The following is a 463472-nucleotide window of genomic DNA, read 5'->3' as shown; positions in this document are numbered from 1 at the left end:
AAAGAATAGATACTAGGTTATTTGGTAGTCTCTTCCAAAACACTCAGGCAAATTAATAACATCCAAAAATTGAAAATCTTGAGCAACGGAGATGATATAAACTAATAATCAGGGGGAAATAAGGAGTTTTATAAATAAGGTGAAACTTCAGCTCAGCATTAGGATTTTAATTCAGTTTATCAGAACTTCTGTTGCCAGGCTATTTGTAAATTAGAGAAAATGTAAGAGACAATGTTAACAAAATTAAATAAAAAATACCTTCACAAAAAATCTGAATAATTTTTGACCAAATAGCTGAATACTATGGCCTAGCCAAGTTGACAGATACAATTAATCATCACAGCCTCCAGTGAATCCTGCCACCTTAAATTCATGCTTTTTGTAGCATGAATCTGGACTGGTCTTGTGATAATTGGTTTTTAAAATTGTTTATGGATACATAATGGTTGTATCATGGAGTATGTATGATATTTTGACACAAGCATATAATGTGCAATGATCAAATCTAGGTAGTTGAAATATCCATTATCTCAAACATTTATCATGTGTTGGAAACATTCTAAAACGATTCTTCCAGTTATTTTAAAATACACCATAATTTATTGCTACCTATAGTTGCCCTATTGCGCTACTGAGCATTCGATTTTATTCATTCTATCTAACCATATTTTTGTACTCATTAACCAACTCCTCTTTATCTCCCCCTCCCCACTACCCTTCCCACCCTCTGGTAACCACCATTCTACTCTGTATGTCTGTGAGATCATTTGTTTTTAGTTCGCACATGAGTGAGAACATGTGACATTTGTCTTTCTGTGCCTGACTTATTTTACTTAACATAATGTCTGCCTGTCTCATCCATGTTGCTGCAAATGACAGGATTTTATTTATTTTTTTATCTTAATGATGCTGAATGGCTTAAATAAGAGTCACTGTTATTTTCTTTTATTAATTTATTGATATCAATTGTGATATAGATCATTCATTTTCTATTCGTTTTTTTATTATGGTCATATGGCTTTATAAAGCAATGCTATTCAACTAATGTTCTACAACATAAAGGGGAATTGGTTTATTGTGGCTTTTGATGTTTCTAGAAATATTAATTTTGGTAAAATGATTCTTTCACTTCTTTTTTTACTAATTTTTCCATAGGTTATTGGGGGTACAGGTGGTATTTGGTTACATGAGTAGGTTCTTTAGTGGTGGTTTGTGAGATTTTGGTGCACCCATCACCCGAGCAGTGGACACTGCACCCTATTTGTAGTCTTTTATCCCTCACCCCCGCTTCCACCCTTCCAAGTCCCCAAAGTCCATTGTATCATTCTTATGCCTTTGTGTCCTCACAGCTTAGCTCCCACATACCAGTGAGAACATATGATGTTTGGTTTTTCATTCCTGAATTATTTCACTTAGAATAATAGTCTCCAATCTCATCCAGATTGCTGCAAATGCTGTTAATTTATTCATTTTTATGGCTGAGTAGTAGTCCATCATATATATCTACATCACAGTTTCTTTATCCACTAGTTGATTGATGGGCATTTGATTTGGTTCCATGATGTTGCAATTGCAAATTGTGCTGCTATAAACATGCATGTGCTGTAAATTGTGCTGCCATAGACCTCTGTGTGCGAGTATCTTTTTCATACAATGACTTCTTTTCTTCTGGGTAGATACCTAGTAGTGGGATTGCTGGATCAAATGGTAGTTCTTTTAGTTCTTTAAGGAATCTCCATACTGTTTTCCATAGTGATTGTACTTACATTCCCACCAGCAGTGTAGAAGTGTTCCAGTTTCATTCTCCTACATGTGGCTAGCCAATTATCACAGCACCATTTGTTAAAAAGGGTGTCCTTTTCCCAGTTAATGTTTTTGTTTGCTTTGTCAAAGATCAATTGGCTGTAAGTATTTGGGTTTATTTCTGGGCTCTCTATTCTGTTTCATTGGTCCATGTGCCTGTTTTGATACCAGTACCATACTGTTTTGGTGACTATGGCCTTATAGTACAGTTTGAAATCAGGTAGTGTGATGCCTCCAGATTTGTTCTATTTGTTTAGTCTTGCTGTGGCTATACGGGCTCTTTTTTGGTTCCGTATGAATTTTAGAATTGCTTTTTCTAATTCTGTGAAACATGATGGTGGTATTTTGATGGGGATTGTGTTGAATTTGTAGATTGCTTTTGGCGGTATGGTCATTTTTACAATATTGATTCTACCCATCCATAAGCATGGGATGTGTTTCCATTTGTTTGTATCATCTATGATTTCTTTCAGCAGTGTTTTGTAGTTTTCTTTGCAGATGTCTTTTGCCTCCTTGGTTAGGTATATTCCTAAGTATTTCATTTTTTTTTTTGCAGCTATCGTAAAAGGGGTTGAGTTTTTGATTTGATTCTCTGCTCGGTTGCTGCACATGTATAGAAGAGCTACTGATTTGTGTATGTTAATCTTGTATTTGGAAACATTGCTGAATCATTCTATCAAGTCGAGAAGCTTTCTGGAGGAGTCTTTAGGGTTTTCAAGGTAAATGATCATATCGTCAGCAAACAGGGACAGTTTGACTTCCTCTTTACTAATTTGGATGCCCTTTCTTTCTTTCTCTTGTCTGATTGCTCTGGCTAGGACTTCCAGTACTATGCTGAAGAGGAGTGGTGGGAGTGGGCATCCTTGTGTCGTTCCAGTTTCCAGAGGGAATGCTTTCAACTTTTTCCCATTCAGTATTATGTTGGCTGTGGGTTTGTCATAGATGGCTTTTATTATATTGAGGTATGTTTTCTGTATGCCGATTTTGCTGAGAGTTTTAATCATAAAGGAATGCCAGATTTTGTCAAATACTTTTTCTGCATCTATCGAGATGATCATGTGATTGTTGTTTTTAATTCTGTTTATGTAGTGTATCACATTTATTGACTTGTGTATATCAAACAACCCCTGCATCCCTGGTATGAAATCCAGCTGATCATGGTGGATTATCTTTTTAATATGCTGTTGGATTTGGTTAGCTAGTATTTTGTTAAGGATTTTAGCATCTATGTTAATCAGGGATATTGGTCTGTAGTTTTATTTTTTCGTTATGTCCTCTTCTGGTTTTGGTACTAGGGTGATACTGGCTTAATAGAATGAATTAGGGAAGATTCCCTCTTTCTCTATTTTGTAGAATAGTGTCAAAAGTATTGGTACCAGTTCTTCTTTGAATGTCTGGTAGAATTCTGCTGTGAATCCGTCTGGTCCAGGACTTTTTTTGTTGGTGATTTAAAAATTACCATTTCAATCTCACCACTTGTTATTGGTCTTTCAGGGTATCTAATTCTTCTAAATTCAAGCTAGGAGGGTTGTATTTTTCCAGGAATTTATCCATCTCTTTTAGGTTTTCTAGTTTATGTGTGTAAAGGTATTCTTGAATGATCTTTTGTATTTCAGTGGTGTCAGTTGTAATATCTTCCATTTCATTTCTTAATGAGGTTATTTGGATTTTCTCTCTGCCTTTCTTGGTTAATGTTGCTAATGGCCTATCAATTTTATTTATCTTTTCAAAGAACCAGTTTTTTCTTTCATTTATCTTTTGCGTGTGTTTTTTTTTAAATTTAAATTTCATTTAGTTCTGCTCTGGTCTTGGTTATTTCCTTTCTTCTACTAGGTTTGGGTTTTGTTTGTTCTTGTTTCTCTTCTTCCTAGAGGTGTAACCTTAGAATGTCAGTTTGTGCTCTTTCAGTCTTTTTGATGTGGATGTTTAGGGCTATGAACTTTCCTCTTAGCACCGTCTTTGCTATATCCCAGAGGTTTTGATAGGTTGTGTCATTATTGTCACTCAGTTGGAATAATTTTTAATTTTCGTCTTGATTTTATTTTTGTCCCAGTGATCATCAGGAGCAGTTTATTTAATTTCCATGTATTTGTGCAGGGTTTTGAAGGTTCCTTTTGGAGTTGATTTCCAGTTTTATTGCACTAGGATCTTACAGAGTACTTGATATAATTTCAATTATCTAAATTTATTGAGACTCATTTTATGGCCTATCATATGGTCTATCACATGGAGAAAGTTCCATGCACTGTTGAATAGAATGTGTATTCTGCAGCTGTTGGATTAAACATTCTGTGTATATCTGTGAAGTCCATTTGTTCCAAGGTATAGTTTAAATCCATTGTTTCTTTGTTGACTTTTTGTCTTGATGAACTGTCTAGTGCTGTCAGTGGAGTATTGAAGTCCCTCACTATTATTGTGTTGCTGTCTATCTCATTTCTTAGGTCTATTAGTAGTTGTTTTATGAATTTGGGAGCTCCAGTGTTAGGCGAAAATATGTTTAGGATTGTGAGATTTTCGTTTTGGGCATGGCCTTTCACCATTATATAATGTCCCTCTTTGTCTCTTTTAACTGCTGTGCTTTAAAGTTTGTTTTACCTGATATAAGAATAGCTACCCCTGCTCACTTTTGGTGTCCATTTGCATGAAATGCCCTTTTCCACCCCTTTACTTTAAGTTTATGTGATTCCTTATGTGTTAGGTGAGTTTTCTGAAGGCAGCAGATAGTTGGTTGGTGAGTTCTTATCCATTCTGCAGCTCTGTATCTTTTTGGAGCATTTAGGCCATTTGCGTTCAGTGTTAATATTGAGATGTGAGGTGCCATTGCATTAATCATGCCATTATTGCCTGTGTAACTTGGCTTTTTGTTTTTGCTTTTTAAATTGTGTTTTTGTTTTATAGGTCCTGTGTGATTTATGCTTTAAAGAGGTTCTGTTTTGATGTGCTTCCAGGATTTGTTTCAAGATTTAGAGCTGCTTTTAGTAGTTCTTGTAGTGGTGGTTTGGTAGTGGCAAATTCTCTCAGCATTTGTGTTTCTGAAAAAGGCTGTTTTTTCTTCATATATGATAGTTTTGCCGGACACAAAATTCTTGGCTGATAATTGTTTTGTTTGAGGAGGGTGAAGATAGGGCCCCAGTCCCTTCTAGATTGTAGGGTTTCTGCTGAGAAATCTGCTGTTAATCTGATAGGTTTTCCTTTATAGGTTACCTGGTGTTTCTGTCTCATGGCTCTTAAGATTCTTTCCTTCGTCTTTAGATAACCTGATGACAATGTGCCTAGAAGATGATCTTTCTGTAATGAATTTCCCATGTGTTCTTTGTACTTCTTGTATTTGGATGTCTAGGTCTCCAGCAAGGCCAGGGAAGTTTTCTTTAATTATTCCCCCAAATATAGTATCCAAACTTTTAGATTTCTCTTCTTCCTCAGGAACACGGATTTTTCTTAGGTTTGGTTATTCAACATAATCCCAGACTTCTTGGAGGCTTTTTTCGTATTTTCTTATTCTTTTTTCTTTGTCTTTGTTAGACTGGGTAATTTGAAGAACTGAATTTCTTTCTTCTACTTGTTCAGTTGCATTGCTGAGACTTTCCAGAGCATTTTGCATTTCTATAAGTGTGACCAATGTTTCCTGAGGTTTGTCTTTATGCTCTCCATTTCCTTGAATATTTCTCCCTTCACTTCTTGTACCTTGTTTTTGGATTTCCTTGCATTGGGCTTTTCCTTTCTCTGGTGCCTCCCTAATTAGCTTAATAACTAACCTCCTGAATTCTTTTTCAGGTAAATCAGGGATTTCTTCTTGGTTTGGACCCACTGCTGGTGAGCTAGTGTGATTTTTGGGAGGTGTTTAAGAGCCTTGTTTTGTCATATTATCAGGGTTGTTTCTGGTTCCTTCTCATTTGCGTAGGCTCTGTCAGAGGGAAGGTCTAGGGCTGAAGGCTGTTGTTCAGATTCTTTTGTCCCATGGGGTATTCCCTTGATGTAGTACTTTCCCCCTTTTCCTATGGACGTGGCTTCCTGTGAGCAGAGCTGCAGTGATTCTTATTTCTCCTCTGAGTCTGGCCACCCAGCAAGTCTACCCAGCTGCAAGCTGGTACTGGGGGTTGTCTGCACAGAGTCCTGTGATGTGAAAACATCTATAAGTCTCTCAGCCATGGATACCAGCCCCTGTTCTGATGGAAGTGGCAGGGGAATGATATGGACTCTGTGAGGGTTCTTGGCTTTGGTGGTTTAATGCTCTATTTTGTGGCGGTTGGCCTCCTGCTGGGACGTGGTGCTTTCCAGAGTGCATCAGCTATGGTAGTATGGACAGGAACTGGTGGTGGGCAGGGCCTTAGAACTCCCCAGAGTATACGCCCTTTGTCTTCAGCTACCAGGGTGTGTAGGGAAGGCCCATCAGGTTGGGGCAGGGCCAGGCATGTCTGAGCTCAGACTGTCCTTGGGCAGATCTTGCTTCAGCTGCTGTGGGGAATGAGAGTGAGGTTCCCAGGTCACTGGGGTTGCGTACCTACGAGGATTATCACTACCTCTGTTGAGTCATGCAGGTTGTCAGGGAAGTGGGGAAAGCTGGCAGTCACAGGCCTCACCCAGCTCCCACGCAATCTGAAGGACCGGTCTCTCTTCCACCATGCCCGCCTGCAAACAGCCTCGAGTCTGTGTCCAGGCAGTGGGCAAGCAGGGCTTGAGAAGTTGCCCCAGGCTACCAGCCTCCCAGCTTGGAAAGAAAAGGACTTTTGTTCCTCCCCTGCCTGTGGAGTCTGCATGCAGGATTCGTGTCCTCCCCCGAGTTCTGGCCAGGAGGCTTCTTGCCTGGTTCAAATACAAAGTTTAGCTAGAGATTTCGTTGTGTTTGTGGCGTTTCCCCCCCACACCTCTGGCCGCCCTCTTGAAGGATCCCTGTGGTGCCAGGCAGGAATGGCCTACTAGGGGACCCAGGAAGCTCCCAGGGCCTTTCCCGCTGCTTCTTCTACCCCTGTATTTTGCTCGGCTCTCTAAATGGACTCAGCTTCAGGTAGGGTCAGAAACTTCTCCTGCAAACTAGACCTTTAGTTTCCCCAGTGGGGGGTGTGTTTGGGAGTGGAGAATCTTCTTTTCCCACTTCTGCAGTTGGGGCACTCACAGTATTTGGGGTGTCTTCTTGGTCCTGCAGGAGCAGTCTGCTTCCTTTAGAGGGTCTGTGGGTCCTCTCGGGATTCCTGGTTTGTTCTTGCAGTCATTCTCGAGCTAAAATTCACAATGCAAGCCTCTGCACACTGCTCTGTCTGTGCAAGTCAGAGCTGTAAGCTAGTCCTCTCTCCTGTTCGCCATGATGATCAGAAACTCCCACCCTTTTACTTCCATACTATGGCCTGTAAGATGCAGTGGAGGCGAGGTCTGCAGTTGCTTCTTAGCTACTGGATTATGTTCCTTTCTTGGGGAAGTGCATGGGGAGCCTGACTTCCTCAGCTGCCCCAGCTACAGCTGTTGATTGGTTTCATTCTTTTTTATGGCCCAATAGTATTCCATTGTGTATATCCACCACATTTTCTTCATCCATTCATCTGTTGATGGACACTTAGGTTGATTCCATATCTTGGCTATCGTGAATAGTGCTGCAATAATCATGGGTGATTTCTCTGACCAATAGAATATGGTAGAAGTAACACTGAACAAGTTCTGGTTGTAGACTGAGGTCTTATTTTCCACTGTTGCTGTCTTAGAACTCAACTGCTACGTGAAGAAGCAAGGTTATTCTGTTGAGGAGGCTTCAGGAAGAAAGAGGCCCTAGAGGAGAAAAGACTATGAGATAAAAATAGGTCCAGCCAACTTAGACTTTCTAAGCAACTAGCTAAGACCCTGAGAAAGGCCAGCTTGGATTCTCCTGCCCCAGCTGAGCTTCCAGAAGACTCAGCTAAACAAACATGAGGAACAAAGCCATCTCTGCAGAGTCCTGTCCAAATTGCATGGTCATGAGCAAATGAATGGTGGTTGTATCGTAAATCCTTAAGTTTTGAGGTGACCTGTTGTGTAGCAATAAATAACTTACACTGATAATTTCATTCAATAATTATACTTTCCTAAGTGGAAAGAATTAGGATCCAGAATATTATCTTGTCAACATAGAAAGGATAGTGTTATTTCACATAGGACATTGCAAATTTCAACCCATATTGCCTCAGATCAGCTTATGACTTCCTACTACTATTTTTAGAAGGACTAGTGTTTATACGGGACTATTTCTCAACTGATTCTCTTGCTTAGTTACTACAAATTTGAGGTTTGCCTTTCACTTGAATTGGGCTTTCTAGGAAGAAAATCAAACTATTTCCTACACTGTGCCTCTCAACCTAACCATGGCTGTTTCTCTGCTCTTTTAATCTTTACTCTACACCTCTGCCAACCAGCTCAGACTTTGGAGATGGAAAATGGAAGAAACAAAAGATGAGAAAGGGGAAAAGAAAGGTAAAGGAAACAAATCCGCAGAGATAAACAGAGGGACTGAGGTTCTCTAGAGCAAAATGAAGAAGTAAATTTAAAACTGAAAAAGACTTTCGGGAGTTCCTTTTCTTTCACCTTCTGGAGCACAGAGAGCTTCACTCAGGGTTACATGAATCAGAGTCCAGCATCTCCCATGGGCACATATTTTAGTTTCATGGACAATAACTTCCACTGGTGTTAAATGAATTACTTTGCACAAAATGATGCCTCCATGAAGCCATCAGCCCTGAAGATCCTATCTGGAACACCTGGCTCTGGGGAGCGTAGGAAGTTCCTAAGAACAAAGGGCTATAGAAAAAAGTGAGAAGATGCAAAGAGAGGTACCTGACCAGGTGACTTCCTTTTGGACTGGAAAAGCTTTTTGGATCCCTTTCTGCCTGCCCTCCCTTAACTACTAGGTGGAAACGGAGGGTGCTGTGTTGTATAGATGTACTACTAAAGGATGGAGTTTAAGGTTTCTCTGTTTTCAGTAGCTCAGAGCTTTCACCAGTGAAGGGGCAGCAAAGGGCACTGGTGGTTTCCCAAGTGGAGACACTCAGAGGCTCTGTTCTCAGATGGGGAAGTTGAGATTAGCCTTCATCAGTGCTGCAGGAGGTATGATAAGCAGGTTTCTATGTTCTTAACTTTCCAGTGGGGTCACAGTGCAGGGACATAAAGGGGATTTCCGAGCCTTTTAACACTTCCAGGTACAAGCTCATTAAAAACCTGCTAAAAAGAATAAGTGAATAAAATGAAACAAAAAAGAGTGGTTGTACAGACAACAGAAATACAGGCTCTTGATGAATTTTAGCAGGGTTTTCTGAAAATCTGGCTATCTTTAAGGCCGTGGTATTCTCATAAACTAACAAACAAATGACCTATTAAAGAAAACGCCATTTAATCTCTTGCCATTTGCTACTGTGCTATAAATTTGATTTACTTCTTTTGGGAGAATTACCCCAGAGTAGTGGTTACCAAACTTCAGCAGACATCAACTCACTTGGAGGACTTGTTAAAACGCAGATTGCTGGGTGCCACGCCGGGATTTCAGATTCATTAGTTTTCTTATTTTGTCTAATGGATTATAATCTATTATACGTGTTATTTATTATTTTTAGGAATTATGTATAATGTAATAAAATATTTTTTTATTATAAACACCTATTATTTATAATAATGTTTATTTATAAGCATTATTTATTTTGATGCTGAAATTGTCCACCATTTGATAATGGGGAGTCTTTTCAAGCTGGATTCTGTGTCCATTTGCTGTACACTCACTGTATCTCCTGGCTCACCTAAGACTTTCTCTGCTGCAGTCCTGGAATTAGCCATTTTTCAAGGAGCCATGCTCCTCTTAGTGGAAAATTGTATTTATAAATCAAGTTCTGGGCTTTGGGTGTGCTCATTGTTAACGGGGTGTCACTGCTTCCAGACCTATGAGTGGCCAGAGCTAGAGAACATGTGTATGTAAATATGTGATATGTATAAAAAACATGTACAATTAACATGTATGTGTATATAAACACACTTTTGTGTCTATATTTATTTATATGTTGTTTATATATAAGTATATATTATTAGATATATTTAAAATATATACAATATTCTCTTTCTCTTTGTGTGTGTGTGTATATATATATATATACACACTATGATTCATGTGATACATTCAGTTCCAACGCAACACTATAGGTTTTTATGCTAAAGGCACAATAAAATTTATTTACTTCAAGTATTGGAAATAAGAAATAATATCACATCCCTTCCTTTGAAATGCTTTGTTGTATTCGTCGTAACAGTTTTCCTCCTTTGCATAAGAAGTTCCTGACTTCATTCATGCATTTGTCTGACAGCCATCTTTCCTGGAGGTATTACTTCCTTCAGAATTAACAGCATGTAACTTTTCTTTATTTCTGATGACCTGTTTTGAAATTCTCATGGAACTTACATTTTCTTCCCTTCCATGTTTGTAACGTCCTTCCCCTTCTCATCTATACAGGTGGGCAACGCAGCATGAGAAGTCAGAGCCAGAGCTCTGAAGCAGAAACTTGGCTCCCGGCATCCTCCTGTACTTGCCTGTTTGATCCGTCATCCTCTTTGTAGCCAATCTCTGAGCTCCACCACCACTGCCCATCCATGCAGGGGCCCCCTTTGCTCTGTGTTTGGGCTCTGACTCCCTGTTCCAGGCGGTCACTCCATGTGGACACCCTCCTCATTGAGCTTGGGTTCGGGCTTCCTACATTGCATTGCTGGCCTGTCTAGATGCCCTCCTGACTGCTCTTGGTCCCTGAAGGCCACCCTCCCTTCCCTGCTCTGGTTTTGATTTTCCACCCTGGATATCTCTCATTGGGGCGCTCTCCTGCCCTGCTTGGTTGGGCTCTGTCTTTCCATGACAGGTCACCCGCCCCTCCCCCCCACCCCCATCCTATTGATGCCTTCTTTATCCTGCCTGGGCTCTGGCATCTCATGCTAGGTCTCCCTCTTATCAATTCTTTCCTTTCCTTTCTTTTCTCTTCTCTTCGCTTCGCTTTGCTTTCTTGACGGAGTCTTGCTCTGTTGCCAGGCTGGAGTGTAATGGTATGATCTCGGCTCACTGCAACCTCCGCTTCCCGGGTTTAAGTGATTCTCCTGCCTCAGCCTCCTGAGTAGCTGGATTACAGGCATGCACCACCACGCCCAGCTAATTTTTGTATTTTTAGTAGAGATGGGGTTTCACCATGTTGGTCAGGGTGGTCTTGAACTCCTGACCTCAGGTGATCCACCCACCTTGGCCTCCCAAAGTGCCGGGATTACAGGTGTGAGCGCCTGCACCTGGCCTATCAATGCTTTCTTTACCGCACTGGGGCTCCAACACCTACTCTGGGCCATTGCCCCTCTCTACCCCCTACCACAGATACCTGCCTTGCTCTTCCTCAGCTAATGACTTTAGAACTGAAATGTTCAGGAAGGGAAGGCCTCAACTGGATCGTTTAAAATATAAGGAAATGGAAGCCCCATGGTTTGCCCAGAGTCACACAGCAAATTAGTGGCAGCATCGGTACAAATCCAGTTCTCCCTGAGTGTAAGTTGGGTAAAGACAGGGGAGCTTGTCTTTTGTTCACTACTTTATCCCCAGTGCCTAGCACAATGTCTGCATTGAGTAGAATGAAAGAATAAATGTATTATTTCCTGTTTAACTCTTTTCCTTTTCTTTGTCATCTTGATATGTGTGTGTTGTATGTATGTGTGAATACTGGTGACTCTTTACACATTTGTCTATTATCAGTAGTAATTAATGCCCTTACATAAATGTCAACATCTTAATTTCTGTGCCTAGGAATTTCATCAATTCCATGAATTTCTGGAGTTTCTAGCTGGATAGATGGCAAACCTTATAAACTTTGTCATGTGGTTAAGGACATGGAAGCCCTAAAAAGCAGCAGTCATTACAGCATCCCAGGACTCCAGGACTTCCACCAACTGTGGAAGAGAGGTTGTGTGATCACTATCAAAGTTAGTTTTCTAGTCACTAGACTATAATCCCTTCAAAAGATTTGGAACCCTACAAGAGAAAAATACCATCACCAGATGGCAAACTTGAGACCCAGGATCCATTCCTTCAGTCACACTGTTCAACTAAGACCGTTCTGCAGATGATCCCACAGCGCAGTGTTTCTAAAACACATGCTGAAGAATCCTGCCTCTGAGAGATCCTTCTTGAGAGGAGGATTCTGAGTTCCAAAAACATTGAGAACATACTCGCATACATGTCTTCTCTAGCAGTTCACAATGGACATGAGCATTGTGAAGGCGCTAAGAAATGCTGGAGTGGAGAAAACTGTTTAACTTTGTGTAACCTGGCATCATCCAAATTTACTTAACCATAAAGCTCCGGTGTAGAATAATACCAGTTTCAGTCTCATTTCCTCATTCATGCAAAGGGCAAACACATTATGTTACCTGGGGCTTTTGCACAGAGTGAGTGAGATAAACATATGTAAAGTATACAGCGCCATCCTTGGTATGTGCTACACATATGATAGGTGTTAATTTCTTTTCTCAGATTTTTTATTTACTGGAAACCGCTGTTTTATTATTGAAAAAGTTACATATATTTATTTATAATAATAGAAAGAATACACAAGGCTAAAACTTCAAACCATAAAAGGGATATAAAATTTAAAAACTATGTCCTACCTCAGATTCCCAAGAGGAATATTTTCATGTACCTTTCCAGACGTTTTCTGTGCATGTATATGCAGACATATCAGAAACAGATTTTCAAAAATCTGTTCCCAGTAAATGAGGTAATGGGTTTGCATTCATTTGTTTTGTACTCCTGCAGCAGGACTTGTAGGTTCTTCCATTTTGTGCTACCTCAATTTGTTTTTCTAAAATTCTTGGGAGGGGTGAAGTTAGGGCCTTATGTTTATAGCGAAACATTTACAAAGTGAATGTCACAGAGAACTGGAAACCCCCAGAGTGTTTGGGGGTTAACTAAAGGTCTAGTTTAAGTGTAAAGCCTTTTTTGGTAAAGACTTGCTTAATACTTCCTGAAGGAATTGGTGGGCTGGTATGTAGGTATTAAGGGGCTAGTATGTAGGTTTCCAATTTATGATGGTTTGTTTGACTTCTGATTTTTCAACTTCACCATGGTGCAAAAGCAATATGCATTCAGTAGAAACCGTATTTGGGGTACCCGTGCAACCATTCTGTTTTTCACTTTCACTGCAGTATTCAATATATCACAGGGGACATTCGACACTTTATTATAAAACAGACTTTGTGATAGATGATTTTGCCCAATTTTATGCTATTGTAAGTGTTTTGGGCACCTTTAAGGTAGGCTAGTCTAAGCTAGGATGTTCAGCAGGTTAGGTGTATATTTAATGCATTTTGACTCATGATATTTTTAACTTAAGGTGGATTTATTGGGATGTAATCTTATTCTAAGTCAAGGAGCACCCACGCTCCATAATAATTAAATTTGATATCTTTTATTTTAACAGTTATGACTTGCCTTATAGGTGGCTATATCTAGGTATCTCACCCCTGAGAAAATACGAGTTCTTTGAGGACCCTGTTCATTTCTTGTACCAATTCGAACACATTAAAGGGATTTAATATGGATTTGATGAAGCGAGGGAGTGTCCAGAGAAGACCAGAGCACCTGTTCTCTCTACCAGAACAAAACTGTGATTAAGGAGGTGAATGTTCGTTTATCTGTTCTTTCAGGTAAGGGTGGAGGATAGGGAAGGAGAACATGGGAGCCTGGGCAGGGGAGGGTCAGAGCTGCATCTATAGAGAGACACCAGTTTGTAATTACTCTGATGATATATTAGCTTCCCAGGGCTGCTCTAATAAAGTACCACAAACTGGATGGCTTAAACAACAGAAATTTATTGTCTTACAGTTTTGGTGGCTAGAAGTCTAAAGTCAAGGTGTCAGCAGAGCCAGTTCTTGCTGAGGACTCACTCTTTGGCTTGTAGATGGCCGTCTTCTCTCTCTGTCCTTCTGATCATCTTTCTCTATTCATGTCTGTGTTCAGATTTCCTCTTCTTATAAGAACACCAGCCATATTGATTAGTGACCACCCTAACAAACTCATTTTAACTTGATAGGCTCTGTAATAACCATATCTCCATATAAGGCCCCATTCTGAGGTACTGAAGGGTAGGACTCCAACATATGAATTTTGGAGGGGACACAATTCAGCCTGTAGCAGATGGGTTATCATGCTGGGCTTTAGTGCTTTTCAAGACCCACCCTGTGCCAGTATGCCCACTCACCAACTGCATCTGTCAAAATGTAGGCTCCTTAAAGAAATGAAAGCATTAAAATCACATGTGGTGATTGCCATTTATCCTCTTGTTGACAAACTAGTTCATTTCCCTGAGAGAGTGTTTTGTGTGGTCTGAAGCACCTGCCAGTCTATCCGTGCTGTACCCTCCCAAGACAAAAACACAGGAAGCCGAGCCGTAGGTGACCACTGGCATCCACTGCCTTCATGATTTCCTCTTTGGTTTCTTCGGTTTTGTTCCCTTGCTTCACTCTGTGACTTGTCTGGACATTCACTCTTTGACCCTTGTGGCTAGTCCCTCCCCTTCTTCTTTATTGCCTGGAGTTATCTCCCTATTCCCATAACTCTAATCACTTCTTTCACGTTCTCCTTCAGTGAAGGATGAGGAAATTGAAAGCAGAGTATGCACGTTTTATTAGGAGATTCAAACGGCATCCTACTGCATTAGCCTCAAAAGTCCTAAAATATAAAGACATCCATCTGACAGATCACTGAGGGGAGGACTTATTTTTCTGTTTTAGAAGTTTCTGATTAAACTCAAGAAGAAGAGAAGCTAGTTGTTTCTCACCCAGGAGTGGATTTGTGGTTTGGCTTCACCATGGCTTCTTGCCGTGCCTGGAACATTAGGGTGCTGGTGGCTGTCGTGTGTGGGCTACTGACTGGCATCATTTTGGGACTGGGCATCTGGAGAATTGTGATCAGGATCCAAAGAGGTAATGTTGTCCTGCTATGTTTAACTCAGAGTAAGAGAAGGCATGGGACCTCTGTCCCTGCCACCTGAGGCACAAGTACTGGGAGGTGCCTTGTCCAGTCTGAGGCATCCCAGCAAGATGCCATTTATGGGATATAAAAGACCAAGTCAGTTAAGCCTAGCAGATGGTTGAACAGAAATGAATAGGTGTGGGTGTGAATGGGGAGGGGGAAGAGTGACATAATTGAATTGGCGTCTTTATGCTCTTTTAACTCCAGACTGAATTGGTAGAAGAGTAATAATTAAAACAATTAGTAACACATGTTTAGGTCTGTTGCGTTAAATTAAGGAAAGGGTAAATCGTTATGAACAAGGACACACACATGCAGCAAACACGTACACACACGTGCATAACACACACACAATCAAACATGCACAGAATAGAATTTCACTTTAAGAGAGAAGTTAAAGAAACTCATCGCCAAGGTTTAAGTGAAATGATCTCATGGTTTGCACACAAATTTCCCACTTTCCAGATGTAGGAAATTAATCAACAATTTAAAAATCATTTTTAAATGACTTTCCTGATTATTCAACAAATATTTATTAGTTCCCCACTGTGTGCCAGAGCTGGCCTGGAAAAGGAGGACGTGGGAGGGGAAGTATTGAGTAAAACAATGATGTTAAAGCAAAGCCTGCTGTAACTCAGAACAGAAAATTTCAATGATCCTAATGCTGGATCCCTTGGGCTGTAGAGCTTCTCCATAAAGGAATTCAATATTGGATGGGCTGCATACTCCCTTTTGTAAAAATCAGAGAAAGCTTCTAATGAAACAATAAATAAGGGTAAGTGTCATGCACGTCCATGTGAAGAGACCACCAAACAGGCTTTGTGTGAGCAACATGGTTGTTTATTTCACCTGGGTGCAGGCAGGCTGAGTCCGAAAAGAGAGTCAGTCTTCAGCTGCTAAGCCGAGAAGATCTGGGAAGGAGTCAGTCAGAGAGTCTTGGCCCAGAGCTCCAGGGGCTCTGGGAGTGGCTGCCAGGTGAGTTGAACGGTCCGATTTCCAGTGGGGTCCCGCACAGATGGGACACGGCTTAGGAGGAATCCTGGGCTGCGGGCATTCCTTGGCCCAGTGGCCAGATTTCCGGCACTTGTAGCAAGCTCCTGGGGGAGGAGGTTCTGGAGGAACCCCTGGCAGCTGCGGTTCAGGTGTTTGGAGTTGTGTGCTGGAGATGTGGCTGGGGTTTGTCTCACAGTGGAGGCAAGGAATTGCAACTCAGAAATAAGTTGCTACTTGGCTGCCTCTACTCTATTATTGTACACCTTGAAGGCGAGGTTCATTAAGTCCTGTTGTGGGGTTTGAGGGCTGGAATTTAATTTTTGGGGTTTTATTTAATGTCAGGAGCAGATTGGGTAATAAAATAAAATGCATATTGAAAATAAGATGGCCTTCTGACCTTTCAGGGTCTAAGGCTGAAAAGTGTCTCAGGGTTGCTGCTAAACGGGCCATGAACTGGGCCTCTAAGTTTTTCATATTTGATGAAAAAGAGCCTAAATGCTAACTGATTTGGGAGAGGTCGGATAAAGAAAAAGGAACATTAACCTTGACTATGCCTTTAGCTCTAGCCACTTTTAAGAGGAAATTGCTGGGCAGGTAGGGGAGGGCTAGTCGCGGAACGAAACTGTAAGCCAGACCCGTGTGAGGAGGGGAGGTGATAAAAGGACTATAGGGTGCGGGAGCAGAGACTGAGGAAAAATTGGGACCTAGCTAGGCCTGGCGAGGAGGGGAGAGGTCAGATGGGTCTGTAGAAAGGGATGATTTTTAGAAAGACTCACCGATGCTTGGGGTTGGGGCTGAGGGGACAGGTGGGAGGAAAAGAAGGAAGATTTGGGGCGAGTTGCAATGGGAACAGAGACTAGGGAGGGACCGATGTGTAAAAGAATGCCTGGACGTCAGGCACCTCAGACCGTTTGCCCATTTTACAACAATTATTTAGATCTTGCAGGATGGAAAAATCGAAAGTGCTGTTTTCTGGCTATTTGGAACTACTGTCGAGTTTGTATTGGGGTTAAGCAGCATTGTAGAAGAAAATAAGGCGTTTAGGTTTTAGATCAGGTGTGAGTTGAAGAGGTTTAAGTTCTTGAGAACATAGGTTATGGAGAACGAAGAATGGAGGGTGGAAGGTTGCCTGCGGTGAAGGAGGCAAGCCCAGAGAAAAGAGAGAGTGGAGACACGGAGAGAAGGAGTTCGGGGGTTCTTGCCCTCCAGAAAAGCAGGAAAGGGGTCGGGGAGCAGAAATAAGGTATTGGGGTGCCAAAATAAGAGATCAGGGTGCAAAAATAAGAGGGGGCACAAAAATAAGACGTCAGGGCGCAAAAATAAGAGGGGGCAAAATAAGAGATCGGGGTTCTTGCCCCTCCCCTAGAAAAGCAGAGAAGGGGTAGAGACAGGGAGAGAAGGGGTCGGGGTACTTGTTCCTCCCCCAGAAAAGCAGAGAAGGGGCAGAGACAGGGAGGGTAGGAGTTGGGGTGCTTGCCTCTCCCGCAGAAAAGCAGGACTTGCCGCTTAGGGTGAAGGACCAAGGCAGACGTCCCTGCAGCGTGGTCAGACACCCCTGAAACGTGGGTGAGTAATCAGAGAGGCGTCCCTGCAATGATTAAACACCAAGGGAAGGCTGCCTTCCCCAGTCCCTGACCGGTGCCGGTGTTTTGGGTCCACGGATAAAACGTGTCTCCTTTGTCTCTACCAGAAAATGAAAGGAATTGAAATTAAGAGAAGGGAGAGATTGAAGGGTGGTGCCAAGACTGAAAGGAGAAAGAGGTCGAGGGATAGTGAGAGAGGCTGGAGAAGAGAATAAAAAGAGGCCGCTTACCTGATTTAAAATTGGTGAGATGTTCCTTGGGCTGGGTGGTCTGAGGACTAGAGGTCATAGGTGGATCTTTCTCAGGGAGCAAAGAGCAGGAGGACAGGGGATTGATCTCCCAAGGGAGGTCCCCTGATCCGAGTCACGACACCAAAATGTCATGTGCGTCTGTGTGAAGAGACCACCAAACAGGCTTTGTGTGAGCAACATGGCTGTTTATTTCACCTGGGTGCAGGCAGGCTGAGTCTGAAAACAGAGTCAGCTAAGGGAGATAAGGGTGGGGCCGTTTTATAGGATTTGGGTAGGTAAAGGAAAATTACAGTCAAAGGGGGGTTGTTCTCTGGTGGGCAGGAGTAGGGGTCACAAGGTGCTCAGTGGGGGAGATTTTTGAGCCAGGATGAACCAGGGAAAGGACTTTCATAAGATAATATCATCGCTTAAGGCAAGGACCGGCCATTTTCACTTCTTTTGTGGTGGAATGTCATCGGTTAAGGTGAGGCAGGGCATTTGCACTTCTTTTGTGATTCTTCAGTTACTTCAGGCCATCTGGGCATATATGTGCAAGTCTCAGGGGATGCGATGGCTTGGCTTAGGCTCAGAGGCCTGACAGTAAGTAATGCCAATCGGGAAAGGCAGCAGGAGAGGTAGTATGCCCTCCGAGCAGGTAACTGGGGAGGACAGAAGGTTGGGGAGCTAGCAGGAGCATGGAGCATGGCTGCAAAGATCCACTGTTGAAGACCAACAGAGGGGTCTGACATACTGGCTGCTGATGGAGTGGTAGCTGGGGATGGATCTGTCCTCCCCCTATCCCACTGTCCTAACCAGTATTTAGAGAATGCTGTATAAATAGTATTTAGAGAACTAGAATGAGAAAATTTACCAGAACAAAAATAGTAAAATTTAAACTTGGAGCAAATGTGTTTTTGCTTGTTTGTTTAAGGTTGTATAATAGTTTCATTCAGGTTAAAAAATTATGAACTATGGATTTTACCCCATTAAGACTGCCAAATTTATAAGACCTCAATTAAAGGGCATACTTCACGAAGTTTTTTTTTTTTCCTTCCTTCCCTTCCCCTCCCCTCCCCTCCCTTCCCCTCCCCTCCCCTTCCCTTCCTTTCCCTTCTCTTCCCTTCCCTTCCTTCCCTCCCTTCCTTTTTTCCTTTATGTAAGTGACATCTACTCTTAAAGGGGAATATATGGTGACTTATAAAGGACACAGTTATAGCAAAAGCCTTCAAAACAAGGACCAAAGTACAAAAACAACATAAGAAAGAGTGCAGGGTGGGGGACAGAAAACATGAAAGTTCAAGGCTTAGCGGGAGTTTCTTAAAATAAATACAAAATATATTCCTGAACTCTCTGAGTGCTAAGATCCAAAAGGAGGCATAATAAGTGATAAAGATCCCATGTCTAACAGCAGAGGCATACCAGCTCCTTAAAAAGACAAGCTTTTCTCTGGTTCTGAGCACCATTTTTCAATTGGCTGTTTATATAAGGGATATCTCTTAGCTTTGGGGTAAACCCAACCGAAAAGGAGAGGGTTCTCACTATCATTTAAAGAACAAGAGTGAAAGACTGGCACTGTTTGCTGTTACTATTTTGCCTTGTACATTTTATTGAGAGTGCATTTGAGGTGGTAAATTCTGTTTCTTTTCACTTCACTCCACTCCACTCTACTCCATTTCTTTTTATCCTATCCCATCCCATCCTATGTAATTGTTGAATATTCTTGCTTGGGTTCCTTTATTCAGGTATAGACATAAATTAGTTTTACTTTTTTTTTTAAGGGGGGAGAGAGGTCACACATATCTCTGAGAAACTGATGAAAGCTATAAATGTCTTAGTAGGGAAAATATACATAAAAACACAAAATTTTGCATAAATTAATTTTATTGCATTCAAAGTTTATTTTGAATAATTACTCCAGGCTGGAGTAACATATATATAAATTAAGATAACATATAAATTAAGTCTCTCTCACTTTTATTTTTCTTGAAAAAGTAATGACCTCATTGTGAAAAATAAAAAAAAAACTTCAAATTCTGCTCTGAGTAAATTTCAATAAGAAGTTACTCTGATTTGGCAGTAAACATTGATGTACAACAATATTTATGCTATTTATACATGTAATTATTATAATACCTATAGTTTTAAAAATTCTTACTATGTTCTAGGTCCTATGCTAAAAACTTAGAACAAATCTCAGTTTTGCCAGAACTCCAGCCTTTTCACATTGGGCATTCTTCTTAGAAAAACACAAGAAGCAGTATAGCTTTTGGGCACCTTCACTCTTGATGATGAAAGTAAAATGAAAACATAATTAAGCTTTATTACATTTCTTCTCATTGACATTTTCCAACTTGTAATAAGTCTGATATAATCATAGACAGATGTCCACAGTCATAATGGTAGAAAATATTTTCTTTAACTCCTCTCAAAGGGAGAGTCTCTTAACCTCAAAACTCATGAGTAGTGCGTTACTTGACCATATTCTACACCTCTCCTGGTTCATAGAATCTCCTGCTCTTTGCCACCAGGACTGTTTTTTTGTTTATTCACTTATCTCCAGATACTCTAACCTTCATTCTCTACCACAGGATACACCTGTTCCTCAGTCCTGCGAGAGATTTCAGGACATTGAAATAGTCCCAACCCCCAAGGTCTGACTTCATAGCATTGATCATTTTTGTTGTTGTTGTTTTGTTTTTGTTTTGAGATGGAGTCTCGTTCTGGAGTGTGGTGGCACGATCTCGGCTCACTCCAACCTCCACCTCCCGGGTTCAAGCAATTCTCCTGCCTCAGCCTTACGAGTAGCTGGGACTACAGGCGCGTGCCACCACACCTGGCTAATTTTTGTATTTTTAGTAGAGACGGGGTTTCACCATCTGACCACACTGGTCTCGAACTCCGGACCTCAAGTGATCTGCCCGCCTTGGCCTCCCAAAATGCTGGGATTACAGGCGTGAGCCACCGCACCTGGCTTGATAATTCTTACACTGTAGAAAATACAGGTTGTTGTGAAAAGTCAGTGAGAGCTTTTTGTTTGTCAGAAAATAATCTGACCACAGATACTTGGCTTTAATTTCACTCAATTACAGTACTTCTTTCAGAGGCAAACTCAGTAAGTCTAACTCATGTGACTGTTCCTGGAGGATATTTTCATTTGTGGGTTAAAAAACAAAAGAGTCCAGAGAAGTGTTTTCTGGAGGCAGAAAGTTGGTTCTAGGCAGCCATAGTGTTCTTTTGTCTTAATCCTGGTGTTGTGAATCTTTCCTCTGCTCCTTAAGCAGTCTCCCTTCTTGCTTCCTCACATAACCACCCCCCAAAATAAAAAAAAAGTCCATGAAAGGGAAGGAATTTTTAAAATAAATTTATTCCAGTTTGGCTATGTAATTGGCTGAGGGGCATGGATTATGTTAACATCAGAATCAGTGATGCTTAAAGTGTTGATTCCATTTGAAAAGTTACTTTCTTAAACAAAGGGGCTAGAATCTTGGTTTAGTGGATTATTCCTGGATTTCCAGGTATTAGATTCTTTTACTTGAAATTCTGGATATGTCCACCACTTGTTGTTCTTTGATGACACAAATGTTGATGATCTAACCTGGAATATAGTGGTTAAAATGGATACTTGAGAGTATAGGGGGAAAATGTACAAGAGTAGGGGAAAGAAAACTCTGCCAAACCGCCTGAGTTTAGATCCCAATGATGCCCCTCACTAACTTTGAGCAAATTATTAACTTTGAGCAAATTATTCAACATTTTTGAGTCTCAGTTTTCCCACCTATTATGTGCATACTAGTAAACCCTATCTTATAGGGCTGTTATGAGGCTTGAATGAGTTAATACATTAAAAAGTTTAAGATGATGTCTAGTACATCGTAAGTACTGAATAAATTGGCTGCTCTCCTCTAGGAATTTTTAGGTAATTCAGTGTAGAGCATAGTTTTCTCCACTCCCTGGCTTATGCCTTGGATAGATACCATTGACCTAGACTGGACCTTTGGATTGAGACTCCAATTACTAATCCAAAAGTTTGCAATAGGTTTAATCATTAAGCTCAATTGACTAGCTCAAAACAGAAACAGAAACAGTTCTAAGAACTGGCACATCTTCTTGCATTTGCCTTTCAATACTTATGCTGCACTGCACCGTCAGGAAAAATGTTTATTAAAAGATTTAGCCGTGCATACCAACGTATAATAAGAATTTAAAAAGGAAAAAAACATTTAACCAATTTATTGAAATACTGAACCAGGTTGTTAATACCAGACAAACTTTACCTTAAATAAAGACTATACTTTATGTATTTTATTTGTATAAATCTTTCGGGTTTTTTTTTTTTCTTTACAACCAGAATAAACTTTCCTAAACATTGTCTTCTCATTTAAGAGTAAACTTTATTGTCACCAAACTATTTCAAATTAGGACAAATGAGAGATGCCTGGATTTTAAAACCCAAAAAACTAAGCCAGGCACCAGAAAGGATCTGCAGATGAAATTTCTTAGACTAAGGAAATATATTTTTATTTCCCTACTTAATTAAAATCAAACTTTTCAAAACAGACTCTAATTTTGTCTAGGAGAAGAAATTAATATTTTTTATTTGGAATCTTTAATATCATTTTATGCTGCTTTCTCAACCAGCGTGTGTGTGTTGTATATATTCTGTATTTAAACTTCCAAGATGTGTAGTAAAAGCATTGAAAATGTGTAGTAAAAGCATTGAAAATAGGGCTAATAATTCTAGATATACTACTTTGTACAATTTAAAAGAATATAGGAAAATTATCATTATAATACTGGTGTTATAAAAGAAAAATATTGCTATTAAATATGTTCCAAAATATGGAGCCTCAAATAAAAGGAAGTTGATGCTGCCTGCTGCAACCAACGATAAAGACAGGTACTGTGAGGAGGCAGCAGAAGCACTTGATCAGTTACAAGGAGATCTGAGGCTAGCACCTGCTCTGCTACCAATTAATTACTGATCTGGAACTAATCACTCAGCCTTTATGTAGAATGAGGGGGTTGGGTTGATGAATAACTAATGTCACTTTTTTTCAAGATCATAATTCTAAAACTAGTTATATGATATGAACAAGCCACTTAATCTTTCTGAGTCTGACTTTCTTTATGTAAAAATACAGTCTTAAAGATACCAGTACTACTTTTGCTGTCTTTTGTGGGTAATTTAGGTATTTCGGAGGCAGAGTCTTGAGTTGCATAGCACAAGGTGTTAAACAGGTGATTGTGACAGATGAATTGTTAGTTTGGCTTAGACTAGATATCCTCAACCAAGATGCAAATGGCAAAGAAGCCAGTCAGCAAACGTTTGTTGGGTACCTTCTATTCAACAGCATTGTTAAGACTTGAAGATATGGACCAAAACCCTTGTTCTAAAAATGGGCAAATTATTTCTTAACTTTAAGAAATGACTCTTGACTTACAGCAAAAAGATAGAAGGAGTAGACATGGATGGATCTCCTTCTTGTTTACAAACGTAGAAGTTATAAATAAAATATGACAATAATTTTCTCCTTATCTTTCAGTTACAGCAGTTTGACCGACTATGATGTGTTTATGAGTGGTTTTTCTTGTATTTGTTTTTCTTGTGATTTTTCTGAGCCTCTTGGATCTATAAGCTGAAGTTCTCAATAAAATTTGGGAAATTTTGGCCAGGCGCGGTGGCTCAAACCTGTAATCCCAGCACGTTGGGAGGCCGAGATGGGCGGATCATGAGGTCAGGAGATCGAGACCATCCTGGCTAACCCGGTGAAACCCCGTCTCTACTAAAAAATACAAAAAACTAGCCGGGCGTGGTGGCCGGCGCCTGTAGTCCCAGCTACTCGGGAGGCTGAGGCAGGAGAATGGCGTGAACCCGGGAGGCGGGGCTTGCAGTGAGCTGAGATCCGGCTACTGCACTCCAGCCTGTGTGACAGAGCAAGACTCCGTCTCAAAAAAAAAAAAAAAAAAAAAAAAAAAAAATTTTGGGAAATTTTGACCATGATTTCTTCTGATATTTTATCTTCCCTATTCCTTCTCTTTTCCCCTTCTAGGATTCCAATTGCATATATGTTAGACAACGTGTTGATATTGTCCCATAGATTCTTGAAGCTCAGTTTATTTTTTAAAATCTGTTTTCTCCCCAGATTTGAGAGTAATTTCTACCCAGACTTTGAGCTTCTTTTCTATATGATTCCTTCTATTCTGGGATAGCTACCTTCAATTTCCAGTTGTTCTTGTAGCCCCAAAGAGTTTCCTGTCATACCTTAACTCATTAAGACTGTGACTTTCTGATCAAATTTCAGCCACTTCTGCCATAGCGACTGGGTAGTGCCCTTAGTGGAAATACCAAAGAAACTGGGAATACCTTTCAGTTTCTGCCTGTTTTTCATTGCTGTCCAATGCCTTTGAGTAGTTTTTTTTAAACGTTTGTACATATATTAAAATTGTTATCTATGAGGGGGTTAATATGGTGCAATCTATTCCATCATTACTGAAACCAGAACTCTACCTCCTGTATTTATTTTTATTTTTTATTTTTTTTTGAGATAGACTCTCACTGTGTCACCCAGGCTGGAGTGCAGTGGTGTGAACTCAACTCACTGCAACCTCCGCCTCCCAGGTTCAAGTGATTCTTGTGCCTCAGCCTCCCTAGTAACTGGGATTACAGGCAGGCAGCACCACACCAGGCTAATTTTTGTGTTTTTAGTAGAGATGGGGTTTCACCATATTGCTCAGGCTGATCTCGAACTCCTGACGTCGAGTGATCTGCCCACCTTGGCCTCCCAAAGTGTTGGGATTAGAGGTGTGAGCCACTGCACACAACCCTGTATTCTTAAAGTTAATTTGTTCACTTTTCACTCTGTTTTACAATTTGGAAACCCTGCTATCCCCAACTCAAAATAACTAGTCATTAGAACTTAACAATTCTTTATCAGGTATGCATTCTGAATCTAGTGACACCCTAACTTGCTTAGAGTCACTGCTTGAGTTCTAGTTCTCATTTAACTGGTTTTCCTTGCCCCTTAGCCTCAGTCATTTCCCATACTCCTTCACTTATCCTCCTAAAAAAATTCCTTATTATGTTACTCCTTTGTTTTATGACCCCTGTAAGGTTCCTTCAAGATTAAATCTTCTTGGTTTGGTTTATAAAGTCCCTTCCAATCGAATCTACGTCCTGATGTTGTTCCACATAGAACCAATGCTAGATGTTAAACTCTTTTCTGTTCCTTAGACACATCAGAACTTTCCATGTTTTTGTGATTTTTGCACTTTGTGTCCTGCCTACTTGGGTCACCCATTTTCATCTGGTTTTTCAAGATGTAATTTTAAAATCCAGTCCACATACTATCTCTTCCCGGATCTTCTTGGCTAGGTTACCTCTGTCCTCAACCTCTCTCCTATGTGTTTTTACTGTACTTATAAGTCTCCAAGTTGACTCTATCTATCTATCTATCTATCTATCTATCTATCTATCTATCTATCTACTTACCATCAATATACTTTCTGATTTCTCAGGGGATTCTAATCTCCTTGGTCACAGCATTATGTGTTTCAACTATGTCTTTTTGGTATCCATAGCATCTAGTAAGCATTTTACATCTGGTGCAGATTCTCAGTTTTTATTTTATTAATGATGATATTACAAAGAATATTTCTCAGCAATGATACTCAAAGCAGTGGTTTTACGTATAGAAATTAAGTGGCCACAGGCATGAAAGGAGAAATGATTCAGCCAGGTCATGACTGCTCTGTTATTTATTGTTTTTTTTAGGAATATCTGCTACCTCATCAAGCACCCCTACAGAGTTCTGCAGGAATGGTGGAACCTGGGAAAATGGCAGATGTGTTTGTACAGAAGAGTGGAAAGGACTGAGATGTACAATTGGTAAATTACTTGGGATAATGCTAAGGTGTAAGGTTTAGGTCACTCTTGTGTTAATAAGAATAGCAACAAAGCTTCTAGAAGCTTCAGTTAATGGTTACAGAAATAATGGGTGTAATGATGATGGCTTTAGGGTGTGTTTATCAGCTCAATAGTAAAAGATGAGTTTTCTTCTTGGGCAATTTATCAGTATATTCAATGCACCTTATCTGTTTCCTGACTACTAAGTTTTTCCGCAATCTCACAGCTGTGTTTCCTTCTGGCTGCAGTGACTAATCCAGGGCAATGAATGACATGATTCTCTCAGGTTCTTTCAATTGGTAATATGCCATAATACCCCATTTCAAATATCACCACTCTAATATATTTAACTTTTCTGAAATCAAGATGCGTCTTCCTAAGAATATACTTATATTAAATTTTTATCTTTTCTTCCTTTACCTTGAAGAGTTATTATTAAGTTAGTGGTGTGATTTCAATCAATTGTGTCTCAGAATCAAAGTTCAAGGCCATGTTTAAATTTGAGGTGTGCTTCTCGACACTGTATACTTCATGCTGTCTGCTTAGGGTTCAGAGCCCTAGATATCCACTGCTGTCATTTCCTATACTCCTACCGGTCAATATATCCCACAGACCCCATGAATTTGCCTTTTTGCTTTGCCCACATCCTCATGATACCGTTGGCCACTATAGGCTCTATATTTTTAGTTCTCAAGATTCCAACTAATCTGTTACAGTAGCCTAGCTCACATTCCCTCTCTACCCAGGTTTATATTGTGCACATTTTAACTGGAACCTGTATTCTAACATACTACTTATTCTAATGGCAATAACTTAACCAGATAGGAAAGTATAGAAGTTCCTCACAGGCCGGTGGGTTCTATAAGCCTTCTATTGCCTTTCAAATTTCACTGCATAGGTTCTGACCTTTGACTTTTATCTGGTTTCAATTTTTTAAAAGTATGATTTATAATAAAGAATTTTTTCTCTTTTTTTACAGCTAATTTTTGTGAAAAGAGTACCTATATGGGTTTTACTTTTGCCAGAATCCCAGTGGGCAGATATGGAGCATCCTTGCAAACATGTGGCAAGGGTACTCCAAATGGTATGTGTTTTCCCAAACATTTACTCTATTTACGCAGAAGAATTACTATGCTGCGTCATGCCTCTCATACCTCCAACTCGTGTTAGGTCCCTGAAGGGCATCAGGAAAGGTTTTGTGGAAGGACTTGACTCCCTTTCATGATGCTAATGTTCAAAACTTAAGGTAGTATCTCACAAAATCTTAAATTTCCCAAAAGTTTAATATGAATCCGTTGTTTGTGAATTCCTCTGAATCTTTCCTCAGTTGGTTTATTTTTCCAGCTTTTGCTTTCTCCTGGAGTTTAATTAAATTGACATTTGCTCCTTTAGTTATATAATTTAAAAAAATTTCTAATCAGTCAAAATTATGGACTAATATCATATCTATTTTCAGATTTCATTTTTCCAGGTAGAGATGCATGGTTAAGTCTGTTCATAGTTGGTAGTCCTTCACCTTCTTGGTCATTTTAGTTGTCCATGTTGGAACATTCTCTAACTTCATTCTACTTTTCTTGACATGACTACATTACTTGTATACAGGCATTCAGAGAGTGAAAGAGTAAATAGTATTTTCTGTTTCTAATATGGTCCCTGATAATATCCAAGATTTTAATGATTCATTTCAGTGCCACATTGGGTAATATCTTCTGAGTGTAGGCTTTAGAAATTCCTAGATTCTATCCTGATAACAAGAGCCTATTATGCCGTTTAATTTTCCCTAATGTTTTACCTGTCCCTTGTTTGCCTTGACTTGCATCTGAGCAATCCTACTTCTCACATCATCCTGCAGTTAATTCGGTACTTCCTATGGGACTAGATATCTCAGGAATACAGCCAATTGTAAATCAATGACAAAAATGTTTGATAAAACTACTGCTGGCAATGGCCCTGAAGGGAATGTGACATTTTACTTAGATATTTATTTTTGTATGGGTCAGGGGAACTCTGAAACACTAAATAAATTAAATGAATTGCTCTTTTTAAATTGCTTTTTATCTTATTATTATGAGAAATTATGCAGATCTGTATTTGATTTGTGGAATTCAAATTGCTTCCGCCCATATACATCATTGTATTAGTCCATTCTTGCATTGCTATAAAGAAATACCTGAAATGCCATATCAGTCATGCTTACTCAAGTATTCATGATCCTGCTCTCTCCATAAGTCCTCCTGAATTTTTTACTCGGAGCGTAAAAGGGGCTTCTGCCATGTTGACACTTACTATACATTACTATATATACCATACTTTACTATATGGTATGCTATTGATACCTATTGTCTTGATTTTACATGTTTTGTGTGTCCTAAATATTTCATAATGGCTTATAAAACAGATACAACTTACAAAACATAACTGTGCTACTGAATTAGGAAGAGCAAAGGTGTCAGTCACATACCCTAAGAGTCATCACACTTGTTTAATATACATTAATTCTTTGGGACAAGAGACTCAACATTTTTTATTTGGTTATTAATTTTTCTTTTCTGAGCACCTATTAGGAAAACATGTTTATAATATTTACTGTCAAATTTCAGATTGAACCTATAATTTTACAGATTTAGGTTCTGTTGGCAATTTTGTTTTTAGTTTTATATTAATAATTACTTCTAATTACTCAATATTATATACCAAATGATCAAAATACTTTTCAATGATTTTTGAGTGGGGATATTTACACTTTTAGGTAACATTGAGGAAGAGATGCATCTGACATGTGTCCACTTAAAAGTTATTTATAGCCCATAAATACGTTAGAAATTTTCATTATGTCATGGTGTAGAGGTGAAGCCATCATATAAATTAAGAGTGACTCCAACTTTGTGCTTTACATGTTATTGAAGCAATCTCTAATTTCAGTGTTTCTAGTTGTTGTCCCAAGAAGGAGCTGCCCAAAGCTGGTTCTGAGGAAAAGTTTACCTTTTGGTCAGCTGTCCCTCTAATTATTTTCTATAGCAACTACTTAAGTATTAACTACAGAAAGGCAGTGAGGTAGGGAGGCTTACGTGATAATCCTAGGAAACAAACCAATGACCCAGTAAACATTTATTGAGAGGCAACCAAACATCTAATAAATACAATAGAATATAGCAGAACTCTTTGCCTTTCAGCTGTTATCCAGATTTGCATAAAGCAGTCAAGATCAACATATAATTCAATATCTATTAGGAATTTTTCCTATTGTTTCTAGTCTCTCAGCCTAGTATTCTGTCATCATATCCACTTGAAAGCCATTATGTGCCTTATTGTTGAAAGGTAAATCTTCCTTGAAGACATCAAAGGAAGGAAATAGTCAACTGGTCTTTTGAAGTCCAGATTCAAAAATCCAGACAATAAGTGGTATCTGCCTAAAAATAATATGCAATAATTTTTAATAAATAACTTGTAATAAAAATTAGTTATTGCCTAAAAATAATACGCAATAATTTTAATAAATAATTATTTTTAATAAAAAATTTCTTTTTATTAAAGCAGGCAATCCAATGGCAGTCCGGCTGTGCAATCTCTCTCCATATGGAGAGATAGAATTACAAAATGTGACAATAGGAAATTGCAATGAAAATCTGGAAACCCTGGAGGAGCAGGTATGCCATATGACTCACTGACGGGCAACTGGAAGAAGTTCTGATTCCGTGCAGTTTCTATTCTTCAGATACCTGATGGTCAAATCAATGCTTTTAAAACTCTCAAATTAGAAATAACAAAAACTAGTGACTAAAGCCACTCTTATTTATTTATTTATTTATTTTGAGACCTAGTTTTGCTTGTGTCACCCAGGCTGGAGTTCAATGGCACCGTCTCAGCTCACTGCAACCTCCGCCTCCCAGGTTGAATGAAGCAATCCTTCTGCGTCAGCCTCCGGAGCAAGCTGGGATTACACATGCCACCATGCCCGACTAATTTTTGTATTTTTAGTCGAGACAGGATTTCACTGTGTTGGCTAGGCTGGTCTCGAACTCCTGACTACAGGTGATCCGCTTGCCTCGGCCTCCCAAAGTGCTAGGATTACAGGCATAGTAAGCCACCGCACCCGGCTGCCGCTCTTATTTTTAAAAGTTGACATCTGTTTGTGAAAAAGGACAGTTGGTTCATCAAATTTCAGCAAACGATAATCAATAGCACATTGAAAACGGCTTCATCTTTGTAGATCAGTGAAGTTTTGACTGGATATAGATCCCTGACATTTGAGACCAAAGGAAAGCCTCTTGATGGTGTAATTGAACCAGAATGAAGAGAAAGAAACTATAATCAAAGACCCTTTGAAACAGGAAACTCCAAACCTGATGCGGGTCTCAGGGCAGTATCTATGAGCAGGTGAAACAGAAAGTACATCTAACTAGATGTTTTTTTCATGCAGATTAAATTATTTTGACTGAAGTTGTACCCAAATGCACATGCATGGAAGAGCTAACACTAGGGGACAAGCAAGGGGAGGAAGAGGAAACCAACCTTTATGTACAGCCTTTCATGTGCCTGGCATGTTGCATATGTTATCACATTTAATCCTTATAAAACTTCTGTGAGTTGAATGTTATTCCCATATTATAAATAATTATAGCCAATAACACTTACTAATTGTTGAGCACCTACTGCATGCCAAATATTGTGCCAAATATTTAATGTATTTATTAATCATATTTAATTTTTATAATACCATAGATAGGTATTAATGTATGCATTTTACAGATGAGGAAAATGTGGTTCTGAGAGGTGAAGCATTTTGTCTAGTGACCACAGACAGAAAGCGATAGAGCTGTTCTTTATTTAAAAGTTCACATTGTACTACCCTGGCTCCCTAATCACAGATGGGCAGGGTAGCATTTGGGTGGGGACAGGAGATGGAGAGTAGAGGTAGCTGCCGATCCCACAAGTTGTGCCAACCCACAGACTGAGGAAAGATGCTAAATTTGGAATCTGACAAACCAGAGTTTGGTTCTTAGCTCTGCCACGTCTAAGCTGTGAGAAACTTGGTTGAGCTCCCTAACTTCTCTTGAAGGTGCACAACTCACAAAGTTGTTTTGCTTATTACATGTGATAACACCTGTAAACATCTAACAGAGTGCCTAGCACATAGCAGGATCTAGCAATTGAATTGGAGTTATTTGTTTCTGTCTACTGATTGGATATTGTTTCTGACACCCAAGTGTGAATAACTTGTAATATTGGTATAATTTGTGAAATGATGCTGCCATCTAGTGAAAACCAAGAGACACAAACGCACACACACACACGCGTGTGTGTGCACGGACAACCAGCTTCACCGATGACAATATGGATTGGCATGTTTTAGCCCCACAACACAGAGTCCTGGGGCTAACTGGCACCTAGAGAGGTTATCTTGGCCAGTGACTCCCAAACTACTGGTGCTGAAAAGCCAGTTTAAAAAATTTTGAACCCATCGCACAACAATAATTTTGTGAAATACAATAAAAATAAATTACTGGAAAAATGAAACGAAAAATACGCATAAAACGTACACCAAAATTTTAGAACTATTAGATTCAACAGCAAAAAATTGCTACATACATTTCTGACCAATTACTTTCAGTTTCTGTGCTTATCTCTCTATGACCTTCGTAACACACAGTGAACCAGTACTGGCCCATGGATACACTCTAGTAGCTCCAATCTAGCTAAGGCAGCCCCTTATAGTTAATCAATCCTGTCAAACAGGAAAGGCTGGGAAAACCACTGGCCTGCATGTACTTTGTCCTTTACACAAGGAAAGATGCAAACGTGGAAAACTGAGTGAACATGATGTTCAGGAGATTGAGGCTCAGCTAAATTCCAACTTATTTACCTGTAGTTGCTTACAAAGTATTTGGACATAATTGCGTAAAGCTAGGGGTTTTTTTCTGTTTTTTTTAAACAGGTAAAGGATGTCACAGCACCACTTAATAACATTTCTTCTGAAGTCCAGATTTTAACATCTGATGCCAATAAATTAACTGCTGAGAACATCAGTAGTGCTACGCGAGTGGTTGGACAGATCTTCAACACTTCCAGAAATGCTTCACCTGAGGTAAAACTCACAAAGCTTTTTTTTTTTTTTTTTTTTTTTAGAGGGGGTGTTGGGAAAGAAAGAGAGATGTCCTGAACTCCACTCCTTATTCCACAATATGGATTTGAGCATGGTTTAGGTTGCTTAAAGGTATTTTGCATAGCACTCCTGAGAGGTGCTCAAAGATACATATAAAAAAAGGGCCTCTTGTCCAAATATTTTCTTTTAGGATATTCATAATGATCATTATCGTGTTGTCTTTTTTTTTGAGACAGAGTCTCATTCTGTCACCCAGACTGGAGTGCAGTGGCACAATCTCAGGTCACTGCAACCTCTGCTTCCCAGGTTCAAGGGTTCAAGTGATTCTCAGGTCTCAGCCTCTCAAGCAGCTGGGGCTACAGGCACACACCACCACACCTGGCTATCATGTTAAGTCTTTTAGGAAGTCCTGGAATGCATAAGTCTACTTCACCTTATGAATATGTTTACCAACTACATTTGACCTTACCATCCCTAGTGCGTTCCAAGTAAATAATGTTTCAAGAACTTACTTTGGAACATGTGATTTTAAACTGAGATGCATTTCTATTAAGAATATTTACATTTTAGTCTTGGCTTTCTGAAAACTTTAAGCCTAGTTTACATTCCTGATATTTTAACCTGCTAAACCCTGGTACTTGGAAACAAGTATACTCAACATTTACTAATTGGTATAGCTGGATAGTGGTCAAACAGGGCTACAAACCACCAGTATGGACTCAACCTGTGAACAACTTGAATATCCACATGCCCTGAAAATAGCTACTCCTTTCTTCCATTCCCTTGAAATGTTTTATTTCAGAAAAAAATATTTTTGAAATATTTTTCCTGCTGAAAAGTAAGTGGGATTCGAGTTAATAAAAATGGAATTGAGTGGCCGGGCGTGGTGGCTCAAGCCTGTAATCCCAGCACTTTGGGAGGCCGAGACGGGCGGATCACGAGGTCAGGAGACCGAGACCATCCTGGCTAACCCGGTAAAACCCCGTCTCTACTAAAAAAAAAAAAATACAAAAAACTAGCCGGGCGTGGTGGCGGGCGCCTGTAGTCCCAGCTACTGGGGAGGCTGAGGCAGGAGAATGACGGGAACCCGGGAGGCGGAGCTTGCAGTGAGCAGAGATCGCACCACTGCACTCCAGCCTGGGCGACAGAGCGAGACTCCGTCTCAAAAAAAAAAAAAAAGGAATTGAAAGAGAAAATAATGACCTCCAAATGTAGAATTAATGGAAGGATTAACCAGCAGGCAGGAGGGCTTCAACACTACCAAAGAGGGAAGTTAAATAGTAATCAAACACCAAAAGATCATCTCTCTGACACACTCCTGAGTTCTTGATTGAAAGAAGACTACAAATTATTTTACTAAGTCTAATAGTTACTAAGTCTAATAGTTACACTAAGTCTAATAGGCATACTAAGTATAACTTAGTTATGCTAAGTATTATGAGCTGTAATTTTTAACAACCAGAATACTGTAGTCTTCTTATTTTGTTTCTGCTTTTGTATCCAAGTATTTGATTTTGTGTTCTTGGAGTTTGGTGGGGATTCCATGAAAGATTTTGCTATGAGGTCGAATTCAGAGACTTAAACCTCCTAATTCACGACCTTAATTTATATTTTCACTTTGCCCTATCTTGATTCTCTCGGTCATCTTATGTGGATAAAATAATAAACCTTTAATTTTGTAAAATGCTTGCCACTACATTATCATATCAGTGATGCCACTTGCTACTGTAATGATTCACAATGATAATGATGGTGATGATAACGTATGATATATGCTTCTCTGATGATCAGTATCTTCTCCTTGGCAGGCAAAGAAAATTGCCATAGTAACAGTGAGTCAACTCCTAGATGCCAGTGGAGATGCTTTTCAAGAAGCTGCTGCTACTGCTAATAATGATGCCCTTACAACGTAAGCACAAATTCAATTTGGAAAGAAAACTTGACTAAGTGCTGTTTACTTTCCTAGGCCAAAGTATTTCTCTCATGGATGCAGTAACTGATTCCTCTGGAATGTAGATAAGAGCTGTGACTTTCCACTTGACCTTCAGTTACTAGATGGAGTGGTATATGTTACCTCCTGCATCCAGGGGTGCTGGCCATGGCCTGGGAGATAGGGAGTAACTGGGCTGATTTAGATTACAACTTGTTTTCCTCACCTTAGTTTGGCATGACCAAGGGGCAACTTCCATGCACGGCAAGACCTCTTCCAACTTCTTTTGCAACATGTAGAGCTACAGAGAACAGCTCACTTTGCAGGACATACTGCCATCCCCCAAGCTGCACCTCACTTCTCTCTTTCCAAGGCCCTGGTGTGTTTTGATTATTTTCCTTAGCTTTCCCGATGATGTTTTCTTGACCCCTTTGTGGGACTTGTGAGAGGGGTGCCCCGTTGACTCAGCCCACTCCACTCAACCCCTTGTGGGAGGGAATGTGTAGATGAGCAAGTGTAGGAATCAGCCAGTCACTTCTCCACTGGCAGGAGCAAACTCTCTGCAGGCCCCATGGCAGCATCCAGGTGGGGTGCCTGCAACCCTAAGGCCCCAGAGGGCATGTTACAATGCTCTGTTAACTCCACCGTCCATGGACAGCATTGCATTATCAGCCCAGTGGGCCCTTTGCCTTGTCACATGGGGTGGCTGCTCTCTGCCAGTGAGGGCAAAGGGCCAGTGTAACAGACTTTTTGGGTACCTCCACTTGGGGGTCCCAAATTCTTGTCCAGTGCCCAAGAAGAATTAGGTCACATGGACAAATTGAAGGATGGTGAATGCAGAGAATTTTATTAAGTGATGAGGGCAGCTCTCAGTGGAGAGGGGAGCTGGAAAGCATGTGAGAAGGACAGGATGCTCTCCCCTGAAGTCAAGTCACCTCTCAGCCTCTCTCTTCTGAAGTCAGGTTGCCTCTCACTGTCTCTGAAGTCAAGTCACCTCTTCCTGACGTCCAGCCACTTCTCTTCTCTACCAGCTGAGTCTGGGGTCTTTATAGGCACAGGATGGGGGAGTAGGGCAGGCTGTAGTTTTGGAAAAGGCAATATTTGATTGGTAAAAATACATTATTCAGAAAGAACCAACCAGTGGGAGAGAGTGGGTAAACAGGGATTGAAGTTCTCACTTTGGGTTTCAGACCAGTTTTGGCTTGAAGTTTTCCCCCTGGGATCCACCCCTTTCTGCTTAGAGTTTCTCTGCCTCCTCCTTTTCTGACCAACACTACATTGAAAAAAAAAAAGAATTCCACCCGCTTTCTCTCCTTTCTCCTCCTCTTTTCTGGATTACTGTTGATTGAACATTTGTATTAAAACTCATATACTTTATTCATAGAGACCCCTTATTGGTATTCACTCTATTTTTACCTTATGTACAGTTGTCAAAACCCTTTTAAAACTTACATCAGCATGCATGCTTTTGTAGAAAAATAAGAAAATATGTAGCTTAGCAAAATTCAAAAAATGATCTTACCTTTATTACCCTGTTGGCATATATTCCAGGTTTTTTCCCTCTGTTTCTCTGTGTGTGTGTGTTTGTGTGTGTGTATGTATGTATATGTATATTACATACTACATTGGTTCATAACTTGCTTTTGTCACTTAATACCTTACAAACTTTTTTCTATAAACATCTTTTATATAAATATCTATATATCTACATCATAATTTTAGATTACTGCATTATATGAGCAAACTTTCATCGAACCAGTTATCTGCTCAGCAGCTAGACATTTACATTGCTGGGAGTCTTTTAATGTTCTAAGTAATTAGCATTCTGGTACATAATCTTTATTTACACGACCCATTATTTCCTCAGGAGAAATTCCTAGAAGTAGTTCTTAGTTTTCTGATGATTACGACCAGTACCTACTTAGTGTTGAATTTTCAAAGTAGAAAAAGCGTAAAGGCACAAAATAGAGCATTCAAAGACTATAATTCTGAGAGGTGGTGGTAGAGGTTGAGTGAAAAGTTTTACTAGCATACTTTGTGACTTCAGATTTCAATAGGAGTCTGGGCCCTTCTCATGGAGAATGTGGATGTCTCTCATTTTTCTTGACATATGAGAAGGAAGTGGCCATGGGGTCCAGAGTCTATGTTCAGTGAACAGAGAGGCCAAGAGCCAGAATGGGCTCCCTTCAGAGCTGAAAGCTTTGTGTTTGCAGAGTCTTGCTAGAGGGGAGGAATGAATGTTTTTGGTGAGAAAGCTGAGAAAAGAGAAGTTGTGGGATTTGAACATCACAGGTCACAAAGCAGATAGGAACATTTTCCTAAAAATAAACAATTTTACTGGCTTAATATGTAAAGGAAAATACAATTTTGTGTGATTTATATGCAATTTCCAAATAGTTTTAAAGGAGGTGGTTAGAGTATAAATAGAATTTTAAAGTATAGGATATATTGAACTATAAAATGGTGTAAGCATGCTCAATTCCTCCTTTTATCACTCTGAATTTCTAGTCCAATTATTTTCTAATAATATTCTATCAGTTTATCCTCTACCAGCGTGATCTTTTGCATAAGCTCTTGTGGACTCAGATCCTTCCTTCATTCACTTAGATAAGGCTTCCTCCTCTGCCTCTAGCCCCAAGGTCAGGTCACCAACCCTTTAGCTCTCTTTAGGAGAACACTCTTGATGAGCTGCCAACAGAGGTCATCTCTCCCCGAGAAGAAAATTAAGTGTTGTTCAGGACAACACTTGATTTCCAAACTCTATCTTCTGAACCTAGGCCAGATGCTGGGTTCCCTGACAGACATCAGGCCTTAGTCATCCATTTCACTTTGACTTCTTCCTTCTTTCATTCCAGTTTTCTCTTGGTGTCTCTCAGTAGCTCCCTTTCTATAGCATAGGGAGAAGTGGAGAGGATGAGACTAAAAGGGAGGAGAGTGACAGGGCAGAAAGACTCTACCCCAGCCTCAGCCATCTCAAGTTGTCAAAGAGAAGGTCTCTAGTGCCCATTCTCTTTTTCTAAATTGAGTAGAGGCAGAATGTCAATGTGGGCAGAGCTCTGGGGGTGTAGGGTTTCTGCTAGTGAGGGCATCATAGTACAATCAAGTTTAGGACTTCATCTCACAATTTTTTTCCTTTTTTTGAGATGGAGTCTTGCTCTGTCACCCAGGCTGGAGTACAGTGGCACGATCTCAGCTCACCGCAACCTCTGCCTCCCAGGTTCAAGCGATTCTCCTGTCTCAGCCTCCCTAGTAGCTGGGATTACAGGCATGCGCCACCAAGCCCAGTTAATTTTGTAGTTTTAGTAGTTTAGTACAGACAGGGTTTCACCATGTTGATCAGGCTAATCTCGAACTCCTAGCTTCAAATGATCCACCCACCTTGGCCTCCCAGGCTGTTGGGGTTATAGGCATAAGCCACCGCGACTGGCTGACCTCACCATTGTAGACACTGGTTGCAAAGTCTGATCTGTAACCTTAGACCTTTGATCTCATATTGAAAGTCATAATTACCCTGGTTTATCTGACTTTGGGAATGCAAAATGCCTCCCTAGCACTGACCACCTGTACATTTACATTTCACTTTTCTTTTTGTATTTCTCTTCCGGCTAGCCTGGCACCCACTCAGATTATCTTGACCAAATAGAGATTTATTATAAATGGGAATATGGGGTCTCATGGAGGTCCAAGAACTGAATCATAATATAGTAGGCCTTGTCAACCCAAAACAATCAAAAAGGTCAGAATCTAGTTTAAAGAGAGTTCATTCAATTGCAAAGTTTAAGGACAACTACCTGGGAAGCACAAATTCCAGAAAATGAAAGTCAATGTTTTGAAGTATATAAGTTTGGGATCATTTATATAAACAAAGTTTAGGGAAGCTTAGCAGAGTTTTAATGTCTTTCTGTATAAGGCTTGATGCATGGTTATAGCGATCTGATTAACTGAGGTGGTCTTTTTCTTTTGGGAAAGGTGTATTTAACATTCCACACTGAAGATGTAACAATTACACTGAAGACCTAACAATCATGAGCCAACTGGTCTGAGTTAGGTACAGGACAAAAAAGGAGGCAATTGATCTGTAGCATAGATCAGTCATTAGAAAGGGGAAAGGTCTGGCCTCTCCGAGTCACTGACAGAACAAGAACAGTGAGGAAGAGAGTTAATCTATAATCTAATAAGCAGAAGTTGCAAACATGCTACACGTGATTCAGTCTCCAGGGCTTAACTTCCTTTTTGACGTAATAAATTGAGAGGGTCTTGAAATTTTATTTTCTTTTATTGCCGTATGGACCCTGGAGCAGGAAGATGACTGAGGATCCAAGGCAGCTTTGGAGGACTTAGTAGAGAAGTTTACAGGTCTTTTTGTTATTTTGAACAGGAAGAATTAGCCTCTTATTTTTAATTTGTGTTTTTTTTCTTACGATACAACGACCACTCTGGCTCCCTCTAAATTATGACTTTCCTGATATAACTACAGCACTAATCAAAAACATCTTGTGTCCGAGAATTTGATGACTTATTTTTGTCAGTTGTGCCAGGTGGATGACCACTTTCTGGATTGGCTTCTCCGGGGCAGGTGCCCATTTGTAATCTTATCAGTTATGATAAGAGGAGGAAAGAATTACAAGAAACAAAAAAAATGACCTTAGAAGTAGCCGTGGTTAGAGCAACCCTGTAAAAGTGGGAACATGAAAAACACCTCCTGTATATCTACCACGTCTTCCTTTTAGCTTGCAAATGCCTGAGGGAGCAGCTGCTGGAACTCCCAATGTTCCACAGAGTGCTGACCTCTAAGTAGATACTCAACAGATACTGTTGGGGAGAATGATATTCTTAGCAGGTTGGAATTTTGTTAGGTATTCCTCCCATTGAAAGCAGCTCTGGGGTATGTGTGAATTGCTGAAAATGGTTTTATAAAAGGAAAACATTTCAATCAGAGGATCTAACCTGAATGTTTCCATACGAATGATGATTACATTCTCTTTATCAAGCAATCCTCAATTATTGTAAACTTTCTCTTTATCTCATTTGGAGGTAGAGAAAAGATATTTTAGTGTCAGAAATAAAGATTTGGCATATAGAACAACTACATTTTGATGAAATCGTTTCATTTCTGGAAAAACTAGACTGATTATTTTACATACAGAGGTTTTGTTTGGTCAAGTACAGAAATAGTTCAAATATATGGGAAACAAGAAAAAGGAAAGGTCTTATGACTTTTCTTTGGAGAACGCCAAATCGACAGGTTACTGCTACTCCCTCCCACCTTCCATCTAATCTATCTTTGAACTTAGCCAAAGTAGAAAAGAACATTGTAAAAACCTTCAGGGTCTAGTTCAGAGCTGAGGCAACGAGCTCAGAGCTCTGCTCTCTGTTGGTTCCATCTAAACTGTCACCTCAGGAACGAACAACTTACAAAACATGCTTTGGATCCTAAGGGATTTGGGTGAGAGGAAGAAGATGAATAAATGGAAATGGATTCTCACCACTGGAGAAAAAATTAGAAGTGCATTCCTTGCCAGTGGTGGGTGGCAACACCATCCTTCTATGTGAGGAGCATCATAATAAAGACTATTTCTTTAGGGAATTCTATAATTCTTGAGTTCTACCTTTTTGCCATCTATACTCACAGGGTAGCCTTCAGTGAGGACGGTCCACCCGAACTGTCTTATTTAAGTACATGTAATGCAACACAACTCTAGAAAAGAAAACCAATTATTCTGAGGCAATTGTTAATGCTGTCATGACCACACGATTCTATGCTCATGTTTTTCTGTTGTAGTATAAGACAGAACACACACCTTTCATTTTATGACAAAATCTTGAGTATTAAGTTGTGTTTTATTATATGCAGGCTTATTGAGCAAATGGAGACTTATTCCTTGTCTTTGGGTAATGAATCAGTGGTGGAACCTAACATAGCAATACAGTCAGCAAATTTCTCTTCAAAAGATGCTGTGGGGCCTTTAAATGTTCGCTTCTCTGTACAGAAAGGTGAGCTGTTAATCTTATTTGCTTGTAACGGTAAAGAGCATCCTGCTACCGATGATGAATAATAATGCTCTACTCACGATAATGTAGACTTTTACAATTCTACTCTTTCCCTTCTCATATAGGAGCTAGCAGTTCTCTACTTTCTGGTTCAACATTTATACATACAAATGTGGATGGCCTTAACCCAGATGGACAGACTGAACTTCAGGTCTTGCTTAATATGACGAAAAGTAGGTCTCAAACTTTGTGACATTTTAAAAATTGGACTCGAATTCATGGAACTAATAACTTCTAATTTACTGAAGGAGAAATAATGTCTACTTAGTTTCATACTGAGTAATTTGCATTTGAGTATGTTTGAGCTCTGACATGTTATGGTAATCTCAACTCTACTATTCTAAGTCAAAAAGATAATTTCTTTGTTTTTTCTTTTTTCAAAAGCCTTTTGGAAGGTAGCAGAATTGAAATGTTCAGGCCATGTACACAAATATGTTTTCCTACAGAAATCTTGGCTAAGGTGGTTCTGTTTTACACTTACACATTTAAAACATGTTCAATCACAAGCTCTGACCATGTTTACTAGTGGCATGACACTGTCAGGCTCAGATGCACCCTGCACACCTGACCCTGGAGAAGTCCATGTAATTGGCACAGTCATTATGTAGTAGTATCAATTTTAGGTTATCTCCTCTCTATGGTGCCCACCGTGTGCTCACTATTATCCTGCATATAACCTTTCAGAAATTCTTACAAGTAACTTGAAGTGGTTGTATTTTTCAAAGTCGAAAAAAAAGATAAGTAAATCAAACACACACATTTACTTTTCATTTCTCCCCAAACAAAAAAACCCGATGCCAGAAAGTATATGTGTTAGATAGAATAAATGTATAATAGCAGTGAAAAAGAAGAGAGTATTATTCGTGAATCTGGCACTCTGGAATTTGCTCTCATTTGTTTTGGCCACATGCTTTGTGATGGTAAAGACTAAATCTAAGTCTTCTATGTTCTTGTGCCTTTTTTCTTTTAATTTAAAAATACTTCATGCATACAGAAAAGTACAGAAAGCAATGTGAGGAGTACCTATGTAACTACCAGCCAGGTAAATGAATGTCAATTTTTCCTATATTTGCTTCAGATCTCTTTAAAAAAGAGAGAGACGATATTACAGTTGCACCTGAAGCCCTCTACCTCATAAATCACTGCAGCCTCAACTTCCCAGGAGGAAGCAATCCTCCAGCCTCAGCCTCCCAAGTAGGTGGGACTATATAGGTACGCGCTGCTAATTAAAAAAAAAAAAATTAAATTTTTTTGTAGAGGCAGAATCTCGCTATGTTGCTCAGGCTGGTCTCAAACTCTTGGCTCAGGTGATCCTCCTGCCTCAACCTCTTAAAGTGTTGGGATTATAGCCATAAGCCACTGTGCCTAGTCTCATTCTTTTATTTTTAAATAAAGAAAACAAAAAAACCTTGCTCTACTTTTAGTAGAGCCAGCAACCCATCCCTTTGTCTCCAGGTGGAGGCTCCAACAACTCCCACAGAGGAGGACAATTTGGGGGCGGTCGGGGCCTTGCCTGTCTCCCTCTCAAATCAGATGACTGAATACTCTGGTCTCACACCACAACGTTTTCCTTTTATCACTTGTGAAAGACAACAGAGTTTAGGAAATTAATTCAGTTAAAATACATACTGTTGATGCTTCTGCTGTTTTAAATATGCCAACAGTTGTCTAAAGTGTCAGGAGGCAGTCCTGGTTCTTTGACTGCTGCCGCCAACAGGCTGGGTGCAAAACCCTCCACAGCAGCGATGGTCTTTCAGGATCTTTGATGAGCAGCTGATTCCTTTTTCCAATGTCCAGAAGATGTTTCACAGTAGCCTGCTAGCCTTGGGAGAAGCCCATGATTGTCATGACACAGCAGGGGACAATAGTTGAAGAGATGGTGAAGAGTGCCTGCCTCAAAAACTCCACAGAAAAAGTGACTTGAGCTCCTTGCTCCGTGACTTAACACCACTCGTCCCCTTTGAACAGGAGACCGACCTCATCTGGGCTCAGCCATCCTGGTGTCCCAGCTTTGCTATTTCCTGTCTCATATTTTGTCATTGTAGGAGGCAACATGGGCTGGGGCTGCCCACAGGTCATGTTCACTCTCTCCATCTCTCATGTATAAAGCAAGACGTTTACTTTATACATGAGATCCTTGCAATACCTTTTTGAGGTGGATTAGACAGAAATTCTCATTCCTATGTAGAAAGTAAGGAAACTGAAGCTCAGAAAGAAAAATTAATATGGTGGAATGGCCCACCATGGGTTATATGTATTACTTACATATTGCAATTAAGTAAAGTTTCAACCAGTAAACCATTTTTGCTGTACTTTGCTAAAATATTAAGCAGCCATGCACTTCTACAACAATGTGAGATATTGTTTTTTGTTTACCCTACAGTTCACTTATTGATCTTAATGTCTTTTTCTCCCTATAGGTAACAGCAAGGCATGTGGCTTTGTAGTTTATCAAAATGACAAGCTTTTCCAATCAAAAACGTTTACAGCTAAATCAAATTTTAGTCAAAAAATTATCTCAAGCAAAACTGATGAAAATGAGCAAGATCAGAGTGCTTCTGTTGACATGGTCTTTAGTCCAAGGGTGAGCTTTTCATTGCAGATACAAGAAAAAAAGTGTCCTCATGCTTTCTGTCTTTCTGATGGTGGCAGCTGAGACTGAGTAGAGTAATACAGGGGAAGAAGAGAATAGGAGCAAAGGGCGGGAGTTTCCATGAACAGAAATAATAAAAATTCAGACCAATCTTGAATACCAAAAGCAGGGATATTTTGAATAAAAGAAATCTACAGCAAAACTCTTCAAAAGATTCTTTGATGTATCCATTTAAATATTCCTCCCAATCATATCTTTTGTCAAACTAACTAAATGCAAAGTTAGCTAATTTAAATTTTATCTCCTTTTTTCCCTCTCCTTAATCATAATGAATGTGCTAATGCTTAGTATATATTTAATTCATTTCTCAGATGACTGTCTTACACTACTTGATTTTTTTAGCCCAATTAAGCATTTAGAAATAGTAATTGTAATTGTCTTGTCAATTCACAGTACAACCAAAGAGAATTTCAACTCTATTCCTATGCCTGCGTCTATTGGAATTTGTCAACAAGGGACTGGGACACGTATGGCTGTCAAAAACACAAGGGCACTGATGGATTCCTGCGCTGCCACTGCAACCATACTACTAATTTTGCTGTATTAATGGTAAGGATGTACATAGCAATCTCTTTCCGGATGACAATTTTCCTTACACACAATTCTAGTATGTGCTCCTTGGAGATAACTTTGGGATTTAATTTACATAGATTCTCAACTCAGATTAAATAGAAAAACAGGAAATAAAATGATAGGACTAAAGGCAGGGTGCGGTGGCTCACTCCTGTAACCCCATCACTTTGGGAGGCCGAAGCAGGCAGATCACGAGGTCAGGAGTTCGAGACCAGCCTGACCAACATGGTGAAACTCCATCTCTAGTAAAAATACAAAAATCAGCCAGCCGGGCGTGGTGGTGCACGCCTGTAATCCCAGCTACTGGGGAGGCTGAGGCAGGAGAATTGCTTGAACCTGGGAGACAGAGGTTGCAGGAGAATTGCTTGAACCTGGGATACAGAGGTTGCAGTGAGCCGAGATCGTACCATTGCACTCCAGCCTGGGCGACAGAGTGAGACTCCATCTCGAAAACAAAACAAAACAAACAAAAAAATAGGACTAAGGTAAAGGCAAGTAGAATAGAACTTTTTGCTATGTGGTTGTAGGATAGACAGGTCAGCACTATGTATTTGATCATGGGAAGGGAGCCCATGTGCGGAAGAAAAGCTGGTGGACTCCATTCAACTAAGTCACATGTTCTGAAGCGTAAACTTGTTACAGCCAGAGGTAAAGCTGTATAGCCGTGTGTCAGAGACAGGTTCAATATTTCCTTAGCTATATGTGGACAGTTTAAATCATTACCCAAAGCTTTTCCCATTGAAATTGCTCAAGTTACTAAGGTTTTGCTAGAAGATATAAAAGAAAAAACTCTTTAATTCCTTCAATTTGTACCCTAGTTTCTCCAGGTATTCTTTAATTCTTTTACTCTAAAGCTATACTGTGCAAGCAACTGATAATACTTAGCTCTGGTGTGCAGCTGTGCTTGCATCTCTCAAGGTTCTTGTGCTGAACTTTGTAAGAAGAGGGGCTTCTGTATGTTCTATTTCCAGAAATCTGTTATTCTGGTGAAACAAAAAAAATGTTAGTTTATATACTTGATGGAATGTTTTTTATACACAATGGAATGGGGAATTATAGAGAGTGTTCTTCTCCTTAGTAAGGGACTATTAATGTTATGAATCTCCCAAGGAGAAGCAGATGTTTTCATTTCCCAGTAGCTATAATATAGCCTGTGGAAGCCAGTGGAGACTGGTGGAACATACTTCTATAGCTTACATTATCAAAGCATAGAACCTTGCTTTTTGAGATAACTGTAGTTTTCTCATTTTAATTATAAAAACTCTCTTATTTTAATTCATTTGGATTATTTCTATTCTAACTTGTATTACAGAGAGGTCTGCTTTCTCAATCAGGAGATACAGGAGAAAAATTTAACTTTTTGATATCTTAAAGTCATAGGATCGTTGATTAGCTATGTAAAGCTCAGGTTGCTATACATGTTAAATGATACAGTTTACTACAGTTATCTATTCCCTTTCTTGAGGTTAGGCTTTCAGCTATGTCTTCTCACTAGTATCTGACTACCTCAATGCCTATGTACCTACATTTGCAATTAGTTTTGGTTTGCAATATTTTTTTTTAAATGGCTGATTCAAATTGCCTGTGAAGTAAGAGCAAATAGGCTCTGAGTGAAAAGATTATTTTTAAAATCTGAAGACCTATGAATCTTATGATTCTTTTTGCATCTACTTAGTATACTACACACAAGAAATAACATAAAATTTTTGTTTTATTATTTTTAAATGTGTATTTTGTTTTTATTTTATTTCTATAAAAGCAATACACAGGCATTGCATAAAGTATGAAAGTATATACTAAACAAAAGTATACTCATATGGAAAAATGTTTATGAAAAAGTAAAATGGCAATTCGAGCATAATGCTATTATGTTAACAAACCCATGTGTGTTTGTGTAATAGACATAGATAGTATTTTTAAGCATGTAAGAAAAAAAGATAGGCTCTCAAGAGGTAAGTATGGTGTGGGGTAGCTGGCAGTATAAAGGAACATATGCTTTTTTTATTAGGCCTCTATATTCCTTTCATATTTTACAGTGTTTTTCTAATTTTAACAACTTAAAAAATCAGAAAGTACAGATAAGCAAAATGAACTATACATATCCAACCCACCCTGTGACCATCACCACTACCTCAACAGATTTCTAAGATTACATACTCATATGGTATATATTTTCATACATATACACACACACACACACAAACATGTTGAGAGATATATAAATATATCACACAAAAATAAGACTTCCTTTAAAAAATTAACAGGGTATGAGCATCTTTCCATATTTATGAAGATATTTCTGCAACTTTATTTTTAGTGCATCAACTTAGATATACTTAGAGTCCAGTTACACATAAAAATAATGTCATGAATAAGTGAGGCAACTTTTGACAATTTAGATCTAATTCAAACAATTTTGATTTTAGACATCAAGGAAGAGTATAAATAGTTGACTTGTGAACAACATGAGACTGTATGGGTCCACTTAATATGTGGATTTTTTTCAATAACAAAGTCTGCCCTCCACATTGGCCCTCCACATTCTGCATCCACAAGGAAACATAGATGGAAAATAACATGGTATTGTCAGAGTGTAAAACTGGTATATGGAGGCCAGCTTTTCATATCAGCAGGTTCCACAGGACCAACTGCAGGACTTGAATATGCACGGCTTTTGGCATCTACAAGTTGTTCTGAGACACTCCCCCCGCAAATACCAAGGCATGACTGTATATTTTTCCCTAACTGAAAGAGTTAGATAATTATTCTCAAGCCTGTACTTCAGGTAAACTGCTTAGCAATAAGGGGTTGATGTATTTCACTGTTAAATATATCAAGAGCTTTACAAAAGGAAGATATGTCTGGCAACTGTCTGGTTATTTTGACCCATGTAACTCTGTGATGTTGACTTTCATTAACATTTCAGGGATGATTATTTAAAAATATGAGTCTTAACTTGTTTTTCAGACTTTCAAAAAGGATTATCAGTATCCCGAATCACTTGACGTATTCTCCAATGTTGGATGTGCACTGTCTATTACTGGTCTGGCTCTCACAATTGTATTTCAGATTGTCACCAGGTAAGAGTAGAAGCAGGCTCTTTTCAGAAAAGAAATTGCTATCTTGATATAATTTACTTTGAAAATTCTCATAAGAATGTAGTGTCTTTGAACTAGACGAGAACTCAGAGATGTACTTATTTTATAGAGGAGGACATTCAGGCCTGGAAAGGCTAAGAAATACACACAAATAAATATATAATTACAAATTGTGGCAAGTGCCTTGAAAGAAAATTATATGCCACTTATTTACAAGTTTGTCATGTAAAATTAATGTGGTCCTGCAGCTCATGAATGCTATAATTCCTTAGTGTTGAATAGAACCATGCCTATCAATTTGTATTTGTAAAGGAAAGAGACATTGCAAATAGCATTTTTTAAAAAAAGTAATTTAAAAAATATACCGAGCTTTCAAATGGTGAAATGTTTTCCAAAAATATATGGTTTTCAAATGATGAAAGTTTTGGAATCCCATACCTTAAAGTCTAATTTTAAATAATGACCTATAAACAAATACTTCTCTCCACCTTGACCCCTTCATTTGAGGTCCAATTTTGTATCCCATTCATTAGGTTTTGTCACATGCTACATTTTTTAACTGCCTGTGGTCTTTTAGAAGCTCGTTCATTTATTAATTTACTCTGTTTACTGTGTGTTTCCTCTGTCAACTCCACATTTCATGTTTGTTTGGTCTTTCATGACACTGAAATTTTTCAAGCATCCAGGCCATTTACTTTGAAAAATGTTCCACAGTGAAGATTTGTCTGAAATTTTCTTCATGAAGAGATGCAGGTTAATTATTTTTGGTGGGAATACTGCAATCATGGATTTTTTTTTAGTGTGACACGACAAGAAATGCATATCAGTGTGTCTCATTGTTGTAGGCTGTAAGTTTGATTCCTCGTTTAAAGTGATGTCTGACAGATTTCCACATTTTTTCCCTGTGTAAATAATAGGTGACTCATGGGGTGCCACTTTGAGGCTGCATGATATCCTGTTTCCCAAAAATCTTTTACTTAATGATCTTGTTACTCATACTTACTGGAACAAATTATTACATTAGTAGTTGAAAAATGGTGATCTTCTAGTCTATCATTCTTTCTATATTTGTTTGCTATACTCTTTTGCAAAAAGCATACTTCCCAGTGTAGCCAGAGGGAGCCACTTCATGTTGTTTTGTCATGTCTCAGTCTTTAGTCACTTCCTTATTTCAATCACAGCAAAATGATCATCTTTCACTTTCTGTGCCTCATACCTGAACCAGCCATTTCTCCGAAGAGCCAGAATTGTTTTCGATTCCTTTTTTTCCCCCTTTTCACATTAAATGAGTCTTTTGCCATTCATTTAAAAGTTTTACAGTGAGTGCTTATGTTGTAAGGAGCTGAATACAAACCTATGAACAGACAGATAATCTCCTATCTCTCATGAAATATACACTTTTTGGGGGGAGAGGTAAGACATTATAAAAATATATACACAACTGAATATACAGTTACAAATGGTGGTAAGTGCCTTGAAGGAAAATTACATACCATGTAATTACATGTTTGTCATGTAAAATTAAATGCCTATTAAATTTGTCTCATTATTTGTATTTCTACCATCACCAGAGTTGTATTGACGATTATTTGGCCCCATAAGTATGAGTCATAGTTGCTGCATAACCAGTTTCTTTGCCCAAACCTCACTCTTTTCATTTGTCATCAGATTTCTTTACTCCTTCATCAATACATTTTCTAGCACAATTATGCAACCATAGATGGCACTAAAATTCATCAGGAAACAAAAATAAAAATAAACGCCAGGCATGGAGGTTCACACCTGTAATTCTAGCACTTTGGGAGGCCAAGGCAGGAGGGATTGCTTGAGCCCAGGAGTTTGAGACCAGCCTGGGCAATACAGCAAGATCACATCTCAAACAAGGCAATACAGCAAGATCACATCTCAAACAAATTTTTTCAAAAAAGAGAAAAAACAAAACAAAAATAAAGACAAAATTTTATTGACTTTAAAATCCTGAATTATAAAATTTTCTTTGTTCTTGGACAGGTTCCCATATAATAATAATGCACAGAATACAGATAGTCCCCTACTGACCATGGTTCAACTTACGATTTTTCAGCTTTAAGATGGTGCAAAAGTGATAGCATTCAGGTCGTTTCTTGATTTATGATAGGGTTATGTCCCAATAAACCCATTGTAAACTGAAAATATGGTAAGTTGAAACGATGTTTTTAGTTTTCAATGGATTTATTGGGATGCAATCTCATTGTAAGTTGAGGAGCATCTATATAGTAATAATGTATAAGAAAGGCCAGGCTATTTGAAAATCACCTCTTCTTCCTGTGGATTATAATTGATAAAATTAGATAAAAACTAGAATCTAATCTTACTTTTATATAAAAAGATTCTTTTGAGTACTTTTTGCAGTTCTGGTCATTAAACCTCTCAATAGATTTAGTGAAATTTTGAATTGTCCCGAAATCTCAACTAAAATGTCAAGCAGACGGACTGAGTGCTGTTTGAATGAAAGCTTTTTTATTCAGTGTGGGAATCCAAAGATCAAGAGGGGTCATGATGAAACATCATAAAAACATAAAGAATATATAATGGGCAAATAGACTTCATCAAATTATGAGTTATTAAGAATAAAGAGGTACTTGAAGGTTAGAACTTAGGCATAATAATAAACCTGGGAAATGGTATTCCAAGAGGTCTTGCAGTCTGAAAAATCCAGAAGGCTTTAAATGGTAGTGAGTAGAGATTTTATAACTTTTATTGGTGTAGAACTATCTGCCATAGTATGCATGAAACTGTAACATGCCTTTAAGGGGATATAAGGGGATTGCTTTTAAGCAATAAGGAAAATAACACATGTACAAAAAAGAGTATCATGTCTTACTTTTTAGATCAACTTTACTAAGAGAAATCTTGCATTCTCTGCCAATCTGAAAATACACATGTGGGCTAGCACAGAACATATACATGAACTACACACGGCACACCATACATACATGCACACCACACCATACACACACATACACACACACACACATACACACTCAAACACTCATACTGCCTTCTGAAGATTACTGGTAAACAAGGCTGGCCTGCAGACAAAATCAGAGAAACAGCTGCTCTTTTAGAGCAAAGACATTAGGTAAGCATGAGAAGGGAAAAAAGGCAATTTTAAACAGCACTTGGTTGTCCACCCAGAAATTATATCTTCCAATAAAGGAACAGTTCTTGGGAATGATTTACATTCAAAATGCGGTTCAGGACATCTTGACCATCTGACAATCAGCAAGCATTTCCCAAAATATGGTCCCTGAAACATTAGTCCTGGGGAGATTCTTGATGAAAATAAGGTTCTGAAAATTCTTGCAGAAAAGATATGTGAAATTTTGTTGTGTATAAGCCATTTAAAAAGACAGTAATCATTAGTCTACTTAAATTATAAAGAATAGCATCAGTAACAATAGGCCGTGAAACAAATTAAAAATATTTTTACCTAATTTAAATCTTCATGGAAGCCTCACTCTTTAAACATAAAGTAAGCTGAATATTACCTAATTTTGTTTTAAAGCTATTACACTGTTATGGGAAATTATTTAAAAATTGTCTTTGGCCTTATTTTAAAAGTGAGTTTTAAAGACAAATTACATTTTAAAACTCAAGACTTTTTTCCTCCACATTTAAACATGAGTTCATCTACTAATGTGCAATTTTCTGTTATAAAAAATTTTAAAACTCCATATAGGGCCTCGTCTACAGATGCTTGTAAATTTAGAGTAGAACTTATTATCTAGTGTTATATTAAAAAAAACTGCCCCAAAACTCAGTGGATAGGAACAGATATTATTTCTAATGATTCTGTGGCTTGTCTGGTTCGGCTGGGTAATTTTTCTACTGGTCTTGCTGGAGTCTTGCAGTCAGATGGCGGCTAGGCCAGAGTCATCTGGAGGCTCACCTAGAATGCTAGGACAGCTGGATCTTTCTCCCTCTCCATACAGTCTCAGAGGACTTCCACGCAGTTTTTTTTCAGAAAGGTGGCTGGGCTTTTTACACAGTGGCTCAGAACTCCCAGGAGCACAAAAGAGAAAGCTGTCAGTGTTGTAGGACTTTCTCCTTTGTTCAGCTGAAAGCTGGGTGGTTGTCACACGACCATGAAAGATTAGGCTCACACTTTGAAGGGTAAAAAAAACAGGGTTAATTGGGTGAAAAGGGAAAAAAAGGGCAACAGGGACTCTCAGCAAAGTGAGAGTCCTGCTAGTACGCCTGCGCAGATTGAATCCCGCTACCTCCCGGGAAGAGGAGAGGCCAGGCTCCTCCCCTCTGCAAAGGGCGGGAACTTCCCACAGCTCCACCCTGTTCTCCGAGCACGCTGCTCAGTTGGAGGTTCTCCTGCTACAGCTTTGTGCTAGGTTGCCTCACCTGGAGGGCCATGTTATGACTTTTATATTCCCCAGGCACTTGTGCCTTTGTGAAGCCTTTCATTCATTAACGAAAGATTAAAAATTATATTTTATGATTGCATTGGTACAAAGATGAATATATTACTATTCTTTGAGCTAAGAGTTCTCTGTTTTCTTCTAAGTCTAAAAGAAGTTAAAACATTACTATGGGATACAAACACTAAGCACTATTGTGTCTAATGGATAAGTCGGCCTTGGCTGCCAGGACTTCTGTTGCATCCCATCAGTTACATCAAGGTACAGGCCAGACTACTGTGAAGGGACTATACAGGGCTACCTACCAGGAAGTAGGGTTCACTGGGGGCCCTCTTTGGAGATTAGCTATCACTTTTGATCAGAACACAGTTTCAAGAAAAGAGACGTCAACCTGTTTCCTTTAACTCATGACTTTGTGGAAATGATAAGAGGAGAGTATAGTTTTCTGATGTAATTGAGAAGGTAGATTTACCAGCTGTCCCCACTGGGCTATGAACTGAATTTACATTGGGCGATAATATGCTTTGTTCCCAGAAATTTCACTGCAGTTTGTTTTGTGCAGTTGTTTTGTTTCATTTAATTTTTTATATGAATTTACTTATTTTCAGGAAAGTCAGAAAAACCTCAGTAACCTGGGTTTTGGTCAATCTGTGCATATCAATGTTGATTTTCAACCTCCTCTTTGTGTTTGGAATTGAAAACTCCAATAAGAATAAGACAAGTGATGGTGACATCCATGATATTGACTTTAAGAATAATGACGTACCCCAGACCGACACCATTAACATCCCGAATCCCACGTGCACTGCGATTGCTGCCTTACTGCACTATTTTCTGTTAGTGACGTTTACCTGGAGTGCACTCAGCGCTGCACAGCTCTATTTCCTTCTAATAAGGACCATGAAGCCTCTTCCTCGGCATTTCATTCTTTTCATCTCATTAATTGGATGGGGTAAGTGTTTGCATCTCCCCTTTCTCAGGAATTTAATTTTGTGGAAATCATTTAAACGAACACTTATTGAAGGCCAAACAGTCCAAGGCCTTGATGTAATTAACAGGACATAGAAAGTACAGTGATTGCTGAGAATACTTTCTCTCTAGAAGCTTATACTCCAGTGAAGGAGGCAGATATGATCAAGGCAAGAATACGAGATACATCACAAACTAACTTAACTAACTTAAAAATGTTAATTTCCTTTAACATCTCTTTTTATTAATTTGATTTGAGATTTAGGCCACAAATAATTAACTTCCAGCTACTTTAAAAGAAATGTTTCAAGAAAGACAATCAGAGTGACTCTTTAAGCAAAAATATTTGAAAAATTTATTGGGTTCCAGCAAAAGAAGACTTGTTTCAGGGATATCTAAATTTAAATTTATTCAAGTGACAGAGGAACTATGCCACTGAAACATGACAATTCTGGTAAGAGTTACAAAGAAACTGGAAATAAGATTGATACGTAGAGCCACCACTAAAAAGGAAGGGAAAACACTTGGAGAAAAATTATGTCCACTGTCGACCTACATCTGTAGGATCACTTTATATATTGTCCATAGTTAAAACAACATACATCCTGAAGAGGGTCAGATGTATAATTCATGTATGGTCTTTTATAATTAATCCAAGTCTGGATGAATCATTAATTCTGTGCCTCTCTTTATCACATAGGAGTCCCAGCTATCGTAGTGGCTATTACAGTAGGAGTTATTTATTCTCAGAATGGAAAGAATCCACAATGGGAGTTAGACTACCGGCAAGAGACAATGTGAGTTTATATTTTTTTAAATGTCCAATTGTTTGACCTAAGAGTATAACTGTTTAGTGATATTGACTCCAAGTGTTGCTGTAATTTGCATTTCACTTTATAATTGTCATGTTTAGTGGTAGACATTTCAAATTCCCAAACAACATTATATTTTAAATGTGATGACATGGAAATTTCCCATAAGTCCTTTTGTAAACAACTAATCAACTTCTAAATTTATAAATGTGAACTTTATTATGTTAAATTTGTCTTCTTTCATTAAATCTGAAAATCATGATACAATAGGTATTATCCTTAGTAATCCTGTATCTTAGTTTTCTCATCCAGAAAATGGGAATAACAATAATAGTAATTCCTGTTCTGGGGTCACTGCAAGGGACCAATCAAGTGTGAAAACATTTAATAACTTGAACACTCTCTATATGTCTCACTCATGTAAACCAATTCTATGTTGATATGATTTTAATGAATATTTCATGATGATTTATCATACATAACAAATTCTTCCTGTGATTCCAGTGTGAATAATTAACTGTTGTAACAGAAGCATCTGACTGTATGGCATTTACTTTTTTTGTGTGGGGGAGAAAAGAAAGTGGAGCTGAACTGAGACTCAACTCTTTATATGCATTTCTGCTACCAAATGGCAACTGCTCTTCAATTTATCTTCCCTTCTCATTTTATAAATCTAAGTATTCTTTTCTCCAAATTCCACCTGAAGTCCCAAACCAACACAAATGAAAGCAAAACTTTTGGAAATGGGCAAGTACACCAAGGGAAGGCTGTGGTGTCTGGGAACTCATGTCTTTCCCAGGGCTGGTCACACCCAACTGTAGGCTGGGGAGCTGACTGCCTGGCCTTATTTCATGCTCCCAGACACTATGTTTGATTACGGTTAAATATCGTTTAAGGTTTTAAAATTTTAACGCCACAAGTAGAAATATCTAATTAGAGATACCCAAGTTGCAAATATCTCATAGGTGAGGTAATTCACTTCAAATTGCATTATTAATTGGTGTTAACTCATGCACAGGGCTAGACTCACTCCTTTAAAAGTCTTCAGAAGAAAGAAGCCAACTGACTTAAATTTGTTCACACTGAGCTATAAATAATTAAGGGCAGCTTCTTTCCTGATTACGGTGTTAGTTGTTGGGGAAGATACGAGGTAACTGATAATAAGAGAAGCTGGGGAGAGAGGAAAGGATGTGTGACACCAGCATCCACCTCCTCCTGGACTTTCTCCCCCACCTTCCACCCTACACACATGCCATCAACGACCACATTTCTTCAGGATATATTGAGACCCAGGAGGGATTATTTTTGGTTTTCCTGAGTTATTCTCCTAGCAGTTGCTCCTCAACAGCCTGTGCGCTCCCCTGTTGCTCCCAGTTCTGCCAGTCATCCTGAAATCCCTGACCCAGTTACCTGAAGTACTGCTGTCTCTGCATAGACCCAATTGCAGGGTAAATGTAGGGCAGGCCACATTCCTTTTTAATGCTCTACCCTCAGTTCTCTGTACCACTACCACATAGGCCATTTCAGACATTCGCGAAGGGTTGAGGTTAACATGGGAAATAATAATTGGGGGAAATTTTTCAAGAATTGCTTTTATGCTATAGCTGTCTTTCCCTATGTTCCATGGCAAACTTATCAAGGAGTTAAACACTTAATCTGCATCCAATTATAATGCTCTTCAGACCTCAAGTTCATAGCTATTTGTCAGATCAACCTCCACCATCCTGAAGATAAACTTGGCACTATTTTATTTATGGATGGACTTACTATTGTATCTGTTAGAGGGAAGCATGCCTTTGCATTTTTAGATTCATTATAGAGAATGGAACATCATCTCAGTTTCCTCCTAGGTCATTCAGATTAGAAATATGATTTTCAATACTTTAAAACTATTCCAATGCAAAAAAAATTTAGAAATCCTTTGGAATGTATAATAATGGTGTTTTACAAAACTCCAGGGGAAAGAAGATAAAATTAATTGAATGCCAAATATGTGCCATAGCTTCTCACATCATTGTAACACCTAATGGCCTACCTGACACCTCCACTTGACTGTTTAATAGACATCTCCTCATCTTCCCTCCCAAACCTGCTCATCTCATCGTCTTCCCCAGTTAATAGTAATTCTATCCTTCTAGGTGCTCAGATTTTGGAGTCATTCTTAATTCCCCTAAATACCACATCCAACCCACCAATAAATTATTTTGCTTTACTTTAAAATATATCAGGAATCAGACTCTTTCTTAACATCTCCTCTCCTGGTCCAAACTACCATATTATTGCAATAGACTCCTAGCTATTAGGTTGGTCCGAAAGTAATGGCAGTTTCTACCATTACTTTCGGACCAACCTAATATTTCCTACTTTTGCTCATGCTGTTCTCTCATCACTGCACCTGGAGTAATGCTTTTAAAATTCAAGGCAGATCATGTCATGTCTCTCCATGTTGTCTAGGGTACAAGCAATCACCCACAAAGCTCCTACATAATGTGTATCTTTGCAGTAACGTTATCCACTTTCTGTGGTTCAGCCACACTAGCCTTTTTCTCCTTCTTACGCTGTCACCTCAGGGCCTTTGCACTTGATGTGATTTCTGCCTGGAACACACTTCTCCATCATCTACTTCAGGTCTTTGCTCAAATACAGCTTTTTTCCATGAGGTTTTCCCTGATCACTCTATTTAAAATGAAACACCCCTCCCCTCCACACACATATACACAGTCATTTCTACTCTCATTACCTGATTTACTTTTTCTCCATGGCATTTGTCACCATCTGACATATTGTGTATTTTATTTACTTTGTTTTATCTATATCTCTGCACTAGAATGTAACCTTATTAAAGAAGGGATTTTTGTTTTGTTCACTGCTAATACCTTGGTGTCTAAAACAGTATCTCTAGCACATAGTATGTACTCTGTAAATACTTATTAAATGAATTAATTAATTCTTTCAACAATGCCAGTAGGTGGTTACTCTCTCTCAGATGAGAAAAAAGCACCACTACAACCACCACCACCACAAAAAAAAAACCCCAAAACAAAACCAAAACAGGTACAATGAGGTTAAATAACTTTTTCAAACTCTTTTTAAGCATTTAATATTTAAAAAATGCCCATCAATAGGAGACAGTTTAAAGTTACAGTATATTATTTCACTTTTCTAGTAGGTGGAATTCTTGAAAGTCATCTCAAATGCATAAAATGCAGAGGGATGTTAACTTTTAGCAGATCTTTCAGTTGAGTGAATGTCAATAATGTTAATAGTACAAGGAACCAGTATGTGTACCTTTCTTAGTCTGCTGAAGTAATTTTTTTTTTCTCCACAGCTGCTGGCTGGCAATTCCAGAACCCGATGGTGTTATAAAAAGTCCACTGTTGTGGTCATTCATCGTACCTGTAACCATTATCCTCATCAGCAATGTTGTTATATTTATTACAATCTCGATCAAAGTGCTGTGGAAGAATAACCAGAACCTGACAAGGTAAGATTCCCAACGAATGGGACGCTGCCAGGCAAGGCTCATCCAGCACTTAACACAGCACCATAACACATCCACGGTTCCAGGAGCTTTCAAACTCAGACAATGGCAGGGCTATGTGGTTTGCAGGAGAGATTTTCTCTTACACTTTGACTCAGAAAGTGGATCTTCTAGTCTTCTCACATCAGTATAGTCTGCTCTCAATATCCTGGGTTTCCACATCTGTGGATTCAACAAAACAAGGATCAACTAAAAACTAAACCTAGACTTCAAGAAAAAAAATTTTCTGCCCTTGTCCTAAATATTCAAGAAATCATATTTGAATAATTAAAGAAATGAGAGGGTTGTGAGGAAATGCTGGTCCCTGGATTTTCATTTTATTAATACAATCCAGTACCTGTTGGCTGTATTTTACATGTATTGCTTGAATTACACAATAGCACTAAAATTTCTTTTTTTTTTTTTTTTTTTTTTTTTTGAGACGGAGTCTTGCTCAGTCACCCAGGCTGGAGTGCGGTGGCGCGATCTCGGCTCACTGCAAGCTCCGCCTCCCGGGTTCTCGCCATTCTCCTGCCTCAGCCTCCCAAGTAGCTGGGACTACAGGCGCCCGCCACTACGCCTGGCTAGTTTTTTGTATTTTTAGTAGAGACGGGGTTTCACCGTGTTAGACAGGATGGTCTCGATCTCCCGACCTCGTGATCCGCCCGTCTCGGCCTCCCAAAGTGCTGGGATTACAGGCTTGAGCCACCGTGCCCGGCCTAAAATTTCTTTTTTATTTTATTTTATTATTAGTTTTTGAGACAGGGTCTTGCTCTGCCATCCAGGCTGGAGTGCAGTGGCACAATCACAGCTCACTGCAGCCTTGACTTCCTGAACTCATGTGATCCTCTCCCCTCAGCCTCCAGAGTAGCTGGGACTATAGGCACACACTACCATGCCCAGCTAATCTTTTTCTATTTTTTATAACGATGTAGTCTCTGTCAAAAAGAGGATGGTCTGGAACTCCTGGGCTCAAGTGATCCTCCTCAATTGGTTTCCCAAAGTGCTGAGATTACAGGCATAAGCCCAGTCTTAAATGTTTTAAATTAGTGGTAACCATACAAAAATTTGGAGAGCTCACTTAAAAATTAAATTTTCGGCAGGGTGCAATGGCTCATGCCTGTAATCCCAGAACTTTGGGAAGCCGAGGTGGGTGGATCACCTGAGCTTGGTAGTTTGAGACCAGCCTGACCAACATGGAGAAACCCTGTCTCTACTAAAAATACAAACTTAGCCAGGTGTGGTGGCACATGCCTGTAATCCCAACTACTTGGGAGGCTGAGGCAGGAGAATCGCTTTAACCCAGGAGGCGAAGGTTGTGGTGAGTCGAGGTTGCGCCATTGCACTCCAGCCTGGGCAACAAGAGCGAACTTCATCTCAAAAAAAAAAGAATTGAATTTTCTCTTGAAAAAATTGGAATATCTGGCCACTCTAAGCTGACATTCCCTGCAGGGGTCATGTGCTTTCTGATTTACCAGTTCACATCCATGCTGCTCTCTCCTTTCTATAACCTTTCTGGCTCCGAAAAGCATTTTCATTGTCATCCCTGCTATACAACAAGAGCACTCAGTTGGAGAGACAAAAAGCAGAAACTATTAAACACTTATACTCTACCCCTCCTGACCCCATCTCCATAGCATAAACTGACGGGAATACAGTGCTAATGAGACTATGAGTTCGGATTTAATTCTATAAGATTTTGCTCATATTTAAGTAGACTTAACAAATGCAAGCACATCTGTGAGCTTATAGCAAGCTTACAAATAGATCCACTTAGTGTGACCAGATGAGTAAAAGCCACCATCTTTAGTGGGACTATGTCTTTTGTTTCTTTTAATGCTAACATTTTATTTAAACCAGTACAAGCACCATGCTTAACAAAACACTGTCCAAAATAAACATGCAATATGAATTAGCAGAGATTGAAACCACAGCTTAAGAAGTTGTGCCAGTTGTTGGTTTTTTGAAATGATGACAGAGAACTGTTAAAATTCACAAGACTAAACCATTAATGTTTCCAGCCTCCTGCATGAGGTTATATTGGACCATCGAAATCAGCAGGAACTGCCCTGGCATGTTAATGATCTCAAACAATATTCAAGTAATTATATTTATATGAATTATACTCCAAAAAGCAAGAAAATACAATTTCTATCACAAGTTGACTGTATATGAGCACTGATTTGAAATGTCAAATGGCATAATAAAAACAAATTTCTCAAGAATATTCAGCTTGGGACCATTGATTTTAAGTGGCCTAGAAGATTATTACATTCTTTCAGAAACACAAAATAAGATTTGTCCAGAAATGTTTGAAACACATCCTCACAAAAGTTGTTAACGGCTCAAACTCTACAGATTCCAGTATTATCAGTTTATTGAACAAATAGGGAAAGCAACCATAGTAATAATACTTGAATTTATAGAATACAAATTACCCTCTGCTTCCACCAAATAACAGCATTTAAATTCTTATGAAAATATCTATTCATCACTTGTCCGCATGTGGATTAATGACATTGCTCAGGTTTTAGAAGTAGTTCAAACATTTTTTAAGTACACCTTCCTTAATATCTGTATGGGTTGGGGGGAAACAGCCAAATTTAATTTGGCAATAAACTCCCCTAACTGGAAGTTTTTAGCTAAAGTGTCAGACAAGGATATAGTTTATGGCTACATATGACCCCGAAAATAGGAGGTCAAAGGGAGGGAAAAGTACTGACACACATTTTGGCACACAGATTATTTAGTAATGACAGTAAAAAAATTTAGCTACACGCTCTTAAACAACAGTATGTTTAACTGCACTAGGCATTTAGTAAACTTTTAGAACTAGACAATTTGAATGTTTATTTTAGAAGTCAGTTAAACTAAAGCAGTCAACCAACTTTTTTCCTAATATAATTGCATCAATACCAGAACAAAGTGATCACTATTCAAAACTCAGACATTTTGGAATTTCAGCATACTAACCTGAGAAGTTTTTTTCATATGTATTTTTTGTTGTCATGGAAGCCACACTAAATAATATTGTGATTACCAGTTGATTTTATTTTGACATTAGATGCTATGCAGAACTTATGCAGGGCCAACAATTTCAAAACTAACGCTGACTTAGAAGACCATGAAGGAGGGTCCCAGGAAAAAAGTTGCTGCCAAAAAGGAAAGAAAGATTAAAACTGAATGGGAATGGTTGCACCAGAAAGATACGGAATGTAAAAACTGGAATTATGAAACCTGGAGTTATTATTTGGGGAATGGTAGAAAAAAGACACTAAATAGGAAATATACTTGAAAAGAACAATGCAAACTTTAGTAAGATGAAAGGGAAATATATACAAATGTTTGAGAACACTTTAGACCATGGGATTTGTCAATCTCCCCATAGAACAGATGAAATAAAAATGTCCTACTGATCCTCTGACCTCAATCTGTTGTGTTGCAAAAAAGATGTTATTGACTAGGAGTCAGGCAAGCTCAAAAAAGCATGGTTTATCACAGCTCTTTGCTCCTGTTCAAGAGAGTAGGGGAACTAAAAGTTCTAATGTACGGCAGGTCAATATTATCTGACATTATGGAGGACCTCCAAATTTAAAAATAAACAAAACTAAAACATGCAAGACAAAATAAGGAACTTCATTTAAAAATACATTCTTGCGGCACTAGTTTCTCTTATTGCTGCAAACTGGGTGAAACAAAACCCCATTTCCTTCATTCAGAAATATTAAGAACACTCTCCACTCACTTGGATTACATTTGCATTTCTACAGAATTATATGCATGTTTTTCTCCAATATCAAAATACCTGTTTAAAGAATTGTTAAACTTCCTGGGTGAGTTTTCTCTCTCTCTGGAAATTGGAATAAAGAATCTTTTCCCACCGAGAACCAAAGCAAACACCTACTCTAGAACTTCCTCATCTCCAACTAACTTTCTGTTGCTTCCTGACTTCTAAATTAGTGGAGCCAAAGTTGGGAACAGAAGATGTTCTATTCAACATCATGAAAATTCCAACTATCTTTACTTCTCACAGAAACCTCAAAAATAAAATGCAAAGAGCACATGAATGGAAAACATGCCAAAATTTAAATTTTGCTAGTTTTGAGATGAGATGACTAAGATGTTCTTAATATAAGAATTAACTCACCAAATTTAGTTAGTCTTTAGATTCTCTAGACCTATTATCAAATTAATGTTCAGTGGTTACTTATATATTTGTTTCTACAAGTATGCCAAATAACAGAATCCTTGCTTTATGCCAAGAATACCATCATCTAACAAGACTGGTTTAGTTAACTCTTCAGGCAGCCAGTTCAGAATATCTTCTGACATTTAGGATATAAGACGTGATATTATTGTTTTAACGTTATTAACTATGGACTAAGTTTAAAGATAATTTTTTCCTATGGCACAAAACTAATCACAATATACCCAAAATTATAACTCTCGACTGCCATATACTCACCAATGCAAGCAGATAGTTGGAATTTTTAAAATATGAAGTTGATTTTATTATAAATTTCAGATATACACATTAGAAAATTATTTTATTTGGAATCTTTAAAAAAGTATTAATTTCACCAAATCTGGAATACTGGCAGTGTAAAAGTCTTAAACTAACTTTAAAGCTAACAAATCAAAGGCACATTATTAATACATTTAAAATAATTAGTGTTCATTAGTGACATTAAGTGGTGCTTTATAAATGAAGTGTTATTAACCTAGATGCAAAACTGTTTAGAAATGACATAAAAGGAATGAAGCCCTTGATTATTACAACCCACCAATTTCTAAGACTAAGATGCTATTTTCCATAAGGAGATAAGCTAACAGTCATAATTCTATCATAAAATCTAACTCCCCAACCTTAAAAATTAGTGATTGATGAACATAGTTTCTAGATTTGATTAAAAAGATACAGGAAACCAAACAAGATACAGAACTGATCAGTGTACTTGTGATGCAGGTTACACTACAGTCAATTATTCATGGCTCAATACTGGGCCACTCAAGTCTTTGACCCCAAATTAATTTCAATGATTTGACAAGTGATAATACGCTATTTTCATAAATAAACTGCTAATATCCAGTATTTGTCAAAAGGAGGCAACTGTTGTCTCTTACAATCTAATATATCCACATTCCAATAGTGTCTGTAAATAATAAATTCTGAATCATAAGTTATAGAAATTAGTCACAAGAGTGCAAAAAGTCCCTGGAGAAAAGTAATCCACCTAACAATTACCAATACAAGGAAACACCATACAAAGGTTCATTACTATGAAGATGATTTCCTCTTGGTTCAAACTTTGCACAAATGAAGAATTTTTCTTTACTGCAGAAAACAGACTGTAAGTAATGCATTTTTAGACACAAATAAATATTGATGTATGGTTCCAGTATGGCCAGGTTAATACATAAATACTTTGGAAACACAGAAGTTCACATTAGTGGAAAAATCCAAGTTTATCACTTAACCATTCTTCAGTTAGGTCTTCCATATTTCTTATTTCAAATACCTTGGTTAGTTCAGCTCTCTGGACTAGCTTATTCTTACTCCCAGCATACATCATCTGTTGTTCAGGCTTACGTCCAACAGAACTGGAGAAAATAAAGCACAAAGGATATGGAACTCTCCCATCCATTATGTTGATATTTATTTTTTTTTTTATTTTTTACTTATTTTTTTTTTTTTGAGACGGAGTCTCGCTCTGTCGCCCAAGCTGGAGTGCAGTGGCCCGATCTCAGCTCACTGCAAGCTCCGCCGCCCGGGTTCACGCCATTCTCCTGCCTCAGCCTCCTGAGTAGCTGGGACTACAGGCGCCCGCCACCTCGCCCGGCTAGTTTTTTGTATTTTTTAGTAGAGACGGGGTTTCACCGTGTTAGCCAGGATGGTTTTGATCTCCTGACCTCGTGATCCGCCCGTCTCGGCCTCCCAAAGTGCTGGGATTACAGGCTTGAGCCACCGCGCCCGGCCTTGTGTTGATATTTATAACTATGCACAATGAAGTGAGGTTGTCGTTCAGGCAGTTCATCTTTAAGTTCATCTGGTGAAATACCCTCCAGCTCCTTATCCAGTACTACCCGGCATTTATCCTTGTCAGTTTTCATTATAATAGCAGCATTGTTCATTTCTTTGTGAAAATGAAACTTTCTCAGCTTTTCCACTAAATCTTCAGCAACATTACAAACCACCAAAGACTCATTTCCTTTCAGGCTGTCAGCGGCCTGTTGCCTTCACTTGGGCACCTTTTTCTAGTGGGACTATATCTGAAATATGTACTTTACAGATCTAGGGTAAGTATCATTCTTCCTGTGTGAATGGTAGTTCACATTCAGGAGAAATATGGTAAAAACTATTATCACTGATAAACATTAAAAGTATGTTTACTGAACATAAGTGGTGAGAGTGGAAAGAAAAAATAGTATGTTTAATAGCAATGCAGAAAAACCTTGGTAAAGGCTTCTTTACCTAATTGCGCATTAGGATATATTTCCTTCATACAAAAATTATCATGTTTGGCCAGATACCAATTAAATTTGCATTGCTAAATTTTGACTGATAGACTGTGGTTCATAAATTGGCCTAGTTATAATGACAAGCAGACTGTGATTTAATTATTTAACAAATAACTTTCATGTGTTCAGTAGCTACATAACAAATTGCCCCAAAACTTAATGGTGAAGAATGACAAATGTTTATTATTTGCCATGAGTTCAGTGTTGGCTGGGTAGTTCTGTCTTGACTGGCTTGGATGCTTATTAATGATCTAGGATGACTCACCTTTTTTTTTTTTTTTTTTTTTTTGAGATGGAGTCTCACTCTGTCACCCAGGCTGGAGTACAGTGGTGCGATCTTGGCTACTGTAACCTCCGCCTCCTGGGTTCAAGCAATTCTCTGCCACAGCCCCCAGAGTAGCTAGGATTACAGGCGTCTACCACCACACCTGGCTAATTTTTTTTTATTATTATATTTTAAGTTCTGGGTTACATGTGCAGAATGTGCGGTTTTGTTACATAGGTAGACACGTGCCCTGGTGGTTTGCTGCATCCGTTAACCCATCACCTACAGTAGGTATTTCTCCTAATGTTATCCCTCCCCTACCCCCTCACCACCTGACAGGCTCCAGTGTGTGATGTTCCCCTCCCTCTGTCCATGTGTTCTCACTGTTCACCTCCCACTTATGAGTGAGAACATGCAGTGTTTGGTTTTCTGTTCTTGTGACAGTTTGCTGAGAATGATGGTTTCCAGCTTCATCCATGTCCACGCAAAGGACATGAACTTACCATTTTTTATGGCTGTGTAGTATTCCATGGTGTATACATGCCACATTTTCTTAATCCAGTCTACCATTGATGGACATTTGGGTTGGTTCCAAGTCTTTGCTGTTGTGAACAGTGCCGCAATAAACATACGTGTGCATGTGTCTTCATGTGTCTTTATTGTAGAATGATTTATAATCCTTTGGGCATATGCCCAGTAATGGGATGGCTGGGCCAAATGGTATTTCTAGTTCTAGATCCTTGAGGAAGCGCCACACTATCTTCCACAATGGTTGAATTAATTTACACCCCCACCAACAGTGTAAAAGTGTTTCAGGCGCCACTGTGGTATGGGGGAAAAAAAAAAAAGAGCTCTGTAGCTAGTTCGGTGACTGCCCAATTGGCCGCCCAGTTTTGTGCTTAACACCCAGGGCCTTGGTTGGGCAGGAACTGGAGGGAATCTCCTGGTTTGCGGGTTTGGAAGCCTGTGGGACAAGCGCAGTATCAGTGCGGGAGTTCCTCAGGCTCAGACCCTCAAGGCTTCCCTTCCCCTTGCGCTTCCCAGGAGAGGCAACACCCCACCTTGCTCCAGCTGGCCCTCTGTGGGCTGCATCCATTGTCCAATCAGTCCCAGTGAGATGAACCAGGTACCTCTGTTGAAAATGCAGAAATCAGCCGCCTTCTGCGTCAGTCTCGCTGGGAGCTGCAGAACGGTGCTGTTCCTATTCGGCCGTCTTGAATCCTTCATGACTCACTTTTATGTCTGGTGGTTGGTGTTTGGTTGGTTTGAGTAGCAACTGCTCAGTTGGGAAAGCTCATCTCTGCTCCATATAGTCTCTCATCTGCCATTAAACCAGTCCAGGCTTCTTAACATAGTGGTCTCAGGGTTCTAAAGAGGTGTGAGGGAAGGCAAATTAATAAACAGATGCTTTCAAGTCTCTACTTGATAAATTTGCTGATGTTCCACTGGTCAAAGTAAGTCACATGGCCAAGCCCACGATCCAGGGGCATAGACTTTCCATAAGAGGAAGAAGATCACTCTGCATCTAACTAACCTTACTCTCCCACATCAACCTAAGGCTCAGGAAGGTCCAAGGTGCCAAAAAAGGGGATTCTTCCATTGGCTGATCTGTAGTAATACTCACAACATTGAAATTCCATTTCAATGAAGAAGTTGGTTCTTGAAATTTGCCTGCTGTGGTATTAAGGAGCTGTGTTTGCCTGAAGTTTTAAACAAGTATCAATGTAGTCAAAATAAAGCTTGCTAAATCAGATTTTCTCCAGAGTGATGTAAGACTTAGCATCATTTTTCCACCTGGGGCTTAATATTGTTAAGTGAACAATGTGTATGGGCAGCTGAATATGCATTCTAAATAGGAGAGTAATAATGATGTTGATGAGTAAAACCCTAATGAACTACATTATTTTTCTTGTTTTCTTTCACCTAGCACAAAAAAAGTTTCATCCATGAGGAAGATTGTTAGCACATTATCTGTTGCAGTTGTTTTTGGAATTACCTGGATTCTGGCGTACCTGATGCTAGTTAATGATGATAGCATCAGGATCATCTTCAGCTACATTTTCTGCCTTTTCAACACTACACAGGTATGGTGTGGATTAGAGTGAAAGTAGCAGAACATGCGGTGGTGGAGATATCACCTTGACCCATTCCTTAGTTACCTTTAAGAGACTATTTTTAAAAAACTAGTGGGTACATAGTAGGTGTATATATTTATGGAGTACAAGAGATATTTTGATACTGGCATAAAATGTATAATAATTACTTCAGGATAAAAGGGGTACCCATATCCTCAAGCATTTACTCTTTCTTTGTGTTACAAACAATCAAATCACACTCTTAGTTATTTAAAAATATACAATTAAATTATTATTGACTGGCTGGGCGTGGTGGCTTATGGCCTATAATCCCAGCACTTTGAGAGGGCAAGATGGGTGGATTGCCTGAGGTCAGGAGTTCAAGACCAGTCTAGCCAACATGGTGAAACCCCATCTCTACTAAAAATACAAAAAAATTAGCTGGGTATGGTGGCATGCGCCTGTAATCCCAGCTACTTGGGAGGCTGAGGCAGGGGAATTGCTTGAACCAGGGAGGTGTAGGTTGCAGTGAGCTAAGATCACCCACTGCACTTCAGCCTGGGCGACAGAGGGAAATTCTATCTCAAAAAAAATTATTGACTATAATCACCCTGTTGTGCTGTCAAATACTAGATCTTATTCATTCTAACTATATTTTTGTACCCATACCCATTAACCATTCCCACTTTCCCTTCCCCTCACTGTAATTCCCAGCCTCTGGTAACACTCATTCTACTGTCTATCTCCAGGATTTCAATTTTTTAAACTCTTTAGGTCCCAAATAAGTGAGAATGTGCAAAGTTTGACTTTCTGTGCCTGGTTTATTTCACTTAACGTAATGACCTCCAGTTTCATCCATGTTGTTACAAATGACAGGATCTCATTCTTTTTAATGGCTGAATAGTACTCCATTGTGTATATGTACTGCATTATCTTTATCCATTTGTCTGTTGATGGATACTCAGTTTGCTTCCAAGTCTTGGCTATTATGAATAGTGCTGTGAAAAACATGGGAGTGCAGATTTCTTTTCTTTTGAATATATATCTAGCAGTGGCATTGCTGGATCATATGGTATTTCTATTTTTAGTTTTTTTTTTATTATTATACTTTAAGTTCTGGGGTACATGTGCAGAACATGCCAGTTTGTTACATAGGTATACATGTGCCATGGTGGTTTGTTGCACCCATCAACCCATCATCTACATTAGGTATTTCTCCTAATGCTATCCCTCCCCTAGCCCCCAACTCCCCAGTAGGCCCCAGTATGTGATGTTCCCCTCCCTGTGTCCACATGTTCTCATTGTTCAGCTACCACTTATGAGTGAGAACATGCAGTGTTTGGTTTTCTGTTCTTGTGTTAGTCTGCTGAGAATGATGGTTTCCAGTTTAATCCATGTCCATGCAAAGACATGAACTCATCCCTTTTCATGGCTGCATAGTATTCCATGGTGTATATGTGCCACATTTTCTTTATCCAGTCTGTCATTGATGGGCATTTGGGTTGGTTCCAAGACTTTGCTACTGTGAATAGTGCCGCAATAAACATACATGTGCGTGTGTCTTTATAGTAGAATAATTTATAATTCTTTGGGTATATACCCAGTAATGGGATTGTTGGGTCAAATGGTATTTCTGATTCTAGATCCTGAGGAATCGCCACACTGTCTTCAACAATGGTTGAACTAATTTACACTCCCACCAACAGTGTAGAAGTGTTCCTATTTCTTCACATCTTCTCCAGCATCTGTTGTTTCCTGACTTTCTGATGATTGCCATTCTAACTGGTGTGAGATGGTATCTCATTGTGGTTTTGATTTGCATTTCTCTAATGACCAGTGCTGATGAACTTTTTTTTTTCGTATATTTGTTGCCTTCATAAATGTCTTTCTTTGAGAAGTGTCTGTTCATATCCTTTGCCCACTTTTTGATGGGGCTGTTTGTTTTATTCTTGTAAATTTGTTTAAGTTCTTTGTAGATTCTGGGTATTAGCCATTTGTCAGATGGATAGATTATAAAAATTTTCTCCCATTCTGTAGGTTGCTGCCTGTTCACTCTGATGATAGTTTCTTTTGCTGTGCAGAAGCTCTTTAGTTTAATTAGATCCCATTTGTCTATTTTGGCTTTTGTTGCCATTGCTTTTGGTGTTTTAGTCATGAAGTCTTTGCCCACGCCTATGTCCTGAATGGTATTGCCTAGGTTTTCTTCTAGGATTTTTATGGTTTTAGGTCTTACATTTAAGTCTTTAATCATCTTGAGTTAATATTTTGTATAAGGTATAAAGAAGAGGTCCAGTTTCAGTTTTCTGCATATGGCTAGTCAGTTTTCCCAACACCATTTTTTGTTTTATTTTATTTTTATTTATTTATTTATTTATTTATTTATTTATTTATTTATTTATTTTATTATTATACTTTAAGTTCTAGGGTACATGTGCATAACGTGCAGATTTGTTACATATGTATACTTGTGCCATGTTGGTGTGCTGCACCCATCAACTTGTCAGCACCCATCAACTCATCATTTACATCAGGTATAACTCCCAATGCAATCCCTCCCTCCTCCCCCCTCCCCATAATAGGCTCTGGTGTGTGATGTTCCCCTTCCCGAGTCCAAGTGATCTCATTGTTCAATTCCCACCTATGAATGAGAACATGCGGTGTTTGGTTTTCTGTTCTTGCGATAATTTGCTGAGAATGGTGGTTTCCAGCTGCATCCATGTCCCTACAAAGGACACAAACTCATCCTTTTTTATGGCTGCATAGTATTCCATGGTGTATATGTGCCACATTTTCTTAATCCAGTCTGTCACTGATGGACATTTGGGTTGATTCCAAGTCTTTGCTATTGTGAATAGTGCTGCAGTGAACATACGTGTGCATGTGTCTTTATAGCAGCATGATTTATAATGCTTTGGGTATATACCCAATAATGGGATGGCTGGGTCATATGGTACTTCTAGTTCTAGATCCTTGAGGAATCGCCATACTGTTTTCCATAATGGTTGAACTAGTTTACAATCCCACCAACAGTGTAAAAGTGTTCCTATTTCTCCACATCCTCTCCAGCACCTGTTGTTTCCTGACTTTTTAATGATTGCCATTCTAACTGGTGTGAGATGGTATCTCATTGTGGTTTTGATTTGCATTTCTCTGATGGCCAGTGATGATGAGCATTTTTTCATGTGTCTGTAGGCTGTATGCATATCTTCTTTTGAGAAATGTCTGTTCATATCCTTTGCCCACTTTTTGATGGGGTTGTTTGTTTTTTTCTTGTAAATTTGTTTGAGTTCTTTGTAGGTTCTACATATTAGCCCTTTGTCAGATGAGTAGATTGCAAAAATCTTCTCCCATTCTGTAGGTTGCCTTTTCACTCTGATGGTAGTTTCTTTTGCTGTGCAGAAGCTCTTTAGTTTAATTATATCCTATTTGTCAATTTTGGCTTTTGTTGCCGTTGCTTTTGGTGTTTTAGACATGAAGTCCTTGCCCATGCCTATGTCCTGAATGGTATTACCTAGGTTTTCTTTTAGGGTTTTTATGGTGTTAGGTCTAACATTTAAGTCTCTAATCCATCTTGAATTAATTTTCGTATAAGGAGTAAAGGAAAGGATCCAGTTTCAGCTTTCTACTTACGGCTAGCCAATTTTCCCAGCACCTTTTATTAAATAGAGAATCCTTTCCCCATTTCTTGTTTTTCTCAGGTTTGTCAAAGATCAGATAGCTGTAGATGTGTGGTGTTATTTCTGAGGGCTCTCTTCTGTTCCATTGGTCTATATATCTGCTTTGGTACCAGTACCATGCTGTTTTGGTTACTGTAGCCTTGTAGTATAGTTTGAAGTCAGGTAGTATGATGCCTCCAGCTTTGTTCTTTTGACTTAGGATTGTCTTGGCAATGCGGGCTCTTTTTTGGTTCCATATGAACTTTAAAGCAGTTTTTTTCCAATTATGTGAAGAAACTCATTGGTAGCTTGATGGGGATGGCATTGAATCTATAAATTACCTTGGGCAGTGTGGCCATTTTCATGATATTGATTCTTCCTATCCATGAGCATGGTTTGTTCTTCCATTTGTTTGTGTCCTCTTTTATTTCACTGAGCAGTGGTTTCTAGTTCTCCTTGAAGAGGTCCTTTACATCCCTTGTAAGTTGGATTCCTAGTTGTTTTATTCTCTTTGAAGTAATTGTGAATGGAAGTTCATTCCTGATTTGGCTCTCTGTTTGTCTGTTACTGGTGTATAAGAATGCTTGTGATTTTTGCACATTAATTTTGTGTCCTGAGACTTTGCTGAAGTTGCTTATCAGCTTAAGGAGATTTTGGGCTGAGATGATGGAGTTTTCTAAATATACAATCGTGTCATCTGCAAACAGGGACAATTTGACTTCTTCTTTTCCTAACTGAATACCCTTGATTTCTTTCTCTTGCCTAATTGCCCTAGCCAGAACTTCCAACACTATGTTGAATAGGAGTGGTGAGAGAGGGCATCCCTGTCTTGTGCCCATTTTCAAAGGGAATGCTTCCAGTTTTTGCCCATTCAGTATGATATTGGCTGTGGGTTTGTCATAAATAGCTCTTATTATTTTGAGGTACCTTCCATCAATACCGAATTTATCGAGAGTTTTTAGCATGAAGGCCTGTTGAATTTTGTCAAAGGCCTTTTCTGCATCTATTGAGATAATCATGTGGTTTTTGTCATTGGTTCTGTTTATAACTGGATTACGTTTATTGATTTGCATATGTTGAACCAGCCTTGCATCCCAGGGATGAAGCCCACTTGATCATGGTGGATAAGCTTTTAGATGCACTGCTGGATTCGGTTTGCCAGTATTTTATTGAGGATTTTTGCATTGATGTTCATCAGCGATATTGGTCTAAAATTCTCTTTTTTTGTTTTGTCTCTGCTACGTTTTAGTATCAGGATGATGTTGGCCTCCTAAAATGAGTTAGGGAGAATTCTCTCTCTTTCAATTGTTTGAAATAGTTTTAGAAGGAATGGTACCAGCTCCTCTTTGTACCTCTGATAGAATTCAGCTGTGAATCCCTCTGGTCCTGGACTTTTACTTTTTTTTGATTGGTAGGCTATTAATTAATGCCTCAGTTTCAGAACTTGTTATTGGTCTATTCAGGGATTTGATTTCTTCCTGGTTTAGACTTGGGAGGGTGTATGTATCCAGGAAATTATCCATTTCTTCTAGATTTTCTAGTTTATTTGCGTAGAGGTGTTTATAGTATTCTCTGATGGTAGTTTGTATTTCTGTGGGGTTGGTGGTGATATCCCCTTTATCATTTTTTATTGCATCTGTTTGATTCTTCTCTCTTTTCTTCTTTATTAGTCTTGCTAGTGGTCTATCAATTTTGTTGATCTTTTCAAAAATCCAACTCGTGGATTCATTGATTTTTTGGAGGGTTTTTTGTCTCTATCTCCTTCAGTTCTGCTCTGATCTTAGTTATTTCTTGCCTTCTGGTAGCTTTCGAATGTGTTTGCTCTTGCTTCTCTAGTTCTTTTAATTGTAGTGTTAGAGTGTCAATTTTAGATCTTTCCTGCTTTCTCTTGTGGGCATTTAGTGCTATAAATTTCCCTCTACACACTGCTTTAAATGTGTCCCAGAGATTCTGGTATGTTGTATCTTTGTTCTCATTGGTTTCAAAGAACATCTTTATTTCTGCCTTCATTTCGTTATGTACCCAGTAGTCATTCAGGAGCAGGTTGTTCAGTTTCCATGTAGTTGAGCGGTTTTGATTGAGTTTCTTAGTCCTGAATTCTAGTTTGGTTGCACTGTGGTCTGAGAGACAGTTTGTTATAATTTCTGTTCTTGTACATTTGCTGAGGAGTGCTTTACTTCCAATTATGTGGTCAATTTTGGAATAAGTGCAATGTGGTGCTGAGAAGAATGTATATTCTGTTGATTTGGGGTGGAGAGTTCTGTAGATGTCTATTAGGTCTGCTTGCTGCAGAGATGAGTTCAATTCCTGGATATCCTTGTTAACTTTCTGTCTCGTTGATCTATCTAATGTTGGCAGTGGGGTGTTGAAGTCTCCCATTATTATTGTATGGGAGTCTAAGTCTCTTTGTAAGTCTCTAAGGACTTTATGAATCTGGGTGCTCCTGTATTGGGTGCATATATATTTAGGATAGTTAGCTCTTCTTGTTGAATTGATCCCTTTACCATTATGTAATGGCCTTCTTTGTCTCTTTTGATCTTTGATGGTTTAAAGTCTGTTTTATCAGAGACTAGGATTGCAACGCCTGCTTTTTTTTTTGTTCTCCATTTGCTTGGTAGCTCTTCCTCCATCCCTTTATTTTGAGCCTATGTGTGTCTCTGCATGTGAGATGGGTCTCCTGAATACAGCAAACTGATGGGTCTTGACTTTTTATCCAGTTTGCCAGTCTGTGTCTTTTAATTGGACCATTTAGTCCATTTACATTTAAGGTTAATATTGTTATGTGTGAACTTCATCCTGTCATTATGATATTAAATGGTTATTTTGCTCGTTAGTTGATGCAGTTTCTTCCTAGGCTCGATGGTCTTTACATTTTGGCATGTTTTTGCAATGGCTGGTACCTGTTGTTCCTTTCCATGTTTAGTGCTTCCTTCAGGGTCTCTTGCAAGGCAGGCCTGGTGGTGACAAAATCTCTAAGCATTTGCTTATCTGTAAAGGATTTTATTTCTCCTTCACTTATGAAACTTAGTTTGGCTGGATATGAAATTCTGGGTTTAAAATTCTTTTCTTTAAGAATGTTGAATATTGGCCCCCACTCTCTTCTGGCTTGTAGAGTTTCTGCCGAGAGATCTGCTGTTAGTCTGATGGGCTTCCCTTTGTGGGTAACCTGACCTTTCTCTCTGGCTGCCCTTAACAGTTTTTCCTTCATTTCAACTTTGGTGAATCTGACAGTTATGTGTCTTGGAGTTGCTCTTCTGGAGGAGTATCTTTGTGGTGTTCTCTGTATTTCCTGAATTTGAATGTTGGCCTGCCTTACTAGGTTGGGGAAGTTCTCCTGTATGATATTCTGCAGAGTGTTTTCCAACTTGGTTCCATTTTCCCCCTCACTTTCAGGCACCCCAATCAGACGTAGATTTGGTCTTTTCACAGAATCCCATACTTCTTGAAGGCTTTGTTCATTTCTTTTTCCTCTTTTTTCTTTAGACTTCTCTTCTCGCTTCATTTCATTCATTTGATCCTCAATCGCTGATACTCTTTCTTCCAGTTGATCGAGTTGGTTACTGAAGCTTGTGCATTTGTCACGTATTTCACATACCTTGTAAGTTGTATTCCTATATATTTTATTCTCTTTGTAGCAATTGTGAATGGGAGTTCACTCATGATTTGGCTCTCTGTTTATCTGTTCTTGGTATATAGGAATGCTTGTTATTTTTACACAGTGATTTTGTATCCTGAGACATTGCTCAAGTTGCCTATCAGCTTAAGGAGATTTTTGGGCTGAGATGATGGGGTTTTCTAAATATACAATCATGTCATCTGCAAACAGAGACAATTTGACTTCCTCTTTTCCTATTTGAATAGCCTTTATTTCTTTCTCTTGCCTGATTGCCCTAGCCAGAACTTCCAACACTATGTTGAATAGGAGTGGTGAGAGAGGGCATCCCTGTCTTGTGCCCATTTTCAAAGGGAATGCTTCCAGTTTTTGCCCATTCAGTATGATATTGACTGTGGGTTTGTCATAAATAGCTCTTATTATTTTGAGATGTGTTTCATCAATACCTAGTTTATTGAGAGTTTTTAGCATGATGGGGTGTTGAATTTTGTCGAAGGTCTTTTCTGCATCTATTGAGATAATCATGTGGTTTTTGTCATTGGTTCTGTTTATGTGATGGATTACATTTATTGATTTGCACATGTTGAACCAGCCTTGCATACCAGGGATGAAGCTGACCTGATCATGGTGGATAAGCTTTTTGATGTGCTGCTGGATTCTGTTTGCCAGTATTTTATTGAGGATTTTCACATCGATGTTCCTTAGGGGTATTGGCCTGAAATTTTCTTTTTTTGTTGTGTCTCTGCTACGTTTTAGTATCAGGATGATGTTGGCCTCCTAAAATGAGTTAGGGAGAATTCTCTCTCTTTCAATTGTTTGAAATAGTTTTAGAAGGAATGGTACCAGCTCCTCTTTGTACCTCTGATAGAATTCGGCTGTGAATCCGTCTGGTCCTGGACTTTTACTTTTTTTTGATTGGTAGGCTATTAATTAATGCCTCAGTTTCAGAACTTGTTATTGGTCTATTCAGGGATTTGATTTCTTCCTGGTTTAGACTTGGGAGGGTGTATGTGTCCAGGAACTCATTCATTTCTTCTAGTTTATTTGCATAGAGGTTTTTATAGTGTACTCTGATGGTAGTTTGTATTTTTGTGGGATCAGTGATGATATCCCCTTTACCATTTTTTACCATGTCTGTTTGATTCTTCTCTCTTTTCTTCTTCTTCTTCTTTTTTTTTTTTTTTTTAGACAGAGTCTCGGTCTGTCATCCAGGCTGGAGTACAATTGTGCAACCACAGCTCACTGCAACCTCTGCCTCCTGGGTTCAAGATATTCTCCTGCCTCAACCTCCCAAGTATCTGGGATTATAGGCATGCACAGTCACGCCTGGCTAATTTTTGTAGTTTTAGTAGAGATGGGGTTTCACCATGGTGGTCAGGCTAGTCCCAAACTCCTGACCTCATGATCCACCCGCCTTGGTCTCCCAAAGTGTTGGGATTATAGGCGTGAGCCACTGCGCCTGTCCTCTTTTCTTCTTTATTAGTCTGGCTAGTGATCTATCTTTTCAAAAAACCAACTCCTGTATTCATTGAGTTTTAAAAGGGTTTTTCGTGTCTATCTCCTTTGGTTCTGCTCTGATCTTAGTTATTTCTTGTCTTCTGCTACCTTTTGAATTTGTTTGCTCTTGCTTCTCTAGTTCTTTTAATTTTGATGTTACAGTGTCAATCTTAGATCTTTCCTGCTTTCTTTTGTGGGCATTTAGTGCTATAAATTTCCCCTAAACACTGCTTTAAATGTGTCCCAAAGATTTGGGTACATAGTGTCTTTGTTCTCATTGGTTTCAAAGAACATCTGTATTTCTGCCTGTTTTTATGTCTGCCTGTTTTGTTTCTGTTTTTATCCCAGTGCCATGTAGTTTTCATTAGTACAGCTCTGTATAATTGGAAGTCAAGTAATGTGATTCCTCCAGTTCTGTTCTTTTTGCTCATGATACCTTTGACTCTTCTAGGTCTTTTGTGGTTCCATATAAATTTTTTTTTTAAATTTATTTATTATTATTATACTTTAAGTTGTAGGGTACATGTGCATAACGTGCAGGTTTGTTACATATGTATACTTGTGCCATGTTGCTGTGCTGCACCCATCAACTCGTCATTTACATCAGGTATAACTCCCAATGCAATCCCTCCCCCCTCCCCCCTCCCCATGATAGGCCCCGGTGTGTGATGTTCCCCTTCCTGAGTCCGAGTGATCTCATTGTTCAGTTCCCACCAATGAGTGAGAACATGCGGTGTTTGGTTTTCTGTTCTTGTGATAATTTGCTAAGAATGATGGATTCCAGCTGCATCCAAGTCCCTACAAAGGACTCAAACTCATCCTTTTTTATGGCTGCATAGTATTCCATGGTGTATATGTGCCACATTTTCTTAATCCAGTCTGTCACTGATGGACATTTGGGTTGATTCCAAGTCTTTGCTATTGTGAATAGTGCCGCAATAAACATACGTGTGCATGTGTCTTTATAGCAGCATAATTTATAATCCTTTGGGTATATACCCAGTAATGGGATGGCTGGGTCATATGGTACATCTAGTTCTAGATCCTTGAGGAATCGCCATACTGTTTTCCATAATGGTTGAACTAGTTTACAATCCCACCAACAGTGTAAAAGTGTTCCTATTTCTCCACATCCTCTCCAGCACCTGTTGTTTCCTGACTTTTTAATGATTGCCATTCTAACTGGTGTGAGATGGTATCTCATTGTGGTTTTGATTTGCATTTCTCTGATGGCCAGTGATGATGAGCATTTTTTCATGTGTCTGTTGGCTGTATGAATGTCTTCTTTTGAGAAATGTCTGTTCATATACTTTGCCCACTTTTTGATGGGGTTGTTTGTTTTTTTCTTGTAAATTTGTTTGAGTTCTTTGTAGGTTCTGGATATTAGCCCTTTGTCAGATGAGTAGATTGCAAAAATTTTCTCCCATTCTGTAGGTTGCCTGTTCACTCTGATGGTAGTGTCTTTTGCTGTGCAGAAGCTCTTTAGTTTAATGAGATCCCATTTGTCAATTTTGGCTTTTGCTGCCGTTGCTTTTGGTGTTTTAGACATGAAATCTTTGCCCATGCCTATGTCCTGAATGGTACTACCTAGGTTTTCCTCTAGGATTTTTATGGTATTAGGTCTAACATTTAAGTCTCTAATCCATCTTGAATTAATTTTCGTATAAGGAGTAAAGGAAAGGATCCAGTTTCAGCTTTCTACTTATGGCTAGCCAATTTTCCCAGCACCATTTATTAAATAGGGAATCCTTTCCCCATTTCTTGTTTCTCTCAGGTTTGTCAAAGATCAAATGGCTGTAGATGTGTGGTATTATTTCTGAGGACTCTGTTCTGTTCCATTGGTCTATATCTCTGTTTTGGTACCAGTACCATGCTGTTTTGGTTACTGTAGCCTTGTAGTATAGTTTGAAGTCAGGTAGCGTGATGCCTCCAGCTTTGTTCTTTTGACTTAGGATTGTCTTGGAGATGTGGGCTCTTTTTTGGTTCCATATGAACTTTAAAGCAGTTTTTTCCAATTCTATGAAGAAACTCATTGGTAGCTTGATGGGGATGGCATTGAATCTATAAATTACCTTGGGCAGTATGGCCATTTTCATGATATTGATTCTTCCTATCCATGAGCATGGTATGTTCTTCCATTTGTTTGTGTCCTCTTTTATTTCACTGAGCAGTGGTTTCTAGTTCTCCTTGAAGAGGTCCTTTACATCCCTTGTAAGTTGGATTCCTAGGTATTTTATTCTCTTTGAAGCAATTGTGAATGGAAGTTCATTCCTGATTTGGCTCTCTGTTTGTCTGTTACTGGTGTATAAGAATGCTTGTGATTTTTGCACATTAATTTTGTATCCTGAGACTTTGCTGAAGTTGCTTATCAGCTTAAGGAGATTTTGGGCTGAGACAATGGGGTTTTCTAAATATACAATCATGTCATCTGCAAACAGGGACAATTTGACTTCTTCTTTTCCTAACTGAATACCCTTGATTTCTTTCTCTTGCCTGATTGCCCTAGCCAGAACTTCCAACACTATGTTGAATAGGAGTGGTGACAGAGGGCATCCCTGTCTTGTGCCAGTTTTCAAAGGGAATTTTTCGTTTTTGCCCATTCAGTATGATATTGGCTGTGGGTTTGTCATAAATAGCTCTTATGATTTTGAGGTACGTTCCATCAATACCGAATTTATTGAGAGTTTTTAGCATGAAGGGCTGTTGAATTTTGTCAAAAGCCTTTTCTGCATCAATTGAGATAATCATGTGGTTCTTGTCTTTGGTTCTGTTTATATGCTGGATTATGTTTATTGATTTGCGAATGTTGAACCAGCCTTGCATCCCAGGGATGAAGCCCACTTGATCATGGTGGATAAGCTTTTTGATGTGTTGCTGAATCCGGTTTGCCAGTATTTTATTGAGGATTTTTGCATCGATGTTCATCAGGGATATTGGTCTAAAATTCTCTTTTTTTGTTGTGTCTCTGCCAGGCTTTGGTATCAGGATGATGTTGGCCTCATAAAATGAGTTAGGGAGGATTCCCTCTTTTTCTATTGATTGGAATAGTTTCAGAAGGAATGGTACCAACTCCTCCTTGTACCTCTGGTAGAATTCAGCTGTGAATCCATCTGGTCCTGGACTTTTTTTGGTTGGTAGGCTATTAATTATTGCCTCAATTTCAGAGCCTGCTATTGGTCTATTCAGGGATTCAACTTCTTCCTGGTTTAGTCTTGGAAGAGTGTAAGTGTCCAGGAAATTATCCATTTCTTCTAGATTTTCCAGTTTATTTGCGTAGAGGTGTTTATAGTATTCTCTGATGGTAGTTTGTATTTCTGTGGGGTCGGTGGTGATATCCCCTTTATCATTTTTAATTGCGTCGATTTGATTCTTCTCTCTTTTCTTCTTTATTAGTCTGGCTAGTGGTCTGTCAATTTTGTTGATCTTTTCAAAAAACCAACTCCTGGATTCATTGATTTTTTGGAGAGTTTTTTGTGTCTGTATCTCCTTCAGTTCTGCTCTGATCTTAGTTATTTCTTGCCTTCTGGTAGCTTTCGAATGTGTTTGCTCTTGCTTCTCTAGTTCTTTTAATTGTAGTGTTAAAGTGTCAATTTTAGATCTTTCCTGCTTTCTCTTGTGGGCATTTAGTGCTATAAATTCCCCTCTACACACTGCTTTAAATGTGTCCCAGAGATTCTGGTATGTTGTATCTTTGTTCTCATTGGTTTCAAAGAACATCTTTATTTCTCCCTTCATTTCGTTATGTACCCAGTAGTCATTCAGGAGCAGGTTGTTCAGTTTCCATGTAGTTGAGCGGTTTTGATTGAGTTTCTTAGTCCTGAGTTCTAGTTTGATTGCACTGTGGTCTGAGAGACAGTTTGTTATAATTTCTGTTCTTGTACATTTGCTGAGGAGTGCTTTACTTCCAATTACGTGGTCAATTTTGGAGTAAGTATGATGTGGTGCTGAGAAGAATGTATATTCTGTTGATTTGGGGTGGAGAGTTCTATAGATGTCTATTAGGTCTGCTTGCTGCAGAGATGAGTTCAATTCCTGGATATCCTTGTTAACTTTCTGTCTCGTTGATCTGTCTAATGTTGACAGTGGAGTGTTGAAGTCTCCCATTATTATTGTATGGGAGTCTAAGTCTCTTTGTAAGTCTCTAAGGACTTGCTTTATGAATCTGGGTGCTCCTGTATTGGGTGCATATATATTTAGGATAGTTAGCTCTTCCTGTTGAATTGATCCCTTTACCATTATGTAATGGCCTTCTTTGTCTCTTTTGATCTTTGATGGTTTAAAGTCTGTTTTATCAGAGACTAGTATTGCAACCCCTGCTTTTTTTTGTTCTCCATTTGCTTGGTAAATCTTCCTCCATCCCTTTATTTTGAGCCTATGTATGTCTCTGCGTGTGAGATGGGTCTCCTGAATACAGCAGACTGATGGGTCTTGACTCTTTATCCAGTTTGCCAGTCTGTGTCTTTTAATTGGAGCATTTAGTCCATTTACATTTAAGGTTAATATTGTTATGTGTGAACTTGATCCTGCCATTGTGATATTAACTGGTTATTTTGCTCGTTAGTTGATGCAGTTTCTTCCTAGCCTCAATGGTCTTTACATTTTGGCATGTTTTTGCAATGGCTGGTACCGGTTGTTCCTTTCCATGTTTAGTGCTTCCTTCAGGGTCTCTTGTAAGGCAGGCCTAGTGGTGACAAAATCTCTAAGCATTTGCTTATCTGTAAAGGATTTTATTTCTCCTTCACTTATGAAACTTAGTTTGGCTGGAAATGAAATTCTGGGTTTAAAATTCTTTTCTTTTTTTTTTTTTTTTTTTTGAGACGGAGTCTCGCTCTGTCACCCAGGCTGGAGTGCAGTGGCCGGATCTCAGCTAACTGCAAGCTCCGCCTCCCGGGTTCACGCCATTCTCCTGCCTCAGCCTCCCGAGTAGCTGGGACTATAGGCGCCCGCCACCTCGCCCGGCTAGTTTTTTGTATTTTTTAGTAGAGACGGGGTTTCACCGTGTTAGCCAGGATGGTCTCGATCTCCTGACCTCGTGATCCGCCCGTCTCGGCCTCCCAAAGTGCTGGGATTACAGGCGTGAGCCACTGTGCCCGGCCTAAAATTCTTTTCTTTAAGAATGTTGAATATTGGCCCCCACTCTCTTCTGGCTTGTAGAGTTTCTGCTGAGAGATCTGCTGTTAGTCTGATGGGCTTCCCTTTGTGGGTAACCTGACCTTTCTCTCTGGCTGCCCTTAAGATTTTTTTCCTTCATTTCAACTTTGGTGAATCTGGCAATTATGTGTCTTGGAGTTGCTCTTCTCGAGGAGTATCTTTGTGGCGTTCTCTGTATTTCCTTGATTTGAATGTTGGCCTGCCCTACTAGGTTGGGGAAGTTCTCCTGGATGATATCCTGAAGAGTGTTTTCCAACTTGGTTCCATTTTCGCCCTCACTTTCAGGCACCCCAATCAGACGTAGATTTGGTCTTTTTACATAATCCCATACTTCTTGCAGGCTTTGTTCATTTCTTTTTCTTCTTTTTTCTTTTGGTTTCTCTTCTCGCTTCATTTCATTCATTTGATCCTCAATCGCTGATACTCTTTCTTCCAGTTGATCGAGTCGGTTACTGAAGCTTGTGCATTTGTCACGTATTTCTGGTGTCATGGTTTTCATCTCTTTCATTTCGTTTATGACCTTCTCTGCATTAATTACTCTAGCCATCAATTCTTCCACTTTCTTTTCAAGATTTTTAGTTTCTTTGCGCAGGGTACGTAATTCCTCCTTTAGCTCTGAGAAATTTGATGGACTGAAGCCTTCTTCTCTCATCTCGTCAAAGTCATTCTCCGTCCAGCTTTGATCCGTTGCTGGCGATGAGCTGCGCTCCTTTGCCGGGGGAGATGCGCTCTTATTTTTTGAATTTCCAGCTTTTCTGCCCTGCTTTTTCCCCATCTTTGTGGTTTTATCTGCCTCTGGTCTTTGATGATGGTGATGTACTGATGGGGTTTTGGTGTAGGTGTCCTTCCTGTTTGATAGTTTTCCTTCTAACAGTCAGGACCCTCAGCTGTAGGTCTGTTGGAGATTGCTTGAGGTCCACTCCAGACCCTGTTTGCCTGGGTATCAGCAGCAGAGGCTGCAGAAGATAGAATATTTCTGAACAGCGAGTGTACCTGTCTGATTCTTGCTTTGGAAGCTTCCTCTCAGGGGTGTACTCCTCCCTATGAGGTGTGGGGTGTCAGACCCTCCCTAGTGGGGGATGTCTCCCAGTTAGGCTACTCAGGGGTCAGGGACCCACTTGAGCAGGCAGTCTGTCCCTTCTCAGATCTCACCCTCCGTGTTGGGAGATCCACTGCTCTCTTCAAAGCTGTCAGACAGAGTCGTTTGCGTCTGCAGAGGAGTCTGCTGCGTTTGTTTAGTTTACTGTGCCCTGTCCCCAGAGGTGGAGTCTACAGAGACAGGCAGGTTTCCTTGAGCTGCTGTGAGCTCCACCCAGTTGGAGCTTCCCAGCAGCTTTGTTTACCTACTTAAGCCTCAGCAATGGCGGGCGCCCCTCCCCCAGCCTCGCTGCTGCCTTGCCGGTAGATCACAGACTGCTGCGCTAGCAATGAGGGAGGCTCCGTGGGTGTAGGACCCTCCCGGCCAGGTGTGGGATATGATCTCCTGGTGTGCCTGTTTGCTTAAAGCGCAGTATTGGGGTGGGAGTTACCCGATTTTCCAGGTGTTGTGTGTCTCAGTTCCCCTGGCTAGGAAAAGGGACTCCCTTCCCCCTTGCGCTTCCCAGGTGAGGCAATGCCTTGCCCTGCTTCAGCTCTCGCTGGTCGGGCTGCAGCAGCTGACCAGCATCGATCGTCCGAAACTCCCCAGTGAGATGAACCCAGTACCTCAGTTGAAAATGCAGAAATCACCGGTCTTCTGTGTTGCTCGCGCTGGGAGTTGGAGACTGGAGCTGCTCCTATTCGGCCATCTTGCTCCGCCCCTACCGGTTCCATATAAATTTTAGGATCATTTTTTCTTTTTCTGTGAAGAATACCATTGGTGTTTTGATAGAGATTGCATAGAATCTGTAGATTGCTTTGAGTAGTGTGGACAGTTTTGAAATATTGATTTTCCAATCTATGAACATGGAATCTCTTTCCATTTTTTGTGTCCTCTTCAATTTGTTGCATGCAGGTTTCAGAGTTTTCGTTGTAGAGATCTTTCACTTTTTTGATTAAGCTAATTCTAAGGTATTACATTGTATTTATTTGTAGCTTTTGTAAATAGGATTGCTTTCTTAATTCTTTTTTGTTTTGTTTTTTTTTTTTTGAGACAGAGTCTTACTCTGTCACCCAGGCTGGAGTGCAGTGGCACAACCTCAGCTTACTGCAACTTCTACCTCCCAGGTTCAAGCAATTCTCCTGCCTCAGTCTCCTGAGTAGCTGGGACTACAGGCATGTGCCACCATGCCTAGCTAATTTTTTGTGTTTTTAGTAGAGACAGGGTTTCACCATGTTAGCCAGGATGGTCTCGACCTCCTGATCCCAGTGATCCACCCACCTCGGCCTCCCAAAGTGCTGGGATTACAGGCGTGAGCCACCATGCCCAGCCCTTAATTCCTTTTTCAAGTTGTTTCATGTTGGCATATAGAAATGCTACTGACTTATGTATGTTAATTTTGTATCCTGCAACTTTACTGAATTTATCAGTTCTGATCTTTTTTTTTTTTCTTGTGGAGTCTTCAGTTTTTTCCAAATATAAGATCATATCATCTGCAAACAAGGATAATTTGATTTATTCCTTTCCAATTTAGTTTTTTTTATTGCTTTCTCTTATCTAATTGCTCTGGCTAGGACTTCCAGTACTGTTGAATAACAGTGGTGAAAGTGGGTATCCTTGTTGTGTTCCAGATCTTAGAGGAAAGGCTTTCAGTTTTTCCCCATTCAGCATGATACTAGCTATGAGTCTGTCATATACAGCTTTTATTGAGTTGAAGTATGTTCTTTCTATCCCCAGTTTTTAAGAGTTTTTACCATGAACAGATGTTGAATTTTATAAAAAATATTTTTTAGCATCAATTGAAATGATTGTGTGGGTGTTGTCCTTCATTTTGTTAATATGGTGTATCACATTGATTGATTTGCATATGTAGGCCATCCTTGCATTTCTGGGATAAATCTCACTTTGTCATGATGAGTGACCTTTTTAGTGTGCTGCTGAATTCGGTTTTTTAGAATTTTGTTGAGGATTTTTGCATCAATGTTCATCAGATATATTGGCCTATAGTTTCTTTCTTTCTTTTTTCTGATGTGCCTTTTTCTGGTTTTGGCACCAGGGTAATACTGGCCTCATGGAATGAGTTTAAAAGTATTCCTTCTGCCTCTATTTTTTGGAGTAGTTTGAGTTGGATTGGTGTTAGTTCTTCTTTAAATGTTTGGTAAAATTCAGCAGTGAAGCCACAGTTCCTGGGCTTTTCTTTGCTAGGAAACTTTTTATTACAGCTTCAATCTCATTACTTGTTACTGGTCTGTTCAGATTTTGTATTTCTTCATGATTCAATCTTGGTAGGTTGTTTGTGTGTAGAAATTTGTCCATTTCTTTTAGGTTTTCTAATTTATTGGCATAAGTTGCTCGTAGTAGGCACTAATGATCCTTTAAATTTCTGTGGTAGCAGTTGTTATGTCTCCTTTTTCATCTCTGATCTTATTTGTTTGGGTCTTCTCCCCTCTTTTCTTAGTTAGTCTGACTAAATGTCAATTTTTTTTATCTTTTAAAATAACTTTTTGTTTCATCAATCTTTCATTTTCTTCATTTCAATTTCACTTATTTCTACTGTGCTCTTTAGTATTCATTTTCTTCTACTAATTTTGGTTTTGATTTGCTCTTGCTGTTCTAGCTCCTTAAGATGCATCATTAGGTTGTTTATTTGATGCTTTTCTGTTTTTTTAAAATGTGGGCACTTATTACAATAAACTTTCCTCTTAGTACTGCTTTCACTGTGTCCCATAAGTCTTGGTATGTTGTGCTTCCATTTTTATTTGTTTCAAGACATTTTTCAACTTTCCTTTTAATTTCTTTCTTGACTCATTGATAATTGAGGAGCATATCATTGAGTTTCTATGTGTTTGTATAGTTTCCAAAATACCTCTCGTTATTGATTTCTAGTTTTACTGTGTTGTGGTCAGAGAAGATACTTGATATAATTTCATTTTTTTGAATTTTTAAATATTTGTTTTATGTTTTAACATATGATCTATCTTTGAGAATGATCCACATGCTGAGGAGAAGGCTGTGTATTCTGTAGCCATTGGATGAAATGTTCTATAATTACTATTAGGCCCATTTAGTCTATAGTGCAGAGTAATTCTGATATTTCTTTGTTGATTTTCTGTCTGGAAGATCATCCAATGCTGAAAATAGGGTGTTGAAATCTCTAGCTATTGTTGTATTAGGGCATATATCTCTCATTAGCTCTAATAATATTTTATTTATATATATGTATCGGACATATATATGTATGTATTTATATATGTATTTATATATGTGCATATATACATATATGTATATATTTATATGTGTGTATATACACATATATGTATATACACATATATATTTATGTATTTATATATATATTTGGCATATATATATTTACAATTGTTATATCCTCTTGCTGAATTGACCTTTTTAATCATTGTATACTGAACGTTTTTCTTTCTTTTTACAGTTTTTGTCTTGAAATCTATTTTTTCTAAGTATAGCTATTTCTGCTCTTTTTTGGTTTCTGTGGAGTATCTTTCTTCACCCGTTTATTTTCAGTCTATGTGTGTCTTTATAGGTGGTTTGTTTCTTGTAGGCAACATATCATTGGGTCTTGTTTTTTCCTTCATTCAGCCACTCTTTTGATTGCGGAATTTAGTTCAGTTGTGTTATTGTGTTATTATTGATACGTAATGACTTACTCTGCCATTTTGTTTCTTGTTTTCTGGTCTCCTCTTCCTTCTTTTGTGTCTTCCTTTTAGTGAAGATGATTTTCTTTGGTGACATGTTTTAACTCTTTGCTTTTTATTTTTTGTGTATCTATTGTATGTTTTTTGATTTGAGGTTGCCACAAGTCTTGCAAATAATATTTTATAACCCATTATTTTGAGCTGATGACAACACTGATTGCATAAACTAACAAACAAGCAAAGAAAAAAACAATAAAACCTCTATAACTTTTTGTTTTTTCTATTTATATCTTATTATACTGTCTTGAGAAGTTGCTATAGTTATTATTTTGATATGTTCATCTTTTAGTCTTTCTGCTCAAGATATAAGTAGTTTGTACACCACATCATAGTGTTACAATATTCTATTTTTTCTGTGTACTTACTAATACCAGTGAGTTTTGTACTTTAAGATAATTTCTTATTGCTCATTTTCTTTCAGATTGAAGAGCTCCTTTTAACATTTCTTGTAGGACAGGTCTGGTGTTGATGAAATCCCTCAGGTTTTGTTTGTCTGGGAAAATCTCTATTTCTCCTTCATGCTTAAAGGATATTTTCACCAGATGTGCTATTTTAAGCCAGAAGTTTTTTTCCTTCATCACTTTAAATATGTCATGTCACTCTCTCTTAGGGTATAAGGTTTCCACTGGGAAGGCTGCTGCCAAACAAATTGAAGCTCCTTTGTATATTATTTGTTTATTTTCTCTTGCTGCTTTTAGGATCCTTTCTTTATCGTTGATCTTTGGGAATTTTGTTATTATATCTTCAAGTTGTATCATTGGGGTCTAATCTGAATGGTGTTCTGTAATCTTCTTGTACTTGAGTATTGATAGCTTTCTCTAGGTTTGGGAAGTTCTCTGTTATTATTTCTTTGAATAAACTTTCTACACTAACCTCTTTCTGTACCTCCCTTTTGGGCTAATAGCTCTTAGACTTTTCCTTTAGGGGCTATTTTCTAGATCTCATGGGCATGCATCATTAATTTTTATTCCTTTTTCTTCTGTCTCCTCTGACTGTGTATTTTCAAATAGCCTGTCTTCAAGCTCACTCATTCTTTCTTTTGCTTGATTAATTCTGCGGTTAAGAGACTCTGATGCTTTCTTCAGTATATGTCAGTTGCATTTTTCAGCTCCAGAATTTCTGCTTAATTCTTTTTAGTTATTTCAATCTCTTTGTTAAATTTATTTGATAGGATTCTGAATTTTGTCTCTATGTTATCTTGAATTTTTGTTGTGCTTCCTCAAAATAGCTATTTTGAATTCCCTGTCTGAAAGGTCACATATCTCTGTCCCTCTGGGATTGGTCACTGGTGCCTTCTTTTTTATCTATTTACTTATTTTTTGGTGAGGCCATGTTTTCCTGGATGCTCTAGATGCTTAGGTATATAGTAACAATAGGGTTGGACCACTTTAGTCCCTCTTCTTAGAGTAGGAGAGTTTTTTTGTCAAGTAGCTGGATTGGGACACATATTCTTTTCTTTTCTCCTATGCAAGGTGTTCATGGCAGCTCCTCACCATGATTGATGTAGACAGTGTTACAGTTGTTGCTGAAGGTTAGACTTCTGTGGGATTGGCTGAAGGTTTTCTTTCAATTCTTTTAAATTTATTTAGTCTGGTTTTATGGCCCAACATTTGGTCTACTCTGGTGAATAAAACATTTACTCTGGAAGAAAATGTGTATTCTGAAGTTGTTAGATAAAGTATTCTAAAAAAGGTTGTGTCAAAGTGATTGTTAATGGTGCACAAATGTTCTATCCTTACCAATATTTTTGTCTGATTCTCTCAATTGCCAAAAAAGGGGTATTAAAATCTCCATCTATGATTGTAAATTTGTGTATTTCCTTAATTCTGTCCATTTTTGCATCACATATTTTGAGGTTCTACTATTAGATGCATACACATTTATTATTGTTATATCTTCTGGATGAGTTGATAATTTTATAATTTAGATAAAAAGGTTTCTTTACCTCCAATAATACTTTTTGTCATAAAATCTACTTTATCTGATATCCAACTTTATGCACATTGGTTGCATGATATATATGTTTTCATCCATTTACTCTCAATCTATTTGTGCCTTTATATTTTAAGTGTGTATCATGTAGACAGCAAATACAAGTCTCACCTTTTTATCCATCCTGGCAATCTCTTTTAATTGAGTGTTTAGCCCATTTAGATCTAATGTATTTTTTGATATAGGTTAATTTGTGTCTATCATTTTCCTATTTGTTTTCTGTGGTCATTCTATTTTTTATTCCTGTTTCTCCTTTTTTGCCTACTTTTGGATATATTTAATGTTATTAGGATTCTAATTTTAACTTATATTTCAGTTATTAAGCAATACTTCTTTGCATTTTTGTGGTCAATTTAGGGATACATTATACATCCTTAACTTTTCATTGTCAACTTAGAGCTAATATTTTACTACTTTCCAGTAATAGCTAAGAATCTTATAACAATATAAGTCCCCTTGCCATCTCCCTTCTCTCATATTATACCTTTATGTATTACATCTGCATACATTACAAACCCTACTATGCAATGTTCTTATTTTTGCTTTAGACATGTATTTTAAGGAAATTAAGAGAAAAGAATTTTTATATTCAGTCATATATCTATGATTTCTAGTATTCGTCATTCCTTTCTGAAAATCTGAATTTCATGAAGTGTTTTGTGGCATAATTTTACATTGGACTGAAGATACTTTTATTCCTTGAGTCTTATCTCAAGGACATACTTAACCAGAAACCTTCAAAAAATTAAATTCACACTTTGTTTTAAAATTCTGAAAAAAGTTATATATTTTTCCTTTGGAAATAATTCTGCAAAGGTAAACATCTGGATTTTGGCCACCTCCTGATTTTATCATCATGAAAATAGTGATGAAGATAAACCAAAATAGTGAATAAAAATAAATTTGTTTGACTTTGGAGAGTTTTTTTTTTTTAAACTTTATAGTTATGTATTATGTGTGAAGAAATGTCAAGACTTTTAAATAAAACAAAGATGCATTATTGAATGTCATCTTTTATTTATTTATTTATTTATTTATTTATTTTTGAGACACGGTCTCACTCTGTCACCCAGACTGGAGTGAAGTGGCATGATCTCAGCTCACTGCAACCTCTGCCTCCTGGGTTCAAGCAATTCTCATACCTCAGTCTCCTGAGTACCTGGGATTACAGGCGTGTGCCAGCACACCTGGCTAATTTTTGTATTTTCAATACAGACAGGGTTTCACCATGTTGGCCAGGCTGGTCTCGAACTCCTGACCTCAAGTGATCCACCTGCCTCAGTCCCTGAAAGTGTTGGGATTACAGGCGTGAGTCACGGCACTGGATGTTGAAAGACATCTTGAAATCAGAATTTCTCTTTACACTTGTTAGCCTATGCCTCCTCCCACAGTGAACATTGCTCTTTACTGTGATGGAAGAGCAATGAAATTACTAAATGGCCTTTACTCTCTGTAGTACGGAAACGTGTCTTCTCTAAGCTGGCAGAATTCATTAAACTTCAGTGGAATGACACTTCTCCCTTAAAGTACTCACACCCTACCAGGATCATCTGTATGAACAAACATCACCACTGAACTGCCTGCACAGGGCAAGGAAAGGAGCCCCTTCTGAAAGCTCACTCCTGAAACTCCAGACCATGAACCCTAAAGGCAAGGGAATAATTCAAGGAATCCACATGATTGTTAGAACTTTTTGAGAATTTTCAGTTTTGATATTTATTGAGATTACTTCCTAGTGATGCCAGTGGCAGACTATCTGAAGTGGCCGCTGCCATGACTCCGGCTGCAGTAGAGTACAGGCGCAGGCTATGGGTCCTCAAGTGCAGATGCTGAGGCAGGCAGTCCCCAGAGCCTGCCCCAGGGAGCGCCCCCAGAGTCCACCGCCCTGGGAACCCGCCCCTGGGAGCTGCCGTGATGGGGCCGGGCCCAGCCGCCCACCAGTGGAGCAGTGCAGTCGGGCAGGCAAGGAAGAGCAAGCAGAGAGGGGCCCCGGGTGGAACTGGGCCTGGGGCGGTGCCACACTTGCACATGGAACGTGGGGGCCAGGCCCGAGATGTAGAGCTGGGGTCACGCTTCAGCGGACTGGGGTGGGAAGCGGGAGCAGTGCCCACTTCGAGGACCCAGCGAGCAACGTGGCCACCGCGCCCAACCCGCCGACGGTGCCAAGTTCCTGCGCCTCGGGAACAGTCCGTGTTCCTGGTCACCCGAGGCTGCGTCCTCAAGATGTGCTCCACATCAAGGTGACCGATGAGCCTGACGTTTCCAATGGCCAGGTCCAGGGCCCAAGATCTGCTCCCGGAGGTGCCCTCCAGGCAGGGCCATGAGCCAGGCAAGGGGGAGCCCCAGGCAGTCCCTGACTGCTGGGGCCGCAAGAAGAACTTGCAGTGACGTCACCCCTGCCCCGGTCGCTGGCCCGGGCCCAGCAAGGACCTGAAGCTCCCACTCCAGGCTGTGAGGAGGGGCTGCCAGGGCTACACACTCCACCGAGCCAGCGGGAATCGGGGACAAGCGGGAGCCCCACGTCTTCTCAGTTGGCAGGGTGGGAGCTCCCTGGGTGCAGCTGCAGCTGCCTTGTCGCAGCTGCTGACCGAGGCATCTTTGCATTCTCAGGGGTCCGGGAAGACCCCCCTGCCTGACTTCCATGAATAGAGGCAGGAGGCAGACCGGCTCTTGGGCGGAAGGGGGCGGGTCCGTGGTGAAGCCCCACCTTAAAGCCGGGGAGGGCCTGATGACCAGCTGTAGTGAAGAGCGACCCTCTCTGCTAAGAGCTGAGCACTCATCGGAACACCCTGGCTAAGGAGAGGAGCTACCCACTGCGGTTGCGGGTGTCCTCTGAGCTGTTCCATCACTCAATAAAGCTCCCTTTCGTCCTGCTCACCCTCCACTTGTCTGCATACCTCATTCCGGATGCAGGACAAGAACTAGAAACCCACCAGAACGGCAGGGCTAAAAGAGCTGTAACACAAACAGGGCAGGGCTGAAACATGCCCTTTGCTCTCCACATTGTGGGCAACAAGGAGGGGAGGGAGGAGAGAAGAGCTGTGGCCCTTCGAGGAGCCCAGACCTAGGAGCTCCCTGAGCCAGGTTTGTGACACCCTCTTTAGGGCTCTGAGGTTCCTGGTGTCTCCAAGCTTCTGAGTGTCACCGGCTTCCCTGGTGTTAGCCATGCAAGCTGCTTATGGTAAGCCTGGTCCAGCTGCAGCCTCTCAGGTAGCTGGCGCTTGTGCCAGTGCCTGGAGCTGCCTGCCCCACCGCGGCTGGCCTGCCTGGCTGTGCACAGTGGCCGGACCCCATGCTCGCTCACACACCCCTTGCCGCTCCACACATGGCTCGTCCCTGGCAGGTGTGGGATCCAGGCCGGTAGCTAAGCCAAGCACAGCCTGCCAGGCCGAGTGGGAGGAATGAGCCCAGTGGACCAGAGCTAAACTTTGGCAAAGGTGCCACTGGCCACATATATTTCTGTCTGGTGAAACAACACCCCAAGGATCCCGTAACACTAACAATACTTTTTAAAGGTGCTTGTTATCTTCAGTTCTCAAATTATTTTGTAATAAAACCTCATTTACCTTTAACTTGTTCATCAGAGACTGAAAGAGGTGTGTAAAACTTCCTTTTATTCTATTTGTCTATTAATTTTTCTTCTGACTGTTTTAGCAATTTGTCTTTATACAATTCAATGCTGTATTATCACGTTCCTGTTAATTCATGGATATGGTATTTTATATATCTATGGAGCATTATACGTTTCAGCAGTATAAAAAGTCTCTCAGTCCCAGTTTATCTTGAAATCTGATTTTCCATATAGCAATGTAGCAAATTCTAGTTTGTTTTTATTTCATTTTATCTAATTTATTTATGCTAGTTCCCTTATTTTTAAGTTTTCTCATCACTTTGTTTTTAACTTATCTCTTTTTAGATCCTGCATATTTAGATTTGTTTGTTTTTGATAATTTTCTCATAGTTTTCCCATTTTATCTATTTATTTATGTATCGAGACAGGGTCTTGCTCTGTCACCCAGGCTGGAATGCAGTGACACAATCCCAGCTTACTGCAGCCTCAATCTCCTGGACTCAAGTGATCCTCCCACCTCAACCTCCCAAGTAACTGTGACTACAGGCACGTGGCTCCATGCCTGCCTGATTTTTTTTTTTTTCAATTTTTTTACAGAGATAGGGTTTCACTATGTTGTCCAGGCTGTTCTTGAACTTCTGGGCTCAAGTGGTCATCCTGCCTCAGCTTCCCAAAGTGTTGGGATTATAGGCCTGAGCCCCTGTGCCTGACCAGGTTTGCCATTTTATTAAAAATGTTAAACGTTTGGCTATTTAGTTAAATACTAGCTATTAAAACTAATGTTTGTTTTTATTGTGTTATCTTAGTATTTTTTCCCTGTACATGTATCACTGCCTCCTTAGTTTTATATATTGTGTTATATAAATTATGTTTTTTAGTATAACTTCCTCTATTTGGAGTATTTTCATTCTATTTTAAATTCTACTAATTATAATCTTTGTTTATTAAATATTACTACAACTTATAAGATACAAATTTCAATTTCCAGAGTAAAACAATAGATACTGATTTCTCTCTTTTTCAGGTAATAATATTAACACAGTTTAACTGCTCTTGCAGTTTTGTTGGTACAATTTAAAATTTATCATGTTGTAGTTAAGTTATACTGTCTACATTATTGTCTTTTAAGAAATATTTATAATACTTAGATTATGTTTGATAATTATATTAACTGTATTTTCTTATACTTAACTCTATGTTTAAATGTTTTTAATGTTTTGCCAGTCCTTTTATATTGGAATGTCCTGTTATTTTGACTTTCTTACTTTAAGGAGTCTCTCATTAATGGTAGTGATTTTTGAGTAACTATTTAGTGGTTAGTTGGTAAACATTAATGAGGACTTTTCCAGTTGATAATTTTTCTTTAGATACCATGACACATAAACTATGAATTAGCTTGGCATTTAATTTTTGGCAATCACCTTTATTCATTGACACTCTATAGACGCGTGGAAATTTTATGTTGTGAAAATAAAGCCTGAGAAGGAAACAAAATTCTTATATTTTCCCCCATTTTTATGTCATCTCTTTTTAAAAATAAATTATTTTGAAATAATTTTAGACCCATAAGAAGTTGCAAATAGTATGGAGAATTCCCCTGTACCCTTTACTCAACTTTTCCAATGATCACATCTTACGTAACTTTAATACATTATCAAAGTGACATTGATACAATCTACACAGATTATTTATTGATGGGCTTTATTTCTTTGTGGTGCTCATTCTAGCTTTATTAACTATCAACTAAATGAAGAAATATGACTCATTATCAAATAAAAATATTGTTTTATAAATGTTTTTGTCCCCTCTGCTTTTTACCGTATAAAATTAACTTTTTATGTATACTCTTCTCATCTCCACAACTAGAATATCAGTTCTCTGAGTGCAAGGAACTTGCTTGTGCATATCTTTCACAGTAGATAACATCTTTATTGAATATCAGGATGAGCTATTCTGTATTTCTTGAAGAAACTGCAGTTTTGATGACTATCCCATTAAGTTGCTAAGAACGGTAACTACGGTGTGAACCTGGTGTCATGTTGGCTGTTTCTGGCTATGGTAAAATGTCATTGAGGAGGACAGTCTTTGATATAAAATGGAAATTGTTAGAAAGGCATTTGATCAGACTATATAATGCAGTTGGGGAGCTGCCTGACTTTTTGAATTGCTACCACCATATTTAATGCCTCTAAGAACCTCATCCTTTATCCCAGGTAGCCCTCTCCAGCGCCTTTTAGGATTAATTCTCTTAGATAATGGAGGGGTGCCTGCTACTAAATATACATGGATATAACTCAGTTCTTTACGATTGTCAATATCTAATGGAAACTCCTAGAAGGTCGATAAATAGGGTAAGCCTAGTCTGACATTGCCAATTGATTCATGGGCTTGTTGCCCAGAGTGAGCAGGAATTTAGGGAGGAATCTGAATGAAGGCATAGTCAAGGATATTCTCTTCTCCATGCATAGGAAGGGGACATTATAAAAGAGAGGTCCGTAACAAAATGTTAATGGTAAAATGGTAAAAATTGTTAATGGTAAAATGATAAAAATTATACATGGTAAAATAGAGTGTGACAATGTGGCAAGGACATGGAGCTAAAAGTCAGGAAACTTAGGCTGTTATCCAGCTTTACCATTGATTCCTATGATTACAGGAAAATCACATAACCTCTGTAGGTGAGCTATGCAAAATACAAAATACGGTAGGGGGGCAATATGTGTGTTAAAATCAACACAGTGTTTTGTGAAATGGATTTGAATATTACTTACATCAGAACTTACATAGTATGTTAAAATGCTGATTCCTGGGCCTCACCACTTATCTACTCAATCAGAATCTACAGGCATAGGAGCTGGGACTCTTCATTTTAAACAAGGACCTCAGGTGATTTCTATGTACATTGAAGTGTAGGAATAACTAGATTTGTTCACACATAAAACTTCTAGATTTAGAATGCTATAATTCTAATAAATAAACATTTACTATTTGCTACAGATATTACTTAGAAGGCACAATTTGATCTTTGTGTTAGTGGTAATCAGTCTGGCCTACACATTTTTTCTTTTCAAATAGTATTTTTGGGATTTTAGGAAGCACGGAAATATTGGGAGTCCACCCAAACAGGTCCAACAGGATGGTGTTTTTATGAATTATCCATGGTCTAAGATCTTTTCCTAATTATTGTACCAACAGAAATTTGATTGAATCTTAGTTTTACCTTAGAATTTAAATTCTGGAAAAATCAGATGAAATAGTGTATGCCACAAAAAAAGATGGTTTTCTAGAGACTGGATTTCTCATGTGCCCCAAATAAATTTCTCTCCCTTGAACAATCAGGATGGCCAATGACTACTCCTGCCCTTCTGAAACCTGTGTATCCAAGCACACACTCTCATAAGGGCCTTTCTTCTGATGTATTAGATACCACCTGTTGAGTAATAAGGAAGCTATTTTTTCTACTTTTGGCCAGAGACTCTTGCCAACACTTACTGATATTTTAGTCAAGCTATCAGGGTCTTTCCATAGTACCAGAAGTCTCCAATAACAGTACTGACAGAATACGATTCCAAAAATAAACTCTTAAAAGGGTTGGGGCCCTATAGATGCCAATGTGGGAGACATCCATGGATATTTATTTTTAAAAATAACTTTTCATTTTGAAATGATTTAATAAAAAATTTTGGACAAATAGTACAGCTCCCACATATTCTTTGTCCAGCTTTCCCAAATGATAGTATCTTATATGGCCATGGTATACTGTCAAAATCAAGAAACTGACATTGACACAATATTATCAACTTAACTACAGATGCTATTTAATCTGTCATTTCCACAAAGGATATTAATAAAGAATTAACAGAGGCATCTTAAAAACTGTGATACACTTTGCAGTCACTTTCTATTACAGTTACAGGCAACAGTGTAGGTAGCACTGTATATTGGATAGAGGAGGGGTTTTGGAGCCAAACATGTAAGAATTCAATTCCAGACTTCACTGAGTACTGGTTGGGTGATCTTGGACAAACTACTTAGTTTATCTGAACTTTAGTTTCCTTATCTGAAACATGTGGATGATAAGGCTTGTTGTATTGGGTTGATGTGAGGATTACATGAGAATGATCAAATGGGGAGGATTAAGTGAAAAGCAAGGGTCTGATACTAATATGACTTCAATAAATGGTAGTTTTTACTGGAAACATGTAGAAAATATTCAGTGTTTTGTGGCTCAATTTCTCATGTATATCTGGTCTTCATATGTAAAGTACAGAAAAGCAGTGACTAGAAGGGCTTTACATTTTTTTGTCCTTAAGTGCACAAATTTCTAGTTATGTTACTAAAACTCAAAGAAATATGGAATCACAGAATGTTAGAACTGGAAGAAGAATTAGGTATTTCATAGTTAATCTTCTTCCTTCAGAAAGTTGAAGATTATCAGGATTAGGAAATAAGCACATTTACACAGCCAGCTAGTGGCAACCCAGGACCTGAACACAGATCTCCTACGTCTGCTGTTGTACTATTCCATGTAGATCTTTGTATATGGGAAAAACTTTGCCTCAAGCCTGTTAGATTAAAAAGTGCATGGCAGCTGCAGACTGGCAAATTCAAGTTGGGGAAGTGCCATGCAGATGAGAAGAATGGGTAGCAGAGTGAAATAAAATGTCTTCCTTGACACTGTGTCTCAGCACTTACCGTTGGGTTGTTGAACTGTTGTTCTATCTGCAGGGATTGCAAATTTTTTTCCTGCACACTGTTAGAACAAAAATCTTCCAGACTGAAGCTTCCAAAGTGTTGACGTTGCTATCGTCTATTGGGGGAAAGAAGTCATTGTCTTCAGTGACTCGGCTGAGGCTGCGTATAAGGATGTATAACTTCCTCAGGTCATTGCCAACCCTACATGAACACTTTAGGCTACTGGAAACCTCTCCGAGTACTGAGGACATCACACTCTCTGAAAGTGACAAAGCAAAGCAAAGCATCTAGACGGTAAAACTTACCTGTTGTGGTCTTTTTAATCAACTCGTTTGAGTTTTATCTGTTTCTCTCCTTTATTTCCCAGTCATCTCAGAAAGTCTTCCTCAATGTATTTTGCTTAGGATTAAGAATTAGATAAAACCTGTTGTTTATTATTATTCAGGATAATGGACTTGGTAGTTTTTCTATTTTTCAATAGATTTGTACTTGAATGAGGTGAAGAATTTCACAAAACATACAAGAGTACCATTGTTCCTTATATCGTTAAATCTTTGTGACACACTTTGACAAAAATGTAGAACCTATAACAAATTCTTTTACAAGTTACTAAAAAGGACACAAAGAGAAAAATTCACCTTCCAGAACAAAATTATTCCTGATGAACAGTGTTTGGGGATTTGCTTGTATGTATTAAACTTTTGACCTCTAAATATTTTACAGTTGTATGTGCTTGTACTTTTATTTCCAATGAAGAATTTGGCACCAATTCAACCTTTGGAAAGGGATATATTTTTCTGTTAAAAAAAAAATTATGTTTTGTGACCAGGGTAATTGGCTCTGTAAGAAATGGGCAGCGAGACAGGTTAGTTTGTTAGTAAATGGATATTTCCTTCCAGTTCTTTTTTTTTTTTTTTTTTTTTTTTTTTGAGACGGAGTCTCCCTCTGTCGCCCAGGCTGCAGTGCAGTGGTCAGATCTCAGCTCACTGTAAGCTCCGCCTCCCGGGTTCACGCCATTCTCCTTCCTTCCAGTTCTTAATATATCTGCCCTTTCATGGAAGTGACACTGAGACCCCCAAAATGAGAACTTAGTCATAATCATTGTTTATGGCTTTTAAAAGATTTAACTTCTCATGGAAAGTCAAACACTTGAATTACGAATGGCTTCCTCATAAAAAAATGGCCTCCATTTGGGTGGGGAGCATTCCCACTGGACTTAGGATATATAGCCTTTAAATTGCTGTTTTCTGTTTTGCCATAAGTGAGACAACTGCTGTCAGTGCACGGAATTCAGAGATTAACAAATGTCATGTGGGCTTGGCACTCCCCAAAGAATGTGTGTTTTTTAGAGAAATAGTTGTAAAAGACTGTTGGGTTCCTGGGCAAGCCAACAAGAGCCTATATTTACAGGAGAACAGAAAAAAGTAAAGGGAAGAGAATAAAGAATAAAAGCAGACCTCAAAAGCCAGTGTTCTTAGAGGCATCATAGGGCTGCACCTAAATAGTAGCAGGGCACAGGGAAAATGATAAGATGTGGTTGACTCAAAATTTGTATTCAGATGAAAATAAACCTCAAGTAAGGGCCACTTTAAATGTTAAAAAAAAAAAAATCACCAAAAAGCCATATTTAGCCTGAGGGTAAGTGTACGTGTTTCCCTTTGTAATTACAGTTGTTTTTTTTGCACTTTTTTTAAGCGCTTTTGGGGCATAGTAACTAAAATTCCATAAAATGTTGCTGAAATACTGGGCTATAAATGTGCAAGCTCCACATGCAATTGTTGTGACTAATTCAGGTGGACATGGATATTCCTCTGTCTACCCTGAAATGAATGCTACCACTAGGAAATAATTCCTTTGATTTAAATCATTGTCTCGTGCACTGGTCAGCAATTTTCAGTTTAATGATAGAAACCCAACTCAAATTAGGTTAAAGGTGAAAGGTAATTTAATGGATCGGTTAATGTAGAGTCCAAGGACCGAGTTGGTAGGATTACTGTATGTTTTAGTTTGCCTGGGCAAGTCCCAATTTGTGCCTGTTTTTCTGAGTTAAGCATGACTAGCAGCCCCTTTTACCTTCAAGTGTCATGGTTTGAGTTACAAAATATATGATAATGCTAACTTTAGGTCTGTTTAGAACAAGTGATGTGGGAGGGGGCAGGGAAGTGCTGGGTAGAGAAGGGCAGGGTCCCTGGTGAGGGCTCCACCCTTGGGCCTGTTCCCATGGACCTAAGTGAGAACAGGCACTCCTGTTTTCATGCCCAAATGTTGCATTTTCCAAGGTCACTCTGGCCCACATGACCCCCATCCTGTGCCCATATAAACCTGAGACCTTAGCGACACACACATAAGCAGCTGAACATTGAGAGGAGCAGAGGAACAGAGCGGTGGAGAATGGTGGGGTGGTGTGGCAGAGAAGGAGGGAAGAGGCTTCTGAACGTTGGCCAAGGACAGCCAGACTCCAGGGGAAGATCACCTTCCCACTCCATTCCCCTCTTCCAGCTCCCCATCCACCTCACTGAGAGCCACCTCCACCACTCAGTGAAACCTCGCACTCATCCTTCAAGCCCATGTGTGATTCGATTTTGCCGGTCCACTAGGCAAGAACTCAGGATACAGAAAGCTATCACACTGGCCCTCTGCCCTGGCGATAAGGCAGAGGGGCTTATTGAACTGATTAACACCAGCTGTCTGCAGATGGCAAGGCTGAAAGAGCACACTGTAACACACAACCACTTGGGCTCTGGGAGTGGCAGACACCCACCCATGGATGGTGCCGTGGGATTGAGTCCCAAATGCTTTCCCCACGACCTCTTCACCTGCCTGTCTACATGTTCCGCCTGGGAGGCACGGAGCCCAGGGAGCCACACCCCTGTCACATGCCCTGTGACGTGGATAAGGGAACTCTATCCTTTCACAGGGAGTGCTAAGAATGTGTCAGATATTCTTTTTCTCTCTGTTTCCTGGCTCCGTGTGCTTCTGTGTTTGATGTGATTCTAAAATTGGGTTTAGGTAGCTGGAAATTGGCTATTGGCATCCCTAATCTTACAGCCTAATGATCTAACAGGAAGAGACATTTATTCTCTTAGTATCCACAAGTAAAATCTCATGGAATGACTCTAATTCTAGTAATCATTCCAGCAGGAAAAAAGAAAGCACATTAAGTATTTAAAATAAAATTTTAAAGCAGACAGTTGGTTTCGCGGTGTTTAACAAGCTCAGAGACAAATTGGAGAATGAGGCAGGAAATGTAGAGATTAGCAAAATGAGAAAGTAGAAACCTCTCTTAAGCCAGAGAGATAAACTAAGAAGAATTTCCATAGCCAGGGCCTGCGGCTGAAATCGGGAGGGGGGCCAATGGTGGGAGCTGGAGCCAAAAAGAGACTGCCTGCTCTACCCGGAAAAAATAACCGGAGAAGAATCCTGGCTTCCCCTTTCCTCCTGTCCTGCAGCCTCCCATCAGCATCGTCCATTGGCTGCAGCCTGCTGAGCCAGGGCCAAGTCCCCCTGTATTACCCAATACAACAGGTGCAGGGAGAGGAGAGAACTGAGGGCAAACAGGCCCAGGACTGGCATATCTTGCTTGGGTCGTGTACCCACAGGCATTGTGTTCTGGGAATATTGCTCCAGCTTGGGTCACATACCCACTGTGAAGTGGAGGGATGGAAGATGACTTGGTTGACAGGATATCATGGACCGGAGAAAGGAAACTTACATCAGAGAAGGGATGTTGGCATCAAAACATAAAAGAACTTCTACTACACTCCCTGACAAAGTACAAATACCCCCTGGGAAAGAACTACTTTAAAACTTGTCAGTCATCTCGCTTGTCTGAGCAGGGTTTTAATAGGGTCGGTAGGGAGATCAAGAAATTAGGGAGACCAAGAAATTATTTGGTGCCTTGGAAGTTGAGGAGCAAAAAGAGGAATTAGAAGAGCAGAAAGGTGACTTACTTTAAAAAAAGGATATTGCAGGAAAGAGAGACTCAAGGCACTGCAGAACTGGTTTCTGTGATATTGTATATGGGCAGCTGTGCCTTTCAGTGTTTTCTGGTTTATTTTGTGTGATAGTTGTGACCAATAGCCTTTGTTTTTGGTTGTGGTGGCTTGTGCAGTTTCTTTGGGGAACAAACCATCCCGACCTTTGCGTTTCCTTTTCTGGGTCTTAAGTGACAATTCAGAGTTCACTGTTAAACTGTCAGAGTTTTGATTGCTTTTTCTCTTACCTTTCCTATTTTAAAGTTAAAGTTGCCTCTTTTTTTTTTTTTTTTCTTCCCTGTCACCAACAAAGGGAGATCATTCTCAAGTTCATTGCTATCAGCTTGTCATTGTCTCATTCAGAAGAGCTTGGCATTTTTTGTAAGTGTTTGGGAAACCTGAGACAGAAATGTCAACTGGATTTTACTGGTCTGTCGAACACTGGAGCCCTCTGGCTCTGTGGAAACCCCTTAATGTAACCTTTTAGTTCCTATGGCTCCTCAGAGGAGGTCCAAGACAATTCCATACTGGAGGTTGCGGGGAGGGGGTTACTGAGAGAGGAAACTGCTGTAACAATTTCAGCTTTAAAAAATATTCACATATAACTCAATAGCAAAAAAACCCCAAAAACAACAACAACAAAAAAAACACCAAAAACCAAAAACCAAAACCAAAATAAAAAAAAAAACCTGATTAAAAAATGAGCAAAGAACCTGAGTAGACATTTTTCCCAAAGAACACCTATAAGTTGCCAACAAGTATAAGAAATGATGTTGAACATCACTAACCATCAGGGAAATGCAAATGAAAGCCACAATAAGATATCCCTTCATACCTGTTAGAATGGCTATGATCAATAATGTTAAAAGACAACAGGTGTTAGCTAGGATGTGGAGAAAAGGGAATCCCTTTACACTGTTGGTGGGATTGAAATTGGTACACCCACTATAGAAAACAGTATGAATGCTCCTCAAAAAATTACAAAGAGAACTACCATATGACCCACAATCCCTTTGCTGGGTGTATATCCAAAGGAAATGAAATCAGTACTTCAGAGAGAGATTTCTGCTCCCACGTTTATTGTGGTATTATTCATGATAGCTAAGATATACAAACAACGTAAGTGTCCATTGAAGGATGAATGGATAAAAAAATTATGATACAGACACACACACACACACACACACACACACACACACACACACACAATGGAGTACTATTCAGCCTCTAAAAAGAAGGAGGTACTGCTATTTGTAATAACATGATTAACCTGAAGGATATTATGATATGTGAAATAACTCAGACACAGAAAGAAATATACTGCATGGTCTCACTTATATGTAGAATCTAAAAAGAAGTCAAACTCATAGTAACAGAGAGTAGAATGGACTGGGACTGGGAAGTTGGGGGAAAGGGGAGATGTTGGTCAAATTGTACAACATTCAGTTATACGATAAATAAGTTCTGGAGATATAATGTACAGCATGGTGACTATAGTTGATAACAGTGTATTATACACTTGAAATTTGCTGGGATTAGAAAATGCAATATTCACAAAGCGTATCTTTTACAAAAGCAAAATCCATAATTCCCTAACTTTGACTATTTTCTATTTTTCCATAATTCCTATGCTCTTTGTCTGAACACATAAGAATTTTACATAACTAATGACAATACATGATTTGATTTTCACTTATTACCTAGTTATGCAGTCTTCTTAATGATTGCATAATATAATTTACTAAGTTGTTTCCCTATTATTGTATGTTTATATCATTTTAATATTTAACATTGTAGTGACACTGTGATGAATAAACTAGTGCATATATTTTTTCCTTTCTTTTTCATTATTTCCTTAAGATAAATTATCTTGACTCAGATAAATGTGCCAAATTCTCTTGACCAGATAAATTTAAGACCCTAGTGTATATTGGCATATTGTTTAGAAAACATTGCAAGAATGTATAATGTCATCAACATTTGGAGGACCATAAAGTTTTTTAATATAGTTGTTTATTTCGGTATTTTCTTATTTATATTTTTTACCCATTTTCAATTGAGCTATTGTAATTTTTTCTCAGAAATTTGTGTTTCTTATCTATTATAGATGTTAGTCTTTTAGCTATTAATTTGGTGGAAATATTTCTTCCAGTTTATTGTTTTCTTCTGTTTTTAGAATAATGAAATGATTACTCTGGATTTGATTGGAAATGTCCAAAAGATTAATAGAACATTTAGGATTTTCTGAGTTTATATGCCTTTACCCAGGCAGAATGATTTTTCATGTTAGATTAAGAAATATGTTAAGAACTATGCAGAAACTTCTAAAATGTAGAACAGTGGCATAAATATGCCACGTGACATCAGATGACTTATGTATGACATATGACATCTCTAACCCTTCTTTACATCAGATAGCAGTTGAGTGGGGTTCCAGGACAAAGTTATTTTTTCCTTTCGAATGTTCTCTGTCTCTTTGTGTCCACCTGCCTTTTCTTAAAAAGAAAACACTAAATCTTGGAGAAGTTTTACTAGCAATTATTAATTAGAAACAATTTTAAAACCACGGGGAGGTTCAAAGTAATGTTACAAATGTGACATCTACATTACTTCATTTACTTATGTACCTATTATAATGTGTAATTGAAAAAAGATATAAAAGTTGCTGAAAAACTGATTAAGAAGTCAGGAGTAAGGGAAAATAAGAATAGAAACAAAAAGTATGAGGCCAGGGATGAGAATAATACCCAAGAATCATAATCTTGTAATTTTGTTAGGAATCAGCCACAAATTAGACTGTAAGCTTTTTAACACTCAACATAAATATAGAAATATATAAAAATATAGAAATATTACAACATAAATATAGAAATATAACATAAATATAGAAATATTACATAAATATGGACATATAGAAATATTACAAGTCTATCTCTTAACAATTAAACCACAATTTCTTGGCGAAAATACAATTATTTTAACAGTACATGAAATTGGCATTAAGTTTCTTTGAAAACGTCCATTTGAATATATTACCAAATCAGAGGGCAAACTATGTTGAATGAACAGAGACCAAGATGAGACTGTTATATCTCATTTGTAAATTTAGTATATTCGCATACATGCCTGCAAGTCTGCTAAGTGCATACACTGAAAAGTTATGTATAATCAGTGTTACTCTGAAGTTACACAATACTATGTACACATAAAGGCACACTTAATGCACCAAAGGAAACGTTAGTATCAAAAGTGGATCAGTGAGGAGTTTGTTGTTGTTGTTTGTTTGAGATGGAGTTTTGCTCTGTGGCCCAGCCTGGAGTGCAGCGGCACGATCTTCGCTCACTGCAACCTCCGCCTCCCGGGTTCAAGTGATTCTTCTGGCTCAGCCTCCCCAGTAGCTGGGACTACAGGCATGCACCACCACGCCTGGATAATTTTTGCATTTTTAGTAGAGACGGGATTTGACCATGTTGGCCAGAACGGTCTCGAACTCCTGACCTCATGATCCGCCCGCCTTGGCCTCCCAAAGTGCTGGGATTACAGGCTTGAGCCACTGGGCCAGGCCTTTTTTTTGTTTGTTTTTGTCTTTTGTCTTATATTTGTGTTCCTTAATTTTGACTGGTGAAATTAGTTTTCATTTTGCTTGTTTGCTTTGGTGGAGGGTTTGCTCTCTTTCATTTTTAAATTAATTTTATTGATGTATCATTTACATACAATAAATATACTCATTTTAAGTGCACAATTAGATGAGTTCTAACAAATTCATACACCTGTAAAACCACTGTGCCAGACAAGATTAAACATGTTTCCATGACTGCATAACATTCCTTGATGACTTTTCCCCTATTCTCAGCCCCAGGCAAGCACTGATCTGCTTTCCATCATCAGATACACACAGTTCTGTCTCTTCCAGAATATCACACGAATCATACAGTATGTCCTCTTCTGAGTCTGGGTTATCTCACTCGGGATATTTTTGAGATTCATCTATATTGTTGTGTGTATCAGTGGTTAGTTTCTTTTTGTTGCTAAGTAGTATTTGTTTGGATATACCACAATTTGTTTATGCATTCACCAGTTCATGGGCATTTTGTTGTTTCTAAGTTTTGACTATTGTGAATTAAAGCGCTATTAACATTGTTATACAAGTCTTTGTGTGGATATATTTATTCTCTCTCTCTCTTGAAATACCTGGCCATGTGCGGTGGTTCACACCTGTAATTCCAGCAATTTAGGAGGGCAGGATTGCTTGAGCTCAGGAGTTTGAGACTAGCCCGGGCAAGAAGGTGAAACCCCATCTCTGAATCTAAAAAAAAATTAAAAAATAAGAAATATGTAGTGAAATTGCTGAGTCATAGAGTAAGTGTATACTTACCTTTATAAGTAACCACCAAACAGTTTTCTAAAATGTTTGCACCATTTTATGCTCCCAACAGCAATATATGAAAGTTTTGAAGTCCAATTTGTGAATTATTTCAGAAACTGAAAGTAGTTTATTTCTTTTGTAGGCCACTGATCATATTTCTAAAAAAATTCCGTATATGTTAACCCTTTAACAAAAAGAAGAAAAAGCAATGCAGAGTGTTATGCCCTAAAGCTGCTATCTTTTACAAAGTATTTCTCATAGAACTATAGTTCAATTCTTATCTGTATTTTTCCTGCAACCTTGCAAGTTGGTGCTTCTGTACACGTGGAAGTGCGACCTTTATAATCTGCTGAACTTTAACATAAGCTGCTATGAAGCCATGATATAACAACTGAGACTTTATGGACCTTTGTGATAAAAAAAAAAAAAAGAAAATGATATTTCTAGCCCAGTACTCAATAGGCAACAGCAGGGTAAAGAAGAATTCTGGACTGGGAGTTGTGGTCTCAGCTATAAGTTATGTGACTTGTGGCAAGACATTTACCCCATTTACCCAGGCATCAGAACCTGAGGCTCTGTCTCTATAAAGGAACTGGCAAGACTAGGTGAACTCTAAATTTCCTGCTATCTCTAAAATTTTGTGAATCTAACTGCAGGCTGAAGTTGTTCTTAAATTAACTTAAAATATTTTCTCATCTAAGTAACAAATGAATATATTTTCCTTAAGAAAAAAAAAAATACAAAGAACAACAAATTAGAGTGTTCCAGATAGCGCTAAAGTCCCCTTTGACCATTACCACCAAATCCAAGCCCCTCTTGTCTTTTTCCTCTTCTCCCCAGAATTAACCACTGTAATGAGCTTTGTGTGTAAGCTTTCAGATTTTAAGAAATATGTACATATATTACACACTCATAGCAACTCACAGTCTTATGTACTTTCTTTTACATCAATGGTATAAGGAACTGTGTCAGTGGTCCCTAAGACCACTCCCAGGTTTGATGAATCACTAGAAGCACTCATTAGATTCAGCAAAGACTCACATTCATAGCTATTATTTATTATGAAGGGATATAAAGCAAAACCAGCAAAGGAAAACGTTGCATGGGGAGAAGTGCAGAGGAAACTAGAGCAAGCTTCCAGGAGTTCTCTTCCAGTGGAGTCATACAGGATGCACTTAATTTCTCTGGCAACAAACTGTGACAATGTGTGAAATATTGTCTACCAGGAAATCTCATGAAAGATTCATTAATCAGGGTTTTTATTGGGGCCTGGTCACATAGGCAACCGCTGCCTGGCATGTACCAAAATTCTAGACTTCAAGAAAGCAGGTATTCTGCATAAATCACATTGTACAAACAGTTTAGACACAGTTCATCATTCTTACCAAATAATGGGATGAGAAGACTCCTAAAATCCAATTGTCAGACACCAGCCAAGGGCCAATCTTGCAAGTGGGCCTTTCTGAGAAGAGCAGTCTCAGGCTACTATGTTAACTATTTTCTGCACACTAACGTAACTTTCTAAAACTTGCTTTTTGCACTTATCAAAATGTTTTTGATATCTAACTGTATGCATGTGTACATTTCTTTTAATTGCTCTATAGTCTTTCACTTGAAAACAAAACATTAATAACTGTGCTCTTATGTGCAAGCGTTTCTCTGGTACACTGCAAATGAAACTGTTGTGTCATAAGGCATTTTAGATATTGATATGAACTATTTAATGTCCCCACAACAAAGCATGAATGCCACATACTTTTTTTTTTTACAAAGTGTTACGTAACTATTTTATTTTTCTCAGATGAATATATGAAAAACAGTATCTCATTGTAGTTTTACTTCGCATCTTTTATTGTAAGTCTCTATTGAAATGCCTTTTTGAGAATGCTGTTTAATTATGCATTTATATGGAGGGACTAAAAGCAGGATCCTTGGCATAAATGTTAGATTAGAGACATGAATGTCTCCAAGTACCCAGAGTTTGATTTTGTCTCTGATATGCATGATTCCTAGACTCTGGCAACTAGGTTTCTTTTACTTTTTTTTTCTTCTTCTTCTTCTTTGTTTTGAGACAGAGTCCCACTCTGTCACCCAGGCTGGAGTGCAATGGCGTGAGATCATGACTCACTGAAGCCTTGACCTCCTTGGCTCAACGGGTCCTCCTGCCTCAGCCTCCCAAGTAGCTGAGACTACAGGTACATGCCACTATGCCTGGCTAATTTTTTTTATTTTTATTTTTAGTAGAGACAGGGTCTCACTGGATTGCCCAGGCTGGTCTCAAACTCTGGGGTCAAGTGATCATCCTGCCTTGGCCTCCCAAAGTGCTGGGATTATAGGCATGAGGAGCCACCATGCTGGGCCTAGGTTTCTTTCTTTTCTTTTCTTTTTTTGGAGATGGAGTCTCACTCTGTCACCCAGGCTGGAGTGCAGTGGCACGAACTTGGCTCACTGCAACCTCCACCTCCCAGGTTCAAGCAATTCTCCTGCCTCAGCCTACCCAGTAGCTGGAATTACAGGCACATGCCCCCATGCCTAGCTAATTGGGCCTAGGTGTCTTAAATGAGCCTAACAAAGCTACTCTTGATCAAATGAAAAGTTATATCTTCTTGCACATCTTGTGGCATTTGTATGAGTCTACTAGGGCTACCATAACAGAACACCACAGACTGGGTGGCTTAAACATCAGAAATTTATTTTCTCATAATTCTGGAGGCTGGAAATAAAAATGTTGGTAAGTTTGATTTCTTCTGAGGGCTCTCTCCTTGGCTTGCAGAAGGCTGCCTTCTTGCTGTCTCTTCACATGGTCTCGCCTCTGTGCATACCCATCTCTGGTTTCTATGTGTCCTAATCTCCTCTTCTTATAAGGACATCAGTCATACTGGATTAGGGTCTCACTCCAATGACCTCATTTTAACTTAATCACCTCTTTAAAGAATCCATCTCCAAACACAGTCCCCTTTGAGGTGGTTCAATATATGAATTCTGGGGGGAGGATGCAATTCAGCTCACAATTCCATTTCTCTTTCAACTTGAAATCTGACAGGTAATTTAGCACAGAGGTAATTTAGCAGAGAGGTAACTTAGCACTGTCTGCAGTGGATGCAAATGAAGAAAAGTGAATGATTTCAAATTACTAAGAGACAAATCCTACATGGCTAGGGAGTTAGGGACTTACCCATTGACAGCTGATCCTTTTGTTTTTTCTGGGAGCTTGATCTGTAAAGTGGCAGGGAACTTAGTTTTCATTATTTTACTCAATAACTATGTATTGAATGTCTAGATCAGCCTCTAGGGATACAAAATCTAGAAAGAACTGCCTTTGAGAGTAGTTTCTCTAAAGAGAGGTTGGACATAGAGCCCCATGGTAAGGCAAAAACATTTTAGGGTCTTCATGGATGTGAAGCTGGTAGGACAGGTTGAAGTATTTTGCTTAGCTAGTGCTAAGAATCACTCACTCAAAGACACCAAGTAAGAAAATCATTCCTTTTACCTTTCTCCTTCATTATTTCTGCATAGGGTGGTAGCTTCCTGTGTTCACACAAGCGAATCTTTACATTTAGCCAGTGGAGGTGAGGCTGAGCTGACCAGCTGGCTCCTGTTTGGTCCTCATGATTCCCCTTCTGTTTGGAGTTCTCTTACTTAGCTAGCTGCTGCCACAACAGAGCTGATTCTTGGCAAGGGACATAACTTCTTGCTGGAAATTCTCATCCAAGGAGGAATGTACACCCTTTCCTTGGTTCTTCTGAGGGTATATAAGATGACTTGAAGTTTCAAAATGATGTATACTAAATACTAAAGAAGGACATGATGAAACACAGATTTTACCTAAGTTGCTAATGGGGCTCATAGCCTTTGTCTCATTTCTTGTCCAGTCTGAGAATCCTGTTTTCATTCTTAGGATTTTCCCCCCTTTTCCACGTGAGGAGTTTTAGCTACACAGACTTTCAGGGAGAAAGAGCAGGTGGTAGGTAAGTTGGTTGGTTGACTCCTTCTCTTAAAACCACAGCGTAAGTCTTAACCCTTCTTCAGATGAAACATGGAAAATAACCTGTGTACTGCAGAATCTCATATCTCTCCTTGCTACAGTCTGGGTCAAAGGTATTTCCTTGCACTGCTTCTCCTTCCTTCACATATCCTCAACTTTAATATACTACCATTAAGCAGTATTTTCTTTTTTTTTCTTAGCAGTTCCTTGGAAGAAATGAGTAGTATTTTCTAGTTCAAGACTATGCTCAGTGTTCATTTAAAACCAAATTCATCTAGATGTAGAAAACGCGGCCAGTATGTATCTACAGACATAGTACAAGAGACCCATGTTCTTGGTAAGTGAGGTAACTGGTTCAATTCAGGTTATGGCTCATGTCTAGTTATCACCTGTATGTATTTAGCCTAAGTACATAGATGTGCATCAGCTTCGACTTGAGAAATCACCAGAACCCCACCTCTCAAGTTCCACAGAAATAGTTGGGAACAGGTTTTACCATTAAACAAGACTTTACTGATGGCTTGGGGATGAAGCATGAGGGAAATTACAACATAAAGAGCCTCAAGTTGCTTTCAGAGTCCATGAGCTCCAGACTTTCCACAAGGCCAGCTTATGGGTGCCTCTCTTCCTAGCATACGGATGACCACAGTGTAACAGGGACCAGTTTATTTCTCCTCAGTAGCAGGACTCTTGAGTGCCCCCTCACTGGGGATCCTCAGCAGATATTCTTTTCACCTTATAATAGGCCAAGGTTCATCTCCTTATCTCCTGCCTCAGGATCTGACCTCTTTTTAGTTTAAATATACTACTATAACAGTAGTATAATTTACTTCCTTCAGGGAATATTTTACCTTTGCCACATGGTTGTGGTTTTACCCCATCCCAAACCATTTTAATGACATCATAATACTATTATCTGACAGCAGTGCATCTCCTTAAATCTGTATTATTCCATTTTAAAAAATAAGCAATGAATAACTTCTTTGGAGAGCAATCAGGAACTGTTTTTCATTTCTTCTGCAGTACTCCACAACCTTATCCCTGCAAACAATTGTTCAAAGGGCAATACAACTGTTGGCAAATACAAATCAGAAGTGAACAGTCTAAACTTACATTATTTCACTCTCAAACAGAAGTTTCAGAGACTTATAACTGAAAAACATCACACTACTCATAGTAGTAAAAGAACATAGCTTCTCACCCTGAAACACTTGAATTTACCCCAGGTCCTTTACGAGTATCGGGTGTTAAAGCAAACTAAGTATGGCCTGAGAAGGACTCCATACTTTTATATTTGAATCCTTGTGGATGAACTGTAACCTAGCTTAATAGACAAGAATGAAAACCTAACTTAGGAGTATGCATCTGTAACAATAACCTAGTCTTGGCCAATTCCAGCCACCACCCTTCAACCACTCATAGACTGCTAAGTGTTCAAATAAGGCAAACGCCAACCTGTAACCAATCCAGCTGTTTCTGTACTTGACTCCCGATTTCTGTACCTCATTTCCCTTTTTCTGTCTAAAATCTTCCACCACATGGCTGTGCTGGAGTCTCTGTGAATCTGCTGTGATTCTGGGGGCTGCCCAGTTTGTGAAATCATTCGTTGCTCAATTAAACTCCTTTAAATTTAATTCAGCTTAAGTTTTTCTCTTATAACTGGTAAACAACTGGAGACCAGGTAGGGTATAAATGCTTTATTTATCGGCTTAGTCTCCACCTTCGAAGTGACAAAGATTCTCTGCTTGGCCAAACTTCAGGCTCCTGAGCCTTCTCCTAGGCCCATCTGTGCATCTTCTTGTAAAACTCAGTTTCAGCAAAGAACCTTGTTAAGTCAGTATAGTAAGAATCCCTCACCCTTGATCAGGTTCCTCATCCTCTACCACCCCCAGGTGATGTCTGTTATCCTGGCCTGTCTTCATCTAGAATCCTGTTGTGTTGGTTTAGCCAGAATCTCCCTTGTCCCTGACATTTCCTCTTAGTAATTTTCCATCCACTGACCGACTCCCACCCCTTGGCTATAAATTCCCACTTATACTGTATTTCTATTTGAACAGGTAAAGGAGAAGGGAAGAGTACGTAGTGCACACTCAAATGCCTTATCCTCCAAAAATCACTCAGGAATCATTAGCCTTAATTTCCCAGCTTTTGTCCTTTACACAGTCACAGATTTGTCTTGGCTTATAAACGCTGTCGGTCTTCCCTGCTGAATTGGAAACTCCTTGCTCACAAAATGATTCACCCCCATTCCTAGAACGGGGCTTGGCAAAGCGTAGGCTCCCAGTAATGAATGAATGGATTTGTGGAAGAAAAGGTTTTTTTTTCATCTGTTACTACAATGGTCAACAACAACGACAAAAACCACTTAAAGTTGGACAGACCTGCAACCGGCTCTCAAAAAGTCTAGAACAGCGCACTACGCCCCGCCCATTGGCGAGAAACGGAAATACATGCTTTCCAGAAAACCGGAAGTCCTGGTCACGCCCCGCGCATGCGTGAATCGGCGCAGCTCACGCTTCCTACAGCCCATCATCCAGCGAGAAAGCAGGGAGTCTTCGGTAGAGGCAGCCGGGACCGAGGCAGCCGGGACCCAGCCAGCCCTGAGCCTGGCGCATGCGTCCTGGTGTGTCCACGCGCAGTAAGGAGGGGCGAAAGGGCTTTTTTTTTTTCTTGCTCCCGCCTCTCTTCTTCCCCCACCTGCCACGTACAGAGCCCGAGTTCTCGCTAGGCTTGTTGGGTCAACGCGATTGGCCGAGGCCCGCGCGAGCCTGCGAGCGAGGTGCGGCGGTCGCGGAGGGCAACGGAGCGGGCAGTGACCACCGCCTCCCCGCGACGCCCCAGTCCAGTGGCCTCGCGTCGGCCCATTCAGCTGAGACCTGCGGCGAGGCGGCGGCGCGGCCTCCGCAAGCCGGTATGGCCACTGGAGACGGGGGTTGCGGCCGCTCTCTCCGAGGAGGCCGGGAGACGAGGAGGCGCTGTGAAGGCCTCGCTCGAACCGCCCGGCGACTGGGGTCGGAGGCGCTGGGGAAGGGGCTGGAGGGAGGAGGGGGCGGGGGGAGGACGGAGCCGGAGGCAGGAAGGGCGGGGCTTTGCATAGGGGGAAGGGAAAGGAGGTCGCGGAGGGGGAGGGCAGAGAGGCAACCCCTGGCCGCGCTGGCCAGGAGGCGCGCCTCGGGGGCTCCGGGAGGCGAGTGGGCCAGTTAATTCCTTGGTGCAGCCTGCCTCAAAGGTTTTGGATTGAGAGAGGGCCTTTGGGAGGTCTGGGTTGGCCGGCGCCCAGTACCCGAAGGCGCTCGGAAGGGTGCGGAGTGGCGCCTACGGGAATAAGTTGATTGGGGTCACTGAATTGGAGCCTGGTTCCTTGGCTAAGTCAACGCTTAAGCGCCAGCTGGAGGCCCAACCTGGTTTTATAGTGATGATTCTAGCTAATTTTAAGAGTTTGCTTTGCTGGACACTAAAGTAAGTATTTGAGATGCAGTGTCTCATTTAATCATCACAAGGATGCCTCCAAATTCAGATATTATTTTCATTTCGAATGTGTTGAAAGTGAGCCTTCGAGGACTTAAGATCACATCGCTGGTAGTGGGAATCTTGACCGTCTTGCTACACTGCCTCTGAGGCAGGGTTTGAGGCCTGTTGCCTTGTTTAGAATAATTACAGGTTGACTTGACTTAGTATTTCTTGAAGGAAACTGCTCCCCTCAGGAGGTGCCTAAGCCACAGCCTCTGAAATTGAGCAGGGTCTTACCCTTACAGATAGCAGAACCAGAAGTATGGCCACTGAACCTAGATCCTGGTTCAGGAGGAAGGCTTTTTATATGACCTTGAGCATGTCAGATTATTCCCAGTGCTGAGAAAAGCGTTCCTGTTGGAGGGTTATATTATACAAGTTAGAGGCCGAGACATTTCTGGACTTCAGAGGGGCCGGGGCAGGGACAAGATGGGAGAAGAGCTTGTTGTAGGGCTCCTACTGGCAGTTCTAGGAGCTAGTTGTTAATACCAGTCTCTACTTTGGAAGAGAAAACGAGTACCAGAATTCTGTATATGAAGTAATGTTGGGATGGGATTTCCCCTTGAGAGAAAACTTTTGTTGCACACTTACTTTTGAGATACTTTTGTGTTTACTCTGGGGAGATGACTGCACGAGCTAACAACAGCTTTAGGAAAGAAGCACGGGTTCCTGGCCACAAGATATTTACAGTCAGTGGGAAACACAAAAAGTGAATTTGCATGCAAACACATGGAAGATAGAAAGTATACCTGACTCAATTTTTTTTTTTTTTTTTGAGACGGAGTCTCAGGTTGGTGTGCAGTGGCGTGATTCCCCCGGCTCACTGCAACCTCCGCCTCCCGGTTTCGAGCGATTCTCCTTCCTCAGCCTCCTGAGTATCTGGAATTACAGGCGCGTACCACCACGCCTGGCTAATTTTTGTATTTTTAGTAGAGACGGAGTTTCACCGTGTTGATCGTCTGGTCTTGAACTCCTGACCTTGTGATCCGCCCGCCTCGGCCTCCCAAAGTGCTGGGATTACAGGTGTGAGCCACCGCGCCCGGCCTTCAAATTTTAAATCCATTGAAACTGGGCAACTAACCCGTACCCCAGTCAGAAGGACATACCATCAATTATATTCAAAGCTGGAATTTTTTCTTAATTAGGCATGTGTCAGACGGAAGTCACTTCTAGCTCCATAAAGAAGGTATAGTGTGAGGATCGGATGTAAAAACTGATCTATATGACAGCTTTCTTCTCCCATACTTCAAAAAATTTAAAGTCTTTAAATACTATATGTCAGGCACTTTTCTGGGTGCTGCTGGGAATAGATAATACCAGCTTACTGAAGCTAAGCACTGGGTCCTTTTACATTATTCCTGGTTTACACTTCTTGTAGAAAGGAGAAGGTAACAAATACATTGATTTTTTGAAAGATCTTTATTACTCTTAGGCTGCAAAGCAAACAAGATGGAATATTTACCATCTTGGTGAAATAGTTATACTTTAGAGCTTGGCACATAGTAGGTATTTAGAAGTAATTCCTGAATGCAGAAGGCATTGCAGAAGGCGAAGAGTTGGTTGTATGGAGATTTCTGTTAATCACTGTCTTCATGAGAAGTCCATTGTAAGAACTGGCAGATAAAAAACTAACTGTATTCTTACTTTGCGTTAAGATAAGCATGGCATCTCTAGAGTGGAATGCAGTTCACTCTATTCTGCATTGACCTTAAAGTGTTATATTTAGTTTTAATGACCCATTTCATTGAAGTTTTATTAATAAAATATCTGTTCAGAGCATGGTGAGGGGTCTAGAGATACTAATTTAAGGACTAGTTAGGTGAAAGAACGAAGGGTATTTATATGAAGAATAGTAGAGCATTAATATATAATATTCATATAATAGGATTCATGGAAACTTTTTTCAAGTACTTGAAGGGTTGATATGCTGGGGGAGTAGGTGAGTGCTTTCACATACCCCGAAAGAATAAACAATAATTGCAGAGAAGTGTGGTGTTAATGAAATAACAGATTTAAGAAGAGGAAGCAGAAAGCTGCTAGTAGTAAGGCGGGAAGTTGAAACTAGAATGTGGCCAGTAGGAGTTTTTGGACACCTTTAAATGTCTCAGATCATTTTCTTGGGGCAGGAGGAGGAAGGAGTTGATGCTTAGGAAGTGTTCAGCGTTTATAGATAACATTCAGGAACATCTTGGCCTTGAGAAGAAGAGATATTGACCCATTATTTGATAAGTATATCCTCCCTTATTATTTAGCAACTATTTAACTTGCTAGAGACCTTCAACATTATTATTTTTTTTTTTTTGAGACGGAGTCTCGCTCTGTCGCCCAGGCTGGAGTGCAGTGGCGCAATCTCGGCTCACTGCAAGCTCCGCCTCCCGGGTTCACGCCATTCTCCTGCCTCAGCCTCCCGAGTAGCTGGGACCACAGGCGCCCGCCACCGCGCCCGGCTAATTTTTTGTATTTTTAGTAGAGACGGGGTTTCACCGTGGTCTCGATCTCCTGACCTTGTGATCCGCCCGCCTCGGCCTCCCAAAGTGCTGGGATTACAGGCGTGAGCCACCGCGCCCGGCCAACATTATTTTGAATTTAAAATTACACAGTCATGGCTGGACTTGGTGGCTAACGCCTGTAATCCCAGCACTTTGGGAGGCCAAGGTGTGTGGATCTCTTGAGGTCAAGAGTTCGAGAGCAGCCTGACCAACATGGTGCAACCCCATCTTTACTGAAAAAAACAAAAATTAGCTGGGCGTGGTGGCACATGCCTGTAGTCCCAGCCACTCAGGAGGCTGAGACACGAGAATCCCTTCAGCCCAGGAGGCAGAAGCTGCAGTGAGCTAATAGTGTGCCACTGCACTCCAATCTGGTGACAGAGTGAGACTCCATCTCAAAAAAAAGAAATAAATAAATAAAAATACAGTCATTACAGGATAGTCTTACTGAATAAAATCAAAGATTAAAATAAAACCTAAGGGAAAATTCTGTAACGAATTAGTGTTTAGTGGCTAGTTGTTTGACACTGTCTTATTTAATAAAGTATACAGTCCATTCATACACACCCACCCAGGTGGGAGAGTTAGGGAGTATGCAGCACAGTAGTGGACAGTCTTTAAACAGTTCAGATGGGTGTTACTAATTTGTCCTTTCTCCTTCAGTTCCCCCACGTAGAGAGGAAATTAAAGACATACTCATGAGATCTTTCTTAGAAAAACTTGAGGCTCTATTTGAGTATTCACACATAACTCTGTCTTCAGAGTTAGCATTTGCAGTTTATAGGATAATAGAGTTTTAAAGCCAGTAGTTATTTTTCCCTTTATTTAACAGCTATAGGATGACTATTGTCTGCCAGGCACTGTTGTAGGCTCTGGGAATACAGAAAACATAATAGTTTACTTCCTGCCATCAAGTGGAAAAGACAATAAAAAGTTACAAATTTTTGATGTCTGGTAGTGTTAAGTGCTTTGAAGAAAAAGCAGGATAAGAAGATAATGACAGGGGAGCCATTTTAAATTAGATGGTTAGGAAAGACCTCTCTCAGTTCACAATTGATAAGGAATCTGAATCATATGAGGGGTATCAGAAAGTTTTAAGACAAAGGGAAAACGTGAAGTATGGGTATAGCAGGGGTGAGTGAAGAACAGAGGTAGGAAATGAAGTTAAATACTTGGCCAGGGACCAGAGGCCAGATGATTTTATAGGTCTTGCTTTTTGAGATGAGAATGCATTGGAAGGTTTTGAACAGAATGATGCTAGGTTTTACTTAACAGCGTTAACTGTGATGGTGAGACTAGATTAAAAGTGGGCAAAGGTAAAAAGCAGGCAGACTGGTTAGGAGTCTTTTCTAGTCGTTTAGGCAAGCGATGATGGTGGCTTGAGTCAAGTTGATAGCAGTGAAGGTGCTGAAGTGGTTGGACCCCAAAGTTATTTTAAAGGTAGTGGCAACCATATTTTGTTGGCAGTTTGGATGTAAGGTTTGAGTGAAAGAGATCAGCCAAGGTTTTTTTGTCTTATACAACTCAAAGAAGTAGGATAAAGAGGCCTATAGGAGAGGCAGTTTTAGATGGGAGATCAGGAATTTATTTTTAGATATAGTAAGAAAAATCTAAATGGTAATGTCAGATGAACAGTTAAATATGAGAAAAAATTATAGTAGACATAAAAGCTTATTTTATTATCCCTAAAGTAAAATAATGTTGCCTCCAGACCATTTTAACATAAATATTGTAACATGGGGATAATGAATCTTTTGGAGGCCGGAGTTTCTTAGCATCTAATAGTAGCATTGCTCTCAACTTTTAAGATATGTTTTGTTGTTTAGTTATCAAAACCATTTTTATCAGTCTTTCTCTAGAGTTGTATATATAGAACATCCTGGAGTCCACCATGAACGGACAGTTGGATCTGAGCGGGAAGCTAATCATCAAAGCTCAACTTGGGGAGGATATTCGGCGAATTCCTATTCATAATGAAGATATTACTTATGATGAATTAGTGCTAATGATGCAACGAGTTTTCAGAGGAAAACTTCTGAGTAATGATGAAGTAACAATAAAGTATAAAGATGAAGGTAAGAGTGTTTTTAAAGCTATTTTTTAAAGTCCTTTTTTTTTTTTTTTTTTTTTTTTTTTAAAGAGACAGAGCCTCTGTTGCCCAGGCTGGAGTGTCACCTCAAACTCCTGGGCTCAAGCAATCCTGCCTCGGCCTCCCCAAAGTGCTGGGATTATAGGCATGAACTGCCATGCCTGACCTTAAAGTCTTAAGTATTGTTTATGTTATTTTGCCCATTTTTATTGGACTCTTTCCCGTCCTCTCCTTCATGGTGGTTGAGCCCTTTCTTGTATTGAATGCGATGTTCATATAGTTACTATAATTCTCTTATCAGTTAAAAATAGCTAAGTGGGGCCGAGCACAGTGGCTCATGCTGTAATCCCAGCACTTTGGGAAACTGAGGTAGGTGGATCATTTGAGGTCAGGAGTTCGAGATCAGCATGGCCAACATGGTGAAACCCTGTCTCTACTAAAAATGCCAAAAATTAGCCGGGCGTGGTGGCATGCACCTGTAATCCCAACTACTTGGGTGGCTGAGGCAGAGAATTACTTGAACCCGGGAGGCGGAGCTTGCATTGAGCTGAGATCGCTCAACTGCACTCCAGCCTGGGTGATGGAGCAAGACTCTGTCTCAAAAAAAAAAAAAAATTGCTAAGTGGTTTATTAGAAGGGAATTTTAAGTGTTAGAACATTTTCACATACATTTTTACAAGCATTGTTTTCTCCTTTTGTCCATATAATTCTGGTTTCTTTTAGCCTGAAAAAAATTTTTTTTTTCTATTCTTATTTCCCAAAATGAAAGGTTTTAGTATGCATGGAATGAAAAAGGCTTTCATGGTCAACTAAGTATGGGAAAGCTGGTTTAAGCAAAGACAAAAGTGTTTCTTTAGAAGTTTTCAGATTATAATACGTTTATATACGTTTTTAGAAGTTGGTAGTATGCAGTGTTCCCAGACACATTTGTTGACAAAATTCTCTTTATGGAAATAGGTTTTTCCATAAAACTATAAAAAGCTATAAATACATCTATAAATAGTTGTATTTATAGTTTTTTGAGGAACCTTCATACTGTTCTCCATAGTGGCTGTACTGTTTACATTCCTACCAATAATATATGAGTTCCCTTTTCTCTTCGTTCTTGCCAGCATTTGTTATTTGTCTTTTTGATAATAACCATCCTAACTGGGGTGAACCTCATTGTGGTCTTCATTTTCCTGATATGTGTGCATTTCCCTAATGATTTGTGATGTTGAGCATTTTTTCATATATTTATTGACCATTTCTATGTCTTTTTTTGAGAAATACCTGTTCAGATCATTTGCCAATTTTAAAATTGGATTGTTTGTTTTTTAGCTGTTGAGATGTTTGAGTTCCTTGTATATTCTGAATATTCATCCTCTGTCAGATGTGTAGTTGTATTTCCTCCTATTCTGTAAGTTCTCTTTTCACTCTCGTTTCCTTTGCTGTGCAGAAAAGCTTTCCAGTTTGAGATAATCGTATTTATTTTTGCTTTTATTGACTGCACTTTTGAGGTCTTATTCTTGAAATCTTTTCCCGACCTATTAAAGAGGTTATCCTTTTCCTAATGAGTGGTCTTGGTGGTTTTGTCGGAAGTCAGTTGACCATAGATAACATGGATTAATTTCCAGGTTCTCTATTCTGTTTCGTTGTTCTATGTGTTCCGTTGATCTATGTGTTCTCTTGGTCAATGGGTCTGTTTTTATGTCAGTTCTGTTGTTCTGTGGGTCCATTTTTATGCCAGTCCGTGCTTACTACAGCTTTGTAGTGTATTTTGAGGTCAGTAAGTGTGACACCTTCAGCTTTGTTCTTTGCTTAGTATTGCTTTGACTGTCTGGGGTTTTATGTAGTTCTGTACAAGTTTTATGATTTGTTTTTAAATTTTTGTGAATAATTTTATTGGTGGTTTGATAGGGATTGAATTGAATCTGTAAATTGCTTTGAGTAGTTTTGTCATTTTAATGATATTCTTCTAATCTATAAGCATGGGATGTCATTACATATGTCAGCTCTTCAGTTTCTTTCATCAGTGTTTTTTTTTGTAGAGGTTTTTCATCTTCGTAAACTTCTTCCTCGATATTTAAAAATTTTTGTAGCTATGGTTAATGGGATTGCATTTTTTATTTTTATTTTTTGTATTTGTATAGAAACACTACTTATTTTTGTGTATTTATTTTGTTTCCGACAACTTTATTGAATTCATTTATTGGTTCTAAGGGTTTTGGTAGAGTTTTTAGGTTTTTGTGTATATAAGATTATGTCATCTACAAACAGGGAAAGTTTGACTTCTTCCTTTCCAATTTGGATACCCTTTATTTTTTTCTCTTGCATAATTGCTCTGGCTAGTACTTCCTTAACTCTTTTTAAAATTTTTTATTTTTATTTATTTTTTATTTTTTTGGCCTTGAGACAGTGTCTTGCTCTGTCTCCTAAGCTGAAGTGCAATGGTGTGATCATGGCTCGTTGAAGCCTTGAACTGCTGGGCTCAAGCAGTCCTTGCAGCTCAGCCTCCCATGTAGGTGGGACTGCAGGCGTGTGCCACTGCACGCCGCTTCTTCATGTTTATCAAAATGGAGCTCTCACTGTGTTGCCCAGGCTGGTCCTGAACTCCTGGGCTCAAGCGATCCTCCTGCCTTGCCTGCCAGAGTGCTGAGATGACAGGCATGAGTCAGTGTGCCTGGCCTTTAACTGCCTTTTTTCACTTGAAGATCCTTTGCATTTATCTCAAACTGACCTCATTGATTGGCTTTCTCTTAACTACCTTGTTTTTGTTTAGGTCTAAGGTCAGCAAACTTTAATAGATCAGAGATAATAACTATTGTAGCTTTGTGGGTCACATAAGGCCTCTGTCTTATCTTTTTTTGCAATGTAAAAACCATTTTTCATTCACAGACCTGTAATAACACAGGGATTTTGCCCCTTGGTCACAGTTAGTGGACCCTTAGCTTGAGTTGTAATTTGTCTTCCACATTTAGTTACAACTTTGTATTTCATGATTTTTTTTTTTTTTTTTTTGAGACAAAGTCTTGCTCTGTCGCTCAGGCTGGAGTACAGTGGTGTGATCTTGGCTCACTGCAACCTCCACCTCCCAGGTTCAAGTGATTCTCCTGCCTTGGCCTCCCAAGTAGCTGGAATTACAGGCACACGCCACCACACTGGGCTGATTTTTGTAATTTTAGTAGAGATGGGGTTTCTCCATGTTGGCCAGGCTGGTCTCGAACTCCTGACCGCAGGTGATCTGCCCACCTCAGCCTCCCAAACTGCTGGGATTACAGGTGTGAGCCACCACACTCGGCCAAAAAGTTTTTGATTGTTTTGATTTGTCTTCCTTAGATTCTGTTAGTAGAGTGGAGGGATGGCTTAGGTGAAGTTCCTGCCATCAGAGATAACTCTGTTTCTGTTGTAGGATTCAGAAAAGGAAAAAAAGTAACAGGAAGTTTTCTTTTTTTACATACATACTTTATTTTCTTTTAAAAATGTGTTTATGAAAGTTGAACATTAAACAGGTATGTTACGGGAAGTGGGTCTGGCTATAAGGAGCTAAAAACAGTTATAAAATTCTCAGTTTTGTCATCTTTGTCCAAAATAAATCCACCTAATTCGTGTTAAAAATAGGTGCAGCAGAGCATCCCAGAAGTAGTCTTGTGGCCTCCCCAGGACAGAACTCCTCCCCACCCAACTGTTTGTGAAGACACCCTGCAGAGGTCCCTGATGAACTCCTTGTCTCTGGCTGCTTTTTTATTCTTGCTTTCTTTAGAGAACATATTTTTCCCTTAGCCCTTTGAAAGCTTTTGACACATACAGTTGGTATGCTAATTATAGCATTCTTTATCCCTGAGATCTGGGGGACTTCATGGTCATAAATATGCATTGTTTTGAATATATAAATATTTTTCTAGGAAGAGTTGATTGTTTTCATCTTAGAATCAAAATGGTCAGTGGCCTGAAAGAATTTACTATCCATTCATTAAAGCAGTTTTGCAACAGTAGTGTTTTACTGTACCTATGATTAAGATTTGAACTTTGGGAAACTTTTTTATTTCTTGGTAAAATACGTAAATTTTTTGGAATGAAAAGATTTCAGTCTAAACCAACAATTTATGATATTGCTGTCTATGAATCTCCTCCTAGTGACTAGTAGATATTAAGGCACTTAATGCGTTAACTTTAGCTATATTTTTTCATGTGGATATGTGTAAATACCTTGCCGTAAGAGTAATAAGCAAAACTGATTTAGTGTGTTTTTGAACAAATGCGTTTTTGCTAGACAAACCTTTAAAGTTTAAGGGTTTTATGGGAGAGTTCAACTATGTTCTACAATCTACATTTTGGATTTTTAATTTTTACTAGTTTACTGCTTATACAAATCTGAAACTTTTTTTTAAATTCCAGATGGAGATCTTATAACAATTTTTGATAGTTCTGACCTTTCCTTTGCAATTCAGTGTAGTAGGATACTGAAACTGACATTATTTGGTGAGTAGTAAACTTTCTAATAAATTTACTATTTTATTCATTGTATTTTAAAGATGTTTGGCTTTTTTCTTTTTAAAGACTCAGGTAAGCAATAACTGATTCAAATATTATTACATTTATTTGTGTCCAGGTAGTTATTTTAGGTTACTTGAAGCTTATGGCTATGTATGTTTTAAGCAAATGATGGAAGTTTAATTCAGTAAAAACAGAGTGTTAAGTATGTTATTTTTGTGAAATCAGGTATAACTTAGTTATCCCTGGTACAGTATTATAGTTTTAATTTAGCTGTATTAGAGTTTTTGAATTGTAATTATCTTCTCTCACATTACAGTATGTTGTTACTTATTCTCAGGGCTTAACATGTAAGTCTGATACTTGAAACCGGTAGTCTCCAACCTTTTTGCACTGGAAACTGGTTTTGTGTAAGACATTTCTATGGACGGGGTGGGGGGAGGTCAGCGGGAGAAGGTTTCGGGATGAAACTCTTCCGCTTCGCATGTGCAGTTTGCAATAGGGTTCACACTCGTATGTGAATCTAATGCCACTGCTGAACTGACAGGAGGCAGAGCCCACCACTTACCTCCTACTGTGCAGCCCGGCCCGGTTTGGTTCCTAACAGGCCACAGAGCAGCACTGGGTTGGGGACCCTTGCTTTAGACAGTATTTCCCAAGGAGTACTTAAAGATTAAAAATAGTTCTGATAAAAACCAGTGCAAGACTAATTTTAATCTTTTAGATTTTTTCTTTTGGATCTTGATAGATATGCAAGGTAGAACTTTAAGGGACAAGATAGAAAAGATTACAGAGTTAAACGTTAGTGTGATTATGTGAAAAATAAAATGTGTACACTTTTTCCGGTTGTTTTGTTTAGCATTTCATTTTTTAAAATTTTGTTGCATGAATCTTAAAGTTCAGTATGAAATACAATCATGGTCTACTGATTTAATTTGTATCTATTTCATCTCCATCTAGGAAGGATGAATATGAATAATCAGAATTTAAATGTTAAATAACAGAAACTGTTTAAAATTATTTAAAATAAAGGTATCTTTTTACAGTATTGAATATAAAATACTTAACTATTGACTAGGCATAAAGCAGATTAGATAATCTGAAGACCCTTACTTTAAACAGGATCTGCTAGACAAACTTACAAATGTATTTTTTGAATTCTGTAATTCAGCTTGCCCAGAAAAGTAAGGGAAATATCCAGGGAACAAAAAATAGATGGAACTAAAGCCTGATGTACCAAAAGCTGAAACTTGGGGTGTTCTTGGTGGTGATAGTAGAGATTTTAGCCTCCATAATTTAAGGAATTGCCATCTGGCGTCTACATGGTGTAGGCCCTTGGTCCTAGTCCCTCAGTAGGCCATGCTTTCAAAAACAATATTTTAGAAAAGTCTGCCTTGATACAGGAAAAGTCAAGGAAGCTTGACTCTTATACTTTGGCCCATCAGGGGCTTGGGAAGTGTCCCTTGAGGATTCGTAATTGTGGTCCTCAAGTGAGTTGGGTTTAAATTTAAACTATCCGTGTAGTTTGGTAACTCCGAAACCCAGATGTTACCATTTTAGAAAAATCTCAGAAGAAAGGCCAAAATCTCTCTTGAGGGGTGTGTTCTCAATCCAGGTCACATAGGTTTCTCACAGACAAAACTGTAAGACACACGAAACTGTCATGTAAGCAAGAACCACTGGACACAACTAATAGTAGGATTAGATTTTCAAGAACTTTTGTTAAAATATGTGATAGTCTACAAAATTAAAAGTTATTTAAGACATAAAAGAAGGAATAAGAATATAAAAGTGGCCAGGCATGGTGACTCATGTCTGTAATCCCAGCACTTTGGGAGGCCAGGGCAGACGGATTGCCTGAGCGCAGGAGTTCGCGACTGGCCTGGGCAACACGGTGAAACCCCATCTCTACCGAAATACAAAAAATTAGCCAGCTGTGGTGGTGGGCGCCTGTAGTCCCAGCTACTTGAGAGGCTGAGGCAGGAGAATTGCTTGAACCTAGGAGGCGGAGATTGCAGTGAGCCGAGATCGCGCCACTGCACTCCAGCCTGGGTGACAGAGTGAGACACCATCTCAGGAAATAAAAAACAAAAAAACGAGAATGTAAGAACAAGGTGCTATTGTGCTATGGAAAAAGAATAAACAGATTTTAAAAAGAACTTAAAGTAACTTGGAAATGAGAAATATAATCATTGAAATTAAACACTTAAGTGGATAGGTTAAACACATTAGTCATAGCTAAAAAGAGAATTAGTGAACTGCAAAGGAAATCCAAATAAATTACAGAGTAAAGCACAAAAACACAGGCAAAGAGAAGGTGAAAATGAGAACATCCAGAATATTTCCATTCAGAGTTTCAAGAAGGAGAGAATGGGAGAGTGGAAATATGTTGAGGTAATGACTAAAGAAATTTTCAGAATTATATAAAAGATACAAACCCTCAGATTCAGAAGGCACAGGGATCCTTGAGCAGGGATAAGAAAGGGCACATCCCCACTGGACATATTGTCATGAAACTGGAAAATGTCTAAGACAGAGAGATTACCTTAAAAGCCAGAGAGAATAAGACTGATCACATATGAAACAATTAGACTGTTGGTAGACTTCTTCATAGTAGTAATAGAAGCTAAAATACAGTAGTATCACAGTTGCAAACAGTTAAGAAAAATAACTAGAAAAGTAGCATCCTGTACTCCACTAAATTTCATGGATGAGGAGAAGTAAAAATACTTTGACAGACTGAGACTTTACCACTCACAGACCCTTGTTAAAGTAATTTTTAACAGTGGTCTTCATCAAGAAGGAAATTTAGTTCAGAAGGTGGTGAAAGATGCAAGAAGCAATGTGAGCAGATAAACTGTTGCTTGATCCTAGGCCCTCAGTAGGGTAAGCTTTCAAAAGCAGTATTTTAGAAAAGCTTTTCCCTTGATACAGGAAAAGTCAAGGAAGCTTAACTCTTAAATCTTGGGCTGTCAGGGGATTGGGAAGCACCAATGAAATTAATGTGTATGTTTTAATGAGCATTGATTGTTACAAAAAATTGATAGTTTTAGGGAATAAAAACAATTTGGGACAAGAATACTGGGCAATAATATGTAAGAAAGGAAGGGATGATAGGAATACAAATATTTTAAGGACTTATTTGGGAGGAAGATTGTAATTAACTTTAGATTTTTTAAATTGCATACTACAAATGTGCAAGTATGCATGATATACATGTAAGAGTTATTATTGAAAAATTAGACATTGTCAGGAAAGGAGAAAAAAAGAAAACAAAAGGGTACCTGTTCAGTTCAGTAGAAAGTGGTGGCAGAATAAAAGAAATAGAAAGCTTAATAGAAAGAGCAAAATACTAATCACAGTACACAGGAATTGACTACATATATCAGTTAAAATAATCTCTTAATGGAGTTTAAAAAAAAATCCAGTTCCATGCTACTTCCAAGAGACATAAAATATTATTATGCAAAGCTTGAAAGTAAAGGGCTAGAAAAAGAGACTAGACAAATGCAAAGAAAGCTGGTTATTAACAGAATAGACTTGTATAAAAACTTGAGTAGTAATAGTCACTCTATGATGATAAAAAGAATAATTCACTGTGACTGTATAACAATCTGAACACTTATGCATGTTAGCTTTAGATGTTTTCCCCTAAGAAAAATTGACAGAACAAAGATAAATCAATAAATGTACAATTATGGAAGAGCTGATAAATCAAGCAGGCTCAAACAGCCTTGGTCTTCTACATCTAGCAGTTAGGGAGAAATACATTTTTTTGTTTGTTTTTGAGTACTCATAGTGCATTATAGAAGTTGACTGTAAATCAAGTCTTCCAGAAAATTCCAAGATATAACAGAGAATAGATATTTTAAAGGTCCTATTCTCTGGCCTTTTTAGAGAACATTGGACAGAATATGTAACCCAAATTTCCCTACTTTTGGAGACAAATACAGTTTTAAATAAGTCAAAGAAGAAATAATAATGGGAATTAGAAATAAGTAGGTAATGACTTCTGTGTAACCAAGTTTTTAGAGAATGCTAAAGCTGTACTTAGAGTAGTACTTACAGCCTTAGATACTTATATTAGTAAACTGGATTGGAAAGTTTTGAGCAAGGTATTCAAACAGTTACAGAAGGACAAAGCTCAAATAACTTGGAAGGAAATAATAAAGAAGCGATGTGAACTAGAAATCGGAATTGTTAGGATCAACAATTTTGAAAAGATGCCGTTGGCAAACCTTTATGAGGATTAGTTAAGGAGAAACAAGGTACGGATAAGCAATGTAAGAAATGAAAGGTTTATAGTAGAAACTTTAAAAATTTATATTATATATACCATGAATTCCTTTATTTAAATTTGAAAACTCAGGTGACATGGACAATTTCTTAGGGAAATTTAATGTACTATTTCAAGAAAAGAAAATTTGATTGCCCCAATTAACATTAAAGAAATTGGACCAACTATTATACCAAATACTTAAGGAACAGATGATTCTAAATTATACAAACTATTCAAGAGCATAGGCAAAGAGGGAATATGCACTAATTCATTTTGTGGGATTAATATAACATTAACATGAAAACAAGCCAGGGAAAATGAAGACCAGTGTCACTTATGATCATAGATAGAAAATATTAAGTAATATTTACAAATCAAACTCATCAGTGAATATTAAAACACACCATTGTCAAAATTGCTCACCTAAGGGGTCTAAGATTGCTTTAAATTAGAAAATCACATACTACTTTCTATATAACAGATTAAAGGAGAAAAACTGAATCATCTCTAGATAAAGAAAAGCCATTTATATCTCAATCATGTTGAAAAGTCATAGCAAACTATGAATAAAAGGGAATTCTTTTTTTTGAGACGGAGCCTCTCACTGTCGCCCAGGCTGGAGTGCAGTGGCTCGATCTCAGCTCACTGCAAGCTCCGCCTCCCGAGTTCACGCCATTCTGCCTCAGCCTCCAGAGTCGCTGGGACTACAGGCGCCCGCCACCACGCCTGGCTAATTTTTTTTTTGTATTATTAGTAGAGACGGGGTTTCACCATGTTAGCCAGGATGGTCTTGATCTCCTGACCTCGTGATCCACCCACCTCGGCCTCCCAAAGTGCAGGAATTACAGGCGTGAGCCACCACGCCTGGTCAAAAGGGAATTATTTTACCTCATATGGGGGCATTTATTATATAGAACAACTGCTGTGTGCCTAATATAAAAGGATTATAAATGTAACTAACATACCAATTATATACAACGAAACATAGTTGGAATAAACCTAACAGTCTAGATTGTTTTGGACGAAACATAAAATTATTTAAAATCGAGTAGGGGAGTGGGTTTTAAGGAAAGGTACTCTGGGAGATTTAATTATGTCTATGCTGTTTCATTTCTTAGTGGTTAGGAGCAAAGATGAAAAAAATATTAAGGTTTGGCCAGGCGTGGTGTCTCACGCCTATAATCCCATCACTTTGGGAGGCCGGACCAGCCTGGCCAACATGGCGAAACACTGTCTCTACCAAAAAAAAAAAAAAAAAAAAAAAATTAGCTGGGCGTAGTGGTGCACGCCTATAGTCCCAGCTACTTGGGAGGCTGAGGCAGAATTGCTGAACCCAGAAGGCAGAGGTTGCAGTGAGCTGGGATCAGGCCACTGCACTACAGCCTGGGTGACAGAGCAAGACTCTTTCTTGAAAAAAATATAAATATATATAAAGCTTTAACAAAGATGGGTGTTTAGTAAGTATTTTGTTGTGTGCTTGAAATGGTTCATTAAAGTCTTCCAATTATATTCACACTAATGAAGATACATTATTATGTGTACTAGGGTTCTCCAGAGGGATGGAACCAATAAGATACATGGGAGTTTTTTTAGGGAGAATTGCAAGGTGATTACAAGGTGAAGTCCCATGATAGGCCATCTGCAAGCTGGGGAAAGAGAGAAGCTGATGCTGATAGTGGCTCAGTGACTCAGTCCAAGTCCAAAAGCTTGAAAACCAGGGAAGCTGATAGTGCAGCCTTTGTCTGTTGCCAAAGGCCTGAGAGTCCCCTGAGAAGCTGCTAATACAAGCCCTAGAGTCCAGAGGCCAAAACTGGAGCCTCTTGTCCTGGAGTCTGATGTCCAAGGGCAGGAGGAGTGGAAGCAAGCATCTGGCATAGGAAGGAGAGCAAGCTAAAGACCCAACAAGCAAACTTCTTCTGCCTGTTTTGTCATAACTGCGCTGGCAGCTGATCGGGTGGTGCCCACCAACACTAAAGATGGGTCTTCCTCTCCTGGTTCACTGATTCAAATGTCAATCTCCTCTGGTAACAAACACCCTCACAGACACACCTGGAAACAGTACTTTACCAATCATTTGGCGTTCCTCAATCTAATCAAGCTGACAACTAATATTAACTTAATTAATTTAAACTTAGTTAATTTAAACTTTTAATTGAATATAATTTGGAGCTTAGTGCTCTTAAACCCACTAAGTAGATAATAACAGATTATAGGCCATACTAGGCATGTAAGTTCAAGGTTCTTGAGGCTAAAGCTGTAGTTGGTAAAGCAGTAGCAGTCACTCATATTAGCCAGGATAAAAGGTGGTTTGGTCATTTTTCTGGTGTGGTCAGCGTTCTTGTTTTTGTCTGAATTTTGACATGGTTATGGACTGTTGATCTATCACAGATGATAGTCTTCTGTGATGTTGGTGTTCTTTGAAATATTTATGTTCGACAGGAGAACACCACAGCCTACCTGTGAGTGCCAGGCCAGCCTCTAGCAACACTAAGGCCTATCTTACTATACCAGACCAGTTTCTGGCTGCTAGGAGCTATTTTTCTCCTCTAATATGGGAGAAAAAACAGTAATACCAAGTGAAAACCAATAATTAATTGATGTAGGTAGGAGATTGTATTGAACTTCATAGCTATGCAGGGAGTATGTGAATTACTGGTGAGTTTTCTTCTAAAAGCTTATAATTGGTGGTTTGATTTCGAAACATATTTAACAAAGAATTGCCCTGAACTTTTATTTTCACATAGATGGCCTTTTCTAATTAGGTGCTTCAGGAGTTTGTGTGTATGTATACTGGCAATGCATAAAGCATTTTAGTTTAATTTTCGAACTCCTGTCTTGGGGTTTGCAATCAGAGCCTTGTGTCACTTTTTTTTCTTTTCTTTTTAAAAATAACCTGAGTGTTGACAGTGTTTGTTGCTGAATGAAGGAATTCATTTTTTTCAGTCAACTGAAAATCATTTGGTCTGGCATCAAATCATTTGACTTTTTTCCCAAAATAAGTTATTAGCCATAGAGAATTCCTTTTTTTAAAAAAAGTTACTCCATGACATCGATATCTTGTTTTTGTTTTTTTAAAGGAATTGTATTTATTTTTCCTTGTTGCATATTATTAGTATACTTATTCATGAACTTCTAATTTTAAGCAAATAAATGTTTTTATTTCAGTTAATGGCCAACCAAGACCCCTTGAATCAAGTCAGGTGAAATATCTCCGTCGAGAACTGATAGAACTTCGAAATAAAGTGAATCGTTTATTGGATAGCTTGGAACCACCTGGAGAACCTGGACCTTCCACCAATATTCCTGAAAATGGTAAACCCTGAATCCATTGTATTCTGATTTATTGTTCTTACGTCTTTTTGGAGGTTTGTAAAAACTCTTTTTAAGTAGGAGAAGGATGGCACCCCCAGTGTCACTCTTGTTCCTCTGCCTCTCTACTAGTATTTATGTCTGTGTTCCTAAACCTTGCTGTTCATCAAGATTACTAGGAGGTTTCATTATACCAATTCCTGGATCTCATCATAGACCTACTGGAGTTTAGGAACTGGAAATCCCATTTTTAAAGTGTTTTCTGGGTGATTCATTCACAACTAGTCTTAGACTTTTGGATTTATTACACAGGTCAGTTTTCAAATCCTCTTGACACATGAACCCTTTTTAGTATAATAGGTAAGTAATGAACCTTGGGAATTGAAAATCATTTCATGAATATTACGTAGTGTTGGAAGTAGTTTCAACTAAAAATCACTTAGATTAGTAATATTCATTAAAAATGGTACATTGTAAAGTTGAAACACAATTTTTAATAATATTTAAAGAAAAACTTTTTTCCCCCATTTTATAGATGACATGTACTATTTGTGTTAAGATAAAGCAAGAAGTGTCGACATTTGGAACTGACATAATTTTGGGACCAAATGTATTTTAAAATGTGGACTGAAATTTAAGTGTGTGTTATGACTTGAAAGTAGAGTTAAAAAACTGCTTTCTTCTTTTAAGATTCTTAGATGTTGCATTTAAAGAAAACTCATTATTTTTTACAACTTGTTTGCTTATAATTTTCATATGTTTAGAACTGTCCATATTGTGAAATAGTAATTAAAAAAAGTCTGGTCTGGATGACTGCATGTAAAGGGCTTAACACAAGATAATTTTTGTGGATAAATGGCATGTATTCTGTTTTTGGCCATTAAATAATTTGGGAGTTTTTGTTTTCTGTGTTTATTTTAGTTACAGTTTAAATAAAGACGTATTTTCCATCATTACTCTCTTCCTGTCTTCTAATAATCATGTGGAATTATGTTAATGATAGATAGTTAATAAATATTTGGTGATTGATTGGTGATTTCTAGTTCCACTTCTATTTCAGAACATAATGGGACAATTTTTCTAGAAGAATTCATAGATGCTGACACAACATTTGCATATAATTTCAGGGGATTTAACCATCTGCAAAATATTAAGAAATGTAGATGAGAATTTAACCAGTATAGCCAGTACTGTTCAGAAATTAGCTACAGTGGCCCACATTCTACTCTCAGGAATGGATTTATGAATTTGTTGGTTTAGGTGAAACTTTTTCCTCACCTATTTCTAGCTACTGTTTATACTTCATTCTTTGTTTCTGTATTTTTATACATATTATTGTTAGCTTTTTACCTATGTTAACGTAAAAGATGTTAAAATTGGTTTCTTCTCTGCATCTTGGAAGTCATGCCATGTGTTGTTTTCTTGTATGGCCATCTTCTAGTTATTGTGTCCTGTCTGACGTATCTGATGATAAGATGATATAAGAATAATACAGTCTGCATTTTATTTTTAGAGATAGTTCTAATTTTAAAAAACAAAAACAAAAAAAAGCGCCCTACATCAGAAACTGAAATCTAGTCCACAAAATAAAATTGCCAATCAGCTATCAGTGCTATTCAGAACCTGTGGATTACCCTCACCAAGAAACATGGCTGCCTGTGGTCTTCAGCTCTCTATTACAGTGGTTCTTGGATGCTTGTTTTCCTCCAAGAGGCAGATGGTGTGTAAACTACCTTAGATAGAAGATTGACCTGTTGGCAGTATCTCCAGCAGCTAATGGAGCAAGTAGTAGGACATATAGTGTGTTTCCTGATCGTTATAGTTTGTGATAAGTGAAAAGAGGCATAGGTAGTGAGATGTGAGGGGAAACAATTGGTAAGAGTGACGTGGTATGCTCTTGGGATTAGAGGAAGGAACTTGGTAGGGAAGGTAGATAACTGGTAGACGTGTTTTAAAGGAATAGTTCTAGGGGTTTTCCTTTTCCAAAAACTTAGAAAATATTAGGGTAGCCTGGAATGGTATGTTAGGAATGAATGAGCTGCCAGCCAGTGTGTGCTGTGGGTATTTATATTCCTTTAGCACTTAGTTTTTTTCAGAAGATACATTTTGTATTGATTACCGGGGTGATCTAAGAACAGATATTCATTTACTTACTTGGTAACAAAAGTGATAATCATTGTTCCTTAATTGAGTAAATGATTAACAACAGTCCTTTTGTTTACTTGTTCGTGTGTTTTGTTTGTTTGTTTTGATGTCTTTTGTATCTTGGACTTGGATTCCTATTTGTAAAATGTAGGTTATTCTTGAACTCTTTCTTTCGAAAGACAGTAGTATAAATGCCTGTGGAATATCTTAGTATCCTTAGAAGAAAAGCATGATTTTAAATTTAACCTGCTTATAATATTTAACATTTTGTTTTTTGTTGTTGTTGTTTTAAACATTTTATTATAGAAAAGTTTAAGTATATACGAAAGTAGACATTATAATGAATCCCATAAACCCACATACAATTTCAACAGTTACCAACTTATGGTATCATATAATTACGGTACATACACTTTCACCACTCCTGTTACCCAGACTGGAGTGCAGTGGTACGATCTCAGCTCACTACAAACTTCTCCTCCTGGGTTCAAGTGATTCTTGTGACTCAGCCTCCTGAGTAGCTGGGATTACAGGCATGCATCACTGTGCCTGGCTAATTTTTGTATTTTTGGTAGAGATGGGGTTTTGCTAGGCTGGTCTCGAGCTCCTGGCCTCAAGTGATCTACCCACCTTGGCCTCCCGCCGAGATTACAGACATGAGCTATCGCACCCGGCTCCCCTCCTGTATTATTTTGATGCAGATCCCATATACATCATTTTATCTGTAAGCATTTGAATAAGTATTTTAATAAGTAATATGTATTAAAATAGAAGGTAGTAAATTCAAAAATGTTTTTAATGTGCTATTTATGGAAGATTATGAATTAATTATGGTTGGCTTGATTTCCATGTAATTTAGTAGTGGACCACTAGACAGTAAAAATGAAATGTTAAATTTGAGATTATAACTTTAGTTAAGTTTCTTTTTATAAAATAAAGCCTTAGTTCCTATAATTGTTATTTCCAGAGTGCCCAGTGGGTATCTGATACTAGGATATAGGTCATTGGGCTCCAAAAAAAAACCAAAACAGTAAAATGTTTCTCTTTATCCAGGAGCTTGTATTTTTTTCATCTAATATTTCTTATGAAAGGAGGTAAATAACTTTTTTGGAAAAGCTGTTGTTAATCTTCTGTTTCTTTTTGCCCTCTCCTCCCTGGTACTAGAAGTAAAAATACAAAAAAGTATAAAGAAAGTAAAATGATTTATAATCTTATATTCAGACATACTTAATATTCCAGACTATCGTTGTACACATACGTTATTTCCCTATCTTGTACGTTTAGGCCTTACCGAGTATAGATAAAAAGGAAACACGTTTTTGTTTATTCCTCTCTTCTTGCAGATACTGTGGATGGTAGGGAAGAAAAGCCTGCTTCTGATTCTTCTGGAAAACAGTCTACTCAGGTTATGGCAGCAAGTATGTCTGCTTTTGATCCTTTAAAAAACCAAGATGAAATCAATAAAAATGTTATGTCAGCGTTTGGCTTAACAGATGATCAGGTTTCAGGTAAGTTAGTTTCCAACTCCTTTATACCCTTCCTTTCCTTCATCTTTCCTTTCTTTCCTTTCGTTCTTTCTTTAATTGAAGAATAACTTGGATATGGTGAAGTGCACAAGTCTTAAGTGTTCTGTTTAACAAATTTTTACATATTTGTACACTTATGTAAAAGACTAACTAGATTAAGATGTAGATTATTTCCAATACTCAGAAAACTTTCTTATGTCCTCTCCCCAACAGTAGCACCCTCCCCCTTAAAGAATAACCACTGTTGGGTTCAAGTAAATTTTTGAAAGTAAAATTTAGAAAGTTTGCAAAAATCTGAACTATTTTATAATTTGATTAGTTGCAGTATTCGAATTATATTTGATTTGTCTTTTAGAGAAATTGAAAATTATATGTAGATTTTCTGGTTAAATTGCTTGAGTATAGAGTGGATTTGTATATAAACAAATTTTTAACCTTAAAGCAGTACCTATATTGTTTTATTCTTTTTAACTTTTGGTTATAATTTCTTCATTATTTTTTCCCGCTTCTTTTTCTCTTTTCGGATTCTAATAACACATTAGAGAGCTTGATACTGTCTCATGGGTCGTTAAGGTTCATTTTTCTTCAGTCTTCTCTCTGTTCTTCAGGTTGGGTGATTTCTGTTGAACTCTTCAGGGTCACTGTGATTTCTAATATGCTGTTGAACCTTTCTAGTGAATTATTTAATTGTGCTTTCAGTTCTAGAATTTCCATTGAGTTTTTATAGTTTCTGTTTTTCTGTTGAGATTATTTGACATTCATTAAGACTACATTTTCCTTTAATTGTTTGAATGTATTTATGTTTGATTCTTTAAAAATATTTAGAATGGCTGCTTTAAAATGTTTATCTGCAACATCTAACACTTGGACCCATTTGGAGTCAGTTTCTGTTGACCGGGTTCCTCTCCCCCACACACACTCCCCAACTCCCGTAGGGTCACATTTTTCTGTTTCTTTGCCTGTCTAATAGTGTTTGGTCGAAAACTAGACATTCTGGTTAATATGTTGTAGTGACTTGGGATTCTTTATATTCTTTTGAGGATCTGGCAGGGAGTTCATTTGTGTGGACTTTATCAATATAAATAACAAACAGAAAAGGGCTCTCTAAAAGAAAAAGGTATTTGGGAATAGAGCATTACATTGAAAATATGCATGCCATAGTAAACTGTGTGCATATTCAGTGAGGTAAAGTCAGACAAAATTTTTAAAGGAAAAATGAGAATACGTAATTGTTTTGAAATAATTATTGTTGGCTACGAAGATCATTAGCAAGAGTGATGCCAGTCTGAGGTTGGACAGGCAGTTTCTGGGCAGATGTCCTCACAGTCACAGAAGTATTGATTTATTTATTTTTGCAAAGTTGTGATGGCCTTTGTGTAGGCTTGTGGTTTTTGAACTCTTTTGTGATAGTTTTTCTAAGAATCCTCTCTTCATGGCCATATCAGAGTTTTTTATATTTTTTAACATTAATGACTTCATTTTGGTTTTGATAACTTTCACATACTCAAAACTACTCCTTCTTTCTCCCTATGGTGTATAGCAGCTGATATGTATGCTCAGTCCTTTCAGCTTGCTCCAGGTGCTGCTTTTTCTCTGAGCCTTCTTGAGATCTCCTCCTCTGCTCTCCCAGCCCTACAGTCAGCTGTGGATTTGGGCGGAGTATATATACCTAGATTTTGGGTCTTACCCTTTCAGTGGCACCCTCACTTCAGGGATTGTCCTCCTAAATCTTCAGCTGCTTGTCCAGCCATGAGGTGGTTAACACTGTGGTTTTCTGCCATTGGAGCTGCAGAGGTCAGCGCTTTTAATTCTTATCCATTCTAGTTTTATTGGGGTAAACTCTGGTTTCTGATTGACTTTCAGTTATTTCAAATAGTTTCTTTCGTTCATGTTTTTAGTTGTTACCTGGGGGAGAGTTTATCTGATGGATTTACTTTGCCTTTATCAGTAGTTGGAAATGTATACGGTGTATTCATTTTGTATTTCTTAGAGACTTTCATGGAATTACTCACTAAATAAAATTGTGTGAAAATCTGATGAGGTCAGACTTTTAAATTTTGATTTAAATGTACTGTATTCCAGGTAGAATAATATTAATATGATTCACATTATTTGAAGACCATTTTTCTCACAGCTTTGTGTGTTGAATTATAGTCGGAAAAACTGTACACATGGCCAGGATACTTTTGTAGTTCTTCAGGTGTGATGTGGTAAAAATATGGCTTATTACAATAATGAATGTGGCAATGGGAACGAGGGATAAAATATTACAAAGATGGAATGAACATTAACTGTCATAAATTACATATAAGGGAGGAAAGAGGAGCCAAAGTAACAAATACATATATATTTAGGCTAATAGGAAGAATGTGTAAATGTATTTATCTACATAGATATAAATTTAAGTAAAATGGTGGTAGATAGAAACCATCATCGATTTTATTCTGGCAATCATCAGTCTCTTGCATTACCACTATTATATCCTAGTTTAGGTTCTTGTTAATACTTGGACTGTCAGCTGTCAACTGTGCCTAATACTGTGGTAAGTTCTGGGGATACATCAGAGCAGAAGATAGAGGTTTGCCCTTAGAGAAATTAGTCTGCTGATAATAGCAAGTACTTATATGGAACTTTCTGAGTAGTAGTCACTTTTGTAAGCTTTTGCTGTATAATTCCTTTTATAAGCCCATGCCATAAGCTCTTGTTAACTGATAATCCTCACAATAATCTTATGAAATAGGAATTAGTATATCCTTTGTACAGATGAGGAAACTGAGGCACAGAAAGAGATTAACATCTCCAGAGTTACACAGCTAGTGAGTGACAGCACTAGGATTTGAACCTAGGTAGTCTAGCTCCAAAGCCTATGCTTTTAACCACTCTTCTGCATTGCTAAAGCAGAAAGAATTTAAAGGAATAAGACATATTTACATTGTCCTCAGAATCTCTTTTTTGACTGTCACAGCATTGGAACTGTAGTATATTCTCTCCATTCATTTCTGTGTTCATTATTTTGGAAGAATGACAGTGTCTCCATATGTAAGTTAGAGTGCTAGGCCTTGTGAGGCAGACAAAAACAATCAATGGTCAGGATCCCGGCCAAAAGACCGCAGAGGCTTTAAGAGTGAAAGGGGGAGCTGTTCAGAAATGCAAAGTAGAAGTCAGTATGGGTTAGTAAAAGTAAACTAGATAGAAGTTCACTAGTGGAAAAGGTATTCATGAGTCAAGAAGGCTTGCTAGAAGTGTGGAATTATAATTGGATTTTAAATAATGTCATATTTAAATATGTGAATGTTATATTTAAATATATGGGGTATAGTGGAGAGAACAGTGATAAATGAAATAGAGGTCAAAAAATATTAGATATGTTATGGGAGTTGGTAGAAGTTAGTTTAGCTGAAAGAGAGACGTGTGAGAAGAGAAATTGTGAGAAATAATGTTTGGACCCTTAATGCCAAACTAGGGGGTTGAACTTAATTTATGGGCAGTGAAGACCCCTGGAAGAATGAAGTGATAATTTTGGTTGATGTGCAGAATACATTGCTTGGAGTAGGAGGATATTGGCATTGCAGACATGAGTTTTGTTTTTTTGCAGGAAGAGGTTAAGACTCGGGAATATAGTACTTTACACTTTATAAGGAAGGACTTCCAGTTGTAGCTTTGGATTAAGAGACTGGAACAAAGGAAAAAATAAAGTACATACATTTAATGTAAAAAGCCATATTTGTGGTTATATACTTATTCTATAGTATTTTTAGTATCTTTTAACCAAATGTATTCCTTGAGCTTACTGGGGGAAGGCCAGGTATTGGATACTAAACTGACTTTTTTTTTGACTATTCAGGGCCACCCAGTGCTCCTGCAGAAGATCGTTCAGGAACACCCGACAGCATTGCTTCCTCCTCCTCAGCAGCTCACCCACCAGGAGTTCAGCCGCAGCAACCACCATACACAGGAGCTCAGACACAAGCAGGTCAGATTGAAGGTAAAATAGAGTTTAGAACACATGTTTGGGAAAGTACATGTGTAGAAGTGTTTATTGCAGCATTGTTGTAAACACTTCATGTATTTAGTCGTGCCTTAAACGCAGGAAAAATTTTGATGTGCTGACAGATTTGATGTTTAAAAAACCAAATAGAACAATATGTCAGGTTTGTTTCCAATTAATGGAATGAAAAAAATACCTTAAAAAAGTGTTTCTATGAATATAGATAGAGTGAAAGACAGTCATTAGTCAGTGGTGACCCTCGGGGAGGGTAGTGAAGTTCAGACTGGTGATTTCACACTTTATTTTGTGTTATACTTACATGCTGTTTTATCTACCTCCTTTCTTCAGCATCCGTGCATGATTTTTCTAATTTAAAAATATTTCTAAATAGAGGTAAAGGATAACTTTAGTTGTAGTGGATTTTTTGGGTAAGATTAGTAAGTAGCCTTTTATAATTTTGTAAATTTAGCAATATGTCTTTAATGGAATAAAAGCAGTGTATTTTAAGTCAGACTTTTTCTTCTGAAATAATCCATCCTTGGATATGCAATTTAGTCTCTCTGGGTTTTGATATTCTTTCACTGTAAAATGTGAAAATTGGACTAAACACAGTGGTTTCAAAAGAATGTCTTTAGTTCTGAATGAAATATAATTTGAAAGCTCTGTATTTAAAATAGGGGATTGAAGGGTAACAGACCTCAGACAGCAGGCACTAAGGTGCCTCGTTGAAAACCTTGGAGTTCTGCAGAGCGGGACTAAGTATTTACTAATCTCTAGGGTGCCTTCCAGATTAAATGTGGTTTTTGTGTTGCCTGGGCATGTTGGGACGTTTAAAACCACATTCCACTTCAGAACAAACACCAGGTGGCGCTCTAACTATTTGTTTAACGGGTCAGATAGTGGTATAATGTATTTCCAGCACCCAAAGCAAGTGATTAAAGTTATCAATCACATGAAAACAAAAACAAAACATAGGCTAAAATGAACTGACCACTTTTGGAATAGAATCCTATCCTGTGGTGATACTTTCGGAGTTACCTGGCTAGGTGTGGTGGCTCACGCCTATAATCCCAGCGCTTTGGGAGACTGAGCCAGGAGGATCACTTGAGCCCAGGAGTTTGTGACTAAGCTGGGTGACATAGTGAGACCCTGTCCCTACAAGTAAAAGAACGATTTTAAAAAGTTAGCCATGTGCTATGGCATGTGCCTGTAGTTCCAGCTACTTGGGAAGCTGAAGTGGAAGAATTGGTTGCATTGTTGAGTTGAAGCAGTCTGGGCTGCAGTGAGCTGTGATCACTCCACTGCACTCCAGCCTGGGCAACAGAATGAGACCCTGTCTCAAAAACAAAGCCAAAAAAAAAAAAAAAACAAAAACAAAACAAAACTCCACAGCGTTGTCTCCTTGGATGAACACCAGTCATTATGGACTAGCAGGTGACATTTTGCTGATGAATCAGTGGTTTGTGAAGAATTTCTTATTAAGCCTTTTCTTAACCTACTTTAGTTAACTCCTCCTCTGCACCAAAATGCTACTGCCAAAACTAGAACAAACTAGAACTAAAGCAGATGTGGGCTGAAATAGACAAAAGCAGAGTATAGGTATGATGAGAGTTTAATGCCTACCTCAAGTGAACTAAAGATTTGTTTTTAAATATATCCCATTTTAAGCAGTGTATACTGTGTACTGTGTAAGCAGTGTATAATGTGTACTGTGATACAGTGACAGTTGGAAGGATCATTGTACCAAATAATGTTTGCTGTTTATGTATAAATAAATGGGAATTAAGGCTCTACTAGCAATATCTAAACATACTATGAAGTGTTTGTTTTAATTGAGCATTTTCAAATAAGTAAAATTTTAAAAATGTGAAAGGACATAAACAGTGAAAATTTTCTCTCCCACCTCTGTCCACAGCAACCAAATTCCTTTTTCCAGAGATAGCAGATTAACACCGTTTATATGCATTTAATTCTTTTAAGTAATATTGTATACCTTGCTACAATTAACTGTTAGCTTACATTAAAACATACAATATGAAAATTGTGCAATTAATACATGACATCGTTTAAACTATTAGTAACTGATCTAATTCTAGATCAGTGCTGTCCAAAAGAATTATGGTAGAAGCCACATGTAATTTTTCTATTTAGCTGCATTAGAAAAATATTTAAGAAAAGGTAACATTTTATTTAGTCTAATGTATCCAACGTGTAATCACTATTAAAAAGTTAATTTTTTGGTACTGTGTATTGGAAGTCTGGGATTTGACACCGATTCGGAACACTTCAAACAACAAACAACATATCACAATTCAGACAAGCCACATTTCAGGTGCTCAGTAGCCACATGTGGCTAGTGACTATTTTAAGAGCACAGCTTTAGATAAATATATTCATTATTTATAGATTCCCAGCATTAATTATAGGTTACTTTAATAAATACTTTTTGATGTATAATGAGTCTTTGACATTGCCAGTTATTTAGATCAACTACTGGTTATAATTTGGCAGAATTACCAACATAAAATGTATCACTTATAATTTATTAACATAGCAATCTCTTACAATGTGTAATAGTCCAAACTAAAATTAAGAATTCTGAGTTGTTACTTAACTCCCATAAAAGGGACCTTGGAACTGTGAATTTTATTCCAAATAAATATAGTCTTAATATGTTGTTCAGTTAAAAGGATCAACAAGATACTGAGCATCATTAAAAAAACCAAAAGGGATAATGTTACCCTTCTTCATATAAAGCCAGTGCCTGTTACTGGAAGACTGTGTGATGTTGCCAGAAATGTAACTGGTAAGGAGAAGAACGCTAAAAATCATCAGAGACCATATTGCTGTTTGACAAACTGAAAAAATGAAAAAGCATATAATTAAAATCCGTAAAATCATATGCCAATATAATGAAAAGCTGAGTAGACTTTATTATGTAAATATTGAAACATACATAGAATAATCAACTCTTCATGTAGTCACGTGGCTTCAACATTGACCAATATTTGGCATTCTTTTTTCATCATTTTTCCCCACTGCACCCCTTTTAATTTGCTGGAGTAGTTTAAATCAAATTATGAACAGCTTATTATACTCAGCTATTTCAGTATGTATGTCTAACTGACAATCTTCTTTTTAATATAACCACCATGCTGTTATTTAACAGTGATTCTTTTTTATTTTTAATTGAGACAGGGTGTCACTCTGTTGCCCAGGTTGGAGTGCACAGGTTTGATGACAGCTCGCTGCAGCTTCAGCAGTGATTCTTAATGTCGACACGTACTCGTCTATATTTGAAGTTCCCTAATTGTTTCAAGAAAATTGACTTGTTCAAATTAGGGGCCTAACAAGGTTCACACTTTGCATTTGTTAATGTGTCTTGAGTCATTTTTTCTAACAGCTATCCCTTACGTTTCCAAAGTCAAAACTATGTGTATTACGTATTACTGTGTAACTATTATCCCAAAACGTAGATGCTTAGACAACAAAAGTTTATTATCTCATACAGTTTTAGACAGATATCCGGGAATGGTTTAGCTGGGTGATTTTGGCTCAGCATCTCTCATGAGGTTGCAATTAAAAATGGCTGCTGGAGTTATAGTCATCTGAAGCTTAACCAGAGCTGGAGGATTCAGTTCTTTACCATTTGGACTTCTCCATAGGGCTGCTTGGGTGACCTCATGACATGACAGCTTCACCAGAATGAGCAATCAGAAGAGAATGAGGTAGAAGATACCTGTCTTTTATAGCCTGTCCTCAGAAATGTCACTATCATTTCTGCAATATTCTCTTGGTATACAGGTCAGCCCTATTCAGTATGTGAGGGACTACACAAGGGAGCAGATACTCATGTGCTTGTTGCTTATTCTTTGGTCATTTTTGTATTGTGGAGTCAAGTCTTTCTAATTTCTAAGAATGTAAATGATACTAACCCATTGTCATGAATGCTATTCATGTGCAGAAGCCCGTGAGGGGCATCATAGAGGTTGGTTATTCTGTGTAATAAATAATTCCCAGAAGTCTTACTGTTACTCTTTGCTTCATCCTGTTCTCTTTTACCCCTTAATTTTTGTTATTACTTTTTACTTAGGCATTGATTCTTTTTGAAAATACGCATAAAACATAGCTTATATATAGTCGTGCACTGTATAACAACATTTCAGTCAACAGTGGACTGCATATATGATAGTGGTTTCGTAAGATGGTAATGGAGCTGAAAAATTTGTTGCCTAGTGATGTGTAGCCATCACAGTGTAGCACACAGTATTACTTAGGTGTTTGTGGTGATTCTCGTGTACACAGACTTACTGCCAGTCGTATAAAAGTGTAGCTCACATAATTATGGGTAGTACCTAATACTTGATAATGATAATAGGTGACTGACTTACTCGTTTGTGTATTTACTATACTATATTTTTAAATCATTAGAGTGTACTCCTACTTAATTAAAAAAACAAAGCTGTAGAACCAGGCCCAGATAGGTCCTTCAGAAGGTATTCTGGAAGAGGGCATTGTTATCATAGGAGGTGACAGCTCCATGGATGTTCTTGACCCTGAAGACCTTCCAGTGGGACAGGATATGGAGGTGGAAAATAGTGATATCAATGATCCTGATGCTGTATAGGCCTAGGCTAATGTGTATGTTTGTGTCATAATGTTTTTCTAAATGTTTAAAAAAGTAAAAGAAAATTTAAAATTAAAAGAATAGAAAAAAGCTTTTAGAATAAGGATATAAAGGATAAATATTTTTGTATAGCAGCACAATGTATTTTAAGCTAAAGTGTTAAAAAAAAGAGTTAAATTAAGTTTAAAAAAGTAAAAAGATTACCGTAAGCTAAGGTTAATTTATTGAAGAAATGGAATTTAAAAAAATAAATGTAGTATAGCCTAAGTGTGTAGTGTTTGTAAATCTTCAGTAGTGCACAGTAATGTTCTGGGCCTTCACGTTCACTCAACACAAGTACCTCACTCGGAGCAACTTTTAATCCTACAAGCTCCAGTCGTGGTAAGTGCCCTAGACGGTTATACCATTTTTTATCTTTTTTGCCATATTTTCACTGTACTTTTTAATGTTTTGATATGTTTAGATACACAAATAATTACCATGTGTTAGAATTGCCTCAGTATTCAGTACAGGAACATGCTGTACAGGTTTGTAGTCTGGTGTGTACCATATAGCCTAGCTATGTAGTAGGCTGTATATATCTAGGTTTGTGTAAGTATGCTATATGATGTTTGTACAGTGACACAATTTTCAGAACCTACTCTTGTCATTAAGCAATGCATGACCGTATTTTTTATTACTCAAAACATTGCTTACTATAAACAATGTCTGCATTTTGCTTTCTTCATATATCCTGTAGATCTCTCAAGTATGTGAAGAAGTTCATCCTTTTTCTTTTTTTAAACAATTAAACACACTTCTTAAATTAATTTTCAGAATACTGTGACAGTCCCATTTGGACTTGAATGAGGTGGGTTTAAAGTAAGTACCGTAAATCCTCACTTAACATTGTTGATAGGTTCTTGGAAACTGTAACTTTAAGTGAGACGAAGTATGAGGAAGTCAGTTCTAGTAAAGGTTAATTGATATGAGTAAGTTGAGTTCCTACAGCATATTTTTGATCACAAAAATACCCCCAGACTTCTAGGTAAAGACTAAAAACAAATGTGGGTTATAGATACATTGAAGAAAGATTAATAAAAACAAATAAGATAATGATTTATGCGGTTACTCCAGTTCAGGGTTGTGGGTGGCTGAGATCTGTCCCAGCAGCTCAGTAGCAAAATGGGGACCAACCCTGACAGGATGCTGTTCTATCGCAGGATACACTTGCAACCACACACATACCCAGAGTCACTCAGACTGAGATCATTTAGACATGCTAAGTATCCCAACATACACATATTTGGGATGTGGGAGGAAAATGAAGTGCCCAGAGAAAACCCACGCAGACTTGGGGAGAATGTGCAAACTCCACACAGAACAAGTAACCTGGGAATCATTTTTTTTTCCTTTTCAGTGTTTTAACGAAACAATGTCGAACAAAAGATGTTATTTGAGGATCTGCTATAAAAGGAATATTGTGTAGAGATATAATAAACCTCTGAAATTTTTAGGGATTTTTTCAAAATCAATTTATAGCAGTTTATGAAAACATGCAAAAAAAAAAAAAAAAAAGCTTTATGAAGCGTTGTACCCTATACATTTTTAGTGAGGGGAATAACTACGTTTTTGACCAGGAGTTCCTTACTCATTGATGACCACAGTCTACTACTATATGGAGCCTTAATCTCAGCCTTTTTTGTTGATGCCCAAGTTAATATTTATATTATTTTGTTCTTGGGATAATATATGCAAAATGACTTTATAAACTAAAGTTTTGGAGTTACGCCTGAGTTCCACCAGTGATGGTTCTTAGCTCTTGATGTTTCTGTTCTTAGCTATTGACCGCAGGTAAGTTGCTTAATTTTTCTGTATCTGAGATAGGGAATACTAATTTGGTTGAATTTTTAAAAATATATTTACTGACTATTGCTTATTTTTTTTATTGTGGAGTTAAGCCTTCTAATTTTGAAGAATTAGAGTTCATTGTTGTGTGCTATACATATTTATTCCCCTTCTGTACCTGCTTGCCTTTTTATTTTAGATTCTGATCACTTCTATTCCAGAAGTTAGTTATGAAGTACAATCTAGGATTAAGGTGGTATCTAAATTTGATTAATTTCTGTGCTACGTTTTATGCTGTTAGTCTAAATCAATAGGAAAGCATTTAAGAAACTTTTATGAGGATTTCTTTTTTTTTTTTTTCTTGTCATATTTGGGAATAGGTTAAATAGCTTAAAATAGTTGAGCTGATTTTAATTTTTGTTCTGTTTTTATTATAAAGAAACATTTACTAGTAAATAAGCTGGATATAAACATAATTGTATCTCCTTTAGTGCTACCCAGTGGGCAGCACTTAGACACGTTTAGGGCTGAGCAGCTAGTATAATAGAGTGGACTCCATCTCATTTTCTAAGCCTGTGAGTCCTAGCTGCCTACTGCAGCTCAATTTGAGTGGCAGTTGATATAATGCCTTTTTTTTTTTTCTTCCACTTCTGCAGTAAGTATCTGGTTTGCTCATAGTCTTTTGATTAATAGGTAGTTTGAATGTTTTTCAAAGGAATCAGCCAACATACATGTGATTATTTTAAAGATTTAAATACTAGATAGATACTAAATGCAAGGTTATTGGTACTAGATATTACATCTAGTTAAATTAACCAATGTGAAATAATTGAGAGGTAGAGATAATAAAGACATAAACCAATAAATCTTTGCTTGAAAATCACAGGTATAGGTACAGATTGTGAGGACAGAAAAATAAAAAATAGAAAATCATGGGTAATAAGTGTCTAAAAGGTTTCTTCATAGGAGCAGTGATTGTTGACCTTAAATAGGACAAATAGGACTCCATGTTCAAGAACACATCACCCGTGTTAAAAAGGTCTGCTATTATTCAATAGTGCAATGAAGAACCATTTAGGCTTTATTAGAGTCCACATTATTGGCTAAAGATGTTGGAAATTCATAGAAAATCAAACTTGACAGATTTCAGAAGTGTCTTGCAGCTCTGGAACAAAAGATGTCATGTAGTTCCTTGCTACCGAAGAGTTTGTTCATATGGTAATAGAGGTCCAAACCTTACAGGGCAAGTACAGTGCTTTAGGAAGGACTCAGATGATAGTAATGGTATTTGTCCCTTTTCTCATTTTATTTACTGATTTTCAACTCACTTGGCTTTTAATGAACATTAGCGTTACTTATCTGTTGGCAGCTGAGTTGGAAAACATTTGTTTTTCTAGACTTTATGAAATGGTAGCCACTGGTGTTGCACTTAATGTTTGTTGCCAGTTAGTTCTCTGCAGTTAGTCCACAGCAGAGAAATCACACTTCTAAAATGGTTCCTTCTCTTCATAGACATTTAAAGGTGAACAGATACTTTCTTGTATATTATTACTCTGTTTGGATGGAGAGAGAATGTATATGTATCTTAAAAATATTTCTCTTTGCCACATTAAACATGTCTTGTTTTCTTGTGTGTGTGTGTGTGTGTGTGTGTGTTTTTCTTTTTCAGGTCAGATGTACCAACAGTACCAGCAACAGGCCGGCTATGGTGCGCAGCAGCCGCAGGCTCCACCTCAGCAGCCTCAACAGTATGGTATTCAGTATTCAGGTGAGCAGGTGTTGAAAGGGAGTTGGCTCATGGCTTTTTGTTTCTGTACTCATTAAACTTTAAGCTCTTCTTAATTCCTTGATTTGTAGTACATTGACATAATAGGTATTAAGTTTTTATTTAGGGGAAACAACATTTGTTTTATTTATTTAAAAATATTTTATGTTAATATCTATTGTAAATCAACATTTCAATTTTCTGGTGGGCAAATAAAACTTACAGTAGATGATTCTGCAGTAACTTGTAGTATAAAAAATTTTTAATACAAAGCTGTCTCTTAATGATCAGTTTATCTCTTAGGCAACTTAGTGCAAGTTTTCCCCCTCCCCTCCACCCCTCCATTTATATGTAACACGTAATTCCAGTGTACTCTTAGTACCTGTAGAAATATGAACAGTTTATTCATACATGGAAAGGTGATCTTATTTAAGAGCTAAATTAAGCTACTTAGATTTTAAAATCTCTTGCAAGTATGTAGGAATACCAGAAAGAGGCCATACAAATAAAATCGTATAAAATGTAATTCAGGCAACTAAGAACATTGTTTAGTTGTTTTAAATAAGCATCCTATTTTGTTTGTGTTTTACCATCTGTCCGCCGAAGATTATATGTATCTAAGTATAAATATTAATGTAACTTTGGCTATAATTCCAGTATTTGTTACATTCATGTCAGAGAGAGTTTGTGTCCAATGCTTGTGTTACAGCCAAAGATTGAAGTATCAGAATTTCAACTGTAATTAAAAATAATTTATGCAAGTTGAATCTTGTCTAAATTTTATGGAGTTTTGTGGTATCAGCTAGAGCAGGAGTCAGTAAAGTATAGCCCACAGGCCAAATCGGGACTGTTGCCTGTTTTTTTTGAATAAAGTTTTATTGGAACACACTTCTGCTTTTATTTTTATATTCTCTACTGCTGCTTGGTCACTAGAATGGCAGAGTTGAGTAGTTGCAACAGAAGACCATGTGACCCACAAAGCCTAAAATATTTACTGTCTGGCTCTTTACAGAAAAGTTTGCTGACTCCTGACCTAGACCGTAACATTCTGTCATTAATTAAAGTTTGAAATATTTTAGCACAAATAATTTTATTTAGATCTTATTTGCTGTGGAGTGACTTAACCTGTAGCTACTTGTTTTTAATTGTATGAAATGTATAGAACTTAAGTTTGGAATATATCAGGAGGAAGGTTATTTTTAGGATGCAGTTCTTTTAAAAAAAAATCAGTGTTACAAATTATGTGATTTATAGAAAGAATAGCAGAACTGAAGAGATTTAGTTGTCATTTAATCTCAGGGGATTTCGGCCCTCACTGTGCTTTAGAATCACCTGGGGGAGGCTTTGTGTAGGGGCTGCATTCCCAGAGATTTTTGAATTTCATTTGATTGGGTGTGGGACTCAGGCTTTTGCATTTTATAAATGAGGCAACTAGTTTTCAAAGAGATTGTGACTTGTCAAAGCACATATAGCCATTCAGTGGAGGGAGCTGGACCAGTTCAGTATTTCCCTGTATCAGTCTGCATTCTACAACCTAGACTGGAGTTGGCAGACTTCTTCCATAAAAGGCTAGATGTCCTGTGTATTCAAAAAAAACCCCACATAATTTCCATATTTCCATTTTTTTTTGCTATTTCTGATGTCTGTCACCTAAAGTTATTATTTTGGAGATGGAAGGGAGAACACACACACACACACACACACACAAGGGAGAACACACACACACACACACACACACACACACACACACACACACACACACACACACACACAGTGATAGAAGCATTGCCACATTATGTTCAAGAGACTGGTGGGCTGCTAATGAAATCTTCAGCCTATAGGGTTATTCCCTCCCCTAAGCAATAATTAAGGATCAGATTACTTCCAGGCCCAGTTAAAAAAACAATTTAGATTTCGGGTGCCAGGATGAAAAGGCACTTTTCTTTTTTCTCGCAGTCTTAAAATGAATAGGCATTTTCAGTATAAAGCTGAATCCATCTGTTTCTCCAAAACCTTATAGTGAAAATGTAAGTTTTATGTAGAGGATAGGAGAAATTGTATGACATTCAGAATTTTTTATGAATTGGTTTTAGGTCAGTGTTCAGATGCTACCGTGAGTTAAATGGGTTAAAGATACTTGATTTTCTTATTAAGAACTAAGGTTGCTCTTAATAAATTTAGTCAGGGTCTTCACTCTGAGTAAAATTTAGGTTTTTCAAATTATGATCTTTGTATTTCTGATCCTACTAGTCTATTAACTTGAATTTGATTGAGAGATATGGAAATAGTCAACTAAATACTCTGCTTGGAGACTAAGAGGTGGTGGTGGTAACATTGGACCATCTTTGACACTGTTGGTTTGCCAGTTTCCCTCTGACCTTTTCCAGTTTTGTTCATGGACTATGTCATAAAGGTTTCTTTCATGAGTAAATTTTGAACCCAGGTTCAAGGTGAGTTCAGAATATACTCAAATTCATTCAATCCTTTTTTTTTTTTAATGCAGGGTTGTACATATTTTAATAATTTTCTTATGTATCTGGTATTTAATGCTGACAGGATTCCAGTCAATGGAGAGGTTTCATTGCAAGTAGCTGCAGGTGTGTTTCATGGTAGAGATAAAAGTTTTCAGTGAAGCCGACTTTTATTGTAAAAAAAATTCCATCCTAGTAAATAATGAATATAGATGTTGCTTTTTATGGGGCAATATGGTGTGCTTTTTATGTGTTATGCTGTACTGCTAAGTCAAAATTTTGAGTCGTAAAGGCAAAAAGCATCAGATACCAAATCTAAAAGAAATGAAAGATTGTAAAGATTGTGAAAATGGTACTTTGTATTTATTCTTAATGGCTTAGTTTTTATAGAGTGAGCAAAATTTAAAGCACCTAATTAGTACAATAAGATGTATTTATAGTATTATTTCATATAAAAATGTTCATTCTCCACAATGTGTTTTTATTTGATACTGTTAAGTAGGTCTCCCCTGAAAACCTGGTTAATGACTATTTAGCTTTCCCATTTTTGATCTTCCTAGAAAGTATAATAATTCTTTTATCATTTGAGCATCTGTTCTAGGAATTATGCTATGGCAGGAATTTCCTCTCAGGGATTATGTCTCAGAGGGTTTAAAAAATTGTGTAGAGAATGCCTCTTTGATAACTACTTGGTCTTGAAATATTATGTGATGGAATCTACCACTCTGCTTGTTACATACATATTTATTAAATTTCTCACCATTTTTGGTCCACCTAACAGTAAGACTAATTCTTTGGAAAAGTTTTACTAAAAGATAAGATACATGTTGTTTATTTTGCCTTTTCAGCAAGCTATAGTCAGCAGACTGGACCCCAACAACCTCAGCAGTTCCAGGGATATGGCCAGCAACCAACTTCCCAGGCACCAGCTCCTGCCTTTTCTGGTCAGCCTCAACAACTGCCTGCTCAGCCGCCACAGCAGTACCAGGCGAGCAATTATCCTGCACAAACTTACACTGCCCAAACTTCTCAGCCTACTAATTATACTGTGGCTCCTGCCTCTCAACCTGGAATGGCTCCAAGCCAACCTGGAGCCTATCAACCAAGACCAGGTTTTACTTCACTTCCTGGAAGTACCATGACCCCTCCTCCAAGTGGGCCTAATCCTTATGCACGTAACCGTCCTCCCTTTGGTCAGGGCTATACCCAACCTGGACCTGGTTATCGATAAGGAGGCTCACCTACACCAGTTAATGTAGCTGCTAGCTGTTGGCCTCCCAAAAGACTCCAGTACTATTTTAATTTGTATTGAAGTTCAGAAATTTAAAAAGCAGAGCATTTTTTATGATATCATTGTTGCTGTTAATTGAAAGTATAATTTGCTGGAACAGAAAGACCAAAATGAAAGTTTTTTCCTCCCTGCTTAAAAATGTAGCAGCTTCTTAGTTACTTTGGAACACTACTCTTACGTGTATAAAGTGATTGACTTTCTAGCTTCCTTTGTCCAGAGGATATTAAAATGCTAGGGTGAGGTTTAGCCATCTTACTTGCCTTTTTACTATTAACATGATGTACTAAAGTAGAGCCCTTGGAGAATACAACAAGATATTATGTATAAAATGTAACACTGATAGGTTAATAAAGGTGATTGAATCCATTAGTGGTCTTCAAATTTAATTTAGTCATCAACATTATGTGAAAAAACAATTTTTCAGAAGTCCTTATTGGTGTTTGGTCTTAAAATGAAGTATAAACATTTTGACATTTTAACTTACAGATTTCCATTCAGAGAAAACAGTGCCATTTGGTTTTTGTCCTTCCTTTGAAAAAAAAATGCATTGGTAATCGTTGGTTTAAAATGAACTTTATTACTTCATAGGATGAAAGGTTAATTTAGGACAAAAACAATAGATATGATGGGGGTTTGGTAGAGCCTGGATAACTTTGTGATTTTCCTTAGGGTATAGTTAACATACCGATGAACCATTCAGAAATAAAAAAAACTCAATCTTAAAAAAAATTACATCTCTTTATTGCAGAATTTATACTTACTTGAAAAATACAAAATGTAGCATTGATAAGATTGAAGCATGTTGAAAGGTAAGTACAGGGAAAGGTCCTTTCAGAATGACTGCAACAGTGCAGCAAGGATTCCCATTCCCCACCTAAAGGAAAATACCTTTTTAATAGAAATGAGTCAGATTTTTATTACAGATTGAATTAAACAGTTACAAAGACATTCTCTGATACATTCATTCATAGAGGTCTTAACATATAAATACATAGTAAATGTCCTATAAAATGGTAGGCGATCTCATCGTGCATTATTTTTGTGCTCAGACTTCACATTCAGTCTGTACATACAGCTTGATTAGAATCATAAAAACAATATGAAGACAATTGCATAAAGGGATAGTTTGACAAAGCATATTCAGATATTGTAACATTTATGGTATGTAAAAATGTATCTTTTGAAACAATATATTAGACTTCATTTTTAGCTGAAATGAAATTTACTGATTCAGTCTTTTTAAGAATTTGTGGATGTTTAAAGGAAATGTATATTAGCATGAATGTGTAACTCTTAAAATCCTCCACAAAGCTATTCAGCTGTTGCTAAAAAATGGAAGTTTAAATATAAATGTGAAAATTCGGACCTTTTTTCCCCAGATATATATGCTGAAGATAATTTGATCCAATAAGTTAAACTAAGTAGAGATTTATGGAATTAACTCGTCAATAGGAAGAGTACACATCAATAAAAGTAAATATTTTTTAAAAGTATATACCTTTTTTGATGTTAATTTTGTTATAAAAGTATCTCAAAACATCATTACAACAGTGTGATAAATAATATACAAACGATCTCTTAAAATACCATGAATAGGGAGCCAGCTTCCCCAAAAATGTTATTCTGTTAACATCAATATTTTGCTTTCTTAAAATGACTTTGTAAAACCTGATAAATACTCTCAGCAATCTTTTCTAATAATAAACATCTAGTATTGCTATTAGATTGTAGACTTTTATACATAGTAAACAAAATAGCTTTGAATGAATGTGACATAGTATTTTCAATGATTTTGTTTGCCATGATGAAACAGAAGGTAACTTTGCAGCATCTACCATTTTCCAGGAATTGTAGTCCCACATTCATACCACTGAACATAATTGATTTGGGTGTGACCACCTATTTCTCCAAATTGGACAGGTTCCTGGCGAACTGCTCTGAAATAACCTGAGAGAGAAAGTAGTTTCATTTTAATAGCTGCTGTATTATATTTTTGCCCTCATAGCTTATAGATTGAAGGATGTCATTGAATAGCTGAAGGCTAATCTTAGTGAAGCGAGGTAATTTAGAAAACAGAGAGCAAGAAGCTCTGGTGTTTTTTCCTGAGGTGTAGTCATGGTTGGCAAAATGGGCACCTGAGAAATTGTTGACATTTGCCATGTCAGGTTAGGAGGGATGGTTGGTAGGGACAGTTTCACTGCCCATTAATGTGTTCACAGAATTTAGTAGGTCATCTTTTAGTATTGTTGGTATTTTTAAGTGCCCGTGAACAAAATGTGTTACTGAAAAATCGAATCAAATAGTTTATTTAGAGAACCTCCAGGTGATTCCGGACTAATAGGAACAATTAATTTACCCTCTTCTGCACTGCTTAGACAAGGATTAATTTTAAGTCTTATTCAGTCCTCATTACACAGCTTGGTGCCAACGGGTCTTTAGCAGTTTACAGAGGTTATTCATTTCCCACAGAATTATTCTATTTTAATTATATTTATACAGTTACTTGCAAGGTAAGTACTATTTTTTCCATTTACGGTAGCAGTAAATTTTTTTTTTTTTCTTAAGGAAATAATAATGCAAGTGCACTCAGTATGACAAAACTCGTAACATTAATACATGAATGATTTAAGTTTGGGAAACTGCTTTTTTGTGGCTGTTTTAGATTTTCTTGAAGTAGAATGCATTTATATTATGTCTGTCTAATTTCCCTTGGCTCCAAGTTTCTAAGCTGAGAAACTTACATTGAAGTCTTCATTTTTTCCTAGATATGTGATATGTGGAGCAGTAGTACTATAGAATTCTTCTTAAATTGATTGCTTTCCTCAGCTTGATTTCTTTCTGGGTTAATCTGTAAAACTCTGTTGCTTATGAGGAGGATCAGAAAACATACCTTCTTTGATTGGTAACTGGTCAGAAGTGAGTTGCTGCCCGGTGCGTCCATCTAAAAATGAATCCACAAACTGGCAGTGATCTTCTCCATGACCCCTCTGATCGCCTATGTTATAAAATTTTCCTGAAGAACCAGAAATTAAAAGGATAAAGTATTACTTACTTTCTTTGAAATGTGACAATTCTGAAATCATTACTGTTTTTGTACTTTCTCCCCTCATTCTCTATTACCCTAGTTCAAACCAACAACGTCTCTTGCCTACCTGTATTCTTCCTCCCCTCCCCTTATCAGAGATCAGTGATCTTTTAAAAATGCATGTCAGATAATGTTTGTTTTCTCCATAAATTTCTCCAGCAGTCTCCCATTATACTCAGAATAAAATCCAAAGTTCTTACCTGATTTCAAAGCTCCACATGATTTCACACCTGCCTGCCCCTCCACTTACTAAGTCTGGGCCATACTGGTGGAACTGGCCAGGTGTATTCTGCCTTAGGCCTTTGACCTCTTTCCTCTAGACCCTTGTGTGGTTAGTTCCTTCCCAGTTTTCTCCTTAGCTTAGTGCTAACTTGTTAGGCCTTCACCTTTTTGAAAATGTTCTTTACCTCTATGAAATGTTTACTTATTTACGTATTATTTATCTCTTCTTACCAAGGAAAGAAAGGAGAGGTAAGCTATAGGAAAGTAGGAAGTACCTTTTATGCTGCTTTGTGTTCAGCACCTAGAAGAGTTGAATGACTGAAAAAATACCTACTTTTTTATGTTAGGGCCAGCCTTATTCATTAAAAATTTTTACTCTATGAATATAGAAAATTATAACCTATTGGGCATGGAGCAGGGGGTTGTAGCTCTTCTAGCATCTTGAAGATGTTATATTCGTTCCATGGTTATCGTTAGATTTAGTCACTTTATTGTCAATAGGCTTTTTATCCCTGGATGGTTGTAACAAAATGGAGTTTGACCATGGTTAGTGAATGTACATTCCAGTTTGCCATGATGGCACTGTTTTATAATTGCATTTTTATTATTTACCTTCTAATAGCATGTCTTAAATCCTTGTTTTCTAGGAATGATAACCATTTCCATAACATTTTGCTCAGAGGAAAACTTGTGTTTACAGCACCCGTTAGTGCCTGAAACTCTTTAAGAAAAGACCAAGTTGTACAATGCTGCAAAACATTCCCATAAGTTAAGGGCTGAAAACAGCTGGTAGCCCTGCTTACCTGTGAGGGAGTCGCTCAAGTAAATCTTGTATCTGAGAGAGTTGCACAGCTGCACTCCTACAAATTTTTTATACCATGTCCTTTTGACATACTGTTTGCCCTTACACTCTGAGTAAGAGTCTGAATCAAAGGGTCTTTCAGTCCAGATGGCATCTCTTCCTGCTACGTAAGGAAAAGAGTTTGAGTTTAGTATCTGACTCTTGGGTCAGATACTTTAAGAATAATCAGTTTGCAGAATTTGTCAACTTGCTGATACCTTTTTTTCCCCCCATGCTAAATATTGGAGCCAAAAATAGTAGAAGGATTTAAACAAGTAAACCCCAGAATAAGTTTCTGTCAATAGATCAATCTGAGAGCAGTATGTTAAGGTGTTTAGGTGTTGAATAGCCTCTGCAGAGCTAGATGTAGGCAGTGTCATTTAGGAGGAAATTTAGGTTTCTTTTTTGTAGCATGTTATAAAATTTAGACAACTGCTTTAATATGACTTGTTACTAAAAGTGGAAATGAGGGTGTTATAATTTCTTTTCTTTTTTTTTGAGACAGGATCTCACTCTGTTGCCCAGGCGGGATCATGGCTCACTGTAGCATTAACCCCCTGGGCTCAAGCGAACATCCCACCTCAGCCTCCCAAGTAGCTAGGACCACAGGCGTGCATCATCATGCCTAGCTAATTTTTTATTGGTAAATGTTTTGTAGAGAGGGAGTCTCATCATATTGCCAGGCTGGTCTCCTACGCCTGGGCTCAAGCAATTCTCCCACCTCAGCTTCTGAGTGCTGGGATTACACTGGCTATTTTATTAAATAATAATAAGCCTGGCGCATGAGTGAAAGCAAATTTCAAAATGTCCAACTTGTTCCCAGAACATCATGGGTCCTCAGTGTTGTACAACGTGTAGGTAAACATTCACACCTGTTTGGTATTATAAGAAGACTAAGTGGAAAAACGCGAAATCATGATTCAGATTCTGCCATGCCTGGTCAGTTGAATAAGTTTAGAAAAGCATGTAGTTGTGTCTCATTGAGACAGGTACTTACCAGAAACTGGCTCGCTCACTCTTGGGTCCGCTGAGGAGAAATAAATACAAAAGTCAGACCTTACTAGATAAAACCCCAACATTCCAGTGGCATGGTGAAGATGATGGGTGCTTACAGTTACAAAGTCTTATTTGCAAAGTGGTACTCTTTTGCTAAAGTTTGCTTTGTTTTGGAAATTGTTCTTGATTGAATAATCTCCTGCCTGGTAGGTATTCAGCTGTATCTGTTATATGTAATTTGAGTAGTTGGGAACAGTTGTCGCTATTCCAGCCTCCACTTGAATTTCAAAAGCTGCTGCTTTTAGTTTGATACAAAAACTTTATGGTAAAAATCACCAAGATGCCATGAACTACAGTTGGTATAAAAATTATGCAAATATTAATGCTGTATGTGCAGATGTATCTCATTAAGGAATTGGAACTTGTAAGGTCTAATTGGAAAATTTCACAGCTGTTATTAAACTATCATGTGTTCCCTTTGTGGATGCACTCACGGGTATTTTGATTCTAGGCATACAGAGGAGGATTCATTCACTAGCTTTTTGGAAGGGTATAGATTATGCTTTTTAAATTAAACTGATGTGTCTTTAAGTGAGGAAAAATATAAATGGTGTTTCTCTAAGCCTTCATCAGTTTGCTTTTTCCCACAAATGGGTTTTTAAGAAATTCAAGAAACAGTATTATGTAGTGTTTAGCTGGGTTTCAAACAAGCTTCCTATGCAAAACGTTGCTCCACTGTGGCCCTTTGACACTGTTTTTGGGAATTACTGTTGATGTAATTACCTGATTCAGTACTGAATGCCACTGTGTTGCTGACCGGGCCTTCACCAAGCGGGTTTTTGGGTTTCACCTGGAATTCATAACTGTTTAGGGGAAAATAAAAAAACACTTGTAATACATTCTTGAGGGCTAGGAGGCAACATTCCCCTATTACACTGACATCCCTCCTGATTCTATTTTGAAATTATGACAGTGAATGGTAACGTATGTTCCAGAAGTAGGTTGAGGAAAGAAAAATGATTGCTTAGTTTTACTATCTGAACAGCTTGTCTAAGGTTTGAGTAAGCATTAATAAAAAAGATGGTTGTCTTTAAAAATCTCCAAATTCATACAAATGACTTGGCAGGTTAATAGACATATAAAAAAGGGGTATATGGTAGACAAAGGCTAATTCCAGTAACAAGGAACCTGTTTCTTTAAGATGTCTCAGCTACTTCCTGGGGCTAAGAAGTGGCAAGATTCCATTTTGTTTTCTGTTATACCAACCCTGAGTATAATCCTGGACTTAGGCCATCTTCCTCACTGTGGGGTTTGAACTACTTATGTCAGAATCACATCATAGGGTGGCAGTGGTGAAAGTGTGTTAAACTGCAGATTTCTTGTCCTACTGTAGGTATTGAAGCAATTTTTGAGGAGATTCAGGTAAAATTATAACTTCTCTAGGTGAGTCATGTGCCCAGTGATGTTTGAGAACTACTAGACTAAGCTGTAGTTAGTGTATTTAACTGTAGACTAAACTATGGGAATAGATAGACATAAGTGTTTCTTTGCAAGGACTCCTAGTTGTATTGCCTGGAACTTGGGTCTTCTGTGGATCACAGGATGCTATGATGTCTCCAGAAAAGAGGCATGGCAATGTTGCCTTATAAAGAGCAGAAACACAAACGCAGACATTTCTCTCCCTCCATACTCCAAATTCATATCGGTGAGTCCCTTAACCTTCTGTTAAACAAAACCCCAAACAACCCTAGGCCCCTTGGACTTGTAAGTTGCTTTGATTGTATCCTTAAGAATTATTCATCAAATTATTGTGCAGTATTTAGCAATTTTTATTCATAAAATATGTAAGCAAAGCAAATCCTTTAAAGAAATGTAAACAATAAAGCAATTTGCCATTTGCCTGAAATTAAGATTTCCTTTCAGCAGCAAGTGGACTTATCTGTGAAAGAACATTGAATTCAAAAGTCAGCCTGAGTCAGCTGATAATATTTTGAGAGTCTCAGATTTGCTCAAGGCTTTTGGGAGATAGATAATTTCCTTCTTTAGGAAGTTTATAATTAAATAAGAATGCAGAACGCACAAAAGATAGATATTTTATAAACAAGTGAAAAACAGAAGGATGACAGCTGTCAGTTTGGTATGGATGGTACTAAGCAGGAAAAAAAATTTGAGTCAGTTTCTTGATCACTGAGGTATTGCATTAACACTGCTAGTATCTAGTCTAAGACAACAGAGTCTAGTGCTACAACAATGGCAGCCATTTTCTGAATGCTTACTATGTATGAGATGCATTAGTCATTCTACATATATACAGCAATACAACACATGCAAACCCTAATGAGATAAATCTTATCCTAATTTTCAGCTGAGAGCAATGAGGCTCAAAATACTAGTACTGTTACTGTTTTTGCTTTTCAAAACTTTAAAACTGGCACCAGGTGCGGTGGCTCATGCCTGTAATCCCAGCACTTTGGGAGGCCGAGGCAGGCTGATCACATGAGGTCCCGAGTTTGAGAACAGCCTGACCAACATGGAGAAACTCCGTCGCTACGAAAAATACAAAAATTAGCTGGGCATGGTGGCACATGCCTTTGTCATTGTCATTTGCAATGAGAGATTGTTGATACAAAAACACCTTTGTCATCTACAGAAATCACACTCATATGGGGTATTTTCACATGAAATATTTTCCAGAGATTAAATTTTTGCTAAGAGGCCTAAAAACAAAAAACAAAAAAAGCCCGTAGAACTATAGTGAACTGAAAATGGAAAAAAAGAAATCATAGCCATCTGGACTTTGATTCAAATGGGCAATGCATTCCACATTCGTTCCAGGCCATTGCCAAAAGCCCTGTGCTTTGGCCAAGTCTGATTGCTGGGATTGTCTCCATGTCTTTTTATTTCACAGTTATGTACACTGAAGCTCCATTTTTAGCATGCCACAAATACAAGCTACTTTTTTGGGGTTTTCTTTTGGCCAATATTTTGTGATATTCGACAAGATTCAAAGAAATTATTTTGCACTAAATTAACGTGGGAACTGAAAGGCACCTTTTTGTTTTGGTCTCATTAAACCCTATATAACAAAAGTGACTTGTAAAATTTCTTCTGAAGAAGCACATTTTGTCACAGATGAATGACATCATAGGTCTAAGGGAAATGTCTCATATTGATTGTACATAGAAAATAAAGTTTAAAGTTTCAGGAAACAGTTATTTGAAGTAAGAAACTTCAAATAGAAGTTTTGGAAGATAAAGTTGAGGACATTTTACAAATACTGGAACAAAAAGTCAAACATGAGAAAATGAGAGAAAAGAAAGTTGGAGAATTATTCCAGAGAATATAGTACCCAACTAGTAGGAATTCTAGAAGAGAGAACAGGAAAGGAGATAGAAAATTACCCTGGAAGTTGTGTAATAAATGTCCCAGTACTGAAAGATAAGAGTTTCCAGATTGAAAAGACCTACTCTGCCCAGCAAAATGAAAAAAGAAAGACAAAGGACTAAAACATATGAGTTACAAAATTTCAGAGTACTGGGGTAATAAAGACAAGTCCTAAAAACTAAGAAGAAAATAATAGGTCCCGTTCAAGGGATCCGGAATCAGAAAGCCATTGGACTTTTTAACAGTAACACTGGAAGTGAGAAAACAATAGAACAATTCCTTCAAAAGTTCATTATATCCTAATATTCCAGCTAAAGAATAGTATCAAAGTAAAACACAAATTTTAAAACATGTAAGGACTCAAAAATACTGGCCTTTATAGCTTTTCCTCAAGACATTTCTTAAGTGCTACAAAGTAATGGAGTAAACAAGGAAGAAGACTTGTGATGCGGGAATTAGGGGATTCAAAACAGGCAAAAGATGGTAGGAATTCCAAAAGAGATGGTGCCATTAAAAACACACAACAAATAGAACAAAGGCATGACTGGAGTATTTGACCGTCCTGTGAAAAGCTCAGTCTAGACATAGGGATTTAATTAACAGAAGAAATAGACAAAATGGTAAAAAATACTTGCATCTGGGGAACCAAATTTAGGAATAGGGAGGAAATGCTTTTGTGGTAATTTTAAAACAGTGTACATATATTTCTGATAAAAATGAAAATTAACTGTAAGACCTACCACATCAAAATGAATAAATGGAATGCAGTCCAGATGACAAATGCAGTCAAGCCTTTTGGCCCCATCTAGGACAAGCTAGGTAAATGAAGCCTCACAGAATGCCATGCCTGGTTCTACCTGGGTAGGTGTAAATCCCAAAAAATCATCTTCCCCGCACATCCCCATCAGGAGGCAGCACGATCCAGGGGGCATTAAAAACATGGGTTCTAGAACCAGAAAGATTCACAGCTCACTAATGTGTGACTTTAAGGTAACTTAGCCTCTGTGAGCTTCAGTTTACTCATACATAAAAATGAGGATAATGCTATTTGTGAGGATACTATTCATTGTAGTAATTATAACTTCACAGGGGTATAAAAGCATCTGTGAGGATTAAATGAGAATGCATGTAAAAGCAAGGTGCCTGACATGTAGTAGTTATAAGTATTCACTAGTATCATATTTGTATCTCGAGAATTTTTTTAAAGAGTTTCTATTACTGGGGAATTTGACAAACACTGCCATAGAACTCTGAAGGCAGAACTCTTCTATGGCCACATACTTGCTTTTTGCTTGTGAAGATTATAATAAGGGCATAGCCCATGGGTTATTGGAAAGATTGAAAATTTAACAGGTAAACCTTTCTGCCTGCCATCAACATAGATCCATAGGCTAAGAAAAAAAATGTTATATTAAGATTTCATTGAGTCTGGAAAGCACTACAAAGCATTATCTCAGAAGAGTGGCATAATAGAGGATATTGTTTGACACCAGCAGTTTGAGAGCAACTGTAAAAATCAGCATGAGAAGAAAAAACATACATCAGTTCATTGAAAAGTGAAAAACGGGTTTCAAAAAGTGTGACCTGTGGTTCATGAGCAAAACTGTTGAGAGACAAGAACCTCCAACCTTCAGGATTGTAGCCTGAGACTGATTTCTTCTGTAGTGGAAGAGGTGGTAATATCCTCAAGTGTAACCTTCAGATCTGGGTGGAGCAGACGCTTGCCATTCCCTACTCCTTTTGATCCTTTCTATAACCTTTTCCTTCTATTTTTTGCCTACAATTTTGAACTGAAGTTTTCATTATTTGATAAACTTTTTATATACTCCTTACTGATTTAAAAAGTTGGTTTTCATTATAACAAAAGTCTTACAAACCTCAAGCAAACTGCTTTTTATATAGAAAGTCTACTCTATAGCTGTTGGTTTGAGTTGTGTAGCCGATTTTTACCCCAGTGTCATCGTGAAATATTTCATCCCCATTCAGATGAGGGTTCAGTCAGAGGGAGATAAATGGACAAGTAGAATAAGAAAAATAGAGGAAGGGCTGCTCAACATGGGAAAGGAGAATCTAATCAGTTGGGGTAAGCTTGACTCCAAGGACACTGAAGGATTATGGGAAGCATTTCTGGATACCTGCCACATGTAAAGTTATTACGCTGATCTGGGAAAACCGATAAGGAGCAAGAGGGGAGACCGAAGGGGGCACTCAGAAAACAAAATCAGGCTAAATCAGGGTATCAGCAGTCATGGGGTCATAAACTAGCTGGCTGTTACGCCATAAGGGGCATTTTTTGTGTTCCCCCACTTCTGTGGGGACACAGACTCCGCAGTTGGGCTGCACTCTAATTCTGCAGCTGTTAATCACTTTCTTGCACTCCCTTCCTAAATGCCAAGCAATAGCAAAGAAAAATAAAAACGATATGGTTATGTGAGAGGGAATAATTGTTCTCTTTATAGACTAGTGGAGTTATGTACTTTTAAGTAGCTGTCCTTTTGCCCGATGAAAAGTCGTCAAACGGAGCAATCAAGTCAATTTCTTCTTCAACAAAGAAGGAATTGGTCTGCAGCTGCCCACACCTACCACAAACTAAATAAAATGCCTGACACTTTGGCAGCTTATTTTACTCCTTTCTACAAAGCCCATAAGAAGAGATGTTGAAAAGTTAATACAGAATATGCAGAGACCAGAATTTCACAGAAACACTATGAAAAGGGTATAATGGCTATTCCACATGCGTGCATCATTCAGCCAGATTGACAGTGTATAAGAAGTTGCTGCATCTGTTCCAGGTAACCAGTGCCAACATTTTATTAAATCAACATAAACAACAGTCCCAAATTATCATTGCTGCCAGCTGTAGGATACTTTGGTAGGTTTCAGTCTTAGAGGAAGATTTGTTCTTCAAAATCCTCCCAAGCCAGAGAGGTCAATAAAAGTACTCGAACAGATTAAGTGAATTTGATTTATCTTAATTACTAGACAGTACATTTTCCATAGGAAATTGTTAGACCACATGTAAGTCTGGCACACACAATGAATTCTTTAATTTTTCAGTAAAGTAAGGAGAGAGGTGAGTTCATTGGAAGAGAAGAGTAGGATTAAAGGGCTTTTTCAGTGTGCAGTGATTGTGTGTGTCCATCCATTTGCCCAGCCAGTTCATTAGGAAGAACTCTGTCCATCAATGGATTATCAAAATGTGTGCTAAAAACAATCTGAAAACAAATTGCAGACTGCGGACAGAAATTTAAAGACAAAAAAATGTTTACTGGGACAAATCTACTTGTTATGGAATTGACCTAGGTTTTAGTTTTCAGTTCCAGTTCTCTGACCAACTCCATGCATGGCTTTGAATATCAGAGAATTATATCATTTTACAGTTGAAGGAGACTTAAGAGAACGATAATCCACACTTGCTGTCCCAATAAGCAGTGGTGTAAGACTTATTAAGACACACTTTTATCAACTACTCTATTCACAGAACTAAAACTAATCATAGTGGTCTTTGCAAAGTGGTTTGCTGTAGTTAGGAGACGCTCTTAATATTTTTCTTTTAGTTTAACAAGATGCAAACATTGCCTAAGGAGATAGATAAAGGATTGGTGTTCTTGGGTAATTGTATGGCAGGAGAGGGTGTTTTTTTTTTTTTTTTTTTTTTAACTTTTAGGTTCAGGGGTACATATGCATATTTGTTATATAGGTAAACTTGTGTCACAGGGGTTCGTTGTACAGATTATTTTGTCACCCAGATACAAAGCCTAGCACTCGTTGATTTTTCTGCTCTTCTCCCTTCTCCCACCCTCCAGTGGGCCCCAGTGTCTGCTGTTCCCCTCTTTATGTCCATGTGTTCTCATCATTTGGCTCCCACTTATAAGAGAACATACAGTACTTGGTTTTCTGTTAGAAGAGGACTTCTAGGTTAGAAATAAATGGAAAGTAAGTACTGGGGAGGGTAGATGAGTACCGATTCAGCTGGATACCAATATCTACATTTTATTTTAGGAGTAAGGGGTAAGAGAGGGATCCCTTAAAGAGATGAAATTTGCTTGTGTTAACAGATCTCTTTTGCATCATTTGACTAAAACAATCACATCTCCCCGCAAATGACACCCCCTTCCCTGTGCACATATGCAACCACAGCGCACTGCAGCTGGTAGCCAGGCTGGGGAGGCCCCCTGTGCCACCTTTGGAGCTGCACCTAGCACCCTAGAACAGCCATGCGGCTCTCTATTGACAAGAACATCTAATGCCAGGTGTGGAGCTGAACTCTACCATTAGCAAAACAGCTGCTAGATGGTCCTTTGGACAATTTTTTGAGCTTCTGCAGGCTAGATAAAAACCTGCTTATGTCATAAAAACAGGCAGGAGAAGGTTGATATACACTGTGAAAGGAAAGGTAAGGGAATACTCAACTGTCACTCTGTTTCAGGATTAGGGTGTGATCATTCAGAATTTGTAACAAAAGCACTCTATAGATCTCTAATCCCTGCCTTGTTTCTCCTGGATTAAGTGTTGTAACATGAAGCTCTACTCTACCCATGTCGGTGTGTAAAGTTTAGCCAGTAATTATCATATGAATTCAGATCTCATGTTTTTTAGTCAGAACAAGTGATGGAAAATGCTACTAAAATAAATGATTTACATGTATCTCCTAGTGTTGGAACACAGCTGTAATAATTCTTTCAGAAGCTTTGATCCATCCTACAGTTATTCAAATAGGAAATTCCAGAACCTCATGAGGGTATTTGAACAGCTAAAATTCCAAGTTTATCTATTTCAGAAATTCAATTTTACCATACACTTTGATTCAAAATTTCCCCCAAGCATTGAAATATGATCAGAGTTGTGTTTTTGTTTGTTTTTTTTACAGCTAATAAAAGCCACCTGGTGGCTGCATCCTGTACATACCTCCTCTTTATTTTACGGTGTCTTTTATTAGTGTTAATCTTGGATCATGGTTGGGTAGAAGAAACACAATGGAAAGAAACCTTGCCTTAACAACTTAAGGTAGTATGAAAAAACCTTTTCATGCTATTTGGACACTAGTGATTTTATCATTCTGGCTGAAGCCTTGCTATCAATAGTAAGTTTGAGAACTACTTGTATGTCACCTAAATAATGTGTATGGATTTGATTAGAAAGAAAAATACTGTTGTTGTTTTTCCTTTCCTTGTTGGCTTACCCATTCCATTCTATTCTTTATCACATTCTAGTCCCAAGTATTCTATGAAGGCTTCTCTCCTAAATCACAGAACTTCGGTATCAATCCTACACTTACTTTGTATGCTTTTTTAATGCTCTCCAATTGTTTAACAGGTGTTACTTTTGTTTCTCCAGATACTTTTAGGCTTCAGAAATCTCAAATTAATTGAAATAATTTACCTCATTTTATTTTTCCATAATTCATTATTTTTTCTAATGGAGATTTCAGTATGTTTTAATATTTCAGCCCAAACATTTTTGCTCACTGAATAGATAAATGAATCTCTGACATACCTGGTAAGAGAGATGTGAAATTCATTCACAGGCTCATCAGGGGGCTAGGATCTACTGAACTCCTTGACCACCATAAAGTTTTTCACATACTGAAGACTAAACAGTGTTCATGAAAGCACCTTTACATCCATATGTATTATATTTTTCCCAAAATGGAAAAATGTTCTTTACTTCAGACTACTGATTTACAACTCCTAAGTCATGATCCGTTAGTTAGAGACTACCAATATAATCCTGGCCAAATCATTTATATGAAAATTAATGATTTTGATATCCTGATGGATTTCATTGAACCATACCAAATTCTTAAAGTAATATTAAGTAAGCCACATATAACAGACACACTGAATGGCCTCAGATTAGTGCCAGTAGTAAAATTTGGCATGGGATCCTGATTTAGGAGGCCCTAAATTTGATTTAACATTGCTTTTTCCCAAAGCTAAATCTAGACAGGGGCCGGGCATGGTGGCTCGCCCCTGTAATCCCAGCACTTTGGGAGGCTAAAGCAGGTTAGTCACCTGAGGTCAGGAGTTCGAGACCTGCCTGGCCAACGGGGTGAAACCCCATCCCTACTAAAAATACAAACAAATTAGCCGGGTGTGGTGGCGGGTGCCCATAATCCCAGCTACTTGGGAGGCTCAGGCAGGAGAATCGCTTGAACCTGGAAGGCAGAGGTTGCAGTGAGCTGAGATTGCGCCGTTGCACTCCAGCCTGGGCAACAAGAGCAAGACTTTGTCTCCAAAAAAAAAAAAAAAAAAAAAAAAAAAAGTCTAGACAGGCACTCCTCTGGGTTTTGCTAGTCTTGAGGTAAGGATAGTTTTAGGGGTCCTCCTCAGAAGGCCCACTGACGAAAGACAGGAGTAATAAACAGGATATATGATGAGAGTAGGATAAAGAGGGCCATGCTCTCTTTCAGTGTGAAGCAATTTCCAGAAACAGCTAGAATGAGTCCTAAAACAATTACAACCAGAAGCTACATGTGAACCCCATGACCTGTGATTACAGAATAAAATGCATCTTAGCCCTGGGGCACTTTACCTACCTCACCAGGCAGGTCAGATGCCCAAATGGCACTCTTGCCAAGACATTAACAAAAAGTTATTCTTTGTTAGATTTATTCCAGCAATTGTTACTCAATATAAACAGGCTCAAATATTAAAAGTGATTATTCCAACTAAAAGCCAGAATGAAAACACAAATGAAAAGTGGGAGCAAGTCATCCTCCCAATTACCACGCCTCAGGGTCTCCCCATCTCCTGATCTGGCTTATAAGATCCTCTCCCACCCTGGCTTCCCATTCTGTTTCCTCTGCCTCCATCCACTTACCACTACTCATGTGGACGGAGGTAAAAATAGCCTATTTTTCACTGCACACAACCAGGCCATTTTGGCCTTCCGTGTACTGACATACTATTCTAATACTCTCTTTCCCTATAATCACCTGGCTAGCTCCTTCCCACTCATCCTTCAAGCCTCAGACCAGGTGTCACCTTCTTCAGGAAGATTTTCCTAATTTCCGCTACGTTGTGTAGCGCCTCCTGCCCTGGGATCCCCTAGCACCTTGGGCATGCTCCATTCAGAGTTCTCGCTACTTTGTATAGAATACTTGGTCATTAACTGCCTCCCCTCTAGCCTTGAGTTCAAGGGCAGCCACCATGTTTATTCGTGTGTGTAGCCATACTTAAGAAATGTTTGCTGAATGGAAATGCAAATGCAAACCTTTTACAAATTGGGTTTAAAATGATACTGGAATAACTGTATTCAACATTCAGGTCATGAGCTAATAGGTGCACTGAGAGAAGATCTGAGGACAGTCCAATTCAGAAAAAAACCGCAATGAGCATTGAGAAACTGGATGCCTTTCAATGACTGTACTGTACTTTACAAGTCACTTTTTATTATGTGGAATAAAGAGCAGAAAATGGAGAAGCCAAGTTTCATACGCACAAATTCACCTATTAAAAAGTTCAAATTAAGTGACCTTTTCTTTCACTCATTTCTTCAAATATATTAAGCCTGTAAAAACAGGCTTCCTCCTCCTCTCAATCTAAGGAAATGCTAAGGAAACAGAACCAAGATCAAATGGGCTTTTACTGACATATGCTTATTTTGGCTAAAAATCTTTTAAGAAAATCGGCAGTTGTAAAATATATCTTAAAATAGAGAACTTTAAAGAAAAACCCCATGCTTGTGAAAGAAGTATCCCTTTTGCAGTATCGGACTAGTTTGTACACAGTGAACTGCCTGCAGTGAATTAGATGGTGCTTCCTTTTCTACAGAAAGATTACAAGAGTCTCCCTACGGTCAGAGCCAAATTAGGCTCTTTTGAGTGTCACTATCAATAACCAATTCAATTCAATCGATTGATGACACTGTGAACATTATGGAAAAAAGAAAACTTGGAACTTCCTTACTACATTTCTAGAAATGTCTAAGACCCTTTTCTTTCAATAATAAAATGAACTAATAAAATGTTGGATATTTTAGATTGAAAAAAGAATCACAAAACTATACAGCAATATGAACAACCTGGTATCAATGTGTAATAAACAGGGATACTTAGAAAAGTTATCAGATAACACTGTTAAAGATATGTAACTCTTGTAAAACTCGATTTCATTTTATCCATGACAAAAGGTCCCAAAGCAAAGAATTGCTGTGCCTGAGACTAGTCTGTAGTTATTTTAAGTATTAACTCTTAAAAACTTTCACCTACATTGTGTCACAAGACTTTCCTTTCATTGCCCTCTCCTTTCCAGCATTTTAATTTTTTGGTGCTTCCAATCTAGTTTACATCATGCACAGTCATTACTGATCCACAGACTTAGTATTTAATATCAACATTTGGCATCGAATTTTTTTTAAAGATGTCATACTATTATTAACAAAACCATCTTGCCAGCAATTTTAAACCCACCAGTAATTCAAATATTTGCAAAACATGACTTTAGAGGTATCTAGTGCTATATATAGAAAACCCAAGAGTGAAATGGAAGCTGGAGCCACCCTCAAGACAGAGAAGATAATATAATTTCTTTCCTTTGTCGTGGTTATAACTTTTGCACTCTCAGAATTTGCCTGGAATAGCACTGGTGGCTTACCTTGTGTTTGGTTTCAGATTTTCTACTGTGGAAAAGGTCTGATTGGTAATTTGAATGGACTTGTTCTTCCCACTGAATGACCCATTTTCTCTGGATATAACTTCATATTCTGTAAAGCGAAAAAAGCCAACAGATACTTGTCTTTATTTCTTGGTTGATTTAATTGCTCCTGAAGCTATTAGCATAAAAAAGCCACTCACATAAAGTGAGCAATTGAGATTGAAGTTCTAGAGACATATTGATCTTACACATTGGCAATTTTCATATGGGGATGGTCAGCAGATGAAGGTTCCAGAAGCATTTTAGGATTTGCTCATTGACCATTTCTGCATTTCCTTTACCAGAGGCAAAGGAAGGGCCTGGTAACTGGTGAAGACCCATGCCATGCCTGTGGTTGCTTTGGAGACATAGCCTTTGGTTTTGTTAGGTGAGTCAGATAGTCTGCCGCTGCTACAAAGCCCCATTTGGGGAAAGCACTGTATGAAGAGTGGTGCCTGAGTAGACATGTTCTCTGCTCTACAGGCTTTAGAATATAGTTGGGGGAAAGGCTACTGGATACATGGTACTGCTGCAGAAAACTTCTTTGAGTTGAGCATCACAGCAGCAAATAGCAGCTAATCAAATAATAAACTCTACTTTTCATTATTTTGAACTATAGGAGTATTTTGAACAATAGTTCATTATTTTGAACTATAGGAGTAGTGGGTTTTTGTACCCACTGCCTACATAAGTTATGCTTCCTTGATTATTTTCCTTGCATTGAAAAACAAAATACTATCCTTAAAGTCTGCATAGAGGTCTGCCTAAATTTCACTTAAAGGCACATTTCTATGAACTTGCAGGGCTCATCAAAAGGGAAAGAAATTTAGAATAAGAGAATGCCATTCACACATTTGTTCATTGGACTTCCCTGCTCTCATTTGGGACTCAGCTTAATGCATGTGATGAGATGATACAGAGAACTAAAAAAGATCCAAAAACCCAAACAATAAACCCCACTCAAAATCAGCTCCATTAATATGAAGAAATACACAAGTACTGGGCATCAGATAAGGTGAAAAGGCTGCCAAAGTCTGGCAAGTTATATTAGGGATTTCTGCTATTGGCATTGGTGTGAGATGAATATTGGAAATAAAATAAAAAACTAGAATAACCCAGATAGACCCCAAAATCACCAATTCATATTTGGGGAGGATTTCTTTTTTTTTCTTTTTTCTTTTGAAACAGGGTCTCTGCTCACTGCAACCTCCACCTCCTGGGGTCATGCTATCCTCCCACCTCAGCCTCCTGAGTAGCGCACCACCACACCCAGCTGATTTTTTGTAGAGACAGGATTTTGCCGTGTTGCCCAGGCTGGTCTTGAACTCCTGAGCTCAAGCGATCCACCCATCTCAGTTTCGCAAACTGTTGGGATTACAAGCATGAGCCACTACGCCCAGCCTCAGGAAGATTCTTAATCGCATATTTAAAAAACCCCAAGAGGAGGAGGATTTTTTCTGAACAATTTTGTATGACCATTCTTCTGAAAATTAAAAATTAAACTGGAAGACAGTGGCCATGGATTCTGGATAGTATTGGTGCAGCTATTAAAGTCCTGATGACTGTTACCTAGTACTGTCACTGACACTTCTTTTTGATCCCAAACTCTCTCTCAGCTGGCTCTCCTAACAGACTGGAAAGGAAGAGGGGAAGGGAGAGAATTCTGAATTAAAATCTGTCCATTTTATACTTTTTCCTCAGCTGTGAAGGGATATTTGTTAGAAAAAGATGGAAGGACTTAAAATGCAAGTAAAATTGATTAAAAAAAAAAAAAAAAAAAAGAAACCAAACAGCTTAATGGAAAGAGACAAATTAAGCCACTTGTCTTGAACTTGATCTCAGTCTTCCCATCCATACAATGTGAATATCTCTTCATAACACTGCTTCTGGGGATTAAATTAGGTACAGGTGGAAAGTGCCTGATAGTATTTTTCATGGATTTTGTTCAACAGGTGGTACCTATTATTATGCTGCTTTTATTATTATTTATCATCCTTGAGTTGTGGTTTGAAAATGACTAGAAAAGGGTTAAGATTCCAGTAGGAAAGGTTCACGTGCTGCTAAATCACCAAAAGAACAATTTATATGACACTCCAGTTGCTTATGCACCAAAGCAACCACCTTCAAAAAGCATCTTTGGCTTGGGACATTCCTCATCACTGTATGACATTCTTAATATTAACCCTGCCTTTTAGTAGTTGAAACATCTATTGCATGTCTTCTCTGATTTCCATTTGGCTCAAGTTTTAACAGCTGATTTAATATTTTTTTTTAATGGAAGATCAGAATTCTCAAAATGGATCTAGAAGCTTCCTTCCTAATTAAAAAGAAATTTAGAATTTCAGAATTCTAGCTTTTGAATATACATTTGTCTTGTGCTTTGTAAATATATATTTCCCATTTTTAATCCTTTCAAGTGCTAATGCCTCTTCATAAATCCACCAACATTACAAACATTGCTCCTACCGATAAACATTAACAATTTCTAGTTTATGCTGCATATTCAAATATCTTATTTAATTTTCTCCTCAGGATAAATAAATTGATAACAATGAGGATTATTATTATTACACATAAGGAAACTAAGGCTCAAACAGTCTAATTTTATACACAAGTTGCATATCTAAAATAAAGCTGGTCAGGGATTTAAATCTATGTCAGCATGCTCTTGGACTATCAGATTATGAGGCTTATAACTAACAACTTAAAGTTGCCCGAGGATCCAGACTATGGCCAATTTTTTTGGTGTACCTTTTTCTACTTCGGTATAGAAGGGACATGTAGAAGCAACTGAACCTGGATGTCTTCACTGGAGGTGAATGTGTGTCCCCATCAACTCAAAGAAAGAAGCCAACTCAGGCAGAAGAATATAGTTCACTCTATTATATCTCAGTACCTTTTTGTAAAGTCAGTTCAAGTGATATAATAATTAATCTCTATATTATCTGAGCTGCTGGTTTGTAAACAATCGCATTTGAAATCAAGTGGTATTTAAGGGAACACTAAAACAAAATGGAATGAAAAACCAACAGGATTTTAGGGCAAATGCTCCAATGTTTAAATATGGACTAGGTGAACTATGATTAAATACAAACTTAATTCTATTTAGGAAATTCTGCAGTTAAAGAGATGTGGTCCTTGTCCACGAAAATTGTTACAAATGCTCTGTATCATGTGACAGATCTCAAGCAACTCATTAACATTTAGTAACAGCATTACAAAAGCAGTTTGGTTAGATGGATAAAGTATACTGTATCCATGATTTTTGAGATTAAACATTTATACAATAAAAAAGGACAATTCTTCAGCTTTAAAAAGTTAAATTGTATATTATGAATATATCCAAGTTGATGTGTATTCGATAATTAAATGTATTAGATTAACCAGTTCTACCTCAATGTTCCTTATCTTTAAGGCAAATGAAATTTTATAGATCATTTAGTTTCATGAGAACTAAGCCTCAGATGATCACAGGAACTCCTTACTAGCACAGCATATGAAGAGTTTTAGACATTTTAATGGATGCAGATAATCAATACTGACAGATTAATTGATTTTTAGATATCGTAGTACCTATTAGCACAGTCCCAAGGAAAGAAGCAGGACTAGGCAAATCTCTAGGAACCATGGGTAGTAGTGGGTTCTTTCTCAAAACAAAGGGTAGCTTTGCATGAGAAAGGGAAACTCACAAAACATGGTAAAGAAAGCTAGTTAAGCAAAGATAAGCTGCTTACACTGGAAGTTGCCCAGATCCAGTGGTTCTGTCTGAGGAGACATAGCTGCTGTTTTCCATGTACAGTAGGAAATGTTTTTGGCAGAACCTGAGTCCCTGCATACTCTACCTGGTCCTGTGCACTGCTCCTCTCTCTTCCTGATGGCCTTTTAGTTGACCCCCCTATTCCCTGCCTGCCTGCACCAGGTACATGGCAGGAACTTGGGTGGCAGGAATTCACCTACCATGCTATTTGCTATATCCTCTAGCTGATTTAGCTTGCTAGTCTTTTTTCCTCCTCCTCGTTGGACTATCCTCTTTATTATGGAGAATCAAACTGTTGTATAATGAATTCAGAGTGTTTCGGGATTTCTTAGTTTTCATAATCATTTCTAGAGGAACTGGTGGGTGGTAGCAGAATCAAAATTTCTTAAGATGAGCAGAAAATTGATCAGGAATAGAGTTTTTGTTTTTATTTATGCTAAGACAGTTGAAGTAACCTTTAGTCTGCTAGAAAGTTCTAGGTCAATTAGAAATTGGGTTGGTGAAAGGAAAATCAGTTTTAAATTAATCAGCAATATAATTTTCTTGGTAATGAAAGACTGGCTTCTTCATCCTGGTGTGAAAAAGAGTTCTGAGAGGAGATGGAAAGAATTCGGCCTGAAGAGATCTAAATTAACAGGGAGCCCATAACAAGCACAAAGATGATCTTTTCTCATCCTATGACACTGTTGACAATAATGTGCCTTAAAGGCAGCAAAACTGCTAGCTTTGGCTCCTCCCCAGATACGCTTCACATGCCAACGTTGACCCACGGTACCCCACTCCCAGGGTGTCTTATTACCAAAGCTTCCCACCATAACAGTCCTCATGCCATGATCTTACCGGTGACAGTGTCATTTAGTGGCTTTTCCCAGTCCAAGATGACAAATGAGGGGCACCCTTCCACGGTGACCACAGTGAGGTTGGTGGGTGGGTTCTGTGGTGGGCTGGTGGCATTCCCCTCTGTGGCATCCTCTTTGGGGAACCGTTTGACGGAGTCAGTAATGGAGCAGGGACTGTCGTCAGGCTTTTGGAGGTATCGCACATGAGGACCTGTGAGAGAGAGGACCTTTGACATTTAACATTTTTTGCAACTCGTGAAGAAGATGGAAGTGAGCTCATAAATACAATTTGAGGACATTTGGTCTCATATTATAAGCAGATGGTTGAAAGCCATGATGTGGATGGTTCAAACTAGGAAAATTCAAAATCTTGCCTCTGAGACACATGATATAGGGTGGTGTTGATCTACTTACTGAATAGGTTTAGCTTATGCTAATATCAAAAAGTAATTTGATCCCCTAAGCATAGTTTAGAGTTCATAATTTATGGGGCACTGGGTCTTACCTCAGTAGTGGGAAATAATTAGCTCCATACTAAACACAGTTCTGGTCCCACCCAATAAATTTTAAAAACCAGACTCAAAAGAATCAAGTAGCTTCAAGTATTTTACTGTATCCCAGAACAAAACTCAAGAATATTCTAGGAATAATAATAAAAAAAAAAATCCAGCACCTAACAGGTAAAATTCATAGGAAAATATTACCTATAATGAGAGAAAAATCAATCAATTGAAACCAATGCAGATCTCACATAGATGTTAGAATAATCAGATAAGAATTATAGTTATTACTATAATCCACATGTTCAAAAAGTTAGTAAAGACATGTATGATATTAAAAAGGACCCAAATCAAATTTCTAGAGATGAAAGCTACAAGATAAAAGATGCATTGGATAGAATTAATACCTATAAGATAATGCAGAATAAATGATTAGTGAACTCAAAGACATAGCAATAAAAACTATCCAAAAAGAGGGAGAGAAGATAAAAATTAAAAATAACGAACATTACTGAGCTGTGGGGACCATTTCTGGTGGTCTCGTATACATGTAATTGGAGTAGTAAAGGTAAAGAAGTGGGTGGGCAGAAAAAAATATTTTAAGAAATAATGGTCCCAAATCTTCCAAATGTGATAAAACTTCTAAACCCATAGAGCCAAAAAGCTCAAAGATACCTAGGAACAACAAAAATGTAGAAAACTATATGCTGGTCATCATCAAGTTTCTCAAAACAAGTGATAAAGAGAAAATCCTTAAAGGAGGCAGACAAAAAAAGACACGTTATATACAGAACAACAAAGATAAGGGTTTTGGCAGATTTCCTACTAGGAAGAATGCAAGTGAGAGGCATTGGAGCAGCATCTTCAATTATTGAAATAAAATACATCCTTTAGAATCTAATAAGTAGTGAAAATGCCTTAAAAGCAGAACACTTTTTCTAGACATACAAAATCTGTAAGATTTACCAGAAGACCCACACTAAGAGAAATATTAAAGGAAGTCTTTCAGATAGGAAGGAAATAATGCCAACAGGAATGTGGAGCCACACAAAGGGATGAAAAGCGCAGTGACAGTAAACACATAGGTAACATACACAATGTTTTTCTTATTATTCTTTCTAAAAAAGTTCGCTGTCTAAACACAAATAAAAACTCCTTACTGTAATGTATATAACATGTAAAAGTAAAATGTATGACAATAATAGTCCAGAGGCCAAGAGGGGAGCAAAGCTATGCTAGTGTGAGGTTCTTATATGTGAGGTTGTACATTATCACTGGGTAGCAGATTGTGATAAGTTAAAGATACATGCTATAAACCCCAAAGCAACCATTAAAATAATAAAACAAAGTTACAGCTAATAAGACAACAAAAAAGATTAAATGAAATCGTAACATACTCAACCTAAAAGAAGATTGACAAAGAGGAAAAAAGGGAACAAAGAAGAGATGGGAAAAATAGAAAGCAAATAGCAAGATGAAGATTTAAATGTACCAACATCAATAGCCATATTAAATGTAAGGCTACACACACCCAAAATAAAATGCAGGCTGGGCGTGGTGGCTCATGCCTATAATCCCAGCACTTTGGGAGGCCGAGGCGGGTGGATCACTGGCAGTCAGGAGTTTGAGATCAGCGTGGCCAACATGGTGAAACCCCGTCTCTACTACAAATACAAAAATTACGGGCATGGTGGTGGGCATCTGTAGTCTCAGCTGCTTGGGGAGGCTGAGGCAGGAGAATCACTTGAACCCAGGAAGTGGAGGTTGCAGTGAGTCAAGATCACACCACTGCACTTCAGCCTGGGCGACAGAGCGAGATTCCGTCTCAAAAAACAAACAAACAAACAAACAAAACTATTCTGAATAGCTCTACACCTATTAAAGAAAGTGAATTCTATTAAAAATTGATACACTGAGTTTCATTAAAATTAGAAGACACACACTGGGAAAAAATACTTTCAAAGTATGTATCTAAAAAAGGTCTTGTATCCAGAAAATATAGATTCTCAAAATTCTACATTAAACAAGCAACTCCATTTTTTAAATTCGGCAAAAAAATTGGAAGTAGCAAAAAGATATATAGATGGCAAATAAGCACATAAGATGTTCAGTGTTATTAATTATTAGGTGGTTGCAAATTAAAACCATAATCAGATACCATTACACACCTACTAAAATGGCTAAAATAAAAAAAGACTGACCATACCAAATGTTGGTGAGGATTTGGAGGAACTAGAACTCTCATCTCTGCTGACAGAAAGGTAAAACAGTACAACTACTTTGGAAAACAGTCTCTTAAAACATTATACACACACTTATATGCCATGTAGCCACCCCCTCCTAGGTATTTGTCCGAAGGAATGAAAGCATATGTCTATACAAAGACATGTACATGAATGGACATAATAGCTTTATCAGTAAAAATTGCAATGCCACGAACACATTTACTAAAGAAACAAATTACTGAATATCCAAATAATAGAATGCTAGTATACATGCAGCAACATAGATGACTCTCCAAATATTTATGCTGATAAAAGAAGCTTGACAACAAAAAGAGTTCATATTGTATGTTTTCATTTATATAAAATTTCATAAAGTACATACTATAGTATGGCAGGCCTGTTGTCACGTAGGCACTGGGGGGTTGAGTGGGAGAAAGAAGAGAAAGGGACTGCAAAGATACATGATGAAACTTTTGGATGTCATATATGTGTTATCTTGATTGTGATGATGGTCTCATGGGTATATGCATATGTTAAAATTCATCAAATGTTACATTTCAGAAAAAAATTATAAATGCAAATACTGGGCTCTATATCGTATCTCTCCTACTGTGGTAGACTGTTGTTCAAAACTATTCTTTATGTCCATAGGAGAAGTATTCTTCCCCAATCCTTGATTTGAACTTGGCTGTGTGACATTTTTTGGCCAATGGATATTGGTAGGTATGACACAAAAAGGAGCTTTAAATGTGGTTTTGCATTTGGACACTCCCCATCTTGATTTTGCCTTGTTATGAAGGTGGCTTCCCCTGGGTCACTGTTGGTTGTTCATCCTGGGAATCAGAGTAAACACATGTGGGGTGAACCTGAGTCCAACCCACAAGAGGCCCAGTTGTACCTGCTGCTAGAAGCAGAACCACTAAGCTAAACACATCCTAGATCAGCTGACACTCAGTTGACTTGCAGACACATGAAAAATAAATCCTTATTATTATAGTAAGCTACTAAGATTTGGGGTTTGTTACACAGCAATAACTGGCTGATACACCTACCAAAAATAGCCTTTTCAAATGTGAGATTCACAGCCAACCATACATACCTTTGAATCTTGGCTTCCCAAGAGGATCAGTTTCTCTTGTTGGGCTTGAGCTAAAGTCAGTTATATTTTCTGAGAATGGAAAATAATGAACAATTTTGGCAAAAGATAAAAAAGCTTCACAATACAATGTAAACGTTGTAGACTAAAGATACTCAATATTTCTCCTTGTAAACTGCTTGCAATTTTGACTTTTTAAAGTTACACATATTCATCTACAATATAAGGCCTTTAGTTGTGTCCTGCTGCAAGGTATTCTATAGTGTGAGTAATGAATTACAAGTTATAACCAAGTGGTTAACATGCACTAATAAGGTATGTGTAGTTAGTAATAATGTGATTTAGTGGTAGCATTAGGTAGTCTAGATCTTTTTATGAACCAAAGTTAGGCAGTTTCTTCTAGGTCTGCTAAGGGAAGGACAATACTCTATAAGGAAGTGTTGAAAATAAGTATAATTTTAAAATTAAAAACAACCATATTAATAAAATGGAGTAAAATAGAAGACCTCAAACTGAGACTCCCCCATCTGCACCACCATTTAAAATCTTTTGCACCTCATAGCTAAGTATCCAGTGAGAACGGATTGCCATACGAACCCAGTTCTTCTCCAGAGGCAGGAACTGTTGGTTGCTTTATATCTGTCGCTATTCTCTCCAAGGGAGTTCCAGTAGGTCTGAGTGTTGACCTCAGGGGTGGTATGGTTATTGGGCTTGATGAAATGATTCCTGTAATGTAGAGCCAAAGTAGTCAGGCTTTACAGGAACACTGCCAAATTTCTATAAACATTTATTCAGTAAATGTTTTTAAGCACTTACTATGTGGCTTGGCACTATAGACCAGCCTTGGAGAGAAAACAAGACCTGATTCTTAGTGGAGATAGATGTGTGAGCCAAGTATATCAAAGCATAATTATAGACGTTATGAAAAAGTACTAGATAACATCACAGAGGGGCGTGTAAGAAGAGGGAGTGGTTATGTCTGTGAGGAAAATGGAGGGTTGTCGGGTTGCATCGGGCAGAGAAATGCCTTCACAGAGGATGTGCCAATAGAGAGAACTAATTAGTAGGTAGAGACAAGAGCTGTATTATAGACAGAGATTATAACAAGAACCACGTCAGGGAAGCATGCAATAGCCTGGTGTGTTTAACTTGAAGGGGTACAATAAGAGCTGAGAGTGGAGGGACAAGGAAGGGCAGATCATGAAAGAAGCTGAATACCATGGATTTGGATGTTATTTTTAGGGACTGAGTCAGTTGTGTAGGCAAGAGAAAGGAAAGTGAACTACAGCAAAGGCAGTGGAACTGGATGGAAGGGGTGGACATGAGAGCTGTCAGGGAGACTCAGTGGCAGGCCTGGAAGATGGCTAGAGAAGAAGGAAAAAGATTCCTAGGGTTAATGTCCATGATTCTGGCCTGGTGGCCAGTGTAGTGCTACCCTGATTGCTATATTCAACAGTGACTCCTCCACTCTTAAAACACTTATAAGTCCCTAAAACTGGATCCATCCCAAGGTCCAGGCAAGTCTGGGTGTTTAGAGTCGAAAGGAGACTAGATTGAATTTTACGTTCCACCTGGAAGAAGGAGTCACTCTTGGGCAATAGAGAGTCAAAGGATACAAGCCTGTCCCAAGGACTATGGCCTGGCATGGAATCAGGGCTGAGTAGTCAGATGGGCCTCTGGCCTGGCCTCCAGGGATGCATGTTCCTGACGCTAGTGGGTATGAGCCACAATAAGAGGTCAAGCAAAACCCAAGAGAAGTTGCACTGCAGTCCACAGGGCTTTTCAGAGTTGGCAGAGTCAACCGGAAATGCTGTCATAGCAAAGCATTTTCATCCTGGTGAGAAGAGTGGGACTCAGAAGCCTGGGTAGATCTGGAGATTGAGGGCAAGTGGTGCACGTCACATGGCAGCCCCAGACCGTGCTCACAGACACATGTGAGAGCCTCAGAGGACTCCAGGAAATGGGGCTGGAATTCAAGATACACTTTCTGTGATGCTAATCAGGCCACATCTGTCCCAGTGCCCTCAATTATTGTTTGGCTCCTCAGTGCGGCTGTTTGCCTGGAGTTAAAGGTGAATGGCAGAGGGTGAGGGTGGAGAGTGGGGACTAGGGTTCATCTCAGAAGTGGAATGTGTTTACAGTTTTTCTTCAGGCTGGGTGGGCTGTACCAAAGCTACATTTACTGACAGGAGAGAACCAGGGTTTGTATGGCAGGCACCAAGGCCATCAAACTGCTCCTTAAGGCACACAGCCTCACAGCATTGCTCTGGAGCGGGCCCCCAAGTGGCACACTCAGGCATCACCCTGTGGCTCATCCAGTCCGATCAGCAAGCCGCTGGAGCTCAAGTCACAGCTGCCCCAGGTTACAATAAATGGTGAAGCCCAGTCTCCTAGCAAGGCCATGCCACTGGGCCTTGACTCAGATAGGCACCAGAGGCATGGACAGGAGGCTGCTTCCTCCTTCAGCTGGGGGAAAATGACCTAGAGTTCACTGTGCGCCTGGGACATCCTACAAGCTCCAACACAATAGCCTCCTTTCATCCTGTGAGAACAGTGACACTCACTCCCTTTCACGGCGATCCACATCAGTTCCATCTTTCACAGCTGTTTTAACATTTTTATCCCGATTCCACCTACAAAATATTTAGGAAGTAGTGTTCTGGAGAGAGGGAGCAAAGATGGGGAACATGCTGCAATTTGCTGGCAGGTCCTAGGTGAAGAGCCCTGAGTATGAGGTAAAGCTTCCATCTGAACTGGGTCAATTTTACTCAATTTCATTCCTTTTTTCACTTCGTTATTACTTATCAAATATCCTCTATGTGCTAAGCATGGGATTTGGTTCTGGGAATTCGGAGAGAAAAAAACAAGGACTTTGTCATCACAGAGCTCACAGTCTAGCACGGGAAGAGAAGTATGCAAACAAACAGGTCTGAAACAATTTTCTGTTTGCTCTAACAGAGGTGTATGTCAAGGACAAGAACAGAGAAGCAGTGCCAAGACGACCTGGAGGAGTTAGGGAACGTTTTTAAAGAAAAGGATGAGGTCTGAGTATCCCAAGCCTGGAAAGGATCATTCTAGAGGGAGGAGCAATGTGTGTGCCCAGGCATGGAGGAAGAGGCAGCTTGCCTCCAAAACATATTCCTGTCTTGTTGCACAGGCTAGGCCTTTCAGCCACCCTGAATATTTTAGTCCCAAATCTTCCCCTGAGCACCACAATACCAGGCCTGGCATGAAGGCTGTTGGATAGGAGAGCTTTCAGTGGGACATACAGGATTTTGTTTCAGGAGACAGGATAAGTCAATGACAAGTCATCACATCTGTTGTTCCCAGGGCCTTGGCAATGTACAGCATCTTGTCCAAAATAATCCATTTGTTGAAGGGCCTGAGTCAGCTTCAATCTAGGCTCCAAGCACTCAGACATCTAGGAAGCAAATTTGCCTATATGCAGAGGGATGGTTTCCTTCTTTCAGTCCAAGAGTCAGGTTATAAGTCCTGAAAGCCATCATTTACAGTGTCTGGTCTTCAGGGCCAACACAAACGTGTCACACACATCAGTAGTGTGCCTGTTGCTAGCTCACCAAGAAGAGTTTACGTTGGCTACTAAAACTGAAATCATGGCGGGAGAAGGAAGTTACATGACTAACGTACCTGCACTTCCTGGCTTTCCAGTGACATTATTTGGTGGTAAAGGTTTTCTTCGTGGGGGTGTAGGTCTGGGTGGCAAGGGTGGGCGGCGAGTCCCTGGGATTGTGGATAAGAGATTGTATTTTAGATAAAGTCATTATAAAGATTCACTATTGAAAAAAACAGTGTTTTTAAAAATAAAAAATAATGTTTGATAATTAGTAGTTAGATGACAGAGAATAGATTCTACAGAAAAGTGCACACAAATAATATATTCTGATATTCCTATAAATTAATGTTGGTAATGTACCCAGGGACAACAAAGCACTTTAGTATATAGAAAACACGTTTTCATTATAGACGAATATACAGTCGAGCCCTTCATATCTGTGGGTTCCCCATCAGTTAATTCAAACAACTGTGGATGGAAAACTTTTAAAAAAATCACAATAAAAATAATACAACAGCAGCAAAACACAAAATACAATATAACAACTATTTATATTGCATTAGGTATTATAATAATCTAGGGATGATTTAAAGTATATGGGAAGATGTGCATGGGTTATATGCAAACACTATATCATTTTATACAAGGGATTCGAGCAGCCTCAGATTTTAGTATCTGAGGAAAATCCTGGGACCAATCCCCCATAGATACCAAGAAATGACTGTACATAGGTATACCTACTTTTGGAAAGGCTATATACACGTATAGAATTGAACATCTTTCATTTTCCATGTAGACTTAATAGGAGCACTTCTGAACTTTATTATCCTCAGCTGCCTTTTATTTTGAGCCTACAATTTCTTATGCCATTTTAGTTTTAAATTGTTCAAGCATAGATTTTCTCCTTTTGTGGGTGTTTTACTCCCTTCTCAGCTCTATTATGTAACTGTAATTAACACCCTTTAGAACTTCTCAGAGACTACATTGAGGTAACCCTGATGGCTGGAACAAGTCTGTATCTGTGGGGAGCACACTCACTGTGAACCGTTGTGGGAGTTGTGTACCGCACAAACACACTGGCCCAGGACGTGTAAGTGCGGGACAAAGCTTAGCACCTGCTCTGTTCATCCACTCATGAGCTCTCATGCAAGGCTGCCAGCCCAGAGGAAGGGCATTGCTTTTCTCATTGTCTGCCTAAAGGGTGGGGTAAACAGGCACCTTTTCATAATTTGCAGAAAGATTGGCGAGGTCAAAGGTGCTTGGAGAAGTCCACTTTAACCCACATTTTAAGTCCTGTGCCATAGTTAAACAATTTGTATCTTTTTTTGGTATATGTTGGTTTTAAAATCTCCAAGAAAAATTGTCAATCCAGGAAAATGCCTGGTATACTAGTAAGAGAAAGACTCTGTGTGTGCGTGTGTGTGTTCAGGAGTATACTGGTGGTTGACGTTAATAAAAGTCCTTATTCAATCCAAAGGCATTCTGAGTCACCAGATTCATACTTTTGGCCTATTACATAGAGCATACTCTTAAATCAGGAACATAAGTAATCACAGGCAAAAAAAATTGTAATAAATTACACAAGAGCAAAACTTAAACACGATCAAAACTGGAAACCACAGTCAGTGATTCTGCAGCACGTGCCCATTATGGCCCCTCAGAACATTATAGAAAGTAATGATTAAGTTAGTATCACATCAGAAGTTCCTATTAATATTTAATTTGTGCATGGAGCACTTTTAATTCCTCCAAAGATAATATTCCAAATGTTTTCCTAGCAATACCCATGCACTGTATGCATGGTTCTGATATTTTGGGGGCTGTGTGGATGTTGCTGTTTTTGCCACAATAAATGATACTGCAGTTACCATCCAAGTTTCAGAGCTGAGCTGTCATAAAAGTCAGCATATCATTCCTTACCTGGCTTCTTAGTGGGGTGGGGAGAGTCCACTGATACATTTCTATCAGCACCTGATGGCTTGGGTGCTTGCTTGACTCCTATGAGCAGAGATAATGAAAGGGAATAAACATATATTAAACAAAACATGTTCCATGGGAACTTTGTAGAGTTGTCAGTAACAACGTACATTCTTTGCAGAGCAGGCACATTGCTGTTTTTATGCCAAGACATTTTAACGGGCTTCTACTATCTGGCTATAGAAAAAGTTGTGATGTTTTCTCTGTAGAATTAGCATTTCATGGTAAATTGCGGTTTTGTCCAAATCTTTCATGAAACTCATCCTGCACTGCCTTACTGGGTGGTATTGTCTCACCAGGTGGGATTTCATTTATGGTAACTGGCCACCTTTTGCCAATATTCATCAGTACAGTTTGTAATTCAAAAAAAATTTTTTTCTTCCAATCCCTCTATGCCCATTAAAAAAAACCCACACCTTAGAATTCCAGTGTGTTTGGGTTTATACTTAATAAATTGACTTTAAAATTATTCCTGGAGTGGCATTAGCTATAAGGCTATTGAGGCCACAAATGATGTTTTGGGATTTGTAAATTAGCCCTGGGCAGGCCTATAACTCTACATTACTGTTTGAAAGAAACTGATTTGAAAATCACGTTGTGTGTTATTTTGTCTCCTAAGCCCCTCAATAATCTCGTGGTTATTACTAGCCATTTGTCTAAATACCCAGGCTTGGACTTTGGGTAGCAATTCCAAAGGGAACTAATTAGGTTTTTGTCATATTTTAAAAATTATTCTTTTATATTATAAAATAATCTTCCTTGGTTTCGGTGACAGTATTCATTACAAAAGAATAGAAACAGATATTTTTAGAAGTTCAACAATAAAAATCACTTCAGAAATAATGACCTGTCCTAAAAAAGAATTCATACTACTTTGAGGACCTGACTGTAATTTACATATTAAAAAATAGGAATGAAATGTTTACATTAATATACTAGTTAGTACATTAACAATGACAGCAACCCTGTTTTGAGGGCTCACTGTGTTCCAGAAACTGTTTGGGGACATTATATACTCGATTCCATTTAATGTGTGGGCAGATATATTAAATAGACAACAGAAGCTTTGCCTCCCCAAAGTAAGATGACATTTTCACATTAATTTATGACATCCAGGGGATGAACCTAATATTGCAATCCCACATCCTCTGCTGCTTGAGTAAGAGATAAAATATATACAATCATGGAGAAATTACATACGGAATCATGAATTAAAGCTTATTTGTGGTTGGAAAAAAAATGTTTCTAGGGGCAATGACTTTTGTGACTAATCCCATAGGCAGGCCACAAGCAAATGGTTCATTAGCCTTCCTCCTGTGTCTCACTGTCAGGGGTAGTGGGGAAGGGAAATGGCTCATTTGAGTGGTTACTCTGTGAACAGCACAGGGAATTGAAGAATACCTGCATGTGGGTCACTGGGTAACTTGGCTTGCCAAGGTTTGATTTACCACGATTTCTCCAGGGTAACAAAAAGTTTTATATACTCTAGAAGGCCAGTAGGCTGTTGTCTTGAGTAGACCCTTCTTTACAGCCCTTTTCCAAATCTTCCTGCCCTTGAAAACCAAAGTATTTTGATCCAATACTGTGCCAGTGCCTTACATATTCATGATTTGACTTAATCCTTACAACCCTGTGTGTGTGTGGAATACAATCTACGTCCCACAGATGAGAAAACCCAAGGCAAGGGGAGATGAAGCAATTTGCCCGAGGTCTCACAGCTAAGAAGCAGTGGGATTCAGGCCTACATATGCCAGGATCCAAAGTCTATCTCTTCAGCACTAAGAGGCAAAGCACAGAGTACTTACTGTCCTCTGATCATTTTCTCCCTGCTATTCATCACAGTAACTCTGAGTGAATATATTCCTAAAGCCCTCTACTCTGTCTCTTGGATGACTTGAGCTGCCACCACGGTGTGAGGGCTAAATGGCCATAGCTGGCAAGCACATGTTATCCAGTCATGCCACGGGTGTTTGGGACTCAGAAAACAGTCCAAGGCTGACAGTAGTCACTGACCAGGCATATCCAGATCCACCAAGTCACATGGGCTGGTAGGTTAGAAATCTAGGAGCTCTAACTTAGAGCTAGGTTCCCACACGTGCTTGTAATTTCCTACCTCTAAGCTTTTGCACATGTTAGTTGCTCCATTTAAAATGCCCATTTTCATTCTTACCACTTTTAAGATTTTGCAGAGTTACATTATACATAAGACCAAAGATACACATTGCCTAGCCCTCTTTTTTTAATCCAGGGAGGAACTGGAAGAAACGAGCCATTTTCTGTGTAGGTGGAGACAGAGGCATCATATTCTTATGATCCTTAGATATAGGTTCCCAAATCAAACAGAGAATCAGCTGCAAAACCGGACTTTCTCCAGCCTTTAGAAGTGGACAGAAGCCAGTGGTGCCTGAAAGCATTGGGAAGGGCCATGCAAAAGGCAGCTGTGTGGCTCACTGGAAAGATCTGGGGACAGGAGACTGAGCTCTTGTTCTGGACTTGCTCTCTTGCACCTAGCTGCGGTTTAGGCATTTCACCCGGGCCAGAACCGGAGAGACTAGAGAACATCTCTTGCCCTGAGTCAGAGGACAGCAAATGAAAGGCCAAAGGTAGCAGAGAGGCAATGGGAAGAGAAAGGAGAAAATCAGTAAGAGATACTGAAGAGAACGAATTCTCAGGAATTGGCACCCAATCAGACAGTCTGGCCCAAGCTGTGACCTGACTTCTTTTTCCCTCAGGCAGGATTAACCGACACATCTTCTAAAGGGCAGAGTCAGCTCTGTAAGCACCAAGACTTGAGCCTCAGAATGAGCCCCCAACTGCCATATGGGAGTCCTCCAAAAATCTCTGGATTTACACAGTTCACCCCTCAGCAATTTATCGTCCAGAACGAAGTAACAAATTGGGTACTTTTAACCATGGTAACAAAAACTTTGCAAACAAACAGAGTAAACTGGAAATCAGTTCTTAAATGTACCAGTGACTTCATTCCCTGTGATCAAAAAGGGGTGATATTTATGGATGATTGGTTTCTGCACTCTTGTCCCAAATCTTAGCACCTGGCTAAAAAGCCAGCGGCAGGGAGCCAGCAGGCTGGAAGATTTAGTTACAGCCCAGAAAAACACATTCCTCAGCCTGAGGGGACTGGATTCTCGTGCAGCACACTCATGGCGGGGCAGTAAATCGAGGTTCCCTTATTAGGGTGTAGAGAAAGGAGTCTAGGATTCAGGTTTTTAACAATATCTGCCAAATCACATGTGCCAAGGTGGTTTCAGAATTATGCTTTGCCTGGTATATGATGGGCTTTCAATAAATGTTGGCTGAATGAAAAAAATAGCTGCACAACTTCCCTCAGGGAGAAAGTCAGAGAGATTGTCTAGCACTGGGATGGGCAAACTTTTTCTGTGCTTGCTTTCATAGCACAACGGCAGAATTAAATATCTGTGAAAGAGACTGTTTTGCCCACAGAGTTGAAAACATGTATCCTTTACAGAAACAGTCTGCCAACCCCATGCTAGACAAGAAATATTTTCACCTTTCTGGGCCATACTGTCTCTGTCACAACTATTCAACTCTGCCATTGTACTGTAGAAGTACCTTTGTACACAACACACATTGTACACAGTACAATGTGAAAGCTAGATGTGTTTCAATAAAACTTTATTTACAGAAACAGGCAATGAGCCAGATTTGGCCTGTGGGGCTGTAGTTTGCACAATCGCTTGGCCCAGTGTGTGCATGGCTTGTTGCATCTCTGTAGGCAGGCCTCAAGGAGATTTTAATAGGTAGGACACATCAGCTAAGCTGAGACATGTCTCTGGAAACCACGGAAAAGCAGAATGCTAGAAAAATGACCCACTTTAGATCTCAACCTCTGGCAGGCTACTTTCTAACCTTGGGGTAGAGCAATATCTACCTACACATACGTGTATAAAATACACATACATCAGGTAAAACATAATGATGTTGTGAAATAAGATACACTGGACTCAAGATATTCCTGGGGCTTATGGAACCACGAGATTTTTATAGAGACCTCAACAGTCAAAGGTCTGTAGTCTTTAGGCCTCAGAATCTGTTTTTCTTTTTTTAAGCCTTCCAAGGGCACAATATTAGGTGGTCTAAAACCATAAATAACATATCCTACAGGAACTACAAGTTAAAACCACATTGAGATACCACCTTACTCCTGCAAGAATGGCCACTATCAAAAGTCAAAAAACCATAGATGATGGCGTGGATGTGGGGAAAAGGACCACTTATACATCGCTGGTGGGAATGTAAATTAGCACAACCTCTGTGGATAATAGTTTGGAGATTCCTTAAAGAACGAATAGTAGAACTATACCATTTGACCTAGCAATCCTACTACTGGGTATCTACTTAAAGGAAAATAAGTCATTATATGAAAAAGACACATGCATATGTATGTTTATTGCAGCACAATTCACAATTGCAAAGATACGGAACCAACTTAAGTGCCCATTGACTAATGAGTGGATAAAGAAAATGTTTGGTATATGTACACCATGGAATACTACTCAGTGATAAAAAAGGAACACGACAATGTCTTTTGCAGCAATTTGGATGGATCTAGAGACCAGTGGAAAACCAAAAACCGGATGTTCTCACTTAAAAGTGGGAAGTAAGCTGTAAGTACACAAAGGCATACAGAGTGATATAATGAACGTTAGAGACTCAGAAGGGGGAGGGTGAGAGGAGGCTAGGGATAAAAACCTGCAATATATTAGGTACAATGTACACTACTCAGGTGATGAGTGCACTAAAATCTTAAATTCACTGCTGTATAATTCATCCATGTATATCCATGTAACAACAAAACCCAAAAGCCACTGAAATAAATTTTTAAAAATAAAATTAAAGAGTATGTCCTATAGATCACAAACACTTCCTTTATCAACTAATTTTTTTAAATGTGAAATATCTGAGTTGAAAACTTCAGCAAGAAAAACTATAGGAAAATGTATGTGAGATGGATAATAAAGATAAACATTCTAAGATGTCAAAGTTGAACATGAAATCAGTTAACACAAAAATGATGCATTAAAATAGTCAACAGAGGCTGAAAGTGTGGATGTGACAGTAGAATTGTGTCAGAGAAGAAAATAAACTTTTGCATACAGCTGCATTTCTATAAAGAAGTCTGATCAAAACTATGCAGAATCAAAGGAAGGTGGACTCAGGTAAGTCTATAACCTGGAGAGGAGAGATTTTTAAATACTTCTTCCTCACCAGTTTCTTAAAGTAGTATTCTCTAGGCAAATATCTGAGAGTTGCTGTTTTTCTTAATCATATGCTACATAGATAATCATGTTATCTATAATTTCTGAATTTTATGCCATTTACTTCTTTTCTTGCCTACTGCATTGGCTAAACATTCACTACTGTATTCAATAGAAGTGGCAAAAATAGAAATCCCTGCTGTATTCTCCATCTTAGGAGAAAAGTGTTTAGTCTTTCACCATTAAGTACAGTGTTAGTTGCAGCTTTTTCTAGTCCATTGCCTTAACCACTTGGCCACAACTGCTGCTGGTGTGAATTTTGGCAGTTGTAGCTTTTTCACAGATGTCCTTTATCAGATTGAGGAAACTTCCTTTTATTCTTAATTTCCTGAGAGCTTTCATTAGGGATGAACTGAAAATTTTGTCTAGGTTGTTTTGTGCATCTACTTGGATAATCATGATTTTTCTTCTTTATTCTGTTAATATGGCAAATTACACTAATTTGTTTGAGTGTTGAGCCAACCTTGCATTCCCAGGATGAATTCCATTTGGTTGGTATGAATTATTGTGGCTGACATGGAGATGTACTGCCCAGATCTCCATTCAGTGCTCTCTGGCTGAAGCTTACTCTGAGGGAGATGATAGCTGGATGCTGTCTGCTGACCTCACTCCCTGCAGGTAGGCAGCAAGTCCTTCCTTGACAGGGGATCCCAATTGACAAATAAAAGAATACAGATGAGGCACAAAAAATTTTGGTTGGGCATGGAGGTGAAGTAAAGAAAGAAGAAACAGTGAGCTCAGCTTTGTCTACCTGTGCCCACCAGCCCAATTTCTCCCAACAACTGACAAATTAAATTGAAAAAGACCTGCTGTATTATTCTTCCAAAGCTAAGTTGGATAAATTATTATAAAGTTGACTTTATGTATACAAGAAGGTAACAGATATTCATTTGTAATAAAAGTGGGCTTTGGAAAAATATTTATATTGTTGATAAGCTAAAATATAATGGTTTGTTTCCCTGAGAGATAATTGCATGTTTCTAGTAAGAATCAATATTATAGTGAAGGTTAGTAGCTTTCTTTTTTTTTTGAGATGGAGGCTTGCTCTGTTGCCCAGGCTGGAGAGCAGTGGCACGATCTCAGCTCACTGCAAGCTCTGCCTCCTGAGTTCATGCCATTCTCCCGCCTCAGCCTCCCGAGCAGCTGGGATTACAGGCGCCCACCACACGCCCGGCTAATTTTTTGTATTTTTAGTAGAGATGGGGTTTCACCATGTTTGCCAGGATGGTCTCGATCTCCTGACCTCGTGATCCGCCAGACTTGGCCTCCCAAAGTGCTGGGATTACAGGCGTGAGCCACCGCGCCCGGCCAAGGTTGGTAGCTTTCAAGTGTGATCACAGCTACTTTACTTGTTCTTTCATTTGCTTGGTTGTCATTTAAGTGCTTTCTTTTATTTTTACTTACGCCACTTCCAAGGAATTATTTGAATATTAAACAATTTGTACCCGCCTTCCTCCCAAAATGATCTGAGAGAAGGTGGCTCTGTTTATAGCCAGATTGTTGATGTCAATCTGAAAAATTGAGCACGATCTAATCCCACAGTTGGGAAAAATTAAAAGAGTAGATGAGCACAAATAGATACTGGGATGCTTTCTTGCTTTTCATGAGTCACGAACTTATAGTGTTGGCCTCATCATTTGGTTTAAAGAGAAGTGAATTCCTAGAAATTCAGAGACTATAATAATCAAGTACAAAAGTACATTCTTAAACAAAGCTAAAGAATTTTTAGACTAAATATCTCTAGGTATTATTCACATCTCTTTTTCATTAGAGAACTGTCATGGGTTAATCAGATATATATGCATTAAATAAATTCTAATTTTTTTATCTAAGCAAACACAAGAGTTATACTACTAAAAATATTTAAAGGGAATAATACAATTCTATGTTAAGGCATCTAAATAACTACCATTTATCCATGAAGTTGGGTGTTTGAATATTTATCAGATCAGTATCCTAGTTTTTCTAGCATAGTACTTACTCCCATAGATCTGACTAGATTAGAGCTATGTTATTTAAGCTGAATGATTTGAAAACATTAATGACTATAACCAGGGTAACCAAATGCGAATTGCTCTGATTAAATATTTCTTGTTTAAATTTCATATTCCAGATTGCTAACAGATGCAGTTATTCAAAACCTTTTTAATGGTACTTGTTAAATTATAAACTTAAAAATCAACTAATTACGGTTCAAAGACCAGTCTGTGTATAAAAAGTATTTTGAAATTAGGGGAAATAGCTGTTTTTAGTGTTTTCACTCAAGTTATACTTAATCAGGATCTTTTTAAGAAGCAAGATTATATATAGTAACTAGTAGACTAGGTTTAGAAAAGTGAAAAAGTCTTCACTATTTTTAGAAACATCTGAAGTTTTGATTTTGGAATGAGTAATAATTTTCAGTTACAGAGTTACTAAGAACTTTAAAAACTGGTAAAAAGGAAATTAAAATGTGAATTCAACAAAATCATGAAAATTAAATAATGCTTATAGTTTTGACAGGATAAAAAGGAAATACATTTGTGATTATTACCTGTTCCCACTCCATTCCCACTGGGCATCCCACTGGGTTTGGGCCTAGTAGGTCTTGTAGTTGTCCTATGCAGAACTAAAATAAAGTGGGATATAAATAGTTCATTTTCTTATTGAAAGTTTGCAGCCAAGAAAAACAAAATTTCTCAGAGAATTGAAAGTCATTTAACCAGGCAATAAAAAGGATGACTTACCAAAAATATTATTCAGAATATAGAAACCACATTCTTGTATAAAAATAATAGACTTGAATTTGAAAATAGAGACCTGAGTTTGTATTCTGAGGTGATCACTGGGTTTCAGTACTTGACTTGAAAAAGTAACTGGCAAGGGAATTTGTAGTCCGAAGTGGGAAATATCTTGTTTCATTTATAGGTATCAGATGCATTCCAAAATGGAACTGAAGAAAGATCAGGACTACATATGTCTAATGAAAAAACAAAATCTGAAGTGTATTTGTCAAGGTCTCCATTCAGAAGTTGGAGTCTTTCCACATCCTTTCGTGGGAATCCCTAGGTACAGAGGTTTTATTATTTGAGTCCTTTCACAAAGTCCATTGTCAAGCACAGAACTTGAGGAAACCATTTTGCTTTCTTTCCTGCTCTGGAGAAAGTCATAGCCTTACCAAAGTCTCAAGAGGTGACCTATTTTACAATCCATCTAGAAGACTCTAAGGAAGAGCACTAAGTGTATTGTGCTTATGTGGGAAGCTCTGAAGCCATACTGCTCATCTTTGATCCACTTTCTAGTTCCTCTCTGTGCCTCAGCTTCCTCAACTGTACCTCACAGGGCACATGGCCAGTGCTCGGTCATTATTAGCCATGATTGTTACTGTTTATTTTTTAGAAATGTTTAATATCACCAGTCTCACATTAAGCTCTCAACACCTATCATGACACACAAAGTCACAGGAGATATACATGGTTATAAAAGATTTCTGTGCCCAATTATCTTTAGAAGTAGGAAAATTGTAAACAAGTATATGGACTCTACATAAACCAAAGAATATAAAATTATTGTTCTAAAGATGTATTCACCTAGAATATTCATTCTAAGCAGGTTTCATCATTTGGAACTTTAAGACTTCTTAGAATCACAAAGAAAAAGAAAATAAAACACCAGTGTTTGGTCCAACTTGTGCCTCAGCATAAGAGTGATTTACACGAACTAGATCAGCCCCTCCAAGTTAACTTTTTTTCTGAACAAGCTCCTGTGAGGGCAATCCTAGGACCTTTGGAGAATTTAGTAAATTTAACATATTCCCAATATATAATTATAACTTTATTTTTGCTGTTTAGAACTTGTGATATTTTTATTCTCTGAAGGAATCAAGTAAAAATGTTCTCCTAGAACAAGAGCTTTTCTATGCTGAAAAAAGACCATCTTTTCTTAAGAGAAAAAGAATATCTGAAAGTAAGTATTAAATAATATCATGTCATAGCTAACTCTGTGCTACCTCTATAACTGTCAGGAAAATCGTCCAACACTATTTTAAAAATACTTTTAAATCAATAAAATTTCATAGTGATCTCTGCATCTGATTACCCTTAAAATCCTTAGTCAAGTCTTGTCACATTTATGGATTCATCAGTATCTTTTCACTTATCCACACAGATCAGAGTCCCTGTATATCTTTTATTGCAATGTAAGGATCCCCTTTGGTGTATTTGGCTGTTTCAATCCATTTCCTATCTTTCCCTGCCTGCTGATTATTTAAGTCATCAGAGAAACAACTTACCAGGTCTGATGTGTGGCTTGTCAGATGTTCTGGGCCTCACAGTAGTATAAAACCTGTGTGGCGCTGAAACAGAGGAACACTTTATATTTAATAAGCAACAGACCAAAGCCTCCTGAGTGGAGATTTAGCATCCTAGGGACCAACAACTCATACATGTTGCCTGGACGTATAAAGAAGGTTCAGAAAATTCCCATTATGCATTATAGACTTCATGCTAAAGGAAAATAAAAGAAAGAAAATATACAAGACTGAAAATTAAAGATGCACATAGAATGAGGTAGTTCATTTGTAAGGTGTGTTAAGGATTAGTCATCATTTTGTCCCTATTTTTCAAGAGCATTTGTTTTACCAGATGTTTGCTTAGCATGATAAACCCATAAGCCATCCATCTGTCTGTTCATCTGTCCATCCATCTAATCTCTCAGTGAAGAGTCATTGTGAAATATTACTTTGCTAAAGAAGTCAAACAATCTTAAAGGTAAAAAGAGAAATGACTGTTTAGGTAGGTAAAGAAGAAAGAGTAGGAGTATGTGGTCTCTATCAAATGGTCTTTGCTCATGAACCTGAAGTGAGTAAGTATTCACTCAGTGTCATCCAAAATGCTGTAGAAATGACAGAAAATGACATCTGGTGCCCTGCCTATCAAAAGAGGACAAGCAAGGAGCAAGAACTCAGATAATCCCTGGGCCAATTATCCAGGACCTGCACAGAAAGGCATCCTAACGAAGACTTGCTGAATGAATGAGTAAGTGGGTGACCACCGTATGCAGGCCAACTTGTGAGAACCTGCTGAAACATTAATGCATCCTAAGGTTTCAAGGTAAGCATTCATCCTGGAATTCATCTATTCCATGCTGCTCTCCTCTGTCCCCACTTCCCCATCACATACTGCTTCCTGCCACCAGCTTTCTTGGTAACGTTTTTGGAAAAATTTTTTCCTGAAAACTATGTAAGTAGATTACATCGTTTTAAAGATTTTATTCACATATCGAGTGGATATTTATATAGCCATAAATCAGCAATGCCTTGCCTACTAAGTTAAAAAAGTGTGCCTGTGAAATAGGTTATAATGTAGCTCATTTATAAACGTCCAATGTAAAGACTGTGATGAGCAGAATTTTGCCATACTTCAAGCCAACAACAGCGGACACATACTGAAATTCTCTATAGGTTTAGTTTGGGCCTTCCCAAGTGTCATAACCATAAAAATTAATTTTCACAGACCCTAAAGTGCCTGATGATTATCTGCAATTTTTTTCTCCCAATTTTGAGATGGTGGGATTCCCTCTTAACCTATTTCGTCTTTCCATGTAAATCCCTTTGAATGTTAGGTTGCTTCTGCTTACAAGTAAGAATCATAGTTCTTGTCTCATTCTAGAATACATATAAATTTTAAAGCTTTGGACAGGAAAGAGATTGAGAGTAGACCACAGAAATAATCAGCACTACATGATTTCAAAGCCATGGCATCTGAATTTTTGTTTTAGTTTTCTCCATAGTCTTCATTTAAATCTAGAAAGAATTTTTTTTAATAAAAGAGCTGAAATATAATTTCAATTTAGGTTGTAAGTTACTCATATAGCTCATCACTAAACAATATATGGCCTTGAGAAAACTGCCGCAGAGTTTCAATTTTAAACATAGAAAAAGAGCTAAGGATATAAGAAAAAAGTCAACATATATAAATATGTTAAGACAATTTATATAATGATATGAGATCATTGATATACTCCTAATAACCGGTGAAATTTATATTTAACACAGTATTTTGAAGGAATTTGATTAAAATTCCATATATACTAGTAATGGTGACACAATATTGATATTCTCTTTAAAGTAGGAAAAGGCAAAACAAGGAAAGAACAGGCCTGTGATCTTTTATCCTCATTCTGAAATCCTTATATCTCTAAAAAGCTGAAATCTTTCTCATTTGGCAACACAACCTGCGTGGAATGAGAGTCTTTATTTATCCTGCTTGTTGTAAATATTTATGTATTTTGTGGTTAAAACAGATTGATTATGAGAATCCAGCTATCTTCCGTTAAGCCAGAAATTAAAGAGATTTGCAAAAACATGAAATAATAAACATACAGAAATCAGGGTAGAATAGGGATGTATCACAACAGAACATCTGTTCATTGTTGAGGCTGGTGATAGAGATGTGAGAGGGCTGTCATATTATACTTCAGTCTTCTGTGTATAATTATAAATAAACAGCAAATAAAAATTAAATGAAGTAATTGAATAAAAGTTTAAAACATAAAAGTTAAACCATACAAACAAGTAAAAAAGATTTAGAAAATTTAAAGGAACTGCTCTTTACCATAGTCTTAGTCATGTTTACTTGGAGTAAATGTTGCCCCAGTGACACATGTACTTTAAAATTAGATTTCTTTCATTATCGTTTCCTCTTATTATTAAACTTCTCTCACCAACTTTCCCCCTCAAATTAGAACTCATAATGGGCAACATAAACTTATTTGTCTTCTAACTCCCTAAATATTTGCTCTTTTTGGTCTTATTTTTGGCTTTCTACCATCCGATAGAGGCAGAGATGGGCAAAAGTGGTCATTAAAAAACACCACCACCACCACCACAGTATTAGAAGTCCACAAGTGTTATAACCTAAGTAGGATAATAGGGTAGAAAAGTATAAACAGGAAAATACTTCTGAGTGCATGAAGATGAGATAGAGCTTTGTGTAGGTGAGTTCACTTCCCCGAAAGCAGAAAATCACAGAGAAGAAATAAAAAGTAGGAAATCACTTCTCTGGATGTTTAAATATTGTCATAATTTTGAAAAGTGATTTTTCTTGTTAATAGCTTTTTTTCTTATTAATGTGTTTCATCAAATGGGGGAAGATTGGAGAAAGTGAGAAAAAGAGAGAAGACAAGGAGGAAGACCAGGAGGAAGTTAGAGAGGGAGCAGGAAGAGGAAGAGAACAGTTATTATATATCAGACATGGAAAACGAAGCAAATGAAAGTCAAATGTGGGGAAAAAATGGAATCTTCCACTCTTAGTTAGAAGCATCAAGTGGTCAACAATACATTAAAAAAAGTAAGTGCCAGTGAAAGAACTTGTCTTGCCTACGTTCAACTGATATTCATATAAGTATTCAGATTTGGCTGATTTCTTTCACCTATAAAATGACAAAAAAAAATCAAGTAATCCACTGTGATGAGAAATAACATTCTGAAAAGAAAATGTCTTTCCTGATTAAAAGCAAATAAGGAAAAGTTATTCTCCAGAGGTGGGGGAGAGGATTACCCTGAGTTGTCTTTGCCAGTTCAGTTGTTCGTGGAATCTTAGTTGTGAAACGTTCTTGGGTGGATTGGTCTGTTTCTTCTGGAGAAAACACAATAAGATTGGCTTGTTTTAAATAATTACCCTTATGAATATGACCAAAAAACACATACTCTTTTCTGCCCCATACAATAATAAAAGGATAAGTTGCATTTAGAAATACACTCAGTAATCGCAATAATGCAGTTAGTGGTACATTTTAATAACTCTCATTTGTGACATCTGCTGTCTTACACTATTATTTTAATGATTGTTACAAGGATTTCCAAAAGCTTTTAGCTCAGGATCATTGTTTCATTAATCTAGTTGTGGCTATTCTTGGATATGGCTCATGTATGAAAGTCTCCTAGTTGCCTCGATGTATTTATCTCCTTCATGTTTCTTCCCTGCCCATAAATCCCACATGTTACTTTGATGAGGTGGAAAGGAAATATATCATATGAAAAGATGTATATTTATATCACATAAAACAAATATTCTATTTTTCTCATGTGAAAATCAGAGTGTGTGTTTGACATACAAACACAATCCTTTTGAAAAAATAAAAAAAAATACATACAGCAACACTTCCATTCCCATGTTACCTTGAAATCACACATCATACAGACACAGCAAATTATACTGTTCACTTTGCCTGTACTAGATCCAAGGAAACACTTGGTATAAATGATACACTGCTATCTTTTTGTTTTCTGTCCTGCTTTTGTATTCTCTTGATTCTGCTCAAGAAATATACTTGTGATAATTGACAGGTAATGGTTCTGACATGAATAAACCAAGACACATTAGAAAAACAGGGAGTAGAAGTTAAATAATTAGCATATTCAGTAGTGGTTTTTGAAAACTACTTTTAACTTTGCCATCATGGGCGGCATTGATTTTGTAGAAATAAGCTAGACTAGATGAATATTTGATTAGAATATATTTGCTCACTCAATTTTAATTTTTTCTTCCAAAAGGATTTTATTTTAAAATGTGATCAGTAACTTTATTTCAGTAGACACCCACAAAGGATGGATTATTAGAAAAGGAATGAAGGCAGGTAAATAAGGCCACTAATTTAAGTAAAGCCATGTGGGATGCAGTGTAGACAGGAGAGAGGCACCAACAAACACAAGCCAGGAACTCTAGCTTTTTGGTTCATTTTCAACGAAGGCAAACTAGAGTTTCCACACAGTGAACACATTTGTGTTAAACTCCTTGAAAGCATGTTCAGCTCATCCCAATGGAGCTTTCCAACCTACCCATCCTTGTTTCTCCAGGCAACTACCTGCTCATCAGTTTAGTCTAACTGTCACTCCTTGCTCTGTGCCTCTTTCCCATCTGTCTGTAACTTTAAAGAACCATTTGCATCTTTGACTGGTCAACTCTCATTCCAACTTAAAGACCCAGTGTAAAGGACCCCAATCTGAGAGGCCTTTCCTTATTTCTCCAGGTTGTTTGTTCAACATGTTGCTCTTTTCTCTATCACACTCACTGTAATTAGTGTAACACTGAGGTTAATCCTAGGCACTCTGGTGGCTGAGTGTGTAGATTCTAATCCTGGCTCTGACACCAGCTGTTTCACCTTGGCCAAATTTTTATTTTTTATTTATTTTTTATTTATTTATTTTTATTTTTATTTATTTTTATTTTTTTTGAGACGGAGTCTGGCTCTGTAGCCCAGGCTGGAGTGCGGTGGCCAGATCTCAGCTCACTGCAAGCTCCGCCTCCTGGGTTTACGCCATTCTCCTGCCTCAGCCTCCCGAGTAGCTGGGACCACAGGCGCCCGCCACTTCGCCCGGCTAGTTTTTTGTATTTTTTAGTAGAGACGGAGTTTCACCGTGTTAGCCAGGATGGTCTCGATCTCCTGACCTCGTGATCAGCCCGTCTCGGCCTCCCAACACCTTGGCCAAATTTTTAAACTCTCTATGCCTCAATTTTCTAATCTGTAAAATGGAGCAAGTAATAGAACTTACCTCACATGGTTTAAATTTTAGAAAGGCACGTAATGTATTGAGTGGCACAGAGGCTGCAGTATTGGAACTAAGTCCTGTCTTCATATTAGAGCGTGAGCTCTCTAGGGTAAGGACACCTCTTTAAAAGTTTCTTCTTAGAACTGCATCACTTAACTGTGCACCAAGTAAAGGCTTAATAAATACTAGATAACTAATTTTTCTTCCCAAATGCAGTTTAAAATACAGAAAAAGCAACAAAAAAGAACAGCATTGATTTAGAAACATTTTTCTTTTTAGAATACTTAAAATTTTTAAGTATTCTAAATCACAATCACCAGAGCCAATTTAACACATCTTAGATGTATTAAAACATTTTATATTGAAAATCAGCATACATATTAGGCCAAATACAGTGTCAATGTAAAAGCGTTGAGTGAAATGAATTTTTAAATAACCTATTATTTAGAAACAAGCTATGAACATAATGTATTATGGCTACTCGAAGGGAAATTTCTAAAAGGCAAGCCCTCCTTGAACAAATATTAAAACGAAATTTACCCAGAATGGTCTGTAGTTCCTCTTGACTAGGACTTGGGGAAATCATGGGTATAAAAGGGATGCCTCGTGTCTCTAGAGGAGCTGCAAAAAGAAAAGGACCAAGGTTATAAATTTTTAGATTCAAAGCCAGCACCAGACCAGATTGGTATTACATGAAATTCCTCCATTTGAAATAGAAAAAGGAAAGAAGAGAGTTAAATGTGCACAAAACTTTCGGAAAAATGACTGTGGAATATTAGAATAATGGTTCTCAACTGTTTTTCCACCAGAACACATACTACATGACATTCTATTCTTGAACCAATCCATCAGAATGGCTGGTTGAGATGCGGTGTGGGTTAGACACAGTCCTGGACTATTGGCTGTAGCTTCGTCCTTGTCTCCTCCATTCAAGAGAGCATACAGGATTACAAAATGTGTGATAATATCATTGTTGGTATCATCTCCTTGAGTCTGCTTGAGCTCAGTTTAACAAATCACTGGCAATTTTTAGTATTTTGACCAATATTGATAATTACTTGCAGTATCTTTCAAACTTACCACATGCTAGTATGTTACATTACAGCTGAGAACCACTAAACCAATGGAAATTGTTAAATGGGCACCATTAGTAAACACAGTGGACTCGTATTGAAACATGGAGATAAATGAAGTAAATGAAGATGGATTCAGTAATGTCTTGAGGTGGTCTTCAAAGCAAACCCATTACGACAGTGAAATCATGGCTTTTCTATTTTGGAAAGAGTAGTAATAATGAGAATGAAGTGATGAAATGAATTGAGAAGAAATGATGTTTCAACAGGATCATTTGAGAAAGGCCTGCAATCTTGATGGTAGCAAAGAAAACAGAGTTGGTTGATATGGGAAAACCATTACCTATTGTTGTCTTTGGTGGCTCAAATCTAAAGGTAACAGGTTGCAGAACTATGCCAAAAGCAAGTCAAAGGAACATATTTATGAGAATTACTACCTGGCAAAGTCAAAATAGTTTCTATATTTTTCAGATGCATTGATTTAATAATTTAAATGTTCTCTAAGAATTATAATAAATAAGAGAAAATTCTGCACATTAGATGCTAATCAGAGAACTTAGTTTAACTAAAACTTTGAAGTTCTCACTTCGGGGAAAATTTTGAGTAGGCATCCACTTTTTTTTACTTAAAAGTATACCCATAGTTGTAATGTAGCTACATTTACGTTTTGAAAGGATGTGAGAGTTGGCTTAGTTAACAATGGTATTGATAATTTTAGCATGATCTACTCAATGAGCCTATGTACTATTCCCTCATTTAACCAAGGAAAAATAATTCAACCCAGATGATTCAATCTACCCAAAAGGAATATGCATTTTATACCCATATTTTTCTCTGAATTTCTTCCATATCACAACCATTAAAAATATATTTACTTCAAGAATTTTGTTTTTGAAAAATACACTTCTTAGCCAGAAGGATGAAATAATTAATTTACCAGGTTCGCTCTGAGAGACCTCAGGGTCTGGTTTATGAGGAAGGAGCACATCTTTTGGAGCTGAAAGAAAAAGATTACAAACACTGTGTATTCTAAATGTCCCAACTGGAGTGAGCTTAACCCACAGATAGAAAAATCCCAGAAAGCATGAATGAAGCAAAAGTATTTTTACAATGGTTAATGACCAAAGTTGAGAAGATGCCTGTTTTCTTCAAAATGGAAAAATGTTACTATGCAGGGAAGGTTCTGGTGGCAGTGAAACAGAAATGAAGTCAGTCACAGTTCATTTTGAAGTCTTCCTTGAGGAAGAGGAGGAGATAGCTAACATAATTCAACAATGAGGTAGAGCTCCCTCAAATGGCTTTCAAAATAGAAAGTCAGGTTTTGCACAAAGTGGTTAGCTGCTGTTTGATATTCATGCGTAAAGTCCACTAACAGCAACAAAAAATATATATCTTAAAGTACAAAAATGGCTACAAATCGAGGGAAACAATAAGAAATGGAAAAGTCTTGAATATGTAAGAAGATAACACAGTCTTATTCTAAATGGCGCTTACAGTTACTGGGGGCAGAAAATGAAGCAAAAGGAATCAACTAGTCATTAGAAGACACCACATGTAAAGTTAATGATAGTACTTATTACTTAGTAAATGATAGCTGTTGCCATTTTTGTCTTCTTTAGTGATGTGGCTTCTAGTATATTAGGTGTCAAGCATGCTCGACACAAGCATATGAAAACAAAAGACAAAAATGTCAGCTGAACAATAGGCCCTACTGGTATATGCAGTCCCTGAAATCCAGTATATTTTTTAATGTTTTAGCAAAATTAAACAGTAGATTGGAAACTTGGTACCCTATTTCTCAGTGGGGAAAATATTAGGGGGATTTGCCTATTTGTTTGTACCGGATTTCTATAACAAAATCTCATTCCACAAATAGGGTAAAGTACTTCAACTCTGTTTCCCCACAAAGAGGCCCTACCCAGACCTAATCTCTCAATGAAAGGTTTTCCTACCACGCTAAGCCTTTCATACACACCAGTACTTTTTTGTCAGGCAGTGTAATTTCCTTGCATCTTATATAATGCTGGAAAAAAATTATGATTCAGGCTAGAACTCTGCCTTAGAAGAAAGATGAAGAAACCTTCTTTTTAAAATTTTATTATTATGAGGTAGCCAAGCACCACTTTACCATTAGTGGAGAAATAAGTTATATAAAATGAACAATCTCTTTTTATTGTTTTTGGGAATCATGTTTAACTTGCATGCCACATCTGTTCTTAGACTACGCTGCTAGGTATTAGTGAAATTACAGTTGTGAAAACTGGTGCACTGAACAGAAACTTGACTCAGAACTTCTATGAGCTAAAAGGTAACATCCAAGGGAATTTGAAAATATGGATTGCTTTCTTAAAGAGAAAAGGCAACTTTAAAAAGATTAGTGGTTGATAAGGTAGAGAAAGCCCACCACAATACTGAACATTTTGCCTTTGCGTGTAGATTTTTGGAGGATTTAAATAGTAAAATATAAGAAATTTACAGCTATAAATGAAACAAAATGTTTATCTTGAGGCTGAAGAAGGCACTTTGATTTAGCTCTGTAAAGGTCATGAACATTCAAAGCAGCCTTCAGTTTATAAATACCCGAGTTAGTTACAGTACTCCACCAAACAAAAAGGAGCTGGGATTAAGGAAAGGAGAAGCTGAGAAGAGATGTGGTACTAATAAATCCACCATACTGTAAATACATTATTCATTGCTGCTCTAGTTTACTGAGGAATTTAGGCTGGGGTAATGTGGATTCCAGCTGCTAAAATTGGCACTTTTCTTTTTAACCATGAAGTGATGATTTAATAAACTGCCATAGCAGACTTCCTAAGCAGGTGAAATCAGTGGAAAGGAAAGAAATAGAAATATTTACAGGAAAGTAATATGAATCATTCTCCTACTTGGTGAACTACAGCTCCAAGAAATTCAAGTTGTTTTTTCTGTTTTTCCTATGTGGCATTCCTCTGTATATTAAACTGAACAAAAGCACGATCCCTAAAACCTACATCTTTCATGCTGGGAGAAACTCATCAATGAAAATAATGATGACAATTTTCTGAGAAAGCAGTTTTGATTTCTTTATAAGAATATTTACTATTATTATAATTTTAGATTTAATTATATTAACCAACTCCATTTATACTACTAACCAAACTGTCTTTGTTCAATAAAGCGTGCCACTCCAAAGAAAAGTCCAACTAACAAGACAAGTAGGAATGCATAATGTCTATCATAGACAAATGTAATGCATGAATATTTTGATAGAGTTAGAAAATAATTAATGTGTTTCCTCTTGACAAAGTTAGAATACGAAGTCTGCAATAAGGTTTACCCTGGCAATAGGCTACCAAGAGACTGATTCTCTTAGAAAAGTAACACGTATAGACTCCGTACCCTATTCTATTCCTTTAATCTATACTCTCTATTCCTTTATTCTAACCTTGTACCATTAGGTCCAGTCTGAGAGGAAGCCCCGTAGGAGGCCACCTGCTGGCTTTCCCTGTGCTCTTGGACCACCCTCCCTTCCATCTCATTTGAGGCCTTTTACTTTCCATTATTTCTGTTATATTTCTATTTGTCCATGTTTTCATTTCTCCATGAGTTACTTGCATCTACCTACGAAACAGCTCGAATGCTCTAATATCCTAAAAAAGAATCATTCCCTTGACATGGCTTCTCCTTCAAACAATCCCTCTCTCTTGCTCTCATTCCTTTAATAAAAAAACTATCTATCTGCCTCTGCTTCCTCACCTTTTAGGTGTATCTTCTTCATCCACTGTGGTCCAGCCTCCACTCATTTCCTGCAACAATGCCTTAATCATATTCTTAAGTCCAGAAACTCTGGAAGTTGAGTTTTCTCTTAATTTATTCAATGGCAAAACATAACTTATACTGATCTAAGGGCTGTTTATAGGTTTTAGTTCTTCTGCTTGGTAAGACGATTCATACTGCTCACAGAATACACATTAATGTTTCTAATCAATGGTATATGTACTCATGTAAGTTTCTAAAATCTGGAAACTGCTAATTCTGGAGCATACAGCCTAAAGGTTTCAGAAAGTGGGATTCTGCACATGCGCGGTCGAGCTGGCAGCCTCTTCTGATCCCTCTCCTTCTCATTGCCACTGCAATGCCATTGCCAAACTTCCCTTCTTAGGCCTTTTCCTGCCTCATCTCCCAGCGCATTTCCTGGTTTTCTCTTATCTTTTTTGACAACTGGAGGCTCTTTTTCCCCTGCCTGCTCCTTAAATATAACTATGCTGCCTAAATATTTGATTTCTGGCTTATTTTCTCTATCTACATTTTCTCCTCTATTATGTTTTCCAAGATTTAAGAACTATCTAGATGTAAACAAGTGGCTCCTAAATCTGTGCCCCAAATCCTGACTTCTGTTAAGAAGTCCAGACAACATTTTCAACCATCAGTTAGGGTCTTCCCACTCAAAGTCCTACTGGCCCTGCAAGCCTAGCATGTACACACCCATCTTTATTACTCTCTCTGTTCCCTGTCTCAGTTAATGGCATTATTATCTACCACTTGCCCAGTCTAGGAACAGCATTGCCACCCTTCTCTCCATAACAGCATTCAGTCATTCTCTAGGTCTTCGTAGTTCCATACACAAAGGCATTTCAGCATTATTCCCTTAGTTTCCTTTCTACCACAATTAGTTCAATTTCTCAGACTTATCTTTCTGGATTGTTGCAAACCTACTAAGTGATTCCTGGCCTTTTTTTTTTTTTTTTTTTTTTTTGCCAGTTAATATTCCATTTGAAAAAATCACAGCCATCTTTCTAAAATACAGATGTAATTATATCACTCCCAAGATTACAAAAAGAAACACGCACAATTTTAGTATCTCCTAATTGTCTAAAGAAAAATTTTTTGAAGTGCTTAGCATAACCTAAAAGCCCTCAAACATATGAATCCAATTTACATTGTTTTCATCTCTCAATAATCTCATATGCCTAGCAATGTAGTCATTCCGAATCATGCTGTTTCTCAGCTATATGGAGCGTGGAGTCTTGCTCTGTCGCCTGGCCTGGAGTGCAGTGGTGTGAACTCGGTTCACTGCAAGCTCCGCCTCTCTGCTTCACGCCATTCTCCTGCCTCAGCCTCCCGAGTAGCTGGGACTACTACAGGCGTCTACCACCACGCCCGGCTAATTTTTTTAGTAGAGACAGGGTTTCACCATGTTAGCCAAGATGGTCTTGATCTCCTGACCTCGTGATCCGCCCGCCTCGGCCTCTGAAAGTGTTGGGATTACAGACATGAGCCACCGCGCCCAGCCTGGAGCACTTTTTATACCTCTGAATCTTTGCTGTCTTAAAAATCATCAATAGCTACCTATCTATTAAAATCTATCTTAAAGTTCATTTTCTTGATAATACCTTCTCTAATTCTTACATTAAAATGTATTACTTTTCTGTTATTTCATTTTTTGTTTATATCACTAACCCATTAATTACTGAGATTTGGCTTGTTTTATAGTTATTGATATTTTTCCTATTTTCTCCACTGTACTGTGTTGGGTGGTAGAGATCATATCTAATTCTTTTAATCCTGATTTTATCCCTAAGCATGGAACCAGGCAGATAAGTGGCAATCAATATATGTTGAATTGAACATGCATTAGTGCATTTTTTTTAAAGAACAAATCTGGAAAAGATGGGCAATTCCCATGAACCAGCATTGTACTTTGCTAAGCAACATTTTAAAGACTCAAATTGACCTCTCCAAAAAGTCTCTAATTCTTTTCCAGGGAATTGTAAAACAGTATTAAAAAATCTAGGCCAGGTGTGGTGGCTTACACCTGTGGTCCCAGCTACTTGGGAGGCTGAGGCAGGAGGATCACTTGAGCACAGGAGATCGAGGCTGCAGTGAGCTATGATTGCATCACTGCACTCCAGCCTGGGCAACAGAGTGATACCCTGTCAAAAAAAACAAAAAACAAAAAACAAAAAACAAAAAACAAAACAAAACAAAAAACAGAAAAGAAAGATCTAAAGAAATAATTTATTAATCACATCAATGGCATATACAAGCTTACAGAGATTTTGAGGCAAAGAGAAAGGCACTGAGTCACTAAAATTTGAGGGGAAGCATATTGATGTTTAATATATCATCAGGCAAATAAGCAAATTGCTGATTAACTCCTGATTTGAATTCTCATATTTGAGAAGAAAGATATCTTGCCTCTAGGAAAATTGATTTGAAAAAAAAAAAAAAAACTATTTTAACAAAGAATAAATTTACACAGTACATCCCTTAAGGGGAAAAAGAAGAAGCTTTAGGAAAAAATGGCAAAATGTCTAGAGGATGATAATGAAACACTGTAGAACAGTAATGGTAACAGTATGATCTTAAGGAGGCAGTTCTCTACCCTGCTTATCCCAGCTCCCATTTTGACAAAAAGTATAAATGGAAATAATTGTTAACTATTGTTATCTTGGCTTGCTCAATTCTAAATGTATTGTCTTCTAAGACTATATCAGAAAACATACATTTATTAGGTGAATGTCCAATCAGGTTTCTCCCTAATATAAATCTGGCAATATTTTAAAGTACGTAATCCAAGCAAATGATTGCTTTATGAACTCTATCATTTTAACCAATAAGGCTCAATTTTTAAGAAATATTCAGAATTACTTATTCTTAATTAGTTCACAAAAAACTCCTCTTAAAACCAGTTTAACTGAAAACATAAAACTACAGAAATCCTGAAGAGTGTGACTACAAATAATTTTCCAAAGGGAAGAGACACATGGAACATTCATGAGGATTTGGATAGCTTGCTGAAATCTAGATTTTCTTCCTGGTTTCCTCCTGATGACTGAAATCTATCCCAATGCCTGGGGGCCGGAAGGTTGACCACAAAGCCAAGACAGGTCTTGGTGTAGAAAGGAACTCATAAGGAAGACAGAGCTCTGTTGAGCCAGGAACCTCCTGTTTAGACTCCAAGTTAAATGGCACCTATTTTCTAGTGAGGGAGTTATTTGCTCTGAATTCTAAATCATTCTTCCAAGGTAGATGTGGAGAAAAGTCACTTTCATTTTGGTGTGGGCAGGGAGTGTGGGCTCAATTTGTCAAGATTCCTCATTAAATGTTATAGATAATTCAACTGAGTGGCTGGAAGGGTTTTTCTAAAGGCCTCACTGGATGAAGCTGGTGTTATGCCTAGGAATCTACAGAATGGAAGTGCTGTACAATGAATCTGAGACTGACTTCCTCTTTCATAAGGTCAAGAAATCCAAGTTTGTTACTTCTGATCTCTCTCAGAATAAATCTTGAGATAAATGTCACAACGAAACATAACGCTGTCCTGAATTCAGCACTACATTTTAAATTTTTAGACTTTTACAGAAGAGTTTATTTCTCCAGGATGCTAATACGTATTCAAATACACATGTCATTTACCCTGTTTTTTTGAAGTATAACCCACAGGACCTGGTAAACAAAGTATTGGGTTCATTAGGGTATGAATTTGAGCCTAGATAAAATCTAAAAACTGTCTGAACACATCAGAATCCAATGTGTTTGGTTTTCTCACTTCTGAGAAAACTGAAATGTAGTACGAGTTGCCTTATGATTATTCCTGGCGGTGCCACACCCCTGGGGCAAGGGAGAAGAAGCCTGATCATATGGCAGGGCCAACACCAGGTTTAGGGACAGAACCTTAACTCTGAACATGTGGAGCTGGAGAGGTGACAGAAGACCACTAAGACAGGCCGTAGTTCTCCAGGAGGCAGTTCTCTACTCTGCTCATTCAAACTCCGGATAAAACGTATAAATAGGGATAGTTGTTAACTATTTGTGTTGTTACAGGGATCAAGATCACAGGTTAGGGTTTCTATGAAAAACAAGGTGTTGGTAGAATTAAGGCAAGTTTTTTTTTTTTTTCTTTCCTGCTAAAAGTGGTTTGCTCTTTATAACTTAGCTGTGGGAGAACATTTGAAGAATGTGGTTGAAGAGAAGGACTAGTTAACAGAAAAGATTTTAAAATAAATACCTTAAAAATAATTTTATGATAGTAAATTCCAAAGGTATATGAAAGTAGAAAAATAGTAGAACGAATTCTTAGGTACTCACCACCTGGCTTCAATAATGGCCAACTCATGCCCAGTAGGGCAAATATTAAATATTAAAAGAGGAAAAAAACTTAACTATTCAATATATTGGTGTAATGAGATTATACCAATAATATTATTTTTTATACTGAAAAGGGAAAGTAAATAAAGTCACTCAAATCTACTGTTATGGATAACAAATTAATTTCCATTACATTCATTTCCACAATTGAAAATAAGCTGATCTTTTGCAAGTGAGATGAGGTTTTTTTCTTACTTCCTGTTTATAATATTGGCTATTGTGTTTGGTGGTACAAATTTACATTATAGACTTCAGGGCAAAGGAGATTCTCTCTAGCCTGCTACCACCACCACCAAATTGTCTATACCACAGCAGCAATAATAGCCTTTGCTTATACAATCTGGAAAACATTATAGCAAGTGAATTCAGGCTTGCTTCCAAAATGCTATCATTTTATACTATAGCTTAGAAATTATTTGGCTCTGGGAATGTTCTATATGTTTTAGGAGCATTTAGGAATTTATAATAATTGTACCTTTAAAAAGAAAGAGGAAAAACTCACAGTATTTCTCAGATTCTCTAGTTAAAAATGAGCTTGGCTTTTTAGAGAAAGTTGTTCAGTTACCAGTGGCTTCCTGAGGCCACTTGAAGACTTCATGTGAACAGTGGTGGTAATATCCATGAAATGTCTGGGCCCTTGGAATCCCTACCCTGGATACTCCACAAACATGAGATTACCTTCCCCATATGTGAACAAAAGGCCTTCTCAGATGATTGGCAAAAAACAGATTTGTAACTAAAGAAACCATTGTGTGTGCGCGAAAGAAATTTCTTAACCCAAGCTATGTCTCCACAGAATAGAATGTGACAGGGAAAAAACTCAATGTGGACATAGTACAATTTACGTATCCAAGTAAATGACGAAACATCATTGCCTCTATTTGTAAAAACACTAATTTATCATTTGTAGGGAAGAGCAAAAGTCTTTATCTTTGTGTTTAGTGAAATATTTGAGCATAGCAGAGCTAGAATTGGCAGCATTTTTTTTTTTGTAAGTCAGGGAATAAGAGAACTTTAGTTCTAGAAAGACATTCTAACCTTGGCATAATTCTCTGCCTTTTGACTGCGATCACAGCTTTACTAGATGAACAAGTGGACACTCTTATGAAACTTCTGAAATTATACCACATATGATACAACATGGGATTTAAAAATAAGTGAAATATTGACCTCACTTCCATCAAGTCTCATGTTTCACTGAAGCAGAGTGGGGCAGTCGAACACGTTTGGCTTAAACATGAAATAAAGCATTTACCAGGTGTGGTGTATGACACTTCTGGACTCGGTGACGTTTTTGGTTTTGCAGTAATACGCTGGGGCCCCTTAGGAACTGAAAGAGAGAACTCATATTGTAAGTCATTTGGTTTCAGCACCTTCCAGTCATGCTTAACACATAAGGCATGCCAAGGTGTAGCCTGAACACTGACAAAACAAAGTATTACCCATATGGGAGTCAGACAGAAGACCAATCCTTAAGCTCTACAAATAGCTTAGTTAGAATTCCAGATAATTATAGAAGAGTGAAATCTGAGAAACTGCAAAATTTCAAATTACAAAGCATCAGAGTAAGAGGACGGCTTTTTAGAAATCTATTTCAGAGGAGACGGCAACTGAATGCCTGTAAGAGAGCTTTTCTTTACTGGACATGTTTGCTTGACTTCTCCTTAAACCCATTTTTATGTCTTTCCTTAAAGACAAAGTAGGTAAAGATGGTGAGGTCAGGGTGGAATCCTATGGAGCATGGATATGCTTGAAGTCCTCTCGGGCAACAGCAGAGTAGTAAGCAGACAATGCAATGGAATGGGCTGGTTCACATCTTACCCGCCCTGCATTTCTCTGGCCCCAGAGAAACCTTCAAATGAATTTGTTGACAACTAAAATTAGATTTCCACAACTGTTCCTTGGGAACAATGAAGTACTAATATAATAGACACCAAGAAAATAAGTCTAACAATTATAGTGTATTCTATGATTTCAAAAGTGCTTTTATAAGGTTTACACCCTTTGAGTCTCACCATAATGTTGGGAGGAAGGAATTATTAGCTACACTTTAAAGCTGAGGAAACAGAGCTTCGGGTGTGTGACAGCATCTGCTCGAGGCTATGGTTAAGTACCAGAGTCAGGACTTGAACCAAATGCTGAGGATCAAACATTATCAATAGGTCTAAACATTTGGGCTCTCTATATCCCAGTTCTGCAGGGCAGATTTTCACTTGCTTCTCATTTTTTAAGGTGAAATAATAAACCCGCCCTAACTCAAGATATGGTTGTAAGAATCCAATGTGAAATGTCAAAATGATGTGAAAATTACACTATTATAATTTTTTTCCACTTCTCAAGGAGCTTTACAAATTTGGTTTTGAAGAATCTGAGTATATTCTGATTTTCACATTGTTTGCCCATGCAAAATCTAGGAGCACCCATAATTTTGATGGTTATAAGAAATTCTAGGCATCCAATTAACAATAATGTTGCTATTACCTGTAAACACTGGGATCTAAGAAATCAAACTTTATTGACTTATCAAATATTCCTTATGCTTTTTTTCAGATTTTAGATCTCTTTTTGCCTTTGAATGCCAAATATAGATTTAAACATTGCCAATTTATAAACACACTTTCAGTAACACTAACAATAAAGGTGACATGCCCAAATTACAGAATCTTATTATGTGAAAGGTGGTAAACAAAATCTGTTGCACTTTAAGTTGTAAATACTATTGATAGATGATATTATAGCCCAACAACAATAGTTTGTATTGATCATGCATACAAACAGGACACTCTCCTGTCCAAATGACTTTTTGAAATTTGCAGGAACTAGCCAAGGGTAAGGGAAGAAGTATTAGAATTTGACTATTTGTCTTTAAAATATTTTGTGATATATACGTGTACATATACACACTTCCTTGAAAAACTATCAAAATCCAGGATACTGCTGGAACCTATTACACGAGTCACATTCTTGTGGGATAAGGAGGTCTCAATTCTACCCACTTTGAAAAAGAATAAGTAGAATGCATTTTGTTTTTCATGACCAGTTTTCCAAATTGTTCCCTTACATTAAGTAGCACTGACAAAGCCAGAAGTGTCTGGTTTGCAGCTACTTTCCACAAGAGATGCTGATGGACTGGAAGTTGCTTCAATCGGGACATCAGAAGGCTCTCTCACTACATTCTGGCAGCCACTCCATGGTTTCAGAGTTAGAGAGTGGAACTCACTGAGCACGTGAATCTCTGAAGAGCCTGTCTTGTCAAGAAAGGTTGGCTAAAAGTCTAAGTCAAAATGAAATAAATTTGAAACTTAGAATATAATAATGGAAAATTAGAGCAAGCTCCTGATTTACTAAACTGCATTTTAATAAAGTACAAAGTACATCTTAAAAAGATAAAATTGCAAATAATTTTGTCCTATTACTTCATATCTTTTACTTTAAAAATTTTGTACTGACCATGATTCATGCCTGAGTGTTTTAATTTTTAGTATTTATTTTTCATCTTTTATAGTTCAACATTCAGGTTTTCATGCTTTCTTCTTCCCATTTGTTTTCTACTTTTGTTCTATGCTTTATATTCAAATCCAAAGCTGAGAGCTTCTTCTCAATTTTGTCTCTTATTTTTAAAGTTAGATTTTAGTTTCCTATTATAACAAATTTAATATACTTTATTTAATAATTTGGCATATTCTTAAAACTTTGATGTTTTTATTCATATTCATTATTATTCACTAATCATTATTTTCTCAGACTTTTAGTATGTTAATGTTTCAAATGTATTATTTAAAATTTCATATTATTTTGGGGGAATGCTGCCTTGGTACCTTCATATATTTATTATCAGAATTATTTTCATAACTAAGTTTTAGTAATTCAAACATATTTAAAATTATGCTAAATAAGGCAGAATTAAAATCATAGAAAAAATTTAATGATAGGTAAAATTTCCCTCAATTGATATTAGAGACCACACCTAAAACTACAGGGGATTTCTTTTCCCCTGTAGAAAAACAAGAATGACAGTACCTAATGGCAGAGATTCTGAGGTATGAGTAAAATATTTGTGGTGGGAATCCAGAATCACCACCTGGATCAAGCATAATGTGACGGTGCTAAACATTTTCCTTTCCCCAGACCAGATCAGTGGTAGCAAAGGTTCCTTTCCCGGTATCCTGGGTGGGTACACCTCACACATTTGTTGTAGTCAGGCCATGTATTGAGGAAAATGTCAAATTAGATGATTGACAGAAGGAAGCACATTCAGGAATAGTGGAAGGGATAGGAGTGTAGTCTCAGGCCGGGGAAGGAAAAGGAAGTAGGCAGGCTACTCTTTCTAAGCAATGCCATTCATGTCCACCTCATCTCCAATAACACAACATTAAGGGAAGCTTTGTGGAATAAGCTCTTCCAATGATGTACTTTTTTAGTAAGTCCCAAAAGAAATTTAAATATTTATTAGGTTACAGAGGAAGACTTGCTTTGCAAATGTTAAAGACTCAATCTGCTATCGTAACTATTAATGAACAATTTGCTAGAATAAGCCCACTAACCTCAAACTTTTCAAGCTAAAATGTAAAATATATCTTTACCTGGTTGTGTTTGTGGAATTCTTGGGCGTGGCGATGTTTTTGGCTTAGGAAGAGCACGCGGTGTCTGCTTGGGAGCTAAAAGAAAGGATATAGGTTCGGAAATTTTGAGCCCTTCAAGAATGACAGTACCTAAGCCTCTAGAAGCTCGGAGATGTTTACTGAATGGCTGAAGACCTAAATACCCAACGATTAAGGCTCCTAAAGATCTGTAAAGTATAGGAAGGCAACTTTTTTATGTAACAGAAAACAAAACAAAAAGTCACATTAAATGATATCTAAGATGTTCAGCTGGCAAAATGAAACTTGGGATTTCAGAAATACTGACATCAAATACCTTTTAAATAGTTTGAAAATAAATTCATAATAACAAGAATTCATCCTTATTGTAAGTTCATATAATTTTATCAGAATATTTAGTTGTACTATTTTAAATGCAAATACATGTTTTCTAAATAAAAAACAAAGTTAACATGTTATAGTCCAAATATACAATGTATTTTAATAGTAAGTGCTAATGGAAAATTAATGTTACTAAACAAAATGCAGTTTTATTGGTTATATAGGGGAAAAGAGGGAAGATAAATTGAACACCAAGGATATTTTCTATGGAGAGTTATTCCTTTGCTGAGCAAATCCTAAAGAAATTCTAGGACAATCAGTGTAAAAACCAATTTTTTCTTCACCAAAAAAATGAAAAATCTATCCTGCTGAAGGAAAGGAATTATCAGATGCAAGGTTGCAGCTTGTGGAAACACCTCATCTGGTTGAATTAAAATGTGTTTGGGATAAAGAAAGGTAAGAAGAAACATGGTGAATGTCATGTAGCTTCAGACACCTTAAGAAAAACTTGCTGAAAGTTAAGAGTTATTTGACACCAGAAGTTTCTGAAGGAGTCTGCAGAATCTTCTTCCTGATACTAAATGAAAAAACACAAGGTATACAATGGTTTCAGTGGAATCTTCTTGCCTGTAGAGAGATGAATACTGATAAATGTTGGAGATGATCTGGTTTAGAAGCCTGGAACCTGGGGGATTAGAGCTCCCTTTGCTAATCACTGGATCTACGGTCTCAGGTTTTTCACCAAAATTACACAATTTTTAAGAACCCTTCCAATCTTAAAATTCTGTCATTCTAGAGTTTCTCACAGTTTGTGATTTTCTGATTCTCAACTACCCTACTTGCTAAGGTTCTAACTGATTTGCCACTTACTTTCCCCAGAGGATAAGAAAGACCATCTGAAGGTTAGGCATGTCATGAAGCAATTCCATGAAAAACGATACAGAATGAGATAAGAATCACTAATAGCAGTATTTACAATGAGACATGCCAATAATATTATTATAGTTATTAAGAACAAAATTTGGAAAAGTTAGGTATAACTGTCAGATTTTGTTATTTTAGTCAATGTAGGTTTTCTTTTTTGTTAAAATACTGTAGGGTTTATAGGCAACATCTAGTAGGATATTCAGCAGACAGTGAGTAAACGTAAAATCTGCATCTCCCTTTGAAACAGAGTAATATAAAAATAATTTACTGACAATCAAAACAGAAGTTTGGGCTTATTTATAACCTTCTATTACATCGAAACCTATAGCTATTGAGAGGATTTTTTAAAATAAGAGGCATATTTAGTTATTCATGTTGATTATTTTTCATTCATTTCAAACTCCACTTTGGCTTATCACAAAGGTTTTGTGATAAGCCACAGTAATTGTTTTGATTTTGTTTTTTCTTATTTGTGTGCAGTGAAATGGCCAAAGCACTGCAGAAAGGAGTGGAAAGAAGTAAGGTACCTGAATAGCTACAAGGTGACTGGCCAGTACACTCCCTTTCATGTGGATTGCAGTCAAACCTGTTTCTGGAGGTTTCTTTGAAAGTCAAACTCAAATCAGAAAGCTTAAAATACTTTTTACATGATCACAGAACTTGTAAAACTAGTTGAGATGAATTGGAATTAAAATCAGAATATACATATTTTAAAATGGAACAGAATATAAATGTTCTTCCCAGAAGCATTCCGATTCCCTGAATTAAACACTTGCAGAGTAACTGAGAGGTCTTTTTCAACCATATCCTAAAGAACAACACTGCCGTTTGAGTAATTATCAACGACAGCGGGACATCAGACAGATAGGATTACCCATCAAAGTCTGTGGGCAGAATGATAAAGTCAGGGCCTCTGATGTCTTGAGGTGACCATGCTGACATTCTGTGAACACTCACCTCATATATGACATACAAAATAACGTATTTACCGGGTTCAGTCTGAGGCTCATCTGGGCTGGGTAGGGTTATAGATTGAGAAGGCAGAGGCGACGTTTCTATGGTAATTGAAGGAAAGTACGCAGGTTACTATAGCACTCGACAGACCTTGAGTACAGATAACAGGCAGGATGGTAACAAATGTATTTTTCAAAATAAAGAAAATTGCAAGGCTGCAGCAAAACAGCATTCCTACTCCTTCATAATGCATTTAGTTAAAAAAAAAATGGTTGCAGATGCAGCTTACAAAGTACTTCTAAAATTCTCATTTCACATTAGAACTCTACCTCCTCAACAATGCCAGAAAGATATATTCAATAGGAATCATGAAGGGAAAAAGAATTTTAAAAATATTATAGTATGAGTCATTTAAGCAGCACTGACTTTCACTTAAAGAATGGAGAAGAAAACCACGTATGTAAATAAATGTGATGGGATGAGTGTTAATGGAAAGTATGTTGCTAGGTCAAAAAGTATAAATGGATCATCACACCGAAAAAGCATTATCTGAAACATTTGACACAATGCCAAGCTGGCAGGATGTACAGTGTTAGGAAAAAAAATTTTTAGATTCAACAGTTCTGCTGACTTATGAAGAGAAAAAAAGCAAAGTCTTGTTACACAACTGAATGGGAGGAAAGACATTTTTGGACAATGGTTATGGATAGGAGCACCTTGAAAGAAAAGCAACTGCCATGGTGAAGAGTGACGGTGTAACGTGAATTCACAATGAGATAGACCCGGAGGTTCTCAGGCGATGGTGGCAATGAGGACAGAAAGCACACAGCATTGGGCTACCGAGGTTATTACCTAGTGTGGTCTCAGGTGGTTCAGACACATATGTAACAGATTCCACAACTGTACCAAAACAAAGGAGAAAAAGTTTAGAAACTAAGATATTAAGCTATAGTGAAGTATTTTTGAGAACATCAAATTTTATTAAGAATTTGCATCATAATTTTACAGACAGGACAATGGATTTAGACAGGAAAAAAGAATTAGGAGAAAAATCCTATTCTATAATACTAATTCACCAATTAATATTTATGTTTTAATTGTCATTAACTGGGTTTCCAATGTTATTATACCTCAACCTTTAGACTTCAGCAGAGAAACAGGAATTTATTTCTGTATTCAGAGACAGTCAATTATCACCTTAAGAATTCAAGAACGTTGGAAGCTATAGCTCTTCAAATCTGTTTGTGAATCAATGTCATATTCCATGGATGTAACTGAGGTTAATTTAAAATGTGTAGAAAAAATGAATCTAAGCATTAAAACCTTTGCTACCTTCAGTCTTTGGCTCCTCTGGCCAGAGTGGTGCTTTGGCAGTGGGATATACATAGTCTGTTTTGGCTGGTGCTAGGGAAGAAACGGGAATGGCTGGTTAGTGGTGGGCAGCCCAAAGCATGCTGTAATAGAACCCTGCATTTAATTTGAAAAAGAATTGAGCTATCTTAAGCAGATGCACTCTTGAGAATAATTAACATTTAGGTAGATTATGAAGATGACCACAATTTAGGAGGGCAGAATGAAAGCAGGAAATGAAGGCAGTGCGCTATGTGGGAAACGCACACCCCATACACAATGTATGGGAGACTCGACAGCAATTCTACCTGGAACAAAGCAGATAATTCCACTTTCACTTTTTTTTGTATAAGAATTCCAGTTAGAAACACACATAGAATGAGTACTTGGAGAGCAAAAGCATGGGATGAATCCTAAAAGTGATGTGAAAATGAAAAATAGGTTGGGCATATATGTACATATTCATATTGAAAGAGCAATCAGAAAAGGTTAAATTTTTCACTTTGAGTGAGAATAAGGAAATTATGAAACTTGCATAGCAATACAGCAGATGTGAACACAATGTGCTGTATACAATGACATTCAAGACCCATTGGATGAGCACAGCCAAGCTGGGAGGAGCACGTGGCTATGAAATGTCACAAAGCATGAGGACGTCCAGAGATGACTTTGCAATGAGATGGAAAAGCACATATGCTTGACTTCCCATTGGGGAACATTTTTACCTATAGTCTCCTTTGGTGACTCAGTACTAAATGTAACCGATTCCAGAACATCAGAAACTAGTAAAAAACAGAAAATGGTACAATTGATAAAGGATAGGTTGTAAGTACTTACAAAAGTGCTTTGCATCCTGTACGTGTTCAATGTTAGGATAACAACATTATTAACACTAAGGGAAGCTCTCATAACTGAACTGAATTCACAACATTATAACTACTGTAGGTTACCATTAGCAACCCACTTTGTACATTCAACATGAGTACCAAAATGTCATTTATCTAATTAAAAGATACTCAGAAGAGATGGAAAGAAATTACAGTCCTATACTAGAAAAATATACGGATCTAGTGTTTTAAAATAAATGTCAGGAAGCAGCAACAACATTGCTAATACTGATTTTTTAAATTTGCATCCATTTTTTTACCCAGACCGGGTCTGGCTTTATCAACCAGATGGGTAGGATGGCATGAACATGGCTCACTGCAGTCTTGACCTCCTGGGCTCAATGGTCTTCCCACCTCAGCCTCCTAAGTAGCTGGGACTACAGGCGTGCACCACCATGCCCAGCTAATGTTTGTATTTTTTGTAGAGTTGGGGTTTTGCCAAGGCTGGTCATAAAATTCTGAGCTCAAGCAACCCACCAGCCTTGACCTACCGAAGTGTTGGGATTGCAGGTGAGTCACTATGCCTGGCCTATTTACAGGCTTGAAGGGCAGTATGTTTTAAAGGGTACACATTGTTTATGAGGAAATTTTATTATTTTTACTGAAGTGAGAAATTTCTCCTTCCTTGATGGTCACATTTGAACTAGTGTTCTTTTAGCACAAATTTAATTTACTATTAAAGAGAGCCACAAACTTGTAACTGTTGAAAAAATAAGGATAAATAATAAAATTAGTTCTTCTAAGTGGTTTGTCAACCACTTAATCAGATATGTGATTATTTTTAGAATGATACAAATGCAAAGTATTTTTATACATTCAAGTAGTAATATTAATGTATTACTAATTTAACATATGCAATCACAAAAAAGAACATTGTGCAATATTTACAATTAATGTGTATTCCTTTTTCATTTTTTATCTTTGGAAATATAACTTAGAGAATTACAGTGTGCCTCTTAAAGCACACAGTATACCCAGACAGATAAAACAATCTATTTACCAGGTTGACTTTCTGTCATTTCTAGACTTGGTGATGTCACTGGTTTCAAAATAAGAGTTTGCAGGTCAGTGGGAGCTGAAAGAAGAGGGTCTCAATTGTAAAAGTAATTTTATTTATTTCATAGGTTTTAGACAGAGGTAGCAGTGAACTAAAATACACAGATCCTGAAAATCATGAGGTTACGGAGAGTCATACAGAATGTGCCCTGTTTAAAGCAGATGTCAGCAAACTATAGCCCTTCCAAGTCTAGCCCTCTGCCTGGCTTGTGGGCCAATAATGGTTCTCACATTTTTTTTAAGTGATGGGAAAAAACAAAAAGTGATATTTCATGACACGTGAAAATGGTATGAAGTTCAAATAAAGTTTTATTGGAAGACAGCTATATAATGAACTAAAATTGTTCAGGGCATATTCATGTATCAGCTTTGGTTGCCTTCCAGCTAAAACAGCAGAATTGAGTAGCTCTAACAGAAACCGAATGGCCCACAAATTCTAAAATAGTTATTGTTTAACTTTTCACAGAAAAAAAATTGCTGACTCCTGATTCAAAATATCCCTCTGAAAAAGCAGGAGCCTATTTGGAAAATTAAGTTCTCATGGACTATTGTATCTGAATCTCAGTTCCCACAAGAGCTAAGAGCTGCCTGTAACTGATTTCATGATAGTAACATTAACAAAATGTTAAATATCATCTAGGAGCGCTTTGTTCTATATTTTAGTTTCACCATCCCCTTAGCCACCCTTTACAAGTATTGACACTTATTTTATTTGTGCTGTTCCCACCCTTCCACCCTATAATCCAAATCCTATAATTATTTCAAAGCCCAACTACTCTCTGTCATCAGCCCACATCGTTCCTTGACTCCTGTAAAGATTGTCTGTTTTTACTACTCAAACAAGCAGTTCTCGTAGGAGGAAATTGCTCTATATCTAGAAAACTGTATCTAAGAAAACCTTAGGGTTTCTTCACAATTACTTTGTACTGTAAGACGTAAAATCTGTCCTTTCTTTCGGTTTCTACCTCTGCTCCTTATTCCACCCCATTCAATTGTTAATATGGTGCTGGGTACACAAAGAATGAGGAAGTGATTATTTTCTTAAGCAAAAGTAGCAGCACCATTGAGAAAGAGATGAATGAAATGGAACAAGAAATGTGTAAGATCCATCCTTTGTTAGATACAGTCCTTATATGCAGGGCACACGATAAATTCAGCCACTGGATAGATCTCCCTCAGCTATCAATCTAATAATGAGTCCTGTAATTGTCAAGCTGTTGACCACTATAAGTGCCTTTTCTCTTTGAAGGCACAGAAATGGGAAGATATTCAAGCTTATTTTGATACCTGTGATTCAAGTGCAATGGGCTAGAGGGACTCCTTAAACCTTCTAAAACCTAAACCATAGATTTTTGTTATTTCAACTGAGAGGCTTTAGGGAGTTTAAGGTCTGAGGGATGGAATAACCCCTATTCATCCTCCTTTCTGTTTTTGAAACTAAAAGATGATGATCTTGGGTTGCTATAGTGTTTGTAGGTCTAGAAAGCATTGAAAGCATTGTATGTAGACCTGTGTTTTCTAAAACAGGTTAGATTTTCTTGAGTTTATTTCCTAAATTAAAAAAAATTACTACTTTGTTTCTGCTCACTAAGGGTTCCCTTAGAGACCCTTAGTATGAAGTTCAAATACCACATATGAAGTGATTAAAGGAATAAATATTGAACATGCGTAGATATTCAGAGGGATTCCTACTTAGCAAAGATTAAGAGCCATTGCTAAACTGTGGTGAAGAAGAGTGGTCAAGCTCATCAGTGACTGAGGAGCCTGGAACTTTCAGGGAAAAGCTATTTTAATGTAATAGGGACACCTTGTACCTTAAAATAGGAAGAAAATAATGAGACTAAGACACAGGTTTTATAGAAACTAAGTTACTCAAAGGGAGTTCATGGTACTTAATTGTTGCTTTATAGATCTAAATACCAAATGGAAGGGTATTTAGGTCTATAAATACTAAATACCAATTTGGATCTCAGATTTAACACTGAATCATATGGTGCAATTTTAAAGAGAGTTTCACAATGGACAGCTGTCCTTCACTGGGTCCAGGGACATCTGCGAAAAACAGGTAACACCAAGACTGCTGACTATTTTAAAATGAAGTGTAGAATGGAATAACAGCGTCTTAGGAAGCAGAAGCAACTCTGGCCATGATGGTGCTCAAGTAGGTTTTTAAACAGCAATAAAAAGCATTTAATACAAGTCACAAAAATCATTACCAAATGTTGTTCCTGGAGCATCAGTTCTATGAACAACAGGTTCAAAGCCTGTAAAAGAAACTAACCAAAAGCAACATTAAAAAAAAACCCTCAATTTTTATTTTCAAACATGAGTTTCAAATTAGACACAATTTTTTTTTTAAACTTTGGAATTGATAGGAAGCATATAGTTGCTTTTGGAAGATTTGGCCACACTAGCTAGAACAATTCATCACAGAAGGTAGTTACAATCTTTGAACTCTGCTACATATATTGATATTATCCACATGAGGTTTTCCTAGGTATTTGGTTTTCTAAGTAGTATGGATGTTTGCTTTGGAAATTTGTTTAGGCAACAGATATGAAAATATATAGAGAAATATATATGAAAGTAACTTGTTGCTTTTCTTGGAAGTTGAAAAAAATGCCTGTTTATGTAACCATGTCTATAACAAATGGATCACATGTTTCAATGCAGATATAGCAATAAATACCCATGAGTACGCTAATCTCGCTGTAAACACATCTTTAAAGAGGGACCAAAAACGTCATCCAAACCAAGTCATTTAGGAGATCAGGCACCCAAGTGTCCCCAAGCCATGTTCTCCTGGACGGCTCTGTATGAGAAGGAGCTGCTACCATGTCAAATAATTTGATTCTTAGAAAACATGATGACTGTTACTTCCTGTCATAGGCATTTTGTTAGGACTTCATTGGGACAGCCCACCAGGGTTCAGGTTCCTTGGCTCCTTAAACCAAGGATTCATACATTTACCCGATTTGTTCTGAGGTACTTCAGGACTTGATGTAGTTTTGGGTCTGGGACGGGGACGACGTGTCCGTTGTGTTTTAGGAGCTGAAGGAAGAAACTTTGGATTACTCTAGTGCAGGTGGCTTTGGAGACAAACTTTAGGTTTTTAAAGGTATGTCATATTTCCTTGAGATTTAAGTCATATGTCTTTTAAGATTAAAATATTTTCTATTTTGTTAATTTTTTTAATCACTGAAAGATTCTTGAGACAGGAAACTTATGTATAAAATCAAGTTGAAAAGTGAAGAGACTCATACATCTTTAACTTCAAAAACACTAGAGCCAAACTCTGGATGATAGAATCTTAGGCTCACACTAAATCTTTTGAGTATGCCAAAGAATCCACGATACCATAAGAACTGTTAGAGTTTAGTCAGTTTAGATAAGATATAGCCACCAGCAACTGTGTTTGAAATTTAGCTTTAGACATGAATGCTGTTTAGACAAAAGCAGATGACACAAATTCAAATAAGATTACATGGTAGACTCTGAACTAGGTCCATGCATAGCTTTTGAAAATAATAGGTAACTTCTAAGGATCACTAATACTCTAATATAAAGTTGAAGGACAATATAAAGTTGAAGGACAGCAGAGGATGACAAGATAGTCCTACAAAGCTGATGACAATGTGATTATGATAATGATGGAACGGATTTGAAAATAAGCAGGGAAAAATTATTCAGGAATACAGAATATCATTACCTAATGTTGTTTCTGGAACCTTGGTTCTAAAAGTGTCAGGTTCAAGGACTGTAGTAACAACTAGACAAAAATAATAAAATAAAGCAAAGAGATTTAACTTGAATATTAATTTCACACGTCAATTTTTAAGCTTCAGAACTGAGAGAAAAGTAAGACTTGTTTTTTGCAGATTTAGCCAAACCATGGTCAGGCACTCATTAGTCTCGTAAGATAGACTTGCAAGATAGCATTGCACTCAGTTTAATATCACTATGTGGTCAACAAGACATTCTCCTAGATGTTTGATTATCTGATTCTTGCTACATATTAGTGGAAGATTGTTGGACAAGCTTTTTACGCATTTGCATAATATATGCTTTTCTAACTTTACTGAAAAAGGCATTTATCAGTCTATTTGCACTTCTATAGAAGTTGGGATAAATGTCTTGTTATCTACTGTTTAAATAACTATGGGTACAATAAAGAGTTCATATGTATGAAAGCATAAAGAACACCATGTAATTAATAAACTGTGCTCATCAAAATCTCAAAGTATTCCTTGATTCAGTAAAAGTTAAGAAACTGTTAAACCTTAATAGAGATGAATAAAGAGTCAGTCTATCCTATTATGGAAGCCTATCATTAAAACTTTCAAGACTTAGGTACATTTTACAATTTGAGAATTTACTATAAACATCATTCCTTGAAACAAAAAAATAAATGTTACACAGATCCTAATATAATAAAAAACAATATGAGCAAAGAAACACTGTGCTTCCCTATAATTGATGAGGAATAAGCAGCATAAATAAGGGATAGCTGGAGATTCGTGTTTGAAATGCAGCTTAAAATGGTCAATGCTGTCGAAACAAATGCACATGATCGCATGACATAACGTTGAACAGTTAAAAGCAGTTTGATGTCCTGATATTAGTTCATGCACAGTTCTCTCAAATTCAACTGATAATTTGACATGGAGTCTAGCATAATTTCAAGATAAAGACTATAATGGAATGATGACAAAGAATGACAGAATGGTCTTACGATGTAGAAGAAACTGACTACAGTGGATGACAATAAGCAGGAAGAGCACTATTTGAAGGACACACATTCTCATTACCCATGGTTTTTGGAGCTTCAGTTCTGAGAATACCAGGTTCAAGATCTGTAACAGGAACTAATTAAAAGCAATGAAATAAACACTTGTGAAAAGCCAGTAAATTATATCTTTCCAGTATAATACTGCTTCAATCAGTATATAGCAATTTTAAGAAATTTTCTGAAATTTGATACTTGTTATTTGAAGACTTGGCCATCTTATAGCCAGATAAACAATTTTTTAAGAGGCACTTAGTCACAGCCTACACAATTTGGCACACATCTCAGTAAAGCCCACATAATATTCTCCTAGGTGTCTGAGTACTTAATTCCAACTAGAAGACTTCCTTAGAAGCTTATTCAGGCATTTTGCCAAATATATACTTATCTAACTGTCCTAGTAACTGTTGGCATGTTTGTGGAAGCTTTAATAATGTGTCTAAATGAGCAAGAATATAGTCAACAGCCTGTTTGAGAGAAGACACAGCAAAGAATAAAGCAAAGTGAATCTTAGGGAGATTTCTTTTGCAGTAAAGGCACTCAACAAATCAGGATAAGGGACAAACACGCAGAGTAGCTCTCTACTCCCATCATAAAAATGCGGGACCCTAGATGGATGATGCTACTTGGGTCAGATGCAGACTTTCGAGTCATATCTTCAAGGACTTTCTTCAGCTGCTCTTATAAACCCTTCCAAATGCAGCTGTCATCACTACTTAGAAGCAGAATCCTGTGTGTTTCTGGAAGCCTGTGCCCTCTGACTTGCCTCTACCCCTCCTGTCTTTCTGACTCTCTTCATCTCTAAGATTTTAAGACCCAACTTCTTTCCAATTATTTATTCTTCATAACATTTTCTTTTTCTAAGCTTATTGATGTGAACAGCACCCCTCAAAACAAGTTCAATTTGCCCAGGTACACTCTCTTGCTTCAATCTTTGGGACAGGTTTTGACCTTGACTATACTACAGAGTAAGATGTGAAAAACAAGCTTCCTCCTCCTGTGATAGCCTCACAGTTGTTGATGTGGCTGTGGGAAGACAGAAGGCACTTAAATATTTTTCTAGAAATAAAAATGCAAGTTCTATTTAAGGCATTTTGTCTTTATGAGGACAATTGAATGAAATAAAAAGTAGTAAATAAGAGGCCGGGTGTGGTGGCTTACGCCTGTAATCCCAGCACTTTGGGAGGCTGAGGCAAGCAGAACATGTGGTCAGGAGTTTGAGGACGGTCTGACCAACATGGTGAAACCTGTCTCTACTAAAAATACAAAAATTAGCCGGGCGTGGTGGTGCACGCCTGTAATCCCAGCTACTCAGGAGGCTGAGGCAGGAGAATCACTTGAACTGGGAGGCAGAGATTGCAGTGAGCTGAGATTGTGTCATTGCACTCCAGCCTGGGCAACAGAGTAAGACTCTGTCTCCAAAAAAAAAAAAAAAAAAAAATAGTAAATAAGATACATAGTAAGAGACAAACCTGTATGCAGAAAGTGCAAGGAATTCACCTGCCACACAGATCTATCCCAATTGTGTTCTCCTTTGCTAACTCAACAGGGGGAGCAGCAGCAGATGATTTTGTGCCTTCACCCACATGGTGCTCACACGGGCCATCACTCCCATCGTTGGCATCCATTATAAATTCCCGAGAACTGCTAGGATGAGCTACTTTAACCAGAAACCCGAATTTACCCGGTTTGGTCTGAGGAACCTCAGGACTTGGTGTGGTTTTAGTTTTGGGACGTGGACGACGAGTTCGTTGTGATGTTTTAGGAGCTGAAGAAAGAAAACCTTCAGTTACTACAGAGTCCGTAGTTCAGAAGCTATGAGTAGCATGACACACGGTTTGAGATCTCTTAAAACTTACTAGATTTTCTCATATTTCAGGAAATATGTCTTTTAAACTTTTTAATTAGAAACATTTACTATTATCATAATAGTATGTCTCCTTTTACAATTGAAGAAAGTTTTTTGGGAGAAAGTGTCACATTCTAAAATGAAATTGCTAATTTAAGAAGTGAACAATAGTCAATAGGACTCATCAAATAAAAAGGTTAAGAGTCACTGCTAAAATATCACAGTGCTGGTAGTCAGTTGTAAGTTCTTTCACAATTACTAAAATAAGACCACATAATTAACAAACACGTCAATCAGAGAATATCACATAGATAGCAAAAATAAGTGAGTAAGTAGAACTTTAGATTCATAAAGAAACTCTTTGGTACCACAATAATGTTAGAATCAAGAAAACTGCATTTTAAAGTCACCTTGAACAAAAAAGTTGGTTAAAAAAACACACTGGATGACAAAATAATTTCAGATGGTTACATACCCAAAAGATAGCCTGAGTTAGGTTCATGCATGGCTCTTTTAAAAACAAAGGGTGATTTAAGAGTCAGTATTTTCAATACCTTTAGGATGAAGAATATGATGGAATGACAACAGAGAATGATGATGTAGTCTTAAAAAGCATAAGAATCTGCGGCTATGATGATGGAATGGGTTTGACGATGAGAAGGAAGGACACTTAATGAGGACTGCAACGTGCTATTACCTTGTGTTGTCACCCAAGTCTCAGTTCTGAGTGTAACAGGTTTGAGCTCTGCAGTAGGAACTGACCAAAAGCATTAAAATTAACCAAATGATTATTTTAAATGAATGTAAACTCAAAACTTTTCTTCAAAAATGAGTCTTACTAGTATAATACAGCCTATAGAATTATATGGCAACCTTTAAAACTAAAAAAGTAGGCAGTTGATTTCCAGAAATTCGATACCTAAGACAGGTACCTAAGTCAGGTACCTATTTCCTTATTCCTCATTCTGGTTATCTAATTAATAATCCAAAATGGACTATGTAGGTATTGCTAGGAATTCATCTTTGGAAAGAGACAGAGGTCTTAGCATGATGAATTGAGTAGGATATACCTCCATTCTGAGCAAAGAGAGAACATGCCCTCATGTGGAAAGAACAGCTTGCTGATGTCTACCAGATCAAATCCCAACTGCTCCATCAGGGACCTAGGCATCTCTGCCATGGGTATCCATGGTCCTAGTGAGATTCAGAAGGGATTTGCCTGTCATCTTGAAGACTTTTTTTTTTTTTTTTTTTTGAGATGGAGTTTTGCTGTTACCCAGGCTGGAGTGCAGTGACGTGATCTCAGCTCATTGCAACCTCCACCTCCTGGGGTTCAAGCAATTCTCTGCCTCAGCCTCCTGAGTAGCTAGGATTACAGGCACCCACCACCATGCCCAGCTAACTGTTGTATTTTTAGTAGAGACAGGGTTTCACCATCTTGGCCAGGCTGGTCTTGAACTCCTGACCTCATGATCCACCCACCTCGGCCTCCCAAAGTGCTAGGATTACAGGTGTTAGCCACTGTGCCCAGCAAAGTAAGAAATTTTTTTTATCAATTGTCCAGTTAGACTGTCTCCTCTGGTTGGTCTCTACTTGTGTCTCTTCCTTCTGATTTTATTCTTCCCACCCTTCTACTCATCCCTGTGTCTTGGTGATTTCAAGGCTCCATTTCTTCTTAATCTATATTTCCCTTCTCCAAATATTTACACACTAAGCATATCTTGTTGACAGCACTCCAAAACCAGTCTCATATTTGCACAGATACTGCCCCATACCATCTTTTACTTTATTTACAAAGGAAAGGCTTCTGTTCTCAACTGTCTCACAAGTTTGAGGATCAAAATGCATCTCTGACATCTGATGTATACCCCAAATGTGCTAATATGATTGGGAGGATATCTAAGGCACTTAATGTTTGTTGACTTGAGCTGAATATGTCTAATTTTTCTAAAGAAGTTTTATTTTTAAGAGATAAATGGACGTTAATAAAATGCACAGTGCCAGAGAGGACTGCACAGAGGAAGCATGAGGCATTCAGTTGCTTCACAGATCTCCTAACGGTGTTTCTCTTACAGTTTCACAGTGGGATCTGCCGCTGACCATGAGTTGTAGTTTCCCTCTCACAGGGGCCTATTGGTTACTCCCAACCACTGGGATTACTCTTAAGACCATGCTGGCTTAGGCTGCAGGGACTCTTTAAACCAGGAACACATGGTTTACCTGGTTTGGATTCAGGTACTTCAGGACGTGGTGTGGTTTTTGTTCTGAGACGTGGACGACGTGTCCGTTGTGATGTTTTGGAAGCTGAAGGAAGAAGTTCTTGGGTTACTACATAACTACACTATCTATGATTCTAGAAGCTGTGCAGGGTAAAAAACATTACTTTCTACTGCTTGATAGGTGTTTGCCTTTTAGTTTGAGATTTTTTGTCACATACATTCCTCCTTATAGATCTTTTATCATAGAAAGTTCCTTAAGACAAAAAACACTTTTTAATTTGAGAAATAAAGATTAGAAATTTTAATGAAAATCTCATAGGGTAGCTTTACTGGGTACCAAAAAGGTTAAGTACTATTGCCAAATTTTAACAGATAATGAAGGACAGTTCCACTAAATCTGAGATTTACAACTTAGTCTTTTAATTTTTGGCACATATTCTATAGAGCTATTAAAATCTGAATATATTGTGATCTTACTAGAGACAAAACAATAAATTTCTATGCAAATAGAAAAAAGGGTAGAAATTTAGGTGCAAAATGGGTCCTCTTTGCTTTATAAGAGTTAATAGCTTTATCTGTCCAGGTAGGAGTTAGAAACCCACTAACATGTTTGAAACACAGCTTTATCACAAACACTGTTTAAACAAAACACAGAATAACATGACAATTCAAGCAGGCCATATGGCAAATAAATGTCTTCCTGTAGATTCATGCATAACTGCTTCTCTTAAAAGCAACAGTTAAGAGTCTTCATAATTTTAAGAAGAGTTGAATGGCCATCAAGAATGACACTGTTGTCACATGAAACAAATTGAAACTCTAGGTTTGACAATAAGCAAAAGCAGCTTGTCAAAAACACTGTGTATCAACATTACCTAATGTTGTTGAGGCCTCAGGTCTAAGAGTGACAGGTTCTAGGACTGTAGCAGGAACTGACCAAAACAACATGTAAATCAAAGAGATTTTTAAACATATGAGAAGTCAGAATACTCACATGCAAACAAATTTTACTAGTATGTCAATTCTTCCATAGAAACAAAGAAAAAAATTAACTTCTTAACTGAGGGGAAGAATGCGTGTTTGTTCATTGATGATTTGGCCAAACTATAGGCACGGGGAGTCCCAGGCTTAGCTTTTGAACTATGTTGAGAAGCTTAAAGAAGTCAACATGAAATTCTATTAGGTTTTTAACTAATGAATTAATATGAAAACTGCACTGGAAAATATTTTAATGCATTTATCTCACATATACTTAGAAATTATCTTAAAAGATACAATTACTCTGTACTTCTGAACATGAGCACTTATTATGTATAAGTAAACATGGATAAAAGAGACAGTTCATATGTTTGAAACCAATATAAAAAATTAATCATTGAAGTGGACTATGTTCATCTTGCCAGGAACTCATCTATAGACAGAGTTTGAGATCTCTGTCCAAGCCATGACACTTACTAAGAGTACAGGGTGGTCACTCAACCTGCAATAACTGGTAGAGCATCTGTCTGCTGTCAGCCCAGAATAAAGGGAAATCAAAAGCTTTTGATGTCTCTGTATCAAATCTAAAGCTTCTGAATCAGGCCCTCAAAATCCTTCTTCATCTGGCTTGATGACCCTTCCAAATGCACCATCATCAACAGTCATACATGACCATCTAGAAGGAATCCATCTAGACTGGACTGCCTTTCTAGCTGACCCAACACATGTGGTCCTTCTGCTCTAGTTCATTCTTCCCTCCATGCATCCAAATCCTCAGTGGGCCCAAGGTCCAAGTCCAATCCACCTCGATCTTTTCTTTTGAGCTAAAACATAAAGATCATTACTTTATGTTTGTGTCAGGCAAGCTTAGCTTCAACTCCACTCCTTCTGCAGTAAAATAACTCTCCTACAGCTGACATATCACCCATGGTTGCCAATGTGGGAATGGGAATATGCAAGGCACTTACAATTACATTTACTTGAACTGAATATGTTGGCTCTGCTAAAGAAGTTCTACTTTTAAGATGTGAATGGAATTTGACAGTAAGAAATATACTAACCATGTAGTTTCAAAGAAAAGTCTCACATAGAAATAATAAGATATGCTGGCACCAGTTGGGTCTCAGCCACACATTCTCCTTGAAAGCTGAGCAGAGGCGATGGTACTGATGATGCCTCATGCCCTTGTGCTTAGGGAGAATAAGACCTGTTGCTGCTCAGCATTGGCACTGCTTCAGTCCCCACTGCCACAGGCTGCCAGGGATCACCCTTAAACCAAGGAATCACAGATTTACCGGGTTTGGTCTCAGGTGCCTGAGGGCTTGGTGTAGTTTTAGGTCTGGGACGTGGAGGGCGGGTTCTTTTTGATGTTTTGGTAGCTGAAGGAAGAAAAAGCCTTGTGTTACTCTAGGTCTTAAGATTCTGGATACTGAGGAAAGGTTTTTCCAAAACTTGTCAGATCTCCTAAAGTTCCAGGAACTTCAGTTGTTTTCAGTTTTACTTTTTCATTCCTTTTATAACGATGTATCATTTTATCATTGATGGTACTTTTCAGGCAAATTCATGTATACAGTCAAGTTGCTCACCCAAGGAGCGAAGATTAGCACTTGTATTGAGAAACTTACAGAACTTCCTCACTGGGAAAAAAAAATGATTGGGGCAAAGTATTCAATGAGAAAGGATAGGAAGTTAGGGTCACATTAAGGAATAGGTTTATAATTTAAGATTTCAGACTTCAGTAATTCCCTAATTGTCAAACTAGTAATAAAACATATCATTACTTAAAGCACCAATAAAGAAAGAAACATACTGGGCATTTTTTTTTTAAATCTAGAAACTCAGATGTGCAAAGGAGAGTAAGAGTAGGCATTATTGCCAATCAGCTTAGATAAGAAATAGATCCCAATTTGTTTTAAACTCAATGTTAATATAGAACTCTGTTAAATGAAGCATGAGATGATATGATAATTTCAAATATGCTACATGGCAGGTAAATATTTTGAGTTAAGCTCATGCCTGGCTCTCATAAAAACAACATGAAACTTGTTTTTAGGAGGCTTCAGTATTCTTCAGATGATAGAAATAGTTGAATGGTCACAGGCAGTGATGTTTGCTGTTTCATCGAGGAAGACATGCTATGTTATAGGGATGAAGACTGAATGGACTGTACAACAAGCAGCAAAAGCACTTGGCAAACAGCCAGGTAATGGCAGGGTTGTTACCTAAGGTTGTTGCAGGAGTCTCAGTTCTAAAAGTAACAGGTTCGAGGTCTGTAACAGGAACTGAAGTAATAAAATAAACAAAAGAGATTGTAAAAAATGTGTGGGAGCTATAGTATTCACATCAAAATGTATCTTGCTTGTGTAACACTGCCTCTGGGATAATTAAACATTTCTGGGAAGGGCATTAGGACTGAATTATATTTCCACCCCCCAACCCCAACACACCAAATTCATAATGTTGAAGCCCTAATCCTCATAGTGAGGCCTTCAAAGGGATGATTCAGGTTAAATGAGGTCATAAGGGCGGGACTCTACTTCAACACAACTGATGGACGCATACGAAAAAGAGACATGAGCTGCACACACAGAGAAAAGGCTGTGTGAGGATACAGTGAGAAGGCGGCCATCTGCAAGACAAGGAGAGAGGCCTCAAGAGAAACCACGCTTATAGCTACATTGATCTTGGACTTACAACCTCCAGAGTTGTGAGAAATAGACTTCTGTTATTTAAGCCCCCTAATCTCTACTGCTTTGTAATGGTAGCCCTTTTTCAAATGGAAATTGTTTTTTTTTTTTTTTTTTTTTTGGTCTATACTTGGCCAAACTATACCAAGTACACCATCTCATGAGATGGTCATCATCTTTGGTCTCTCTTTAGCACTACATGAGGCAAAGAATTCCTCTAGTTATGGTGTTTATCTGCATATAATATGGAAGACTTTAGGAGGTTTTAAGGCATTTATTTAAATAAGTTTCTAATAATTCTCAAGAAGCTCGTGAAAAACTAATTTGCACTTTAGTGGATGCTGAAGAGAACATGTACTATATGTTTATCAAATTATGGTTACAGAAAAACTGATGAAATATCCAAATGGTCATCACACAAATAACTCAAAATGACTGATGATCTTGCTGGGAACTCCACTTTGGAAAGAACTTTTCACTTCTGTCCAAACAATAGCACTGCAGTGGCTGGGTAAGGGGTGGCCACTCAGTCTGTGGCATCCAGTAAATCACTGTCCACACTTAGCAGAGGGAAAACATGATCTAGTGTGGAAGAAAGATTTTTGATGCTCATGAGAACAATGTCAGGCTCAATGAGTGAGACATTCAAGCCCTCCTTCCACTTTCCACGGCGTCATCCAAATGCAGAATTACCAACAAAAATGTTTTGGCTGACCCTAGAAGCAGGATCTCTGCCTCTTCTGGTTGCCTCTATTTATATCCAATTTTTTCATCTTTGTTCATTCTCACCTTCCTATTTGTGCAAATTGTGATGTGACTTCAAGGCCCAAATTCTTTCCTGCCTCTGTTGACACCCAAATTCATTTTTTACTTTAAGACCTTATCATAAGGCTAACACTTAACATTTATATTCCCAAAAAAAATCTTTAATTTGCAAAAACACCCTGGCTTATTCTCATTCTCTAAGCTTTTCATGTGGGAAGTTTTTGTGTTTAATTAGCCTGCAGACTGCGAAGTAAAACATGTCTCCTACTACAAAAACAGAAGATCCTGCCGGTCTCTTCTAAACTGGCTCCTTGTCAACCATCAGGGGGTAACAACCCTCTGGACTCCCTCACTAAGGGGTATGTGAATCTATTATTTCTATCAGTGACAGGCTCCTAAGCTCCATAAACCAAAGACCCTATATTTATCTGGTATAGTCTCAAGAGTAGCCATACACAGAGTGGTATTAAGTTTGTGCTGTGAGTGATACGTTCAATGGGAGGTTTTTGGAGATAGAAAAAGATAAACTTTAGTTATTTTAAATCTTACGCTTCTGCACATTGTAGGCTTAAAAAAATCTTTAGCTTTTCCAAAGCTTGGTAGATTTTCCTGAGCTTCAGAAGATATATTTTTCTAATGCAAAAATTTTGCTCCTACTATACTTTATCTTCTGTTATTTAAGATACTTCAACAACAAATTTGACAGATTAAATAAAGCTATTAATTCAGACACTTAGGATTAATATGCTTATCACATTCTAGAGTGCCCTGCCTGGATTAAAAAGGTTATAAATCATCCAGATTATGATGGAGACTAGGGGGGAATTCAATTTATACTAAGGATGGGGTTTATTATTTAAATCTACTAGCCTTGATCACATTATCTGTTAGATAATTCACTAAAAATAGTACTCATACATTAACAAAATAACAAAAATAACAGGCAGATTAAAAAGGTAGATGTTTGGGAATGGTTGTAAATGGGATAAAAAAGCAAAAATATAAACCCCAAAAAAGGAAAAAAAAATAAAGAGGGAGGTGTATAAGGGATGTATAAAGAAACTTCTGTGTTACAGCCTGGTTAGCATAGATCAGGTCAGAACCTCACGAGAATATATGAAATCTCCCTTAATAGAGAACTCTGGTTAAGCCAAAACCAAAATGATACGATCAACATTTCAAGTTATAGAGCAGGAAAGGTCCCAAACTAGATTCAGACATAGCTCTCTTATGAGCAAGAGGCAACTTGTTTCATGCATGTTCAACCATTACAAAATCAAAAATGTAATTGAATGGCAATATAAAGTGGAATAAGCTGGACAGTGAGCAGAACAAGCACTTGCTGAAGATCAGAAAGCAGCATTACCGAATGTTGTCCCTGGAGCCTCTTTTATAGGAGAAACTGGTTCAAAGATTGTAGCAGGAACTGGCCAATAAAAAAAAGCAAAAAACAATAAAAACTCAGAACATTCAAAAAAATTTTTACCAGGTCATGATGTATCTGTCCAGAGCACAAAGCAAACACAATCAGCCTCCTGAGCCCAGAGAAAGTGGCACCTGTGTCCTTGAGTACCAATTCATCTCTTAGGAGGAACGGTCATTTACTTTGTAGTCAGATAATTCAGATAATGGTCCATGTGAAGTGTCCCAGGAGTTTTTCTCATTCTTTAGTGATCTGAACCTAATAGAGCACAGTAGACCATACACATTTTGCTGAAAACTCATCTTTGGAACAAGACCACGAGCTTTGTCCAACGTGAGTACTTAAGAGGACAAGAAGAGGGCCAGCCCCTCAGTCTGTGGTATACAGCTGGGCAACACCCAGAGAAAGCCCGACTGCACAGGGATGCAGATGATTCCTACATAAAATCCAAACTCTTCAGGCCAGCGTTCAAGACCTCTTCTCACTTAGCTGCAGACACCTCAATGAAATGTTCTCATCAACACCTAGAAGCCTGACAGCCTCTGGCAGTCAGAGAAACTGCCTCCTCAGGCTTGTTTCCATACATTCCCTGCCTTTCTGAATTTCTCCATTACTCTTCCCCCAGAATGATTTTCCCCTGAGAATGATTTTTCTGTTTTTAAGTGGTTGTAAAAAAGAGGAAGAAAATACTACAGGGACTATACGGCCCAGAAAGCCTAGGAAATTTACTATCTGGCTCTGTCTAGAAAATGTTTGCCAACTCCTGCCTTAGATCCTTATTTGTGACTTACATGACTCCTATAGTTACCAAGAAATAATCTCCCACCTGCATGAACATATGCTCCTTCTCTAGCTGTTTCACTTTATCATACATTCAACGTTGAAGGGATGAAGAGAATTGAATGAGAAGTGAATTAAATAGACGTTGAGAGAGAAGCATAAGGAATTTGGCTACCACATCATCTCCCCAGCCCTGTTCCTCCTTGCCTGGTCTGATGTGGAACTAGCTGCTGACCCTGCCTGGCTACTTCATTCTCTTTGCGTCCCACTGGGGTGGGCTGCTAGGATTCCTCAAGCATGACCTACAAATTTACCCAGTTCAGTCTGAAGCTCTTCGGGACTCGGTGTGGTTTTAGGTTTGGGATGTGGACGACGAGTTCGTTGAGGCACTTTGGGAGCTAAAGGAAGAAAACTTCAGGTTAATACAATGTGTTTGGTTCCAGAAGCTGTGGATAAGATTATATTTGTTATAATTTCTTGACTTCCAAGAAATGTTTCTTCTGGGTTTGAAATATTTGCCCCTATTTCAATAAGCTGTCTCTTTTTATCATGTAGCTTTTTTGAAGAACAAAAACCACATAGAAATATAAGTTTACTGATGATATTTCAAGGAGCTTCTCACAGGGATTCCTGAATGAAAAACACGTTCTAAAACCTTGCTGAGTTATGGCAATGATGAAGGCAGATATAGGGTGATTTTATATTTGTGATGGTGCTTATAATTTAAATTTACCAGCCTTGGGCATATTTACCAGCCTTGGGCATATTCTTTACTTGGGAAAATTTTACTCTTTACTGAAACAAGAACACATCCTTACCCCGAATGCCAAAAAAAAAAAAAAAAAAATCATTATCATGCAGACAGTAAAAATGTAGAAATTTAGATCTGCAAGAGAACTGTGTCACACCGTAATAGCTATGCCGATTTACTTAGCCTAGATCAGGGACAGACACCTTCACCCCCAGCCTCCAGTGATTATATTTGAAACTCAGTAACAAAGAATGTGGTTAAAATATTATGTGGGAGCAAGATGTGGGGAATTCAAAGTCATCACATTGCAGATATATAAACCGACTATAAGTTCATGCTTGGCTATCTTACCAACAAGAAATTGTTTTAATACTCTTACATATATTAAGAAGTAATTGAATGATAGAGGATGACACAGAAGCCTTGTGAAGTGAGAGAAGCTGTGGTTATGATGGTGATGAATAGGTTGGAAATGAGCAGGAGAGGCAGATGTTGATGGACATAACGTGCCATTACCTACTGTTGTCCCTGGAGCCTCAGTTCTAAGAACTGGTTCGAGGATTGTGGCAGGAACTGATCAAAAGTAATAAAAGAAACCAAAGAGATTTTGTGAATGCATGAAATGTCAGAACACTCATCTTACCACTAAACATCAGATTTCTAAGGCTGCAAAATTAATTCTTAATATCGTAACTCAAAAGAAAGTGGATGCATTTTTTTTTCCTTTGAATATTTCTCCAAACTATAATCAGGTACTCATTTGACTCAGAAGATAGTCAGCAATAGCCTTTGGATTTTGCTGAGCATCTCACTGAGGTCAACAGTAAGATCTTGTTGTTGGTTAACCATCTGATTCTAATGAACACTAGAAAATCTGGTTAGCCATTTTCTTAGAAAACGATATGGTAAAGACTAGCACTTTCGTGGAAGCCAAAAAACCAAAGAGCACTCATTATAAGCAGTAATCAATAATGACAGATAGAACATTTACATTTGAAAGCAAACACAGTGTAGCAGAGAGTCCCTATGGTGATCCCCAGTGGTTTCTATCTCTGGTGTTAACATCTTTGTCATCTCTTCCCCTTGAGTATGTGCTGGATCCCTGACAACTTTTTAACCAATAAACTAAGGCAAAGGTGATGGGTGTCACTCTGTTGAATAGGTGCATGTGCTGGGAGTGTGTCTGCCATGCTAGCACAAGGGAGAGACAGGGAGGGAGAGACAGACAGGGAGGGAGAAAGGGAGAGGATGGATTGTATAAAGGTGTTAACCCCAGGAGCAGGGAATCATTGGGAGGTTGCCCTAGAGTTTGTGCACCACACATACTAACAGCCAAAAGGAAGCTGAGACTATACTCATTAAGAGACTAAGTCTGTAGTAAACACAGCTGTACTTAAGTAGCTGAAGAACCAACTCTCAGTTTTTGGTATCATTGGGCTGGGTATCTTCAGTTCTAAGAACAGAAAAAGCATGATCCTGTGCAGAAGTAGGAATCATTGAAGCCCCCTAGATCAAATTTAAGCTCTTGAGTAGACATCCCAGCCCCCTTTAATTCATCACTGAACAGGAGGGTATCAACGAGTTATCCCCTGTCTGGTGAGCCAGCTTCAACACATTCCCTGCTTAACAGCCTCTGTTCCCTCATCCCTCTACTCATCCAGTTTCTATGCTGGTTTCTAATTATCCTGGACATTTTCCTCCTCTAAATATTTGCCATGCTTCTAGGAGGTGGCATTTATACCATACAAGAAATTATATTTGCATAAACATGCTGCCTCATATTCGTTTCTAACTGGTTATGCATGAAGAACTTTTGTTTACAACTACAGTGTAAACTGGGAAAGAAAACATTCTTCCCACTTCTGATGTATGGACTAATATGGCTTTGGGGAATTAGAAGGGACTTAATAAAAGTAGTTGAGTTAAATGATTGTGCACTGGCTCAATACTGAGCAGCTTTATCTTGAAGACAGGAATGAAATAAAAGAGCAAGAGTAAATAATCATCAACAGAGAAGATCCCTACAAAGGAAGCAAGAAGTGCTAAGCTATTCATGTTCTCCTCACTAACCAGTAGCTTTTACTCTGAAGAGATATATAGGGCATGACACAATAGATTATGTGTACATAGAACTTACAGTCCCAATCGTGGTAGACTGCTTGGATTCTATAAAACAGAAACTACATATTTACCCAGTTTAGTCTGAGGTACTTCTGGATGGGGCGTGGTTTTAGGTTTGGGATGTGGACGACGGGTTCTTTTTGTTGTTGTTGGAGCTGAAGGAAGAAAATTTAGGATTAATATGGTGCTGATGGCTCCATTCACTGTGAATAGGATGACATAACTCTAAGTTTTAAAATACTTGTTAGAGTTTGAGTTGAGAGAACTTTGTCACTTTGGTTTGAAATTTTCTCCCTCAGATCGTTAATAGGTTTTCTTTGATAATTGAAAGTTCTTCAGAGATAAGAATTATACATATAATTATGTTTAAGAAAGAAACATTAGAAACTATCATTATTTTCTCGAAAGTGTCCCTAATCCAAATCACTGCTTAACTCTGAATGGTGTGAGAAAGGTTCTAACCAACCCTACACTATTCACTTATAATTTAAGATAACTGGGGCAAATTTTCCACTTGGTAATTTACTAGACTAAGTATATAAAATTCACAGGAACATCAATAAAGCAAAAAAATTATATAGAACTTGAAAAACAGAAAGGTGCATAAAGAAACTGCATAATATCATCATTTGATACTGTGTTGCTGCTCTAAATAAGGAATATATGGGGAATTGTAGTTGGATCTTGGCTCTAAGAGTATAGTTCAGAGACTCAGATGTGACACAATTTCAAACTGGGCTATGGAGCAGATAGCTGTCTTGAATTAAGTCCTTGCATATTTCTGTTAAAAAGAAAGCTTTCCATATTTTAAGATGAATACTGTAATGAGATGACAACAAAAGATGGTACCATTGCCTATACAGCACCATAGCAAAATCTGACAATGAGTAAGAAAAAGCACTTGCTGAAGGACATAGAGAGTCATTACCTGAAGATGTCCCAGGAGTAATAGGTCCAAAGTCTGTAGCAAGAAATGATCAAAAGCAGTTTTAAACAGAAATAAATGTTAAACACACGAGAAAAGCCACCATTCTCTTGAAAAGTGAACTTTATCATTATAGCATTGGTTCTATAGCCACAAAGCAAACATTTTGAAGTTCTCAAGTGAGGGTACGTATTTATTTGCTTTTATGAAACAGATATAACCTCAGCATCTGTAACATGGTTAGCTACCAGTTTTTCTTATTTTTATATTATCTGATAATACAGTAGAAAACCCTGCTTAGAAAAATCTTACAATATCTAATAATGTTATGTTTAAAAATTAGGAAAAACTAATGTGAAAGTATAGTTACACTATAAACTGGAAAACAAAGCCCTAGTTCGTGATGATGTAATTACTGATATGTTTAAGCAGATACAGTGATGAGTGATTAAAATAGATAATGCTCTTCTTTGTTGAGCGTGCACCTTAGAAAAAGACCAAGACTTCTATTCAAACAAAGGCATACAAAGAGCCAGATATAGAGGGTCATTCAGTCCATCAAACTTAGTGCATCTCTCTGTTATCAGCACAGAAAAGGCCTGACCCCTAGGTTAGGAGAGCATGCTGGAGCCAATTGGCTCAAACCCAATCATCGAAGTCAGGCATTCGAAGTACTCTTTGTAGACCCGTCAAAAGCAGCATTACTGTCCAACTAAAAGAACTTTGCCTTTCTTACAATCAGGTTGCACTTACAGTTCCTATCCTTCCAATGTCACCCTCATACGACACCTTCCTGCCTCTGTTTATATGATTCCTACCCATCCACCAATAAATCTATAGGGTCTACAAATTTCAAGGTCCACAAGATGAGCTCTTGCTCTGCTGCCTGGGCTAGAGTGCAAGGGTGCAATTATAGCAACTGCAGTCTCCACTTCCTGGGCTCAAGAGATCCTCCCACCTCAGTCACCCAAGTAGTTAGGACTACAGGTGCATGTACCTGGCTAATTTTTCTTGAATTTTTTGTAGAAATGGAGTTCTCCCTAAAGGTTCACATTACACTTATCAGCCCACAGATGTTTTGCTTCTCTAAGAATTAACGATGTGCTTAACAGTTGGTAAAATTTAATAAATATTTGCTTTTCCTTACACTCCTGTATATCTATTATGAAGAGTCTCACACAAGAGCAGCTTCTTTTAACTCAGGTAAGTCATTTGTTTTTTTCGAAAATATTCCTCACAGATGCAAATGTTCAAAATGTGTGACAGGTTGAACTAAATATGCTAACTAGACACCTAATCAGGTCAGTTTTTGCTGAGCTGAGGAATCAAAGAGAAAAATGTAATGGAATGTCAGAGAAGCAAATAAAATACGCAGGCCATCGTTCTCTTGAAAAGTGAACTTTACCATGATAGCATTGGTTGCAAATAAAATATGCAGGCACCAAGGAGGTCCTCACACAATCAGTGAGAAGTCACAGGTATCGCCAGAGCACTGTGGTAGCAGCTGCTTTCCATCACTTGGGCCTTCACCCCAAGGGTCAAGTGGGTTATAAGGTGGCATGTGAAACTGCCACCCCCATGCCACGTCCAATGGGATGCCACAGGGACAAGGAACCACATATTATTTACCTAGTTTGGTCTGCGGTGTCTCTGGGCGTGGCGTGGTTTTATGTTTGGGACGTGGACGACGTGTTCTTGTTCGTTGCGATGTTTTTGGAGCTAAAGAAAGGAAACTGGTTATTGTAGCCTTATGACTCCAGAAACCAAAGAAAGGATTACACATGGTTCTAGGTTTTCTAAAGTTTTCCTAAGTCTTGAGAAATTTGTCTCTTTGGTTTAGCATCTTCTTCTGATCATCTACATGCAAAAATATGTATTTTTGGTCTACTGACAGGTCTTTTGAGACAGATGGAATATATGTAATTAAAAAAAATAAACTGCAACTTTATTATTAGTTGCTGGTATAGGATTTTAGAAGAGGGCCCAGAGCCAAGGGAAGTCAGACATAGGCACGTAGACATCACATCAGAGAGGGACCCAGGCCCACCTGCTTTTGGGAGAGTGTACTGAGAAATTACCTGGCTCAGACCCACATTCCATTAAAAGTTATTAGTATAAGCACATTTCGTTTTCTAAAATAGTTGGTAGATAATAAAAATTTTCTGTATATCTTAAAACAACAGAAAGTAAGATGCCCACAGAATTATAATTGATATTTATCAGGCAGCCATTCCTAATTGTATTTGAAATTCAGCTTTAACATAGAACAGTACTGGAGCAGAATCACAGGCTCTGTCAAGCATTAAAGCTGGATAATATGGGAAAAATGGGACACAGACGCTGTTCACTAGTGGCGTATGGGCTTATAACCAAGTAACTTGTTTTAAGCACTTTCAATACATTCAAAATGAAGAATATAGTTCAATGACAAGAGGATGATGAGAAAATCTTATGAAAGAAAAACCCTTAGCCCAAATAGTGATGGAATAGACTAGACAATGAGCAGAAAAAACTCATACTTAAAGACAGAAGAGGTCATTACCTAATGTTGTCACTGGAGCCTCAGTTCTCACAGTTACAGGCTCAATGTCTGTGGTGGGAACTAACCAAAAGCAATACAATAAACAATGGAGATTAAGAAATATAGAAAAAGAAAATTAGTTTGAAAATGAATCTTCTTAACCCTTTAATGTTTTAAATGCATTTCTGAACTCTGGGAAAATACTATTTGTTTTCCCCTAACTAGCCATACTATCATATCCATTTATTTCACAAAATATCCATACCCTTTGCATCCCTATAAGGGCAACGAAAAATATTTTTCTGTATTTCATTATCTGATTCCAACAACATAAAAAACCTGGACCCAAGAAAATCTTAGTTGTCCAATATACAATTTTAAAGTACTCTAAAAATTTGTTATCAAAGCTTCCATTGGTATTTAAAAAGTTTTCACCACCATTATTAATTTGCTTTGAGAGTGGTAGTTGTGAGGAGAATTAGAAAAATCTTCTCAATTTACTGGAGATCTGTGAGAGTTGTGCAAAAGTCTTGTACCTTTTATTTGTGATAAATGTGATATTGCTTCTTGCTCTGCCTCCTTACTCATTTATTTCAAATGGCTAATTAGGAGATAATTATTCAAGTAGAAAACAGAGATAATTAAGAAAAAGGTCTAAAAGGTAATGATACAACTTTTATGTCTAGATAAAAAGGATTTCTATAACATTCTGAAATTGATTATACATAGATATAAAATTAATCAAGAATTGTAACTCTCTGGTATTAGCATCTCCATTTATCTTCCACTAAACCCAGAAGGCTAAATGTAACATTCAAACATCTCATCCTCAAAAAACTCTTTAGGCATTTATAGAGAGGCTGACTTTCCCTTACGCTCAAGACATCATAGCAGAAAGTTGGTTTACGCCACCGCTGAGAGCATCTTCAGAACCAAAGGCATATATAACAGAAGAGATGGAGGAAGCCAGGACAACAGGATGACAACAATGTTTATAACTAATTGCCTTCAAACAAAACAGAGAATCCTTATTTTGTTTGGAATTTTGCATCACAAGATGAATTTAGCAACAGAAAGATCAATTTGCATATGAATAATGTGGAACAGGAAGAAGGGACTTTTGCGAGAAAGAGACAGTTATGTACCATCACGAGCTCCTTATAAACACATTGAGGACAAACTCCAGCCAGCTTTTTCATTGCTCCCCTCCCACATCCATAAATTGCACCCACACAGCAGCAGAGGTTTCAAAAAATTTTCTGGTTTGAAGAATGAATATAGACAGAGTGACTGTAACCCAAGCAATCTGAATGTCTTTGAAGGTGATTGTAGAAAGAATAACAATTATGTGTTACAAGCTGAGCAGCAGATGGAAGCATGCCTAATGATGTTAAAAAGGCCCCTGCTGAAAATAGTAAACAATCTTTAAAAACGAAAAAAAATGGTGAATGACAATTGTGCATACTGTAGCTAATGAAAAAAGAGATGAGAGGGGCAAGTTCAGAGAAACATTGTCCAAGAAGGAAGAAAGCATCATTACCTATGGTCATCGAGGGAGCTTCCGTTTCAAATGCAACAGGCTCAGAGACTGCATCATAAAAAATAAACAGATATAAGTAACAAAAGCAAGGAAGTCTAAACTTTTGGGTGCTCACTGGTGTTTAATTCAGAGGACAGAGAGCCTAGTTCATTCTAAGTTGATACAAATTGCCTTCTTGATAGGTTAATTTATCATGTGAGATGCTTCTTAGCAAATTAAAATTTTATACTAATTGGAATCTTGGGAGAAACTTTCAACTTCAAAACAGTTGGATTCTGAGAACTGTAATATAAATATCTTCTTATATGGTAGGAAATTACTCAGTTAATAGTTACTGTTTAAATGTTGGCCGGGCACGTTGGCTCATGCCTGTAATCCCAGCACTTTGGGAGGCCGAGGCGGGTGGATCACCTGAGGTCAGGAGTTCGAGACCAGCCTGGCTAACATGGTGAAACCCCATCTCTACTAAAAATACAAAAATTAGCCGGGTGTGGTGGCAGGCGCCTGTAGTCCCAGCTACTGAGGAGGCTTAGGCAGGAGAATCGCTTGAAGCTGGGAGGCAGAGGTTTCAGTCAGCCGGTTGTACCACTGCACTCCAACCTGTGTGACAGAGTGAGACTCCATCTCTAAATAAATAAACAGAATAAAATAAAATGTCAATAGAGTATTTTCGAGGAAGCTAATCCCTGATTAGCAAGTCTTCTTTTGAGTTGTGCCTATAAATGAAGAACAGTGTCAGCCTTCCGTGTGTATTAACACTGCTTACTAAAATCACCTTCAAAAATGTTTCAGATACAGAAAACTCAGGCTTCTGTTCATTACAAATTCAGAAAATAGGCCTAAAAAAGCTTTAAGAAAATGAAATGCCAGTCAATCAGGTATAAAATTTACTAATTTCCTACATATTGACTTGTTCATTTAGCACTTAAAACATCAGTGTGGCTACTTGGAGAAGATAATGAACAAAATTATGGTATTTGGGTTTCTATGATTTATATGATATGACAGATTGTAAACATTTTCAGCGATGTTTCCAAAGAAAATCCTGTTAAGCTAAAGCACTGGAAATTGTGTTTACCGGATTTAGTTGGTGGCATGTCTGGTTCTGCTGTGGTTTGAGGTTTAGGAAGTAATTGTTTTGGTGGTTTTGAACCTGAAGAAAATTAGAGTGCCATAATTAGTGTTACAGCTGAGCTGTGAATGTGAAGATTAATGTTACTTACACATTGTTTTCCTATTTATAAGATCAAGGCATTGAAAGTAATGATTACCAGGCTGAATTTGAGGTGCATCTGGTCTGGGTGTGGTTTTAGGTCTCTCAGATGGTTTTGAGGCTAAAGAAAAAGGTACTACAATTAGCAAAATGGGTCATGGCTGTGACTGTCAAAATTAAGGACAAGTATGCAGAACAAAGACATTACAAATTCAATGAATCTATAAAAATTTCTGGGGTGTGGGAAGGGTGAAAAGCGTGTCTATTTTAACTACACGCTAGCATAATTAGTTTTTTCAGAAAGGAAAAATAATCACTAAATGCTCAAACTGTGTTTTTGAGCAAAAGTAACGAGGACTGTCATAAGACGTTTTTTCTATACAAATAATTTCAAAATAGACAAAGTATATTAGTTCCACGTCTTTGATCAAAAGGTTTTCTTCAGTATACAAACAGTAAGGTAGAAATCTGATTTCTTAGGAGGCGATCTGGAAGTAATCCATAAACATTTGAAATTACACATGAGAAATAATGTTACATGGCTGCCGATGTCTGGGATTTTCCAAAGGAAAGCCATGATAGATTTTGAAACTATAATGAAATGATTATAATCAAACAGTTTTAGTACTAAAAACAGTAAAACCAGCCTGGGCCTTTCAATGCTGTCAACTTCCAAAGACCATCACTAGTTTTACACTGGACTCCAATCAAGAACGATCTTCGTGCCTCTAGTGATCCAAACCTACTCAAAAACATTTTTCAAAGAAACAGAAAAGCCGAAGAAGCCATTTTTTCATGCAGCTTTTTAAAAAGAAGAAAGTCTTAGAAGTTGAATCAGCAAAGCAATGAAATGCTGACCATGGCACTGGAGTAACATTTTGCTATTTGTTCAGTTCAGGATGAGCACAGAGGTCCCTGTCTGAGAAAGAGTTGACGGTTTTCTCAACCCCACGAAACATACAGGGCAGACAGAAGGTCAGCAGAGAACCAGGAAGTTGTGTCCAAGACCACAGACCTTCCCTAAATGAGCACACTGGATTGTTTTAGAACTCTCCTATCTTTAGGATCTTCAGACCCAGACAGGAGAGGTGAGGAAAAGCATGGGATGAAATTGTGATGAGGTGGTGGAACTGCGGTCATGCCTGTAATGGAGAGTGGAGAAAGCAAAAGCTACAACCCGTGAAAGCAGCTGGGGTGGAGGGAGTAGAATTACCAGTTGTGGGCACCAAGGGCTCCGGTTGTATCGTGGCAGGTTCCAGAGCTACAGAAGCAAACACCAAAAACATGAAATATTTCAAGAAGTGGCATCTTGAGGAGGGAGACATTATGCCTCAAACTGGGACACTCTATCTAAATGATGCATTTTTTCTGAATGTGATTTTCCCTTTTACATTTCCCATTTTCCTTTCTCCTTCTTGCTTTCCCACACCTCATCTGCCATGAATGTATATCATAAGATTTCAAAGTGCCTTACTTTAATAATTCACTTAATGGGTCAGTTTTCTGCTGTGTGTACCTAATAAGCATGACTGCGAATATAAACATATTATATGAAATATTACATCTATAAAATGAATATAGAAAGTGAGTACAGATGCTCAGTCATAAAAGTCAATTCCACTGGTTCACTAAAGCCCAGCTGCTCAAGTAGCTGATATCAAACCAGAAGCTGCCATATTCCACTTTCTATGTTAATTGGAACCCGAATATCACATTTACCCGGTTTGGACTTGGGCACTTCTGGACTAGGTGTGGTTTTAGGGCGGGGACGGGGGCGGGGGCGACGACCTGGTCTTTTGGTCTTTCGTGGTGCTGAAGAAAAGAAAATTAGCAAGTTAATACAAGAAGGGTGGATTTACAAACTGATGATAAATATTACATCCATCTTAGAAGGACATTTAAACCCTTTGATTTACTGTGGACATGTTTCCATCTGTTTTGCAAATTTCTATCATTATTTACATAGTTAAATGAGGTCTTGAATAATTTTTTGTCAAAGATTAATAATTAATGTCCAAGAGATCTCTCTGTTCTTTCATTTTGAGATGGAAAATCTCAAAACTTTGTACAGCTTAGAGAAGATAGTCACTCAAAAATATTGAAGGCATACGTTCAATAGGAACATGAGAAAGGTTGCTTTTATAAAGCCATTTGGGATAAAAATTAAAATTTGGCCTAAGATGTAAATGGAGAAATTTTTCATTTAAAATATCCACAAATCAACAAATCCACAAATCAACAATATATGCAGAAGGCTTTGAATTCAGTCATTATTTCAAGAAAGGCAACTTTTAAAAAATGAGAGTTTATAAACGATATCTATAGGATTTACTTTTTTTCTGAAGAACAGCGCACTCACACACACAAATGGACATTAACATATTAATTCATTAATGTGAGTCTGTCAACTCAGATACCAGCAGTCAGGAAAAGAGGAAACGAAGGTCACCCACTCAGTAACTCTATTACCTAATGTTGTTGTTGTTGAAGGTTTGGTTTCCAGTGTTTCAGGTCCTAAGACAATGTGAAAAAATCACCAAGAATCAAGATCAAAGGAAAAATGACATGTATTTAAAACATGGAATATGCTTAATTTTTAATTACTAGGTTGAGCAAATATAAATGGTGAAACTTTTATCCACATACGAAGTTTCTTTTCCACTTCAATAAATTCCTGTGTTTTCGACAAAGCGAACAAAAAAATGTAGCCAGTCAGTTAAGTTTGGAAAGAAAAATGGAACAAAAAGGCATGATTCTCATTTGGAATATGTGACTGTAATAAAGTAACCAGCAGTTCATGTTATGAAGGAAAATATGGGTAATTGGCTAAGATGGCACCAGAACACTTTTTTTTTTCTCTCTCTCTCTTTTGAAGAAAAGGAAGCTATAAAGATTGGGGTTGGTTTTTTATTTCTGTCTTTGAGTGGATTTCCTAGTGACACATCAGGGTATTTAGATCTGGAAAGACCGTGGCACTTTTCAAGAAAATCTGCAAAAGTTAGAGTTCTGACAGTAAGAAAAACACCTCCAAAAGAGAAAACATAAATACGTCCTATGAAATTCAGGGTCCTCCCTGGCAATAAACAGGTTAGAACAAGTTCAGGGCATATTCCTCAAATGTAATTGAAGGAGAATAAAGAATGTATCAAATTAAAATTAGCATTGCTTTCACGAGTGTCTCAGAACCACTGCTAAGTCAAGCACAGGCTGAGAATATATCTCCGGGCAAAAATGGCTGGAAAAAGATCTGAAGGAAAATTAAGAAATATTAGGCTGGGCACGGTGGCTCATGCCTGTAGTCCCAGCACTTTGAGAGGCTGAGCTGGGTAGATCATCTGAGGTCAGGAGTTCGAGACCAGCCTGGCCAACATGGCAAAACCCCCATCTCTACTAAAAATATAAAAAAATTAGCCGGGTATAGTGGCTCAGGCCTGTAATCCCAGCCACTTGGGAGGCTGAGGCAGGAGAATTGCTTGAACCTGGGAGGCAGAGGTTGCAGTAAGCTGAGATCACGCCACTGCACTCCAGCCTGGGCAACAAAACAAGAGCGAAACTTCATCTGGAGAAGAAAAAAACAAAAAAACAAAAACCCCAAAGTTGAACATGGAGAGTGTTAAAGATATTTGTTTTCAGTCATTTAAAAAAGCTTTATTACCTATTGTTGACTGTGATGGCAGTAGAGTCTGGGGTTCTGGGACTGCAATAAAAGCAAGTAACATCAAAAGCGATGCTGAAGAGCACCATCTAAGAAGTCACACATTCTTTACTATAAACAGTGTTCTCTCCTGGGTGAATGACTAAGTTCTACTGGCTTATGCCAGTGAAGTTCAACCTTCCACATCCTCTCTACAAACCACAAGAATTGAGAATTCTCATTTTTGTTGTTGATCTTTAGTTGTTACTGTCACTTCCCAATATTCTGGTTTGCCTCTGGTGCTGAGGAAATACTAACTTAGAGGGAATTCTGGGTAGCCTTTCTGAGGTTGTTCAGAGTGTCCTGTCACCTATTTGTTTCTTGCAGGACAGCCAGGTTCATTCGAGGAAATGGAAAAGGCAACAGACTAACCACTGGTACTGTGTCTGTGCTGTTAGTTTGCAATCTCCAGCATGGCTGGACCTGACGTTCTCTCACAAAAAATATAAGAATTAAACTTACTGTTCAAAAGCGACCACAAGTGTTCATATGATGCCCCCTGTATTCACTAGTATCTATTGCTGGTAAACAAATTGGTTCACGTATGAAACTCAACCCATTTGGACTGGTAAATCAATGAGTCCAAAAGCAGTTTCAGATTTCATAAAATGCTAAATTAAATAACAGTATCTAAATACTCTGATAACTTTTCAATATTTATTCAAACTAGCAATAAGTAAATTAAACTTCACGCTGAATTTAGTTTGGTTACATATTTGGGCTTAAAAAAAAGATGACCCAATAGGTTTCTTATCATTCTATGAACAAAAAGAATTGTTTAACAAGGAGAAATTTAAAAAGGAATTATTTTTGGAAAGGAAATAAAAAGTTAAGACTCTTTTTTTTCTTAAAGAAAGAAACTAATCAATATGGCTCTCATAGATCATCTTAATAGAGCTGAAATTCCTCTTCTACTTATACATTTCTAGTATTAGACTTATCAGGAATGATCTCTGATATTACTTGAAAAGGGAGTATGGCAGGTTTTGAGAATATGTAGTGACTAAAAAAGAACTATAACAATAGTTTCTACGTAGCAACTAACAACAATTGCTTCTATATATCAACTAGTTTTAGCAATGGAAACATATAATGCGGCAGCGAATTTTTATTTCTTCTAAAAGAAATGCATAATAGCATAAAGGGCTATTTAAAGGCATTATCATCCATTAACATATCTGTGATCAAAAAATTTTTGTGTTGAGGTTAAAGAGTACCAATTAGGTGCAAAAGAAGCAGGTTAAAGTTGTTTTTAAAAGCCCAGAATTCTGATTTCTCAAGAACGTGTGCAGAAAGACTAACAGATGAATGGCAAAAGCAGTAGTGATGTGTCAGACTGAAGTTCATATAACAAAGTAAAAATTCTGAGTGTGTGTGTGAGTCTGTATGAAAGAGAGAAGGGAGGAGGAAGGGTGTGTGTATGTGAGAGGGAGGGAGGGATGGAAAGAGGGAGGGAGGGATGGAAAGAAGGAGGGAGGGATGGAAAGAGGGAGAGGATGTGTGCATGTGACAGAGAGAGTGAGGGAAGGGGAGAAGAAAGAGTAAGTGGGAGAAGGAGAGAGAGAGAGTGTGTATGTGAGAGAGTGTGAGAAAGAGAAATGGAATTGTATGTGTGTATGTGTAAGAGTGTGTGTATAGGTCTAGATATCTCAGATGCTATAGGACAAGAAGAAAATAAACATCAATACATGAAATATAATAAATATCAAATAAGCATTCATACCTGAAGATAGCAAACAAAAAGTTTGAAACTTCAAGATTGTAATTCAGGTTTTTGATTGTACGAAGTTGCCTTCCACAAGTGTGAAGAAAATAAAATTTGCTACTCATTGCATCTTTTAGATTTCACAAAAATTAAAGAATGTTGTTTTTAAAATTGTAAGGAAAAATCTGCATTTTTGAGTTCCTGAGTTTGAGACCAAATAGGGATAGAACTCCATCAATTAAGCTTCAAAGTCAATTGCACATAAAAACAGTAAAGGTCTATGTTTAATAAAAATAAATATATCTTCTGATACGACTTTCTTCTATTTGACAATCATAAGGTATTATGGGTAAAGGTATAAAATGTTCTATAACAAAGCTGAGTGGTCTGTAAATGACTAAGCCACTCATCTCAGCACAAAACAAAGACAAATTTGAGTCACATGTGTGGCTAGGAATGAGAACAATTAACAATTCTATCCACTTGGAAGACAGTTAAGTGAAACAAACACCTGTAATTGGGGGCACTCCTTATTTTCAGTCCATTTAGAAGCTTAAAGATTAAACCACGAAGGAAACAATTCCCACTGGACGAGGTAGACAAGTTAGATATGGTAGGTGGCTATGGTTTTTGAGAAATGCACTGAATTGTACTTATAAAACAAGCCCAAATCAATGTGGATTTTTACTCGTTGATTTAACCAGCAAGCAAAGCCAAGGGAAAAGGAGCCTGTAATGGAAAGTGAAACAGAAAAATAGAAGTGTGTGTGGAGAGGGCTGGGAAAGGCCTCAAAAAGCTTTGGGTGGTTTATTTGCTCTTCCGAACCTTGGCTCGAAACAGACATCTTTAGGACAGCTATAAAGGTGGTCTGCCCTAAAGAAAGATAAATATAATTTAAGAAGCTAAAACCAAAGCAATGGTTCGCGGAGATCCAGTCATCATCCTGTGTTGCTATGGACCATTCAAGGTCCACTTGAGTTGGCACAGGCCTAGGTGTGGATTCTGAAGTCATTACATTGCTGTTAGAGGAAAAGGGGTGGATTTTCTTTGATGATTAAGAAATCAAAGGAATGTAAACACATTAGCCTCCAAGTAATTCTTCCCATTTTAAAAGGAAATGTCAAATTAAGAAGTCTTTTTGCTCAAACACCTTACAATGATAAAAATGTAACCTTCCTACCTCGTTTGTATTACAGAATTTCCTCTCAGAAATCTTTTCTTAGAAACCGCTGAAATGAATAATGTAACCTGTCATATATCAACTGTAAATAATGTTTGGAGAAATTTTTTGACGATTTCCAATTTTATGTTGTAATAACAGAAATAATTACTTTGAGAGAAATCCTTATTTAAATTTGGTGACTCAAACAAACAGTACTATTTTATGATCTCCTTGGTAATAGTCCTCTGTTCAAAATATAGCATAGTTACTACTTTATCCCAAAGCTCTCTAAGCATGTTTTTTAAATAAGTATGTATTAAACCCTTCTCTCATACAGCTGTCAGAGTTATTTGATTTAAACCACTATTAAGGCTTTTGAGTTTTATTAGCTACGCTTCTCTCTCTGAAAAACCTGAGTGAGGTTTTTCATTCCATTTCTCTGACTTGGAGACCTCATCCATGGTCACAGTGTCAACTACACTCCCTTTGCCTAATCCCTAATTTCCTTCAGTCTGCATCTACACCTGGAAATCTCACTGCTTCTTTACAGGGAGTAATGAGAATTCTTTCTTTAAGCAGTTACATTTTTCTTCCTTAGCCATTTTATTGCAAAAATAAATCATGCCCACTTTAGCAGAAAATCTCTTGCTTTAATAATCCTACTTTGTAAACATGCTATTAATGAAAATGCAAGTTCCAAATCCATTAAACATTATAGTGAGAAATATTTTCTTCCTAGAGCTAAGGTTTTAAAATTTAGATAATGATGACACTGAGTGGTGACAAGGTTCCCTGTAGTCAATCTTACAAGTCAGCATTTAAGACTGCTACACGGATTACAGATAGATAAAAAACGCCAAGATTTGGTCATCCAATATGTTCCACAATCTTTATGTCTTAAATTATTATATATGTAGAATGATCCCCTCCTGCAAAAGGAGACTTTTTTTTTTTTTTTTAAGGAAAACACTACTAAAAATTCCAAAGAGGTAAACAGAGGTCAGTGTTCAGAAATCAGCTCCAATTTAGAAGTCTTGGAGCATTAGGAAAACACAGGTCTTTCTGGTCTTCTAGCCTGAGAACTGAGTAACTCTAAAATAATGCAGAGTTCTTAGAAGACAGAAACACTTCTCCCCTTTCCAGCTGAAAGGCTATTGTTTATGTGATTAGAATTCCAGTCAACATTGGTATTGGAAACTATTTTGCCATACTAGACAAGGGAGTTCTCAATCATTCACATCATTACATTTCTGTGTTTTCTCTGTGATGCTCATGAACATTGCTTAGAGCAATGCTGTGATATCACAGTGGCTATTTATGATTAGATCATTTCATTGCATGCTTACACTTTTCATGGAAAAAATGTAACAAATATCAAAATACAAATCAGAAATTCTTGCTCCAAAGAATTGCATAAAACTTGTTTTCATCTCCACTTTTGGAATATTCAAAAAAGTTTAGGGTAATTACCAGGTTTGGTGTGTGTCACTTCTGGGCTGAGAGGGATTTTAGGTTTCAAAGAAATAAATTGTGTTTTACTGGGAGCTGGAAAAATAAAGAAACAAAATAATAAATCAACATTTAGGCATTTTTCAGTGTCTAAAAGCACAGAAGGAAAACCTAGAAATAAACTATACATTAAGTGGAATGAACCATTGTCTTGGAAGATTTTGGAAATACTCCATTAAAAGAATATTTCATGATCCATTCACAGAGAAGTAATTTTCACTTTGCTTAGAAAAAACATTTCAGGAGTATATTTAACTAACAAATATAGCATTGCTACTAAATAGTCACAATAACTATTCAAAGTAAAGATAGTTATTTAATCTATGATTTAAAAAAATCAGTCTAATTATTTTGCACCCTTACTTCATATTGCTCAATCACATCTAAGTCTGACCACTATGAAAAAAAAGCCACCATGTTTTACAATTAATATTCACCGACATACGTGCAGGATGTGCAGGTTTGTTACACAGGTAAACTTGTGCCATGGTGGTTTGCTACACCTACCAACCCCTCACCTAGGTATTAAGACCAGCTATATTTTTTATCAGCTTTATAAGATCAAAAGGAAAAAATCTAAAATCATTCAAACCAGTAGCTGATGTGCATGTCTTTTGAAGATGCAACAATAAATTTAAACTGCATACAATTTTAAGGTGGTGTTTTTCTTTTTCTCCTAATATTTCCAGAATCTGTCACTTTGAGCCTGTCTACCTAAACACATTTTAATAATTAAAAAAACTACTCTAAAAAAAAATTCACCAATAGGTATAATGCTATGATCTGAAGCATAAAGTAATTCTACTAACATTACAATTAAAAGTTGTTTTTCCAAATGAAGTCTCAAGTTGAACTTGAGAGTCTTACTAAAAAATAAAAGAAAAAGAGAACTATATACAAGATTCAACTTCAAATACAATGACTGGATAGATGACAAGGAAGCAGCAATGGTTCAAAGGCTGGCACAGAATGACATCTGACGGCTGAGTTCAGATCTACTAACTGTCGGGCCAGCTAGCCACAACCACAATAGCCATGGAGTTGGTGCACTCTCTGAGATGGGCCACACTGTTCAAATGAGCCATTCTGAATCTCTTAATAGCTAACAGACATTACATAAAAGCTGGGGTACTGGATTTTCGATGGTGAAATGAAGCAATACATCTACTAAGGACATATCATTATTACCCGGTGTTGTCCATGTAGGTTCAGGGCTTTTAGAAATTTTAGGTGTAATTGTTCCAGCACTTGTGGTTCTTTCTGGTGATGGAAAGGAAAAAAATATTGAAATATCCTAGAGACAATAAAAAGATATCCTCTAAAGAGGAACTAAATGACCCGTTTAAAATCCTGCCATATTTAGTAGTCAAAGTATACAATGAGTAAAAGTTTTGAGGAAGAATTTTTAAACTGTCACAGCAGTATACATCATACAAAATTACATTTATCTTATAATGGAATAAGCAAAGCCCAGGTGGTAAAGCATGATTCTGAGTATATTGTTTGATAATGAAGAATTGACCTCCAGGGTTAATAAGCATCTGTACCACCCAAACTCTGTGCTATAATACACGTTATTCCCTTCTCCTTTTCTTCTAAATCCTACATGTATTTTGGGGTCTGCATCTTCAACTCTTTCTTTCTTGGAGCACTTACACAAATATTATAGTCTCAGAAACAAGTTATGTAAACGTATGTTGTGCTGTCATTTTTATGTTTTATCTTCTCAAAGTTATAATCTATTTGAGTCCTCTCTAACTCAGCCATTGCCCTGGTGAAAAATTGGAAACAGAGTAGGTACCAAAAAAAAAAAAAGAACCATCACCCTAATGAACATTATAATAAACATGTACACCAAAAAACAAATTACATGTATTACCCTGTATTGCTATGAGTTTGACTTGTTTCTAGGTTTTTACCAAAATTCACATGCAAAAATATAATTATCAGTAAACCCCTTTTGGAGACATCTGAGTTTTGTTATTTTGCATCATTAATTATTCATCTTTAGTTAATCTCAAATTTTGTAAAGAAACTAACCTATAAAATATATCCTTTTTTTTTCTTGAGATAGGGTTTTGTTCTGTTGCCCAGGCTTGAGTGCACTGGTGCCATTATAGCCCACTGCAGCCTCAGACATCTGGGCTCAAGCAGTACACCATGCCTGGCTAATTTTTTGAATGTTTTTGCTCAGGCTGGTCTCAAACTCCTGGCCTCAAGTAATCTTCCTGCCTTGGCCTCCCAAAATGCTGGAGTTGCAGGTGTGAGCCACTGCACCTGGCTATCCTTCTTACTATAAGAAGATGGACATCGTCTATCTGGCATTACATATCACACAAGGATAAAGAGACATTTACCAGGTTTGGTTCTTGGCGGTTTGGGCCGGGGGCGTCGTTTAGGTGTAGAAGGGATAGATGTAGTTTGCTGGGGAGCTGAAAGAAGATTTAATATCGCTTTGATACATGATAGTTTTCAGGGGTCAATCAGGTTGTGCCTGTAAATTTGCAAACCTCAAGTGCAAGAACTGCTTTATATTTCCTTGTATCCCCAGAATGCCCAGTACACCTTATTTTATACATAGTTGGTGCTCAATAAACAAGCAGTGACTGGGACAAAAGGTATACAATTTCTACATGAGAATTGAAGATATACATTGTTCAGTTCAATGTGCCAGAAGTGAGCACCCTTGAGGCATTTCAGAACACAAGGTACAATTAAGAACTCAAAAGGATGACATTGAATAGCAGGAGAGAAGCACAAATAATGGAAATGTGGAACTACTTTTTTGTTGTTGAGACAGAGTCTCACTCTGTTGCCCAGGCTGGAGTCCGTGGTGCAACCTTGGCTCACTGTAACCTCGGTTTCCCAAGTTCAAGCAATTCTTGTGCCTCGGTCTCCTGAGTAGCTGGGACTATAGGCGTGCACCACCACACCCAGCTAATTTTTGTATTTTTACAAGAGATGGGGTTTCACCATGTTGGCCATGCCGGTCTTGAACTCCTGTGATCTGCCTGCCTTGACTTCCCAAAGTGCTGGGAGGTGTGAGGAACCACATCCGGCCCAGACACCACACCTGTAGGTGTGAGGCACCACATCCGGTCCAGAACTTTAATTCTGTAGCTCTTTACTATCCCCACCAAGAGTTAATGAACTTTGCTATTTCAGTAATTTTCCATTATAAAATGTAGGTTGCGCTACCTCTCTTTATCCATCTTTCTTCAACTTGTCCAAGACTGCAAAGCCTACTGGGTGCTCCCTATACTTAGACTACTTTGGGTAAAATACTTTGATCAAATGGTACCTAGGTGTGCTAAGTATAAGGAATGTATTTTGAAATAATTATCTATAATTCTGCTGCTATTTTCCAGCTGGCAAAGTTGAAAGAAGAGTTGGAAGGAAACAATTCCTCAAAATATATAGACATCAGGATTGTGAAAATTCTTTAAGGACAATCGTAAGGCTAAGTATGATAGATAAGTCAGATTCTTGGAAGAATTTCATGGTAGAGACTGGAGGGAAATATTTAGCAAAAACAAACAAAAGAAAAACAAACAAAATTCTGAAATGACCAACATGACTTGTCACATTACCTGTTTCGTCAATGCATATAACTACATAAATGTCATTAGTTACCAGCTGTTGTAGGTTGCATTTCTGGACTGGTAAAGATTTCCAGTTTCTGAGGAACAAATGGTGTTTCTCTTGGAGCTGAAAGCACAAACACCCCATCCCATTGAATAATCCCAGTTAAAATGAGGTATTTGAGGAATTTTAACATGCTTTTAGATGGTATAAAGCACATGCCACAAGTACATGATTAAAGATGAAAAATGCATGTAGTCTTGAAAGCTAGTGAATACAATTCTGATTGAAAGTAGGGAAAAGGCTGGAATGATGCTTGTTCAGTAGATGACTTCAGGCAGACTTGATGCATGGAAGTAAAGTGACACAGGCCACAAACATGTGAGGTGAGATGGTGCAGGTGATGACGTCCATGCAGTTTTCAAAGCTTTCACAACTAAAAGGATAGGGAAAATATTATCTATTACAGCTCAAAAAAAATAAAATAGAGCCCTAAATGGAACATAAAAGGTGGCTGTATTTAAAAATATAGAGATGTGTATATTAAGAAATAGGATAGACAAATGATTAGATGTGATGGAATGAAATGGTCATTTGGAAGAAAGGCATTCACGTGAATTTTTTTGATGGAAAATAAAGTATGATTTTTCTGTTAAAAACATTACCCAGTGTTGCCCTTGGCTGTTCAAGAGTTCTAGAAGTTTTAGGTGGGACAGAATCCAGAATACGATCACTTGTTGCTGTTGGAATAAATGTCAACATTTATAAAAGCAGTAGAAGGCCCCAGGAATAAAATACAAATTCATGAGTAATAAATTATGCCTCATATGAGGGAAAACATCAAGAATACTTGAGGGATTGCTGGCCCACATTTTAAAACTAGTGATACATTAGGAGCTGAAGATGAGCTCACTTTAAAAAACATACATACTTTAAATATTAGAAACCATGATTAAACAGTGTTTTGTACATTCAACTGGTTTTCAATGGGTTTTTCTGGTTTCCCCCATTTTGTTTCATAAATGCTAACTGAACCCACCGCTGACATTCTATTTCATTGTTTCATTTTCTGCTCTTTAAAATTATTCATCTTTATTTAGCGTGACACAAATAATGTTATACATCCAAAAATATCAGACATATATCTATACCTGGCAGAAACCAGTCTTACTCCCTTTGAATCTCCTACAGCACCCAGTTTAGTAGGTGTTTGATAAACATTTGCTGAAAGGAGCTGTCGGACTGAGGTAACTCACTATAGATGGGTCAGTAATATTAATGCCAAATATTAGACCCAAGTGAACTGCTACAGTCAAATGAATTATGTGACTGTTCTACAGCAAGATTTCTCACACTAGCACTATTGACAATTAGGGTCAAATAATCTGTGCTGTGGGAGGCTACCCCACGTACCGCAGGGGTTCAGCACCCCCCCAATCTCTACCCACTAGATGCTAGTAGTGCTTCCCCAAGTTATGACAACCAAAAATGTCTCAACATTAGCAAATATGCTGGGGAAGGGATGGGAGTAGAAAATTACCCCCCATTTGAGAACTACTGCTCTAGACAAGACCCTCTATAAACTCAAAGACCTTTTTATGATGATTCTGAACAATACAGTGATAAGCTACTACCTTACTTTTCCTCAGTGGCAACCAAATCTCTCTGCATCTCCCTTATGTGACAGAGCTTATTTACTGAGAGATGTCAAGAACTAATCACTCTATGGGAGGAGTGGGTAGAATACATCTCCCTGACACAGGTGGAAATTTCTCCCATGCAGATCTCCAGAGGGCACAGTTTTCCACTCTGCAAAAAACTAGAGGAAGAACCACCAAGTGTTGGAACACCTGGGATCCAAAGACAGAATTGAGAGGCCGGGTATACCTGTGTAGGGCTCTGATATCTCAGGCTCATCTGATGTTGTAGGGCTTGAGAAAACATCATAAGTTGCTTTAAAAAAAAAAAAAAAGGCAAAACAAGAGAGGTTAGTTTTGGTTAAATTTGATTAATATAGAAAGATTGCAAGACATGTTGTAATGCTGGTTGAAGGACAGTTTTATGTAGGTGCTGGTGCATTTTGGCTCCAGGCTGCCAGCCTTGTCACTAACATGTAAGCAATCACCGAAACTCGTCATGCAGGATTTTATATAGTGAGCCCTGATGCTGGCCTCCAGGGTGATGAGAACATAGTACTATATATTTATAATTATGCAGTGCCAGCTGTAAATCAAAGAGCTGCAAAGATTATAAACATAAATAAAGTCAGATGGCAGTTTGGGGAGAGATTTCTAAAGAAGGAAACAGCAGTCCCATTGAGGTGATTTGTCCAAGTCTTAGTCTTTCTAGACTAAGCAATAGTAAAAGTTTAGTAAAAGTTACTGTTATGATATCTTATGTTTGGACAGCACTTCACAGTTTGCAGAGACTTTCTCATACATCAACTTATTGAACCCTCTTAACATCCCTGAGAAAGAGGTGAGGTAGACAGTAGCCCCACTTTATAGATAATGAGAGGTTATCTCCATTTTCTAGATAATGAAGTTGAGGTTTATAGCATGAAGACATCTGCTAGTGGTCACACACTGAAATTGTCCTATCCAGTGTATTTTCCTCTCCTTCAGCAGGACCAGGAACAGCAGGCCTAAAACCAGGATTCTCTTTTGGCACCATCCCCTCCTGACATGTTACCTAGAGGCAGCTTTCTGTACTTCTCCATGGAGCCATGAGCCTTTCTTGAGTTTGGGTGAGTTTAAAGATAAATTTTCTATTCTATATGAGGGAAAGTAGGATGAGCTTAAACATAAAGATTGAATTATTTTAATATGGGGATAATTTTCATGTTCACATAAGAGTTGAACCTGCAAGCAAAAACAGCATAACAAAGTGTTCTCTTTCACATGCAAAGAGCTGTTACTATGGTCACGAGGAATATAGAGAACGCATGAATTATTATGAGGTAGATGTTGCTTTTCTTGCTCATTCAAAATGGCGGCACAGAAATCAAGAAAAAGGGAGTTCACAGGAAGACGCAGTCATTGGGGTTACTTGTAATTCATTGGCAATTTAATGATTTTGAACCACTGCTGGTTGAAGCTGTAAGAAAGATAATATCAGACCATGTGACATCCTCTGGAAGTAGACAGCATTTATATTGTGCTACATACTAAAGAGGCAGGAAACATTGCAATGTGTGAAGATGAATCTACTGTTTCACAAAATCCCCAAAAATAGCAAGAATATTGTGAGTTAAAAAATGCACACATTCTGAGAATGCATCTATTATACTGTAATGTCAAGTTTCTTTAGCCTTGCTGTAATTTGAAAAGGTCAGATATGAATGACTAAGTTTTTTAAAGATCAAAAGTGCCAGTAATTTCTGACATGCTTACTTTCAGCCAATTTCAAGTTATGGATCTAGCAAGACCAGCTCTATCGCCTACAAAATCAAAAAAACTTTGCCAACTTGTATTTAATCCTCTCACGCTAGGTAAGAAAATATGAGTTAATGGCTTATTTATTTCTATTGTTGCTTTTGAAAAATGTTATGACTGTCTTTGTTATCCTAACTCCTAAAGCTCCCTTCCATCTAGTGACATTGGACCAATTTTCCTACAGTTTGTATTTATGATATTTACTCAATTTTTTAACTTATTTTTCATATTTACAATTTCTTTTTAATCAGGAGGCTCCAAGCCAGGCATCCATCTCCCCTCGTTATTCCCAGAAGGCACTCACAGGGGAAAGAAGCCCTTTTTCCATCATCCCCTGGCAATTGTGGCTCAAATGGGGAAGTTCCCAATTTTCAGGGATCCCTTAACTTCTAAACATTTTATCAAATACACTTAAGACAAAAATAAGACATTTGCCAGCACACTTTGTTTTTAATATTTCTATTTCTGTAGTTTCCAAGAGTAGGAAAGAAAAAGAGTGCTAAAAAGGCACACATGCCACTAAAAGTTATATGTTGTTTCGTCAGCTTTAAGCAGCATACCACACCTCATTTCATTTATGAGTTAAACAAGATCTTTTGATTCAGAAGTAAAGAGATTGCCTGGGCGTGGTGGCTCATGTCTGTAATCCAAACACTTTGGGAGAGGCCGAGGTGGGTAAATCCCTTGAGGTCAGGAGTTCGAGACCAGCCTGACCAGGAGAGTGAAACCCCGTCTCCATTAAAAAAAAAAATACAAAAATTAGCCAGGCTTGGGGTGGTGAGTACTTGTGGTCCCAGCTACTCAGGATATCTTGAGAATATCTTGAACCTGGGAGGCAGAGGCTGCAGTGAGCCAAGATCACGCCACTGCACTCCAGCCCGCACGACGGCAAATCCATCTCAATAACAACAAAAAAGTAAAGAGATGCCAGGGGGAGAGTCCAGTGTTGAAATAGAGTTCTTTGAAAAGCTCTCTAAAAATCAACAGCTCTTGATTTCTTTATAAAACCCTTCTATATACATGCCTATACCTGAGAAAAACTCATGAAATTGTTAGGCCTGGTTTCTAAAAGCTACACTAGCTATAAAATTGGTAAGTAGTCAAGTGTTAAGGGAGAACCTTTCTGTATGGTAGCCTGTAAATTGCCATGCATTATTACTTAGAGGCAAACTTCTATCACTATGCTTATCGTAGTGGGTGAAATGCTACAGCTATATGACATTAAGCAGTATTCCTGATTTTGCATTCACAGAACATACATGGGACCAAAAGTTGTAGGTTAAATCTAATGTAACAAAATAGATAATTCAATTCACAGGTTATAAAAAGCAATATTAGTTTATTTCAAAAAATAGTAATGACTTACAATCATGATAACTAAGTTTTACTTTCAGAGTTTCCAGAGGAAAAAATAATATGAAATAACATGCACTACCATTTACTCTATACCTTCTTAAAACTACTTTCTTAAATTAGGTTTTTATTTTATTTTTTCTCAAGATGGAGTCTTGCTCTGTCACCCAGGCTAGAGTGAAATGGCACGATCTCAGCTCACTGTAACCTCCGCCTCCCAGGTTCAAGTGATTCTCCTGCCTCAGCCTCCTGAGTAGCTGGGATTACATGTGTGTGCCACCACGCCTGGCTAATTTTTTGTATTTTCAGTAGAGACAGGGTTTCACCATGTTGGCCAGGTTGGTCTCGAACTCCTGGCCTCATGATCCACCCACCTTGGCCTCCCAAAGTACTGGGATTATAGGCATGAGCCACTGTGCCCAGTCCTAAATTATGTTTTGTTGATAATACATTTTAGTTTTACTTTGAAAAACTGACTAGATGCAAAGTCCCCAGTAAAAATGCCCTGATATTGCTCTGGAAAACGCAAGCCATTTCAAATGATCAAGACTTTATCTTACTCAAATTCTCTGAATATTAGTAACTATGTGAAAACTTCCTTTTTAACATTAACTCTTAGACAAAAGACCTCACTAATGGAGAAATTGTATCTATCATGCTCATTATGCTTGTCATGACTTAATCCAAAAACTGGTACATGGTGGATACTCAGCAGAATTAATCTGCAAAATGTCCATAACAATAAATAATAACAGTGAGTTTGACAGTTGGGTAGCGTAAGCTCTTAGTAAGGATAACCTTCTGGCTTAGTTTGGAGAATAAATGAAAACATGTCCTTTAATTATGTTATGATGTGCAAGTGTGTGCGCATACAAATCTCTTCCTCTACTTCACAAATACCTGGCATACACTTGTGTAGACATACCCTGTCATGGAAATGGAATTCTAAAAAAATATATGAAGGAGCAATGAGAAAATACAGCAAGTAGCTAGAGAAGAAAAACAATACCACACACAGAGTTCTCAGTACCACTTAAATACATTGATAATGCTTTCTTCAGTCAGTGGAAAAATAAATATCTTTCTAGTTGGCCCTGAAATTTGTGAAAATATTGCCTGCAAGAAAATATTCATTAAAATGTTCATGAAATAAAATTAAAGGCTGAAGATATAAATCTCTTCAAAGCCACAGTGAATCTACAAACCATCTGCTATACCTGAAATCTGTTTTGCTGTTCTCAAAGCATCAACACCACTACCCACTCCTTCGTTTTCTCCTCTTTTGAGCTCAATCCAGTTGGGTGGGCCAGATCTGTGCTAATCAACACCCTACAGGGCAGACAGATAATAAATGAGCATGTCCTTATGTGTTTACTTCTTTTTAACCACTCTTAACAACCCGCCTGCTGCCAAAACTTCCTAACCATTCTACTACTCCTTGGGCATGCTGATGGCTGCAGCTTTCAAGCCTTGAAATGATACATAGGGCTCAATACATATGCAATTTACTCTAGTTCTACAAAGTACTGTAAGAATTTAACACTGAAAATAATTAGTGGTGACCTCCTAAAGGAAGCTCCCAAAGAAAAATCTGATGGAAAAACTGAAGCTGACCATGCTTGGTTCTCTCCATCAAGGAAACTCTCTGCAAGATAACTGTATATGGTTCAAGAGGAAATTACACCAGAAGCAGCAGCAGCTTAGTAACAAGTAACAGTAAAGCTGGAGTAACATTTGATTTTTCTGGACACTTGGGAGAACAGGCAGGAGGATTTCCTAAGGATGAAAATAAACACTTCAAATTAATGGGTTTGCAACCATTGTCTTTATTTGCTTTTGAAACTCTCCTGGTACTCAATGATGGTCTTTTAAGGTTATGATTAAGTAAATTAAGGAGGCTTAACAGCCTCATGGCATTATCAAACTAGAAACAAAAAGCTCATTCCACATAACTCCCCAACCCATTTTAAGTCTTTAGAAGTCATGCACACGCCCATCTGTGGGATGATAAATACATGGCATGTATGCTGCTTCTCTTTCCCTGGTGCCCCAGAAAACACAGCAAGTTGATAGTGACATTATTTTGCTTATTGATCCAAGAAGGACCTCAGAGTCCAGTTTATGGAGTGATTCATGCTGCCACCATAACTGAAGAGAGAGACTATGTAATATGATTTACCATCCTCGCCACAGGGGTAAGAGGTCATGAGGCTATTCCCAAGGGGTGGCACGACCTCTGAGTAAATACTGCATGTCTTTTCCATTCTCAAACTTGTTTTTACAAGTGAAATGAAGACCCATAGATCATTTGGTATGATTGTATTTATATGAGCTTAGAGTTTTTTTTTCCTTCTCTCCTCCTCCTTTATCTTTTATTAAATAATTTAAAAGCAGAATTGCTATTATTGATTATATGTAGCAATTCAGGAAGTTGGGATAAACAGTATGATGTGAAGGGGTGGCAGCCAATGCAATATTTCATTGTATTAAGAAAATGAAAACAAGGCATCCCTTTATATATTGTGCATTGTATTAAGTAATTTATACATTATTTCTAAGATGTAACTATCTGGTGAAAAATTTATACCTCATTTCTATTTTATAGATGGAACAAGTTATTTAACTGGTAGTTGAGCTGGTTATTAACCTAGCTCTATCTCACCTTAGAGCTCACATATTTGTGATCACATTCACAATGAGAATAAGCTTCAGGGACTGGCTGGCCTCTCGCAGATCATGTGATGTTTCTTATACACCATATCTGGAAGGCACATGGCCCCAGTAATAACATTTAATTTCCTCAGTTGTAAAAGCTATTTTCAAATTTTCAGAGCAAGCTATATGTCATTGCTTTACTTTTAACTTGGGGTGGTTTATTGAATAAAAGATTAGGAAAGAAACGAATGAGCCTAATTTTTCCCCCTCTAACTCATTCAGAGTTAAGTTCCTCTTGTATCACTTTAAGATAAAAGACAATAATTCTGCCAGTTTCTAGGGACTTTGGAAGTCTCAATATGATGGTAGATAATACCCCCTTGAATCTCCCCAAAGAAAATTGCTATGCAAAGTATTGTATTCCAGTAGAGAAATGATCCAACAAGCAGGTGCACATACATGCACATGCACAATTCATCTGAATGGAAGATACTGAGAACTTTTCTAGAGCTTGCTCCTTAACAACACTGAGATTATAGTCAACTGGCTACTTTCCAATAAAACACGAAACCAATTTTATTGCATCATCAGAAAGACTGACTTTTCGTGAAATATCGTCACAAGCAGCTAAATTCTAAAGTGTGGCCAACTTCCTTTAGATACAAAATTTATAAATAATTTTATATTATGATACATAATTAGAGAAGATTTTCATGATTACCTTTATATATTTTAAGGAAAGTTAGATTTGCCAAGGGAATCAAGATCAATCAATTTCACTTCAACATACTTTATAGAAGGTTTAATGCAAAATACAATTCCAAATAATGAAATCACAAAATGCAGCACTAATGACAGATCAGGACACATAGACTGAAAGCAGGAAGAATATATTTGATGACTACACATCTCAGATTTCCTGGGATATTCCAGACTTCAAATATTCTGTCCCCGGGTTGCCAAAAACTATTGAAATGACCCAGGAATTTCAACATTCAGTGTGCAAGTTAGAATTTTCATAGAGTCTTTATATCCAAGAATGGTACAGAAATCTTTTTGAGTACACATATTCTGATTTTCTGACACAGAATATGTTGAAAACGAATCCAGAAAACGGTAAAGCAAAATAAACTTTACAAAAAGTACGATAAATCTCATTTAATGGTTGATAAAGAGAAAAGCAGCCCCTGGCATCCAGGAGCTGGTCTAGTACCCACAGGTAGGCTGTGGTGTTCTCCTGTTGAACATCAACAATTCCAAAGGACACCAGTATCAGACAAGACCACTCTGATCCTGATGGATCAAGACAGAAACAAGACCAGTCTGTAATTATGTGGCACACAGACAAAAACATGAACGTCACCCAGAGCACAAACATTACCCTCCCCGCCTTCTGGCTAATACGAGTAGATGTGGCTTCTCAACCAGTCACAGCTTTAGCTTCCCTCTGCTGGTCTTGCCTTCTAATTAAGAATTACGAAGACATTCAATCACAGAATTACTCCCACTTTCTGAATGCATCCAATTCAGAGCAAAGTTTTACTGCCTTGGACCCTTCCTTCCATCACTTAACACAAGACAAACTCTTACAATAAGTCTTTTCTATCATCTTCTAAGAGATTCCCCCAGTTTATCATGGTCTGTGTTCTCCATCGTTATAAGTAAACAGACATAAATTTGTTCAACTACAAGTGTGTTCTGCTGGTCTTTGGCTGAAAGGAATTGATATAGTAAATATAGATGCATCATACCCCAACAGAGAAAACAGAATGTGCTCATTTGGCTGTAATAATGTCATTAATATCAGCTAAAAATATTAGGTTGGTACAAATGTAATTGTGGTTTTTGCCATTAAAAGTAATGGCAAAACCATTAGAAGTGATGGCAAAAACTGCAATTATGTTTGCACCAACCTATACAGTGTTCCTTCAAAAGATACTGCAACTAAAATTGGGATTTTGTGGACCACCATTTAAACACTATCTCTACCTGTCTGTTTTCTCAGTTCTCAAAATAGTTGCTTTAGGAAGCTGTGTGAGTAATCGGAAAATAAAATACCTGTTATGTATGTTGAAACTAAATGGGAAATAGAATGTGAGTACACATGTAAATTTGCACAAAATCAAAAGAAACAAAGGCTGAAATAAAAGGCCTATATAAATATACCACTCTTTAAATCACAGATAATACATGTGTTATAAAATTTTAATTTGAAAGTTAACGTAAATTAGGAAGATGCCACAGAACACTCACACTAGAAATGGAAGCGTTGCACATTAGCAGAAACAAGAGATACTTAACTACCCACTTTGAAAAATCGATCTTGTATCGATTTGAGGTCCATGGTGCTATAACTGACTACACCCGATGATTCTTTTTTTTTTTTTTTTTTTTTTTTGAGACGGAGTCTCGCTCTGTCGCCCAGGCTGGGGTGCAGTGGCCGGATCTCAGCTCACTGCAAGCTCCGCCTCCCGGGTTCCCGCCATTCTCCTGCCCCAGCCTCCAAGTAGCTGGGACTACAGGCGCCCGCCACCTCGCCCGGCTAGTTTTTTGTATTTTTTAGTAGAGACGGGGTTTCACCGTGTTAGCCAGGATGGTCTCGATCTCCTGACCTCGTGATCCGCCCGTCTCGGCCTCCCAAAGTGCTGGGATTACAGGCTTGAGCCACCGCGCCCGGCCCACCGGATGATTCTTACCGGCACCATGTAAAAACGTTATAGACTACATCGCCAAGGTAGTGCTTCTCAAACTTTAATGTTCAATATAAAAATTAGCCAGGCATGGTGGCAGGTGCCTGTAATCTCAGCTACTCAGCGGGCTGAGGCAGGAGAATCGTTTGAACCCAGGAGGCAAAGGTTGCAGTGAGCCGAGATCGCACCATTGCACTCCAGCCTGGGTGACAAGAGCAAACTCCATCTCAAAAATCAAAAACAAAAATGTTAATGTTCATATCGCCTGGGCATCTTGTTGGAAAGCAGATCTTGTTTCAATAGATCTAGAGTGGAGCCCACGTTCTGCCTTTTCAACAAGTTCCTGGGTGATACCAAATGCTGTTGGACTGAGGATTGTGCTAAGTAGCAAAGACTTAAAAATTAACTGTTATAAGGCAGGATGGGAAGTTTCTAGGGCCAATGTTAATACGTGCAATCACATACTGTATTGTTATTACAGTTTATGACAAGTCTCAATTCTTTGTCTAGAGAGGGTTGGGAGTTCTCGTTGGAAGTTCTCTGGCAACCAAAGGTTGCCCTGGCAGTAGTGAAGCAGCTGAATAAAGAGTCAGTTTCCTGCTGCATTAGCGGCTGCTCATACTCCATCAGGGCAAAACCAGAATATGCCTTTTTTTAATTAAAGGCAAAAGAAACCTTTCCTTTATTGGCATTTCCTGTATCATCTATTTTCGTCTCATTGTAACTCTGCAACCTTCACGTCCCAACATATTCTCCCCACTCCCCAATGCTTGGTTCAACTCAAGTCTTTCTATATAATTCATATGCCAGGCATTAGTCTCAAAAATGGCTTCCTTGATGTTTTGGTTAGTTTGCTCTTGAATATTCATAGAAACCAAACAGTAGATGTTGCTTAAAAGAAAACCCAAAAGAATCCCATGTTCCCCATGTTCTAACCCAAAAGCTAAAAGATGAAAAGGATCTAAAAGTTTATCTAGTCCCCAATTCCCCAAAGGCACTTGGCTCAGGTGCTCTTGAGGGATGTGGGAGTCACAGCCAGGGCTGTCACAGTGCAGCAGGTTAAACCATCACATACGCCCCTAGACTAGTTGTTGCATCATAATTACAATGCAGCTGCACCTGGGTGATGGCTACTGGAACCAGAGGCTCAGTATGAAATTCAACTCAAAACCCAGATTTTAGACCCAGGTGACCTGGATTCCTAAAGGGGTTTTGGCACCCACCTTAGTTAATTGCACTAGAATTTTAAAGTCAGTGACTAGGAAAACCAAGACTTAGATACAGCTTGAGGATTCTCTGGATAAGCGAACAACCATGGCCAACTTTCAAGTGTGTTCCCACTTAAGGAAACTAAGGGCGACTATAATAGACATAGTCCCTTAATTTGACCTCATCTTCTATCTTTTGCTAATATCTGAGCCCATTACATATACTAGAGAAATGATAATTTCACCAAGATCTATGAGGGCTCATGCTCATCCTTTCTCACACCTAGTCCTCTGCTGGACTCTGGAGAACACCACAAAATGCTGCTGCATTTAAGTTCATTACATGAAACACCCAACTTCATTATACACTATATGATATGTACCCCAAATAAAGTCAAAACAACTAGAAGATTTTCAAAAATTAAAATACAAACAAGCAAAATGCAAAAATCATGGAAGTAATCACAAAGGATGGTTTCTGAGGTCTTCTTATAATTCTTATACGCTGAATACATTCTTTAGTTGACTGCTAGGCATCAAAAGATGTACAGAATTTTTTAAAAGAGAAAAATATTTTTTGTAAAAGAAACATATCTCAATCAATTTTAGCGGTGGAACACAAGAATTCTCAACAGGAAAAATAAAGCCAATTGCTACAGTTTGCAAAAGAGGAAACCAGTGCCTTCCAAAAGTAGAGAAAAGTAGCCATCACATGGTTATTAGGAGAGTGAGGCCTGGAACCAAGGTCTATGATTAACCGCGAAGGCCTGTGGTCTCTCCTACATATCATGCTCTACTTACAAATTTGAGAACTTAGTATACTATCTTCACTGAGTAAGCTCTTAAATGTTTGTTTATTTTGCCCAAAAGCAGCAAATATTCCCTGCAAGATAATATGAAACTCCTATTGTTAAATTAGACCCACGCTGATGTTTCTTATTTTGGTACTGCTTTCATGTCACTAAAGAGATCTCTATTAATGAGCCAGTTCGTAGTTCATGTTCTGGCCACATTTCTAAGATATTATATCCAGAAATTAGAATAGGTATCTTTAAAACATTCAAAACCGTTTTGCTTTTGTAATGGGGAAAAATGAGATTCATCTCAGTGTCAACAAATGTATTACAGGTTTTTCATTTATTACAAAGCACACTGATAATCAATTAAGGAACCCATAAAAATAAAAACAATAAGTTGCTCAATACTCCTTGTTATAATTGATTTTTTAAGAAAAGGATTTAATTACCAGTTTGAGGCTGCAGAACTTTGGAATCTTCTGATATTTTAGCTGTAGGCACAATCCATGGCTTTTCACTTGAAGCTATATTGAAAAGAAATAGAATTTGCTGAAGATTTTTTTGTTTTTTTTGAGGAGAACAAGACAGAAATAGGTTGCTGGTACGGTTAAGTGGCTACCAGAAGCCTACAATATACTAATACAATAAAAAGTCATTATATATCAGTAAGAAATCAGTACGTATCCATCCAGAGAACATTTGATTAGTGGTCAGAGAGCAGAGTTTAGTGTCAGACTGTCAACATTTTTAAGGACAAAAAGCTAAGTGGATTATGTGGAATTAAGACTGATGGATTTTACTGAATTTGTCGAAAATCCAAACAAATAGATTTATTTAAAAAAAAATCAAATCAACCACTTGTTTGCCTATCAGTTCATGAGGTTTGTAGAAATAAGATGCAGTACATGTGTCCTGCAGAATTAAGCAATCACCACCCACAGCCTTAATATTTAATTCAAGGTGCCCTTATTACCCCATGTGCCCCCAGGTTTCTCAAAAGGGAAGGGTGTTTTTGCCTCAGGAAATTCTGGAAGCCTTTTTGGAGCTGTAATGAAACACAGAAGGAAAGTTAGACAACCTGAGATGCAAGTAACAAAGATTTTTAAAATGTTAAGCTTGAAAAACAACAGCAAACACGAAAAGGCAAATCATGTTAAGAGACCATTAGCAGTATTTCTTACATCTCTGTTTCAATGTTGAATAATGTAATAAAGTTTCTTTTTCAATTTTTTAGTTAAGTGACTAAACTTAAGCTACTGTATTTGGAATCTTTTCTCCACCCTTATTAAACCAGTTTCCTGATTTCTTCAGCGATGTTTGTGTGTGTTCTTAAATATATTTCATTTACATTTAAATCAAGCCAACACATCTGAACTAGAAAATGTCCATCTGAAAGCTTTTAAAAATAGAATTTCAGTAACTACGTGGCTTTATATGTAAGCTCCTCCCCCATCTTTTTTTTTTTTTTTTTTTTTTTTGAGATGGAGTCTCGCTCTGTCACCCAGGTTGCAGTGCATGGCATGATCTTGGCTCACTGCAACCTCCACCTCCTGGGTTCAAGCAATTCTCCTGTCTCAGCCTCCTGAGTACCTGGGATTACAGGTGCGTGCCACCATGCCAGGCTAATTTTTGTATTTTTAGTAGAGACGGGGTTTCAGCATGTTGGCCAGTGTGGTCTCGAACTACTGACCTCAGGCAATCCACCCATCTCAGACTCCCAAAGTGGTGGGATTACAGGCGTGAGCCACTGCACCCCACTCTCCACTCTCATTTTTTTTCATAATTCATTCAAAAAATTCTAAGAATTCTAAGAAGTAGTCTGCAGAAATATCATAAATATATCTTCTCTGTTAAGAGTGACGAGAGTAAAAACATTTACAAAAAATACAGAAATTATCAATTTGTTCAGTGACATATTGATTCTGAATTAAAAGAATCAAACATAATATTAAAATATGATCACTTAAAAGAAAAACAACCCAACCGGAACGATTCATCATAGGGAGAGCCTCTTTGGGATCCTAAACTTGAAGACTGTGTCACCTTTAAGGGATTGGGTATAAATTAGCGTCATTAATTCACAGGATTTCTTTGAAGCATGCATACAATATCCAATGTAATAATAAAGCTGCAGTATTTATCAATTTTTACCTAGAGTGCTCAGTGGCAATTCAAACTGAGGTATTAGAACAGTTTGCAATGTTTCCGGGGTCCTTTTGCTGACAACTACAATAAAAAAAGAGTGCAGTTAGCAACTCCTGGACTTGGGATTTGATGTTGTGGCTTAACCATGATCATGCACAGCAAGCTTTGTAACAGACTCTTGTACACAGAGCAGCCAATACCTTTAATGGAAATTACAACATTCCCTGGTAAAGTTACATAGCTGTTAAAATGTGAAGGTATACATTCGAAGGGCAGTGGTGTGGCAGAGAAGATCAACATCAAATTACAGAACAAAACACATGCTGCTCCTTTTCTTCAGGGGAAAGAGAACAACAAAGCAAGTTAGATTCTCTTGGGCTAAGAAACATCAAACATGGGTGGCATGAAATTCTTATTTAAAAGCATGACACTTTTGGGGGTTCACCCCAAATTTAGTATGCACAAGACTTCCCAAAGCCAATTTAAGCAGAAAGCACAGAATCAAGACTTCCAGGTTTCCTTCATTCTCCCCCAAGATTTGGGGGTTAAAAGGCTGGTATTCTGTCTATATAACCCAGAGACTGGTTAAAAAGGGCGTTCAGTTAGCAATTAGCATCCAGATTTGCCCAGAAGTCCAGTCACCAGGATCAGCCATGTGGTTAACTCTTCAGTGGAATCTGTCCAAGAAATAGGAAGGTTAACCACTGCCAGGAAGGAAGGAAAAGGAGAAAGTGGGGAGGGAGAGAGAAGTTAAGGCGTCAGGTTTCTTTTCTGTGAGTCCTGGGAGTTATTTTCTTGTTACTTTTTTATTTTTATTTTTTAACAACAAAAAAAAGTTCTTAGAATTACCCAGTGTTGTTTCTGAAACATCTAATGCACTAGACGTAGTGGGTTTAGTGGTTCTTGGAACTGTTTCAGGAGTCTCTGAAAGGTAAAAAGCACAACTTTACAAATTAAGATAAAGTGAAGCAACCAAAGACCAGGAGACACATTTTGTTGCCTTTTAGAATAAGTAACTGATATTGGAAAGCCCATTTCTTTTTGTGTTACTATGTAAAGAGCTCCTTGGCTTGTCTCAAGTGCCTGAGCTGACACTCCTCTCCAACTGGTCCTTTCTGGGTTTGCTTTCTATCCAAAAAAGCACTCTGACCTGACTTTCATTGAAGCACTTATAAGCTTAATCATAATTTTAAATCTGCCTTTTTCTTTATCTCCAGGGCTTAGCAGAATACCTGGGGTATAGTAAACAAGCACATGATAATAGTTTATTTTTTAAATCATGTATTGAAGAATCTGAAGGATAATCAAGATAATAGTTTATTAAATGAATAAATGGGCAAATAACAGGATGACTCGGGGCTAAAAGTCTTACTTAGAGCTATCACATTACAAGACTTCACTCTTACACTGCAATGAACATACAAAGCTTGAAAATGAATTGAAATTATGATCAGAATTTAAATCCTCTGCCACAGGTTTGTCCCAAATGCTAGATTAAAGGTAATAAAAAGCTCAATTAAATAGTTTTGGAGAAATAAGAACTAAGATCACTGGGATCTGAAATGAATTGAGAGCCAGAAACCCCCAGAATGTTGCAGGGCAAGAACACAAAATAAACACAATAACCCTGAGTAATAAGTTGTGGTGTTTTCCTAAGTGTTTCTGAAGTGGAAAACTCTGAGGAGGGTTTGGCAGAGGACTAAAAAAATGTAGACTCTCCCATCAGAAATGCTGCCAAGAGAAAAAAGTATAATTGGGGAAAGTGGGTAGAATCTTTGAGGGAGAAAGGGACTTGGAGTCACCCACTGGGCCATGCCTATGCTTTTCTGGATATTGATCACATATACTGAAGTCAGAAACCATCTAGGAATTTCATCCAAATGGGTCACTCCAGGAGCTACCTCTGCTCCAAATCCCATGAAGGTGGGGATGAAAGGTCCATCTGTCTTCTTTAGAAAAGGACCATATTCATCTTGCTCTCTCAGAAATAGTCCTACTTCAAAGGATTTCTTGAAGTTATTTCACTGCCACAACAACTTTTATGTTCTCTGGAACAGTTATGAGTCCAAAAGTTTAGTAAAAGGTACATCATCAGTATTTCAAGTTATAGGATTTTGTGGACTGAAAAATTCACTTCAGATTGGAGTTACTCTGCTAAATATAGATTGTGGGGAATTCTTGCCAGATGTCTGTTTCATCGAGTCCTGGGTAAGGTGGTACTACTCTGGAAAAAACTCTAGCTCAAAGATTAATGCCCCCCCCCCCACCCCGCCAGACTGGACTTGAGTAGTTCATTCATAGAAGAAATGCTGAATGTTAGTAATGGTGATAAACCATGGAGAAAACGCTTACTGCATTAATTCTTTAAAGGGTTGTTACTGAACTATTCTATATTCTCTACACTAGGATTGCTAAAGTTCCAGAGACATTTGTTTCTAAATGATTCAAGTATTTTCATAGATATTAAGCTATGGATTTGTGAAGAATATATGGCATTTTGCTACACTGACCCCTTGTGAAAGTGTAGAAATGAAAAATGGTCTCATGTCATCATACACAAGGACAGCACCAAACTTGTGGTACAATGTTTTAAATAAAAATATTTCAGTGTTTAATAATTTTCATTTAAAGCAAAAAATACAGCTTCTGTATTACTTATCAGTTATGTGATTCAATAGTTCATTTTGCAGCTGTTGTTTTCCCAAATGTTAGAGACATGGAATCTCCTACTGTTTTGCATTTATGATCAAAATGAATTTCCTACTGGCTCTTTACTGAAAAAAAGGCTGCAGATTAGTATTTGAAAAAAAGCATTTTTTTCTTTTCTCAAGGTCAACAACATAGCAATCTCATTACCTGTCGTGGATCGTGCTGAGATTTTTTCAACCTCTGGTGTTTTAGATTTGGCAGGTAATGCCAAGGTTTCATTCTTAGCTAAAAAGTCAAAGAACAAACAATTTACCTCATTTGCAGCGTCCAAAAATACGTCCCTCAATGCATAATCAAGTAGCAGACTAAAAATCTAATCTTGCACTTCCTTCCCCACCAGCCAGTCAACAACTTTATTGTGTGTCTCTAGCAGGAACTAATATAAGTCTTCAAAATTCTTTCTTAGTAACCCTAGATAATTCTTTAAGATCTAAATTGTCATTGACGTGAAGAAAAAAAATCACAACCCAACACTTGGATACATCTCAAGTCATCTGATTGATAAATATAATTTCTAGAAGGCATAGGTTGCATTGCAAATGCTTCCTGGAATTTTATATTCAAGCAGTCCCAATTTTAAAAAATTAATCTATAGAAAATTTCCATTATTATACATGGTAAAAAATGTAATAAGTTATGACATTGAGATTTTAGAAAACCACAAACAACACACATAGGAAACTACACTATTTGAAAATATTTCTGGTGAAAAATTAAACAGTAAATTGTATTTGAGCCTCATATTGATGTAGATCGTCTCTTTTAATCTCTATGGGAATTCAGTACAAAGAATAAAATAATTTTTTTCCAGTTTTCCTCTTTATGCAACTATTTGAGAAACTTCCTTTTAAAATGTGGATGTTCTTTTTCAAAGAAAGAAAAGTAACATTTCTAAGGCTGTGTTCCCCAGCAATTATGGTATTCCCCATTTGAAAGGGTATAATTAGGATTAATTCTATTCAGTTATTTTCCATGTTGAATCATAATATCACCTGCTCATAATATTTTGAAACAGTCTAGTGGCATGAAAGAATTTATGCCCCTTTGGGATACCCTGATCATGCCACCTTGAACCGATTATATAATCCGACAGGATTTTTCAGAGTCCTAAGGCTATATAGAACTTAGATTTCTCAACTTTGGCACTATTGATATTTGAGGCTAGATTATTTTTTGGATGGGTGGCTGGCCTGTATACTGTAGGATGTTGAACAGTATTCTTGGCTTCTACCCATTGGATTCCAACAGTGCTCTCACAAACTTTTGGAATATTTTGTGCTCCGCAGATACCGTTCTACCAACCAAAAGAATCTCCAGGCAATTCTAAATATTCCCTAAGGGACAAAATTGCTCCCTGCTGAAACCTTTAATTGTCACACTCAAAATTCTTTGAACATTCATTTTATAATCTGTAGTTCACTTTATGTTTGTAAAGACCATTTTCTTCTTTTCTGTTAATGTGGGTTCAAAAATATTTATTTAATTCTGATGAGCTTGAAGACAATTAGAAAGTCATCTTTTCCCCAATGTTTATAGAAGCAAATCAGTTTTCAATCTCTACTTGATAAAGGCATACAACAGATTTCTAGATAGCTAATTCTCAGGAGTGATTTAAAATGCCACCAATAAGCGTCATAAATGATAATTTGCAATAAATTGTGTGTTTCTGAAGTTGCAAAGCATGTTTGCACAACGAAATATTTAATAGCATTGTTCAAATTAATTTAGCAAGGCATAAAAAGGAATTTTAAAAAAATCTAGCATAATTTTATAAATTCCATTTTTAAAACTTCTAAATTTTATCAATTTTCCTGACATCTTTTGTGTGAACAATTCTGATTGTCAACACAGAAAAAACATTCAGATCATGAATTTTTCAAGCACTCTGTTCCTATTACTTTCAACATGCACCATAGGAAGTTTTTTAAAATGTAAAATTATAAGGTTTCCTTTCACGATCTCTTGTCTTTCAGTGTCCTCTTCTCCTTCCAGGCCTCCTTCCTGATTAAGAATATCCCATGTTCTCAGTGAGTCCCTGGCTGACCTAGGATCTCTTATTATTTGTTTGTTTAATCATCCAGATCCTAGACTTTCACAGGCAATGCTCTCAATTTCTTTATTCAAAACATGTTCTTAGCTGGCAATCACATTAGCCTAAAATCAGGCTGTTAAGGAAAAAAGGCAAACTACCCCTTCCTAAGAGACATTTGTATTCTTTATATATTACTAATTCCTTTTACAGGCATATTGTTTTTTCTTCTTCCTTTTTTTTTTTTTTTTTTTTTTTGGCAGGGTCTCACTCTGTTACCCAGGCTGGAGTGCAGTAGCATGATAATAGCTCACTGCAGCCTCAAACTTCAAACTCCTGGGCTCAAGTGAAACAATTCTCCTGCTTCTGCCTCCCTAGTAGTAGCTGGAACTACAAGCACGTGCCACAGCACCTAGCTTATTACTATTATTATTTTGTAAAAATGGGATCTCACTATGTTGCCAGGCTGGTCTTGAACTCTTGAGCTCAAGTGATCCTCCTGCCTCAGCCTCCCAAAGTGCTGAGATTACAAGTGGGAGCCACTGCACCAGGCCATACTGTATATCTATAAATGATATTTTAGACACCAGATAACTTAGTAGATGGGAAGGATATTTGAATGGGGAACTCTTGATATATCAACCCTTGAGCATTCATCCACACTATCTGATGCACAACTGCAATCTTGGCAATAGGAAAGTAAAATGCAATCAGAACACAGCCTAAAACCCAGGAAATTCCTTTTCCTCTATTTCTTCTGTACATTTTTCCATCACAGTTGTTTCCTTTAATTTTTGGCAGGCTAGGTCTTGACTTTGGCAAACCCTTTGTATGTCCCTTAGGGATGTGTGTGTAATCCTAATTTTTTGTTTATATCTCTCATTATTCACACCATGTGTTCTTAGAACAAGCTATTATACTTCTTGATGTCCCATTATGAGCTCTGCTGGAATGAGGATGTTGTTTTTAGGATTTACTACCTCAAAAATACAGCTTTTCTGAGTTGCAGTGATAATTAACTTTAGGGAAGTTTATTTCTCCCTTCATGGCATAAAGGACTGTTTATGTCCACACTTTGCAAAAAACAGTGCTTCTGTGCAGCAAAGAAAGCAATAAACAAAATGAAAAGGCAGTCTATGCATTGAGAGAAAATATTTGCAAACCACATGTATCTGATAAAGGGTTAAGATCCAAAGTATATAAGAAACTTACACGAAATAGCAAAACAAAATAACACAACCACCCTCAACCCCAAATAACCTAATTAAAACATGGGCAAAGGACCTGAATAGACATTTCTCTAAAGAAGACATAAAAAATGGCTAACAGGTATAAAAAAAAAGTACTCAATGTCACTGATCATCAGGGAAATGCAAAATTAAGACCACACTGAGATATCACCTCACTTCTGTTAGGATGGGTATTAAGCAAAACAATAAAAGATAGGTGTTGGCAAGGGTGTGGAGAAAAGGAAATTCTTGTTTACTGTTGGGGTAGAAATTGTAAATTGGTCCAGCTATTATAGAAAATGGTATGAAGTTTCCTCAAAAAATTAAAAATAGAACTACCTTATGACTCAGCAATCCCTCTTCTGGACATACATCCAAAGGAAATGAAATCAGCACCTCATAGAGATATGTGTAGTCCCACATTCACTCCAGCATTGTTCACAACAACCAAGGTATGGAAATGATTTAAATGTTCATGGATGAACATATAAAGAAATTATGGTACACACACACTGGAGTATTATTCAGCCTTAAAAAAGGAGGTCCTGCCATTTGCAATAACATGGATAAACCTGGAGGATATTATGCTAAATGAAATAAGCCAAGCACAGAAAGAAAAACACTGCATGACTTCACTCATGTGGAATCTAAAAAAATCACATATATAGAGAATAAAACTGTTTATGAGGGATGGGATGCAGAGGGGGAAATAGAGAAATGTAGAACAGAGGGTAAAAAGTTGCAGATGCATAGGATGAATAAGACTATAAATCTAATGTAGAAAACAAGAATTATAATATTGCATATTGGAAAATTAAGATTTTTGGTACTCTTACCACATACACAAATGGTAACTATGCAAGAGGATGGATATTAATTTGCTTGAGTATAGGAACTATTTCACTATGTATACATATAAGAAAACTTCATGTTGCCTGCTTGAAGCATATACAGTAAAACATTTAAAAAATTTTTATACGTAGCTTTTTTTAAGAAACATGGTCTACTAAGTTGGTACATTTGTTGGGTAGGATTCTGCTTTGATTTATTGGACATTTTCAAACATACTGGCTATCAGTCTCTTCACTGTGTCATATGGTTTGACTGTGTCCCCACCCAAATCTCATCTTGAATTCCCACATGTTGTGGGAGGGACCTGGTGGGAGGTGATTGAATCATGGGGGCAGGTCTTTCCCATGCTATTCTCGTGATAGTGAATAAGACTCATGAGATCTGATGGCTTTAAAAACGGGAGTTTGCCTGCACAAGCTCTCTCTTTGCCTGTTGCCATCCATGTAAGACATGACTTGCTCCTCCTTGCCTTCCGTCATAAATGTGAGGCTTCTCCAGCCATGTGAAACTATAAGTCCAATTAAACCTCTTTGTAAATTGCTCAGTCTCGGGTATGTCTTTACCAGCAGGGTGAAAATGGACTAATACAGTGTGAAAGAAATTCTCCATGTGTTAAATTTACTATGCGTTCTATCTGTTATCATTAGCATCAATACTTTGTCTTGCTCTGTTGCCCAGGCTGGAGTACAGCAGTGCAATCAGAGCTCACTGAAACCTCAAACTCACAGACTTAAGTGATCCTCCTGCCTCAGCCTTCTGAGTAGTTAGGACTACAAGCATGTGCCATCATGCCTGGCTATTTTTTTTATTTTAATATTTTTTTAAAGATGGGGTCTTGCTAGATTACCTATGCTTGTCTTGCATTGCTAAGTCTCAACCGATTCCCTGGCTTCAGCCTCCCCAAGTGCTGGGGTTACAGACATGAACCACCCCATCTTGCCCCATGTATTCAATTTAAGATAGGCACTTCCCTCAAAAGCCAAGTTTAAAAACATATTTACTATTTTCATAGTTTTAATTACTTGCGTTTTACTATTTGCATTTAATTTTCTGTATTAAAATCATATTTAATTCTGGACTTTTAGTGAATCATATCAGAAAACCAAAACTAAAAACAAATCACAAGACAAAAATTCACTTTAATTCCTTAAAGAAAGCAAAAATGCTAAATTGGTATTATGGTAGCATGCAGGACTTTAAAACAGTTTTTAAAAGATTAGGAAACATCACTCAAGACTAAGCACTGAGTAACAGACCATGACATCTTCCAGTTCAAAACTGACAGCAATGGTCTGAGAAACGCCCCTGCTCATTTTCTGTCTCCTTCACAAACCCTGCTTTCTGTAGTTTTGATGGACACACTAGGGACCAAATCAATAAGAGATTACAAAAGATACAGTCTCTGGGCAGAGAACAGGAGAATGCAAGAGTCCCGAGCTTTACCTCTTCCAAACACAGATTCACTGAGGGAACTTAATTTGGAAGCATCCTGGCAGCATCACATTTACATGATGTAGGGTTGGGTCACAGAGTTTTATAGCTAAAGGGAGGTGATCAAGTCTGATGTACAAATTAAGAAAATGAAGTCCAGAGTTACTTACCTATTTTCTGGGAAGTAACTCACTCTAGAACTACTAGATATGACTATTTTAAAATAAAAATATAAAGATTGCACAAAATCACAAAGATATATTGGCAAATATTTTCATATCTTACTAAGATGTTGAACCATAAGTTTTGGAAATTTTCCCAAACTTATAACTGGATTGCCTCAGATCAGACAACCAAAAAATGAAAAAAGTTAACTTAAACTTTCAGGTAACACTATTTATGCAAAGTTAAATGTCTGGATATTTGAAAAACACATGAAGAGATACCAATTTCTTTTCAGGTTTTTTAAAAAAATTAAGTAGCTTGACATTATGTGGACAAAACTTCTAAACATCTCTACATGGCCCCATTCCCTAAAGAAGAAAACCGGAAACAAGAAAAACACATCAACATTTGATACCTCATTAGATATGATGTCTTTTTTCCCCCAATAAATCTCCAGGACAGGGAGGGAAAGGCGGAAAGAGGAAATGAGTTATTGGCTTGTGGGATCCGCAGTGTACCAGCAGCTACTTGTCAGGAACATCAAGGGCTTGTTCCCAGTGGATGTATGCTCTTGATAACAGAGAGATCACACCAAGCCCTGGCCTGACCAGAGGGTCTGCCCACCTAGGACCCCAGCCTATTGTCATGTTTCATGGTATTTTATTGAATTAAAAAATGTTCAGGTTATATCTTATTTATCATTTCTTCTCTCTCTCTCAAAGCCAAAAAAGAGGAAATATCAACAGAAGGGGACAGGTAAGGCCCCCAGTAAGGGAGGAGAAATTAAGTGCCTTATCTGAGGTCCCAGTATGAGCAGGTGCCATGTCTGGGTAACTCACCATCATAGCCCCCAGCAACTTGTGGTTCCAAATAGGGTAATGCTTAGTATTTGTTGAATGAATGTTGCCAAACAGGGGCTTGGGCCTCCGTTTCTTTATCCATACAATGTGCTGATTCAATCATATATTAAACATTAAAGTTCATAGCCAGTGCCTAGCTCAGGGAATACATTCTGTATTCTTAAGGCTTGTTCAATTTCTACTGCACTATTTCTTCCAAATTTATTAACAGCCCAAGGCATTCTCTAGAGACATTGGAGGGGTAGTTCTCAAAGTGTGGTTCCTATACCAGCAGTGTCAGTATCACCTGGAAACTTGTCAGAAATGCAAATTCTGGACCTACTGAATCAGTAATTCTGGAGGTGGGTGGGTGGGTTGGGGGGGGGTGGTGCAGCCGTCTTGGTGTTAAGCCCTCCAGGTGCTCCTGATGTTTGATCAAGGTTGAGATTCTCTGCTAAGAGACAATTCAGAGCCTAATTTGATACGCAAATGCAGCAACCAACTCAGCCCAGTGACCTCCACATTTATTCCCCGGCCCCCTTTTAAGTGGATTTTCCGTTTTTTTCTTTTACTGTTATGTTTTAAGGTTTTTTAAACACTGAACTCATAACCGGTTCTTTCTAGAAATAGGAAGCAATATCAATCTCAAGTAAATAATTCTAATGAACCTGAATTTCACATCAATTCTCATTGAAAATACCTAGTCGCCCCTTAATATTATAGTAAGTATAATTTAGAATTACTTTATTAGAAAATTATACATATATATTTATATTTTGAAGAATTTCATAAACATTCACTCTTATTTCATACATACAAATATACCTTATATAAATATGTACATATAAAATAACTATTTTCTTATGGAATGTTATTTATAATGAGTACCTCCAACACTCCAACCTCCTTACCTCTACTTTTTTACTTTTAGATCCTCAAACAGCTCATTTGCAAGATTCTTTGGATCTACTAAGAATATCGTGCTAGTACTCAGTCATTGCAAAGTTTAAATACAAAACTTTTCTGCTTACCTAATTGTGTCTTGAGTGCATCTGAAATCTCAAACATTAGGGATGCAGGAAGTTTTACAGTAGTTTCATTAAGACCTGGAATAATAAGATGGACTGCAAGAAAATAGATGTAAATAAGATAAGGGGAAGAAAGTGCATCATGACATAAAATGAAGCTCAGCACATCAGATACTGCAAACTATGAAGCGTAGCACTTATTTTGCTTAGTAAATTTTAACCCAAACTTTAAAACATTGGAAAAAATACGACCATACGTTTTAAATAGAATGTTTTTCATATTTAACCAAACTACTAAAATCCTCTGGCTTTTAACCCATAGACTCAAAATGTAAAATGGCTGCTTAAGATGTGTGGTGAACAATGATCATTATCAATAATAATGATTTTTAAAAGAGCAGTTCGGTCCACTCTGTGGGGCAGGTAGGACAGGTGCCATCATTCCCACTGCACACGTGCTAGAGCTATCTCTTTAACACGCCAAGATAAAGATAGCGTGGCTTGGCTCCTAGCCTGGAATGGACACCAGCCACGATGCTAAACAGTGAAAGGAAGTGAACCACACCAATTAAACAGAACTACTCACACTGCAAAACTCCAGAAAAGCCCTATTCTCAAAAGATAGTCCGATTTGCTTAATCTAGGCATAGATTTCAAGATCCACTCACCTAGTATCACTCCTCCCAAGGGAGCTTTTTCTGGGGATTTAGTTGAATCCTTGTGAGTAACATTCTGAATCACTGTTGAAATACAAACAGACTGTGTGAGGGGGTGGGAAATACGAGGCAGTAAGAAGCTAGTAATGTGAAGTCATCTGTGCTGGAAAAGCCTTGATCTAACTTTATTAATACAAAGCAACTCAGTGGGCTGGCTATGTAGCCAACAGAAGGGTTGGAAGGCATATCTTACCTTAACACCTGTGCCTTTAACTAATGAAAGGCTATTATTCTATCATAAGGTGTTCCTTTCTAATTACTGGAAAATTTTCTTCCTAACTCTATTCTCTGAAGCCTTCCTTTAGTACTAGCACAAAATGAGGTGACGACCCAGCAATAAAAGTTTAGAAAACTTATTTTCTCAAAGCAGAGTCTTTGAGTAATATCAACACTGACTCTGTTTTGAGAATACACTTGGGATGTTGTGTTTTCTGAAAATGAAGAACTATTTTTTTAAAGGCTCTGTCCCTTCTACCAAGAAGCTTTCTGGAAATAATAGATTTTAATAATTTGAAAAACCAGAAGCCAAAACAAAAACAATCAGATACTGAAGTGAAATGGCATTATAATTCTGGAAATCTGGACGTCTTTACTTTCCTTAAAGTGACCACTAAATCAGCTTTCATTTTCATTCATGAAAATATCCTATCAATGGATTTCTTTGGGTATGACAACTTAATCCTGGGCAAAGCTCCACATATTTAACTTGTTTTAAAAAATTTAATACTTGTGATGGTTGCTTTGTCCTTAGTTGTCTGACCAGTGTGACCAACCCAAGGCTTGGCATATTGGTAAAAGAGCCAAAATTATCCATTAACTTCCAATTTACTAGACCATTATGTTTTCTTTGAGCTTTTTCTAAAAAAAAAAAAAATCAATAAAAAATTTGAGAAAATTTGTGCCATGTTTGATTACCTTAGTTAAAAGTATATTAAAGATTGCTCTAAATACATTTCCAGAGCAGACAAATTACCTTGCTTGATGATTGTTATTGGGATTAGCTTCCTTGGGACATATGCTGGCTGAAAAGAGAAGAAGAAAGTCAGCTTTTCAGTCACTGTGAATCACTTTCTGTTCTTTAAAACATATCAGAAAACTGGAAGTAGCCCTTTCTTGTCTTCAATGAAGTCTCCTGTGACGCTGCTTTAATAGTTGCTGGTGGTGGGGCATGGTAGCTCACGCCTCTAATCCCAGCACTTTGGGAGGCCAAGGCGGGTCAGACCAGCCTGGCCAACATGGTGAAACCCCCATCTCTACTAAAAAAAAAAAAAAAAATAGCCGGGCATGGTGGCAGGCACCTGTAATCTCAGCTACTCAGGAGGCTAAGGTAGGAGAATTGCTGGAACTTGTGAGGCGGAGGTTGCAATGAGCCGAGATCGTGCCATTGCACTCCAGCCTGGGTGACAACAGCGAGACTCCATCTTAAAAAAAGTTGCTGGTTAGATTGTTAGTACATCCATCTGCCTCTACTTTATTGGATTCACTTGGTTTCCCTCATAAATATCCCAAGGTTTGACAGAAGCAATTTCTTCAGAACTCCCATTAGTTCACTTTACTTAGAAACTGCAAGGGAAAGAAACCAAATCTTCTGTATTGAATATTAGTTTATTTTCATTACATTTGAGATATGACACCACCAAATTGTTTTACAGTTCCTCTCAAAAAGATGCTAAGCTACCTATTATCTTTGAAAACCCATCAAGATCAATTGTTTGAGTGTACCCAGTTGCTGCTGCTGCCGCCGTTACTACAGCTACTACAACCACCATGAGCTCCCAACACCAAGCACTTATTGCTCAAGAAAGCAGAGCAAGGACTCCGATCCAAACATTTCTTATTCCACAGCCTGTACTTTCAACCATTCTGCACATGTTTATACACAAGGGACCTCAGAATCAGAAGGATGTATCCCAGAGGACTCTGCTTCCTCTCTTCACCCAAATTACCTTAGAAGTCCCACAGGAGGTTCTGATGTCATAAAGGAGCCTGAATTAGCGATGGGTGTAGACTTTAAAGCAGAGTCATTGCTAGATATAATCATGAGGCCAAGGATAAGACAGACTAGAGGGACACAGGGCAGGTGAGCAGAAAGGCAGAAAATTGTATACAGGAGAATTAGAGTTGAGCTGAAAGGGCAAGATTGATGTCCACTTTTTGATACTTGGTTTAGCCTGTATACATGATACAGCTATGGCGGTATGACATATACTAGACCTGCTGATCATCAAGGAGGTGCTAAATATGAGCTGCTTACCACATAGGTGTTTACCTGATTACCAAATCCCTTACAAGGGCAAACACCTAGTAGTGAGCAAAATATACTTTTTGACATACTACCATTTTCATAAGTGATATACCCCTGGTAAAGAAGGGACAATACACCAAGCTTACTGTTGGCTATTTTTCTTGTCTTAAGGTTCTTATGTTCTAAAAAATCACAACAAATAAAAGTTTACTATCCTCAGATTATTTTTTAAAAGGGGTGTCTGCATGCATTGACTCAATGATTTCCTCCTTAGCAACCCAGCCTAAGGAATTAATCAAAGACAGTGTTTATTATCATAATTTAAAATAAATTTATTATCCAAAAGTAGAGGTTTTATTCAATGATAGTTCAAAAATTTCACTTGTATTTAACAAAATGGAAAAATGCAGAAGATAAATAAGTACAAAGGATACAAATTTGCATGCACAGTATAACCCAATTTTATAAATATGTGTATAGAAAAGAGGCCAGAGGGAAATAAATCACCATTTCCTTAAAACAGTGAGTTCTTGTAAGCCAACATTAGTTTCATTTTGTGTAACTTTCTATATTTGCCAAATTTCTAATAAGGGCAAATTACATTTGTAATCAGAAAAAGTTATTTTAATCAACAATCTGTTTAACTACCACATATGCTTCTGTATGGCAACTGAGCTCATACACTATCGATAACTAGAGGAATGATGCAGATATAATTTAGACATACTCTTTCTTGGCAACAGGAGAGAAATAGTAGGAAGATAAGTATAACTTTCAGTGGGGGACAAAAATTACCAAACTCTCAGCTTTGCAGTTACATGGGCAGGAGGATCCCTTTTGGCTTTATTATAAAAAAAATTAAATGTGAGCACTGCACAGAAATCCTTCCCCAGGGGAGAAAAGCTAGGCCCACCCTTGGCACTCTGCACTCACGAGCCCACCTTAAGAGAAGCCCCAGCAGCTCCTCTGCCTGCACTGTCTAGTTCTCACCTGCCCTGCTCCAGCAAAAGAGTTACCAGCATATAGCCTCTAACTCCTCTGAGAATTTTTATTTGTCCATGTTAAAACAACTTGTATTTTTTGCTATTTTTAAAATCATTTCTTTTTTCATAATTGTATCTATTTCTGGGGTACGATGTGATGTTCTCATCTAAGTGCACAAGGCAGGATGATTAAACTAAGCGAATTACTATATCCGCCTCCTCACTTTTACCGGTCATTTTTTTCTGGCGAGGCATTTGAAATTTATCTTTAGCAATTTGGAACTATACATCAATAGTAACTATGGTCACCCTGCCGTGCAATGGCACTGTAAAGCTTACTCCTCCTGTCTAACTGAAACTTCCTACCCTTTGCCAATATCTCCTCACTGCCCCCTTGCCCCTCACTCTCTGGTAACCACCATTGTACTCTCTGCTTCTATGAATTTGACACTTCTAAGACTTTTAAATGCTTGGCGTGGCAACCTTCAACTACACGGGAGCTGCCGGGCAGGAGAGCCACGTTTTTTTTCTATGTACCAATTATCATTTTTGTTCGGGCTGGGGCTGCAGCTAGAGGCATTTGAATGGCCTGTCCTCTATTTGCCCTGTCACTTAGTGCACGTTTTGTTGAACGCGAAGTTTTTCCAAGATACTTAACACATTAGAGCAGAAAAGCCTACATGTTGCTGTGCTGACTGAATGGCATTATACCAGTTTAATTTTCCTTGTTGTAATGATTTGTTTTGAACAAACAATTTTTTGAGAAGGACAAATGGAAAATATTCTGCTATTCACATGAATGGAACAAAGTTTCTGAGTTCTTACTCCAGTGTTCAGTTGAAGTGACAAGAACATATGTACAATATGTGCTGCCAAAAATTAAAAAATCATTTAGCTGCAGAATGCAATTTTGTTTTCTAGGCCTAGAAATGCTCTCCTGCTTAATCCACAATCCAAAGACGCACAAGGACTGTACTAATGAGCAAACAGCTGCGTCTCTACAGGTGTGTTTTTAAAGGGCATCGGGGAAGTCCTGTGGTTCACCATGTCTCTGCCAACACCTCTACAATTTCCATTTGGAAATTCACAACGTGAATCCCCTCCTATGTCTTCTTATCAAATAAAAGGGCAGGGAAAAGTTTGTTAACCACACTCACTGCAAAATGAAGTACTGTGATAATTTCCAAGATGTAGTGTTTAACCAATTACAATCCAATTTTGATAGAACTGTTTTATGTACAATGTTTTAAAAAAATATTTCCTTGCCGTCCTTTCCTTACTTTTTCTAGGCTTGTTATTACTAACAACTATTAATGTGTATCAGAGTCACAGGTGCAGACAGTGTGGGGCCTGGAAATGGGAAGGAGGCAGTGACAGCCCCGCAGGCTTCCATACTGTTTTGGCTGGTGTGGCCTCAGCACAATACTGCTGTCCTCAGACACCACTCTGGCAGCGATTTTCCTTCTTAGGCATTCCCTTGTTGGCTCTCTTTTCTCTACAGCTTGCCGATTCCCCCATTCTTGCTGCAAACCTCCACCGCTTCTTCCTTCCATAGTTCTCGTCTTTCAATGTTTACTAAATGCCAGGAAGTAAGCATATTTCTTTCTTGCCCTATAACAGATTTTTTTTTTCTCATTTCCAGATATCCTGTGCATTAGAAACGCAGGTTGGGCTATGCCTTGAGCAGAAGTCTGGTTAAGATCATTTATTTTTACCGATTTTCTGGGACACTGCGGCAACTCATTGAGTTGGTGACACTCAATGAGGAGAGACTACTCGAGTGTGAAGGGTGATGCCCTGGAGACAAATGCAGCATGCTTTCTTGCCATGACTAGGGAAGGTGTATGCTTCTTTAGAAATACATGCAGCAGCAGCAGTAGCCGCTGCTACCACCACACATGACAAGGAACTTGCGTCTCACCCTGCGTTACACTAACTTCCTCCTGATAGTATATTGAAAATTAGCTGTAATAAAGTTAGTGATAACTAAGGATGTTATTTTTTGTAGGTTTGTCCATTTGACATCTTCGTGACATCAGATTATTATTATTGTAGGTTTAACATTATTTTCAGGCCCTGAGATAAAGAGGAGCTGTCCATTTGGGTAGTGGCTAAAAGAGTGGCTCAAAGTCAGATTTCAATGACTCAAGAGTCAAACCACATGAGAACTCAGGCATATTAGATTCTGGTTTTAATTCATTTTTAGGATGTTCTAATGAAAGTTACAAAACATACTGATTCAATCTAACATCTGGATACAAGTGAATCTAATGTCCTACTTTCAAAAGGCTTCAAATTTCTGGTCAACTGAGGAGGAATCAGACACTTAACTTCTGATGATATATTAATAGTTTGCCTACATATAAGTTTTTCAAGTTTCTGCTTAAGACAAGGATTGCTAAGGATGGAAGGATGCCTCATACATTCACTGTACACAGTCATAAAGTGTGGCTGGGGACCATAAAGGTAATCTCTCAGTTCACATCAATCATTTGATAATTGTTACATGTTAACAATTGGTACCACTTCTCTTTTTGGTGATAACTGTGGATTTCTTAAAATATGGGTGGGTCTCTGATGGAAAATAAAAAAGATAAAAACACATGTCATATTTTTGGAGAACACTGATTCTAGGAAGATTTAAATAATTAAATTTGCTTTTAAAAATCTGTTAATAAGTGCTACATACTTCAAATATTGATTTTGTTTAGTTAGCTAGTTAAGTAACACATTTTTTTCAAAATATAGAAAATGTTTGAAAATATTAGCCATCATTCTTTATTTTTTAAAATAATAAAACCTAACAGTAAACATTAGGTTTTACCTTAAAAAAAAAAAAAAAAGTGTCCTACATGCTCTAAATGGAAAAAAAAAAATAGCACAAGCATCATGATAAATGTATCTTTTTCTTCCTCAATCATATGGATCTCAAGTGATTCATTTTATATAGAAAGAATCACAGTTTTGTTTCTGCATATGCCCTTTCTCTGATTTTTCTAGAGGTATAGGTAGCAGCAATACTGAAAACATTTACCAATTGGTAGAACAAAGGCACTAGCCAACCGGAAGAGATTCCCTGCTATATATCCCGGGCACAACTGCACTGGGGCTTGCCTGCCAGCGGAACACATATCTAGATACATGAATTACAATATATAGTGTAACCAGAAGGATAGGATGGATTGTATTTTATATTCAAATTTTTGACCTGAAATTTATTTATCTTTAAAATGTATAGCCTAAAGTTCAGTTGTTTTATTTTCCATTCTGAATACCTCTTATTGAAAGGTGTTCAAGAGTTTTTGCTACTTCTAAGGTTTCAGGTGTAACCACGTTCATATGAATAAAAGAAGTTTTCAATGTGTCTTTTTGACTGAAATCCAGAAAGCAAAACATGTGAAATTAATTTCATATCTCTTGAAATAGCCTTCTAAGATAGGTCTCAGAGAAGAAATGGGTGAATAATTGGGTACAGACTTCTTTGGACTAAAATGTACCTCTAAAGTATCAAAATATATATATATGTATTTGTTGTTGTCCAGAAGGAAATAATAAAGCTTCTGAAAGAAGGCTTAAAATATCTTTTCAATGAATTTGGTTTTTTCCTTTGGAAATAACGAAGAGTTTAAAACTCATCAGAGCTGGCTGCAGTCAGGGTACTCCACCTCACAGCTTGAAGTGATAAAATGCCTGGCTCTGTGTCATGGAGGAAGGAAGTTGCTTCCTAGCCCTTCCTATCATGGCTGCTTATATTGAGGGAAAAAAAAATTAAATTCCCTGAGAGTAAAACGTCAATCATCTTTCCCAATCTTGCTGAGTAACTCATCCTAAATGAAATATCCTGCCAAGACAAATACAAATTACTGGGATATGATAGCTGAAAAGAGGGAATGAAAGAAATGATATCATGGAGTCACATGAAAGGTTAAGCGTGACAGCCAAGAGGGAAGGAGACAATGTATGCTTCCTAGGAAACCATTCACAACAAAGAGTGAGGATTGTTCTAGAAGAGGATGAAAGAGCCATTCTATCCCACTGTTTTGCCTGTGTGTGAGGTACAGCAGATCTACCTTTCCTACACAATGTTGACTGGATTTAAGAGACAAAGGTGAAGGAACCTTAGGGAGAGGCACAATTCAATACATAAATACACAGTACTAAGCCAGTTGGTTATTTGGGGGAAAAATACACAGCTAATCAATACAGAACCTTCCTATATACCATAGTTAAATAAAGGTCACAGAATCATTATAAAATCAAACCACTTGCAAAACGAAAAGAAAGGGGAAAAATATTTATCTGCTCTCTAGAGAGGGAGGGTCTTTCTAAAATATAATGCAATTGAGGATATCACAATGGAAAAGTCTAATAATTTGGTTAAGGAGATTTCATGAGTTATCTATTTCAAAAATGTCTATGAGCAAACTTAAGCAATAACAAATGTGAGAAAAATGTTTCTAGATAGTATCAACAGGTCAATTTTTCTTTAATGTATACAGTCTTACACTATATAGTTCTAAAAAGAACCCATGAAACACCCAACAAACAAAGAACTGCAAGAGAACATCATTAAATGGATAATACAACTGGCTAATAAACAAGTAAAGAAACTACTGCTTCATCAGCAATTGGAGAAATAAAAATTAAGGTAACGATTATAAGCTATTACATTAGCCAAAAATTTAGTGATGAAAATATATAAAGTTGGCAATCAGGGTACTATAGCAACATAAACTGATACATTGCTGCCAAGTTTATACATTGGTACCACTTTTCAGGAAAGAAATCTGACCATAGTACTAGGAAGGCTTAAAAATGTTAAAACTCTGAATTGTTAATTCCTATTCTAAGTATCTATTTTAAGGAAATGATCAGCATTGTGAACAAAGCTTTATCACAAGTGTTCATAAACGTAAGTGCTCACTATAACATCACCCACAATTTAAAAACAATTAGAAATAAATGCCTACAAATTGGAAACTTAATAATCATGCATTTGTGATACAGTACACAGCAATTAAAATTATGTTTATGAAGAGCATTTGATGACATGAAATATGTTCATAACATATTTTGACCAAGTGAAAACAGCAAGATAGAAAATTGCAAATATAGTACGATTTTAATTTGTAATGAAAACATGCTTAGAAAACAAAAGATGCTCTAAAGTTTTACCAGACTATTAATGGTTTTATACTACCCTTATAGAGGTAGTTTTGTTATAGGTAACCTTGTTAATGCTTATTTTCCCACTTAATATTCTAAATATTTAAGTATTAGACAATTTGAAAAGCAACAAAACTTAAAAACAAAAAAGCAACTAAACAGATAAGTTAAAAAAAAAAAAAGAGAGAAAAAAACAGGCCTAGGAATTTACCTGCAATCTCTTTTTTGTATTAATATCTGAAATACATCAAAATATTTTCCTAGAAATTATAACAGTCTCATAATATTATTTAATAATTTCACAATGAACACACTTTTCTGCCATTTCAAACCATATAAACAACATTTGCCTTAGGCAGACTTTTAGTAAGTTCTACTTTATCTAAGACTATTTTCTGTCACCAAAACCGATCTTCTGGTTTTTTTTTTTTTTTTTGAGACGGAGTCTCGCTCTGTTGCCCAGGCTGGAGTACAGTGGCCGGATCTCGGCTCACTGCAAGCTCCGCCTCCCGGGTTCCCGCCATTCTCCTGCCTCAGCCTCCCGAGTAGCTGGGACTACAGGCGCCCGCCACCACGCCCGGCTAGTTTTTTGTAGTTTTTTTAGTAGAGATGGGGTTTCACCGTGTTAGCCAGGATGGTCTCGATCTCCTGACCTCGTGATCTGCCCGTCTCGGCCTCCCAAAGTGCTGGGATTACAGGCTTGAGCCACCGCGCCTGGCCCTGTTTTTGTTTTTAATCCCAGTGAATTATATACTACTATTTTTTTTCCCCAGACTGGGCCACAGGATCCATGGGGCTATTCTGTGGACTACTTAATTAGACATAAAAAGATATTTGGCCACACACCTCAAGCACACATCTCAGAGAGCAAAATTCCACCCACAAATAGTCTTCGCACATTCAATTGACTGTAAGATACTTCCAATATCTAGGGACCAAAGCCAGCATCAAATTCCCTTCTTCTCACTGAAGTGCCTCCTCTCTCTGCCCGGTAATATAATGTCCTTTGTTACTTTTAATGGCAAAAGCTGCAATTATTTTGGCACCAAACTAATCACTGGGTATGAGATTTGAAATGCGAACACGTTTGTGGTGGCTCTAACAATGACTTACAGTTATCCCAGGTGGGGTGTATACTTAACATGATGCTTCCTGAGAATAGATTTTGAAAAGTGGAAGGAAAGAGAGCATGAGAAACCAAGTGGTTGCAGTGAGAGAGAAAAGGATGTTTTTTGATTCATGGGGAAATGCCTGGTTCGTAAAACACAAACATTGTCTGAACTGAACAAAGGCTGGGCATTTTACAAAATCAAACTTGTTGCTCCATCATTGCGAAAAAGACTGGCTCCTTTAAGTAGGGTATGATAGAAAATAGGAAAGGTTTAAGCTGTAGCAATGTACATAAAGCATGTATCAATTTGCTCTTAAAACATTATATTAAAAAGCAATCGACAGAAGATAATATGTATAACCTTGAAATACCCAGAATACTGAAACACTAGAATAAGCTACATTGAATCTCAGAATTTTAGAACTTCAAACAAATCAGAGATGATTTGAAATCATGCTTTTACTTAGTATTAAGAAAAAGAAACTAATTCCTAAAACTAAGTACTTTATCCACTGTTTCATAGTCAATCTAATTTCAGTATCTTTTAATAAGATGATTTCCTTAACAATGCAGATACAATTTTTTTTAAAAACATTCTTGAAAATAAACTGTTACATACCACTGCGTGGTCTTGGTCATAGGTACTTTGGATTTTCCCATTTACTTTTTTACCTGATGAGACAAGGGAAAAATGACATTATTTCTATTCTTCTGGCTCCTAAGTCAACTCTAGTTAATCATTATAAAGACAATTTCAACTCATCCTCTAACTTGGATGTATAATTTTAATTGCTATAATTTTAAACACTGATGCCTATGAAGTTTTAATGACGGGATGACTGGAAGAAAGCTCAAGGTTCCCGAAAGTCTTTCTTTGGGCACCTCTACTGGACTAGTTTTCCATTCTGAACACTGGTACATGTTATTGTTTTTCTGGTTCAGTCGGTGTTTGCAGGTCAGGGATTGATTTTAAACTACTATAATATAATAACCAACGACATCAAGGGAGGCATCAAATCTTTATTACTTATTTTATAAATCACTTTATAACAAAAGATTCTGAAATATCAATGCTCAATATATCCTGTTTGCTTCTATATTTTCGTAAATACTAGAGCTTAGGAGTTATCTGATTTCATATTATACAATGAATAACATAATCAAAAATTAGGTAACTAAGAAAAAATTACAAAAGCTTACTGAAACACACATTTCTAGGTACTTACTTCCAACAACAGTCTTGTGATTGAAAATCTTACTCCAAATTCCACCTTCCACATTGTCTTTCACTCCAAATTCATAAACTGTGTTTGGCTTTAGATTTTCCACAATTGTTTCAGTGGCCGGACAGATTTGAAAAATCCACTTCTTTTCTTTATCCTTTTCTCGATAGCGAATTGTATAAAATCTGTTGAATAGCCAGAATATCATGCTTTAAAATCACAGGGGGATTCAGAATGTTATTTCAAGTTTCTTACTTCATTACAGATTTCAACCAACTTGGGATACTATGTAATATTGGCTTCTCTTCCAAGTTTTTACAAAATTGCAGAGAACATTAAAAAACTAAGCTCAATGTGTGCTTAGGTTTTTAATTTCTCATTGCAAGTTGGGGTCTTTGCAGCAGCACAGTTTTGGCCTGATAGAATTCCAGAATTCTCATTCTACTATTTGCTGCTTTGCAAGATGAAAGTTGGAAAACACTATTCTTTTCCAATTATACATAGAGCGGAACATAGGTGCCATTTTATAAATAATATGGTAGTTTCATAGTTGTATGAATTTAGGCTTTTTCATCCATGGAGGATATGTTAGAGGTAATATCATTCAATTTTGTAAAAAAAAGAACCTAAGACTAAGATGTACTTAGTACTGCATTTTAAGGTTGAGCTGTTTTTATTATAAAAAAGAAGACCAATAGCCAAGAGTACAATAAAAAAAAGTTAAACAATGCCAATTCAATATCACTGTTATGTATTTACTTAGGACTTCATAACACTCATATATACATAAATATACACATATATATGTGTACAATAATCCCTACTACTATTTTTTGAACGTAGGTTTTACATATATTACCTGGTTTAATTGTCCCGAAAACATCTTAACTGGTATAAATTATTAATCTCATTTTACAAATGTGAAAATGGAGTTTCAGAACATTCACTTAACTTGTCCAGTATCACCCAGCTACTGACTTGTACCAGTGGCAGTGGCAGAATCAAAATACAAAGAAAGACTCCTCTGGTTCTACTTTAAACAGCCTCTGTAAGTGGGGTAGCAGATCAAGTACAGTATACTACTATATACAGAGAATGAATGGGAGAACGACATGTATCAATGTGGATAGATTTTAGAAACAAAATATCAAATAAAAACAACAGATTACAGATTGGTGAATATCGTTTCCTATAATTTACATAAATATTAAGACATACGAAATATGTTACCAAATATTATTCCTGGCACTGCAAAGGGATAACAAATACTGGAAGGATACAACATTTATGATAGTACTTTAACTCCCAGTGAGCAGGTGAGGAGAAAAATAGGACTTGACGTGGGGTCAATAGGTAAACTTCATCTGCTTTTTATTTTTAAATAAACACTAAGTTAATAGAATAAAATAGTAGCTGCCATGTTATGATGATGGAAACATAGGGATGGGTAAACTATTTTTGGGTCTTTCTTATATCTTAAAATTTTCCTCAAAAGTGTAGTACCTTTCCTCCACTCCTCACATCAGCTAAATTAAATGGAGTAAGATTAAGGTTACTTGCTTTTATTTAAAGCTTTAAAAAATCAGGAATTTTGCTCATTCTGAAAACATTTATTGGACATTCTCTAAATCTCAAGCCTAAGCTCTTGATGATCCAGAACAATCCCAGTGTGTAGAGATGAGTAGCAAAACTGGCTACCTAATTTGTGGGGCTCAATATGAAATGAACATGTAGACTCTTTGTTCAAAAGTTATCAAGAATCTTAAAGCGACAGCAGAGCTTTAAATCAAATTTGGGCTCTTCTAAGTTGGGGGTCTGGTGTACAGGTAGTATGTTCATGAAATCAGCAGGAGGTTTGTAGTTTAATAAATAGAGAGAGAGAGAGAGATGAGATGCATTTGTATATTCAGCCTACTTTCTCACTAGGCACAAACCACTGAAAGGCTTGCGATCACTGATTAGCTTGCTCCTTTCTAGTGAAAGCTGTGCTCAGGGCTCCATTCCCCCATTCCAAAGTAGCAGAAAACAGAATGAGTGAAGGAGGCTGTTCCAGCCAAAACACTAACTGCTACTGGAAACAAATGTTATATTATTGAATTGTAACAGAATGTAATAGAAATTCTTTGTATCCTGTGAGTCAAAATATCAGTGATTTATGAAATGCGTTTCTTGACAAGTATGCTGCATGAAATTTTGGTTGTTGTTTTTTCCCCCTGTCCTGGCTCTTAGAGAAATGTTGAGAAGCTAAAATCAGACCAGATGGGCCACCAAAATTACGCATCTCTAGTAGATACATTTCTGAGTACTTAATGCTTTCGTGATGCAGGGGTCCCGTTGCTAACAGAACTACCGAAGGTCAGATTCAAGGCTTTGCAGTCAACTTGATCTCACATAACCTTCTTATGAATAAAATGACAGAAATGTTCTGTTCTTAAAAAAAAAAAAAAAATCCTAAACTTCACCATGTTTTAAAAATCCAGAGTGTAAATCTTTTCCACTGTGATCACAAGGCATTTCAAATACCCTCTTAAACCAAGTTTTTCAGGAAAATAAAGGCTTAGGCATTTTGCCCTTCTTCTCCTAGTTAGGTTTGTCCTTTACAACACCATCTCAGTTGGTACTACTTGTATATTATAGGCAAATTCCAATTTTGTTTTATAGCACTATCATTTTTTTTCAAGCAGAGAGCAGATTATGCCACTTAACTATACTTAAAGTGGTGAAGTAAATATTCATTGATTTTAAGACAAAATATAGGTCTTATGATAATAAACAGTTCTTTATAACCTAGTATATAGTAGGTGCTCCATAGATATTTGTGGAATGAATACATGGTGCTCAAAGGATCATTTAAAAATTAGAATATAATATCTCTGAATGACCAATTATTCAATATCCAAGACATACTGATTTAAGCCATTAGGTCTACAATTATATTTTGCAACACATCATTGCACAATGCACCATTCCTACAGAACCAATGCAAATTGAAGCCAAACACAATAAATTTCTGCATTATACATTTGCACAGGGCTTACGATTTTTATTTACCTATTTCAGTTTTCCATACAATAAACTCTGAGCAGAGAAAGAATTATCACACAAGCAAAAGAGAGCCCCAAAAGTGTCTAAGCCCTGATAATCAGTGACAGAACCAGACAAATGCCAATTTCTGACTCCTAATCGAATGCCTTTTGTACTGCACTGGACTCATTCAACTGTGGTGTTAGACAAAAGAGATGAAAAAAGACAGACACAATGATCCAAAATGGAAGAAAAACAAAAGTAATCAGCATTTCACATTATTGAAGGCTTTTTCGTTTTTGTTTTAATGTAGATTTACCATAACGTACAGTCACAGTCTTCTCTCAAAGGTTAGTTGACCCTTTTTCTGTGAATGATTAAAACTGAGCACAAGTGCACGGAGAGGCAACAAGTCTATTAAAAATACAGGCAGTAGTCTATGAGTGTCATCAGACTAGACTTCTAGAAAGTCTGCCTCCAGCAATTTGGATTTTAAGAACAAGAGCATCTCATATCCTAATTAAGAGGTAAGAAACTGTTGAAGGTAGCATTTGGTTCAACCGGCATTATTCTGCACTTGGGCCACCCGAATAGTCTCAATGCTGCCAGTGATTGTTGTTATAACATTGGAAAATCCACAGCTCCTCAAAAGGTAGCAGAAATGCAGGTAGTAGCTTGACTAGGATTTTAGTCAGCTGCAAACTAGCAGCATGACCTTGGGAGGGGGGCATCTTCCCACCCTCTTAAGCATCAGTTTCTTAGAGGGGGGACTGGACTCCATTATCTTTTAGATCCTGTTTCTAAAAACTTATTCCAGCAACACATTGGATATTCCATTCTAATTAAGTACCTGAGACAGAAGTAGAAACCCCATACACTGAAGTTATGATGTAACTGGTAGTAAATTACACGAAGTAGAGAAACTGAACACCAAACCAAGCTTAGTCCTTCTACTAACTACCCCAGCTTAATGTACGTGGTTGACTCTCTTTTGGGTGTTCCATACTTGCCTCAGGAATGCTTTTATTTCTACGTGATTAACTGCTTTTACATTTCCTAACACATCTATTTCCCACAATTTTGACTCTTCATGTCAACGAACACTTCCTGACACTGCCTTTTGTCAATGTTGCTTCTTGCTTTACTGAGACTGTAACTATTGAGAAAAATCCTGCCCTCTTCCCCTTTATTCTCTCCCTTGTCCCACTCTGATTTCAGGGGAAAAGCATTCTCATCTTTTCAAAGATAAGCTTCTCCATAACTGTATTCCACTTCCTTATTCCACTAGACTCCAGCCTTTCTCTTGATTCTTTACGGACCTTACCAAGTCTAAAAGCTGTTTAAATATCTTTCATTCTACTCCAACAACATTAAAACTGTACTTTTCTCTTAAACCTGCCACTTATATTTTAACATGAAATTTCTTAATGTCTTCTCCCACTTTCTTAACTCTCAAAAATGTCTATATTTCTTTGCAATCTGGTGGCTGACCTCTTTATTATAGTAAAACCTTATGATCAAATTACTTAATCCTCCATGAATTTCATAACTTAAAATCTACTCTTCATTTTCTTTCCCAAATCTGTTTCTCTTGTGATCCCCATTTCTGGTGACTTCAGAGTCCTTTCTCCCCTCACGTCCAATCAGTTGTCAAATCCAAGTATGTTTTCTTACATGAATTATCTTGCACTTGCCTCTCCTCTATTCCAAGGTAGCATGTGAGCCCCAGTTTAGGTCCTTAGTATCTTTGGACTGGTGAATAATTTTCAAACTGGTCAACTATTTCCAAGATCTCCTTTCTTCATATAGTATCACCCACTGGTGGCTGGTTTAAGTACAACAAAAGAAATGTTTCTACTGATATTAGTGCTATCTGAAATGCAATGGCTTGCCTGAAGTTGGCAATTATAACATAAAATAAATAATATCAAAGCAATGAGAAGGCTAGCAGCAGACAGTATAATTTTGAGTGTTCACTGCATGCTAGACATTGCATTAACCATTTTACATGTGTCATCTTACTAAATTTTGACAACCCTATGACATTACTTACCCCCTTTTGGAGATAAGAAAAGCAAGACTAAAAGCATTTAAGTAGCCCATCTAAGGCAACTAAAATGATAATAGAACAGAGTTTTGAACTCAGGTCAGTGTGACCAGAATTTGTATCTTCAATGTTCATGCTATCATGCCATCCCTGGAGATGCTCACTGTGGACTCTGGATGGGAGATGTTGCAAAGAAGCTTCAAGAGCTGAATAGACTGGCTAGATGATTTTTAAAGTCCCTTCTTGACATCCCACTTGCATGTTCACTTATATGTTGAGAACTACTATTGTAAAATACAATGCTGGGTTCTGTGTGAGATGGAAGTAAGTGGTGCTCTGCAGTTTCAAAAGTGAGCTTGCACTCCAATGAAAGAGGTAGACATGCATATGTGTATGACTGAAGAAGGCAGAATGCAAAGCACACAGCACAGAGGTGGGACTGGGTGTGGCACTATCCAGCCTGAACCTGAGAAATGGACAGGCTGCATTTTGAACCCCATTCCAGTGATGTGGTTTAACTTCAGGACATACTACCCAGGCCCCAGGAAAGCAGAGTGGATTGGATTTACACTTCATTTCAAGAGCATGACTCAGATATGCATTGAGGTATATTCCTTGAGAGATTCTATGACTCATTTTCCTAGGCAGTGGGGAGCTGGTGGCAATTCCTCAGTAGGTGAATAAAGTTGAACAGTAATGAAGGAAGCTAGAATTACCAGTTGTGGAAGAATAAGTCACAGAGAAACTGGAGGGAAGCATCTCAAGGCATAGTCCAGATGTGAGATAACAAGGAAAGGAATCACACACACACACACACACACACACACACACACATATAAAAACCAAAATAAAGTTACAGTTCTAAGAAAGAATGGATGAAACCAGACTCCTTATGGGATATGGGTACCAAAGAAAGTGAAAAAGTTAAAACTGAGTTTTCGTTCAAAAGTGAGAATAAAGTGATGGGAAAGGTATCCTTTTAATAGTGTAGAAAGTATGAATTTAGTCTGAGTGTGAGGTGCCAGTCACTGTTACCTGGTTACTGTGATGAAAATATTCCATGGACAACTGAAAACATATTCTTAGTCACTTGAAAATGGGCCCAGGTCAGAGGTTCAACCCTGGAAGTCATTTAACATACTTACCACTTCTTTTCTCTGTAGAACAGCAACAAAAGCAATTTCTGAGAGCTTTTAAAAATGCAGATTCTCAGGCTCCTTCTCAGGCCTGCTGAATCAGAATCTGCATTTTAATAAGATTCCCTCCATGACTTGCACGCACAGAGTTTGAGAAGCACTGTTGTGCATAGCAGGGATTGTTAAAGACTAGATATAGGTAAGATAAGAAGGGTACTGCAGATAAGAGATTCAAGGATAGAACATGATTCCGTATTTAGGAGATGTAATAAGAAGTGAATAAAGGAGAAACGGAAAGGTGTGATGGTTAATATCGAGTGTCAACTTGATTGGATTGAAGGAAGCCAAGTATTGATCCTGGGTGTATCTGTGAGGGTGCTGCCAAAAGAGATGAACATTTGAGTCAGTGGACTGGGAGAGGCAGACCCACCCTCCATCTGGGTGGGCACCATCCAATCAGCTGACAGCACAGCTAGGATAAAGCAGGCAAAAGAAGGTGAAAGGACTAGACTGTCTGAGTCTTCCAGCTTCCATCTTTCTCCCCTGTGCTGGATGCTTCCTGCCCTCAAACATCAGACTTCAAGTCTTCAGCTTTTGGACTCGGACTTATGACAGTGGTTTGCCAGGGGCTCTTGGGTCTTCAGCCACAGGCTGAAAGCTGCACTGTCAGCTTCCCTACTTTTGACGTTTTGGGACGTGGACTGACTTTCTTGCTCCTCAGCTTGCAGACGGCCTATTATGAAACTTCACCTTGTGATCGTGTGAGTCAATATTCCTTAATAAACTCTCCTTCATATGTACATCGATCCTATTAGTCCTGTCCCTCTAGGAAACCCTAATACAAACGGTTAAAGGGGCAAGAGGAAAACCTAAATAAAAATGTCAAAGAAAGAGTTTAAGAAAAGCTTAAGAAGGATAAGGACTGAGAAAACTCTAATGGGTTTAGTAACTAATTGGTCATTGGTGACCACCAAGAGACGTTTCAGTGGAACAGTGGAAAAGGGATGGAAACTAGTGAGAAGGGATGAGGACTGTGTGGATGGTGCAGAAATCAGAATGTGGGAGCCATAACTCTGAAAAGTTTGGAAATTAAAAGAGACTGAAATGTAGCTTAGCATAGATAACAGGATCAACAGAAGGCTTTATTTTCAAGGAGAGAAACTTTGAGCATGCTTGCCAGCAGGAGGCAGGGCACCAGTGGCTCCGAAAGGGCAAATGGCAGAGAGAGGAGATCACTGGGGAAGTGAAGGCTTAGACGACATGGGAAAGATAGGATCATGAGCACTGTCTGAAGTCAGAATCGTGTTTCTTGGAAAGAAGATAAGAGAGGTAAAGATAAACTCGGGATGAGGAAAGAGTGAGCTGATAAAGGATAGTCCAGATTTCCTCAGTACTGCAGAAGCTAGAATAGATTGCGGGAAGAATATAGCAGGGAATGTAGCCAGGATGCTGTTGCCAGAATCCAGGGTAAGGTGAGGCATGCTTGGATTGGGAACATTAGTGTGAAATGGAGAAGGAGAAGACACAGCTGCAGATATGGATACATCCCAAAAGCAAAAGGAATGTATCTTGGGGCCTTCATAAACAATAGTAGGTGAAAGATAGAAAATAAATGAAGTTTTAAATTAGAGCGAAGTTTAAAGTAGAGCGAATACTACCTCAGAAAGCAATACACAGACAAGTGAGGTGATATTTCAAGAGAAAAAGTCTGAGTTTAATCTTGTCATGTTGAGTTTGAGGTAATGGTAACACATAAAAGTGAGAATGTTGACATTTCACTGGTTATTTCATTCATCATGTATTTATTTGGGGCCTGCTATGTTCCTGATTATCTTTGGGGGACTGGGAAATAATGGCGGGCAAGACACACGTGGTCCCTGCCCTCACCAAGCTTAAAACTTACATGGCAAGACAGACAGGTAACAGGGCACTGGGATCAATCAGGTGAGAATTCAGACACTGAAAATACTCGCTTCTTACAAACCTGGGGGCAGAGAAAAGGCAAAAGCCTGCTCTGGACTGACCAAAAAGGAGAGCCCTCATTCTACATTAAGAGGAAATAAACATGGCCGGACGTGGTGGCTCATGCCTGTAATCCCAGCACTTTGGGAGGCTGAGATGGGCAGATCACGAGGTTAGGAGATCAAGACCATCCTGGCTAACACAGTGAAACTCCCTCTGTACTAAAAATACAAAAAATTAACCAGGTGTGGTGGCGGGCGCCTGTCCTGTAGTCAGCTACTCGGGAGGTTGATGCAGGAGAATGGCCTGAACCCAGGAGGCAGAGCTTGCAGTGAGCCAAGATCGTACCACTGCACTCTAGCCTGGGCCACAGAGCAAGACTCCATCTCAAAAAAAAAAAAAAAAAAAAAAAAAAAAAAACCCCACAAGATGAGAATGTTAGAAAATGCGAAAGTGATTTCTAAGCTATTCATAAAGCTTTAATACGTTGGCAAAGAGTGAGAACTAAAACAATCTTGAAAGCTTTAACAAGTTGGAAACATGAGAAAGAAAAAATAAGCTATTAATGGTGAAATAAATTTGGGTTAAAAACATTTGACTCTTCATCAGGGCCAATTTGAAAGCTTTCTTCCAAATTGAGGCTCTATTGAAGACAAATGTGTATGCTCTTCCATTCAAAACCTATTAAGAATAAAAACTGTAAATGAAGCACATCTGCTCTCCAATGTGAACTCAGAAAAGAATCTTAAAGCATGGGAGACCCATATAGACCCTATACAAATAGGTATAGAAACATGCACCACAAAGGATAAATTGACATTTCATTGATACTTCCAAGCTAAAAACAAAACAAAAACAACGAGGGTTTTCTAACTGGAAACTTACAACCTAAGAGCTTTGATGTAAAAGTCCATAGTCAAAATCTAAAAACAAATTTCACTAAGTTATTTGCATAGGATAAATGAGGCTGCACAAACCAATGTAAATCATTTTTTTAAAAAATCAGACCGTACAGAGGGAACCAAATATCAATGAATTAAAATGATACCAATTGGTGTTCCTGTAGCAAGCCAAGTGCATTCAGATTGCAATGGTTTTGTAAAAAGATACTTCTAAAGGAAAACTTTAGCTGTATTAATCTTCCAATTTTCAGGAAATAACCATCATTTTTAGCTATTATTGCTGATACTAACCTACTGGATTAGTCTAAATTCTAAAAAGATTCTGCATGAACATATGAGGGTAGATTTCTCCAAGTCTAGTCTGCTGCTAATTACACTAATTTGTAGTTCTGGCAGATTTATGTGGATGCTTCTAATATGTACAGTAGTTCCAGGCTTTTAAATCAGGACTATTATTTTTTCCTCAAACATCACAAAGACTTTAAATGTCAGTTTATTAACTATGCTCATTAGGGAGAAAGGAAGCCTGGGGAAATGAAATTTACAAGTACTCCAAATACTCCTTTTTAGTCATTACTGTTTAATTCTTCCCTTCAACTCATGTCCTGATGGTTCCCCATTTTGGTCAAGAATATCTTGCTTGTCATTATTGTATCTTTCAAAAGACTTTATTCAAAATGAAATTATCAATTTTGAATATTGTGATTTGATGTGCATAATTCCATCTATTTGATAAGAGTAGAGCCAGGGTGTGTATGCAAGCGGGTGAGGGTCAGGGTAAGATCCATGTGTGGTCTGAGTAGCTTGGGCCTTAGAGTCAATGGCTTGGGTTAGAATCCTAGCTCCATTAGGTCATCTGTCCTAACTTTCTATATATTCATTATCTCCAGATGCTGTCAAACCATGGCAACATCTATCAATTAGAATCAGTCATCAGATAAATTATTTCACAGTAATAATTTAGTGAATTATTGTCAGTAAGACAAAGTGAAATTGGAGAAGAGGATTGAGTGCAGGAGGAAGAAATTACTCCAAATTTCAGTTTGTCAGGTTACTGAACCTATTGAAACAAGTAGTCCTACAGATTTATCAAGCAAGTTGAGTAACCCTTAAAATCAGGTTGCATTTTGCTGTAAAACTACCAAATTTCCTTTATTCCTTCCTCTCTTCTTCCTTCCTCTCTCCATAACTTTCTATCAAGATAATTTTTAAAAAGAAAAAGAATAATCCATAAATGTTTATTTTCTCAGCATTAGTAGCCTAGACCAATCCATTAGGAATCTGAATTATCATGTTCTTTCGAGTCCATTTTCCAAACAAAATAAGTCATGGGGTTAGTGGTGGGTGAAATAAAAAATATTTCATATTCTTTGAAACATTTCAAAATTATTTTTCAAAAAATTGGGTTTTGGAAATATCTTCTACATGTTTTCCCAAGTATTCATCCCTTGAGAACTATGGGCATATGAAGGAAAATTTGATTTTCTTGAGTCTAGATTTCCCAACATCAGATGAAAGGTAATAGAGAACTTATAAACACTTTTAAAGTGCCTTCATTTTAGTTTGATTTGGACAAATAAAAATAAATAAAACACTACAAAAAACATAAACATAGCAAAAAAGCACATTAAGAAGTATGCAATAGCCTTAGTATAAGGGAAATGCATCTCAAAACTTTAATGAAAAACTACTGCACTAGAATGGCTAAAACGAAAAATGCTGAAAACACAAAATGCTACTTTAGAATGTGGAGCAATCAGAGCTCTCCTACATGCGTGTGGGAATGTAGATGGAAAAATTAGGTAAAAAATAGTCAAATAGTCAAATATACATCTTCCTATAACTCAGAAATTCCACTTATGTTTATTTAAGAGAAATTAAAGTGTATGTCCACCAAAATCTTATGCAAAAATGTTTATACAGTCTGTATTCATAAAAATAAAACAACATAGTTCAGGTGCTCATCAGCAAGAGAATAAACTTTAGAATATTCACATAATAGACTATTACTCAGGGGTACAAAAAGGAATGAATTATTGATATCTGCAATGTCATGAATGAATCTCAATGCTCAGTGAAAGAAGACAGTCAAAAAACAAAACCCATACTATATGACTCCATTTATATGGAATTCTAGAGTAGGTAAAACTAATCTACGGTGATAGAAATCAAATCAATGGTTGCTTCTGGAGGAAAGTACTTTCTAGAGTGATACAATTTTTCTATTTCCTGATGGGTATTGGATACATGGTCATATGCATTTGTCATAACTCAAACTGTACACTAATATTTGTACATTTTACTGTGTTTAAATTATACCTCAATAAATCTTTTTTATTCAAAAAGGGAGTAAGAAAACTTCTGAAATGTAAAAATCACTTCGAAAGTATTTAAAATAGAAAACTAAAAATAAAATGCCTTGATTGAAGCTTGAAAATTTTGAATGCTTTTCCAGAGCAAATTTCTGAGTTTTGAAGTTAATATAGTAAATATTTATGATAAGCAAACATCATTTTATAAACAACCTAGAAGTATGGTTCAGCATGTAGCACAATGCCTAGTACATATCCATCCAATGCATCTAAATACATGCATCAAATGGTTGGATGGATGAATGGCAGTAATTTTAAAATATACTTAGATTTTTCCCATTTGTTCTTCCAAAGAAAATGGTAGCTTCATTTCCAACTTGCTTTTCCTCTGCTTATTTCTCTGTGTATCTCTCTTCAGTTTTTGAAGCCAGTGATTCTCAAACTGCAGTGGGCATCAAAATCACCGGGAAGGCTTGTGAAAACACAGATGGCTGGGCCCCACCTTCAGAGTTCCTCACTCAGTGAGTCTGAGGGGGACCTGAGAATTTACCTTTTTGACAAGTTCAAGAGATGGTGATATTGCTTGCTTTGGGAACCACACTTTGAGAAGTATGATTCAAGCGCTTCAATTGTGAGATCGAAGATCCACCCTTTTCCTATCAACTTTCCAACTTATAATTGTCTTTCTTAACTGCCTTTGGCCCCATCTTCTGAGTTTTTAATTGCACTTATTATTGATACCACCCATTTGCTAATTGACTCCTACTTCCTTGTATAATAGTTTATGATTTTTGAAAAAAATTACATGTATGTGTTTTCTATTTAGGTAGATAACCTTCTCAAGGGCAGGGCCCCTGACTTCGTTCCCCTCACACCTAGAACAGGATACAGCTAATAGGTGTTAAGTCAATGCTAATAGTCCTGATACTTACATCTTCTTCTAAAGCATGTACAGATGCTATTAAAAGCAAGTACTAATATTACCTGTCATTGGGACAGTGACTTGGCAATGTCCAGTCATGGTGTGGGTTGATGAGGAAACCCCAGGACAGGAAGACCGAGCTCGGTGTCAGAGTACCAACCACCAGCTGGAGAGGTTTCCGAGAACGAGTTTTACCTGTGGAGGTGGCATACAGGTTAATTCAGGAGACATTTAGTAAGTTGCCATGATTCTGGTAAAATGCATAAAGATGACTTGGCAAGATGATGAAAAATGTGAAAACATCGAGTTCCTTTCCTTTAAGAATAATCCACATTGTTACTAAGTTTTGCTCATGAATTTAAATGTGAATCAAATGAAATACCTTTTTCAGATTTGTGTCTATGCATGTCTGCATATGTATATATGCATACACATGTATATGTATGTTGTACGTGTATGCACATTAACAATATCCAGCTATAGCTAGTTTTATTTTCTTGTGGGTCCGGGAAGGATATAGAGGTCTTAGCTGTGATGAGTGAAATAAACAAACACACATACACACACTTCATTTCCTTTACAAATAAAATGAAAGCATGTTTATTATTTTTCCCGGGACTGTGAATGAGTATGAAATAACATCTAAGACAAGAAAAGAAAGCTTATTATCTAGATTGTAGGTTATAATCTTTTTTACAACCTGTTTAGAAGTGTAGAATCCCTTGATGTTATTGTAATAAGTATATTTTACAATGAGTACCTAAATGGAAAAGGCAAATACATTTTTTAACAACGCTGGAAGAGTAGGAGTTGTAACACAGGAAGCACAGTTGTTCTGATGGTGCCAACTGGATCTAAATAATGCCAAGGGTTATGCTAATACATCACTGGAGAGTGTGTTCAAGGACACAGGAGCAGGCACTTGCACTTTCAAAATTATCTGAAACTGCAGAAGTAGCGCAGCGAAAAACAGGAAGAACCTCAACCATGAAAACCAACACTGACTCATTAAAAATCATTAGAGTAAATAAAAATCCGATAGAAAGTCTAATAAAACTATATAGAACATGAAACATACATGCTTTGTATTGCTGTTGAATTCCCTCTTTTATTTCATGAGACTATGTATGTCGTATTTGCTCTAGAAAGAACTTGTGCTATCTAATGAAGTGGGAACCAAATGGCAAAATGGCCTGCGACCTCCATTAAGGTAAGTAGGAGAGTGCCCCTTGCATTAGCCTATTGGTGGTCATCTGAATCAAATGCTCTTCAAAATTGTGCCAGGCTTGTTCCTTTTGTTAATTTAAGTTCTGTAAGTTGTTATTCAAGCAAGAACCCTTCTTAGCACAGAATACACCTAACCTAGTGGTGGCAAATTGCCTCATTATAGGATAGTTGACTTTTAAAGATATTTGAAATAATTTTCAAAGATAGTTATCATTTACATGGTTGGAAACATGGGTTTATTCTTCTCTAACTTTTGCAGACCCAGCTGTAATTGTGCCCCATATGATGGTGATTTAAATCGTCATGTATGAGCTCCAATGAGGGCAGATTAGAATCTGCAGTGAAGGCAGCAGCACTTGTAGTTTCAACAAGCCCTGGGATGATTCTGATCTTCCCTTTTCGATTCCTGAGTTGATTTTCACTAATGTGATGCAACGATCTCATTCACTTTACAGATGAAAAATAAAGCACAGAGAAGTTTCAAGATTGTCCAAAGTCACACTAAGAGCAAAGTCAAAATTCAAATCCTGGGTCTCCTCTATCACGACCTAGTTTTATTTTTATGATATCACTGTCTTGGCTCTCAATGTCTAAAGGTAATGCCATTTAGCAATGAAAGACAGATATATTTTTCCATGTAAGGAACCCAAGGCTTGTGTGACCAAGGGAACCTAATGGTCTCCCAATTATTTGTATGACCGAATAACTATTTCAGTAAGGTTGAATCTTAATATAAAAATAATTAAATCATTAAAATGTAGGTGGCAGATACAAATACAGAATGAATGGAAGCTAATTATTTAGTCATTATGTTATTCCTAAATGCAGATAACAAAAACAAAAATTGTATCTGCTATCCAAAAAGAAAGGTGGGGTGTTATATCCTGAGCAAGATGAAGCAATTTCCTGAGCTGGTCATAAAGTAAACAATAATTTCTAAGGCTAATGTCATAGAATCCTCAAAATAAAATGAAGTTATAAAGTGCTAAGGCATTACCATTCTCTTGACGTTCCTTATATAATTTTGTATATTTGTACTATGATCATATTTCTATCAAGAAACAGTTCAATGAGTATTCATCTGAAAACAGATCCCACGGAATCACACTGATGCTTCTTGAATTTGTGGCTCAGTATTTCTGAAGTACAGTCTTGAAATATTGAGAGTACATCTATTTTCAAGTATGTGGAAAATTGTCTGGACAACTCTCACTAACAAGTTGTAAGGAGCGATTGGAATTTCCCTTTTGCTTTGGGATGATCTGAGGCCAGGAAAAAGAATTAGTATTTTTCAAAATGCTTAACCACTCAATGCTGCTCTTAAAAGAAGTGGAAATCAGCAGAAAGAGGGGAGGGAATTGTGGCAACTGATATCTGATTTAAGCTATTCAGTATAATTGAATAGCTGAGTGCTCTTTCTCCCATTTTATTCCTCTAGAAAAATACAGCAAACAAACAGAAAGATCCTTTTATTGTGTGGTATCCAGTGTACCATAAAAGACGAACGTGCTTTGGAAATAATTATTTGGAGATAATTCACATTAGAAAAATAAAAGCAGGCTGGGCTTGGTGGCTCACGCCTGTAATCCCAGCAGTTTGGAAGACCATGGAGGGTGGATCATGAGGTCAGGAGATCGAGACCATCCTGGCTAACATGGTGAAATCCCATCTCTACTAAAAATTACAAAAAAATTAGCCAGGCGTGGTGGTGTGCACCTGTAGTCCCAGCTACTTGGGAGGCTGAGGCAGGAGAATGGCATGAACCTGGAAGGCGGAACTTGCAGTGAGCCGAGATCACGCCACTGCATTCAAGCCTGGGCCACAGAGCAAGACTCTGTCTCAAAAAAAAAAAAAAAAAAAAAAAAAAAAAAGCGAAAAGAAAAGAACAAACAAAATTTTGTGATCAACTCTATACAGAGTTAGGAAGATGCAACATCAGATAGAAAAAGCATATTCACAGCTTCTTCCTTATAACAATGGTCAGCTATAGTATTTGATCTGAGAAGAAGTTTTGGTAGTGAAATTAGATAACATAGAATTTTAATCTTTAGTTATGTATGAAGTTTCTATTTATTTATATATCTACTTTCCTGTTTCAAGTCTTCCTAGACTGGGAAACATGGGTGTTGCTATTATTTTTATTTTTATGGAAGAAATCCTTTCTTGATTGAAATGAAGAGGTTTAGAAGGGAGAGATAAAGAGTAAATAAAACCAACGTGCTGATCTATTTAACACACATACATGAGTTACCCTTTTAAAATGTAAACAGTCTCCTTTAGAAAAGGTGAGACATAAAATTGTGCCCTTAACATCTGAAAGGCACAATACTGAGCCTGAGTTCACACACTGCAAAATAGAAACAGGCTAATAGGAGCTAACCCTAAATGAGCACTGACTACAGGCCAGGTACCATCATTAACTCATTTAATCCTCAGCAACAACCCTATGACGCAGCAGAATCCAGGAGTAGAGAGGTTCAATAACTTCTGTAACTCCCTGCAGTTTGCAAGTGGTGGCACCAGGAGAAAATCCGAAGTAGTCTCCACTACCAGGCTGTGTTACCTCTCCAAAAGGGTAACCTGTTGACCCAGGGCTGACACCTCCTCTACATTCCTAAAGCTTCTCAAGGTATTTGGTCTCCATGGGTCCAAAAGAGATGAAAAGTCATGGTTTAGAGTCAATAAAAGACCAAAAAAAAAAAAAAAAAATCAATGCAAAGGACTATACCTGAACATGACTTCTTTTGACTTGGAGGGGGAGCAGGTCGCACAACTATCAGATATTTTGGCTCTGCATCTGGAAACAATAACATTATTTATCAGAAAAACACTTTAAGAACCAGCATTGAAGGCAGCACACCCCTACCCTGACTCAGCATTCCCTGAGTCATCCTCCATAACCGCAGCTCCAGGGGGCGAAAGGACCCAGTAATCTGAAAAGTTAACACTTCCTGAGAGGTTTATTAAGTCATTAAAATGAAAATTAAATCCAGATTTTCCAAACCAAATGGGCAAGGGTGAGGGAGAAGTCTTAAAAGAATCATGCTATACACAGATTTTAAACGCTGTTTTCATCAGTTCTTTTCTCTGCAAAGTTATTTTTAGAAAATCAGATTATGTCCATCCTGTTACACCACTCCTCAAGGAAAGCCAATCCTGATGCTCCAGAGAAGGAAAAATTCTGCTTGCACAAGACACCGTGGGCCTCACCTGTATGAGCTGAAATCACTCACTTTCAATGGGAACAGGAATATTTATAATGCCTTTCTTAATTTCTATCCTGTTTATGTAATTGCTCAGCCTGTTTTCATAGCTAGTCATTTTTAATGAGCAATTTTTAAACAGTCACAATTTATACGTTGGCATAATTTTCATTTTAAATATATTTCAATGAAATGTATGTAGGTAATCTCAAGGTATTTAAGTTTTAAATAAAATTATATTAAAGCAATCAGCATATGCTACCTCAATAAGGAGCTAATAATTTATCAAATAAATTTTTAAAAATTGATGTTTGCAAAATGAATGGCTGGGTACACATATGTAAATAAACCAAATACATTGTGGGCATATGAAACAGTATTTTATAAGCAACTCTATTGGATTAATGGATTGATGAGTATTCTTTACAATGTTTCTCTGGAACTTTAAACTCTGAAACTCATTCTATAAGAAATTTCATTTGGATGCTGTAGTCAGCCAGAATTCACACGTACTTACTCAGGCAGACTTCATATCTTTGTTTTGTTTTCATCTTGGGTTCAAATGTGCCCCCTCCATGAGTTTGGAGCAGAGGCCTTCTTGCCCAAGGCTTTGCAGAGCTGACCTCTTTTCAGATGGAGACAACCTGGCAACTCAACTTCTCTTAGTAACTTATGCCTTTGTCTTTTTCAGGACACCTTACATAGCACTATTGGCTATAACCTGCTGCAGTAATTACCACCGAATAAATTAACTTAGGCAACCTGATGAACTCACCTCAGACCTTCGCCTCATTATTGTACAGTTGCCTCCTGCCCACCACAGATAAAGGAGCATTCATTCTGTTCTGTCTCGTGTGTTTGAAAGCACGTCTTGCGGCCGGGCACGGTGGCTCAAGCCTGTAATCCCAGCACTTTGGGAGGCCGAGACGGGCGGATCACGAGGTCAGGAGATCGAGACCATCCTGGCTAACACGGTGAAACCCTGTTTCTACTAAAAAATACAAAAAACTAGCCGGGCGTGGTGGCGGGCGCCTGTAGTCCCAGCTACTCGGGAGGCTGAGGCAGGAGAATGGCGTGAACCCGGGAGGCGGAGCTTGCAGTGAGCCGAGATCTGGCCACTGCACTCCAGCCTGGACGACAGAGCCAGACTCCGTCTCAAAAAAAAAAAGCAAGCACATCTTGCTTAGTGAGGTTCATATAAGGAATGCTGGACCCAAATCAAATAAACAAGTTTCCTAGTAGGAATACAATAGCCATTTCCTGATTTCTTTGAGATATACAGCAATAAACTACCATGTACTGAGTGCTTTCTATGTGCAGGATACTATATTGAGAACCTTATATTCGTAACTTAATTACTCCCTCATGGCAATCCTACCTGGCACTACTATTATCACCTCAATTTGTAGATGAGATAACTGGGGCAGGGTTGACTTCATGGGCATGTGGCATATACAGTCACATGGAGCCCCATGCTCAGAAGGGCCCCATGCTTAAGGTCCTGCTGTCACTATCTTGACATTCTTAATCCTTTCATCTTTGAACTTGTGTTTTGTAAGGGAAGTCTGATGGGACAATAGAGCGTGCATGTGAGTGGGGGAAACAGAAGCAATAAGCATGTCTGCATTTTCTTGCCTCCTCACTCATTTAAGGCATTGGAGGAATCCATTATCATATAATTCCAAAGGAACCATGATGTGTGGGAGTTCCGCAAGACTCAAAGGTAGAACAAGTATGTCACATTTACCATTCAGTAAAAAGGTAAGGAGGGGGACACCCAGAGCTGTGAGAGGCCATACTTTCCATTCGAACCAGAACGTGCTTTAGATGCAGAAAGAAGGCAATGGCACTTTAAGGTACCAATGACCAAGAAACTCTATCATATCCTTTCTTACTCATGCATCAGCCAACCACTTATGCTGCAAATGATAAAGGAGAAAAGGGAAAGAGAGGGAAACCCATAGTTTTGTTTGGCTTTTTTTCCAACTCTTCCTCATTCAGAAATAAGTTGAAAGAAGAGTGTTGGTAGAATGTGCACATATCAAGAAGTGAAACAAACAGCTGAATTAGTTTTGTGCAGCATTTCCACTATTCTGGTAGGAACAAAATACATATGCACAATACGCATGTATAAACTGCGAAATTTGAATTGTGCAATTTCAGTAGTTTCACTTAGGAGTTAAAGGCTCTTACGTTTGCATTTAAACCTGGGATTGAACTAAAGATACAAAGTAAACTTCATGCTAATAATTTTACATTTTTTATTTACTAAGACATCAAATAGTAAATAAAATCAATCAATAAATAAAATCATGACAAAATGAGAAACCACAAAAAGGAAAAAGCTTTATATTTTAGTATCTTTAACAACAATTTTTTCATGTTTTTGAACCAGGGGACCTGCATTTTTATTTTGTTCTTGGCCCTGCAAGTTATGTAACTATCTTAATCAAGTCTACAAAATGCTTTTTAAATAAATCTCAGGAATTCACTTTTAGAAAACAAAACCCCTAGTTTTCCTAAATTGTTCTCACTCTAGCAGAGTCTCTTAGAGTTAACCTTTTAGATTCTTTCTTGATATGGATTAATTATGCCTAATGCGTAGAGGTTTTTATAAAAAGATCTGAAACACTAGAAAAATAACATATACAGAAGCCAAAGATAGTACCATGATCCAAGACATATGGTTATATGAGCAATTTAAAAATACCTTTTGTTATGATCACAGTTAGTTTGCATAAAGCATAGGCTGTTACAGCCCATTACAAATTGGAACAAATGTTGTTACCTGGGTGCATGTGTTGGCTCTCACTGCTCATTAAATATTTCCAACATACACATAGTTTGGGAGTCTTTGTGTGCTACTGGAGACACAGGTGTGGAAAAATAAAACTAAAGAATAGGATTTCTCGGAGCTTGCAGTGAGCTGAGATCGTGCCACTGCACTCCAGCCTGGGCAACAGGGCCAGATTCCGTCTCAAAAAAAAAAAAAAAAAAAAATAGGATTTCTATTTCTTTTCTGTACAATAAAATTCTTTGTGGATTTACAGTAGCCTGGAAATAAATACATTGTAGACTGGAATTCTGCCAATATGTATTACTTCATTTAGAAAGATATATAATTAAAACGACAATTTAGGAAAAGTTGCAGAGAATGCAGTTACCTTAACAAAGTTTCCATTTCTAATGTTTAATTCTATACAATGTGGCAGACTAATTAAATCTAATTTGCTTAATATTTTGAATGCCCTATGGTGGAGGACAGGGGCAGTTTACTGCTTAAGGAAATCTACTGTTGAAATATTTTGTTAATTACCGGATTTTTCAGTAATACTCTTATAATTGCAGTTTGATAACTCCCAATTTTCACATTTTGGGTCTGCTCCCATTAGAGGACGCCTGCATTGTAAGCCTCACTGCTTCAGAATGTCATCACAGGGAAGCTTAGTTCTGCATGCAAGGTTTCTGCCATTAAAGTGTCCACAAAAGAAGCATGAAATAAGCCAAGATAATCCTAAAAGAAATTAGGTAAGGGGGTCTGAGAAAGGCCCTTGCCACGTTTAACAATTTTTTCATTAAACTAAATTTCTGGACATAAGAGCACAGACTCTGGAAACAGATTAAATCCTGTGCAACTACATGCTAGTACAAGTCAAAGTACTTAACCTCTGTGTACCTCAGTTTCCTGCAAAGTAGGAAAAATCATACCTAGTTTCATAAGGTTCTTAAAGATAATTAAAGTTGTAACAAAGGCCAGGCATGGTGGCTCAGCCTGTAATCCCAGCACTTTGGGAGGCCAAGGTGGGGGGATCGCTTGAGCTTGGGAGTTTGAGACTAGCTTGGGCAACAGGGTGAAACCCCATCTTTACAAAAAATACAAAAATTATCCACACATGGTGATGGGCACCTGTAGTCCTAGCTACTCAGTAGGCTGAGGTGGGAGGACTGCTTGAGCCCATGAGGCAGAGGTTGCAGTGAGCTGAGATTGCACCACTGTACTTCAACCTGGGTGACAGTGAGAACTTGTCTTAGAAAAACAAAAACAAAACAAAACAAAAAACACTAACAATGTCAAACACAAAAAGTATGAATTAAGTATTAGTAACGATGGTGATTTCTAGAAAGCAGAGTTTGTGTTCTACAAAGTCTAAGGATATATTACAAGAGAGGAAAATGTTCAAAAAATCTTTATAGTAAGGATCATTAGGTTCCAAAATGCAAGCATTTCACAATAAACATTACAAACCAAACTCATTCATAAATATTGATGCAAAAAAACCCTAAAAATATACTGACAGGCAGAATCTGGATTCGGCAGCACATAATACAATAACAAATTATTACCATGTATAGTTTATCCCAGGAATGTAACATAAAGGGAAAAAAAGGCTGGGTGTGGTAGCTCACGCCTGTAATCCCAGCATTTGGGAGGCTGAGGCAGGAGGATCACGAGGTCAGGAGATCAAGACCACCCTGGCTAACACAGGGAAACCTCATTTTTGCTAAAAAATACAAAAATTAGCAGGGCGTGGTGGTGGGTGCCTGTAGTCCCAGCTACTCGGGAGGCTGAGGCAGGAGACTGGTGTGAACCCTGGAGGCGGAGCTTCCAGTGAGCCGAGATCGTACCACTGCACTACAGCCTGGGTGACAGAGCAAAGACTCTGTCTCAAAAAAAAAAAAAAAAAAAAAAAAGTAACCCTATTTCCACAGGTGCTGAAAAGTCATTTGAAAAAATATTATACTAATTCTGAATAAATAAGAATTCAGTGGAATACTTTCTTATAAAATATATCTTAAAACATCTAAATCAAATGTATGATCCGATCCTCCTTTACTAAACATGCCAGACCCTTGCTGGCACCGAGAATGATACTGGGTGAAAAAAACAACAAGACTCTGAGTTGAATTTCCCATTGTTTCTATACACCAATAACAGACAAACAGCAAGCCAAATAATGAGTGAACTCCCATTCACAATTGCTACAAAGAGAATAAAATAACTAGGAATCCAATTTATAAGGGATGTGAAGGACTTCTTCAAGAACTACAAACCACTGCTCAAGGAAATAGGAGAGGACACAAACAAATGGGAAAACATTCCATGCTCATGGATAGGAAGAATCAATATCATGAAAATGGCCATACTGCCCAAGGTAATTTATAGATTCAATGCCATCCTCATCAAACTACCATTGACTTTCTTCACAGAATTGGAAAAAACTACTTTCAATTTCATATGGAACCAAAAAAGAGCCTGCATAGTCAAGACAATCCTAAGTAAAAGTAACAAAGCTGGAGGCATCATGCTACCTGACTTCAAACTATACTACAAGGCTATAGTCACCAAAACAGCATGGTACTGGTACCAAAACAGAGATATAGACCAATGAAACACAACACAGCCCTCAGAAATAACACCATGCATCTACAACCATCTGATCTTTGACAAACCTGACAAAAACAAGGAATGGGGTAGGATTCCCTATTTAATAAATGGTGTTGGGAATACTGGCTAGCCACATGCAGAAAGCTGAAACTGAATCCCTTCCTTACACCTTATACAAAAATTAACTCAAGATGGATTAAAGACATAAATGTAAGACTTAAAACCATAAAAACCCTAGAAGAAATCCTAGGCAATACTACTCAGGACATAGGCATGGGCAAAGACTTCATGACTAAAACACCAAAAGCAATGGCAACAAAAGTCAAAATAGACAAATAGGATCTAATTAAACTAAAGAGCTTCTGCACAGCAAAAGAAACTATCATCAGAGTGAACAGGCAGCAACCTACAGAATGGGAGAAAAATTTTGTAATCTATCCATCTGACAAAGGGCTAATATCCAGAATCTACAAAGAACTTAAACAAATTTACAAGAAAAAAAAACCCATCAAAAAGTGGGCAAAGGATATGAACAGACACTTCTCAAAAGAAGACATTTATGCAGCCGACAAACATATGAAAAAATGCTCATCACTGGTCATTAGAGAAATGCAAATCAAAACCACAATCGGATAACATCTCATGCCAGGTAGAATGGCAATCATTAAAAAGTCAGGAAACAACAGATGCTGGAGAGGATGTGGAGAAATAGGAACACTTTTACACTGTTGGTGGGGGTATAAATTAGTTCAACCATTGTGGAAGACAGTGTGGTGATTCCTCAAGGATCTAGAACTAGAAATACCATTTGACCCAGCAATTCCATTACTGGGTATATATCCAAAATAATTATAAATCATTCTACTATAAAGACACATGCACATGTATGTTTACCTCAGCACTGTTCACAATAGCAAAGACTTGGAAGCAACCCAAATGCCCATCAATGATAGACTGGATAAAGAAAACGTGGCACGTATATACCATGGAATACTATGCAGCCATAAAAAAAAAGGTGAGTTCATGTCTTTTGCAGGGACATGGATGATGCTGGAAACCATCATTCTCAGCAATCCAACACAAGAACAGAAAACCACACACTGCATCTTTTCACTCATTAGTGGGAGTTGAACAATGAGAACACATGGACACAGGGAGGGGAACATCACACACCAGGGCCTGTTGAGAAGTCAGGGGTGGGAGGAGGGATGACAGGGATGACATTAGGAAAAATACCTAATGTAGATGATGGGTTGATGGGGGCAGCAAACTACCATGACACTTGTATACCTTAACAAACCTGCATGTTCTGCACATGTACCCCAGAACTTAAAGTATAATTTTTAAAAAGTAAAAAAAATTATCACTTTAGAATTTTAATGACTTAGATAAAAAGTAAATTTTCATATACATTTCTTTCCACATTGTGAAAATAAATTCTATTTCTTTTCTATTCTTGCTTTTCCATTTATTTTTCCTTTTTAAATAGAGATGGGTCTCACTTTGCTGCCCAGGTTGCTCTCTAACTTCTGGCCTCAATAAATTCTCCTGCCTTGTCCTCCCTAAGTGCTGGAATTACAGGTGTGAGCCACTGTGCCCAGCCTCACTTTTCCAGTGATAAAGAATGTGTCAGTGTAAGCCTTTCCCTCAACAACTTAGTGAAATGTGAAAAAAGATTTTAAAATAAAAGCATCTGATGTTCAAAAAAGTACTTTATAAATTAAACATGCCAAGACTTAATCTGCGGATTACTGCAAACAGGGGAACATAGTAAAAACAAATGAATTCATCTGTATTAGCACAAGTAGCTCAACATAGAAAAAACAATAGAAATGTTTGGCTTTACCCATCAGCCAAATTAAAAAAAAAATCTCCTTTTAGGTTAAAAGGATCAAGATGTAGGAGACTGGATATTCACTAGATCCCTTCATTTTCTCAATCTCTTCATCTATTTCTGGGCTGTCCATTGTGGATGCTTTTTCTTGGTAACTGCTATCAGTATCTGTTTTAGATGGTTTGTCTTGTATCTCTAACTGCCATGATCTCTTGAATTTCATCTGTCATCTAAGCCTAAAGCTTTATGCTTAATCATTTGTGGTCTGCTAGCTGGACTAGCTTCAGGAATGTCAGTGTGTTCTACCATTAAGGTCATTTTGGCTACTACATCGAGGTGGAGGTTGTAGTTACAGCTACTTTTAGAAACATGTCTGGTTTTTAAAGACATAACACATGATTGAAGAAATTCAGAATCTGGATAAAAGGTCCGCAATGCTTGACCAGGAAAAATGTTCCCCTGAGGGTCTTTTTAGATGTTCTTCTCTCCTGCTGCCTGAATCTATGCTCATCTCCTTTTCTCAGTTTCTTGTTTTAATCTGTTTACATCCTTTACTAGTTTATTTATTGCTTGTTCACTGTCTTCCACTTTTTTGCATATACTCTTAATTCCTCTTGTAATGAAGCATACATTTCCTTTATCTTATGTACCTCCTTTAAAGATCCATCTTCTTCAAAAAATGTAGAGCTGTGTGTTTTTACTGCTTGGCTAAAACCAGTGGACATACAGGAACCTGATACAGTTTCATAACCTAGTTGTTCAGAAATACCCAGACTGGCAACCGCTAAAGATACCCTGTGAAAAAGTCCTTTTTGAGGTTTATATAAGGCATGTTTCAGTCAATGAGTAGAGCAGTTTTCTGTTATTATACTTGGTGTTAATAGTAGAAAAACAAGCTATTGGCTTGAAAAATGCTCCTGCAAGTTTTTGTGAAGCAGTCTCTCTATAAACATCATGATCTGATCTGAATGATGATGGAATTTATACCAACCTATCACATTCTTTTTGACATTGGAGAATATTTTCTTCACTGCTTGCTCACTTATTTCACTTGAGGAATTATAAAAGCTAAAAAAAGCATGGAATGTATTTCTGAATGTCAGTTGTATGAACAACTTCAACATCATCCATTTGGGAATCAGTAATGCTATTCTTGGCTTCACCTTTTACTGCCTCAAGAAGAAAACCTTCCGTGTCACAAACCGTGCTGGGGTGGTGTAAGGCAAGCTGGTCAACACATAGCCTGAGAGCACCTGCTCTTACCCTCCGTGCTGCCGCCGCCTCAGGCTACACAACACCTATCTTCACAACTTCATTAATCTAAAACGCTTCTAAAATAGTTTACAGAAAAGGAAATGATCTCTTTTGTAAAAAGAACAGACAACATAAAATGTATGCATCAATGGGTCAAAGGAAGCTCTTTCCATAAGTATAAAATAAAAGCCTCAAGGGGTGCAAGAGCAGTACCATTAATTAGCAACTTTATTGTTTCTTAGTTTTATGTAAAATAGTAGACTGATTTACAGTTAAAGATGCTTTAGAATTTGATGAAATAAGGTAACTATTTTTATTAGAAGCCAGTGTGGCACATCATGAGACCCTAATAAGAATAAAATCAGCCACAGAAAACAAACAAACAAACAAATAAACAAACAACTATGCCCATGGAAATCTTCATAACGGAAATATTGTCGATTCTTATTTGCATCTGTAGGTGTCCACATGCCACATTTAGCTATATTCAGACCTGAGCGGGTATAATCTGAATTTAAGCATCCTCTAGCTCTTGACATTTGGCCGACAGCTCCTGTACTGCATTTCACCAACACTAACCCTGAGCAACGTCTGCCTGAAAAACACCCTTGAGAAATATTGCTATCTTTTAAGCTCCAGCAGGGAGTTCCACTCACCCACTAGTCAGTTCTCAAAAAAGGGACCTCCTAAGTGTGGCCGTGAAACAGGTACACAAACAGCTCACCAGCACCCTAGGCTCTGTGGCTCTGTGGCTGTCAGCTGCCTTTGCCCCTGCTATAGATGGGTCCCCTGTGGCCTGTTAGTAGATGAAGGGGAGAAGGGAGAGGGTAACCCCACTGAAGAAGTCAGTCTAGGCAGAGGCGGGCAGGCCTGTGGGGAGTGGAATGTAAAAAGAGTAGAATGCTGTTGTCTCGTCACTTATTGAAGGCTACTTACCAGTAGTTCTAAGTGTCAGCAGGGGGACCAACTTTGCGCTCCACCCACCCCACCCATTGTCCTATTCCGGTGACAAAGAACTGAGTAATAAAACCAAATTGACACCACAACAGCAAACTGGTTTCAGTAATGGGGTATAAAAATGATTCATAACTCAACTGTAGTCCATATCCACCCTGAAGACCATTGCTGGGAAAAGATAGGCTCCAATATTGTTGATGCCATCACTCCACAGGACAGAATCAATAATGACTACAGAAAACTCACCCATCCATGACAAGTAAGTGACCCTGAAATAATTACATATGAAAAGGCCAGAACAGCAGCAACTGAGAGTCTGGACCAACTCAAGAACATCACTAATGTTCTTTCAGGAAGGAGGACGTCACTTCCGGAAAAACACTGATGGGTATTTTTCTAGAAAATTGGGGAAATCCTGCTGTCTGCTTGGGCATGTGCTAAGTTGTAGCTTGGCAAAATTTCATGGTAGCTTGAAGCTCAAGTAGAATACAGAGTAGCATAAGTAATGTCAGTGTTATCCCAATTTTACATTAACACAATACATACAATATAATTGACTAAATTAACATGCAGTGTTAATTTTTAATACATCACTCAGTAGATTACTAGCACATTGCCCTTAAACATAAAAAAGAATGTCTACAGAATTATGGAGCATCACAAAGTAACATAAGTCCTCCACCTTTTAGAGTATTCCTAAGCCCCTGAAAAAAGCCGTAAGAGGCTGAGGATCACTCTGGATGTGGGCCAGGCTTTCAGTTCATGCTCTGTTTATGCGTGGACCTCTAAACCTGGAAACATAGTAATTGCTCAATAAACATGTTCTGAAAGAATGAATGAATCTGCTCTTCTACCCCTTTAATGCCTGGGGCTAGAATAAAGATGAATGAAGGCAGAGGTTTTGCAGGCAGAAGAGGAAAAAAATAATTAGAGGGTTGGGAAATAGCACAATCAGCACAAATATTTTTTGAAAAGTGAGTAATCAGTTAGTCTCTAATAAGTCCTATTTGTAGGACTGCTTTTTTTTTTTCCTCAGAAAAAGTATATGTTTTCACGTGGAACAAAAAACTTTTTCCTCCTTTGCCTGAAAAATAATTGGAGAGCAAATTTTAAAGCAAATCCTGCACTATTCAGTAATTATTTCCATTAAACATTACAAGATCTGTTGAATAATGAACCCACACCCAGTTTGACAGAACACTCTGTTATGCCCCATGGCTTAGAGAATTCTGGCTTCTCTCACTCTTTAACATGCAGTCTGCAGGACCAGGCCCCTGGCAGGCTGAGCTCATACTGAAGGTTAAGCTTCTCACAGAAGTGCAGCCAGCCGTACCACAGAGCAACGATGCAAAAATGACTAGGTACAGCAGCCACTGCTAGGGTTCCAGAACGTTCACAGGCCTGTTCTGAAGGGAGCTTACGGCTCATGTTGGTGCGGATGTTGTCACAAGAGGGGTTGCTCAGAATTGTTTGGAGTTAAGTAACAGCAGTGAGAAGCAGCCCCTCGTTGGCCCACTGTAGAGAGTGAGTGGAGCCTCTACATATGAAATGGGAGTGCGGCATTGACTGGAAGAGAGGATGTGGGGAAAGGGGTATGGGAGGAAGACAAGCGGGGGGAAAGAGGGCATCTCTTTCCAGCAGTGTGTACTCCCAATGGCTCTGCCATACTTGGTCACCATTTACAGCTTTCTAAGGTTGTCTGGAAGAAAAAAATGCATGTACTTTTTCTAAACAGAGGGTTATTTTAAAGACAATCCATTGAGGAAGACATTATTGGAGGTTTTACTTTCATTCTGTGAGAGGTGGGGAGCCAATGCTATTAAAAGCATGCATTTCACCCAAGGCTGACTATATAATTTGCAGGGTCAGATGCAAAATCGAAAGGTAGGACCCTAAAAAGAGTGCCATTGAAGGCACAACATTCAACTTGTACTTTCTTCCACCATATCTGTCTTGGCCCATCATCATGTTTCTTTGCTATTTAACATTACACTTTGCAGGTGGGTGCAGACCCTCAGCCCACTCCCTTCCCCCTCCACTTACTATCTCCCTCCAGCAGCAGTCCCAGGATCAAGACCAAAGTGCTTTGCCCTTATCCTCCAACACACCCCCAAGGGGAGAAAAGTCAATCTCCGTTCCTCACAGGTCTGCCACCCCAATTCATAGACCCCCAAGGGATTGCCATTTCTGCACTGGGACATACTGTGTACCTGAAGCAGGTGAGAGGGAGGCTTGCCCCCACCAAATGCCCTACTTAACACACAGTGGCACTGCCAGACACTGCAAGGACTGCTACCGCCATGCCCTGCCAGATGTCATCACGGAGGTGTGCACACCCAAGTCCCTGCTGGAGGTGGAGGGCAGCTGATGTCGCTGAAATAGGGATGGGAAGTGGAAGGCAGCCAAGCAGCAGGGACACCAGGGCTGGAGGACATGACAGCAGAGAATCAAACTAGGGGAGGGGCTGGGAGGCCAAGCACAGGAACCCAGGCTCCAAGCCCTCTGCACCTGCTCTGTTGTCTGATAGGACCTCACTTACAAAATAAAATGGAAAGATAAATTAAGAATTCATGACAGTGAGAGCAGGGCATTAAACCCAGAATGCAAGGTCCTCTAAGTGCACTGGTCATCTGACTGTGAAGCCAACCCCGACCCTTCCACTTCCAGTGCCTGCACACTAACCACAACGCCGAGGTTCCAGGTCATTTCATTTCCTGTATAGAGTCGGGAGCATCTCCGTCAGCCACTGTCCCAAACTAACCCTGCTTCACTCGCATGCTCTGGCAGACTCTCTCCCCGACACCACAAATGTTTAAAAACTATTTCTCTTACCCACTTGCCACATCCGTTCCTAGTTTAGCAGACCTGTTAGGCATTACAGTTGTTGGCTTTATTGCCTGTAGTTTTTTCCTTGCCCGTGTTTTATATGTGTATCCCATGGAGAAGTTTAGTGTACAGTGTTGTCTGTTAACTGGTTTAAGCCTTGGCAGGGGCTTGATTTTTAAAGTAGAGACTGTACATTCCCACACACGCATTTTCCAGTGAATTCACCACTTTGTTCACGTTATCGCCACAGGAAGTGCGTTTGGATATTTTTCTTTATCAGGACTTTGGATATTTTTCTTTCAATTTATAAAGCCAGGTCACATTAGCTCTCAGATAGTATCCAAAGTCAAAGCCTTCAAATTAGCAAAGGTTTTTCTTTCTTTTTAGATGTTCTTGTCAGCTTTTCCATGTAGGAGTGGGGAGTCAGGAATAATTTATACAAGATGAGTTTTTAACATTGAGTTCAAAATTACCAGAACACTTAGAGGCCATGGAGAAAAGCACTTTGGTGTGGTGTTCAGATACAGGCTCAGGAGTCAGCCTGTTACTTGTAGATTTCTTAACCTCTTGGGGACTGTCTTCAGTGGGACAAAGAGAATGCTAATAGTACCTGCTTCATGGGGTTGCCGTAAGGATTTAATAACCCATTTCCATAAATCCCTTAGCCCAGCACATTGTAAGTGCTCAAAAATATTAAATCATCGGGTAACAGGTTGATAAGAACTGCCACTCCAGCATTTGACCATCCATGTGCCCAGCCTGGAGAAGAGAACACAGCAGTGGCAAACCTGTGGCAAACGCTCCAACCCTTCATTTTGTCTCTCTCTTCTTGATGCAGAGCATCCCCAGTGGCAGAGAAAAGGCTGGCTATTACCTCGGGATCAGATTGTGAAGATTGTGAAATATCTGGGGACCATGCTAAGATTTCTAGGCTTTCTCCCATATGTAGATTGTCTATAGATTTTTCAACTAAACTGGGGTACTATTGAAAGAAAGGAAGCACAATTAATTATATCAGAACAGCAGGTGTCAACCATAACTATGCCAGATAAAAAAGGGTATATAGTTACTTTACTAATAGGGTAGAGTCAACCCTTTACCCCAGTTGAATAATTTTTTTCTCCTGGATATTTTTACTATAGGCAACTAGGGACTTGTTATTTGGGCAAGGAGCCTTCCCTAGCAAACGCTGGGGAGCCAGCTATTACAGCTATGAATATATTCACCTTGATTGTGGAGCCCATCAGGGAAGGTGAGACTCAGCTCTGGTCCTCAGGAGCTTACTATTTTGCTGGTGAGACACGACACAGAAGAAACACACACATGACAAAAACAATTGGAGAACAATACAGAAGAGTGTAACCTAATGCTGGCCTTCATGGCATAGCACTTGGTATGACCCATAGGTGTCAGAGAGCACTGAATGTCCATGGAATGGAAAATATTTAAAGGAAAATAATATGTGGATAATCAGGAAAGTTGATGTGACCACGTTCCTTGGTTTTGAAATGTAAAAGAAAATGCTAGAGTTTAAATGCTATCTTATACATCTATTCCAGATAACCCTTTAATATCCTTTTACTGGCAGCTGTCTTTCCACTTAAGACCCCTTCTCCATAGCAAGACTTTTGCAATGAATCTGGGACCATATGTCTTTTTGGCGCATGACAAAAAAGGCCATTCGCCATTCAGGGATACTCTTTTGGATACAATTGAGAATGACTTTTTAAATTTAGATTTTGATCTCAGTGCATTGGGTAATACATTTGAAAAAATTGTGCTTTATATTAAAATACTGTGAATTTTTGTATTGTATTTCCAGAAAAGATAGACTTGGCGACAGTTTATCATTTGATGAAGTCAAGCAGACCAATGAAAACATTGTACTTGAATCCAGTAGAAAAGAACAGGACTTTGAAAGATGTTTTCCTTACCAAAACAGGATGAAATGGTCATCTCTTATCATACAATGGCTTTCTGGTATAAACTGATGAATTGTTTAAGAAATGGTATACGTTTATTAAGAAATTGATACCTATTAGGCTAATTTCTTTAAAAATTCCTTTGAAGCTTAAGTTCTGGTAAATTTTGTGCCTTGGAGGAAAAAAAAAAAATCAAATGATTCTGGGATTCCTGTTTTTTTTAATGATAAATTTGGACTCATCTTGAAGATTTAAAGCCAAATACTTCCCAAGTGGTAAATCTATTTCCAAAGAAATAACTAAGAATTAGATGACATTTTGAAAATAATTTTAAAAGAGAAAAATCTATCTTAAATGGTACCCACAACTGTTTCAGACTTTTTGGGTCTTTCCTTTTCCTCTTTCCCATTTATTAATCCACCCATCCACCCATCCATTCATTTATTGTGTTTCTGAAATCAATGACAACATTGAGGGTAAAAATAAATCTAAGGTTTCTAGGATCCTCAGCTCCTGGGAGTTTTCTACTTGGGTGGTGAAGAGGCAGACAGGACACACAAAAATAAAAACAAATTTCAATTGATTAACCTGAAGAATGATAAAAGCAAATGCTAAGTCTCCAGGATATTCATGCAGAGGGACTGAAATGTCTATCCTGGCCAGAAATGACCTTGTGTACAGTACATAAAGTAGGACTTGATGGATGGGCAGCACATAATAAGCAGAGATGGTGGTGGTGGAGGAAGGGGAGGAGAGAACAAGTTTTGAGGATGAAATGAGTGCCTTACATATTTTATTTAAACCTTAATGAGAAGGTAGCCATAATCCATCTCCCCACCCACTTTTTAACCATTTTATACGGGACATTATAGAAGCAACACATCAGGAACTTATGACCTTTGTCCTGTAGAACAGATAAAGTTCCCTAAGTTCTGAGAGGCAGTAGAACACAGTGGTTCAGAGCTCAGACTTCCTAGCTTCAAACCCTGTACCTGCCGTATACCAGCTGAGTAGGCTTAGGAAGTTTAAAACTCTTGGAGCTTCAACCTCCTTCTGGGTAAAAGAGAACTAATAATACTCCCTCTCCCTGCATAACTGCCATCTTGCATCGGTATCAGGAGTCTGATATCCACTCATGGCAGCTGTCTTGCTCCCTGCCTTCGAAGCCTCTTGCCATCTAAGGACTCTGCCAGCAAGAGAGGGCTCAGCTGGCTTCAATGATGGCACTACATCATTTCCTTCTATTGGTTTATCCTGCTTCTTTTTTCATAAGTTTTTTTTTTTTAGCTTCTTTATATTCCCTGTATAGTTCCTTCAGTTATTTTCAACCCCTATTTGTTTTTTCTTCAATGAATGCATAACCACTTGTGATAGTTATCTTTCACTGTAATAAACAGTATCAATCTCTATTATTTTATATTTCATTCCACTTTCATAAAAATAGAGCAATCTTAAACATTTTTATGATAGAGAAGTAGAAGGGAACAACTGAAATTCTAAGGGTTGACATGATAAAAGAGGAAAAATTGTGCATTTCCTCTTGCCATCTATACAAATATAAAAATTAAGGGTTAACCTTGTAAATGGTACTAATAACCTACAGAAATATAAATTGAATTACAATTTATAAGCATACAATTTATACTGATTCATATCTGATCAATCGTAAACTTTACTTTTAAATTTTTGAAAATGTTTCGCTGTGAAACAAAGAAAGTGAGAAACTTCAAAATAAGAAACTGATGGTTGAATTTTAGCCCAAATGCACTGAGACAGAATTGCCATCAGTTAAGTAAATTAAAGGGTCATGCACTTATTTTTATTTGTTTAATAGGACAGGCCAAAATTCTTACTAAAAATTGCTTTATTTGAATAAGAGATTGAAAAAGTGAGATCTAGAAATGACAGACTTTTTCAGGTATATATTTTTGGGGGAGTCACCATATTTTTCTTTGGGGGCAACAGCTAAGGAATTGTAAGAGGCACCTGACGACTCTCTTCACCAAAGGCACAAAACAGTCAGCTTTGACACGGCATACCCTCGATAATTAAGAGAGAATAATGACTTTGGGAGAGAGCTGTGTGTGCGCGCACCAGCTACTGTGTCATCATCTTAGATTTTGCTTATTTTGTTTTTTAATCCTGTTTCGAGCGTTGACCCTGATGAGAAAACATACCGGGCATGATAGATGGGCAAGGCTACCTTTCAGTGACTAACAGCTCTGCTAAAACAATCTACTTCTGCAGTTTTACCAACACTATCTCCCACCCCCAAATATAAAACAAAACCACAAAACTGCCACTTAGACCAAGCTTTTTCAACCTAGGCACTAACCTCTTAGAGCTGGCCAGAACTTTAGTGGAGAGGTAACCCAATAATTATTAGCCACTGAGACAAACAAAGCTCAGAAGTGTTAGGTAAATTATCCAAGGCCACTCTGCTTGTTATAACAGCAACTGACAAAATTTACAAAACATGCTTACTCTGTACTAGAGTCTATATTAGCTTCTTTTTAAAAAAAATTAGTTATTTTTTTGAGATGGAGTCTTGCTCTGACTCCCAGGCTGGAGTGCAGTGGCGTGATCTTGGCTCACTGCAACCTCCGCCTCCTGGGTTCAAGCAATTTTCTGCCTCAGCCTCCTGAGTAGTTGGGATTACGGGAACCCGCCACCACGCCTGGCTAATTTTTGTATTTTTAGTAGAGACAGGGTTTCACCATCTTGGCCAGGCTGGTCTTGAACTCCTGACCTCATGATCCACCCGCCTCGGCATCTCAAAGTGCTGGGATTACAGGCATGAGCCACCACACCCGGTCTACATTAGCTCTGTTATATGATTCAGCCATAGTCTTTACAATGCTTCTGAAAGATTATTCTCTATTTTATAAATGAGAAAAGTAAAATTCAGATAATTTAAACTACTTACCCACAACTATTCCACAATGAGTTGTGTTGAATTTGAACCCAGGTCTGTTGGACTCAAAAGTAAGTAGGTATTCTTTCCCCACATCATGCTGCCTCTCAGGTGAGGGCTGATCTTTCCCAGAACACAGACTGTAGCATCCTTCTCCGGGACTTTTTTCAGCTTAGAGCATTTCCAGTGCATTGGCACTGTAACCTTTTCCTCACTAGAGCTGGCATCACTTGGGAAGAGTTATAGGCAAGATAGTGACTCAGGGGCCCGTGCTGAGTGTGAGAAATGTGCTCCCTTAGGGAAATGAGTGTGAGGGTTAGCAGCTGTGAGAACACGAGAATTAAAACATTTGCACCCCGTTAGTCCCGTTGGAGTCCTAACACCTGGTTGGAAGACAAAATCTTCAATCAGAATTTGCCATCGTGAACATACGTTTTTAAACTTAAGCCTTTTCTGCAGGAAGGATACTAAAATAATTCTTCAACGTGCACCACATAACCGATGGCTGATGTCAACAGATCATCATTAAGTATGAGTCTTTAAAGGTCAACGCTGAGAAAGTTCTCAGCTAATGAGACATTAACAAAATTACTAGCAGCTGACCGTAAAAGAAAGCAGCAAAAACTTAAAATGTTAACCAGGAGTGAGAACATTCATGATGTGAGTGAATAAAAAGACATAGGAACTTAGAGGATCTATGAAATGTGAATCATGTTTTATCACGTCATTGCAGGGCTCTGGAGCCCATTAATATTTATTAATAGCCACCCGGGAAAATAGTATTTTTCCTACTGCCCCTCTAATCTAGTATAATCTTAGATAAATTTTGACAGAAATTTCATATGAATGTTAATTTCCAAAATGGCAAAAGGAGGGTTTTGTTTTCTTTTGCATGTAAAACCAGTGACTTGAAAACATCTCTGTCAATACTTAATAGGAAGATAATAGATATTAAAAAATAAATGTAAAAATGGTTATAAATGATTACTTAGTGGACGTGCTAGTCCTCAGGCCACTAAATAATATTAGCTTGAATATTTCTGAATAATCAACAGCTTCTCAATTCAATGGTAAAATGAAAAATGATGGTAAACATATCATTAAACAAATGAAATGTGTCAGACAAGGCTGTACTTAATATTTGCTTTGAAACTGAGGGTAATTCACTGTGTTTGGGTGTAGTTCCATGCAACTGAAAAACATACCGCTACCTTATTACTAAAGAAAGTAAGAGCAGCAGCTGTAAGTGATGCTTTTTTTCCCCCCACCATGAAGAAATAAAGATTCTTTGCTCTTGTGTAGCACTTTGCACTCAAGGGACTTCAATTCATCACTTTACAGTTACAAATACACTAAACCGCCACAGCATGTCTGTGAAAAATACACCTATTACAGATGAGCAGAGTTGAGATGTATCGCACAGTAAACTGATACCAGAAAGGGAAATGAATAGAGATGCAAATTTTAAACATATAGCTCGTGGCAGACAGGATAATGCTCCAACAAAGCTTGCTTATATCCTAATCCCCAGAACCTGTGAAGATGTTAGGTTGCGAGACAAGGGTGAATTGAGGTTGCAGATGGAATTACAATTGCTAATCAGCTGATTTTAAAATAGGGAAAGTATCCTGGATTATCCAGATGAACTTACTACAATCACAAGGGCCCTTAAAAGTAGAAGAGGAGGCCGGGCGCGGTGGCTCACACCTGTAATCCCAGCACTTTGGGAGGCTGAGGTGGGTGGGATCACGAGGTCAGGAGATTGAGACCATCCTGGCTAACATGTGAAACCCCGTCTTTACTAAAAATACAACAAAATTAGCTGGGCGAGGTGGCAGGTGCCTGTAGTCCTAGCTACTCCGAGGCTGAGGCAGGAGAACGGCGTGAACCCGGGAGGCAGAGCTTGCAGTGAGCCGAGATCACACCACTGCACTTCAGCCTGGGTGACAAAGCGAGACTCTGTCTCAAAACAAAACAAAACAAAACAAAAAAAGTACAAGAGGAAAGCAGGAAAGGAGGCCAGGGTAATGTGATGGTGATGGTGATGGTGATGGTGATGTGATGGTGATGTGATGATGTGATGTGATGATGTGATGTGATTGTGATGTGATGATGTGATGTGATGATGTGATGTGATTGTGATGTGATGATGTGATGTGATTGTGTTGTGATGATGTGATTGTGATGTGATGTGATGATGTGATGTGACTGTGATGTGATTGTGATGTGATGTGATGTGATGTGATGTGATGTGATTGTGATGTGATGTGATGATGTGATTGTGATGCGATGTGATTGTGATGTGATGATGTGATGTGATGTGATGATGTGATGTGACTGTGATGTGATTGTGATGTATGTGATTGTGATGTGATGTGATTGTGATGTGATGTGATGATGTGATTATGATGCGATGTGATTGTGATGTGATGATGTGATGATGTGACGTGATGTGATTGTGATTGTGATGTGATGATGTGATGTGATTGTGATGTGATGATGTGATGTGATGATTGTGATGTGATTGTGATGAGATGATGTGATTGTGATGTGATGATGTGATTGTAATGTGATGATGTGATTGTGATGTGATGTGATTGTGATGTGATGTGAGTGTGATGTGATTGTGATGTGATGATGTGATTGTGATGTGATGTGATGTGACTGTGATGTGATTGTGATGTGATTGTGATGTGATGTGATGTGATTGTGATGTGATGTGATGTGATTGTGATGTGATTGTGATGAGATGATGTGATGTGATGATGTGACGTAATGTGATGTTATGATGTGATTGTGATGTGATGTGATTGTGTTGTGATGATGTGATGTTGTGATGTGATGTGATGTGATGATGTGATGTGATGTTGTGATGTGATGATGTGATGTGATGATCCGATGTGATGTGATTGTGATGTGATGATGTGATGTTGTGATGTGATGTGATGTGATGATGTGATGTGATGTTGTGATGTGATGATGTGATGTGATGATCCGATGTGATGTGATTGTGATGTGATGATGTGATTGTGATGTGATGTGATGATGTGATGTGACTGTGATATGATTGTGATGTGATGTGATTGTGATGTGATGTGCTGTTGTGATGTGATGATGTGATGTGATGTTGTGATGTGATTGTGATGTGATTGTGATGTGATTGTGATTGTGATGTGATGATGTGATGTGATTGTGACGTGATGTGATTGTGATGTGATGATGTGATGTGATGATGTGACGTGATTGTGATGTGATGTGAATGTGATGTGATTGTGATGTGATGATGTGATTGTGATGTGATGTGATGATGTGATGTGACTGCGATGTGATTGTGATGGGATGTGATGTGATTGTGATGTGATGATGTGATGTGATTGTGATGTGATGTGATTGTGATGTGATTGGATGTGATGTGATGTGATTGTGATGTGATGGGATGTGATTGTGATGTGATTGTGATTGTGATGTGATGTGATGTGATTGTGATTGATGTGATGTGACGATGTGATGTAATGTGATGTTATGATGTGATTGTGATGTGATGTGATTGTAATGTGATGATGTAATGTGATGTTGTGATGTGATGTGATGTGATTGTGATGTGATGTTATGTGATGATGTGATGTGATGATGTGATGTGATGTTGTGATGATGTGATGTGATTGTGATGTGATTGTGATGTGATGTGATGTGGTGATGTGATTGTGATGGAATGTGATTGTGATATGATTGTGATATGATTGTGATGTGATGTGATGTGATTGTGATGTGATTGTGATGTGATGTGATGTGGGCTTGACCCACTGTTGTTGACTTCGGGATGGAAGAGAAATGCAGTAGCCTCTAAAAGGTGGAAAAGACATAAAACCAGATTCTCCCCTGAGAGCCTCCAGAAAGGAATGCAGCTCTGCCCACACCTTGATTTTAGCTCAGTGAGACCCATGTTGGATTTCTGACCTACAACTGCAAGATAATAAATCTATAATGCTTGAAACCACCAAATTTGTAGTAATTTGTTTTAGCAGCAGCAGGAAACTAATGTATGGCTGCTTAATCAATTAGGAGCAATTAATGCAAACACAGTCACGGAAGACTATAAATAACCAATTTAAACAACCAAAAAATAACATTTAACTTGGAATAAAAGTTCATTTTTGAAGTAATAAAAGCAGAAGCACACAAATTTCTTGGCTTAAAGAAATATGGAAAAGGAAATATGTACGAGGAATGTTTTTTCATTTCCACTAGAATACTAGAAAAGGAATTAATAAAAAGAACATATTGATCTACAATATGAGGTAAGAGTTTTAAAAATAATAATTGGAATAGCCTTCTAGGAGTTGTGGAATCTTTCTCCCTAAGTTCTTTGAGATGCACAGTGACCTAACTATTTTATCTGCCCTAAATGACTTCAATTGCTACTTTCCTGATGACAGGATTAAACAATCTAATTGTTTAGATTAAACAATCTCTCATGTCCTCTTCCAGTCTAAATATTCTACACAGACTGAAGTCTATTCAATTCTGTGGCACAAATATTTAGTGCTTATCTACTTAATGTAAATTATTTTGGTAAGAATAACCAAAGAATAAGACATAAGCTTGACTTTAAGAAGTTTTCAGTATTATAGTTCACCAAAGGAAATAATCAAGCATATTTCAGCTAGACTGAAAGAATCATAAGGTAGGCCGGGCGCGGTGGCTCACGCCTGTAATCCCAGCACTTTGGGAGGCCGAGACGGGCGGATCACGAGGTCAGGAGATCGAGACCATCCTGGCTAACACGGTGAAACCCCGTCTCTACTAAAAAATACAAAAAACTAGCCGGGCGAGGTGGCGGGCGCCTATAGTCCCAGCTACTCAGGAGGCTGAGGCAGGAGAATGGCGTGAACCCAGGAGGCGGAGCTTGCAGTGAGCTGAGATCCGGCCACTGCACTCCAGCCTGGGTGACAGAGCGACACTCCGTCTCAAAAAAAAAAAAAAAAAAAAAAAGGATTCATAAGGTATAGATAAGTGATATATAGATAAAAACCCATTAAATATGTAAAAATCAATGCATTCTTATTGGCCCTAAAAAAACCCAACCAACAAACACTGTCACTGGTCATCTTTGGAAATAATCAGAGCATCAACTTATAACAATGAAAATTTATCCTGCCTTTCTTATTGAAAGTAATGACAAAAACTGCAAAAACTTTTGCACCAACCTAATAAAACCAATATATATGGAAAATAAAAAAGCAGATAAGAGAAATTTCTTCTTTATCATTGGCTAAAATAGGGAGAAAGAATAATAGAATGAGAAAATTCCTATTTATAACTCCTGAATAAAATAATAGATCTGGGCAATCAAAAGATGCTAAACCATTAGGTGAAAATTTGATGGAGAATTTTATTGTGAGAGACCAGGCTGAGACCACCTAAACACATCAGTCTTAGGATCACTAAATGGGACAGGCAGCCATTATGCACCTCTTTTTGTGAATCATTAGGAAATACATAGTCCCACCTACAAAGTATTACATTTCCTCCTTCCCCCAAATTCAAATCTAATACAGCCTCTAGATCTAATTATATCTTCATAGGAAATACAGGGGATAGGAGGAGCCAGCTAAAAAAATACAGAATGGAAGCAACCAGTTCCATATTCTATCATATAGAATATGGACATTCTCTGTGATAAATGACCCAATTTCTCTAGAAATCAATGACATTTAAAAAGAGAAGGTAGAGAGGATTGTTACAGAATAAAAGACACTTAAGAGACATAATCAAATATATCATAGACCTGTTTGGATCCTGAGTCACACAAATCAACCCTAAAAAGACATTTTTAAGATCACCAGAGAAATTTAAATATGGACTGGGTATAAAATGGTATTATGGAATTATTGTTAAAATGTGACAAAGGCATAGTGTTATTAAAAATATGTTTCATCTGTTAGAGACGCATACTGAAACATTTTTAAATAAAGAAATGTGATACCTAGTTATGCTTTAAATACCCAAGCAATGAATACAGTATGTATTAAAGAATACACAGAACAAGATTAGCAAAACAGTGATATATATTCAAGCTGCATGCTGAGATATAAAGGTTCATTTTAATACTCTTTCCTTGGTTGTCTGAAATTTCCCATAATAAAAAACTTTAAAGAATGAACATACTATAAATAAATAAAAGTCTCCCTAGTCCATTTAATCAACTTTCATTATTGAAACAGTGGGCCGGGCGCGGTGGCTCAAGCCTGTAATCCCAGCACTTTGGGAGGCCGAGGCGGGCGGATCACAAGGTCAGGAGATCGAGACCACAGTGAAACCCCGTCTCTACTAAAAATACAAAAAATTAGCCGGGCGCGGTGGCGGGCGCCTGTAGTCCCAGCTACTCAGGAGGCTGAGGCAGGAGAATGGCGTGAACCCAGGAGGCGGAGCTTGCAGTGAGCCGAGATCGTGCCACTGCACCCCAGCCTGGGCAACAGCGTGAGACTCCATCTCAAAAAAAAAAAAAAAAAAAGAAAAGAAACAGTGAAAGGTTAAAATATTTGTGCAATAAGTTTTCTTTAGTTTTCTGAATGTATTTTTTATCAGTAGTAATTTGACCTCTATTACTTTAAGATTGAACATTTTTCACCTTATATGGAAAAAGAGCTTACAACTGACCAAAATTTCATTTTGTATAACAAAAACATCTATCATAATAAAATATTACTCCCAATGCTCAATGAAAACGGGGTAATATGTCATCTGTTTCTATTTGCGTGGGGGCAAACACACAGCTTCCGGTCACTTTTTATAGTAAAGAGTGAATAGAGTGGAGACTTCTTTATGGTTTTTGTGGTCAAGGTTAGTGTTACATTTGTCAGAAATGCTTACTTCTCAGTTTTTTTGGTAACAAACTAGTAGGTTTGCTTTAAAGTGTTTCTCTTATGTAAAATCTAGTTTAGACACTTAATTAACAGTATTACTCTGTTGCCAGATTTTGAAGTCCAACAGGGACATCTCTATGAGAAACAAGAGGCTACAGGACAAAATAGATTCATCTTCAACACTTCCTGCATATTATCAGAGCTGATATAAACTAATTGAATTTATAGGATAAAATTCTGAAACTCATAGGAAAGCTTCTAAGCAATAATCCTAGCAGTGGAATAAAATATAAACCTCATATTAGACTATCCAGAAAGCCTTTAAAAGTATTCAAAACAATAGAGGATCCTTTAAATATTTATTTATTTATTTATTTATTTATTTATTTATTTATTTACGAGACAGAGTCTCACTCTGTTGCGCAGGCTGGAGTGCAGTGGTGCTATCATGGCTCACTGCAGCTTCAACCTCCCCAGGCTCAAGAGATCCTCCCACTTTAGCCTTACAAGTAGCTGGGACTATAAGGCATGAACTACCATTCCTGGTTAATTTTTGTATTTTTTGTACAGAGCCGATTTCATCATGTGGCCCAGGCTGTCTAGAACTCCTCAACTCGAGTGATCCTCCCACCTCAGCCTCCCAAAGTGCTGAGATTACAGATGTGAGCCACTGTGCCAAGCTTAAAAAAAATCATTCTTAATTGGTTTTATTTGCAAATAATTTTTATGGAGAAGGCTCAAAAGTGACCCACATCCTCCATTTACATTTTAACATAATTTAAAACATTTTTAAAGAAATATAATATTTTATAATACATAGAAAAACTTTAATCTTTTTCTCTGAAATACTTCAATTTTTAAAAATATAATACATTTCCTTTTTTTAAAAATGTAGCTTTTCATGAAAAGACACTCAAAATGCTGTAGTTGTACTATCAAAAGACAGTAAGATACAGCAGGAAGGAAAACTAGTCCACATAACATAATATCTTACAGAGATTTAATCCCAGACATTTCATCTATTTTTTTCCTTACGAATTTTTGAGGTATATGGCCAGGGACAATGAAGATAACTATTTTTGCATGCAATAATTGTTTTAATGTAAAGAATTATGCTACGAGTTGCAAAAATTACGAAGATGTCTTGTAATTCTACCATTTGATTAAACTAAGGATGTAGAAAAAATAGTTCTTGACATCAAGATTTGTAGGTCATATTACACCCACCACCTCTTGCCTCCTTTCCTTCCCAGCCCGACACCCAAACACCTTACCAACTATAGCCTCTGTGAATTTCCCTTCAGCGGGAAGAGGGAAGTACTGGTTTGGTGATACATTGCTGCCGTATCCCAGGAGAAGACCTTCAAGCTTTACATTTGGACTTGGACGCAGGAACTTCAAGAGGATGGAGTCACTTGTGGTATTGATGTGGACTTTCAGGTTTGGCCTTTTACCTAACAATGGGAATGAAAACATCGATGGCTGTTACTTCCCCTTTTTAGCATCATACCCAAATTCCCAGCAAGTGTTGGTGACTAGAGGCATTGTTCTTGAAAAACATGTTGTCTACTTTGCTACTCAGTATCACAGCACACACACCCAAATGCCCAAAATGAAGCTTAATAACATAGAGTAGCCTAGAATAAAAAGTATATCTTACCGTTCAATACTTAGTAGTTTATTATTGGGCAGGTAGATGGAATTTGGTTTATTTTGGCTATTCCAAGTTGGTCAGAACCTTTGGTTTATACACACTGTCTGGGTATGGTGAAAGGACCTGAAATTTCTCATTGGTAAAATTGAATTACTACAGCTCAAAAACGCCCAGCCTCCTCTATGAGGCTTTCCAGTGCCACATCCACAAGTCTTACTCATTGACAGAGTTGGAAAGGGAGCGAAGAAAAAAGGTTTTTGTCTTAGGAGTAACTGAGATGGTAGAATAGGGAATGCTGGAAGGCAGAGAATGGCTGAGGAGAAAAATGATTAGTTCCATTGGGAGTACATCTGGGAGTACATGGAGATGCCCAGTAGTGATTGGGATTTCTAAGTGTGATACTCAGGATGGGAGTACAGACCCATCTGGGTGTCATTAGCTTATAAGTGATAGTTGGATGAACTTTCCCAGAGAGACTGTCGAGAATGAGAAGAGAGAGCTTAATCAAATTCTCAAGACATTTATTTTTAAACTACTAAGGCAACAGAGGCAAATAATCACACCAACCAAAGATCTTGACCAAGAGGTGAGGAAACACATTGTCTTTTGCCTTTGCAGCCAGAAGGAACCAGGTTCAAACCCCACTTCTGTGACTCTGGCATCCCACTGAAGATACTCAAGCCTTATCTTCCTGGTTTCTAAGTGATACATAACATTTACCTTCTTGCTGAGTTATTTACAAAGGTTAGTGTATTAGTCTGTTGTCGCACTGCTATAAAGAAAGATCTGAAATGGCATAATTTATCAGGAAAAGAGGTTTAATTGACTTATGGTTCCTAAGGCTGTACAGGAAGCATGGCTGGGGAGGCTGCAGGGAACTTTCATGGCAGAAGGTGAAAGGGAAGCAGGCAAGTCTTCCATGGCCAGAGCAGGAGGAAGAGAGAGAAGGGGAAGGTGCCACACACTTTTAAACAACCAGATCTGTGCGAACTCTATCACAAGACAGCACTAGGGGGAGGGTGCTAAACCATTAGAAACCACCCTTGTGATCCAATCACCTCCCACCAGGCCTTACCTCCAACACTAGGGATTACAATTCAACATGAGATTGAGATAGAGTCAAATCATATCAGTTATGTAAATGGCACAACCTTAAAGCTGGCACATAGTAATTGCTCAACAAGTGCTTATTAATACAGGTCCACAGTTCTTTAGCCATGATTCAGAAACCAAAAAACTTTGTAGTTTTTTTTTTTTTTTTGGTCTTTTTTTTTTTTTTGGAAGTTTGTCTCAAACTCATCTGGCAACATATCCCAGTCAGAACCATCCTGAGGCCATTCAATCTTCATTTAATCCACTAGGGTGACTATTCACGTGTTTCATTGAAGAAATGTGTTCAGTTAAATGGTGTTGATCAAGACCCCACTGAAGAAGTTATGTAACATATAATCTTGGCATCCTAGTTATTTTCTAACCCTCCTCTCCAAATTTCTGAATTCCAAAACATGTCCGGCCCCAGGGGTTTTAGATAAAGGATTGTGAACCTGAATTATGTTTTTTCTTTATTCTCCAAAGATTTAATATTTAAAAAACATTTTGACTATTGAAAAGACTGAATTTACCAACTTAATAATTCACATTCTATTTCTCATTAATCAAAGACTTAGCCTGTACAAATACCAATCATCACTTTTGTACAGCATGTGCTCCCCAACATCGTCACACTGAATTTATTCTATGCCACCCAAAATCAGCCTGCACAGCCTCAATCTAACCACAGAAAATGATGCAATTAGGCCTTTGGAAAAAGAAAAATAACCCTTTCTTGGATACTAGGTTGTGAGGATTATTCATACCTCAGCAGCTAAGGCTATAGTTTGAATGTATGTGCATAGTACTTTTTACTTTCCAAGAACTTGATGACATTTTTATAAACTTCCTGAATCTCAGACTGCTATTGTTACACTGTGGCGAAATTAAAACCCAGAGATACTGAGTGGCCTGTCCAAAATCTGAAAAGGGACCTTACAAACCTTACAAATCAGCTAGTATAATTCCTCCAAATGAGGAAATTGAGGCACCCAGCACGTTAAAAGTAGGGTCAAAACTAGATCTTGGGTTCTCGCTAGGCTGGACCGCACTGCTCCCTTTTCATTGAGAACTTTGTAACTGTCCAAAAGAGTAAGGAGTGACCACACCCCAGATCATAATGCTCAAGTTGGGGTGCCAACTGCTAGTGTTTTGTGTGAACTTTGCCAGGTTTTGATGAGATGATTTATACTTCAGATAAAACACAGATTTTGTCAAAGTCAATTTTTTCCCTTTTTAATAATGTGCCTAGATTAACTCGTTACTTCATCCTGCTCAGTAGAATGGAACCAATGTAAATCGAACACATATTCTGCTACCTTAGAAGGCTATCAAGTCTCACAACGAATCCAAACACAACCAGCTTATTTCCAACGCTTAGTTGGGAAGGAGCATTGAACAAATCTTAGTACACATAGGCTGCATTCATATTTGACAAAGAGCCAAGAGTCACAGCATCATCATCACGTTAGACCTTTGCTCATGGACTCTGGCCTGATGAATCACATTATTTCTTCCATGGGAAAGTGGAAAAGATGGCTACATCAGATGAGAACAAGGAAAGTTGTTCCATTTTTCCAAACAAAGTGGAAGTAATCCACCTCCTATGCACAGGACTTCTCATGACTCCAGTCCCTCTCCCTTTTGCTAACAATGTATATCCACAAATACATCGGCATCATATAACTATTCAAATGAATTGGCATTTAGCTGTTCTACTTTTTCTGAAATTTCAGTTCATACTACTCTCTTGAGCTAAACTTAAAATGTTCTGAAAAAGAAAAATACAGACAAATCTCACCTCAATACAGCATCACAAACTTAATTTTAACACTGAGTTCTTTCTTTAGAGCTAGTAACTCAAATGTCTTCATTATCTTACCACATATTACTTCTTCTCTTATTACTTTTCAACATTTCTCATTTGTTTTTGACCCTTACAATCCTCTCACATTCTGCAATGCATATGAGACTTTGGCCCTACACCTTTGCTCAGGTTGTCCACCCAGTATGGATTCCCTCTATCTTTGGTTTGCCTTGCCTACATGTCTTGACTTACTCAGTTATTACCAAATTGACCCTTTCAGTGTCAGCAAAAAGGTTAAGCAAGTTTTTTTTCCTTCAGTATAAATAAGTTCAAGTGTTCCTTTGAATGAATGTTTAGATGAGTATTAAATGATATTTTACACTCTTGGACAATTTCTCCAATAATTTGAGGTATGCCTATGTACATTCTATGCTAATGTTTAATCTTTGATAATACATTTATTTTTAGTGTAATTCTGGTTTAATAGTTTGGAATACTAGTCAGATAATGACAGTTATCTTTCAACAGTTAGTATAAAGACCTCTGGTGAGTGCCTTAAGGTAGAGATCATAGAAAATAATACCACATCGTACAAGCTTAACTAGTACAACATCTATAAGTAAAAATGGTATATATGTCACCAGAAGAGCCGAGGAGTACAGAGAAATAAGACAACTGGAAGAACGTTTTATTGCACCTTATATGAGGAACAAAGCATATGTCAACAGGAGTGAGAGAAAAACAGAATGTGAACATTTTGAGAAAGTAACACTAGTAGGTCTTAGACAAAAAACTGCATGTTTGCAAAGTAGAATCTTGGATCTACGATGGTGGGTTCTAATCCTCCGTTTGCAACACCTTAGTGCATCTGTTAATATTTCAAAGAATGTTGTGAAATTCTTTTAAAAAAAGTCTTTCTCAGAAATGACGAAGGTGGCATTACCACTGATCCCACAGAAATACAAGAAAACCCTCAGAGACTATTACAAATACCTCTATGCACACAAACTAGAAAACCTAGAATAAATGGATAAATTACTGGAACCATACAACCTCCCAAGATTGAACCAGGAAGAAATTGAAACCCTGAATACATTAATGAGTTATAAAATTGAATCAGTAACAAAAAGCCTACCAACCTGAAAAGGCCCTGAGACAGAGAGATTCACATCCAAATTCTGCCTATAAAGATAAGCTGGTATCAATCCTACTGAAATTATTCCCCAAAAAATTGAGGAGGAGGGACTCCTCCATAACTCATGCTATGAGGCCAGTATCATTCTAATACCAAAACTTGGCAGAAACACAATGAAAAAAGAAAACTTCAGGCCAATATCCCTGATGAACACAGATGCAAAAATCCTCAACAAAATACTAGTAAATCAATCCAGTTGCACATCAAAAAGCTAATTTGCCATGATCAAGTAGGCTTTATTTCTGAGATGTAAGGTTGGCTTAACACATGCAAATTAATAAATGTGATTCATCACATAAACAGAACTAAAAACAAAAACTGCACGATCATCTCAATAAATGCAGAAAAGGCTTTTGATACAACATCTCTCCATGTTAAAACTCTTCAACAAACTAGGCATTGAAGGAACATAGCTCAAAATAATAAGAGCCATCTATGACAAACCCACAGCCAACATCATGCTGAACATTCAAAAGCTGGAAGCATTTTCTCTGAGAACTGGCACAAGCCAGGGATGCCCACTCTCACCATTCCTATTCAACATAGTACTGGAAGTCTCAGCTAGAGCAATCAGGAAACAGAAAGCAAGAGAAAGAAATAAAAGACATACAAATAGGAAGAGAGGAAGTCAAACTGTTTCTCTGCAGATAACATAATTCTGTACCTAGAAAATCCTGTAGTCTCTGCCCAAAGGCTACTAGAAATGTTAAACAACTTCAGCAAAGTTTCAGGATACAAAATCAATGGACAAAAATTAGTAGCATTTCTATATATCAATAATGTCCAAACAAAGGGCCAAATCAAGAATACAATACCATTCACAATAGCCACAAAAAGAAAAAACTACCTAGGAATACAGCTAACTGTGGAGGTAAAAGATCTCTACAACAAGAATTACGAAACACTGCTGAAAGAAATCAAAGATGACACAAAAAATGGAAAACACTTCATGCTCATGGATAGGAAGAATCAATATTTGTAAAATGACCATACTGCCCACAGCAATGTACAGATTCAATGTTCTTCCTATCAAACTATGAATGACATTTTTTTTTCACAGAATTAGAAAAAGCTATTCTAAAATTCATATGAAACCACAAAAGAGCCCAAGTAGCCAAAGCAACTCTAAACAAAAAGAACAAAGCTAGAGGCATCAAACTACTTGCCTTCAAACTATACGATAGGACCATAGTAACCAAAACGGCATGGTACTAGCACAAAAACAGACACATAGGCCAATATAACAGGTTAGAGAGCCCAGAAATAAGGCCACACACCTACAACAATCTGATTTTCAACAAAGCTGACAAAAACAAGCAATAGGGAAAGGACTCCCTATTCAGTAAATGGAGTGGGATAATGGTTAGCCATATGCAGAAGATTGAAACTGGATACCTTCCTTTCACCATATATAAAAACCAACTCAAGATGGATTAAAGACAAATGTAAAACCTAAAACTATAAAAACTTCAGAAGAAAATCTAGGGCGTATCATTCTGGACACAGGCCTTGGCAAAGATTTCATGACAAAGTCTCCCAAACAAAAACAAAAATGGAGAAGTGGGACTTAATTAAACTAAAGAGCTTCTGCACAGCAAATGAAACTATCAACAGAGTAAACAGACAGCCTATAGAAAAGGAGAAAATATTTGCAAACTACTCATCTGACAAAGGTCTAATATCCAGAATCTATAAGAAACTTGAACAAATCAACAAGCAGAAAAACCAAATAACCCCATTTTAAAAAACAGGCAAAGAATAGGAACAGACACTTCTCAAAAGAAGACATACATGTGGCCAACAAGCACATGAAAAAGTTCCCAACATCACTCATTATTGCAGAAATGCACATCAAAACCACAATGAGACATCATCTCACACCATCAGAATGGCTATTATTAAAAAGTCAGAAGATAACAGATGCTGGTGAAGTTGTGGAGTAAAGGGAATGTTTACACGCTGCTAGTGGGAATGTAAATTAGTTCAGCCATCGTGGCAGGCAGTTGGGAGATTTTTCAAAGAACTTAAAACACAACGGTCATTCAACCCAGCAATCCCATTACTGGGTATATATCCAAAGGAATAAAAATTGTTTTACCAAAAAGACACATAGCCCTAATAGGGAGTTATTAGGGAACACAGCCTTAATACATGGTACTTAGTGAGACGACTAAACTATCATGGCCATCCAGTTGCTGACGGGAGAGAAAGGAATCATCATTATAATCCATGTAGCAGGAGGAATTCTTTCATATCTAATATTTCATAAGGTTATCTTACATTCTCAAAAATATTTCAGAATGTGGTTTAAATTGTGGATATCAAGTTGGTCAACATAATAAAATTACTTCAAGAGAAAAGCTGCAAATATTAAAGCGCTTTCTAAAAGTAAATAATACTTATTAGTGTAGCAACAATTATTATTTTGTTTTCAATGTGGCAGACACTAACAAAGAAATTAAGATTATTCTAAATAGCACATACAGACTTAAAACAGATGAGGTACCATATTAATTTCCATAAGATACTAAGTAAAAGAATAGCTATAATACTGATGTCAATAAAATAATAACATCATTTCAGGATTAAATGCATAACCCTATTCTTATCCATAGTGTGTTCTTTTTTTATTGCACAATTTTCACATACAGTTCCAAACTCTATACTTACTCAGCTACTTATTTCATTATACAAAGTCAAATTTTCTAAGATATCAAAATAATAAAGTCAATTCCTGTCACTTGAGATATGGCATACGAAGCACAGATTTTAAAAACTGATAAATTGGACTAGGTCAAATTTTTAAAGTTTTGAATTTTAAAAGAACTAACAAGAAAAAAAAGGCAAGCGACCCACTGGGAGAAAATATTTGCAATACATACATCTATTGAAGGACTTGTATTTATGTACAACAAATAATTCTTTCTATTCAATAAGAAGAAATAAACATGAAAAAATAACAAAAAATTTAAATAGATTCCTCATTAAAGGAGACATAGGATAGCCAAGAAGCACATGAAAAAATGCCCAATAGCTGGGTTTGGGAGATATTGTCTGTAAGGGGTCAGATAGTAAATATTTTAGGTTTGTTGGATGTCCTGTACCACAACCATTCAACTCTGCTATCATAGCACATAAGCAGCTATAGACATCATACAAACAAATGCACATGGCTAAGTTCCAATAGAGTGATTTTTTTTTGTTTTAATCCAATAATAATTTTTTAAATGATACTTTCAGTTCTGGGCTACATATGCAGAACGTGCATGTTTGTTACATAAGTATACACGTGCCATGGTGGTTTGCCGCACCCATCAACCCATCATCTACATTAGGTGTTTCTCCTAATGCTACCCCTCCCCCAGGCCCCCAGCCCCCAACAGGCCCTGGTGTGTGATGTTCCCCTTGTGCGCATGTGTTCTCATTGTTCAACTCCCACTTATGAGTGAGAACATGCAGTGTCTGGTTTCCTGTTCTTGCATTAGTTTGTTGAGAATGATGGTTTCCAGCATCACCCATGTCCCTACAAAGGACATGAACTCATCCTTTTTTATGGCTGCATAGTATTCCATGGTATATATGTGCCACGTTTTCTTTATCCAGTCTATCATTGATGGGCATTTGGGTTGCTTCCAAGTCTTTGCTATTGTGAACAGTGCTGCAATAAACATATGTATGTATGTGTCTTTATAGTAGAATGATTTATAATCCTTTGGGTATATACCCAGTAATGGGATTGCTGGGTCAAATGGCATTTCTAGTTCTAGATCCTTGAGGAATCGCCACACTGTCTTCCACAATGGTTGAACTAATTTACACTCCCACCAACAGTGTAAAAGTGTTCCCATTTCTCCACATCCTCTCCAGCATCTGTTGTTTCCTGACTTTTTAATGATCGCCATTCTCACTGGTATGAGATGGTATCTCATTGTGGTTTTGATTTGCATTTCTCTAATGACCATTGATGATGAGCATTTTTTCATGTTTGTCGGCTGCATAAATGTCTTCTTTTGAGAAGTGTCTGTTCATATCCTTTGCCCACTTTTTGATGGGGTTGTTTTCTTGTAAATCTGTTTAAGTTCTTTGTAGATTCTGGGTATTAACCCTTTGTCAGATGGATAGATCACAAAAATTTTCTCCCATTCTGTAGGTTGCCTGTTCACTCTGATGATAGTTTCTTTTGCTGTGCAGAAGCTCTTTAGTTTAATCACATCCGATTTGTCTATTTTGGCTTTTATTGCCATTGCTTTCGGTGTTTTAGATACAAAGTCTTTGCCCATGCCTATGTCCTGAATGGTATTGCCTAGGTTTTCTTCTAGGGTTTCTATGGTTTTAGGTCTTACGTTTAAGTCTTTAATCCATCTTGAGTTAATTTTTGTATAAGGTGTAAGGAAGGGATCCAGTTTCAGTTTTCTGCAGAAGGCTAGCCAGTTTTCCCAGCACCATTTATTAAATAGGGAATCCTTTCCCCATTCCTTGTTTTTGTCAGGTTTGTCAAAGATCAGATGGTTGTAGATGTGTGGTATTATTTCTGAGGTCTCTGTTCTGTTCCATTGGTCTATATCTCTGTTATGGTACCATGATGCTTTTGTTCCTGTTGCATTTTAGTATAGTTTGAAGTCAAGTAGTGTGATGCCTCCAGCTTTGTTCTTTCTGCTTAGGATTGTCTTGGCTATACTGGCTCTTTTTTTATTCAATATGAAATTGAAAGTAGTTTTTTCCATTTCTGTGAAGAAAGTCAATAGTAGTTTGATCGGGATAGCATTAAATCTATAAACTATTTTGGGCAGTATGGCCATTTTCATGATATGGATTCTTCCTATCCATGAGCATGGAAGGTTTTTCCATTTGTTTGTGTCCTCTCTTATTTTCTTGAGCAGTGGTTTGTAGTTCTCCTTGAAGAGGTCCTTCACATCCCTTGTAAGTTGGATTCCTAGGTATTTTATTCTCTTTGTAGCAATTGTGAATGGGAGTTCACTCATGATTTGGCTCTCTGTTTATCTGTTCTTGGTATATAGGAATGCTTGTGATTTTTGCACATTGATTTTGTATCCTGAGACTTTGCTGAAGTTGCTTATCAGCTTAAGGAGATTTTGGGCTGAGACAATGGGGTTTTCTAAATGTACAATCATGTTATCTGCAAACAGAGACAATTTGACTTCCTCTTTTCCTACTCGAATACCCTTTATTTATTTCTCTTGCCTGATTGCCCTGGCCAGAACTTCCAATACTATGTTGAACAGGAGTGGGAGAGAGGGCATCCTTGTCTTGTGCCAGTTTTCAAAGGGAATACTTCCAGTTTTTGCACATTAAGTATGATATTGGCTGTGAGTTTGCCATAAATAGCTCTTATTATTTTGAGATACATTCCATCAATGCCTAGCTTATTGAGAGATTTTAGCATGAAGGGCTATTGAATTTTGTTGAAGGCCTTTTCTGCATCTTTTGAGATAATCATGTGGTTTTTGTCTTTGGTTCTGTTTATATGCTGGATTATATTTATTGATTTGCATATGTTGAACCAGCCTTGCATCCCAGGGATGAAGCTGACTTGATAGTGGTGGATAAGCTTTTTGATGTGCTGCTGGATTCAGCTTGCCAGTATTTTATTGAGGAATTTTGCATGGATGTTCATCAGGGATATTGGCCTGAAATTTTCTTTTTTGTGTGTATCTCTGCCAGGTTTTGGTATCAGGATGATGCTGGCCTCATAAAATGAGTTAGGGAGAAATCCCTCTTTTTCGATTGTTTTGAAGAGTTTCAGAAGTAGTGGTACCAGCTCCTCTTTGTACCTCTGGTAGAATTTGGCTGTGAATCTGTCTGGTCCTGGACTTTTTTTTTTTTTTGGTTGTTAGGCTATTAATTGCTGCCTCAATTTCAGAACTTGTTATTGGTCTATTCAGGGATTCAGCTTCTTCCTGGTTTAGTCTTGGGAGGGTTATGTGTCCAGGAATTTACCCATTTCTTCTAGATTTTCTAGTTTATTTGCACAGAGGTGTTTATAATATTCTCTGATGGTAGTTTTTATTTCTGTGGGATTGGTGGTAACATCCCCTTTACCATTTTTTATTGCATCTATTTGATTCTTCTCTCTTTTCATCTTTGTTAGTCTGGCTAGTGGTCTATCTATTTTGTTGATCTTTCAAAAAACCAGCTCCTGGATTCACTGATTTTTTAAAGGGTTTTTCGTGTCTCTGTCTCCTTCATTTCTGCTCTGATCTTATCATTCCTTGTCTTCTACTAGCTTTTGAAATTGTTTGCCAATAGAGTGATATTTCTAAAAATAGGCAGTGGGCTGGATTTGGCCTGCAGGTCATAGTTTACCAACTTTTGGTTAACATCCTGAGTCATTAGGGAAATGCAAATTAAAACCACAGTGAAATATTATACATAAGAATGGCTGAAATTAAAGACTGTTAATCCCAAGTGTTAGGGAAACTGTAGTACATCTGGAACTCTCATAAATTTTGAGTGTAAATTTTAAATGGTCTAACCTCTTGGGCAAATGCTTGCCAGTTAGCTAATAACCTATTAATTTCATTCGTAGGTATTTACTTGGGAGAAATGAAGACACAAGTATGTGCAAAAACTTGTGTGCAAATATTTAAAGCAGTGCCAAACTAGAAACAAACCCAAATGTCCATCAACAGTTTAACGGATAAATATTTATAGCTCATCCCTACAGTGAGATATCGCTTAGCAGTAAAACAGAAGAAATTACCTACATACACAACATAGTTGAATCTCTTGTCTGGCATGCCATTATGCTGCTGTAGAATGGGCTATGACTTTCCTCATCTCTGTAACCACCCTATACAGACTCTCGTGATGGAAGGTCATTCAAGCATCTTACAGCACTGGCAGAATTAGTTTTAACAGTGTCTAATATTAATATTCACCACTCAGCATACATAAAGTTAGCCAGTCCTTTCAGAAATTATTATGCTCTAAGAACTGACAATGCTAAGTTTCAAACATATCTATGCTCTTCTCTGACAGTGGGTTACAAGTAGAAAACATTCCAATGCCTTTGTGGTCACATCAGCTTATTAAGGAGCTGTCAAGATGTCACATCTCAAGTTTATGTATTAAGCAGAGCAGTTACTGTCAGAAGCTTCCAAAAATCATAGTATATGACATAGATTGTATTAAACTTTAATGCTAAGATATACAAACCATAATCTTAAAAAAGAACAAGAGAAAGTCCTTTGTGGGAACATACATAGAGCTGGAGGCCATTATCCTTGGTAAATGAACACAAGAACAGAAAACCAAATACCGCACATTCTCACTTATAAGTGGGGACTAAATGATGAGAACATAGGGACACAAAGAAGGGAACAACACACACTGGTGCCTACCTGAAGGAGGAGGATGGGAGGAGGGAGAGGATCAGAAAAAATAACCATTGGGTACTAGGCTAGTACCTGAGTGACAAATTAATCTGTACAACAAACTCCTGTGACATGAGTTTCCCCGTATAACAAACCTACACATGCACCCCTGAACCTAAAAGTTAAAAAAAAAAAAAAAAAAAAAAAAGCAAACAAGCAAACACAGGGATTGGCAATAATTTAGCATTTTCTTTAATTCTTAGGGAGTCAAAAAGGGATCACATAGCATAGGTTTTCTGTTCAAATGACTCCCCCTGTCCTGCAACCAAGATCCAAGGAAAGGTATTAAAAGGCAAAAACCATGGAGTTTCAGTAATTTTCCTGTGACAGTGAAGAGTCACTGTGAAGAGAGTGGCCGGAGGCAATTATACAAGTATCTTCAGTTGTTCCTGATCCTTATATAGATATGTGTAGTCTTGTGTGTTAGTCCATAAAATGACTTTTTCTTATCAAAGACAAGCTGAAAGTCAGTGATGCCGGTGGAAATTTTCATAACAAAAAACCAAGGCAGCTTCAACTAAATACTTTAAGGAAAATGAAAATTAAATGACATTATCAATTAAGTAATATTGGACAGTATTAAAACTGTTTTCATCAGTGCTGAAACAGCAAGATGCTTACATGACCTTCCATCAGAAGGAGAGTTGGTGTAAGGTGGTTATAGAGATGAACAAACTCATGGCCCCTCCTGCAGTGGTTGATGGTATGAAAGAACAAAGTAGGTAGAAGGAATTAAACTGCTTTGGTGGTGGTGGACATTGTTGGTGGGTGCGTATGTGTGTGCATGCACGTGTGCCTGTGCATGCATGTGTGTGTGTGCAGAATTGTAATCAGAAACACAGAATAATTGTTAGGCAAATCCTTTCTGAATTTAAAGTTCTTATATTCCAACTACCAATTCCATATATCTCATTTTATCTCAGCTCTCTGATCTCCAGGCTGGAATCTTTTCTCAAAATCCCAGATTCTCCATCACTGTCTTCCCAACTCTTTGGGAATGGAGTTTTACTAGGTCCCAGTATGGAATTTCCGAGTGCTTACAAAGAACTAGTGGGCAGTGAACATACAGCTGCTCTAAAACATGTCTTCCAGAAAGAGGACTGTCGCTGACAGTTGTTCAGGTTATGCAATGCAAAACTCATTCAAACCATCTTTTTATCATCTTTATCTATTTTATCTATTTTATCATCTTTATTATGGCACCATTCAAACCATCTTTTGTGACTATATACATTAGCCACATTCACAAAGGCCATGCAAAAATAGTTGCTACTTACACAAATGAAAGATTTGACAAGGGTAACCAACCTACCATCCCGACCTTTCCTCATACGCCTCAAGCCATCCCACCCATCCTGCCCTTCTTACTGCATGCCTTTCATTTTTATCTTCCCTGCCTCCGAATTCTGCTGTTACTGGTAATTAGGGATACTAGTAGGATGCCTGGTGCAGGCTAGATAGGAACTCAGCTACAAACACTTTGGACACAGTAATCCCTCATTTACAAAGGAAATTACATATATTCCGTATGATGAGTTGGGAATTTAAATAAGAATATAGAGGAAAAGCTATTCTGGACTTCAGTAAATTAATAGCACACAGATTTAGAGGTGGACAGAAGGCATCCCTATTTGTGTTCTATAAACACAAATCAGAAAACACAAGAAAAAAATCTGATTACAATTATTAAATAAAGGAAGATTTGTATAAATCCAAAGAATAATTACCTTTAAAAAATGTGCAGAATAAAAGCTGTGGTAAAAGTCTGATAAGCCACATAGATAGCTGCCTCAGTGCCAAGGAATGGGGGCTTTTTTAAAAAATCAAAACTTGACTTTACTTATACATGAACACATGCTAGCAAGAAGCTCAAATGACAGCATTCCATGACCTCTGCTCCAGGGCAAACAGAACAGCACGTTCCCTCTCCAAGATGCCTTGTTTTAAGTCTGCCAGCTGGAAGACATGCTCCCACATGCAACATGTGCTCTCAGAGTTCCGGATATTAAAAGTCTCAGTTCACCTGGAGCACTCCCTTCACAAAGCCACACCTAAGCAATACCCATAGATCCAATAAAAATGATAAAATAGATAAAGATAATTCCTAGGAGTCAAGTAGTGAGCTTTTTATTAGGACATTTTGGTCACCAAATACCTAGAGGATAGTTACTTTCGAATTTAGAAAGAAATGTCACTTTACAAAAAGTTCAAGGGGGAAAATCTTCTCTTCCTAATGGGGCACTTTTTATCTGTTTGCCCAGCTGTTTGCACAAGTGAGTTCCAATTCAGTTAAAACAACCAGAGTTTCCACCTTGGTCAGAATTCCCAGTGCTTTGATTCCTCAGTCCAATGCTTCACCGTCTGGTGAATTTGGATGATTGAATGAGACAGACTGAACCTGCCAATGTGGACATTTCAGCACCATTTGGCAAGGTTAATAGTTTTACCAAAGGAGCAATAACTACATTACCTACTTAGTAACCCAACTAACAGCCAAGTAGGAAAATTACTTTTCAAAGACTACTTTCTAAGTCAGCAGTCTCTCATTCTTAAGAAGACACCTAATTCTGAGACATACACAGGTGTCAATTGCACACGTTCCCTCGATCTGATTATGCTAAAATTACTCTTTAAAGTTTGAAGTGTGCTGAGGTTTTTTTTTTTTTTTGGAAGGGGAAGGTGAGAGAGGCAACCTCACACAATCAATGATCATAAGTGGGTATCTGCTGTAAGGTAAGTGGGAGAGTGACTTGGTTAACTTCAACTGACCAAAAAAACTAAATAAAATTTATATTTACCTTGGGACAAACATATTTTTACTTATCTGCTTTTTATTTTATTCCTTTCATTAACTACTAGGTAGTAGGCATTAGTGACACAAATTCAAACATGATATGTCTGATTGCAAAGACTGGACATTCTAGTAAATTGGGTAGATGAATAAGTCAGTTGTTTCAGTGTAGCATGATTAGCACAATTAGTGAAATAACGCTACTTTTTGAGGGATTCTGAACCTGATAAAAGGGGTAAAAGAAAGAATATATATAGAAAACGTCCCTTTAGTTTTGTTTAATTAGTCACAAAAAATAGTTTTTATCCCATGAGGATAGATATACCAAAAGCAGGTAAGGAAGAAAGGAGAAAAATACAAGGTGTTGACATTTATTTTGTAATACTTTTTCTGTACCACTTTGGAAAAATGGTAGATTCTTAGTCATTATTGTTTTTTAATACACAGAAAAGTAACCCAATAGGCTAAGGAACTTAACAAGACTCATTTCCCTTCTTTTTGTTCTTTCCTTATTTTCATGAAAATTCATGGAGATGATCTGCTTGCATTCCGTGGCTCTTTAAAGTAAGAAGTGATGGTATGAAGTGCTCTTGATGGAAGATGGGCTAGGCTCAATTCCAGGGCTCTGAAAGTGTGGTCTCCGGATTAGAGAATCAGCATCATCTGGGAGCCTGTGAGAAGTACAGATTCACAGACCCCATCCCAGACCTATTGAATTAGAAACTTTGGGGCCAGCAATCTGTATTTTGACAAGCTGTATGGGTATTCTGGTGAATACTTGAGTTTGAGAACCATTACTCTTTTCAAATTCAGTGCATCGACAATAAAATGAATGGACCCAATGTCATTTGAAAGACATTTACAGATATTCAATACAGTATGGAGAAAAGAAACTTCATTCAAAACTCTGTTAAGTTTCCTATCATGAGACTTTTACACATATTTTGGTCTGTGAACAAATTCTGTTAATTAGGGTTTTTGAGAACTATTTCTGCAGACACGTGAGGTAAAATGTTGTATCTGGAATACTACTAACTTCTGAATGTCAATTATGTGTCTTTAAATCTAACCAATATATTTAGAGATTTAAAATCAAAGATGAGTTATTTTCCAACATTTTATTATAAAAAATTTTAAACATACAAAACACATGAATTGTGCAGAGCACAGCCATAAGGTAGCAAACAAAAGTCAATGATTCCTGTCTTACTCATCAATCATACACATTTCATCTCCATCCCTCTGTCCACCATTCAATCCATCTTAATGTTTAATTAATTTCCATGTCAACTGAATTTCAGTACCCTTCACCCCCAAACACTTCAGTATGCATGTCATTAACTAAAGTTTAATATTTATTTATATTTTTCTTTTGATATAAAATTTAGGTACAGTGAAATACATAAATCTTAACTATACATTACTGTTTTCCCCACATGCCATACATCTATGTAACCCAAGCCTTCATCAAGATTTATAATATCATCATCAACCCAGAAAATTTCCTCACGCCCCTTCCCAGTTCATTCCCACAACATCCTCCCAGGAACAATTGTTCTTAATTTTACTATCATAGATTAGTTTGCCTGTTCTAGACTCTTCCATTAAATAAAATCACACAGTATGTAGTGTTTTATGTAAGGCCTCTTGCACTTAAAATGTCCTGACGATATATGTTTTGTTGCATGCATCAGTAGCTTTTTGTTGCTATTGTCACAGTAGTATTCACATAGTTATTAAAGCCAACATTTTTATATCTTCCAGTTGTCTTCATAATCAGCCTCTTTTGATTGTACTATTTTAAAAATGTTGATTATATTATAATAAAATTTTTCCAAGAAAAAGGGAAATTATATATGTATATTTCTAATATATGTATATTTCTTATGTAATGCTATTTACCAGGGAAACAAAACTATCAACTCTTCTATTTATAATAGACAATTACTACACTTAACTAAATTCTTAATAGTAAATACAGATAAAACCATATAATGATTTCATCTTCACTGAAAAGCTAAGTACTGGACACCGATACTCAAGGTCTCTGACACTTTTCCCACTCACTCCCAGCTGATAGAATGCCAGACATGAGCCTCTTTTGACAATGAAGTGTAATATTGACTTTCTTATGTCAAAGAATGATTTTCATGAAGGTGAAAGTAGATAAGTTTAACTGTTTTTAATTTTTAAAATCCTGTCCTTACAATTCTCAGAGTGATCAGGTATCAAAAAATAGAAAACATATCATTTAAATTAATATTACTCTGAGTAATTTTCCAAAAGGACTGATACTTCTTTTTCTTTTCTTCTCTTGATAACTCCAATTTGGGCACTCATTAAATTCCGTTGACCGAATAGAGATTGTTTAATCAGAATGATTATTTACAGGACAAAGCAGAAAATGTTACTTCTACCAATACCAAAACATCCTGCATGTGCAAGATTACATATTTCTACTGTGAAACATTGTTCCACGGAGCAAATTGAAAATACTCATGATAAAAAATGAAAATTTTGCCATCTTGTAAAAACGTTGTCAAAAAATCACACAGCTTTCTTAAATAAATCTTTTTTAAGTTTTGCAAATAAAAAACATGAGATGAAACTGGAACCAATGGTTTTATCTACCATCTTTGTTTAGACATTTGGCATCTTCATGAATTATTTGTAATTTGCTTAGTTCATAAATACCCTGTACTGATGGCATATAGTTGTTCATTTGGAGATTTCATAGCATCAAAAGTCTTCCATGGACTAGAGGGAAATGGCTGAACTATCTTGAGAATGTGGCCCAGTGGCCTCATATACTAAAGCTGAGTGGCCATGAGATGTCAGGAGGCTCTAAGAAAGGCCATTTGCCCTCAACTCCACTGTGGGCATCTCATATTATTAATAATATGTTGTGGAAGAAAGAGGGGGGTTTCTGACATCAACTTGGCCTTTAATTGTGTTTGACTTTAGGTCAGCTGTCCTCTCTAAGCCTCATTTTTCTCCTCTGTAAAATGTTTTGAGGAATCCCAAATTCACTCTCAATCTAATACTCAAGAATGTCTCTAACATCTCATCCAGAAAAAATGCTATCTTCCTATTAAAGTGCAAGAAAATCCAAATAAATCAGAAAATAATTTTTTAAGGAAACACTAATAATTCCAGAAAATTTTTTCATAGGACTCCCAAATTGCACTTCAAACATAAAAAAGGAACAAATATTTTCATGAGCATATGGAAAAAATATATGTGACTGTCACATATAATTTTTAACAGCTTTAGTGAGATATAATTTATAGATCATAAAATTCTCCCATTGTAAGTGTACAGCTCAATAATTTTATAGCTCAAACTCACAGAAGTTGCTACATTTATATAATTTACTAAATCTATCGTAATCCATATTCAGAACATTTCCATTACTCTAAAACATTCCATTTTACCCATTTATAGTAAATCTCTCTGTTCCCACCCTTAGCTCTAGGCAACCACTGGTCTACTTTCTGGTTTTCTGGTAATTAAATATAAATGGACATACATGACATGTTGTCTTCCGCACCTGGCTTCTTTCACTCAGCATAATTTTTATGAGACTCATCCATCCATGTTGTATTACTAGTTCAGTCCTTTTAATTGTTAAATAGAATTTTATGAATATATTACATTTTTTTTATTCAGTCCAAATATTTGATGAATATTTGGATTGTTTCCAGTTTTAGCTATGAATAACGCTGCTATAAAATTTCATGTACAAGTCTTTGTGTGAACATGTATTTTTATTTTTGGAAGGTAAATATGTAGGTGTAAAATTTTTGGGCCATTTGGTAAGTTTATGCTTAATTTATTAAGAAACTCCCAAACTTCTCCAGTTTTATATTGATCGTAATATTTCTCTTGCTTGAGGACCACTCCAAACTGTGATCATCCAGAAAATGAGCTGTCTTGTTTTATCAATGTCACTAAATATATGTTAGATAACAAAATTAATTATTTTAAGCCCCGAGATTTCTATCTTTAGTCATTAATGAAGAAGAGATTGGCTGAGCATGGTGGCTCATGCCTGTAATCCCAGCACTTTGGGAGGACAAGGTGGGCAGATCACATGAGGTCAGGCATTTGAGACTAGCCTGGGCAACATGGTAAAACCCTGTCTCTACTAAAAATGCAAAAATTAGCTAAGCATAGTGGCACGCGCCTGTAATCAGAACTATTCAGGAGGCTGAGGCAGGAGAATGGCTTGAACCTGGGAAGCAGAGGCTGAGGTGAGCGGAGATCATGCCACACACTCCAGGTTGGGCAACAGAGAAAGACTCTACCTCAAAAAAAAAAAAAAAAAAAAAAAAAAGGATGACATCACTTATTTTGTTATAATAATTATTTTAAAATATTGTGATTCCAAATTTATCCAGAAAACAAGAAATACACTTTTGGCAAAACAATACAACGACCATTGACATTCTTAGAAATGAGTTTGAAGGCTGGGCGTGGTGGCTCACACCTGTAATCCCAGCACTTTGGGAGGACGTGGTAGGCAGGTCATCTGAGATCAGGAGTTTGAGACCAGCCTGACTAACATGGAGAAACCCCATCTCTACTAAAAATAACAAATTAGCCGGACATGGTGGTGCATGCCTGTAATCCCAGCTACTTGGGAGGCTGAGGCAGGAGAATCGTTTGAACCCGGGAGGCAGAGGTTGCGGTGAGCCAAGATCGCGCCATTGCACTCCAGCCTGGGCAACAAGAGCGAAACTCCATTTCAGAAAAAAATAAAAAAATAAAAAAAGAAATGAGTTTGAAGCAGAATAAATTACGAGTTGTCTTTTCAATCTCCAGTCATTTCAGTTTTAAGAATAGTTTAGTCTATACTAATTAGGTGAATAGTTGTTCACCATGAAATTAATCAGTTCTGAAGCCATTAACTTTATTTGTACTTAAAATTAAAATGAAATTCCATGTACATTTTGACCTTGTAACCAAATGCTTCAGTTGGGTTTTTCTATAAAAATAAACAGCTATCTTTCCTGATCAGGGATTTATTACTATTTTGACAATATTTGTCATTTTTATAGTAATAATTAAAACATTTTGAAGGTCTAAAATGTTTTTCAATATTAATAAAATATTGAAATTTTGAATTACACACATATCTGATATATCTCATTACTAACATCTCTGATGGTTTGCTATTAATGTAGCATTTGAGCTTTACTAGGTGAGAAAAAGAAAGTCAAAGTGGCTTGGCATCATTGCCTAGTAGGCTGACATTATTAAAATTTCCTCATCTTGCATAGTGGATGTGACCCAAGCTTAAGACTAGGTACTTAAAATAGAATTTTATAACATTTACCCAATGTTAGCAAAATCTAACTGAATGAATTCATTTGAAAAAAAGTCGTTCTGACTTTAAATTGCAGAAATAAGAAGGAAGGCTGTCTCATAACTTTTTATCGGGCAAATTTTTTTTCTTGTATTTTAAACCTAGGAGCTACAATGAATTTCCCCATTTCACTCAAAACTCTGAACTTGGAAGTGAAGAAATGTTATCGTCCTTTGAGTAGTCTCAATACTGACCATGGGGAATTGTTCCTTAGACACTGCAAATAAGAATATAGTAATTCCCACTGGTTATACTATTCCCCAGTGTGAAATGAATTAATTTAAGTGGTAAGAAAGAGAGCCCAGGAGACAGAATAAGGGATTGGAGTAAGTTCAAGTTGAGATAGTAAACTGTTAGGTAGCAAAAACTATGAAGCTGAGGAAAAAAAAAAAAAAAGACAGATAAAGAATGGAGGATAAGGCAATTTATTGGTAGCAGGAAATAGACCCAAGGGAACACTAGAGGGAAAATCCAAGATTGCAGGGCTGAGGTGCCCAAACCTTCAATAGCTCCGTAACTGCTGTGACCTGAAGAGGTAACACATGTAATGGATGGGTAGGAATTAGTCAGCCAACGTTTAAGTGTGCATATTGGGTGAAGAGGGAGGGCAGGAACAGTATTCTCAGACATAAGGAATAGCATGAGCAAAGGTGCTGAGGGAGGAAGTAGATGATGGATTTAAAGATCCTAAACAAAGTCAGTGTGGTAGGATATAATGGGTTAAGGAGTATGCAGGGAAGTTATAGAGGACAGGAGGTCAGATCATGCAGAGCCCTTGTGGAACACATTAAAAGACATGTTAGAAGCAAAGCTAAATTGTTTTTCCCTACGAAGCTACACACAAGCCAAACTTCTGAGAAACGAATAATGCAAAATTCAAATCTTAGATGATTAAAAATATGTCCACATGGTAGAAATGTGGCCTCACAAGTTCTTAGCAACAAGCAGCTCAAATGCTCAGAACAAGATTTGATTTCAGTAGGAAAAAAATGCTGTTGTTAAAATGAAAAGTGCCAAACATATTTTACAACTAGATTACAGTTTAATTGGAATTCGATCCATACAGGTCCTTACTGCAAACAGAATGTGTTACTAAAATCAGCTGTTATTAATTCTGTTTTTAGCCAAAAGCTAGATGAAAACAAAGCAATTGCAGTTTAATTGTCACTATTGGCAGAGACAGCCTGGGAATTAAACTGCTTACAACTTACTATATGAATACTTCTGTCTTTCCCAAATCACTCATTTCACTTCCCTTCCAGGCTGGTGGCACATTTTCATCTCCCTTTCCTCTACCCCAGTAACAGTCCCTGCATTGACTTTGTAACTTAAAAAATTATACAAATAATACTGGTTGAGTCTACAAAAATAAGGTTACACTCCAAGTACTGTTCCATAACCTGTATTTTCTTCAATATAAATATAGCTTTATATCTTTATTTTTAATGATACTACTTTCAATTAATTCATTGGGAATTTTCCTTGATAGTAGGTAAACTGACCCTATATCATCTCAGTGAGTTAGCACAGTTTAACAATCATCTCAATAAATTCACAACTGAAGTTATTATTTATTTATTTATTTATTTATTTATTTATTTATTGTTGAGACAGATTCTCTCTCTGTCACCCAGGCTGGAGTGCAGTGGTGCGATCTCGGCTCACTGCAGCTTCTACCTCACAGGCTCAAGCAATTCTCGTGCCTTAGCCTCCCAAGTAGCTGGGACTACAGGCGTACAACACCATGCATGGCTCTTTTTTTTTTTTTTTTTTTTTTAAATTTTTAGTAGAGACAGAGTTTCGCCATGTTGACCAGGCTGGTCTTGAACTCTTGGCCTCAAGGGATCTGCCCACCTTGGCCTCAAAAGGTGCTGGGATTACAGGTATGAGCCACCATGCTAGTCAACAATTCAATTTATTTTGGTGAAATTTGGTATTCGTTTTAGGGATAAGGTATTGATCTTACAAAGTTTGAGCTCAGTTTTCAAAAGTAACATTTGAGATCTGTTTTATTGAATCCATATATGACAATTAGATAAGCTCATTATATTGTTTTGAGATTATTGCTAAAATTTTTGGCTATGGAAGCACTTATATTTCCATGACCTTGAGATTGCTCATGTGATCCTATAAGGAGTGGTGTTTTGAAGAAGGAGGACTGTATAGTGGAAGGTAATGGGCCACACGGTTTAGAGCTGGAAAATCTGTATTCAAGTCCCAAATGAAACCCACAATTCCCCTTTTGTTCAACTGCTATATGGATAATTCACTTACTATCCAAATGTCACCTTTTTCCCTATAAAGTGGTATTAATCATAGAACTCTCTCTGAGTTGATGGGAAGATTAAGTGAAATAGACTGTGAAAAGCAGTTCCTGGACTGTGCAGCTCAGTAATGGTTGTCTTTGATCCGACTTCACCCATGGGTTCTTTTTGATTTCAGTGTACTTTGAATTTTTAACATTCCTTGTCTTTCAACCAAAAATTCATTCTATATAGATGTTGTTTACATGCAGACTATAAGCTATATAAGGATACTGTCCCTAGCACAGTGCCTGGCAGAGAAAGGATATTCAATAAAATGAAGAAACACATACAATAATTTTTTCAAATGGAAAATATTATGCTTGATAGGAATTAATACTATAATAAGCAAATGCATCTCTTCAAATAAACTGTACTGTACTGGAGGATGTAGACTTGTAAGAGTTATTACTCAATGCGCTCAACAAATTCTACATAGAGGAGGGAGCCACATGCAGAGGTAATTCAGAGGAGCATTGACTAGTTAGAAGTGGGTGAGTCAGGAATGGTATCACAGAAGAAGTGACATCTGATCTGGGTCTTGAATGCCAAGAAGGACTTGTCCAGAGAATGGGAAGAAGGAAAATTCAGACTGAGGAAAAGTAAAGATGAATGTTGGGGTGTTGATATCTGTGATAATTCATTCTACATGATATTATATAAGGTGTAGACTATCAACATCTCTTTCTGGCCAAACACTCTTTTCATCTACTCTCTTTTAAAAATTAATATGATTGTAAATATCTAATGGCATTTCATATCATTTCCATAAGGAAATATTTCTTCTGAGTGGAGAGTTATTTCTAAGGGCTCTAATTATCATATGCATGTACTTGATCTCTGTGGTGTCCGTCCTCATCCAGGCATCTCATAATAGTCATTCATGGTAACGTGACAACCTGTTTTATGGGGCTGAGGCCACGTGCCTAGGGAACATTACATTAATCCCAGCACACTAAAGTCAACTGAGGATAAGATGCACCCAAAACCTCTCTAAAGAACAATGTGAACTAATTGGTAACATTCATCTGCCACATTAATTGCTCACAGGAGAGTAACAAAGTATCTATTATTTCCCACACCAGCATTAGAATAATGTCAATGGTTTTAATGACTCTAAAAATATCTGAGATAAGTCTAGTGCAGATTGGAGAATCCCATGTTTCAGATATTTGTTTGAAGTTCTCATTTCCCATAACTTCTGTGTAGCACCGCAGACCTCTGACCAACCTAATATATCTGCCCTTACTTGTGTATGCATGTGTGTGAGCACCCTTTGCTCCACCTCTCCCTACACCTTGATTTTACTCTGTGACACAGTGGTATCCTAATTCTCATTTTCCATGAAATCTCCATCTCTCTCCACTACTTCTCTTCCTCCTCTGGCCTCAAAACATGGCAATTCACAAAGGTTCCGTCTTTTGCTCCTTTAGGGAACTCCTTTACAGTTAAGGCTTCAATCATAACTTAGCTGCTAACTATAAGTAGCTTAGCTGATTCTGATATCTGAACCTCTATTTCTGAATACTCATTTGGCTCCAGCCCTACAGGCTTTGTGAGCCACTGACATTTCTGTTGATGCGGTCAGGCTCCAACCATCATTATCTTCCTCAAAACCAGTTTACTTTGCTTCCATCTGTGATGTGTCACAGTCCCAGGCACCCAAGTCACACTTGAGGAGTCAGGTTTTATAGACACCTTGATCCAAAACCTGCGTAAAACACGGAGAAGTCCAAATGCAAGGATGCCTATGACTTTGTTTCATTACCATCCTGAGGACTTGGAGCAGTGGTTCTCTTCTGAAAGACTAAACTTCTAATTAAAAAGTGTGTTTTCTTCTTTTCCTTCTCCTTGACCACTTTGGTGCAGGTCATCCTGAGCCCAAAATTTTATTGTAACAGAAGACATTCTTAAGGACAAATCATATATAGGTTATGGTTTCATTTCATTTAAATTACTTGCAATGAGTTGTAAATAAGTCAATGTTTTCTAGCAATTCCTATCTCACCTTCTTTCTTAGCCCCACCCAACAAGATCACTGTTTATTAACTCCAATTCACCCCATTTGTACACAGTTGAAGAAAATCCCAGCTCCTCCTGCTAGTATTCTGATCTCTAAGGGGAAAAGGCATTTTTATCTCTTGTCTACAAATAATCCCTTAAATTTTGGCCAAAACTGTCTCCCTTCCAGATCAATTCATCTCAAGAAACATTTTAAGTTCACAATACCTACTGTACAACATAGTGACTATAGTTAATAACAATATAGTTAATAACAATTCAAGTACACTTGAAAATTGCTAAAAGTAGACTTTAAGAAACAAAAAATGTCATGTGAAGCAATTAGCTTGGTTAATTAGCTTGATTTAGCCATTCTACAATGTATACATATTTCAAAACATCATGTTATATACCATAAACACATAGGATTTTTGTTAATTAAAAATAATTAAATAATAAGAAAATGATGTTAGCCTTGTATATGTACTATATACTGCATCTTTTGTACTAGAAAAAAATTAAACACTCTAATTGTAATTTGGTACAAAAACACCATGGAATATGATATTTGATTTATTAATATGTACACAAAATATCTATATTTCATTTAAATTAAAAGAAATAAATAGGTATTTTATAATTTAATAAAATTGTTGTGCTGGCTTCGGCAGCACGTATACTAAAGTTGGAAGTATACAGAGAAGATTAGCATGGGGCTCTTGCGCAAGGATTACACACAAATTTGTGAAGTGTTCAATCTTTTCATAAATAAAAGAAAGAATTGTAAATAAGATTCATTAAAAAAAGAAAAAGTATTTTTAGAGAAAGGCTCATCAGCAAAGCACTAAGACACTGAGGACACAAATACAAAATCATCTCAACTTGGAATTGCTTGTTTCTCTTTTATGTATTCTAGATGAAGTTTCTATACCATCTTTCCTTTTATTTCTATAAAATTTCAACTAGCTCCCCTGAGCTGTTTACTTGCTCTATTTTACCCACTCTTTGACTCTCTCTTTGCATTTCTAGCTTCTAAAACTTCATCCTGCATCCTCTCGATGTCATCTTGGATTCCTTTCACTTTTCAAATATACTTCTTTCAAACCCATGTAGGAAGGACTCATTCCTTTTTGGGTACATGCATTTCTGGGCTTCAAACACTACGCAACTTTGTCTCCTGTGCCTACATAATATCCATAGGCTTGGCCTGAAAAGACCAGCCAGTCTTACCCATTTTTATAATTAACAACCTCATTACCTTTCCAGTCCACCGTTCCCACTATTTCCGGGTTAATCACTGTACAATACTACTTTATTATGTTATCTCTTTCCTCTTCCCCTGCTGGACAAAAACAGCACGTGACTCCTTAATGCTCACAGAATAAACGTCAGAATAAGGCTATACTCATAAATGAAGAAAGAAATAGACGATCACAAGATAACGTCATAGGCACAGGCTAAAGAGTGTGTAAGCAAAAATGAGCAAGATACTACATCACACCTCAGTAGTGAGGGATTCTGATCTCCAAGAGTTAACTTTGACACATGATAAGAGCTATATGCAAAAAATTACATTTACAAAGGAAAACAAGGATTCTTCTGAGGCATGTAAGAAGATACTGTTGGGAACACTTCTCAGAGAAAGAAACACCATTTTTCTGATCTCAAAGAGATTACCAGACAGTTAGACAGACGATTGTCATACCAAGCAATGCTTTACATTTCTTGAATTTAGAGGGAGTGGATATTAATCTCTAGGTAAAAGGTTCATGGAGAAGGTGAGACTTCAGCTTAACTTTGAAAATAAGAGTCAAATAAAAGGCAGGACTTGAAAGAATGTTTCAGGTAAAAAATGGTAGTAGCAAGAAGCCCATATTGAACTGCAAACCCTGTACAACATTTTAAAAAAAGCGAATAGACCAGTTTGATTAAAAAGAAAGGATCATGCTCATAGATACTTGGAAACTCAGAGTTGGGAAGAACTTAAGAGTAATTGTAACTATTCTCCCTCCCTCTTGGGGCCAGGCTGTAGATTAGCTCTTAGGATGAACTGTCTTTCTCCGTCCCAAATACTAGTACATTTAACAAAGGTCCAGATACAGTGACCTCTAGCACTGTATTTCTGGCGCTCATCAGAACAACTCCTCTCAAACACAGCATTTAGAAATATACATGAGATAGTTACCTTTTAATTATTATTAATTTATATATCTTTTAATTATTTAGAAATAATTCAGTGGTCATATGAAAGACTTATTGCTATTTTCTAATGTGGCGTAATAACCCAAAACTTGGAATCAGCAATACAAACAGGAAGCATCATCTTCAGACCAAAAAGACAACAACTCCAATTTTTTCTTCTGGTAAAATTATAAAAAGGACAAAGAAGGCTGGGAGTCATGAAATCTTGGAATTACCCTTTGGATAGAATTTCACTGGCTCACTATCAGTCACGAAATATCAATTTAAGGCTTATTGTCACTTACATGCCCTTTCTTCATACATTTATTTTTAAAATAGCCATTCTCTGGCAGCCTCTCCTCATTCCTTATCCATTTCCTCTATCCTTCGCTGTTATAATTTATTTAAATAAAGTAGCAATAAACTGACTATGTTAAGAATGACAGGTACTTTACAATATAAGTCTCAGCCATGCCCTTCAAAAACATGTGCAATGAGACCAGCCTAGATCCAAACAGTTCCACAGACCTTTACATCACACATGGATGATCTTGGTGGATAATTAGCATGAAAATCTTGTTTGAGTGGCAATGGATTAGTTCATCTGCATTATTACTAATGGGGTGGTGAACGCTTATCCTCTACAATTCTGGGCCCCAACTAAAGCACCAGATAAACTGTCACATAAATCCACAAGACATAAAAGCACACATGGAAAATGCCTATTAGCAGCTCTCATTATTATCGAGAAACAGCACGTTACCACCAAGCCCAGGGCAAACGTAAACGTGTTTGTCATCCCTTTAATGTTTTAAATTTTGACTTTTTTTTTCTTTATACAGAATCATAAAGCTCAACTGGCAAGGGATTGGGCAGGGAAAGTAAGACATGTCTCTTCTCATAAAATCAGCAGAGGCATTCCATAACCACACAGAGCACTCAGCACGTGTGTCATCAGGCAGAAGTGGAAGTTTTGATGTTGAGAATCCCAGCTGCATATTTCTAGCATGAGGGGCTTGCTGTCTGCTCAGTAAAAGAACAGACTGGATCCAAGAAAAGAACGTGGTCCTGTCCCTGATAGAGATCCAAGTACGATAGTCCATGCATGTCAGACGGGTGTCTCAATAGCATCATCAGAGCAGGGCAAGGCACAGGGCTGGGTGGACTTTTTAACAAGTGAAGATGAACTTTACCATCACAAATGTCTGTGCTGATTCAGTTTCCCTTTACAACATGTTCACTGGGACTATTTTTTTGCCCTGTAAATGATATTGGATGATTTCCATGCATGTAGCAACTATTAAATATAGTGGCAGCCATATTAGATGTTTTACTTATGTACTTCTCTTCTTCATAAGATTTTAAATTAGATTATTCTCTGCCTGTATCCTCCATTGTTTGGATAATATTTTTATATCTCCCATTTCACAGATGTCTTCTAATTAGAATTCTACCATAAAACAAGAAGTAATAGTATTAACAATACTTTACACATGGAATCTTTTGCATCTATCTACAAATCTGCAAGGAAAGTTGGTATTTCTTCTTCTTAAAATCATTATAAAAATCCAATCACTCATTTATTTAACAAATATTTATGGAGCACCTAGAATACGCAAAGCTCTCTGCCATAAGCTGGAACAAAACAAACAGTGAATAAAAACAAACAAAAAGCCATACTTTCATTGAGTTTACATTCTAGTGAGAAGAGATAAATAAAGAAATAATAAGTAAAACATATGGTATGTCAGGCCAGGCGCGGGGGCTCACGCCTGTAATCCCAGCATTTTCGGAGGTCGAGGTGGGCAGATCACCTGAGGTCAGGAGTTCGAGACCAGCCTGCCCAACGTGGTGAAACCCCGTCTCTACAAAAATACAAAAATTAACCAGGCACGGTGGCAGACACCTGTAATCCCAGCTACTCAGGAGGCTCAGGCAGGGAGAATTGCTTGAACCTGGGAGGTGGAGTTTGCAGTAAGCTGAGATCGCACCACTGCACTCTAGCCTGGGCGAGAGAGAGACTCAGACTCTGTCTCAAAAAAACAGAAGAACACACACACACACACACACACACACACACACACACACACACACACACACAAAATATATGGCATGTCAAATGATGGGGCAGATACTGCCTCTGCTTCTTGATATCTGATTCCCCTATTATTCTGACCTCATGAAAATTATATGTCTCCATCTCTTGAAATTAGTCACAATCATGTAACTAATTCTCACCAGCAGATTGTGCACAAAAGGGACATAAGCCACTTCCAGGTCAATTCATTAAGTTATTGGTGCCAGACCCTCCAACTCTGTTCTTCCTGTCCTGCAAGGAAGCAATTGACCAGATGGAGCCTGGATCTTGAGAGACTACAAACATGTGATTGAGCAAAAAATACATGTTTCTATGTTTTTAAGTCTTTGAGATTTGGGGGTTTGTTGTTGAGACACAATCAAGCCTAACCTAACGAGTACAGGTGGTGATAAATGCTGAGGAGGAAAGTAAAGCAAGGAACCAGGAGGAGTCAGGGTGGGAAGGGGCACAATTTTTGACAGAGAGGGGAGGAGGCTTCACTTTAGAATAAAGCCCTGAAGGAAGTGAAACAGATAATGAAAATAATGGACCATTCAGACATTTGGAGGAAGAATATTCTAGTCAGAAGGAACACCCAGTGCAAAGACCCAGAGAAAGGAACATGCCTGGTTACTGTGGCTATAGGAAGATGAGTGAGGAGAAAACAGGAAGAGGTGAAGCTAGAGGTAGCTGGGCCAGATGGATAGGGTCTTAGAGGACATTGAGGGAATTTGGCTTTTATTCTGTGATGGTAAGTTATTAGAGGTTTTTGAGCAGAGAAATGATTAAAATCTGATTTATATTTTTACTGAATTACTTTAGGTGCTGTGTTGAGAATATTCTAAGAGCCAAAAACAGGGAGACTATTTAGGAAACTATAGCAATAATCCAAGTAAGAGATGGTGGTAGTTTCAATCAAGGTGGACGATAATTTGATTAAGAAAAATAGAGAAAATTTCTTGATAAAACTTGAAAGCAGAGCTAAAAATCTTGTCGATGAATCAAAAGAGAAATTTATGAGGAGCTACAGATGTCTCCAGTTTTATTGACCCGAGTAATGGAAAGATAGAGTTGTCTTTAGTTGAGTTGGGAACGACTACGCGACAGGGAAATATGGGGTAGAGGCATTTAGAAGCTAGGTTTTGAACAGGCGAAACCTGCATGTCTATTAGAAAGCCAAATAGAGATATTAAGTAGGGAGTTGGATAAACGGATCTGAAGTTGAAGGGAGTGGTCAGGGCTAGAGATATAAATTTGGAACTTGTTGGTATTCAGACCGTATTTAAAGTCATAAGACTAGATGAGATCACCAAGGGAGGGAGAGCAGATAGAAGAGATCCAGGAACTCAGTCCTGGGACACTCCAATTTAAGAGACTGGTAAAATGAGTATGAATCAGCAAAGAAGACTTAATAGCCGCCAGTGAGAAAGGAGGAAAACCAGACAAATGAGGAAACTTGAACACAGAGATGTTAAACTACTTGCTAAGGGAGAATCAAACCTTAAATTTGACCCTGGCTCCCCTGCTTACAGCTCAGCTCCTGGTACAGGGAAATTGTGAGGTACTTAGTGTACCTGTTTATTATTACTTGTGGACTCTATCATTAAAATAGTCTAAGTCAGTTATTCATGGATTGATATATGGTAAAGATAAAGCATCTGGTTTTAATCCTTGGAGATTCTTGATATTTAGAGCTGGAGGAAAATGACAAAACCAGCGACACTGAGAAGTAGCTCATGAGGTAAGAGAAAAGACAATGGAGTTTTGGAATCCATAAGGAAAAACATGTGTATCTTATGAAATAGAAAGTGGACACTATCAAATGTTGTTGACAGATTAACTAAAACAAGTGCAGAGTTGGAACTCATCCCTAATGGACTGTATTCTGAATATAAGACAATGAGTTTGATTGTAAGTCCTCACCTGCTGGTGAAGAAAAGAAATACATTTATTATTTAAAAAACTGTCCAAATTGAGAAATATGTGGCTAGTGCTAAAAATAATAAGTTGACCAAGAAATGAGAAGGAGAACAAAGAAGAGATAAAGTGAGTGAGGAGAAACAAAGCAACAGTTGGAACAAGTATTTCCTTTGCTGCCTTGCTTCATTAGAGTGAACGTACTTTGAGGATATACTTAACCAGAAGGATAAGCAACAGTATTTTATCTAGGACAATTTTACCACGTGATAAATATCCTGTAATGTATACATTGGGAAAACTAATAAAAGGAGTAAGGCATACCTGCAGTTTTAAAACAGGAATATATTATGAAGGTGTCCTAAAACTTTTGTAAAACATTGAACTTCTGGTTTCCATTTAGGATGTAAATATTACTCCCACCTTTGCAACAAACAAAAAAGAAAACAAACAACCTCTAAACAGTCTTCAAATTTGTAATGTTTCTAAAACTCATCAAAGAGCTAAAGTTGCAGAGAAAACGGAAATCAAACATAACCATACCCAAAGAGAGATGCCACTGGATGCTATAGAAGCTAGTAAGATAAATTTGGTTAAAATTTTTAGTGAATTCCTAAAAGCCTGGAAATGTAGACTATCATTCGAATACAGAATCCCTGAGAATCAAGGACACAAAGGGAGTTTTTATCTACTTGTGGGCTCTTCACGAACCTCATAGTTACAGAAAAGATCGGAAACAGCAAGAGAGTTCTGAGAATGCCTCCCATGGACATTCTCAAAACCACCCAGATCCTTTTATCTTTCCTATGGAGCATAAGTCTAACCCCACAGGGGAAGAACCACCATCTTGTTGCTCCAGGGCATAGGTGAAGATCCACTGCAGCCAGAATAAGGGAACATGAAACATGCTCTGTTCCTAAGGGAGGGATGGGAATATCTTCTAGGCCCGACCATTAGAAACCTTCCACAGAAAGGAAGAGACCCCACTCCTAAGACCCAGAACATGGGGCCTCCTTAAGAATAAGGCTGAATCAGAACAACAAAAAGACTCCTCAATGTCCCCTATCAATCGGCTAATAATCATTGCATAACAAGTAGCAGCAGTCTACTGCGGAGGGGAGCATTTAAAGGTTGGAGAAAAACGTTCTTTGGGGTATAGGCTCAAAGGGAAGATCCAAAGCTGAGGTTAGGGTAGAACAGACATTTAAAAAAAATACTCTGTGGTAAATCAGTCTTGACTTTATAAGATGATGCTACAGAAATTGGAGGCCTGTGGTGCACTGGGTAGCCATGGCAACAACATAATGCAAACTCAGCTCAACTAATGACCCAGTTGTCTCAACCTACCACAGTAAAGGCCTAACAAAAGAAAATGCATGCAAATTTTCAGCCTTAAATCTATTTCCCTCAGTGTCTACTGTCCTACATAATGTCTATATATGACTATATAAATGTCAGTTTTTTAAAAAAAATTATATTTGCAAAGAACCAAAAGAAAAAAATTCTAACACCCTGTCAAGAGACAAATCAATCAACGTAACCAGAGTTTGATATGACACAGATGTTGGAACTATTACATGGGGAATTTAAAATAATTATGATAAACATGCTTAAGGCTCTTATGGAAAAGGGAGACAGTATGTATACTCAGATGATAATTTCAGAAGAATAAAAAATAATAAGAAAGGATCAAAGTGAAATATCAAAAATGAAAAAATAATAGAGAAAAGAACAACGAATGAAGTTTTTTTTAAGTAGGGCATTCAAGAGGGGTAGTATGAACGAGGGCAACATGCATGTAACTGGAAACTCGGAAGACAAAGAGAGAATTGAACGGAAGAAATGTTTGAAGAGAGAAATAGTTGAAGAATTTTTTTAAAATAAATAAATACCAAATCACATATCCACATCATCTTTAAACTGCTGGAAAAACAAAAACTGGAAGATGACCATGGCAAAAAGACATATTACAGACAAGAATAAAATACGTTAAAGAGGAAGATTCTTATAGAATATCTGCATAGGCTCAATCTAATCATGTCTCTTTAAAAGCAGAGAACTTTCTCTGGCTGTAAGCAGGAGATATGAGGCAGAAAGGACGTCAGAGAAATTCAAAGCATGCAAAAGACTCAACCCATAATTGCGGACTTTGAAGATGAAGGAAGGGAACCACATGACAAGAAATATTGGTGGCCTCTAGAAGCTGAAAATGACTTTCAGCCAACAGTCAGCAAGGAGACAGGGTCCTCATTTAACAACCAGGTGAAATTTACTTCTGCAAAGAAACTGAATGAGCCTGGAATTAGATTCTCACCCTCTGGCCCCCACAACACCCCAGCCTCCAGATGAGAGCCTATGCTAGCTGACACTTTTATTTCAGTCTTGTAAGACTTGGAGCAGAGAAACTAGCAAAGCCCACCCAGACTTTTGACCTACAGAGCTGTAAGATAGTAAATTTGTACTGTTTTAAACTGCTAGGTTGGTGGTAATTTCTTATGGCTGCAATAGAAAACGAATATAGTGTCTTTACATCAGACCACTCAAAGGCAGCCTTTATAAATAGTAAGGCACAACAAAGGCAGCCCTAGTACCAGCTAGGCTAAAGAAAGAAGTGGCTGGGGCCTGATTTCAGGCACTGAAATACTATCACCAAATATACCTCACCCCAGCTGCTCACCATCACGCTTGAATTTCCAAATTTAAATCAGTGTCAATTTTAGAGACACAAGCTACCTGTGTTAATAACAAACAGAAAATTATCAAGAAATGCTCTCTCCCAGGGCTCAGGTAGAAATCACACATACTTAGGAAGTGAAGGATCACTGCAGGATGGAGTGAGGTTGACAGCAGTAAACACTATTCAAAAGATCAAGAAATGAAATGATCCCCCAATTCGAAAGAATGAGAGGGATGGTCAGATACAACAGTTGATGGGATACCAGTGAGAACATAATATGGGCAAAGGAGGAGAAAACTTATCCTAATTCATAATTAGAGCTATATCAAGTTATGAACCCAGATACAGATATTATTACTGCTACTATGATGCAAAAAGTCACACTCTTGTTGTGCAAGATTCCATGTGTTATAAAAATTGAACTTTCTATTAAGAGATTTCTATATAAGTCAGCCATAAAATTACCTTTAATTAATCTGTTCCACTTCCAAAGGATCCCAGTCTTTAACCACAGCCTCTTCCTGCTTGTTAAACTACTTTCTCCACACTCTTAGACATCATTGAAAAATAGCCTTCATGGATGTTTTTTACTTCCTCCCAAACTAGCAGCCTCTTCCATGGTACATGATTAGATTCCAGGGCCCATCACTGCAATAATCTTCTTGCCAAACCTCCAAATGCGTAGCTTACTTTTTTCCTGTCACATCCTTCTAGAGATATCTCAACTGTGGATGAGCCCAATAATCTCCTTTCATGGCACCTGCCTCTAAGTGGCAAACTCTTCTAGAAAACATCACATGGTAGAGAAGATGGTATAAGTATAAATTCGTGGTCATTAATCTCAAGTGGGTCCTCATTCCTCTTGCCAAGCCATTCTCATCTTCTCCCATAACTTGTCAAAGTTTAGCCCTTTCTTCTGACTTCTGTCTCCTCACTTGGCAGACTCTCTCTTCAACAGAAAATTGAACTCACTGAACAGAAACTCCCTCAAATTCCCACTTTTGAACCTATAAACCTGTCTACGTCAACACCCATCCCTCTCCTTTCTTGTTCTGCATAACAGGAATTGGCTGTCCCTTCATCTAATTACTCTGTCTATACTCTACATCTTAGTGATTCTCCTTTTTTCCTTAGGAAAATTGCACTATTCAATGAGTTTCTTTCAACTTGGTCCTTATCTTTGACAGTTAAAACACTCAAATCTTGCTTATCTTAAAAAACAACAGTAACAAAACATTGTCCTCATCTGACCTTACATGCTCTTTCAGCTCTTGCTCCCTCTTCTGTCCTTCTATTTCCTTCTCCCTTCAGTCCACTATGAAATAGCTTCTGTGTCAATTACACAAACAAAACACTCCCTGTAAGGTCAGCAGTGACTTTACTAGATTCACTAGATACTCCTCATTTTTACTTAAAGATTAGCATTCAACACTGTTGACTACATCCTCCTTCTTCAAATATTCTCCCACTTCTCTGACTGGTCATTTCTGTCTCTCTGTAAGCTCAAACTCATCTACCTGTTCATTATATAGTGGAGGACCTTGGGACTCATTCTGAAACATTTTTTGGTGATTGCATTGATTTGCATGACTTGAACTATCACTTATACATTGACGGCTCCTAAATTTGTAGCCCTAGTGCAGACCTAATCCCGGAGTTCTAGACTCATATATGAAACAGCCTACACAGCACTGTTCACTAAGAAGTCTCAAAGGCACCTCAGACTCAAAAAAACTAACACTGAAGCCATAATTTTTAGCCCTACGTCTGACTCTTTTCTAGTACAGGAAATAACCATCACTCATGTAGTGATGCTGAAAACTAACCACTGGTAATACTGATTCTGGGTCAGGTACCGTATATATATGTTAACCCATTTAATCTTTTTTATAACTACGATGTGGCTACTAGCATCATCTCCACCTACATTTCCAAGATGAGAAATGGAGGCTTACAGTGGTTAAGCAATTGGCCCAAGATCACACTATTACTAAGTGGCAGGGTTGGGATTTGAACAAAGGCAAAGTTATGATTCACATTCTCAACCACTACATTTTTCAATGCTCACTATATGTGTAGGCTAGAAACCCAGGAGTCATCTTTGATGCTTTCTTCTTTTCTCCTCAAATATCTGATTGTCAAATCTGTATATTTTCACCTTCTTTATATCTTACACATTTATTCCTTTTTTACTTATCACCACTAAATTACTACTACTAAGCATGAGTAGTCCAAGCCACCACTATCTCTTACTTCAGCTACTATGATAGACTCTACACTGGTAACCAGAGACGTCTTTTTAAAAAATAAATCAGAACATATAGCTCATGTTTAGGACATTTCAACAGTTTCCATTGTTCCCAGATGGTGACTAATAATTTTGATGTAGTTGACCCTCCAATGTATGAGTTAGCCCCCATTTCTTTTTCTCTCCAGGTTCATCTCTAAGCCCTCTCTGCTTAGTTGCTGTGCTCCAGTAGCACTGGGTAGCTGTTATTTCCACCCATTTACCTGCTCCATCCACAGTAGGGTGTCTGTTCAGAGTTGATCCCTCTCCCAGGGAGGCTCTGATTTCACTCCCGTGAAGTCATTCACTAACCAGCCCTGAAAGTCCTCAGTTAGTTAACACTCACTCATCCTTCAGACTTGATTCAAGAGTTCCTTTCTTATAAAAGCCTCCTCTGACATCCCAGGCTCCAGTTGGTTTCTCTGTTTTTAGCCCTCCTTCACAAATACATTCATCTTAGTTTGCATTATTCATTTAGTATACTATTAATACAGGAGTTAAGAAGAAATCACTTGGGCAGATAATAAGGGTATGGGAGTCCTAGGTAAGACTTTTCCTTTTGATGAAAAGCAGCCCCAAGTCCTTTTCTAGCAAAAAACAGCCTGCAAGGTTGGAGCTTGCCTGGGTGAATGCCAGCAGGAACTATGGACTAGTTATGTTCAAGATGGCGGCTCCATCTTCTCTTTCTTTGTCAGCCACTTGTACAGTAAAGAGCAGACAAGATGGCGCCGATCAACTGGAAAGCCATTTGCATAATAAGATTAGGGTTGGGGGACCAGCCTTCCTCAGACGCTATGTAAATGTCATACCTGATCAAACTAATATGTGAGCCCTGCGTAAATCAGACACCACTTCCTCAAATTGGACTATATATTCCGGGGCATCCCTGCCAGGGGGTCTTTTCTGCTCAGAGACCCCTCTCTCTACGGAGAGTGCTGTTGCTCTTTCTCTTCTGCTTATTAAACCTCTGCTTCTAAACTTGTATGTGTCCCGTGTCCTAAATTTTCCTGGCACGCAACAACGAACTCCAGGGTATATACACCAGACAGTGTAGCCACTTCACTATTATGTGTTTAACCTCTTTTTGCCTCACTAGAATGTAAGCTACCTGAAGTCACAATTGTCCATTTTTCTTCACTTTAGTATTTCTAATGCATGGGTCCTGGCACACAAGAGGCACCCAACAGCCCAGAAATCTCAATTAACCAAACAGCATCCCAGCAAACTTCCAAAGTTGGCCCCAGGGGGTAAAATTCTATCGACAAAAATTTTGGCATCCTCCTGTTTGTAATTTCTGCATATTTCCCCCAAATTCTGGCTTCTGCCCTCACTGGTTGTACCAGCCTCTCTTCTTTAAAGCTTTGATTGGAAAAGATCTGAAGAGCTAGTTCCTATTGAAGTGTAAAGACACATAAAGAATGAAGAAGTTTCTTATCTCATGATAAATTTTTGTATTAATAAGGAAAACCAAACTGCATTATTTAAGTTCTAATAGTGTAAGTGAAGTGATCAGAGAGAACTTTGGAGTGGAGCCTTCTTATTGAACCTTTGCTGCTCCCTTTCCATACCCAACTCTCCTTCCACACATAAGCCAACTCTTTTCAGTAAGAGTTCAAACCTTGGACATCTGAACTAGCAGAATCATGAATCTAAGGTAAATCCACATGAGGGGCCATGACCCTAACTCATCTCAAATGCCATCTTTCTCAAGTCCTGTCTGCCTCAAGGACTAAGAAAATTTAGAAACCTTATGGATGTTGTGACAAAATTTTGGGCCATTCAAACCATTAAACATTCCAGTTTATTTAAATATCAGTGTTTATAAAAGAAAATCAACTCTATAGTTTTAATAGATGCCCTCCAGAATGGCCAATTATTGCTAAACCAAAGTACATCCTATTAAATTTGTTACAGCAATGATGTGAAAACATGGAAAGCCTTTACTCCGAATAAAACAAAACAAAACAAATAACAGAGGAAGAATTCAATTAACCTTCAGAAGGGGTTTTAGTAAGGAAAGGACTGAGTTTATACATCATTAATTTAAACAAAGTTTATTGAGAAACTTCTGTGTACCAGGCATTAATCTGGGTGCTCTGAAGAATGGAATCATGGTGTGTTAATGGTGGCCTTGGGGATCGTAACAGACGTGTGTGTGTTAGTGTGTTAGTGTGTGGTGGTGTGTTGGTGGTGGCCTTGGGGATTGTAACAGATGAGGTCAGCAGAGGCTAGATTGTGACGTGATTTGCCAAAATGCCACAGCTGGGGATAAAACAAAATCCTTGTCCTCAGCCTGCTCAATTCATGTTTTAGATGATTTTTACAAATGATAAAATGTCCATTATTTGGACATTTGATCCAATAATGATCTTTCCTTTATTGTAGAAAGATGTGAAAAGCATGAATACTTTAAGGGAGGACTTCCACCAAGGGCAAAGATGAGCCCCCAAACAGTCCATGAATCAGGCCCAGTTCTGTGACTAGCTTAGGTTTCCCCCTACGTTGATCCTAGGAGACCTAAATGAAAGCACCATCCACTTCATAAGCCTGAGAATGCCTCTGTTCTCCAACCTGAAGTGGTCACATTGGATTCATAACACTAATTGTTTCCATAGTGCACAGCTGTTATGTTGAAAATAGAGAACCATGACTTCATGTGTGGACTATGAATACAGACAAGAGATCTGTTATCAATAAACCCAGTTTCTCTAATTTGATCATCTAGCTAACAGGGTAAGACCTTCATCCGTCACTTTAGCTTTTGCCAACTTTTCTCTGGTGAAGTGAAGGAAGTGAGGCAATGCTATCTCTGAATTTCATGCTCTAAAAGGCAAACTATGGTCCATGGGCCAAATCCAGTCCACCACCTGTTTTTGTAAAAATAGCAGAGTTGATCATGAAACATACCATATGGCCCACAAAGTCTAATGTAGTTACTATCCAGTCTTTTACAGAAAAAAATTTGCTGACCCCTGCTTGAAAGTAAAATAATTAAACAGCAACAAAATGTAAGCAGATTCTCCATTGTCACAAGGGTGTATTGCAAATGAGAAGTTAAGGTGGTTTGTAAAATATAGTTTCTTACTTCATTAAATATATGAATTACAGCAAATATTAAGTTACGGGAATTTAAAACATGTAAAGATTCAAAATACCTCCCCTGATCCATCACACATAAAAATGATTAATATGAGAACGTCCTTCTTCTTCTTCTAGACGTAAAGTATTATTTGAGATGTCAGGATTGATGGCTTTGTATTCATGATTATGTCCCTAGGAGACTACATGCTACATCTCCGTACCACACCCCTGTGACGAGCACAGAGTCCTACACAAAAGAACTTCACCATGTTATGTGTGCAATAAATTTTAAAGTGCTAGAATTTGTAAGGCTTTTTTTTTTTTTTCAAACTGAAGATTACTCCGATATGGGAGACTTACTTTGGCAGACCCAGGTCTGTTTTTGATTAGCAGTGTAATCATGGTTAACTGACTTAATGTTCCTAAATCTCAATTTTCTCATCTGTGAAAGGAAAGGCTTGAACTGTATACCCTCTGGGGTTTTGTCTCTGATTTCTGACTAATAAAGGTAAATCTTTTTGGAGTCCTATCAATTCCAAGTGATAGCTCAAGTTTTGCTACATTAACATTTTGTTAAATCAAATATTATTTGAGGGCCAGGTGCAGTGGCTCACACCCGTAATCCTAATACTTTGGGAGGCTGAAGCAGGTGGATCACTTGAGGTCAGGAGTTCATGACCAGCCAGGCCAACATGGTGAAATCTCATCTCTGTCAAAAATATAAAAATTAGCCAGGTGTGGGGTGGTGGGCACCTGTTATCCCAGCTACTCGTGAGGCTGAGTCAGGAGAATCACTTGAACCTGGGAGGAGGAGATTGCAGTGAGCTGAGGTCGTGCCACTGCACTCTAGCCTGGGTAACAGAGCCAGACTCTATCTCAAAAAAAAAAAAAAAGAAATATTATTTGAGATTGATGATGTTTCAGACATGTTGGGCCTCTCAACCTTTTGGAGCACCAATATTACAAAGAACAATTTAACTTGTGAATATGCAATAAAAATTATTCCAATTTTATGGTGATTTACCCATGTATCTTTGTAATGTTCTGATTTCAATCAATTCAAAAACAGTTCAATAAGGTAAAATAATTACAACTAGCTTGACCTTTAAGTTTTACTATATTAGTCTAGGAATAGAAATGCCCCAATGAACATTTTATAAAAGATACAATTTTTTGGGCCGGGCGCGGTGGCTCAAGCCTGTAATCCCAGCACTTTGGGAGGCCGAGACGGGCGGATCACGAGGTCGGGAGATCGAGACCATCCTGGCTAACACGGTGAAACCCCGTCTCTACTAAAAAAAATACAAAAAACTAGCCGGGCGAGGTGGCGGGCGCCTGTAGTCCCAGCTACTCGGGAGGCTGAGGCAGGAGAACGGCGTGAACCCGGGAGGCGGAGCTTGCAGTGAGCTGAGATCCGGCCACTGCACTCCAGCCTGGGCGACAGAGCGAGACTCCGTCTCAAAAAAAAAAAAAAAAAAAAAAATACAATTTTAATCTGCAAATAGTCAATAGTTTTCAGTCCAGCCTTGTCTTCATAAAAATATACATTCATAGATGTTCACAAGGGGCACAGGAAAAGAAAAAAATGGGGGAAAAATAAAAGCATTCCTATGTGAAAAACTGTAGTTATTTAGGTCAGTAGCCACATTGCCTTTTTAAATTCACTGAAATGACTGAGATTAGGAGGGGGCCAACCATCAGATGGTTGAAACTGACATCAAAATGGGGCTATGTGATATTAGAGGACACAGGTAAGGACTACCATGGATGAGCCTGGGGAGTTCTAATAGAACAATCTGGCCATACCTGCCCCATATTCTGTATATGATTGAAGTTGCTTTCAGCCTTTTATTCTATTACTATAATATACAGCTTTGAATCCCAAAATCCTGTTAAGAAAAACAAATCCTGAATGATTCATTTCGGAAATTTTAAAGATATATATATATATAGTTTTTTCCCTAAGGGGAATAAAATGCCAAGGAAGGAATTTCATGGATTAAAAATCTCTTTTAAAATGCTTGGAAAGAGAACAGGGAAAATCCAATTTGTACACTTTTTTCACTTTATTATTCTCTTGCATAATAAGAAATGTATACAGCTATACAAGAAATATATAGTATTTTGCTACCTATAATTATGTTACCTAGTTTAATTTTGTGATTTTGCTGTAATCAAATAGGAAAGTGAAAACTCAGATCTTAAAAACCATCTCACAAAATTAAAGGTAATCATTTAGTCCATAGTGTGTGGTCAAGTTGAAATTAGAAGGTCTGTATCTTTTAAACTGAAAAGTAACTTGAAGATTATTTGGGGCTCCCTTAAATGATAGCTTTTTACGCAAAATTTTATATTATTGATTCTTTAATATACTTTTTTTCATTTCTTTTTATTTATTGTACTTTAAGTTCTGGGATATGTGTGCAGAACGTGCAGGTTTGTTACACAGATATACATGTGCCATGGTGGTTTGCTGCACCCATCAACCCGTCATCTGCATTAAGTATTTCTCCTAATGCTACCCCTCCCCTAACCCCTAACCCACCAACAGGCCCCAGAGTGTGATGTTCCCCTCCCTGTGTCCACCTGTTCTCATTGTTCAACTCATAATTTGCTGTCTTAAAAAAAAAGTACAGATTACTCTTTGAATATCAGTTTCTCCTGCAGGCATGGGCCCTTTGGGATTTGCTGGGCTTTTTCAAACCTGTAGAAGGAGTAATCTGTTCACCAATAAGGTCAGTGTTGCCTCATCTTACGCAGATCCAGTGTTTGACACAAAGGGCGGGGAGGCATAGACATGGTCTAAGTGATGCAAACCACGAAGCAAGAAAGTCACAGACTTGAATCACAGCCAAGACTTCCACACATACAGCCTGCAGTGAGCCACAAGGCAATTCCCAAAGTGATCTTACATATGGAGTACAGCATCCTGAATTTTAGAGATAGAGGAGAGTTTAGAGATTATAGACCAAGCTCTTCATTTTAAAGCTGAGATAGCTGAGGCCAAGTGTAGTCAGATGACTTATGTAGGGCTCTAGAGCTAGCCAGTGGCATTGCCAGAATTAGAACCCTGGACTCCTGCCTACCAATCCGGCCCCATATCAGGCATCCCCTGCTGCCTCATGCAAAGAGAGCAAGAGCCAAGTACTAAAGGGATGGGCTCGTCCAATAAATGTGGCCAGCAGCAGATCCTTGACTCTGGATTTTATTATAAACTTGAAAAAAATTCTCCATCAATCACAAATAATAAATGCTATATACAGAACAGCATCTTGTTCCAAAAGTGTGCATTTGAAAAGAAAGGGGGGAAAAAACCCTATACTATCTTTAAATCTCGAGGCATATCTCTAAACAGATGGAAAAGCCGACCTATGTCATCAAGAAAAAAGAATCATGCTTTTTTGAAAAGGAAGAATGAATTCTGCTGGAATAGAGTCAGGGTGGAGTAGGAAGAGTCCACATCTAAGAGTGTTAACTCATTTTTTTGTAGATAATTTGCCGAGAGCCAGAGGAAATCCCCAATAATCTTAGCAAAGTTTTTTTTTTTAAGGTTAGAGGAAAATGCATTTTATACTTTTTTTCTGCTCATGTAAAATTAGTCTTAATCACAAGCTACACATATTCTACAAAGGAAGTCATTATTAAATTGTCTTCATTTACAAATTTCACGTTATATAGGAGTTACAGGATTTCTTTCAATAGAATATTCCCATGAGGCTACTCTCATGGGTACAGGTTTAGTCTAACCTTGGTCTTTCCTCTAACATCTTGCTGCAGCCTAAAATCTACTATAGTCACATGCCCAGATGGCCTGTTCAGGTCTATGTTATATTATTAAAAAAGAAAGGTCACTTTTATCCATACGCGTTCTCCGAAAGGTCTTGAACTATAAGGAGCAATTCATAAGAATTTGTTGAATGAACGACTGACTTTTGATTTGAAGCAGAAATTAGGCTTCTTACTCCATCACAATGCTAAGTGGTAAAATCAGAAGCATCAATTTGACTTTGAAATACATTGATTTTTGTTTCAGTGAAAAATGGAGCACCCCATTGGACACCTGGGGAAGTAGCTACAGTTCCTTCCAAAGGGAACACACTAAAAAATATGACAAAGTACATGATGTCCAACTCACAGGTATCCAGTTGCAGAGTAATGTGACATATAGAGACATATAGACCCAGACTGGGATTTGGGGTCTTACTCTTGCTCCTCTCAAATACATAAAACAATTCAAGCAATTTTTATTAATTTGCTTGCTCTTGATCATTCTAGAGAGTCCCAGACTCTCACATGGATAGACCTCACTCCTCTACTTTGGGCCTTCAGGCTTGAGGAGGAGGAGGAAAGGCAGTCAAGTGGCAGCACAAGTTCCTGGCTTGTTACTTCCTCCTAGTAGGGTAGTTCCCCCAGGATAGCAGCTCTGCAGCTTGTGCTGAAAGTTTTCTTCTGTATTTGCAGTACCTCTTCTCCCTCTCCTTACAGGTTAGGGCTCCTGGAAACATTCAAGTGCCCAAGAAGATGGGAGGGCCATGAACAGCCACCTATTAGTGACTGTTACTCCATCTCAGTATGAAAATGAAAAGATTGGGCGGTGGTCTTCACAGGGGTTCACGTCACATGCTCCATGCCAATAGTTGTTTTCCTTAAATCCTAATCAAAACTGAGATACTCCAAGATATCCATCAAACAGAGTTCTTAAAGCTGCTCTCTTGGTAATTATAACTGCTTCAAGGAATTGTGGTGGCTGCTGATACCATTTTCTGGATTAAACATACAGCCTTTAAATATACAGCCTTCCCCAGCATGCCTTGCAAGTCTCAGGCAAACATTTGTATTTCAGTTAGGAATTTCTGCAGTGAAGACATTGCTTGGTGCTTTTATTTATTTATTTATTTATTTTGAGACGGAGTCTTGCTCTGTCGCCCAGGCTGGAGTGCAGTGGCGCGATCTCGGCTCACTGCAAGCTCCGCCTCCCGGGTTTACGCCATTCTCTGCCTCAGCCTCCCGAGTAGCTGGGACTACAGGCGCCCGCCACCACGCCCGGCTAATTTTTTGTGTTTTTAGTCAAGACGGGGTTTCACTGTGTTAGCCAGGAAGGTCTCGATCTCCTAACCTCGTGATCCGCCCGCCTCGGCCTCCCAAAGTGCTGGGATTACAGGCGTGAGCCACCGCGCCCGGCCTGCTTGGTGCATTTTCCAGGACCCAGCTGACATTTAAACAGAAGAGGTGACTGCTTATTTGACAAGACTTCTAAGAGACATAGAAAGGATCTCATGATATAAGAAATTCTTCCATTATAATGCTACCTGCTGGTTGAAATCTTCCCATGAGAGAAGATAGGCCTGATGCTCTTGAATTAGGGCTTTACATAAGCACTGTTAGATAAAAAGCAAGTGTTTCAAGAAAATAAGTATGGCAGGTAATTTTCAAGAGTAGGCTAGCAGGAATGAGGTACTAACTAGGGAAATTTTGACCAAGCATGGTGATGGGATAGGCTGGAGCTGACAGCATTATAAGGAGAAGGCAAGTTTGGAATGGGGCAAGGTGAGTCTTTAGGTGTTAGGGACACCAGGCCCAGGATGGAGAACACAGGGTGGGCCTCAAAGACAAAACGTGCTTCCACTTTTATGCTTACTGCTTGTTCTAGAATTTTCCCCCTCAACTATCAAAAATGCCTCACATAGAATTATATCCTCCAATAGAAATGAAAGCAGCTGGTAAGTACAGAGTTTTATATGTGGTGGGTGTTTGATAGATGTTGATGGAAGTTGGATTTCATTCATCTGCTCATCAAGATGTTTTTTGTTCTTTGTCCCAGCAAAACCACAGCTTTTTAAAAGATCAGGATCAGGAACAAGGTCATTAAAAATATATTTTAAAATGGAAATTAAAACAGAAAGGAGGTGTGAGGATTCTTGCCAGTGAAATCAACATGCACTTTCTCAGCGGAGGAATCACAGAAATGCGGCTGAGAAGGGTGTGCCTTCCTAAAAAGGGGCAGGGAGAAGGGCAGCTGGGAATGGAATGTCATCCTTCCCTGAAGCACTGGATTCTCACGAACACATTTCTGCCACCTGGTAATTTCACCTCACTAGCTCACACATCAGTGTATTTAGAATCTCTTTTATTTCATAAAGCTAGCATTGCCATTAAAACAACATCTGCATTATATTTTAGAAATAAAACTTACACCATAGAAATTAAAGTGAGATATCTATGTGAAAGTGCTTTTTAAATTAAAAATCGAATTTTTATGTGGAAACCCCTCTGTACTGAAAGGGATCTGCAAATAAACTAGTGCTAGCAAATATTTATAAAGTACCTTTAAGATGTGAAAATTAATCTCTGGGCCAACAAGAGAAGTGATGCATGACCACTTAGTTTAGAAACAGTCCTACAGGCATCTGCAAATGTGCACTAACAACCAGGTTCCAACAAGCCCGTTGCCACCATAAAGAAACAATGGAGTTATTATTTTTGCCACTCAAGGCTCTCATCAAGATGTTATCTTCATAAGTTAATGCACATTTTTAAAGGTAAATAAGCATTTCCATTAGGCTCTCCAGTTTCTCTAATTTGCTTATGGTGTGTGAGGCCCAGTGAGTGAAGTATTTAAGTATTGAGATTGATTCCTTTTTTTTTCCTGAATGTTTTGGATTTCTTAGCCCCTGGCTGGGGAAAACACCCATGCTAAAACAGCAATAACAGCATACCACATCCTTTCACATCAACATGCATGATTTATCCTATGGAACAGAAGGAGCAAATAACAGCCAAGCTTCATTATTTTGCAGATTCCATATTTGCAAATTTTTCTACTAATTAACATTTGTTTTTAATCCCAAAATTAATACACAAAGCATTTCAGACTTATTTGTGGACATGTGAGGAATGGAGAAAAATCTGAGTCACCCAAGGTGCCTGTTTCTGGCTAAGGTTGAACAAAGTGATGCCCTGCCTTCTTGTTTCAGCTCTCAGACTGTAAACAAGTGTCCTTTTCACAGTTGACGTAGCACCACACCTTTCCCATTTTTGTGCTCTTTGTTAGTGACTTCACTGTTTAAGCAGCCCCTAAGTATAGTGCTGAAGGGCTGTCTAGAGTTTCTGAGCATGAGAAGGCTGTGATGTGCCTTGCGGAGCAAAAACGTGAGTTAGATAAGCTTCATTCAGTCATGAGCTATACTGCTGTTGACCATGAATTCAATGTTAATGAATCAACAACGTACATTAAGTAAAGCATCATTAAACAGAAACACACATAAAACAAAGTTATATACTGATCCATTGATGAAAATGTTGTGATCAGTGGCTCACAGGAATCCAATTCCATATTTCCCCATAGAAACAATGGTTTGGCTAATTTGGTGTTTCCAGCAACTTTATAAAACATTACTACTGCGAATAATGAGAATCGACTGTATTATGCTCTATGTTTTTTCAATGAGAAAAATAAGACCCATGGAGGTTAAATTTGTTCTTCCAAGGTCACCCGTCCAGTTAGAAGCAGAATAAGGGCTAAAATAGAGGTGTTTTGTTTCCAATCCAGTGATCATTTTTTTCTGCTTCATTCCTTCTTTCACCAACACCTTCATTATGAATGAAGATAAGGGCTATAATTTCTGCATAACATGAGATGCTCAGATTTAGTTAGCATTTTCTTCCCCAGAGCACTGTCTTTCAAAGCGTTTAAAGCAGGCTTAAATTGACTCTTGAAGCCCCAAATGGCAAAAATTATATGACGGTTCAATTTAAGTTATATAATTTTAATGTTTGGCTTACGATGACTCATGAATACAAGATATAGTCAGAAAAGGAGACAAGACTAAACTTTTTTGAAAGTTCCCTCTGTGCCAGACAAATGTAGCCAATTTCCACATATTATCTCATCTGATAAGAAATTAGTGTGAGTTTCAGCAAATTAATTTGCCAACTGTTATACTTTTTAGACAAGATGTGGTTTCTAAGAAAATGGATCATGCATTTTTTAAAGAAATATGCCTAACAAGTATGCCTAACGAATAGAGACATGGAGTCTAAACTTATCTGACTCTTTCCTATTAGCAGCTAAAAATAAAAACACAACATTTTAAAAATCAACAATATCAAGTTCCGGCAAGGATTTGGAGCAACTGAAATCTTCATACCTTGCTATTAAAAAATGTTGTAGCCACTTAGGAAAAACTGCTTGACATTTCTTATAAACATATACTTAATATATGACAAAAAGCAATCTCACTCCTACATATTTATCCAAGAGAAATAAAAATATATGTTCACACAAAGACCTATGTAAGCAAATGCTTATAGCAGTTTTATGCATATTGGCCCCAAATTAGAAACAACCTTAATGTTCAGTTGGTGAGTGAGCAAGTTGCTGTATGGCCATATAATGAAATTCTACTCAACCAGTAAAAGGAGCTAACTACTAATACATGCAACAGCATGGATATATTATGAAAGCACTATGCTAAGTGAACAAAAACCAGACAAAAAACGTTAATATACTTCTATTCATAGAACATTCTGGAAAAGGCAAAACTATAGGGATAGAAATCAGATCAGTGGTTGCCAGAGACTAGGAGTAGGGTAAGGGATTGACTACAAAGCACAATGGAACATTCTAGGGATATGGAAATGCTTTACATCTTGATTAACATTGATAAAATATAAAAATTTATTGGATTGAATAAAGCAATTAGATAGACAAAGGAACTAGAGAAGGTATCTTCTGTGGTGCGTTTAAACCTAGAAAGAGTTTTAAAAGGTATTTGTTGCTTATTACCTAGATTAAGATATAACTACAGAAGAATATTTACTAATTATCTGAAAGTAATGTCAAAATAAGTCACAGTTAGCTTTAGAGTGTGACATGGAATAACAGGTATCCCAAGACATGAGCATTCTAGAAAGTGAAACCTGCCCAAGATGCTATTTAAGATGTTCTCTCTGTAACGGACAGCAAGCAAGTTGTTTATAGACAGTCTAGGCAAAAAAGCTCTCCAGCTTGATAAGAAGTTAGTTATTTTAATACGGTAACCTGAAGATTATTTTATAATTCCATCTATTAATAATAGTATAAGGAATTTTTTCAACAGAATTTTTATTATTACCTTGTCTTAGAAAAAACAGAGAGAAGGATATTGCAAAAATAAAAAATGTCTACACTTGGATGTAGATAAAAGCTTTTAATCATTAGAAGATGCCTCCTTGTGTTGTCACACTGAAATTCAACTTTAGTAAACAAGATAACAAAATTGAACCTCAAGGCAATATAACCCCACTTCTAGTAAGGGAGTCCTAGGGGCAAGTGAGTCACTTTAGAAGGGAGCCCCAGCTGTGATCTAGCTGCCTTGGGGTAGATGGGCTGGTAAGGATGAAGGGGCTCCCCATTTCCAAGGACAGGATGGGAAATGGATTATATAATAGTTGGTCTGTAGTCACAGTTGCGACTTTTCTAGTGGCACCCTCCCTGTTGGGATGATGCTTTTAGACCTGACTCAGTTTTTTCAGTCCTTCACAAATAGCATTAGCTTCAAAAGCCTGAATGTTTTGCTTATTTAATTAGATGTGTGTATTGAGAGTGGATCAAGGAGGCGTAGGAAATGACATGTTTTCACCACCAAAACAATCCTTCCCTGGCAACTATGGGATGCTCTGGGAAGGTCAAGTCCAATATGCCTTGAATCTGAGTGAAAGCAAGAGACCACAGGGGGCCTTGTGGTTCCCCTGAATGATGATACATACTAGCAAAAAAAAAAAAAAAAAAAAAAAAAAAAAAAAAAAACCCACCCTGAAATATTAAAGAAAAAAAAAAGCCTCAGAATCCAGACTGGTATTTGGTCTGGGAAGAGGCACCAATCGGAAGACTCCTTGTCCCCTGTGACCTGTATTATCCAGGCAACCCAGATCTTGACTGGCCAAGGGACTGGCCAACTGGATGGAAACTCCTTACCCAATTTTTATGTTTTGTTATGTGCTTTCTTAATAAGGTCTTAGCAACTGGTGATAAGGGTCTGTGGTTGTTCCTCATAATCATTTTATAAACAATATTTTTGAAAGGAGCAAATGTGTTCAGCTTAAAGCAATAGTGGCATCCATTAATGAAGTAAACTATAGGTAAAATATAGAGTTAAAATGTCTTTAATGTTCTGAGAGAGCCCTAGTTTATAAATATGCTGCCTGCTTCTTCAAAAATATATTCATATTTATCATGTATTCTGGTTTGGGGTTAGAAAAATTTTCTCACCCTCCACAGATGGTGCATATAAAATATTCCCTACATGAAGCTTTTTCTTTTTTTAATAAAAAACGTATGGAAATGCCATAAAATTTTGCAGGATGGCAGAGAAGGCCCTGTTCAAAGCCTTCCCAATTCTCCTAAGAAAAATAAAACTATTTTTGGAAAGGAATAAAGCCCAGTTCAGCTTCATTCCTTCCTCAGTTTAGCATTTATTACATTGTAGTATCCTGTTTGGTTTGTGTATTCCTCTTGCTAGGATATAAATTCTATCAGGATGGTAACCATTTTTCTTCTTTCTTTCTTTATTCTATCATAATGTTAGATGCATAGAAAATGATATTTTAATAAGAGATGAGAAATTTCACAATGCCTACCCTGGAGATATAATTACATGAGAATGCCATGGCATAAGTTTCAAGATGGGGTTTAAGCTAAGGCCAAGGAGATGAAAGCTTGGTCTGATCCAAATTTGTCCCGGGAGGCCCATTTTTTTCCTCAGGGGAATTCGGGGATATAGGTCAGCTACAGGGCAGATCTCAGATCTGTCTGTTTTTAAGCTATCTTGGGCACAGGTCAACTCTTCTAAATGATAGCAGGACCAGTACAGATCCACACCCTTGGCCTAAGGCCAGTCCTAAGATGGCCTCTGGAATGAAAGACAAGGCCATCTATGAAGGCCTCAGGAGATATGGTCCTTTAGCTGCTCTAAACTACCAAACATTTTCTATGAATTTTTTTAAAAGGATAATTGTTCATGTATTTTTCCAATTACTCTTTAAGCAGCATTTATGCTCAGTTTTTTGTGGTCCTGGAAAAGGTAATTGATCCCCAAATTCTCTTCCTGTATTTATTTCCAATTTTCTTTTGCCCATAGGCAAAACTACATTTCCAAAGCCATATGCCAACAGATAAGATTATTTACATTTCTCATTCTGTTTTTGTTCCATTTAAATAGTCCTTTAAAATTAAAAAGGCATCATATATGCTCCCTACATTAGTTATCTATTGCTGTATAATAGATTAACCCAAAGCTTAGTGACTTAATCAACAATAAACATTCATCATCCACACAGTTTCTGTGGATCAGGTACTTGGGAGCAGCACAACTGGGCAGTCCTGGCTCAGAATGTCTTATGAGGTTGCAGTTAAGATATTGGCCAGGATTACCATCATCTGAAGGCTTGACTGGGGCTGGAAGATGTGCTTCCCAGATGGCTCACTCCTATGGCTAGCAAATTTGTGCTGGATATAGGCATGAAGTCTAAGCCCTTCATGGTGTGGGCCTCTCCATAGGTCTGCTTGAGGGTTTCAGGACACGTCAGCTGGTTTTCTCCAGATTGGGTGATCCAAGAAAATGAACAAGGTGTAAACTGCAATGTCCTTTATGACTTAGCCTCTGAAAGTTACATATTTTCACTTCACTTTTTCCATATTTAATGAGTACACAGCCCAACCTTGATTCAGTGTGCAAGGGGACTATGTAAGAGCATGAATGACAGCAAGTGAGAATAATTGAGGGCCACCTTGGATACTACCACACTTAAATTTTTTTTTGTGCCACATCAAAAGAAATTACATAAAATAAACTGTGCGCTCATGTCTTAGTTACAAAGTATGAGATTTTTCATGGACCATCTCGAGGCCCTCTCTGCATGATCTATGCATATAGTAGTAATTCTTCCAGCCCTTCACTTGACCCATCCTAATTCTTGCTTAGTAAAAGGCATCTGTCTAGACAGTTCTTAAGTTTTATCGGCTCTTAGACTTTTTCAAAAAGCTCAATATCCAAAGACCAACACTCCTGAAAATGCACATACCCACAACTGTACTAGTCTGCATACAACTTCAAGGGTTTTATGACTCCCCTGAGCTTAAGAAAAGAAACTCTAACCTGCAAGCTACACACACAATGTTTTCAGCTGGCTGCCAAGTGCAAATGTCACAGCTAATGCTCAACAATAGGCTGATGTCCAATTCTAGCTGAAGGGCTGGCTAACACTCTATGTAAGACAAAATGACAGAAAACATTCACATGAAGTATCAAATTCATCTTTAGTGTCACAACTGTGTCTTTCTTCATTGACCTAGTAAAGTAAACTGTCCATACTTTATAGTGAGTTTTCTTGAATTTGGGTTACACTTAACACATGCCTCTGGTTAATATTAGGCATTAACTTTAATACATATACACAAGTGGAATGACTCCCACTAATAACTCATAATGTCACCAAAACCTCTCAGCTGAAGTTTTAAACATTACTCACCACCAAACAAGGTTACATTAAGCAAGTGCTGCCCAGGGCTCCAGCTAGCTATGGTAAAGAACAGTTTCTAATTATAAAAGGCAGCCAGCAAGTTCATCTCAAGAACTAGAGGGTCTCACTCTATCAAGCTAAATTTTTTTCTACAGATATGTATCATATACTTAACAACAGAAAGCACAGATTCTCCAAATTTCTAGAACTAAGGTAGCTAAGTTTGTATTATCCACTTTCTTTAAAGTAGTACCTGAGTGCTTTGTACTGATTATATAAAGAGATCAGCATTATTTCTCAATGCATGGTTAATCTCATGAGAATCATCAGTGATAGTTGTGTATCATGCAGATTACCAGAACAACTGAATCAGAATCTGATGTGAGTATAGTAAGGGTGGGGGGAGTGAAAGGCAAGGAGGTTACGGGAGGCAGGACTCTGCATACTTAGCAGATTCACTAAGTCAGTGGTTTCCAAAATGTGATCCCAGGACCAGCATTGCTAGTATCATCTGGGAACTTGTGAGAAATGCAAATTCTCCAGACCACCCCACCTCAGATCTACTGAGTCAGAAACTCTGGGGATGGAGCCCAGTGTTCTGAGTTTATCCAGCCCTCTAGGAGATTATGATGCTTGCTGAAGCTGGAGGACCACTGCACTCAGTGATTCATTGCTTTTCCATATACTGTGAGTGAGAGTAATTATCTCCAGGTTTGTTAAATAGCCATATTTCACTAAAACAAAGTCAAGTCATAAAATTTCTTTTATTTCCATCTAATTATCTTCCACAACCAGGCCTTGTAGATGTAGGATGCAAGTTCATAAATGAAAAAGGGTAGGTGGGAGAGAGATTTTAGATTCAGAGCTAAAAATCAGAGGTAAATGTTTCTTGCCATGTTTTTAAAAAAAAGAATTACTCTCACAGAATAAGAAAGTCCATGGAAAGAGATCTCCCTAAAAGGATCTTTACTCTGCTAATGCTTATCCTTTAATGCCTTTTAAATTATTTGATAATTCACAGGAAATTTATTTAGTGTTAACATCTGTGGTCCTTTTGTGGTCTATCAACCTCCAACCATGAAAAGGAATGTTTGAAATGGATGTTTCTGGGACACCACAGAAACCTTACAGATGACATCTGAGCCATGGGTTATGACGACTTTGGAAGACACCACAGTAAATACTTGTTGTCTTAATTTTCCGATGTAAGTGAAAACAGATGTTTGCATTGAACGGCCAGTTAAGACCAAGTGTTATATAATGCAATTCGGCTGACAAAATTATGGGATTTTTTTTTTTTAAATAAGACTCAATGCATGTTCCTTGTAAACAACTGAGAAAGGCACCTGAAAATATTTGAAAAGGCACTGACATGTTTTTGAAAATTTGTGAAAATGGGATTTATTGCCAAGAACATGTGGAGAAGGAATTTTGTCTAACCTGTCCTATGAAGTATTGTTAATTCTCTAAGTAATCCAGTGATATTTCTTATTAGTCATTCTGGTAACTCAGTTGTAATATCAATATTTAAAATTTGAGTTGTTCACAAAATGGGATAATGTTCAAAATTACTTGCTTTGCTGAAAGACTGTCTATAAAGAATTTTACAACTAGGTTGTTATACATTAGAGCAAAACCCTAAACCATGCTACTGCCAATATGTTGATCATTCAAAAATTCATTGTGTGTCACACCAAATTTAGTCGGTTTGTAGGACTTTCATCTATTTCTTATTTGTTTTTGTTTTTTGTTTTTGTTTTTTTTGATACAGAGTCTTGCTCTGTCTCCCAAGCTGGAGTGCAGTGGTGCGATCTTGGCTCACTGCAAGCTCCGCCTCCCGTGTTCATGCCATTCTCCCGCCTCAGCCTCCCTTGTTTTTTATTTGTATCACAAGATGAACCAGCACAACAATCCAACATGGCATGCATATGTGCAAACACATACACACCTGGATTTGGAAAGCTCACTGAAATACACATTTTTTCCAGTATTCACTATTAATATGGGTTATAATTTAAAAGTCTAAAAGCCAATAGAACATATAAAGTTACCATAGCAGAGATCATGAGGGTCTTCCAAGCACAAGAATTAGAACCTGAGAAGACACGCAAGCGGGAAAGAAGAGGGTTATAAACAAAGAGTGAGAGGAAAATTTGGAAGTCATCCATTGCGTATAGCAAAGACAGCCAGCCAGAGAAATGGAGATCAAAGAAAGAGGCTTATATGTTGAAATGGTATTAAATGCCTGCAACTGTGATCTAGTCGCCAATTACAGGATCACCATTTCCTGGGCACACTTTACACAGAAACTCAGTTTCATTGAAATATTGGTTACAAGACAAATGAAGAGAAATATGACATTTGAATGAAAGATCCACTGGAAAACAGCAGAATTCTCTGCAAATTCTTCAAAATATCAAACTCCAACTACAATAGAACAAACATCCAGAATAAACTGAAAACAAGCTTTACAAAAGAACAGTACAATGTCTGACTGCTATTGTGTATATGTTGTTGCCACCCTTCAAGAGACATAGTGATTTATGTTATAACCAAAGCCATTTAGGAATGCTATAGTGTGAATATACAGTTATGGTTTGTCTAATATGATATACACAGAGCTGATCAAATGAATATAAATGTGTGCTCTTCCAAGATTGGTCATGCCAAGATAAATGAACAGGAAGCAATGATATTCTTCAACCAAGTGGAATATTTTGCATGACGTAGAAACAACACTTTTGCCTTTAAAAAGATAACAAAGTGTGCATTGTCTTCCAAAGGATAATTCCTGCCGCATCCAAACAGATGAGGAGTCAGCTGTGAGGCAAGGACATGGGCCAAAGTGGTCAGCAGGAGGGGGTGGAAGCCAGGAGAATGCTCTGAAGACTCTCATCATGTTGAGAGAAGGGACAAAAAGGAGGGGCAGAAGAAGGAGGATGAAAGTTTAGGAAAGAGAAGGATTAGGAACGAAAAGAGGGAGTGCAGAAAAAGAGTCACACAATCAAACTAATCCAGTACCTGCAGACTGACCAGACAGACTGCAGCAGGCATCCAGGAGCAGGCCAAGTCACATGGAATTGCATCCCAAGGATAGGCGGAGAAAAAAATGACCAAGGACCACAACTTGTACTTTCGGATGTTTCACCGTAAAAGACAAATATGCTCTGAGCAGGATCTTCCAAACTCCTTCAGGGAGAGTTGGATGAGGGAACAGCAGTGGGATGCTCATGGCAAGAATTATGTTGAAAACACTCCCAGTGCCCTGGCTCCTCTCTGCAGATCCTGTTTCACTGTGTGGATGCCACGCCACAGGCTCAGACACTCTAGACTTTGACACCCAGCCAGGGTGTTCTTTCTGCTCAGTATCAGTGTCCAGGCTACTGGAGCGTCTAGATCTTTCCATCACTGCCAAGGCAGATGTATTAGTCTGTTTTCACACTACTATAAAGAAATACCCAAGACTGGGTAGTTTATAAAGGAAAGAGGTTTAATTGACTCACACTTTTGCATGGTTGGAGGGGCCTCAGGAAACTTAGAATTATGGCAGAAGGGGAAGCAGGCACATCTTACATGGCAGCAGGCAAGAGAGAGAACGTGTGAGAGTACAGGAAAAACTACCATTTATAAAACCATCATATCTCGTAAGAACTCACTCACTATCGTGAGAACAGCATGGGGGAACCACCCCCATGATCCAATAACCTCCCACCAGGTTCCACCCTCCACATGTGGGGATTATGGGGATTACAATTCGAGACAAGATTTGGATGGGAACACAGAGCCAAACTATATCAGCAGGTAAAGAGTTTTAAAAATGTACCTGGTCTTCACATTTGTTTACTTTGGTTAAGAAAGTTACTATCAAAAAAATCCATTAATGCCACTCGAATATTACTTGTTAATGAAAGCTAAAAAGAAGACTGATACTTTTATTATTTCCTTTTTTTAGAGGAAAAAAACCCTGATGTTCAGAAAGGTGAAGCATTAGGTTGGTGCAAAAGCCATTGAGGTTTTTGCCATTAAAAGCAATGGCAAAAACCACAAAGACTTTTGCACCAACCTAATGACTTGCTTGGGCTCACGTGTACTCCTGCACTTTACCCACTAACCCATGTTGCTAATTTTCAGTGTTTATCTTTCCAGTTCATAACAAAACTACAAACTAGGTAAACCTGATATGGCAGAGCATGCCCAGCATCATTTCCCTTTTAATTCTTGTAAAAAGGAATAGTTAGGGAAGAATTCTGTGACAGCACTGATTAGGAGAGTTTGGAGAGGATGTGCCTGGAGAGGAATGGAGGGACTGTCTTCCAGGTCATCTGATACCTTACTCTAAACTAACTGGCCAGAATGTCTTAACTTCATCTGGGAAAGTGAAAGGAGAAGGAAATTGTCCCGCATCTCCTGCGGACATAGCTGGAACAGAACTGAATTCCAGAGCTCGCTGCCAGCACGACTTTGGCAGACACTCCAAGCCCCTCCTTGAACGACAGAATCTGCTGCTCTGAGAGAAGCAAGGCCTGTTAGGCCTTGCACACCCACACACACGTGCACAGTGGCCTCTCAGGAAGACCCTTGGGAAACCAGAATGTTTTCTTATCAGCTAACAGAATGGAAAAATCACAGAATTGTATTTAACGAGAAAGGATATTTGAAACTCCACCTTGGCATCACGTTGTAAGCAAAGAGCTCCTGTTCAAAGTCTCAGCAAGGTTTCATTCACCACTACTCAGAGAAGAGAGAACTTCCATTACATTAGAGAAACAGTAGAATACATTTTAAATATGTTTCAGATTATAAGACATGCTACATGCTGGAAAATTATCCTTAACATGAGATAGAAAAATCAGCTGGAATATATATGTTAATGTGCACAATCAAATAAATTATTTTCAATATAATCTACATAATCTGTACTTTGAGTGTGGAAATTCATTGCATATTTGCTTAACTCCTATATTTTGCACTGAAATCATGAGGTGCTTTGTTTTTCTTAACAGATTACATTTGAATTCATTTTTCTTCTTCCTATGTATATCACTTAAAGCCAGTACATGGCAACACAGTGGGATAGCTTAGCTCCTGCAAACGTTGGTTGTTAAATGAGGATAAAGAATTAACACACCAACAGTTTCATGTAAAACTAAACGACTTTTGTGTGGCCAAGTGTTTTTAAATAGAACTGATTTCAAACCCCTTAAATGCAGGAAATGTCTTATTCATCTTTGTAATCCTAATGTGATGATTAAAAAATACTAATTGAATGACAAAATGAATAAATGTAAGTCTGGTCTTAAAAATCACAGTCACAACTTTTCAGATCTGGCTTCTGAGAGTAGCACTTATGTTCTAACACTAAAAACAAATGTTCATCTCAATTTTACACATTTACTTATTTTATATAGCTTCAGGAGGAACTCTGAAATTTTTTTCAAACAATGTTTTAAAATCCTGGAACAAAACAGCATAAAAATAAAAATCACTTTTAAGTTTACAGAAATCAAAACTTAAATAGTAGTAAAATATACTTGCAACTTTTAAATTTTACTCTGTACTCATCAAGAAAGATTTATTTATCAAGCACTTGTACATACAAATTGTCAAAAATCTCCAAATCAGTAGTTCTTAACCCTGGTCATATTAGAATCACCTGAGGAATTAAAAAAAAATCCCACCCTAGACAAATTTAAAATAAATTTGATGGGGAGGCAGAGCATTACTGATATTTTTGAAAACTTTAGTATTCTCATGTGCATCCAGGATTAAATATATTGGGCTATAGCCTATATTGGGATATACATTATAGTATTTATAGTCACAGGTAAACTTATTAAATGAAGAAAATATTGAATTGCTATGTCATAGGTGAGATGTGAATTAGGCCTCAATTTTCTCTAAAATTAATTTCTAGTGTGACCAGAAGATGCTCGAAGTGGGTGAATTTGCCCTGGTTTTCTAATGGGTGGGCTTTCTAAGTATGATCTTTGACTGGAGAATGACAACAAATCTTCTATGAAAATGTCACATCTTCTAGCTCCCTCTTCAGAATTCCACAGGAAGGAACTTTAACTGATTTCATAGCGTGTGTACTGAGAGGACCTTAAACCTCAGAGCAGCTCTAAGGCTTCTAAATGTTCATCAAAATCACTGTAAATATATGTCAAGGCTTTAGTAGGTGAGGGAAACCTACAACACACTAACAATCTTGCTGTGGAAGGCTCTTGGTGGGAAACCCAAGCTAATATTATATGGAATAGAATAAGTACTGATTTAGTCTTGCTGTCCACAGAAGTTTGCCAAAGTAGTCTGAGACCTTGAAGCCAGCCTTTCCTGCCGTGTGCCTCCTGAGCTTTTGAGGCCTTCCCAACACAAGAGAAGACTGTAGGCTAGAGAAGAGACCCACAGGGTATCTAGTATTAAACATTCTATGAGATTCTGAGTGTCATGGTTAGAATACTTTCTGTGTACAACCTAAATTTTGTTTCCCGAGAGAATATGGAAGAATTGTTTTATTAACACTGAACAGGATCTTAGAGAAACTCCTTTGGTCTTTCTAGTTGCTTCCATCACATCCACTGATAAAAGTGTATTTTCTTTCTCCACACACAAGTTTAATTAGACGTACAGTAACTTTCATTTACTCTAAAAGCCACTCCACTGAAGTTTCAGAAAAGCACTTTTTTTTTTTGGAGACAGAGTCTCGCTCTGTTGCCCAGGTTGGAGTGCAGTGGTGCGATCTCGGCTCACTGCAACCTCTGCTTCCCAGATTCAAGCAATTCTCCTGCCTCAGCCTCCCAAGTATCAGGGACTACAGGCACGTGCCACCACACCTGGCTAATTTTTTGTATTTTTAGTAGAGACGGGGTTTCATTGTGTTAGCCAGGATGGTCTCCATCTCCTGACCTCATGATCTGCCCGCCTCAGCCTCCCAAAGTGCTGGGATTATAGGCATGAGCCACCGCGCCCGGCCAGAAAAGCACATTTTTTTGTCATAGTATCATCAAGTTCATAGGTGTTAATTACTTAATATGTTAATTTTTTTCTTATTTTTTTTCTTTTCCTTTAAGAGATAGTGGCAGGAATAAAAGCATTTTTTCTATTTTGGAGGAATTTTGTGTGCCTCTCTACACGATATCAACCACACTTGATGGACCACAGAGGAAACCAGCAAAGGAACGTAGGCATTGACTGGCCTCCTGTATACAGAAAACAAGGTCCACATCAGGTACTGAATATTTACTTTGTACTCTTAAGATATTTATCTCAATTCTCAGAGATTTCTTATAATTAACTTCAACCATTGAGGGAGACAAATTAGCAGTTTGCCAATGTTGGCATCTGCCACAAAATGCTTAATTCTGTAGGAAGTTGAGGGAGTTTTAATGCTTAAACCAGTATATTCTCTGGACTTAGATTTCCCATGTTCATAGTTTCACTATATCACTTGCTACCAGCCACTGAGCTCTTTGTGGTGGACAGACTTTTACGTAACCTAAGGTGTACAATCAACTTGTGTGGTAAACCTGTGAGTTGCTTCTAACCAATAGAATATGGCAGAAGTGATGGGTTGTGGCTTCTGTGATTAGGCTAAATAAGGTTGTGACCTCCATCTTACCTGCAGACTCTTCTGGGCGTGTACATTTTGATGAAGCAAGTGGCCTAATAGAAAGGCTTATGTGACAAAGACCTGCAGCAACCTCAGGCCAATAGTCAGTGAGAAAATGAGGCCCTTCAACCAATGATCCTCAAAGAATTGAATTCTCCTAACAACCACGTGAACTCAGAAGTGAATCCTTCCCCATGCAAACCTTCAGATGAGACCTCACCTCTGGCCAGTACCTTCACTGTTGCCTTGTGAGACATCTTGAAGGAGAGGACAGTCTGCCCAGCTAAACCAGGCTCAGACTCCTAACTCACAGCAACTGTGAAATAATAAATGCGTGTTATTTTAAGCTGATAATTTTGTGGACATTTCTTATAAGAAAAAGATAACTAACATACTCTTTTTTTTTGAGATGGAGTCTTGCTCTGTTGCCCAGGATGGAGTGCAGTGGCACAATCTCAGCTCACTGCAACCTCCACCTCCTGGGTTCAAGCAATTCTCATGCCTCAGCCTTCTGAGTAGCTGGGATTACAGGTACCTGCCACTACACCTGGTTAATTTTTGTATTTTTAGTGGAGATGGGGTTTCACCATGTTGACTAGGCTGGTCTTGAACTCTTGATCTCAAGTAATCTGCCCACCTCAGCCTGCCAAAGTGCTGGGATTATGCTAATATACTCTTTAATTTCTTATCTGTGAAACAGAGATAATATATATTTCACATGTTTATAAACACTTAGCATTAAATACCATGCCTGATACATAGTAATATGCTTATCATCTTTTTAAATGTTATTTAATAGAATGTTATTTCAATAACATCTTTTTAAATGTTATTTTAAATGTTATTTAATAGAATATATATATCGATTATTGTTTTTCTATATTATGTTTAGCATGTTCCTTCTTTAGCTGATACTATTTATTTTTACTTTTTGGGGGTCATTTTAACAAATATGTTTTTATTTGACTATTTAGCAATCTCTCTAGGTAACTAGATAATCTAGATAATCACATTAGAGTGTCCTATTTATTAATTTTATGTTTATTCTGAGATCAATTTTATTAAATTCACCTATTTACTTTCAATATTCTCTTGTTTATACCTACTTTATAAATTGTAATCAGGGAAAAGCAAAAGGGAAATTTTTTCTGAGGGTGGTGATCCAGATAGAATGATTAGTCCCATCTCCTGAATGGCATTCCCTCCATTAAACACCTCACTTATGTCTTTAAAAAACCTTCTGTAAACTCACATTAACCTATAACATTTTAACTGTCTTTGCTATAATATTGTATTGATAAATTCTTCTATTTTCAAGTGTTCCCCTGTGTCCCTTCTCTTTCTTGAAGGGAGATAGAGGAAGATACTAAAAATTCTTAACAGTATCTTATAGCCCGATATAGCAGTCTATAAAACTAAACTAGTGAATGTATAATTAACACAAGAAAATTTTGTTTATTTAAACCTTGGGTTCTAAATTTAGCATCAGAACAGATTATATTTGATCAATTTTTGCCTTTGTAATGTAAGGTTCTTCTATAGCAGGGGCTGTATCTCATTGAGTTTACCTAGTAGATGCTTAATAATCTATGCTTGATGTGTTGACCATTGATTATTAAGGATTATTAACAGTCGATTAAAGATTATTGTGGAAATTTTTTATGCAGCCACAGGTAGCTAACATACTCTTTAAGCTTAGTTCTTCATCTGTGAAATGGAGATAATAATCATATATTTCACAAGTGTGAGGATAAAATGAGATAATTTACATAAACATAGCATTAAATATCATTGATATGAAACATGATGATTATTATCATACTTTTAAGAATTATTAAGGACTACTGATAATCTTTAATGATTGATAGACAAACACATCAATAAAACTGTCAAGAAACTTTAGAGCTGTAAAAGATGCTAAAGTAATTTTCTTGCTTGGTGGTTTTTAAACTTCTTTTTAGCAGCAGAACCTTTTTTTTTTCTAATGTACTGTTTAATACAGTCCCAGCAATACGTAAATATATATTACTCAAATAAAAGCAGAACCACACCAAGTAGGCTTTGCACTCCTCACCAGTATCCTATGTTCCATAACTTAAGATGGAAGGGATCCTCTGCAGCCTCCCATAAGCATCAACCACCCCTTGGAGAAATGCGCTGAGCTGTTGGAGTGACACATTCTTGTTTTGTCAAAGTGAGGTTGGAAGGGCTCCATGGAGAGCCAGCTGCCAGGTGAGCAGCTGGAAAGTTGACAGAGCAAGATGCAAGAGCCTTCCTCTCCAAAGACAACATTTTATTTCCTCTTTGTAATCAATCATGAGGAGTCAGGCCAGATAGAGACAAGGAGAGCACAGTTACATCTTGTATGGTTTTTTTCAGTCTAGGCTTCCCTCTCAGTACTTTAACACTCACTGAGCTTTGGCCCCTGGGGTTGCCTGGGCTCTGGGCCAGCAGCTACCTTTGTTGAGAAAGCCCCTCACCTCTCAGCAATCCTTCTCCTTGTCCCAACTTGTGTTTGTACTCCAGACCTCTATTTGGGTTTCTTATTCTCTCATAATTCTTCATACCTCCCATCCAGATTGGATCCTTTTTGTTCTCAAAATGCTTTGGGCTTCACCCACATTGAAGGATGACCCTTCTCTACTGTAATTATCCCTTTCCACACCATTCTCTTTTCTCCTCCACAAGCTGGTCAGCTCCCTGAAGACAAGTACCAAGCTTTGTCTCCCCAGCCCCAGTGCTCTGTGTATACATCCAATATAATTTGTTACTTGAACAAATTAATGTACCTTTACATAGAGCAGGGAACTAATATTGCATCAAAATTAAAGGTATAGTCTTTTGCCACTTTCTAGCTATATTACTTGGAGTAAATTACTTAAATACTCTGAGGCAAAATTTTATGCTCTGTAAAATGGGAATAATAGGTTTACCTGCTTCATAGGTACTATAGTCTGAATGTATTCTCTCCAAAATTCAGGAGCTGCCAGTGCGATAGTATTAGGAGCTGAGGTCTTTAAGAGGCGGTTAGTCCATGAGGACTCCTTCCCTGTGAATGGGATTGGGTGCCCTTCAAAAAGGCTTATGGAGGAAGTTTATCCTTCTCTTGCCTTTCTGCTTTCCACCATGTGAGGATGCAGCAAGAAGGCCCTCACCAGATGCCAGCACCTTGATCTTGGACTTCCCAGCTTCCAGAACTGTGAAAAATAAACTTCTGTTCTTTGCAAATTACCTAGTCTCAGGTATTTTGTCATAGGAGCATGAGACAGACAAAGACAATGGAGGAGCTTCAATAATTTAATTAGGTTTTCCACATTAAAATATGAAGCACTAAATTACCACATGCAGGATATACTCAAAGAATGTTATCTGTGATAATAGTAATGGTAATAGTTATTAATAGCTATGGCAGTTACTGTTATGATTATCATCTGCTCTGTGTTTTGTTCCTAAAGTCAGATATTTCTACGCTGTTAGGTAAGAAGCCAAAGCAAAGAGCCAGCTACCCTGTGTCATATCCCAAGAGTCACACCCAAGATCCCCATGCCCTCTGGTCATCTGATTACACTTGTATCTTGGAGGTTCCTCTGTGGTTTTTCTCACACTTGCTTAAAAATAATAACCTTTGCCTTTGGGCTAACTATAATCTTCTGTATACTGGAGTTTCCATGCAGAGGTATGTCAAGGGCCTGCCTTCCCACTATAAGATTTTGTTGTCTCCTTTCATTACATATTGTTCTCACTGGTTTTTATTTTAGCCTGTTTGCCAGGAAAAGAAAAAAGGTCAGTGGTGCCAAGAATAAAGATTCTGAGAGGTAGCTGGAGCACAGGGGCTTCCAAAGGTATAAAACAATGTGAGAATTCTTCTCTAGTATGGTCTAATTCACCTCCTGAAAAACAAGTTTAACAGGAGCTCACCTGGAGGGTCTGTGACATCTTACAAATCCCCATGGAAAAGCTGACCTTAAAGTAAAGGTGCAGCTTTCCACAGGGTAATGTTGGCCATATGGGCAGACAGTGGCCAGACTAGAATGCAGTAGAAGCCTTCCCTTGTTGCCACGTAGAACAACACTGCAGCCCTTTACCCCATCTTTCTGCCAAGATCACACCACCTCATCTCCTACCTTACAAGAGGTTTGTCTTACATTTTGAATACAAGATCGTGTGTTATTCAGTGTGCATGTTTTTCAACATTGATCCCCTTTTCTATGACCCAATAAGGATTTATTAAAAATCTGTTATGTGCCAGACTTGTGTCTCTTATCTCATTTAATCCTAAAATACTATGAGATAGTTATCATTAGTCCCATTTTACAAATGAGAAAACTGAGGCTAACAAAAATAAATAATTTGCCAAAACTATAGTCATTTCGTGGTGGGGAAGAGAAAAGGTCCATTAATAATAGTCTCCAAGCTTTTAAAAAGTAAGCAAAAATCTTTTAATAACTTACTTTTTAGAACAAAGTATGTGGCTAGGTATGCAAATAGGCACTCCACATATAACAACTGACTTATAAATAGCCATATATACATATATATGTATCATATGAACATAAAAATGTAGATATGTTCTTAGAAAAATACGTTAAAAATTAAAGTAATGTTTAAGAAATTTACAAAAAACTCTTTTATTCAAGGAATAGGTAGCATTCACATGTACACTGCAGAATGTCATTCCTAAGGTTGGGGTCAGGGAACCTGCCTATCTGGCAGGAGGCAGGTTAGAATATGGATTTTGAATGAGAAGCTAGGTATCAAGTCCTGGCTCCACCATTAACATGGGAAAGTTACTAAATCTGCCCTGCTTTGAGGTATCTTCATTTGTAAAATAAATGGTTATGTTAGGTCAGTGGTTTCCAAATATTGGCATGTGATAAATTTTTCATTAGTCTGTGGGAAAATGAGAAAAATAACAATGGACTTATTTATGAAATTAAATTTATTTATTTTATAAAACTGTTAAAATGGTTTACTTTTATAAACACTAGGCATTCTCTCCTGTCCCCTTTGAGCATCCTCACATAGCAAAATTCAAGTATGCTCTCCATAACAGAACCCTGATGTTAAAATATTTGTATATTTTTGTTGGTCCATAAATCCAAAGGTCTGGGAATCACTAGACTAAGTGATCATAAATGTCTTTTCTAGCTCCAGAATTCTAACCACTTCTTAAGTCACAAATAGTATTTAACCAACTCTAAAGTGGAAGGAAGAATAAAAGTAAAACTTTTACTCCTTTTTCTTCTTTTTAAACTCTACATTTCCCCAAACGTATCTTGTGACACACAAACCCCTGTTAAGATATTATAGATCTTCTATGGAAAAGAAGATTCTTAGTCAAATGAGTGTGAGAAACAAAAAGTTGTACTTTCTTTACTGAGAACGTGCAAACTGCTAACACTTACTGTGATTCCCCCTCATAAAGACTCCCCAAGTTATTGACAGGAATCAGCTACCTTTCCACCCTCACCCCAACTCTACCCATTGTAGGACAAAGAGTGCCCCTATGCCTGGAGCACAGTTTGAAAAAGATGACTTCAGCCAAAAGATCCTCGAGAGCTTTCCAATAAAGAAAAAACATAGTATTAAAAACAAGACACCATTTCTTTTATAGTTATTATAATTTGATGGTTTTTCAAAATTACCAACACTACAAATATTTTTAAAATAAACAACAAAAGTTTTGTAGCCATTTTTGACAAGTATGTTTTTTTTTTCTTTACAATTAAAAATAAAGAAAAATTGTGCCAAGAGATTTGTGTCTAGTGATTGCAACATGATAATTAAAGCACTGGGATTTTGCAGAAGTTTGCAGTAACAAAGTGTGGTTATATCATCCCTATGCAATGAATAAAAAGTAAAATAAAAGCCATCTGTAGGTATTAAGCCTAAGAAAAGCCCCAGACTCTTCTCAAATGGTATATCACTGTAAAATATTCCTTGAGTAGGTCCAATTAACTCTGAATGCTTGTGGCTCATAATTGATTTATTTAAATCCCGGTTTTATTGTGATCAAGGAGCAAAACTCTTGGTAGAAAAAGATCTCAGAGTGTTTGTTTTTTATTTTTCTTTAATTATTTGATCGGAGTTGAGAAAGTTTACTTAAGTCTTTTTTATTGCTGTTCACATCATCATGTGAAATATCAACTAGCCAACCGCTTCAGCCTTCACATACTGGATTCAAGTTTCACTTTACCCACCGAGGAAAGAACAGTTTTCACTTGGGACAAGATGATCCTGGAGCACGCTACCCAGAGAGAGGACCTAGGGATCATCTTTTGGATGTTCTGACACTAACAACCTTTTTTTCTGACTTTAGGCACACCAGGTTCTTGACAAGCCTGCAGCTCTGCATTACCTCTGATGTTTTCCATCATGACTGTATGGTAAATTCCAGCCTGTTTTTCATAATCCTGCTGACTACAGCAGTCTGCAACCATAAAAAGCCTTCACAGACCTAGAATTGGCTTATAGAAGTGCCTCTGCGAGAAACAAAAGTACATGCAACATTTATGTTCAGAGACAGGAGAGAGGCAAAAGCCTCGTGTTTTGGTTCTGATGGGCTCAAAGGGTTGTTTTTAGGGTCAAAATTTAGAAATTTTAATTTTCTTCTGATAACATTTGTAAACAAAATACCAACACCAAAATGAGAACAACTTAGCCAGGAAAAGGGGGAGTGTCCTGTCCAACAGATCAAGCCCTCTTCCAAACTCCACTGGAGGGACGTGTCTACACATTAGCACATGACCGGACTTTGGTCTGACCTCCCTAGGCTCCCTCAGCCTCCTAGTCAGGTATGTTTGAGGTTCACACCAAAGATTCAAGGTTTCAGAATTAGCTTCTTTTGAATCTTAAGCTAGTACTGATGCAGTCTCTGGGGAGGAGGCTAAAAACACCAAACAACTCTTTTTAACAGACTGTAATATCCATTTACATAATATGATTGAATATACAAGTAGTATAGTTTGAAAGCACACAGTTCAAGCTCTGATGAACAACTGCTCAATGTAATAAGTTTGTTTTCATTTTTGCAATAAAGAGCTGTAATTGAAAAGTAAAGAACAGGAGGGGAAAGGAAAAATTTAAGCGACCCCTTCACACATTTGAACTTTGGCTCTCTGCAGAATAACTCCATTCCCCCCATATGGTAAAGCAGATCATATTCAAAATCAACATTTAAAAACATCTATACCTTAATATTATTTTTAAAACATAAAACATCGGGCTACTTGCCTTTTGGCAATTTCTGTGCATTTCCCAGGGCTAGTGTAATGCTTCCACAGAGAAGTAGGCACCCCAAGCTGGAGAGCATGTTGCATTTGCCACCTCGCACGGGGAATGATGCTGGTGGGTGCCTCGCAGCCCTGGAGCTGCATTTAAGTGGACTGCCTCCCGGTGACAGAGGCGGGCGGCTGCACTTAGCTGTGCCGTGGGCTTACTCACAGGGGGCGGAGCCAAGATGACATCACACCCTTTCCCACACACACCAAAAAAAAAAGCACAACAGCAAAAACATATCATCACATTTCTTTCTTTCTGCTAAGTTGTAACTGTGTCTCCTCCCTCTGAGATATAAAAATTGAAATTATGGCAGATCTGTATTTGTGAAAAAAGAAGTATTTAGGCAGTTTGAAACGTTGGTAAACCATTTTAAAGAACCCAGAAATAATATATTAAAAACTATCAAAATGCTAAAAATATAAAATAAAACCTTATTAAGAAGGAAACTGTTTTTAATTATCCAGCAAACTAACCCAATTCTTTTCAATGGGTGTAAACTCATAAAAATTTATTTTGAGTCATTCTGTAGTTCCTGTATTAAAGAAACATTTAAGTCTATGGCTACAAAGTTATACGTTATGTACAATACGTATGTGTATACACATATATTCTACAGATGTAGATGTAGAGACATAGAGAGAGCACTATTACTATGTGAGCCTCAACTATGGACTGAGTTCTGTAATCGAGTCTACCTACTTTATTGTATTTTAATTTTCCCAGTGCCTCTGCAGGAGATATGGCATTGTCCCCATTTTGCCATTAAGAAAAACTGAGGAACAAAGGTTAAGTGTCCTGACAATGCTAGTATATTCTACTGCTTAATAATGGGTGCCACTTACTAATGAATCGTCCTCAAGCAAACTTCATCTCTATATAATCAATATTGATGACATTTAAATGCTTGCTCCATGTTAGGCACTGATCGAATCAGTTTACACATGTTAAGACATTTATTCCTCAGAACGGTCTATGAGGCAGGCATTGTCATCATCCCCATTTTACAGATAAATAAACTGGGCACAGAGAGGTCAAGTGCAAGTCCAAGGTCACAGTGCTGGCGTTTTTAAGCAGGCCATTTAACTACAGTACTTCTGGTCTTAACTACTACATTTTAATTCTAAAATAAACATGACAGTACCAATTTCATAAATTTGCTAGCAGTTTTTTGAAAGTAGTTGCCATAGAGCCTGACATACAGGAAGCATTTTACTAAATGGCAGTCACTGGAAACAATAATAATGAAAATGATAAACCCCCAATGAAGTAGAACTATAATTCTAACCTGGGCATATTTACCTCTGAAGTCCACATGTGTAACCTTTCGCCTTACATCACTTTGGTCAAAATATATAGACACATGGGTGGAATGGGTGGGTGACTAAAGTACTTTAAACTTTGTTGGTATATTTCTACTGACTCTTTGAAAATCGCTTACCTCTTTGGGGTGCTGTAGCTGAACCAAAAACAGTCAGAGAAAAATTAAATAACACTGGTCAAATGAAATTCTAGTTAGAAAACTTACCAAAAAGAAAAAAAGAAAAATTGAAGAGACAGCCCCATCTTCCAAATAAAGTGTGAGAAGGCATCTTGTTAAAGTCATTTAGAGCTGGCTGGGTCTAAGCTCTCACCATAGGAATGCTCTGGCACTGACTACAGGAGGAACTGGGTTATTTAACAGGTCTTTTTCATCTCTGATTTTTTACTTGACTAAGCAGCTCCCTCAATCCGTGTTAGGACATTTATCCAGCTGGCACTGCTGGTTCTGCTCCTATATGTCATTGCCATCACGTTAAGCCAGTGAGGCCACTGTGTTAGTAGGAAATGACAGGTTTTCTGAGGGGAGCAAACCCAGCAGAAATATTGTAAAGAAGGCTGGTTCTTCAAAACATTTATGAGGGGCTGGTGCAAGAGTTAGGAACTGACCTCTGCTTGGCCAGCAGGAATTCAGGAATTGGCCTCTGCGTGGCCAGCAGGCAAAGTCAAATCCACCTTAGCAATCATTATTTGCAGTTTTGCAACTGACTGGAGGCTAATTAAATGAAGCACAATCTCTAATTATTGTGTCAGGAAAAAAAAAAACTGTTGCATTAAATTAGCTAGTAGGACACTTGAGCATTCAGTGAAGACGTTGAAAGTATCAGGCTCTCCTCAGACTAGGGAGGAGTAACGCTACAGAAAAGAACTGTGCCTCTTTTACTACTGTGTCTAGTACCTAGAATATAAGAATGCAATAAGTACACAATGAGTAAGTGTCAAACGAAACAGAATTCATCAATTCCTCCCAATAGCCTAAGGATCAGTTCTAGATTATGTCACAGAACACTTGAGTATGATCTAGAATGTACAGTTGTTGGGAGACAATTTTACGAGGGTAACTAATGTTTCTGTACATCCTATGAGCAGAGGCACTAACTCCCTGTGTTCCAGAACATCTTGTAAAGAATGTTTGTATATAAAATATCCCCTTAGAAGATAGAAATTTGTGTTCTGTCCCATATAATAAAGGTAACATCTCCCTCTGGGGCAATGGGAATACATGATCACTTCCCATCATAAAAGATTTAAGTTCTCTAAGCTTGCCATTCCTCTTCTGTAAAACAACCCATGGCGTGTGTACGTATCACCTGTACCTCTTTGTATTGTCCCGTGAGAATTTGGCCTCCTAGAACTAGTGCAAATGCTGATATTCAGGCTACTGCTATTGCTATAATAAACTGTCCTTTCCTTTGTCTTTGACCCAGGTGTTTTGTGTCTCCTGCCAGCCTCTATGAACTGCGTGTTAGCTTGCACATAGGGTAAAAACCTCAGATCCTTCACAGTTCTTGAAAACAGTATTGGCCCGTATTAAAATATTTTATTAAAGCATGCTTTAGTATAGTGCATTTGGTGTAATACCTACACTGAAGTCTATTATAAGACTATTATAAGAATCAGCCCTGAAAACCCCTATTGTACATAGTAAGAGTGTTGCTTGACATTGCTTACTAAATCATGTAGTACCTCTTAAAAAATAACCCTGGAGAAAACCTCTGAATGCTGTGTCAAGTGTGAAAAGTTGTGACTGTTTTTCCAGAGCAACTGTATTTATTTTTTGCTATTGTAACCAGGTTTCTCTTTCTGTGTTGACTGGTAGAAAATTAGAGCCAAATACATCCCCCACCCATGTTAAGTGTGTAGGTCTTTGTGATGTGCATTTTTTGACATCATTCTTGGCTTTATTTTTTGTCCCCACCCTTATTTCTTGCTTATTTTACTTGGAGTCTTAATTTATGTGATTTTGTAAGTTGTTTTAATTTGTTTCTGGAGCAAGGTGAGGTAAAACAAACAAACCCCACACACAGAAGTTGTGTCAAAAACCATGTGTCAAAAGCCATAAAGTGGGAATCTGGGAACCTGTTCTCTTTCCTTTTCTATGCAACCATAGACTCTGATAGAATTTTGGTACAGTGATTGTATGGCATCATTTTTTAAGAATACTTTCTCCTTGGGGAAGTCAGTGAAATCCATGAAACTAGAAGACATCTAGAACACTGCTCAAATAAGTGTCATAGTTTTCAGTCATGCCATGTTTCTTTTTTTGAGACAGAGTCTCGCTCGGTCGCCCAGGCTGGAGTGCATTGGCGCCATCTCGGCTCACTGCAAGCTCCACCTCCCGGGTTCACGCCATTCTGCTGCCTCAGCCTCCCGAGTAGCTGGGACTATAGGTGCCCACCACCACACCCGGCCAATTCATGTTTGATTTTTTAAGGGCTCAACATTAATTTCATTATTTCAAGTGAGACTTCTATTAAAACTCATACATCTCTCAAATCTTGGAAGTCAACTCTGTGTAGTCATTTAACATATTTGCCCATATTTTTAGTCTCTGTAAAGTATTATGCTAGGAGATTTGTAAAAGGCTTGTATGTATGCAATTAATATTTGAAGCTATGCTGCGGTTTTTCTAAGGGATGCTAATAAAAATAATCTTAATATGACTGATTTGAAAATGGGAAACCTAGTGCTCCATGTTTTCATCCCAGATTTTATTTCTTTAATCACTTTCCTGAACTAGACCCATGATCCAATTGGACAAGTGTCCTGCTCCAGTGGAGGTACATTTGGCCAGAGCAAATGTATACCACAATTCTTCTTATAGCACAGGGATGTACTGCTCCTTAAACACCTAAGTGATATTTGCAGGTCATTCTTCAATTTGTCTAAGGCATCTTGACCTCTAAATTTTTGGCTTCATAACCTTGAAGTAATTAGCAACTTGTACTTATAAAACAGTGTGAAGGATCTATTCATCTGGAAACAAGCTTCTTTAAGACCTAAGTTGTATATCTCTAAGCTGTCAAATTTGTCTCCCTTGTTTTGTCTACATTCTGCTTTCTTCATGGAGGTGCTGAGTACCTAGCTGAACTTGTGCAGGTGAAGGGAGTATTTTTTTCACTTAAGCTTCAAACAATGTAAGAATTGATGGAGTCAAGAGCTGAGTGAGAAATATGTTAGTAAACTAGAGAAGGAACTCTGAACAGGAGGATATGCCAGAGGAGGATCATGAAAGTTAGAGTACTGCATCAGGGAGTCTGAGAGCCTGGGGCATGCAAGTACGTAGCAGCATGTTGAACAAGTAGGTGGATGGTGGTCCTGGGAACATACCTAGGGCCATGCAAATTCAACTAATGTGCACATCTTTGAGATGTGGGAGGAAACCTGAGGACCCAGAGAAAACCCACGCAGACATAGAAAGAATGTCAAACTTTACATAGTGGTACCAGTTATGAAACAATTTTATTCCAGGAACTGCTGTACATAATTTGTTGAGTTTTAACCTTTGTCTTGACACATGAGTTTACCTGGGAAATCCTCACCATAATCATGACAATAAACATACCCCTCACCTCAAAGAGAATTCTTGTGCCCCTTTTCAATCTCACCCTCTTCCCTCTCGGTGCCTACCACATGATGCCTCACAACCACTGATCCGCTTTCTAGTACAATGCATTACATTGCATGTTCTAGAATTTTACATACATGAAATCATGCAATATGTACTCTATTATTGACCAGCTTCTTTCACTGAGCATGGTTGTAATTAGATTCATTTATGGACATTTGCGCTCTTGCCAGTTTGGGCTCTTACAAATAAGGCTGCAACGAACATTTGTATATATATCTTTGGATGGATGGATGGATTTTGTCTTGGATAAATATCCGATATTCCAAGTAAAGTGGACTACCTAATCAGGTGTATGTTTAAATTTTTAAGAAACTACCAAACTCATTTCCAAAGTGGCTGTGCAATTTTACATTCACACCTATAATACATGGAGGTTCCAGTTCCTCCATGTCTTCAACATTTGCATGTCAGACATTTTAATTTTTGCCATTCTTATATAGGTATATAGTGCCAGATTTGGGGTTAATTTGCATTTTCCTAATGGCAAATGATGATAAACATATTTTCAGGTCTTGTTCGCCATTCGCTTATTTATTTATTTTTTTAGTGAGGTGTCTGTTCAAAAGTCTTTTTTCCACTTTTGAGGGAGGAGGTTCTTTATAATAGAGTTTTGTGAGTCCTTTACATACTCTGAATATAAGGTTTTTTATTAATCAGATTTTTCTTTGCAAATATTTCCTCCCTGTCATGGCTTGTTTTTATTCCTTCAGCGATGTCTTTTGAGGTGCAAAGTTGTTAATTTAGGCAATATCTGATTTGTCCTACTTTTTTGTTATAGATTTTACTTTTGGTGTCATAGCTAAAAATCCTTTGCCAGATCCAAAGGCATGAAAATATTCTAATTTTAAGTTTTACGTTTAAATCTGTGAGCCATCCTGAGTTGATTTTTGCATACAGCGCATGGTATGAATCCTAATCCAAGTTCTTTTTCATTCTTTTTCTTTCTTTCTTCTTCTTCTTCTTTTTTTTTTTTTTTTTTTTTTTTTTTTTTTTTTTTTTACCATACAGACACCCACTGGGGCTAGTATCATTTCCTGAAAACACTATCCTTTCCCCACTGAACTACTCTTGCACCCTCATCAAAAATCAATTGTTCATATACATGTGGGTTTTTTTCTGGAGTCTCTATTATGTCCTATTCCTCTATTTGTCTGTCTAAATGCCAGTAACCTACTGTCTTGAAAACTGCAGCTTTATAATAAGTCTTAAAAGCAGATAATGTTTGCCCACCTATTCTCTCTCACTCTTTTTTTTTTTTTTTTTTTGAGGCACAATCTCAGTTCTGTCACTGAGGCTGGAGTGCAGTGGCGTAATCACGGCTCACTGCAGCCTTGACTTCCTAGGTTCAAGTGATTCTCCCACCTCAGCCTTCTGAGTAGCTGGGACTATAGGCACACACCGCCATACCCAGCTATTTATTTTTTATTTTTACTTTTTTAGTAGCAATCGGGTCTTGCTGTGTTGCCACAGCTGGACCAGAACTCCTGAGCTCAAGTGATTTTCCTGCCTTGTCCTCCCAAAGTGCTGAAATTACAGTCATGAGCCACTGCACCTAGCTGACTTTTGTATATCCACATGAATTTTAGAATTAGCTCATCAATTTCTACCAAAAAAAGCCGGAATAAATTTTTACAGGAATTCAATTGAATCTATGGATCAATCTGGGGAGAATTGACATCTTGAGTGTTAAAACATAATTAGGTATTTCTCTCCCTCATCTGTGTCTTCTTTAATTTCTCTCAGCAATGTTTTATAGTTTTCCATGTACAGGCCTTGTAAACATCCTGTCAGCTTTTTCTCTTAGCATCACTTGTATTTTAATGCTGTTGTAAATGGTATTTTTTTATTTCAATGACCAATTTTTTACTGGAGAAACATAGAAATACAATTGATTTTTGTATATTGGGCTTATATCTGCAACCTTGTTAACTTCACTTATTACCTCTAGTAGTTTTTCATGCATTCCATGCAGATTTTCTAAATAAATAATCATGTCATTTTAATAAATATAGTTTTACCTTTTTCTTTCCATTTGGATGCTTCTTATTTATTTTTCTTGTGTTATTGAACTGTCTAGAATTTCCAGTACAGTGTTGAAAAGAAGTGGTGAGAGCAGACATTCTTGTCTTGTGCCTGGTCTTAGAAATCATTCCAATTTCCATCATTCAGCTAATCTGATATTAGCTGTGAATTTTTTGCCGATGCTTTTTATAATTCAAAAGGTTCCCTTCTATTTCTAGTTTACTGAGAATTTTTATCAAGAATGGATGTTAACTTTTTCCAAATACTTCTTCTGCAATATTGAGATGATTATATGGTTTTTCTTTTGTAGTTCATTAGTTTAATGAAATACATGATTGATATTTGAATGATAAACAAAAAGTACATACTTGGGATAAACCCTGCTTGGTCATAATTTATTATTCTTTTTATATATTGTTGTATTCAGCCTGCTACAAGTTTGTTTAGAATATTTGTGTCTATGTTCACATGCAATAGTGGTCTGTAGATTTGTGTGTGTGTGATGTCAATGTCAAGCTTTTAAAATTTTTTTACATTTTTGTGGGTACATAGTAGGTGTATCTATGGGATACATGAGATATTTTGACGCAGGCATGCAATACATAATAATCACATAAGGGTAAATGCAGTATTATCACCTCAAGCATTTATCCTTTGTGTTATAAACAATTCTTTTATAGTTTTATTTTTACATGTATAATTAAATAATTATTGACTATAGTCACCTTATCGTGCTATCAAATACTAGGTCTTATTCATTCTTTCTATTTTTAGTACCCATAGCCATCCCCACTTCCCTCTCACCTATCACTAACAATCCTTCCCAGCCTCTGGTAACCATTGTTCTACTCTCTATCTTCATGAGATCAATTGTTTTCATTCTTAGCTCCCCAAAATAAGTGAGAACATGTGAAGTGCGTCTTTCTGTGCCTAGCTTATTTCAGTTAACATAATCACCTCCAATTACGTCTATGTTGTTGTAAATGACAGAATGTCATTCTTTTCTATGGCTGAATAGTACTCCATTGTGTATATGTACCACATTTTCTTTATCCATTCATCTGTTCACGGACACTTAGGTTGCTTCCAAATCTTGGCTATTGTGAATAGTGCTGCAATAAACATGGGAGTGCAGATATCTCTTTGATATACTGATTTTCCTTCTTTTGGGTATATACCTAGCAGTGGGATTGCTGGATCATATGGTAGCTCTATGTTTAGTTTTTGAGGACCCTCCAGACTGTTCTCCATAGTGTTTGTACTAATTTACATTCCCACCAAAAGTGTATGAGGGTTTCATTTTCTCCACATCCTCACCAGCATTTTTTATTGCCTGTGTTTTGGATAAAAGCCACATTAACTGGAGTGGGGTAATACCTCATTGAGATTTTGATTTGCATTTCTTTGATGATCAACGATGTTGAGCACCTTTTCATAAAATGTTAGTCACTTGTATGTCTTCTTTTGAGAAATGTCCTTTCAGATCTCTTGCCCATTTTTCAATCTGATTATTATATTTTTTCCTATTGAGTTGTTTTACTTCCTTATATATTCTGATTATTAATCTCTTGTCAGATGGATAGTTTGCAAATATTTTCTCTCATTCTGTGGGTTGCCTCTTCACTTGGCAGATTGTTTCCTTTACTGTACACAAGATTTTTAACTTGATGTGAGCCAGTTTGTCCATTTTTGCTTTTGTTGCCTATGATTTAGTGGATAGTTTCATGGTTTGAAGTCTTAGATTCAAGTCTTTAATCCATTTTGATTTGATTTTGGCATATAGCAAGAGGTAGGTGTCCAGTTTCAATCTTCCACATATGGACATCCAGTTTTCCCAGCACCATTTATTGAAGAGACTGTCCCATTCCCAATGTATATATATGCTTGGCACCTTTGCTGAAGAGTTCATTGTAGACATATGGATTTGTTTCCACGTTCTGTATCCCTATCCACTTGTCCATGTGTTGGTCTTTATACCAGTACTATGCTATTTTGGTTTCTATAACTGCTGTATAATTTGAAGTCAGGTAATGTGATTCCTCCAAGAATCACAGGATAGGTTTGGCTATTTTGAGTCTTTTATGTTTCCATATATATTTTAGGATTGTTTTTTCTATTTCTGTGAAGAATGTCATTGGTATTTTGATATGGATTGCATTGAACCTGCAGATTGCTTTACGTGAGATGGACATTTTAACAATATTAATTCTTCCAATCCATGAATATGAAATATCTTTCCATTTTTTTTGGTGTCCTCTGCAATTTATTTCATCAATGCCTTATAGTTTTCCTTGTAGAGATCTTCTTCTTTAGTTTCTTTAGATTCACTTCTTTAGTTAATTCCTAAATATTTAATCTTATTTTTAGCTACTGTAAATTGGATTACTTTCTGGATTTCTCTTACAGGTTGTTTGCTGTTGGTGTATAAACATGCTACTGATTTTCTTATGTTAATTTTGTATACTGCAAATTTACTGAATTTGTTTATTAGTTCTAATGGTTTATTAGTGGGGTCTTTAGATTTTTCCAAATATAAGATCATATCATCTACAAACACAGACACTTTGAGTTTTTAGGATTCCCTTTATTTCTTTCTCTTGTCTGATGCTCTAGCCAGGACTTCCAGTACTATGTTGAAGAACAGTGGTAAAGTGAACATCCTTGTGATTTTCCCAATCTTACAGGAAAGGCTTTCAGTTTTTTTCCATTCAGTGTGATAATAGCTGTAGGTACGTCATATATGGCTCTTATTATGTTGCACTATATTCTTTCTATGCCCAGTTTATTGAGTTTCATCATGAAGCGATGCTTAATTTCATTAAATGCTTTTTGGCATCAACTGAAATGATCACATTTTGTTTGTTTATCATTATACTTTAAGTTCTAGGGTACATGTGCACAACGTGCAGGTTTGATACATAGGTATACACATGAAATGTTGATTTGCTGCACCCATCAACTTTTTATTTACATTAGGTATTTCTCCTAATGCTATCCCTCCCCCAGTGCCCCACCCCCGAAAAGGCCCTGGTGTGTGATGTTATCCACCCTGTGTCCAAGTGATCTCATTGTTTAATTCCCACCTATGAGTGAGAACCATGCAGTCTTTCGTTTTCTGTTCTTGTGATAGTTTGCTGAGAATGATGGTTTCCAGCTTCATCCATGTCCCTGAAAAAGACATGAACTCATCCTTTTATATGGCTGCATAGCATTCCATAGTATATATGTGCCACATTTTCTTAATCCAATCTATTATTGAGGGACATTTGGGCTGGTTCCAAGTCTTTGCTATTGTGAATAGTGCCACAATAAACATACATGTGCATGTGTCTTTATAGTAGCAAGATTTATACTCTTTAGGGTATATACCCAGTAATGGGATTGCTGGATCAAATGGTAATTCTAGTTCTAGATCCTTGAGGAATCGCCACAGTGTCTTCCACAATGGTTGAACTAATTTACATTCCCACCAACAGTGTAAAAGCGTTCCTATTTCTCCACATCCTCTCCAGCATCTGTTGTTTCCTGACTTTTTAATGATTGTCATTCTACCTGGCATGATATGGTATCTCATTGTGGTTTTGATTTGCATTTCTCTGATGACCAGTGATGATGAGCATCTTTTCATGTGTCTGTTGGCTGCATAGATGTCTTTTGAGAAGCGTCTGTTCATATCCTTTGCCCAACTTTGATGGTGTTGTTTTTTTCTTATAAATTTTTTTTAGTTCTTTGTAGATTCTGGATATTAGTTCTTTGTCAGGTGGGTAGATTGCAAAATTTTTCTCCCATTCTGTAGGTTGCTTGTTCACTGTGATGGTAGTTTCTTTTGCTGTGCAGAAGCTCTTTAGTTTAATTAGATCCCATTTCTCTATTTTGGCTTTTGTTGCCATTGCTTTTGTTGTTTTAGTCATGAAGTCCTTGCCCGTGCCTATGTCTTGAATGGTATTGCCTAGGTTTTCTTCTAGGGTTTTTATGGTTTTAGGTCTAACATTTAAGTCTTTAACCTATCTCGAATTAATTTTTGTATAAGGTGTAAGGAAGAGATCCAGTTTCAGCTTTCTACATACGGCTAGCCAGTTTTCCCAGCACCATTTATTAAACAGGGAATCCTTTCTCCATTGCTCATTTTTGTCAGGTTTATCAAATATCAGATGGTTGTAGATGTGTGGTGTTATTTCTGAGGTCTCTGTTCTGTTCCATTGGTCTATACATCTGTTTTTGTACCAGTACCTTGCTGTTTTGGTTACTGTAGCCTTGTAGTATAGTTTGAAGTCGGGTAGTGTGATGCCTCCAGCTTTGTTCTTTTTGCTTAGGATTGTCTTGGCAAAGAGGGCTCTTTTTTGGTTCCATATAAACTTTAAAGTAGTTTTTTCCAGTTCTGTGAAGAAAGTCAGTGGTAGCTTGATGGGGATGGCATTGAATCCATAAATTACGTTGGGCAGTATGGCCATTTTCATGATATTGATTCTTCCTCTCCATGAGCATGGAATATTACTCCATTTGTTTGTGTCCTCTTTTATTTCATTGAGCAGTGGTTTGTAGTTCTTCTTGAAGAGGTCCTTCACATCCCTTGTAAGTTGGATTCTTAGGTATTTTATTCTTTTTGAAGCAATTGTGAATGGGAGTTCACTCATGATTTGGCTCTCTGTTTGTCTGTTCCTGGTATATAGGAATGCTTGTGATTTTTGCACATTGAATTTGTATCCTGAGACTTTGCTGAAGTTGCTTATCAGCTTAAGGAGGTTTGGAGCTGAGATGAGGGAGTTTTCTAAATATACAATCATTCCATCTGCAAACAGAGACAATTTGACTTCCTCATTTTCTAATTGATTACCTTTTATTTCTTCCTCTTGCCTGATTGCCCTGGTCAGAACTTCCAACACTATGTTGAATAGGAGTGGTGAGAGAGGGCATCCTTGTCTTGTGCCAGTTTTCAAAGGGAATGCTTCCAGCTTTTGCCCTTTCAGTATGATATTGACTGTGGGTTTGTCATAAATATCTCTTATTATTTTGAGATACATTCCGTCGATACCTAGTTTATTGAGAGTTTTTAGCAAGAAGGGCTTTGAATTTTGTTGAAGGCTGTTTCTGCATCTATTGAGATAATAGTGGTTTTTGTCTTTGGTTCTGTTTATGCGATGGATTACGTTTATTGATTTGCATATGTTGAACCAGCCTAGCATCCCAGGGATAAAGCCCACTTGATTGTGGTGGATAAGCTTTTTGATGTGCTGCAGGATTTGGTTTGCCAATATTTTATTGAGGATTTTCGCATTGATGTTCATCAGGGATATTGTTCTAAAATTCTCTTTTTTTGTTGTGTCTCTGCCAGGCTTTGGTATCAGGATGATGTTGGCCTCGTAAAATGAGTTAGGGAGGATTCCCTCTTTTTCCATTGATTGGAATAGTTTCAGAAGGAATGGTACCAGTTCCTCTTTGTACCTCTAGTATAATTCAGCTGTGAATCCATCTGGTCCTGGATTTTTTTTGGTTGTAAGCTGTTAACTATTGCCTCAATTTCAGAACCCGTTATTGGTCTAGTGAGAGATTCAACTTCTTCCTGGTTTAGCCTTGGGAGGGTGTATGTGTCCAGGAATTTATTCATTTCTTCTAGATTTTCTAGTTTATTTGCATAGAGGTGTTTGTAGTATTCTCTGGTGGTAGTTTGTATTTCTGTGGGATCACTGATGATGTCCCCTTTATCACTTTTTTATTGCATCTATTTGATTCTTCTCTCTTGTCTTCTTTATTAGTCTTGCTAGCAGTCTATCAATTTTGTTGATCTTTACAAAAAAAAAAAACAGCTCCTTGATTCATTGATTTTTTGAAGAGTTTTTTTGTGTCTCTATCTCTTTCAGTTCTGCTCTGATCTTAGTTATTTCTTGCCTTCTGCTAGGTTTTGAATGTGTTTGCTCTTGTTTCTCTAGTTCTTTTAATTGTGATGTAAGGGTGTCGATTTTAGATCTTTCCTGCTTTCTCTTGTGGGCATTAGTGCTATAAATTTCCCTCTACACACTGCTAAAAATGTGTCCCAGAGATTCTGGTACATTGTGTCTTTGTTCTCATTGGTTTCAAAGAACATCTTTACTTCTGCCTTCATTTCGTTATTTACCCAGTAGTCATTCAGGAGCACGTTATTCAGTTTCCATGTAGTTATGCAGTTTTGAGTGAGTCTCTTAATCCTGAGTTCTAATTTGATTGCACTGTTGTCTGAGAGACAGTTTGTTGCGATTTCTGTTCTTTTACATTTGCTGAGGAGTGCTTTACTACCAATTATGTGGTCAATTTTAGAATAAGTGCGATGCGGTGCTGATTAGAATATATATTCTGCTGATTTGGTGGAGAGTTCTTAGATGTCTATTAGGTCTACTTGGTGCAGAGCTGACTTCAAGTCTTTGATATCCTTGTTAACCTTCTGTCTCGGTGATCTGTCTAATGTAGACAGTGGGGTGTTAAAGTCTCCCATTATTATTGTGTGGGAGTCTAAGTCTCTTAGTAGGTCTCTAAGGACTTGCCTTATGAATCTGGGTGCTCCTGTATTGGGTGCATATGTATTTAGTATAGTTAGCTCTTCTTGATGAATTGATCCCTTTACCATTATGTAATGGCCTTCTCTGTCTCTTTTGATCTTTGTTGGTTTAAAGTCTGTTTTATCAGAGACTAGGATTGTAACCCCTGCTTTTTTTTTTTTTTTTTTTTTTTTGCTTTCCATTTGCTTGGTAGATCTTCCTCCATTCCTTTATTTTGAGCCTATGTGTGTCTTTGCATGTGAGATGGGTCTCCTGAATACAGCACACTGATGGGTAATGACTCTTTATCCAATTTGCCAGGCTGTGTCTTTTAATTGGAGCATTTAGCTCATTTACATTTAAGGTTAATATTGTTATGTGTGAATTTGATCCAGTAATTATGATGTTCGCTGGTTATTTTGCCCATTAGTTGATGCAGTTTCTTCATAACATCGATGGTCTTTACAATTTGGCATGTTTTTTCAGTGGCTGGTACTGGTTGTTCCTTTCCAAGTTTAGTGCTTCCTTCAGGAGCTCTTGTAATGCAGGCCTGGTGGTAACAAAATTTCTCAGCATTTGATTGTCTGTAAAGGGTTTTATTTCTCCTTCACTCATGAAGCTTAGTTTGTCTGGATATGAAATTCTGGGTTGAAAATTCTTTTCTTTAACAATGTTGAATATTGGCCCCCACTCTCTTCTGGCTTATAGGGTTTCTGCCAAGAGATCCACTGTTAGTCTGATGAGCTTCCCTTTGTGCATAACTCAACTTTTCTCTCTCGTTGCCCTTAACAGTTTTTCCTTCATTTCAACCTTGGTGAATCTGAAAATTATGTGTCTAGGGGTTGCTGTTCTCGAGGAGTATCTTTGTGGTGTTCTCTGTATTTCCTGAATTTGAATGTTGGCCTGCCTTGCTAGGTTGGGGAAGTTTTCCTGGATAATATCTTGCAGAGAGTTTTCCAACTTGGTTCCATTCTCCCCATCACTTTCAGGTACACCAATCAAACGTAGATTTGGTCTTTTCACATAGTCCCATATTTCTTATAGGCTTTGTTAATTTCTTTTTACTCTTTTTTTCTCTAACCTTGTTTCCTCATTTTATTTCATTAATTTGATCTTCAATCACTGGTACCCTTTCTTCTACTTGATCAAATTGACTATTGAAGCTTGTGCATGTGTCATGAAGTTCTCGTGCCATAGTTTTCAGTTCTATCAGGTCATCTAAGGTCATCTCTACACTGTTTATTCTAGTTACCCACTTGTCTAATCTTTTTTCAAGGTTTTTAGCTTCCTTGCGATGGGTTTGAACATCCTCCTTTAGCTCTGAGAAGTTTGTTATTACCAGCCTTCTGAAGCCCTACTTCTGTCAATTCATCAAAGTCATTGTCCTCCCAACTTTGTTCTGTTGCTGGCAAGGAGCTGCGATACTTTGGAGGAGAGATGCACTCTGGTTTTTAGAATTTTCAGCTTTTCTTTTCTGGTTTCTCCCCATCTTTGTGGTTTTATCTACCTTTGCTCTTTGATGTTGGTGACCTACAGATGGGGTTTTGGTGTGGATGTCCTTTTTGTTGATGTTGATTCTATTCCTTTCTGTTTGTTAGCTTTCCTTCTAACAGTCAGGACCCTCTGCTGCAGGTCTGTTGTAGTCTGCTGGTGGTCCAATCCAGACCCCGTTTACCTGGGTATCACCAGCAGAGGCTGCAGAACAGCAAATACTGCTGCCTGATCCTTCCTCTGGAAGCTTTGTCCCATAGGGGCAGCCACCTATATGAGGTGCCTGTCGGCCCCTACTAGGAGTTGTCTCCCAGTTAGGTTACACAGGGGTCAGGGACCCACTCAAGGGAGGCAGTCTGTCCGTTCTCAGAGCTCAAACGCTACGCTGTGAGAACCACTGCTCCCTTCAGAGCTGTCAGACAGAGACGTTTAAGTCTGCAGAAGTTGTCGGCTGCTTTTTGTTTAGCTATTCCCTGCCCACAGAGGTGGAGTCTAGAGGCAGTAGGCCTTGCTGAGCTGCAGTGGGATGCACCCAGTTTGAACTTCCCAGCCATTTGGTTTACCTACTCAATCCTCAGCAATGGTGGACGCCCCTCCCTCTGCCAGGCTGCAGCCTCGCGGTTCAATCAGACTGCTGCACTAGCAGTGAGCAAGGCTCTGTGGGCGTGGGACCCACTGAGTCAGGCACAGGAGAGAATCTCCTTGTCTGCCGGTTGCTAAGACCTTGGGAAAAGCACAGTATTTGGGTGGGAGTGTCTCGTTTTTCCAGGTAGTCTGTCACAGCTTCCCTTGGCTAGGAAAGGGAAATCCCGTGACCCATTGCACTTCCCAAGTGAGTCGACACCCTGCCCTGCTTCAGCTTGCCCTCTGTGGGCTGTGCCCACTGTCCAACCAGTCCCAGTGAGATGAACCAGGTACCTCCATTGGAAATGCAGAAATCACCCATCTTCTGCATCAATCATGCTGGGAGCTGCAGACCAGAGCTGTTCCTATTCAGCCATCTTGGAACACCTCCTTGATCATATGGTTTTTGTCCTTTATTCTGTTGACATGACATAACACAATTATTGATTAATGTATATTGAGCCATCCTTGCATCCCTGGGATATATTCCATTTTGTCATGATGAATGATCTTTTGAATGTGTTGTTGAATTCTGTTTGCTAGTATTTTGTTGAAGATTTTTGCATCAGGGTTCATCAGGGATACTCACCCGTAGTTTTCTTTTTTTTGATGCGTCTTTGGTTTTTATGTATGTGTCTTTGTCTGGTTTTCATATTAGGATAACATTGGCGTAGAATGAGTTTGGTAGTATTCCCTCTACCTCTATTTTTCAGAATAATTTGAGTCGGATTCGTACTTTTTTTTTTTTTTTGAGATGTATCACTCTGTTGCCCAGGCTGGAGTGCAGTGGCACGATCTTGGCTCACTGCAACCTCCACCTCACAGGTTCAAGTGATTCTCCTGCCTCAGCCTCCCAAGTAGCTGGGATTACAGGTGTGAGCCACCATGCCCAGTTAAGTTTTGTATTTCTAGTAGAGACAGGGTTTCACTATGTTGGCCAGGCTGGTCTCAAACTCCTGGCCTCAAGTGATCCACCCACTTCAGCCTCCCAAAGTGCTATGATTACAAGTGTGAGCCACCACGCCTGGCCTGGGAGATATTTTATTAAAGCTTCAATCTCATTACTCCTTATTGCTCTGTCCAGGGTTTGGATTTTTTCATGGCTCAATCTTGGTAGGTTGTATCTGCCCAAAAATTTATCCATTTCTTCTAGATTTTCCAATTTATTGGCATATAGTTGCTCATAGTAGCCACTAATGATTCTTTGAATTTCTGTGATATTAGTTGTCATGTCTCCTTTTGTCTCCTTTCTAATCTCTGATTTTAGTTACTTGGGTCTTTTTATTCTGAGTTTGGCTAAAGTTTTGTCAATTTTGTTTATCTTTTCAAATAAGCAACTTCTTGTTCTTTTGTATTGTTTTCTTCATTCTTCATTTCATTTACTTCTGCTCTGTTCTTTATTATTTCTTTTCATCTGCTAATTTGGGGTTTGGTTTGCTCTTGTTTCTCTAGTTTATTAAGATGCACTGTTAGGTTCTTTGTTTGAAGTTTTCTTTTTTGGTATAGGCAGTTATAACTATAAGATTCCCTCTCAATACTGCTTTCACTGTATCCCATAGATTTCAGTATGTTGTGTTTCCATCATCATTTGTTTCAAGAAAGTTTTAAGTTTCCTTCTTAATGTCTTCATTGACCCACTGGCCATTTAGGATCCTATTGTTTAATTTCCATGTGTTTGTATAGTTCCCAAAATTCCTGTTGTTATTGATTTCTGGTTTTATTTCATTGTGATAAGAGAAGATGCTTCATATTATTTCAAGTTTTTTTAATGTTTCAAAACTTATTTTGTAACCTAGCATATGGGCTATCCCTGAAAATGATTGATGTGCTGAAGAAAAGAATGTATATTCTGCCCATTGGATGAAATGTTCTGTAAGTATCTATTAGGCCCATTTGGTCCATAGCGCAGATTAAGTTCAATGTTTCTTTGTTGATTTTCTGTCTAGAATATATGTCCAATGCTGAAAGTGGAGTGTTGAAGACTCCAGCTATTATTATATTGGGGTCTCTCTCTCTCTCTCTCTTTAGCTCTAATATTTGTTTTATATATGTAGGTAGTCCAGTGTTGGGTGCATATATATTTATAATTGTTATATTATTTTGCTGAATCGACCCCTTTATCATTATATAATGAATTTCTTTGTATCTTACAGTTTTTGTCTTGAAATCTATTTTATGTGATATAAGAATAGCTACTCCTGCTCTATATTGGTTTCCATTGGCATTAAATATCTTTTTATATCTGTTTATTTTCAGTCCTTACAGGTAAAGTGTCTTTTTTGTAGACAAAAGATCATTAGGTTTTGTTTTTTCATTCATTCAGCCACTGTATGTCTTTTTATTGGAGTATTTAGTCCATTTATATTCATTACTTCTGCCAGTTTGTTACTTGTTTTCTGGTTGTTTTGTGGTCTTCTCTTCCTTCCCATCTTCCTTTTAGTGATTTTCCCAGGTGGTATGTCTTAATTTCTTGTTTTTTATGTTTTGTGTATCCATTGTATGCTTTTTGATTTGAGGTTACCATGAAACTTGCAAAAACTATCATCTAACCCATTATTTTAAACTGATGGCAACTTAATACTGATTGCATAAACAAACAACAAACAAGTGAAAAGGACGCTAATACAAACTCTACACTTTAACTTTGTCACCTCCCCTTTTTAACATTTTATTGTTTCCCTGTATGTCATATTGCACTGTCTATGTCTTGAAAAGTTGTTGTAGTTATTACTTTTGACTGGTTCATCTTTTAGTCTCTCTACTTGAAATAACAATAGTTTATACACCACAAATAAAGTGTTATAATATTCTGTGTCTATCTGTGTACTTACTATTACCAGTGAGTTGTGTTAACTTCAGATGATCTCTTATTGATTATTAATGTCTTTTTCATTCTGATTGAAGAACTCCCTTTAGCATTTCTTGTAGGCCAGGTGTGGTGTTGATGAAATCCTCCAGCTTTTGTCTGGAAAATCTTTATTTGTCCTTCATGTTTGAAGGATTTTTTACTAGATATACTATTCAAGGGTGAATTTTTTTTCTTTCAGCACTTTATATATGTCATGCCACTCTCTCCTGGCCTGTAAGATTCCCACTGAAAAGTATGCTGCCAGATGTATTTGAGCTCCATTGTATGTTTTTTTTTTTTCTCTTGCTGCTTTTAGGATCCCTTCTTTATCCTTGACCTCTGATTATTAAATGCCTCGAGGTAGTCTTCTTTGGGCTAAATCTGCTTGGTGCTCTATAACCTTCTTGTACTTAAATATTGGTATCTTTCTCTAAGTTTGGGAAGCTCTCTGTTATTATCCCTTTGAATAAAACTTCTACCCCATCTCTTTCTCTATCTCCTTTTTCAAGATCAGTGACTCTTAGATTTGCCCCCTTGAGGCTATTTTCTAGACCTTGTAGGTATGTGTCATTCTCTTTTATTCTTTTTTCTTTTGTCTCCTCTGACTATGTTCAAATAGTCTGCCTTAAAATTCACTAATTCTTTCTTCTGCTTGATCAGTTCTGCTGGTGAGAGACTGATGCATCCTTCAGAGAATCTCAGAAACTCTAGAATTTCTGCTATATTATTTTTAATTACTTCAATCTTTTTGTTAAATTTATCTGATAAAAGTGTGAATTCCTTCTCTGTGTTATCTTGAATTTCTTTTAGTTTCTTTAAAAGAGATACTTTGAATTCTCTAAGAGGTCACATACCTTTTTCTCCAGGATTGGTCCCTGATGCCTTATTTAGTTTGTTTGGTGAGGTCATGTTTCTTGGATAGTCTTGATTGTTGCAGATGTTAATTGGTGTCTGGACATTGAAGAGTTAGGTATTTATTGTCACCTTTGCAGTCTGGGCTTGTTTGTACCCATCCTTCTTGGGAAGACTTTCCAGGAATTTGAAAGGACTTCGGTATTGTGATCTAAGCTATATTTGCATCCTAGGAGGCGCCCCAAGCCCAGTAAAACTGTGGTTCTTGTAGACTTGTGGGGGAATTGCCCTGATGGTCTTGGCCAACATCTGGATAAATTCTCCGGATTACCAGGGAGGTCTCTTCCCTTACTTTCTCTCAAACAAATGGACTCTCTCTCTCTCTCTCTCTCTCTCTTGCTTTCTCTCTGTGAGTGTGTGTGTGTTTGTGTGTGTGTGCATGCTGAGCCATGTGAGCTGAGTGTGTCATGACATAAGCACCCCTGTGGCCACAAGCACTAAGACTGCACTGGGTTAGACTTGAAGCCAGCACAGAACTGAGTCTCACCCAAAGTTTGCTGTAACCACTACCTGGCTCCTACCTATGTTCACTTAAGGCCTAGGCGTCTACAATCAGCAGGTGGTGAAGTCAGCCCAGCTCGTGTTCTTCACTTCAGGTCAGCAAGTTCCTCCAGGCCGGGCCAGAGATGTCATCCAGAAACCAGGAACTGGAGTCAAAAGCCTTAAAAATTTACCTGGTGCTTTTTCTACTGGAGCTAAAGCTGGCACTCAAACCACAGATGAAGTCCTTCCCCATCTTCCCTCCCCTTAACACAGGCACAACAGCCACTCCCCACAGCCCATGATGACAGGCCCATGGGGACTATTGTCAGGCTACCTCTCATGTTCACATAAGGCCCAAAGGCTTTTCTACCAGCTTGCAGTGAATGCTGTCAGATCTAGGCCTCACTCTTCAAGACAGGGGGCTCCCCTCTGCCCCAGGGAAGGTCTGGGAATTATATCCAAGAGCCAAGGCCTGGAACTGGGGGCCCCAAAGGTCTGCTTGGTGCTTGACTCCACTATGGCCGAGCTGGAACCTAAGGTGCAAAACAAAGACCCCTTTACTTTTGCCTCTGCTTTCCTCAAGCATAAAATGTCTCTCAGCATAGCCACCATAGCTGGGAATGTGCTGGGACTTACCTGAAGCCAGCATGTCTGAGAATCTCACCCAAGGCCCATAACTAGTACTAGCTGGGTGTTGCTGCTGGTTATTCAGGGACTAAGGGATCTTTAGTCAATAGGTGGTGAGTACTGCCAGAACTGGGTGCTTCTCTTCAAGGCAGCAGATTCTCTTATGGCCCAGGGTGCCATCCAGGAACTAAAGCCTATAATAGGGGCCTCATAGCTCTGTCCAGGACCCTATCCTGCTGTGGCTGAGCTGGTATCCAAAATTCAAGACATAATTTTCTTTACTCTTCCTTCTCCTCTCAAGTATAAGGAAGGAGTCACTTTTGTTGCTGCAAGCTGTGCTGCCTGGATTTGGGGGAGGGGTGCCACAAGCACTCTCTTAGCCACCTCAGCTGGTCTCTTACTAAGTCACATGCCACCCAAATTTACTGGCTCCCAGCTCAGCACAGCACTGGGACTTGCCTAGGAGCTCCAGTCTTTGTGGCCTACACTGCCTTTCAAGTTTGTTAAGGACCCCAGGGACCTTTAGCTCACAGTGATGAGGCTTGTCAAAATTCAAGTTCTGACTGCTGGGATGAGTGATACTCCTCTGGCTAGGGCTGGTCTAAATGTTTCCTCCAGGGGCAGGCATTGACTGGGTCTAGCGCAGCTTTGCTTTCTGCTGTGACAAGGCAGCACTGAGTTCAATGCAAAGTCCCCAAACCTCTGTGCTCTCCTTCCTCCAAGCACTCAAACTTTGTCTCTGCCCCATGCAGCTGCTGCTGGGGGATTTGGGAGTGGTAATGTCAGCAGTTTAAGACTATCTTTCCTATCCTCTTCAGTGCCTCTTTCAGTAATATGAAGTTAAAACCAAATATTATGATTGCTTGTCTGATTTTTGGTTCTTTTGAAGGTGCTTTTTTTGTGTGTAGATAGTTGCTAAATGGGGTGTCCTGTAGGGGTTGGGGGTGGTGGGAGGATGATTAGTAGGGGGTTCTATTCAGCCATCTTGCTCCACTCCTCTTTGTCAAGTTTCGATATTAGAGCAATGTCACCCTCACATAATGTGTTTGGAAGTATTAGGTCCTTTCCAATATTCTAAAAGAGGTTGTGTGGAATCAGCAGTATTTCTTCTTTAAATGTTTGGTGGAATTGAAGCCCATGAAGTCATTTGGGCTTAGAGTTTTCACTGTGGGAAGTTTTTGTTTTTGTTTTAACTAAAAATTTAATTTCTTTAATATACACTGATATATTTATACTATTTATTCATGAGTGAGGTTTATTAGTTTGTGTTTTTCAAGGAATTTGACTATTTCATTTAAGTGGTTGTATTGGTCCATTTTCATGCTGCTGATAAAAACATACCTGAGACTGGCCAATTTACAAAAGAAAACAGTTTAATGGACTTAGAGTTCCACGTGGCTGGGGAAGCCTCACAATCATGGAAGAAGGCAAGGAGGAGCAAGTCACACCTTACATAGATGGCAGCAGGCAAAGAGAGAGAGCTTGTTCAGGGAAACTCTCATCATTCTGCACCTGGCTGCTCCCAAACCTCATGTCCTCAGATTTCAAAACCAATCATGTCTTCCCAAAAGTCCCCCAAAGTCTTAACTCATTTCAGTATTAACTCAAAAGTCCACAGTCCAAAATCTCATCTGAGACAAGGCAAGTCCCTTCTACCTAAGAGCCTGTAAAATCAAAAGCAAGCTAGTTACTTCCTAGGTACAATAGGGGTACAGGTATTAGGAAAATACAGCCATTTCAAATGGGAGAAGTTGACCAAAACAAAGGGGCTACAGGGCCCATACAAGTCCAAAATCCAGCAGGACAGTGAAATTGTAAAGCTCCAAAATGATCTCCTTTGACTCCATGTCTCATATCTGGGTCACACTGAAGCAAGAGGTAGGTTCTTATGGTCATGGGCAGCTCTGCCTCTGTGGATTTGCAGCATATCACCTGCTTCCCAGCTGCTTTTATGGGTTGGAGACCTCACATTTACCTTTCTTACTGCCCTAGCAGAGGTTCTCCATGAGGGCCCGCCCCTGCAGCAAACTTCTTTCTGGACATCCAGGCATTCCCATACATCCTCTGAAATCTAGGTAGAGGTTCCCAAACCCCAATTATTGATTTCTGTGTACTCGCAAGATCAACACCATATGGAAGCTGCCAAGACTTGGGGATTGCACCCTCTGAAGCCACGGCACCAGCTCTACATTGGCCCCTTTCAGCCATGACTGGAGTGGCTGGGATGCAGAACACCAAGTCCCTAGGCTGCTCACAGCATGGGGATCCTGGACCCAGTCCCATGTTTTACTCCTAGGCCTCTGGGCCAGTGATAGGAGGGGCTGCCATGAAGACCTCTAACATGGCCTGGAGACATTTCCCCCATTGTCCTGGGGATTAACACTGGACTCCTCATTATTTATGCAAATTTCTGCAGCTAGCTCAAATTTCTCCTGAGAAAATTGGTTTTTCTTTTTTATTGCATAGTCAGGGTGCAAATTTTCCAAACTTTTATGCATTGCTTTCCTTATAAAACTGAATGCTTTTAACAGCATCCAAGTCACCTCTTGAATGCTTTGTTGCTTAGAAATTTCTTCTGCCAGATACCCTAAGTCATCTCTCTCATGTTCAAAGTTCCACAAATCTCTAAGGCAGGGGCAAAATGCCACTAGTCTTTTTGCTAAGACATAACAAGAGCCACCTTTGCTCCAGTTCCAAACAATTTCCTCATTTTCATCTTAGACCACCTCAGCTTGGACTTTATTGTCCATATCACTATCAGCATTTTTGTCAAAGCCATTCAACAAGTCTCTAGGAAGTTCCAAACTTTCCCACATTTTCCTTTCTTCTTCTGAGGCCTCCAAACTGTTCCAGCCTCTGCCTGCTACCCAATTACAAAGTCGCTTCCACATTTTTAGATATTTTTTCAGCAATGCCCCACTTAGTGGTACCAATTTACTGTATTAGTCCGTTTTCACACTGCTGATAAAGACATACATAAGACAGAGCAAAGAGAGAGAGTGCTTGTGCAGGGAAACTCCGGTTTTTAAAACCATCAGATTTTGTGAGACTCATTCACTATCACGAGAACAGCACAGGAAAGATCCCCACGATTCAACTATCTCTCACCAAGTCCCTCCCACAACATGTGGGAATTCAAGATAATATTTGGGTGGGGCAAAAAGTCAAACCATATCAGTGGTCAAATATGTTGACATAAAGTTTTCATTTTTTAAAATTGTTCCTTTAATATCTGCAGATTGCAGTGATGTCACCTGTCTCATTCCTGATATTGATTAGTGTCTCTTTTCTCCTGTATAATATTCAACACTATATAAACACCATATATTCATTATCTCACTTAATCCTCAAAGAATCTGATAAGAGAGTCATTATATTTTTAACAGATAAAACACTGACGTTCAATAAACATAAGTAACATCACTCAAGGTCAAACAGCTAAATCTGAACGTGATTTCAGGGTCCTGGCTCATAATGGTTTATTATGTACAAGTTGACTTGTTACTTTATAAGTAACTGAAATGTAACTGAGCCTCCTTGGCTAGCCGTGCCCTCATATAACATCTTCTATTGAATTCTCCCCTCCCTGTCCTCAACTCTAAGTGCAAAAGCATTGATGACATGGACTGTATTGAAGGTTTCATACTAAGACAAGGGAGGAGCTGGTCACACAGCAACACATTAGAAATATCCACATTTAAAAGAAGATCTAAACTCCATTTCTTCACAACAGCTTTCAAATATGTCTTCTCTCTCTTTCTTTCTAAAGCTTTTCCTCCTTGTTTTTCCCAGAAGAGCTGGTCGTTCTCTCTTCAACATTTGCAAAACCCACTCCAAGAAAAAAAATTAGAAATGATTCATTATTCTTCTAGCATTCCCTTGGTAGTGCTTAATTTTTAAATTGTTTCCCAAAGCATATATTTCACATTCCCTGATCCTCATTAACAATCCTGTGAAAGTTTTCAGATGGAAATGGGGAAAGCATGACTCAGACAATTTAAGAGACTTGCCCAAGGACACAGTTAGTCAATGGTGCAGCTCAAAACTTTAGTGTGTACCATCTCCTAAAAACTTAAAGCACAAAATTTCTTCCCTCATTCACTATCTTAGATGTGAAATTAAATTTTAGGGAATTATTTTGGCTTACATATAAAAGGCAAAGATTTCTTAGAAGGGTAGCATTGTGAGCTAGCATATGACCAGTCGTTATACCTTAAAGTTCATGAAGATATTCAGGACAGACTGGAGCATGGAGCAAGAGAGGAATGGGAAGATGATGAAATGGTATATAGGAAGCTGAAACCTGGATTATCCTCTGGACATGAGTGAAATCCAGACCTGGGCCTATCCTGCAGTATATTAGAATCCACAGAGGGCCTTACTTTCCCATGTTCTTCTCTTTCAGAATCCATCCATTTATTTAATAATTTATTCCTTAGGATTTATTTTGAGTTTCTTATTCTTTCTTTACTCTCAACCCTGAGAACCACAAGAGCTTATTGGAAAAAGAAATCACCTAAGCATCCCTGAATTATCTGTAATTCAAGACCACCTGTAGATCAGGACTAATCTTCTGAGGTCCATCAGCTTGTTATGGTCCTGTTCTCCATGGTGAAATTAGTTTCCCTGAGACCTCATTATCAAGCAGGATCTTATGCCTAGTAGAAGAAGGGATTAGAATCCTCCAGAGAATTTCTTCTCAAATGTTGTCTCAGGCAAATGATGAGAAAATCTTTTTCCCCATTTCTCCATGCTAAAGTGAAAGAAAACGGCCTTCCTTGAAATGATGTGATTCACCAGAAACATCTGCCATTAATTCCAGGAACAAGGCTTGAAATATGAAAATGTGTAGAAAGCAACGGGGAGGGTCTCACAGAGAATCCATGGGATGAGATGTGGCAACTCCTTGTTAAATGTTTCATCAGCTATCCCTTCCTGAACTGAAATTGGTGGTCTTTGACTCATGAAATGTCTTGTTCTCAGCACCAGTGTGCAGAGAGGACATTAAATCAGGTCAAAGAATGCCAGCCACATAATATGATGCTGATAGGGCTCTGAATTCTTTTCAGAAGACTGGCATTTCACGTTTAAAATGGCCTAGCCCATCTTCCAAAACAGGATGCACTGCATCACCCAAGCCCCTTAAGCCAGTCTGGTCACCAGCCTGACACTTGAGGTACCATAAGCTAGACTGTCATCATCTAGAGTCATCCAGTCCTGCCACCCAGCTTGTCATTCCCAGACAGATAAAAAACAGAATTCTCACTCACAATTAATTGTGTAGACTTATATATTTCATTAATTTGACCAACATCTATGGAGAGCCCAAAGCTCACTAGACACTCTAAAGCACTGAGGCCCCAGAGAAGAGACCATTCCTTGCCCTAGATGAAGGCCTTTAGGACATGAAGAAGAGCAATGCAATGGTTACTAAATAGTGCGCTTAGTATTGTGGATAGTGGTGAACATGAGAACATATGAAAACCCTAGAAGGTCTCTAGCCCTACCTAATCCAGTGGGGAGGAGGGGAGGGTACAAGAAAATCTTCCTGAAGATACCAGTTTTTGATAACTCTTTAAATGGCAGGGAGAGTCACATAATGAAAGGGCAAGGAAGGTCTTAGCCTCTAACAAAATAAGAATGATGTCCGTTTGGTTAATCAATAAGTGGAAAGTAAAATGAATTGATGTAAAATGAAAAACACAATGATGAAAGAATATAGTTTAACTCTAGAACTGAAAATTAAGTGTGATAGTTTCCTATGGTTGCCATAAAAATTATCACAAACTTAATGGCTTAATACAATACGAATTTAATATCTTACAGTTCTGCAGTTTAGAAGTTTGACTTGAGTCTCACAGGAATAAAATCAAGGTATTGGCTGGGCTGCATCCCTTTCTGGAGGCTCTTAAAGATAACCTGTTTCCTTGCCTTTTTTCAACTTCTAGAGCCCATATTCTGACCTTGACCCCTTCCTCCACCTCCAAAGTCAACAACATAGCATCTCCCTGAAACTGCTTCCATCTTCACATATCTTTCTCTGACTTTTCTGTAGCTCTATCTTCCATTTTTAAGAAACATTGTGATTACATTGGGCCCACCTGGATAACCAAGATTATCTCTCAATTTTATGGTCAGTTGATTTGCAAGCTCAATTCCGACAGCAACCCTAATTGTCTTTTGCCACGTTACCTAACATCCAAGTTTGGGAAACTTAGGATGTGAAAATTTTTGTAAATTTCCCTGAAGAAGCAAAGTATCTCCAAAATCACAATGACAAGATGGTTCAGAGAACCTAAGGAGTATGTGAATGTTAAATAGAAATATTTGGCTGGGCGCGGTGACTCACGCCTGTAATCCTAGCACTTTGGGAGGCCAAGGTGGATGGATCATTTGAGGTCAGGAGTCAGAGACCAGTCTGGCCAACGTGGTGAAACCCTGCCTCTACTAAAATTACAAAAATTCCCCGGGCATGGTGACAGTCCCCTCTAGTTCCAGCTACTAAAGAGGCTGAGGGAGGAGAATTGCTTGAACCTGGGAGTTGGAGGTTGCAGTGAGCTTAGATTGTGCCTTTGCACCCCAGCCTGGGTGACAGAGCGAGACTCTGTCCAAAAAGAAAAAGAAAAAAATATTTTAGTCAGGGGGTTAAAGAGGTTAAAAAGACACAGCAGTAAAGATAAATGTGGAGTTTTTGTTGGAGCATTTTCAAACCTACTGCTTGTTGATTCTACCTGAGAAAATGTAGCACATAGGCATTATGAATGGATGGAATGTGTTAACACATCACTACTGGATTAGGCTTTTTACAATAAAAAAAAATGTGGGTACATGGTAGATGTATATAATTATGGGATTACATCAAGTTAAAAAGCTTCTGTACACCAAAGGATACATTCCTATCATTTTGAATGTATGACTTCTCCCATGTCCTTGTCACTGGCTTTCACCTACACCAATGAAACCAACTCATTCATACTAAGAAATAGTTTTTAAAGCTTCTCTACCAGTAACTGTCAGAGCCTTTAAAATATTCATACCCTTTGGCTCAATAATTCACATTAAAAATATATGCCAAGGTAATGATTCAAAATTTAAAGATCATCTAAACATCTTTTATGAAAAGTAAAAAAGTTTGTGTCAGCATTCAACTGCATAAAATATTTAAAAAGGAGGTTGATGATATACATTGGAGCACAATCTAATAATTAAATATAACCTGGTCACTAAAAACCACAGAAAATTGGCTACCTGAGAAATCCTAAAATGCTAACAGAAGAAAGACAATTTATGAAACATTAAACACTGTATTAACATAGCTATTTTTAACATAGCTATATTTTAAAAAGACAATTTATGAAACATTAAACACTGTATTAACATAGCTATATATATAAATTTTAAAGGCTGAAAGAATATAAACCAAAACCCATTGTCTCTGTGTGGCAGAACTATGGAGATCATATTTATTCTTTCCCTTTTTCCATAGAAATATTTATAAGCAAGTCCTTCTTGTGCGATGGAAAACTGTTTTAGAAATAATATTTTTCTTATTGGTAACCGTCTCAATATGTAGCTGGTAGCAATAGGTGTGGGTCCAGGAGGGTTTAGATATGAACCCAGCAGGTAATCAGGTCCCCAACTCTTCTCACCCAAGTGAATTATTCACAACATCTTAAGCAAGCCATATAACAACAGACAGTGGAAGCTCACACAACACAAGATAAAAGGAAAGCACCAACAAGAAATTGTGTCCACATCAATCACACAGGCTGAGGCATAACTGATATGCTGTCCCAGGTTTAGGTGAGACAGACCTGCTTCAGACACTACACTAAGGGGCAGTGTCTAAGTAGGCTGCATTTGGAACCGACGGGTTGATGGTGGCAATTCCAGGAAAGCCTAGCATTCAGTCCATTGCAGACACTCAATAATTATCCACTGAATGAGAAGTTACCATCCTTTCCCCCTTTCTTATGTTGCGGCACCCACAATACGTCTGCAGAGAAATAGGACTAAGTGGTCACCAACTTGTAGCTATCATGTAGAAAAGCAGCAGAGAGAGGCAGGAAACACTATCATCTGTATAGTCACTTATGCAGTGTGTGTGTGTGTGTGTATGTGTGTGTGTGTGTGGCCCCTCTCACTCTTGGACCTTGTTTCCAATTGTCTAACCTCTACCACCTCCAATCAACAAAAATTTCCTAAACGTCATAACCCTAGTCTGCTGTTTCTTTCCCCGATCAAGCTATTCTTTTTGTTCCAATTATGAGCATTTATACTTTTATTTTTTTCCAGTTTATCTCTTCCACTTATCTCTTCACTTAACAGAGTTTAAGTCTCTGTTATCCAATTTTGAATATTTGCTTTGCATAATAGAAATGTATGTATTTAATAATAACTAATTCTAAGTAACTATTTATTATTGGTATTTAATAATAAATTCTGTAATTCTGAATTTTGGAGTAATAAAGATAAATTTTCCTTAGACTGTTTTTGCTCTCTCCTACTTCATGTGCTGAAGGAAGGATGGGGTATAAAATTGTATTACGTTTAGTGTGGAATCAGCCTGGTAATGACCATAAAAGGTATAATTAGGATCACATCTTAGTTATTTCTTGCCTTTTGCTAGCTTTTGAAGGAGTTTGCTCTTGCTTCTCTAGTTCTTTTAATTGTGATGCTAGGGTGTCAATTTTAGATCCTTCCTGCTTTCTCTTGTGGGCATTTAGTGCTATAAATTTCCCTCTACAAATTGCTTTAAATGTGTCCCAGAGATTCTGGTATGTTGTGTCTTTGTTCTCATTGGTTTCAAAGAACATCTTTATTTCTCCCTTCACTTTGTTTTGTAGCAGGTAGTCATTCAGGAGCAGGTTGTTCAGTTTCCATGAAGTTGAGGAGTTTTGAGTGAGTTTCTTAATTCTGAGTTGTTGTTTGGTTGCACTGTGGTCTGAGAGACAGTTTGTTATAATTTCTGTTATTTTACATTTGCTAAGTAGTGCTTTACTTCCAACTATGTGGTCAATTTTGGAATAGGTGTGATGTGGTGCTGAGAAGAATGTATATTCTGTTGATTTGGGGTGGAGAGTTCTGTAGATGTCTATTAGGTCCACTTGGTCCAGAGCTGAGTTCAATTCCTGGATATCCTTTTTAACTTTCTGTCTCGGTGATCTGTCTAATGTTGACAATGGAGTGTTAAAGTCTCCCATTATTATTGTGTGGGTGTCTAAATCTCTTTGTAAGTCTCCAAGGACTTGCTTTATGAATCTGGGTGCTACTGCACTGGGTGCATATATATTTAGGATAGTTAGCTTTTCTTGTTGAATTTATTCCTTTACCATTTTGTGATGGCCTTGTTTGTCTCTTTTGCTCCATGTTGGTTTAAAGTCTGTTTTATCAGAGACTAGAATTGCAACCCCTGCCTTTTGTTTTGTTTTGTTTTCCATTTGCTTGGTAGATCTTCCTCCATCCCTTTATTTTGAGCCTATGTATATCTCTGCACATGACATGGGCCTCCTGAATACAGCACACTGATGGGTAATGACTCTTTATCCAATTTGCCAGTTTGTGTCTTTTAATTGGAGCATTTAGCCCGTTTACATTTAAGGTTAATATTGTTATGTGTGAATCTGATCCTGTCATTATGATGTTAGTTGGTTATTTTGATCATTAGTTGATGCAGTTTCTTCCTAGCATCAATGGTCTTTACAACTTGGCATTTTTTGCAGTGGCTGGTACCAGTTGTTCTTTTCCATGTTTAGTGCTTCCTTCAGGAACTCTTGTAGGGCAGGCCTGGTGATGACAAAATCTCTCAGCATTTGCTTGTCTGTAAGGATTTTATTTCTCTTTCACTTATGAAGCTTAGTTTGTCTGGATATGAAATTCTGGGTTGAAAATTCTTTTCTTTAAGAATGTTGAATATTGGCCCCCACTCCCTTCTGGCTTGTAGAGTTTCTACCAAGAGATCTGCTGTTAGTCTGATGGGCTTCCCTTTGTGGGTAACCCAACCTTTCTCTCTCTCTGCCCTTAACATTTTTTCCTTCATTTCAACTTTGGTGAATCTGGCAATTATGTGTCTTGGAGTTGCTCTTCTCAAGGAGTATCTTTGTGGTGTTCTCAGTATTTCCTGAATTTGAATGTTGGCCTGTCTTGCTAGGTTGGGGAAGCTCTCCTGGATAATATCCTGAAGAGTGTTTTCTAACTTGGTTCCATTCTCCCCATCACTTTCAGGTACACCAATCAGACGTAGATTTGGTCTTTTCACATACTTCCATATTTCTTGGAGGCTTCGTTCATTTCTTTTTTACTCTTTTTTCTCTAAACTTCTCTTCTCGCTTCATTCATTTGATGTTCAGTCACTGATACCCTTTCTTCCAGTTGATCGAATTGACTACTGAAGATTGTGCATTCGTCACATAGTTCTCATGCCATGGTTTCCAGCTCCATCAGGTCATTTAAGGACTTCTCTACACTGGTTACTCTAGTTAGCCATTCGTCTAATCTTTTTTCAAGGTTTTTAACTTCTTTGCAATGGATTCAAACTTCCTCCTTTAGCTCGGAGAAGTTTGATCATCTGAAGCCTTCTTCTCTTAACTCATCAAAGTCATTTTCCATCCAGCTCCTTTCCATTGTTGGCGAGGAGCAGCATTCCTTTGGAGGGGGAGAGGCGCTCTAATTTTTAGAATTTTCAGCTTTTCTGCTCTGTTTTTTCCTCATCTTTGTGGTTTTATCTACCTTTGGTCTTTGATGATGGTGACGTACAGATGGGTTTTTGGTGTGGATGTCCTTTCTGTTTGTTATTTTTCCTTCTAACAGTCAGGACCCTCAGCTGCAGGTCTGTTGGAGTTTGCTGGAGGCCCACTCCAGACCCTGTTTGCCTGGGTATCAGCAACAGAGGCTGCAGAACAGCGAATACTGCTGAATAGCAAATGTTGCTGCCTGACTGTTCCTCTGGAAGCTTCGTCTCAGAGGGGTACCTGGCCATATGAGATGTCAGTCTGCTTCTACTGGGGGTGCCTCCCAGTTAGGCTACTTGGGGGTCAGGGACCCACTTGAGGAGGCAGTCTGTCCATTCTCAGTTCTCAAACTCCATACTGGGAGAACCACTACTCTCTTCAAAGCTGTCAGACAGGGACATTAAAGTCTGCAGAGGTTTCTGCTGCCTTTGTTCGGCTATGCCTTGCCCCCAGAGGTGGAGTCTACAGAGGCAGGCAGGCCTCCTTGAGCTGCAGTGGGCTCCACCCAGTTCAAGCTTCCAGGCTGCTTTGTTTACCTACTCAAGCCTTAGCAATGGTGGGTGCCCCTCTCCCAGCCTTGCTGCTGCCTTGCAGTACAATCTCAGACTGCTGTGCTAGCAATGAGCAAGGCTCCACGGGTGTGGGACCCTCCGAGCCAGGCATGGGATATAGTCTCCTGGTGTGCCGTTTGCTAAGACCATTGGAAAAGCACAGTCTTAGGGTAGGGGTGACCCGATTTTCCAGATGCCATCTGTCAAAGCTTCCCTTGGCTAGGAAAGGGAATTTCCTGACCCCTTGCACTTCCCCGGTGAGGTAATGCTTTGCCCTGCTTTGGCTCACACTCGGTGGGCTGCACCAACTGTCCTGCACCCACTGTCCGACAAGTTCCAGTGAGATGAACCCGGTACTCAGTTGGAAATACAGAAATCACCTGTCTTCTGCATGGCTCACGCTGGGAGCTGTAGACTGGAGCTGTTCCTATTTGGCCATCTAAGATCAGAGCAGAACTGAAGGAGATAGACACAAAAAACCCTTCAAAAAATCAATGAATCAAGGAGCTGGTTTTTTGAAAAGATCAACAAAATTGATAGACTGCTAGCAAGACTAATAAAGAAGAAAAGAGAGAAGAATCTAAAAGATGCAATAAAAAAATGATTAAAGGGGATATCATCACTGATCCCACAGAAATACAAACTACCATCAGAGAATACTATAAACACCTCTACGCAAATAAACTAGAAAATCTAGAAGAAATGGATAAATTCCTGGACACCTACACCCTCCCAAGACTAAACCAGGAAGAAGTTGAATCCCTGAATAGACCAATAACAGGCTCTGAAACTGAGGCAATAAGTAATAGCCTACCAACCAAAAAAACTCCAGGACCAGATGGATTCACAGCTGAATTCTACCAGAGGTATAAGGAGGAGCTGGTACCATTCCTTCTGAAACTATTCCAACCAACAGAAAAAGAGGGAATCCTCCCTAACTCATTTTATGAGGCCAACATCATCCTGATAGCAAAGCCTGACAGACACACAACAAAAAAAAAAAAGAGAATTTTAGACCAATATCCCTGATGAACATCAGTGCAAAAATCCTTAATAAAATACTGGCAAACTGAATCCAGCAGCACATCAAAAACCTTATCCACCATGATCAAGTGGGCTGAATCCCTGGGATGCAAGGCTGGTTCAACATGTGCAAATCAATAAACGTAGTCCAGCATATACAGAACCAAAGACAAAAACCACATGGTTATCTCAATAGACGCAGAAAAGACCTTTGACAAAATTCAACAGCCCTTCATGCTAAAAACTCAATAAATTAGGTATTGATGTGACGTATCTCAAAATAATAAGAGATATTTATGACAAACCCACAGCCAATATCATACTGAATGGGCAAAACCTGGAAGCATTCCCTTTGAAAACTGGCACAAGACAGGGATGCCCTCTCTCACCACTCCTATTCAACATAGTGTTGGAAGTTCTGGCCAGGGCAATCAGGCAGGAGAAAGAAATAAAGGGCATTCAGCTAGGAAAAGAGGAAGTCAAATTGTACCTGTTTGCAGATGACATGATTGTATACTTAGAAAACCCCATTGTCTCAGCACAAAATCTCCTTAAGCTGACAAGCAACTTCAGCAAAGTCTCAGGATACAAAATCAGTGTGCAAAAATCACAAGCATTCTTATGCACCAATAACAGACCAACAGAGGGCCAAATCATGAATGAACTCCCATTCACAGTAGCTTCAAAGAGAATAAAATACCTAGGAATCCAACTTACAAGAGATGTGAAGGTCCTCCTCAAGGAGAACTACAAACCACTGCTCAACGAAATAAAAGAGGACACAAACAAATGGAAGAACATACCATGCTCATGGATAGGAAGAATCAATATCGTGAAAATGGCCATACTGCCCAAGGTAATTTATAGATTCAATGCCATCCCTATCGAGCTACCAATGACTTTCTTCACAGAATTGGAAAAAACTACTTTAAAATTCATATGGAACAAAAGAAGAGCCCTCTTTGCCAAGACAATCCTAAGCCAAAAGAACAAAGCTGGAGGTATCATGCTACCTGACTTCAAACTATACTACAAGGTTACAGTAACCAAAACAGCATGGTACTGATACCAAAACAGAGATATAGAACCAATGGAACAGAACGGAGCCCTCAGAAATAATGTCACACATCTACAACCGTCTGGTCTTTGACAAACCTGACAAAAACAAGAAATGGAGAAAGGATTCCCTATTTAATAAATGGTACTGGGAAAACTGGCTAGCCATAAGTAGAAAGCTGAAACTGGATCCCTTCCTTACACCTCATACAAAAATTAATTCAAGATGGATTAAAGACTTAAATATTAGACCTAAAACCATAAAAGCCCTAGAAGAAACCTAGGCAAAACCATTCAGGACATAGGCATGGGCAAGGACTTCATGTTTAAAACACCAAAAGCAATGGCAACAAAAGCCAAAATAGACAAATGGGATCTAATTAAACTAAAGAGCTTCTGCACAGCAAAAGAAACTACCATCAGAGTGGACAGGCAACCTACAGAATGGGAGAAAATTTTTGCAATCTACTCATCTGACAAAGGGCTAATATCCAGAATCTACAAAGAACTCAAACAAATTTATAAGAAAAAATCAAACAACCCCATCAAAAAGTGGGCAAAGGATATGAACAGACACTTCTCAAAAGAAGATATCTATGCAGCCAACAGACACATGAAAAATTGCTTATCATCACTGGCCATCAGAAAAATGCAAATCAAAACCACAATGCAATACCATCTCACAGCAGTTAGAATGGTGATCATTAAAAAGTCAGGAAACAGCAGGTTCTGGAGAGGATGTGGAGAAATAGGAACACTTTTACACTGTTGGTGGAACTGTAAACTAGTTCAATCATTGTGGAAGACAGTGTGGCGATTCCTCAAGGATCTATAACTAGAAATACCATTTGACCCAGCCATCCCATTACTGGGTATATACCCAAAGGATTATAAATCATGCTGCTATAAAGACACATGCACACGTATGTATTGTGGCACTATTCACAATAGCAAAGACTTGGGACCATCCCAAATGTCCATCAATGACAGACTGGATTAAGAAAATGTGGCACATATATGCCATGGAATACTAGCAGCCATAAGAAAGGATGAGTTCATGTCCTTTGTAGGGACATGGATGCAGCTGGAAACCATCATTCTCAGCAAACTATCGCAAGGAGAAAAAACCAAACACTGCATGTTATCACTCATAGGTGGGAACTGAACAATGAGATCACTTGGACACAGGAAGGGGAACATCACACACCGGGGCCTGTCGTGGGATGCAGGGAGGGGGGAGGGATAGCATCAGGAGATATATCTAATATAAATGATGAGTTGATGGGTGCCACACACCAACATGGCACATGTATACATATGTAACAAGCCTACACACTGTGCACATGTACCCTAGAACTTAAAGTATAATAATAATAATAAAAAGGAAATACTTCCTACTTCATAGAATATTTTGCAACTGTAGGGAAGATCGCACATTGGAGATGATAATCATAAAAACGTTATTTCTTTAACTCTCTAAATAATTTCATTAAAATTCTTTCAATAATTTTTCATAGCTAAGACAGTGATATGATCTATTCAGAATTATAGATTTATAGTAAATATATCAGGGTATTTTATATGGGATAGAATTTGAAAGTGTAAAATATAATCTCCAGTGAAGGGAAGATTTTTTCGCCCCCAAACAAATGGTTTTTGTATTTTATTATTGAAAATAAAGAAATAATAAATGAAAACAAAAAGGATCAGAGCAGAACACCTCACAGGGAAAAGCTCTGGCCTGCGTCGCCTCAATCTACTGAAAAACCCTGGCATTTGGTTTGAGGCCTTGTTTAAACGCGAATTTACTTGGAAAGGAGTTTTTAGCTATTTTTAGTCAGTGTGAGTGGATTACAAATACTTTCTTCATAATCCATTTTCAGAGGAGGGAAACAAAGATAAAGATGACATCTTGGAAGCCTGTGGGAGGACAGAAAATGGCACAGGGAACAGAAGCAAGAGGCAGCAAAGGGACACATAATTGTCTGCACCGTTGTGCTTGTAACTGGTCTTAGACATACTTATGCCACAAACATTTGCCAATTCAAGACGTGCATTTTAACATGGCCTCTCACCTTGGGGCTCAGGAAATTACAATCTGGCTGAAAAAAATGAGCATTCCAGAATGTATAGCACATGAACTAAAGTGTCTAGAGAAAATGTATTTTCCTTTTCTGTCCCCAAAGTGTGAAACCCGAAGCATCTTTAACTAAGAATGATTGTGAAGCACATGATTCTTCGCTCATAAAAAATCTTGGAAGAAACTAGTGCTATACTTTTGGCTCCGAGTTGCAGATGAAGCAGGAAATGTTAAAATATTCTGGACTCCTACACAAAGGCTCTCAGTCTAAAATGGAATAAGAAACTCTTTTGGAAAAGATAGGGGATTAACAGGTGTGGGTTTTGAGTGTGTGCATTCTCCTTAGCTGACTCCTGAAAGTGTCCCCAAGGTTCTGTCTTTGGGAGATGGAAAGAGACAAAGCCTTAGGCAGGCTGATGCACAGATACAAAGATACTTATGTTTGTCAGGAGCAAAAAGGAAACCATGAGTCACACAGAAACGAAGGATTAAATACATAAAAGAGTTTTTTGCTTTTCCTGGAATTCTTACTAGGAAAAAAAGCAACTTTTTTTTCCCTTAGTGCAACAAATACCATTTTTCAGTGTAGAGATGAAGAGCATGTTTACATGTGCAAAATTAAGTGATTTTTCCAATTTATAACCTTCCTTCTCTTTCATTAAGGTCAAACAAAATGCCTTCCAGCAGATGAATTGCTACTCTTTTAGACAAAAATAATCTATAGAATGTAAATGTATAAACCTGAATTTTATAATGTTTCTGTGCCTTTGAAGGCAAGAGTACACTTCTATTAAGTTATAGTAGTTCTATACTACTGAAAAAATATGGCAGCTTAAAAGAGAAAGCTCTTACCTTGGTTTTCCTTAAATTTACCAAATTTATTCAATTTTATCCAAAGCATTACACTACCAGTAAAATATGTGACAGATGGTGGGGAAAAGAAATTTTTTAAAGGTCTCACAATTCTTATCTGTCTTCTAGTTTACAGTACATATTGTTTTTAGTGAAAGATAACAGCAGTGTGCTTTAGTGCGTAGGCAAATGTACACTGAATACCAAAATGGGCGATGCATACCTAAAGGAAGCTATTTCTGTTGCTTCATTGGATTATCGAAATATGGGAAATGAGGTTGGTGGGCATGATGTGAAGAGCCTGCCATAAAGAACTAAACTACAGTGTCCTTTATCCAAAATGATTGGGACTAGAGGTGTTTCAGATTCTTTGAATTTTACAATATTTGTGTTATATCAATTGAGGATTCCAAATTCAAAAATCCTAAATTCAAAATGCTCCAATAAGGATTTCTTTTCAGCATCATGCTGGCACTCAAAATGTTGCAGATTTTGGAGCATTTTTAACTTCAGATTTGGGGATTTGGGATGTTCAACCTGTATTACACATGAAAGTAAGGCCAGGGTTAAATCCTCAAGCTTATCTCCCACTTTGCTAAAGTGGGAACCATATATTCCAGAATCCTTCAGTTTTGAGTTTCCCCCACTTACGGTTTTCATGGATTTAAGTGATCCAAGAAAATAATGTTTCTGGTGGTGGCTGATGGGTGGAGTGACCACCTCTCCCGTACAAACACCTTAAGCACCACTGTGTCCAGATTTAGACTCTGACCAATAAGAGATAAATTTACCTAGAGTAGCTATCAAAGAAGTACAGTTGGAATCAATAAGGAGTTGATTCAGGTAGTAGAGTTTGAATCAATTGTCGGCCTAAAGGAGGAGAAAAAGATGCTTACTAAAAAGCATAATTAGATAATTTGCCAAAAGGAAAAGTTCTATTTGACACAATGACTAGGTGAGTGATTTTCACATTCCTCCCTCAGTACTGACAAGAAATATATCACACACAAATTATATCAATTGTACTTGCTATTTTAATGTCTGAATTCCTTCCCCCATTTTCCCCTTGTGAGCAGAAACACTCTCATCTCATCTTTGTATCCTCACTGCCTACCATGGTCCCTATAGAGCAGAAGAGTCCTTTGATAAATATTACTGGATATCATAATCATGACAATCGCTGAAATTAAGGGTAAAATGTAACAAAGGAAGATTTGACAATGAGAATTTGCACACATTCCCAAGACTGTCCAAGGAAGAGAACACTTGTTCAATGCAACTATTCCAGGTCTTTGAAAGGAACTCTCAAATACCTAATATATTGTAGAGGTAAAAAAGAAAGAAAGAAAAGAGCTATATAATCATTACAGCCTGGAAAATGTCATGAACTTTCTTGGGAGCCAAGTTACAGTCAGAGTTGTCTAAGCAGAGGTGACATAACCAGTTGTGCATGATATTGCAAGTGTATTACATGAACATTGGACCTTTAGTTTCTTCCCAATTCAAAAGTCAATAGTTGGCCTATTCATTTGGCTGTGTACAGTTACTTGTTGATCACATCCCAGAATGACAATGAGTATCCTTGCCCACTTCTATATTCACTGTTAAGAAGTGTCCTTGGTAGTTTTGTTTTCTAAGGCAATTTTCCTAGCAAGAAGGAAACAAGGGCTCTAAGATAAATGAGCTTGATTTTAAAGTCAGGTACATCTTTTATAAGATACCCTTACTGATACCCTGGCCTCTAGTCCTATTCTATCTAACCCATTTTCTTCTCTGATGCAAGAGTGACCATCCTAAACATAAACCTGAAACTACCACCACACTCCACTCCATAAGACCCTTTAATGTCATCTAATTGCCTTCAAAAGAGAGTCTAAATGGCCCTAAGTGGTCTTTCCCTTAACTACCTCTTCATCTCCAGATACTCCCTCCGCTTGCCCTATGTTCAGACATTGAGAAATTTACAGTCCTCAATTGTGACATGTGCTCTGTCTTCCCTATCTCTGGAGATCAGCAATTCTCCACAGGACACAATTTTGCCCCCCAAGGGACATTTGGTAATGTCTAGAGGCATTTTTTGGTTATTGCAATTCAGAAGATGCTACTAGCATCTAGTGGTAAAGGCCAAGATGCTGCTAAACATCTACAATGCATAGGATTGTACACCAGTCTCATCAAAGGATTAACCAGCCCAAATGTCAATAGCGCTGCAGTTGACAAGTTCTGTTTTAAATAAATGAATGATAGCAACCTATGTGCAGCAAATCTTAAGGGAAATCCCCTTAAACAGTTCCTCTAAGACAGAGTTGGCAAACTGTGACCTAAGCCAAATTGGGCTCACTGCCTGTTTTTGTAGGTAAAATGGTACTGGAATATGGCTATGCCCATTTGCTTATGTATTGCCATTTTATCTATGGCTGCTTTTGCAGCAGAGATAAGCAGTTGCAAAATAGACCGTCTGTCCCACAAACCCTAAAATATTTTCTATCTGGCTGTTCACAGAAAAAGTTACCAACCCTGCTGTAAAATACCCCTACTAGTCTCCTGATCCTAAGATTTCAGAAAATGTATACAGTTATGACTTGTACATGAGAAAGAAAATAAATTTTCCCAACTGCCACACTATTTCTGTTTTGGAACAGTAAACATAGATATAGAATAACTTAAAAGTTGTTTTCTGGGTGTCCACATAATCTTCTGGGAAAACCATTTCCTGGAAACAAATACTGAGCTTTGCTGGCAAGATATCACTAAAGAGAGTTCAGGGCTTGGCAGGAGCAGATGTGAGGAGGGTTGGGGTGGGGTGGCGTAAGAAAGACTTGGCAATCAGATCTTACTCTTTCCTCTCTAGAAGTCTCTCCACTCAACATGTTCTGAACACAGCCTGGCATACCCTTTGAAGCAAGTAGACTCTGTCATGTCTCAGTTTCAGGTACTTGCTAAAATTTGCATCAAGAGATGGTAAGAGACAGTGAGGCAAATGGCTGTTAGGAGAAAAATAACTAATGTCTCAAGAACTTGCTTTGCTGTTGAATCGTTCCTCTAATATTAATAGATTGCTAATAAAATGAGAGGCATACAGAGGTTGCAATAGCTACGTGACCCTGGAAATGTCAGCGAGGGTTTCCCCACATGGTTATTGTTGGCAAATGCAGCAGTTGAGCAATGCAGACATATATCAGATGCATGAAATATCAATTCAGTATATAAGTTATTTTTTATATAATAACCCTCCATTTATTGTGTTTATGGTGAAGGAAATGGGTTCCTTATTACCACATGTGTATATACCCCTATGCTCATACATACCGCATTGTGCTTCTTACCTACTGAGATATTCATAGTTTGGGTGGCATCCCAGGAACTATAGGAGAGAGAGGGGAGTTTCTGTGACTGCCCACATAGGACATATTTTCCCTGGGGATAGAACATAGGAGAGTACTGCTCCTATAATTGGGACATCTACCTATCAGGCAAATCAAAATAGGGTTCTTCCCAAATATTTGAAAAAAAATCATGTGTGCAAGCAGCCAGAGAGCAAGGATTGTAAAATAAAACAGAGGTTGTCCTGAGAGCAAATGCCAATATAAGAAATGGGATCTGCAAGGATACTGCAAAGTCTGCAAAACCACCAAACAATCCCTTTGTGCAATTTATTTATATATTCATTCATTCATTTATTTATTTTTTGAGACAGAGTCTCACTCCGTCACCCAGGCTGGAGTGCAGTGGCACAATTTTGGCTCACTGAAACCTCCGCCTCCTGGGTTCAAGCGATTCTTCTGCCTCAGCCTCCCAAGCAGCTGGGACTACAGGCGCAAACCACCACATCCAGTTAATTTTTGTATTTTTAGTAGAGAGGGGGTTTCACCATATTGACCAGGCTGGTCTCGAACTCCTGACCTCGTGATCCACCTGCCTTGGCCTCCCAAAGTGCTGGGATTACAGTAAATTATTTTTAAAAAGTGTTTTCTCTGACAGGAGTAGCTCTAAAAACAGGACATGAAACCCTGGACCAGCAACAAGGCTGGGAAATCAAGCCTGAGAGTCCTGCAGTATGCCAGGGATCCCAAAGGCGAGCTTTTCCTAGGAAAAAAAATATAACTTAAATAAAACCATATCAAATAATAATAGAAATCTAACTACATAAATTAAATCAGTAGTTTAAAATCTTCTCCAGAAAAAAAAATCTTAAAGATGAATTTTTTAAAGGCTGACACATGTAATTATTCAATTATATGTTTAAAATCCTGTATAATAAAACACCAGTAACCAAATCAAAAAAGATCTGTATAAAAAATTACAAAATATGTGAAGTCTTTAATAGTCAAATTAATATGCAGAATCTATAGAGAACTCCTAAAATCAATTGAGTGAAAAAAGAAAGTTATGAACAAGAAATTTATATGAGACAAAATATAAATGGCCAATTTTGTATAAAAATATGTATATATACCTCTCAATAGAAAAATGCAAATTAATATTAAATATTATTTTGGGTCTATCTGTAGTAGTTTTCTTTTTTAAAAGATTTCAATAGCTTTAGGGGCACATGTGGTTTTTGGTTATATGGATGAATTGTATGGTGGTGAAGTCTAGGATTTTAGTGCACCCATCACCCAAATAGTGTACATTGTACCTAAGAGATAGTTTTGCATCCATCACCCCCTCCATTCTCCCCCTTTCTGGGTCTCCAATGTCCATTTTACCACTCTGTATGCCTTTATATACCCATAGCTTAGGTACTACTTGCAAGTGAGAACATGCAGTATTTGAGTTTTGATTCCTGAGTTATTTCACTTAGAATAATGCCTTCCAGTTGCATCCGAATTGCTGCAAAAGACAATGTTTCATTCTTTTTCATGGCTAAGTAGTATTCCATGGTGTGTATGTGTATATGTACCACATTTTCTTTACCTACTCATTGATTGTTAAATACTTAGTTTGATTCCATGTCTTTGCAATTGTGAATTGTGTCATGATAAACATATGCATGCAGGTGTCTTTTTGATATAATGACTTATTTTCCTTTGGGTAGATATCCAGTAGGATTGCTGGATGAAATGTAGATCGACTTTTAGTTCTTTAAGAAATCTCCATACTGCTTTCCTACTAATTTGCTTTCTCACTAGCAGTGTATAAGCATTCCCTTTTCATCACATTCACGAAAACATCTATTGTTTTTTGACTTTTTAATAATGGCCGTTCTTAAGGTGGTTATCTCATTGTGGTTTTAATTTGCATCTCCCTGATTATTAGTGACACTGAGCATTTTATGTTTGTTGGCCATTTGTATATCTTCTTTTGAGAAATATCTACTCATGTCCTTTGTCCATTTTTTAATAGGATTATTTCTTTTTTTCTTGTTGATTTGTTTGAGTTCTGTGTAGATTTTGGATATTAGTCCTTTGTTGGATGCACAGTTTGCAAATATTTCCTACCTATTCTTTGAGTTTTCTATTTCCTTTGATGATTATTTCTTTTGCTGTACAAAGCTTTTTAGTTTAATTAGGTCCCATTTGTTTATTTTTGGTTTTGCTGCATTTGCTTTTGAGGTCTTAGTCATAAATTATTTGCCTCCCTCTTGTCCAGAAGAGATTCTCCTAGGTTTTCTTCTAGAGTTTTTATGTTGTCAAGTTTTAGATTTAAGTCAATATTTAGTTAATTTTTGTATATGGTGAGAGGAATCCAGTTTCATTCTTCTACATGTGGCTATCCAATTTTCCTGGCACCATTTATTGCACAGCATGTCTTTTCCCCAGTTTATGTTTTTGTATGCTTTGTCAAAGATTAGCTGGATATAAGTATTTGGCTTTATTTTTAGGTTCTCTATTCTGTTCATGTATTCTGTGTATCTACTTTTATACCAGTACCTTGCTGTTTTGATTATTATAGTGTTGTAGTATAATTTGAAGTCATGTGATGCCTTAGATTTGTTCATTTTGCTTAGAATTGTTTTGACTATTCAGGCTCTTTTTTGATTCCATATTAAATTTAGAATTAATTTTTCTAATTCTGTAAAAAATGATATTAGTATTTTGATAAAAATTGCACTGAATCTATAGATTGCTTTGGCCAGTGTGGTTATTACCATGATATCAATTCTTTCAGTTAGTGAGCATAGGATGTATTTCCATTTGTTTGTGTCATCTGTAATTTCTTTCAGCACTGTTTTATAGTTCTCCTTGTAGAGATCTTTCACCTCCTTGGTTAAGCATATTACTATGGATTTTTTTTTTCTCTGCGTGTGTGTGTGTGTGTAGCTATTGTAAAAGGGATTCAGCTCTTGATTTGATTCTCAGCTTGGTTATTGTTGGTGTATCACAGATCCATTGATTTGTGTACATTGTTTTTGTAAACTGAAACTTTATTGGATTTATTTTTCAGATCTAGAAATCACTTGAAGGAGTCTTTAGGGTTTTCCAGGTATAAGATTATATTATCAGCAAAGAGATAGTTTGACTTCCTCTTTTCCAACTAGGATGCTGTTTATTTCTTTCTCTTGTCTGATTCCTCTGGCTAAAACTTCCAGTACTATGTTGAGTAAAAGTGATGAAAGTGGGCATTTTTGTCTTGTTCCAGTTCTATGGGGGAATGCTTTCAACTTTTCCCTGTTCAATATGATCTTAGCCGTGGGTTTGTCATATATGACTTATAGTATTTTGAGGAATGTTTCTTCTATGCCTACTTTGTTCAGGTTTTTATCATAAAGGGACACTGGATTTTATTGAATGATTTTTCTGTGTCTATTGAGGTGATCCTATGGCTTTTGTTTTAAATTCTGTTTATGAGATGAATTACATTTATTGACTTGCATTGAACCATCTCTGCATCCCTGGGATGCAACCTACTTGATCAGGGTAAAATTTTTTTTTGGTTGAGCAATTGGATTCAGTTTGCTAGTATCCTGTCAAAGATTTTTCATTTATATTCATCAGGGGTATTGGTTTGTAGTTTTCTCTTTGTGTTATGTTATTTCCTGGCTTTGGTATCAGGGTGATACTGGCTTTGTAGGATGAGTAAAGGAGGATTACCTCCTTCTTTTGGAATAGTTACTGTAAACTTGGTACAAATTCTTTGTCTGGTAGAATTTGACTGTGAATTTATCTGGCCCTGGGTTTCTTTTTGTTGTTGTTGCCAGTTTTTAAATTGTTGATTTAGTCTCACTGCTTGTCATTATTCTGTTCAGGATTTCTATTTCTTCCTGAATCAAGCTAGGAGGTTGTATGTTTCCAGGATATAGCCATTTCCTCTAGGTTTTCTAGCATGCATGCAAAGAGGTGTTCACAGTAGTCTCAAATAATCTTGTATATTTCTGTGGCATCAGTTGTAATGTTTCAATTTTTATTTTTAATTGAGTTTATTTGAATATTCTCTTTCCTTGGTTAATCTAGTTAGTGGTCTATCAACTTTGTTTATCCTTTCAAAGAATGAGCTTCTCGTTTCATTGGTCTTTTGTATTATTATTATTATCGTTATTATTATTATAGATAGGGTCTTGCTCTGTTGCCCAGGCTGGACTGCAGTGGCTTAATCATGGTTTACTGCAGCCTCAACCTCCTGGACTTAAGCGATTCTCCCACCTCAGCCTCCCAAGTAGCTGGGACTATAGATGCACATCACCGTGCCAGGCTAATTTTTGTATTTTTTTGTAGAGATGACGTCTCACTGTGTTGCTCAGGCTGGTTTTGAACTCCTGAGCTCAAGCAATCCTCTGGCTCTCAGTGAAATGCACTGAGGACTTCTCAGGAGAAGGGACGGAGCCACCACAGCTCTCCTTTAAGGCCAGCAGGAAAGCAATCTGCCTCCCAGTTACACCCCTTACCCAGTCTTCCAGCTACTCAGATCAGACAGGCACCTCTTTTCATCTGCATGGATGCTGATATTCCATGTACAGAGGGATTGTGACTCTGCCTCTCATGCAAGCCTGAACCTGGAAAGCACGTCTATGGGGATGCAGTCACCCTGAAGTGTTCCACAAATGCTGCCTACCGATGTATCCACACCAAGTTCCTATGGGAGAAGCTGCAGCTGTGTCTGCAGTGCTTAATAAGAGAGAAAAGAAGTCACCTTCTCTAAGACTCTTCACAAGCACCAGGGGAGCAATCAGTAGTAAGCACCCCATTCAGCTCCCACAAACTTGGTAAGGCAGGTCTCACACCCACAGTGTTCTGCTAGCAGTAGCTAGCTGCATTCTAGGCAGCCTGCACTCAGAACTCAAAACTGCCCCAGGCCATAAGCCTTCCTGAGACAAAAAACCTAGCCTTCAGATCACGCCCCTCCTGGTGGTCCACTCACGAAGCAGGGTATCCACCTCTTGTGCCCATGGTTATAGCACACTTCCTGTGGTTCTAGTCAACAGGGTTTTTCCCCACTTGAGATTATATTGCAGATCTTCAGTGGGAGCTTCTTTCTACCTGCGACCACCACCTGAGTTAACTGACAGACTTTCATGAGGTCCCATGTGAGGTAGGATCAGGAATGGCTTTCCTTCATCCCTGCTGGAGTCTGGGAGTGCATGCAAAGCACATCCCAATGCCACTCCTTCTCATATACTCCCCACTGCTCACTAAGTTAGCTCCAGCACTGGGTAGGATTAAGGGCTTCCCGTGTGGCCTGGATTGCCCAGCTCCCCTGTAGGAGAGCATGTCATAGCAGCAGTCTCTCCTCCTTTCATGGTGTGCAAACTCACAGTTTTCCATCTGGTTCACAGTATAGGCTGCTGCCTTCCACTTCTTTCAAAGGGTTGGTGGTTTCTTTCAGTTTTTCTCTTAAGTTCTTTTGTTGCTTATTGGAAAAATGTTCACAGTGTGACTCTCTATACACTATTTTGTCTTTCCAAGTAGGAGAGGTATGCTAACATTGCCTCCAACATGCCATCTTGAAAAAAGAACTAAAGATGAATTCTATGAAATATCCAAAGAACAGATCATCCCAAACTGTTCTAGAGAAGGGAAAGGAGGAACATTTCCCAGTGCCCTCTATGAGACAAACATAACATTGATGCCCAAACCAGAAAAAAAGAGTTGACAAAAGAAAACCATAGGCAAATTTCACTCTAAAACACAGATATAAAAATCCTAAAAATAATATTAGCAAACCAAACTCAACAGTTAAAAAACATATGTAACATTATAACTGAAATGAGTTTATCCCAGGAATTCAAGGGTGGTTTAATAGTCTATAAATATCTTTTATAATATTAACAAATTAATAGAGAAAAACCATATGATCTCAACTTCACAAAAAAAAAATGCTTGAAAATATTCTATATCAATTCAAAATGTGAGATTTTGTTTGTTTTTAAGCATTTCTTACAATGGAACAGAGTCCTGAGGCAGACAGGCAGAAACAAAATTTGAAATGTTACAATGTTAGGGAAAGGAAGGAGCTATCCAATAAATAGTGCTGAGAAAATGGATTCCCTCTGTGAAAAATAAAATGACACTGGACCTCTTACCTCATACTGTATTAGTCTGTTCTCATGCTGCTAATAAAGACATACCTGAGACTGGGTAATTTATAAAGGAAAGAGGTTTAATGAACTCACAGTTCCACATGGCTGGGAAGGCCTCACAATCATGGCAGAAGGCAAAGAAAGAACAAAGGCATGTCTTACATGGCAGCGGGCAAGAGGACTTGTGCAGGGAACTCCCATTTATAAAACCATCAGATCTCAAGAGACTTGTTCATTATCATGAGAAAAGCATGGGAAAAATCCACCCCCATGTTTTAGTTACCTCCTCACGCTTTGGGTCCCTCCCATGACACCTAGGGTGAGGTTTGGGTAAGGACACAGAGCCAAACCATATCATATACCATACATAAATGTTAATCCCAGATGGATTAAGGACATTATTGTAAATGGCAAAACTTTAAGACTTTTGAAAGAAAACATGGAAGACTATCTTTATAACCTCAGTATAGAAGAGGTTCTATGTGATAATAGTGTTGAATATTATCATACAATGATAACCTAGAAATTCCACATCCCCCCATAAAGGCATACATTAAGAATGTTCATGGTAGTTAAACTCATATTTTGTTATTTTAACTTTTTTTAAGTTCAGGGGTACATGTGCAGGTTTGTTACATAGGGAAAGTTGTGTCATGGGTTTGTTGTACAGATTATTTCATCACCCAGGTAACTAATAGGTATTAGTAATGAATAGGTAACTAAAATAACTAATGGATATTAGTAACTAATAGGTAACTAAACTAACTAATGAATACTAGTTATTTTTCCTGATCCTCTCCCTCTTTCCACCCTCCACTCTCCAGTAGGCCCCAGTTTCTGTTGTTCCCCAGTATGTGTCCATGTGTTCTCATCATTTAACTCCCACTTACAAGTGAGAACATGTGGCATTTAGTTTTCTGTTCCTGCATTAGTTTGCTAAGCATAATGGCCTCCAGCTCCATCCATGTCCCTGCAAAGGACATGAGATCTCTTTCTTTTTTATGGCTGCATAGTATTCCATGGTGTATATATACCACATTTTCTCTATACAGTCTATCATTGATGGCCATCAATGATGGCCATCAGTTTGAGACTGGCCTGACCAACATGGAGAAACCCTGTCTCTAATAAAAATACAAAATTAGCCAGGCACGGTGCCCAGCTACTCAGGAGGCTGAGATAGGAGAATCACTTGACCCGGGAGGCAGAGGTTGCAGTGAGCTGAGATCGCACCACTGCACTCCAGCCTGGGCAACAAGAGTGAAACTCTGTCTCAAAAAAAAAAAAAGATACCAAGTCCTTTGAAGCAACATGGATAAAGCTGGAGGCCAGTATCCCAAGCAAATTAACACAGGAATAGAGCTCTCACTTATGAGTAGGAGTTGAACACTGAGTACACACAGACATACAAGAAAAGGAACAACAGACACTGGGACCTACTTGAGGGTGGAGGGAGAAAGGAGGGTGTGGATCAAAAATCTACCTATCAGGTACTATGCTCATTGCCTGGGTGGCAAAATAATCTCTCTACCAAAAACCTGTGACATGCAATTTACCTACATAACAAACCTGCACATGTACCCCTGAACATAAAATAAAAGTTAAAAATCTAAGTGATTTTTTTCTATTTGGCCTATAATACATCCATCACAAAACAGAATTACACTGATTTTCCCTCTATATGTGTGTAACAAAATCTTTTAGGAAAATAAAAATCCAGTGTCTCCCCCCACCCCCACCCAATATTTTAGGATAAAATAGAAGCATTGAGAAAACATGTCATACTTAACTGTAGTTTTGTGAATTTCAGAGCAGAAAGTAGGAGCTAAGTCAATTAGCACAATAGACAAATGTGAAGAAGAGAAAGAATAAAGTATAGCTAGATATAACAGAGCAGAAAATCACTGAAATTTAATCTGTTAATTATTTTATGCAACTCATTGTGCTCTTCCCACAGATACTGTCAGATCAAGGAGAAAAACAGAGTCACATCGCTTCCTAAAAAAAATAGTCCAATGTCTTTAATAATCAGAGATTCAGCATTCAGCTTCTAAGGAAGGATTGACTCTTCCTGATTCCTTGGAGATTAGTCTTAATAACCACAGACAGAAGAACTCATAGCAATGAGCCAGGATGAAATTTTTAAAATATTTTATTCTAGAACACACAAAAAGTGCAGCAGTGATCTCATGCTCATGGAATTCACTGATCTTGCCACATTCCACACCATCCTGGAGCCACTGGCTTGACAGGATGGTGGAATGGTCTTTTTGAACACTCAGTTATAATGCCAGTTAGATGGCAATACCTTGCAAGGCTTGTACAAGGCCCTCCAGGAGGCTGTATATGCTCTGAATCAGTATCCAATATATGGTACTCTTTCTCTCAGAGCCAGAAGTCACAGGTCCAGGTATCAAGGGTGGAGATGGGAGAGGCACCATTTCCTATTCACTCGTAGTAACCCACAAACAAAATGTATGCTTCCTGTTCGTTAGACTTTATGCTCTGTTGGCTTAGACGTCTTAATCCCAGAGGTAAGAATACTTCCAACAGGAGATACAACAAACTTCCATTAAACTAGAAGTTGAGACTGCCACTTTGGGCTCCTCATGCCTCTGAGTCAACAGCCAAGAAGGGAGTTATGATGTTGGCTGTGGTGATTGATCCTGACTACCAAGGGTTAATAGGATTACTATTCCCCAGTAGAGATAAGGAAGAGAAGTCTGAAATACAGAAGATCCCTTAGGGCATCTTTTAGTATTACCATGCCTTGTGATTAAGGTCAATGGGAAACTACAACTACCCAATCCAGGTAGGATTACAAATGACCCAGACTGGTCAGGAACGAAGGTTTGGGTCACCCCGCAGGTAAAGAGCCACAATGAGCTGAGGTCCTTGCTGAAGGCAAAGAAAATACAGAATGTGGAGTAGCAGAAGATAGTTATAAATACCAGTTACAACTACATGACCAGTTACAGAAACGAGAATTGTAATTTCATGAGTATTTTCTTCTCATTTTGTTATGGGTGCATATATCTGGGTGCACATGGATATATATTAAGCAAATATATTTGCTTTATTTCCGACCTTATTTCCTTATCATGTAAGATGATATGTATTAACTTTATATCAGTATTTAACTATTGCTAATTTTACATCATAGTATGCAAGAGTAACTTGTAGGATATGTGTGTGTGTGTGTATGTGTGTGTATGTAACTTGTACATAGTATTCAAGTGTAACCTGTAGAGTATCAGAAGAGTAAATGTCACTGACTTTACCTTCTCTTCTGAGGAAAGGATTAGTATTCCTTGTGTACACAGGATCCTCGTATCATGGTATGTGGAATTACAGCCTTGTTTTTGTCTTTATTTGAAGGTTAGGAATGGTTTAAGGAGATTCATATGGGTGCCAAGCTTACAAGGAGTAGATTGTGATGGTTAATTTTATGTGTCAACTTGACTGGGCTAAGGGATACCCAGATTGTTGGCAAAACATTATTTCTGAGTGTGTCTGTGAGGGTGTTTCTGGGAGAGATGAGCATTTGAATGGGCAAACTGAGTAAAGAAGATTGCATTCACTAAGGTGGGTGGAGGTAATACAATATGTAAATGGAACATAAATGTGGAAGAAGGGTGAATTTGCTTTTTTTCTTTGGTGGAACTGAGACATCCAAGTTCCTCTGCCTTTGGACATTATAATCCTGGTTCTCAGGCCTTCAGACTCAGACTGGGACTTATACCATCAGCTCCCCTTTTTCTCAGGCCTTTGGACTTGGAATGAATTATACTACCAGCTTTCCTGGTTCTGCACCTTGCATATGACAGACTGTGGGGCTTCTCAGCCTCTATAATCACATAGGCCAATTCCTATAATGAATTTCCCCATATATATCTATATTATTGTGGGGCTTCTTGGCCCCCATAATCACATGAGGCAATTCCTATCATAAATTTCCTCTTCTATCTATCTATCTATCTATCTATCTATCTATCTATCTATCTATCATCTCTCTATCCTATTGGTTTTATTTCTCTGAGGAACCCTGACTAATATCTCAGGGTAAGAAATCTACAGAGATGTGAAAAACTTTGCCCTATTAAAAAAAAAGCATCGGCTACTAACCAGCTGGTACAGAATTGAGTGGATCCCTAAATCTTAGTAAGGTCTGGGTTCAATGAACTCGCAAAGAGAGAGAGTGTGAAGTTAAAAGCATGACTACAGTTTATGTGACCAATAACTATTGTTGACATGTGGTGGGATGATGCTGTAGTAATCAGAGAAAATCTTTTTCACAAGCTCCCACCTGGATTTTTAAAACATTTCAATGGAAACAAACAAGTGTCAGTCTTTCAGCAGCTGACTGCTTGCTTCACCTTTCTTTCTTTCTCCAGCAGTCTACTTTGCAGTCTACTTTGGATCTTTCACTATCCCTTAGCAACTCCTCCAACATTGTGAAAAATACAGATGAAATTCAAACCAAGCCATTTTGCCTTCATCTGCCAGTTCGATAAGGCAAAGAAAGGCAAGTTCGATAAGGCAAGAAAACGGACATGTTGCAAACTTACTTTTATAGTAAGTTTCCCCACATTCATGGTAGTAACATCTGCTTATTACACCACTGTCCTTTTCCAATCATTATACTTGCAATCCATCACTTCCTGAATGTGAAAGTAATAATCTATCCCCAGAGGAAACCAAGGATTATTATTGCCATTCTTTGTTTGTTTAGACCAAGAAACGCAGCCAAACTCCAGTTTTTGCCTAAGGGTAAATCTTTTGGGATCCATGAATATGGATTAAAAGTAGTGTGTGGTGAAGATTACAATGATCTCTAGTCTCCTGACAGTAAAAGATGATTTGTTTCAAGTCAGTGACTACCTGGGACTTTCATATTCACTTTAGCATTTCACAGCAAAAACAGCACTGGATTGAGAGTTAGAGACCCAGGTTCTAACCCTGTCTGTGCTACTCCTCATGCTCCTTGCAGAAGTCATATAACTTCTCCAGACCTTACATCTCTTTCTAAATTTTAATTTATACTCTAGCTAAGGTCTCTCCTAGCTGTGACCTTCTTTGAGTCCTTCCCTCTAGCAGCTCTATGCTTCCACTAACCAAAACTCGGAAAAGTGCAAGATTCAACTTTGGAGACTTAAAGGCGATTGCAACCTTTGCCAAGTTGGGAATCACCTACAGCTGTTACTCTAGCCTTACGCCTCTAGGGAGACAGTCAGTCAGAAAAGTTTCTTAATAAATAGGGCTAGCCCTTGGCTAAGCAGTCAGATAGGTGGAATTTGCGTTTCACACTCCTCCCAATTTCTATTTCAGAGTACCCTTCGTGCCAGGCAGTTTTCTTGTATCCCGAAGAACCAGCCTTTAGCAGTCAACTAAACCATAGGATGTAGGTGGCCGATAAGCCTAAGGTAGGATTTCTTCTAAAAACTATGTTGGAACAGAAGATTCTTCGAGAATGAAAAAGACTCAACAGTTTTCCCAGCATGTGCCTCTCTTTTAGTCTTCCCTTCCACCCATCCAGTTACTGAGGCCAATTCTTAAGGGCTATCCTGGGTTCCTCTTTCTAGCATACCCACCATGTAGTCCACCAGTAAATCCGGTCAGCTCCATTATTGAAGAAGATCCAAAATCCAACTGTTCTTCATCATACCCATTATTATTATTCTAATTAAAGGCTTTGCATTTGAGGGGTAGTATATACAGAGAAATAAAGGATAAGCAAAGAGGAGCAGGCTTGGTTTAATGCAGAAGTCAGTAGTCACTAGGAAGAATTTGTTTTCTGAGAAGGAACGCCATATAAATATAACAACTTAGCAACCAGTACTGAGGGAAAGATGCTTCTCATCTAGCTTTGGCAACAGCCTCCCAATCGGTCTTTCTGTTTCTGCCCATGCCCACAAGAAGGCTATTTTCATCCCAGCAGGCTGTTCTACAATGGCTGCCAGAGTAAGCCAGTTAACAGGAAAATAAGATTATGGTCAAAATTCCCCCATGGCTTCCCATCTGTCTTGGGTTCAAAGCCAAAATCTCATCCATTGTATACTTATCCCTGTGTACTGGCCCCCCTGACACCTCTGACCTCACCTCCTCCCGCTCACCTTACTCCTCCTGCTCCCCTGCACCAGCTCTCTCCTCATTCCTCAGATACACCAGGCATGCAGCTTAGAACCTTCATGCTTGATGTCCTTGCTGCCTTCTCTGCTTGGAAACCCATCCCTCGGGGGCTTTCAAGGCTTGATTCCTTGTGACATTCAGTCCACTATCTCTTCCAGAGACTTTTGGAAACCACATTATATGAGTGCACTACACACACACACACACACACACTTGCACACAAACACACCTTCTCTATGCCCTTATTGTTTTTTGTTGTTTCACTTTTCACCACCTGACGTCATATATATTTGCTTATTACAGGTTGAATGTCCCTTATCTGAAAGTCCAAGATGCTGCAAAATGTCAAACTTTTCGAGTACCAGTATGATGCTCAAATGAAATACTCATTGGAGCATTTCAGATTTTGGATTTTCAGATTAGGGATGCTGAATCAGCAAGTATAATACAAACATCCCCAAATCACAAAAATCTGAAACTTGAAACATTTCTGGTCCCATGCATTTCAGATAAGCGATAATCAACCCACATCTCCTATTCCCCTGTCCTCCTTCCCTCCACCAGAGCAGAGCTGCCTCTTGTTTATTGTTGGAGTTTTGCTGTTGGGACAGTGCCTGATATGCCCTAAACACTCAGATACTTATGACAGTGAACGGACTGAGGGATGGATGAACCATTCTCTAATCCAAGAAAATACACGTTGGTCCTTCTTCCAGCTTCTCCTCAGAACACATCTACTGACATATTCTAGAAAGGTCACAACCAAATGGCATCCAGCCCTGGTAGGACAGGCTTTGCTTCAATCCCTCCTTACAATGAGGTAGTATATTGCTAGCAATTACTTACATATGACATTTCCTCTTTTTTTCTTACTTTACTATTGGTTTTGTCCAGATGCATCAAGGTGTGCTTAATTGACATGTACTATGGTCATAAAATCTCGCATTCAATCTAAATCTATCAAAATAATTTCTAAGAAAATGCTCTAAAAAGAGGAGGTTTTAGAGTGTCAATACTCTAATTTCAATTGTCTGGGGCCCTGAGCACCAATTCAAAACAACTGACTAGTTTGCATTTACTGGTAGAAAAGTGAAAAGAACTAGAATTCATTAAGTCTCCACCAGCAACAAGCATTGTGCTCAGAGCTTGTCAAATGCTATCTCAGCAAATCTATGGTATCTCTATAAATCATCCCATGATTTCAATCATACAAATGAAGAAAATGATGCCTGGGGTGACTTTAAAAAATTAGCCAAAGTTATAGAATCGAGAATCTGACACCTATCTGAATCCAAAATTCATTCTCCTTCTATATCAAAGACACAACATTCACACCATTCAAGGGAAAAATCAGTCCTTTTTCCTTCTCATGCACAAGCCCGTGACTAATATTATTTGGCTAAGGATTTTGTTGAGGGGCCAGAAGAGTTCTAAAGAGGTATTCTCAAGCTTGAAATCCACAGCCTTTGAAACGGAACTTATCTAGCATGCACGGGGATTTGATCGGTTTTCACAGGAATTTACTTCTAGCTTAGGAAAACTCAAGCACAGAATGAAGACTTATCTACATATTAGTGTCCACATTAGTTTAAAAACCATTGAAAACAATTATTCCAGACTAGTTTTCTGAAATGCTAATAAGAACTGGTTTCCAAATATTAAGTAGTACCTTGTAGCTTCTGGGAGTACAAACGGAACCTTCCTGCTTCTCTGTAGCTGTTTCAGAAGCCCAGCCTTTCATTCGGGCATGACTTGAGGTGCATTGGGCAGGTGCTGGGGACGCAGCAGGGAACAGCGAACACTGTGCTACTCCTTTCATACTCATGGTCTGATGTAGCAAGCAGACAATTATGTGAATCTTTAATTACTTTTTTTGTTAAATGCTATCAACAAGTGCAGAGTTGTGCTATTACAGAACCTATAATCCCTGCTAAAGTGGTCACGATAGACTTTCTTGAGAAAGTAATGTTTGAGCTGAGAGCTAATCAATGAAGAGACATGTCTTAGGTGGAGGGATTGGGTAGTGGTGGCTGAGAGTCAGTTTTTTCTGGCAGAGAGAGCATCTTGTAGCAAAGTCCTGAGGTGGGAAGGAGACTAATACATATGAAGAACTAAAGGGAGGCCATGTGGCTGGAAGCTGAATTTGAGGAGTGAGAAGAGGAGAAGACTGCAGTGAGATGAAGCTTCCCAGATGGAAAGAACTTGAGAGGGATTCTGGGATGGGCTCCAAGAGCTATAAGAAGTAAGGAAATGTTTTAGGCAAGTGTGCTTTATTCAGATTTGCATTCTGAAGGGTTCACCCTAGACGTAGTGTGGAGAGTGGCTTCATGCATTGGAAGCTAATTAAACATAGATGGAGGAGGTGGAGCTGATAAATACAGAGAAGACAGTGAGCATGCAAAGGCCAGAAAACAAAAATAAGAGTAGCAATGAATTTGTATGAAAGTCAATGCATTTGGGATATGTCTACAAGGTAGAATCAACAGAACCTAGTGATGCATTGGATATAAAAGATAAGGGAGAGGGGCGTCAAAAATGACTCCTAGATTTCCAGCAGGTTGGCTGGATGGTCACACTGTACCCTGGGGAGTAAAACACAGCAGGAGTACATTTGAGGATGGGGCATGGAAAGCATGAATTCATATTATACTTTGACTCTGAGTTGCCCATGAGACATCCAGTGGGACGTTGAGTGAGCAGTTGAGTATTTGAGATCACTCCGAGGAGCTATCATCTGGGCTTGGGACTTAAATGTGGAAATAGATGCAATCACTTGGGAAAGGAACATAAAGTATTAAGAGGATGGAGTCATGACAAACTAAAATACTTAAAGGTCAGGTAGAAAAGGAATGAATGAACAGAGAGACGTGGTGGAATTTCATCACACGCTGCCTTGGTATTATACCTCCCCTTGAAAATGCCAGTGAACTTGTTTACATGAACCCATTAAAGTAGGGCATACCCAGGAAATCAGAATAAACAGTGTTTTCAACACTTTTTCTAATAGCAGAAAGAGCCAAGACAGGTCTTTGTGAATCAGCCAAAAACAAAAATTGTTTACGTACCCACCCATAATTACATAAGGCATTGAGTTTGCTCTGATCCTTATCCCTTCCAAAAATGCATTTTTATTTTTACTATTTCAGTCCCAGTTTTGACAATTTATTCCTATTCTTTTTCTGTACTACTTCTGTACTACTAGAAGTGTGCTTAATTGGTATCATTTGTTTGGCAAAGTAATTAAGTCTCTGTTGCACAGTCATCCCTTGTTGTCCATGGGGGATTGGTTCCAGGACCCCACACAGATACCAAAATCTGCAAATGCACAGTCCTTTATATAAAATGGTTTAATATTTGCACATAAACTACACGCATACTTTAAGTAATCTCTGGATTACTTATAATACCAAACACAGTGCTTACACATCACTTCATCTGTGTGGATTCGACATAGTATTGTGTGTGGAAAGTTCAAGCTTTGCTTTTTGGAACTTTGTGAAATTTTTTTCCCAAGTATTTCAATCCATAATTGGTTGAATCTATAGATGCAGAACCCACAGATGTGGAGGGAAGATTCCAGTTTATTTTAAATAAAACATTATTCATTCTTCTTCCTTTCCTAGAAGGAACTCTTATTCTGAATTTAGTGTTTATACTCCCGGAATTTTTTTTTTTTTTTTTTTTTTGAGACAGAGTCTCGCTCTGTTGCCCAGGCTGGAGTGCAGTGGTGCGATCTCGGCTCATTGCAAACTCTGCCTCCCAAGCTCACGCCATTCTCCTGCCTCAGTCTCCCGAGTAGCTGGGACTATAGGCGCCTGCCACCACGCCTGGTTAATTTTTTTGTATTTTTGGTAGACATGGGTTTTACAGTGTTAGCCAGGATGGTCTCGATCTCCTGACCTCATAATCCACCCGCCTCGGCCTCCCAAAGTGCTGGGATTACAGGTGTGAGCCACCGCGCCCAGCCCCTCCCTGCATTTCTTAATACATTTACCAAATATTTTCAAACCTATAAAGTTTTACATGATTTTAATTTTATAAATGGCATCAAATTGTATTATTCTGCAACTTGTTTTTCTTGCTGAACACTATGTTTTTTATATATACCCATGTTGATACTGGCAACTCTAGTTGATTCATTTTAACTGCTGTATAGTATTCCAGGGGATGACTTTGCCACAATTTCTTCTCTTTTCTTGTTGAACATTCAGGTTGTTTCATTGTTTTTGCTATTACACACAGCTATAATAGTTATTTTTATACATTTCTTCTATGTAGATTTGCTATGGTTTCTTTGAAGTATGAACCAGAATTGTCAATTTACTGGCCAAAGAGTATACACATATTTGGCTTTACTAGTTATTATCAAGCTACCCTCCAAAGAGTCACCAGCAATGTTTGAATTCCCACAGAATAGATGTACTGAGATGAGATGAGCATAGGATACCAAGGGCACCACAGAGGATACCAATCAGACTGAGGAGGGAGAAGGACCACAGAAGGAGATTACATCTGAGCTAGCATTTGAAAAATAAGTGGGAACATACCAGAGAGCAAAACATCCATGGTTTTTAACAGAGGCAAAAAAGAACATGTCAAGTTCAAAGAAAGGAGAGTATTTTGAAATACTAAGAAACAGATGTAAGGGGAGAACGGAAAAATTCTACAATACTAAAAGAAATGGAAAGACTAGCTGTAGATTACAAAAGGCCTTGGCTGGGTGCGGTAGCTCATGCCTGTAATCCCAGCACTTTGGAAGGCCGAGGCAGATGGATCACCTGAAGTCAGGAGTTCAAGACTAGCCTGGTCAACGTGGTGAAACCCTGTCTCTACTAAAAAAAAAAAAAAAAAAAAAAAAAAAAAAAAAAAACAGCCAGGCGTGATGGCACGTGCCTGTAATCCCAGCTACTTGGGAAGCCGAGGCAGGAGAATCACTTGAACCCAGGAGGCGGAGGTTGCAGTGAGCCAAGATTGTGCCATTGCACTCCAGCCTGGGCAACAAGAGTGAAACTCCATCTAAAAAACAAAAAAACAAAAAAAGGCCTTGTGCCATGTGCAGGAGTTTGGACTTGATCCTTCAAGTGATGGGAAGTGCTCAAAGAATATTTATTTTACAGGAAAGTGGTAGCATTAGGACTTTTCCCTCAGTCAGATTCCCCCTGGGTCTTATATGGATAGTGATTAGGAGTAGGCAAAAACAAAAGCAAGACTGTCAATTAGATTTTTGCAGGTTGATGATCCAGGCTGGAAAGAATGGTCCTTTATCCTAATAGTAGTGGGGATAGTGAGGAAGAAATTAAGGATGTTAAAAAAATATTCAACAGAATATGAGGGATAAATTAAAGGTGAACCTCGTGGTGCCAAGCAAATAGGGAATTAAGGAGGAAGAGATTTGGGGAGTGTAGTTTGAGGATGGGGAGAAAAGATGACAATTTCAGTTTTGTGTTTATTGAATTTAAGGCTCACATGGAATAGTCAAGCAGAAAATGAGGGCTTGGAATTCAGGTGAGAGATCTGGGCTTGAGATACATGTTTAAGAATTATCAACTTACAGATAGAAAGTAGTCATAGCAATGGATTGGAGTGTTTGGAAAGAGTGTATGAAGGACTGTAAGATCCGAAAGGATGGGCAGAACCTTAGGAAGCACCAAAACAGAAAATAAATAAGGTGATAGAGCCTAAAAAAGAGACAGAGAGACTGGCTGGAAAAATATGGAAAAAATCCAGAAGGATGTGGTGCTACCCAAGGAGCCAGAAGTTTTCAATGAAAGAGTGTCCAGTGACAAATGGTCCAGAGATCGCTAACAAAATATCAGCAAAAAGTGTTTGTTGGACTTAGGCACAACGTGATCACTGGTGATCTTGGAAAGGGCAAGTACTCCTGAAGTCACCAGCATATGAACTATCTCTAATTCAACAAGATATGGGTATTTATAGAGTATTTGTACCACCACCACACAAAAAAATGGTTAATTGTTTCCTTTAACTAAAGCAAGTCAGCTTATCTTCTTAGGCTCTAATTTGTTTGGCTGAATGAGGGGTAGGTCACATTAAGTGAGAAATAGGGCACTCCCAGAGCTCAGAAGTGATCATGTTATCTCCCCAAATATACTTTTATTTTGTTCATTTCATTTTCATTTCTAGGATTTGTTTTTTACGGTATCTGTCTTTCTCAGATTGTGAACTGATTTCTTGATTTATTTGCATTGTTCATCTGTGTTCTCTTGTATCTCACTGAGTTTCTTTAATATTATTATTTTGATCTTTTCAGTCATTTCATATATTTTCTTTCTGGTGGAATCCGTTGCTAGGGAACTATTGTGTTCCTTTGGAGATGTCATGTTTTCTTGCCTTTTCATGATTCTCTTCTGTACTTCTGTTGCTATCTGTGCATCGGGTGTAACAGTTGCTTTTTCTAATTTTACGGATTGACTTTATAAGAAAACACTTTTTTCTATAGATGTATCTATAGTGTTGGTTGGGTGAGGTGCTTTGGCTTTGATTTTGGGTGAGGGCAGTAGTGTAGTCTCCATATAATTTCTTTGTAACCAGCACAGTGGTGTATATGAGTTCCTCATTGGCTTAGGTGTGGTTGTTAGTGAAGGCTGTGGTGAGGCTTTGCTGGGAAAGGGACACCAAGTGGGCCAGTCCTTGGGTACCAGTGGTAATAGCGGTGAGCCAGGAATGCCAGTCCTTGGGCCCCCAGGTGGCATACATGGGCACTGGTGGTAATGAAAGCCAATCTTTGGTGTCCAGGTGGCTTGCTCAGGTACCAGCAGTGGCAGTAACTGACTAGGCAGGTGGGCAGGTCTCCAGGTTTCTGAGTGGCATGCATAATGTCAGTGGTGGCTGTAGCCATAGCATGCCCCCCTCAGGCCCCTGTGTGGCACGTATGGGTGTTGGAGGTGGTCGTAGCAAGCTGGATGGGCCTTTTCCCAAGCCAAAGGGAGATTTTTTAAGAACAAGAATCATTTGTACTCATCCATTCAATATTTATGTTGTCTCTATCAAAATTATTTGTACGTTATTTTTCTTAATCAAAGTTCAAGCTATTCTCTTAATTTTTTATCTCAAGACAAAATAATTATTAAACAATTTTTTGAGCTGAGCAAATCTAGCCCCTTTTTTCTTTATAGTGTTTTGGCAAGATCTAAAATTAAAAATTTTTTCGGTAGTCTTTCCAACATTTTAAAAATATTTTTGTTGATTTTTAAATATTTAAACAACTAAATTGAGTTTAAGTAAGCAGATCATTACTGGTATAGCCACTATACTGTATATTCCTTAGGACATAATACAAAAAGGCATTTATCTCAATGACACCATCCTCACAAGGGAAATCAAATAAAATGCTTGCTGCCAATATGAACACATAAAGGTCAGGTTTCCTTTACTATGATAAAGGTCAAACAAGTGGGCCCAATTGAGCTAGGCGTTACAGAGTATATGTGGGTCAAATTTGAACTCCCTCAAAGTTTGCACTTAATTGAATTCAAATACCTGAAACGGCTTTTGAAAAAAAAAACATAATTGTTATCTTTCAAGAAAGACACCTTTAAGATAGGACATGAGACTTCTTGAATATGTCAGTGCTCTTTCAAAAGAGCCCTAAAATTCTAAGTAAAATTTGTTGAGTTAAGCAAGGTTGGATCAACTCTACTGGTATCCTCTATCAGGAGGAAGTTTCTTTTTTTAGTGTTGACAGTGCAAGCCAACTTCAGACCTCATGGATATGTTTGTGGCTCTCCTTGTATGTAGTAAAGTGAAAATAAAGGAAGGAGCTACACATAACTGAACAGAGAAGAGATGGCACATTTGAGAAGAAAAGAGAGACATAAATTTACTGAATTTTTACCGTGTTATCAAACATGGTCCAATGGTTTCACATGAAGTCTCTTTTAACTCCTAAAACAACTCTATTTAAACATCACTATTACACATAAATAAAACTAGCTCAGAGAAGTAACTTGCCCAAGACTGCATAACCTGTAAGAGGTGAAACCAAGGTTGTAATCTAGGTCTACCTGGTTCAAAGCCCAACTTATTCTCCTATTCTGGGAGTAAGGGGGCAAGGAGGCCATGTCACAGAAGAATGTCATAAAGACACCTGACTGTTGCATACCCATGTTCATAGCAGCATATTCACAAGAGCAAAAAGAAGGACGCAACTCAAGAATCCATTGATGGATGAACAGATAACAAAACAGGGTATATACATACAATGGAATATTATTTAGCCTTTAAAAGGGAGAAAATTCTGACACTTGCTACAATATGAATGAACCTTGAGGACATTATGCAAGGTGAAATAAGTCAGTCACAAAAAGACAAATACCGTATGATTCCACTCATATGAGATATCTAGAGTAGTCAAAATCATAAAAAGAAAGTAAAATGGTCCTTACCAGGGGCTGCGGGGAGGGGTAAATGGGGAGCTGTTTAAATAAAGTTTCAAGGCCTGGCACGGTGGCTCATTCCTATAATCCCAGCATTTTGGGAAGCTGAGGCAGGTGGATCATCTGAGGTCAGGAGTTCAAGAGCAGCCTGGGCAACATGGTGAAACTCCATCTCTACTAAATATACAAAAAGTAGCTGGACATGGTGGTGGGCACCTGTAATCCCAGCTACTCAGGAGGCTGAGGCAAAAGAATCAGTAGAACTCAGTAGGCGGAGGTTGCAGTGAGCTAAGATGGCACCATTGTACTCCAACCTGGGTGACTGACACAGCGAGATTCTGTCTCAAAAAAAAAAAAAAAAAAAAAAAGAACATAGAGTTTCAGTTTTGCAAGATGAAATGACTTCTGGAGATTGGTTGCACAAGAATGTGAATATAATTAACACTACTGAATTGTACATTTAAAAATCATTAAGATAGTAATTTTATATTATGTATATTTTACAATTAAAAAAGGTTTTCTTGTTTGTTGTTTCCTTCACCTTTACCAATTATTTCGCTTTCTTTTCTACTCAGTGTTATGTTCTTTTGCAAGGCAGGAATTAAGATCAATGAAATGAAGCTTCCACACAGACATACAATCTGTTCAAAGGAAAAAAAAATCCTAAAAACAAGAATATCCCTCCACTACACTAAACAGCCATTTATTTAAAGGAAACAAATTCTTTAATAGAATTTACGTAGTCCATTGGAGATGTGTCCTACATGACTTGTTTGTAGCTGATTTTTTAGCCAGGGCATCTCAGGTTGAGAGAGAGGTCACTATATCTAATAAACTCCAAAGCACTCAATGTGTATCAGAAACAATTCTAAGCACTTCACAGATTAAGTTCAAATAGTCCTCACAACTCTATGAAGTGGTATGATCATTATCTTCATTTCATAAGTCAGTGAATTAGGGCATTGAGAGGTTAAGTAATTTGCCCAAGGTCAAATAGCTAATAAATGGCAGAATCAAGATATGAACAAAAGCAGTCTGGCTCCAGAGTTTATGCTATCTAACTGGTCACTTGGATTTTTTTGTGGGTCTTCAAATACTATACAAATACATTAAAAAGTAGGGATACAAGAAATTTTTTTGAAGTTTGAATTTCGTTGTTTTCTTTCAAACTTGTTGGTGTTGCTAAGTAACTTAATATGTAGCCTCATATGGAGATAAGATTAAACTCTAAATGTGAGGCTCAAGCCAGCTAGCTCTGCTGCCCTCCCCAGCACCCTCCTGCCAATAGATTCTGCTTCTATCTACACCAGGTCTACCCTAAGATCTACTTCAAACCTAAGCTCCCTATTGCCCTTTGACTCCTGACTGGGCTTCCCTGGAAAGCGTTCATATCGTTTTCCTGAGCTAATTTCTCCCACTCGGAACACAGCTGTTGAAATCAGCTTCCACCAATTGCCCTGATCCATCTGCAGTTCTCTCCATTCACAGAGTTTGAGTTGTCTGCTCGTCCCCCTTTGTTCTGAAGCTCACCCACATCATGCCTCACTTTCAGAGCCTCTTGTCTCCTGTTTTGTTCTCTGAGGTTTTCTTCAGAGCCCAACTTATTCTCCTATTCTGGGAGCAAGGCACTTGTTTCGTGACCCATTGTCCTTTTTTTCTGGCCAACCTTCCATTTCTCTGGTACCAACACCTTAAGGTTCTCAACCCACACAGCATCATGGCAAGGGGCATTTTCCTTCACACTCTACTGTCAATGTCTTTAGCTCCTGGCCTGAAACTCACCCAGCTGCTTCAAAAAGAAAGGCCAGCTCTGTAATTTCTTTATGATTGTGAATTTTAAAAATCTATCTGGGGCCAGGCGCGATGGCTCACACCTGTAATCCCAGCACTTTGGGAGGCCAAGGTGGGTGGATCACCTGACGTCAAGAGTTCCAGATCAGCCTGACCAATATAGTGAAACCCTGTCTCTACTAAAATTACAAAAATTCACCGGGTGTGGTGGTATGTGCCTGTAATCCCAGCTACTCAGGAGGCTGAGGCACGAGAATTGCTTAAACATGGGAGGCGGTGGAGGTTGCAGTGAGCCGAGATCGTGCCATTGCACTCCAGCCTGGGCAACAGAGTGAGACTCTATCCAAAAAAAAAAAAAATCTATTTGGGGCAGAAGGTAAGACGGTGTATGATCAAGAAAACAACTGATCATAGTGACCATTTTGTCAGCTGTGCCCACAAATTACTCACAGCTCAAACAATGCAAGTCACATTTGATATGGTAGGATTTAAAGTAGGGGTGGGTGAACTTTTCTGTAAAAGGCCAGGTAGCAAATATTATAGGCTTTGTGGCTACACAGTCTCTGTGCCAGCTACTGAACTCTGCCTTTGCAGGCTGAAAGCAGCCATAGATGAAAAAAAAAAAATACAGGTGTGGCTTTTTCCAATAAAATTTTATTTACAGAAACAGACACTGGGTAAACTTAGCCCATCGACCACAATTTGCCAGCCCCTCAGTCAAAGCATTAAAGCCCTTTGTGGTGTTTTTCAGCTGTAACATGGGTTTCCATGAAATCAGAGCCCCTCTTAATTGTTTCTTAGATCATATTTCATTAACTCTTCACTTCAGTAAAAATAAAATTAAAGTGAAATAAGATACAGGATCCCTCACATAATTTGGCATATTCCCTTAAGCATAAGAACACATCTAAGACATGACAACCTTTCGCTTCCAAAAACTGATAAACATCTGCTGGCACATCCAGTGCTTCAATCAGGTACTTTTTTACTTCCACAAAGCACGCCCTTTTACAAAGTGCTCATGAAGGATCTCCTGACCATGTCTTGCCAAATGTAGTTTTGAGATAGCAAAACACACGTTGTGCAGGCATGTCAATAACTGAGTATGTGAGAAGCACATAGTGCTGAGGCCTCAAGGAACAGTGGTTTGCCAATACCTGCCCTGGTGAAAATTTTCACAATTTCGGGCATTCTTGGCTTTTCTACATTGTCCCTACACAGCTCTGAGGTGCTCATTCATTAACTGATTCTTTTTATTTGTTTACCAAATGTTTTGGAGGGCTGTCTTTGGGCCAGCTATGTTGCTAGGCACTTAGAATCCAATGGCAAGGCAAAGACACAAAGACAAAATAACTAACTAAATAAATAAATAAATAAAACAAAATAATCAGAAAGGCAGACAGAAAGAATAGGGAGAAAAGGAAAGGACCAGTTTCTGACTTTGAAGAGCTGACAGTCGAGTGCGCGGCGGCCAACAGAGCTTCCTGTAGTGGTGGAAATGCTCTTTATTCTCTGCTGCCCAGTAGGAGAGCCACTGGTCACATGTGGCTCTTGAATACTTGAAGTGCGCCTGGTGTGACTAGGCAACAGAACTTTCCATTCTATTTAATTTTAATTAATTTACAGTTAAATAGCTACATATAGCTAGTAGCTACTATATTAGACAGTACATGTCTACAGGGAGAAATACTTGAATCAAATAAACGTAACATTAGACCTGTGTTATGTGCTAAAAAGGATATTAAGTACCAAGTGCTCTGAGAACTAATAGGAAGATTTGACCAATTAAGTAAGTTCAGGAAACACTTCCCTAAGGAAGTAGCAAGGGAGAAGAAATCAGAAAGAAGAGTAAGGTTCAGTTAGATGGAGTGAGGTGTCACATGAGGCAATCCAGGTATTAACAAAGGGAAAATAATATTATGTAATAATAGTGTGGTGGAAGCAGAAGGCATTAGGGGAATAGGAGACAGATCTTACATGACATCACAGGCCATGTAAGAGATTTTGGTATTTAGCCTAACAACAGGGTTTAAAGCAAATAGGAATGGAGAGTGCGGGTGTGTTTGAGGTTATTGCACTTGCATTTTGAAATGCTCTCCTTGGTTGCGGTATATAGAACACACTGAAGAATTATCACCAGAGAAAGCAGAGGGAGACCGGTAAATTATCTACTGCAGTGGTCCAAATGGCCAGTGATTGTATATGGCTTGAATTCAGACAGATGTATGGGATATGTAGAAAACAAAATTGACAAACCCTGGAAGAAAACTGGATGTGAGAAATAAGGAAAGAAAATCCAGCTTTGAGAATAACAGTCCAGCTTGCACATTCTCATGGATAGAGGTGGTGTTAACTAATAAGAAAATACAGGGGGAAGAGCAGGTTTGAGGGTGATTATGTTAGTTGTGTCTTCAACATATTGAGTTTCAGGTTCTCAGAGACATCCAAATGGTCTGTTGAATAGGCAGAAGTATAAAAGAGAAGTATGGGTTGACTAGACATTGGAGAAACTTCTAGAATAGAAATTGGTTGAAAATTCATTAGTGAATATTATATTAGTACTTCTTTCCCTGTGATAATGTAAGGTATTCTTGGCAGCTGCTATAAATGTTTGTTAATGCACTCAAGGTAGTATGTACAAATAGAATACATCCAAGGCAATGCAATAATTACAATAGTAGTTTAAATGGGAGAAGATCAGACTGTTGGGGTTAATTTGTAAAATTTTCATAAGACTAAAACTTCCTAAAGAGATGGGAAACGAAGCATGATAAATTTACATACAGCGATGCTCAAGGCAATTAGAGAGGAACAGGAGAGATGGAAAGGATTCAATTCAAGATGAGGTCTCAGAGAACTTAACTGAGTTGTTCTCTAGAAGAGAACAACGTAGCTCACGTATAACAGAAAGTAACAAATGTACAGGGAATTGGGACAGGAGTAAGTGACATAGATCATTAACAGTGGTAGATGTTAATTTTAAAATTAATTTGGTTTCTGCTTATTAATGATGCTTATAGATGCCACAATACAATTGAAAATACAAATTGGAAAGTCGCTCCTATTTTTCATTCTATTCCCATACACTGTTTTCATCTTAGAAGCAAGTAACTTCAAATTGGTGAAAAAGAAAAAAAGCCTCATTAGTTTTAAATAATCTGTTATCAGCTAGCCATACGCATGACTTGTTCATTTGTCTTCCCATCACTCCATTAGCTGGGGATCAAATTCTTCCATTTAAAAGTCCTCCTACATCACTTCTAGGTCTTTTGGCTAAGATCAGGTGTAAATGTCCTCCCACTGAACTATAGATTAATGGAGCAATAAAATATAGAACAAGGGTATGATTACTCCAGTCAACAATTTTGTAACTAGCCCTCAAAATTACAAAACTAGTAACACAAATCACCATTTGTCCCCCAAATAGTAAGCAACTATGTTGTCTGTAGTTGAAATTCTTGGAAATGTGTTCAGACATAAAAGGACCTGAGTCTAAATCAAATCAGAATTTAAACAAACAAACATTCAAGTACTTCAAACCAAGACATTGTACTTGTTCCTGCTACTTCCACTCATCCAGTCCCATTCCTACCTAGAGGCAACCACTAAGAGGAATTTGGCATGTTCCTTCTGGTCCAAGCTTTTTTATTTTTGCTATATTTATGAATATAAAAACAACATATAGAATTGCTTTAGGCTTAATTTATGTAATTGCTATTCTATAATATGAATCATTTTGAAGCTTGCTTTTCTTCTTCCACCTTTGATTCGAAGATTTCTCCATACTGATGTGTATCAATTGCTTTGGTCTGTTTTTAACTTTTATTTTCCAACACAGGAATAAACCACATCTTATCAATTTCACTATTGATTAACATCATATTATTTCCATCATATATGCAATATTATTGCAAACATAGAGCAATGAACATATTTTACATATCTTCCTGTGTATATGAGCAAGAGGTTCCAGATCTACATCAACTTAGATCTAGATCAAGTGGGTCTTAAACTGTGACTTTATTAGACATTAGCAAATGTCTCAACAAGTGATGAGAACCCTTGATACTCTTAACAATGGTGGTAAGATCTGTTTTATACACATACTTGAAAATACTTTTCAACTTTTTGATGTTTGTCAATCAAATGGGAATGAAATGATATCTCATTTTAATTTTTTCCTTGGTTATTAGGTAAACATCCTTTTATTGTTTATTGTTTATTTTGTTGGCCTCTTCTTTGAACTGCTGGCTGATATCGTATCTAATTTTCTAGTCATCTGTCATTTTCTCCGGAGAGAAAAGGCGACCTCAAATGTAAGGCTTTCTCCCAGTATTCTGAATGAGGAGATACAAAATATTTTGCATAACTTGAATATAAAAAAATAAATTTAAAAAACCAAATGTCTGTGATTACACTTGTGGAAAGCTGACCTCTAAGGACCTTATCACCAGATCCCTTGGGTCTAGTTTCCTTCAAGGGTCAGTCAATGGGAGGCCCTAGCAGGAGATGAGGGGAGGTAGGAGAGTGAAGTTGGGATATTTATTTCTCTCATTTCCACTCTCAGAGGTCACCTCCAGCTGGTTGCATCACTGGGCAGAAGGTCATTGCATCTCATGACTCTCTCTCTTCTAACTTATGTGTGCCATCAATTTACCATTGGGAAATGATTGGGTTCAAGCGATTCTCCTGCCTCAGCCTCCCAAGTAGCTGGGACTACAGGCATGTGCCACCATGCCTGGCTAATTTTTTGTATTTTTAGTAGAGATGGGGTTTTACCATGTTAGCCAGGATGGTCTCGTTCTCCTGACCTCATGATCCGCCTGCCTTGGCCTCCCAAAGTGCTGGGATTACAGGCGTGAGCCACCACATCCAACCATCACGTTTTCTTTATCCACTCATTGATTGATGGGCATTTGGGCTGCTTTCATGTTTTTGCAGTTGCAAATTGTACTGCCATAAACATGCATGTGCAAGTATCTTTTTCTTTTAATGACTTGCAAGTATTTTTTTGCATGATGACTTGTTTTGCTCAGGGTAGACACCTAATCGTGGGATTGCTGAATCAAACTGTAGATCTACTTTTAGTTCTTCAAGAAATCTCCACATCATTTTCCATAGTGGTCGTACTAGTTTATATTCCCACTAACAGTGTAAAAGTGTTCCCTTTTCACCACATCCCCACCAACATCTATTATTTTTTTTATTTTTGTATTATGTCATTCTCGCAGGAGTTATGTGGTATCGCATTGTGGTTTTGATTTGCATTTCCCTGACCATTAGTGATGTTGAGCATTTTTTCATATGCTTGTTGGCCATTTGTATATCTTCTTTTGAGAATTATCTATTCATGTCCTTAGCCCACTTTTTGATGGGATTTTATTTTATTTTATTTTTTGCTGATTTGTTTGAGTTTCTTATAGATTCTAGATATTAGTCCTTTGTTGGATGTATAGATTGTAAAGATTTTCTTCCACTCTATGGGTTGTCTGTTTACTCTGCTGATTGTTTCTTTTGCTGTGCAGAAGCTTTTTAGTTTAATTAAGTTCCATCTATTTACCTTTGTTTTTGTTGCATTTGCTTTTGGGTTCTTGGTCATAAATGCTTTGCCTAAGCCAATGGCTAGAAGGGTTTTTTCTGATGTTATCTTCTAGAATTTTTATTGTTTCAGGTCTTAGATTTAAGTCTTTGATCCATCTTGAGTTGATTTTTGTATAAGGTGAGAGATGAGGATCCAGTTATATTCTTCTACATGTGGTTTACCAATTATCCCAGCACCATTTGTTGAATAGGATGTGTTTTCCCCACTTTGTTCACTTTGTTGAAGATCAATTGGCTATAAGTATTTGGCTTTATTTCTGGGTTCTCCATTCTGTTACATTGGTCTATGTGCCTATTTTTATATCAGTACCATGCTGTTTCAGTGACTATGGCCTTATAGTATAGTTTGAAGTCAGGTAATGTGATGCCTCCAGATTTGTCCTTTTCGCTTAGTCTTGCTTTGGCTGTGTGGGCTCTTTTTTGGTTCCATATGAATTTTTGGATTGTTTTTTCTACTTCTGTGAAGAATGATGGTGGTATGGTGATGGGAATTGCATTGAATTTGTAGATTGCTTTTGGCAGTATGGCCATTTTCACAGTACTGATTTTACCCATCCATAAGCATGGGAAGTATTTCCATTTGTTTGTGTTGCCTATGATTTCTTTAAGCAGTGTTTTGTAGTTTTCCTTGTAGAGGTCTTTCACTTCCTTGGTTAGGTATATTCCTAAGTTATTTTATCTTGTTTGCAGCTGTTGTACAAGGGGGTAAATTCTTGATTTGATTCTCAACTTGGTTGCTGTTGGTGTATAGCAGAGCTACTGATTTCTGTACATTAACATTGTATCTTGTAACTATGAGTTCATTTACCAGTTCTAGGAGCTTTTGGATGAGTCTTTAGGGTTTTTTAGGTATATGATTATATCATTGGCAAACAGCAACAGTTTGACTTCCTTTTTACCAATTTGGATGGCCTTTATTTCTTTCTCTTGTCTTATTGCTCTAGCTGGGACTTCCAATACTAGGTTAAATAGAAGTGGTAAAAGTAGGGATCCTTGTCTTGTTCCAGTTCTCAAGGGGAATTCTTTCAACATTTCCCCATTCAGTATTATGTTGGCTGTGGGTTTGTCATAGATGGCTTTTATTACATCAAGTTATGTTCCTCCTATGCCAGTTTTGCTGAGGATTTTAATCACAAAACCATGCTGAATTTTGTCAAATGCTTTTTCTGCATCTATTGAGTTGATCATGTGATTTTTGTTTTTAATTCTGTTTATGTGGTGTATCATATCTTTTGACTTGCATATATTAAACCATCCCTGTGTCTCTGGTATGAAACCCACTTGATCATGGTGGATTATCTTTTTGATATGCTGTTGGATTTGGTTAGCTAGTAGTTTGTTGAGGATTTTTGCATCTATGTTCGTCAGGGATATTCATCTATAGTTTTTTGTTGTTGTTGTTATGTCCTTTCCTGGTTTTTGTATTAGGGTGATACTGGCTTCATAGAATGATTTAGGGAGAATTCCCTCTTTCTCTATCTTGTGGAATAGTGTCAGTAGCATTGGTACCAGTCCTTCTTTGAATGTCTGATAGAATTCAGCCATGAATCCACCTGGTCCTGGACTTTTTTTTGTTGGCAATTTTTTTAATTACCATTTCAATCTCGCTGTTTGTTATTGGTCCGTTCAGAGTTTCTATTTCTTCCTAGTTAAATCTAGGAGGGTTGTATGTTTCCAGGAATTTATCCATTTCCTCTAGGTTTTCTAGTTTATGTGTGTAAAGGTGTACATAGTGGACTTGAATAATCTTTTTTATTTCTGTGGTATCAGATGTAATATCTCCTGTTTTGTTTTTAATGGAGCTTATTTGGATCTTCTCTCTTCTTTTCTTAGTTAATCTCACTAATGGTCTATCAATTTTATTTACCTTTTAAATAACTGGCTTTTTGTTTCATTTACCTTTCGTATTGCTTTTGTTTCAATTTCATTTAACTGTGCTCTGGTCTTTGCTATTTCTTTTCTTCTGCTGGGTTTGAGTTTGGTTTGTTCTTGTTTCTCTAGCTCCTTGAGGTGTGACCTTACATTGTCTATTTGTGCTCTTTCAGACTTTTTAATGTAGGCCTTTAAGGCTATGAACTTTCCTTTTAGCACTACTTTTGCAATATCCCACAGGTTTTGATAGGTTTTGTCATTATTATCATTCAGGTCAAAGAATTTTTAAATTTCCATCTTGATTTCATTGTTGGCCTAATGCTCATTCAGGAGCAAGTTATTTAATTTCCATGTATTTGCTTGGTTTTGAGTGTTCCTTTCGGAGTTGATTTCCAATTTTACTCCACTGTGGTCTGAGAGAGTACTTGATATAATTTTGATTTTTAAAAAATTTTTGAGACTTGTTTTGTGGCCCATCATATGGTCTATCTTGGAGAAGGTTCCATGTGCTGATGAACAAAATACATATTCTGCAGTTGTTGGGTAGAATGTTCTGTAAATATCTGTTAAGTCCATTTGTTCTAGAGTATAGTTTGAGTCCCTTGTGTCTTTGTGGACTTTGTCTTGATGACCTGTCTAGTGCTGTCAGTGGAGTATTAAAGTCCCCCACTGTTATTGTCTTACCATCTATCTCATTTCTTAGGTCAAGTAGTGATTGTTTTATAAATCTGGGAGCTCCAGTGCATATGTTAGGTGCATATATTTTCAGAACTGATATTTTCCTGTTGGACTAGTCCTTTTATCATTATATAATGTCCCTCTTTGTCTCTTTTACTGCTATTGCTTTAAAGTTTGTTTCATCTGATGTAAGAATAGCTACTCCTTCTCACTTTCGGTATCCATTTGCATGGAATATATTTTCCACTCCTTTACTTTAAGTTTATGTGAGTACTTATGTGTTAGCTGAGTCTCTTGAAGACAGCAGATACTTGGTTGGTGAATTCTTATCCATTCTGCCATTCTGTATCTTTTCAGTGGTGCATTTAGGCCATTTACATTCAATGTTAATATTGAGATGTGAGGCACTATTCTGTTCATCATGCTATTTGTTTCCTGAATACCTTTTGTGTGTGTGCTTGTTTTATAGGTCCTGTGTGATTTATACTTTGATAAGGTTCTATTTTGGTGTATTTTGAAGATTCCTTTCATGATTTAGAACTCTTTTCATCAGTTCTTGTAGTACTTGCTTTGTAGTTGTGAATTTTCTCAGCATTTCTTTGTCTGAAAAAGACTATATCTTTCCTTCATTTATGAAGCTTAGTTTTGCTGGATACAAAATTCTTGGCTGATAATTATTTTGCTTAAGGAGGCTAAAGATAGGGCCTCAATCCATTCTAGTTTGCAGGTTTTCTGCAGATAAATCTGCTGGTAATCTTATAGGTTTTCCTTATCGGTTACCTGATGCTTTTCCTTGCTGCTCTTAAGATTTTTTCCTTTGTCTTGACTTTAGAAGACCTGATGACTATACGCTTTCATGATGATCTTTTTGTGATTAATTTCCCAGGTGCTCTTTGAGCTTCTTGTATTTGGATGTCTAGATCACTAGCAAGGCCGTGAAAGTTTCCTTGATTATCCCCTCAGACATGTTTTCCAGAGTTTTACATTTCTATTTTTTCTTGGAAACACCAACTTTTCTTAGGTTTGGTTGTTCAACACAAGGCCAAACTTCTTAGAGGGTTTGTTCATTTTGTTTTGATTCTTTTTTTTTCTTTGTCTTTGTTGGACTGGGTTAATTTGAAAGCTTTGTCTTTGAGCTCTGAGGTTCTTTCTTCTACTTGTTTGATTTTATTGCTGAGACTTTCCAGTATATTTTACCTTTCTATAAGTGTGTTCTTTATTTCCAGAAGTTGTAATTGTTTTTCATTTATGTTATCTATTTCTCTGAAGATTTTTCTGTTCATATTATGTGACATTTTAAAAATTTCTTTAGGCCGGGCGCAGTGGCTCAAGTCTGTAATCCCAGCACTTTGGGAGGCCGAGACGGGCGGATCACGAGGTCAGGAGATTGAGACCATCCTGGCTAACACGGTGAAACCCTGTCTCTACTAAAAATACAAAAAACTAGCCGGGTGAGGTGGTGGGCGCCTGTAGTCCCAGCTACTCGGGAGGCTGAGGCAGGAGAATGGCGTAAACCTGGGAGGCGGAGCTTGCAGTGAGCTGAGATCCGGCCACTGCACTCCAGCCTGGGTGACAGAGCAAGACTCTGTCTCAAAAAAAAAAAAAAAAAAATTTCTTTAAGTTGGTATTCACTTTTCTCTGGTGCCTCCTTGAGTAATTTAATAAACAACCTCCTAAATATTTTTTCTGGCAATTCAGGGATTTCTTCTTGTTTTGGATCCATTGCTGGTAAGGTAGTGTGATCTTTTGGGGGTGTTAAAGAACCTTGTTTTGCCATATTATCAGAGTTGTTTTTCTGGTTTCTTCAGAGAGAAGATCTGGGACTCAAGGAC

The 463472-nt window shown here is 37.9% G+C and overlaps 3 protein-coding genes, 2 long non-coding RNA genes, 1 other non-coding gene and 1 pseudogene across 40 annotated transcripts; 5 read left to right on the top strand and 2 right to left on the bottom strand.

Annotated features, from left to right (window-relative positions):
• Positions 1 to 14387: 14387 nt before the first annotated feature.
• Positions 14388 to 94322, top strand: LOC105477483 (adhesion G protein-coupled receptor G7). The gene is made up of 16 exons (XM_011733999.2): positions 14388 to 14748; positions 25375 to 25488; positions 26486 to 26590; positions 29041 to 29153; positions 31442 to 31591; positions 33418 to 33518; positions 39394 to 39533; positions 39656 to 39763; positions 42011 to 42174; positions 42637 to 42792; positions 45784 to 45896; positions 50935 to 51278; positions 51996 to 52092; positions 55436 to 55591; positions 64339 to 64495; positions 93501 to 94322. Exons 1-16 carry the CDS (start codon positions 14634 to 14636, stop codon positions 93756 to 93758), a joined length of 2391 nt encoding a protein of 796 aa, XP_011732301.2. The 5' UTR covers positions 14388 to 14633; the 3' UTR covers positions 93759 to 94322.
• A 13885-nt stretch (positions 94323 to 108207) lies between these two features.
• On the top strand, positions 108208 to 145947 carry LOC105477484 (trafficking from ER to golgi regulator). Of its 6 annotated transcripts, XM_011734006.3 has the most exons (9): positions 108483 to 108703; positions 113640 to 113866; positions 118258 to 118341; positions 125798 to 125944; positions 129430 to 129594; positions 133457 to 133597; positions 141724 to 141822; positions 144376 to 144416; positions 145139 to 145274. In XM_011734006.3, the coding sequence occupies exons 2-8, from the start codon at positions 113683 to 113685 to the stop codon at positions 144408 to 144410; spliced, it is 855 nt and encodes a 284-aa protein (XP_011732308.1). In that variant the 5' UTR covers positions 108483 to 108703; positions 113640 to 113682; the 3' UTR covers positions 144411 to 144416; positions 145139 to 145274. The 6 variants fall into 6 exon arrangements, with proteins under 6 accessions (XP_011732305.1, XP_070948618.1, XP_011732307.1 ...); XM_011734003.3 differs by lacking the exons at positions 108483 to 108703; positions 144376 to 144416 and adding an exon at positions 108208 to 108415 and having other exon boundaries at positions 145139 to 145947; XM_071092517.1 differs by lacking the exons at positions 108483 to 108703; positions 144376 to 144416 and adding an exon at positions 108208 to 108430 and having other exon boundaries at positions 145139 to 145947.
• A 353-nt stretch (positions 145948 to 146300) lies between these two features.
• ABI3B (ABI family member 3 binding protein) lies at positions 146301 to 391085 on the bottom strand. Of its 25 annotated transcripts, none has more exons than XM_011734009.2 (68): positions 390913 to 391085; positions 325025 to 325204; positions 299317 to 299385; positions 295424 to 295556; positions 283060 to 283241; positions 282453 to 282505; positions 273302 to 273350; positions 272281 to 272352; positions 271616 to 271708; positions 264187 to 264264; positions 262180 to 262254; positions 261337 to 261411; positions 260159 to 260230; positions 259635 to 259709; positions 248936 to 249001; positions 247714 to 247788; positions 247100 to 247174; positions 245824 to 245898; positions 244655 to 244726; positions 243428 to 243502; positions 239052 to 239093; positions 237866 to 237910; positions 237116 to 237208; positions 236610 to 236657; positions 235455 to 235517; positions 235262 to 235336; positions 234184 to 234231; positions 232665 to 232724; positions 231752 to 231841; positions 230126 to 230158; positions 229269 to 229352; positions 227593 to 227649; positions 226640 to 226723; positions 225489 to 225548; positions 222893 to 222952; positions 221966 to 222049; positions 220568 to 220624; positions 219694 to 219777; positions 218171 to 218230; positions 217309 to 217392; positions 215647 to 215703; positions 214548 to 214607; positions 213809 to 213889; positions 213055 to 213114; positions 210783 to 210857; positions 209621 to 209677; positions 208878 to 208949; positions 208398 to 208445; positions 207581 to 207646; positions 205326 to 205400; positions 201998 to 202072; positions 193550 to 193609; positions 192956 to 193003; positions 192080 to 192160; positions 189549 to 189626; positions 186281 to 186343; positions 184544 to 184618; positions 176657 to 176734; positions 174811 to 174903; positions 171760 to 171888; positions 171166 to 171234; positions 167343 to 167552; positions 162707 to 162815; positions 151509 to 151588; positions 150727 to 150756; positions 149692 to 149853; positions 148472 to 148594; positions 146301 to 147528 (listed from the first exon to the last, which is right to left on the bottom strand). In XM_011734009.2, exons 1-68 carry the CDS (start codon positions 390989 to 390991, stop codon positions 147413 to 147415), a joined length of 5364 nt encoding a protein of 1787 aa, XP_011732311.2. In that variant the 5' UTR covers positions 390992 to 391085; the 3' UTR covers positions 146301 to 147412. The 25 variants fall into 25 exon arrangements, with proteins under 25 accessions (XP_011732311.2, XP_011732313.2, XP_011732312.2 ...); XM_011734011.2 differs by having other exon boundaries at positions 210783 to 210821; XM_011734010.2 differs by having other exon boundaries at positions 213055 to 213102.
• LOC139362080 (uncharacterized) lies at positions 184613 to 187423 on the top strand. Its single transcript, XR_011620394.1, has 3 exons — positions 184613 to 185058; positions 185868 to 185955; positions 186889 to 187423. It is a non-coding gene; the product is annotated as an uncharacterized lncRNA (long non-coding RNA).
• On the top strand, positions 279565 to 299801 carry LOC105477485 (uncharacterized). Of its 6 annotated transcripts, none has more exons than XR_011620393.1 (7): positions 279565 to 279611; positions 280056 to 280204; positions 294858 to 294960; positions 296507 to 296571; positions 297044 to 297184; positions 299092 to 299217; positions 299684 to 299801. It is a non-coding gene; the product is annotated as an uncharacterized lncRNA (long non-coding RNA). The 6 variants fall into 6 exon arrangements; XR_011620389.1 differs by having other exon boundaries at positions 279581 to 279664; XR_011620390.1 differs by having other exon boundaries at positions 279581 to 279664; positions 294858 to 295048.
• On the bottom strand, positions 304470 to 308279 carry LOC112425872 (BRCA1-A complex subunit Abraxas 1 pseudogene; annotated as a pseudogene).
• Positions 350008 to 350116, top strand: LOC112425884 (U6 spliceosomal RNA). The gene has a single exon (XR_003017071.1). It is a non-coding gene; the product is annotated as a U6 spliceosomal RNA (small nuclear RNA).
• Positions 391086 to 463472: the final 72387 nt, after the last annotated feature.

This window comes from Macaca nemestrina, chromosome 2 (genome assembly GCF_043159975.1).
Source record: "Macaca nemestrina isolate mMacNem1 chromosome 2, mMacNem.hap1, whole genome shotgun sequence".
Classification (NCBI taxonomy): Eukaryota; Metazoa; Chordata; class Mammalia; order Primates; family Cercopithecidae; genus Macaca; species Macaca nemestrina.
The sequence above is the reverse complement of the archived record's forward strand: the minus strand, read 5'-3'. Positions and strand labels throughout refer to the sequence as shown.

What these genes read in the sequence shown, in the direction of transcription:
- LOC105477483 (XM_011733999.2), top strand. Translation starts at nt 14,634, where the DNA reads ATGGCTTCTTGCCGTGCCTGGAACATTAGGGTGCTGGTGGCTGTCGTG. An exon ending in TCGCTTCTCTGTACAGAAAG is followed by an intron (nt 39,534 to 39,655) that starts GTGAGCTGTTAA and finishes CTTCTCATATAG; the next exon opens with GAGCTAGCAGTTCTCTACTT. An exon ending in GACTACCGGCAAGAGACAAT is followed by an intron (nt 52,093 to 55,435) that starts GTGAGTTTATAT and finishes TTTTCTCCACAG; the next exon opens with CTGCTGGCTGGCAATTCCAG.
- LOC105477484 (XM_011734003.3), top strand. Translation starts at nt 113,683, where the DNA reads ATGAACGGACAGTTGGATCTGAGCGGGAAGCTAATCATCAAAGCTCAA. An exon ending in CACCAATATTCCTGAAAATG is followed by an intron (nt 125,945 to 129,429) that starts GTAAACCCTGAA and finishes CTCTTCTTGCAG; the next exon opens with ATACTGTGGATGGTAGGGAA. An exon ending in GTATGGTATTCAGTATTCAG is followed by an intron (nt 141,823 to 145,138) that starts GTGAGCAGGTGT and finishes TTGCCTTTTCAG; the next exon opens with CAAGCTATAGTCAGCAGACT.
- ABI3B (XM_011734009.2), bottom strand. Translation starts at nt 390,991, where the DNA reads ATGCTCTCCAGCTTGGGGTGCCTACTTCTCTGTGGAAGCATTACACTA. An exon ending in TGTTTCAGAAACAACACTGG is followed by an intron (nt 261,412 to 262,179) that starts GTAATTCTAAGA and finishes TTTTTATTGTAG; the next exon opens with TTGTCAGCAAAAGGACCCCG. An exon ending in GGTTCCTCAGACCAAACCGG is followed by an intron (nt 215,704 to 217,308) that starts GTAAATTCGGGT and finishes GCTTTTAATTAG; the next exon opens with TTCCTGTTACAGATCTTGAA.